The 478,051-nt window shown below is 41.3% G+C and overlaps 8 protein-coding genes and 1 long non-coding RNA gene across 16 annotated transcripts in view; 4 read left to right on the top strand and 5 right to left on the bottom strand.

The window, feature by feature from the left end:
• anp32b (acidic (leucine-rich) nuclear phosphoprotein 32 family, member B) overlaps positions 1-3,965 on the bottom strand; it is a 7,981-nt gene extending 4,016 nt beyond the window's left edge. The window contains exons 1-3 of one of the 2 annotated variants that reach the window (XM_056372631.1): positions 3,231-3,965; positions 694-843; positions 473-595 (exon numbers count right to left, since the gene is read on the bottom strand). In XM_056372631.1, coding sequence (XP_056228606.1) covers positions 473-595; positions 694-843; positions 3,231-3,284 — 327 coding nt within the window. In that variant the 5' untranslated portion in view covers positions 3,285-3,965. The remainder of the gene's footprint in view (positions 1-472; positions 596-693; positions 844-3,230) is intronic. The other variant, XM_056372632.1, reaches the window with a different exon arrangement.
• Positions 3,966-5,780: 1,815 nt separating this feature from the next.
• On the top strand, positions 5,781-8,521 carry hemgn (hemogen). 2 transcript variants are annotated; one of them, XM_056372630.1, is made up of 4 exons: positions 5,781-5,946; positions 6,351-6,429; positions 6,886-7,508; positions 7,650-8,521. In XM_056372630.1, the coding sequence occupies exons 1-4, from the start codon at positions 5,883-5,885 to the stop codon at positions 7,760-7,762; spliced, it is 879 nt and encodes a 292-aa protein (XP_056228605.1). In that variant the 5' UTR covers positions 5,781-5,882; the 3' UTR covers positions 7,763-8,521. The 2 variants fall into 2 exon arrangements, with proteins under 2 accessions (XP_056228605.1, XP_056228604.1); XM_056372629.1 differs by having other exon boundaries at positions 6,351-6,441.
• Positions 8,522-9,500: 979 nt separating this feature from the next.
• On the top strand, positions 9,501-13,641 carry trmo (tRNA methyltransferase O). The gene is made up of 6 exons (XM_056371957.1): positions 9,501-9,700; positions 9,803-9,945; positions 11,234-11,408; positions 12,120-12,277; positions 12,409-12,981; positions 13,127-13,641. Exons 1-6 carry the CDS (start codon positions 9,612-9,614, stop codon positions 13,360-13,362), a joined length of 1,374 nt encoding a protein of 457 aa, XP_056227932.1. The 5' UTR covers positions 9,501-9,611; the 3' UTR covers positions 13,363-13,641.
• Positions 13,642-14,605: 964 nt separating this feature from the next.
• Positions 14,606-26,410, top strand: spag5 (sperm associated antigen 5). The gene is made up of 25 exons (XM_056367941.1): positions 14,606-14,688; positions 15,130-15,186; positions 15,281-15,397; positions 15,485-17,766; positions 17,895-18,087; positions 18,179-18,295; positions 18,504-18,596; positions 18,754-18,888; positions 19,255-19,374; positions 19,489-19,581; positions 20,064-20,198; positions 20,339-20,432; positions 20,536-20,683; positions 20,816-20,866; positions 21,259-21,433; positions 21,946-22,079; positions 22,460-22,628; positions 22,967-23,114; positions 24,018-24,264; positions 25,093-25,225; positions 25,376-25,456; positions 25,581-25,730; positions 25,850-25,924; positions 26,025-26,105; positions 26,226-26,410. Exons 2-25 carry the CDS (start codon positions 15,148-15,150, stop codon positions 26,295-26,297), a joined length of 5,082 nt encoding a protein of 1,693 aa, XP_056223916.1. The 5' UTR covers positions 14,606-14,688; positions 15,130-15,147; the 3' UTR covers positions 26,298-26,410.
• A 1,531-nt stretch (positions 26,411-27,941) lies between these two features.
• foxe1 (forkhead box E1) lies at positions 27,942-29,907 on the bottom strand. The gene has a single exon (XM_056367956.1). The coding sequence runs from the start codon at positions 29,583-29,585 to the stop codon at positions 28,488-28,490; it is 1,098 nt and encodes a 365-aa protein (XP_056223931.1). The 5' UTR covers positions 29,586-29,907; the 3' UTR covers positions 27,942-28,487.
• A 42,284-nt stretch (positions 29,908-72,191) lies between these two features.
• Positions 72,192-108,295, bottom strand: sh3gl2a (SH3 domain containing GRB2 like 2a, endophilin A1). Of its 2 annotated transcripts, XM_056372643.1 has the most exons (10): positions 108,069-108,295; positions 82,649-82,717; positions 81,364-81,436; positions 79,825-79,968; positions 79,365-79,498; positions 79,113-79,271; positions 78,345-78,448; positions 78,101-78,216; positions 75,433-75,444; positions 72,192-74,876 (listed from the first exon to the last, which is right to left on the bottom strand). In XM_056372643.1, the coding sequence occupies exons 1-10, from the start codon at positions 108,111-108,113 to the stop codon at positions 74,680-74,682; spliced, it is 1,053 nt and encodes a 350-aa protein (XP_056228618.1). In that variant the 5' UTR covers positions 108,114-108,295; the 3' UTR covers positions 72,192-74,679. The 2 variants fall into 2 exon arrangements, with proteins under 2 accessions (XP_056228618.1, XP_056228619.1); XM_056372644.1 differs by lacking the exon at positions 75,433-75,444 and having other exon boundaries at positions 108,069-108,294.
• Positions 108,296-116,898: 8,603 nt separating this feature from the next.
• cntln (centlein, centrosomal protein) lies at positions 116,899-198,047 on the bottom strand. Its single transcript, XM_056372886.1, has 27 exons — positions 197,758-198,047; positions 197,374-197,461; positions 193,358-193,446; positions 191,518-191,602; positions 188,011-188,145; positions 186,918-187,097; positions 185,105-185,238; positions 184,023-184,185; positions 183,190-183,426; positions 175,389-175,529; positions 170,347-170,466; positions 167,389-167,510; positions 163,540-163,656; positions 156,376-156,476; positions 153,604-153,701; positions 152,165-152,694; positions 149,061-149,142; positions 147,114-147,195; positions 146,478-146,740; positions 142,544-142,765; positions 140,987-141,084; positions 138,070-138,196; positions 136,973-137,110; positions 136,161-136,346; positions 130,979-131,176; positions 126,785-126,859; positions 116,899-117,733 (listed from the first exon to the last, which is right to left on the bottom strand). Exons 2-27 carry the CDS (start codon positions 197,452-197,454, stop codon positions 117,623-117,625), a joined length of 3,915 nt encoding a protein of 1,304 aa, XP_056228861.1. The 5' UTR covers positions 197,455-197,461; positions 197,758-198,047; the 3' UTR covers positions 116,899-117,622.
• A 10,461-nt stretch (positions 198,048-208,508) lies between these two features.
• bnc2 (basonuclin 2) lies at positions 208,509-376,318 on the top strand. Of its 5 annotated transcripts, XM_056370736.1 has the most exons (8): positions 276,919-277,441; positions 278,522-278,920; positions 282,778-282,840; positions 328,234-328,336; positions 330,264-330,499; positions 361,066-363,473; positions 369,320-369,393; positions 370,439-370,578. In XM_056370736.1, exons 1-7 carry the CDS (start codon positions 277,439-277,441, stop codon positions 369,348-369,350), a joined length of 3,243 nt encoding a protein of 1,080 aa, XP_056226711.1. In that variant the 5' UTR covers positions 276,919-277,438; the 3' UTR covers positions 369,351-369,393; positions 370,439-370,578. The 5 variants fall into 5 exon arrangements, with proteins under 5 accessions (XP_056226685.1, XP_056226711.1, XP_056226676.1 ...); XM_056370710.1 differs by lacking the exons at positions 276,919-277,441; positions 369,320-369,393 and adding an exon at positions 208,509-209,449 and having other exon boundaries at positions 370,439-376,318; XM_056370701.1 differs by lacking the exon at positions 369,320-369,393 and having other exon boundaries at positions 276,924-277,441; positions 370,439-376,318.
• A 59,648-nt stretch (positions 376,319-435,966) lies between these two features.
• Positions 435,967-452,742, bottom strand: LOC130166621 (uncharacterized). The gene is made up of 3 exons (XR_008827174.1): positions 452,526-452,742; positions 443,086-443,198; positions 435,967-436,091 (listed from the first exon to the last, which is right to left on the bottom strand). It is a non-coding gene; the product is annotated as an uncharacterized LOC130166621 (long non-coding RNA).
• Between the last annotated feature and the right edge of the window lie 25,309 nt (positions 452,743-478,051).

The raw sequence follows: 478,051 nt of genomic DNA, 5'->3' as shown, positions 1-478,051 counted from the left end.
GAATTTCGAGAAAATCTACTAAATCTACATCTTCATAATTTCTTCCACCAATAAATAGAAGAATCTCAAATGCAGATACAAACGCGTCTCATGTACATTTTGTGTGATTTACTAATAATAATCATTCATTTTTTTTTTTTTTTTTTTTAAATACACCAACAATCAGAAAGGAAGCTCCAGTATAAAATGCAGTGTAACAACAACTAGTTTAAATATCTATATCCAGATTTATAGAAAGCAACCCTGAAATGTAGTTAATATTTGTATGTTGTGTAATAAGACAGATGATGACCTGGAATCACATTTACAATAATACAAGTGTGTGCCCCACAAGAATTTGTCTTCATGTTAAAAATGTTTTGTCTAACTACTTTGAAGTAGCATGAGATATAATAAGAAAAACCACAATGTATGGATTCAGTGTGAGGAGTGATGCTTCTAATTGGCTTCAAACGAGGCGGGAAACACATACCAATGGTTCCAATGTGCTGATGTCTTTCAATTTGTTGCCACTCAGGTTTAGATGTGTGAGGTTGGGTAGTTTCTCTGCTAAAACATCAAGGCCGCCACTGATTCTATTGTCGCTTAACTCCAGCTGAAACAAAGCAGAGGGAAAGGTTACTCCAGCTGACACTCTTTTCTTTTTAATTCAACTTTTTCATTTGAAGTATGAAGGTGAAGCATCATGTTTACCTTTTTGAGTTTTCCTAGTTTAGGCAGGTTGGACACTGAGATTAAGCCAACATTTATCAAACTGAGGAACTCCAGGTTGACAAACTCAGCTGTGAGGCCTTCGATTTTTCCTTCAACTGATCGACAATTGTCAAGGACAAGTTCTCGTACCTGAAATACACAAAAGTATTATATTACATTTAAAAAAAAGTAATCTCCAGTGATTTATGCATTTTGTTAAACTACTATTACTTTTCATCCATAATTGAACTTTATTCTAAAACATGCCAAATTCCCAATAATACGAAAATATTTATTACATACTGCCTCTCTCTCTCTCTTTAAACGAAAAAATGTAATTTATGTACACAATATCACTGAGAAAACAAACTTGCAAACAACATAATCAAAACGTTTTTAATAGGGGATGTTGTTGTTAAGAAAAATTAATGTGTAAAGTAATAAAAGGCATTTTGTAGTTTCTGTAAAATATTAGAAAAACAAGTCTGAAGGCGGAGTTTGTTACACAGTTAAAGCTAACACTGGTTGCGCAAGTCAGTGATGGACAAAAAACGTTGCAAAAAAAGTTGTTGTCAAACGTCAAAAGATCACGATTTCTCCAGTAAAACACCGAAATGGACACTGCGTCTCCAACAAAAAACACTTCGTATCAATGCGCGCTCGATTTATCAGGGCACGACAGTTAATGCATTGATTTCTTTGAAACGAGGAAGAGCAAAGCAGTCGCTTCCCATGGCCTGCTGATGCAGTCACTAATGACAAATGCAATGATTTTTGTGAGCTAGCTCGCTACAGGCTAGCCATTGCCCCTTTTAAACGCTGCCGTGCGGTAGAGGAGCAGCTAGAGAGCTCTGTCTGCCCGCCATTAGCCAACCCAACAGCAACGGAAAGGATTGCGAATACACCCCTTAGTAAAGACTTTCTTTTTTTCGTTAAACCAGCTTTGACTTGGGAAGTGGAATATTCCTTGTCGTCGAGCGAACGACCGATATTGCCAGTTTGTTACAGAGTACTGCATCGTTTTCAGGTCGAAGTGGCGAAGGAAATATATTGAGAACGGAAATTTAGTAAAAAACAAAGATGGAGACAGTTCCTTTCTCCCAGAGCTTCAAAGACGACAGAATGACAACATGGCGATCCCCGAGATACAGTATGCAGTTCTCTGAACGCTTCAACGGCGAAAAAGTGCTGTTTAGGAAGAGTAATTATCGCTATTTGCACATTACATAAATTATTTTCGATGTTAAATTTGTTTTATTTCATGCATGGGTCGAGAGGAAACGCCGACCGTCGAGTTTTTGGCTGCCCACGCATCAAGCGCGGTGCACCGGATCCCAGTGTCATGCAAGCAGGCTGGCTCGGTTAACGAAGCCGCTGGCCAACAAAGCGACCCGTTTAGTTGCAAACAACGTCAACTTTAGCTTTAATGGCAGTTATTGGAGGACAGAATAGTTGTGTTTGATGTTTTAAGTGTACGACTGGATATATTTTGTTGTCTTTGACCAGCGTAGCGAAGGGGGTAATATGGCGGGAACAAAAATACTAAGTTAGGGGGCTGCTGTCTTAATGATTCTGACTCAACAGACTTCATTAAAAAAGTATGCAATATTTACATCAGTGTAAACGCAAGGATATGAAATGGTAACGTGGCTATTTGCACAAGTGTGTACTCTATTTTTTAGGGAATTAACTGCTGCACACCCCCTTTAAAACTTACGGATCGCAACAGCTTAAACGTGGCTTTAAACAAATCACGATTACAGGAATAGTTGGCTGCTTGCACTAGTTTGTGTGGAAATATCAACTGGCTATGGTTAGAGTAACAGTGGCTAAAGTGGTCAAGGTATGGATGACTCGTGAACCAAGTGACTGTTTTTTTTTTGTTGTCGCTGCTGAATCTGGCCATTTGATATTAACGTTAACGTGCTGTACAGAAATTTCAAGACATGACTCGCGATCGGCGATGGCCCGTTTACATGTTACAAAAACTGAATTTTAGCACAAACGCCTTGAAGTTATAAAGTGCATTTGGAATTTAAAAAAAAAAAGCCATTTTAGCAGTTATGCTAGCAGCAAACATGGCTTCCAAGGTCTGTATAAAATATACCGCTCTGTGAATGCCAAACGCGGCGCAGGAAGCAAATTTCCTAATATATCAGCGTAAAAAGAAGTTTACTAAATGTGCTACAACGGTGGAGTCGAGCTGTATCGTGTGTACCACTGACCAAGGAGGCTGCGAAACGGTTAAAGCACTGCAATAATGCCAGCAAGCTGAGGAATCGCCGTTTCAAAGTAACGATTGAATATAGCTTTTCTCGTCTCCTTGCCCCTATACGCCCAATCCAGAACAGTGTAGAGGATTAAGCTTGTTATGCGAGTGTTTTCCGCCCTATTATAAACGAGAAAGATAATCTAAAGCCCATGTGGTCACCATTACGTTAGCCACACAGGTCACTCGCAAAGCAAAAAAAGTAGCAAGCTAGCTAGCAAGAGGCTAGCCAGAAAACTAAGGGTTGGTTTTAAAAAGCACGACTCACATCAGACGGTGTCCTGTTTCTTAGCTCCAAGTGGATCCTCTTTTTCATGTCCATCTTGCCCTGTGAAAGTGAAACTTTTCTCTCTTGGGTTTTGGTGGGATCTTCAGTCCAAAGGCAGAGATGCCCTAATGGAGGGAGAATATAGGACTGTATAATGAACTGAGCCAAACGCTAAGTTAGTCGGAGAGAGGAGACAACCATGGAGGGAAACGGGACTGAAACAAAATATATGCTCAACAGCGCCATCTGCGTCCAGAAACGCCCATCGCCTCTATAAAGCCATTGCAGTCACAAAACATGACGCTGCCCCGAAACAGTGCTATGGTGCAATTTATTTCTGCGAGGAAAGTACTGTACTGTGTTTAGTGAAGACAAGAGCCTTTTGTCTGTCAGCTCAGTTATATTAAATAAATGAGCGCAGAACACGTGCACATTTTACGCAAAATAGCATTCAACCCATCAGACGTCAAAAAGAAAAGTCGACCATACGGCCAACTTTTGTTTATCTGCCTGACTTATCAAGTTTAATAACTTGAACCCCCCCCCCCCCCCCCCAGTTTGATATATATTTAACGTCATGTTGTTATTGTTGCATATTCGGTGTTTAAGTATGGCAAACACCTATCATGATAAAGAATTACTGTTTTGATTATTACTCAAACCTGTTGCCTTCCAAAACAAAATATCTTTTGTTCTATAATAGTCCAGGGAATGAAGACACTGTAATCTTTGTAAGATTTTTGTTCAATAAACTGCATAATGCATAAACTGTGTTTGTGCTCTGTTGATTCATAAACGCCAGATTCTTTACACTGTTTGGACACATTGGTAGAAAGGAGGGGGGTATATTGGGTTTGCAGTAAAGAGAGCATTGTGTATGCATATGCTAGGGTTGGATACCCCTCCACTCCCAACCCCCTTGACTTCCTGAGACACCAGAGCCCTCAAGTAGGAGTCTACTGAGTATGCATTGTTGATTTTTCTAAGTAAACTATGAATCAGCATTTATCTTCTGGATGTTTGTCAAATTATGAGCTTGTTTAAGGTTAGTAATATAGTAAAAATGTTGCACAAATGGACATATAATCTATCTTATAATACTGTACTCCCACTATATTCACTGTTAAGGGCGCATTATCCAAATACCCCATCTTCAGCCCTGTGCATGTTACACATACTGTATACTGTATATAAACTATTTTTAAAATCAGTGTTTGGCAGTTGAGAGGGCACACCAGAAGATGGCACTGTAATATCTACTATGGCATTCCTCAAACTTGAGTTTCATTGTGCAACAGCAGGGGTGTGTTTGAGTGACAGCATTTTTATTATACTTTTACTAATAATCAGTCATTTGCAAAGATGTGCACACTTGGAATGAGTCCATTCTTGTGTTTGTTGGACTTATCAGCTGAAGAGTTAACCGTGTGCAGCCTATGATCTTTTGACCAGCTGGAAGTCGACACAGATACTGGTGATCGTCTGAGATGTTCAAGGTAGTTTGAAAATTGAGTGTGTGCAAAATTTTTAATTCCCAGAGAAGGAGATTGTAATACTTTGTACCATATGGTCTTGCAAAATGAGTTGGACAACATAAGTGAAGGTGTATATTTTCCACTGCAACTTGTTTCCACCCAATAGTTCAACCATGAAATATATACTACATGAATCAGACATTTACTTACCTCCTCTTCTCTTACTATAATTTTAGCTCCTTCAATACACAAGCAAGTGAATTTAACAAGAGACCCTCCACGTTTCCCCTGCAATGCTGGAGGCAATTGGCAGTTGGGTGTTATTTACTCTGCTGGACAGTCTCTTTCACTGTGTGGCTCAAACACACACATCAGAGCTCAATGTGCTGTGAGAAGATTGAGAACACACCCCAACTGCGCAGCTCTCCATCTGTGAGATAACATGGGTATGCCCCTACTGTAGTCAAAGACAGGATTTCTTGCTTGGTCTCTGGCCATATAATGGCTTCTCAACATAGTAGTTTACCACTTTACCAGGAGAGAAAAAAAAAAAACATTTGGCAAGTTTACCAATTGTTATTTCTGCATATAATTTATGCAGAAAGCAACATGTAGGGAATATTACCTCACATTCAGAACGTCATTTAACTCATTACCTGTTTTGTACCCTCTAGCAATATTAGGCAATTTAGACATTGTTGACAAAATTCTACGTATAATTTCCCATTTCTAAGAAAGCAACATTTGACTAATGACTTCTAGCTTGGACACTAACATGCATGCATAAAGAGAAAAGTGTCTTTTATTATCCAGTCTTCTGCTAGTTTAATTCAGACAGAGCATTTCACATATTTTTGAGCAGCAGTCAAGAAAGCCTGTATGTATTTCCTACATTACTACATACATACTGCATTTTATCCCTATCACGCACTGCCCACACACAACTCGCTCCTGTCTTTTTTTTTTTTTTTTTTTTTTCTGTCAGTGCTATGCCAACTCCTCCAGCTTTACAAATATGATAAGACCGAAGCTGCAAGAACTCTCCCAGCACTGTGGTAATGGTTAACCAGATAATTCATTTAGGGGTGGGAATACAAAACAGTCAGAAGTTATTTTGTCTTCTTTTCTGTGCTTGCGCGCCTTCAATGAGTTGAATTCATTCATAGTAGGACTCAGAATGGAGGAGGCTTTGCAACAAGAGAAACAAGAGTCGGAATATAAAAATCCCAATGAGGACCAAGGTAACATTTAAAATGTCTCCTCTTTTTCTGAAATGAAGTCAGTCAGTCTTCAATATTTCCACAGTGGAAAGTTGAGTGATGCAGTTATTCATTTACATACTGTCTGGTGTCTTTTGTTCAACTCAGACACAGAAATATTTTAGCCAACATCTGAGCTGCATTGCTACAAACGAGACCAATTTAGTCTATCTGTGTTATTGTATTTTTAAACTGAGTGACAAAATGTTTCTGTCAAAGACTTGCCAATGTTTAGCTGGAAGAAAAACTGTCTATAATCCATGTCTTCATATATCATCAGTCATCTTATATTAGCCAGTCATGCATTACAAATACTGCTCTATGTATCTTTGATTTCTCACTGGAATTGTTTTCATGGTTTCTTTGCATGGGTTTCTGTTTTAAAGGTGGGATCCGTCGCCGACTGCGAGACAGGGATCTTCTCAGGAAGAGAAAGGCCGAAGCAGAGGAGAAGGAAACTAACCAGTGGGTTTTTGGGTAAATTTATAGAAAAGCAAAGTCAATGTTAGGGAAGTGACCCACATTTACAGCTATGCTCATTTGGAGTAAGTGTGTTTGGTTTAGCAGTGAAAATGTTCTACAAATTTAAGAACTTACACTGGTGTAATGATGCTCTAAATAAATGTTCTTATGCAGCAGAGAACAGAAACAGAAGTTTTATTGAAGGGTTATTAGCACAACTTGCGTTATTACACTGTACATTACAGAGCACTGTGAATTATCAGCACTCTAGCTGCTTATCACTCCTCTGGTTTACATTGAATATGGAGCAAGAGGAAACCAAAGGTTGCTCTGGTATTTCTATTGACGCCTCAGAGCCAGGTCAAGGACTTTGTACTATTAGCTTTGCAAAAGTATCACAAAGAGCTGTATCAGTGTCCACTGTTGTTGAGCTTAATTACAATGGCTGTGCTCTTTTAGGATGGAGAGCCAGAGGAAAAGATCAAGGACCGATGAGAAGAGTGGCGCAAAGAAGAGAGGGAGGCCCAGGAAGACTGATCCCACGCCGGAGATATCTGTCATTCAGGAAGAGGCAGCAGTTGCTCAGGAAGGTCCTGCAGTAGTGGTGGTGCCTGAACCTGTGGGGATCATCTCAGGTCAAACATCAGGCTCTCTGACCCCCTTACTTGTTGTGGGCAGCGAAACACTGGAGTCACAACCAGCACCTGTCCTTGCTGCCCCTACTTCTTTGCCCGTGTTTGGATCTGCCCAAAGCTCTTTGTTTGGTCCTGTTCTGACTTCTCTAGATCCAGTCAACCAGACTCCAGCTCTGGTTTCACCCTCAGTTCCTGCTCCATCTCCCGCTGTTGTTGTAGATACGGCTCCAATCCCCGTCCAAGGTTCAGCTCCAGCTCCAGATGCTATTCCGGTCCCAGCTCTGTCCCAAGTCCCCGTTCCAGCTGCAGCTCCGGCTCCTCCCCAGGTTGAGACCCTCTACAAGGAGTCACAAGGCAGGGAGGCCCTAGACCAGGTCCTGATTGAGGACTTGGGCCCAGATGAGGAGGAAGACATCAATCCATTGCAAGACCAAAGAGCCGATGAAGGTATGAATGACACAGAAGTGCAACACCAGAAGCAATCCTTTGAAACATTACCTGGTTTAAGAGTTTCTGACAATACATGCTTTGTTCAAATTATCTTTTTCTCTTTATATTAACTACATACTGTCTGTCTGTCTTTTTTAGATTTGAGTGAGACACCATCGGTCAGCGTACCCGAACAAAACAAAATGTTCTCAATTCCAACTTTGTCCTCTCCGCCGTTGCCACAGGAATATCTCCCAGGAAATCAATTCTAATTTCTTCAAATATACTTTTCAGATACTGCCTCAGTTAAGAACATGCAAAGCCAGACTACTTCCCATTCTGTCACAGTTTGTATCTGAGTATTATTTTGGTTAGTGTGCCGCCTGATGAGCGTTGAGCGTATGCATTGCTTATTTGAAAAAGTGTATGAATTCAAACCAAACTTGTATGCTTATTTATTCTTGGTTTGTGCTTCACTGCGAAGTTCATGAATTCTATTTTGTACTTTGCATTTAGTCAACAGCAAATTTAGCCTGTTTATATTTAAAAGTAAATGGTATGAATCACTGGTAATGATGTATTTGTAATTGTGGATTTATTTGATTGAATTTTGTAAAAGTTGTTTTTCACCGAATACAATACACTGCTTACATCATCTGACTGGTCGTTATTATCCATCTCATCCAGAGCCACACATCTCAGTGTATAAATGGTAAATGTGACGAATATATGTGATGAATGATCAATTGATTTTATCCTTTTATTCGCCATGTTACAAAATTTGTTAAGACCACAGGTTCTTCTTGTGTTTTTTGTACAGGCAGAAATGAGCTGAAACTGTGATTTTTTTTGTTCTTTTTCTGAGGATGTCCTGTTGTTAACATCCAGAATTTGTCTATGTTTTTACTCACATGGGGAAATTAGCAGGAATGATAAGGATGAATTCTACCTGATGGATTTAAACATATTTACAGCCAAATTTTACTCTGAATGTAAACACACCAACAATAAAACTTTATCTGCTCTGCTTAGTGAAATTAAAAAGTATATTTCTATTACTGATTACAGTGAGAACAGAATATCTACAAACACATACACTATTTCACCTGTCTCCTTGTCACTGGGTGCTTTTATGTAATTTGCGCCTTGTTTGGTAAGGCATCTGTAGCCAAACATCTGGTCTTATTGCAACTGCTATTTAAACTGTTATTCTGCTGGTGGTATGTAAGTTTACACGATATACAGAAGTGGAAGAAGTATTCAGATCCTAAACTTCAGAAAAAGCAACAACACCACAATGTAAAAACAATTGTACTTAAGTAGTAGTAACCTGCTACTAGTATTATCAGCAAAATGTGCACATTATGCAGCAGAGTGTCCCCTGTTAGTGTCATGTTATTATATATTACAGGCCTATGTTTTATTGTTTGTTATTACTCATGCATTAGCACATAAGCAGCCTTTTAATGTTGTAGCTTGTGTAGCACTACTTTATATTCAGTTTCATCCATAACAATAATTTGTACATGATGATTTTATATATTGTTTAAACTTTGAATCTGTAAAGTTTATTGAAGTTGTCAGATCAATGCAAAACAATATTTCCCTCTCAAGTGAGGTAGAGTAAGTACTTGAGTAAATGCACTATGATACATTCCACCAGCGACTATTTATTATTGAACATTTATGTATTGGCTACTGGTTCTGTGTTCATAAATAAAGCTTGCTAAAAAAAATAGATGAAATGACTCTTGGCCGCCCCCTGCTGAAATAAAACACGCAGTGCTCTATAACCAGTGCAAATGTATCAATGACTTTTACAACATGCATGCGTGGTTTTTGTGTAATAGCACATGTATGTTGCAATAGTCTCCTAAAGGCACAGGATGAGACGAACTGACTAAAAGCTTTAGTGATTTAGATGTGTTGTCAGTCATTAGTCTGTCACGTGAAACACTCCTGGTTGGCCAACTATAAAACACGAACGTGTGCTTCCGCATCGAGAAACTCCCACATGCGTCGTCAGCGTGCGGTGTGTATGAGTCTGTTTTGGCAGGTAGTTGCTTCAAAGCTGCTTTAATAAGAAGTGTCTGCTCTTTTGTCACATCTTCTACCAGTAAGATGAGTCCAGTGTGTGACTGCTGCGGCGAGAACACCAGTAAACTGAAGCAGCAGGCTTCTGTGATGAGAAAAGAAATCAAGAACTTGAGGTACAACGTCACACATCTTATTGCATTCAACCAGTCATAACATTTGTATTTGGCCTTGTTCCTTTAACATATTATTAACTTTCTTCTGTCTTCTTCCAACAGGCAGATGTTGGACAGCGCAGTTCGAGCTCATCGCAAACACATGATATCCATTCAGTCTGCTGTGTCAAAGATTGGAGTCTGTGAAGCTGACAAAGCCCAAACACCACCAGCACCAACATCACCACAGGTTGCATTAGAGAAAGGTAATCACAGCTGTATGCAAATGTTTGGGCAAATTACATGTTTTGCTGAGTAGACTTTTAAAGTAAAAAGAAGTAAATACAAAACCTGCAGTAAACAAATGAGTCTTTTATTCAAATGTTAATGCACTTGCTTAAATAACTGGGGGGAAATCGGTGGCATATGCAAATGTTTGGGCACCCTACTAAGTCAGTTACTTAGTAATCCCACCATTGCCAACTGTTGAGGATGGAAATATTGTTCTTTGGGGGTGTGGCAGTCAGTGACAGAGGAAACATTGCACAGATAGTGGATTCCACTAAACATGAGCAAATTCTGGATGCAAATGTTCCACAGCCAGTCAGGAAAAGTGAATGTGAGAAGAGACGGGCTTCTACAACCAGGACCATGACCCAAAGCAGACCTTTAAATCCATCATCGGCCATTACAGTCACCTGACTTGAACATAATTGAAAATCTATGGGTAGATCAAGACAGACTAAAAGTATCTTAGAACTTAACAATAATAATTTGATAATAATAATATAATACAAAGTGCTTTGCACAAGGCAGCAAAATAAAACATGCAGGTCATATGAGGCAACAACTAAAACAGGCAATCAGAAATACAATTAAAGTGTCTTAGTATTGGTGCAAATAACCCAAAGGCTGTGTCACCAGCAAGAGGGCGATCAGTAAAAATAAATCAAGAACAGAGAGCCTCTTAGTTGGCTGCAAGAAGTGTTTAAATTTAATCTCTGCAAAAGGGAGGCCACATGGCTCAGTTACGGTTTCATGTATTTCTATTTTTAAAGTTCATACAAAAAAAGAAAAAGTAAATTTGAAGAAAGGCTCTGTTTTAATGTCTTTTTGCTGCAGGGGTATTTGTGTGTTTTAACTAATACAACTGTATTATTAGTACAATTGTGAATTCACCCACAATTGTAATATAAACAAATTATTTTTTTGTGAGAACTTTCCAAGAACAAACTCATATTATATATATTAAAATAAGTTAGAGCTGCAACTAATGATTTTCATTATTGATTTTTTTTTTTATTATATTTTTGATTTGTTTATTAGTCACTGAAATGTTAAAAAAAAAAAAAAGTTTGCAGAGCTCAAGTTGACGTTTTAAAACAGATTTCTTCTAACAAAGTACAAACGATGGTGCCACATAATAATGAAAGAGCCGAGTGACGTTACTGTGTTACAAATTACAAGCGGTGAAAAAAAATCACACACCCATGCCTCCGTGTTATTACTGTGTTCCAAATCAAACACATCATTGTTAACTGTGTAACCTTACAGGAAGCATCCAGACGGTCCCGATTGGTTACATCAGTTCCTGTTTCTCAGTGAAGAATGGGACACCCAGACAGCCCACCATTTGTGGCCCCTCGAGAGCCGAACTTCGCATCCAGCAGAGCGTCTTCAATAACCCGGAGCACGCTCTGGTGGGCCTGGAGCAATACTCCCACGTCTGGTATGTCGCATACAGTTGGTGTAGTTTATCTCTGTATACCTTTCACTGTCCAGTCCATAGTGTGGTGTTGTTAGCAAAAAGTGTTATTGTTGGCTGTATTAATGAAACATTGTTAAGCAATATTTTCCAGTCTGCTGTCTTTGTGCCGACTCAGCAATGACTCAAAAGGAACAATATTGGGATAATCTCCATATTAAGGCGCTGTGGGTTCAATAGGGCGAATGAGGGTTTTAGAGGTTTGCCCACAAGCTTGATTTTATTTCAGACTTCAGGAGTTACATATAGAGTTGTTGACATAAGTATATACAAAACCATTTATAAATTAGCAATGTACTTGCATTGTGGGTTGAATCTAGCCATTAAAATGTCTTTCAGTCTCATCATGAGTTCTCCTTGCTTGAATAAAGTGTTCTTGTTTCCTGTCTAATTTTGGCGTATGAAGCCCTTTGAGACCGATATTGCGTTAAAGACATTATAATTCAACTTGATTTGACACTTTTTAAAAAGAATGTTTACTCGCTGACAGCAGCAATGAGTGTGACTGGATAAGACTTGCATTATCAATCACTTGTGGGCTGAGGATTTATGATTTTTTTTTTTTTTTTTTTTTTTAAATCCCATTTCAACAGAACCACCTCTGCATATATTTAGACTTTTGTATCTGCTGTTTATTTCATGACATTTGTGCTTTCCCCTCTCTGTGTCTCACAGGATCATCTTTCTCTTTCACAAAAATGGGCACCTGAGTTACAAAGCCAAAGTGAAGCCTCCTCGACTGAACGGTCAGAGAGTTGGTGTTTACTCCACGCGCAGTCCACATAGACCGAACGCTTTGGGTCTAACTCTGGCTAAACTTGATAAAATTGTAGGTGAGTAACATCAAAAAAATGTGTCTTATATAGCGAATTGTGTGTTTGTGTCTTTGTGAGCACTTGTGTTCAGAAACGGATAAGAGACTCTGCTTGATAGTAACATATGCATTTCTACCCTTATTTTCAAGGTGACACAATACATCTGTCAGACATTGACATGATTGCAGGCACCCCAGTCCTGGACATCAAACCCTACATCCCAGAGTACGACTCCCCCCAGACCAGGATTCACATGGACGTAGAGCTCTATGAACTAAACACAAACCAGTCAAATGTAACTACTATGGAGGACCTATATAAAGACTCAGAAACAGATGCTCAGTCAGGCCTAAGAGGTGAAAGAACTAATGATGATGACTTGGTGAGTCAACTCTCAAAAGACAAATGTGAAGCTGATATTCCTTTAATAGATTCATCTAGAGTCAGTGCTCAGTTTTCCCTGCCCAAAGACCTGCATGGTGTGCTAGAGGAGGTCAAGGCCTATGTGACACAGGGTGACTTTTGTCAAAGAGAGGAGCAAGTTTCAGATTCCCCAATGGACAAACCTCTAGAGTCAACTGTGGACCGCCCCCGTTATGGAGAGGAATCTTACAGTACCATCGCTGGCTGGATCAGAGAGCCTCCTGTTTCCAGTCTGGAGGTACGCTTCACTCCTCATGCTGAGAGGGAGCTAGAAGAATTCCTCCCCACACACCTGTCAGGTAAGAAATCTTACAGTGTGTTTGGCAGGTGCTAAAGGGTGATGTTTATGTCCTTTTCTCCACAAGAGGGTGCCATTGTGACAGTGATAAATATTAAAGCAGTAATTCATCACTGAAAAAACGAACAAACGCATATGCCACACAGGAGCCCCTGAAAGTGTCAGACCCAGGTTCAAGTTTCTGCGCAGTCCAGAGGAGGCCGCTGCTGCCATCAGAGGGGTGCTGTCAGCAGACCCACGGTCAGTCTACAGGAGGACACGCTGCAGGGACAGACTCTTCTTCTTCACCCTGGATACGGCTGACATCACCTGCTGGTTTGGACAGGGCTTTGCTGAGGTGCTGCAGGTCCGACCTGTTGAGTGCCAGACTGCCACCATGTAAGAAACCCTTTCAGTGAACCCATTAGAGCTGGATAGTGTCACTTTTCGTGTGCATAGAAAAACAAAAACAGAGCCTGTATAATGTTCCTCAGATCGACTTTTTCCAGGTTATTTCTCCACTGACAAATGTGTATAACAGTATTGTTTAAACCAGATTCAGCAGTTGTGTTTAAATGTTTTTCTTGCGTATCATTTCTTTTTTCACATCTTTTTCTTTATTTGAAGGAAGTAACTGGTTCCGTGTCCTTAGTTAAAAATAAACTGATCGTGAATGAATGAGGATGGTTTTCTTGTCTCTTGTCATTTATTACTGGTATAACTACCCATTCCAAGAGTGACAGCAATTCAGTCTCCAGCTCTAGTTCACAGTGGTGTGTTTGAGTCACAGCAATCGAGTGAGAGGTGGTGGTGAAAGGACAAAGGGAACATTCATAATTAAGCTGTTGTTAGATGTGTGGATTTACATCTACCAAACCAGTCTTAAATTTACTCTGAAAACAATGAAACCACATGGCTTCAATTAGGTTTTTATCTTCAGTTGAGGTACTGTACTGTTGTTTGACCAAAATAAACGTAGCACTGATCAGTCCCAAATTCATTCTGCAGCATGAGACAACAACCCCAAATATACAGCCAGAGTCATGAAGAACTATTGTCAGAGACAAGAAGAACAAGGAGTTAACATCATGGAGTCAGCCTGGTATTACATGAAGAGACAGAGGACTGTGAGATGGCCTAAATCTACCTACCTGCCAAATACCTTGAAAAAGTGTTTACATGTGTACTGAGGAGAGCTGGTGCTGTTTTAAAGGCAGAGTTTGTACACACAACATATTTCATTAGGTCTGTTTACTGCACATTGTAAGAATAAATGAATAAAAATAGATAAAAACTGTTCATGGTATTATTTTAGTGCCTAAAACTTTTGCACACTACTGTAGGTGGCACAGTGACTGAAGTGAGACTCATGAAGTACATGACAGCAGGAACGAATGAGAGTGTTATTTTTATATGCAGGCATAACATTAAAAGGAAAGAATTACGAAATGTCTTATAAAGCACTGCCTGCAGAGGAGGTCACATGGGAGAAAGCTGTATATTTCATATTGAGTTGTGACATTAACGTCCTGTAGGGGGCGGGAATACGTTGTTCTACGCACTACGTCCACCCGGTGCGTCACACAACAACCGAAGAAGAGAAATTGACCAATAGCAGAACTGACATTTGTGTTTTGAATGAAACGCGGTTGATGGCCGTCGAGCCCAGATTTGTTTTTCTTGTTCACTTTTGTAACGTTGGTCAAAATTGGCCGTCAAAGTTCGGAAGGTAATGTGCTTTTACATAATTTAATGGTGTGGCTCAGGCAGATTATAGTTTAGTTATATTAAAATGATCGTAATTTAAGTGTGCGTAAACTTAACTAGAGTTAACGATAGCTAGCGACTTTGGTAACGCTGTCTTTCAGACAAGTTTGCCACCCTAACTTACGCCCTTGGTGACACTATGTTTAGCAACGCATTGTGTGATAATTTCGTGTTACTCTGCACATCCATGTTAGGTTTGGTTACTTATTAGCGTTTATGAATGCGCTAAAAGTCTTGCTTCTGGGCGACTGCCTGCACTTGATACGTGAATTAAAGTCAGTAGCATTTTAGCTAGCTTGTTAATGTTGACATTTCTGTCTAGAAACTGGCTTAACGTTGGAGTCAAAACAGTTTGCCGTCAACAGTTAAAAACATATTTAATGGGAAATCATCTTTTATGCAGTTGTACAGATACAGAGTAATGTCGTCCAGGAAGTCAAGTTCCACTGGGGAAGGCTTGGTAAGACATTTGCACTCTGTCATCTACAGTGTACAGTCTTAAAGTCTGAATAAGCAAGTTAATAATATCTTATTTCAACTTTTGATGATGTTAGCCTTCCAGCAAATATGGAGAGCGTACCCCTCTGCGAAGTTTGGAGAATGAAATGCTGCACCTGTCAACTCCCTCATCTAGGCTGAAATCAAGTGCTGGTGCCGTGAAAATGACAAAGGTGGGTTTATAGCAGTACATCGAAATGGTGACATTGTTTTCATTCCCTTGGTGACTTTTTCTTATTTCTATCCTTTCTAATGAACAGGGTGATACTCCTCTCTGTGACCCCGAGTCCCACTTGCACTGTCCTCCAACCATCAAAGTGATACAAACCAGTGCCCCCATGAATGATATGACAACTGCTGAGACCCCTTGTGGACTTGGAGATGTAACATTCAAATCCTTCGTCTGTCCTGGTGGTGAGGTTGAGATTTCAGGCTCTTCAGTGTGTGAAGATAAGAGCATTATTTTGCCCAATGATCAGGCTACATGTAACACTGAAACTGAAGATACAGTTATATCTGACAGTATGATAGCTCAGTCATGCGGTGACCACATAGAACATCCCTATTACAGTCCCGAGATGATAGATGCTTCTTCGGTCGACATTGATGCAGCATGCCTCTGTGAAATTCCCAGCACTACACTGGCCTCTGGCAGCCTGGATGATAAACCTGCCACAGAAGATTCAGGAGTGCTTCAGAGAGATTGCTGTGGAGAGAAAGATGTCACCTGGAAATCTGTTGTCTGTGATGGAGGTGAGGTAGAAGTTGCAGATGTCACCAGACAACATGATGAGACCATTCCTCTGCCCCAGGCACAGCTTGGTGAATCTTTACAAGACAACAGTGTAAATTCAACTAATTTCTCTGTCTACGGTCAAATGTGTCAAGCGGAACATGCTGAACATCCCTACTGCGGCAGTGCAAATGGTGTTCCTGTCAACACCACCTTCTCTGAGATCCCAGATGGTTTTGAAAAACCTGCTAATGGACTGAGTGATGTAACCTTCAAATCATTTAACTGCACTGGGGGTGAGATAGAAATTTCAGATGGCACCAAACTTATAAATGAGACTGTTCCTCTACCAGCCGACTACACTGTGACCAGCAGTGTGTCATACAGTTGTAGCATAAATCAGAGTGTTTCAGCTGGTGACCATGATGCGCAAAACGGTAATGATCATTTAGATCACCCATACTGTAATAGTGAAAATTATTCATCAACTTCAAGTGGCAACCTTTCCACTTCCCAGGAACCAGTGCCATGCAGCGCTGGTGCTATGGGTGAGATTAGCTTGGTGGTACGTGATAGCCAGACTGGCACACAAGAGGCTGTTGCATTTGGCTCTTTAATCAGTGCTGGAAGTAAGGTTGAAGAATCAAATGGCACCCGATTGTCTGAGAAGACTTTCCCTCTGCCTGATGACCACGCTGTGATCTGCCAGCCCCTGGATGACACTGGACCAACTTCTGTTACACAGGATCAAATCCGAGATGACAAGGAACAACCTCCCTGCTGTGTGGAAAATTATGAAGTTGTTTTAGATACTCACCCACCAGCTTTCACCACATCTTTGCTGACTAACACATTGTTAAAAGCTTTGGATAATGAATCCATTAACTGTCAAGTGCAAGAAACATCAAAGCACTCAATACACCCTGAGGACAGTGCGTTGCCTTCAATGCTTAACAAAGCAGAGTCTTCTTACCGCAGCAAACTTGTGGCTTCAGCAGAGAGTCCCACCCCTGTGGAAGTGCAGCAGCTTCTGGAACATGTCTCTCAAATACGTTCAAACAGTGGACTGCCTGAATCCAGTGAGGAAAAAGACAGTGCCCTCGGCTCATCAGGAAATGGACCTGTTTTTTGTAACTCTGCAGACAACCTCTCTAATGTTTTGAAAGTGCTGTCACAGTGTCCCTCAGTAGCATCAGCTTTGCAGTTTGGAATCCTCAGTCCTGTTGTCCGGAGAGCTTCTCTATCTGTATTAAAGGCTCATAATGATCCTGCTTTTGACCATTTTGTAGCTGACGACTTTGCTCTCGAGGGTGAAAAGAGCTTGGTGGCTCCTGTTAATACTGACCCCGCTGGGTTATGGGCAGAGCACTTGGAGAGCCCCATGCCACGTCCTCTGTTCAACTCTACAGCACTGGGTTACAAGCTCCAGTCAGGCCCAGTCACTGAGCTGGATGAGGGTGTGGGTGTGAAGCCCCGTGCCGTGCCCCAGTCTGAGATGGAGAAGCCAGTTCTGGATTTCCCGTTGATTCCAGATGGTCCCCTTCAGCAGCAGCTCCGGCAGATGGCAGAGTTCCTCATCTTGGCATCTGGAAAGATGGGTCCTGCTGCTGTCTCTGCTTCTGCTCCACCTCCTGCTGTCGTCACAGTCCAGTCAGCAAGAGCTAGTCCTGCAGAAACCCACAGTGTTTGTGTGGGCACCAATGCTGTGAAACTGGTAGACCGCAGCCTCAATACATCTGGCCAGTTTGAGAGAAAAAGGGAATTCTCTGTTGTTGATTCCTGCACTATTACTGACCCCCTCCTGTGGAAGTAAGTGTTAGTGATGAATTTATTGTTAAATAAACTAATGTTGCCAATCATTATGGCACAGCCAGTTCTGCTTTCTTGTGTTTCTCTGTCTGCCTCTTCACTCTTTCTTTCTATTCATGTGATTTCAGTGTACCTCCAGGTAGCCTAGAGTGCCTCCCCAGACAAGAGCTGGAGCAGAGGTTACGGTCTAGCATGATCATGGTGGAGGCTCTGGTGCAGCAATTGGCTGCAGCCAGAGCACATGGAAGTCCTTCTGCAGGCCCTGCACCTTCAGAGCTCAGGGAGAAATTAGTGCAGACAGACCACACTGAACTCAGTCAGGTAAGGACACATTCATACAAGACGCTGACAGTGGGAGAGATTTAGAGTTGGTACTTTTGTATATTGAATTATGTATCTGTATTTCAAATAGACAACAATGCACCGGGACCTTTATATGGAGGCTCTGAGCAGGATTAATGAGTTGGAGCTGGACAGAAATTCTCTACAGAACCTCATACAGAGTATGCAGGATATGAGGGTCACCATGGTGAGACACAAACATTGATAGAACACTTGCCCTAAGTTGTATAAATTTTACAGGTACAATGCTCTTTCATGTCACTGTCTTCTTACACCTGTATATAAATTGTACAAAATTATATTTTCTATGACTTACTTTATTTATATGTGAAATTTTTTTTTAACACACCTGATTTTGTTTAATAACAGTGTAGTGTGTGTATTTGTCCCAACAGACTTCTTTGAGTAGTGACACAGATGCTGCTCTCTCCAACATGAAAGAAATAGAAGACATTGTCAGAGGGGACCATCAAAGCCTTGTTTCACATGTATGTAAATGTGTCTCGCATGTCATTCTTACATGATATCAACCATATAAGTATTTCCAGCGTTTACATTATTGCATGTGTTAACTGTGTACACTTCGATAATGGTTCATGTTTATGTGCTTGAATTTAGCTGATTTATTCCCTCTGTGCTGTTTAGTATGGTCAGATGAAATCTCTGTTTGAGAAAACAAAGGAGACACAAACACGAATGATGCAGAAAGTCAAAGATGCTCTTCACCAAAGAGATGACATGAGGACACAGATGGAGGAGGCTTTCACAGCCAAGCAGGCGGTAAACAGTGACTAATCTCTTAATTGTCATGTGGCCTTGGTAGATCTATTGTTTGTTTGCTTGTTTGTTTTTTTATGTCCATTTTCAAGTGTCTCTGCTGCAGGGTGCAACACAACATCATTTTGTGGTTATTTCCAAACAGCAGGGCTGCACTTTTTCATCCTTTTGTTGGGTGGAAAGATAAGATGAAAGAAACATCACAGTCCTCTTAATAATTCATGTTTTGTGTAGCTTGTGGAGTGGTAGTTTTCCTGCCCTGGTTGACCTAAATACAAGCATTATGGAGAATATTCAAACTGCCCTCCAAAGTTAATTTTTCTTGCATTCTTCTTTCCATAAAGTGTGTGTCTGATTGTCTGGTTCCAGGCCTTCAGTGCGATGGATCAGCTGAGAACACACTGTGCCACAGAAATGTCAGAGCTAGAGAAGAGTGTGGGGTCTCAGCAAGAACTTCTGGCAGCTGTAAACCAGGCCTACCCAGAACAGGCAAGAACAAAATTCAGTATTGTAATAACATACCAATACTGCAAAACATCAGCATAACATCCTTCAGAATGTGTCTTAATTTCTTTTTTTTCTTTTTTTTCTCTACTAATGCAGGTTGCATTAAACCAGGCCTACACTGAAATGCTGGACTCTGCTTCTGATCTTTTGTTCCAAACCATGGAGGAGCAGTGCAGTTTGATGAAAGAAGTATGTGCAGTTTATGCCAATTCCATTTGATTTTGATTCTTGACAATTCAGTCACATCAGTTAAATACTAATGTTGTGTAAAGCGCTTCTCAGAATCAATCCAGGGACCTTAAATTTCCTCTACATCAACAAGCGAGCATCACTATAAAATTTTATATATTATTATATTATATATATATATATATATATATATATATATATATGTAAATGCTTCTGTAGAATCAGAATCTGATTCTACAGAAGCTGAGCAGGAAGGACTGAGATCTTATATGACAGAGTACTAACAACAACATCAACTGTGCTTCGTTTTAAACCATTTTCTTTAAATTGTATTTTGATTTCTGTGACAATTTGTCACAACTTAACAGTTTATTCATATTATTCATATTATTTTGCTTGGAATGGACATAACATTGACAACTTTATTTCAAATATAATGATACTAATGTTGCTGACGGTTTTGCTTGATCATCTTTCTACAGCTCAGCACAGTCAGAGGTCTTCTGCAGAAAACTGTTCCCATGCTTCTGAAGCTGAATGAGAAGGCAGCAGATGCTTTGAGAGATAGAGACGAGCATATTTCTGCAAGAGACCAAGCTGTTGAAGAGAGAGAGCAGGTCAGACTTTAATCATTTAATTGGGATGTTTATTGCCTTGCACTGCTGGACGACTTGTTTTATGAGAGTGATGACTGCAAATCATAAAGATGTTTTTTTTTTTTGTTTTGTTTTAATTTAAATGAAACTGTGTTTAACAGATCGAAGAAGAATTGAACGAAGCTAATTTGAATCTCCAAACTGCCAGAGAACACATTGGTGATTTAAATCTGCAGGTGACAATTCTGACCTCAGGTAAAAACTCAAGTGAATATGTTGCTTTGGTCATTTCTTTTCTTCTTTCTTTTTTCAAACCGTTAGTTATCAGCCTATAAAATTTCTTTTCATGAAATTTCAGAGATGGGTGTGCTGCGTCAGAAGCTAACAGAAAGAGAGGAAGAGAGGGGTCAGCTGGAGAGGAAGGTGACAGAGTTGTCTGCTACAGTTTCCTCAACGTTGGCCTCCTACACCTTCTTGGAGCAGGCCCTCGCTTCTGAGACTACAAAGTATGATCCCTGCAACATCACAAATTTTATTGTAAAAAATAAAGAAAATTGTATCGAGGAGAAAATTGAAGAAGCAAAAATACCCTCACTGATATACAGCATGCAGGGGCTAAAACAAGTTGTTATTTTTAGATTGCAGCAGTCATGGAAGGACATCCAGCAAGCCAAGGACAGAGCAAATGAGTAAGTGGCAACAATGCTGAAACAAAAAACAACAACAAATAACTTGAAATGGATTAATGGTTTGAAGAAATGTTTTTCTTTGTTAAAACTTTCTCCCATACTTCTTTATATCCTTTGTTACTTTACATTTATTTCTAAATGTGTGGATAGGCGTTTGGGTATCCACATTTTCCACATTTTCTGTTTTCATACACTCGTTTGATTAGGAAAGGAAGTTGCTGACAAGATGCCATCACAGTTGTCCATATGCAGTGATGAAGAAAGGGAGTTTAAACTTCTTGAATTCTGATAGATAGTGACCAATAAGGACCTCCCTGCCACACATCAACAAATTATATAGAAAATACTGCCGCTAATGCCACCGTTTGTGTTTTGTCCGTGCCTGTGTGCAGGTTGGAGATGTTGCTGGGCCAGTCGGAGCGGCATGTGTGTGAGTTGAGTCAGACTCTGGCTGAAAGTGAGGAACAACTCAGTCAGCTTCAGACCCTCTCACAGTCTCAGAAAATGCAGCTCCAGCAGCTCCAGGATGTTTGCACACAACTCAGTGGCGTGCGGGAAATGAACGAGGTTAGCTTGTAGAATGAATATATTTATATATGTTACACCTGCGGTTCTTTTTGGATTCTTGGCTTGGAAAGTTTCTCTGATCTAGACCCTCTCACTTTTTCTTTATATTGTTGTTCATGCATGTTGTTGCTTTTGTTGACTGACAGGATTGCCAGAATCAATAAGATTGTCAGCAAAGCCAAATGTTTGTATTGGATGACCAATAAAATTCTTTGATTCGGCCGTAGTTAGGATAGCATGCACATTTTTACATAATACTTGATTATTGCTCATAAAAGTACTGTAATCGTATAAGCAATCATAAATCCAAGATCTGATCATCTGTTCCCACACAGTGGAATAGTAGTTTTTTTGCAAGTAATTAAAAAATAATTTTTAATCCCCTTCGCTGTCTTGATTGGCAGTTATTTTATTTTACAGTCAGGTGTTGTCAGCATAGGAATAATATGTGATTTCCGTTTCATCGTGGGTTTTATGGTTTAATTTTCTGCTTGTGTCTCTGTGTGTGTCAGTTCTTACAGATGGAGAATGAGTTGGCAAGGGAGCAGGTGGCTGAAAGTGAGCGTATGCTGAGGGCCAACCTGCAGGGGCTCCGGGAGAGGAACATCCAGTGTGAGGACCTAAAAGGAGAACTTGGTCAACTTCAGTAAGTTTAAGTTGACGTCATACATTTAATGAGCTTATCTTTTTTTGCATTCTACTAATGAAGCTAAATCTGTAATTACTTAGATCAATGCGCTGCTCCTATAGCCATATGCTAGTGAGAAATCTTGATTAGATGTGGCGCGTCCCATCTGTCAGGTGGACACCACTGCTGTCTTACTTAAGTACCTTAGCATTTTGTTGTCATCCACTGTTTTTGGTTTTGTTAAAAAACTTTTTTGTTTTGATCAACAACAGTATGTAATATAGTTAATATGTTGAACTGTGTTAATCATACTACAAATTGTTCTAATCTTTGTCTAACAATGTTTAACATTTTGTCTATATGCTTAGCGATAACTTATCTGTGTATGTGTGATGCAGGCTTGAGAACAGAAGTTTACAGGAGCAGCTGGAAACTACAAGGTCCAGAGCCAGTGCAACCCAGCTGGAGCTTGGAGAGAAGCTGGCTCAGGCAGTCACTGAGATCACTCTGCTGCATCACACACTGCGAGGGCTGACCAACGAGCTTCATGCAGCTCTCAACGACCAGGTAACAGTTGGGAACTGCAGAACAGCAGCTAGATGTCACCACCGTTGTCTCACTTTCATATGCGCCCATGTACTGACAGGGTCAAAATTATTGTTACCTCCCCACTTGAAAAAGAAAAATCACAATTTTCTCTGAAATGATCTGAAACTGACAAAATTAAATGGTGTCCACTACTCTCTATTCCATATTTAAAGAAACAGACATGTTGCTTTTGATTCTCCCAGAGGCATCGTGACATGTGAACCTGCGTTTTCATTCTGAAACTACTTGGTTTACGAAACTTAAAAAATAACTTGTAGTAGCAGGTATTTACACAGGCCTCTATTTCTACTCTTTAGAAAGCAGATCCATGGAAGGATAAAGATTCTCAACCAGTCCACAGCTTGGAGCGCCGGCACCCCTCCAGCTCGTTTGTTGACAGCATCATGGTCGCATTAACTGTTGAGAAGGAGGAAGACGTAAAAACAGAGACACCTCCCGGACCAGGTACTGTAGCCCACCCTGCATATGTTTTATGACTCTAATTTGCTCTGAGGCGGTCAAGAAAAAAACAAAAATTAAAATAGTAACAGATTGTATTTGCTCACTATAGCAGCCAGTTACTTAGCCTTTCTTATTTTTAAACTTGAATCTTGAACACAACTAGCAGCTTTGAGACTGACATGCTGGTTAGACGCATGGTGGTCAGTCTGAATGGGTCCAGATGCATCATCCAGCCTTGCTTCATGATCTCTGACCTGGGTCGTACTTAGATCAGACACTTGCACTGCTTTCATGAACATATGTTTCTATTGAGGATGAGAGCTGATATTACAATTTATTTAACTTAATATGGTTCAAGCAAGTTCAAACAGGTGTCTCTGAACAGTGTGACAACAGCTGTTCCATTTGAATGGCTCAAACATGGGTTGACTGTGTGTTCAGCAAACCCCTGTCAAATACGCCTCCCCTTTATAGAAGGGAGGTATAGATATCCTGTGAAGCAAGGTTAAAAGTCCATTTCCCGAGAATAACTCAAAATGTTCCTCCCTTCAAAAGAAGCTGGTGGTTGTGTTTTCATCAATACTCTTATTATTTTTGTTGTTTCTACAATATCTGGTGTTACAATCACCACTTTTCCCCCAAGGATAATAAACTCAGCTGCCATTTTCCTCTAGTCTGGTAAAATGTACTGCTAAAATTGCCTGCTTGTTTGAACTAACGTGTGTCAGAGTAATTTAGCACACTATATACACTATAGTTATATGGGCTATAACTGAGTGAAAGTGAAAATTGCACGCCTACATGGGAAAAATCTAATTGCAACACTTCAAGCCCAGTTCAGAGAGGGATTGAATGTCATCCAATGACGGTGTGACAATTGAAAATCTAAGTTCACTGTCTCTTCAGTCCCCTCAGACATGCCTGAGCCACAGTGTGAAACTTTGTTCAGTGAGATGAGCGCCTTCACCCGCATTGCAGCCGTGACTCCTAAAAAGAATTTAAATGCAGTAGAGTTTGAACCAGAGGAGGAGGATCAGAGCAGTGTGGCAGAGCTGCTGGTTGACCTGGGCAGCACCGTCACGGAGCTCGCCAGCACCCTGAAGCTGGTGCAACAGCGCAAAGACGCTCAGCTGGAGGAGCTGCACAACACCATGTAAGTGCTGGAAAATATGTAATTTTTTCATATTGGAATCTGATTATTTTTGATAAATTTACTTCTTTAATGATTTATTAGTTGTTCTTTATTTAGCTAATCACTTTTACTATATTTTCATTGGTTGGCGATATTTTAGATAAATGGATGTGCAGTGAAGTCTGTGCAGTCTATTAAATCTTAGAAAATACTAAAAAATGCCCAGTGTTAGTTTCCACAGCCCAAGGTCGTGTCTTCAAATTGTTTTCTTTTTTTCTGAACATCTGTTCAAAACCAAAAAATATTCACTTTACAGTGACATAAAACTGACAAGCAAAAAACTCACATTTGAGAGACTGGACACATCAAATATTTGGCATTCTCTGCTTTATGAATGACAGAAAACGAACTTCCATTTATTTTGGTAGTCAGTTAATTTATTGAGTCAACTAATTATTTTCATCAACAATTCTGCCGATTTGTTACTTTTCTAGATTAATTGTTTGGTTTATAAAACCCCAGAAAAAAGTGAAATGTTTTCTTAAGTCCAGGGGGATGTCATTCAAACAAATTGTCCAAAACCCAAAGATTTTGTATTTATTATCTCATGAGACAATAAATACAACAAATCCTCACAATTGACAAGCTGGAACTAATGAATATTTGATGTTTTTGCCACTGCATCTGTCAAAAAGGTGTTCAAGAGTAAAGAAAACCAAATGTGAACTTAGGAGATATAAAGATGATGATTGATTGGAACAATTGGAAAAATTAATTTTATGATTAGAAAAGAGCATTGTTCAAGCAAATGTAAAGTAAAATCCAACTTTATTTCCTGCTCTGTTCCAGCTATGGCCTGCAGGAGGAGCAGCAGGCTGCAAACAGCAAACATGAGGATGAAGTGTTTGAGCTGAAGCATCAACTTAGCCGCCTGAACAGCCTGGTTGAGAGGGGCAGCCAGGCGTTGCAGCAGAAAGCTCTGGTAAGAAACGCAGTATAATTTGACAGTGGTAACTATACTATATATGATCCCTAAAAAAGTCTAAGATGGCAAAAAAAAAAAGGGCTGACTGATGGGAATGATTCGTGTTGAGCTGAGAAAAGCACTAAATTTCTCTCTCTTTTTACGCAGGATGAGAAAACTGTGTCAAAGTTGTCGGCAGAAATTCAAGACGCCCAGGAAATTCTAAATAAACACAAGGCCGACAGTAACGTAAGTCAGAATCCATGTATATATTTCAAAGCCACTTATGAATAATTCATTTGGCCATTTAATGTGTGAAAACAGCAGAGAGATTTGACTAAATGTAATGTGTTTTTTGGCCAATACTTCACAGGAATTGCGGAAGGAGGTGGTTGAGCTGCGTCGCTCTCTCCAGCAGTCGAAGGTGGAGTGTCATTGCCTGCGTGAGGAGTTGAGAAAAGCTGGTGGCCTGTCAGCTAACCCAGCACATTTCATGGAAGAGAAGATCCAGTTATTGAGAGAGGTACATATGATCCTGTTGCTTATAGAGCCAAATACAGCAATACATCCTATTCCTGAGCAAACACTGCAGGTTTCATGCTCTTTTTCTCTAACATACATCACTTTGATTTTGATCCTTAGGTGGAGAGACTGAAGTTGAGTCTTCAGGAGGTGGAGCAAGCCAGAGTGAAACTCCTTGAAAGAGCAAAGAGACATGTAAGTTCTGACTATATACAGTGTTTTAATGCCAGTACCCTAAAACTGTCTTGTGAGGACGTGATCCAGTGTGTTCATGATGTTTTAACGTCTCTCACAGCAAATGATCCATCAGAGCAACCAGCTCAAAAGTGAGAATGAGCTTCAGATGTTAAACAACATGATCAATAAAGTCAGAGAGGTAAGAGAGACTATTTAAAATTGGTTCCTGTGTTCTTTCACATCTGGCATCCTGTCAAGAGTGTAAAATCTATGGTATGGATATTTGAGCTAATGGATGTTTTTTATTTTCTCCACACAGATCCTGCTGTCTCTGCCAGAAGTTGTGAAGAATTGTGAACAACTCCAGCAGCTTGTTGAATACATTGGCTGATGTGTTTATTATCACCTTTGTTCATTGTATTTATGTCTGTGTTAGATTTTAGCTTGTCCTGGCTCAAAGTGTTCATATATTTAGTATGATTAAAATATTTCGTTTAAATCTTATGCATTGTCTTTGCTCCTTCCACTTGATCCAAGAAGGTGAGCAAACATTCCTGTGTTACATTCATGTTAATATTAATATCAACATAGTTAGATTTAAATACACCGTGTTGAATAACTACATGTGTGTTGCACCTTGGTAGATCTTTGCAAATTATTAGCAATCATACTTAGGTTTTCCTCACCAGGCAATAATTATAAAAGTGATATCTTTTTTAAGGGTTTGAATTTCTTATCTTGGTCTTGCACTTGGTTATAGCTGTTAGCTGATAGTTTGTGAAAAGGGAAAATGGTAAGTATGGTAAGTATGAATTATACCCTCTTCTCTCTTCTCAGCCGTCTTCTCTTACCCCTAAAACGAAAACAAATGATATCTTCCGGCATGGACGTTTTCCTTACGGCACACTAAAGCATTCGGTAAGTTAGGACAATCCTACAGTGTAAAATAATATGTAATGTAATAATGTGTTTCAGATTGGATGCGGAAAAAAAGCTGATTTTTTCTTTTTTTTCCCCATTTGTCAAGGTTTAGCACAATGTTGCTTCTGTCGCTGTGTACTGTCAACATAAAGGATGTATGCCACTGTAGGCTACATCTGAGTATTTAAATCCATTTTTTCTTACTTAGATATTGCTCAACTAATTTTATAATATTAAATAAGTGCAGTATGCGAAAAGAGCACCCATTACCTATTAGAGCCTGCCATTGGACCATAACTGACACTGTAGCGCATCTTTGAAGCGTATCACCCATGCCACTGTTGTCTTGAGTGCAGGTCTTGTAATAATTAAATCATCCTCCATAATTTGACACTTGATGATCAGTGTTATTCTTATTCAATCCACATAGATATTAAGATTCAGCGTCACTCAAGAAGGACCCTCTCAAAGGAGGATACTGTGTCAGAAAAAAACATCAATTCATACCAGTCAACAAAGCTTGTGTTCTGAATCAAGTGTCTTCAATATAGTGAAGTATTTCCACACGAGTCTCATCTTGTCTGATACGCAGACTTGTGGAGGATGTTCTAGCGCACCACTTACTTTTAAAGGCTGGAATATTGAGTTACAAGTCCGTTCATTTTCTTGATTAGTGGATCCATTTGATAGATTAACTGTGTGTGTCTAAGTGCTGTGTAGATGTCTGGACACGATAACTGAGGCTGGTCACGGTTACTGCTAATACTGTGGCTCCAGACAACACTTGAAACCAGCTGAGCTGAAACAGTGTAGGAAGCAACGTAAACACAAAAGACACAGATGTTGGAGGGTAATTTTTGTACCTAGTGGCATTATGTCTGGATTTGTTGGTCCTTGTTATTTTGTAATATATTATAATAGTTTTATAGTTTAATTACAACATGTACAAATATATCTGATGTAATTCTGATATGTGACTAATGTCACCTGGCTACACATCAAATTTCTCTTCTGGGACAATAAAGTATGGTCTAATATTATGGCACAATTGCTTAAGTTGTAATAGCAATAATACATCAATAATTTAAAATTTTTTATTCTTGAAGAACAAAAGTTCTATATAATTGTTTATTTCGAAAATGACGACCTAATATGCATTTTCATTTGGCAACAAAATACATGCAAATGTACTAAAGCTGATGTTCTTCATACAAGCCACTTAATGCAAAGCCTATGAACCATGAAACACAATAATTTATAGTAACATTTCAAAGACTGTCATTTCAACAGTAAATATTTAACTTGCACATTCAAGTCATGACAAAAAGCTCAAAAAACCACACATGAAATTAGATGAATTTTACATCCTCACATGCTGTGAAGAGGCCTTGACATTTAAACCAACATTTAAAGTGTGATCTAAAAGTAAATTACCATCAGAACTGAAAATGGGTTGTGGGGTTAATGGTATAAATCACAGTTGTGTTGAGGGAGGCGTTTTTAATCAGACTGTTTAGTTTTCTCCTTAATGTCACAAACAAAAAAAAAAAAACAAGCAATATGTTTGTGTGCAGAAATGTCTGGCTCACTTTGTGCCTCCTCAAGTCTCTGATGTTCTGTTTGAAGGTAAAGAGATGCTGGGATCTACGTTCTCAGTAGCTCAGATGGCAGACACAAACCTGTCCATATTCCCCGGGTATGTGGGGTGTCTCAGATAACCCCCAGTATTGCCGATAGGACCTGCAGCACTGTTATACTGGGAGAAAGAACCCAGCTGTACCGGGGAGAGCCGGCCATAATGGTCCACAGACTCGGCAGGTCCGTGGGCTGAGGCATGGAGCCGTCCTGTCGCTGCATACCCCTGGGTGTGGCCCTGTCCATATGAGCCCTGGTGTGCATGGTGGTGAAGGTGGCCGCTTGGCCCGGAGTAGGTGAACCCAGGATGCGTAGAGGATCGGGATGGCACGGCTCCTCCGCACGGTTGGCTCGGGAAGGCTGGCGCTCCCATTCTGCAGGGACTGGATCCGTTGGGCAGCCCTTCGGGACTGAAGCTCCGGCTGGGCTGCTGCATCACCTCTGGCCCTTGGCCTCCCAGCATGCTGGCTGGACTCGGGTGTCCCATGAGGTTATTGATGCTGAACATGCGGGTCTGACCTGGTCCAAACCCAGGAGGTGATGAGGAGGGGTAGTAGGCAGATGGAAGCTGCTGCCCGTAGGTTGGACTGACTGTCATGTTGGGGTAGACTGAGTTGGTATATGCAGCTGATCTGGGAATCTGGACAGGAGAGAAAACTGGTGTCTCATGCACATATGTGGCGTAGGTGCTCAAGTCACAGCGCTTAAACCTCTTCCTCCGCCTCAGGAAGCTGCCGCTCTCGAACATGTCCTCTGCGTTTGGGTCTAAAGCCCAGTAGTTTCCCTTGCCTGGCCGCCCCGGTTCTCGAGGGATCTTGATAAAACAATCATTGAGAGTCAAGTTATGGCGGATGGAGTTCTGCCATTTCTTTGAATTGTCTCTGTAGAAGGGGAAACGCTCTGTGATGAATTTGTAGATGCCTCCTAATGTCAGCTTGCGGTCAGGGGAGTTTGCTATGGCCATAGAAATGAGTGCAATGTAGCTGTAAGGGGGTTTCCCCCGCTGCAAAGGTCTCTTCCTCCTCCGACCTCTGGGCTGCTCCTCTGTCTGTGGTGGAGGGTTGGAGTCAGACAAAGTGTCTGCTGGAGAGTCTTTCTCCACTTTGACCACTGGCATTGTCATGGACAGTTCAAAAATGTCCCAGGAAACAGATGATAAATTGAGGTTACTGCAAATGCTGTGCAGTACTGGTACTTCCACAGTCTGCCGGAGGAAACAAATTTGATCCTGGACAGTGGAAACAAACAATCCTTGCAGAAAAATCACATCTGTTTTTCACAACTCACTGTCTTTGAGTCCAAATCCAACAGTTCATCAAAAGCAGAGGAAGTAAAAAAGCGTTTCCAAGAAATCCCGTTTCATTAAACGCAGTGCATACTCAGCTTATTCCCACAGTTTGTTTTCAGGTTAAGTTGAAGAGGTAAGGTGTAAGAGTGCCATGTGTGGTGTTTAAGGTGTGTGCCAAAATGAGTCACTCAGTGTTACCTGGAGAGTATTACCTCCACAGCACCTGAGGGGCCACACCCCCCCAGGCATCACATGCTCTCAACATACCTCAGCTTTATAAGGGCCTATTGTTCATGTTTGACAAAGTCTGCATACTTTGTGGTGGAATTTTCTATTTCAAGTGTTTTGGCACATTTTTTATGTATCTGTAATAAATGTCTGTCCAAATCAGGATCTACTTTTTCAATTAGATTTTAGTTAATTACTGTTAATCAAAAAAATAAATACAGAATTTAGTTTAGAATTTTTAAGTTTTCACCTTTAGTTACTTCTAATGTATAAACTTGGAACTATCAGATTTATTCTATACTGGACCGTTTTTAGTTTCATAGACCAGAACTGTTAAAACAGAGTTCCCTCTTCATATTCAAATTCCCCTTTAAAGCCAACCTCAGTTTATTTTAAAAAGTCTAAAATGGTCCATGTTGTTTTGACGTTTAACACTAAAAGACCTCTTTAGTGGTAACTTAACCTATGAGTTGTTTTTCTACCTTGCTTCCTTGTTTGTTTTGTGCCAGTGGTTGGACAAGCCAGCTGTGTTAAGAGATGTAAATATTTTCCAGACAAAGGCCCTCCTGTGATTTCAGCATGCAAAATATAGGTAATCATCATCATCCCTGGACGAAACCCGAGAGACAGGAATAACCAACTCTTAAAAGAAAAATTGTTTCTTGAAATTGGTTTTGATTATGAATGTTTCTAAGGAATTGGTGGTAATACTTGCTAGACATGTTTTAAAGTCAGTCTCATTTAAGTTCTTCTTTCCATATATCAGTCTATTTTTGCAGTGCAGAAACTGCTGCACGCAGTTTTGATTTTTAAATCACTAGGTCCATTCTTAGATAGTCTAATCTGTGAAACCTTTGCTTTTAATTGGACTTTAAACGCTTCTAAATTTCACCGGCACCAGTGACTGGCAATGCTGACGCCCTGTGCAGCTCTGGTGGTATGAAGTCCGGGGACTCCACAGGGCTGGGGTTCACTACCTTAATCTCTTAAACAAACAGAGAGGAAAACACAGCAGCACACTCCCACCGCTCAACACCAGGACGGGTTAACACTGCGGGCATGTGTCAGAGCAGGAGCATGGTGAGAGAGCGTGGGTTTGCGCAGACAAACAGCCCGATGAAAGGTTTAGTCCTGTGGGGAGGGCTGGGGATGTGGCACTCCTGGGTTGGGACTTGGAGTTGCCCTGTTGTATGATGGGGTGGGGTATGTGATGGGATAAGGAGTTAACTTGAAGGTACACATACCTGTTCGCTATTAATTCAATTTAACTAAGGTAACAAGGATAAGGTAATTTGGTAAAAATAGAGAAAGCTGGATGAAAAATGAAGACAGGTGAAAATTGTGATGTAGGATTATTATAATTTCACACAATCTAGGTATTTAATTTAAAATTATCCAGGTATAATCTAGATTTGATTTCTAAAATCCTCAGCCTTTGTTAATTACTTGTTCAGGCAAGTGTTAGATTTATTTATTTGATTATTATTGTTTAGACCTATTTAATTATTATTATATGAGGAAAGAGACATTCATCTAAGTTACTGCTGAAGTATTGAACAAAGACTGATGCAATATCTATTATGATGCTAAGACTTCAGATGAAGATGTTATTCATGTTTAGTTTGGTATAGATAATGTTTATGGAAATAATTTTTTGTATGTCTTTAGTTAAACCCAGCATGCATGTCTCATCATGGTGCAAAGTGAGCAGCAGTTAGATCAGTGTGCAGTGGGCATGCAAAGCTACCTGACACCCCTGTTAGTGAGAGGAGACTGGGAGAGGCAAATAAACAAGCCACTGGATCACAGTGGATGGTCGTATTATTCATTGTGAGCATTTACAGAGTAAATGTAAATACATGTAAATTATTGCTAATATAATTAGCTGATTGATTGATTTGTATATAGGCAGAAAGGACAATCGCCAACAGTTTTGATAGTTGTTGATAGTCATTTAACAAAACTTCAAACAATGTAATAGTTCCAGCTTCTTAAATGTGATTTATAATATTGTAAAGTGAAAACTATTTAGTTTTGGATTATTGGTCAAACAAAACAAGTAATCTGTGTTTATCATTTGTCACCTTTTTGTGGCAATATACAGACAAAGCAATTAATCAAAAGAATAATAGACAGATTATTAATAAATTAATTGTTATTTGCAGCCCTAATGTAAATAATTGGCTGACATTTGAAAACTGATTTGCTGTGTCCTTTAGTTCTCCTACCTGAATATTGCTCAGAATCTAATTTAAAAGGACAGAAACATACTTAAAACACATCGAAACATGAAAATAGGTGATGATTTTTTTTATCCCAATTTCTTGGATAGTCCATTTCAGTTCAGTTCAGATCTTCATTGTCCTACAAAGGATATTCTGCAGCAAGGGAAAAGTAGAACGACAAAAATACAATAAAATAATGAATCGCAGAGGACAGTAGAAAGTCTGCACACACAGTAAAAAATACAATAAAGAGTCGAATGTGGTTAAAACTGCAACAAAGGAATGAGAGTAAAGTGTTAGGTTGTTCAGCAAACCAAGAAGCAGTTTATGGATTATTTATTTATTGCATTTATTGTGAATGATATAAATTTTAATTTGAACCTCTCAACATAAACAGTTTTAAATGGTCAATTCGAGACGTGTTTTATAACACAATATAACCACAGGGAATATTGCATTAAGTTAATTCTCTCTTATCCACATGACTTTAATAATGTGTTTGATTGTGTAGTTACTTCATTTCAGTTTCTGACAGATGTGATAGACATGTAATGTAGTTTGCAGTGGACCTCACCCTTTGCCTAAGACAGCCTCGTATGCTTTATGATTATGAACAATTAGTGGTGAGTTATTTCTCAGGTACCTGTTGTTACTGGAGCTCAGGCACATAGTTGCCATAGTTTGCTTATGCATCATGATTTGGCACTACAGCATTTACTGTCTAATATTTGTTCATGAGCCTTTTACTTCAGTGTTTGTGCTGGTGGATTAAAAATATGGTTTATGCTGCTGAAAGGAGACTCTACTGTCTACAGTTTTATAATGTGTTGATGTCTTTCAGGGACTTAAATGGTTCTCAGCTCATTCCAAATGGATCACCTTGTGTAACTTCAAACGTTCACATTTAGAAAGAAAACAAACTTTCACTCTTTTCAAAGGTGGTATTTTACTGAATGACAGATCTTAATATTCTTTGATTGCTTGTTTTTGTTCACTTTAAATCTAATCATTATATTTATATTAATAATGCATTGGTGAAGGGACAAACCCATGCAGGATAATCTCCCAACTCTCATGTGTATATATACATATATATATATATATATATATATATCTGTGCATTAATATAACCCACCTTTGTCTTCTAATAATTTAGTTAAAGTACGGTTTTGCTACCCGTTGTGCTCTCATGGGGCCACTTAAGCATTCACTTTCCAAGTCCTGAATTCTTATAGGTGGGATTTTAGAATCGTGTTTAGTTTTGGCTGCAAAAAGAGCCCCACATCTTCCTGTTGAAGTGTACTTGGGTTTAGCATCAGCGAGTATACATTAGGGCCTCCAAGGCTAAGGGCCCTGGAGCCATGCATTGATGCTGCTGTGAGAGGCCTCCACCTGTCCATCACAGCTCAATGTGGGGACGCAAATGATGGCAGAGACAGCTGCACAGGAGAGCAGGGCTGCAGCCAAGGCAAATGAAGGGCCCTTCACTTTGTGTCTCACGTATACTTCTGCCTGTGCCAGAGAGAAACGGCTCTTTACAAACAAAGACAAACAAATTAGACATTTGAATTTGAACACTAGACTTTAACCATTTGGTGGCTGCACATATACAGGTGGCAGGTGTCTTTTAATAATGTATCTTTTAAAAATAGAAGATAAGAAGCTCTTCAACTGGAGCTGAGGTAGACAAAATGGCAAAGATGATTATGATGATTAATTAATTTGTGTATTAAAAGAAATAACGACCAACCCATATATTTGAATTAACTCATGCAGTTATCCACTTGGCGGATGCATAAAATCCTGCAGATACAAGTCAGTTAATGTTAACATAAAACCTCAAAAAGGGGAAAATATGTGATCTCAGTGACTTTGATCGTGGCACAATTGTTGGTTCCAGACGGGCTCGTTTCAGTATTTCTGAAACTGCTGATCTCCTGGGATTTTCACACACAACAGTCTCTAGAGTTTTTACTTTGAATGGTGTGAAAAACAAGAAACATTCACTGAGCACCAGTTCTGCAGATGGAAACGTTTTATTGACAAGAGAGGTCAGAGGAGAAGGGCCACACTAGTTGGAGCTGACAGAAAGGCTACGGTAACTCAGATAACCACTGTTTACAACTGTGGTGAGCTTGATTTCTACTGAAGCACACAGATGGTTGGGTCCGAATTAGGCATCGACAACATGAATCCATGGTCCAAACCTGCCTTGTGTCAACAGCTTAGGCTGCCGGTGGTGATGTAATGGTGTGGGGAGTGTTTTCTTGACAGACCTTAAGACCCTAAATACCAATCAATAATCATTTGAATGCCACAGCTAAGTATTGTCAAGTATTGTCGCTGGCAATGTGCATCATGATAATGCACCATGTCACAAAGCAAAAGTCGTCTCAAAATGGTTTCATGAACGTCACTTGTGGTGAAGATTCACAGTCATTCAGGTTGCTTGCATTGCTTGGCACTTTGTACTTTTTAGAAATTTTTTTTTATAATTTGAGTGACTACTTTGGATTATAAACATATCCCTAAATAATATAATGATATGTAATAATAATAATACTTCTTAAAATGTGCCATATATTTTTTTTTATTACACCTTATCGGTTAAGGTTTAATTTCCCTTTAGGATGAAGGTGTTAATTTCTGTATTTAAATTTGATTCTCGTTTGTGTGTGTGTGTGTGTGTGTGTGCGTGTGCGTGTGCGTGCATGCGTGCGTGCGTGCGTGCGTGCGTGCGTGCGTGCGTGCGTGCGTGCGTGCGTGTGCGTGCGTGCGTGTGCATGCCCTGACCCAGTCTAGGCCACTGTGGAGTAAGTGAAGGCTTCTTGTTTGCATTAGCAGCTGCAGGGGCTTGGTGAGGATGCAAACTCCTGACGGTTGACTTGCTCCAAACCTGGGGCAGTTTACATAACTGAAGCACTGCACTGCCCAGGAAACCTGCCGTTAAATCACACTGTGTGAGTGTGTCATTGTGTGTCTCTCTCATATCCACACTGACTTATAGAAAAATAAGCATGTGGATTTAGGTAATATTGTTTCTTTTATTTATCCAGGTGCCAAAATGACAAGTTGAAATAAAACAATCTGCTTGTTCAGTTTTATTGCTCATCCATGAGACTTCATCAGTTTCACAGAGCTGGCAAATCCCCAATGATTAAACCTCTGTGGGCTGTTTACTCCCTGGTGTCGCACGGCTATCACTGGACAGTTGTTAGTAAATTGTGTAAAACTGCCTGTTAGGGCGGTTGGGATGGCACATTGAGTAATTAATAGCCTGAAAGATTTATGCAGTGAACTGAAACGAAGAGTACAAGTGTGTACACTCTTGAAGAAAAACAATCCTTTGATGAGACATGGCACAGCATGGAAGAGCAAACAGGGACACAGCGGTAGTCATGCATTTCCTGTATAATGAAAAACAGTTCTGAGGAAATCCTATAAAAAGAGGTGGTCGAAACACACCCCACCCCCGGAAGCTTTCAGATATCAGAATTGGTGTGAGGAGGTGAGGTGAGAAAGTACAAAGGGTTTGAACTTCTCTCTCTCGAGCCTTCTCTTTTTATTCTTCACACAACTACATCTGCCACTTACCGAGTGCAACACTACAAATGCCTCCCAGGAAAGACACTGACAGTGTGCGCCGTTATCCCCATTTGAACGATTACAATGCTTCCCCACTCTCCATGATGGCAGCCTTTTTACCTCACCTTTGAATGTAGTCATTTGGAGCAGTTATAAACCCTTGTGCCCGCTGTCGTGGCGATACGACACATTGTATGAACAAGTTCTTTTTGGAGCATAAATCAGCCTTTAGGCTAAAAGTTCTTGCTTCCCAGGCCTCTCTTCCCAACCAGTGGCACATCAATTCACACCTTAATTCATGTGAATCAATCATATAATTACTGTGTGACTTTTAAGACTCTCATTAGACCTCAGGGTGTGAACTACCACATAAGTCTGTAAAACTGTAATGAAGCCTTTTGAGTAATCCATGAAGCAAACAAAATGCAGCAAACAGTCCACACCTATTGGAATCAATTAAACAGGATGAGATAATTTTGAGCGGCCAACTCAGAGCCAGAACAGTTCAATGAGTCAGCCAACGACACTCCAATTAGCACCTTTCAACTCAAACCAATTCACAGAAAATTCAACACCTGTGGAAAATAATACCTTTATCAAGATAGTGAGATTAAACCATCCCTTAAATTACTGTCCAATTAATTTATCAGCAGATGATAAAATTATCTATGTATCTGTCGCTATTCATAGGCAGTTGTGGATCAGGTTTTCTTTGTATGACTCACACAGAGTCTGACTCACCCCTTACCTGATAGAGAATGCATCTGTATCAGAGCTCACAATTATAGTCATGCCTGGTTGCAAATGTCAGTGTCTCTATGTCAGTTGGGCTCTGTTAGGATCCATGTTTCAACACCTCATAGATGTCTCAGCCTGCACATGAGCCCAGGCAGCTGCACATGAACATTTTTTACCCGTGCCTGCACCTGAAAAGAACCTTAGTTGCACAACAGGATTGCACGTTAGGATGGTTATACAGTGGCAGTCGTGCACCATCCTCCTTATTTTGTTCTACTTCATTAACACAGATTTATTTCTCTCTGTGTGTGTCTGCTGTCTGACAGAGAGGCAGAGAGGAGGGGGGGGGGGATAGAGTCAGAGGAGATGTGTTACCACATAGAGCTCTTGTGGCTTTGGCAAAGTATTTCCCGTGAAGTGAAGCTTTTGCTGTCTTTTTTTTCTTGAGTTGTGCAGTACAGCTCATTCTGTGTGTGGGCGTGTAATGGCAGGCAATTCAGTCTACAGAGTGATGTCATTTTAAAAAATTCAACCTTGTTTTAAAGAAATACTCTAATCCACTTTTGTGCTTAGAGTTAGATGAGTGCATTGATACCACTCTCAAGTCTGTTAGGTAAATATGAAACTACTGCCAGCAGCCGGTTAGTTTAGCTTACCACAAAGACTTGAAACAGGGAAAACAGGAAACAGCTAGCCAGGCTATGTTCAAAGGAAACACCGTCTGCCTTATAGCACTTCTAAAGCTCACAAATCAACATGTTATGTCTTGTTTGTTTAATTCTGAGGAATAGTGAGAAATAATCCGACACATAATCCCCCGGTAGAACCACCGCACTGAGATACAAATTAGATAAAATGTGTTAGCTAAAATGCTAAAATGTGAGCTTTAGAGGTGGTAGGAGGATTTTGTTACTTTTGGAGAGAGTCAGACTAACTGTTTCCCCTGTGTCCAGTCTTTGTGCTTGGTTTAGCTAACCAGGTCATATTTTACTGTACAGACATGAGAGTGATATCAATCTTCTCGTCTAACTGGCAAGAAAACGAATGAGTATTTTCCCAAAATGTCAATAAACAATAACCAAAACAAAAAACCCAACATGAACACAAGAACAATTCCACACCCAAAAACTGGACATGTAGCTACAGTAAAAAGATACAGCAACAACTTGGAAGCACTACCTTAATATGACAGTTTTACTAGTGCCTATAGTGTTTAACTTGATTCATCACATGGTGTCTTTCTTGTCTGTGTGAGCTAAGCACCTTGCCAAAACCATATCCCTATTATAGCAGCAATAATGGGCAATTCATTTTTTTAATCTTCTATCTTAACTTGATTATAATCGCTGCTTCAGTCACAGCTATTGCAGTTGTTCAGTGCTGCACAAAAAGGCTTTTGTGTGTCATTGCTGACAAGCTTTCACCGCCACCTAAATCCTCTGATTCCTAAGCAGGAAGATACAGGTATTCATCCAGCTTCCACCGATATCCTTGAGCACAGTGTTGTGTTTTCTCAGCTGTCAAACCCCTGACATGTCTTTTTAAGCTTGGCAGATGAAGCACTTGTGGAAAGGGCATTGGCTCTAAAAATGCATGTTTGTCACTATGTGATATTAAACATGTCGATTCTGTTTTAATATGAGGAGATGACTGATTTTTAAACAGTAAGTAGATTTTGTAAACGGATAGGTAATACCTCCTCAAATGATAAAACAGCATGATGAACCATTCTGTTGAGAACAGTTCAACCAAAGAGTGAAATTCACTGGTGAAATTGTTTGGTTTAATAGTTTGTAGAGGTCTGAGAACATGAATCTCTGGTGTTTTACATGAAAAAAGCAAAGATTTTTATAAAAGGGCAAAAAATACACATCATTTTGTGTGGCATTAGTGTTCTTCTTTCTTACCGTCCTCAAGCACTAGTTTGACATTTGGGGAAATGTATTCGCTCTCTTGTAGAGAGAAGATCAATACCTGTCCCATGTCTTTTCAATAACTAGAAACAGGGGGAAACAGCTATCTTGGCCAGGACCAGCGGAGATTCCAGGAAGATACACATCCAAGAAATATCCTGAAACAGGGCATCCAGTGTTAGTTTTTGGTTAGGTTTTATGTACTGATTAGGTATATTTTGTTAACATTAGATAGAGCCAGGTTAGCTGTTCTCCACTGTTTCTGGTCTTTGTGCTAAGCTAAGCTAACAGGCTTCAGATCTCAGCAAGAAAGGAAAACTGATTTCATTTTGAGTTGAAGCAAAACTTTGTTTGGCATGCAATAGCACTTCTTATTTGGTAGATCTGAGTGTTTGTCTGTGTTCTTTCAGTCTTTTTCGTTTCAGGTTACATTGCCTGGTCAAAATTTCTGCCAGGCTAATCAAGATAGGACACATGCAATGGTAGCACCACATGTCAGTGCATGACGTGACTGAGTGACTTGACTGTGACCGTGACCACTCAAACAGGATGCGGTGCAGAGCGGCCCACTTGTGTGTCTGTGTGTGTCTGTGTGCGTGTGTGTTTGTGTGTGTGTGTGTGTGTGTCAAGAGAAGAGATAGAGGTTGCTGTGTCTTGTAGGTCTCACGCACACCTGTATCTGGGCTGTGCAGAGGGAGGCTGTCCTTCTGACTCAGCCTTGCATGGTAATAAGCCAAGTGAGACACACATAGAGAGAGAGAAATCTAGGCTGGTATGCTGTTTCTTTCCAGAGCCACCTGTGTGTCTGTTACTGTGGGATTTGTACCTCCTCAATCACTGACACATGTGGATTATCTGTACTTAAGGCAAAAAGCCAATACAAGCCACATCTTGTGTGCAAGCAATCAGGTACTCAAACACAACATATCTTTGCCTTTGTGGACAGAATCATCTAAAGATCTGCTACTAGTATAATTGCTGTAATTAGACCAGAAAAAAGATTGTTATTTCGTTGTAACCCTTCCCAATTGTAAATTTAATACTTTTAAAAAAAAAAAAACCACACATAGACACCCTGAAGCAGTGTTGTCTTAAAAACTGTTTTAGTTTAATGGCGATTGTGGTGTAATTGTGGATTTATTCTGCTGGTGCTGGGTGGGTTGGATGATAACTTGTCTTTGTGGTTTTGTTCTGAGGTGCCCTGGGCTTTTGCCTGGCAAAGATAGCTGAACTCAGATGTAAAGACAGGTTAAAGGTGGGTCAGCTGTTGAGGAAACATTATGAGTGAGTGAGTCAGAGAGAGAGAGAGAGAAAATGGGAAATACTGTTGAACAACACTGATAATCTCCCTCATCAGAAACCTACTCACCTGGATTTCTCTCTGTGCAGGTGCAGGTAGAGGTCTGCCCCAAAGCAGATACTTTCTTTTTCTATGTTTAGCTTTTGCATTTGTTGTCATCATCTATTCATTATCTATGCTGTTAGGGGGTTTATATTAACTTACATAAGATACTGTGTGTTTATTATTATTATTATCTATTATCTATATAGAATAACTATGATGGAAGGAGGCAGGTAATTAAAAAAGGTTGTACTAATAGTGTGTCTGTGGACATCCTTGTGTTCCAAGAGACTAAAAGTCTGATCAGAAATCCAAATTAAACAAATCAAATACATTTAAAGCTTCTATGATACAGTCATGAGCAAATTAAATGTTTGATGAGCGATTACATCCACTGGTCTGGATTTAAAGGATGTTTATTACAACTTCGGTCTTGTGTTTGTAGATTTAGTTCATTCGCTGAGATTTGTGAATTTTAAAGTCAGAGTCAGAAGGGGCATGAAACATGGGACATACAGGTTTTAAACCAAACCTAGATGAACTTATTTGGAAGAAAAAATGTTAGCTCAGGTGCTTTCTGTAGATTTTTGTGCAGGCTCCTCCATATAAAGTGGTTTATAAACAGTGATTTGGCTAAATTACTGATTGTCTGATGATCAGAACGCTTGCATTTGTTGCCCCTTTGGTCAACGTTATAGCAGATTTTGTTGCATGGCTTCCAACTCTCTACAATCACATTGTTAATATAATATAATCAGAAATGAAATGATTGCCAGAAGTATGAAAATAAGATAGACGTTAACTGGAGTTACTCCTCAAAGGCAACAACTGGAGACAAAGAGCTGGATCAGTACTGAATCTAGAGCTGAATTAGGGATAAAGGAGGCAACAGAGACAGAACATGTGCAAGGAAGATGACGCAAAGGGGGGTTAACATGTTGCATTAGCAAAGGTGAAAAGATAAGGATTTAATCTAGATTAAGATAAACACACATGCTGTGCGAGTCCATAATCTGACCATGTAAGGCTATTCTAAAACAGTTTTGTTTAGAGGGATGAAGCTTTGCTGCCTGGCAAGTTATTCTGGATTCTTTCAGAAAATAGACTTTATTTTTATGTCTAGGTGTCTTAATGGAGTGATGAAGGGGTAAACCCAGAGTCAGACACAGAAAGACTGTCCTATCAGTCCAACACCCTGATGCAGGTTGAGGCCTGAAAGCTGCAGGTATTCAGTAATAAGGAAATAAATGCACAAATTATAACAAAAACCAAGACTTGGAATTGCGTGCGTGTGGGTCATTGAGTTTGCACGCTTGTGTGCTCACATGCATGAATATGTGTGTATGATATGGGCTGTGCTAGCAGCTTCTGAAACTCAAGCACCTACACTCTGTCATGCATAGAGAGGTTTCAGCCACACAATGGCAGAGTGATGGGTGTGACTGTCTCCGGGATTAAAGTAGGAGAATAGATCCAGAAACAGACAGGTTCCACTGCCCGGCTTGCTGAGACTCCTCCTTAAAAACGAGCAGGGAAATCCTGGCACTCTTTATTGTGACAAGGTCTGCAGCAGTGGGAGTTGCATTCACTTTTTTAAGTCTGAGTTTATATTAAATGTAAAGTACAATTTTGAAGGTCCCAGGTTTGAGCCTGTTCCCTGATGAACACTTTTTTATTAATTCATTCTGACCCCGCCCCCCCAGGTTAATTGATTTGTTTGTGTATCAACTTTTTGTTTGGGACAGCATTTGAATGGACTGATGGATTTGCACACCAAATGCTGTCCCATTTTACTGTTTTGCATGCTGTGCGGCTGGCCCTTAACCTGGCACCATTTGTCATGAAAGCCCTTCTTTCTGGTTCACTGTTGGCTCACACTTAAAGAACCTTTTACAAGCTAAACCACTGTGGACACTTTATGGCCAGGAATAAGTTACACTGAAGTTAATGTGCTCATTGCTGCCAAATAACTCTGGCTCAAAACCTGGTTTTTCATAAATAGCCTGGTGTAGTGGAGGGTAAGCTTATTGTTTTGTATGAAGTACGTGATAAATTCTCCATCATAGACTTTAAAAAAAAAAAAAAAAGTTTCATTCTGCTTGCAAGTGTTACAACAAGACTTTTCTGAAGGAACTGCTTTTGTGAACCCCATTTATGTGTTTCTTCTGTTTTTGTATTATTATGCATAAATATATATATAAATAAATAAATTATTGTTAATCAACTGCTTTGATATTGTTAAACCCTTGTTTGGGTATTTCTAAGAAGCCTTGATCATAGATCCAAAACAATTTGTTAATTCATCGATCATCAACAGAGAAATAATCTATTTTGATATTGTTTTAGTCATTTTTCTTCATGCAAAATGAAAAACATTTGCTAGCTCAAGCTTCTTAAATGAACAGATTTGACGCGTTTGTGTTTTGTACATGAGAGTAAACTGAATATCAGTTTGAAGAAAAGTTTGAATCACACCGGCTTATGGGAAATGATCACTATTGTATTTTTTCCCACCATTTTGTAGACAAAATTAATCAGTTCAAATCAATGAATCAAGAAAATAAAAAGCAAATTAAATGATAATGAAAATACTTGTTAGTTTCATCCCTTTTTCATTAACAAGCTTTTTATGAATTCAGTCTTCAATTTTAATTTTGGTCACATGTTGAAAGCTACTATTTTATAAAGACTCTTTTTCATTACTTCCTCTGAAACATGGATGTTTTAAGAATTTTGTTCATTTGTTTTCTCTTGTATTTACATCTCTGATGCTCCGGACAGACAAAGATCCTTATGACAAATGGCCTGAAGATTATCGTGCATCCACATGCAATAAAATCACAAGCTGGTGAGAAGTTAACATTTTGCCACATACTGTCTGTCAGCACTGTGATAGACAGCGCAGATTATGGCCTTCCCCAGTGAAAGTATTGATGATAATTATATCATATAAATTATTTGCATAATAGATACATGAAATAGCCAATCTGTGTGAGGCCAAGCATAAATGTTGTGCACTATTTTCTTCCGTGATGTACTTGATGAAAGGCTGAGTAGAAGTGTTGACAGTGTGCAGGATTTTTCCGTTCTTCCACTGATGCTAATTAAGCTTAGTTAAACTGACCTGCAATGAAATGAAACTGACAACATGTTGTTTTAAGCCTGTGCCTCTGTCCTTGTGGAGCCTTATCTTCCCTTTTACCCATTTTTAATTCAACATCCACCCTTTGAGGACTGACCCATAACAAGATGGAGCTTGATGGAGAGAGGTGAGGCCTGACGCACTCTGTCTGCTCAGAGTCATGTGAAGTTGAAACAATTATTGATCATCACTGGGGATAAAAATGGAAGGTTTATGGCTATATTTTAACACATGCACACGCACATACACACACACAAATGTTTTCTCCCTCTTTTAGATTTCAGTGTGTAAGCCTGAGTGACAGAGACCTTCACTGGGGACAGATCTGGTGTCGGAAGTGAAACAAACTCACACCTGACAGACAAGCATGGCGTCAGACCCCCGGAGACCCTCATGGTATGATTACCAAATATGCAAGAACACACACACACACACACACACACACACACACACACATAAAAGTACCTGCTGGAACTTACATGTTTCTGCCTCCTCTCTTTTCTCTCCCTCTCTCTGCTGTTGCCGCCGTATAGCTGCCTGACCTGTCTTACTGCCTCATTTGTCATCTCCAATCACTTGCTCTTTGAGCGGCTCTGACAGACAGGGGTATTAGCTGCCTCTGTCTGGTGTTGAGAGCTGGGCTTTCCTGCTGAATAGAGAAAATATGTATGAACGCCACAGGAAAACATGTAATGACACACACTGCCGCACTCCCACCAACAGCTGCTCCTATAAGTGCATGAGTGTGATTGTGTGTGTGAATTTATTTTCTTTTTATTTCTTTCTTTCTTCTTCCTTTTTTTCTACATTTTCTTCTCTTGTGTGTGTTTCTGATTGTGTATGTGGACAGAAGTGTAGAAACCAGTGGTAGTAATCAGATCATTTACTTAAGTAAAAGTAGTAATACCAAACTAAAAATACTCCATTACAAGTAAGTCGTTGTTGGAATTGTAAATGTTATTTGAATAAAAGATTTAATCATTATGATTATTCTTTTTTCAATTTGCAGGAAGTGTCCAAAGTAAAGATACTCAATGTAGAAAAATGGTCCATGTTAAGTGTTACACTGTTACTTATTATATTATTGGTTTATAAATATTGATGCATTAATGTGTAGGCAGCATTTTACAGTGATAGTTTGTCAAGCTGGAGCCAATGTTTGCTATTTTATATACTATTGCAACACATTATATTTCACAAGCTCCTCATATGTTTGTAAGTAAAGCTGAGGAGGAAAAATATAAAGTTTGAAGTGAAGTACTGTACTGGAAGAGTCTCAATTTTATTTTTACTAAAGCACAGTACTTTATTAAATTTATTTAGTTACTTTCCACCACTGGTAGAAACATAAGGCGAGGAGAGAGAATGAGTTAGAGTGTGTGTTGTTGATTATGTGACTACATTACAGTGGAAGAAGTCACACTTTTTACTTCGCCATGTTTATTTGAATGAGAAATCATAAACATGATCAGTTTAAAGTTCATATAGTTCAGTTAAAATCAGATGATATAGTTTTTTCTAGATTAAAGCATCCAACACTATACAAAGTAGTTAAAATTAGCTCCAGATGAACCAACATTAAAGTGACCCTTTATTCCTCAGTATTATAACTGAATTATTTATTATTATTTATATTATATGACAGAGGCTGTTGAGCTGCATAAAAGTAGTGAAGTATATATTTTGTCTCAAATACTTTTACTTAAGTACACTGTACACTGAATCCAGGATTTTTTTTTATTGTAATTTTTTTTATTGTAATGTTTTACAGATCGATACTTACTGAAGCAAGGGATCTGAATACTTCTTTGACCACTATAATGGCAGCGATTTGGCAAAGACAGGAAGGCACCTGTTGTACCCACTGCATTAGTTTCAGTGGCTTTAATAATGGGCTGAAGATTTATTACCTCTGCCAAGGAGGTTTTTTTCATACTTTTAAGGAGCATATCATTATATCTCTGCTTATGAATTTACAATGACCTTCAGCCAAACATGGTTTTGGAAAGTTTCCACTCGTGAATAATGGTGGATATCTGCACCTTATTAGCAATCACTTTATTAAACTCTCATGCCCCGGCTAAGACTGGGGACAATGACTCACATAGTAATTAAATCAAAAAACACTGAAGAGGTGCTGTGGTTCAAACAAAAATTTTGGAGGCGATGTTCTAATACAACAATAAATCAATAGACAATAAATCTGCAATAAAGCCTACCTTAATAGAGGTTATGATCTAATATTTTGGCCAACCACTTTATATCAATCAGGGTAGATAATCACCTAATGCATAACATCATGACAAACTACATCCCCCAGAATAACTATAAAGCTTCAGGGCACTTCCTTAAAACAGTTTAAAAAACAAAAACAAACAAGCTGAACATTATAAACCTTCATGATGGTAGAATTAATTCCAGGACTGCTGTATCATACTGCAATATAGTTTTAGATAATTGTACATAATAAACTGCCATCTGATTGATTATAATGTGATTTATTTTAATGTGAGTTTGACATGGGTGTTTTTCTTTCAAATATCTTTTAAAAACAATTGCAGTAGTATGTACTTTATATGCAGTATCTTTTTCGTTTGAGAGTAAGTAGTAGTAGTAGTAGTAGTAAGTAGTAAAACCAGTTTTAATATACTGTAAGTCTTGGCTGGTCCCAAAGTTTGATACTCATTGTTCCCTTGTCCTCAGTGATTCAGTGACTATGTGGAACATGTCTGTAACTGGTGTGGGTGTCTTGCGGTCTGCTGTGGTTTGGGGTTGGCCAGAAAACAGCGCAGCATTCATGCATTACGAGCTGTGGCTGATTCAAGTGTCAGATATGATGGAGTGGTTGACTAGCCTGCCAGTTTAAGCTTGCCGTGGTAGGCTAGTTGAGCAGCTGACTGCGTGTGCAGCATCGCTTCTCTTTACACGCAAACTAAATAAGTTGTTGAATCCAGCTCCTGCAGACAGGCCAGTTAAGCTAAGATTTCACAAGGCAAACTCTCTCAGCGAAGATCAAAATAACCGCTCGGACTCAAAACACAGGTCTGAGACTCATCAAAATAGATTTTATCTTCAAATATATACAGTGTAAGCACCAGGTAAACAACCATTCAGCTGATAAACGTTTAAAAAGACCTCAGCTGTCAGTTGTAGTCAAGGATCGTCAGCCATTTAAAACTCGACATGGTCAGTGGTTAGAAATGTTCAGCAGACGTGGAAGCGTGTCAGTGTCTGTAACACAGGCCGGCGTGGGCAGGCACGTCTGTGAAGGAAAAAGTAGCTGCTGTCTCGGAGGCGCTGCATCCAAGCAGGCCACCCACCAGGAGAGAGGGTCTGAGGAATGCTTTTTACTGGATTGCTTGTCTTGCCCTCGAACCCCCCCCCCCCCACCACAGACCTACAGTGTTTGTGTGTGTGTGGGCATGTGTCAGAAATGCCATTACATATATTAGCTGGAAGAGGGCATGTGTGTGTGCATGACTGCTGAGCGTTAGCATGTTTTTGTTTGCCTGGACCTGGATTTTCCTCTTGGACTGTGACCACTAGTGTTTTCGATTTGAGTCAGTGGGACTTTTTCCCCAAGCTTGCTGACAGACTTTTCAAGACTGTGTTTTGTGCTTTTTCTTGTTTGCTAAGTTGATTATTTGATAGGCAGAAAATTATACAGCATCACCTTTTTCGAGTTGCATTGTGGATAATGTAGGCAGCAGGTGTTGATAAGAATGAAGCGTGTTTTTAATAAAAACGACAGCAGCTCTGGTTCTGCTGGATCCATTTTGATCCTTTCTTTTAACCTGCCCATCAACTGTTATAGGAAACAATGCTGAATACACGGAATCAGCTTCTCACATATGAATATTTGCTGGTTTTCTTGGTCTTCTTTGACGGCAAACTGAATACATCCTGGCTATGGACTGTTCAGAAGTTTGTATATGTACTTGAGCTTTAGTAAAGTATGATGAGCATTTTACTTTAGTTCATGTCATTTTATAGACCAAACAGTCAATCAACAATGTTAGTTGCAGCCCTACTCACAGTTTTCTTAGATTGAGAATCCAGACCAGAGATCCTTTTAAAACCATAATACGGACTCAATACTCAAGAGAGCTGCAAACTAATTGCAGTGTCAGTAGGATGCCCTGTCAGCTTAAGTATAAGAAAAATAACATAATTTTTTTCCTTTTTACTCTGGTGCCGAAAATATAGAATTGAAAGAGCATTATGAAAGACGTTAGTGTGAAAAGTCTTGACGGTAGTTACATGTACTCTTTTTTTACGAGTGGTCGGACAAGTGTTCATATTATTTATTTGAGTAAAAGTAGCCATACAGTATGTGAAAAACCAGTACTATGTTTAAAATATTATGTAAGTAAATGTATAAAAGTATTATCAGCAAAATACACTAGTAAAAGTAAAAGTATGAGTTATGCAGGCAGAATGGCCACTCTCTGTTACATAACATATATATGTATATATATATATAATACTGGATTATTATTATCACTGTTGGAGGAATTTGTAAGAAGTGTTTCAGTGTTGCAGCTAGTCAAGGTGGAGCTAATTTTGACTATTTTTATACTCTTGGATTGTTTAATATACAACAATGCATTAAAATGTATGAAATAATTATATAGTTTTGTGCAAAAAAGTAACTATTAACTGTAGATGTCAAATAAATATAAAAGTTCATTATTTGCCTCTGAAATGTAGTGAAGTGGAAGTAAAAAGTTGCATAAATTAATGTAAATGACTTATGACTACTGCTTTAGTCTCTGGTTGAGCACAATGTGTTTTTCTTTTCTACCTTCAAATATAAAAGCACCACATGTAAAAAAGACCAGAAAAGATAAAAAATACATCTCTTTCTGCTCCATGATGAGCACTGTAAGTTTCCCACCACTAGAGGATGCATTACCTCTAGCATCAGATTTACAGAGCAGCAGACTGAGTGACATTCAGGAAGATAGCTGGCACGGTTTCATAAACAACATTTAATAGGTGACGCCCTATATCCACAATATCCACCTGTACACATATGACACTGCTGGTTTACTGTTGCATGTGGTAGGCAGAAGTGTTTGTAGAATTATGTGCAAACTGTCAAACAAAGTGCAGGCTGTGTCTATATTTGCTGTGATCAGCGGAGCGACCGGCCACAGGGTGTGACTATGAGGGTTACATGCTCTGATGCTATTCAAAAGACCTGGCTGACTTATTCTGCTGTAGGATGTTACATCTGCCCCATGGTACTGGATCAATCTCAACCCAGTGTATGTGTGATGAGTGTGTGTATGCTGCAGCGCAGAGAGAGAGTGGGGGTTAAACTGTGCTTGAAAAAAGGGTGTAGCCAGACTGACTGGTGGTGAGAGATAATGGGTGGGGACCAAAAGGTGTCATCGCACGCCTGATGTTAACTGTTATACAGTTATAAACTCAACTGGCTTATCAGATTGTCACGAAGGGGAATATCCTCCATATCTCTGACTTTCATACCTGAGCTTCAGTGAGCAAAACTCACAACATTATTTCACCAGTGCATTTTAATCATGTTGACATAAAATGGTTATCGTCATCAAATGATGCAGTAACAACAAAAATGTGCAGCCTATACCTTTCCTTTGTATTTATTTGAAATATTATTGTGTAAGAATTTATTTTAAAATTTTAATTTATCAGACATACTGTAATATTATAGATATAGGTGAAATAGACCTGAATCTGATGATTGTGGCTCTCATTGCATCAGTTTATATGCTCTGTATCTACTGCAAAGTTTGTGTATTCATTTAATACATTAAACATTGAATATTTCTGTCATTTGTAAGTTCAATAATTAAATTAAATACAGTAAGCTACTTGATGCTGGGAAGCATGCATGCCGCATTAAAACACAGACTACATCAGCTTCACTGCATTTGTTTTGCTTTTCTTTATTTTAAAGTGACAAGCAGTTATGTGTCAGTGCTAATATGAGATGGCTGTGTTCTCACCACATCACTACCACCAGCCAAGGGGTCCACTGCATCACCACCACCAGCCAAAGGGCCCTACACCGTGTCGCCGCCACCAGCCAGAGGGTCCACTGCGCCACTACCACCAGTCAAAGGGCCGTCCACGCCATCACCATCACCATCACCATCACCATCACCATCACCATCACCCAGAGCCAGGGAGTCCTCCACTGCAGCACTGCCAGCAGCCATGTTGTCAATCACTGAGTAACCACCACCAGCTAAAGGGTCTTACACACCATCACCCAGAGCCAAGGGGTCTTCCATCGCATTGCAGCAAGGGAGCTGCGGGAGCTACTGGAGTTGTTTGCTGACATCTCTGCAGCCGGGGATGAGGACTGTGCACACACCAGTCTGGTGTCAACATTGCCCTATCCGCCTCAACCCCCGTCGCCTGCCCTTTGCTAAGCGGGCTACAGCTGAGCAAAGGATCAGAGAGAGGCAGCTGAGCAAAAGATCTGGTAGAGGCAGGCATCATCAAGCCCTCCAGTAGTCCCTGGGCAGCCCCCGTAGTCTTGGTCAAGATGAAAGATGGCACCGGTGTTTCTGCATTGACAACCGCCTCCTCAATGACATCACACACAAAGACTCCTACCCACTTCCCCGCCTTGAAGATGCCCTTGGCCACATCTCTGGGTCCTGCTGGTTCAGCTCCCTTCAGCTTTGCAGCAGACACTGGCAAGTGGAGCTGGCACTGGAGGTGCGATCCAAAACTTCCTTCTCCATTGGCTAAGGATTTGTGGCAGTTCAAAGTGATGCACCACTGCCTTTATGTGGCTTCATTCAGCATTCATTGAAGCCCCGTGCTGTCCTATCCAGATCCACAACCACCATTCATTGTGGACACCGATGCCAGCCACATGGGTATTGGAGCAGTGCTGTCCCAGCAGGGGGAGCATGGTGAGCAGGTTATTGCCTACTACAGCTGCTCTCTCAACCGACCATAGAGGAACTACTGTGTCACTCATCGAGAGCTGTTGGCTGTTGTCAGAGTGTGCCGCCACTTCCAACCCTACCTCTATGGACAGAGATTTCTTCCGCGCACTGACCATGTCTCCCACACCTGGCTCCTGAACTTCAAGGAGCCAGAAGGGCAGTTGGCACAATGGCTGGAGAAGCTACAGGACTACGACTTTGAGATCCACCACCGGGCTGGTAGTCTTCATGCCCACACAGATGACCTGTCTCGATGCCCCTGTGAGGAAGCAGAGTGCAGGCACTGCCAGCGGGCTGAGGAGCGGAATGCAGAGACCTCTGTGGTGGCAGCCTTGTGGACTGCAACAACAACATTCCTCTGGTGGGAAGCAACAGCAGCCCCTAGGTTTCACCTCCAGCCGCAGTTGACGACAATGGTTGCATGGAAACTATTAAACTCCAGCAGCTCCAACATAGCCAGAGCCGAGACCCCGTCCTCTCCCAGGTCCAAGATTGGGCTGGGGCAGGCAAATGACCAGCATAGGCAGCAGTATCAGCACTGGACCCCGAGACCAAGGCCTCCACCACGGCTGCTGGCAGGCCCCTGAGCAGAGCATGACATCTTCTGGTTATACACTTCGGGGTATCCAAGACCCTACACCGGCTCTGGTCCCGGTTCCACTGGCCAGGATGTTGCCAAGATGTGGAGTTCTATGTTCATTGTTGAGACTTGTGCACAGCTCGGAAGGGACCAACCAAGTGTTTGCACGTGCCCTTGCAGCAGTACCAAGTGGGGGCCCTGATGGAGAGTGTGGGTGTAGACATCCAGGGCCCCTTTCGTACTACTGACCAAGGGTACTGTTATGTCCTCGTGGCCATTGATTACTTTACCAAGTGGCTTGAGGCATATGCAGTTCCTGACCAGAGTACCGCCACCACTGCTGAACACCTGGTCAGTGAGATGTTCTGCCGTTTCAGTGTGCCTGAAGAACTACATAGAAAGCAGGGGGCGGACTTTGAGGATGAAGTGTTCAGCGAGGTCTGCTGGCGGCTGGGCATCAAAAAGACCCGGACAACACCACTGCACGTCAAGAGCAACGGGATGGTTGAACTGTTCAACCACACCCTGGCCACCCAGCTTGCAATCCTGACCAGCCACCAGCAGAGACTGGGACCTGCACCTGCCTCTAGTTCTGTGGTCCAGGAATCCACTAGGTACACTCCTGCAGCTTTCCCCCCAACCCTAACCCCAAGCCAAAGGCGAGGGTTAAGCCCAGCCTGGACTACTTCTGAAACCTCCAAAAACAACTTTGGCTAGTGCACGAGCTGGCTAGACAGGCCCTTACAGAAGCTGGAGCTCGGCAAAAGCGAGCATAGAGCTGGGTGTGGGTGTGGGTCTACAACCATGGGCAGAAGAAGGGCCTTACCCTAATCTGATGAGTCCAGTGGGCTGGACCTTGTACTGTGCTGGAGAGACTGTCTGATGTTGTGTACAGGGTGTGGCTGGTCAAATGGTACCGAGTGGTAGATCTCCACCAGGACCATCTCCCATCCTACTGACAACTGGCCTCATCCGGAGGTGCTCAGGTCCTGCTCCAGACCCCCACCTCATCTCCAAAAACCATTTGGGGTCTCCAAAGCTGGCTTAGCAACAGAGTCGCCTTACCCAACACCTCAGGGACTTTGTTATAAGCATGTGGGTTGCTGGGGAAAGATAACCACTTAGGTGGGGGCTGTGTAGCATGTTGGGGATCAATGGGTGGGATTTCCCAGAATCCTCTGAGGTGATGTGTCCATTAATATAAAATTAATAGATTGTGTTCCAGTTGTTACCTAAATATTATCTGTGCAGGGCGTTACTGTGTACTCCATTGTTCTGGTAGTTTAAAGTCTCTTTATGGAAAAAAGTATGTTACACCATGTGTCAGAAGAATTGTTCAATTAATGACGTGCTTGGAGATGTAAAGTGTTGTTGTTGTTATACTAATAAATACCGCCTCCAATTGTTGTTCAGTGTAAGGGGTTGTTACAAACCAGTGATTATCTCTCAGCCTGAATTATTTCAACAGTAAACCTTTGGCTTGCTACAATATTATATATATAAATATAAAAGATAGACATGTATGTTTGAATTTAATAAGAAATTATTGAGAAAATCATATACAAACATAGAATTTTAATGAGCATGTTATAAACTTAGATCTTCAAATATTCGAAGGATGCAAATATATCAACAATATATCCTCTTATAGGTGACAGATATAATAACATCACTCTTGATATATGAACATATATGTCATACATATGTCAGAGTTCATAGTGTATTGAGGCATTTAGGTTTAGTGAGGCATAAACACGTAATAAATATGTTATGGTATAGTATAGCATAAAACGTCAAAAATACAAAATAGCATATTAAAGCATAAATGGTCATAAAAACGTCATAGTATGGTCAGGCATGAGACGAAATAATATAATTAGGTATAAAAATGCAAAAAAACGTCATAGTATAGTGTGGCAGGAAACGTCAAAAATACATCATAGTATATTAAGGCATAAATGGTCATAAAATCGGCATAGTATGGTCAGGCATGAGACGAAACGTCATACTATAGTATGGTAGAAAATGCCAAAAAAGGTCATAGTATAGTAGGGCATAAAATGTCAAAAATACAAAATAGTATATTAAGGCATAAATGGTCACAAAAACGTCATAGTATTGTCAGGCATCAAATGACATAATATAATTAGGTATAAAAATGCAAAAAAGTCATAGTATAGTATGGCATAAAACGTCAAAAATACATCATAGTATATTAAGGCATAAATGCACATAATAATGTCATAGTATGGTCAGGCATGAGACGAAATAATATAATTAAGCATAAAAATGACAAAAAACGTCATAGTATAGTATGGCATAAAATGTCAAAAGACATCATAGTATAGTATGGCATAAAACGTCAAAAATACAAAATAGCATATTAAAGCATAAATGGTCATAAAAACGTCATAGTATGGTCAGGCATGAGACGAAATAATATAATTAGGTATAAAAATGCAAAAAAACGTCATAGTATAGTATGGCAGAAAATGCCAAAAAAGTCAAAGTATAGTATGGCATAAAACGTCAAAAATACAAAATAGTTTATTAAGGCATAAATGGTCATAAGAACGTCATAGCATGGTCAGGCATGAGACGAAATAATATAATTAGGTATAAAAATGCAAAAAAACGTCATAGTATAGTATGGCAGAAAATGCCAAAAAAGTCATAGTATAGTATGGCATAAAACGTCAAAAATACATCATAGTATATTAAGGCATAAATGGTCATAAAATTGTCATAGTATGGTCAGGCATGAGACGAAATAATATAATTAAGCATAAAAATGCCAAAAAAGGTCATAGTATAGTATGGCATAAAATGTCAAAAATACACCATAGTATATTAAGACATAAATGGTCATAAAAACGTCATAGTATGGTCAGGCATGAGACAAAATAATATAATTAAGCATTAAAATGCCAAAAAACGTCATAGTATAGTATGGCAGAAAATGCCAAAAAAGTCAAAGTATAGTATGGCATAAATGGTCATAAAATTGTCATAGTATGGTCAGGCATGAGACGAAATAATATAATTAAGCATAAAAATGCCAAAAAAGGTCATAGTATAGTATGGCATAAAATGTCAAAAATACACCATAGTATATTAAGACATAAATGGTCATAAAAACGTCATAGTATGGTCAGGCATGAGACGAAATAATATAATTAAGCATAAAAATGCCAAAAAACGTCATAGTATAATATGGAAGAAAATGCCAAAAAAGGTCATAGTATAGTATGGCATAAAATGTCAAAAATACAAAATAGAATATTAAGGCATAAATGCACATAAAAAGGTCATAGTATGGTCAGGCATGAGACGACATAATATAATTAAGCATAAAAATGCCAAAAAACTTCATAACAAAAAACTGCAGTCGGCCCCAGGTTCGAATCCCGCATCGGACAAGCCCTTTGCTGCATGTCATTCCCCCTCTCTCTGCCTCCCCATTTCCTGTCTCTCTCCACTGCTCTATCAACAAACGCCCAAAAAAATAACTAAAAAAAAAAATGCCAAAGAATGTCATATTATAGTATGGCATAAAATGTCAAAAATACAAAATAGTATTTCAAGGCATAAATGCACATAATAACGTCATAGTATGGTCAGGTATGAGACCAAATGATATAATTAAGCATAGAAATGACAAAAACGTCATAGTATACTATGGTATAAAATGTCAAAAATACAAAATAGTATATTAAGGGATAGATGCACATAAAAACATCATATTGTGGTCAGGCATGAGACGAAATATTATAATTAAGCATAAAAATGCCAAAACACGTCATAGTATAGTATGGCATAAAACATCAAAAATACATCATAGTATATTAAGGCATAAATGGTCATAAAATCGTCATAGTATGGTCAGGCATGAGACGAAATAATATAATTAAGCATAAAAATGCCAAAAAAGGTCGTAGTATAGTATGGCATAAAATGTCAAAAATACACCATAGTATATTAAGACATAAATGGTCATAAAATCGTCATAGTATGGTCAGTCATCAAACGAAATAGTATAGTGAGGCAGAAAAACGCTAAAATACGTCAAAGTATAGTATGGCAGAAAATGCCAAAAAACGTCATAGTATAGTATGGCATAAAACGTCAAAAATACATCATAGTATATTCAGGCATAAATGGTCATAAAATCGTCATAGTATGGTCAGGCATCAAACGAAATAGTATAGTAAGGCAGAAAAATGTTAAAAAACGTCAAAGTATAGTATGGGAGAAAATGCCAAAAAACGTCATAGTATAGTATGGCATAAAACGTCAAAAATACAAAATAGTTTATTAAGGCATAAATGGTCATAAGAACGTCATAGTATGGTCAGGCATGAGACGAAATAATATAATTAGGTATAAAAATGCAAAAAAACGTCATAGTATAGTATGGCATAAAACGTCAAAAATACATCGTAGTATATTAAGGCATAAATGCACATAATAACGTCATAGTATGGTCAGGCATGAGACGAAATAATATAATTAGGTATAAAAATGCAAAAAAACGTCAAAGTATAGTATGGCATAAAACGTCAAAAATACATCATAGTATATTAAGGCATAAATACACATAATAACGTCATAGTATGGTCAGGCATGAGACGAAATAATATAATTAAGCATAAAAATGTCAAAAAACGTCATAGTATAGTATGGCATAAAATGTCAAAATAGAAAATAGTATATTATGGCATAAATGCACATAATAATGTCATAGTATGGTCAGGCATGAGACGAAATGATATAATTAAGCATAAAAATGACAAAAAACGTCATAGTATAGTATGGCATAAAATGTCAAAAATACAAAATGGTATATTAAGGCATAAATGCACATAAAAAGGTCATAGTATGGTCAGGCACGAGACGAAATAATATAATTAAGCATAAAAATGACAAAAAACGTCATAATATGGTATGGCATAAAACGTCAAAAATACATCATAGTATATTAAGGCATAAATGCCAAAAAAGGGGTGTCGTATAGCTCAGTTGGTTGAGCATCCGCCCCATATACAGAGGCTACAGTCCTCGCTGCAGTCGGCCCCAGGTTCGAATCCCGCATCGGACAAGCCCTTTGCTGCATGTCATTCCCCCTCTCTCTGCCTCCCCATTTCCTGTCTCTCTCCACTGCTCTATCAACAAACGCCCAAAAAAATAACTAAAAAAAAAAATGCCAAAGAATGTCATATTATAGTATGGCATAAAATGTCAAAAATACAAAATAGTATTTCAAGGCATAAATGCACATAATAACGTCATAGTATGGTCAGGTATGAGACCAAATGATATAATTAAGCATAGAAATGACAAAAACGTCATAGTATACTATGGCATAAAATGTCAAAAATACAAAATAGTATATTAAGGCATAAATGGTCATAAAAACGTCATAGTATGGTCAGGCATGAGACGAAATAATATAATTAAGCATAAAAATGCCAAAAAACGTCATAGTATAATATGGAAGAAAATGCCAAAAAGGTCATAGTATAGTATGGCATAAAATGTCAAAAATACAAAATGGAATATTAAGGCATAAATGCACATAAAAAGGTCATAGTATGGTCAGGCATGAGACGAAATAATATAATTAAGCATAAAAATGCCAAAAAACTTCATAGTATAGTATGGCAGAAAATGCCAAAAAAGTCAAAGTATAGTATGGCATAAAACGTCAAAAATACAAAATAGTTTATTAAGGCATAAATGGTCATAAGAACATCATAGTATGGTCAGGCATCAAACGACATAGTATAGTAAGGCATAAAAATGCTAAAAAACGTCAAAGCATAGTGTGGCGAAAAATGCCAAAAAAAGTCATAGTATACTATGGCATAAAATGTCAAAAATACAAAATGGTATATTAAGGCATAAATGGTCATAAAATTGTCACAGTATGGTCAGGCATGAGACGAAATAATATAATTAAGCATAAAAATGTTAAAAAACGTCAAAGTATAGTATGGGAGAAAATGCCAAAAAACGTCATAGTATAGTATGGCTTAAAACGTCAAAAATACATCATAGTTTATTCAGGCATAAATGGTCATAAAATTGTCACAGTATGGTCAGGCATGAGACGAAATAATATATTGAAGCATAAAAATGACAAAAAACGTCATAGTATAGTATGGCATAAAATGTCAAAAATACAAAATGGTATATTAAGGCATAAATGCACATAAAAAGGTCATAGTATGGTCAGGCATGAGACGAAATAATATAATTAAGCATAAAAATGCCAAAAACATCATAGTATAGTATGGCAGAAAATGCCAAAAAAGGTCATAGTATAGTAAGGCATAAAAGGTCACAAATACGTCATAGTATATTAAGGCATAAATGGTCATAAAATCGTCATAGTATGGTCAGGCATCAAACGAAATAGTATAGTAAGGCAGAAAAATGTTAAAAAACGTCAAAGTATAGTATGGGAGAAAATGCCAAAAAAAAGTCATAGTATAGTATGGCATAAAACGTCAAAAATACATCATAGTATATTAAGGCATAAATGGTCATAAAATTGTCACAGTATGGTCAGGCATGAGACGAAATAATATAATTAAGCATAAAAATGCCAAAAAACGTCATAGTATAATATGGAAGAAAATGCCAAAAAAGGTCATAGTATAGTATGGCATAAAATGTCAAAAATACAAAATGGAATATTAAGGCGTAAATGCACATAAAAAGGTCATAGTATGGTCACGCATGAGACGAAATAATATAATTAAGCATAAAAATGCCAAAAAACTTCATAGTATAGTATGGCAGAAAATGTCAAAAAGGTCATAGTATAGTAAGGCATAAAATGTCACAAATACGTCATAGTATATTAAGGCATAAATGGTCATAAAATGGTCATAGTATGGTCAGTCATCAAACGAAATAGTATAGTAAGGCAGAAAAACTCTAAAATACGTCAAAGTATAGTATGGCAGAACATGCCAAAAAACGTCATAGTATAGTATGGCATAAAACGTCAAAAATACATCATAGTATATTCAGGCATAAATGGTCATAAAATCGTCATAGTATGGTCAGGCATCAAACGAAATAGTATAGTAAGGCAGAAAAATGTTAAAAAACGTCAAAGTATAGTATGGGAGAAAATGCCAAAAAACGTCATAGTATAGTATGGCATAAAACGTCAAAAATACATCATAGTTTATTCAGGCATAAGTGGTCATAAAAACATCATAGTATGGTCAGGCATCAAACGACATAGTATAGTAAGGCATAAAAATGCTAAAAAACGTCAAAGCATAGTGTGGCGAAAAATGCCAAAAAAAGTCACAGTATACTATGGCATAAAATGTCAAAAATACAAAATGGTATATTAAGGCATAAATGCACATAAAAAGGTCATAGTATGGTCAGGCATGAGACGAAATAATATAATTAAGCATAAAATGCCAAAAAACTTCATAGTATGGTATGGCAGAAAATGCCAAAAAAGGTCATAGTATAGTAAGGCATAAAAGGTTACAAATATGTCATAGTATATTAAGGCATAAATGGTCATAAAATCATCATAGTATGGTCAGTTATCAAACGAAATAGTATAGTAAGGCATAAAAATGCTAAAAAACGTCAAAGTATAGTATGGCAGAACATGCCAAAAAACGTCATAGTATAGTATGGCATAAAACGTCAAAAATACATCATAGTATATTCAGGCATAAATGGTCATAAAATCGTCATAGTATGGTCAGGCATCAAACGAAATAGTATAGTAAGGCAGAAAAATGTTAAAAAACGTCAAAGTATAGTATGGGAGAAAATGCCAAAAAACGTCATAGTATAGTATGGCATAAAAGGTCACAAATACGTCATAGTATATTAAGGCATAAATGGTCATAAAATCGTCACAGTATGGTCAGGCATGAGACGAAATAATATAGTAAGGCATAAAAATGCTAAAAAACGTCAAAGCATAGTGTGGCGAAAAATGCCAAAAAAAGTCACAGTATACTATGGCATAAAATGTCAAAAATACAAAATGGTATATTAAGGCATAAATGCACATAAAAAGGTCATAGTATGGTCAGGCATGAGACGAAATAATATAATTAAGCATAAAAATGCCAAAAACTTCATAGTATGGTATGGCAGAAAATGCCAAAAAAGGTCATAGTATAGTAAGGCATAAAAGGTTACAAATATGTCATAGTATATTAAGGCATAAATGGTCATAAAATCATCATAGTATGGTCAGTTATCAAACGAAATAGTATAGTAAGGCAGAAAAACGCTAAAATACGTCAAAGTATAGTATGGCAGAACATGCCAAAAAACGTCATAGTATAGTATGGCATAAAACGTCAAAAATACATCATAGTATATTCAGGCATAAATGGTCATAAAATCGTCATAGTATGGTCAGGCATCAAACGAAATAGTATAGTAAGGCAGAAAAATGTTAAAAAACGTCAAAGTATAGTATGGGAGAAAATGCCAAAAAACGTCATAGTATAGTATGGCATAAAAGGTCACAAATACGTCATAGTATATTAAGGCATAAATGGTCATAAAATCGTCACAGTATGGTCAGGCATGAGACGAAATAATATAATTAAGCATAAAAATGCCAAAAAACGTCATAGTATAATATGGAAGAAAATGCCAAAAAAGGTCATAGTATAGTATGGCATAAAATGTCAAAAATACAAAATGGAATATTAAGGCATAAATGCACATAAAAAGGTCATAGTATGGTCAGGCATGAGACGAAATAATATAATTAAGCATAAAAATGCCAAAAAACTTCATAGTATAGTATGGCAGAAGATGCCAAAAAAGGTCATAGTATAGTAAGGCATAAAATGTCACAAATACGTCATAGTATATTAAGGCATAAATGGTCATAAAATCGTCATAGTATGGTCAGGCATCAAACGAAATAGTATAGTAAGGCAGAAAAATGTTAAAAAACGTCCAAGTATAGTATGGCAGAAAATGCCAAAAAAAAGTCATAGTATAGTATGGCATAAAACGTCAAAAATACATCATAGTATATTAAGGCATAAATGGTCATAAAATTGTCACAGTATGGTCAGGCATGAGACGAAATAATATAATTAAGCATAAAAATGCCAAAAAACTTCATAGTATAATATGGAAGAAAATGCCAAAAAAGGTCATAGTATAGTATGGCATAAAATGTCAAAAATACAAAATGGAATATTAAGGCATAAATGCACATAAAAAGGTCATAGTATGGTCAGGCATGAGACGAAATAATATAATTAAGCATAAAAATGCCAAAAAACTTCATAGTATAGTATGGCAGAAAATGCCAAAAAGATCATGGTATAGTAAGGCATAAAATGCCAAAAAACGTCATATTATAGTATGGCATAAAACGTCAAAAATACATCATAGTATATTCAGGCATAAATGGTCATAAAATCGTCATAGTATGGTCAGGCATCAAACGAAATAGTATAGTAAGGCAGAAAAATGTTAAAAAACGTCAAATTATAGTATGGCAGAAAATGCCAAAAAACGTCATAGTATAGTATGGCATAAAACGTCAAAAATACAAAATAGTTTATTAAGGCATAAATGGTCATAAGAACGTCATAGTATGGTCAGGCATGAGACGAAATAATATAATTAGGTATAAAAATGCAAAAAAATGTCATAGTATAGTATGGCATAAAATGTCAAAAATACATCATAGTATATTATGGCATAAATGCACATAATAACGTCATAGTATGGTCAGGCATGAGACGAAATGATATGATTAAGCATAAAAATGACAAAAAACGTCATAGTATAGTATGGCATAAAATGTCAAAATTACACAATGGTATATTAAGGCATAAATGCACATAAAAAGGTCATAGTATGGTCAGGCACGAGACGAAATAATATAATTAAGCATAAAAATGACAAAAAACGTCATAGTATAGTAAGGCATAAAATGCCAAAAATACAAAGTGGTATATTAAGGCATAAATGCACATAAAAAGGTCATAGTATGGTTAGGCATGAGACGAAATAATATAATTAAGCATAGAAATGCCAGAAAAAGGTCATAGTATAGTATGGCATAAAACGTCAAAAATACATGATAGTATATTAAGGCATAAATGCCAAAAAAGGGGTGTCGTATAGCTCAGTTGGTTGAGCATCCGCCCCATATACAGAGGCTACAGTCCTCGTTGCAGTCGGCCCCAGTTTCGAGTCCCGCATCGGACAAGCTTTAAATAACTTAAAAAAAAAAAATGCCAAAGAATGTCATATTATAGTATGGCATAAAATGTCAAAAATACAAAATAGTATTTCAAGGCATAAATGCACATAATAACGTCATAATATGGTCAGGTATGAGACGAAATGATATAATTAAGCATAGAAATGACAAAAACGTCATAGTATACTATGGCATAAAATGTCAAAAATACAAAATAGTATATTAAGGGATAGATGCACATAAAAACATCATATTGTGGTCAGGCATGAGACGAAATAATATAATTAAGCATAAAAATGCCAAAAAACGTCATAGTATAGTATGGAATAAAACATCAAAAATACATCATAGTATATTAAGGCATAAATGGTCATAAAATCGTCATAGTATGGTCAGGCATGAGACGAAATAATATAATTAAGCATAAAAATGCCAAAAAAGGTCATAGTATAGTATGGCATAAAATGTCAAAAATACACCATAGTATATTAAGGCATAAATGGTCATAAAAACGTCATAGTATGGTCAGGCATGAGACGAAATAATATAATTAAGCATAAAAATGCCAAAAAACGTCCTAGTATAATATGGAAGAAAATGCCAAAAAGGTCATAGTATAGTATGGCATAAAATGTCAAAAATACAAAATGGAATATTAAGGCATAAATGCACATAAAAAGGTCATAGTATGGTCAGGCATGAGACGAAATAATATAATTAAGCATAAAAATGCCAAAAAACTTCATAGTATAGTATGGCAGAAGATGCCAAAAAAGGTCATAGTATAGTAAGGCATAAAATGTCACAAATACGTCATAGTATATTAAGGCATAAATGGTCATAAAATCTTCATAGTATGGTCAGTCATCAAACGAAATAGTATAGTGAGGCAGAAAAACGCTAAAATACGTCAAAGTATAGTATGGCAGAAAATGCCAAAAAACGTCATAGTATAGTATGGCATAAAATGTCAAAAATACAAAATGGTATATTAAGGCATAAATGCACATAAAAAGGTCATAGTATGGTCAGGCATGAGACGAAGTAGTATAATTAAGCATAAAAATGCCAAAAACTTCATAGTATAGTATGGCAGAAAATGCCAAAAAAGGTCATAGTATAGTATGGCATAAAATGTCAAAAATACAAAATGGAATACTAAGGCATAAATGCACATAAAAAGGTCATAGTATGGTCAGGCATGAGACGAAATAATATAATTAAGCATAAAAATGCCAAAAAACTTCATAGTATAGTATGGCAGAAAATGTCAAAAAGGTCATAGTATAGTAAGGCATAAAATGTCACAAATACGTCATAGTATATTAAGGATTAAATGGTCATAAAATCGTCATAGTATGGTCAGGCATGAGACGAAATAATATAATTAAGCATAAAAATGACAAAAAACGTCATAGTATAGTATGGCATAAAATGTCAAAAGACATCATAGTATAGTATGGCATAAAACGTCAAAAATACATCATAGTTTATCCAGGCATAAATGGTCATAAAAACATCATAGTATGGTCAGGCATCAAACGACATAGTATAGTAAGGCATAAAAATGCTAAAAAACGTCAAAGCATAGTGTGGCGAAAAATGCCAAAAAAAGTCATAGTATACTATGGCATAAAATGTCAAAAATACAAAATGGTATATTAAGGCATAAATGCACATAAAAAGGTCATAGTATGGTCTGGCATGAGACGAAATAATATAATTAAGCATAAAAATGCCAAAAACTTCATAGTATGGTATGGCAGAAAATGCCAAAAAAGGTCATAGTATATTAAGGCATAAAAGGTTACAAATACGTCATAGTATATTAAGGCATAAATGGTCATAAAATCGTCATAGTATGGTCAGGCATCAAACGACATAGTATAGTAAGGCATAAAAATGCTAAAAAACGTCAAAGCGTAGTGTGGCGAAAAATGCCAAAAAAAGTCATAGTATACTATGGCATAAAATGTCAAAAATACAAAATGGTATATTAAGGCATAAATGCACATAAAAAGGTCATAGTATGGTCTGGCATGAGACGAAATAATATAATTAAGCATAAAAATGCCAAAAACTTCATAGTATGGTATGGCAGAAAATGCCAAAAAAGTTCATAGTATATTAAGGCATAAAAGGTTACAAATACGTCATAGTATATTAAGGCATAAATGGTCATAAAATCGTCATAGTATGGTCAGGCATCAAACGACATAGTATAGTAAGGCATAAAAATGCTAAAAAACGTCAAAGCGTAGTGTGGCGAAAAATGCCAAAAAAAGTCATAGTATACTATGGCATAAAATGTCAAAAATACAAAATGGTATATTAAGGCATAAATGCACATAAAAAGGTCATAGTATGGTCAGGCATGAGACGAAATAATATAATTAAGCATAAAAATGCCAAAAAACGTCATAGTATAATATGGAAGAAAATGCCAAAAAGATCATGGTATAGTAAGGCATAAAATGACAAAAAACGTCATAGTATAGTATGGCATAAAACGTCAAAAATACAAAATAGTTTATTAAGGCATAAATGGTCATAAGAACGTCATAGTATGGTCAGGCATGAGATGAAATAATATAATTAGGTATAAAAATGCAAAAAAATGTCATAGTATAGTATGGCATAAAACGTCAAAAATACATCATAGTATATTAAGGCATAAATACACATAATAACGTCATAGTATGGTCAGACATGAGACGAAATAATATAATTAAGCATAAAAATGCCAAAAAACATCATACTATGGTATGGTAGAAAATGTCAAAAAACGTCATAGTATAGTATGGCATAAAATGTCAAAATACAAAATAGTATATTATGGCATAAATGCACATAATAACGTCATAGTATGGTCAGGCATGAGACGAAATGATATGATTAAGCATAAAAATGACAAAAAACGTCATAGTATAGTATGGCATAAAATGTCAAAAATACAAAATGGTATATTAAGGCATAAATCCACATAAAAAGGTCATAGTATGGTCAGGCACGAGACGAAATAATATAATTAAGCATAAAAATGACAAAAAACGTCATAGTATAGTAAGGCATAAAATGCCAAAAATACAAAGTGGTATATTAAGGCATAAATGCACATAAAAAGGTCATAGTATGGTTAGGCATGAGACGAAATAATATAATTAAGCATAGAAATGCCAGAAAAAGGTCATAGTATAGTATGGCATAAAACGTCAAAAATACATCATAGTATATTAAGGCATAAATGCCAAAAAAGGGGTGTCGTATAGCTCAGTTGGTTGAGCATCCGCCCCATATACAGAGGCTACAGTCCTCGCTGCAGTCGGCCCCAGGTTCGAGTCCCGCATCGGACAAGCTTTAAATAACTTAAAAAAAAAAATGCCAAAGAATGTCATATTATAGTATGGCATAAAATGTCAAAAATACAAAATAGTATTTCAAGGCATAAATGCACATAATAACGTCATAATATGGTCAGGTATGAGACGAAATGATATAATTAAGCATAGAAATGACAAAAACGTCATAGTATACTATGGCATAAAATGTCAAAAATACAAAATAGTATATTAAGGGATAGATGCACATAAAAACATCATATTGTGGTCAGGCATGAGACGAAATAATATAATTAAGCATAAAAATGCCAAAAAACGTCATAGTATAGTATGGCATAAAACATCAAAAATACATCATAGTATATTAAGGCATAAATGGTCATAAAATCGTCATAGTATGGTCAGGCATGAGACGAAATAATATAATTAAGCATAAAAATGCCAAAAAAGGTCATAGTATAGTATGGCATAAAATGTCAAAAATACACCATAGTATATTAAGGCATAAATGGTCATAAAATCGTCGTAGTATGGTCAGGCATGAGACGAAATAATATAATTAAGCATAAAAATGCCAAAAAAGGTCATAGTATAGTATGGCATAAAATGTCAAAAATACACCATAGTATATTAAGGCATAAATGGTCATAAAAACGTCATAGTATGGTCAGGCATGAGACGAAATAATATAATTAAGCATAAAAATGCCAAAAAACGTCCTAGTATAATATGGAAGAAAATGCCAAAAAGGTCATAGTATAGTATGGCATAAAATGTCAAAAATACAAAATGGAATATTAAGGCATAAATGCACATAAAAAGGTCATAGTATGGTCAGGCATGAGACGAAATAATATAATTAAGCATAAAAATGCCAAAAACTTCATAGTATAGTATGGCAGAAGATGCCAAAAAAGGTCATAGTATAGTAAGGCATAAAATGTCACAAATACGTCATAGTATATTAAGGCATAAATGGTCATAAAATCTTCATAGTATGGTCAGTCATCAAACGAAATAGTATAGTGAGGCAGAAAAACGCTAAAATACGTCAAAGTATAGTATGGCAGAAAATGCCAAAAAACGTCATAGTATAGTATGGCATAAAACGTCAAAAATACATCATAGTATATTCAGGCATAAATGGTCATAAAATCGTCATAGTATGGTCAGGCATCAAACGAAATAGTATAGTAAGGCAGAAAAATGTTAAAAAACGTCAAAGTATAGTATGGGAGAAAATGCCAAAAAACGTCATAGTATAGTATGGCATAAAATGTCAAAAATACAAAATGGTATATTAAGGCATAAATGCACATAAAAAGGTCATAGTATGGTCAGGCATGAGACGAAATAATATAATTAAGCATAAAAATGCCAAAAACTTCATAGTATAGTATGGCAGAAAATGCCAAAAAAGGTCATAGTATAGTATGGCATAAAATGTCAAAAATACAAAATGGAATATTAAGGCGTAAATGCACATAAAAAGGTCATAGTATGGTCAGGCATGAGACGAAATAATATAATTAAGCATAAAAATGCCAAAAAACTTCATAGTATAGTATGGCAGAAAATGTCAAAAAGGTCATAGTATAGTAAGGCATAGTATGGTCAGTCATCAAACGAAATAGTATAGTAAGGCAGAAAAACGCTAAAATACGTCAAAGTATAGTATGGCAGAAAATGCCCAAAAAAGTCATAGTATAGTATGGCATAAAACCTCAAAAATACATCATAGTATATTCAGGCATAAATGGTCATAAAATCATCATAGTATGGTCAGGCATCAAACGAAACAGTATAGTAAGGCAGAAAAATGTTAAAAAACGTCAAAGTATAGTATGGGAGAAAATGCCAAAAAACGTCATAGTATACTATGGCATAAAATGTCAAAAATACAAAATGGTATATTAAGGCATAAATGCACATAAAAAGGTCATAGTATGGTCAGGCATGAGACGAAATAATATAATTAAGCATAAAAATGCCAAAAACTTCATAGTATGGTATGGCAGAAAATGCCAAAAAAGGTCATAGTATAGTAAGGCATAAAAGGTTACAAATACGTCATAGTATATTAAGGCATAAATGGTCATAAAATCGTCATAGTATGGTCAGGCATCAAACAAAATAGTATAGTAAGGCAGAAAAATGTTAAAAAACGTCAAAGTATAGTATGGGAGAAAATGCCAAAAAACGTCAAAAATACATCATAGTTTATTCAGGCATAAATGGTCATAAAATTGTCACAGTATGGTCAGGCATGAGACGAAATAATATAATGAAGCATAAAAATGCCAAAAAAGGTCATAGTATAGTATGGCATAAAATGTCAAAAATACAAAATGGAATATTAAGGCATAAATGCACATAAAAAGGTCATAGTATGGTCAGGCATGAGACGAAATAATATAATTAAGCATAAAAATGCCAAAAAACTTCATAGTATAGTATGGCATAAAACATCAAAAATACATCATAGTTTATTCAGGCATAAATGGTCATAAAAACATCATAGTATGGTCAGGCATCAAACGACATAGTATAGTAAGGCATAAAAATGCTAAAGAACGTCAAAGTATAGTGTGGAGAAAAATGCCAAAAAAAGTCATAGTATAGTATGGCATAAAATGTCACAAATACGTCATAGTATATTAAGGCATAAATGGTCATAAAATGGTCATAGTATGGTCAGGCATCAAACGACATAGTATAGTAAGGCAGAAAAATGCTAAAAAACGTCAAAGTATAGTATGGCAGAAAATGCCAAACAAACATCATAGTATAGTATGGCATAAAATGTCAAAAATACATCATAGTTTATTAAGGCATAAATGTTCATAAAATTGTCAACGTATGGTCAGGCATCAAACGACATAGTATAGTAAGGCAGAAAAATGCTAAAAAACGTCAAAGTATAGTATGGCAGAAAATGCCCAAAAATGTCATAGTATAGTATGGCATAAAATGTCAAAAATACAAAATAGTATATTAAGGCATAAATGCATATAATAACATCATGGTATGGTCAGGTATGAGACGAAATGATATAATTAAGCATAAAAATGACAAAAACGTCATAGTATACTATGGCATAAAATGTCAAAAATACAAAATAGTATATTAAGGCATAAATGCACATAAAAACGTCATAGTGTGGTCAGGCATGAGACGAAATAATATAATTAAGCATAAAAATGCCAAAAAACTTCATAGTATAGTATGGCATAAAACATCAAAAATACATCATAGTTTATTCAGGCATAAATGGTCATAAAAACATCATAGTATGGTCAGGCATCAAACGACATAGTATAATTAAGCATAAAAATGCCAAAAAACGTCATAGTATAGTATGGCATAAAATGTCAAAAATACACCATAGTATATTAAGGCATAAATGGTCATAAAATCGTCGTAGTATGGTCAGGCATGAGACGAAATAATATAATTAAGCATAAAAATGCCAAAAAAGGTCATAGTATAGTATGGCATAAAATGTCAAAAATACACCATAGTATATTAAGGCATAAATGGTCATAAAAACGTCATAGTATGGTCAGGCATGAGACGAAATAATATAATTAAGCATAAAAATGCCAAAAAACTTCATAGTATAGTATGGCAGAAAATGCCAAAAAACGTCAAAAATGTCATAGTATAGTATGGCATAAAATGTCAAAAATACAAAATGGAATATTAAGGCATAAATGCACATAAAAACGTCATAGTATGGTCAGGCATGAGATGAAATAATATAATTAAGCATAAAAATGCCAAAAAACGTCATAGTATAGTATGGCAGAAGATGCCAAAAAAGGTCATAGTATAGTAAGGCATAAAATGTCACAAATACGTCATAGTATATTAAGGCATAAATGGTCATAAAATCTTCATAGTATGGTCAGTCATCAAACGAAATAGTATAGTGAGGCAGAAAAACGCTAAAAAACGTCAAAGTATAGTATGGGAGAAAATGCCAAAAAACGTCATAGTATAGTATGGCATAAAATGTCAAAAATACAAAATGGTATATTAAGGCATAAATGCACATAAAAAGGTCATAGTATGGTCAGGCATGAGACGAAATAATATAATTAAGCATAAAAATGCCAAAAACTTCATAGTATAGTATGGCAGAAAATGCCAAAAAAGGTCATAGTATAGTATGGCATAAAATGTCAAAAATACAAAATGGAATATTAAGGCGTAAATGCACATAAAAAGGTCATAGTATGGTCAGGCATGAGACGAAATAATATAATTAAGCATAAAAATGCCAAAAAACTTCATAGTATAGTATGGCAGAAAATGTCAAAAAGGTCATAGTATAGTAAGGCATAGTATGGTCAGTCATCAAACGAAATAGTATAGTAAGGCAGAAAAACGCTAAAATACGTCAAAGTATAGTATGGCAGAAAATGCCCAAAAAAGTCATAGTATAGTATGGCATAAAACCTCAAAAATACATCATAGTATATTCAGGCATAAATGGTCATAAAATCGTCATAGTATGGTCAGGCATCAAACGAAACAGTATAGTAAGGCAGAAAAATGTTAAAAAACGTCAAAGTATAGTATGGGAGAAAATGCCAAAAAACGTCATAGTATACTATGGCATAAAATGTCAAAAATACAAAATGGTATATTAAGGCATAAATGCACATAAAAAGGTCATAGTATGGTCAGGCATGAGACGAAATAATATAATTAAGCATAAAAATGCCAAAAACTTCATAGTATGGTATGGCAGAAAATGCCAAAAAAGGTCATAGTATAGTAAGGCATAAAAGGTTACAAATACGTCATAGTATATTAAGGCATAAATGGTCATAAAATCGTCATAGTATGGTCAGGCATCAAACAAAATAGTATAGTAAGGCAGAAAAATGTTAAAAAACGTCAAAGTATAGTATGGGAGAAAATGCCAAAAAACGTCAAAAATACATCATAGTTTATTCAGGCATAAATGGTCATAAAATTGTCACAGTATGGTCAGGCATGAGACGAAATAATATAATGAAGCATAAAAATGCCAAAAAAGGTCATAGTATAGTATGGCATAAAATGTCAAAAATACAAAATGGAATATTAAGGCATAAATGCACATAAAAAGGTCATAGTATGGTCAGGCATGAGACGAAATAATATAATTAAGCATAAAAATGCCAAAAAACTTCATAGTATAGTATGGCATAAAACATCAAAAATACATCATAGTTTATTCAGGCATAAATGGTCATAAAAACATCATAGTATGGTCAGGCATCAAACGACATAGTATAGTAAGGCATAAAAATGCTAAAGAACGTCAAAGTATGGTGTGGAGAAAAATGCCAAAAAAAGTCATAGTATAGTATGGCATAAAATGTCACAAATACGTCATAGTTTATTAAGGCATAAATGGTCATAAAATGGTCATAGTATGGTCAGGCATCAAACGACATAGTATAGTAAGGCAGAAAAATGCTAAAAAACGTCAAAGTATAGTATGGCAGAAAATGCCAAACAAACATCATAGTATAGTATGGCATAAAATGTCAAAAATGCATCATAGTATATTAAGGCATAAATGTTCATAAAATTGTCAACGTATGGTCAGGCATCAAACGACATAGTATAGTAAGGCAGAAAAATGCTAAAAAACGTCAAAGTATAGTATGGCAGAAAATGCCCAAAAATGTCATAGTATAGTATGGCATAAAATGTCAAAAATACAAAATAGTATATTAAGGCATAAATGCATATAATAACATCATAGTATGGTCAGGTATGAGACGAAATGATATAATTAAGCATAAAAATGACAAAAACGTCATAGTATACTATGGCATAAAACATCAAAAATACAAAATAGTATATCAAGGCATAAATGGTCATAAAATCGTCATAGTATGGTCAGGCATGAGACGAAATAATATAATTAAGTATAAAAATGACAAAAAGCGTCATAGTATAGTATGGCATAAAATGTCAAAAATACATCATAGTATGTTAAGGCATAAATGGTCATAAAAACATCATAGTATTGTCAGGCATCAAACGACATAGTATAGTAAGGCATGAAAATACTTAAAAAACGTCAAAGTATACTATGGTAGAAAAATGCCAAAAGACGTAACAGTATAGTGTGGGGTGAAATTTAAAAAAAAAAGGTATATGACATGAAAGCACCTGACTGGGAATTGAACACGCAACTTTCTGAGTGTGAGGTGGCTGTTTTAACCATTTTACCACAAACTGCCCTTTCACAAAATCCTTTTATGCACGCCCTGAAAATGCCAAATAATAGTATGTCATGAAAATGCCAAAAAATGTCATAGTATAGTATGGCATAAACACATCATAGTATCGTGAGGCATAAAAATCGAAAGAAACGCCATTTTATAATGAAGTATATAAAAATCAAAAATGTCATCAAATAGTATGGAATAAAAAGGTCAAAAAACTGTCATAGTATAGTAAGCTATAGAGATGTCAAAAAACATCACAGCATAATAAAGCACAAAATGTCATTGTATAGTAAGGCATAAACACGTCAAAAAACGTCATGGTATATATTATGGCAAAAAAAATGTCAAAAAACATCATAGTATAGAAAGGCATAAAACGTAATAGTACAGTAAGGCTTAAAAATGTCATAGTATAATATGGCATAGAAACGTCAAAAATGTCATAGTATAATAAAGCATAAAACGTCATAGTATAGTAAGGCATAAAAACACAAAAAAACATCATAGTATAATAAAGTATAGAAACCTCTTTCCATAGTAAGGGAAAAAAATGTCAAAAGACTTCATCAGTTAGTAAGGCATAAAAATTTCAAAAAACATCATTGTATAGGAAGGCATAAAAACTTAAGAAAACATCATAGTATATTATGACATAAAAACGTAAAAAAAACGTCATAGTATAATAAAGTATAAAACATCTTACCATAGTAAGGCATAAAAATGTCAAAAATGTTTTCATTTAGTATGGCATAGAAACATCATAATATACAGTAAAGCAAAAAAATGTCAAAAAAGTCATATTACAGTAATGCATAAAAACAAAAAATGTCATAGTACAGTAAGGTTTAAAAAAAGCCTTATTATTCATGTTGACATTTTCATTGGATTCTTCGACTGAAATAAAACTCATACCATTTTATGTTTACTCCTGCGAGAAATCTTTCTGCTAGCATTCAGAAGAGAAGCTAGGGTTAGCTTGCTAGTTAATTCTATCTAACATGGTTAAACAACATCAGTTGACATTTTTCTGGTGACCTTAGGTACCACTGCGATATTTTCACCTGACATGAGCCCTCGGATAGTCCTGGTCCTTTCAGTCAATCAAATGCTTGCATGCCTTATTCGGTTGTCTTGGAGACGTAGCCTCTTGGAGGACATATTTGAATGATCTAATATGACTTCACTCCAAACATAGTGTGAATAAGTTTACTCAAATATTGGTAGGGAAAATTCTTTCCAAAATATTAGTTGGGACATGTCCCTACTGACCATTAGCAAACCTACGCCCTTGTAGTGGAGTATGAAGTACAATATGTCTATGCAGTGGAGAAAAGTTGTTGAAACATAAACACTTGAGTACAATTTGTTTGTGCTTGTCCTTAAGTATTGAGCTTAATTTGCACCACTGCCGATAGCAGCTGGTATAACAGCTATACTATAATTCTTTATTTGTATAGGTTGTACAAAGTTGGCATTGTGCTACACATGCATATATTTCATATCTTGTGGAGCCTCTAAGATGCTTGAGGCTGTTGTCATGACTTTGATAATGTTGTGCTAACAGGATTATTAAGACATTTCAGTCATCTTGAAGGTACAAATGACATTTTCCTACCTGACCTACTTTTTCTGGCTTGGATTCTTGCAAGAGGACATGATAACATCTACCAGGAAAATAAATAATGCATCTATCTCCTTCTATTTGCTGAGCCAAGTCTCACTGTGCCTTCTCCATGTAATGAAAAATAACAACTACAGAAGTGTAGTGAAGTGAAATAACTGCTTAGCAAGATATCAAACAATTTTATCTTCAGCCTAGGTCTAAATTAATTTTTTTAAATTTGCTGCTTTTTCTACCTACACCTTACTTAAAGCTTAGCTTGAATTAAAATCCTAAGGGTGTGTGTATGAATGAAAAGTAATTACTTCAAAACCACTTTTTGGTTTTTATTTGAATAAATTACACTCACTTATCACATTTTTTTCTTTACATCAAGCATACAGTCTTAGAATCCAGTGCAAGAATAAAAGAAAACAAAAACAAAACAATCCAAAGACAATCATGTGCAGCACAGAGAATCCCTCCTTTCACATTGCTTCTGGATAATATACTGTATATATACATCTATACTGTATGTGTATACTTTTGTCACAGTTACAAAAATAAGATACGTTACTGTAGATGCGCGACTATACACACAAGGTGAAAACAAAACACAGAAAAGCTGTACAGTCCTCATTGAGGGCAAAGATACACACGATTGTTAAAAAACAGTGAAAGAGAAAAAGAAGGAAAGAATTAGATCACCTTTAAAAAAAAAAAATAAATACATGACCTCTTCAAACTGTACTGTTATTCTTCCACAGCCAACAAAGTATACTGTCTGCTAAAGTTGTGCTTCCCTTAAAAAAAATAAAGCAACACTTTAATGTGGGTTATCAGTTGATTTTGCATCAGTATTGTAATTCTACTGGATATATAATGAATTGGTCCTTTGATTAAAGAGACATTCATGTTTGTTTTTAATGTTGAACACTGTCAGAGACAGTATATTTTAAATACCTCAGCATCAGAGGTCCTCTGCAACCCTGTCCCTGTGCATTACATGTACAATACACAAACCCAAACAGGCATCCCTCCCCCAAAATACACGCACAACATTACAACAAGATGGGTGAAAAATAGTGTTACCGCTGCACAGATCTTCATGCAGGAGGGTAAATACATTGTCGACATTGCAGAGAATAAAACCTCAGGGATAATGTGTGCACTATGGCACCTCACAGCTCAGCTGACTAAAACATGTAATAACTGAGGCTGGTTTGATTTCTAGATTATCAATACATCAGTTAGAGAACGGAAACTAATCCCACACAATACTGCATACAAGCAAATAGCTGGTTAGGGAAAATTAAACATCATGTAGAGTATCTAACAATTTTTCTGAGGTCTGACATGACATGTATAAAGAAAACCAGCGGCTTTTTGTCCGTATCATCATGAAAAAAAGGGATGTTTAGTGTAAGTTGCATCATTTCAATTAATAAAAACATTTCCACTGAGACAAAAAGAAATGATCTCTCATTCCACTCTGCCATTTACACACTCCTTTGTCCTTGTTGGAAAGTATTTCAAAGAGTACTGTTGCTGGCTACGTCTAGTTTTTTCTTCATCAATGGCTTATAGACAGCTACGACTACAGTATACTAATCGGACTAGTAGGGCTGCAGCAAAAAGAGCTACACCTTCACCTCCAGAGAAAACAATTGCCCCAGTGAGCAGTTAAATCTTAAGTTATTATATCACAATACATCAACCATTTTTCACACAAGTTGCTGATAAAATACACATTGGAGGATTGCAATTTATTCACCATAGTTTTCTTACATCACTTCAGACAGTTTAAACTTGACAACTTGTGTTTTTGCAAATCATGTCATCACTTCACTAATCACTGGCTCAGATAAGTAATGTCACATACTTAAGAATACAGTTTCACTCCCCCTTGATAAAAATACCAAAGAACTAAAGATTGCAAGCTTCACGCTGTTGCATTGAACAGATTTACTGACACCTTGCTGTTGGAGTTGATTCTGGTTTCTGTAGGTAACTTTGGTATCTAAATCACATTTGACCAATCACGCGCACATGTTACATAAAAAAATTAAAAGTACAATGAGTAATGTCTGTTGTAAGTTATCAACTAGATGAATCTGTCTAGAAACTCTGAATAGTTAAAATGTGAGGACGTCCTTTGGACAGACTTTTTAGAGCATGACAGGGACGTGGTTTCTCCAGAAACGGCCCAAGCATGCCAAGAGACTACAGTTAAAAAACGAGGAATATTTCAAACAAAGCAAAATCAGTTCAACATATCTTTTTTTTTTAATAAGATAAAATGTTTAACACTTGAAACCATGCTTGACCTAGAGTCTAACAAACATGAAGCACGTGGACCATTTTTTTTCCTAGTATGTGAGAAAAAGGTTTCTATCTACTGTAGAGTTTGCCACATAATACAGTGAATGAGAGAAAATGTGATTTTGCAAAGCTGTTCTAATAAACTCATGACGGACTGACAGCCAACTTAAACCGAGACAAAAGCCGGGACAGAAATGGACCAGATGACTATGGAAGCTTGAAGGTACCTCCTGGGATAAGGGGAAGCAACGACATCAATGCTGATTTTCCTCATTTAAAGTTTTTACGATCAACTGGTGTAGACTTGCTTTAATTCGTCATCAATCTTGTTCATATCTTCATTCGTTATTATGTTGTTGCCGTTTTGACTCCTTTAAAGTGGAGCGCAGGTGGTTAGTAGGAATGTTGAGGAAAAGGTTACTGGGAATACAGGGGGGAGGAACTGGAGGCCAGGATTTGTTTTGCCACTGTTGCAGACATAGCTAGTAATCGTGACGTCCTAGTGGGGCAGCGGCACCAGGATATCCACGTAGTTGATTGGGAAGAAGCCGGAGTTGCCGTGCAGCATCCCCTCGTACCAGTTTTCATCGATCTTATTGGTCAGGGTGATGATATCGCCTTCCTTGAAACCTAGCTCCCCTTCGTTCTCAGGGTCAAAATCGTACAGTGCACGACAGCAGGGCTGGTCCATCGGGGCTGGAGATAAGGAAGACAGTTAGAGAGTTAAGAGAAGAAAAGGAGAGTAAAGCCTGGTTTATACTTCTGCATGGGATTGACTCAGAGTCTACGCTGTAGCCTACACAAGTGGCTTACGCCATTGTGAGCATTTGTTGCTCTACAATTACACCGCCTAAATCCTGATCGGTGGTCGAGTTTATGTCCATTTGTGTGTACTTGAAGCTATGTATATCTGAAACAGAATGGATCATGTTGGAGGAGATGGTGTTTACGACCATTGAACTGATTGAGTCTGAAGAAGGGTGAGTTTTCTGTGCTGTGCGACCACTGAGAGACATGCACAACACATGTTACCAGGTGGACCAATCACAGTTGTTACAGTCTGCATCGTTGCAATATGTAGTTAAATTTCAAAGGAGGTGCACATCAGGTTATGCCTCACCTACACCATACCTACAGCATCAATTCAATGCAGTATAAACTGGGCTTAAGAAGAGAGGCTAGAAGTGGAGATAAGATGCTGCATATAAATCAGAGGCACAATGATCACAAGAAAAGCTTGTGAAAGGCTCACCTGGAGACCTGGCTGAAAGGGGGAAAGAGGAGGAAGCAGAGAGGAGGAGACAAAGAGAGACACAAAACATGACCATCAGTGACTGCACAATTATAACAAGGTAGGCAGTGTTTAAAGGAATAGTTTAATAATTTTGGGAAGTATGCACATTATCCCTGGGACTCCAAAGTCCTGGCTAGTCCTCTCTCTTGTAAAGCTCAGCTACTGTGTGAAAACACTTTCCCTGAATCTTTGTGTTGTTTGTTTAAGTTTGTTTTCGTATGAGAAATGGGTTCATTACTGCCCCTTGTCGCCGTTGGGGGAAGAGATGCTCACTACAACTTCAAAGTACCAGTTGGTGGTTTCTGCCCATCAGCCTCAGGGGGTAGTAATGAGTCCATTTCGTCTTACTGCACTACAATGAAGCTAAGGAGACTGCACAGGAAAAGTAAGTTGGACATGCAACAAAAACGTTATTTATATTTGATGGGAAGCATCTTCAAACTATAGATTTGGTTTTACAAGAGTCAAGGTTGATTTGGTTAATGTACGGTTGGCTAACCTGGCTCTGCCTATCAGTACCTGTACAGCTTACAAACAAGGTATAAAAACCAAAGTGTAAAAACAGCAATTCACTGTTTGATGGGGACAATATTTTTCCTCTGAGCAGTTGTCAGGCAGCTAGTTACTACTCCAGGTCAAGAGATGGTCCGGCACATAACCACATAAAAATAATTCATGAGTGAGCTTTAGAGGTCCAGGTGGACAAATTATATTGCTTTTGGACAAGCTAGCTATTCCACCCTGCTTTTAGTATTAATGCAAAGCTAACTACTTAGCTAACTGACTGTTGGCTGTTGCTTCATGTTTAGCATCCAGATACGAGAAAGGTATCAGTCTTCTTATGCAAGTCCAAATGAATAAGTGCATTTCCCAAAATGTCAGACTCTTCCTTTAACATAAAAACAAAGATGAGACATTTGATTTTAAACAAAAGAGTATCCAGGGGTTAGACAGAAACAGCACTGCAGATGACCTGCACTGCAAACAAAAAATGCAGACAACAAAAAAACACTTCCACAAAAGTCAATTTAAAGAACAATAAAAATAAGAGTGATAGAGAGATTTTGCATCTCTTCCCAAGTCACTCTTGCTCACCTGGAGATCTTGCTGCAAAGGGAAAAGGAGAAAACAAAGGTGAAAAAATACAATTTCAGCAAAAGCATTTTTAGATGGGTAAATGATGAGCTGATGGATAAGTAGAGTGGGCGCAGTGAAGTGAATGAACAACAAAGCAAGAAAAACACAGGTTGGACAATAAAGTGAAAGAGAGGCGGAGAGGCAGACAGACAAAGAAATAGGAGGATAAGACAGATCGGAGGATTGACACGCGAACAAAACAGAAATAGCAAATGCTCGTCTGCTGGCTTTTCATGGGCATTGTCGGTCTGCATTCTTTGTACAGTGAGCGGACGGCACTTGTTTTTCTGCTATTTGTATCATTGTTTCAAAAAAACAAAAACAACAAAAAAAGACCAAACAAGAAAGATGAGGTGATGGAGGAGATATAGTTGTATCTCTCTGGGGTTCACTTTTGTCTCACCTGGAGACCTTGCTGCAAAGAGGAAGAGGAAAAACCACGAGGGAAGGGGAAAGGAAACAGCAGGAGTGGAAATGGCAGGATGTTGCTGAAGAAATTAATTGGTGACCATACAAACAGAAACATATTGGCAGAAAAAAAATCCCACAAAAACACAAGTTTGACCTGGCTCACCTGGAGACCTCGCCCCTAGACAAATAAACAAAAATCATAAGGGGAAAGAGAAAAGTGAGAAGTTGTATTTATAAATTCTGGATTGGTGGATAATCTGTTCACTACAGGTAATAACTGAAATGTTGGGAAAAGAGCTGGGAAAAAGAAAGATAAAATTAGCAAACAATAAAGGTACCATAAATTCTAAAACATTTTTCCATGTTTTTATTTGAACCAAATTATTCTAAAATGTTTGTAAGAAAGACCAGTTAGAATTTTTTTTCTTTAATGTGGAACCAATGTATGAAGTCTATGTGTATATTTGGGTTTTAATGCTTATACTACTTGTATTTGATACTGTGCACAAGCATGTCTTAAAAAAAGACCACATACAGTATGTTTCTCATTAAAAGGCTTCTGGTATGTGAGTAGACTTAATCTGTTCTCTTTCCTGGAGGACTTTTATTGTGAAACATCTGCAGTAAATGTTGTGTTTCTGTAGCTTGATATTAAGTAATTAAAGTGAAATTGACCAAAATGAATCAGTGGGAGTACTGACATCGCAAGTATGAATAAATGTCGATTAAATATGCTCTATAAAAGTATAATTTACTCTAACTTTACCATGCAATGCATTTTAATATATGTACCTTTTAATGTATGCCTTTTTGACCATCATTGGCTTTTATTTGAGAATTTATAGTGAAAATGAAAAACATAGAGAGGGTTGTTAAAGGAAAGAAAAACATGAATTATTAGAAACTAGCCCAGAAACTATCCTTTAAAGGGAAATACTACAAATTTTACTGTTCTGTCTTCACATCAGTCGAAACAGGAACTTGTGAGATTCACCAGTAAGAGTACAGTGTTCATACACAACCAGGACTAGGTTCTGGACATGTTTCTGAACCGAGAGGTTTATATTCTGGGTCTCACCTGGAGATCGAGCACTGTGGATGCCTCCATTGTGGTTCTCGCTGATGGAGAAGTCCAGAGACGTACGTGGTTTAGGCATGTAGTCTTTCCTCGGTTTGTTAGAAGTGTCCCTTATCCTGCAGAGTGGAAAACACAGAATTCATCAATGCACAAATAACAGTGATTAACATGAATCGCATTCTATTCCTTTGGCAATAGTTGGTGAATAATAGTTTCAAAAATAATTGAAAGTGTCAGCACTGACCGTTCGTCTATCTTACTGGAGAGCTGTGTGAGGATCTCAGCAGCCCGGCTGTGGTACTCCACCTGAGCGTGGACCAACGCAGAGAGCTGGCTCACCTGCTCAATCTGTTGATGCACACAGAAGAAGCACAGAAGATGCTAGACATCGACACCACTGGCTGATGATTGTTACTTAAAACTCCGACTTAGTCATTTAAGCTTGGGGTGCATTGTTGTTATTACTGATTAATATCTCAATTATTTTTTCAATTAAATGTTTAGTCAATGAAATATCATAAAACTGAAAAATACTGCTTAATTTTCTTTTGATGGAATAACCAATATTTGAATTGATTGATAGAAGTATAGTATATGCCCTAAGGTGACATCTGGTTGAGTAAGGATCACATAAACACAGGGGTGGATACCATGGAGGTCTGGTAGGAGATTTACATACAGCCATATACAGTAGAATTGACTACATTTGTAATGTAATACTTTGTCCACAAAAAGCAGGAGCTGACATCATAGAAAAGATGGGGGGTTTCAGCCAGTATGTTATGGGGTCATGACCCCAATTTAGTTCAATGGTTTGAGGAGCACAAGAGGGTAATGGGAATGGATGTAGTAGCTGGATACAGCAAAAGTGGAAAAGTAGAGATGGGCGAGTAATAGATGTGATTGTACAACTCAAAAACCTAGAAAATGTAAGAAAAAAAATACCAAATGACCAACTTTCAATGGGGAATACATCTATTCACCACCAGGCAGGGAAACTGCTAACGCTTACATCACTCTCCAACAAGTTGAACATGCTCTGCTCGGCAATCTCCTTGGAGTCGTCGAACTTCTCAAGTGCCTGTTTGATCTCGTCGTCTGTGACTTTGCCCTGACGTTTCTTCTTATAATCAAAGTCCAGACGGCGACCCTCCATTTTCTTCAGGTGATGCTGCAAAACAAGATCAGACAGTAAATCTGAATCCTTGACCTACAGATGACTTTGACTATTGTTTTTTTTTTTTCCAAAGTTCTGCACTCGTACCTGAATCTCCTTGAGATCTTTTTCATGGAGGTTCTGCAGTGGATCAATGAAGTTCTGCTTGACCTCCATGTCCAGAGCATCCTTAACCTCTCCCAGCTCACGCATGGCTTCCCCAGCGTCAATCAGAGCAAGGCCTGAAAAAAAGACATTTCGACAATAAAAACAAATGTACCACGCTCATTTCTATTTCAGTGTATGGTTCATCTCCAGTAACACTATGTCATTAGAATCTACAGCAGATTGTGAAGACAGCTTTTTCTCTTTAAACAACATTTTAATGCCTTCACTTGTGAATAACAAAGGAAACTTCAGGCATCTTGTCTGGAAAATAAGCTCATGCATTTTTCATAACATTGTTGCTACGTCCTTGAGGGAATAAAATTATGCCACTTTGTTCCTGTGAAGCCTATAAAAGTGTTTCTCCACTTTCTGGGAGAAGCTTTAATGTGCTGCAGCTCACCGAAGTTAGACTCCTCCCCGAGCTCCCTGCCAAACCTCTGCATGGACTCTCCCAGGATGGTCTCGGTCTGTGTGTAGCCCGGTCCCTTCTCCTGGCCCCGCATACGTGACATGGAGTTCATCATGCTCATCTTGGCTCTGGTGGCTATAAAGACAAGGCACTAATGAAACTAAACACTTCCAGGGCCATGTGTTTGTCTATGTCTTAAATTTTGTAGTCAGATAACACAATGCCTGAGGTACCAAAGTGAATCCTATTAAAATGCTTGACTGTAATTTGTTGTTTGGAGTTCATTTGGAGAGCTGTGAGTTTCATTCTGTCTAACCAGCTCCCACTGTGATTACATGGCCACTAGAAGTACAACATGGGCGAGAATATTCAGTTATTTACTATTATGGAAAATTCAAATGTGTAAAAGGCCAATAAGTCTCCAGGAAAAACATCATGTCGAGGGATATAGTTAAGAGTCAAAACAGACTACCAAAATAAAATGCACAAAAAAGACTTATTATCAAGATAATTAAATTATGGAATTTACAAGAATAATGGACTTGAAGAATTACTAACACAGCAATTAATACAACTTTTTAAAATAGATTTTAATGTGGCTGTTACTATTAATAATGCAATAATAAATGTTAACTGTCTGTTTTTTATGTATATGAATTAGGGTTGATCAACATGGTTGAAATAATTATTTAGTAGGGATATTTTCTAGTATGTCACAGATATGGTGAATACTGTATATGTCAAATCACATAAAAGTATACTGGTGTTCAAATTAATAAAATATGATCTACTGTTTTGCATCCATCATCGTCATCAACAGCCTTTTATTTTCTCAGACGTACACTGTATGACCCTCATTTTCAATGATGCTGAGATTATAGAAAGAAAACAAACCAAACACCAAAAATACAATAATCAGCTCCTAATTAAAACAATTACATTCAAAGACATTAGGATTTAAAAGATTTAAAAGCATATTTCTAAATTGTCCCAGTGTTATTAGGGAATTAACATTTAAAGTGCATTGTTGGTTACTCCATGAGTTTGGAGCACAAAATCTAAAAGCAGTCTTTTCATGTTCTTGTCTTGAGTTGAAAGTTGACCACAATAGATGTTAAGATCATTATTATCTCCTCCTTTATGTAATGGACAAACTGGGCAGACTGAATCCCTCATATGTGTAAAATGTGTTAAATTAATACAATCAGTTTGGTTAATTTTTAACATCAGTTTACTGGGAATAATTAATATGACCAAAATAATTGTGATGATAAAATGAAAAAATCATATTATGTTGAAAGTCAATCAACAGTATTTAATAATTGACTTGGCCTAATGTGTATTTGTGTACTTCTATACGACTGTATATCTATGTTTCTGTGTGTCAGTGTGGTTTTATGATATGTTTATGCTTATGATATATCATATTTTTTCAATATATTTTTTAATAATCGTAATATTGACTCTTGAACGACTGGCATTTGGGCTAAAAGATTCATGCTAGCTTCCTGCGCAGCTAGTTTATGTCACCTGGGTTTGGCTGCAGATACTCAGTGGTCTTGGTCATGATGTCCAGCACTGCCCGAGCGGTGGTGTCCATCTTCTGTAAACCACAATGTAAACAAACAAAATGTGGAAGGAGACACAGAAAGTACAGAAATAACAGTTCTGTGGGTCTTAACAAAAAAAACAGGTGAGGGCCGAAAGACTGCAGGAGAGAGTGAGATGAATATAACAGCCATAAAACAATTTATGGATCTTTACACTGCCCACCCAGAAGATAAACAAAAAAGTGTTGCTTTGTTCTACAGCCTGATGGTGAGAGAAAGACATGCAGAGCTGAGAGTCAGCATCCCTTCTGTGCTCTTGTTTCAGTGTGATGAGACTCGCCAGCTCCCAACAGCCTCTCTCTCTGCACCACATTAGAACCTCTGATATGTAAAGACAAGGGATCACATGTAAAGACACACATGCACTAACATGCGGTGATGCTTAAAAATACATAAGCACTCACATGTACATACATGTATTTAAAAAAACAGGCAATGTGTTATTCAGGGCTTGAATGTATTTGTGGAAGCACAAACCAACACTATAAGATACCAAGATATGGGAGTCATTGAAATTCTTGATTAAATACAGTTCATACAAACTAGTGGCAGTGCAGCAGCATGATGCCGCTGCAGGCAAACAAACTGCGGTGAACATTTCTGAGTTTCTGGGTTTGAACAGGATTTTTGATGAAATAATAATTTAAATGATTTTTAAGACAAAGCAAAAACAAAGGGAGCTACAAACTCTGAAGGTATTAACATGTTTTAAATGTTAGTTTATATGGTTTAAATATTAGCCCTCTAGCTGGGGAAGCTCTCAGCCAGGTATGCAAGCATAATGTAAAGCTTTTGCTTTGTACAGTAGTGGGTGGGAGACCACCAAAAGTTTCAAGGTAAGCAGGTTGCCATTTTAAACCAATTTCTTTTGCAACCAGTTTAAATTCAGTTTCAGTGGTGGCAACAGCGTTAGTCCCTCTTGACCTTATTAAAGTGGGGAATTTGACAAAATTGTGAAGTTTGTCCCATATAATCCAATAAAACTGTTGGATCTTTGTAATGTTTGATCTCCTATTAACTTGCCTGCAACTGTAATCTTGGTGTAATCATTTAATATGCTCCTGCAATGATCTGTTGGTAATCCACAATATTTCAGATTGATTGATTGGTTTGATTATCTAGTAATGAATCTAGTAATAATCTTTAGTGGTGGTTGTAATTCTGAACGAAATGATAATGGGAGATTCAATAGAGTTTACGCTTGCCTTTTCCATATCAGTGAAGTCCTCATCGAGCTTCGTTCCTTCTGCTCCTCCAACTTTCTCACTCACTTTCTGCAAAACAAAAAAAAAAAGGCTCAGTTTTAACGTTTGTCAGCTTGACAAAATTGTATTGCAGTGGGTGTAAATATTAAAGGTGGCAAATTCCAGAGAGGTCAAATCCAATTCAACAGTTCTCAGTACTGAAATGAAGATCACAATTAAAATGACACAAAAGTGACCTCAGCCCCCGGTGAAGGGAACAAGAACAACATTTCAAGTGTTGCACACCGACTCTGCAGAGATGAACAAATAGAAGATTTCTCACAGGATTTGTAAGATTCTTTTCTCAGACTGTTTTTGTTAAGGGCAAAATGGAGATGTTTATATTGTCATTTTATTTATCTATTTGAAACTTTAGCCTTGTGGATGAGTCAGTAAGATGTAAGAGATACTGTTCTTTAGTAAATTACATATTAAATAGCATCAATGTTGCAATAAGAGAAGTGTTTTGCCTTGTCAGGATGTGAAGTGTGAACCTGCAACATCACCAGGTCGCAACCTCTCCACTCCAATTATGATCATGTCACACAACAAATGCACAGATATCAGCTTGACCTTGCGTTGCACATAACAGATCATACTGCAGTGTGAACATCACCTCTCACCAGCGCTCACAGATAACAATGTCAGGAGTGTGTTGGTGACCTTTACATCTCTGATACTGATCTTTAATAGAATAGACCTGGCATTTTTTTGTGTTATTAATGGGTGAACGGCTGAACACTTTCTACAGCAATAGTCCCCAACCTTTTTAGATCGCTTAAACAAAGCAAGGCTTGTGAGGCTCTGTTGCAGGTTGCAGTGTGTCTTTAAGTTCTGAGCAGATCAACCAAAAGGTGATTTGATTTTTGCTTCTCAGATTGGTTTGTTGAATTGAGGTAAGAGGGGATGAAAAATACTAATAAAATCTTGACAAAAGTCAGAAAAACAAATTATTTTTTGCAACAGAAATATTTTTCACATCTTACTCGTCCTGTTAGTCACCTTTTGACCCCTCAAATTTTTCTTGGAACTCCTTTGAGCCCTTATCTGACAATATATATAGGAAAAACAACAAAGGTACACACACCAACATATAGTTTGCAGTAAACAGAAGCATACACATCCCTCCTACTCAGTCTTGACAAATGACAATGTGGTAGTGCCTGGCTTTAAAATAACAGTATCAGATTCTCCATCACTGCTGGAGACAAATGCAGCAGGAGAAAGGGCAATAAAATATCAGAAATGGAGGAAGAGATGAGGCATGGGCAGCAACAAGCTGTAAGTGTTGTCCTTTGTAGCTTCAGACTTGGCATGGATCCATGTGCACAGGCACAAACACAGAAATAATTCCTCTGGGCTGTCGTTCCCTCACTCTCTATCTGCTGATAACATTTCCAGTTCTGCCACCATCCAGCTTCGGTCTGTGATGTAACCAGACGCCTAGAGGGGGCAGCAATCTGACACAACAAGGCCAGACACGGCCCTCAGAGGAAGGACTGAGGGAGGAAAAACAACTTTCAGGGAACGTCACAGTGCGTGACTATAGAAACCATGAAAGCTAAGGTCAGTAGGAGAAGTCTTTCCTCAAGTAAAATACAGAATAATCGCACTGTACATGTACTTCTTGGACAAGATGAGTCCATTTTACATTTTTAGCGATTAAATGTTCACGCTGGTCTTTACACTGGCACTGCTGTAGTAGGAGAGAGAATAAATGGTCTTTTGAGTTCAGCCATTTTTTTTTTTAAAGAGCCTAAAAGAATGAAGTATTTGGAATCAAGCAAGTCAAAATGAGATGTATTTTTCCAGGGGTAACACACAGAGGGGTGATCTGTGACAGACAGAGCAGGAGGGTTTAAGAGACTAAGCCTGTGACAGAAGTTTATGCAGCATAAGACTTTCTGAGAATTGGTGCTCTATGAGTCATCTTAGCAAAGACTGATCCCACTTGTGAAACAGCTCAATATTCTCACAGCAAAGCAAAGCAAAGATAAACACACACACACGCACACAGACACACGGTGGAAGTTTAACAGCAAGCCACATTTCCTGTCATTAGTTTCACCTACACATCCCTACAATGTCTTCAAATCCTCCTTGAGCTCGTCGTCATGGAGACAGGTATCTGCCCGTGCATGGCTTATCAGGTAACTTGCTGTTATTTCTCTCACTACTATTGTCAGTTCTCGTGTCCTCAGTCTCATATCCTTTTTTCCTTCCCTCATGTCAGGCCTGCTGATCAAACACTAATGGGGATACGTGCCTCACAACAGCATCATCACCGCTGGGGAGATGATGATGATGTGAGCTGCTGAGATGGAGGTGAAGATGGCTGTATGCATGCGTGTTAGACTGTGTCCTCAGCTGCGCCAACACAAGCGACACAGTGACGCTTCTAGTGCTCGTTGAAGACATCTAATCACGTAGTGTATGATTTTACACCTGGGATACATTATGAATGTAGTTACATATAGCTGCTCTCTGGTTTCAGATAGGAACAGGATGTGAATTCATATAACAGACGGCACATGCCTCTATTTTAGACAGAAACTGGGAAAAACAATGATGCCTCCATTTGTAATTCACACTAGACATAGCACATTTTTAAAAAATCTTTGCTTGCAGTAATATTTCACAGTGCATAACGACTGCACTTAATGACACAGTCCCTGTTTTTGGTACTATTGGAGGGTATTGCCTATTAATATTCTTCTACAGAGAGAATTAGTGTGATGTTCTGACCGAAAGATGACAATCACTGTTCGTGTCCACACCAGGTTTTACAGTCTCATAGGCGAAGTGGCGGCTTCAAGATCACTGAGATTTAAAAAACAGAACTATTCTTTCTTTTCAGTGTTCCAGCAGAAATATAAACTCTTATCCACCGATTTTCCAACTGAACTTGACCACCACATATTGCACTACACACAGCTTCATACATTACTGCCTCCTCTCCTCCCTGCTTGTACTGAGCAGGAAACATGTCTATTTTAACACCACTAGCATTAACTACACCATGGGTACATGGTTAGACAGACAATCTCATGTGTTTGTACTTAGGTGGAAAATCTGATTTATAAATCTGATCCTTGATTGAAGAGAAAACCAACAGTGCTTTGAGTTTTGAGGACAAAGGTTGAAGACTGCTGCAGTAAGAGCACTGGAGGTGGTCAACCCCCCCTCATACAGTATTCAGAGCTCTAAATTCAACCATATGTTATTCGTGTGTGTGTATGTGTGTGTGTGTGCGTGTGTGAGTCTGTGTCTGTCCAACATCCATGATTTCTTTGGTTTAGAGATAGGAAGGGACTAGGGAGTCAGAGTCAGTACAAGTCTGTCATTTCTTGAGCTAAATAGATAAGAAACAATCAGTCTAGCAGTGCCTGTGGGGGACCTGTGTGAAGGTTGGGGGAAGCGGAGAAACTGAATGAATAAAAATGAGCTGTTGGTGGCTGTTTTGAGTAAGGGCAATAGTGCTGCTGTGCACACTGCTGCCGATGGCTGCTGTCAACGCCTGTTCAACCCCCCAGACACTTCTTTTCAAGTTGAGAGCAAAGACAGAGCTGGTGTTGTGCTTTAAAGGCTGCAAGCTGAAGAGACAAAAATTTATTACAATGATGGAAGGGAATTGCATGCCAGGGCTAAGACACATGAGCACAAGCACACAGAGACACTGAAGGAGAATACAGCATGTCACAGCCAATAACCATGGGCCTGATGATTGATCCTTTACTCCCAGTGACTTACTTAATTTAACCAAGCCACTAATCCCACATAATAGCCAGTAAACTACATTTCTAACACCTCCTGAGGAACCGGCAATGTCACTGTGCTTTCACACGTAACTGATCTTTGCTCCTCCCCCCAACAACAACCCATCTTTTCATTCTCCACCCATCACTCCTCTTCCTCGTGCTCCCTGCAGGGGAAGGGCATAACAAGGTGAGCCGAGCAGCAGCGATGGCTGTGTGAGGTAAACTTTACAGGGATGCGCAAGATGCGCAGCTGGCTGCTGGGAACAGCAGTGGCGTAGATGATATGTAACCTGTGATGTCACAGCTTGCAACGTCACATACTGAGCACACGCGCTCGTAGTCAAGAAGACTGTCGTGTACGACGCTGATACATGCGAGAGGATGAACATGCAGCTGAGTCGTGATGCCTCTAGACAAAGAGGCAATGAAGGGATAAGGTTTTGCTGCAGAGCTTGAGGCAGGTTATTTCTAATACACCACAGCCTTTGTATTCTAGGCTACTTGTATGTTAATGAGTTAATGGCATGTTTTAAAACATATTGAAAACATTACTAATAATTAGTTCCAAATATGGTTTCTCCACAAAAAAAGTACAATTTCATCACAAATTCATATTATACCTGAACGTCCGAACCTACTGAACACATAAAGTAAATACGCAAATGTTGCTCATTTTGAAACTGTTTGAACAAAATGTCTCCTGCTTCATTCTCAGTGTTTCTGCACTGATGCCTTCGGTTTTTCACACAGAGAAACCTTCCCCCTTGAGAAGATGAATGTGAAAATAGTTCTTTAGTGTCAAACTCTGCACATACATCATTCTGCACAGTGAAGGTCAAACATCCATGTGAAGTCACAAAAAGCAAAACACATTTCTGAGTGGAGGGGGCAATAATATATGATAAAGGACACATAATAACACTAAATGGATATGTGCAATGAGGAGGTAAACCAAAGGGATTGAAATAAAGTCAATGTCTCTGTGAGTGTACAAAGACGCAGTGTCCGCTTTAAGCTAAAAGCTACTGCTAACAGTTGGTAATTAGCGCTAAATACAAAGTACAGCTGAGGCAGATGGGAGTGCCATTGGTTTTGCAGGCTTATGATCATAAAACAAAGTATTGGGCAAATTATGACCGGGTGATGGCACTAGGTGAAACATTAGAGGATCACAACTCATCCTGAGGGGAACATGAATGTCTGCTCCAAATTTCATAACAATCCATCCAATTGTCTGGACCATACTGACACTGCCTTCCCTTGAGCACATCCTGCTGATGTGGTTAAAAAAACGAACATACACCTGCTAATGAAAACCTTCAGGTCTAGTTCACACAAGGCTTTTGATCTCTCTCTTTACTTTCTATTTTTCTCCAACTGGCAGCCATGTTAACCAAGTCGGACCAGATTAAATATGCTAAATGGGGAGAGGAAAACAGCCTAGAGATCTTGCCAAGGGCTGCAGGGTGCCCTCCCTCCCCGGTCCCAAAATCTCTTGCATCATCACAAGGGTCAGACAGCAGAGTGTCTTGACTTGCTCTCGCAGTGGATCGTTTTAAGAGCACGTAGCTCCTCCGGTGGCAAAAACAAGGTGCAGAAGGTGAAAACCAGCATGATGTAACAGCTCAACCTGCCTGCAATGCAAAGAGGGATTCTGCACTCACAAACACGAAACTTCTCAAGTCACGCAATTTACTCCTGTGAAAAATAATTTTCACAGCATTATTGCAAGCCCAAACTAATAATGTCACAAGCCCAAAGGGAATTTCTCAATCACCAATGCCACGCATGCCAGAAAGGTCAAAGGTCAAAAATACATACTCTGTACTCATTTAAACAACAGCATCACAAGAATTTCTCAAACGAAATATGAAACATCAGTTGTTTGACAATGTATTTATGCATTTATAGCCTACTAAGTAAAACTGGTATTAAAATTTTAAAAAATGGATTTTGAAAGACCACTGGAAACATAAAAATGTTTCAGGTTTAAGATAAAAAAAAAAATGAAGTATTTCTTTTTTGGGCATTTGTGCCTTCATTGGACAGGATAGTAGAGAGAGACAGGAAATGACATGCAGCAAAAGGGGCCAACTGCAGTGAGGACTGTAGGCTCTGCACTTGGGGCGCCTGCATAGACCACTACGCCACAACGCCACAAAATTGAAAAATTTCAACTGAGATTTAAGGTGAGCACAGAATAACTTCCCCCCTTCAGCTGATGAATGTGAAAACACAGTCACAGGCTGCACAGTGAAGGTCAAACATCCACATGAAGTGACAATAAGCAAAACCCATTTCTGAGTGGACGAGGCATTGATATATGGAAAAAGACACATAATAACAACACTAAATGGATATGTTCAATGAGGTTATTTTAAAGTTAGGTTAAGGTTAAGTTTTAAGGTTATTTCTCCTAATATATCCTAAAAAACTATTACTAGGTATTGGATCACAGTCTGCTATATTTAATCAGGAGAAACAATTCACCTGCAGGCTGGCAGTATTTCTTTTCTATAAAGAGACCTGCCCACACAGATTAATGAAAACACTCCTGGAGAGTTTAAAGCAGGGTTTTACACCTGTGTAAGACACCCTGAGCTAATAGTATTAAACAGCTGATGAGGAAACTGACCTGAGACACACTCTGACACACAAAGCGTCTGTTGTTGCTTTTAAACGGAAATCCAGGATTAGATTACTTTACTCACAGCAGAACACGGTGTGATCAATACTACAACATCATATCTATACATGCACGCACGAGCCTGAGGTGCTGGCTTATTTGTTCACAGGCTTCTAAATCTGTTTTTTGTGTCGCTCTGAATCATAAATACATGTTGTTGGATTAGTTCAGCCTATCATAAAAGGAACACAAAATACTTGTGGACAATTCTCATTTTTAAAAAAGCCGCTTCAATACTTAATTTTACTATTATGACTTTTTTTTGCTTTATCTGGTATATTTCCGACTGTACGCCACATAAAGAGGGAGGAGAAAAAAAAATATGATTTTGTTATTTGTGTGTTCAAGAATGCAATTGCTTTGTTATGGAAACCCCCACTAAAACCATGTCTCAGCCAGTGGTTAGACAGATTGTCAGGCTGGCTGGAAAATATTTTGTAATGGGAAAAACCCAAGGACTTTGAAAAGGTGTGACAGTCATTTATGGACTTCCTGAAAAATAATCCCATAGTAGATTCCCACAACACATCAACTCTATTTTTATCTAAAGTACAAAGCTTTGTCTTGAGGCTCCACTTTGGCACAGCATTGCTTTGAGCTAAATTATTGGGAAATAGGAAGTTTTGCAGGTATTTGTTCATAAGCCATAGCATGATGGTGCTAGAGAGTCCGGGCATCACCACAGTTATTAAAATTCATCCTGAGTAGGGCATAAATAACTGCAACAAATTTCATGACGGTTCATCACCTACTGACACATACTGCACCCTTCATACTGTGATAATGTAATTTCAACAATCCCCTTTACTGCTTTACACCTATGCTCTTAGCTTTCACAACTGTTCTGTTAGCATTAGCATCAGTCACATGGCGCCCAATGTGAGGTGCACAAGGAGTGTGCTGCTGCTGCTGCGGCTGCTCTCCTCCCCCCCTGTCTCCCACACCTCCTCCCTCCTCTGCTGCTCACTAGTCTAATCCTGGCTGGGCACATGGAGGCCCCTGCTTTAAATACGCCCAGGGTGGAAGAGGGAGATTAAAAATGACAAGAGTGATTAGTGAGGCTATTAGGAGGACAGCCCCTGCTGCTGGACAATAACAGGAGAGGATCTGAATCTTCCTGACAGCAGTAAAACATCCCGTCCCTCCTTCTCCTCCTACCTGCTCCCTGACTGCCCTTTTTCCCTCTGTGGGGAAGGATCTGTGTGGAAGCATCTCCAAATATGTCACTGAGGAAAACCGATACGCTCATCACATTTTTCCCTCTCATTTAATCTGCACTTGGGTTCAGCAAGCATGTGTATAAATATATATATATATTTTTTCCGTTTTTCTGCTTCATTTTCACCTCAGAGGACAGAGGTATGGAAACAGAACGGCTAGGGTCAGTTGGGAAGATGACAGTGAGCTGCCAAAACCTGAAAAGTCAAAAACAATTGCATAATAATGCCCAGAAGATCTTTGTCTCCCTTGTTTTTCCCCCTTTATTTTTATTTTTATTCTCTTGTTTTCTTCCTTCCTTTCTACTTCTGTCTTCATCTCTCCCTTTTCCTTCCTCTCTACTCCAAATACCCTCAATGCCTTGCTGTTCTCATTGTCACATTTCTCATGCAACACTGCGCCGAGTATTCTCACTGCTGGACTGTGACTCAACAATATGTCTGACTGCGTTCACCTGGACTGGAATCTATCCTGCCATGGTTAAACTTCCAGCTTGCTAGGATTTCTAAGGACATTAACACCAGAAGGACAAAACTGGGACTGGATATTAATACTTTATTTAAGACCAAACCTATAATTGTACTGGCCGTCCTGAGAATAGACCCTTGCTTTCGTGGAATCAGGGAGAAAATCCATTTGTTATTCTTAAATCCTGGTGGTCAGAGCCAATGTGGGGGTGGCTGGTTCCTGCTCCAACTACAGCTGTTTCAGGATGATAGTAATCCCGCAGAACATCAAGGCCTGAGGCGGCATTAGAGGGGAGAAAAATTCAACAGTGCCGCTGGTGTGGATGTTTTACAAAAACAGTGTTGGACGACCTACCAGGACACAAAGGTGGTAGCCTAAATTAGCTGCTTGGTTCAGACAGTTCAGTACCTGTACAGACAGGTAAGCGTCAAGCACAGATTGACTGGATGAGCACCCAGACAGGACCGGGTGCCAGCTGTTTCCCCTGTCCAGACTCATGCCAGCATCAGTCCACTGGTTGGCCATGTTGCTTCACTGACCTCTATCCACTCTGTGTGAGTGGCCTGTGGCTATTATAATCTGATTTGTAAGCCTTTGCATGGCTCTTATGTAACAGCAGGGATGAGTCTGTAGCTGGGGAGATGTGTGCACACACTCCAATCCATCCATGTACCGCTTGGTAAATGGGAGAGGAGGAGGAGGGGGGGACCAGCTGGCACTGTGTGTGTGAGGAAAGCGTGCCAGAGTTTGTGAGCGCTGGGACATGTGGAGATGATGATGATGAGACAAAGATGGAGGACGAGTAACAGCACACACGACATGAATGATAGCCAGCTTTTGCTGCTACACAATGGGATTGTGTGTGCATTGCTCTTGACTAATATCAGTGGGTCTGTTTACTGTAAATCCACAGCAAAACAGAGGTATTTTTGGAATGTATTTTTACAGAGGAAGTAAAGAAATTAATCCTTCACCCATTGGAAGTATCTCCTCTATTGTACTAAAACTGCTTCATCATGAAACTGCATTGTTAATGCTAAGTATCTTTTGGACAATCACACTCTCAGTACCTCCCTGCCACACCACCTATAGCTCTGCACGGGGCCCACAAGAAGGTGTGAAAGACTCAATGTGTTCAATTTTCTCTTTTAATTCCCTCTCACAATCTTTTGTGAACCACTTACTGCCATTCTCACTCATTTGCTAATATCACCTGTTTACTGAAGTGTATTTTTCTTTCTCTTTTTGTTCATACTTTGTCCTTTCTTTCTTAACATCTATCCTCTTTCCATCTTAATATCCTTAGATATCCACTGGATATTTGACTAATCATATTATTGAGAGCTAAAATAATGAAGCCACATCTTAATAACATTTTTTCATTTTTGCACATTTAATATATTCATTTAAAGTTTTTCGCCAAATTGACTCTCTCCAAATCAGTGTGGGTTCATGTTTTGTTTCACTTCATTCATGGTGACCTACTGAGGTACCTAGCCATATAAGGAAGCTGACATCCCATCCAAGGGATTTAACTAAAACCTACTCAATCAGGTAGGTATAGGTGACTGTAAGTGAAGAAAGATGCTGATTAATTACATTTGTGCTTGGTTAAATAAAAGAAAGAAAGAATAGGATAAAGGGTGAAAAAGCAGCTTCAGAGGTTTCTGTGCACAGAATATCAGCTATTAGTATATTCATTTTAAATCAATCAAAGATCAGTTATCAGTTATTGGTTAAAGACTGTCTCTTTTCACTCATCACCAACATAAAAGAGAGATCAACAAGATTTTTATAAATGATGCTTCATTCTCAGAGTGACTCACCATTCACTCAAACACACTCAGGAAACCACACCCACACGCACATACGTACACACGCACACACGCACGTACACGCACACACACACACGCACACACACAAAGCGCAACCAGCTCCATAAACAACACGCTAGCTTTTCTTTCACTGTACTTCATCGTCACTCTGCAATTTCCATTTCAAACGAGAGAGTGTCTCTCAGAAGAGATAATGAGAGAGCTTTGAGGCCTGTAGAGGCCTTGACTTTTCTCCAGCACATAACTGAAAAAGGAAACATGTTTATTTATCCTGTAGGTCCGCAGTAATATCATTTTAATGTTTACCCAGCAGTGTCGTGAGTTAAATCTGTGTGGGTGTAATGATGGTGTTGTCTAGGATAAGGAAAACTGAAAATCAGTATTGATGACAGTTATTAAAGCTCAGTTTGAGACTGCTGCCTCTGCTGTGTGTGTGGATGTATCTGTAATCCATGTCGTCCAGCCACCAGAAAGAAAAATAATCTATACTGTAGATCTCACAGCCAGTTTATTAGTCATAAAGAAGTAACATTAAACCAGCTTCAGCTTTAATTATATTGTGAATTTGGAATAATATTAAATCTGATCAATATTTCTGGAGATGGGTTATTGCTATTAGAGAGCAGGCAGACTGTCTATATATGAAATATAATGATCCACACACACAAGCTCAGCACATAGTCATGCATTATCAGAGACTCAGGAGGATTGTAGTGCGTCACCAGCTAGTTAGCTCAACGCCAAGGCTTTTATACGTGCTGAATCCAGAAAGAGGAGATTATAATATTCACTTTAAAATCATGATCACATTAGGTAACTGTGGGTGAAGTGACACAGCAGCCACGTTATAAATCTACTGCTTTCTTGACTTGTTGTAGGAAACCCATGGTGTTGGTTTTCTATCATTGCAGTCTCAGGGGGAACAGTGAGGGGGTGCAGGAAAGACACCGGGATGTGCTTCTTGGCAGGAAAAACCCTCGCTGATTTGTCCCTCTGAGTGGACGTTTGACCTTTTGCACAAATTGTTCACACTCATAGATGCACATACACACACCTACACACAGAGGAGAGAAAGTGATCAGCCTGATGTTTCACGTAGGTAATGATTTAAAAAACTTAACTAAGTCTGCAATTAACACAACAATGTATCTGTCCACCATCAGTCGATGATTGATGATTAATCGATAGTAAAGCCAAAATATGTCAAACTCTTTACCAATGAAACAGAGAAGAATTTCACAAAATAATCTTAACCCAATCCACTTACGAGCTTTCTCTGGTGGCCTTCATCGATGTAAGGTCATTTGTGCTTTCAAAGGCTATGAGATGCAGGTGAAAGCTCTGGAAAAGCTAGTGAGTGGTTTACTGACTGATTTAGGATTATTTTGTCAAACGTCTGTTCCCAAAGTTCAATAATGAACTTTCATGCTCAGAGTCTTTGCCACTTCTTCTGTTGTGGTTAATCTGGCGAACATGACAGGGCATGTTTTGTAAAGGGTGTACACCTGTAGAGACTCAGAAGATAGCCAAGATGTAGAACATTTGATTACTGATATCTAAAGGTCAAAGGAAAGATTTAAAATTAGAGGACCGGGGCAACGTTTTAAAAAAGAGAAGAGGAGGAACGGAGATTCAGCATGTGAGACAAAGAAAAAGAGAAGAAAGAAAATAAATATGCAAGGCAAGCAAAAATAAATATGGAGAAACTAAAATCAGTTCTTCACTGTATGATAGGCCTACTACATATTTTATTTTTGAGCCAAAATAATTGGTCAATTAGAGTGGATGATCAACACAATTGGCAACTGTTTTGAAAATAGAAAAAACATAATTTTTCAAGTAAAAATGCCAAAATTTCCCTCATTGCAGCTTCTCCAATGCAAAGGTTTTGTGCTTTTCTTTGCCTGTGATTGTAAACTGAATATCTTCAGGTTTAGACTGTTGATTGGACAAAATAAGTCCATTTGAAAACATCAACTTGGAAATTAGGAATCTGTGATGGACATAATGCACCATTTATTTGTAATCACAATGAATAAAAATGTCAAAAAATGTGGTTTGTTTTTTCACATAATTATATAGATTTTCTTTCATATTAACGCCATTTATGGAATATATACAATGAAGTACACATGCTCCACAATGTATAATGTATATATAAAATACATATCTATACATAAATAATAAACTAAACACATTAGAAAACACAGTTGACAGTAGCGCTGAACGATATTGGGAAAAACAGACATTCTGCGATATGAAAAAAAAATACAGGAATTTTGACCATTTGACTTGTTTTCACTCGTTTTTAGATTGTGGTTAACATCTAGCGGGGGCGGGACCTGCTTTGGTTGGGAGTGGTTAGGGTTTTGTGCATGCAGAACCTACATGTCACTCATTAGCAACACCCAAGAAGTAAAATCGGAGTAAATTATACTAGACAGACTTTTCTTGTATATTATGGAAAATGAGAAAGGTGCGAGTTTTCTTTTTGTATCGAGCACCAAAAAAGTTGCACCTTGACAGGTTTGATTTAATTTGCCTTACTTGACGCTGCATGTACTGTGATGTGACTATTGCCCATGCTCACATCGCAGTGATGATGCTGAAATGATATATTGTGCAGCTCTAGATGGAAGAAAAGATCCAATTGACAAAGGATCTGCAGCAACAGCAGGGGTATGAATAAGATAAAGAGAGAGGACAGTATGTCAGAGGGTATCTGCTGTGACAGCATGCAGGCAGAGAGACCATGTTTGCATCAATGGGGAAAACAAGATCTGGTCATAATCTACCAGAGGTGTGCAGACAGTGCCTGTGGTCAGCGAGTGTGCAGGAGACACCAAACACACTCGAATAAACTGCCTGAACCCATTAAGCTTTCCATGCAACAGTACACTGAAGCCAAACAACTGCTGCCTAGCATGAAAGAAGATTCATTATCATTGATGATGAAGATAAATGTCTTTCACTTCTAACTTCAAGCTGAACCATCCAGCAGCAACAGCAGAGTAATGGATCCTAGAAGAAACAAGCAGCCGTGAATTTACACTAAAATCAATAAAGCAGCAAAAAACTGATTCCTCGTCCTCCAAACTCTACCACAGACTTTCAATCACACTGCACCAATCCCTCCCAAAAGAAACAATAACATTAATACATCCAGTGGCTTGTATGACCCATTAAAAGAGGAGAAAATTGAAAAGCCTCAGCAGACCAACATTCTGTATACTTGATATTGATTATCTGCTATTCAACATTGGTCGGGTTTAATAGATTTCCTGTCCATAAAAAAGGTCACTACAGGAGGGGACAGGCAAAGCAGAAATGCAATGATGCCCAGAATATTGATGACTATTGCTGCAGCTTTATATTCCTACATGGAGAGATGTGTGCCGAGGAATATACATTTATACTAAAATAATGAAATATTTAGACTTGAAGTGATTATCTAATTGGTTGGGCAAAAAAAAAAGAAAAAGTGAATACATCACCATGGGAAAATTATAATGAATTTTTTTCACTTTTATCTAACATTTCATAGACAAATCCATCTAATTATAAATAAAATATAACTCATAAATATGATAATGATAATTAAAATAATACTTTAAAATGTTACATTAAACAATTTGGAGTGAAAACATTGTAAACTACAGGAGATTATTTACAAAAAGGTTGACAAAATCCAGATTATGTTCCAGTATAGTAACAGAGAATTCAATAAATGACCTGCATCTGACCTTGTGTCTTACTAATACCTGTAAATCAATGTATTAAATTGCGAATCTGTTTTAGTCAATATGTCTCAGTGCTATACATAACAAGACAACAGACTGCAAAATGGAAGTGAAGAAGTCAACATATAACAGTGTATTTGCTCGTATCTGTTTAGGTTTAGACTGAAAGCCGGTTCTTGACCCTGGAAACAGGGTCACACAAAACAATCACACAAGCTCGATTAGCAGTTTTCTGGAGCGCTCAGTCAAATCACAGATTCTTCCTCAGCAGATGTTGTTTGCTCAGTTGTCATGGTGCTGCAGATGTTATATTTTCCATTTTCCCTCAGAGCATTTTAGGATCTTCTTGTCTATGTGGGCTTAAAGGTTGGTGTTGAAAGCTCTCTCTTATATTTCTAAAATCTCTTCTTAAAGTGAAGGGTGTTAAGATATAGTTTAAAAGCTTGAAAATAAAAGCATAATTTACAATGAAATATTTATATGCCCAAAAAAGAAGCTAAAAAGAAAATGACAAAATTGTATGAAAATAATGTATTATATTTTGGTTTTGCTATGATGGTACCACATTACTTTAAGTCCACTGATTTAGCATTTATAAGCGGTATACAAATGCTTATTAAATTGTTTATAACACACTATAATGTAATTGTACACATTTATAAGGACCTTTCACATTTTACAGTCTGTCTTTTGTAGCTCTAAACATTCATGATACAGGTATTGGTGTTTTTTATGAAGACAGACGCACAATAACTTCTAAGACTGGGACAAAAACTAAAATCTTATCAACTGAAATTATGTTTAGACTCCTTTTCTCCCAGGATTTTCATCCTTAAAGGAGCCATGTATAAGTGCTGCTATTGATACACAGCCAACGTTTGCATTAACAGCTGTTTATTTGACAGTCTAAACGAAACGTTGTGAGTTCAGCATCAAACCTTCATTCGTCTTTCCTTCTACTGAAGTTAGCATGCTATCCAGTTAGCCCCAGTCAGACCGGACTGTCATGTCACTTTCCGATAGCGAGTCACTGTCTGCACTGAAGAAGTAGCGTTGCTCAGAGGGCAAATTATTACCCCCTGTATTGTAAATGCAACAATAGCTGAAGCTCTTCGCAACACTGGTAATAAACCGCTGTTGATGCACCTAATGCTTAGGTGTCTAATCCACAGCTCAGGCAGTGGGTGGTGTTACAGAAAAATCACTTTGTTTACCATTCAGCCTGTAGCACAAGTCAGGAAGATGATGAAGAGGCTTGTTTATGCAAAGCACCAGCGTGATTAAATTACTCATTAGTCAGCTGCATAATAAACAATAACAGAGCAATTATGACATAATAGTAAGAGGTTTTTAATATTGATTACTATATATAATAAAAGTTAAGTAGCCTATATTTAGTGAATTATACCAAAACGGAGCTTACATACTGTGCCTGTCTCTTCGAATGATCATCATTACACATTTTTGAGTATTTTTTAATCTAAAATGAATTGAAGCTTGTGAGAATGTGAAAATTGCATGTGAGGACTGACATCCGCAGATTAAATCAACTAAAAATACTCCTCTGATAAAAACAGCAAGGAGGAGTCATAAAATCTCTGACCCCATCACATGGTACATTTGGTGGTCTGGTCGGGCACATGCAGCACGTTTCACAGATTACTGCTGCAGTGCTTGATTCTGAGTCACACACAGCTCCAATATAATGCAAAGTCACTGTGCTCTGATTAATCTGAATATAATCCCTGACGAGCCATTCAGTCTCAGCTCTGCAGTTGGTGGGAGGACGCCGACTGAGTTTACTGTGTGTCCATGACTGAGATCAGATTACATGTTTTTGCTTTTGTTTTTTTCTTAGTGGGGAAACATGTATCCTGTCCGCCCACAAGACTGTTGGACACCCTCTTTAGCAGACATGTAAATACAATAAAGCATGTCCTCTTCCCTCCTACCCCTCATTACTGTCCCTTCATCAGTAAAATTAGGCATTAGACTGAGGGCCTGATGCTACAGCTGCATGAAAGCACAGCTTCCCCTCGTCTTTTTTTCCCAACATCCTCCTCTTCTCTCCCCTTAACTCCATTAAGCCCTCCTCTCATCTCTTCCTGCTCTCTGCTATACACTTTATTCACGCTCTCCATCATCTTTCCTTCTGCTTCCTTCCTTTCCTGTTATATGCTTTCATTCTATTTTGCTCAACTATTTTTTAAGCCATGCTTGCTGTGCCTGATTAAGGATGTCATTCATGTCAATGTCGGTCTACCAGACTGATTTGTGACCAGATACCTTCACAGTTACATTCCCCTCAGCCTCAGCTATATTGTGTGCTTACTGCTATTTTGCACTGATTGAAACACTGATGATATATGAGCAGAACTAAAATATTAGTTCATGCCTAAATGTTCAGAGACAGGACTTAACAGCACACAGGGATGCTTATGGTTCTGTGAGGCTGTACTTGGGCACAACAGTGCTTTGAGCTAAATGCTAATGTTGGCATGTAAACACGCTAACAATGAAAATGCTAACACGCTAAATTTATGCAGGTTTATTCTCCTCTCAGGTTGTTGTGTTAGCGTGCTAGCATTTGCTCTAAACACAAAGCACATCTGAGTCTGATGGGAATGTCACATTTTTGCAGGTATAAATTGATATTTCAACCTGATGATCACCAAAGTGATTACAATTCATCCTGAGGCGGACATGAATACATGTACTAAATTTAACACCGATTCATCCAATAGTTGTTGAAACATTGCACTCAATAACAGCAAATCTCAACCTGCTGGTAGCGCAAGAGGAAAAGTCAGGGGATCAACAAAGTCATTAGGATTCATCCACTGGGGATCTTGAATATCTGTACAAATTCCATGGCAATCCATCTGATAATATTTTTGATGGGCCAACTGACCGACTGTCATTAGCATCCATAGAGCCAAGACTAATGATGATAACTTTTCTGTTTACACCACCACCACCACCACCACACAAATGGACTGCATAGCACTGCCACACACACACATCTCTAAACACTTTCATGCTCTCAACAAGGCACACCCCTGTGAAATGAGTTGCAAAAGACTTTTATTTTGACACCACCCTCTGGCCAGTTATTACATCATTACTGCTACCAAAACAACTTTTGTCCATCTAACACTTTGATTGTCACACAATTGCATTATTAATTGCTCTACAATCAGCATTATGGCTCAGTTCTTTTCTTCTTGTCTTGTTTAGTATGATGTGTTACAACTATATAACTTCATTAATACAAAAAAGTTTTTCTGTTTCAAACCTTGCCCTGAAACAAGATTGTGTTGTGTGAATTGTTTCATGACCTCAGTCTGATCATTGACCTTTAATCCTGTGTTAATGCACTACACATGACAGACAATACCTTGTACAAGGTCTCTGGGGCTGTAAACACATCCATATCTGCAAATGATGTTGCATTGCCCTTCATTATATCCACACCACGTCTGCAGCTATAACAAAAGCCAATAACCAACGCGGTCCATGGGTTTTGAGGAGCATGTACTGCAGGCTTCTGGGTTATAGATTTGGGTAATAATGAAGGGACCTAAATGTCCCTGAAGTCGAGGTAGGTGTGTGTGTATGTGTGTGTGCGTTTGTGTGTGTGTGTGTGTGTGTGTGTGTGTTTGTCAGTATGGTTAAATTTAGTCTTATCAATGTTCCCAGTTACTTCCATGTATAGAGGTAAAGAAAAACCTAATATATTATTTTTTTGTGCAATATTGCTGAATTTCTTCAAGTCATACTGATGGTCAATATCTTTAAAAGCATATTTTAAAGGGAAAATGAAAACAAAAGGGCCAACCCTAGTTTTCCATTAATCATGTTTTGATAAGGCAAACCTTTTCCTAATGCTTAATAACAGGTTCAGAGAATTCCCCTTTTCAAGCCTCAAGCCATCGCCCGTCTCTCCTGCAGTGGTTGATGCCTAGAATATATAATATACAAGTCCTGAATAAAACATCAACCATGGCCTGAATACTGATGCTGAGAGAGGGAGGATGAAAAGAAGGGAGAGGAAAAGAGAAGAGAGAAACCAGGGTCAGCAATGAACAGCAGCTTACTTTCCAAAGACAAAACAAAAAACCTCAAGCAATTGTCACTGTCAGAAAAGGAATGAATAAATCTGCAGTAACACCATGCACCAAAGTTTTTCATCACTCAGCACATCCTTCTTCTTTGACAGATATGAAACTGGCTAAAAATCCTTCATTCAGAATTTTTTTTTTTTTTCTGGATGAGAACATTTAATGAGTTTACCCCTCTCCAGTGCTCTTATTACAAAAAAAAAAAAATTCAAAATGTGCCGACAGCATCTAACCACAGGACAAGCTAAGAATAGGACTGGTACAGCCCGTGTCCGTCTGCCATTAACCTCCAGAACAAAGCTGACGTCAGAACACTGAGGACTCCACAGTCCAGTTTTCAACTCTCTGGCAACTGCATGTGCACTCCTGTAAAAAGTGATACCGCTGACTGTTTATTCAAAGTTCTTCTCCTTCCATTCAATAGTTTCACTAAGTCGATGGGATTTATTGAGCTATACAGAATGTCAGACTTGTCACTGTCTTGTTTTTGGCTACACATTTCTATTGCAATGTGTGGTAGCACTCTGGAGATGGTGAGTCATGTTATTCACATGATCAGGAGCCAACAGACAAAAACTCATTGTTGTAATGTTGGACGCGGATTAATGCACTGTCAGGGAAATGAATGGGAATATTTGTTGGAGGTGAGGCGATGGAGGTGACATTTTACACTTCACTAGTCAAAAAACTGTCACTGCTGGCTTAATAAATAGGGAAACATGTCTGAGAACCAGTGAAAGATTTCCCTGTTTGAAAACTTTAGGAAGTGAGCAGCCTTCAGCAGCCAGGAACAAATATCTGAGAAAGTTTTGCTGTTTGCACTTGTCAAAGGGCTCAGGGAAATTTATGCCTGTTTAGCAAGACCAAGCAAAGGACAGCAGAGCAGCCAGGGAAAAGGTTTCCTGATGGAGACATTTCTGATAAAGGGCTCTACTGTGGGAAGTAAAAACTCTTTTTTTAAGCTGGAAGGCAATTGACAAGCAAGTGATGAGTGAAGAGAAGAGTAATAGCGGCAGTGTAAGCGAAGGAAATAAATCCAGATAAAAGGATGGGAGGTACATTGCTGCAGGTTCTGTACCGCTGGACTCGATCCAGTGCAGCATCACTTTTGCTGCATTGCTGATCCAAACTTGGCAAAAGCTGGATGCACTGGGTTGCCTGGGACAAGAACATTAAATTCTTTGGGGGACTACTCCAACACTGTGTCTTTGTCCTCTGACTCATGAGCACATGGCAGACATGAAGCATGAGGTCTGCAGCTGATACTCAGCCCACTATCCCTAGGAAATATATTGGACGATTCCGTACATCACGATTTCCATCTAATGCCAAATTTCAGTGCCAATGCAGGAAGAAGTGTGCCACATATGTAGTGAGGTGGGGAAAGTAAAGGTGTCGGGGTCAGAATGGTGGATGTGTATAGCTCAATTGACTTTCATGCAGGAGGGTCTGTGTCCCATCAGTTATTATAAACATAATCTTTTCTAATCAATACTAAAACTTTTGTAGAAAGCAAGAAATTTAAAAATGTTGTCATTGAACATAATTTGATTGTTTAATGAATCATCCGATATTGATGTTCTTGTCCGGCAATAGGGTAGTTACTGTATACTACAAACACAACTACATACTTGACCAGGATGACTGACACACTTCACAGACATCACCCAGTAATACTTTTGTTTATCATTCATTGTAGTAAACTATATAATTTGGGTTTTTTGGTCTCTTGGTTGGACAAAACAAGTGGATGACCCCTTTTTGATAGGCATTTTTAATCTTTTTCTGACAACATTTTATAGACGATTAGATGATTAATTGAGGAACTAATGGCCAGATTAACAGATAAAGAAAACAGTTGTTGTAGCCATTCCCAGAATTGTTAATTAAAAAAAGAGATAAAAAAAATAAATAAGATAGACTGGCTTTGTACCAAAGTCCACTGACAAAATTCCGCCTGGTTGAAATTTATCCTAAGCTTGAAAGTAAATCCCTGCAGATCGACTGTTCTCCAACGTTTGACCTGGCTCAGTCCCTCCTCCTGCTCACGCCTTCAGTATCTCTTGGCTGAATTCTTCCTATATCTCTCTGCCACTCCCTACCTGCTCAAGGGTGCTTTCCATCTCCCTCTCTTCCCCCGTTTCTTGTCTGCTCTTATCTCTCTTTCCTTGCTTCACTCTTTTTGTCCCTCCCACCCCATCTGTTATCTCCCAGCTGGATCTGTTTTACGCTGCACTGCAGTAGGCCTAGTGAGGATCCAGGCTGGATGAGTCACCCACTCACAATCTGCTGCCCTAAAGCCCTGCAGGCGTCAGCCACATCCAAGGACCCCACTGCTGTCCATGGGCACGCACGGATCTACATCAATGCACACTCACATGCGCGCTTGCACACTGCATACCCTTTTCTAAGGAAAGCAATGCTGAACATGCCTGAATGTGCACACACGTACATAAAGAATTACATTTAAATGGACCAAGAAAAAAAAGTCCCTGATACTCAATTATTTGCCTTTAAGCTACAAAATGAAATGAGACGGTTTTCAGTTGACAAATCGAAATGCTACACATAATACAATGAGGGTAAGACGTGTAGCACTGGCATTAGTATTCAGCACACACACTGGGAAACCTCTTGTCGAACCAAGGCTGACTACAAAATAAAGGATTACTGCTCTATTATCCGCTGTAAGAAATACACCCTGCCCAAATTTCATCGCTGGTTCTTGATTCTACAATGCCTAATACTGCACAGACAAATGTGAATTCCAACAATCACACATGTTCACATACATGCAGTGGCTACAGATTTGTTTCCATTACAGGCCACAACTGACATGAGACTTCATGCAGCTCGTACAGCTGTTCCTCAAAGGTGTCTTGGCTGTGTTTTGCAGCTTTTCTCAGTAACATGTTAAAACAGCTGAAGAGCTCATTTCCAAAAGATAATGGGTGACGTTGCTACCTGGAATTCACCATGTGATATGTCTCATAATAACATCACACCTTATGAAATTCTTGTGGAAAGTAGACTAATTTGCACCCGCTTAAGAATAATAGGCTGTCTCCAGGATCCAAAGTGCAATTGTGATCTAAAGTAGGACTAAAATCACATGGACAAAAAGCTCTTCCATAGTTATGAATTTAACAGTGCTTAAAGATGCAACTATCTCTTAGCGTCTCTAACCTGACATTAACAAAAAACAAAAAACAAACTAAAGGTGCTTTAGACGCAGTACATTTATACATGACTTAAATCCAGAACCAGCTGAACTTGGGGGGAAACTTGTCAGCCTCTTTCTGACATTGACAAGACGCAAAACAACCATTTATCTGGAAAAGCTGCGAGCCCCAAACCCCCAAAGACTGTTCTTTTTGTTGCCTCTCTCACTCACGCTGGCACACTTTCTCAAGCTTTCTTGCCATCCCTTTCATCTAGTCTCTCTCTGCTGCAGCTTCTATTTAATGAACACATTTTTGTCTTCCTGCTGGCAGCACACGCTCACTCGATTGAGATGAAACCTGCTCTCTGCAGCCTTAAGATAAATATAAAAACTGGTATTTAAACTTGGGTTTGATTAAAATATAACGGCGAGAAGTGACTGTTGCACTGCACAGTTTGCCTACTTTTCTGAACCATTAGTTGAGTAGATATTACAGCCATCATACAAACCATTTCTAAGTACAGAGTATACAGAGTTATATCACTTTATTACATAGTCCACAGTGAAAGTGAGTAATGGATTTCTTGGTTAATAAGCAAATACATTTTTGAAAAACCAATTTCTAGTGGACCTACTGGGTTTTACCCTTCATGCCCTGTGCTTCCATTCTTTTTAAAATGGCCCCCGTTATTAATGCACCACTCTGAGCCCCAGTGTCCTTGAGTGAGTGAGTGAGAGAGAGAGAGAGAGAGAGAAAGAGAGAGAGAGAGAGAGAGAGAGAGAGATGTCTTCTGTCAGAGAAAAGTGTGATTGTGTGAAATAAATAACCCAGTGATGTATGTAAGAAGGTGAAACTGAGGTTGTGTGAGCATGTGTGTGAGCGGATCTCATAAAATCCCAATCACTCCATGGCATTCTGTCTTTTATGAGCCGTTTCTCTCAGCAGAGTCCATAAAGTCTAAAATGAAGAAATGCTGCGAGCCTCCATGCATTAGACTGAGGATTTTCCGTCTCTCACAAAGCAGCTGATGAACACTTGACTTCAGACAAAGCTGGACTGCTAATTAGCAATTAGTGACGCATAGGGCTATAAGGTCAATGCAGCGTTTTAGGATTTGCAATCTGTTCCAATTTGCATATAAACCAGTCTGATGCCATTGTGGTTGCATTTGTTTTTTTTCAACTTGATATCTTACATCATTATAGACATTAAGACTAAGAGGTCTTGTCCTGCTTTCCTGAGTGGTACATAATATATTTCATGAAACAATATGAATTTCGTCAGAGACTTTGCTAATGCGTAATGTTGCAAATCCATGAACATTAACTGTTCGCATCTGATATGATAGAGGGTTTTATCAAGGGCATCTAACCATTATTTTCATTACTGATGAATCTGCAGACCATTTTGTTGTTTAATTGATTGATCTGTAACATGTCAGGAAATTGTGAGAAATGCCCATCACCTTTTCTCAGAGTCCTTGTTAACATCATCATCATCATCATCATCATGTCTTGTTTTGGCCAAGCTACAGTCCAGAACTCAAAGATATTCAATTTACAACAGAAACAGAGAAAATTCTCACACTGCAGGAGCTGCAACAAGAACATTTTTGGCTTTTTGCTTTTTTTTGCTTAAATCACTAACTGCAGATTTTCTGTCAATCTGCTAATTGATTGATCGACGTATTATTGCAGCTTCAATTTTATACATGTTGGCCCTTCCTAATTGCATTAAATTATGACAATGAGAAAAGAGGCAATGATTGTACATCTTGTGTAAAATAAGTGGTGTGAATGCAGATATCCATTCTGCCAAATCACTATCCGATTCTTTTAAATCCATGGTCTCAACCCTTAATCTCCTGACCTCCTCTTCTTGTGTCGGGTGGGGGCTATTGCCAAAGTATGGTTTGGCAATGTGTCTGTGTGACTATATACATTTGTGCAAGTGGCCAGATTGCTGGGTCACTGCCTATGTGAGTCTGGGCCTGGATTACAGGACTGTGGCACAGGAACAGAGGGGTTGAGAGGAGCCTTCTGCCACTGGGAGTCTGGGGAAGAAGAAGAAATGTGTGTGTGTGTGTGTGTGTGTGTGTGTGTGTGTGTTTAGAAGAGGGGTAGGGGGTGTAATGTTGAGGAACAGACAGCAGGAAACCACAGAGACAGCTAACTCTGAGCCTAGAGCTGGCTGAATCACATTGGGAATAAAACTGAGTAATGAAGACGGTGCTGTGTAAAGATAGTGACGTACACACTGCATATTTTCACACTTGACTACATCTCTTTGTGTGCGCGCGCACACACACACACACACACACACACACATAAATGTTGATATTTATCCCCACCTCACACACACGAAGATACATTTAAGGCAGTAGAGAAATCTTCTACAGGGAGAGAGATGGCTCTGCTAATGAGTGACAATAGACTCATCAAACAGAATTAACACAATCTGTGCAGCCATCTAATGCCCTGTGTGGACTGCAGTCTACTTCCAATCTGATCAAACCAGCTCCTGATTAAAACTGAGAAGTGTCTTAACAGCAGAACACGAGCATTTCCAGTGCTTTTTCTTTTTGTGTAATCCATGAACATGATGCTACTCCTACGTATGTTTTATGTTTTATTTGTGATCTGCTGAAATTCAAAAACATGCACTGGAAATGCAATCACAACATTCTTGTATCTGGCTTAAATCATCTCCACAAGCCTCTCAAATGTCATTGTGACATTAACAACAATATAAATGACAAATGAGTGAATATAATGTAAATATCGTGTGTATTGTGTATATTGTATTTATTAGTGTATATTTGGTATATTTTTGTTGTATATTTCCATAGATGTTTATTCTATAGATGTTTATTTTTCTGCTGTGGTAAATGAATTTCCCAGTTGTGGGATAAATAAAGTTAATCTAATCTAATCTAATCTAATCTAAAAGAGTAATTGCAGCATAAATCGACTAAAATACAATACTAGCCTCTGTTGTATCACCATATTGGGTCCCGGTTATTTTGACATTGCAAATCGCTACTTATTCTCAGTTATTCAAGTCTAAAATGAAATTAGGAGATTTTAATATCAACAGCCAGTGACCTTCAACAGACATGCTATTATTAGTGTCACAATTAAGTCATTACTTTCCCCTATCTCAATTTCTCATAAAGATGAGGAATGGTGCAAAGTGGGAGCTGTAACTAAGGCTAATTGGAGACCGGGTGAACTGGAGAACAAGTAGGGACATAGGAGCGTGTGTGTGTGTGTGTGTGTGTGTGTGTGTGTGAGTGAGTAAGCCAGGCTCTGGGTGTCCTGCTGTGTGGAGCCTGAGGCTGATTGTCAGTGTTCCTGTGACTCACCCCTAGAAACGGACAACCTCCCTCAGATCCCCTAGAGCTCTCAGCTAGCACCGGAAATAAAAGTCACTCAAAGCCCTGGAGATAGTGGGGAGCTTCAGGGACAGATCTGTCCATGCCTTTGACCATCAAGATCACATTTAGGATCATTGGTCATCAATGGCCATCATTCTTGTTGGCTCAAAGTTAATGATGGTATACTTCCAGTCTAAGCTCTGGGGAATAAAATAGCTGAGAAACTGAAATGGATGGGATGAAGAAAGAAGAAAGAAGAAAACCTTGAACTGAATATTTTCATATGCACTGTGCTCACATCTGACATTAAGAGATGATTCAGCATTAGGTGGGGAGGGCGTTATTTCATTCATCACATGTGTCCCGCAATTGGCGATGAGTGCATTTAGAGGGCGCCGAGGTCATGGCGTGCCACTGCTGGTAGGAGCGGATTTCCGCCAAGGCGCACTTAATGATTGCATAACACGGTGTGTGTTGGAGTTCCCACTGTGGTTGGTCGAAAGAAACACCGATTTAAACCGTGCTTCATATAGGGCTACAGCTTGCGGCTGCCATGAGCTGCAGCTCTGCTGGTTCGGAATGTCATCTGAAGGGTACTGAGAGGAACTGACGTCCCCGACATCACTGGCATCACATTGTTGTGCCATCTGCCTCCCAGACGGCCACACAGAAACATGACATTGAGTATGGCCAGTCATCTCGTGTTTTCCCTTCATGCATCAAATAACCGCAGAATATTGAAACGGAGGCTGCATAGTAAAGCATGAGTAATAAATTATTCTATTGGTGCAATGCTGCATCACGCCATTCTTTACAGTGGAGTGCGTTTCAGCACCAGGACAGCAATGTGCATCTGAATTAGAGGTTATACTACCTACTACATATGAGTGCAGCAGCAGGAGTTCATTTAAAAGCAATAAGAGTCAAACACCACTCCGCCGCTCTCAAACAACGTAACACTTAAGCATGAAGATCTAGTGAGACCTGGTGAGACCAGGACGTCGCCTCCTCTTACCTGAGTGGCTTTGTGGAATTGCTTCTTCAGCCCCGCTACAGACATGGTGGCTACACGGTGGTTATAGCTGTTATGATAAACTGCAGTTGTGTGAGGAGGAAATCTCGGTCCTAACTGTATCTGGTGATGCTCTTTGCAGCCGTGGCTATTACCCCTGTCTACGTTTGTCTTCACCAGAGGGATCTCCTGTGAGAAAGGGGCTGACTAAAGCCTCGATCAGGCTATTGGATGTCAAACCCACATGCGTCCAAAACGGCGCTGACGTCGGAGCCAGCTCGTTTTAAAGCGGCCGCCTCCTCGCTAAGGCTGGACTGGACACTCTAAAAGGAGGCTGAGGTATTTCTAATCTAAGCTCGTTTAGTAGAAGGACGAGGACGACAGTCTGCGGGAAGAACGAACCGGGGGACGGCGGCATAAAATTAGTTCTACAATAAATTGAGCTTTAAGCTGACATCGAGATGAAGCGATACCGAGAAAAAACAACGTTACCTTGCTTTAATCTCAAGGTTAGAAACACACAAACTGTGATTTAGTTTGCCGATCCTTTGACGTGATGGCTGCGCACTGTCTCCAAGATATCTATGGGCTATAAACTTCTGGTGGATTAAAGAGAAATAAATAAATTAATAAATTAATAAATAATAAATAAGTAAAGGCTGTAAAAACACTTGTGTGCCAAATTAGTTTTGTTACTTGACCTCAAAATGATACTTAATAACCTGTAAAGACAAGCAGAAGAGCTTCAGTAGTGCGCCAACGTCTTCAGCACCATGGACAGCGACCATCAACCAGGAGACTCAAGCCCCACTACGATCTATCTAACTAACTAACTAACTAACTAACTAACTAACTAACTAACTAGCGTCCTATTCTATCTGTGAAATAGACACTGTATTTATTTAATTATTCTTCAATAACTGTATGTATGCCTTGATCCTGGAAACAGCAGCTGATTATTTCCCTGAACAATTCAACTTCAGTACAGATACTATTGGACCTTGTGGAGACATTTTTTTGTCAACTGTATTTCTGTCTTTAAATCATGTTGTTTGTTAGTGCTATTTACGTCTCATTGTGTGAAGCTTCAGATAACTTCCCACATTCCGGTGGACAATAAGATTCTCAAGTATGCAAATCAAACGAGAGAATTAGTATCGCCTAAAAAATATCAAATTATAAACTCGACTTACTAGTGTCACCAGTCAGACAAAAAAGTCGTAAATTAATTCATACAACCGACTAGTGCGTAACGGTTATGCGTAATGGCACAAAACACTTTAGCACTATAGCTGCTATGCCGCAATATGGGACAGTGTGGATGAGGTTTATGTCCAAGCGAATTCAATTAGATTTTTTAACATTCGCCTATGGACAACAGTGGGATTGTGAGCTTTAATGTGGGCATTAGCTCTGCACACACGCGCACTGTAACACAAAACAATGCATACAAGGGAATTCGTATTTAGTATTTAAAAGTACATATACATATTTAAACACGAAACCCCAGGAGTAATGCGACCTGTGGTTCTGAATTAAAGCTGAGAAATCCCCAATTTGTCAGCTCAGCCGCTGCCCCTCGACGCCAGATGGTTGAACGATTTTGGTAGGAATACTTGGGCGGGCAGACAGTCAGAGACGCATCCCATATGGCCAATACCACAGCCCTGGAATAAGGAGCGACGATCACCAAATAGACAAATCAACTCCTAAATATGGCCATATCTGTTTCCGTGACCGTATAGGCTACAACAAACCGAGGCGGTATATTTGAGGATGTTTCCATGTAGGAAAGAAACTCTACAGCCAATGACACACCCAACCTTTAGGATATAACTCATTTGTGAAGTGTTATATTTATTTATCTTCAATTATCATCAAAGCCTTTAATACAACTGATCTCTTTTGATCCTGAATAGTAACTGCCAGGTGATGAAAGGCAAACACAAAACGTGCACATAATTAGTAACGACTGTCATTAATGCGTATAATCATGTATACACAGACTGAGTGCAGGGAATGGAAATGTCACTGTATGTTAACTTTCATAACGTAAAAAGCTACGAATGTTCCTGCAGCTGCGGTGTTTTGACTGTTGGACTGTTCTGTGGGGAACCAACCCACACAGTACACAATGCGCAGGTGTATTTAACATTAACAGTTAAATACACGTGCATATTTCCTTTGAAAATAGATTTATCAATTTTACAATTCATTTCTTAGGTCCTGAAGTGCCAGCTCAGTTATCATCATTGTGGTTTATTTAATGTAATATGATAATTAATTTTTTGATAATAAATTTTTTTTCAATTCTCCACTCTTGTAATGATCAAATCCATTACGCAGTAGAAAGATTTTAACAGAGCTACTTAACAATTAATGGATGCATTTGTCATGTTAGTGGCGCCATCTTCTGGCTAATTTCTGAACACACATTCAGACAGACGGAAAAACAAAACCAGAATTATCTATCATGGATCTATCTACACCAAGACAACAAAGACAAGATGATGCTTTCAGTTAAATGTCAAAAGGTAATCCTGAAAATGTGCCATTGACAGCAGCTATCAAATTGCAATGGTAATTAGGTCAAATACAGTTGATGTATGGGCCACCATGGGCAATGGACCTATAACAAGAATACATTTTTAAGAGTCAAACTTTCAAAACTAAATTTCAATATCCTAAGTGTATAGAATATTTTATGCAAACAGCTATAAAATTTAAAGTTTCGTATGTTATATTATGCAGGCCCATGCACAGTACCTGTCCACCCCCAGTAAATGTATAATCACAAACTATGATGTTTTGCTACCATCTAGTGGCAAGAAATGATGCAGCATGGATGATAAACGTTAAACTGCCATGCAACACACAGTGAGCTGTATTACACAAGTTCCAAGGTGAAAACAGCACACATACAAGTCTATATCAGATGCACTGTAGCAACCTTGCATGTCAAACATTTATTTTGTCTGAGGGGCTCTTACTGGCGAACAGAGAAAGTATGAGTGATGCATCAAACCGGCTGACAGTGACCTGAGTGCAGTTCTTTGCTCAGTCTTCCTGCTCGCTGGCCTCGGCGGGCAGCTCTGATAAAGTACTCGGTCCCACAGCTCAGTGAGCTGTATGTGCGTGTGTGGCCCGAGGTGAGTGTCCATTTGTCTTAACTTGGGAGACGATAAATCTCACCTGTGCTGTACAGACAGATGGAGGCTGAGCTCAAGTGAAATATTATATTGTTGCCATTAACTTTATTACACTGACCACTGGTCTCATCTTTGTCACCAGCACTGACTGAAAGTTGGAATAGTAGCAGTTTCTGCTTCACATATCAGTAGCATGTTCGTGTACAGAAAGAGGGGGTGATTTTACATGTAATATTTATTTCCAGATATTTTGTTTTGTACTACTTAAGGCTGTGGTAATGACAATTTCTTCTTTCATAATTATAACCTAATTATAGGAATTATTTTAAAGCTTTGCAGGATATGTTGAGTGCCGACACTAGATAAGCTTCATCTAAGACAAAATCTGTTTTCTGTGCCACTCAGACAGACAGATAACCCTCACCTGCAGATTGTCAATAATCAATATCATGAAAATAACTATCAATCTGATTTTCCATCCTCATATGAAAGACATACTTGAAGTCTCTCACTTGGGATAACAACTCATGCCCAACCTGAGGGGGCTACCCACCATTTTCCAGCAGAGCGGTGTGGCCTCAGACTTGGAAGTGTTGAATCTCAATTAGACCTGGAGGTCACAGTGTAATGAGGTCTACAGAACTGTATCATTTGCCAAAAGCAGAGATGCAGAAAGTGCTTAGTGCAGAGACAGACAGCTCCTCATCTATTTACTGGATGGCAATAGTCATGTCAGCACACACACCTATGGCAAAACCTGTAAGTGACCCTAAGGACTTGATCATAAGATTTGACCAACTTCACAAAACATACAGTATGTAGACTGAATGGTTTAACCTCCCTGACCCCTCTTGTATCTATGAACCAGCTCTCTAGTGAAGATGTTTGCCATGACTAGGACTGCATTTGCATTGCAGTTGGCTGGGTCATCCCTTCCAGTACTGTGGTATAATCTTTCCTGAGAGGGCTGAGCAGTGCGATACCCCAAAGACCGGGGTACACCCTCCCGTACTCTTCTTTTTTTAAAGAGGGTACATCACCCATCTTTATCAATTAGTAAGCACTCACACTGATCTTTACCTCTGCATGACATCGGTAAGGTACGTGAACTAAGACAGGCCGACAAATCCACAGCTGTCAACATCTGAGAGTGAATCTCATCCACACGTGCCGATGCAGACATTTTGATTACCTTAGTGACCTCTACCAGAGAAATGGACAAAACGTCATCTCACCCTTTCAGCTCTGGGCCGCCCACAATGTGCATGTCGTCTGGTTCCTTACATCATCCTTATATTCTCAGTGGACGGCAACAGTTCTCCTCCGCTGATTATAACAGCAAGGCCTTACCTTCACTTCCTCAGTCATCTTACAGCTCAGTCTCTTTGTGGCCAAACATAAAATTCAACACCTGGACTCACCATAATGGGTCAAGCCTGAAGCTCATACATTTGCAGCACCTTATATATAGTTATATATTATTACAGGACGCCTCCCAGTGGAGGTTGGGAGGATAGGGGCAGACACAAAACACTGGGCTTGGAATCGCCTTGGAATCCTTAATCATCTTAATTGCTGTGTTTCATTTTTTACATTACTTTTACAGTGGTAGTTTTGCCAAAGAGCACCTGCTTAACTCTCACAGTAAGTTGCATTCATTACCTGTATCTGTAAAACACATGTGAATCGCATTTCCCTGCTTATTTCTATTCACCTTTGAGGCAAAAGCCCACAAGAAACAGACTTTACTTTTTGATATCAATTTTTAAAACATAAGCAAATGGTCATGTTTATTTTTCATCATAAATAAAACCCTTAACTACTTGCTGCAATTTTACATGTGAGTAAAATGTGTGTGTGTGTCGGTGCAGATGGAAAATACAGGATGTGCTGTGACAGCAGACCAGGGGTCATTTGTCACACATATGCCAGTCATGTCACTGGAGAGAAACAACTAACACACACCAGACCATGGTCATGTGTTTGTGTGTGTTTCGTAAGGCCTACCAATCCCCACGCCATCCCACTCCACTCAAACATGCTAATGTACCTGTGCTCTGCTCTAATTGGTCCCAGTGATGCTCGCCCTGCTCCACCTGTGTTCATGGGAAGCCTCCAGTCAGTCCTGCAGTCAGGCCCCCGCCACTGTGTGCGAGCGTGCAGCGCTAATATTATGCAAACAAACACTTCTTTGTTGTTTGGCACTTCTTGCACCGACCCGCCACTGTGGAAGAAAGGGAGAAAGTAAGTAAAGGGAAAAGGAGAAAGGCATGAGGGGTGGGTGAATGTGTGTGTATGTGAAGGGGGTGGTGGTTGTGCTTGAATTCATTAGTGTGATTACCTGAGGTGTGCTACTTTACAGGGGGTAATCTGCCAGCCCGCTTCATACCCTCCAAACTTCAGCCAGTCCGCTAATGAGTGCTTGGAAAAGTTAGTCAAGGTGGAGAGGTGCTTTGAGGAGCTATACACCCCAGACTAAGGTGTTATTATATATGCTGGAGCAGAAAACAAAGGATGGCTGCATTTTTATAATAGCCACGACCAATGAAGACTGTTTCAGCTGTTTGTTTTGATTCTGATTGCACATAGCTAAATGGTACTATGGGTAGTGTGAATGTGCCAATTGATGAACTCAAAAAAAAAAAAAAAAAAACCCTGCTTAAAGCTTGGCACATTACAGTGCACCCAAGTATGACAGTTTGACTGATCTGTGATATTAAGAGCCACATTTTCTACACCATTTGAGACAACATCCCAGATTAGTCATCAGGACACGAGAGGGCTCAGGTAGTCACATTCAAAGAGTCGCTTCTCTCTGAGGTGATGTCGAGGACTGCAGCTTCCCTCCTACGCTCTAAGAAGAGGTGGATTAGAGGCCAGATCAGCCCCTCTCGCCTTCTCCCTCTCTCTTCTTTTTCTCCCCAGGAGCTCAGGCCATGGCTTTAGAGAGACAGCTGCCATGAGCAAGGCTTAGGACAGTCCATGGGGACGGAGAAAGTGAAAGTGTGAGCGTCAAAGAACAACAAAAAGTGCAGGAAGAGCGTGGTCACGATGGGCAAGACAAAGAGGTGAGAGGGAAAAAATTCAAAAAGGGGAGCCAGAGGATATATATATATATATATATATATATATATATATATATAGATCCTGTAACTTTCCCCTTCCTCTTGCCCTATGCCTCTGCTTTATCACACAGCATCAAAACATAGCTTTAGTCCCCGGAGTGGCTGGCCTTTTTATCTGCTCCCTAGCTTCCCACGGCGGGCCGCATCCACCCATAATCTGCTGCCGTTTCATGTCTGGAGCGCTGTAGAGGAGGATAAGGGACTTGTTCAAGTGAAGATCAATGAGGTTGTATACATAGCATATGTGCATCAGGAGAGTGAAATTCCTTTTTTCTTTTTAAGGTGGCATCTGATCTAATGAAAAAGAACATTATACATGGATGTATTGAGAAGCCATGTCTGAGACCTAAAAGTTTAACAATAATTATCATTAGGCTCTTGACTTAAATTGAAGCGTGGTGAGATTTTTGTCACACTGTAAACAGCAGCTACCTTTTGTTACTAAACCAGCTCTCTGTGGATCAAACATGAATAGACACAATAAAAACTGTAAACATGTTGCATTATACATTTGTCAAAAACACATTTGGCTGTATGTCACAAGCACCTTGTTATTTAAGACAGTGCCAAGTGTCTGTGCCTGAAAAATCAAAGCATACTGGTGTATTGGCAGCAATAGCCAGGGTGTGAAACTGTGTCAGTGAAGTAAGGGAAATCACCAGAGGCTGTTTTTCTATTCCTTCCACAGCTGGCTGACAAGATCTGCAAGGACTAATTGTGCATCAGTTGGCGGCTGCAGAAATTCTCGGTTTGTGCTTTGAATCTTCTTTGTACTGTGGGCTACCCGTCTTCCCACCCAAGTGGCACGCACTCACACCAGACTGAGGGAACTTAAAAGTGCAACAGAAAAGCCTTGGGACACACAAAACACAAACACACACACAAATACAAATCATCGATCGACCCCAAAGTCAACCAGTGACCCTGACCTCCTCTACCCCTCCAGGAACAATCTCCTGCAGGAATCTGTGGAAAGAAAAAAAAATACAGGAAAGTTGGATTTAAAAAGATGTCGGAGAGAGAGAGAGAGAGGGAGACAGAGAGACATAATAAAGACACTGAACAAAATGACACTGAGTTGATTGTGTTGGAATGAGTAAAAGGGGAAGGGAGAAAAACTTTGCATTTGGAACTGCTGATCAAAGTAATTCCCACAGGAAATCTCTCTTAATGAGAGCTGTACAAGGAAAGAAGGGTGGAAGACAAGGAGAGAGTGAAAGAGAAGAAAAGAGGGGTATGGCACGCCATTCCTACACAGGAAAAAAAGGAGATGAATCATACAGCACCTAGTGGAAGACATGGGTGTGTGTGTGTGTTTGGGGGTGGGGGGTGTGTGAAGGGTGTTTTCAAGATCGTTTTAACGTCTTCACTGAGGGAGCGTCAGAGGCAAGGCCAGGTTAATTAAACCCAAGGGAGTACCAGCTGAGGGGGCCCGCATTTGAATATGTCACAGAAATAGCACGAGTGTGTCAGCCGAAGCCGGATGGCGGGTCTCGGCGAGCAAACATGTTGACTATGCATTACACACTAAAAGGAAGAGAGAGAAATACAGACAGTCAGACAGCAAGGGGTGGGGGCTCCGAGATAATTTGCGTGGCATCGATGCTGTGCTCTTTTATACCCACTGCGCCACCGGATTTCTCTGAGTTATTAATGTTTGTCATTAGCTGCAATACGCTGGAGGACAGTGACTCGGAAAAAAAAAAACTGCAGAAATTTATATGGGACAAATATTGACAATAGCTGGCTCCTGGGTATTGGAGAAGAAGAAAAGATGCAAACTATGTTAATGAATGGTAATTAACCACCAGGGTTTGTCTCTCCTGGATCCCAGCTAAATTGGTCCCCGAGTTGCAGCTAGAGACAGTCCTGGCCTAATCCTTTATTATAAAAAGATAAAGGAAAACGACATCATTAGCATATATTTGAGAAGGGAGGGGGGATTAAAAAGTGGAATTATTTCTTTTTAATTCCTGAACGGAGGATTCTTCACACTATTGTTAATTATACATAATAAAAAGAAAGGGGGAAAGTGGTAAAGAGAAAAACAAAAGCTAGGAGAGGTAAAGAAAGGAGCAAAAAAAAATAAGGGATGATTTTAAGGGAGGAGTGTGAGGTCTCTTGTGTAGGAAGCCAACTCAAGGACAGAGGAGACCAGGATCATGGTTTAATATTCAAAATGAATAATAAGAGAGGGAGGAAAAGGGAAACAGATAAAAGGGGTTGGAGGTAGATATGTCAAGGATGGACCCACTCCTCTAATACACCCCTGTGCTGCGCTGTGCTGTGTGTGTGCTCATGTGGACCCTTGTTAATGATGTCAACAGCAGGGGTCACTTGTTACAGACAGGAACCATGCCAACAGTCAGCTGCCAATCATGAGAGAGGTGTGAGAACCCTGCTGTTCACCAGAGCATCCTCAGTCACCATCACACACTGACTAACAGTCCTTTGAACTGCTGGAACGAACAAAATACAAGACAGCATTTAGACAGGAAACAAGACCATGAAATTCGTAACAATAAATGCCGTCTTTGAAGAAGAAAATGTGGACAAAAATATGAGAAATTCGTTTTTATTTAGAAATTAAAAAGAGGGTTTCTACAAGAAAATTATTGATTATTATTATTTAGCATAATTGCCTATTAAAATATCAGCAGAACAAATACTTAAACAGTAGGAGCTATAACAATTTGTATTATTTTAAGCATCTCAAATAAAGTTAATTTACTTAAGAAATAAATACTTAGCTCCAATCATTGACTGTCTGATTGTCTGATAAATGGATCTAACAGTGAATACTCTGATCTGTGCTGCACTCTAGACTTTCTCAAAGTGTCGACTTGGCATTGTTAGGTCAAGTCCCTGCACCCTTAGGTCCGTGAGGTGCCAAATAAATTAGGGGGAGAGGTAAAATAGAGTAAAAAAAAAAGTCCAACTTAAACATTAGCGTAAGCATTTGCCTTATCACCCCAGGTCTGCGTTGAGAGTGGGGGAGAGTGGCTGCACTGTAAATTAGCTTGGCGCTAAAGGGCCCTGTCTGATAGACATAGTGCACCGAGCGCTAACACAGATGTCGAGGGCTCATTTACAAAAGCCGGGCTGCTGTGTTGCGCCAGTGGCCCAGAGTGAGTCGACAGCGCTTTTCTCACAAATATTGGTTCTGCTGCCCCGGCTCAGCTTGGCTCAGCCCAGCTCCCACTGAGTAGGAGCCGGTGAGGGAGAGAAGAAGGGAGGGAGAAAAAGAAGAGGATGACAGTTTTCCCAGCCTCAGCCCAGGGAGTCAGGCTTTTTCGCTGACTGGTGTTGTGAGCGTGGCCAGCTCTTCTGTCAGCACTTTCCTCTCCTTCATCTTCACGCGCACAGCCTCCATTAGCTGGCCGGCAGAGGGGATCTGCAGGGGAGGGGAAGGATAGAAAAAGGGTGTGGGGGCAGTGGTAGAAAGGGGTTAGAGAAAATGAGGAAAACACACAAATACACCACTATTAAAAAAAGCCAGATTTTGACACCTGGCAACTTTTCAGAAAGTCTATTTGTTGTCTTGTGAAACTAGAGAACCTCACATGGGGCCTGCGGACTTGTGAAACTTTTGAGGGACCATTCACATTGAGTGTTTTGACAAAGCAATTCATAAAACAGGCAGCACAGCAGTAGTTTCAGCATTTCATTTCACACTTTCCTTTTTTTCTGAGTGTCCATTCTCAATCAGTGATAATCCATGATTCTTAAGTATTAAAAGAAACGTTTTATACGTACACAGTAGGTATTTTGAATCAGATCTATTGGCCAAGTACATTTACGCATACACAGAATAATAAACAAAAACATGTGGCTAACTTACTAACTGTATTTTTGCATTGAAAATGGACTGTGGATTTTGTATCTCAGCTTTCATTGGAATCACGTCAGTAAGGGATCACCTCATGGCCAATGTGGACAAGAGGAATGATTACAGCAACTAAACATGATACATATGGGTTGTGGGAAATATTTTACGGCAAACTGAAAAAATGTGACGCTGCCATTTAAGTACAGCATAATGGAAACCATTGCCTTGTTTCGGTGGGGCTGAAGACAAACTACACTTTCCCTAGAAGCTTAAGTTGATCACTTTTCAGCAGACATGCCCTGAAGCATAATTAAAACAGCCTATGCATCACTGGGGACATTTATAGCATTGTTGTGTTTTTACTGGACTGTATCTGTCCTGGGAAGGGAAGAGGATGAGAGCTGATGTGCACTAAATCATACAGGATTACAAAGGTTGAGTATGCAGAAATTTCTATGTGTGTTTTCTTAATTTTTGTTGTGCAAGTGCTGGAAAGGTGAAAATAAAGTGGTGGGCAGGACTCTCCTCAGTCTTTGGGCCTAATTGTGTTTTTCTTCTGAATCGACACAAGGATTTTATGGTCATTAGGGCGCCTGATCAAAGGTAGACATTTGTACTGTATCACCCATAAATATTCACTTCAAGTTATGTGCCTTTTATAAGCGCCTTTTTTTTTTTCAAGCAAGGGATTCAAATTAATTCCCTGAGCAATTTCCCAAGTCACATGGCCTCAGATGAGAAGTGGACAGGCCGAACTGAAAATAGTGACTTCAATATTATAAAATGTTTCACTTTTCATCTCTTAAAAGAGAATGTGAAAACATAAACTACTGAAGCATCCAGACAGAAACAAGCTGACACAAGCCTGAAGTGCTGCAACAAACTTTACTGTATAACATCTCCAGGAGGGAATACGAGGTATCGTGTTGCTTTGAAGTGATTAACACAAACTCGCAACACATATTGGAATTAGGTCTGTAGCTGACATGTTTTAAGGACACAGAAAAGCACTATGATGTGATTTGAAACCATCATCTTATCAATTTCCAATACATCTGGAGAGTGAGTGCCTCAGAAACTCACATGCACAAAAACACACACAGTCCCCCTGCCCCTTGACACCTCTGTCTTCTTCATTAAAGGTAACAGGAGCTGGGAACACAAGGCCTTGTGTGCTGGGAAGTGTGTGTGAAAGTGTGTGTGTGTGCACACTTGAGCGTGTGCTGTACAGTGGGGAGTCAGTTCCAGCAGCACTGGATGCATCAAACACACAGCACTATTCCTCAGAGAACCACTACATTGAAGTAACTGCTGAGATATCTCCCTCTGCCTCTGTTCTCCAGGGAAAACTCACTCTATCTGTTTTACACACACACACGCACGCACGCACACGCACGCACGCACGCACGCACACACACACACACACACACACACACACACACACACACACACACACACACACACACACACACACACACACACACACAATTTCCTGATCAGCTAATTGCGCTTAGAGCCACTAACTATGCAAACAACCCCCACTAAAATAGAGACACAGCCACAACACAAGGCTCTATGGGACAGCAATGTGGGAGACTGGACTGGATCATTAAAAGTACAGATATGGGAATATGGGTAAACAACACTAACAGGTAAACATGATCTAGATAAATCTAACATGAGTACGATTTAAGCCTAAAACATTTTAAAACTACAAAAGAAACCCTACTTCTACTTTCAGTTTCTTCATTTTTTACAAGTACTTTTTGGAGGATTTTAAGTCTTTATCACAGACAGTGGGGAGATGACAGGAAATGAGAGAAGGATATGCAACAAAAGTCCCTATAGTCCCTATACTTGAACTGGGTATGTTGCAGTTCATGGTCAGTCCTGAGCACAGGTATGACAGCATCAATATCTTTATAATGATTTGGTTTGTTTTTTATAGTTGATGCATGTCACCAAGTACAGTGAGACACCTTTCTAGTCTCTTGGTTAAAAAATGATTCTATTGAATTAAAATAAAATACCTCTTGTTCTGATTTGTCTCCCTGAGGTTTGAGACTCACATCGTATTCACACTCAGGCTCACAAATGGGACAAGCAGGACTATCATTCCCTTTCATCTAACTGCCACATTTGCTGGGGACCGATACCCTGCAGGGTGGTTGGAGGTAAGCTGTGATCCAGCTGCTCTACTGGATCCCCTGGGCTGCTTAAGGCAGTGTTAGGAACTGGCAGTAATGTTATGCTACAGTTGATTTAGCTGGGCCCCTGTCCCCTTTGGCAGCTCAAGCCAGCACCAGCGCTAAGCAACACAACCACTGTTTTGCAAGAGGTCCTGTCCCCTTTGGCAACAATGAAATAGCTACTGTAGCATTAAGCCATGCTAACTCACATCCATTACTATTCAAAAGGCCCTAAAGAACAGACCTTTTGTTTAGGTATGATCTCATGAACATGTTTCAGAAGTGAATGAACGTGTTAAGCCACTGACACTGACAGTGTGTGCGTGTGCATATATATATATATATATATATATATATATATATATATATATATATATATATACACACACACATATGTGTGTGTGCGTGTGTGTGTAGGTGGGTGGGTGGGGTGTGTGTGCGTGCATGTGTGTGAAAAGACAAGGACAGGAGCTGCAAGCAAAAGGTGTTTTTATGAGCCAATTAAATGACATTGCTACTCTATAGCCTGGGGCACACCTTAAGGCAAGGAGCAGCTCAAAGCTGCAGCACTCCAGTGACCATTGTCTGGTAGTGGCATTACACACACCAACTTTTTTTTCCTTAAAAGATCGATCATTCCAGCTCTTTTGTCTTCTCCCTTGGAACGGGTTAGCGCAATTATTTCCAAGGGCCCAGTTTGTGAGGAGCTGTAGAGATTGTGTCAGACTGCTGGATATCTAAATGAGTAAGAATGAGGAGGGAGGGGGAATCAGGGAGCCTAAAAGAGATATAAGGGTGTACATCATTCAAATTTCTGCTTTTGCTCAGCAAATAACAACTGAGTGTTTTTTTCTCAGTCATTAACCAGTTTACCACCTTATCAATATAATATAATTATAATATATAACTGTAATTGCCATATATAATTCAGTAGATGTTGCTGCTTAATTTAACTCCAATATTCTACGGTTGACGTGACTTTTGGGTCCTTCAAAAGTCCTACAGGAGTATATACCTGTATACCTGTAACAACATCATAACTAAAATACAGTATATTTGTACAGTAATAAACAAAGATGTATACTACAGCTTAATTTCAAAATAACTCTAAAAAAGTAAGGTGACATTTAACTGGAATGACATGGGTTTTTCCAGAGAGGTGAAGGATTCCTGTTAGAAATCTTTGTCCCTGGCTGGTGAGCTGTCTCCAATCTAGGCCACTATTCAAGGTAAGGGAGAAGTAGTTACAGTAGTTTTATCACAGAGGGGGAAAAAACAGCTCTTTGATCTTTGATCTTCTCACTTTTGTTTGAAAATCAAATTTATCAAACGGGGGAATAACAACAACAACAACAACAACAGCATGATAAATAGATTTTTAAAAAAAAGCCCAAGCACAAAGGCACCGTACTAAGAAGTCTTGCATTTGATTATCTCCGATAATGAATATGTCACATTTGCAAAAAGGGGCTCAGGTAAGAAAATCACTAAAGCACCGACAAGCCTATTCTCTCCCTCTCCTTCGTAATTACCTACCCCTGCAGCGGAACAGATCCCTCTCTTTTCTCCCCTTTAGGCCACTAGAGACTGATATGAAAGGGAATTGGACACTTGGGGCCACAAATACTGTAATTAAAAATCTCTCCTTTTCTTGATACGTTGTTTGGAAACATCATTTCAGTGCGCAACATGCATTTGTTAGGGATCTGACCTAAATACACCCTAGATTAAACACAGGAAAGCACCGGGTCTTTGTTTCAGGTTCCTACTCATTAAGTGTGAAAATTAGGTGATTCAGGCACGACTGGGGTTTAAATATAGAAAGGTGATATCCATACAAAAGAGATGCAACCTTTAGGTAGAATCCAGCAATCAAGAACACACCCGTGATTATGGCTCATTGGCCAAGGTAATGCACTGGGAAGTAGTGACAATCTACAAAAGTGGCTGTGCATTGAGCAAACTGTCACATACAAAACAGGATAGTGGTTAAAAAAAAAAAAAGAAAAGAAAAAAGATTGCCTTTCAATGTTTGTTCAGAGACATAAGGGAATGTAACACGTCTAGCCATTTATTCAGTGAGGAAATTGATTATTAATTCTCTTTCTGTGTTAATTTTGAGAGTCCACTGTGCTCCAAAGGACGGCCCTTGGGTGCAATCAGACTGGCAGTAACCTTTAAAGTCCATACCTCAAGAACAATAATATTATTCACCTGCCTATTCCAAGCAATCTAAACGTGCTGTTTGCTATACTGTAGCTTGCCAGGTTAAGTAATGACCCCAACCCTTTAATGTCAAAGGAACAGCACCAATAAGCTACATCTGCTGTTTGTATTCATGTGAATTACAAGTCGAACACACTGACTAAGTCACATTGTGCAATGGCATCAACAACTTTAACACCAGTCTCCTCCAGGGAACCTCCCTCCACTGCTCCAGTGTCATATTTACAGTACAAAGGCTCAGCTCGAGTCCCCTCCACACACATACAAACATACTTACAGAGACAAAAAAAGAGTGGCTGATTTAATTAGTTCAATCATTAAATGAGGCTTAATTAGAGTCACTTTCCTTCAGAGAGAAGTGTGGGACTCAGAGCTGTTCCTTGTCATTACAGAGGCATAATGAGCCACACAACACAAGACTCTACCCCTCACCCTCACAGCACCGACAACAATAGAAAACTTTCTCTGTACATTAGTAAGGCACGGAGCCTTTGATATGTTTAATACTGAGGGTTAATGATGTAATGCCCTATGAAGTGCCAATATAGTGAGAAGCTTTGACAAAAAGTGACACAAATAGATAGTTATTTTATGTCATAAAAATGATGCCATTTACTGTTGGAGCAATGAGCTACAGCAACCTCTCCCCAAAGTTCGATAAAGGTTTGAAATTACAAGATTCATTTCAGCCCTGTAGTCCATCCATAAACGCTTTTGTTGTTTTATAACATGTCCAGTCCAGATTGGTCCAGCCTGTCTCTACTACTGTCTTAATGTAATGTTCACCTGCTTGTTATAGTTTGGAGGCTGATAAGAAGTGATGCTTGTACGTCTCCCCCGGGTGTGATTGTGAGGTAAATATTAGCGGGCCCTCAGCGCCACCCCATACCAGTAAACCAAACCACTGTCCTCTCATAAAGAAATCAACAGAGTCAATGACTTTTTAAACGTTATTATGCTGTCATGAGGCTTGAGATGGGTATATGTGTGTACAAAATGAGTCTGAAAAATGATCTGGAGGGAATGTGTGTGCTTGCGTGCATGTGCACACGCTTGCATGCACATGCTCCTCCTGTTCATTATTGGCCAGCAGCAGAAGCCAGTCATTTCCCTGTCTTCATAAAGACTTGGCCCATTAAATTCTACCTCCAGTCAATAATTAGGACTCCACAAATAAACCAAAGGCAATTAAATCAATGCTTCCCCGGGTCGGTGCCTGGACCCCACAGCCCACATGGACACTCCATCTTCACTGCTGGCCTTATTCATGGTGGGTTGCTGTGGAGCCATACAGTGCACCCCCTGGCCTGCTCATGATTATTAGATAGCACCGTCCCTCGATCCTGGCTATGGAGCGCTGCTTATGGTGGCTCTCTACTGAGAGGCATAGGGTTTGATTTCATTAACTCACCAGTGGAGGTGAGAGACGAGGAAATGAATGCAATGTTTCATTTGGTTTTGAGTGGACATGTGGGGCAGCGGAGAGGGGGCTCCAGAAATCTATGCCACTTCCTTGGCATGAAGGGAGCAGTAAGTCAACACATACACAGTCACATGTCTCCACAACATTTGCCAAAGTGTTGCGGATGTCTCTCTTTCTTGTTATGTTGACATGTGGCAGTGCATGACAGTGATGGCAAACAATAGCCCACACACAGAGACACAGATACACACATACCACTCATCTGGTCTTTCAAAAATGCACACACACACACACACACACACACGGAGACACAACACAGAGTGAGGGATGGGTTTGCTATTGACAGGGCCACTGAGATAATAAAGTGCTGTCCCACTGGCAGCTCCATTAGGCACTGACAGTGACAAGATGAGGCTGTCGTGAGTGTGCACACGCACACACGAATATGTACACATACCCACACATACCCGCACACACACAGACACACACACACACACAAAGATGGACACATCCTCATCCTCTTTCAGTGACAGCCAGCCAGTTAAGGACATGGATCTCTCTCTCATCTTTCCTTTCACTGGGTCTATTTCTGTCTGTGTCTTTTTATCCAAAGAAGTGTGTGTGAGTGCAGCTCGGGGGTAAGATCATATCACCATTAGGGGAGTGTGTTATTAGTGTCACAGGCAGGGTGACAGGCCAGGCCATTCCACTTCACAGATGTTCTGCTTGGTGAGCCTTTCATAAGCTATGACAGAAAGTAGAGAAATCAAGGGGGTACAGTTTGAGAGTTTTAGAAGTGTATTCCCTCAGTAAGGAAAAGCTGGCTTCTCGGCATCAGCAGACATGTGTAGTACAGGCACATTATCATAGCAGATCCATCTAAACTGACCAATATTTAGGTGCTAAAGTGTCTTCGTTTGGCCTTTCTCTGGTGTCTGGGCATGGATGTAACATTAGCCCTTTGGAAAGAAAAAGACACTAATACGAAAGAGACAGGAGGACACAGAGACTGGTGTCCCCTTGATATGAAAGTACGCTTTTAAAATCCCAGACAGTGAAAGGGAAACTGTGAGATAGAGAGGAGAGGAAGAAATTATAAATAAATAAATAAACAAAAAAACAGAACAAGATGGACTTGAAAGGGGATAGAAAAAGTCTGTTTCAGTGAGGGGGGATGACTGCGGTGGTCCCACCGGTCCCCATAGGGACCTGGGGGCGAGTCTCAGCCTTGTCATACTCCGCTCTTCTCCTCCTCCACTCCCCACACCAGCTCCAGCCCCCCCCCCCCCGTTCTGCCCACGGAAAACGTCGATAGCAAGCTGCCGGTGCCGAGGTCTCTGGTGGACACTAGCTCATTCTCCCGGCATCGACAGGCCCGCCAAATCAATATTTAGTTCCCCACTAACAAGCTGCCTCGGGGTCTGAGCCAGAGAGAGAGAGAGAGAGAGAGAGAGAGAGAGAGAGAGAGTGAGAGAGAGAGAGAGAGAGAGAGAGAGAGAGAGAGAGGAATGCGGGACAGTGGAGGATGGCAGAGAGAGACAGAGAACAGGGACTGAGAGCTGTCCAGCTAGAAGGGAAAAACATGGATTCAGTAGAGTAGAGTGGTGTGTGTGTGTGTGTGTGTGTGTGTGTTAGTGTGGGAGGGGGAGAGGAAGGTGGAAAGGTCAGAAGAAGATCTGGGGAACAACAGAACAGTGTCTGGTGTGTGTCGTGGTGCGGAGGCGACGCATGAGTGCCTGCGGCAGCCGCTGACAAGAACACAGACAAGACACACATACACACACTCGACACTCTCAATCATACACATATCACAGCGAGCAGACGTTGACAGCACTCGAGTAAAGCTCCAGCAGAGCACTCACAGATGAGTGGCTGTGCACACAAAGACTCACACACACACAGTGAGGATGTAGTTGCTTTTCTTTGTTTTATCTTTTGCATCATTGTTTCAGAGCCTCAAGCAGGACACATTTGGGTGGGAACTTAAATTCATCCTCCATTTACTGAATTTGGGTGAAACTAGTATCCAGCTTATCTACAATTTGGTATAAAATGCCCAACCAATATGGAAATACAAACACCTAGATATCAAGCTTGAAAATCATGTCTAAAACACCTATGAATTTTCATTATTTTTACTTAGACATGCTGAGTAATATTATTATATATATATGGACTATATTCAATGCTAAAATGGAACTGAAACTTCACATTTTAAGGTATTGCTCTGTAAAAACATTTGGCAAAATTCATTTGGCAATATTAATCAAATTACAACTTAGTAATAAGTAAATGTAAACATCTAGCTGCTTGTAAAACAAGAAAAATCCATTCAACAAAATAATGTGCAGTTTAAGAAAACAAACTTCCTCCTGTTGGAAAAGTGTATCATTTTCTTTGTGATGAAATAAGTCAAGCAGTGTTGTATCTTATATTAGACTGCACAGTTGGCTCTCTCAGTGCCACTGCTTGTAGTTTCAAAGTGGTGGTATAATAACCTGTAATGCAATACAGATTACAGAGTACTTGTAATTAAAACCAGTACATTTTTTTGAGGATTACTTAGTTTTGAGAGAGTACCACTTCTCTCAACAGTTCTCTGTTACCTTCTGACACTCCAGACAACACTTCTTCTACTAATCTAACCTCAATTAAGAGCAACACCAGGCTGATAAATCATTTTACCCTGAAGGGCGGTTTCTAGTAGTTTGCACAAGACTTCTCATTACTGAGAGTGTGCAGGAATCAGTAATGTTATTGCAGACGGGTGAGTTTTACCTTTTGCTGCAGGATGTGGTTTAGCTGGTCCAGCCACTCCTGGTCTCTTGGACTCTCTGAACGAGCCTCTGTTCCCTGCAACAGTGAATATGTACATATATTGTATTGACAGGTTGTAGGCTGAAAAATACACATGATAATAGACATCATACTGATGTTTAGAGAGAATACTTATGTCACTTAAAATATTAGTATATTATTTTTATTATTATTATTTTTGTATATGGATGAATTTTGTAAAAAAAATCAATTGAGTCAGACTCAAAGTGTGCTTGATACTTGGTGTTTGTAGAGAGAACCTGCCACTGTATCTTAGCACTGGCCTCTGTGTGTCTCCTGCTCGAGGGCAGAATTGTAGCATCACACCAGCCAGGACCTTGAAGAGACTCTCTGGAGACTCAGTGGCAGGATACGGCAGTATACGTTTTCATGCTACTCATGTATAAAGACCTAACAGAGTGGTAGCCTTGTTACTGCTAATGAACAGGGTGAAGAGCGAGTGCGTGGCCATGTACACCTCAGTGCTAATGTGCTACCTCTTCACTTCGAACCCCAGGTGTTGCTGCTCGAAATGATGTGACGGCCCTTACACTGCCTCACTGGGACACAGGGAGGGCAGGAGGGGGGAAAGTGTGTGTGTGTGTGTGTGTGTGTGTGTGTGTGTGTGTGTGTGTGTGCACTGAATTTAAAAGTCCCTGCACTTGCAGAGTGGCGGACCTAACAGACACAATCCTGTGAAGTGTGGAGTAGCGCCTCATGCAGACTTTATGTGAACTTTGATAGTCTGTTTCAGCTGCTGACTTCACCCGTGTGCTCTGAAAATTACCCAGTATTCATAGCAACAGGGATGTGAGTTACACAAACAAATTATGGTTTTGAGACTAATAAGAAAAAATCTGACCAGTTATGTTTTTGAGAATCCTACTGAGAAAAAAATTAGTAATGTTAATGCTCAGGAAGGTCATGGGAAGTATTACCGTACATATCAAACATCATATTACCAATCTGTAAGTCTGTAGTTTTTTTTTTTGTGTGCAGCAGCTGACTATATTCCCAATGTGAATACAATTCAGTACCATAAAAGAAAATGAGAAAATTGGTACATATTTGTGCCTGACTCATCTTGGTCTTGTAGCCACAATAATAATAAAGGCTTTTTACTTTTGCACTGTCACAAAGCAGAGTGCCTTGATTTTTGGGAAGAATCCAATCTCTTTCTTTTGGACAAATTTTCAGAAGCATTCAGAAAGACACTTGTCCCTGTCAGTGAATAAGGTCTAAGGTTCCATCTTGTTGTACATTTTATACCATTGCTGCCCAGTATTCTTCTAACCTTGACCTGATAACAGCGAGTATTACAGACACAACAGACATAATACTGTATGTACGTGTCGCAATATGCGTGACCAAAGTCTGCAGGAGTGCTAGACCTGGAGAATTGACATTGAGATTAAGTATGGGTTTCACATAAGCGGTCCCCAGCTCCCTCGAACCCTCTATGTGTGATCCTGGTGATAAGACCAGGGCGAGGCTAATTTCAGTACATATCTAATTAGTAACTGGTGGGAGGGAGTGTGTGGATACATTAGTGAGAAGGAGAAAGAGAGTGAGAGAGAAGAGCCATCTTGTGAGTTCTGTCTTCAAGCCTCCCACAGCTGGGGTAAGCATAGTGTGTGAAAGAGTGTATGTGCATGAGAGTCAGTGTGCTTGTTCACCCTTGGTAGATATATAACAAAGTACTGACCCTCCATCTAACATTAGGTGCAAAACAAACTGGCCCGGCAATTATAGCCTTATTACATCTGGATCATTAACTTCACAACAAGTTGCCCAGGGAGCCTGGAGCTGCTCAGCCCTCACTGGTCCTCAGTTGCACGCTATGGAATGGATAGAGGCAAAGCATCATGATGCATGTGTGGAGTAGGTATGTTTGAGCACATTTACATGTCGTCTTTTCGTCTAAGCATGTATAGAATATTGATTTTGAGTGTGTGTTTTTTATGTGTTAGTGTGTAAAGGGCCAGCTGTCAGTTTCTGTGTGATTTTTAAAAACTTGAAAATAAATTATTAAATTAAAAATACAAAAAAATAAAATGAATAAAAAAAAATCAGTTACAAATCAGCAAACCAAGACTAATGCTCTGGAGGAAACAAAATATGTAGCCTTTGGAGGAGATGTTTGTGGTAATGACATGAAGGTCATCTGTTCCCAAAATCCTCCTAAAATATAACCACAACCAGGAATAATTCATTTAAACATTCTGATATGCCAGAAATTCAAAAATGCATTGATTTCCAAACCAAGTACCAATGCCCTACAATGTTGAAAACTTCTGCAAATATTGTTGACAAGAGAAATCTGCCAAACTAAAGAAAAGTAGCTATGTTGGCAATGGAGCATTCTCATTTAAAAGTAAAACTGAAAAGTAAAAGCAATCCCAGTGAGCCCTGTGCTCTCATTCAGCACAGTGGTATCGCACAACCAAGTGAATAAATGAATACACTTGCTATGTGTTGGACTTGTTTAAGACTACCGGGACATCCTGATAACCTCATGTCATGTCTACAGTCTCGATCTCTATAAAGATTGTGTGAAAACTCAATACAAATCACAATTTTGAAACAAGTATCTACGCCTGTAACAAGATTCAAAATCATTTTCAACGCATTGTTGACACACAACAATGTGCGACAAATCAGCCTCACTTCATATTATGGATGGCTGTGTAGTGTAGACCTATTTCCTATTTTAAGTGCTTACAACTAGAGTTTAGTCTCATCTTTACAGCTAAAGCAGAGTTAAGATCGGGCAGGTTTAAGTAGGGTGCACTTGATTTTGAGTTACCTTCAACCCCAAGTTGACTAACATCTACTACATAAAGGCACAGATAATGATTTGGCTCTCTGACTGCGTCCAGCAGTAGTTTCAATTGGTGCACCTGTGAAATGGCCCTTGTCTCTCTGTGACAGTCACCTAAACACAGATGCACGTACAGACACAAGCCATTTGTTCTGGGATCTATTTCTGACTCAGTAACACATGCCTAAACGGTTAACCCTTCTCTGTGACAACATTTACAATTCAGGAAAAACACAATCACCATGTTAAGTCACCAAGCAGCCAGCCATTTACCACCATTAAAAGGACAGAGAGAACACGTGGTGTGGAGAGGAGAATGATTTTACCCAAAGAGGTTTCAGCTCTGATGAGGGGGACTTTTCGTCAAGTGAGAAACTGTTCCCTGTCATCTCCTGGGTGGAGCTGGGCTGCAAAGGTCTAAAATTGGTTTCAAGTGTGAGTAAGTGCCTGGTGCGCCGTCTCTCATCTTGTGATAGATGGGTGGGAATCCCCAGGGATGGAAGGTTGATTGTAACATGGAGTTGCTAATTGATGACACGACTGCGTATGATCTATGGTCCCACCAAGTTAGAAAAGAGTATGAAACTCAGACTTTGAGCAAGCAAATAACAGTCAATAGCAAGAATTTTCAGTTCAATGGTTGTTTTCACCAGTAAGAAAAGAGTTGTACTTACTCAACTTGTGTCATATTAAATCTTATAACAAGTTGACAGGTGCTGCAGGTATTGACAGGTTTTTGATCTTGTTGAGAGCAAGAACACCAGCTTTAAACATGAAGCCACATTCTTCTCTGTTGCACTGCAACTTCCCAATGTATTAGGGACATGCCTTGGTGTGTGGTTCACCTTTACAAAACATTACTTGGTGTTCAGCCTTGCTTACTTGCCCACATGTATCTACTCATCAATAAGAGAAGGTCAGACGGAAGCAGAGATTTTCAGCAAGGCTAGATACCATTAGGTACAGGTGAAATGAACTAAGAACAGAAGGCTTCTGCTTCCCCTTATTTCCTCCCCTCTCCACCAATGCTAATCTACCGCATCTGTTCCCAGAGGTTAGGTCAAAGTTACTGTAGCTCCTTGCCACTCATTTAGTCTCAATTGACAAAGAAGATACACAACACTACAAATCAATGTTGATGATATAATGTCTTTCCAGGTCCTCTGGTGCAATCACTAAGCAAAACCCCCTGAAAACTTCAGGATGCTTCAAAATTTTACAGTACAGAAAATCTATTATAGGTATGTTGAGTGCTGTGGGCATAATCTAGACTTGATATAGATCCTCAAGTTAGCATTTGTATAACATGTTGACCCACTGTCCCTTGGCCTTACCTGATCAGTGTCCATTATGTCTGCAAGATCATTCTCTGACATATTGAGGATGGAGGCAGCGATGGACTTGGCTTTGATCATAGACTTGGCTGAGAGGCCGCCCTTTACTGCCACAGCGTTGGCCTGCCTCAACCTCCTCCTCTTCATCAACTGCTGCTTGACCTCTTGAACGTCTAAAAGTATTTCACTGGCCAGGGCCTGAAGGAGGAGGAGGAGAAGGAATAAAAAAAGAAGAGGATGATGAAATGGATATGGAAAAACAAGAGGGATAGCTCTGCCTGACAGATGAATAAATGAAATTGATCAAGCATGCGCCAGAGAGGCCTAGTACATTATGGAGGAATATTGAGTTTGACACACTCAGATTCTCTTCGGTTTCGCCTCACGCTCCCTTGTAGGAATATGGACCTGAGGGTTTGTTGCCCTGTCGATTGAAAGCTGAGGGAACACAGCTTTGATATCAAACACACCCCAAGTTTTGCTAAAATCTCCACAGACAGAGAATCATGCATCAGAGAGAGAAAGACAGAGAGCTACTGAAAATACAGCCATTCATTTATTTATTTGCTTTCTGAATGTCTCACAGTACAACAGGGCAGCATAACACTGTTAATAATTAAGCTATGAGGGGCTGTTTCAAATGGTGCCCGAGTGAATGGCAAGTGAGACGAGGAAGGCCTGGGATGGCACAGTTGTCGGGCACTAAATGGGAGTTTGCTCTAAATACAGAGAGACAATTAAATGTTAAAACTGCCACTGTACACGAGAAAGTCAATAAAGTAAACTCCCCTTTGCTTCATTTTGAGCTTATTGATCGAGGCAATAATCTTCTGTATCATTCCCTTGTAAGCCTGCTGAAAAGCTGACCTTGGAATAGATGGTGAGAGGAGGGAAAGCTAGAGACAGGAGAACTTGCGGTACACAAAAACAACAACAAAAAAAAAAAATTACAACTTGCTCTTGGTTATTGCACAGTACAACCAAGCAAGCAAGAAGTACAATGTACAGGCACGTACACAAACATAAGTACAAACATATGAAAACACTCAAGTGCATTACGGTAACAAGGGTAATCACACATGAACAATGTTGAATAGCAAAAAACATTTCCACTCCCCTCTTAATTTCACACAGGTGGACCAGGTGCACTTCAGAAAACCTGTGGTGGTTCTCACAGGAAAGTGCTGAGTGAGTAGTTGGAGGCCTGCAGCTTACAGTAAGTGGAGTGTTGCAGTTTGTCTATTAGCAATGAATATACACAAATATACACATACTCAGACATTCAAATGGGACATTCAAAAAAAAAAACAACAGATTATACAAAACCCATACAGATTAAAATAATAGGATATAGAAAAGGTAAAACAATGGTATACATAAATCAGCTCATGGCAGATTGAACTCAATAAATCAAGAAAACTATGACTTGTCTGTTAAAATTCACAGTCATCCAAGTCAGCAGGTCCAGTTGGCTTTGACTGATTCCTTCTGGGTAATAGGACTACTAGCACTAGGTCTTCGGTGTAAAATAAGCAGAATAGCACTGATTAAAGACGACGAGCAGAAATCATAACCATCGTCCATCGTCAAAGGAAGGCAGCTTTAGCTCTTTTTGGTGATCTGAGAGCTGTGTTTACCCTTAAGGAATATACAGCTCATTAACTAACAGTTGGATATCCTATTCTTTTATTTACAGCCTAATAGATATTCACTGTCACTAGTCAAGGGTTACATTCAATTGACCTAAACCCTGCATGTGGAAATAATCCAGACAGAGATTAAGGGGTGAATTTATCACTCATTCTCAGCCCTGGGAGAGACCAAAAGAGGGAGGGAGGGAGAGTTTGTAACCACAGACACACACACACAACACACAAGCTATTCAAATGCATACACAGAAGGTGTTGTGTGTGTTAATGTGTACGTGTCTGTGTGTTTGTTAAGAGCTCTTAGCCTTGCTAGTACCAAAATCACTACAGCCAGAGGGCCAATTTAGACAGGACGAGGATTAGGGCATGGAGATGAGGATCAAATGAGCAGCTAAAAGACATCCTCTTTAATAACTAGCTACCTCTGAACCTCTCCATGCACATGAGGACACAAAGGGCCTTTCAAAAACATAAAGAGCAGAACGGGAGGAAAAAACACTTCAATTTTGTGAGATTATGCAGGCACTGATGTAAAAAAAAAAAAGAGTTAATTCAGCCAAATTTGAGTGAGATGGTGAATTAGGGAAGCACCTTTTACAGGTATATGAAAAGTATATGAAGTAATCATACATAAAAATATTATTCATTGAGAGACCCACACCTAGTCCATGTAATTAAAAATACTAATACATTTATATATATAAATCCACACAATCTTGTAGTTTTCAGCAGGGATGACAAGCCAAAATATTCTGTGTTAGAGAACTACCACCAGTGTGTGTGTGTGTGTGTGTGTGTGTGTGTGTGTGTGTGTGTGTTTGTGTGCTGTGGAGTAGTCACTACATGCAGGGCCACTGTTTAGCAGTTCAACAGCAGTGCTTACAGCCTGGGGCGTGTGCAGGGGCCAAAAGGGTTTGCTGGCACACAATAAAAAAAAAATCTCCACGCACATATACACACACACAGCACATACAGGCACAAAGAACTAAAAAAAAAAAAAAAACAAGCTCATAAAGACACACACACAGACACATCTATACACACACATGCGCAGCCCTCCAGTCCTGATCAATACATGACAAGAGTAAATCTCCTCCGGACGTCAGGCAGTCCAATCAAAGGGCTTGGTGTTCTTATAGGGGATCACAGGAGCCAGGGGGAGACAAACAATGATGTGAATCCTCAACAACAACACAATGGCCCCACCAGCCTAGGGTTATGGGAATGTAGGAGAGGAGTTCTACGAGCGTGAACTGTATTTCTATGCACGTGTGTGTTTCCAAATGTAATTCAGCTTCTATTTTTGGTTACATGTAAATTTGCATGCATGTGTGTCTTACTTGCTATATGAATGCTTGTGTGTGTGCATGCAGAAAAACGACGGAGAAGAAAAAAGAAAATGAAAGCTTTAGTTGTGTGAAAGAAATCAGAGGCTGGAAAAGGGAGGTGGATGATAAAAACAAATCCTATCCACCTCAAATGTTTCTCAGGTGCAAGTGAGTCATAAAAGAACAAGAATTGTTGCAGTAACTTCTAATATGTCTGGCTTGTGAAGACAAAACAATGGGAAATGGCCACTAAACTGTTTCCGTAATCTGCCACTTGATTGATGTCTATGTGCAAATATACTGCTACGACTATCTATCTCTGCCAAGCCCTTTCCCGCTTTGACAGACAGGCGTCAGCTGAACAAAGTTGATGGACAGTCTTTATCAGTCTCTGCCAGACACACATAGACTGACACATACACACAAACACACCTCAAGGTGATGGATTAGGGCCTACACAAAGGCAGTGGTGCCCATTCCCACTGGGCACACAGTAGTCTCACAGTAATGGCCTGTGTCTCCTTACACACTGTAACAAAGTGCACATGCATAATGGCACATATACACATCCAACCACCACCTGAAATTCATAGAAGAACCGGTTGTGGTGGCTGCAGGCTAAGCAGGGTTGTGCTGACATCATTTCCCCTAGCTACACCCCCGAGCTGCTCCTGGGGGATCCTAAGGCTTGCCCAGGCCACGTGTAACACCTCCAGTGTGTTCTGGATCTGGGTGTCCTCCTCGCTGGACATGCCCAGAATACATCAGGGAGGCATCCTGCAGATGTCTTGATCAGATGCTTGAACCAAACTGGTTCCTTTCATTTTTAAAGAACATTGCTTCCACTCTGAACTACTTCTGACCATCTTTGTGGTTATTAAATGAGCAGCTTATCTTTAGGTCATTAGGCTCATCACCATAGTTAGGGTCTGGAATGATAAACGACAGGTAAACTGAGAACCTTGCCTTGAGATGCAGCTCCCTCCTCCCCACAACAGTGTGGTACAACACTTTATTGATGGCATCTTGTCAATTCAGTTGTTTATTTTCTAACAATGGCATCAGAGGTGCTGATTCACATCATGCCTAGACTGCAATCCACCCCAGTGCATGTGGGAAGTCAGTGTTTAATGAAGCCAAACATTGGCAAAAAGCAGGGAGAGGGACATTGAAGAGGTACAACAATGTAAGGGTGAATCTCATTAACCCCTTGCAACTTGTCAGTGCAGAGCTTTCGGACTACTGACTTGTACCCAAAAAGAACAGCCTAAGCAAGGTCAGCCCTACCTCTCCCTCCTATCTGAAAGTTCAACAGTATCCTAAAAGGCAATTTAAAAGGTTTTCTCCATGGCATTCCTAAATTCATCCAACTCCCAAGTTTTCACTTCTGCATCAACAGACCCAGCAATCCTTCTTGTCTCTCAGTACACATATGCTATCAAAGACCCAGGCTGAACTTAAACCAGGACCTCAAAAAAATTCCTTGAGAGCTTGGCTTTCTCAATCTCCACACCTTTGAGGATGAAGCTCACAAACGGTTGGTGTGCTGCCCCTCGGCAGGATTCTGGACGTTCAGCTAATCAGAAGAAAGTGAGCTTTTAAGGAGGCCTCTTAAGGAGGCCTGAGCTATTATTGCCTGTTAGGACTTTCTGAACTGTGAATCATGCAATGATACCCCAATGGAGGCCCACATTAAAAATATAGACCTGGAGGTCCCCTTTATAGGAGCTATTTGTAAGTTTTGCTATTGCTACATAGCAAGCATTAACCACTCTTTACTTACCGGCCTACAAGAAATGTTGCGAGTTCGGTATCAAACTTCAGTCCTTTACTCAGCAAGAGCTCTCTCCAGAGGTGGAAAGCAACATGAATATCAATTCTTGTCTCTATTGCATATTTTATTCCACTGAAATGAACATGCTAACCAGCTAGTCCAGGGCGGTTGTGTCACTTTCTTATAGCGACTCACTGTGGCCTCTTATCTGCCCAGGAGATGTAGTGCAGCTCAGAGGGCGTATCATAACCTCTTTTCTTGTTAATGTAACAATGGCCGAAGCTCTTGTCAGGTGGCAATCACCACAACCTGCTCCCAGCAAGAAACCATGTTTGGCGGCAAAGAAAACTTACAAATAACACCTTTAAATGATTTAACTGGTCAAACTCTGGACTCTCGGCCTTTAATCCCTTGCCCCTTTCATACATTACCTTGATGAAAGAATGAAGCTGCTCCAGCTGGGAGTAGGCTGTGCCTAGCTGTCTCTGAAACCTGTCCAAGGCATGGGAGCTCTGCTGGGTCAACCCCTCCATTTGCTCAGTGGCTGTCTGTTGCAGTGCAGCCAAAGCCTGTTCACTGGCTCCTACACGAGCCTGTAGGGCATGTATGCGCTGTTCCTGTAAAGAAAAATAGCAGCTGGTCAGCTAAAAGCTAAATATATTTGTTTTGGGAAAAACAGAATATCTCCAAAGACATGGGACACGGGAATTGTAGTACTGGCACAATTTGAAATTTTCTGATTTTAGTGACACCTACTGGTTGAGAATAATTGAGGTGAAAGCCACACAGAGACTGCACCAATTTTCACCAGGATTGTTAGAATAATTTTAAGGGTGCTGTCATCACAAAAACAATGCATTCTAATCATTTGATTGTTTTACAATTTTGAATCTTTGTTTAACTTTGACATTTGAGTCTCTTTCTGTAGATGAGTGCCAATTTATTTTATCCTCTGTGATTCAAAGTTGTACAACGATAATCATTAAAAAGTCAAAGGGGGTGAAATATGCTATATTCATTATGTAAAAAGCAGACTGAAATGTTACAGCTGGGGTGTAAAGTACTGTAACAGTGCACAGGTACAAAGGAGATAATTATAAAGGTCAGATACTGAACAAAACTTGCCTTTCATTGTGCAAAGTGCACAAAACAACTTACTAAATTTATCCAAAACACTGTTGTGATGCAACATTTCAAATGTTCCTTATATGATCTGAGTAAGAACCAACAGTTTGGCTCCAACCTTTTTTTCCAGGTCCTCTTTTAGTTTTGTACAGGAGGCCTCATACTGATTTTTCTCTGTGGTTGCAACATTCAGTCTTCTTTTTAGAGATTCAATGAAGGCCTTCCTGTTGGAGGCCTCTTCTGATAAAGTCTTCACCTGGAAAGAGGTAGAGCAAAAACAAAACCAGACTGTAAGAACAAAGTAGAACAAAGGGGTAGGGGTACTGCACTTCTTTTTTCTATAGAGACACTTAAGTTATACACTTCCAGGATTGGCTGAGAAATAGGCCTACTTTCAGTCCTGACAAATTAACCATATCTTGTCAGTGAATTAACTTTTTCCATATTATAAGAACTAATGATGTCTGCACTCTGCACTGTTTCACCTGTCCTCGTGATTCTCCTCCTTGCAAACTCTTTTTAAAATAATCTATGATTTGAGACATTCTGCAAAAAAACCCAAAAAACAAACAAACAAACAAAAAAAAACATACACGATGAGATGTAACATTAATTTAGGGAAACTTTTCAAGAAGCTGGGTGTGCTCGGGTGTAAAAGAGACAATATTCACTTGTTTGAATAGCAGCAAAATCAGGTTGCAGCCTCCTTCTGCAGGCAGAAAATCCAGCGTGGAAGTGTTCTTCTTCTTTGGCAATTTCGGATGGCTCTGCCTAATGCACGGATTACGATACAGTGCCGCTACATTGCCGTAGTGGCATAGAGCCGCAATTGCAGTCACAAATGTCTAATCCACCGAGTAACGAGAAAACAAGTAGGCGAAATTTGACGGAGGCGGCTGCCTCGCAATTCTCTATGCAGGAAAGAACCCTGACTTCAGTTATTTACTTGAATGGGAAAGTGGTCTCAGAATTTTAGACCCCACTGGGTATTCATTTTCAGTCAAATCAACAAAGTTAACACCTATCTATTCTATAAAAAACACAACTATAACTGCAAATGGATTTCCTTTAGTCATCCAGAAGACAAAATCTCTGGGCTAATAGAAATGCTGAGCACTACAATACCTAGTTTTCTATGTCATTCTACCAAAGAGCATCAAACTAATGGGACGTTATGATGATGGCATCAGCTGTGATGTGATGTATTGTGTGTACCTTCTTCTCTAGCTCCTCTAATTGTCCTTTGTAACTTTTCTCCATCTCCTGCAGGAACTTCAGCCTCGTCTTCAGGTCCTCCACCAGCTGCCTTTTCATGTTCACATCTCGCTCTGTGTGACTCGCCCTGAAAACATACAAAAGAATCTCAGACACACAAACACATAAATATTGTATAAAGCATAAATGAGTATGAATTCTACACAGAAATTCGTATTTGTGCATAGACATACAATCACATAAATCATCTACATAGCAGAACAAACGCACACACAGACAGACACAAACACCCACACCCACACACAAAGCTGGCAGGCACAGTGTCCCCATGCAGTGCATCAGGCATGACAGCTCATTATGACAACTAAATACACTGGCATGCTGTTTGGGTAAGTGGAGGGGGGGTGAAATAAGGATGCATATATAATTCTAACTGGCATATATTAGAACAAGTGCTCTGGCGGGGAATGCCGCACTAAGTGTGACTGGGGAGTCCTTTTTGACAAACGACATTTCGAATCAGCAGTGACACTACTTGAAACACTGCAATCAAGTATTTAAATGTTTGTTATTTTCAGCTCAGTGTTGCACCAGTCACATATAAAACACATCAGCAGGGGAACATGGCTTGGGAGAGACTGATTATGGAGGGAATATGCTCTGAAAAGTGTTGTTTGTTTGTGTTCTGTACTGTGCTGATCACACTTCCCTGAAGAGGCAAGGTCGTATTGTAAACTGTTCATGTCTTAACTGTTGCAAACATGCACATGTCACTTCCTATATCAATAACCTGCTGTATTGACATGTTTAATATTCCAGGCATTCTGTAGAACCATATCATAGCAAGGCCTTTTTTTTTTAAATGGGCTCAGTATGTTAGCATGTTTTATTCTGTTTTCATAAAAGGCAAATATGAGGCATTTTTCATGGTTGTCTATACCTTGGGGATTTGGAACAAATAGAATAAAGATCATAAGGATGCAGTTAATTAAAATGGTTTCTGCCGTTTTTTTTTTTATTTCAAAGATGTAGTGGATTTCTTATCTCCCACATGCATCATCAGCTTGTGTGTTTTAAATAAACAGATGACGCAACACTAGAGCAAATGCTTTCGTGTAAGTAAATGTCCCTGTCTCCCTAGGTGGATGAATGCCTAAGGGCAGACTGGCTAAATAAATGTGAGCTTGTCCTATTGGAGTGACATTAAATTAAATGAGAGGGGAGTCTAGCCTGGGGACTTTGGGGGGAAGTAGCGCTGGCTGGTTACCCCATGGATTTGGCCATTAATGAGAAAACCCATATTGAACCTTTCAGATGACTGTCTGGTGTTGACTTAAAGACGGAGAGCAGCAATAAGAGCCCCGGCAGCTCCCTCTGCCCCAGTGCTAATGGCAATTAGATCGACAACATTTATTTTAGATGTTCACTCCTTCTGCACCCCAAAAAGAATAGAGGATAAAAAAGAATGAAGGATATATGGCGCTTCTGCTGTAGCGTGTGATCTCTATTTATGAGTGTTAGCGGAAAGAGAGAAAGAATTCAAACTCTATCCCGATCACTCACACGTTTGTTCCCTTTGTTCTGAGCTTGTTGGCAATATTGTTCATCAAACATGCGTGTATTGTAATGATAACAGTCAGTGGTCTGAAGTGTGTGCGTGAGAGAGCGCAAGAGCACATATTTCTGTGTATCTTGTTAAGAATGAAGTGCGGGTGGACGTTTCATGTGGCTGATAGACAACAGGGCTAAAGATGAAAGAAGCAACTTCATAAATAAGGCAGGGCCATAGTGCCGGATATTGACTGAGGACATGCCGGTGTACTTTGAAATTCATTTCTTTTTTTCCCCCTTCTCTTCTTTAAGGCGAAGCAGCCTTGCTCCCTGTGTGTGTGCTGAGATGTATATTTCAGAGACGTCTAGACATGTCTTTCATTCTGAGAAGGGGTCCCTCCATGGAGGCAAATGGAGTGGTAGGCTAGAAGAAATGGCGAGTTTGTGTGTGTGTGTGAGTGAGTGAGTGAGTGAGTGAGTGAGTGTGTGACAAGAGCCTGAAGAGAGGCTGAGGCTGTCGTGGAAACTCAGCTAAGGGATGTTCACTCTGTCTGGCTGTGATCCGCTGTGCTTTGGTCACATACCCACTGTGATTGTACACATGCCCTGGATGTATTATTGAGAATGGCAGGCAGAGGACACAGCATACTAGACAAAAAGAACGAGAGGGAGGAAAGCCAAGTCGTTCATTGTACTTTCTCCCAGTTCAAAGATGAGATTCCTAATGCAGGATGATGATATATGCCTTTCAAAACAGTGTTCCACATCCTTAGTTTCCCTGAGTGAATTGTTTATAGCTATACATTCTGACTGTGTAATGCAGCAAGTGCTACAGTAGGTGAACCATGTAACTCATTAGGGCTTGTGGCCCACAGGCCAGAGCGATGTTGTGTGGGTTTTAGTGTCATGGGCCAAGATGGCCCCTCCTGCGGCACACAAACAATCAATACACTGCTTTGATCAGCAGTCCACATCAGCTACCCACATAAGCAACACCACACTACATGACACACAAGACACCCACATGCACACATGTGCATACACACTAATTCCTTCAGTCATTTTTATACACTCGCTCATGAGAACATGCATAATTTGACAAATGATTCATGCAGAGGAGAAGCATGCATTAAGTGGAGTGCAGCAGACAGAGTGCTGCCACATGGTGGAATCAAACACTACAGATGAGAGCTGTACAGAATGTGCAAACATGCAGACAGAGACACAGTGAGATGGAGAGACAAAGACAGAGAGAGGGATACAAAAATACAAAAGGTAAAGTAAGAGCTGTACTGCAGAGCATCAGGAAGAAAGGAACACAAAGAGAAAGAAGTAATAGTAATGAGGAGAAAGGTGTGAAACTAACTTGTCCTGCAGCTGGCGGAGCTTGTCTTCGTTCTCCTGGAGTTGGCCTCGCAGGGCTTTGTTAGCTGCCACCTGCCTTGTGACCTCCGCACTTGCATTCTGGGGGGAGGGCACACGGCGTGTGTGTGTTTGTTAATGTGTTTGAGTGTGTGCGATAGGGGGTGGGGAAGGTTTTCACGACATGGCTGATGACAGGTCAGGCACAGCATGCCTCCTCATTATAGTTACAGCGGGAGGGTGGAAGGTGCTAAAAGAGGTTAAGAGGAAAACTGTATTTTTCAAAGTGGATGAGATAAGGGGAGTAATTAGGAAAAATAACAATTTGTAGCCCTATGCTACTGAATATATTTCAATGGGGATCTGACTAATATGCTTATTAACAGATTTTAAAAAAACCCAGCAGCAAACATTTTGTTAATATTAATAATATTTTTGTACATATGCCAGTCATTAACAATGCTTTCATTGCATATAAACTAGCGATACTGCTGAGATTTTTGTAAACTACACACTCTTTATGAGTATCAGAGATATATGGCTCACGATGACAGATTGGCTTCTGATCATAAGACTGATGGATATTTGAATGTGCATGTTCACTTTGATTTAAAGAGCTATGTGTGTCTTGTGGGAACTGCACTAGTACGAGCCTTTGACAATGCACTCACTCAGTGTGCGCACCCCCACGGTGCATCCCTCGCCTCTCCCTTTTGGTGTCACTTGACATGACTTCCGCGGCTGTGTGTAACGACAGCAGCAATCTGCTTGGTGACACTGATGAGCTGGCTGTGGAGAGGGTGATAATACTGTGGTACCACTTACACCTTATTCCCTATGATGTAGGGCACGTCTCTACTGTTATTCCTCATTTCTCGTCTTTCTGACAGGTACTCCATAATAAGATCAAATGATAAGAAATGATAAGAAATGCTAATTCTTGTTGAAATCACATGCAATTTCAGGTGATGTCAAGTGTAAATCGAAAGGCTCAAGAGTCTGTGTTTTTTTAACCACCATGATTTGAAAGTAAAACCTTGACAGAGTTTCTTTCAGAGTTTCTAAACTCCTCAAGGACTACGGGGTGTTCAAACCAGTGAGATATTAAAGTGACTCAGAAATATTGATGTTAGAAAAAATATCAGGGAAATGTTTTTTTTCTAACTAAAAAACATAAATGCATGTGTAATCCAATACTGTTCGGTACTGCATAGTCAGTAACAAAATGGCAACAAAAAGAAAATTCAAACTAAAATGTGCAAAATTCACAAATTAGGTTTTCTTGCTTTTGAACACAATCTTGCTTCATGTATCACAGTACATAGAAAAATGACTAGTGTTTCTCTACAAAAGATTTTTTTGAGCCAAATAGCATTAATACTCTTCTATGATTATTCATTATTCTGTCCATTCAAGCTTCATAGTGCACAAAAATGAACACAATCTTTAATACAATCATCCTATTAAGAGACTTATCTCTTTATAAGGCATGAATAATAAGACAAAGCATGAGGGAAATTCATTAACACTGGAGTTATATTTGTAACTTACACCAACTAACCTTAAGTCTGGCTTGAAGTTGTTTGACCTCAGCCTCGAGAGCCTGGTGGGCAGGGTCAGTTGGGGCGGGCACGGTTCTGCCCTGGCAGGAACACTCTGCGTTTACAGGTGCTGGTGGTGGTGGTGCAGTTTGCTGGGGGAATGTGATCTGCCTCCACTGCTCCAACTCCATCTCCAGAACCTTTTTCTGCCTCTCCACACCAGCCAGGTCAGAGGTCAGCTTCTGCAGATTGACCAACAGACACTTGAGTTAGTGGGGCTAGGCTACTGCTGATGATAGCACAACTAAAAACAAAAGTTTGTCTACTGTTATCAAACCTAGGAAACCTATATTTGTGTTATAGTTATGGTGAGAATTAAAAAGTAGTGGGAAACACGATATACTGAGTCAAATCAAAACCCTGCCTTCTCTGCTTTACAATGCAAGACTGTATTAGTGTACTAATAAGAAAAAAATCATCTGATTTACACAGGTCTTTATTTTAAATTCAATTTACATGAATATGATAAATGCAGACACAAAGTAAACACAATATGTTAGAAATCGTGTATGTGTAAGCCACGGGAGAGCTACAGGCTCAGCTTTAATATCTCGTCTGTGATAAAAACTCCTTTCTTATGCTAATTAGGAAAAAGATGATGCTGTTGTCCGGTCAATAGGGCCTAATTCTCACAGTGATTGGCATGCATAATAAAGCCATCCTGCAGAATCAGAGAGCACTTTGGGACAGAGGGAGTTCAGCATTTGGTGAGTGGTTGGGTTTAGAGTGATGAACGATAATGGCACTAGCTGATCATGTACAATGTGTAGTGTATCAATGATTCTAAACATAAGCATCTGAGGTGAACACTTTTAACCACATGCGTGCGGTAGAGCTCAAAAAAGCTCTTTGCCTGCTTATTAAGAAAGTATGGGGCAGAAACACATCTCTGTAAGTTTGGTTCAATACTGCCACAATTAGATGAACAGGTATCATATCAAACGTCAAGAATGCTTAATGGCACAAATAGGAGACATGATACATGAAGATGTATGCTGCACACATGGATGGGGTAAATACTGGAACACAGCCACAGCCCCACAGCCCCACAGCCCCACAGCCCCACAGCCCCACAGCCCCCCACACACACACACACACCCCCAAGTGAAACCGCAGATTCCCAGGGGTTTGCTCTCTGCTCTGCATACATGGAGGTTATTGATATCTGGTTGCTGGCTGACACCTTTTAATAGAATCCCTCTTGTTTTACGTTTCCTCTGCTCTGTTGAAGATGCACATGCCATATCCCCAGAGAGGGGGAGAGAGGAGCAGGAGTGATAGAGAGAGAGGGAGGTGTAGAGAATGAAAAGTGGGACTATGGCTGCAGTGGCAGTGGTGCACGAATTAAGAGTGGCATTGATGACACTTCCTGTAAGACAGGCTTTGATTTCATAGGCCATTTTCAGCCCTGGTGAGAGATGACACTGACATGGACTGATATACTAGTGGTCCATTAGGCTGGAAGAGTGGACACATCTCTCCCTCATCTGAATAGTGGTCTCACTGATGTTGTTCCAAGTGATCATTAGGATAAATAAGGAAACACAGCTGCACACGCCAGCCCATTTAGAAAAGCAAAGTGAATTTGTCAACATAAATAAACCACAGCAACATTAGTGTAACATCTTATTGTACCAACTCAGCCACTTTGTATTCATCCTGGCCAGACTTTTTATGTGATATGTGCTGTCACAATCTTTAAAACGTAAATAATGTCAGGGGCTTTTTAAGTTCAGTCAGTCGTGTCTGTTGCACTCCCTAATCCTGTGATAATCCCAGCCCCTTACATGTTGGAGGAGGGCAGGACACTCCATACTTAAAGAGATAAAGCTTGTAAATTTGCGAGGCGATGTCACAGTACACTGAAAAGTGAAGTAAGAGGGGAAGTAATGATAATCAGTGAGGTAGATAATCCTAGTAACCAAATGATCCAGTATTTGGATGATACGCGTCAAGAGCTAGATTTGGAAGGACTACGCGGGAATGATTCATCTGTCACCTGAGTTTTTTAAGCTTCTTATGACACCTTAAAGGATGATTCCGGTTTATTACAAATTATGTCTAATTTTCGGAGTTTCTGGACATTATTTCGGTGATCAAGGAATAGTTGCCATATTCTTAGATCTCAAAGTGAACTGTTGAAATCTCGGGATATGGCAACAAGTCAGACAGGGCAAGAAACACAGGTGGTAAGATGATGTGACAGATTTTCAACAAACCTCCATACAACTTATCTGATGGAGAAAGTGAAGGTGAATCTTGTAAACATCCATCACAGTTCACAGACTGACTTTCTGTTTCGGTGGTACAAAGTTTTCCTGTGCAAAGAGGGATCATCATCATGGTGCTGGTGACTAAGTGATGAAATTGTCACCATGCCGTTAAACAAATGTTCCACTTAGGCTGGGATATGGAGAGCTGAGTGCAACATGACAAAGCACATCACACCTCTCCACTGCTGGTCTATTCCTCTCTAATGGTATAGATTTGAGAGGAGCAGCAAAATATTGTATAAATAGCAGCTATTAGCGCAGTTATTAAGACTTTTAGAAGCTCACAATACAAACTCATACAATCCAATCCATACTCATACTTATAATACCACAGGGAGGAGGGGAATAAAACGGCGCACATGGGAAAGCCAGGAGAAAAGAAGGAATAAGGAAATAAGGCTTAATGATGGAAGGAGGCAAGGACGGAAGCAGCAAGGGAAGGACAGAATGGCTGAAGGATCAGGAGACAGAGCAACACAAACAAGTTTCTGTGAAACTGCCATGCTACTTCTCACATGATGGCCCCTGTGGAGGCTGTCCTAAGCCAATTACAAGCAGAGAGTTTTAGTTGGAGAGTTGGCCAGGACCGACTGGAACAAGTCCAAAGTCCATCACCTCTTGCCCTTTCCAGAGAGGGCAGCAAGACCTGGCTTTGGCCAATCAGTCAGCTGCAACTTTCTCTGGAGGAGTGGCATTAATACTGCACAAAGAAGGAGGAAACAAACAGGAAGACAACAATTCCCTCTCTGTCCACTCATTCACACAACAGTGCGAGTTGTGTGTGTGTGTGTGTGTGTGTACATGTGCCGTTACTGCGGTGTCTGAGTCTAAGGTCTGGTTGGGCCCCAGCAGATGCCTGGGTGGGAGCACAAGGGCCACTTCCTAGGTAGCAACACTATGAGGGCTGCACTCTGACCTGTGTGTACAAGTGCAATATACTGTATCTGTACTATTCCACACAATAAATATACAGACATACACCTAATCAGGTGTCCAGTGCGCCTTTGCAGGCTGCTGCTATGTCTGAATTCACCAAAAGAAGTCTCCTGCCCGTCGGATTAACAACTGTGTGTGTGTGTGTGTGTGTGTGTGTGTGTGTACATATGTCGGTGTGTACAAGGAGGCCCTGACAGGAAAGATACTGTTTAGGGGGCAAAGTGCTTGGTGCTTTATTTATAGTCTATATCAAGTTTTAGAGTTTCCTACCTGGAGGCAGGTACTAAATAACTCAATGGGTGTGTGGCGCAGTCACCTTGTATTTGTCTGTGCACACGAGTGCACGTATTTGAAGAAATGCAACTGCCAGTGACACAGATTGTTGTGGAGAACTGGCTTACTAAAACATTCAGCAGGACAAGACAACAGCAGAGTCAGAGAGAAAAAGAGAGATTCTCCTCCTCTCTTTTGCTCTGTGGTGCTGACCTCCACAGGCGAGGGTAGGCTGTCAGCCACACTTATTAAGCATGATAAGGGCAAAGGACCTGCTACTGCTGTACTCTCAGCTCCGAGCAAATACAAAAGAACCACAAAAAGAAAGACAAAGATAGACAAATAAGAAACTTCCCAACACTTACAACTGGCTTTCTGCTTTACTCATCTCCCTGTTTTTTTCCCAAGTTACCTGTGTTAGCTGCTTGCTGCTACAGAGTTTCTCAGTGAGGGAGTTGAGCTGCGCCATGATCTTCTCATTGGCCCTTCGCAGCTCATTGGCTGAAAGCACAGCATCTTTCCTGGCACTTCGCAGTATGTCAATGTGGCGCTGTAGGGACTCTATGCGCTGCTGCAGAGAAGAGGAGGAGCAGTGCTGGGTCCTCATCAGCATCCTCTTCCTCCTCCTTTTCTCTCCTCTCATCCCTTGGTCCCAGGGCTCATGCTGTTTATCGTCTAACAGGAGGAAGTATATATGCAGGCGCCTCAGAGTTGACAAGTGCACAGAAAAACTCCAATTCCCTATTTAGAAGCTACTGCTGGGATTTAACAGGCGGATGTAAAAGTGTCTTTTTGTGTATGCACAAGTGAAAACTGTGATATATTTAACAACTTGAATGATTAACATTTTCCATTTATAACCAATTGAGGAGTGTCAAGTTCTTGAAAAAAACAAAAAACAACAACAAAAAACAAAGCTTGTTAACTTCCTAGTACTTGTTTCTGATCGACAGCATGTACATACATTGAGTGTTTTTCCTGCTTCACTTAATAGTCGATTAGATTTTTGTAGTTTTGCATCGGTGTGAAAAAGGAAAACTTGTCCTACCTCGGGCCAGAACATCGGGTTGTTTTTTGTGAGATTCTGCTGCTGGCGCTTCTGTGTTTGACATCAGTGAACACCTGGAGGACTGAAAGAACAGAAAAGTCAGAGACAGCGATGAAAAGCAGCTGTTTAATGTAACACAACCGGTTGACATGTTGTGCTTCCCTGAGATGCGGCTCATAATGACACTATGATCACAGGGTGTGCTCAGTTTAACGCGACAAGACAAATCACCCTGTGCTTTAATAATTCACCTGAGCGTGTACAGCTGACTTCAAATTGAACACTCCTCTGTAAGGATATTACTTCTGACAGATGCTTGCAAATGCCGCCTTTGTTCAATCACTGTCTGAAAGCTCTGATTCACTCCTGCACTGTGACGTGTGTGTGAGTGTATAGAAATTTGCACTCATAAGTGCCTGTGCGTGACACCTCCCAACAGCAACATTGTTTGTAGTGACATCAAAGAAGAACCCCCCCCCCCCCACCACCAGACCGCTCCTTCCTCTCTGCCTGTTTCCTTTGTACGGGGGTCAGGTAGGATTTGATCAGTGCCAGGTTTCATCACACGGTGCCTTGCAGAGAGGAGAAGGGAGATGAACCCTTTGGTTTGTGACATAGCACGTCGTGAGGGGGCCGGGGCTGTCATAGCGATGAGCCCAGAGGAGCTGATGGGTACATTTAGCAGATCTGGAGTGGGGAAACTAGAGGGGATCTGAGAGTAAGGGTCCTGACAGCTCCCTGGTTACAGTTACAACAACAACCCTCTCTTTCTCTCCACCTTCTACCTTGCTCCCCTCCTTCTCAAAAGAGAAGGAGAGGAGGAGAGAAAAAGACAGAATATCTTTAAAGGCCCCCCTCTTTCCTTTCTACATCTCTCTTCTTGACGGACATATCTCTCTGGGGTTTGGAGCTGCCATGTCCTGCTGTGGAGTGGTTTGATGTGGACAAGAGTAAGGGGTCCAGGCCTATTGATTTCATGGTGTGGAGAGAAGATGGAAAAGAAAGAGCACCCACAACCACAGATGAGAAAACCTTTGTGACTGCAGGAGTAAAGGGAGTGGCCATGCAACAAATTGTTATAGAAACACTCATAATCTAGACTCACATCTAGACAATTCACATTAATGATTATTTGTATTATCAACTAATCTGCCAGTTATTTTATTGTTTAATTGATAAATTATTTGGTCCATAAAATGTCAGAAAATAGTGAAAACCCAAAAAAGTTCAGTATACTAAGCACGAACCAGCAAATTTTGCTTTAAAAAAAGAAACTTAAACAATTAATGATTATCAAAATAGATTCCTAATTAACTAATCATTGCAGGTCTTAACATATACATAAACGACAGTAAAAACATCAAACTGTGCAGAGATTTGATTGGGTGGTCAGCTCATATCTGTTTATCAGGTACCAGCTGTACAGCTGCAGTGGTCCAGAAGAACATGAATGACAGCACATACTCTACATTATCAAAAACATACTTTGTTCCCTCTCCAAAACTTAAACATACAAAAACCTCTTCCTTCATCTCTAATAATAAACCTGTCAGAATAAACCTGTAGAGACCAGGACATTTTACCAAAGGGTAAATTAAATTACTGTATTAGGAACAACAGAACATTACATGAACTTAGTTTCAGCGTCACTGGGGTAGTATTAATCTTACCCGTTTCTACGGCTGGCGTAATGTAGCTGTACATAATTGAGCACATAGGAATCTTCTGACTTAAATTACAATAAATTCTGGTTAAATTCTGCTTGCAATTTTGTATATTGCCTCAACAGATCATCTTTCTTCATACATATGGAGCACTTTACTCAAAATATGCTGAATATGACATTGTAACCCATTAAAAAAAACAAATTAGATATTTAGGATGATGAAGTTCAATTTTCATGCTTTGCTGATACAGCTTATATAACAGAGATTAGAGCAAACCAACCTTTCTGTTAGCATGTTGTCTGTAAGGTGCTGTCCCTGAGGGCACACTGTTGAGACTGTCCGAGTACTCCTCACCACTGTCACTGTAGAGAAAGGTGAGGAGGGTTATTACAGGCCAGAAGTTGAACCCACAACACTGGTTCTGAGAGTACCACCCTTGAACAAAAATCCAATTTACCTTTTATGGTTGATTTAGTTGACATCAAGCAAAAATATGTGCATTTTGCCCCCCCTTCTTCCAACAGAAAATCAATGTCCCATCCAATTTCTGAGCTGGAAGTGTAAATGTGGGTGTAAATTAAGTGAAAAGCTGCAGTGTCTGGTGCTGATGGTGAATGCATCAACATGTATGAGAGCGGCTGTGGCCTTCATTAGCCCTCTGTGTGTGACAGACGTGTGTGAGAGGCACGGCTGAGCGGAGCCAAGCAAAGTTGCATCTGATGGACACACGGTAAGGGCTTCCTGAGACACACACACATACACACACATGCTCACACACACAGGTTTATTGACAGTGACCTTTGATGTGAAGGTGGAAGCCAGTGACATTTACGCTGGCGGGTTTATTAAGGTGGGGCCTGGGAGAATCAGCGGAGGTAAAGACCACAGAGAGAGGATCTAACTGGAATATGACAAGACTAGGGGCTAGTTAGGGTTAAACCTGGTCTGGAAGGGGGCACAGGGACTTTCTGAGGATCACTAATCACAACCACTAAGACCAAGGTTACTTACATTTGATGAAAAATGCTACCTCGTTCCTGCTGGTGAGACAGCTGAGAAGGCCTGACTTAAATTCAGCCTTGTGAATACAAATATAAATTCCTCTTATTATTTATTTTAATATATACTGTAGCATATGCAGATTCAAACTGACAAATATTACACTCAACATGATACTGTGTCCAATCAGTCATCAAGAATTACTGTAACTGTTTCCACAAACTATCAAAGTTGTCTCCTGCATGTGCTTTAATTTATAATATGGTTAAGAATGCTGTGCTGGCATGTTATGGTGATACATCAGGGGATACCTGTGTGTCTGTTTGTGTAGTGTGCCCATATAGTACATAAACACAGGTTTGTACATTTACCGGCTGGATGCTAATTTGTGCAGGTCAAATAAAGACACAAACTGAAGGAAAAACCTGAATAAATGAGTGGTGAAATGCAGACGCTTGGCTACTGGTGGAAAGTTAAGGGTGTTTGGACATGAGAACAGTGGAAGCCAAGGAACAAACCACCAACCCTGTGATAAATGGGCAACCCATTGTATCTCCTGAGCCAGAGCCCCCAATCAAAACACCAAATGATCTTTTGAACAATCGCCTTGAATCCCTCCAATACAGTTCCAGGCAGGGCATTTTATCTTTTCTGGTGGCTTGTGGTAGGCCTACATCTTACATAGAAACTTAATATCAGCTCTTAATTGTTAAATGTTCTCCTTGTCAGTGATTTGCCATCCATAAGTAATGTAGTGTCTTCCAGCAGTGATCAAGAGAATGTGAAATATATAAACACATAACAGAACCATTCACTAAGATATTCTCCATACCCCCTGCCCTCATTCTGTTCTGCTCACAAACAAAACTGATGATCTGCTCAAAATGGTCAGCTGCCTCCAGCAGCTCAAAAGTTGAGAGAGCGAGCCAGAGGCAGCGGGAAAAAGAAGGGGAAAAAAACAAAGACTTGGCAGTAGCCTTAACGAGTCTGACATCTTTATTTGGCACTATTAAGGCCAAAGCTCCTTAGGCAGAAATACTGTATTTCCAGGAGCGCCTACCAGACATACTGCTGAAGAAGACCCCTGCGAGATAAGAGACGCAGAAGGCTTTACAGTAACAAATCAGTTGACAGGTGCCTTAAATAAGACAACATCTCAGTTTAGACCCCTTCTTCACAAATCCACTTAGATCCTCCTCTCAGGTAAAGCGTATATTAGACTGCTGCTTATTAGCTACATGGAGAGGCATTAGGAAAGCAGGGCATAGCTGCACCCAGTCCCTGTTAAACGGCCTCATGTGGATAGAGCTGGGGTGGATTACAGTCAGATGAATTAGTTGGTGAAGAGATGGCGAGTTAGTAGGACAGAGCAAAAGAGAGCAGATAGAGAGAGGCATACAGGGAGAGAAAGTGAAGGAAAATAAATATCAGCGATAGCTCTGAGTGTTTGAAATCAAATCATTCCGACCATCACTCAATAAATGTTGGCTCAGTGGCTTTTTTGCATAAAACATACATGGAATAATTACTGTCGATGGTTCTTAATTTAGAGGGTGTTAAACAGCTTGTAGACATCTGGTACTGAGCCGAGTAGGGTCATTCAAAATTTATCTAACTAAATTAAGGCGAGGAGAGGAGAGAGGAGGGTGGGTAAGCTGTAAAGGAAGTGTGTGTGTGTATGTATATGTGTGTTGGGAGCAGGTTACGGGGTTGGCTGGAGGAAATAAGTGTAGCACACACACATTTGTGAATTGACATGCCACAAGATAACCAACATGACTAAACACAGGGTGGAGTTAGCTTCTGTGTGGTTGTGTGTGTATGGATGGAGAAGGTGGCTAGGGGGGGTGCTTGGTACTTGCAGGGGGAGCCTTAGCGCTGTCAAGGGGGGGTTAGTGAATATGCACAGGACCAGTAAATTAAATCAAACTGCCAAACTGTCAATTTCGGGATAGCGTGACTAGTGCATGAAAATGGCATCACTGGAAGGTATCAAGGCTTTGGCGGCCTCCTTATCCCTGGGCTTTTCTGGCATCGGTTCAACTTTGTGTGGAGAGGTGGCTAATTTTGCATGCAAATTTCAGTCAATAAGCTCCAAGCAAGGCGTCCCAGGATATTTCAAAGGATCTGACAGTAGTTTCCCCCTCCTCTCTCCTTCTCTCTATCATTCTTGCTCGCATTCTTCTTTTGGCTTCTGAATACCAACTAGACAGCCGATGAAATTCAATCACCCATTTGCTTACGCTTTGCATATGCACGTTGTCCCCTTGATGCAGCGTGGCCCCCCACAATTCAGCCAACCCACCCTCTCCACTCCTACCACTAAAATAATGAGGCGAGAGGCAGTGAGAATAAGTGCTTCTGTGTGTGCGTGTGTATCATTACCTGTCTATGCTCATGTCCTCCCACTCGTCCTTAGTGGGACTGGGGCTGCGGCCTTGCCAGCTGATGGCTTGATTGGGGCTGACTGTTCGGTGGCTGCTCTGGCGTAGTGCACCTCTGAGTCTTGTTGTTTTGAATTTGACCTTGCTGCTAATTTTGCTACCGATCCCGCCTGCCCGCACTGGTCCTGCTGCACAGTTCCTGTAGTAGTCCCTGGCTGCTTTGAGAATCCCCACCTCCTGTCTCAGCTTCAGCAACTGATGATGAAGCTTGGTAGCCTCTTTCTGAGAAGCAGCCACCCGGGCTTCTAGAGCCATGATCTTGTTGCAATGACGCTCCCCTTGGGCCTGGGCCAGGGCCTGGGCTGCCTCTTCACGAACAGCTTCCTGGGTTCGCAGGTGATCGAGGGAGGCTTGCAGTTTGCGGCAGTTGAGGGCCAAGTCTTTGTTGTCTTCAAGTAGCTGTTCTTTCTCTTCACTCAGTCTCTCTCTCTCCTCCTCCAGGGATATCATCCTCCACTCCAGCTGCTCAATCTGAAAGAATCAAAGATATGGGGTAGGATCAGTGGTACACTATAGTCAGGTTTGTTTCCTTCACATATTTGTATCTTTTACCATAAATACTACAACTTCTGTACAAACAATACAATGAGAAAGGCCAGTGCTTGATTTGACCTGTGTGTACTGGCATGTGAACACTGGCTTCCCTCTCCACGGTCATTTTCTCATGGGTATGTGTGTGCCAGTGCATACAGTTTATGCTGTGTGTTTGGTTGAACCAAGGAGGGCAGCAACACTCCCTTCCACAGCCTGGCAAGAGATTGGACATCTCACTGGCACCCCCTTACCCTGATCACCCCTAACTACACAGCAACCAAGAGCACTTAGTCTATTTGTTAGATCTTTGGTTGAGACTGTTTAAGAGAACAGTGGATGCCTGCTGGGTTTGTGCCTCCAGGCAATTTTTCCCTTTTATTTGGCTCTCACTCTGCCCGCTGGTGAAGCCTGGTACCTTTCAAACAAAATTAGATGGCTATCGCTACTCTTGATGATTCACTGTCATGAAGGTAGAAGGGTGGGGGGGCATATAAACTCATGCAAGCAGGGGTTTTAAAAGTATGCGTGCACAAACACGAGCAACCGACTAACAACTACAACACAAAAATTTGAATTCTAGAATAACTTACAGACAGTTTACTCTACTCCACCACTACATTTATTATTTGTGGTTATTCCTGGAATTGTTTATAACTGTAAGAAAAAAACAAACTACATCCTGGCTGACACTTGACTTAGAAAAGTGTGCATGACCAATTCCGCCAACAGTGAGAACACTTTCAAATCATTCTTGATAGAGCAAAACCAAATTCTCTTGAGAGGCATTGTGCTGGTTTCTTTTATTGGCAATGACAAAGAACACTTAGTGATGGCATAGTGCTGTACCTTTTTAAATGACTGTTCCATTTGCTCTGAAGAAACAGAAGGCTTTTTTGGAGTGCTGCTTTTGACCTGGTGCTCCTCCACCACTTTGTGAAGCAATTCTGCAGAGGGGAACAAAGCTCGTTATTGTGACATGATGTGTCAAACTCAGGCGGTTCAATCAATAGAATGATAATAAAGAGGGTACATTAAATCAATTAGCATTACTAAAGTCTAATTTCCTTCCTAAGGTCCAGTTTCTTTTTTCTTCCTTTGTCAATCAAATCAGAAGGAACCGAACACAGTCTCACAATTGCTGTTTTCATGGGAACTTGAAATTTTCACTGCAAAAACCAGCCTCCTGTTTCTAAAATCATATCCAATAGCCTTTTTCCTCCCAATTAACAGAAAGGTATTTTATTTAGTAGTCCACGAGGAAACAGGAAAACAGTGTTCAAAAGCACACACACTGGGACATGCAATGTGCAACCTCTCTCTAGAGATCTTAAACAAACGAAGAGAAGTGTTTGAATCCCTAGTGAACCCACAGCCCCAGGCTGCACTGCTTTGTAGTCCACTATGTTTCCCCAATGGACAACTAATCTCTACAGACTAACATGCTGCTTTATTCTGAGAACTTCAATAGTGGCCTTGGCAAACATATGATTTAAGATTTATGATAACAACGGAATGCATGCAGGAAGAAAAGTGTTTGGGGATTTGATGCACACATATTCATGCGTGCATACACAATCCAACAGGCCTCAGTGTCACTGTCTGACATACAGTCTATACCTGCAGAAGGAGGAATATCTTCCCTGCGCACCTAGATGCAAAGGGCAACACAAAATAATATAAAACTTTTTGCCTTTCATTCCTTTCAGTTAAACATTCATGACAGGACGACCAAAATAATTTGTACAATGAGGCTGGAAACATTAAATATTCAGGACCTTGACTTTTCAGGTCAGTTGATCTTTTGGAGAGTGAGTTGGAAAAAGAGGCCATAGAAGGAGAGTAAAAAGAGAGAAGGGTTATGTTGTGAGGAGCCGCTGCTCCCTTGCTTTGCATTTGACGCTTTGCCCAGGGAAGTTTGTTACTTTGAATTAGCCTGCTCTTTTGTCTTTCCAGCATGTCACATTCAATCAAACAGAGCACCAAATAGGACAGGAGGGCTGCCGTGCTCGCTGGGTACATAACCAGGTTGGGAGACAATTATCCAGCTCCAGTGCCGGTGGCTTGGGAGTTGGCACCTCAGCACTACCTTGATAAGAAGACGTGGTGGCTCCCTAGTCACCCACTGTTGGAGGAGGTCCTGGCACTGCGGCATACATTAACGTCCCTCCCATGTCTCCTCATGGGCTGCAGCACAAAGGCCCTGTTCCTTTCATCTGCTGCCTTTCGTTAGTGTGATCCCGGTGTGAGCAATTCAACCCTCCATCCCTTTGATCGGGTCACAGAGGTTCTTCAGGAGTAAATGATGTGGCCATTCACAAATTTCTTTCTTAATACTGATGAGTTTACTTCCTATTGACGCCAAACATATTGGTTTCAGTCCAGATGTAAATATTCTAAATGTTGCTAAAAATGACTGCATTTATTCATTTACAAAGTTTAGATTTTCTCTGACCAAATCATCACAATATACAATTTATTTATCTACTTTGACAACTATATGAACCTAAAGTAGAATTAAAATAGGAAGTGCATCCATGACTGAGTAAACAAATTTTGTATCAAAGTCTTTGTTTTTACCTTTAAAAAATGATTGTCAAACACTGGTAAGAAACAGCGATATTAACAAAATAATGCACAGTGAGAAAAAGAACTTCACCAGAATGGAAAAAAGGTTTTATGTAATATAACAAAAAACGTGGTATTTCTCACACATTGTGTCATTGTTTCCATTGGGATTATTGTCACATGTTTAATGTTAAATGTTAAAACCAGCAGGCTTTCATTTCTGTAACTCTAGGCAAAGTGAATTTTTACCTGATAGAAAGTGGAAAATGACATGTAAAGCAGATACTCAGGCTGCTGTGTAACATTTAGATTTAGTGATTACTTGTCTGATAAGATGTAAAGTAAGATGTAAGTATGTCGTTTCGAAGGAGCTTATTTCCTAGTGTTCCTGACTAGACTGTCAATAAGAGAGGATCCACTATTTTAATTAGTGCCATCCTTTAAATCACACGCTTGTGTCTCCAACAGACACCATCATTGGTTGTGAAGAAAATTAAAGTGATCTAGGACAGATTTGTTATTGAACTGGTTAATTAAGGCCACCGGCAGCAGTGGTCAGTGTCTGACAAAAGGATGCAGATTGGATTAAAAGCAAAGTGCTTTTTAACATTGGGAATGATATGTGCAGACAAGATGAACACGTCTTGATCTCCCAATCAATTTGCAAGGAGTTGATCAAGTCTTAATTGAGTTGTCCTATTAATTCCACAGGGAGTTGTCTTATTAATTCTGCTCACTAATACACATGGCCAAGAGGTAAAAGGATAGCTAAAGGTGCTGTCATGTTAAGCTTGCATACTTTTCCACCATTACAAGTGATATTTCCAGTTTTTTTTTTGTTTTTTTTTTTAAACTTTGTTCTTTAAGCCTGTGGCAAAATCCTTGGGTAGAATTAAAAAAAAAAAATTAACATGAGAATAATTGTGTAAAATTGAATTTAGGCAAAATATTTCCACTGCAACAGAAAGGAAAAAAGCAAAAAGAAACAGAAAGACGATGAGAAAAAGGGATTTTAAAGAATCATGTTCATTTGGTTTTAATGAAAGTGCTCACCTTTGTGTTCATTAGCAAGACACAGGTGAAGCTCCTTCACCGTGGCCCGGTCCATAGCAGCCTGGACTCGCAGCATGTCCAGCTGCTCTTCCAAGCTGGCTCTGCAATCACACATATTATGAACTTTACTTCACACAACTCTTACGTCAAATCTATTCTTCTTCAAATATGAATGGAACAACAAAAAGAAATATGAAATCAGCACCAAGACAAGCATTGTATAATGAGTATCTTTTTAAGTCTCCACAAATATCACTCTGAATTCCACTGTGGAACCCATTATTGTAAAAACCTTTTTTTTTTTTTTTTTTCCAACACATTTTAACTTGGTTCTTGTGCACTGGCTTCCCTTCCCAAAAGAAAAGACGACATGGTGAAAAAATCACCTAATTAAAATGGTTTTTAATTCATCTGGAAATCAAAGTGACAAGCAACATGAAACGCCAAGGTAGGAAAGTACATTGTGCATCTGTGTGTGTGTGTGTGTGTGTGTGTGTGTATCATAACAGACAAACAGACTGGAAAGAGTGCCCAATTACCTCTGTGCAATTAGCTTGATTTCTGCTAAAGGCTAATTATGTGGAGCCATGCTCGAGACTTTGCACTTTCAAGTTATTATTAGGACCCCAACTGAAGTCTACTGAGGATACACACAAGCCCACTGAGACAACCACACCTGAAACACACACCTAATTTCCCTCCCCTCTGCTCCACAGAGTCAGAGAGAAACGCTAGAAACAAGCTGCTGCTACTGTAGTGGCTTTCTTCCCTCAGTTAACCTCATTACAACAGTAGGTCTTCATTCTGACTGACTTCTTAAGGCATGTGGTGAGTACAGCATGTGTGATACACTCTGAAGCATATGAGGTTTAAAAGGGCATTTGTGGTTATGGTGAATTATGATGAGCATAATGGCAATTAACTTAAACTAGACACCTGTTTCAACCAGTCTAATTTTGCTAGATCAACCAAGAGATTTTTCCATACATATGCCAAGAGAATGACTTGGGAAAAGTTATCGCCACAGCACAGGGAAGAGAAGTAATTAGCTTTTTAGCCCACACAGTCCGGTAGAGGCCTGGCCTAATGGCTGACCGCAGCTTAAATAAGTACACAAATGACTCTCCCTGAGGGGGGTTGAGGAAGCAGATGGATATGTGTCGCTCCTCTATAGATTTTCCTCCATAAATGAACTCAAGTCGATGAGGCACCGGCACTGCCTTATGTGTCGAGGATGTTAATGGGACAAATGAGCTGAAATATGCAGTATGCGTTCCATCTCATGTTTCTCTTTTATGCCTTTTTGGATGCTGATAGTATTGACGCTAAACCAAAGTTCATATGCAAAACATTCAATTTTGTTGAAGGATAAGCATACCTTCTTGGATGAGGAAGGGATTGGATTGCAGATGGAGTTCATTGGCCAGGGGCCTCCAGTTTCACATCATAACATCCTAGAGATGGAAGACTATTGCATCCTTATTCAGTAACACTCAGTGTGTCAGTGTGCACTTCTATCTGCCATAGAGAGGATTAATAATGCTACATGTAGGGATGTTACAAGTATTATTTGTACAATAATACAAATTTGGTGACTTATCTTCAACTTTCACCAAAGCTAATTTGGTAAAACTAAAAAAATTAATACATTTAACAAATGTGTCCTGCTTGCTGGCCAGATTGTATTTTAGACCTCTGTTAGTGCTGCCTGCCACGCCATTTTGTTACTTTTGTGTTCATTTTGTAAAGTTACATTATGTGAGTCACAATGTTACAGTGCCAGGAGTTTTGTTTTGTGTCAAAACAACAGCTGGCATTTGGAATTACTCTATCTGTGCTTTTGGTTAATTTGGTCAATGACTTAAAATTCCCATTTAAATTAACCGTTAAATACAAACACCTCTTTCTACAGTCTGTGCAGCCTTTCCTCTTTTCCTCAGGCAACACATTAAAAGAAATTTTGAAAATATGATTTCATTCTCGACTGCACAAAATTGTTTCCTTGGATAGTGTATGCTCATATCTTCCCTTACAGTCTCACTCCTTACCCGTTGCTTCCTTGTGTGAGTACATCATTTGATAAACAGATGCTTACTATTTTCAGCCCATTGGGGTCCTGATGATGGGGAAAGAGCAGCTTTGAGAATTCGAAAGGATGTTTAGGCAACACTGTAAGGCTGTGGTAGCGCCGAGATGAATCCCAACCTCAAGGAGCTATGTTTTAGATCTGCATCACATTATCGCCACCTCCACCTGAACAAATTCCAGACCTTTTCCCTGTATCGATTTACCTCCAGTAACCTACAATTTATGTGAAATGAAACCATATTTTCCTGTCATATCCTAGCTATCTCAGTGGAGAAAAGGTTTTCTACAGCTGTATCTCCTATAGAGTATTTCATGTCTTTTTTTTTTCTTTCTTTTTTTTTTTTTTTTTAAATCTGGATGACAAATCAAATGAAGCTAGCTGGACAATTTTCAATTCCTTCTCAACTTGCCGCTTCACCTAAGGTAGAATAACAGTCAGCAGGCATAAAAGCAAAAGAAGTTTCTTGGCAGAAATCAAAGTAAAGGCAACAGACACATGTTATGTTTGGTAATGATGTGGTCTGCGATGTAAGTCTGTGTCTCACGTCGCGTTTTTGGCCCCATTTTTAAAAACATTTGCAGCGCTAGAACTTCAGCCTTGAGCTATCCACTCCATGTCATTTGATCTCATCCCTACCTGTGCTGAACCTAACACAGCTTAGAGCACAAACTGCCAGCCTCCATCCACAGGGGTGTACAACACAACATCATCTACAGCTATTGTGCTTTCACATGTCAGCCTCCTTTTGGTTTCTTGCTCGGCACATAAAAATACACAGGAAGAGCGGGGAATAGGGTGAGAAAGTGAAAACACCTCTGGCATTATTATCGCTGGGGAAAGAATCTTGTTTTTGGGGGGTGTGGGGGGGATTCCCTCATGGTTAAAGTCAGGCTAGAGGGCTGTTCATTCATGGAGGGAGTTTGGGTGTATAAGCCACTGCTGTCAGCAGAAATGGTGACTGGTGGAGTTTACATGGCTCGGTGCTGTATTGTAGCTGTGGGCGATGCAGCAGCAGCAGCAACAGTGAGTCTTTAAGACTTAGGTTCTCCAGCCACAGGCCACTAATATGAGAGGTAAATGGGAATTCATGCAGTAATCACTGGTGGAAATAACCTAGGATGTCCACAATATTCCCTGTTTAAGAGGCTTGTTGATGCCGCTAGGTAACCTAATATAAAACAAAACAATATTATAATGTTGTATTTATTAAACAGGAAGGGAAAGACATTTGCACAACTAAATACCAGTTCCGCAGTCAATGACTATATGAATATGGGATGGAATTGGAAATGTACTTTCTTTTCTGTATGTGAATTGTATTTGTGAGGTTTGGTTCTTTGACATAACTAATCAAATTCTTTGTGCTCTAATTTTATCTTGTTATGAGACCAACTAAGACTTGATGGCGCACTGAAGTTTGCATCATAATTACTAAGTGTAAAGCATTTTTTTTAAACAATAATTAATTTACCAAATAATTAATGAAGGAAAAACCTAACTTGTCTGATTTAAAAACATGCATAATACATTCTGTTTGTGTGTGTGTTCGAGCAAATGTGTCCCTCCTCCAACTAAGCCCTCGTCCAGGGGGCAAAAGATTCTCATTACTTCTAATACCTTTTAGCAAATCAAGATGAAACGAAAAGAAATAGAGGAATATGAGGAACATCAGGGTAAACTTTATTAAACTTAATTAGAGTCAACGTCGCTTATTGGGGAGGTTCACGTCCATAATGGTCACTCTCTACAGAGGAGGTTTCACGGCTGCTGCAGAGCAAATGATCTCAAAGGCTTTTTCCCCAGTAATCGCTAGCTAATTTATGCTTTGATGTCGTCTGAGTATAGCATCTTAAGTCTGAGGATGCACTGCATGTGTTTATTCTGTTTATGGGGCCTAAATAATCCCTGCCTCTTTTTACCAACAGACCTTTAACAACAATTAACAAGCATGGACATGCAGTGCCGCAGACAGATGCATAATGAGGCAGATAAAATGATCCCACAGCGAATTTTCTAGCCCACCCTGCCCACGGTTTCTTGCCAGGAAATCTCAATCAAAAATAATCCAAAGTGTCAACTAGTTTTATTTGTCTTTTTCTTTTTCCTTAAAAAACACTTTGGTATACATCTGAGAGATTTTCTACACTGGTTAAATGTTGAGAGCATAGAGGGGTCTTTATGTCGGACCATGTCAGTGCATTATTAAAGAAAGGAGAGGTGTTTTTTGTAATTAAAATGTTTGATGAATAAATAATGAAAGTCAATCAAATTGGCTTGGCTAGCATCAAACCAATGTTAAATTCCGAAGTGGTTAAAGTTTGCCATGGATAAATTCCTGTTGACGTTTCCACTGAGGCTCAGAAGAGGCTTTTAAAGTGACAGAACATAAAGAGAAGTGTGTGTGATTTAAACTTTTCCAGTAAGGTTTTTTTTTTTTTTTTTTAACAGGTTTTTCACATTAGATTGCAAAAAAAATGGTAAGTGAATCTCTTCAATAGTTTTGGTTTTACTAATAACTCCAAAACTAGTATTAAATGAATTTCCCAGTTGTGGGATTAATAAAATTAATCTAAAATCTAAATCTAAATTAATATTAATCTGGCAAGCAATGAACCTGAGAGCACAGAACTGACCACTGTGGTCTATTGTAACTTCAGAGTATGTGAAACTGTCTCAGGATGCTATCTTTTTCTGCCCCGCTAAATTAGGTTAGGCATCAAGTGCTCTTAATATGAAGTAGACATGTCAGCTCAGTAGTGAAGTACAAGGTCACGCAAGCTCACAGAATGGAACTACCGAGTACTAAAGCACATAAAAATTGTTTGTCCTCCTAACTAGTAGTTCATGTTGTAGGTGCGTGCTATAATTTTCAAGTAAAAGTTGCCAAAGAATAAACCATTTGCTGTTTATTGCATCCTCAGGTCATTAATTTGAGCCACAGGGAGCCAGTAAATCAGCTGAAAGAGCAGAGAAACGGACCTGTTTCACCTTCTTCCTCAACACCTTATTCAAGTGCAGAGATTACAGGGGGCCTGGGCTTGATAACCTTCTCTTAACACTATGGGGACCCACTGAGCAGGAGTTATCCCAGCAATATTCATTCTGGGAAATGGTCATTTGGGCCTCAAGACACTGTTTTACAAGTGCTGTTTTTGGAGGAGGTGATAGGGAGCATCTGCACAATATCATGACAATGAGGAAGAGAAAATGATAGACAAATGGAGTTTAAACAGTCTCTCCTCTAAAGCCCGCCACTAAGCATTTAAAGCTTTATAAGGGGTCTTTATTTGGCCCTAAATTCTTAAGCTGCCAGGAGTTAATTAGCCATTAGTGATCATTGCTAACACTTATCTAGCATAACCTTCACAAGCACAATCATTATAATACGGTCAACGGAACAACAAGCTGTAACTGCTTGCCCCATGAGTTTCCTGGCAGTTATGCTTACAGGAACTCTTGTTGTTGTTGCACTATCATGTACCCACATTTGCCCTCTCTGTTGCCTCTCAACAGAAATTTGCATTGCAGGGAATTAAAGCTGTTTGGTTACGCTGGCTTCATCCATAGTCCCAACAACCCTGTCTCCTCATTCCTGCGCATTTTAACAACAGGTATGGAGGAAAGTAAGGAGTGGAATAGATATGCACAGTATGTTTTCGCTTAGTTAAACACACTGAGCGGGGCGTGTGTGTGTATGTGCGTGTGTGTGTGTGTGCCCTGGAACGGAGAGTTTTTCTAAAGCACAAGTTTAAAGATCCCAGCCAACTTTGCACCAGCCACCCCGGTAAGGAGGGGTCCTGGGGGCGCAAATGGAGGAGATGAGGTGGAGCTGGTCAGGGGCACATGAAGGGGATCAACACTAACCCCGGAGGACAGGCCAGTTACACAGCTAGGAAAGAGGCCAGCCGCTCTCTATCCCTCGTGGTTTCCCTCACAGGTCAGTTCCAAGGACCCTGCATGTTCACTATAGTATGCTAGCCCCCCCACGCCCCGCCCCCAGACCATCCAGTGCTTCGCTCTGCTCAGCTCTAGCCGTGGCCGGGCAGGCAGGCAGGCGGATGGACATCCCTTAACAGGCAGTATCGGCGGCACAGGGGCTGCTAGCCTGTAATTAGCTCGGACAGCTCAGGCTTGGAGAGAGGCAGCCGGGCTATATCATAATGAGCTCAGCTGGGATTAGGAGGACAGGGCAGGGGGGTGAGCAGAGGGGAAAGCAGTGGAGGGGGTGGGGGGCAAGTACCAGAATTCTGGCCTCAGCCTACTGCAGCATCACACAGGGCCGGAGGGAGGCAACTGGGAAGACAAGCAGGAAGAGGGGAAGAGGACGGCACAGAGGCATAGGATAGAGGAGGGAAGAGGTGAGGAGAGGTGAAGGCTAGGGGAGATAGGGGAGAGGAAGACTGTGGCTTTAGGCCAAGCTTTGTGTAGCATCATAGTAGGTCAGTGTTAGTGGTACGGTTACAGGGGCTTCTCTAGATCAAACAAGACAATGGCTATACTACACCCAGAGACAAACTAAAAGATGCAGACAGGAGGACAGAAAGAAAGTGGAAAAACTAAGCAATATGGCAAAGAAATAAATGAAAAGCATCTCCTGCAGTCACAAAGCTCTGGGTCAACATTTGAGCTACTAACACCACCACAGCTTACAGACTATAAGTATGTAAAGTATCTTATTGACACTTAATAACATCAGCAACAAGACTACAGTTTGGCATAAACGTTCCATTAAAAATGCAATTATTTCACAAAGACACGGCCAGGGATTCTGATAATGTGATTTTACTTCCTGCACTTTTATGTGTGAATTTTTGGGCAGCCAATTTTACAAATGAGCACAGAGTCTAATGATCTTTCTTTGGCCCCTGCTGGCTGGTAATGATGTGGAGGGCTAGGTGGATGCTGTGAAGTTGGGAAGGGCACACTCAAATTTTAACACCCACAAACAAGAAGGGACAGTGGGAGTGTGTGAGTATACGTGTAAACGTGTAAGAGAGAGAAAGTAAAACAGATGTGTGTGTGCTCATTCAAATGTCTATGTGTGTACGTGGACATTTTGACAAGAGGTGACTTACTTTTCAGTGGAGAGTTTCCTGGTGAGGTTTTTCAAGTAGGCCAGCTCATTCCACACCGCATCACTGTTCTCTTGTCTTAGCTGCCACGGCTCTGCACGATGAATCCTTTCACCTGGCCTGGACACACACACGCACACACACACACACACAATACATAAGAAGACAAAAGTGCAAATATAGAGGCAAGCAAAGCCCCACATATAAACAGAGCACACATACATATACATGGAGAGCAAACATACTAACAAGGGAAACTGGTTGATATTGTACATTACCTTGTTCCCTGTGGCCAGTCCACATGGGGTAACAAGGTCCCTTAGTCTCACTCTGTTTTTGTTATTCAGCCATCTTTAGCAGTATTCAAATGAGCAGCCTTGACTTTGACATTTCAGTGGCAAATCATGTACACACGTATGCATGTTTGTTAAAGCCCAGGGCACTGTCCGTGTGGCAGGGCAGTGAAGCATTCCCTGTGTGCCATGCAAATGTAAATAATGGCAAAAACACACTCGCAAACGAGGTCATTCAAATGTCTACTTCTCACTTATGAATACTTAATGACACTTTGTGCTCACTAGCTGCCCCCTCCATTGAACTTTCCCTTCAACTCACACATGCGCAACGTCCGTACGGCCCCCAACTGCATCCCTGCACACTGCCCAACTCATCAATCAGTCTTAGCCCAACACATTCAATTCCAATTAGCCTTTCATTTGCAAACTAAAACGGCTTTTAGTGAGAAATCCACAGATTGCAAAAGTAGCAGATGAGAAGAGAATACCATTTTTGTCACACAGACAGACAGACAGACAGACAGACAGACAGACAGACAGACACACACACACACACACACACACACACACACACACACACACACACACACACACACACACACACACACACACACACACACACACACACACACACACACACACACACACACACACAGTTTCTCATTTCCACTCAATCAATGAGGTAGAGGTGTGGAAATGGATTGTGAGGGTCACTGCTATTGCGGAGGGCTCCTTTTACCGTGGTCATTATTGGCTATGTAGACGCCGCCACGCTACGCTAATACTAGTTAAACCCTGGTGCCTGGGAGTTGGAGGCTACTGAGAAACGGCAAATGTTTTCATTTAATACTGCTAATGCCCCTGTGAGCAATTTGGAGCCCTTGAACTTCTTTGCAGTGTATGTATGTGTGTGCAATCTGTGGGCTTGGGTTAGTTTCCCAGAGTGCAAAGCTACTTAACGGATAATCTCACTGTATAGTCACAGAGATTGATACACTTTTACTTATTCTACTGCAAGCACACAGTGAATCCAGTCTGCACTTCCTTAACTCTGCCTGGAGCTGTGAAAGTACATGATAATTTACCCACAGCTCTGTTTTAATTCTCTCTGTGTGATTTTTAGCTATGTAGTGTATCAACTGTGTTTCTTATGAAAGGTGTATGAAGCTTTATTACGGTAAAGCTTTATACATTTTAATTTGTTTACAGTGGGCCTAAAAGCTGTTGAACACGGAGCCATGAGAGAGCTATCTTCTTCAGGCCTCAGTGCTTCCTTCCCTGTGGTATCCAAGTTTCCATTATTAAGCAGGAGGAAATAGAAAGAACTTTTCCACGCCGCTGCGGCTAATTGCTCTGATTCAGGGGGAATCTGTTTATGGGCGCAACTTTGATCAGAGTACGGATGCTTTAATAACCTTTAATTTTATTTGCTCACCCCCATCATCCCCAGTCTGATTAAAAAACTTTTTCCCTTCTCTAATATAAATAAGAAGTTGGCTTTTTTCCCCCACTCCTTCATGCCATTTTGGGAAAAATATGGTGGTAATGGTGAATGGCAGGGTAGTTTCACTGGGACTGGCCAACTGCGCGCCGCCTGCATACAGATGAGCCAATGGAACCTTTGTCTGCTTTGTGATTGGCTGGTAGTTCTAACTTGGGCAGAGCTTGTTAGCACAAACACATGTGACGTCACCCAGCAGCTGGCCATACAGCAACCAATTGTCTGATTCAATACCGTATTCTGGTGATGAGAGATGAAGACTGATATGAAGCAAACTGAAATCTAAATGGTAAAGAAGAATAATGTTTGTGTCTAATCGACCAAAAAAAAAAAAAAAAAAAAGGTTGAGACCACTTTCCCATTCAAGTGAACTGGAAAGTATATATAGTATATATATACATATATGTATATGTGTATTTATATGTTTGGATATGTATGTGTGCATAAATATATAGTGCGTAGCAGGTAAGGAGGGAGACGCATGCCGTCTTATCGTTTTGTCCTGCACACAAAGGGGGAAACAAAACCGACCCCCCGCATCTTTCCAAAAAGGCAACAACACAGCATGGAAGCTACAGGGAAATCCCTAACAAGCTCGAAATGCAATGAGACTCGACGCCTATCCCCACTGACTTGTTAGGGCCCTGATTTCCCAGCACTAATGGGAGTATTTAAGTCATTTTCTATTGTCTCTCATTCAGCCTGGCATTACCCCAGTGGGTTTAACAGCTATTTAAGGATGGAGCTTAATGCCAAATGAATGCCAGGATCATAACATTGAGTGACTGGCTGGTGCCATGGAGGGCTCTGACTGAAAAGGGCAAAGCTGCCTATTGCATCAATTTCATGTCAAATCAGTCATGAAATACAGATACACTGACACTGAGAAAACAAACTCAGGCTCTAGGTCTTCTTAGCACTTTACTCACAGCGACAGCCCAGTTGGTCTCATTACAGAAACATACATGTTTTCTTCTTGCACAAATCGAGGTTTTCATGCAGTGTACAAAAGAACACTAATATTTCTTTGATAACCTGCTAAAATGTATAACAGAGGCACAACTGGTGTTGACTCTGAGAGTTTTCTCTCTCTACAGCTCTCTGTCTTTGTTCCCACTGTCTCAGACACATGCTGTTGAGCCGCGCTGAGCTGACATGAGCCGAGTCGAGCCTAGCGCTGAACACACTCTCACACTCACTCCACTTTCACACGGGCTCACATTGCACTGCTGTTTTCTTTAATTAACCCTGAGAGAAAACAGCTGACGGGGTCAACACTTTGCTCCCGCGTGGCCACCAAACATATGCACCTTTAGCTACATTTTAAAATGGACTCAAAGACACTGCAGGAGAGAACAAGGGACAGAAAAAGTGGGAAAAGACTGGGGGAGACAATGGAAACAACAAGACCCTTATATTAATGACATTTGCCAGCACATTTTACAATTTGTGTAAAAATCCTGTGGTTTCTGGTGAAGATAACAGGTTGAAGCAGGAAATGCCCCCCCCCCCCTCCTCCCTCTTCCCTCCTCCCTCCACAGGCCTTCTCAAACACCTTGCACCCCAGGACCAGACACCCCAGCCTCTGGTTCTCACATCCTAATGAACGCTAAGGGAGAAGAGACGCAGAAGCGCGCACACACTTGGCACAAAACGGCCCAAATTGACTGGGCTTAAAAACCTCTGAGCTTTTCAAAGGCAAAGGGAGGAATTTTACCCATTTTCCCAAATCCAGCACTCAGGTCTTGTCAGACAACATGTGGGGAGCAATGAGGCCCTAAGACTATTTGTGAGCAGTTTCAGAGGGTTGTAGCATTTCACAAGGGCTTTTAACATAAGGCAAGGTGAGTTATGTGATTTGAAATGTCTCTTACTCACAGCTGCTGGAAGAAACTGGAAGTTATCCAAGTTGTTTTATATATGCAGAAGGTTGTGTGGCTTTTAAGCATCTACTGTGTGTACACCAAATTCACCTGTGCATTGTATGTAGCATCATATTTTCCCAATGTGTTGTGTGACAAGAGTATGTTGCTTAACATTAAACTGTGTACTCACAAGCCATTTGATTTTTCCACCTCTTTCAGCTGGTCTCTGACTGTCTTGTAGTTGGTCTGAATCAGACACAGACGTTCACGGCGTTTATCATGAGCCTTCCTCAGCTCTTCATTCTCCTCCATCTGTAAGACACAGTGACAAAATTTGTTTTTTTTTGTTTTTTCAAAAGTTGTACATGTCAAGTGAAACTTAATTGAATAGGGGAGTCAGCTTCATGTGCACTGGCTCAGCGGTGTGGCAGTGAAGCTGAGAAACGTCCCTCACCGTCTAAATATTTAAACTGGTCTACAGCTGGAACACCTTTGTCTGACAGAAACCAGCAGGTTAAGATTCTTTTCTCTCTTCTCCTCTCTCCCTGACAAGTGCTTCCACTCTCACTGGGCAACTGAGACATCATTAAAGGACGACATTAACACAACGAGTCAATGGGGCCTCAGAACACCAAGCGGGCATACACGCAAACGCACACGCACACACCACATACACACTCTTTAACCAGAAAACTGGAGTTACCAACTGATGACCAGCACATGTTGTGTTGGTGGGGGCTGTAGCAGTGGGATTGTTGCTGACACTGTTGTTGACAGCTATTAAAACACAGCAAGATTGGGCTCCTGCTTTAAAGACGGAGTAAGAGAAGACAACATATAGATTTTTCTTGTCAGGGGCACCCCTCCTCCCCATCACACTGACCTTAACAGCGAGGGCGATGTAGAAAACACTTTCAACAGGCAGGACAAACAGAGGTGGAAAGAGAGCAAAAGAAAAAGAGAGAGAGGCAGCTGATGAAAACAGAGGAAGGAGAAAGAGAGAGAACAGAGAAATTAGAAAGAGAAGAAAGAGAAAGAGCGAAGCAAAAGGGGAAGTGAAAAGGAGAGCGCAGGACAGGTTTCTGCTTGAGTGGCCAGGGCTAGGGAGAGTTGTCGAGTGCTTTCTGAAGGGAAGAAGCTTGTTTACTGCTGATATGACACGGCTGCCCTGCAGAGAGGGAAATGCAAGCCCTCAGCCCTGTTATTATTAACAAGGACAAAGAGAACAGAGGCAGCACACAAACATGCACCAGACACACAACGGGTGTACGCACACACATGATACACATTCACACTGCCAATGTGACAAGTATGGATTTTCCCTAGTGCGGATTATTCACAGAGGACATCTGCAAGACATCCTCAGCCGCTTCAAGCAGCCCCCAACCTCTCAAAAACAAGGCTCTAATGAAAGGGGCCAGACCGGGGCAGTGTTAACTGGTGGAACTAGGAGCTGGGGGAGGACACAGAAGAGTTGAGGCTGACTGATGGAGGGGCTGGATACAGCAAGTGGCAGGGCATTAGCCACATCATGGCTTCCCAGGCTCCTTATAGAGCTTCCCCTGGGCAGCTCAGCTTTGGTCATCAGGCCACAGACCCTTGCCCACAGATCAATACACCCTCTTACTCAGCCAGCATACACATCTGTGGACGTTCTCAAGCTGAAAAATAATTACACAGCAACAGCTACTGTTTACTTGAAAGTGTGCGGAAGGAGTAAAAAAAAAAAGAAGAGGCCATTATTATGAGAATTGTTTGTTTGTCTGCTGCTGTTAGCTGCTAAGGTCAACGTGTCAATGGTACAGGCCGGCGTACCCACTTTGAAAGGCATTCTGTTGGAAAGAACTGGATTGGATCAACTTGAGAACGACGGACTGGACAGAATGAAATACGGTACCATAAGAGGCTGGAGGTAAGGTCTCAACTGCAGCTGATAGAGGGCATGTTGTTCAATGCCAGATCAAAGCAAAGGACATAACCACTAAATCACAATCTGAACAAATGCCCTCACTAATTTGGTCACAGATGTGAGTTGGCAATCATGCTTTTTTCTGTGCATACCTATTCTAAATGCCCCTCATACGGCAGACACGTAAATGGCACTATTAACTAAGACATTCATGCGTGTCGTCTGAATCTACATTGAGCATTACTGTCTGACTAGGTGTCTGCCAGTGATGTAATTCAGACACTTCAGATCTGACAAGAAAATGATGCCTAATGTGTTCCTGGGATTGTGCTCAAAGGAAGATGACCTCTGCATAATCACTCCCTCAATGGTCAGCCTAGAAGGAAAGGATAAAGAAAGGCAACAAGCTTTAGGGTAAAGTCCAAATAAGAAAAGACGATGCCAGTGAAAAACAGTGGAAAATATAATTTGCTGACATAAAATAAAAGACAGAAAGTCAAATTTGGAGACCTTAAAAGAAAGATAGGGGAGAGGTGAAAATTAAGTGTATTTAGCTTACAGTGAATTTGAGAGAGAGAGAGAGAAAAAAGACATGGGACTTAAGAATAGTGGGAGAAAGACGTCATAGCGCATGTGAAGGTTAAAAGACCAATAAAGCTGATTCGTTTAAGGGAAAAAACCCTGCTGCATCCATTTTCACCAAAGCAGCTCCTCTCCTGCTGCTTCACTGCCTACGCACACTCTGTTTGTGTGTGTTCACATATGTGTACGTGTGTGTGTGTGTGTGTGTGTGTGTGTGTGTGTGTAAAGCACTGTAAAATAAGGTAATGGAGGAGGCAGTGGCAGCAGTAGTGCAATTGAACCCTTTGGAGACTGTGACTGTTACAGTGCTGCAGACATTCCTGCAACCCAGCAGCTGATAGCAGCAATCATACGTGAGATAGGAGCCGCAGCAACAAGCAGCTCCATTAGGCATGTCTAGTGCTCCAGGTTATCAGCTGGACACCACTAAGCCATTCAGCTAACAATACCTTTAAGTATTTCAAAATCAGTCAACAGCCACTGGTGAGTGTGGAAAAACTGAGACACAAGATGAAGACAGAAAAGGCAAGGAAGGTGATGTGGACTGCAGGAAATACAAGACAAACATTAAAGAAGAGTGGGGCATAAACAGTTTCACGTTGATGAGAGAAAAGGACGGGATGTTATGTGAATTCATCTATTTTAGAAAGTAGTTACCTTCAATTGCAGCAGCTCCTCAAGGTCTTGCATCCTCTGTTGTGCTCTTCCTCTCCTCCCACTATCCAACTCCACACTGCTGGCTGGGGACAGAGACCTGGACCGCTGCACAGGTGCACCCTGGGACAGGTAAGCAAAGAAGTACTGTTGTGAGAACTTGAGCACATTTCACTTACATAGACAGGCACAAACCCATGTAACAATTAACATCTTTAGAAACACTGAGTGAATGCCAATAATGGAATTATCCATGTTCATTTCATTTCCCCCTCACCTTGAAGTAAACATGCACATTGTCTTCTTCAGTACACACATATGCACATTCAAATAAACATGCTGCCAGAGGAATAAAGCAAGCTGGAGCAGCAGTCCGCAGAAGCCAAAGGGAGGAGGCTCACTTTTGTGTGTGTGTATGTGTGTGTTTGGAAGCGGGAGTTGCAAGCTGAGAGCGGCAAAGGTTTCTCCCTGCGACTGGCTAATGAGTATGTTCATTTCCATTTACATTGTTTCTTTGACAATAATGATGTCCCATTAGGGGAGACTAAAGGGGCTATAGATTCCAGAATGTGCTGGGCTTCATTACAAGAGGTGGGCAGGGAGGCCGCTCTAATTGCTCTACCAGGGGCCTCCAGGTTACACTTGATAGGACAACTGGAAGAGCCGCCGATTAGGGGGGGGGGGGAGTGCAGTTTGCTAGCCAGCCTCTTCTGTTGAAATAAATAAAGAAGTACAGAATTGCTGGGGCTGCGCTGTAGAAAAGCAGTGGGAACAATATGCTAGTGGAATATGAATATGAGAGGATAGGAGGCCCCCTGCGGTGCTAGGCAGGGCTGACCAGATGGCAGGCTAAAATATGCAATGTGACTAAACACACAACAGTCCTTGGGCAGGAGTGGATGAGGAGTACAGGAGGAGGAAGCGGGGGTGGTGGTGGTGGAGTGACTAATTTTATCATAGTGGTGGATCAATATGCCCCCTCCCTCAAAAGTGTTCTGATAGCTGTTACTAGCTGTATTGTCTGTTAAAGTTATACAACTTAAGATTTCTGCACTGGTTGATTTGGTGACACCTGTGGTTGCTGGAGGTAAAGGGAAGTGTGTTTTAATAAAACAGGTACCAGTGTTCCATTGCAACAGAGGAAGAGAAAGTCATATATTTGTTTGTAGTGCAGCCAAACAAACTGTGGACTGCAGTGTGTAAACAGTGAAACAGTGAAAACCTGTAAGGAGGTAGTTTCCAATATTGCACATTTAATAACAATTGCACAAAAATGTTTAAAAAATATTACTAAAATAGTAATAGCATCAGTAGATAGTGACAACATTCTCATTTCATCACTACAACATGCATATTTGTGAAATTGTTTGCTTGTGACAAAAATGTGTTGTATGTAAGTGTGTTTGGGAATGTGCTCTGGGGCTACAGTTGACTCCAGTGACCTGGTGTGCCCACTTCTGCTATCACGCCTGCATGGGTGCCAACCATGTGTTCTAACTCAGCCTTAATGACTCTATGTAACTAATTAGCAGATTGATCTGCATATTCCTGATGAGTGGCAGGCCAACTGGCTTAGCCTGTATGTACATGGGGGAAACACAGGGGCCAAAAGGGGAATCCAAATCAACTAAAATGCCTAGGATTAAAAGTAAAGATGACCAACTATGAAGTATGACTTATTGAGGATTCATTCTAAATAGGTTTTCAGGTAGAAATACATTTTGGGGAGAATTTATTCATTTATGAGCTAAATATTCTATCAGCACGGTTACTCTGTATGTGAAAGCCAGAGTGGAGAAACTGCAGTGTGTTTTGTCTGAAGCGGTACAGAAGAAGATGACACACTGACACTGACAAATGACTGAGATTTGCTGCAGATGTTCTCTCTGGTCCAGTCGCACGCCTGTCTGCCGCAGGTCCAGAAGACACATGAATGCCTTCTGTTTGTGTGGGAAGCTCTATTTTGTTGTGACATTGTTGTTAATGTTCCACAAGACAGGCTTGAAAGATGAAAAGCAGAGAACACAAGGCAAAGAAAGATGTGCCCACCATCTACCTCGGCTCGGCAGCTGGTTGGCGGCCATGACCTGACCTGTGCATCGCACCCTGTAATGGCTCTGTAAACATGAGAGTGCAATGCAGATGGAGGGGCGGAGGGCATACAGTGAGAGGGGAATGAGGAGAGAGGCCGGTATCTAAACGGAGTCTCTATGCAAGCAAGAGTAAAACTCTTATTTACTGAGGGGTCAGTGTCACTGGCTGTGGAGCAAAGAAGAAACATTTCATCGACTGCCTCCCTCCTCTTTCCCCGCCCCTCCACCCTCTCTCTCTCTCCATCTCCCAGAGAGAGGGGTCACTGTCATCAATGGGCTTCTTTATGATTGCAGCAGCGTGTCATGTGTGTGTCTGGAGCTCTCAAAGCTGAACTTGTTCACGTTCCCGAGCGAATATGAATGTTGTACACATGCACACAAGCACAGGACAAGATGCATAGATACTGTAGATAGACAAACACACATTGACATGCAAACAATGCAAACGCATGGGTGCGCACATAATCACAAAGCAAATCTATACCAAATCCATCACACATACAAAATAAAATATATAAGGGGCGTCGTGTAGCGTAGTGGTCTAAGCAGGCGCCCCATGTGTAGAGGCTACAGTCCTCGCTGCAGTCGGCCCCGGTTCGAATCCCGCATCGGACGGCCTTTCGCTGCATGTCATTCCCCCTCTCTGCCTCCCTGTTTCCTGTCTCTCTCCACTATACTATCAAATAAAGGCATAAAAAGCCCAAAAAAATATACTTTAAAAAAAAAATAAAATATATAAAAAGCAGCACAAAAGACCAAGAGACACTGGTAACCAGCTGACTAATATAAGAGCCAGTAACCTGAGCACTGAATGTAGTGGGTGAACAATATGGTGTGGAGTAGTTCCTTCAAGGAAGCAAGCTCAAAAACAAGTGAAGAGGATATTGTGCAAACTTTTTGAATCAAACCTATGCTTATAGTGAACCACTGAAATAAACCAGTAATTTGTGAGATAATTATTTAGCAAAACTCTAAATGGTTTTGAATCAAATTAATAATAATAAACTTCAGTTTAATTAATCAATTATAAGCTATTCATGCTTTCAAATCAGTTTTCCTAGTTTAAAATGAACTTTCTTCACTCAAATTCAGAAAAAACATACTTCTATTTCTTTTGGAGACAAAAACAAAGCACCTGTCTTTTACAAAATGGCCAGCATCAGTTTGACACCCACTGTATGTGGCAAACTGCGAGCCATGTACCACTGTGAACTGCTTGTCGCCTCAGCCAATAATCACATTTCACTTTAAGCACTTACTGAAAGAGCTGCAAATTGTGTCCTAGGTAGTAGCAGTGGGCTGCACAGAAGGCTCATTTCATCAGCTTTTGACCTTGCAGTTTGGAATTATTGTTTAAATGGTGTGTAATGAAGCATATCAGGTTTATGGCTTATTTGGAGCATCATCATATTTGGATATTAAGCAGCCAGCAGCGACAACTGTTCAAAATGTTCTCATTTTTTTAACAACAGCAACTTGATTTATGAAGTTCATATGATGCTTACACCAATTTTACAGCTCTTTTGACTCAGTGAAGGAGAGGATGATTCAAGTACTGGCTGAGGAGATGAACATGCCACTGTGCCACGTGGCTGTGGGCTGCAGGAGTGAAGAATGTTGGTTCACTCCCAGCGGCCTGACATGACAGCTTTGTAGTCACCACTCAGGAAATACAAGAAAGTGTTCATAAACAAACTGAACTGTGAAAATTAAATCTGAAATTATACCTTAAATTTCATGCAATTGAGTTATAAACTCTATAAACAATTTCTATTACTGAGTAAGTTTGCCGAGTTTGAGTAATGTTTGCCGAGCCGCTGCTATATGATAATGTTGCAGCCTTAGAATTTAATTTGTAAATGTTTGTTTGCAATAGTGGGGTTAGGGGCAAAGAGGACTATAGCATCACATCAAGTGAAGCTCAGGCATGTACATGTGTGACAGGGACAATCTTATTTATGGACTTTTTGTGTCATCTCTGAAATAATGTGCCATGCCCTGCCCATGTGGTGAGAAGGAGTAGGACTAAGTGTCCTATCAATACAGATTTTTGCTATCAGCACTCATTTTATACTCATGGAAGGTATGTAAATGTGCTGAAAAGGTTCAAAATGCTGAATTCTAACTGTAGGTCTAGTTTGATAGGCAGGTTTAGTGTCTTCTTGAAAAGGACAATCCATCTGAATGATGTTAAACACTGATTTATACTTTAAAAAATCCTATTATGATTCATGTTTTTATTCAGTGTAATAAGATATCAAAAATGTATTGTGTGAAAAATGCATTACAGTCCCACTGATTCACAATATCAGCACAAGGATCAAAATTGGCATATTTCTAAATAATTAACTGTAGGTGCACAACAGACAGATTGTGTATGTGTGTGTGTCCTAGGGCAAACACAGCAGAGCCTCCAGAAAAGGGAAGCACATCAAATGATATCAATACTATTTATTTATTTTGTACAAAATAATTACATTACATGTATAAACTACCAAACCAGAAGCCCTTCCATTGAGGCTATAATGAGGACAGCGGTATAAATCAAACAATGTGTCTCCAGGCCAGCTTTACAGTGAGTGAGGCCATCTAGAAACATGTCCTGCCAAACTTATGAGTGGAATACTGAGAAGATCAAAAGCTTCTTTCTTGTTCATAATGTACTGCTGAAGCGGTAAATTAGCCAGTGCCTGAGCCCAAGGCATGCGTGAAACCAGCAGCACACGCCGGCCTGGTCACAGTAGGAGGGGCATCTGTGTGTGTGTTGTGGAGTTCAGGACAAAGGTTGGCAGAGGCAGGGTCTGATAAATCACATGATTCTCAGACCATTTCCTTCATATCCCCCCTCTATGGCTTTGATGTGATCTGAGCAAAGTGGTAACGGATAATTGTGGGCATGTTAGCCCTATGCGCTGTCTTTGATATAATTGGCAGTAGTGTGTGCTAATCTACCTGCTGTCTTCTGATGGAACTGGTGGATCTACGTTGAAGGGTCTTGTCCTCTGGCCTGGGGTCTGAGCCTCGGGTGGAGGCCTGGTCACAGTCTGGGCTAGACCTCTGAACTGCGGCATCAGCCTGCTCTGACACCACCGCCTGTAAGGAGAGAAAAACAAATGGATGTCAAAAGATGTCAAAAGAACACAAGAAAGGTAGAGCAGGACAGGTTTATAGGTGGGGAGAACACAAGATAAGTTATAAGACAAACTGTGAATCCAAAATTACAGTAAAGCCGTGCTCGGACTAGTTTTACAGTCGATTTTGAAATTGGTTTCCTCACACACATAACAAAAAACTTCACAGATGTTCTTCTCCCTAATCTCAAATATGCACACACTACAAGATATGAAAATAATGGCACATCACACTCTACTATTGTTAACATTATTGTTCTAGAGGGAGCAACGGGGAGCAATGCACCACCTCACGTGATCTCATCGCACATGATCTCCATGTGGTGCAACAACTTCTTGTAACATTAGCAAATCTGCAGTGAGTAAAAACAAAGAGCAGAAGGCTAAACGAGTCTAGACGAGAAAATGTTTGGGGAGACGCAGTTGACACGGGTTGTCTATTCTTCAGCGAGAACTGGAGATGAGATTTTTCAGTCAGTTTTAGTATATGTAACAGTAGTATGCTTGCTATCATTAACCTTGAGGGCTAGAATGTTTATCGTTTCTTGGCAACACCGTCACCGTCGACGGTTATCATCCTGTTTTAAACTCCTAAATATCTATTAAATATTTATACATATAAATATTTGGACGATGTTTGATATCATCGGAGCGGCCCTGTTTGCGAGCAGTTCCGGAGGTTTAAGACTGGATCTGTAAACCCCTCACACTACCAGATAATCTGGGCTGGACATCGGTACCGACCAAGGCCCAGGACCACCGATCTGATCGTTGGAGGGTTGAATCACGGTTAAATCAACTCAAAACTCCTGTAGTCTGAGCCCGGCGTAAGAGGACTGGCTAAAGCACATGTCAGAAAACTAGCTGCATTGTCTAGACTCTAGGACATGCTATAAACTTGCATGTGTCAACATGAGTGTTTGTGTGTATGGCAGAACAGTAATTTGAAACATGATGAAATGTTGCCAGCTCAGATGCAACGCAACAAAAAAGGAAGGTACAGTAATAATGTATGCTGAAGTCAATAAAAAGATGTGTCATGTGGAAGTGGGACAGGTATCTACCACCTCCAGCATTGTGGCGTGTGTGCTATTATATCCCGTCTATTTATCAGTGTCTTTTAGCCAGGGTCTTGCAACATCTGCACACCTCAGCACACAGCAGGGTCTACCAAAACAAACTGAGGGGGACAAGGATAAAGGAGCGGGAACCACCCACAGAGGAGGAGGTTGTGTTGCACGCACACACCCACACATGTGCATTCTGATAAAGATACCGATCTTTATAATGTCCATGTCACTTAAATGTCACCACTGCTGTCATAAACAGTTCATATGGCCCTTTATGATTGCGTGTTTGTGTTTGTCTGCTAGCTTTAAGGAACTGGATACATTCAGTTTTATAGAAACATGTCAAAGGACATGTATATACATTTTATGTAAGCTTAGTTGAAGGCTGGGTCCGTTTATCTTGATGTCAAAACTCACCCCTCTTGACTCCATCACCTTACTGCATATTCACACCTATCTTTTCTTAAATCCTTAATATACAGGTGTGAAACACTTAAAACAACATCCTCACCTGCTGCTATCAACACAACACATCAAACTGAAGCCTTTTGACAAAAAGAGGCCTTCACAACTGTGCTGTACTGGGAGCCCAGGTAGTGAAGAAAACCGCACAGGATGTCATCACCTTTTTTCCAACAAGTCCTGATTGCATTATCAGAAACCTGGCATCTGGGCGTGACCTTGTTAACTGCCAGGGTAATCAACTTTAACCAAAGGGGAGGAGAGGGGATGATAAATTATTAGTGAGGAAGATTTTGTTCATGTTTTATTAAATTGGCCTGTCAAACGGGGTTGGTCAAATTATCTGGGGCCTCGTTTATTGGAGGCCGGCCATATTGGCGCATCTGTTACAATTATTTATAATTTCCAGGCAGTCAGGAGGACGAACTGGGTTTTTCGGCATCAGCCACATAAAGCAATTTAGAAATTAACTGATGTGGGAGTGTCAGAGTTTTTTCCTCTCAAAATCTCTCTCATCCATCCTGATTTTCATCCAGCAAAAAGTTTAACAAAAAATAAACAAAAACAAAAAAAAGAGACTGTAAAGCAACAAAGATGTAAAAAGGGAAAATGTAAACATATTACAAGGAGCTTAGTGAACACAACGGACGAGGAGAGTGCATGAGATTGAAAGAGAGTAAGAGAGCATGCAGGTGCAGTGAAAAAAAGAGCAAAAGACTGGGGGGGGGGGGGGGGGGGGCTGAGGGAGAGAAGGAGAAAAAAAAAAGAAAAGCCGGTCTTGGTAATTACTGAACACGATTAGGTTCTTGGGGGAACTTGTCTGGCACTCGCGGCCCTCGCTGGTGAGGATGCGGCAGGCAGGACCATATGGAGCGAGGCTTGTGATTGTGCTCCCTGAAGCTCGTGACCCGTCTGCTGCCGAGCCCTTGAGCTGAATGTGAAATGAGACTTGCCAGGCCTAATGTTCTACACATGCACCATTTATGCCACAAAACAAATCTGATCACTGTTAATTATGGAGCAGCTATAATCAGGAGGGGCCCCTGAAACACACACACAGGTGCACACACACACACGCACACACACGGCTACAAGCAACACAAACACATTTACACACATCTGTGGAGGGACAGGATTTGTGAAAGTGATTGGATAGGCCTGAGAAGTGAGGTCTACAATGTGCCCCCCCCCCACCAGGCCAAGTTCACTTTGCATTCAAGATGGTGATTCTTCAAAGTATATGTGAGTGCAAATATGTAGAAGGACAGTGAGTAGGATGTAGGGTACATGTGTGTGTGTGTGTGTGTGTGTGTGTGTGTGTGTGTGTGTGTGTGTTGTGTGTGTGTACACAGCCCTGAGTCCTCCCACACAGTCTGTTTGACCCGAGTGTGTGTGCTTGAACGAGTGAGTGCATGTATCTGCAGCGGCACATGGCTGTGCTTCATTAATGAGGCGAGCTGTGCTACGCAGAGGTTCTCATCTAATGAGAGCAGTTGAGCTGGTAAAACACACCACTGGAGTCCATGTCATTAGTATATTTCTGGCCCTGGACATGGCCCTCCTCCAAACACACGCTCATATTCAAACTAAACAATATTTACTAATCATACTCTCAGCATACACAAGATGAGTGGTTGACAAAAATAGCATTTCACGTCATAAAATATTTATCTGACTTTTTTTTTTTTTTTTTTTTTTTAAATCAAAGTCTTTTGTAATATATATTTGAATTTATAAACTAGATTTCAGTTTTTCTAAGTTTTCAGATTAGGACGATTACTGATTTATCTGAAGGGGAAGTGGTGTATGTAAATACAAGCAGCGGGTTGCAATACATTTTTAACATGCTCCTAGAGAGGTCCCGACAGCTGAGCTAAAGAAGTGGCATTCCAGATGGGGAACAAATGAAGAGAGCAGTCAGAGTCAAAACAAGACCGATGTGAAGATAACTCAAATATATCTGACTTATACAAGCTTTTCATCACAGTCTCCTGAAGATCAGCAGAGAGGACTAAAAGTGCGCTGATGCAAAGTCAAGGTAAATATCATGTACAGGCAGAAATCCATCTTTATTCTTTCTTGGGTATCTTCCTCTATCCTTATACTGTTCTAAGGTCCACTGAAAGGTCATAGATACAAAAAAGTGTTGTATAAAATACACAAGAGAACCCTATGGCTGACTTATTCTGTTTGCATAGCTCTTGGTTGAAAAAATAATTTCCATGTTTCTTTGTAGCATTACGGTTTCGTCGTTTTCAGTTGATGGTCGCTATTAATGATGATGATGATCAAAAGAAACGCCTCACCTAAGCGAAACGTGACCCGGCAAAACGGTGGGTGTATTTATGCGCACATGTGTGTGTAACTAGCACTTTAATTATACATCTAAAAGTGTTTATATTGGTTAACATAAATAACAAGCCAGAAGCAGATGTTAAAAACCATCTCAACAAGCCAGGGGAGATGCATCATGTGGGCTTCTATCAATTTATAAAAAAAAAAGGGAAAAAAAGCATGGTCCTCCTGGGAAATGTTGCTTCTATGCTTAAGGTTATAATCATATGATGGACTTTTATATGTTTTCAGCATTTTGTGTATCATGTGCTAAAATTGCATAAAAATGTAAATGTTGCACTGCTTTGAAATTAAGGTAATGATGTAGGTGCACAATTCTTTAAGGAGCACCATAGTGAGTGGGGTGGCTGGGCCATAGTAAGAGGTCATGGTGAGAGAATAAGTGTATTTAATGAAAGTAGGCCATCTTCTAATGAGAGGGAAAGCACAGATTTAACTGTTATACTGTGGTTCTTTTTCAGGGAGTGACAGTAAGCCAGAATGAAAAATACCCAGAACGCGAACCTGAAGCAGCTAAATGGAATTTAGCTATCATTAAAAGTTCATTATTTACACCTGTGCTTTTCCTACTGTGACACGTCAAAATGTCTACTGTGAAAAAGGCTGCATTAAAAAGTTTTCAAACATTTCAAAAGACACTGGGGCTTCTTTCTCTGAAATTTAGAAGAAACTTTTCTGGAGTGAATGAACATGCTTAATTTTCTATTTCTAACGCTGATGAGAGTATAAACACTGCTTTGAACGACTGCCCACACAATTAACAACTTACCACTCATTTACTGTGGTGAAGGTTCCAGAAAGCCCGAGGTCTGCTATGGATTCTAATGTTGGTCTTTAATCACCGCACAGCTCTGACAGTAGCCAAACACTAGACTACAATAAATACAATAATGCAGTTTGGGAAATAGTCATAAATGATTAAATGTTCACTGTAGCTAGTTTTTTGTCCACTAATGAGGGATCTTCCTTGCCTCTAGATTGTGATGGTGACCACCCAACCTGGCAGCCCAAACCTCCCCAACCTGGCAGTTTGTTCAGACTGCATCACATGGTGTGTGGGGGTCACCCAGGTGTCTGGTGATCGGCTAGGCCCTACAGCTAGCAGATGAGGGCATGAGGCCATTTCTAGCCTGACATTATGGAGAAAGCTCAACATTTTCAGTTCACAAGTACACAATACTGAACACACCTGAAAATAAAGTGCAAGTAGAGTTGAAACAATTAGTCCATTTGTTGACTGAGTAAATCATTTAACTTTTTTATGAAGCAAAAACAAGTCTTCTACAATAAGATAATTTGTGCTTTTTTTTTTTTAAATTACTTTTTTTTGAAGACGTTACCTTTCACTGCAGCAAACTATGATGGGCATTTTAAAAATTTTCCTGGAATTTTACACTCATTAAAACAATTGAGAGATTAATCAATAATAAAAATTAGGTAAGACCGAGGTGCAAGGATAATGTTTTGCTATGTGGAACTGTAAAATTACTGTTTGGGAAAAAAAAATAGAAAAGAAACGCAGCATCAATTTCTTAATCTAATGTTGACCCTGTGAGGTTAATCGATATAGGAGGCTAACAAGCTATAGCATTATTCATATTAGATGACAGCACCAGACATTGTTCATGTACGTTTAAGCCTTTATAAAGTCGTGTTAAGCTTCCTGTAAAGAGTTAACTTGGCATAAGACAGGAGAGAACAGACAGTCAATCCTGGTGCACAGCATGGAAGTATAACACACAATGGGTGTTATTCCTCTCACCAACCCTCCACCTTCACCCCCCCCAAAACCACTGCGGGAGGGGTGTTCAAAGCCGTCGCTCTGGTCCATATTCAAATGAGCACTGCGTCTCCCCCCTGTGCTCCCGTAGCGATCAGCACTTTGATCACCTCCAATGGTAACTTCCACCAAAACATTTAAAATTAAAATCAAATCTGCCTTAACAACCTGAGCATTAGAATTTAACAGGTGTTCGGGAGGAAGTTGTTACAGAATTTGCGATTATGCGCTCGGATACACACACCTTTAGTCAAACACGCACTCATGCAGACACACACGTACACACATACACACAACCTGTCAGTGAAATTACAGAGTGGGAAACAGAAAGCCCTCCTGACTGAGCGCTATACCTTGGGATACTCGATCTGTTCACTTTGATGTTAAAGAAAGTTAAAAGTTAAAGAAACAAATCAGCGAGACAGCAGCTACATGTGTTCAGTAAACAAAAGTTAATATTAATTCTTAGCACATGTATATACATGATATTTTTGTAATTACATCTCAAGCCTGAAAGTGTGTGATGCTTTTTTTTTCTTTTTTTTCTTTTTTTTAATTCTGACCTGGGCTGGGGAAGAGAGAGAAGGTAGAGTTGATCAAGCAAACACATATGTATACACACATATACACACATACATACATACACTTTATACATGCATGCCCACACTACACACACAGCACTAACTACATCTTCCCTAAATGTAGTATTAATTACTGGGGGAACACTGCAGTACTGTATTTAATTACCGACTAAATGATCCATTTATACTTCACCGCTGGTTAAATTAACAGGGTTAAGTGAGACAGGGCGATTGTAACTCACTTAACATTTGAGCTGATATCTTTTAGCTTCCACAGTCTGGGGACAGCACTGTCAGAAAATATCAACCAATCAAATTAAACAATTACAGTCTGTGGAGGCACAGAAATTACTCAACTGCTGCAAAAATATGATCTTCAGCTACAGAGTTGTTTTATCTGCAAAAGGAATGAAAGTCATACTGCAGAACAGACAGAGACTCATTATAACGACAAATGCAGCTCCCTACAATGTTGGTGGAATGAGGCTGTGTGGCTCAAGAGTACAAGATACAGATACCTGTTACTATTCTCAACCAAGTCTTTGACACTGTGTGGTCCAAGAAACACCTATCACCATGTCATTAGGAGTTATTAAAGGACACTTAAATTGTGGCTGCACCATTAAATTTATAGTACACCTTCGATCCCCTTGGGGTGACAGTTCAAAGGTAGTGAGCTAAAGCCGAACCCTCGCTGACTGAAAGATGTAGAACTGTAACTCAGAGATCATCTTCAAGAACAGTATCAGGCTCCAATTAAATCACCTCTCTCCACCTCTTATCTGTCTTTTCTGCTATGTGACCGGAGTGTATTAAAAGGACTTCCAGATACTTGGGTGGGAGGAGAAAAAGAAGATAGATAAAGTAAGTAAGTCAGAGAGTGCATGTGCGCCCAGGACTGAGAACGAGGGAAGATCAGATAGCTGACATGAAAGACACTGCCGCTAAGAGAGATGGATAGATCAAGGGTGAACTAGAGTGATATCAAGAGTGTGATTCTCAGTTAAAGACCACCACCACAGGCCTTGCTGGGGCTTATCAGTTACTGCTGTGCCTACTAATCCACCTACACATTGCCGTTTCTCTACCTTAGGACAATTAGACACTGGCTCTGGACAGGTGATTGACAGAAGCATCATAATATAATGTATTTATTATGTAAGAAAAGGCATCGATATAATATACAGGGAATAATAAGCATATATTTTTGTTGTCCATACCCACACAAGTGCATACCAAAGTTCAACAACTTCTGCAGCAGAGTAGCTATCATAGAAAACCACTTCTTAGCCTGGGGTTGTGATGCACTTAATAAACTCCAAAAAGGAGAAGGCCTGTGTGGAGGAGATGGTGAAGAATGAGAGGGGTGCTTACCTTAAAGTTGGTTTGTCTGTTGGGTGACGGGTAAATTGTTGTCTGCTGAGCCTGTAGCTGCTGCTGTTGCTGCAGTTGTATTTGCTCCTGCTGCTGTTGTTGTTGTAGCTGGGTCTGGAGTTGCAGGATGTGTTGGTCTTTCTGAGCCAGCTGGCTACTGAGCTCCTGGTGACTCTGACGGAGGTTGGCCTCACCGGACATGAGGGCCTGGTAGCATTGACTCAGCTCCTTGTACAGCTGTCAACAAGCACAAATAGATGAAGAGCACGAGGGGAGGTGAAGAGGTAAGGGAATGGGTCAGGTTAACCAAGGATGGGATGTCAAATAGAGGAAGATAACACAAAATCACTCATGGGATTGGGCAACATGGAAACTGACAAGTGTTTCCATATGAGGATGTTTTTTTTAATTTCCACAGCAATAGGAAAAACATGTGCTAAGATCATCTAAGTAAGAACGAAAAGGAAAAATGAAAGGAAAAAAGACAACAAAAAGAAGATAATATGAAGTGAGACAAAAATGTTCCCTTAATATTCATGTTTTAAGACTAATAATTTCCCCAAGACTCTCCCTATGCCCCTCCCTGTGCAGGGCTGTGTATGGCACAGTGGTGCAGTCATCAGACAGAGGGGTGGTATGTTGAGAACCCATTCACAGTAACAGGATACTGTGAGAAAAGTCCTTCTTTTCTGGCACTAGTAAAATAATTGTAGGTTACAGCTAGCTTGGAAATAAATCACCACAGCGGGTGAGGCCTGAGTGGAGTGCAACAAAGTGGTTATAATAATGATGAGTTTGAGGTTTGGCGTGTGTGTGTGCATGTGAGAGAGTACCCTCTGATAGGAGGTGGTGTCAGCAGTATGTGCCTCTTCTTGGTTCCTCAGGACTCTCTGTGTGTCTAGGTTGAGTCCTTCCAGTTGCTTGATCAGATGGCTCTGCTCTGCTGCATGCTCTGTGCTCTGTCTGTATAGAATCTGCACTTCTGTGAACTCACGACTACATACACAACCACACACACACACACACACACACACACACACACACACACACACACACACACACACACACACACACACACACACACACACACACACACACACACACACACACACACACACACACACACACACACACACACACACACACACACACACACACAAGGTGTTGTTCAAATTCATACTGCATGTGTGCTACAGCAATAACTCCATTCTTTTCCCCATAAATACAATGAAATTATGTTTGAGTTTTTTATTTTATTTTATTCAAGGTAAGAAATGTATAAAACTGAAAAATACTGTATTGCAATGACTCAAGGACAATGATTTGTTAACTCTTATCGATAATGTCTTAAATTTCCCTCAACTTAACAACATTAAAGTTCATTTCTGAAATTTGTTTTGTGTCCCATGGAATTATCACAAAGTGCTCTCTAACATGAGGACATCTTTAATCACCTAGCTAAAATCTTAAGAATGGTCTCTAGCCCTGGTGTGACTGACATGTCAAAGTGCCTCTGGCATTAAAACAGAAAAGTAGTTAAAAAAGGTTGAGATTACCACTAAGGCTCCTACGGTTCTCACAGTTTTTATCATATCGACTAAAGCTTAGCCAAAGCCTGCCCTGTTTCCCTTTTCTCCCTCTTTTAAAGCACATCCACTATGCAGGGCTTATCAAGTGGCTTTACGTGAGCCAGAGTGGAAGAAATCTGTGACACCCCCAAGCCTCACGGTGTAGAGAAATATACTAGCTGCTGCGCACAGTAACCTATGTGAAGTGATGTATACACATATGTATACACAGGACACATCGATACTTCCTTCAGCTCATTAGATTAACAAAAAAAATCGCTTATAAAGATGTGGTTGTTACAAGAAAACGAACAGTAGTGGGCAATATTTCAGTTGGTAGGCCTCACCGAAGTTGAACGAGTTGCCCCTCTTTTGCCGCCACCTCCCCCTCTTTGGAAGAGAGCTGGCCTGCCAGACTGCTACTGTAACTCTGCAAGCGAGACAACTCCTGCCAGGCATTGTGTAGCTCCTCCTCCAGGTCCTGGTAAAGTAGAGTCCCTTCAAGTTTAAAGCACTTTCAAAATACATAATATGATATCTATGAGGCTTTTCACAATATATTCCACCTGAAAACACTGAAGAGCAGTTGTGCTGATGATCACAGAAGAGGATCAAAACATCTGAATCTCATGTATTTTTGCACTTCTGACCATTTTGATATAATATCAATTAATATTTATCATTGGAATTTTTATTTTTATTTTTTGCAAGTAAAGACATTTCTTCACTGTGTGTTTGTGCTGAGTTTACAGATCAGTGTGGTTGACTTTACCTACTGTGCACTGGAATAAGAGATGTTTCATTTGGAAATGTGATAAAGTGTATGTGTTGGACACCGCACAACACATTGCTAAGCAAAAGCATCTTTTCAAGCTCCAAGTCAGTTTTCTTTCAATTTACATACATAACTTGATTGATTGTGTACTGGGCTGTGAGCATTGTCACAACACTTCTAAGTGCATAGCAGCACTATGCCTAAATAGACAAGATGTACACACCAACGTAAGACTGCAGCTGCTGCTATTGTGCTGCTCTCAATATGTAGCAGGTGTAGACAAGGTGTTAGTGACAGCTTTTCTTTAATAAGAAGAAACAATCAGTGCAGCGCAGATGGCATGGCTTCAAACACTCAAAGGTCTCCAGGCCTCGATAGTTTAAACATAATTAAAAAACGTGTTTCACAGGGCCAGAATTAACCATATGAAAAATGAATTAGCCATAAGTAATGACAAGAAAGGAAATGAAAAAATTCTATAACACAAAGAGTTTGTTTTGGGTGGACAAAATAACAGAAACACATTACAATAGACTAAGGTTAGCTATTCATTAAAGTTAAGGTTGTGTGTGTGTGTGTGTTGTGTGTGTGTGTGTGTGTGTGTGTGTGTGTGTGTGTAACTATATAATAGGTATACCTTATCTATGCATGCACTGGATTAAATGATAAATTCCTTGACAAATCTTTGCTATGTCAAACAAATTGGCATGATGTATCCACCGCACACCCCACATTCTCCATCTCCATCTTTCAAATCAATGTATGATACTAAAAATGAGGAACAGGTGGAGTGTCTTAGGCTGTGATGGATGTGCATAGACTAGTTGCCGGGCTTCATCCCGTCCAAGTGTAATTACTCTGCAGCCCTGACTTATACAAGACTTTCTGTCTGACTCGATTTGACTAGAGTAGCAATATGTTTCATAATGATTAGCCTATGAGGATGGGCAGAATGTGAGCTTTTCTCATGTCCACAGAGATAGAAAGTATTGATAATAAATAATGATGACTGGAACAATGGACAGAAAATCACCTACTTGCATATGGGTAGAATGAATGACAGAAAACACACAACAACCTACAAATTTTTGCACCCGCACATGCAAATGACATGAAAATTTATAGGTGTGGAGTCTTCAGTTGTGGTCATCAGGTGAGTGGAAGGAAGTTTGGTCTCCCCATGTTAAATCATAATTTTTCCTTCCTTTGAATATAGTCTCTGCATATTTAAATTGTGTGCTTTGTTACAGAGATCTTTCTACATTCACATGCTGATGAGGAAAGGGTGTGAGGGATCAGAGTTCAAGGTGTATACAAGATAGAGGACAGGTCCAACTTTGTGTGTGGGTGTGTGTTTCTGAATGGACTTGTCACCGTGTTCATACCTTGACTCTGGCCTGGGCAGCATCCCTCTGGTCTCGTTGGCTATTGGCCTGCCTCTCATTCTCCTCCAGGTCAGCTCGCAGGGCGGCGCAGCGGGAAGTTAATCCGTCTTTCTCCTCCTCTAGAGCCTGCACCACCTGCCGCTCCTCCTCCCCTTTCCTCCTACACTCCGTCTTCATTTCCTGGATGAGAGAGGTGTGTGTATGAGGAGGAGAGTGGGAGGTCATGAGGGCCAAATAAACAACAGTGACGAAAGGAGAGAAACAGAAAAAGTAGCGATTCAAACTGAGAAAATGAGAAAAGAAAGACTGAGTGATGCAAAAAGAGAAGCAACCCATGGGGCTGAGGCTGAAATGAATATGTAAACAGTGGACCGGCTTTTCTGCGGGAGCCCCCTGCATGGGCTGCTGATTGGCCAAGGTCACCTGTGCTGTATGACTGGGCCCACACGGCCAGATGTTGACTGGTGTGGGCCGAGCCGTTCTGCAAGAGCTGGGCTCATGCAGGTACAGGGGCCAGTCTGTCAGCTTTAATGACAGGCTCCTAATGAGAATGGTGCTTGCTGCAAGACCCATTAGACTCAACCTAGGTCTCCTTTGATGCTGTCCCCTACGATTTCTCGCCATGAGACCTCACCAAGACTGTGTAAGGATCATTCCTTTATCAATTAATCATAGCCGGGTCCCATCTAAGCATAATTAGGGAGAAGCCACACCATCACATGCACACTTTTCACTTTCCCCCACAGAAGCAGTCATTAAGTATTTATCTGCAAGTTAACAACCTGCTTTCCTTTCTCTCCCTCTTATTCTCTCTCACACACACTTTCCAGCTGTTAAGTATTCTCTGTTGTCAGTAGCAAGAAGAAAGCTAAAAACAAGAAAGGGTGAGACAGAGTGAGGTTGAAAAGCGAGAGGAAAAGACACAAAGACATAGAGATTGTGTTCAAGAGGGCTGACCAATCGTCCTACTCCTCTAAATGATTCAAACGCCTGTGGCTATAGCCACGGGGGACTTGTCGTGTTCAGTGCCACACAGAGAAGACACTTTTTGACTCTGAGGCCCAGACTGCCGCTGAAAATTTGTTCCACCAACCTCGAGTTCCTGATTCTTATTGACCAGTTGTTCACGCAGAGCTGTCAGCTCCTTCTTCATTAAGGCACTCTCCTCGTCCACTGTCGTCCTCCTCTGCACCAAGTTGTTAATCTCCTGCTGCTGTCCTGTCACTTTCTGTGGCAGACGGTGAGAAAAAAAGAAGACACAGGGCCACACAGTTAATGAGGAAGAGGGACAGAAAAAGATTACATGCAGGTTACATTATGCCTTTCAGTATTGGAAAACTCAAATCAAAAATAGGGTTTGGATTTTGTCCATAAAAATGAACCAAACATTTACCAGGCTTAAAAACCTGATTGCTCAAAACTATATCAGTAAATATTAAATATAAAACATAAAATATATACATATATATATATATCATATTTTTTGCCCTTAAGGCTGTCGCACAGAAATAGGGACAAAAATAATGATTATCTTCATGATAGCTTTAGCATCAGAAAACAATGAAAAATGCCCATCGCAATTTCCTAGTGCCCAAAGTGACGTCATTAAATGCCTTGCTTCCTACCTACCTACAATTCAAAACTCAAAGACATTCAGTTTGAAAAATTGCAAATTCACACATATGAGGACTTTATACTACTACTAAAAATGATTAACTGATTATCAAAACAGTTGCAAATACATTTTTTGTTGTTCCAGTTCTAAACTGAAAGTGACCACACACACTCAACTATTAATATCTAACTGATACTCAGTTTAATTCTATAATGAATCACAAAACATCATAAAACTCCATGATTAATTCAATGACAGAAGACATAAGAAAGGGTGCGATAATTTTAATGACCACCCATTTTTGATGCTGGTATATGTTCACTTCATGTTTTTGGCAGCCTTTGTGGCCTTAGTAGGAGGAGGCTGGCCTCTTAACACTGCATCAGCTGGGGTTTGGCATTGGCTGGTAATCCACAGCCTTCTGTGGGTACACCCTTCTCTCAAATAACACTGTGCTCTGGGATGCAATTAATTGCCATGTTGAGGGAAATCACTCAGATATATCCAGATAGTGGATTTAGCGTTCCTCGCTACTCCTAGCTCGCCCGTGCTAAGAACAGAGGGGCTTTAATAGAGATTTATACTGGAGAGCAGACAATAAATTCAAACGTTGATAATGAGGTAGGCAAGAACAATTTGAACCCCAGTAGTGCTCAATTGATAGAAGCGGAAAAAAAAGGGGGTTCCGCCAAGTTAAGAGGTCTAGGACAGAAAGATTAGCATTTGAAAATTCCCAGTGCAGTTCAAAAATGAAAGCTAATTATGTTACAAAAATGGAAAGGAGTAGCGAGGGAAAGTATATAGAAAACGAGGTGGAATAAAAAAAGAGGAGCAGGAAGAAAAAAAAACTTCATCAAAGTTGGAGAGCTGACACATTAAGAGGAGTATGAGATCCTGTGTGGACTCAGCAGACCATCACATCTCCAAAAAAAAAAAAAAAAAGGGAAAAACCAATTAATCACTATTTGGGTATGTATGGCTCAAGACTATGGATGAGATGATGACTATAAGAGGGCTGGATGACACAGCACAGAGCCAAGTGCTATTAATGAGCTTTTCAAAGTTTCATTCCCAACAGCTTAAGGAGGAGAATGAGATTATTTTCAATCACTTAGAAAAGCAAAAGAGCACAAATATGAAACTGTTTTCTATGAAAGCAAATTTGAAACGCATCAGGTAAATTGATTTAACATAGTGTAAACAGGTTTACATTTAAAACATTTTTTTATAAAGATCAAGAGCGATGAATGAATCATTTAATTACAGCAGCTCCTCAAGCAGATAATCAAAGGGATGGTTTTACTCTACTTAGTCACCCTGCTTGCATTGTTAGTACACTATAGCCTTTAGCTGGAGGCTGGTAAACGTTCATCCTTATTAGTATCACAAAAGGTTGGTTTGCAAGTCTAAGACACATTGGCACAATCTTTAAAGTTGGTACTAAAAGATAAAAAATGTGCGGTTGCCTCTGTTGATCTGCCAGTCACCGCTTTTAAGGCATTGGTGACAGCTACATTAAATACATTACCAGGGTATATAACTTTTAACTTATCTTCTACATTTATCGTACTTTTGCGTATTTAAAATGTTCTTATGTATATGATTTATTATTAATATGTTGAATGTTGCACTATTAGCTCAACAAGGCAAATTCCTAGCAATGTTTATTGTAATGACAATAAAGTTAACTCAACTCAACTCAGCTATTAAAGATCAATTAAGTCTTCACAATAGCTTTATTGAAATGAAGCAGCCTTCACTCAAATCAAATCCCATTCAGCATATGAATGAACTATTTTTGAACAATAACATTCCTGGTGAAACCAAGGTCTGATATTAATGTAAAAAAGATAAGTGTTTCAGTATTTCATTTCCCAAGTGGCATATACAGTGTAGCAAATGTCAAAAAAGTCTTTGTATGCTAGAGGAAGCTGGGTTTTTTTTTGCATTGACACAAAATAATAAAGCCATCATTTTACTTCATCATATAATCTTGTCTTGTATAAAATGTCTGTTCCACAGTAAGTTTATGATACATTTCTCTTATATTGTAGAGCAGCCAATCCTCCCTGACTCCATTGCAGTGCCAGCACAGTCCTATCCAGAGGTCATACAAATGAAGGCTGGGAGATTTGCTTTCAAGTTGGCTGTCGTGGCCACTAATGCATCCGTCAGACTTAAGAACTGATTGAAGCAGAATGTTCATAACACACCCACAACAAGAGGACCATACCCATCAAGAGGATTATGCCATATTACTTAGGAGTCCCTGCACTTATGAGATGTTTCATTCACATCTGTTGGAAACCTGTGAGAAAGTGCACTAGGTTGGCTGACTGTACCATTTTACTGCCCTCAAACTAGCACTGAAATAAAGTTTGATATAATCACATATCTTGTGCTTCTATGAGCTACTACTATGACTACTGTATCGACTGGTTCAGTGGTAAAATGGCTGGGGAAGGCACTGTAAAAAAAAAAAAAAAAAAAAAAAAAAAAAAAGACACTGGCAAGTTGATGACTCCATTACAGCCAGTCTCATTAGGAACGAACACGATTCTGGATGAGAGACGCTAATGAAGGGGACTGACAGATGCTTCAGTGAAGGGATGATGATTTGGAGTAAATTACATTAGTGATGTCATTATCGTTAGCCATCATACCATCAAGAAATATTACTCAAGGGGGGATGCAAAAGAAAGCAGGTAAGAGGGAGAAAGAGCTTGAGGTGTTCAATTAAAAACACACACAGATTCTGTTGGTTATGAATTTTTCTATGATTTATTTACATTTAGCTTTTATAGTTTCACTTGATATTTAAGCAAGCTACTAAACATGTGTTTGTAATGACAACAGGTGAGAGAGGACCCTGTAAACCCCCCCCCATTATGTCTCTACATTTGTAAACTATATGTAACAAAGAAATCTAACGGGTGCTTCTTTAACACAAAAAGTTACAACCTGCTGGACTAAACTGTACTGTACCTGTTCCAGCTCCTGTATTGTGTAGTCTTTGGACTGAAGGATCTCCAACACTTTCCTGTCCTTAATTTCAGCTTTGTGCTTCTCACTAGAAGTAAGAGAAAAGGAAAACAAATAACCATAGTGATCTACAATTGAGTGACTTGAGGGTGTGGAGTTAGAACAATTGGGGAATGCAAAGTACATCCTCACAGATACCAACAGATACCCCACCTTTAAAAAAGAGCCCATATCTCCTTTTTTATATATATGATATACAGTATATAGAAAGCACAAATACAAGCAGAAATAGCAATGGTTTGAATATACAATATTTTTAGTGAGTGTTATGTCTGATGTCATTCACGATCTTTCAATGGTGTCTTACAAAATGTGGATTTCCAACTATACTTTCAACTGCTCTAACTAGCAAATAATTCACATCCCATTACATACAAGCAAGGTTATTTTTACCCTTATCAAATTTAGTAATGCTAAACTTTAAGAAAAGTGTTTAGAAAAGGTTTGCTCACTCATTTGTTATTACAGTGCTGCAGCACCAAACTCTGAACTTTTGTCTCATGCCCACTAGTGCCTCTTTTATCATAATGAACTTTTAGGGAGACAAAAACAAGGCATCAATTGGGGACCTGTTTGTTTAAACTGCTTTAGGCCACCAGGGGCTCTCCATTCCCTCCACTCATCACTTGCTCCTTTTACACCTCCCATCTTCGAGGCCTTTTTTCTCGTCTCTTTGCTTCTTCTGATCAGCCCTCTCCCCTGGTAGACACTGAAATAAGTATCCGGTGTCCCTGGAGGAGCTGGAACGTAGGCCGCCCTAGCTACATCTCCTCGTATATTGGGCTGTGTTCACCATGTCCTGAGCAACCAACCAATCACTCTACAAGATCCGCACAGGAAGGGGAGGGGTGGGTGAATGGCAATTCCCAATGGGCACCAGCGCTTGACTGGAGTCGACACAATTACCATGTCAATATTCTCCTGCGCATCAGGTGATACAATACAGATACACTCTCTGGATGCATGTTCCCCCACCAGTCTCAGCAGAGCAACATACTTTGATGGGTTTCCTAAGGGGCTATAAAGGAACTGAAGAGGGTGTGGAGAAGAAATGAGAGGCACAGGTACTGAGGAACTCTCTGCACACTGCTGCACTGTGTTTTACCCCTATTAAGGGTCTAGCAACAACTGATAGACCTCAAAAAGTATGTGATATGCACCCATGACAGAGAAAATATCATTCTAATGCATCCCCAAAAGAAAAAAACTCAGTAAAAACTGAAGTACTGAATGAAGCTTTATACTAATGTCAATGGTATTTGGAACAAGTGGAAAAAACAACTGAATAGGTGTTCAAACTGAAGTGATACATGCATCAAAAACAATTTAAAGTCAAATATTTTTTTTCCTAATATGGGAAAATTTATTCAATTTTTCCAACAGTGCAGCTGGGCAGCTTGAACCTCCCTCCATCCTTTCTGAAAGTTCCCATGCCACTGTTTTTCATATAACTTAGCCACCCTGCAAAAGAGGTCATATTCAATCTCACAATTTATCCGATAAAGACAAGTATTTGGCAGGAGTGTTTCAACTGTCCAGTATGGGAGCGGCAGAGGAAGAGTGTTTTCATTAAAAGGGTTTCCATGGTTGAACTGCTAGACCGGGGATAAGAAGGCTTAAATCAGCATCTGCACCAGATTCCGTCGTAACCCCAGTAGAATGGCCAAGGTGCCTTAAACACCCCTTGAACGACTTTCACACATATTTCTCCTCACTTGTAAGATAAAGGAATTTTCAGCTGTTGAGCTTCTCAGGTAGCACTTTTAAAGATGAATCTACTCACCGCTCAACCACCAAACTGACAGCCTGGGTCAAGTCTGGATTTGCCACTTGCAGGCGTTTCCATAGGGACCACACAAACTCCTTGTCTGCCTGTGGAAATAAAGGTTTTCAGCAAGTCAACAGCTGTTATTCTTAATTGAGATAAATAGCTTTTGATAAATATGTCTTAAAATGCAGCAAGGCACACAAGAAAAGCCACAGCACATCTAAGCTTTTCTCACTAAAAAACAAAAAATTAAATATGATGCTCAATGACATTAGCATACGACATAAGGGGTAGTCAATCAATAATTTAAACATCTTGTACAAAATAGTTTTTGATCTGGCCTGCCCCCTCTAATCATGAGCCTCTCTTAACAAGAATCTCCATGGCTGAGATGTGACCTTCGACTCAAGGGGAGCAAGCATTGACACTTGTCATTATGCACTATTTATGACTGGGGAGAGCTGGGATCCAAATCAAAACACAGCAGTCGAGCTTGCATTTTCTTTATTAATCAATTGCTCTCCGGATATGTTTTCCACTACAGCTCCAAAGTAACTAGCCCCAAAGAAACTCAAAGCTGATGACAGAGAGAGTCATCTTCAAGTAGAAAAACCCAGCCAGCCCCTGACACATTTCCAATTCAAATTGTCTCGCTGGTTTTTCAAACATTTTTAAGCTACATTACATTTAATGAGGGACATCTAAAAACTACATTTTCTGACATTAAAAGACAGAATTATACCAAATCGACTTAATATAAAATTATCTGATAAATTATGTTCACATCATCATAAGATAAAAGTCATCCCTCCCACTGGAATCTACTGGTCTCCAATTAGTATATGAATTTTAACCCCCTTTTCAAAAGTGTCTAATCAATTATTTACTAAAATGGCAGAAGCAGACCTTGATAAGACCATGAGTTGAACATATAAAGTGGAAGGACTGTAGATCTCTGTCTCTGTATGCATTTGTATGTAAGTGTGTGTGTGTGTGTATACAGAGTGGGAATAGGGTGAATGGGGATAGAGATCTCACCAAATCAACCCTGCAATGCAGCTAACGATGAAATTAAGCAGCATGGTTGACTTGAAATAGGTGGTCTCCCTCTGCCTGGCCTTTGGCTGCCATTAGCCAATCCAGAGACAAGTGTTCAGTCAGGACCCTCATCAAGAGCTCTTGTCTGACGTATGTGTACTTAAAGATGCATTGAATGTGCGTTTGATGATCGCTGAATTATTCATCTTGAATCTAGACACTGAAACACCATGGGCTAAACATACCAAAAAGAAGCACTGGAATTCAGCCACATATTAATAAAATTAGCATGGTCTAGTAGGAACATTTGCTGGCCGACAGATGAGACTCTTTGTAGTTAATGGCTGTCCTGAAGTACATCTTGCCAGAGACTTAAGACATCAATGGTATTCTAATGCCACTACTTAAATGGTACAGTGCACAACTAAAGGTCCCTATTAGATAGACAGAATCACTGATGGCCTGCTTTAGACAAGACCACCTAGGATGGTTTCAATGTCAGTTTAATGTAAGGCAGCAGGAACTGTCAGTGTGAAGTGAACAAAGTATCACTGGTAAACTTGTAGCACTTTAATGTAGTGCATTACAACTGAAAGAAACATTTTACATGGGCGAAAAAGTGAAGAGTTGCTCTCATTTGCATGTCAAAATGTTAGTAGGATAAAGGCCAACTTAGTGATACTCAGAGATAAGAAATTTGTAATATGAAAGTTTTTTTTGGTGACAAAGTGCATGTTTATTAGATTGCCCCAATATTGGAAACACCTGAGCTAACATTCAACACCTATTTTCTTTGTTACATATAGTTTACAAATAATGTTTCATAATTGAAATTTATCACAGGCCACTTTGATAACCCTGACGAGATATATGCATCGTTATTAGACTGATAATACAGTGACGTAAAGCTGATTCTTAAAATGTGCTTTTTATGATGTCTAGAGCATTTTAGCTATCAACTTTCAAAACCCAATACTAGTGAATAAGAAGCAAATTAAGTTTTTATTGAATTACAAAGGTGTACAGTGCATGGATTTGACCCTCAGGTGGCCTATACTTGTAACTCTTACAAATTATGGAATGAAGGTGTGAAACGTTGCTTTCTGAGTAGATTTAGAAAGTTAATTTCAAAAGTCAAACTAAACTTTATACACAGGATAAATAGTAACAGGCACACGTGCAGTTACAGTCAAACAGCACCACAGCGAATGTTCCTGCCCCATGTGTTCGGTGGTAACTATAGTCTAATAAAGACTCAAATGTAACACATCATCTGAACCCCACAGTTGTCTACATACCTGCATAGCAAGGTAATGTGGATATGCAAAGTGAGTACTGCTGGGTTCAGTTCACTCATGTTATTAGGCACCACCTGGTGGCGAGTATGCAAGGACACCCTCCCTCAATCACTGACTTACAAAGTGAAAAGGAAATGATCTCAAATCTGTCCATAAGCACTTTCTGTATCTGTGCATTTGTATTTATCTGAACAAATACAAAATGGAGGTGTGTGGGGGGGTGTCAATTTACTCAAATGTACTCTGGAGGCAGATATTTTCTGCACACCATTTACTGTCTTCATTGAACATTCAATAAAGTACTGATGTCAAGATATTTGCATACTTTTGGAACAAAAGAGTAATAATGAACAATTAAAATACACTGCAATTAAACTCATCTTTAAATCACAACATACCATGAAATGAAATATGCTTTTCAATTCCAACCATCAACTGCTGGTCATAAGTTCATTGTTTTTGGGTAAAAATTAGTAGAGCTGAAACAGACACGGCTGAATGATGTACTTCCTAACATGCATTGTTATCTCCCCAGAAATCCTTATTGTCTTTAATGATTTTAAATGTTGAAGGCATGCTCTGTATTTAGGCCTATCTTAGGTGAATCAGATGTCTTTGTCTGATCAATAATGAAATGAAAATAATGGTAATTACAAATGAAATGGTTTGAAATTTAATAAAGCGGATGGAGATCAAACAGTGAAAAGAGGGGAAAAAAAGCAATTTTTACACTGACAAGAATAACATGTTTCATTCATTGCTTCACCAGGCCCATGAAATGCTTATGTGAAACAACAGTTCACATACTAATTAGAGTCAAATGGCAAATAGTATTCACCTTTATTGCTGCATTAGTGTACAGTCAGAGACTTAGATTGTACCTCACAGTGAGATAATCACAGTGGGGCAGTTGAACATTTGAACACTTTAAAAAACTTAACTAGTGAGCTGAACAATTGCCAACATGTCTAGACATTTGCTGATTGAACTTACTCACTTATACGGAAGCCATTTGTGTTTCTTATAGAGATGGCACAATTGGTCGTTCAACCGATTAGTCGACCGACAGAACATTAACAGGCAACTATTTTGATAATTAAATGGTAGTTTTAGTTATTTTTCCAGCAAAAATTTCAAATAATTTGTACAGAACAGAACAGGACAGGACATTTGAAGATGCCATTTTGGTCTGTGGGAAATTATAACAGACATATTCCACTAACTACTGTCATTTTATTGACAAAGCAATTAATCAAAAAAATAATTGGCAACTTAATCAATAATGAAAATAATGGTTGGTTGCAGCCTTCACATACAGCAGGTAACAGAATGCAGCAGTGTGTACAAGTCACTCCTGGACACAGCTGACGGTTTACTTGGTACATCTAGCTAAACTAATGCAGTCTCATACAACAGTCCTGAAAGAAATCCTACCTCCATGAAGGTTATAATGTTTAGTTTGTGCTTCATCTATTTGAGATACTTGTTTTAATTTTGAGGGATGGGTTCAATAACAGAAACACCTGTCTGTATAATGCAGTACAACATCATACAGTTGAATTATCACCACTCTGAAAAATGTAAATAAACATTATATCTTTAATGAAGTTTGAGGTTATTGCAAGACTGTCTAATTAGTTTAGCTAGGTGTACCTAATAAACTGACAGCTGAGTGTACAGTACATTCATACATACCTGGCATTGCGTTAGCTCATCTGATAAACTCTTCACTTGCTCCTCCAAAAGCAGGATACGAGTGTGGTCTTGGGAGGACATTTTGGGACTGAAAGCAAAGCAGGGAGCAAAATAAAAACTGATATCAGTTTGGTGTCTCTCATAACAGCAATAACACCTGTAGCAGTGGAGAACAAGATCATACAAACGGCAATATATGGGCTTGTAAGACTGTTCGTGACACTGTTAATATGGAAACGGGTTTAATTTATCTTGTTGAAAGCAATACAGGCAGCGGATCTATATTTTTGATCTGACGTTAGCTACTGTAGCACACTTGCAGGACGACACAAGTAAACTCACTGGAAGGCTATTTAGTAAAAGTGAACACAGTTTATCTCTTACCTGCTTTAATAACTCGCTAACCAGGCCGCTATCAACACGGTATGAGCAGTTTTGACGTTACAACACAAGACACTGCTACTGGAGCTAACTTTGCTAACGTTAGCCACTTAACAAACATTAATATTTTTCGTTTTTTGTCCGCTGTCAGCAGTTTTCAGCGTCCCGGACAATATCGCGACATGCTTCAACGAGAGCATATTTAACCATCCACTATAAACAACTTACTGAAGCTTTCTTTTCTACAAATACTAAACACACTTTCCTAGTCAGTAACACTGTTGTCAATAACGACCAAGAAGCTTTCCTCCTTTCAAACAAGCCCGCTGTTTTCCGTTTCACGTTATTTTACGACAGTTGCTTTTCATGTACGGCGTTATGATCCGAAGGTACTTTGGGTTTGAACGGTTGGTTCAGGGACCATAAGCGGTCTTCTTGATGGTTTTGAGTGGTGCATACGGTTGTATGCGAACGTTTGGGAATCTGGGAAACTTTTCTTCAGGGGTTATATTTACTTGTTTACACTTCAAAAATCAACAGAATACATAAAATTGACCAGGGATACCAAAACGTTTGCATATAACTCTAAGTTTGTTAGGTATAATTATTTACAATTTTCAAACACCCTATTTTCCCTTACACAATAAGAACATGAGTCCTTGCATGGAATTAAGTTATTTAAAAGAGTGGTCTCTCGGTCTTAGCTTAATCTTACAGTTACAGTAACTGACTGAACCTTAGTCTATGTATATTTTAAAGACTGACAAATTGGTATTCACTGAATGTGTTTATCACAACAGGAGCCATTGACTAATAATATAATTTGTGTGCATATGCATGGCATGCTGTGATGAGACACTGCTCCAGTGATTCATGTCCAAGACATCCATCCCTGCAATTTCAGAGGGGCCAGAAGATTTAACATAAATCCATGAAGCCGTACCCTGTGCCCATATTGGTTGGCATGATTTGCCCTGGTTGTGACTTCTTGAATCAGCTCATGTCTCCCATGGGCTCTCATCAGAAGCACATTTTAGCTGACTATAAGCTAAGATCAAGACCAACTCTGAGCAACGACTACCAAGTCCAGACCACCATGGGTCAAATCCATTGCCTCTAAATTATAAATAACTATATGAGAGAATTCCTAATCATCCAATGCTTTGGATGTAGATGGAGAGTTCATTTACTTTTTTTACCTACCTAATCATTTCTGGTTTTGTTTATTTTGTATCAAAGTTAGATCCCTTCTTATTATCACACACACTTATTTGTTGTTCATTGTGTACATTTATTTATCTTTATTTATGTGCAAGTTTGCTACACTAATAGATGCTAAACTGCATTGTTTTGCATTGGTACTTATTGTGTGCACTGACAATGAAGTAATTTTTTTTTCTTCATATAAGCTAATTACAGAATGTATTGGACAGATCTCAGACCTCTCCAATGAAGGGCAGGTCAAGCTATTTATGGCCTTACATCCACCTAACTTACTGTTTATGTTTTTGAGAGTGGGAAAAAAAACTTAAAAAAGCAGAAAAGTCTTCTTTTTTTTTAAATCCTTCAAAACAAGTAGCAAACAGTATTTACCACTTGGCACAAGCAATTACATTTAATTTCATCTTTAGTCTTCGTCTGGACCTTAAATAAATATAAAATAAATGTAAAAGTCTTGGAGTTAAAATAAGTGTGAGACCAAAAGAATCTGAACTCAGGAACAAGATCAGCCTCGGGTACCACAGCCTTGCCTCCATGGCTGCCTAGACTCCATTGTGGTTTTGGATCATATATATACACTGCCTGGCCAAAAAAAAAGTCGCCACCAAAAAAAAAAGTTCACACACTCTAATATTTCGTTGGACCGCCTTTAGCTTTGATTACAGCACGCATTCGCTGTGGCATTGTTTCGATAAGCTTCTGCAATGTCACAAGATTTATTTCCATCCAGTGTTGCATTAATTTTTCACCAAGATCTTGCATTGATGATGGTAGAGTCTGACCGCTGCGCAAAGCCTTCTCCAGCACATCCCAAAGATTCTCAATGGGGTTAAAGTCTGGACTCTGTGGTGGCCAATCCATGTGTGAAAATGATGTCTCATGTTCCCTGAACCACTCTTTCACAATTTGAGCCCGATGAATCCTGGCATTGTCATCTTGGAATATGCCCGTGCCATCAGGGAAGAAAAAATCCATTGATGGAATAACCTGGTCATTCAGTATATTCAGGTAGTCAGCTGACCTCATTCTTTGAGCACATACTGTTGCTGAACCTAGACCTGACCAACTGCAGCAACCCCAGATCATAGCACTGCCCCCACAGGCTTGTACAGTAGGCACTAGGCATGATGGGTGCATCACTTCACCTGCCTCTCTTCTTACCCTGATGCGCCCATCACTCTGGAACAGGGTAAATCTGGACTCATCTGACCACATGACCTTCTTCCATTGCTCCAGAGTCCAATCTTTATGCTCCCTAGCAAATTGAAGCCTTTTTTTCCGGTTAGCCTCACTGATTAATGGTTTTCTTAAGGCTGCACAGCTGTTCAGTCCCAATCCCTTGAGTTCCCTTCGCATTGTGCGTGTGGAAATGCTCTTACTGTCACTATTAAACATAGCCCTGAGTTCTACTGTTGTTTTTCTTCGATTTGATTTCACCAAACGTTTAAGTGATCGCCGATCACGATCATTCAGGATTTTTTTCCGGCCACATTTATTCCTCGTAGACGATGGGTCCCCACTATCCTTCCAGTTTTTAATAATGCGTTGGACAGTTCTTAATCCAATTTTAGTGGTTTCTGCAATCTCCTTAGATGTTTTCTCTGCTTGATGCATGCCAATGATTTGACCCTTCTCAAACAGACTAACATCTTTTCCACGACCACGGGATGTGTCTTTCGACATGGTTGTTTAAGCAATGAGAGGCAACTCATTGCACCAGTTGGGGATAAATAACTTGTTGCCAGCTGAAAGATAATCGCCCATGCAGTAATTATCCAATAGGAGGCTCGTACCTATTTGCTTAGTTAAATCCAGGTGGCGACTTTTTTTTTGGCCAGGCAGTGTATGAGGTGTCACATTAATTTGTATCATATTAGTCTATCACAGTAACCAAATTGAATTTGGACATCAAGTCCTCTCCAAAAATAATTTGAGGTACATTGTGAATACAGATTTAAGTGCAAATCAAAAAGAGAGTCTAACAAGATAATGCACATGCATAATTAATATGAGTATAAGTATTATTCTATTTCCACATAATAAAAAAAACCTGAGTTATTGTTTTTCATCTAATCTGATTATAACCTCTGCAACTGTATCTCAAAGGGTAATAAAATATAAAAAACATTTGATAATAACATTTGAATCACTTAATAAATTAAATTTAAGGCTTTTAAGACTTCAAAGCAGCCTTAAGAGTTTTGCAACTGGAACACACAAATACTGGAAGAAAGGGAAAAATTTATCTGTTCTATAAGAAGAAGAAGACTATATCATAGGTGGAATAATAAAATGTCACAGTGTCAAAATGACAATAATTTTCATTGAAAATGACAGCATGTCAATGGCAAGGAGATATGCTATAAAACTGTTGTGATATCACAGACACACAGACTCAAATCCCTGTTGCAGATGCACGATAGTCATTTTTACTGCACAGAATGAGGGTTCCCCCGTGTCTGCAAGCGCTGTTTTACAAGGCTATAAATCCCTGTTGTTATATCAAAGCTCAACAGCCACATGGATGACAGTAAAGACAAATGACACTGAGATATGATATTGATCTTTATATGGTAGTTTATGTTTAAAATGTTGTTTTTTATTTTAATAGATGCACTTACACCCTCCCCTTGTTGGTAAGCTATTTGCCTCGTTTTATATGTTAGTAATGATCCGTTGTAAGGTCAACGACATTATGCACAATAAATCTTGAATCTTGACTCCACAGTGGGAACTTTGAGAGCTGGATGCAAGCAAGGGTAAAATGAACAAAGACGCGTGTTTGACATCTGTTTTGCTGGTGAGACAAGACAACTCCATATTGTGTAGCTAATGTACTTAAGTGTCCAGCCAGATTTGGAGCACAGGGTGAGAGACGAAAATGAAGAAATATGAGGACTGGCACTCCTTCTCAGGCAGACAAATGTTGGTTCATCTGCTCACTGTCTCTCTCTCTCCCTCTCTCTCTCCTTCCCTCACACACACACAGAAAAGATGCAATTGACTTAGAATGATTAGGCTGTTCCTTGACCCACGAACACTGCCTCTCATTAAGATCCTCATTTGTGGAACAATTTTAGAGGCAGTAGACTGGTACATAATACACAACATCTGCCTGTCCCCTGTTTCTTGTTCAGACACACAAACTGAAACATGGTATCTAAGAACAAGCCCCCCCCCCCCCCCCCTCGTGCTCATGCATCTGCAGCAGGGTTTTGAGTCCGGTCCCTGCAGTTGCACCTTTTTCTCGAGGCACCCACTGATTCAAAATATATTTGTTAAAGAGATATTAACACTGATAAATGAAAAAACACATCATAGGACAAAATATAGTCAATAGAAAGTCAAATGAAAACAGTTGCTGGTAACTCAAAATGATCATCTTCTCGCTATCGCCTCTTTCATCATCAAATGTGTATAATTTGGCCCCAGACACTTCCAGTTGCTTGCATGTTCTACACAGGCAGGTTCCACCATGTTTTGACAGTGTGTGCTGCTGCTTTTTCCCATGTCTGAAGCCGCCTGTATCTCCCTCCTTTAAGTGTTTGTTGTCTGTGCCACTAATGACAGATTAATCCAGATCTAAGAGCAGTAAAAGGCAAAAGGCACATAAAAGGCAAATCTCAACCAAGCACGCTTTCATATCACCAACGATGTGCTTCCTGCATTTACAGTAAAAAAAAAAAAAGAGCCATTTTTCACACCATCACTCCAACCGCTGCCATTATTTGATTTTTCCTCTTTCATCAAGAAGCTTTTATTGCATGTATGAAACAGGTTACACGCCATGAGGTTGATGACTTCATGTGTACATTCATAATTAAAATAAATGCAAATTGTCTCATTGTTTCTCACATTCAAATTTAAATCCATTAAAATTACTTTTCAGGGTTTGAGCCAAATAGGATGCAACATTATTGACATTTGACACTTTGTCTACAACCACACTGTTAGGAGATGCATTGAAAGAAATGTTTTAATTCGCTCACGCGAAGAAGCTCACAGAGTTAACGTATAAATAATCACTGATCAAACGTCACATGAAGAAGAATATACTGTATGGAGAGACTATCCAATGCAGCCACACATCATTCCGAAAATACATTGAATCACAGTTACCTACAGTGGTACCAAGTGCTGTAATAGAAATGATGCATGAATGAGGAATGGATCTTTAATTCAACACTCAATCATTGGCTTGTCTCCTGGCAATCATGGGAATTGTGGTTTTGTGACTGAAAAGAGACTCACCCCGATGGATTCATATTTATTCTCAGTTTAATTGGGATCTCTGAAATTCACATCCATTAACATGAATCATAGCTCAAAGGACATTTTAATCTTTAGTCTCTACTATGATCTGTGCAGTGTTTAAAGACAGACGGTCAAGTGATTAAACTTACTCCCCTGATAGAAACAGGCTACTTTTCTTGACATAATGAATATCATTTATAACACTGGTTCACATGTGGAGCACTGCATACAAGTAAGTTAAACCTATTTTGTTGTGCTTTTGAGATCATGTTGAGACCAAGTGAACTAAGGTGTCTCTATTATTCTGGATGTCACAGAATATGAGCGACTGAGATGTACGGCAGCAAATGCAAAGACTAGAGTGGCAAACATAAGCGGACTCTTGTTTGAAGCTGTCTTTATGGGCTTCTCGTGTCTAATTGCCCAACTGTTAAAATGCAGAGTGCCACCCCTTGAAACAAGACAGCTCTTGCATCGACAATCCCAATAAGCATGCTTGTCTCACCCTTGTTCTGCCTCAGCTGAGTCACAGGGAACTTCAAGTGACACAGAATTGTGATCATGCAAATGCACCTGCATGAAAAATTCAAGAACCAAATGACAAGCCCTGGCGTTCCCGCTGCTGACAGAGGAAGGAAGAGAGGCACATCCCGAGGAAAAACATGACACTCCATGGAGAATTGTGAAAGCACAGTTCTCCGCCTGCCGCCTCAGGTAAAGTGGGGATATTGTCTGCATTAATGTGGCCTAGCTTTGATGCTGAGGGAGGAAAGAACCTGAGAACTGCGGGAGATGACAATAGATACTAAAGCGTCACAAGTCCCCAGCTTTAAAGGAACATTGATTGTACAAATGCCAGCTGGGATGTCAAACCTGCACGGTGTTTAGTAGAACATCACTCCCACTGCATGGAAATGAGACAGGCTCCAACATGTGAGAGTTACAGTAGGTCTTTGAACACAGTCACTTTGTAGTGCGGCTGATGGCTCTATTTGTTCAGTGTCTAATGTTTTCTTGTTGAATAAGATTAGATAATAACAAGCTGTTATCACACTGGGTGTCTTTTGAAATTGAAACTGGCCATCACAAACCTTTGATATTGCTCACTAAATTCCCGTTCAATCGCTGACATTTTAAGGCTTGTTTGTACACATTTCTATTCAAGCAATGCCCTGAGGAGGGATATTACATCTCTCAGTGGAGTCTGTGGGAGAATTATCAGCCACTCTTGACCTCAAGCATGAGCCATCCTCATGCTGGATCCTGTGAGACCTTGGACTGCCTTACAAAACCCCAGGACAGAGAAACCATTGATTACCACTTCTCTTCCCTCTCTCCAGCCTTTAGACATACAATATCTGTGCACCTAAATCAGACAGTTCACCACAAACATTACACTCTTTCTTTGCCATCATGTGCATTCCTGTATGCATGTGATGTCACTGACTTCCCATAAGCTCCCCCCTCCCCAACATGCTGTGTGTGCACAAGCCCCCTTGTTCGCGTCCTAACCCCAGCCCCAATGAGACGCCATGGACCTCTGTTTGACTCCCATCTGATGACCTTCTGGTCCTATCCTCAACAGACAACAGCCCTCATAAAGAAGGAATTGATCCACACAAGACCCACCTCCTAGAGGCAGCAGCGTATATGAGTATGAGTGTGTGTGTGTGTGTGTGTGTGTGTGTCTGTGTGTGTGTGTCTGTGTGTGTGTGTTTGTGTTTGTGTGTATCCATGGTGCCATGGCTCACCCAACTAGTGTGCCACCCCAACCCCGGGTAGCCCCCTCAGGATGTGTGTGGGAACAACGAGTCAGCCTATTTCCCTTGGGCTCTTGCTAGAGAGCTTGTCCTTTGCTTGGTGAAAGGGTAAATTAAGGTGGTGGGGTTGTATTTAAGTTCATATTTCCCTTGAGTATGAGAGAGGAGACCAAGGACATGGGACATTGATCGCCCTGAGTAAATGTTGTCCAGTTGGAAAACAGCTTTTAGATGAGAAAAGTATTTGACTTATTTCCATCACTTGTGCTTCCCTCTCCTCTATGAGTTAGGAGAGATCACAGTAAGAAAATTACATAGAGAACTTTCTCTGTATCCTACAGTTTAACTTTAGTGTTGCTCAATAAATTGTTTCCTTCTTTTTTTTCTTTTTTTTTTTGATGATCCTTGTGGCCTTTTCTACTTTTCCAAACCAAGGGCTGAAGAATAAAAGCCCTCTGAGGCAAGTTGGTGGTTTCAGGCCATAGAAATAAACTTGCCATGATGGTAGCACATAACTTATCTAGGATAAAAGATTAAGTTAGCGTAAGTGTGCCGTTTATCTGGCATCAGAAACTGGTAGGCACTGGTAGTCGTAATAGAGAAACACCCTTGGAGCCTTTAACTACCTCTTGATTGCTAAAGAGAACTTGCAGCATGAGCCAGTCCTTTGAAAAGTCTTCTGGGTCCTTGGGAATGGACCAAATGACCTTTCTGGACCTTTCTATGCTTCGGTAGTGACTGGAACTTAATGAACAGGAGCTCCTCTGTGGATTTGATGGATCCACGAGTGCAGTGCAGCAGCTGATGGCCATCCCAGGAGGTGGAACACTTCAGTAGCAGGTTCAATAGCTCATTATCAGTGGTCCCGCTGGGTAATTAGTGAACAGTGGGATCCCGTCACAGGGACAAATAAACACATACTCTTTTTCTCTATCAAGCTGCCGTTACTGGTTACGTGTACAGGAGACAGTGTATGCCTGTGTCTACTTAAATGCCGGGCTGCTGCACAGCTGGTACAGCTTTCACAGCCGACGATATTTAAAAAAAAAAAAAAAAAACATTTGACAAGGAATTTTAAAGGTGTTTTAAAAGAACTGTGACCAAAATGTGTGGCACATTTTACAGTTGAAAAATAAACTACTAGCTACTGATGGAAGTAATGTTTCTGAGTCTGTGTCTACACAGGCTGTGTGAACACAGCTCGACAGCAGTAGCCCGCAGCTTCAGTCGTCCATCAGGATGCGTTTAGCCGTGTTGGTGCTGTGGTACGATCACCAACCTTTTGTCAATTTAGAGACCAACACACAATTACTGTTGTTACATACGGGAAACAAAAGAAAATTGACTTGATGATGGAAAAATTTTGAACTAAAGTGTCTCCTGTGTAGATCCAGTGGAAATGGTCTAAACTCTATCTTTAGCAGGCTATTTCTGTAATTTAATTCAATTGGCATACACACCGATATTGATATATCGGTAATAAGCTAATATCAGCTGATTATTGGCCTTGCTGTTTTATCAGTCTAGCTCTACATAGTGCCATGGTCCATTTCATTTAAAGGCTGGAAACAGTGAAACGATCTGTTTTATTGGACATTCGTAAACTTGCACCATACTCGGTCATGATTTTTTTGTGCCATAATCCAAAACAGCACCTTTCACTTAACACATTGTCTACATGTTACAGGGTCGACTAGGTCAATGCAGACATGTGAGTGGGGGTTACTAAATGGGCCCCTGAAACCCTGTCTCCCAGAAATTCTGTTTACATACTACTAATCTGTTTTTCATAATACATGTTGAGAAAAAAAACTTGGATCTATGAGATCAGAGACCAAGGTTTGTCTTGTCTTGGGTGTGGTTAACAAGGGTTAGGCAACAAAATGGTTGGTTAATGTTAAACGTCATGTCTCATACTTCAACTTGGTGTTGAATCACGAGAGGAATCTTTTCCTTACCTGAAGGGATTACCTTAAATGCTGTAAGAACCTAAACATAACCATCAAAAACATGAATCATACATTAGTTGTTATGAATGCATGTTGTTTTAAATACTTTTGACATGAACACTTTTAGAAGAATAAAACATTTCCTTATATTGTTAAGCAACATTTTCCCCAAAACGTAGCTGTTGCAGATTATCATAGATATAATTTCTATCCAGTACAACACACACTCTCCAGTAACTGATCTTAGATGTGTCAGAACATTAATATTAAGATTTCTAAGTTAACTTTTTCGCTTCAGCAACAATAAGCTTAAGGAGTGTTTGACCCTGCTCATGCAATGCAGCCCACCCATCAACACAGAAGCAGAACTCTTTTGCCGATTATGAACTAAAAAGATGAAGAAGCTAAAAATACATCAGGGTTCTCCACACACCCACAATCATAACTTATACCATCACATATCTCGTGTTTGTCATAACATAGATTTTTCATCTGATAGTTTTGCAACATGCTAACAGCAAAGAAAAAAAGGTCATGTTGCGCTTTGATGTGCAGTTCATGTCATATTACTCATCCAGAGGTCCACTGGTGTCGATCAACACTGCTGAATAGAAAACACTTCCTGAGACAAATTAAAGCAGCATCAAGGCATTTGAAGTAGGCACAAAATAGATTCAAACATTGTTATTTCCTACACAATCCTTTAAAGGCTTTTTGTTTTGTTGCTCACATAAGTATGTAATATCTCATTTAATTAGCAATCTAAGCCCTCTGACAAACAGGCATATGGTCCTCGCTCTCCCACGGCCTTGGCCAAGGAATGAATATGCATATCCAGGGACCTCAGTAGCTTGTTACCCTGGAATGAATTCTACACAAGCCTAATCCCTGATCTATTATTTACCCCTTGACCAAACATGCAAGTGGGGCTTCCAGACGCTTGACTTGATAGAAATGACTGCCCTGGGACTCGGCTGCCTCTCTCACCCCAGTGGAGGAGCCAGGCTGAGGCAGGCAGTCACTCTGAGGAGCGCTGCATGTCTCTCTTTCTGCTCCACTCTATCCTCAAACACACACACACACACACACACACACACTCAGTCAGTCGAACACACACACACACACACACACACACACACACACACACACACACATCATACCCACACACCCCTCACTCCTTCAACTCTTCACTCTTGAGATGTCTCAGTCAAATGTTCAGCAAATCCTCATAAAAACAAGTGCACAATGAAACTTTAATGAGCGCGCCCACTTCTTCTGAGGGATCTGAGGGACACAACTTAGGAAATCAGTGTCACATCCCTGCAGTACACAGAGAAAACCATAAACTTATTTCCAAGTGCCTAAAACACGTGCGTGTATGTGCGCGCACGCGTGTAGGTGCGTGCTCGCGCGCCCGCAGTGGCGTGCGTGTAATGTACCAGAGAGGGCAGAATAAGTGAAAAAAGTGAAAGTTTGCTGAGTATAAAATGAACTGCTGTGTGTATGACCAAAAAGTTCATACAGCGTTCAAAGATGGCAAGAAAGTAAAAAACCATTTGTATGTGTTTTTATTATTTATTGTCTGTTTGGCCACATTTGAACAATTTTCTTACTGTTTTCCAATACACATTATTTCCACTACAACAATATATCTGAGCAAAAAAAAACAAAACAAGCAGAGGCAAAATATCAAATCATCATTGCTGCTTTTCAGGAGTTTCCACGAGCTGAAAGGCGCGACTCTTTGCCATTTCTTATCTCGGGGCTAAAGGTTTTTGGCACAATTTAGTCGCGCACAGATGTGACTCTTCATCCTGACATAGCATCGAAAAACCAGCTCATCGGGCACAGAGAGTCTTTGGACCCACAATCGCTCGGGTTACAGTCACACACGGCGTGTAAAACACTGGTCTGATTCACCCAGCAGAACACAGCAGCCACCTTCTCCCCAGCCCCGGACCGTCCGCAGCTCTCCTCGGCGCACTGCGCTGACTCTGCAGAAGGAAATCATCGGGGGAGTGTAGGAAGGCGTTTTTTTCTTTTTCTTTTTTTCTTTTTTTTTTTTTTTTGCTTTTTTCCTCAAGGTAGGACAGGCAGTTACAACCCAGCGTCTGGCTGTCAGCGATCCCCACTGTCTCCTTGGCTTCAGTTTACGGTTTGGGAAAAGAAGAAGAGGGGACAGAGAGTCGTGGTCGTGCGTTCCTCTCCGTGAGACCGACGCGTTTCCAAACGCCCTGACGCGCGTGTTTCTCAGTGAGGCAGCCCGGACACAGTGATCCTCAGGTTTAAAAAAATAAGAGCGACTGTTTTCCCGCGTTACACCTAAAAACTGTCATAAACGGCGATGAGAAGTTTGTGAAAAGAACACCGACCGCGAATCACCTCAGACAGCGGACAGCATTGAAGAGGAGAAAGTTCCCCACTTGAGGGCGAAATCAGACTTTTCTGAGGACGCCAAGTTTGAGAAGTGCCAGGAGCCCCGGGGTCTGTGAGATACAACATGCAGCAATGGTAAATATGAGTTTTCTGCTCGTGCTTACTCAATTTCCTCAGCTGAAACACACCAGGAGAATAAATTCTTGAAGTTTTTCTTTTTACAACTTCTGTGTTGACCTGTCATCTAAGAAAACAGGAGCGGACAAAAAGTTTAGCAAGTCTGTATGAGTAATTTCTTTCAGTTCTTTTATTTCCCTGTTTGTTTTTCATTCAAATGACTCATCCACTAAATATGACTATATGCCTGCATTTATAAGAAAAAATAATTTCCTCTGCTTGTGTTGATTTTCTCTTTACTTTCTCTTCCATCTTTGTCTCACAAATTCACCACTGATCACTGTGTATTTTGCTGTTAATCAGAAATAACATTTAGAATCTGTGACATTGACAAGTACTGTAACAAAATAGTCCTTTACTTCATTTAACATAATTTTATAGTTTCCTTGAAACTGTTTCCCAATTCTCTGCTCCCTGTGGAGGAGTTACAATCTTTTACCTGAGGTCTGAGAGACAAATCGTCAACTCCAAACACAGTGTAAAGATTTTTAAAATAGTTTTGTTGATTTTTGACATGATATTTATATAAGTCCCCTCATACTACCTGTAGATTCGGGCCGTCACATTCACAAACTCATACAAGCCAGTGACTGCTAGAATCCAATTTAGTTCAATGTCTTTATAGAGCAAACACTCATAAATGGGGGTGATAAAAATGTATAAAGTGTGTTTACTAAAATAAATGTGAGCAGACTTCATTTTATAGACAGCAGCAACATTTGCAAAGTTATGTTTCAGGCCCAAAACGCCTCAGCTGAAAATCCTGCTTCACCTTTCTGCAGAATTCCTTCTTGTGTTGCGTGGTATTTTTTTTTTCTGCAATCTTTTACCGGTTTCTTGAAATATTCACAGTTTCCTTTCAGTTGATGTCAAGTCGGTTTGCGGTAGTCTCTATGAAAAAGAAAACCAGACATGTTTAATGCAAACAAAGCTGTAGATCATTTTAATATAATGCTATTTATTGGAGCTGAGCAACACTGTGATCTGACAGTGTAATTTTTCTTTTCCAAAATACACTTGCCTTACAGTGCCCCACAGAGTTCTTGCCTGTTTATGCGTCCCAATGTTACGGTTCACCTCTAAAAGGAAACTCGGGGAGCTCATGGGTAACCTGTGACAGTGAAACACAAGCAGAAGCTACACAGAGGCATTTCATGTCAGTGTAAGACATTTCAGCGCGGACATATGTGAATGCTTCAGGAGACAGAGAGAAAGAGGGAGAGGGGTAGAAAAGGAGAAACAGTGAGAGAGAGAGAGAGAGAAAGAGAGAGAGAGAGGGAGAGAGATTGAGATGAATGGCCCAACTTAAAAGCACCACAAAAGTACCTTCACACTTTCATCAGTGAGATGTGTGTGAGATTAAAGTCTAGCACAGTGTTTTGGCCTGGTCTGAGTGTGTGTGTCAGGGATGTTTCATGAGCTTGAGCTGGTGCTGCTACTATAGTGAAGAATGCCAATTTACATTCCAGGAGTGTCATTTCATTACTTTTATCTCCATGCTGCTTTCTTCCTGCCAGGGCAGTCAGGGATCTGGATTTCCTTTATAACATAAGTCACACAAGTTAAAATGCTGGTATTCCTTTTTATCTGTGTGTTTCTCTCTCTCCCTCGTGTGTCAGATAATTATACACTTATTACATTCTCAGAGTTGCTGACAGAGAATAAGTGCTGGTGTTGCCGAGAGGAAAAAAAAAAAAAAAAAAATATATATATATATATAAATATATATATATATATATTTAGGAAAAGCAAGATTGGACAACAAAACTCCACATAAAATAATGGGGAAAATGTCGAGGTAAATGTCCTCGTTATGCAGCGAGCAGACGCCCGGTTCAGCTTATATAGCAGTGCTACGTGAGGTTAAAGAAAAAAAGTTAAAGTTGTCAGTGAGGGTGCAGCTAGGTCGTGATTCCTCTGGGTCTGTAGGAATCAGAGAGGGGAGAGTGTGTGAGAGTGTGTGTGCATGGGGTGGGAGCCACTGGTTAGTCGGTTCAATAATCTGCTGGACAGGTAGGCCTGTGACGCCCCCCTTAGAGAGGCTGCTAATGAAGAGAAAGGCTGCTTAGTGGTGCTCTGCTCTGACCTCACCAACCCTCCCTGTCCCCCCTGCTGGTTTCCTCTGATTACTGCTCACATCCAGAACTCTTCCCTCCTCTTCACCCTCTACTCCATCCCCTCTATTTCCCCGTGGCTTTCTTACTTTCTCATCCGCTTCCTCTTAATTTGAAAAGAATAGGTGCTAAGTGCATAATGGATCCATTGATAAGACATTTGGTGCATTTATTTATATTTTCTGCTCTTGTGAGTCATTGCTTCTTTTTTGTGTACTTGCTTGTGTTTATACTTGTGCGATTCATTTTTGGAAATAATCACTTCTTGACCTTCATGTTCCTCCTCATTTTCTGTGCAAGTTTAGTTATGAGGAGACTGCACTCTGAAGAAAAAGAGCTTAACCCCGGTGTTGCACGGGTGAAAGGAAATAGGTGTAAGTGTGGAGCAGGGAGAAAAAAATAAACAAACAAAATTTATTTTAGATGAAGGGGAAATATGGACTTGCACTCATGCCAGCCGGTGAAGATATTCAGTAAAGCTCCCTCCCATCTCCCCCATCTCCACCCTCCCATTTCCCCACTCTCCAGATGATACGCGTTTCTGTTTCTGTGACGCCTCGACATCATCAAAGTAACATTCTCCCAGTGTTTTTATTTATCCAGAGCTGGGCCATCGCTGTACTGATATAGCCCTGCTAATCTCCATCTGTCCTCAGCCCCAATAATCTCTCGAGTGTCTGATAGTGTGTCTTGGCCGTGACAGAAAAGGTAATATTTTGAAAGGGGGAGTGGGGTCATATACCTAACGGTGACTTGAGACGAAAATCTTTGAACAAGACACTGCAACCGAAGCTGTGGGATCCAGCGACTAAACAGAGACACTGTGAAATGTTAAAACAAATTGGATCGCAGAACACCTAATTTAATAAAGAGCACAGTGTGAGACATACTTGATTTAAAACAATATACATATGAGAGGCATAATTACATTTTTTTGCACCTCGGCACACAAAGTTAGGAAACTATATCTTCACACACTTTCACTCATGAAAAATATCAAATTTCCTCTGTGCACATTTTGAAATTTGGTCTGTGTTCTTAACTTTGAAAAAAAAAAAAGAGAAATAATTAGCAGGCGGTAATGAATAGGGTTAACAGTTGTTATGACATGAGCATTCAAGATGTGTTTTGTCTTGTACCATCACACGGATTGATATCTCTAAGAGTTTTAATCTGCTAAATGATAGTAATGTGTCGGTGCGAGAAGATGGATCACACATGGAAATGGCAAGTTAATCAGATTAAAATCAGGCTCAGCGCTACAAGCTGTGTTTAAACTGTAAGCTGATACTCCTACTTACATGTGTTACATTTTTTGTCGTCCTTTTTTTTTTTTTTTTTTTACAAGCTTCATTTCACATGCTAATCCAAACACTATCATATTCCTTAAGGAAGGAATCAGGAAAACTTTGGTCTCAGAACATGAACACACCCAGTGTGTGCAGAAGCCACACACTCCCTCAGTCTTTATTTGTTTAAAGTGAGAAATGATAGAACACATTTTGCACAACTCAAGCTTTTAGAAATACACCCCTGCTGCATTTTTCTGTCTTCCTAGACACAGCCATGATTCTTACATTTTCAGCTGTAAGTTGGCGTGGCTTTAATTGATTCTGTCCAGAACTAATTACTGGCAACTGAGTAAAATAAACACTTCAGTGTCACTGGGTGGCAACGGTGCGATCGGTAGGGAAATTACATTTCACTTGTAATCCATACGTTCTTCAGCGAGGCTAGAATATAATTCATGTCGACGCTATAGAAATACCAGAGAGCTGGACCTATGTAACGAACAGGAGTATAGTTGTAACCAAATGGCTCAGTTGGGAGGTATAGGGTTATGTGGTATAATTTATACTTTATAGCTCCCTCCTGCACTGACTGCACTCCAGAATAAAGTTGTTCGATTTTGTTCCATGAACAGTGAGTGAGAAAATCTGGGATTTCACTTGTGATGGAAACTCCAGACACCACTTTGTTCCTTGCTTTCTTCTTGTACTTTTTTATTTTCCTGTTGAGTCTCATTTCTTGCCTTTAGATAAAAAGACACCAAACTGCTGCTGTTTCAATGCACAGTGTACATGTGGATGTTTGCATGACTGCGTGTATTTTCTTTTTGTTTTTTTCGTTTTTGGGTGTGTGCATTAGTGGCCCATGCCCCAGTGACTCAAAAGGCACGGAAAGATCTCCTCAGGCCATACAGAGTGATTTGATTAAAAGAGAATAATTTGCCCTAAAGATGTCTTTTCTCTTCCCTTCAAAAAAGCTGGTGGAAGAAATCTGATATGACAAGATAAGTGGTGGCTCATGAAAAATTCCTGAGGACTGAGACGTAGCATGTTGACTTTGGCATCATTGCCCAGAGTGTCTACTTCTTTGCTAGTAACTGTGCTGACAATGTTATTTTTACCTGAATCGCCTTTGAAATAATTCCTCTGGTTCTCAATCCAGAGTTCTCTCATTTGAAATTTGTATATGTTTTGTCCAAAGAGTGGACAAACTCCACACTTCATTCCAGGCATTTTCTTCTTCAGCTGGCCAAAGAACTCTTTAATAGTATGGCCTCACCTATTGTATTTAATGAGAGAATTATTAATGCCAGTTTATTAAGAAAAATCAATTCATCCTAGCAATGCAGTGTTCTGAATTTGCATGCACTAATTCCAATCGCGATAAGTCCAGTAAAAGTCTCTTATCAACGATTGCATATAGCGATGTATAAGCTACCCAACAAAAGATATGCGGTTAAGGTTTCCTGATGCTGATGTTTCCTGGTGTCACTGCCTGATACATCACAGGTGAAATGTACTTCTACTTCTTATTCCACTGCTCCGGCTACGGTTTGCAGCTCTGTTCAGCCGCCTCCCGTGAGAGGGCTGAACTGCTCCTGTGCTAAAGTCCAGCGTTTTGTCGACCCATCCATCCACCCCGAGCTCCTCCTTAAGTGGACTTTGTGGCCGTGTAACAACGTCACCTGACTTCCCAGTTTGCTCCCATCATACATTACAGCGACCAGTAGAGAGCTTTGTCACTCTGTCGTGTTGGGGCTTATGCTGTCGTTGCACAAACAACCTATGAGGACATTTTCATGGGAGGACAGTCTTCTTTGTCCAGCTTTCCACTTGAGCCTGACTCCACTGTGTTGGATGCTGTCAGGCTGGCAATATTGAGTGTCCACAGAACCTGTGTGGCTACAGCGCTGATGATTTTTAGGCTCAGAGAAGATTTTTGGAACCAGGGTGTGTGACAGGCCCCTGTTGGCCCCACTATAAACCAGCTGGCTCAGATATTCCCTAGGTTCTTGAAGCCATGCACAGACTACATACTGTGTGCCTCAGCACTCCCTTTGCTGAAAAGTCCAAGATACATGTTCAGCAATCGAGTTTACACCTTTCAGTTTTGTTCACTTCTACTTACAAGTAATTTCTGGGTCACCAACAGTGTGCTGCGTTTTTGGACTGTAGCACAGGCTCCATGTTGCTCCCTGTTTCGTCCTTTAGCACTGGGAGGTTAAGACAGGCCATGGGACTAAACAAAGGGACCTTCTTGGGCCCAGATACTTAAACCTACCCATGTTTTGTGCTCCTTCACCCTTCAACCCAAGTGTGTAAGGCCAGTAAGGCTGACTTTGCTTTGCCTTTTGTTTTCCCTCCTACTGCAGTTGGTGCTTAAGGTTGTAACTTTGTGTCCTGTTTGTGTCATAGTAAAACATCTGGCTTAGACCCACTGCAGAGCAACTTCATTGTGCACAGGTGGTGTCATCAAACATTTTTTGCCATGTGTCTCCTTGAATTGCTGACTTTGTGAACGCTGCCATGGGCATTTTACAGGCAATACTGGGAAGTATTGGTGAATGGCAAAGGGTCACAGTGTGTTACATTAATTTTGTCCCAAACACAAGGCATATAATTGGCATTAATTCAAACAGCTTCCTGTTTTTTTAGGTTAATTTCTACTTTCCAGTCACTTTATTTATATAGTGATTAGGATCATTTCAGAGACATCAAACTATCTTGTTATCAGTTACAGTGAACATTTTGTCAGTGTATTTACGTTGCTGGGATTGAGATTGTTTTGTTGGTGCAGTATCCAATATTTGAGAGTTGACGGTGCTAAGAAAATACCGCCAGGATTAAGAAAGTGAACATGGTGACACTCTTTTGACTTAATATACGTGTCTCACTTTATAAATGACAGCCTAGGTTCAATATTATAAACATATAGTTTTTCAGTGTGTGGACTGGTAAAATGACCAAACAGAGGTTTGAGCTGCTCTGCAGAATATTTCATGGAAGACTTCGGTGCTGCCACGATTTTGGACAATTCTGGTACGTACTCCAGGTTACATTTTTAAAAACTTGTTTCATATTCTTATTGCAAAGTAGAAAGGGAGCAGAAACATTTATTTTCCAGATATGCAATTATCCTTTTTTTTTTTTTTTTATTGAAAATGCTGAGCCTGTGTGAAAGGAGTGATAATGTAACACATTTTTTGTTTGCTCTTTTTTTTTCAGGCTACACAAGAGGACAGAGGCTTAATAAACATGAAACAAGTGCTCAGGCTGTAACAAGTTTTTATGTTGTAATGTCTTATCAAACGTATTTCTGTTTCTATGCAAGACCTGTACAGTGAATAAATTGTATTTCTATTTAACTTTTTAAGCTGTATGCTTTTTGTCTTCTTCTCCAACTTAATTTGAGGAGTTGTATGGTATTGCATGTAGCACCATGTTAGATTTTCTTTAATCCATTCTCTCCTGGGACATAAATTCACTGGCCCACTGTGAAAACTACTCTTACTTACTCTTACGCATTAATGTGCATGTTGCCTACTTTTCATTTTATGTCAATGGCTTTTATAGGTCCGAACGTTGAGAGAAAGTTAATGACCCTGTTAGATGGGTATAGTCTAGTAGGCCTGACTATCAACAGAACACAGGTGTTATTAATCTTGAATTAAACTTTCTTCTAAAAGAAGCAAATAGAAATTAAATGTCACTTTCATTTGAGTTCACAGCTGTGGGTATGTGGTGGAATATGGGCATTTTGATCAGCATACACTTATATAGAAATGCTTTATTCTTTTTTTCTTTTCCTCGTCTAACACAATACAAATGTAGTATGCAGCTGTATAGCCCACATCTGGCTCTTGTTGGGTTTTTTTTTAGGTTGGGGATTTGGAAATTGAACATGGGTAACTTTAATCTGTGTGTTCATGTCGGTGTGTAGTAACCAATGTGTAAATCCCATGCCGGCCAGGTCAAGAGGAAGCAGTAGTCACCCTGATTTTTTTTTAAGACTTCACTTTCACCAGGCTTTATCTGACAATGATTCTTACCTTAATCTATTGAAAATATTTCAGACACACAAGTAACCTTGTGGGCTGAATGTATAAGGTAGCCTCTATGAAACAGCCTTCATACAGAGTTTGGACTCTTTGTCCTTGTATGAATCATGTCTTTGATTTTGGATATTACTTTTTAAGAAATCAGTGAAGGATGTCAGTCAGTGCATTGTGCATATGTTCAATTCTGTTGTGAACATTTTCATATATTTATGTGACCTGGCTGGGTCAAGAGGGAGCAGTATTCACCTTGGTTTTTCAAGACTTCAGTTTCACCAGGCTCTATCTGAGAATGATTCTTATCTTAATCTATTGATAATGTTTCAGACACACTAGTAACCTTGTCGGCTGAATATATAAGGTAGCCTCTATTAACCAGCCTTAATACAGAGTTTGGACTCCTTATCCTTGTATAAATCATGTCTTTGTTTTTGGATATTACTTTTCAAGAAGTCAGTCAGTGCATTGTGTCTGTGTTCAGTTCTGAACATCTTCATATATTTATGTGCCCAGTGGAGCATGAGGATACTGAGCTGGGCCTCCAAACAGCATCAGTCATTTCAGCAAATTCCCACAAAATGGCATTTGCTTACGTTCAAATGATGAAGCCCTCCTGTGGCACTGTAATTATGTCTCTTGTATGTCCAAAGGAATAAGTTGAGTGATGTTATTATAGACCTGCATAAGGAGGAGGTCATGGGGGATGGATTGGTCAGCAAAATGTGGTACAGGAGACTGCTGATAGCTTCCTGTTTCCTACCGACAGTCAACTTTGGTTTCTTTTAACCATAACCTTGATCGTTCGTCCATAACCTTAACTACGTGGTTATTTTTGTAACCAAGACGAAGAATTTTAAACCAAACTAAGATGTTTTTCTTACTTTAATTAATTACTTCTTTTCACCCAAACCATTCTCTAAACCTAACCAAGTTGTGTTTATGCCTAAACCTAACCAAACCTTAACCAGAGCACTGCCACATCGTAAAACAGATTTATTTTTCCAACAGTGATTTGTAATTGTTTTGGAAGGCCCTGATGCTCATATGTGTCATTTTTGGATGGCAGATACAAGAAATGTATTTTTTCATAGAAGATATGTAGCTAACCATGGCCACGACACACCTGCTACCAATCACTGAAGACAGAGAGCATCTGCATTAACATTTTTTGCAATGGGTCTGGACCTCATGGTTTGGGAGGCACACATGGATTAACTCTATAGAACTGATATGATGCACTCTGGTAGAAACGTTTAATGGATTATGCTGCATCCATTGAAGTGTACTGTGCCATGCAATACATCACCACAAACCTGGATGACATGTTAGAGGTCCTACCCTGTGATTGTTGGTGACAAAGGTGGTTTTTATGGCGATAATCATAGTAATTAAGCAGTCCGAGGATGATGGGATTTTGTGTGTTTGTTTGCGTCTTAGTTCACTTTTCCTGTTTGAGGGAAACTTAACGCTCATCAAGGGCGCATCTGTATGTGTGTGTGTGTGTGTGTGTATGCCGGCGTGCACATGATTGTGTCTGTGTGTTTTTGCTCACATTTGCGGCTGTGTGTGTGTTTTTGGAGCTGAGGGGAAATCTGCTGACAGGTAGTGTGTCAGGAGGGGGGACAGTGGCGCTTTTGAGACAGACACAAGAGACGAGTTTCAGAGAGAGAGAGAGCGAGAGAGAAAGAGGGCCTCTTTCATGTGACTCCGCATTCCACCAAGGCACAGGCAGAGAGAGGCACAAGACGAGACATGCGTCCCCCCTCGTCACTCCCTCTGCCTCTTCCCCTTCTGCACCCGCTCTCCTGCCCTCCCCTCCCCATCCAGCCTCCACCCCTCCCCTCTGCTAGTGACCTTAACATTTATCAAAGAACCCCATGCTGGAATTCCTCTTCAGCATCTGTGTCCTGGTGAGAGAGAGTCAGACACACACACACACACACACACACATACATGCATGACACACACACACACACACAGACACAGACACACGTTAATGACACACACACCGTGTCGCAGACCAATCTGTTTTGAATATTGTGGCGCTGTGGAGGGGCTGTCCTTGTTGTTCCCTGAGCTAGGGAGGGTGGCCTCGAGACACTCACACACAGAGACGTGGACACATGCTTGCACACACATTCTCTCCTCCTTCTTGTTTCTTTATTGTACCTCCTGTCACTTTGTCCTATTCATTTAACCTTTCATTACAGCCAGCAGACAGCCCTGTGTGTGTCTGCACAGCTTCAGGAACAATGCCAAAAAAGCCCCACTGTCACAGTTATTAGATTCCTCTGGCCCCCTTTTACCCTGGCAACTCAATATTAAGAGAGCGGGAGTGAAAGAGGGGAGGCAGGATGAGGGAGAGAAGCAGAACAGGGAGCAAAAAGGGGGTGCATGGTTGACACTGCTGCTCAACTCCTATGGTGAAGGATCCTCTTGACTTGTCAAGGACATGTGCCACATGTTGATAGTAGACAGGTCTCAGACAGAACAGTGAAGGGAATGTTAGCCACGTCGGAAAAGAGAGGGAGAAGGAGAGAACGGGCGTGGTGTGACTGTCTTGTGCTGTGGCGATCAGCACCCTGGAGGAGTTAGACTGAAAACACAAACAGTTTGTGGAGGAATTCTGTTTTTAATGGGCAGCCAGGAGGGGTGGTCTGGTCCCCAAGGAAGGACAGACCGGTTCCCTCTCCTTCTCCCTCCCTTCTTCCTTCTGTCTGTCGCTCTGTCTCTCTGTCTCTCTCTCTCTCATTTGTCCTCTGCTCTTCCTTCTTACACACCAAACCATATGAAGAGAATCTTTGTTTTATGACCCCTGTTGTAAGCGTGTGTATGTGTGTGTGTTGAGCTATAAATTGGCTATGAAAAACAATTTGCTCCTTTGCATTTTGAATGAAGATGAAGGAATATATTGCAGGTTATTTGATTAGTTTCATACTTTCAACAGCCATTAAGGCCAACGGATAATAGAGATGAAGACAAAATCACGCTGTCCTTCACTCATTCACTCTTCCCTCTATAGAAACCAACCTGATGAAGCACATGTAGCTCGAAACGTCACTGGTGGATATCTCATTAAAATTACAGAAGGGAGCTGCAGTACTACCTTTATTTTTCTTTATTTTTCTTTAACAAAAACTCAGTCGCTAACTCTGTGGTGAGCAGTAAATTGTAATTTCAAACACTTGAAGTAAATCTTCATTAACCACCAATGACAGGTGTGATGTCACAACAACATGTCTATGTTAAAGTGACAAAGCCCTCTACTAGCCATAGTAATTACGGGAGCCAAAGAGGAAGTCATGTGACAATAGGAACCAGGTAGGGGTGGGTCAACAAAACAAGATGGTAAACCAAGAGGCAGCGTCGTTTCTTTCAACCACGATCGCCATTCTATAACCTTAACCACACGTTTAAAGTTGTAACCATGACAACAAAGGTCCTGTAACCTTAACAAAGTGCTTATCTTCTCTAAACCTAACCAAGTTGTTTTTGTGGCTATACCCAACCAAACCTTTACCATGCCAGTGTCACAAAATAAAAGGGTTAGTTATTATTTTTTCAGCAGTGATTTTTAACAGTTTATGTCCTGCTGTTGTCGGGTCGCTAATTCAGGAAATGCTTCTACGGGTCACATCAGAGGGCAAAAACAAGACGACCTATATGGTTGTTTAGGTTGGAGGACTTGTTGGAAAGAAACCTTGCCTCCCGAAAATTAAAGTTATGTATATTACTAAACTGTTTTCCCGTTTATGTTGTGCAAACAAATGTAATCAGTGGCTGGATTATGTCCGAAGGCAGAAATCTTTTTAAGTGGACATACATTTATGTACCTCCAAGTAGGTGGTCAGGGTGGATGGTGGGCATACAAAGCACAGGACATTTTGTTTAAAGTTAGGGAAATATTGTAGTTTTTGGTTAAATATTAATACACATTGTGTCTCCTGCTTCAAGTCATTGCAGACTTTTTCTGTATTAAACCAAGACCACGATTGTTCCCTAAACTTAGTCGAGTACTGCCAGTGCCCAATATAACCATAAAAAAGTGGTCACAATGACAAAATTGTATTGCATATCTTATGATAAGACAAATGCAATACTTTGTCACTCGACAATTTACTGGTGTGTTTGATATCAACATGTTTTGGGTTTCTTAATTAACATTTCTTCATTATGTTAATAGTAATTTAATAATAAAAATAATATAAGTAATAATAAATGTATTGTATATTTAAATGTAATTTCTGGGACACAAGCTTAGCAGATAGGTAAGGTACATAATATCGCCAATCTCTAGGCCTTCAAATCCACAGTTCTTTTTATCGACTGTTGAAGCCAAACTAAACTTCATTTTTTACCATTTTTTTATCATTTCAGGTTCATGGTAGAATTTCATATGTGTAATGTGAACACGGTGGAGAAATACCTTTCATTTTGTTTTCATGAAGGCCATGTTGTCTCTCCTGTAACACTTGTGAAAGCCCGGTGCAGTCCAGTAAAGCTTGCTAAAGCTGTGTTTAGGTCAGTCCAGCCCAGTCAGCAGACAGCGGACAGTGATGCTCCTCCAGTAATACATTAGCTGAAATGGATCAGGGCCTGGAGTGGAAAGGCATTGGTCACTCTGGTGGGGGGCAATGAATCGCTCACCTGTCATTGGAGATTGAGCCAGTACACACACACACACACACACACACACACACACACACACACACATACATGAATGAACACACACCATGCACTTTCCCTGCCCTGAAGACAGAGGGGCAGAAACAGAGCAACAGTCTGAATCCGGACCATCAGGCAGCAGTCTTGATGAAGTCCATCTCTCACTTCTGTCATCCCCCTGCACCTATCCCTCCCCCTCTCTCCCCTCTGAGGCCACCGCTCTCTCAGTGTGACTGACTCTTTATTATCCTCATCCCGTCACTTAGTTAGAGAGGTGACCAGCCGTCTCTCTCTCCTCTGTCCTCTCTGTCATCCCCATTTCCGCCCTCTTCCTCTGCCTCGAGGCTGTCGATCCACCTCTCTGCCCCACATCCCTCTAATTCTCTGATTGGACTCTCTCTTTCCCCTCTCAGGGCTGTAATTGATGGTGGTGTTATTGTGCCCACTTCTCTGGCCCTAAAGCTGTTCCTCCAGGTCAGCACTACTCCACCATTTAAGACATGCTGGGAATAGGGTAGACAGTGCAGAGCTTTTTTTTTTTTTTTGTCTGTGTGTGTGTGTGTGTGTGGTGTATGCATGTTCCTGTATGTGTGCAAATTTGTGAGAGTGCTAAAACCAGGGTTACCCATCTGCATTGTCTGTTTAAGCAATCAAAGTGTACCTGATTGGTTTTCAAACTGTTCTTCAAAATTCTAAACAATCTTGACATTCCATTCACACTTGAACTTTGTCATTTTGTATAAGGGACAACATTTCCTCAGAACTACATGTTCCTTCTCAAGTGTAGTGTTTGCCCTTGGCCGCCATAGAAGTGCACACAGTGGCTTTGATTGTATTCTTTGTTTGGTGGTCCTTTCTTGTAGCATGTTTCAACTTTTAAACCAATTTGCAAAGCAAAATAAGTGTGCTGTGAAGTAGTTTTCAAAGCATCCTGGAGGGGAAAAGTTTCAATTCTAATTCTTTATCGGTTTCTTACTTGTCACCTGAACAAAAATCAAGGTCCTCACACTCAAAATTCATTTATGTTTTGATTTTTTCACTTTTCATTTGATCTCAATTGAAGCTATCTTGATGTTGTGGTTCTTGAACGATTTGCAAGGTTAAGTAGGACTTCAGCCTGAATGATTCAGTACCTGCAGATATATTCACATTTACTCACTCTCGTTTTATTTTTTCCATAGCTTGCCTTTGTGATGTATTAGGATGCTGGTTGGATGTGTATCTTATCCTGGACCAGATCTCAGCAACAGCACTTAGTAAAACAAGAGATGTAAAGTTTTTTTTATCCACTAAGCTCTTTCTCTCTCTTTTTCTGTCTCTCTTTGTCCCAGTCTCTGTCTTTCTCGCTTCCTCACTCTAGCCCTGAGTCCCTCCCCAGCATGGACCTTGTATTTATTACCCTCTAAGTAATCACTTTGCTTTCTCTTTTGATAGACTGTTATTGCTCTAACTAGCTGAGGTCCCTATAGGTATTTGGAGGCTTTCCAGTTTTATTAGACAAAGGCCTCATTATTCAAGGCCAGCATTAAGACTACCATTAGATCCATTTGCCCCCTAGTCACATGTATCCAGTTGCAGCCAATTCATATTATAGCCCCTGCACACTTAGTATTTACAACACAAACATACTCATTCCCTCTTGTCAAAGTTAAATATAGACGATATTCAGAAAGTAACTTTGCGGAGGCTGGTGAAGTTAACAATAATGGTTTCTACATAGAATTTTAGTCATCATCAATGTCTACTGGACAGTTTAAAAAAAAACAAAAAACTTGGAATTCAGAGTTTTTGTCCAAGTAAATATAAACTCTGCTGAAACTGAGTATTTCAATATTTTTTGAATATTTATCCAATTTTCAAAAGAGGATAAAACCAGATTTGAATACAGAGGCAATGCTTCAAGCATCTGGATTGGTTTTTCCAACTGCAGATGTTTGTGAGCCAACACTGCTTGAAGGTGTGCAGCTGACTTCCACAGAATGGTGCCTTACTACTAGTAGCTTGACTATAGCGCGTCATACCTCCATGTCATAGCCCTTTTCAACAAGCGCACATAGTGTCTCTGATTTACAGTGAGCAATTTGAGCTATCTGTCCCTTTACAATATTCAGCATTGGTGAGGACCCATTGCATGGTAAACTTTGTAAACCACTTGGAAGGTGGTAGCTTAGTTTGCTAACGTTAGCACCGATTCCCACTAGATCAGCCATGTTATGTCAACACCTGCTGAGTCATCGAACCTGTAATTTGAATCATCACAGGCAGTAAAGTAATGAGTTACTGAAAAACATACGACAAGCTGAAACAACATGCGAAAGAAAGCAACGGCTAACATCAGGGCCTAGCCGGTTAACTGTTTTGTATGTGCTTTAGAACTGAAGAGATACTACAAACCATTTTAGTGCCCACCCATAGATATTGGACCAATCAAATTACAGGACTAATAACTAAAAATTCAGATCTTGTGGAGAAATCTAATGTCGAACGCATCTTGTTTTTGTTCTTTCAAGGTCCACGCAGCTTTGCTATTGTGACATTAGCCCCTTTAATACTGCCTCTTCAAGGCGGGAAAGTTGTGCCATTGTTCCAGATGGCTGTTCTGTACAAAAGATACGGATATGTAATGAGGGCTAGTTGTTCCGGCCGCGGAGGTAGTCACAGAACCGAACTGACGTTGGCATGGAAGGGCTGACGCTGACGCTGTTGCCTTACACGTCACACATCTGCTATCTGAAATCACACACTGGGGCGGCAGTATGCCAGCTCGTTTAGTTCAATATAAACCAGCAAAGCCGGCATAATGAGGGGTCTTCTGAACAGCAATATAGCGGGATCTCTGTTTAAATGACGCTTTCCTCTGCAGGCAGCCAACACGCCCTCCCCCCCAGGGAGCCAAAGCATAAACAAAGAAACAGACGCTCAACTTATGGCAGAGAGGCAAAGAGATTTAAGGTGCTCCAGTTTTGATTTCTTCCATTTCTTTGTTGCAGCTTTTTAATTTCTTTGTAGCCACCTGTGTGTCCAATATGGTGCTCATCCTTCCTAATCGATGGGCCCTTATTGGGTTTCTGCGTTTGGTCAAATATCTCATCGCTTTGTGGCCCCTCAGGCAACAGGATCCAAACTAATAAGAAATCTCCTCAGTCTCTCGGGTTGAGTGTACAGATGAAAAAAATGATTAGTGCTGAGATAGTATGTATCTGTGACCGAAACCAGATTTTCAACAAGTTCACCAAGTTAAAACTAAAGCCTCAAACACAAAAGTTGACATTCTTACTGATCTTGAAGAGGATGTCAGCCCGTGTCCACATTAAGCTGCTTTGATTTGAAAGAGTGTCTTTTTGTCCAAACTAAAGGGTTCTCCCACAACCAAAAATTGACTCTATCAAAAATGTTCTTAACAGTGCAACAATCTCAAAGCACTGTCAATATAGTGATTGAACAATACAGGTGTTGCATTAGGAGTTGTCACAGCTCTGCATTCAGTGGTTCTGTATACAATTTTGCATGTGTAAAATAATTATTTGAATCATAGTATAAAGCACAGGAGTGCAGGAATTGCCATCCACCTAGGTTAACAGGTGCCATTTGCAAGACACAACCAAATTAATATTTTATTATTTTTCATTTGTCTGACATCAATTACGATAAAATATATACATGAGAAGTTGTGTAACAAATGGAAGAAGGGATTCCAGCCTTTTTCCTTTTATTGTTGTGCTTCAATGTAGACACTGAACCTTCTGAAAAAGTCCTGAAAATGCAAGTTGTCTTCACATGTAAATGCTGTTTTCTGATTTATTGTGGACATAGTCTTAGGCAGCTGTGTTTGCTTATCATGGTCGTATCTAAGATTGGTTGCAGCTATTGTTGCACAGGTGGTGCCCGTGAATGTAACCTACTGTACCTGAAGTATTTGTTCATGCTCAAGTTCTTATGACAAAAACTAAAATGTCCTTGATCCTCCATTTTTTTCTCACCAAGATAGACATACAGTATAGTAGCACAAAGAGATATTACACACACAAACGGGCTCTCAAACACAAAGAAAGAAATAAAAGGTCTCTTTGAAAGTGTCTCAACATGCAAGGAGGGTCAGAGTAAGAGAGGGAGAGAGAAATGCATTAATGTTCAATGGCAAGATAACATTTACAGTATTTGAATCTATCTATATCTCCACAGCTTATATCTCTACTGTATGTATACAGATAAACAGAGTGTGTGTAAGAGTGAAAGAGAGGGAGGGGTGAGTAGCAAGAGAGAGAGAGAGAGAGAGAGAGTGCCACTTTGGAGTAAAGCTGTCATTACTCCGGCTGGCGCACTCCCTCATAAATACTGATAATGAGATGCTTTCAGCAGCGTAATCATTTGCCAATGTAGCAGTAGGTAATGTGAGAGGAACACTCTCCTTCCTCTGCTTCTGTCTGGAGATGACACAACAGATTCTATTTAGTCATTACCACAGCTCGCCTTATTGAGTGGAACAATAGAACAGAACAGATTTTTTTTTTGTGCAGTTCTGTGGTTATTGCAGGAAGAGAAAAGAACTTATGCAGATTCTTAGTCTGCACCTACTTTGCCTCACAAACAAACAGCCTGAAGCGAAGCTAAAGAAGAGGTTAATATGCAGGTTTTGCTTACTATCGCTCTTTTTGCATTTTTTTTTTTGCTCGCCTAAAAAATGGCAGCATTGGTCATTTGATCATGGGAAATTTTACTAAGAAACCACGTAACACCAGTACAAAAACAATCTGGGGACTGTTTCATTAAATGCGCAACTTTCAAGCTGCTATTTGCAAAATATTCTCTTGTGTTAATTTGGCTGTGGTTCAGTAATAAAAACAGCACTGTCGGATTTGCAGATTTATTATGATTAGTAACAATTATATGTGAAACGGGACGCTGCCACCTGCAGTCTGCCTACAAACAGGGCTTGAAAAAAGGGCCCCTGATCAGATGGCGATGCCACAGCTGGAGAAGCTTTTGGATAACCAAAACTACAGTTCACATCTTTTCCAGGCAATATGGTTTCTTTTAACTAAGATAACCCAACATACAAAACATTAACAACAGAGGTGGCTGATCAAACAGTGTTTTGAAAGGCAGTGATGAGCCATGTTGTAATCTGACCTGAGAATAGGAAAAAAAAAAAAAAAATGCTCAGACGTGTTGCAACATAGTTAATGTCACATGAGGATTGGTAGAGTCACGTGGGTTTATTTGAAAGGCAACGACAAACAACCTGTTTTGTCATTTAAGTTGTAGGATTTGTGTTCACCTTAGAGGCACCTTGACCTCTGTGTACTTAAGTCAAAGAGGCCGGCGGGGATGTCAGACATGGTTTTGGGACACACCTTGAATATCCATGTCAATACATCATCTCTATAAAGCACGGGCAATGTTGCACAGGTTGTTTGTGTGTCTTTATATATGGGTCTGTCTATTTCTCTCCCATCACTTACACCAACAGGTTCACTGTGTGATGTCCTAAAAGAGTTTGGGAGTTTCCCACTAAAGGACGGCCACATTAAGGGCTGCTCTTACCCCTGGCTCAGAATGAACTCACATCTCTGGAGGCATTCCCAGGATAAAATAAACAAGAAAATGTCTTTGAAAAGCAGCCATTGACACTCCACTATATATATCTTTCCTATGGGCCATCACTCTAATGGGTATTCCCTAAGAAGCTCTATGAAAGCACTGTACAGCATGTTATCTTCTACTGCCTATCTTCCACTGGCCATTATTCAGCATCCTTGATCATTTTAATAGTCCCTCTATACTGAATCTCCCCGACTACGCAGTGATTGGACAAACACTGGTGTCCCTAGCGATACCAGGCGAATACATTGAGGAGCTATTGTGGTTTTCCAGGGCATCGCTGTGTATTGTTTACTGGGTCTGCTTGATTGCCCTCTGTCCAAATCAGAGGGTACAGGCAGGCAGGGCAGAGGTCTACAGGGACGCACTGTGTTGTGGACTGTCCCAACGTGCTAAGAATATTCACTCAACCCATGGCTCTGAGAGGGAACCCGTCCATAGCTCAGTAAACACACACAAACACACACATAGTGGGAGTCATACATTTGTGCACCAGGGACCATATGGCCGTGCATAAATGTTGGGGTGTGTATTTGAGAGTGCGTGTGTGGTAGGAAGCCATGTCTGTCTCCACGTCACAGATAATTACCCCCTGTGTGACTTTGCTTTTCACAGTGGGAAAACACATCAGGCCCTCCTCATTGACAGTGGCACATACTGAACAGCTCCAAGATAATACCAACCATATGCTGGCAACCAGCTAGTCATGGGCTTAGTTTGAATAAATATATACATACTTCTTTTCTTCTGGCCTTGCCTTTTCTTTGCTTTATTATTTAATGGCTCTTGCTCATCATCTCTGACCATAGAGTCACATGGCTCATTGCTAGTGGCAACCAATTCAGTAAAAGGTGAGAAAAGAGCTGCTTTTCTCTGTTGTAATCTTCACCCACCTCTGATTTTTATCTGTTAATCCTTTGCTTAAAACTCATAATTAAGCTAATTAGACACTCTATCTTAGTACAATTGCACCTCATTGGCCAGATAGTGGGACTATTCAAAGAGCAAGGTTACATCTCTGAGTCAGAATTTGATAAATGCTAAAGGCCAATGCAGTCATTCAAGCTTTAAATAGTTTTAGTAGATGGAATTTTTTTCTTCCCTAATCTTCTGAGCAGTTATTTTCAGAGGCGTATGAGTGTTTTGAAGCTTCGTGGAATTCATGTTTCACGGTCGTGGTTTCAGAGCAGGTCTGGTCTTCAAGGCTGCCTTGACTGAGCTTGCTAACCAGGAAGGTAACATTAGCATGTCTTATCAGACCAAAGCACACTGAGGAAAATGTCTTTTTTTCATTTTACAAAATGAAAAAAAAAAGACAGAGGATTAAAGTAAGCCAAAATATTTTTTGTCTTTTACAACATTCTGGTTTAGTTTTATCAGAGAGGTATATTAGTTAGTTTTTGTGACCAAAGAAAGATCAGATTGCTGTTGTCTGTCGCACTCTGGGGAAGGCAATATACGATACCATTTTGTTTTATTCAGCGTTTTTTTGTATTTGAAGAGGGTGTATTTGTATTTCAGGTCAAAATAAATTTAAATTTAGATTTTAGCAATTTTAGCATTTTCTGCTGAAAGTGATATCTTTATTCTCAAAGGAATGTGAATTTTTGGTTCTGACTGACAGTGTTGATGCTGTAATATAGTGCAATATCTGTATGTGCAGACACATATGCAGTTAACCAAGTGGGGACCAACGTCGTTGCCCACTCTCATCTGCGATCTGAGCACTAACATTACTTTGTGAGTCTGCACATTAGTGGCTCTGCCTTCATGTTGTGATGGGTACAGGAATAAGTGTCACTGTGAGCTTTGACAGTCTAGTCATTTGCTGTCAACACAACTGGACCCGTAAAAGAGACAACTAACGCGAGACCCCCCCCCCCCCCTCTCCTGCAGTGCTGCTGAGTGAGCTCAGGAGCTGCTAATGACCCAGCAGGTGTTGAAATAACATGAACATAAAGTAACGTCTAGTGGGAATCGGATAATAACGTTAAAAAGGTAAGCTAGGTTATCTAGTTAGTCTAGCTTGCTATCGTCCACTTATTGAGCTGAATACAAACCTAGCAGCGCAATGTGTCCTCCCAAATGTTCAATGTTATAAATTAATAGACCCTTAAATTTAAACAGTCCATAACCAGCACTATATAAGATTGATGAAAAGGTGAAAGAAATGTCTAGAGTCGACGTGTGTAGGCTCCACAGGGCAATGTCATGCTTCACTTTGAAGCTTATGAGTTAAGACCAACGCTCTATATCAGTTAACTGCCATGGCAAATGCCCATTCAGAGGCCTGACGGTTAAACAGCGATTCCACAAATATGTCCAATAATGGTTTCATCCTCTTTTGGAACAAAACGAAACGAAACGAAACGAAACGAAACAAAACAAAACAAAACAAAACTAAACTAAACTAAACAAAACAAATTGAGTTTGATGTTATAGGTAAGCACAGAAAATAAAAGCAAAATACAGCAGCAACAACAGTAACGAACAAACAACATACAAAACAAAACAAACAGGAGAGTGACACTTTTCTGTTCTGAAAACTGATTTTTACTAAAAGGGCAGTTTTCCATGACGCTGCCATCTGGTCCTGAATTTGCAGAAGGTGAGTGAAATAAAATTTGATTATCACAGAAAGATGTTTGGAGAATTCAACCTGTATGTTTGTTTGTGCGTGTAAAAGTTTTGACCCTGTCTCTGAGGGTTGCGGTGACTTGATGTTGTTTAGACTCATCTCCCTGCCTTTTCCCCCCCGGAGACCTGTCTTTGTAGCAATCCCAGCATCCTGCTCACTGCTCCACTGCATCCATATCGCGCTAATGATCATGGGAGTGGACAGCTGCTTAATGCAGTAGTGTCATCAGTGCTGCTTTCTGATAACAGCTCCACTGCACTTGACGGGACTCAAGTGTATCTGCTCCACTCGAGCCCCCCACATTTAGCGGATCGACTAATGTGGTTTTGGAACACCTCGGTAAAGGTGTATTAGATGTGTGCCATATCACATTTCCAGTGTATGATTACAAGACATAACACATTTGGAGTGTATGATTACAGACACGGTTCTTATCATTTTTCATTGGTCATGACGCTGTCAAATTTCAAAGTACAGCTCTCAGTGACATTATGAATATGTCATAAATGATTCTCAGAAGCATTTAGACGTATAGCGTAGGTAGCAGCATAGCATAGGCATAGGTAGCAACACCACAGTGTAAAAATACTGCATGACAAGTTAAAGTCCTACATTTTTAATTTTACTTACATAGAGGAAAAGTATAAAAAGTAAAAGCAGAAGGGCTCCTATCACTGTTTTATTATTAATCTGCAAATAGCATTTTAAGGTGGTAACTGGTCAAGGTGGAAATAATTTGAATTTCTTTATATACTGTTAGGCAGCTCAAGCTTAACAAGTCATGATATTTTATTAGCTAATCATATGTTTTTGAGGGTAAAATCTCAGTTTTGTGATAATAAAGAGATTAGAAGTAGAGGCATTCAAAAATTGAAATCTCAAAGTAAAGTATTGATTTAATAACTGTACTTACAGGAACTGCAGTACTTGAGTAAATGTACTCTGTTGTCATCAGATCATGAGACTAAGAAGGATCTTTCTGTTTAATTTTCCATAACCACAAATAGAAATTCCTGACGTAAACCTGTGCTGGTTTTATTCTCCTTTTCTCCCCCCATTTTTTTTTTGCCATACTCACGGTTTGGTGACTACCTGGCGACCCATCGTGCACTGGGGGCTGCCCTCTTGCCCGGTGATGGTCACCTGACCGCAGTATATGCAGCCATCCAATCATGCGCTCTCTCTCACACTCCGCTGGAGCGCTCCCGTCGGTGCAGCTAAAATAACAGCAGAGCAGTTGGAATAATAGCACACAGTACAAGTTTCATAAGAGTGTGAAAGGTATACCCGTTCAAGGTGAACATGGGGAATCTTCTGGCTGTTTGCTCCTCTCGCATGTGTGTGTGTGTGTGTGTGTTTGTGTGTGCGTGTGTGTCTCTTTCTGCCAAGTGTTACCTTAAAAGGCCACTTCACTCAAATCACATAAACACATACTTTCTCATTTACCTACCCCTGGTGCTATCTAGCCATGCACATAGTTTTCAACTTCAACTTTATTGTTTTTCCAGGAAAGGACAGGAAATTTGGCTAGCAGGCTGGCATTAAACACACAGGTCTCAGGAATACACTGGTGACTGCACCCCCGCCTCACCTTGCTGACCTGTTTTTTATTTACCAGACTAAGACAACCAAATCACAATGCAGTAAGTAAGAACAGATTTAACACAAACTAATGCTGCCTGACCCTTTCACAGACAGCATTGGCATCTGACTTAAAAGAAAGATTGTTATCAATCCGAGTGGTTTCAAGTTTTGAGATATCTGTTGCCACCCCAGTACAATGGACACAGACTTCGCAGACTTCACCGTAAGCAGTTTTCATTTGAAAAAGTTCCTGCAAAAGAAGTAGTCCCATTAAAACTGCTGTTACTGTGTACCGTGGATTATTCAGTGTAACAAGAAAAGAGATGTCGCAGTTTAATTTATTTGGGGGAATTTTTATGTTTTTTGAATACTGCAAAAAAAAGTTACATCACCTCTTTTGTATTTGTATGACAGAAGCTGAAATATTTCAAAATCTTTGCAAATAAATCCAAAACCATCTACATGGCAAGATAATCCCAATGATATGTTTTTTTGTAATTTGGGTGATCCGACCCTTTAAATCTGTCACAGAGTAAATAGGAAAGATTACGCTGCTTATGTGAAGACATTAGGGGATGGACCGTCGCAGCTCCGCTCGTCTCAGATGCCTGTCTCACTCAGTGCCTCTGTCTTTTCTTTCTTTCCCTTCTCTTTCCTTTCCTTTCTCTCTGTCTCTCCCGTCCTCCCGTCCTTGCAGTTCATATTTCAGTTTGCTCCCAGGAGCTCGCAGGTCTGTGCCAGACGGAAATTCGCTGAGGCTGCAGGAGCCCCCTTGGAGGCCACATGGAGGAGGGACAGGAGGGGAACAATCAAGCCCAGTCCTCCCTCGCTATCCCTCCCTCTCGTTCTCTCCCTCTCCCATGTACTTTTTTCTCCCTTTCCCCCTCTTTTTTTTTTTTTTCTCTTTCTCTCTTACGCTCGTTTCCTCTCTCTCTCGTCTTTCTCTGTCTCCTCTGTATCCAGCCTGCCAGGCTACACAGGTCCTCAGGGTGACTTGCTCTTGGCTCAGGTCCCTCACCACAGAGCCCCTCTCCTCTCCTTCTTCACCCACCACTTCCCCCCCCACTCCAACTCCTGTTTTTGCTCCTGCCCCCCCCCCCCTCTCTCCCCCTCCCTCCACTCTCCTCCTTCCTTCTCCAGCTCTCTCCCCGGGGGGAAGACGGTGAGGCCATCCAGTCCCAAGCTGTCCATCAGCGAGGGTGTTTACTTGCAGCGTGACAGGCTGACACATCTGGAGCGCATATTCACTAGTGTTCACACTCTTACTCCCTCTCACTCTTTGCTGGCCCTCTATATATCCTACCTCTGCCACCAGACGCATTCCTCCAGCTCATTTCGGGGCCCTTCGTCGTCGTTATGGCGAGCCCACCTCTAACTTTCATGCACACACAAACACAAAGACACGCACACGCAAAGATTTGTTTTCATCCATTTTTCCTCTTTCTTTCACCCCTCCAGTGGTTTTTCAGTTGCATGACAGAAATTGGAGTTAACCACCAGCAGGGGTGGGCTGTGGGGGGGGGGGGGGGGGGGGGGGCAGAGCAGTGATGGGGATGGGGGGCAAAAGTCATACTTCTCTCATCCACTTCTCTCTCTTTCTCTCTCTCTTCCTCTATCTATATCTCTATATCTTTGCCTGTTCCCTTTTTTCTCCTTTTCAGTGAGTGCAAACTAATTACAGCAGCTCCTCCGCTCCTTTTTGGAAACCCATGACTACTGGTCTAATGAAGTGACACTCTTTCTTCATCCTGTGTCCCCCCCCCCCCCTTGCTCAGTCATCCTCCAACCCCCACCTCCCACCCTGCATCCCACCCACTCACCCTGTCTGTTTTCCCAACATTCCTGCGCTGGTGTGTGACTGTGATGGCTTGTCATCTCGCAGGAATGTCCTGCTCTCCCACCTCGTCCCCCTGATTTGGCGTGAAGCATTTGCTCCTGGTTTCCGACTCTGCACATGTACACACACACACACACACACACACACACACACACACACATACACACACACACACTTGAAATGCTAGCTTTTAAAAAATGTGTTCATGCAGATGGTGTCCATTGGGCTGCATACCTACCCTTGGCGTGCGGCCACAACAAGCACAGCCATTCTCAGATAGTCCCCAGCTTGTTTTTCAACTGTAAAAATTGTGCACAAAGTTATTTTATCTTATGTTGCCTGTGGTAAAAAGAGCCATTTACTCTCTATGGTAAACCCAAAGAATTCTCCTGATTACACTAATGACTAAATACAGCCTACCAGAGTGGGTTTTAAGGAAAAACACTTGTTTCATATATGTACAATATACGATACTACAATTTGCAGCTCATAAACCAAGGTCAGGCAGCATTGCACAAACTTAATTGTGAACAGGATTATTGGCTAAGTGTAACTAATGTTGAAAATTGAGGTTTTTCTGAAACAAAGTAATAACATGGCTACAGTTTTATGTATCCTCCATACAAGAAAATGGAGGAGACCTCGTAATATGAAGCACATGTGACATGTTAAGATAAGTTTTAGCTTGGAGAGGGACACACAATGACTTTCCCCTCATCCATGCATGTTTTATATAGTGAGGACTTATCAGAGGCCTAATGGCACACAGGAACATGCTACACTCAATGACCCAAGGGAGAACTTTCAATGGAAGGTAATAAGGGAGAGTATAGTGTGTACGTTTACATCTATGCGTGTGTGTGTGTGAGCACACGCGACATAGTCTCCTGATTGGCATCATCCTCTGGAACAAGTCTGGCTCCTTCTAGATCCGGTTGACGTGTGTGCACGTGTGTGATTATTTGTGTGTGTGATTATTTGTCTGTGTGTGTGTGTGTGTGTGTGTGTGTGTGTGTGTGTGTGTGTGTGTGCGTGAATGTGTAGGAGATATCACCAGGCTCTCATGTTTATTCAGCTCAACGCCTGGATGACCAGGACTTATCCGCTGTCCTGATTACCCTGCCTGGCCTGCCACCATTAATCCTTCAGAGACCTCATGCCCCTTAAACAGCCCTATCTTAAGCACACATGCAGAAACACACACACACACAGCCACACATGCATTTTCAGAATATATATCAAGGACACATTGTATTCCTCATATACATATATATATATATATATATATATATATATATATATACATGGAATAAAACTGTACCTTTCTTGTTTTTCTCTCTCTTCCCCGCTGTTTTATCAGGGTTGTCCTCGGGGCAGAGAGTCCGTGTCTGTGTGCAGGGCTGTGTGTTTTTGTGTATGCTCTGTCATTTGGGCCTCCGGGAACCTTCCAGGCATCTCTGGAGGTCCCCAGTCCCTTTAATTCCCTATGAATTGTTGTGTGTGTGTGTGTGTGTGTGTGTGTGTGTGTGTGTGTGTGTGTGTGTGTGTGCGTGTGTGTGTGTGTGAGAGAGAGAGAGAGAAGAGAGAAAAAAAATGTAGCGGCAGAAATGATTCGGTCTAATTTGTGCCACAGTATTTTCTTTATCAGCTCTTGTAAGTCTCTGTGAAGGCCGACATAATTATATTTTATGTTGAGTAAAAATGACTGTATTGTAGTTCTTTTCCCATAACAACCATATTTTTCTTAGGAGACACAAGGTTTTTCTGGTAAGGGGCCTGTTGGAGCAAACTGACTGTGCGAGCATGTGTCTGCTATTGTGCATGTGTGTGAGTATGTGTACATGTGTATTCAGGACACCAGGGTTCTTTTCAGTAATAGTCACTGCGCCAAGACATAATATTGACCATGGCTGTGTTCCCTTTTCTGGTTTTGCCCATAATAAATGATGCAGATTAGAAAAGTAGAAACACATTGGGCTGATAAGTAGCCTTTGGAGCTCACTTGCCATGCCATTGAGGACGGATGGGGCGGGGGGGAGCTCTCTTTTCTCACTTTGCCTCAATTCTTCGGTATTGCAGTGACTCAAGGGCAGAGACCCTGTGTATGTGTGTGTTCATGTGCGTGCATGCATGTGAAGTTTTATCTGTGGTCTGTGTACGTTTAGAGTGAGCGAGCGGGTGGTGAGGGTGTTTGGACTCCGAAGGAATGACGATGGTGTGTGTTGCCAAGTCCCATTTGAATATATACACAGTAGGGAACCCTCTCATTATAAACAGAAGCTCATACTCATGGGTGTGCAAGACTGCACATAAAAACACACACACACACACATGCACACGCCCACACAAACCTTGCAGAGGATGGGGACACAGCACTGGAACTAGTACAGCTGGAATAAGAGCGTGACTAGTTCATATCTTGAGGCTAAGGAAAACAAACCTAAAGTTGAAAACTGTGTGTGTGTGTGTGTGTAAGCATGTGTGTGCGATGGGAGGATATTTGTTTAAATGTGACTCCCCTTGCCATTTCAAATGGTCTCCGTGAGATGAAACGCCTGTTGACACACACTATTGCCTTTGTCTCCTTCTACCTTTCCACCTCATTCCCTTCTCTCTTTCATTTATATGGGAGGGACTGCTTGACCACCTGAGCAGAGGCACACATACACACACTGAGAAACACACACACACACACAAACACACACTTACACACTGAGTCGTCTCCTCTGACTCCTTCCCCTCCTCTGACATCGCTCCCTCTCTCCCCTCCTGTCCCTGTCTTCTCCTTTTTCCCATAACAAATAACAGCGCAGAATTCCCCTCGCTTCTCTCCTGGGGAATTTTCATTACCGCCCAGTCCCCCTGCCCAGAAGGACTCCCCGCCTTGAACTGTTCAACAGCTGTGGTGTGGACACTCTCTTCCAAAACAGGCCCACTGTTCACAAACACCCGCCGGACTCAGGGTGGGGACTCTGTGTCAACTTCCACAGCTCCAGAGACCGAGCTTCCCTCGCATGTGGCCCACCCCAGGCCCCCCTCGCCTGGGGAGGGAAAGAGAGCTGATGCTGGGCCCTCACCTCTCCTTGTATTAGATTGAGAACAGCTTTGAGTGGGCTGGTGTACAGGGAAGATGTTGAAGCATAATGCCTGTTTATTACACCTTGGGACCTTTTTTCGCAGTTTTGGCCAACATTTACTAAACCCCTCTCCAAACAGTGGTTGTTCTGTCATAGCTTAGCAATCACAACTTGTTGAGCTTTGGGCTGTAGTAAGTGCAAAACTTGGCAATGGAGTGCGGTGTCTTTTCTTTTTTTTTTTTAACCAACCAAAAACCAAAAATGTAACAGTAAAATTGTAAGGAACGGCCTACATATTTTTTATTTGCACCAACATACGCTGCAATCGTTAGCAAGTAAAGCTAACTAGCTTACTACCTACAGCAGTGACTAAGCATAAGGCCAAGAGTTAATGTATCATTAACTAACTAGACTAGTTTGTTGGTTTACTGACCAGCACATCTAGCTGACTTTTCTCCCGGGACGTGCAGTGTGAGCCTCAGTCTCTGAGCATGTACAGTATGTCATGTTCGTATGTAGCCGTCCATTTTTAAGACCTCTTACAAGATTCTCATTTTAAAATTAATCAGTGGGAAAGCTTTAAAAAATCGAACAGCGTTTTCAACCAACTAAAAGATCATCCGATCTTTAATTACCTAGCTAGCTGCAGTTTATAAAATCCATTCGTGTCGTTTCAGTAAATTGACAGGCACCGGTTGGTTTTAAGTACGAATTTTAAGTGGTAAACCTGGCACAATTATCATTGTGAACTACATATGTGCTGTGTACACTAAGGGGGCGGAGTTTAGCAAGGATCAATTGTTGAGATCTGTGAACAATGCAACACCACTGAGTCCAATGGGCACAATAAAAAACATCAGGTAAACAAGCCAGATCTCAGCAAATAAGACTGGTGAGCAGAATGTTATTATCACCAATGGGAATGAGGGCCAGCTTTAAAAAAGTATATTAAAATGAAGACATATAGATAGATAGATAGATAGATAGATAGATACATAGATAGATAGATAGATAGATAGATAGATAGATAGAGACTCTGTCCTTAGCAAGACCAAGACGAGGTGCTATAATCAAAGGCGATTACTCATGGCATGCTGTGACGCCCCACAGTCAAATGCAAAGCAGCTTAAATTAAAACACACTTCATTTGAATAGATGAAAACTACATGGGAGATGAGTCGCCTTGTATCCCCGCCTGGCGACATTTATTTCCGTCGGATCAGCAGAACGTGATTTGCTGGCTGGAGGGGTTTTCATAGAGGTGGCAATGCGTTTGTTGGCTTCTCTCAGAACTCCGTGTGCGTGCGTGTGTGTGTGTGTGTGTGTGCATTTGTGTGCATTTGTGTGTTTGTGTGTGTGTGTGAGAAGCTCCTATCGCAAGTCTTCTTTGGAAGAAGCTAGGAACACTTGGCAGCAATGACAGTGGAAGTCCCCAGCACTTGGCCACAGTCCTGTGTGTGCGTGTGTTTGTGTGTGTCTGTGCGTGCGCGTCAGTGTGTGTCCTTGCATGGAGGAAACGGCCCATTTGAATGTACTGGAGCTGGGATGGGATCAGTGTGTGGGAGGTATTTTGCTCATATACCAAAAATGAGATTATTAAGGAGCAGACAATACTCGACCACAAGAACACAGCCTGTTCCCATCTTACATCGGTGTCACAGTTCATTTGTGTAAAATTCTGTCATTGTTCCAATCATTACTTCTTTTCTCACCACGTCAGTCCAGGCCCACCGAAGCTTTAAGAAACAAAAATGAATGAGGAACAAGTTACCTTCCATTCTTTCATCTTCCTCCAAAGCTATCAACATTACTGAGGAAACATTTCTACTGCTCGAAAACATTCAAAGATATATAAAGAACATCGCAACAGCACGGAGGAATATGTAACACATAAGAGGGTGAATAGTGGATTTTTTATCCTAGGGTACAACTCTTGGGATTAGCTGCATGGGGGCATTTGACATTTTGACTTTTTGAAACATTTTCTGTTTCCACCTCAGTATGTATACAAAAGCAAACTTAGGCACTAGTGGGGAATTATCATAAAAGACATTTATAAGTAACATGGCTTATTCAAAAAAATGTGGCAGTTTCACAGGACCAGGTTTACAGCAGGTATCTGAAGTTAGCTTTTCTATACGGGAAAAGAGTTTGACCAAATTATCTATTACATATTAAGAGTTCAGACTAAAACCTGCTCTTTAAACACAGCACTTTCCTTCAGGATAACTATGATCCTGTTACCCTTAGCCCAATGATCACTGCAGAGAATAAGGTATGAGGCTGAACTCTCATGTACAGGATGCTCTCGGGAGCCAGCGGGAGGTACAGTCATGTAGTGAAGGGGTTTATTTGGTTGGGAGACACCTGGCCTGAGTGGAGGAGCTCGAAACACTATAAGGCTGCTGCTCCTGACCTCTCCCCCCTCTCCTCCTCCTCCTCTTCCCCCCATCCTTCCTCTCTCTCCCTCTGTACTCTTCTCTCCAGTGGACTGTTTTGCTGCTGTCCCCCCTGTCTGTCCACATTCCATTCACCAGGATACCTCTCCATCCTGTCCCAAAGGAGCGTGTCCGTCTTAGTGTGTGTGTGTTGTGTTTGTGTGTGTGTGTGTGTGTGTGTGTGGGTTGAAGGAGGTGGCCTACAGGCCTTGCCTCTGGTCACTTTATTAAAGTGTGTTTTAATTTACTCCTGTGCTCCTGTGAGCCCCTGCATCCTGACACACACACACACACACACACACACACACACACGTGCACGCACACACATGAAGCAGCCCCTCCTGAGACATGGCTTATTAACTCCACTCCTGCCTGTCAGAGAGTTGGTGGTGGTGGTGGTGGGGGGTCAATACTTCTGAACCACATTCCTTAGTGTGGTCTGGTCACGTTGATTTTTGAAATCCTTTTAATGCAGTCACATAGTGAGACACGCACTGTCAACACACAACTTAAACATACATATATCGTCACGGCGATATGCACAGACACACATAAACCATAAACATACAGACATGTATAGTTATATGACCCTCCATGGAGTCTTTATGGGGTCAGACTCCGCGCACAGCTGACAGCAGCAGGGCTACATTTGTTATCCCAACAATTAACACGCTGATAATTGGTTAAATACCACTTAGCAATAATCACTATGTTTGGCAACACAATTACTGCACAATCAGATTTACTCGGCTTTGGAAAGCTAATAAAAAGCATATGGCCTCAGAGGATTTGAAGAAACTGATCAAACAATTCTTTTTCTTTAGTATTTTATAAGTGACAAAGACTCACCATGACCTGCATACTGTATATCTATAGTACCATATATCTCTATCTCCCATTGCTTCCATAATTTATGTGTCTCACATGCCCCCCCTGTACATTATTCCCTGAGTTTCTCCTCTGTCTCAGTATTAAATATGCAGGGAGGAGTTGGAGTCTGTCTCAAAGGAAGGGAGAGAAGTCATGTTGGGCTATCCTAAGGTCCTGGTGTGTGATGCTTGGGCCTCGGGCCCTCATCCTAGTCTCACAGCAGAGGCTTCAGGGCACAGCCAGAGGCGATTTTCTGTGTACATTTGCAGCTGTGTGCTTGTGTGTGTGTGTGTGTGTGTGTGTGTGTGTGTGTGTGTGTGTGTGTGTATGTGTATGTGTGTGTGTCACTGTGTTTCCATATACCAGGGACCCAAGCAGCATAAAATGGCTTGCGTGCAATGGATGGTTTTATGTGCATATATTTGTGTATGCACATGAGTGTGTGTCACCATGGCGATGTGTGTGTCCTTCGCTGAATGTAGAGGGACTGAACTGGCCCGCTTTACATGTGTCACTTGTGAGTAGCTTGTGAAAAATGTATTAAGACCGTGGAAGGGCCAGCTGGGGTAAGAAAGGACTGGGGGAGTGAGATGGTGGAAGGGGGGGGGGGGCAGGAGAGAGGAGGGAGGGAGTCAGGGAGTAAGGGGCACAGCTGTAGGGGATTAATGCCCAGAGTGGAGGAGCTGGAGCCCAGGAATGTTCCCCAGCGCCCCCTCAAGAGGGAGGTGAAGAGGGAGGGAGTGCAGGGAAAGACGAGGGCATGGGCCTCAGATGTGTCCTGTGCTTCGCAATCTTTACGTATGTTTGTTGGAGAAGAGGAGGGGACGGTATTTCATCCTTGTCAGTCTTATCCGCCATCTCAATCTATGCTCCACACCTCCACCTCCACCCCACCCTCTCCTCCTTAGGCACTTTGGCAGTGATCAGCCCTGGTTCACAAGACTTCTCCTCTTTGTGCCGCTCCTCCCTGCCTGCTTTCTGTGTCACATTCTTTGTCTTGTGAGCACCGTGATTTATGGACAGACACAGGAAGCAGTGTGTGTGTGTGTGTGTGTGTGTGTGTAATTGCATGGTTATGGTCAAAAGTGAGGAGAGGGGCATCTATCACACATCCTGAGGTTGTCACTAAAATATCGAAAATTTTTTACCACTCATGATCGCTTTGCCCTGTTCACCACACCCTGAATGGCAGCCTAAAGCTATGAGGACCGCATGAAATAATAAACACAACTCTGACAGGGTAAGGCTTCCTGCCTTTTGAAGCCTTCTCGAGATTTTGTCAGAGGTCTTTCAAGTGTGTTTTTGGTCTTTCCACTCCCTTCTGTGGGTAATCGTGGTGTTGTGTCAGAATTGGTTTCCTCCTCCATACCTGTGCCCTCCACCACCTCCCATTCACATCAGTCCCTTCTTTGTTTCTTCATTGACTCTGGAGCCTTCGCCTCCTGTCACTCCATCCAAACTCCCGGTGTTGACAGTTGTCTGGGGGCAACCCGCTCATTTCCCCGTGACGTGTTCAATGGGGCTGCACTGATCTCAACCGACGACTCTGAAGAGGTGACCGCCGCGATGGAATGGAGCGCCTGTCGTCGTGACGATAAACCTGTCCGTCCATCCTTATGCTTGCTCACCCATGTCTCTCTTCCTCCCATTTGGAAACCACTCCACCTGGTTCGGACAATTACCTCACGTCCACTCATCTCCGCGTTGCTGCCTTAACTCCTCTTTCAGCCACTTAAGTTGTGACGGGCTAAAAGGGATGCTTGAGCCACCGCCTGGCCCCAGCGCTGTTATTAGATGCTCAGAGTTTTGTTGACAGCCCATAAAATAGCTGTACCCTCTTATTGTGTGTCTCTGTGTGTAAAAATGTGCTAAAAACCATACTCCGCCTCAGTGGAATTTACCACAACTGCTGGGTGTCTGTCCATTAATGTCTCTGCATGTGTTTAAGCCCTTTAGAAACTGTCTTTTTTGATAACTGCTTCCTGTTGAAATTATTTGCACAATTGAAAGAGAAAGGGAGGCGTCTCTAAGCCACCATACCGCCCTGTACACCTCGTCCTGCCACCATGTACAAGCTCAGACTTTCTTCCCAGTCTGCAGCAGGGTGGGGTGAGACAGAAGGCCAGCCAGCCAGCCAGGAAGGAGCTTGGTCTTACAGGGATACAGGTCTCAACACATCACCTCTCCGTCAGTGACGCTAATGCTAACACTCAATCCCCTCGCCCTCCAAAGACCTGATACACCTAATGTGCAGAACACACATTTAAATTTACACATGCAAATTCACCTAAAACAATATTTTTTCCGACGTATGCACAGGCACATAAACACAAAGTTATGCTTCCTCTCACTGTCATTAGCCACGAGAAGGACTTCAAACACCAGGTGATATCATAGCAGCCTGGGAACAAACAGTGCAGTTTCCTTAATCTTCACATGACTTCTCAGCACTTAGCCGATGCTTAATTGCCAGGGAAAGTTTTAACATCTGCTTTTATTCAATAGTCTTTATTAGCATGACTCACTCTCTTTGCTACTGCCAGCCGCTTTCTACACCCAGCATCATGTATTAAACAAAAAAAGAAAAAACAAAACAAAAAAAAAAAACAGAGAAGGAAAAACAGAATTCGACCAAAAAAAATCCTGCGTGCACACAATGACTGCGAAATAAGGTACATGCCAGGATTTCGTGGGCACTTAGTCGTTGGAGCAGAGGGGTTTCATAATTCCAAAGCCATGAAAAAATCAGGGGATAACAAGGGAAGTAAAAAGGCTGTGCTGCTGTATTTATAGTGGTAATCATTAAAGGGAATTGCAATCTGAAGTGGGAGGAGGGAGCGGTGATGGAACTTTGGGGTTTTCCTTGTTGGTCCTGCAGGGACAATGCATTGTCTTCTCGTGTAACCTATTTTCTACTTGCTTCACTAACATGCTAATTTGAACGGCACCATGAATCGTTCCTCTCATGATCAGATTCTCAAAAAGTATCTGAAAGGGATTATTCCCAAAATTTTAGAGTCCAGCTAAAAACACATATTCACACAACCAGAATTCTATTTCTCATATTTTTAATAAATTTGATAAAGTGTCCTCAATTACCTCATTTAATCCTGCGCCACTATAAGCCATTCCCCGAAACGTCTGAGTTTCAAACTGTGCGGAAGGCAGCAGCCTGCGTGGGCTGATAAACTGTTAATGGTCTGAATAGGGATCGGTAATTACTTTCTCCCATGAAGCTGAAGATAGAAATCGTTAGATTCTTTTCTTTAGACACAGTTGTGGGGCCTCCACGGATACTTTTCATGCTACTGATACAGGACAGCTCCTCTTAAGTCACTAAACCTCTCAAACCTGTGGTTATTTAGAGTTTAGTGATTGTTTTGTGTGTTCCAGTGTGTTCCAGTGTGTGCGTTGTTGCAGCAGTGGTCAAAGCAAGGCCAGGATGTCACCATGACCTGGTCACAATGTGAGATCATGAATGAGGAAGGGAGGGAACATGGACTGAGAAAGACAGATTACCCACACAGAGATGTATGGGTAAAGAGTTTATACAGAGACGAAATATATGTATAAAAATAATATACTGTATATATAATACAGTATATCACTTGTAGATAGTAACAGTAACAGTTCGTTAAACCACCCCCCCGTCAACCCTTGGATTTCTCCACATGTAGAATTGGTACTTGGCATTTTAATTACATGACTTTTAAGTCATCTTGTTGCGCCCTTTTCTACTGCAACTTCTGCTTTTGTTTAATGGCACCCGACAGGAGAATTAGCCCCCCCCCTCCTGTTGTTTATCTCAACGAACCAACTCCTAGTATTTTCATAATGATAGTAGATTGTAACGTGCATTAATTTGCAGTAACGTTAGTATCTGTGTTCTGCTCTTTATTGGATCTACACCTGAGTCAAAATTAAACGAGACAGCAGCAAACTTGCTAAACACACAGGTGAGTTCGGATTTCCCCTTTCTCTTGGACTGTTAAAAGTGTCTGAAAATATAAACAAGTACGAAAGCTAAGCAGCCAAAGAGTTTAAAGATTTCTTATAATACTAATCGTACTTATACGGTGACTAGCTCGCTCAGCAATACAAGAACTTCAGCTGGTGAGAATGCTGGTTCTTTGCCTTTAGCAGGATATCATGTATGTACAGTAAATAAAGTGCATATTTAAGATACTCCTTAACAAGATTCTCTTTTTGAAAAAATTGGTTGAAAATGCTAGAAAGCAGCCAGAGACTCGAGGAGATAACATTAAACTAGCTACACTGGCTAGCTAGACCAGCTGACTGAATTTGAAATGCTATATCTGTCGCCTGCGTCCATGCTTGACAGCCAACTTAGTCAATTATAGTAAGTGTAAAAATGTAAAACAAAACAGCCACTGTTAAACTGGAAATCCCAAGTTATCGTGTAGACACTTATCCATAAAATAGCGTACAATCAGCCTTTATCCATTAATTTAAAGTCATATCCATCTTGGCGGGAAAAATGTGATACATCTGGCAAACCTGTGATCTGACACTGAGCCAAGGAATTTGTACAGCAAAGAAAAAACATGGAGAGACTGATAAAGGGGAAGTGATCTGTAAGGAAAGGTTGAAACAGACAGACCGACGGAACGTCAGTGTCTGCGGAAGAGGTAGAGGTGAAGGTGGAATCAGACTTAGACAGGCTCGAAAAAAAGGGACAAACTGAGAGAGAAAAACATTTAAAAAAAAATGAAGAGAAACAGAGAAAGTAGAGGAGGGGTGAAAAAAAGAGAAAGAACCAGCCAGAGAGGAGTTGGAAGCTGGGTGGAGTGTTTTTAGGTGTCTGGCTGTAACAGCATGGGTCTCTCCCCTGACACCTCCACAACTTATCATCCCCGCATTCCTGCACAGGGACACTCCCCTGCCCACTGACACTCCACTGTGTGTGTGTGTGTGTGTGTGTGTGTCGTTTTAAGTGAAAGGGCATGTTGGCTTCCCTCTCCCTGGACATCTGGCTACAGAGAGAGAGTTTGTGTAAGACATGTTTATGTATGTTTGTGTGTGTGTGTGTGTGTGTGTGTGTGTGTGTGTGCGCGCGTGTGTGTGTGTGAGAGAGAAAGATAGAGAGAAGTGGGGAGAGATAGACATGATAGAAAAGTATTGGAAGGAAAGAAAGAAAGAAAGAAAGAAAGAAAGGAAGAGCTGTATTGTGTCACAAACACAATTTCCCTTCACCACCTTAGCAGGGCCTTAGGTTGTGGCAGAGAGTACAGAAAACATCTCAGGGATTTCCTGCCATTCAAAACAGCCCCCGAGTCCGCTCTCCTTTCACATTCTGTCCACCTCTTCAAAGCTCTTGAAGTATAGGGTGTGGCTGGAGACCCTCGTTAATTCATTAAGGCATTCAGTCTGTGTGTGTGTGTGTGTGTGTGAGTGTGCGTGTGTGACAGGTCAGAGGAAACTCTTTGAGAACCCCTCCTGATTACAGCAGAAGTGATGTGTGTTATCTCAGCAGACAATGCAATGTTGTGCAATGACAGAGGTGAAACTGTGGCCGTCTATGACCTCCTTTGTGTCATTTTGTAAATAATTTACATGTACATTTTGTTAGATGATATTTGTTGATTTATCATGTGGAAAATTCTTATTTAAAATTTTTTTTGATAGGAAGTCAACAGAAGTTGCAGTGAATGGGAGATTCTGTTGTGAAGAAATAAATCAAAATTCATATATGTACATTGGCCAAAGACGCTCTCTGGTTAGTGTGTTGTTTGGGTCTTAAAGTAAATAGTCAGCAGCCCAGCATTTGAATAAGGAAAACAAAAAAATGAGTAACAAAATTTGTTTACTCAAATTATCCATTGAAATTTTCATACCATAAAACCTGTCATTTTAATCCTTAGTTCCATTATTAACATTTTCTGATTGAGCTGATACAAGATGCATTTGTGATTGATTCATATGAAATAATTGCAATTTAAATCACAACTGCATCATTAGTCAGAAAAATTGCAAATAGATACTTCCTCACGTCACTGAGGAGTCCTGTATCGACTACAAAAAAGTTAAGTGCAGTTGCTGGAATGCATTGCAGAGTATGTAACCAAAACTCAAGTTACAAGAAGGGCTTTAAACTATGATTTACTTATTACAATGTGAAAATATGTGTGGATGGATACACCTGTATGAAAATAAAGTCTCAGGTGTGTGAGAGCCCCACTGTTGGAGTGTTTTACCTCCTCCGTTCGAGACAGCCTCCCTCTTGCCTTTGAGTGTGAACTACTAGTGTTCCTTTGACTCGCTGGCTGGCTGCTGTCAACATGCGGCTCGTTCAGCCACCAGAGCCAGAGGGCACAAAAGCTCTGCTGGAGCCGCTGTTGGCACAACAGAGGGCCGGGGGAGCGGGTGACTCTCCAAAGTTATCTCTTTGAAAGGAAAGTGTGTGTGTGTGTGTGTGTGTGTGCGGTTGTAGATACAGGGAGTGTGTGTTGTTTTACGAGCGCTCCTTCCCATCTCAGCCGCCTATTGCTTTGCTTTTAGACTGTGATTAATAGGAGCCCGAGGAGGCCATCAGAGAAATGCAACTTTGCACAACTATTAAATGTTTGCTGTGCTCGGCAATAGTGAACGCAACACCTCCACTAATGTGATCAGTTTGTGTAAAACAAGGCACAGTAGTAGTAGTAGTAAGTTTTTATCATAGCTTAAATTTTTATGTTTGAAATTGTTTTGTGTGAAAGAACTGCACAGGAAGGTTAGGATGGTACATTTAGTGTTTGGTGTTTAAATACATATGTGCAAACAGACTTGAAGTTGCAGTTGCAGAGCTGCTAGCACTTTGACTAATTTCTGGACATTCCCTTTTCTTCCTCAACCCTGCCTGACATCCAGGTCCCATGGTCTATCCTGTGAGTGTCTCTGCATGAATTTGTATTTGCAAATGTGTATATGTGAGTGTAGATATGAGTGTAAGCATGTGTGTGTGTGTGTGTGTGTGTGTGTGTGTGTGTGTGTGTGTGTGTGTGTGTGTGTGTGTGCCAAGCCCCTGTGCCCTCCCCTGTCTCCACGCCTGGATGCTAACCGCTAGTGAAGGCTAGCCAATTATCCCCAATCAAGCTACCCTCTCTGGAACTGGCGCGAGAGGAAGCTCCCACTAGAGCTTATACTAGTCATTATGGGGCACATCCTGACATTAACTTTCTTCTTTTCCTCCTTGACTTAATCTCTCCTCATTCTTTCTTTCTTTCTTTCTTTCTTTCCTTCTTACTTTCTTTCTCTTTCTTTCTTTCTTTCTTTCTTTCTCTTTCTTTCTTTCTTTCTTTCTCTCTTTCTTTCTTTCGTTCTTTCTTTCTCTCTTTCTTTCGTTCTTTCTTCTCTTCTGCTTTGTCTCTCACTTTCTCTTCTGAACGCCTGATGCAGCCATTGCCGAAGCGAAGCAGCAATCAAACACACAAACTAAAAGCACATGGGTGCTAATTCATGCCTTCCTAATAATGCATTAAGGAAATTTTGGGGCTTGATGATGGAGGGGAAAGGCGTAAACCATGCGTGACGTCATTTGCAAAGGAAGAATCTTTTTGTGTGTCAACTGTAGATGCGAGGAATTGCTTCAAAGATTGTGCGTGTGTATACCTACAAGGGCATAGGGCAGGAAGTCAGTCACACACACTTTCACTCCCCTCTAGAGACTGAGAGACAGATTGGACTGAAATCAACTCAGGTAATTTACCTGCATAGAGACAGTGATTAACTCTCCCTCCCTTTGTCTGTCTTTCTACCCTTTTTTTTTTTTTACTCTTTCTGGGCTCTCAAACTGTCTGACATCTTCGCTCAGAGAAACACAAGACCTAATTTGCAGTCCCCGGTCCTGCTCAGTCAGAGAGCTTCACATGTTTGATGTGAACTGTAGGGTGACATTGTCTTGTCTGTGCTCAGCCAGATCAGCAGGCAACGAGAGGGAGAGAGAAAGACAGAGAGAGAGAGAGACCAGGCGAGGTGTGGTGCCTGTAGGTGATCCACTTCATTCTGCTCCTGTCTTGTCGTGACAGGACTGGCATTAAATGGAAAGAGGCAGTGATGGAGCAGTGACAGGCCCAACCCTCCACCCTCCCCCTAGGTGTGTGTGTGTGTGTGTGTGTGTGTGCCAGCTTGCAAACTTCCATATGCATTTTTTTTTTTGTCGCTCATTGGGACCTGACAACTGAATGGCACTTGAATGGCACTTTTTCCCACTGCTCATCAAGCGGTGGTCATGTTATGTTAATAATAGTTGTAGCTATGCACAATAAAATGCATTTTCATTTAATTTCCATATATAGTACTTATGTGTCAAAGAGCGAGGGGGGGTGGGCAAAGCCACACACTTGCAATCAGTTTATCAATCATCTCGATCGTCGCACCATTTCACCACATTTTACATGTGAGATCAATGAAAGGGTGAGATCAATCAAAGCTGATGACAACTGATAAAAAAAGGCCCTTTTCTCCTATGTGTGCTGTTCAATATGCACTTCAGACACAACCTCTTTTCTCATAGTGATTCTGTGCGTGTGCGTATGTGTGTGTGTGTGTGTGTTTGGGGTCGGCATCAGCACAATTTTGAAGACAAGCTTTTCTCTCCATGCTCTCTCCCTTCTTGTCTCTATTTCAAGCCAATTAGGTGTATCTTTTAGCAGAGATTTGGAGTATTAGTTGAACATCAGCACCCTTCAATGTTGAAAGGTACATCTCAAATTAGCGAGCACCACACTCTCCCCCCCTCCTGCCTCCTTGCCTATCACCATCTTTCCCTCCTTTGCTCCTGTGAAGACACAGAGGCCCCCGGGGCCCTGAAATGTCTCCACACGCTGGAAATTGAATCAAACGGCATCAATCAGGACGCCCTTTTTTCCTCCCTCCGTTTCACTCCTTCTTTCTCTTCTCTTTCCTTTTTTTGTCTGTGTTTGGTGTCTCTAAGCAATCTGGCAGGGTTTATAAACAGCACCACTAGGAAGCACAATTGGATATGAAGTGAAACAGAAGTACTATAAAGGATTTTTTTTTTCTAGGCTGCTGATGCTTTGAATTAGTGTTCGTTCATCTAAGTCAGATTCCAGGCGACACTTTTTTATTTTGCACATTACCAAGTATTCTATCAGCCCAATGTCTTATAAACACCATCCCCGCTGACACACACACACACACACACACACACACACACACACACACACACACACACACACACACAGTGATATTATTATCCTCCTCTTCTGTGGCTCTCTGCTGTAAAATGAGTTTGCCCCAACTCCATTAAAACCCGCGCCAGCATCTCCCCTGACGCTGCCGCCCTATTTGCATGTGCTAGTGAGCCACTCCACGGAACGAAGGATCTCCTCTCTTCCTCCTCTCTTCCTTCACTCCGTCCCACTGGAATGCACGATAAGTGGGCAGATGACATTCACGGAGATAGACTGCAATAAAGTGACTCTCCCTTCATCGCCTCCTCTCCCCCTTTTCTCTCCCTCTATCACTCCCTCCTCTCTGTGCCACCCCATCAGAGGCAGAAGGGGGATATTGCAAATGACACGGGCAAATCAGCTGTAAATGGGTACTAATTTGATTGACATCTGGGCTGCTGTCACCGAGGCGGGCGAGGACAGGCCCCAGCCAGCAGACAGTGAGCGGCGTTTACCCGGTGCACAAAAAGCCAGCTTTCAACTAAATCACTTCTTGTCCGGTGGGTCCTCCCTCCTCGTCCCTCTCTGCCTCTCCTTCGCTCCTGCTGTACCTCCCTCCCCACCTCCCGCCACCCACTGCCGACTGACTCGCCAGATTCTAATTGCGTGTGTCCTTCCTCTCAGTGCAATTTTCCCATTACCGCCACAAGAGCAGCCGCACAGCTCATCTGAAGCGAGGTTGTCTCCGAAATATGTACCTCCAGGTTAACCCTTCGCTAGGTTTACAGAGCCTCCTCCAAACGCAGGCTGCATGGTGGGAAGGGACAGTGTTATATTTAAGGTTTGAGCTTTAATAAAGAGATGGCATCAGAAAAAGACAGACAAATTCATCCACTTTTGCTTGTTTTTATACATTTGGGTCTGGACCGCTATCCCTTGGTGACAAAATAAATCAGTCAGTGTGCGTGTGAAAAATAAAAGTTTAACTTCTTTGTTTTCTTTTTTTTCCATGTGGTCCTGCTGCTGTCTCTTCACTCTGAAGGTAAGTTTCTTTTTTTTTTTTTTTTTTTTTTGTTCTCCCAGCAGACACGTAAGTGATAGGGCCTCAGAGCTCACTACTGTTAGCTCTCATGCTAGGTTAAGCATGGCTAAAAGGCACCGATGTGCATGTTGACTCACAGGCCATCAAAGCATGTTTAACTCCAAGCATCAAGTCTCTTTCTCCCTCTCTCTCTCTCCCCAACCCCCGCAACCCGCCTTACTTCTTTATTTATGTCTGTGGTGTTGGATTGTGCCAACAGCAATGCCCAGGGCAAACAGCATAGGCACCCGTGACAATGAAATGCTAATAAGTGCTGTGTCATTCCAATGCACACAAAGGTTTTTTCTGTGTGTCTAACTGTGCATGTACAGGCATGATGTGTAGGTGTGTTTGTATGTATGTGTGTGTGTGTGTGTGTGTGTGTGTGTGTGTGTGTGTGTGTGTGTGTGTGCATGGGATTGTGCATAAGCTAACGGAACTGTATAAGTAAAATCAAATACATGAAGTAATACAGTATATATTATTTATCCTGGCGGAGCTAAGCGAACTGTGACACTGACACAAATACGTAGACCCCAGTGTTTTTAGTCAATGTTACTTTCCTCACATACAGTGATTTTTTTTTTCCTCATCTTTGACTTGGTGAGACGTGAGAAGAGAGAAGCAGTTGGAAAAGTGTCACTGGCTATAGTGTTGCACTATCCACAGTCAGTGTGACTGGCCCAAACACTGGAGGTACACACAACCGACAAAAATATATACAAAACCTTTTTCTGTTGGTTAACTCCTTATAAAGCCGTTTGAAGGGAGCAGGTATGTTTTAAATCTTCAGCCTCTGATCTGAGTGACCTACTTTGTCAGAGAGCATTTATGCACGCCAGCTCCACTGATTAAATTGAGCATAGCCACCACAAGTCTGACGCAAAATGACCACATGAATTTCGGTGCTGGTTTTCACTTGAGTTACTGCAACATCACTGGGAAGGTTGAGATAGAGACATTCAAATGGATGCACCAGACACACACCATTCATTCACTTCCATTAAAAATTTGAAGACAATTAAAACTTCACTGAACTTCCTCACGGACTCTCTGTCCAAGACTTCATCCAGAAACACAAGGTTAGTACAGAGAGACGTACATAAAGCTGTTTCCTTCATAGTCCTTCTTTTCATCATGTCTGGCAAACACACCACCGGAAGCATAAGCTTTAACTGCATCAGAAATAGACCTGCAGCTGAAATAACTGACATGATATGGCTAGTTGTTAACAAGTTGGATAAATTTCACTATGGTGTAACAACAAAGGACATCTGCATATTTGTGTATCATAAACATTATCATTAAGGGAGCAGTGACTTTACAGAATCCCATCATGCACAGGGTTATCACTGGGTATAGACAAACACCAAATGCATTCATTTGCAACCTTAATAATCACAAAGAGCAGCCACTACGTCCTCATGACATTACACTTGACTGTGCTGTATTCACAAAAGCAGAGCCCCAAGACTTGATTTACAGAGAACAGGTATGGAACCACCCTGATTTATTACCCAGACTAACTAAAACATGTATAAGTAGTAGCCCTGAACATGTGACAGAGGGGGCAAGTGACTTGAAATAAAACAAAATATGAAAAGTTAATTAAAGGTTCTGCCATTTATTTACACATGTAAAAATAGGACACAAATATATTTGTGGAATATTTTTACAATAACAACACTGTTGCTCTATTTGTGAACGAGTTGGCTTAAATCTGGTGTGTATATTTCATTTCTTCACTTCAACTAAACTTTAGATCTTTAAATCACTTATTTCGGGAGTTTGCAGTTCTTGTTTTTCTTGATTGTGAATTTATAAAGCTTTCCTCTCTTTTTTGAAATAAGTAATTAGTGGGAATGGACCTATTAATAGACAGGGTTTCTGCTGTCACACAAAACACTCCACCACTGTGTTAGCCTGATTATGTTAGCCTGAGAGTGGACAATATTGCACTTTGTTTTTTTGTCAGTAGTTTACGATCACACTTTATGCAATAATACAGTACATGTCTTGTGTGTCCTGGAGGAGTGTGCAGGGAGGAAAAGCAGGGAGGTGGCTTTCTGGGACTCACTGCTCTGGGGCCAAATCTGCACTAGAAAACGACTGGATACACACATGCAGTATATACACACACATGCCATTAAAGGTATAAAACCATGTTTTCGCTTTGTAAAACTCTGTTCAGTATATTGAATACTCTGGATTTTTTTTTTTCCAAGAGAGCTGGAGGAGATAAATCCAGGATGTGTGCGAGTGAGGAAACAAGGTTGTCCATTAGTCAGCTGCTGTGATAGTCTAAAGAAGCCACCCCTGGCCCCTAATGGCTTCTCTGCAATAATTGCTACACTACCTCCTCTGTTCCTATTCATTACTACGTGACATGCTTTCGCTTGCATAGCCACTGCTGTACATGTCCACATCCTACTTCTAGTCAAAGCATCTCTGAGGAGCACTGTGCTTTACAAGTATTGCTCTAATAGAGAGGATCCAGGTAAAGATGGGACTCTGACAAGAAAGGGCTTTTTTGCTGCTTCAGTCTCTTTCCTGCCCTCTACTATGTTTCTTTAGCTCATCTCCTCACCCTCTGCTTTACTCTCTTGCTTGTAAGCTGTATTGATAAAGAAAGTTAGAGGCACTCAACATGTAAAGGGCTGCGTTCTTCATGCCTACTCTTCAGATAACACAAAAGTACATCTAATGGTTTGATTATGCTAAATGTTTTGGGGACTGTGCAGTTTTCTTGATAAAGTTCTGACCTTTTGCCCATTGTCGCACAATGCAACAGTCTACTTCTCTAACAGCTTGTGTCAGTATAAGGGTCCTTACACTTGTGTGATGCGTGTGTGTGTGTGTGTGTGTGTGTGTGTGTGTGTGTGAGAGAGAGAGAGAGAGAGACAGGAAGAGAGAATGAAAGAGAGAGAGACAGGGATGAATGGAGAGTCTCACAGGTCCTCCAACTCAGCCCAGGTTAATGGAAACCATTATCACACACAGCCACTCTGTCTGTACAATCAGAGCCTCTCTCTCTAAGGGAGGCACTTTGTCACACACACACACACACACACACACATACACACACACACAGAATATATTTGTGCCATATTCTTCAGCCTTCCCTACTTGTTTAGCTTCCTACTGAACAAGCTGTTCATCAGCCTGCACAGGAGAGGCTAATTGTTTTAGCATGTAGCTGCCACTCTTATTTTGAGCACTAAGGAACACTAGGGGTCATTTTCCTGGGATGAGTCAGAAACTGTTAGCTTGCAGGCCTGACTCTAATCCCCCCCCACTTTCTCTTTCATTCTGCTCACCAGCTTTTTTTTTTCACTTCCTGAACCTAGAAATGCTTTCATATCAAGCTGCAAATGTGGCCCAACAAACAGTTTTTTCTTCTTAAAAAAGAAAAGAAACAAATGCTACAGTGACATAGACTCGCCTGCTACATTTGCTGCGAGGCACAAGGCAGCATCAAACATTTAGTGATATGTGAGGCACACTTAAAAGAGCTAAACAGTTGTTTGCTGTGGAAAATTTTGGACAGTTTTGTCTATATTCATGCTGGGGTGTAAAACTGTAGTGGTGTCTTTGAAAAAGAAACACGCTATCCTCCCACAGTAGCTTGATTGCTGAAGGCGCAAAGAGGTGAAACGTCGTATCCAGTCTATCTTTATATTTACATGGCCCTGTGTCTACAACCTTCACCAGCATATGGATGGTTTTTCTCCCCCCTCTGATAAGACCCATTGGAGCATCTCCTGAAATAGTGACCTTATGGTGACAGGCGTACCGGATTTACGTCGCTATAGTTACAAAGATGCAGTTAAGCTACGGAAGAGTCATGGTTTGGTTATGTTTAGGCACAGTGCTGAGCACAGAGGAGCATTTTGCAACTGAAGAGCCAATATTTCTCTCAAGAGTTGGTAGAGACCAAAAACAGAGCTAAAACAGGGTGGATATTGGACTTACATTAACCAGGTGGCCAGAAACAGCACTCGGATTGAACTATAATTTTACTCCATGACAACTCAAATCCACATTAACACTTTTTTTAAGGAGTGTCTTCAATTCAGAGGCCAGCAGGACACTCCATAATCACATTTAACTCGAATTTTTAAAACTCTGACCCTACAACATAACGTTGCTCAGCAGCATTTTCACTCCATTTGCACAGATAGGATAGGTAAAAAACACAAACATAAAAAAACCAAGATGTTTAGCACCTGCTCCAGAGTCACTGTCTATTGAACAGGGTTCAAATAATAATAGTAAGTGCTAAGTATAATTATTTATCTTAGAATATGCACAATGAACGTCAGCTTCATCGTTTTAAATTGCTAAAAGAAAACCTCAATGAGAGGCTGCGCCGCAGCACAAATTGCATCATGACCTAAGCTCTCTGTAATTGTGTGTGTGTGTTGTTGAATACATTTTTGTGTGCTTCCGCGTCAGTGTCCAGCTCCCCAACTGTAAGCAGCATGTGTTTTTGTGTATGCACACATGCCACTGTCTCTTTGTTGATCCTGACTCAATCAGAGAGGAGTCGACCCATCACAAAAGCCACAATATTGCATTGTAAACACACATCCACACACACACACACACACACAAACACACTCACACACACACACACACACACGCACGCGCACATGAAGCAGTAACCCTGTGTTCCCCTGTAAACAGTTTACAGTGCCTTCTCTTTCCCTTATGCAGACACAGGCCAAAGCGTCAGTGTTGTGTTCAGCTAATCCCACTGTTTAGGCTTTGTTGGCGGCCTCTAGCTATAACTATGCACTGTATGTCCTGAGGGAAAAAGTGTTTCATATGTGTGCCTGTTTGAGTATGTCACACACATTAAGGACCCCCCCCACACACACACACACACACACACCAATCTTCATCTATATCAGTCTTATAGCTTGTTTGGGTTCTGACTCTCCTCCGCGAATCCCTCTTCCCCTCCCAAACCCCATTTGTTTAGCTGAGCTTGTGCTTGTTTTCTTGTCGCTCTCCCCTTGATTGAGGTTGACCCAGCCATCTTCACAACCCCACAGTATACTCACACACACACACACACACACGCAGCTCCTGACTGTGTGTATAGCCGTCGTGTGGTTTTGGCTTGCTTTGTGTAGCAACGGCCAAAGGTAGGAAATGCTGTTTAGATTAAGTGCGTTCTGATGTCCTTTCAGGCCTTGTTCCTGCTGGATCACAACCCGTTTGCACCACAAACCTCTCTAACACTACACGCGGAAACACCAGTGGTTTAGGGTTAGGGATAGGACAGTGGAGGTTTCTGTTATAGGATTTTACTAACCTCTTACCACATCCTTTGTATGAGTCTGTGACATTGCCGAAGGAAAATGATTACTGTTGGTGGGGAATGCATTATTTTGAGAAAAATAATGTATGTTTTTTTGTGTCTGTGCCACTGCTTAACTTTTGCAGCTTGTCGTAGATTTCTTTGTCCCGTGCATTTGATTTTTCCAAAATTTTTTCTTTTGCTTCAGCTTGCACTGTAAACAGCTCAAATAAAAGCTTGTTTTATATACGTGTGGGTTTTGAACCTGATTTTTCATTTGATTTCCTTAGAGGTGCTCACGACTGCCAAACACTGAAGTCCAGCCAACTAGGGCACCTAAATAACAGCTATCAGAAGTAAAGAGCTGACATATGATGCCTGCTCTATGTTTTAATAGTGGAGAAAGGGAAAGATTTTTGTCCATAAAGTCAGTGTGGTCCACTTATTTTCTCTCACCAAGCAGTCCTTAGCTGTGAATTTTTCCACGTAATCAAAAAAGAATCAGACACCTAAGGCTCACAGGCCTCGCTGTGTGATGTGTGTGTGTGCAGTAGCATATGTGAGTGGGAGTGGGTGCTGATTAGAAAAACAATTACTGCAGGAATATTCTGTTTTTGCCGTATTCTTTGTTCCAGACATGGAGGTTTGAATGTTCAGTTCTGGTGTGACAGTCTTGTTTGGGGCCATCAGATGATCACACTGTGGCTCTCTATTTGATCACCTCCTCTCTGCTGGGAAAGGAGAAAAAATATTGATCTTCTCTAATAGACTGATTGAAATAATTGACTGTTTGTGTGGTTGTTTTACCCTGAATTTAAAAAGATATGGCGAATTTACAGTTGTTGCCACATTTATTCCATTTTATTTTTTCTTCTTAGATTTTTTCAAACACCAATCAGTATTATATTATTTAACTTATTTCAAGGAATCTTGTCCTCGATTTCCAAATAAGACATTAAATCTGTTTAGTTAGTTAATAGTTATGTCTTGAAAATTAAAAGAAATAGACAATCAATAGTCAATCAAAATTACTATATGACTGTATTTTTAGTACAAGATATTTTCTAATTTTTGTATATGTTTTTTCTTTTTTTCCCTCATTGCTTGTATATCCATTTGTATTGCCTTTGCATGTAATAACAGTGCATTTAGAAAAAAAAAGAAAAGTGGTTTGCATGGTTGTTGCGTTAATATTCCAGAAAAACAGAAGAGAAAAATTACATGTCTTCTTATTTTAAAAAAAACAGATAAGACCAATTTTAAAAGTTTACTCCAGAGAGTTAGTATTACACTTTACTGACTGATTCTCAAAAAAGCTCAAAAAAGACCTATCCTCCGTATCACTACACACTGTCACACCTACACTTCCCATAATGCAGCAGGCTTTCTGTTTGAGTTTTAGGTCTAAATCTCAAGCCGAGATAACCCAGATGACATCTGGGTTATTTTTCTCATATACTTAACATAGCATCATCCTAAAGTATCACAGCAGACATACTGTACATCTGATTCTAAAGGCTGAGTGGCACTCCACAAGACAAGTAAACTCAACATCATGTGTAAAACTGATAGACTGGCCCTTTAAAATTGCAGTAAGCAAGAAAAACAATCACTGCTGAAACTTTATGTCTAAGTAAGAGCAGTAATTACAAGAAATTACATAGTTTTAGTTTTAGACTAAAACTGTATATAAAGGAATGTTTTCATTCATTTCATTTTGTCATCTAATGCAAATAATGTTTCAAGAACCCTTATCTTATATTTCTATAGTTTTTGTTGTCTTTCTTTAATTCTTTTAAGGTCAGATATTGTTTCATAGTGGTCTGAATTTAATAGTAGTTTAAGTAATCTTTGTAGTTTTCTTTCTTTTACTATAGTGAAAGTGAAAAAGTTCAACAGTAGTCGACGCAAACAGGTAGGAGAAAGACAAAAGGACCAGAAAAAAAGAAAAGCATTAGAAAAAAAATGGCACTGTTGGTCTACACTGAGGATGTTTTTGTGAGGCTGTGTATAAAAAGTGTGTGATGTGATGAGATCAGCAAGAAGCAGCAGAGACACCTCCCCTACACTTGTCTCAGTGGTCCCAGCATCATTACCAGCACCACCGTGGTACACTGCCTTATCTACTGTGGCAACTGATACAGTGACAGCCACTCCTCCAGGACACACACACACACACAAACACACACACACACCCACACAGTGTTCAACAAACTGCAGCCGTTTTCTCCGTTGGGGCCTCCTCATTGAGGCTGCGGTCGGCAGGATGTGTGGTAGCAGAGGGATGATAGGCAGGATAGTTATTTTCGATATCAGATCTTCTGTAATGTTTAATGTTTATACTCAGGTAATGAACTATTATGTCACACCTGAGCTTCCCTAAAGATCTGATCAAGTTGGGAGAGGGCAGTCAAGTCTTTCTGTGTGTTTAATTTACACACGCGCGCACACACACACACACACACACTCACTCACACACACACACACACACACACACACACACACAAGCACACACACACACTTGGACAGCATACATACGTGCACATTCTTGTTCTGCCACCTAACTGGAAATCTTCAACTAACCCCACGTGCCTTTGATTTGTGAGCTCAGCCGATTCAGTCACACAGGCTCATAGTCATTTAAAATTACTGCTCAGGTGGGAACCATGGATACATGTGTGTGTGTGTGTGTGTGTGTGTGTGTGTGTTGGTGTGTGTGCGAGTGCACGTCAGGAAGCCTCTGTGACTTCATTCGTTTTAGCGGGTGAAAACTTAGCCCACACCTGTTCAACTTGCCATGCTAATGCTCTCAAGTGGTCTTACTCACATTAATGCTTTGAACCTCGCACGCACACACACACACACACACACACACACACACACACACACACACACACACACACACACACACACACACACACACACACACACACAATCCATCTGCTATTTAAACTTCAGTAGAACCCAGTAAAGTTAAGATTCATCTTTATGTAGTTGGCTCTTTTGCTGTCCAAGTTCAAGGCTCTGTACTGCTATGAGCTTTTGCACCTGGTAAAGTGGCTGTAACTCGTTTAAATGGCAACACTGATTTCCTCTTTAAATAATTCAGATTCAAAATACAGTATCTCCCTCTCTTCTTCCCGCTCCTTCCATCTAAACCGTCCTATTTTTTTATTTCCATCTTCTGTCTCTGTCTTCCTGTCTGCCCCCTTCACCCTTTCTGCTCTCTGGCTATGAGATGATGTAAGTCGATTTATGATATGTATGGAGAAATGGGGAAAATGAGAATATTTTTTTCTTTGTTGTTGACATGAGAGGTAGTGCATGACAGTCTGATGTAGCCACCACCACATGTGGTTACATATACGTAACACTGTATGTTTTCTTTTGGCAGTGGAGCAGAGGATGACTATTGTTGCCCCTTTCAGACCCACCGTTATTAATCATGTGCGTACGTGTCTGTGGGTGTCTATGTGTCACTAAGAGAGAGTGCACGAAATAGTCACTGCATGGTGAAGGAACCCGAAAATACATCAGACTGAAGCCTACACTGTTCATGTACTGAAATATACACACTTGCAGTGATACAGGAGGACAGGGAAAAAGAAAGCATAGATCTGTAACTGAGCTTCTACACTGCTTTAAGTCAGTAAAGTATATTTGAAACTACATTTGGACACACATTTGAGTGCACAGCACATATGGACACAAAGGCTTTTTTTTGCCTTGAAAAGTACAGGCCTGTTCAAACTTATAAGTGTTGGAGTCACTCACAAATCACATACAGAAATCCCATTTTCATTGATGAAGTACTGCAACATGTTATTAAAATGGTGCGGTCAATATCCTTTTTTATTTTTATGTTTTATTTTTTTAACATTTCAACAGAATTAATCACTGATGCTTTTATGACAAAATATCCTATTGACTAATTATGGAATCTTTTATATAAACAGTAAATATATTAATTTACTCCTGCGCTGCCGTGAACTGTCGCCTAGCAACAGCTGTTGTAAGCAACAGAAGATAGATAAGTGATGGAAAGACAGATGTTGGGAAGAATGTCTTTAAAAAGTAAATTAAGACGAGCAGAAGAGACCGGGTACCAGGTGAGACTAAGTGGACACACTGTCATCAGTTTAAATTTACTGCTGAAAAAGACAAGAACATCAGTGGATACAAGTCATGTTCTTTTCAGAAAAGTGTCCACGTCTGTAAGATATTTTCTATTAATATACGGATGGATTTCTATCAGATTTAGAAAATAACAACGTGACATCTGCCTTTAAGAAAGTACCTCATTAACCAAAGCCCATTAACCACAACAGCACTGTTTAGGCTGAAACATGCATCTCTGGGCTGCAGGTGAACAAACATGTATGAGTTGTTTGGAGACATTCGTGTGGCTGTTTCTTCTATATCTGTGGCTACAACTTTTCCAACATTCACATTAAATCTGTTTTGTTTTGAAGCCACTTTCTGACAGGAGTTGGATCAAACAATCAGTTTGTTCGACATGCAGGTACAAACAACACATCCTTGAGATGTGAGCATCAGCTCCCATAAGCACCCCTCTCATGGTAGCCGTTTACATGTATCTTTGCAGAGGAATAATTCCAGCATTAATCAGAATCAGTCACTAATACTTTAATTTGAGGATGATTTGCATCCCTTTTTTTGAGAATAGCTGAGTTGTACATTCTCATGCAGGTAACCTGTTACTGTGCCCTGTCGACTCATGCAGTAGCTCTGTGCCCTTTTCTTTGTTTTATGACAAAACCTCATGAGAACAGGATTCGGTTCTTAAAAACGTGAAAACTTTTAGTGTACATTTCAATAGTGTAAATTGCTGTTTTTCTAGGTTTTTTTGAATGGTGGATTTTTATGGATAAGTGTCTGCTTTTACATTGTGAACTGTGTGTATGTGTGTGCGTGTGTGTGTGTGTGTGTGTGTGACCATGGACGGGTCCTATATGGAAGCAATTACTGGCAGCGAGGGCCCTCAGACACCCACAGTGCCTCTCACTCTGGGCCAAACGGAATGTATCTCCCTCCCCCTTTCTCTTTCTGTCTCTGCCTTTCTCTCTCTTTCTCCCTCTGTCTTTTTTTTTTTTACTACCTCTCTCTTTCTGTACCTCTCTCCCTTTCCCTCTTTCTCTCTCTGGACTAAATTACTTTCGTATGAGCCCCAACAAAGGGGCAAGGTGAAACCCCTTTCTATTTTTTTTTTTTTTTTTTTTACTGGGAACAAAAAACCCCGGCCATATTTTAATTCACATCACATATTTCCAATTTGCGCAAACAAGCCCTGAAAATACCAGCGCTAATTAGACTAAACCTAATGTGCCTGTGTGTGTGTGTGTGTGTGTGCCTGTGTGTGCATGCTAACATGTGTGCATGCTCCAAGAGAAGAGAGGCCATCTCCAGTTGCATTACTGTACCCCCTTTGGGTGCTGTGCTGACTAGTTAGTATGCACAGCCAGAGCCATGTAGGATATGAGTTTTTGGGGGGTCCCTGCATCATGTGGTTTGGGTGGAGGCGAGCTGCTACGGTGGCCGTTATCCCTCCTCCACATCTATCAAGTGCGTATGTGTGTGTGTACGTGACCTTTTTTTTTTAGTAAAGGTAAACTTGTTTTTTAGGAGATGCTAATTCAAAATTTAATGCTTGAAACACCAGAAGAAATTGAATTAGAGGTAAAACATCCACTGAAAAAAAGAGAAGCCTCAGATAAACTGGCAGTGAGCAGTGACAGGATTGCAGTTGTCAGGGTTTGGCAAACCGTTGTCACCCCCTCTCCTGTTACAGTAAAGAAAAGCTCAATGGAGGAATATTGTCAGTGCTGCCAGCGGTCTCTCTTCCTCCGTCTGTGGGAACTGAGAAGTCGGTATTTGCCATGTGTATATCCCTCCAAACTGACTCTAAATGAGATAAATAAGTTCAGACTAAATTGGCAGCTTGCGTCCAAAGTGATTATTCTTCCCTTAATGTCTCCTCATTGGAATGGGAGAAGACTTGGCCTGCACAGGAATACCGCGGGGTGTGGCAAGGCGGTCTTTTCCAACACAAAGAAGTGACGAGTGATGGCAGCCAGAGTTTACTTGTCAAGGTTTTTAAACACACACACACGCACATGCAGCGTTCTCATGTGCTAACCCCGTTCCCCTTCAAACAGTTTGTCTCTCACTCCACACTCCTCCAAACTTGGCCCGTGACAGGGCCTTACATTCCCTTCCCATGAGTCCTAGCATGGCTAGTCAGCAGAAGGACCCCAGATTGTGCTGGCTGCGTCGCCGCCTGCCTCGTTTGGGAGCGTGCCTGGGCCCTCCGTCTCAGTAACCTTGGTTTGCCCCCACTGTTTGTGAATTCCTGCCACTCCAACAGGACCACACTGTCCCCAGCAAAATGCTTTCTGGCACTGGGCAGCTGGACAGACCGGTGGGAAAGTGAAGTGAAAGCTCGGATTGTCTTTCAGGCAAATAAATAAGGCATGATTGTAGCGTTTCACCTAAAAGTCATTTAGTGAGACTGTTGGACAAAAATAGACAGAAAGCTAAGAGAGGGAGTGTGTCTGTGATTTGTAACCCCCTGCCAGGTCAAGAGTCATGAATTAGTGATATTTGATGAGGAATAATCTGTCACAGTTTTAGATACGCACAATTACCAATTAGGAGAAAGACGTCTTATTTCATCAGATTACCAGCATTTATCGCCTTGTTCTGATACAACCCTGGTTATGATTGGTGCTTTACGATGAACTAAGGGTTGTGATTGGGTTGCGAGGTTGCGATCGGTGAATTTTCAAAGCCTCAGATTTCATGCTGTGGCGATGTTTTGTGTCTGCCAACACCCTGACTCTGGAGTGTTTAGCCTTCACTGCTAGTTCTGCTGTCTAAGGAATTTCATGGGCTTGAGTAATTTTTAGTTATGTCTCTCTCTCTCTCTTGGTTTCTTTACTCTCTTTCTCTCTCTTTCACTCCTTCTTGTTTAAAATCATAGTTATTTGCGGTGCGGCGCTGGGTTTGTGGTTTTCGGAATGGCTATATTATTCCAGTATTAAGTATCTAGTCTTTCACCATAATGTTATAAGAGGCTTCCATGGCTTAAAATATTAGATTACCTAAAATGGTATAAATATTAGTATCCTCCCAGTATTTTTCAAGGTCTCATTTCAATAGAATCGCAATTTGAAGCTTTGATAATCTTTTTTCGTTTCTTCCAATAAAGGGGAACTCCCCCAATTTCACACATCAGCGTCTTTTGACGGGTCTTGGCTACTGCACCCGTGGAAAAAGTCGTATTATTGTCATTTCAGGTGGAGCGATTTAAAATATAATAAATCGACCCATGTGATGTCATTTGCGTCGCCATCATCTGGGGCTGAAGACCACAAGTTTGAAAATAAAAACATCTGGGGGTGGGAGGTGGGTCGGGGGGGTGGAGCTATAGAGAATTGATCTTTTCAGATCTCTGTAGCCCCCTCCTCATCTTTGCTTGAGGCTAACCGCTCATGGCTACATTAACGGCCACTAGCATGACACACCCGAATCTCCAAAAAAACGATCTATGGTTGAGTTGCATTGTGGGTGACATAGGCACCAGATTTTTAACTTAACTGTTAACTTTAACTGTTAACTTTAACTGTCCATGTGAGTCTGACAATCTGACAAGAGTGCAATGCTAAATCGGTAGAGAACTGTTAAGCGAATCATATTACTGCATATATGCCAACATTTTTAAACTAGTTCATTTATAACCTGTTAATTTGCTAATTTTAACCAATTCTTACTGTTCATTATAGGGCTGATCAGTCAGGATAGACAGGAAAAAAAATTAAATAAATTAAAAAAAAAAAAAAAAAAATATATATATATATATAGGATATAATATATATATATCCTCCGGTTTGACAATGTCAGATTTTTAAAGTCATACTGAGAAACTATAATAAGTATTGGTCTGTTTTTGAAAATTTTTTTTAGACTTGATGATCAACTGATTATTAGAAAAGATTATCGAGACATTCATCAACAATGACAACAATTGATGGTTTGTTTTCAACCTTTTAATTTTGAACCTGTTCATCTGTTCTCCTGCTCGCCTGCCTGCCCACATCCATGCTGGTTCCTCCGCCTGTCTATCTGTTTGCTTGACGGTCCACTGTGTCACAGCGCTACTAATGGCCATTGCTGAGCCAGCCACTTTCTAAATGACACCCTCCTCCGCTCAATACAGCTGCCCTGCAGTTATGCACTCACTCCTCTCCCCCTTTTCGCTTCTTCCTCCCTCCACTCTCCACCACTTCCTCCCATGCACAACGCGGTGGCCTCCCTCTCTCGCACGGAAGAGAAACGCAGTTTCTTGTCAATTTTCTCTCAATATTTCCACTCGACGCGCCTCTTGATGAAAGAACCTCATCTTGTCCGACACACGCACACTTTCATACATCACGTATCGCCGCTTGAATGACTGACCGACAGTGTACGACTGGAGCGTCTTCTCCCCACTGCTCACCAAGACAATGATTTGTTCATTCATCATTCACTCCGCTCCATCTTCCCTCTCTCTACCGTCTTTTATCTTTTTCTCCCTCTTCAAACCGTATCCCTTTCTCTCCTTTTAATTATCTTTATCTTGTTGTATGTGTGTGTTTGTGGGTGTTTGCAGCAGAGGTCGGTGTAGCATGTTTCTTCTATTGTGAGACAGAGCTGTACTAAAGATGTATGAAGGCCAAATTGAGTTTGGCTTTAGTTTGACTACAGCAGCCCTGCCAGACTAAATCCTGGATCAAAACACCCTCATGATCACTCGCATTCTCTCCACATATCAGCTCTCCAACCTCTGCATACCCCAGGTGCCAGTTGGATTTAGTGCAGTTCAGATTACTTTATTAATTCTCAAAGGAAAAACAGTAGCACTTGTCATGACTGGATGTTCATCTTGTCTCGCCTCTGTATTTCTCTTTTCTTGGACCACACACATACTCACAAACTTCCCCCCTCAAAGTTCATTGGTTAATTCGCAGGGGGTTCCAGCATCCTAAAAGATGGTGGTGGCAACATTTTGGCACTGGCAGCTCATAACTGGATTGCTGTAATTATTCATTGGGAGAGTGATGCCTTCCCGGGGCTGAAGATTGATTAGGTTTGATATGCGACTTAGTGTAATCTGTCTTTGACCAGGGCTCCTGTCCAAATTGGCAGGAATAATAAAAAGAGAGGAAGTTATTTTTTGAAGCGAGCGGAGGAACGAGTGAGCAAATGAAGATGGAGGTGGGTGGACAATGGGAAGAGAGAAAGATTGAGGCATATCCCGTGTCATGCCTCTTGTGGCGCCCTTTGCCATACACAAACCATCAATCTGCAAACAACAACAGCAGGGCAACCGTGTTGTTTACAGTTGAGCAAGGCTCTTGAGCTAAATAAAACCATTACAACTTAAAATACTGCACCTTTTATTGTCAGCAATACTGTGTACTTAGTTCAAAGTGTTAGTTTTCCACACACATTTGGGTATTTTTTTTTTTTTTTTTTTAATGCCTTGCTTGTTTTGTCAGCCAGACCAACGCGATCCTCGGTTGTCTCATTTTCCACGACTAAAGTGTGTCTTCAGTTAATCCTCCAGTGTAAGCATGGCAGAACTTAAAAGGCTCTGATTAGGCTGTTGTGTCCCACAGGTTGGCTAGATATAAACTCGTGACACACTCACAGTGCCCATACATCCCCTGGAGACCTCTCTTTGTGTTAATTAAAGGAGTCTCAACTGCAATTAGCAGGCTTTACAATGAGCGTACCCACAGATAGACACATACATGCGCACACGTACACATGCACACACAGATACAGACGCATCCAAACTGTGTGAGAACATTTATGGGCCCACAAACACTCTTTACAGTTGTTTAAGTATCACTATGCCGTCGCATATTCCTGTTAGGTCAAGTACCATATTGTTCGCACAGTAGGCTAGTGATCACTTTTAATAATGCAAGTCAAACACAGCAGCCCTGTTTAGTGATGACTTATGGAATAAATATACAAATGCAAAATAAACCCTGTGGAAAATTACTGAGATCTAAAATCCTATAATGGCATCTGTTTTCAGTGCAAATAAATTTGTTTCAAGAATTTTGTAGGGTCAAGTTGGATTTTATTGATACTTGTGATGATATCTGGCTTATTGTGTTGCTTTAACAAACTTCATTTCTTGAAAACTCCAGAAGGATAAATCTGTCTGAAACATGAGAAATCATCTCATTCCATTGGAGTTTTTTTTTAAACTTCTAAGTATTTCAAGATGAAAATGGAGTCCAGTGACTTCTACTACAAAATAAATGGACCCAGAACATATTTTTCATTTTCTTCTACTTTATATTTCCATGTAGACAGCTTGGGTTTTATTCATTCAGGGTTTTAAATCTATCACTGAGATTTCTCCAATACAGTGGAGGCTAATGAATTTTGTTTGTGGTGTTCAAAGCATAAAAATCATTTAAAAAAAATCAGATCAGAAGCTGTCTTTCCAGAGACAATGTTGAACTTCATTGTGAACAATTATTATTCATCATTCTGGTTTGGAGGCAGAAAAGCCAAAAAAATTAAACCAAAACTGTCCGCATGATTGGATACACTAGACATGAGTGATCATTTTATTTTAATGTTTTATTCTTTTTTTGGAATTTTTTTTTTGTCTTTTTGATGCTCAGTATCTTCAGTGTATGAAAGGACCATTTCACTTGGAGTGAGTAGGTAGAGGTAGGTAGAGAACCTCAGCTCACCTAGCCACTTGTGTAATCCTGCTTCCACCCAACAAGCTAAGAACAGAGTGGCTGTAAGACCTCGACATAGAGCCTGTGTCCATGGTGGCCAAATGGCCCTTCATCCTGTCTCCTTATGAACCAAATTAGACCAGAGCTCTCCCAGTGTGCTCTAGCCTTGTCCACAGGAAATCAAGGCCATGTGGACCTTAAGTGCATGAAGCCCCACTTTGGCACATTCTAACTGGGGAGATGGTGGCAAGAGCAAGGCCCCCCTGCAGCTTGTCAGAGGTTGGGAGAGGACACACACACACACATACACCCACAAACACAAACACGTACAGGTGCAATTACGTATTTGCGGATGTTCACACAGGGGCACAAACTCACAGTGGATAGGTGCTGTCAACTCTGTGGCAACGCTGCTTAGCCACTCCACTCCCATATTTACTTATTTATTGGCAGCGATGGCTGCGATGACAGGGTCACTCACTCTCAGAAAGCCTCCCAGGCTCCACAACGTCCCTTCAAGCACCAGCGTAAAAATTTTAAGAGCCCCAGGCCTGGTTTGATGATTTTGACGTGAGTTAACGTGTAGCTGAGTTGTCGGGTGCATTCAGGGGGCTAACTGTTCTAATGCGTTTACCCTCTTGCCTGCCTTGTAAGTGTGTCTGTGTGTGTGTGTGTGTGTGTGTCAAAGCGAGGCGAAGTGTCACTTAATAATTTAGTCTTCGGTTTCGTCCCCCTCGCCATCCATCCATCCATTCACAGCCCTTTATGTCTTGCCTCTGGGAATGCGGTGGCCATCTCTCTGCCTCGCAGGGAGTGATAGAACGAGCAGAGACAGGTGACAGAACCTGGTGTGGTGGTGTGTAAGGACAAAGTGAGAAAGACTGACTGCGAGAGAAAGAGAGGCAGACAGCAGAGTGAACATAAACGCTCAGACAGAGACGAGAATTAAAGGAGCTTGAGATGATTTATGAGTGACTGGAAGATAATGAACAGCAGTCACTGTTTTGTGAATCAAAATTTTTACAATGCAGGTTCATTACACAGAGACTCACGTCCATTCTGTCATTAAATCTGTTCTACGTGTCTTATGTATTAAAGCAATGCAACGCAGACATGCAAGATGAAATATACACCCATGCCCTACACAACACACACACACACACACACACACACACACACACACACAACTGGGTTTCTGGCCTCTGTGCATGCCAGATGTAGACAGGAGATCTTTTCTCTCTCTTTCTCTCTCTCTCTCTCTCTCTCTCTCTCTCTCTCTCTCTCTCTCATCACTGTTCTCAGACTAATAGGTTCTTGTTCTCCATGGAAGTGGTTCTAAGGCGAGAGCAGGAACTCAAAGCCTGCACGCCAAACCTGTGGCTACGGTTGTAATAATCAAATAATGTAACTTGGCCACGTGTAAGAATGTGTGTTAATACACGAAAGCTTTCAACAAAGTCTCCCAATGCCAGTGGCCTCCTATATACTTTAATATGACTTGATGTTCACTTAACCCCCCCTCTTCCTTGTAATTGAAACCTGATGGTGGAATAATAATCGTTTCTTCATATTTTTTTTTGTCTTTTCTTTCTGCATTCACTAACCTGATTTTTTTTTTTTTTTTTTTTGCCTGGCCTGTGGGATCGTATTCAATTACAAGAGACTTGGAGGGCAGCAATGGGCATTACACTTACAACCTCTCCACGGGCTCACAGGGAGAGAAGCTAAAATGACTTTTTAATGTTCAGACGTTTGGTTGGTGCCGACAACATGCAGAACTTTAAAAATGAAAAATATATTACTTTTGAAGCTGCACTTCCTACTTTTCTCCTCTTCATTCTCACAGTTGAAAAAAAGATAAAGAAGAAAGACAGAGAAGAAGGATGTGCTGGGAGTGAGAATTGAACCCAAACTTTGTTTTTTTTCTTTTCTTTTTTTTTTTTGTGATTGAAACTCTTCTTTCCTCAGAAGTGAAAAACTTAAATCAAAACTTTGTTGCTTATTTGCGAAGTGGTTTTACTACCGCAAGATGATTTGTGTGACATTTATTTGGGAGCGTTCTTTGGCCGGGAAGAGTCACAAGTGTTTGTGTGTTTGTCGTGTTGTTAGCAGTTATGTTCCTTGTCATGTGTGCGCCATAAATAAAGACTCCCCTGGCTAATGTAACCCACATGTTTTTTGTTCCCACCTCATCATTAGTTTTCGGGGAGGATTCAGATGGTACACAGTTCTTTTGGACCACGTATCAGCTTTTGTGAGATCATTCAATTTTTATTTTTTTTATATCAAAAGCAGTCGCGGACTTCCCTGTTACTCACAAAGGCTGACTGGTATGATTCCCATTACTTCACTACCTCACCGCTGAGCAGATGCACAGCTGGTTACTGATGACCTCTCTCGAAACACATTTGCATACACACTCATACCCAGACATACAGTAAGCATTAGACTGGTAAATCCCCATTTGGTTGGATTTTTACACCAGTATTTGATCAGGCTAGACAAGTTTCCTGAAGATACTATTAGTCCAAGGAGATAGTCCTTGAAGCTGTTTTTATTTAAAAAAAGAAAAAGTGAAATATGTAAAACTTCCCTCAAAGCAAGATCTAAATCTTACATTTGTCTGTCTCATCTAGTCTCATACTCACACACTCCTGTCACACTCTTGTAGTTAAGACTGTCTTCTTGTCTTTTTAAGGCCCTCGTCATGACATTCTATGACACCTTAAATGTTGGCTGCTTGACAGATGATTTGGTCTTGGTCATTTTCTCCAGGACAGATATCAGGAGATGCTTTTGACTTGTTTTTACTTCTTCTCTGTGACAACAGTACAAGTTACTAGGTATGTCCCTCCCTGATCCAAGTCCATTTATATTGTGTATCTGCTGATACCGAGTCAGGTCTGATATTTTTATCTACCTGCTTACTAATCATGCCTCTGACACACTAAAATCACAGGCTTAGCCTATGAAATTTGGCAAACCTTATTTCTCATGGGGTTCTTAATCTGCAAGTCTTGGTTCAAAAATATTATAGGCTGATATGATGAATGACAGTTGGACAGGGAAGAAGCGACTCCTGAAATTGATGCGACACAATCAGCGAGATAGAAGATGAATCACTCTGTCAGAGTTGTTGGAACTACAAAAACTAGTTGCAAATGTCCTGTAGCAGTACAAGTTTAATTTTGACTGTAGTACCAGACCTGATATAACTGCTCTTTGCTTATAAAAGTGAGCATTTAATAAAAGATTTGTTAGCGTCTTTGATCAAAGTATTGGAGCTCTTCGTCGCCCACACTTGTGCGCTCGAATCATTTTTCACATTCACATGATCTAATTTTACTAAAAAACTAACAAAAAAAACACTATAAACAGACATCAAGAAACTTGTTAAGCCTAGCAACATTAAGGCTACAAACAACCCATAATAGGGCTGGGACTGGGACTGGGACTCTTTTCAATTCAAAAATCTGATATGATGAATATGTAATTTTCTAGTCCTTGAATATAATATGATCCTACTTTTGAAAACATAATAGATAAATAAAAATATTGTCTTATTTTTGGTCCAATAAGGTAATTTAATCTGCTACCTCCGGTGCTGTCTTTCTTGTCAGTATTGTCTTGTCCCGCCACAACAAACAGCAATCCTCAAGCAAATATTTATGAAGGTCACTGCAAGAACCACTGACATCATGCTCTCTTTTATCTGGGCCTCGGTAGGTTGAGACAGTGTTTCAGTGTCAAAGGGAGCAGAAAGCTAAAAGAGGTAAAGACATATTATTCGGGTCAGACAGTGAGAAAATCTTGGGGCCGTGAGAGAGGAAGGGTAAAAACAGAATAATGAGAGATGGAAAGTTAGCAGAGGGAAGAGACTGTAGGGAAGGACTTTGTCAAACTCTCAGTGCTGAGTTCAGTGGAGATTGGGTTGTAGAGGGGGGGGGGGGGGGGTGGGGGGTTGAGTGGAGGGTGGGGGTGTACAATGGGGGCGCTGCCAGGGTTGCCACGGCAGCGTTCCGGATGGGCAGGCGGTCTCCTCTCAGGGGGTGAGGGGGGACGTGGGGCTGTCAGGGAGCCTGGCAGGTAGAGACACAACGCCCTGTGACTGGGGGGGAGCACGGGTCAGTGAGAGAGGACAGGAGCGAGGGGATGGAGGCAGCGGAGAGGTGGGGTGGAGGCCTGTCTGATGAGGTGAGAAGAGGCAGAGTGAAAGGGGAGGGAGACACGAGGGAAGTAAATGAGGGCGGAGGAGGAGAAAAGCTAGAGATGATTAGAAGAGAATTATCCAAGTGTGAGTGCGGATGACTGTGGAGTAAAGAGGAGGAAAGAAGACGGAGCAAAAGCAGAGGGATGGCCTCGGGGTGCCTCGATGTACACGTCTGTGAAATGCCCTGAAACCAACCCAGTCATTAGGCAAGTGATGGAACTCAACCTCATCTTCTTTTTCTTCTCCTTCTACATCTTCTTCTCTTTCTTCCTTTTCCCACACACACAATATCCCCACACCTCTTGGCTCATGTGTAAGCCTTTCCCGGAGCCGACACACTTTTTCGCGAGGCAGTGCGAGAAAATGAAGAGCAGCACATAACCCTACAAAGCAGCTATCTATGACGCTAATGTCAACTATCAAATGATTTTCTGACCTGGTACATCCATCCTCTCTTACGCTGTGATTAAGACAGTTACACAGCTATGTGAATACAGAGATGGAGATTTTTTCTCCATTCATCTCCACCATGAAATTGTTGCCCATCATAACTTCTGCCTCCACTTTTACCCTCCCCTTCGTATTTGGCTTTAAAATTAAATTTAGTGGAACTGTAAATGTAAAACCTTGTGGGAAAATCAGGGTAGTGTGCCCCCCTATGTCTCTCTCAGCTGCCCCCTCCACTGGAAATAATGGCCTCACTCTACACAAGATCCAACTCTCACTTTTGGTGAGAGCCTTGTTACCAACGGACAATGGATTCTCCCTTTAGAAGAGAGATTCTCAAAGCTCTGTTGACAGTGGGTCAGTTGGTTGAGTCTGTGTTGGATGGGGGTGGGGGGGGTGGGGGGGCAGGGGGTGGGGGGGTGAGTAAAGAAAATTCAATCATATAATTACAAAACAAAATCTGAAGTATGTTTGGTGATGCCTGTCCTGTTGCCGACATACCTAGAGAACCCGTTGTGTTAATGTGGAAGCATAACGAAAAAGGTGTTAGATGAATGTGTGTGTGTTGTTGCTGTAGGATTTGCTGTGATTCAGTCAGCTCGTGGGGCAGAGGTGCAAATGTGCACGAGTGCTGTGTGTGTGTGTGTGCTTGTGTGTGTGTGTGTGTATTAGTGTGACTGTGTATGTATGTGGTTGTGCTGGTGTTGATAAAATTGTAGTTTTATCTCCTGACCTCATGAGTAATGTCTTCCTTTCTTGGAAAAGCCGAACTAACACTTGGAGCATTTTATACATAACATGTGTCACTAGGTCATGAATGGCCAAATGTTTATTAGCAGACCGTGCTCTCAGCCGATAAACGTTTTGCCACTGTCACCCCAAATACAGTCGAAAATCATTAATAACTCATAAGATGCCACACTGGCGACCTTTCCCCTCTCGTTTTTTTTGACAAAGGTGCACTTATTAGTGGAGGCCAGATTGCAGTGATCAGTGACACAGACAATCATGTGACTCCCTCTCTTTTCTCTCAGACCTTTCGCTGCCCTCATCTGTCTCTCTCTACGTCTTTCTCCCCATCTCCCTCTCTCCCGCTATCACAAGTGGAGAGCTGTTCCTGTCGGTGTCATATGATGTCTTGTGGCCCTGTAGTGGTAGCAGAACAGTGACACTTCTATCCCTGTGCCATCTGATCGACACGCCATTCCTTGTCACATGCACACACACACACACACACACTGTCTGTTTCAGTGTGTGTGTGTGTGTGTGAGCATCTTCGTATGACCATAAATCAGGTCAACGACAGTACTAGCCCTGAGCCACGTGCTCCTGCTTATGTCTCTACTGTAGTGTACAAAGGCTGCACTCACTCTTCTGGAAATGCCACTTCCCACCAGTGTTAAACCATTATTTTGCTTTGTTTATTTCAAATAATTTAACATGGAGTAGATAGAAAATCTCATAGCGTTCAATCTGGAAAGAAGTTTGAAGGACAAAACAGCTGAGAGGATGAACTCCAGATCTTTCTTTCACATGACAACCTTAAGTGAACCAGCGTTCTCTCGCTACATTCGAAAAGCATCCTCCTCAGCAAACAGACACTCATCAACCATTCTCTACTGGCCTTGATCATTTGTTTCTACAGCACATAATCACCATCACTGCACAAATTATGTTTTTCCACTTTCCTCTCCCTCTCTGCCCCCTGCTTCTGTCCTTCCATTTGCCCTCTTTTTAGTGTGTAAAAGGCCAATTTGAGTTGGATTTTGCTCCATTGTGATTTCATTCCCTGAAAAATTATCCCTGCTCCAAAAACAAAAACCAAGAAAAAATAAAAATAAAAAAACAAAACAGACAAATAACACAACAGACAAGCATCTTAATTATGACTTTTTGATGACCTCTGCATCTGTTTTTTACTCACTGTTATTTGCTTGAACAGGTTTTCTCACTTTGCACAGAAAATGAAAAGCAAGGTACTTTTCCTCTCAAGACTTTTGCGTAGAAAGGGGAATTGGTTTTCTTGAGACTGTTTTAACAACTCAGTGCTGTCGCATCCAATTTCTGGGCTATTTGCCCCATTAGATGTCAATGTTTGGGAAACAAACAGGCAGCGCTGAGAGGTTTGATGGGCACAATAATTTGGACTCAGAGAAGGAGGCTGCCTTTTGAAATACATTTGTAGCTTACGGTCAAAAGTGTAGTTAGGGGTCAAGAATGTTTTAAATCTCCCTCATACTCTGTGTGTACTTCTTCTGCTCTATTTTATCTGACATGCTGTATAGGCTTCAGTTCATTAATATTTTACATAAATCCTTTTTTTCTACACTCTTAATCTGTATTTCTAATTACAACCTTTGACTAATTTGAATAATATTTTACTTATCCACACCAATTAAAAAATAATGAATATATTACATTATTATATGCCACCATAAATGGTATTATGTTTAGAGTTAAAAATATGAATTTAAAGCTTTATATTCATATGTGCAGAGAAGAAGTTGCACTCTCATACTGTATACAGTCAACAGTAGTATTGTGCCAGTATTATTACAATTAAGGTCTGCTGCTCTTCTGTCAAAAAAAAGCTTATACAAAATATAAATACACAATATAAAAAGTTAGAACAGGACAATACAAACAGAAGAAAGAAATAACTGAACAAATAAAACAATCAGTGAATTGATATGTTGGATATCACTGCTAAAGTACATCTTCTCAATCATCTCAATCAAAAATTACACAACTCATAGAATGTGAATACATATATCTATGTTTTGTTATAAAAAATAATATCAGCACGACCCCCAGGCCCCCAGCTGGGGAAGGTCAGAGGTCAAGACAGCAGACTTTAAGTGTCTGATGACTCAGAGGAGACAAGCTCTGGCCTAAAGCCATCATCATTATCAGATTTTATATTCACTCAAGTCGGTGTAATGTAAAGGAAATATCTGAGATACGGAAGGGAGGAATGAAGGGGTGGGGGGACATTTATAAATAACTAGGCATATGCATCCTCAAATGTCAGAAAGCAATTTAACTTCATGCCTTTACACAGAACAGAGGAATATCTGCAGCATCTCTTTTAATTACATCAAATCGCGAAAAACAAAACAATTTCTTCAAACAAAGGCAACATGTGAGCACAATAATCCATATCACAGGTAGGCGCTAACTGCGTAAAACAGATTATTATTAGGTATTTTAGTAAAGATATCCAGGACACTTGATATTTGAAGCCTATTTCATGGAAATGATTTGTCAGCACTCTCTGCACTGCAGACCGCACATGTCGGCAGTGTCACGCTCATCCAATGATTTGCCATTCACAAAACGCAGATAAATTTGTGAGGGCTCTCACAAGCTCACGAAGGTGCCACAGGTATGCCGTTCGTTTTGATGAGCGAAACATGTCAAAAGGAGCAGGAGGAAAAATGATCTAATGTTGCAATTTCTGGTCTCTAAGATCCTTTTTTTATTTTGATGTGGCATTCCAAGTGAGAGGGGTGGGGGGTGGTGGGCTCATACATTAATTATCATTTTTGGATAACTTATTCCTACGGCTTTGACTGGGGAAATGTAGGCTTTGTTCTGCAACTCTTCCATCTTGACAATCCCTTTCTGACTGCTTGGATTGTAGGATTGTACCCCAGACTGAGCGCGCGGGTCGCTGGGGAATAAGGATGCTATGGCAGAGCTTTAACCTCATGCACACACTTGTATTGATCCGTACAAGCCTCAGTGACTGTTGCTACAGAGCAGGCTGCACTCTGTCATACAGAACTCCCCCTGTCACCCGTCAGTGGCAGCTAACACACACACACACACAGGCACACACACACACACACACACCAGGATACCACACACACCCATCAGCCTCTGGGCTATCACACTGCCACCAACCCTGCCCTCTCCTCCTGCCTCACCCAGCCACCCTCATTCCCCATCTCCACTGCCCCCCCCCTTTTTTTTTTGCTCTCTCTCTTTCTCTACCTCACTTTTCCTCTAATGAGTTGCAACACTGATAACGAGCCTGATGATCTTCCATTGATTCGGCTATCACTTGCTTGTCTGGTAATTGATCCGTAGCTGAGCCTCTAGTTAATTATATGGGCTTCGACATGGACCCCTGCCCCAGGGAGGGGGGGAATTCTCAAGTCCTGCACAATAATAGTTTTAATAAAGGAGCCTGAGGATCTCCTGCATCCTATTTTCTGTCCTTTCCTAATTCATGTGCTTTTTCATCTTTCTATTTCCTTCTTCCTCCCTATTTCTCCCCCCTCAAAGTTGCCCATCTCCGTATTTTTACTTCTGTGTCTCTGTCTCGTTTCCTCTGTCATCACGGCCATTACCATCAGCAGAGGCAGGGGGGGGGGGGGGGGGGGTGAGGAAGGGATAGGAGTGAAAAAAAAAAAAGAGGTAGAGTGAGCAATATTGGCAGAGTCCACTCCTCCCTCCCACAAATAACAGCCATTAACCAGCCAGGTCAGAAGCTGAGCCACCAGCTTGACTTGAAACACTGAGTGCCACTTGAAAAACCCACAGACTAGCACATTTACAGACGAGAGGGAGGGAGCAGGAGAGGGAGAGAGAGAGACACAGAGGAAGAGAAGCGTGAGCTGGAAAGCAAAAAGGAACCTCTGCCGCTAAATTGTCACTTAATATAATTAGCCTAAGCCTCATGCATTACCTTTTCAATAAGTTGTTAAGAGAGAGGAGCTGGCAGTACATGGACAGGAGGTGACACATTACGCCTTTTACGACAAGGCTGCTAGTGGCTTCTGACAAGTGCAGGCCACTATGCAAAAGATAAGTGAAGAAAGGATTGGAGGGGGGGTAGTAAAAGGAAGAAAGAGTGAGGTAAAGAGATCAAGAAGTGGAGAAAAATATCACAAAAGGCTAAAGCAGAGGATAAAGATGTAGGCAGTGATTGAGAAAGGAGTGAAGATGTAAATTTAGCTTGACACGAAAGACACAAGTGCACATTTTCACAGTGGCAAGACAGACACTGGGCATTTTTCCCCTTGCTCGTCCAACTCCCCTGTACATAACCGTAACGACCAGTGTGATAATCTAAGCAAAGGTTAACAGTACACTGCCATTAGGAAACCGTAGAAAAGGCTTTTAACAGACAACCAAGCGGCTGTCTACAGCAATTTACCACAAAATTTGAAGTGACTTTATATATCAGAAGCCATTTAATGTGGCCGAGGAGAGAAGTTCTCTCTCTGTGTCCCTTTCTCTTTTGTTCCTCGGCGGTGGAGAGATCACAGTGACATCTCCCTCTCGCTGCGGACTGAGGCACCTGGTCTGTCATTTCTCTAATGATGGTGGGGTGAGGAGACGGAGTGGAGGAGAGAAGAGGAGATTGGGGTTTAAAAGGGAAGAAGAGAAGGAGCAGGAGGTGGAGGGGGGGATGTCTTCATTGTTTGAGACATGTCCTATGCTCTGTCAAAGGAAGCATAGATCTCCTTCTTTTTTTTCTTCCTTATCCTCCTGTGTGTCTTTTTCTCCGTGTCTGCCTCCCTTTACTCCTCCATCCCTCATTTTATTCCCTTACCTTTGCTGCTGTGGGGACCAATTTGGCTAAAATGGAACCTCTTCCTCATTTTTTTCTTAATTAAAATCTGAGAGCCTCTGCAGAGGTGGGGGGTTCCTGTGTGTGTGTGTGTGTGTGTGTGTGTGTGTGTGTTCATGTGCATGCTGGTGGCAGATTGCCTGCGTTCCATTAGTCTTTCATTAGAGTGGGTGAAAATCAAACAAAGGCACCAGATTTTTTAGTGATATAACAAGTCTATTGATATTTTTCTTTTGTTTCTGTTTTTTATATAATTGCCCTACAAATCAGAAATTGAGCAATTTTCAGCTTGATCAAAGAATCTTTCTATAGACTACAACCCTGCATTTTCAATCTTTTTTAACAACAGAAAGAAATACTTGGCAATACTTGGTCTGCAACAGTGATGCTTCTTTTCAAACTGTTTTTTCCCTCCTTCAAGGTAGAAACTGAGCACCATGAGCGTGTTTGTGTGTGTGTGTGTGTGTGTGTGTGTGCGCGCGCGCGCGCGCGCGTGTGGTGGGACAGTCCCACAGGAGAACTAAGTTGCTCTGAGACATACCGGCCGCTCGCAGCGCAAATGGTAATAAGGCAGAGGGACAAACGCCCCCCTCCTTCCCTTCTCCTGCTCTGTGATGGCGCTTGCCCCCACCTTCCTGCCCCTAGCAGAGGAGGTGTGTGTGTCTATGTGTGTGTGTGTGTGTGTGTGTGTGTGTGTGTGTGTGTACTGACACACACACACACACACACAGAGAGAGGGGAAGCGTGCGGCGCGATGTCATTGAGCATCTCAGAGTGGAGCGGCATAGTTGACTCAGTTGAGCCTGCACCGACCCGACACACAAACGCATACAGACATACACACACATACACATACACACTCCGGCTCAACTCGCTCAGAGAGCCACCGTCTCTCTCTCTCACACACACACTCTCACTTGCTCGCTCGCTCGCTCGCTCTCACATGCTCTCGCTCTCACTTGCGCACACACACGCACACACACACAAGCTCAGGCGCTCAGTTCAGTTCCTCAGCGGCTGCGGCGGAGGAACAGAGGAGTCAGAGAGAGCGAGAGAGAGAGAGAGAGAGAGAGGACAGGCGGCGGCACGGACGTCGAGAGAGGGACACAATCACAGAGAGAGAAAGGGAAAGAGAGAGAGAGAGAGCTAGAGAGAGAGAGAGAGAGAGGGGAGCGGGAGGCAGGGAGAACTGGATAGCTGGTGGCTCACTCCCACACCTCATCTTCACTTTGCTGGGACAGACACAGAATTGATGGTAAGAGACATTCGTGCGTTTTATCGGCTCAGCTGTTTGCTTTTTATGGAGCTTTTTACGGGACTTGTTTTGTGTTTAGAAAAAAAAACCAATGTGACTTTTGAACATTTTTGAACACAGGTTTTAGATGCTTCACGTTCGCGTTTTATTGTGAAACTGTTTATTTGCGTATCGCATTTAGTTGTTTGTTTGAAGTTTTTTTTCTGTTTTACTTAACAACGTAGTAAAAATTCTTAAAAAAAAAATCTTTAAGACTTACTTGTTACATTACGAAAAAAATCACAGAATTACACAGGTTTGTTTTTATGCTTATGTGAGCATGTGTTCGGTCTTGAGTGAGCTGATGGCAGCTCCCAGCTTCTTTAACTTTTTCTTACTTTCTTTTTTCTTTGACATTAGAGCACTTTGTGTCCCTGTATGAATGTGTGCATGCATGCAGGTAAACATGTTTCATTGTGTGTGTTTGCATGTAAGTGTGTGTATGTGTTGGGTCCATGTTCAAGTACAAATTGACTGACAGATGGATTACAGCAAAAAACTGAGGCCATGGGCAACATCATGCACCCCTCCTCACTAATTCCCACAACCCCCCCTTCCTCTTTTTTGTTTTACTCCATCCTTGCTCACCTTCTCATCAGCCCCCTCCTCACCTCGGTCCTTCTCCTCATCCCTCCGCACCTCCATTGCTTCGCTCATCTTGCCCTATCCAAGACGAGGCCCCCGAGGAAATTCACCGCAAGCCCTCTTTTCTCTCTCTTCACAAGAATTAACTCCACACACACACACACACCCACACACACACACACACACACACACACACACACACACACACACACACACACACACACACACACTCCTCCGCCACCAGAGCTGCCAAGAAAGCTCACACAAACATCCAATCCCTCATTGCCCCCCTCTCCTTGCTATCCTCTTCAAGAAGCAGGACCCGCATGAGACAAAAAAAAAGGCAACACGACCCCAAAAGAACCCACCTTCACTGACTTTTTTCTCTTCTCTCCTCCTTCACACTCCCACATCCCTCCTACCCTCCCTCTCTGTCTCTCCCTCTCTCTGTCTAAGTCCAAAGAGGCAGAGTTGGATGTGAGAGGCAGTGAGTGCGACACAGTCCCACCAGAGCCCAGCACAGACCCAGAACCGGCCAGGCCACCTTCAGCCAAGGCTAACGGACCCAACGGCACTGCTGGCGTTTGCACGAGCATCCCCTCCAGTAGCCACAGTAGCAGCAGCAGCAGCAGCACCACCACCACCACCGCCGCCGCCACCACCAGCAGCAGCAGCAGCAGCAGCAGCAGAAGTGGTCTGGGTGGCATTAGCATCGTTAGCAGCAGCGCTGAGGGAGCAGGCGAAAGCTCCATGCAGTTCAGCACCAGACCGCCTAGTGCTGAGCAGCCGGGCTTCATGGGGACATGGCAGCAGCAGAGCACTGACAGCAACCTCCTCTACAGAATGTCCCAGCAGGTACGTCAGCCCAGCCTCACCCGCTCATCCTCTCCATGTCTGCCTCCCCTCTCTTTCCCTCTTTCACCATTTTCAGTCTATAGTCAAGGACTAAACTTTTATTTTTCCTCTAGTAGTGTACGTTCAGACATTTGCTGTTGTGATTCCTACTATCTCTTGGTCTGTGTGTGGAAAAAGAGAGTGTTTATGTGTGTGTTTGTATGTTTGCCAGTAGCTGTGTATGTGTAATGTGTGTGGTATGGGGGTGGTTGTGGAAAGTGTCTTGTTTGTGATATTTCAAATGAATGATTCTTAAATGCAACTGCATTTTTTGCAACTTTTCCCCACTTTTACAATATATCAGATTTGATGTTTGTGTGTGTTTGTGTGTGTGTGTGTGTGTTTGTGTGTGTGTGTGTGTCTTGGTGGTGTTGTTTTACACACACCATGCCTGAAAGTGTTTCCATCCATGTAGCCTCTGTGTGTGTTCCTTTTAATTTTACTAATTCAATGCATGAGTCATTTCCTTCTCTCTAAAATAACTGAAAACAGCAGATTTTTGTCTATTTGTAAAAACACACATTATAATGCAAATTTTGACCACTACCAGATAAATCATTTATCTCACCATTTGATGGATTATCCCTGTCTGGATTCGTTACATACATGCTTAAGTCTCCGTAATTGGTCTATGAGCGGTGTGGAGTTTTAAAAGCAAGCACTAGCAGTGTTTTGGTAACCTCGGTGCCGATAAAGACTCGGGAAGGGGCACCCCTCTGGGACCGGCTAATTGACTTCATGTGGCCGAGGCAGGAAGCCCCTTGCGCGGCTACAGAACAGCAGAGGAGCCGTGAGCGAACACAGGCTCCCCTGGAAAAGTAATGATGATAACGGATAGCCTGCACCGGCTGAGGAAAGTCCACATTTCCTCCCGACATTTCTCGCCTGCTATCGTGGATGTTACACTGAATTTCTCTCTTGTTTTGTATCTTAAAAAAAAAAAAAAAAAAAAAAAAATCAAGAAGCCCCAAAGTTAGAACAAGAAAGTTACTTTTTAAGGGACAGGGGGTGGAGGTGTGTGTGGTTTGGTCTGATAAATTTCAGGTAAGGGTTGGTGGGAAGAGGACTGAGAGTCGAGTTTTGTGTGTGTGTGTGTGTGTGTGTGTGTGTGTGTGTGTGTGTGTGTGTGTGTGTGTGTGTGTGTGCGTGCGTGCGTCCGTTCGCGCGCACGTTTGAGGGGGAGACAGTAAAGATAGAGGATGGTTGTTAGGTTGCAGTTGATCATAGCGGGACCTGCAGTCGCTCCGTACCATGCACATGCTGTTACGCACTCAGGTCACAGCGGCTCTTGCGCAACAGTCTCGCCGTGACTCTGTGTTGTAAATGATGAAAAACGTCTTCTGTCACCTTGCCCGTACTTACAGCTCGTACAGTCTCTTTCTTTCTTTCTTTTTTTTCTCCAAATCCCAGAGGTCTAATCGTGAAGGTGAAACTGATGTGTTGAGACTAAAACATGTTCCGATGTAACTTTTGGGATTAGTACATTTTAAAAGAGCTTTTCCCCGAGATTGTTTTGTGTTTTGTTTTGTTTTTGTTTTGTTTTTTATAAATGAAATAGCCTATATCCCATTTTTTCATGTCACTAAGATTCCGTTTTCACACGGAAATGAATCGCATCCCTGTAATTTTCATGCAGCGTCCTCTTTTTATTTATTTTTTGTTAGAAATTTTCCTAAAGAAAAAAATCATACCACCTTCTGATAAGTGATGGGACGAGATGGGTGCGCTCTTCTCCTCTCCCGGTATAGGAGCAGGTGGATGGGCCCCTGCGCTCAACATCTGCTGGGACCCCACGTTTACATCCCCAATCCTTTTTACAAATGCGCACCGTTGTTTCAATATAATCAGCTGTGGGACTCGCTGTTATTTATCCTTCCTCGCACCACTTAGAAGACATCTTCCCATGTTTAGTAGGCATGACATAAATTCTCCGAAGGAAGCCTGTTCCTTGACAGACTCGCCTTATTGGAATCTAACCGATAATGACTTTGTGTTTGCCGAGGCTGGCGCACCCTGGGGTGTTGGAGGAGAGAAAATGGGTTATGGGCTTGTGTTTCCAAATCTCCCCTCTCTCTCCCTTAAAGATCAACAAGGTGGCACGAGGGATGCGGTATTTTTTTTTTTTTATCGTTGTTAGGCCAAATTATATTTCCATCTGATCGATAGAGACGCAAAACAGCCCTGCGCCGTGTGTTCAGGACAGATGCGGCTGTGGTGAGGTGCAGGGCATCACCAAGCCAAAACATTTGCTAATGCTTTTGAAATTCCCTGTAAATCTCTCTCTCTCTCCCTCTCTCCCTCTCTCTCTCTTTCTCTCTCTCGCTCTCTGTCTCACACAAACACACACACACACACACACACACACACACACACACAGACACACACACACAGACAGACAGACACACACACACACACACACACACACACACACACACACACACACACACACACACACACACACACACAAAGCAAGACTGAAATGAAAAAAAAAAATTAATTTCACTTAGACGTGAGTGTATGATTTTGAATGACAGAAATAAGCTGTGGTTTACAGCAGGTGTCTGATCATCTCGCTGCAGAACATCAGTGACCGACGACTGTGAGGAAAGTAAAGCAAAGATTTTAATGATCAAATCATGAAACAGGAGATCTGATGTTGCACCTGCCTCTTTCAGCGTAAAGAAAAATGACCTAAAGAAAATTGATATCAATTTGAAATCGAATGTCTCCTAAAAATGGTTAGATCAGCTCTGTGATTGACTCCTTTATTTGAGACATTTTCGTATTTTTCATTTTATTTGTAAATTATTTCAGAATTAATAAATTCATTCATTTACACATTCACTGAGACGTCAAGACAATGAATCGTTTCCCTGCTCTAAATATTCTGCTGTGCTTTTAGAAGCTGGAGAAACTGGTGGAAAATGAAGCTGAATTAAATAATTTTCTTTATGTTTTATTAACTTTGGTGTGTTAAGATTACATATTGACAACCTCATCTACATGCAGTCGCTCCTCATTATTGTGTGTTTCTCTAAACTAACGAAATTAACAACAGTGGCGATGAAGGCATTTCTGTGGGTGAATAATTTACACCTTTCATAACAGGCCTTAATGGGCTTTTAATCTTTGAAGAAACTTTTTTTTTTTCTAAGTCACATAGCAGGAGATTTACAGCCATCATAATCCACGCAAGTGTCAACAGGAAACAGCATAAACAGCATGCAATTTATATGAAATCAATGAAATGGATTCGATAAATACTGCTTATTTTCTCAGAAATCGGTGCACATTTTTACAAAACACTCCAAGAGGGAACTTTCAGAATTGTTTTTATGGAGGGAAAAAAATGTAAAAACATTAATTAGGAGTTGAATTATTTCCCAGGCATTACGGAGTGATAATATTTGGAGCCTTAATTGACCCGCTGCTGTACATGCTTGGCTATGAATATCGACCCTTGCAAGTTAAAAACCCCGGAGTTAAGTGATGCTACGAGCCTAATTGGTTCATCAGGGATAATTCCTCCACAATACAGGAGCCGCAGGCCGCGTCTCTTTTTTTCCTCTTTTTTTTTTTTTTTTTTTTCAATTTTCTCATCTGCTTCTGGTCGGAGGAATGTGGGAACAACTCAGGGATTAGACGAGCTCGTAAAAAATGTGCCTTGACTTCCACCTGAGGATCTGATGCTGCCACCCAGGCTTACAGCAGACCTCGGAGAAAAAGAAGAAGAAGAAGAAAAAAGATAGAAAGAAATCAGTGCATGTCTTCAGTCTGAAACTACCTCTAAAATAGCCTCTTCCTTTTCTTTTTGCAAGGGTGCTGTAACGCGGCTTCCTTTGAAGTGCGACAGGTCGACTATGGGCCGAGACCTGGAAGAGGTACAGTGGCATTACAGCTCGCCTGGCTTCTGTCTGCTCTCAGTACTGCCTGCTCCATCCCACACCGAGGCTCTTATGTCCACATATAATCCAAGGAATTTACAAGGGTTTATGATGTAGAATATAAATTACAAATACATGTTGACTTTTATGTAATAATAGTAATAATAATAATAATAATAATAGAAATAATAATAATAATTTTAATACAATTTTATTAAGATTTAGAGTGTTAAATCTTTAATTTGTGCATGCATTTTGCCACACTAAATTTTTCTTTGACTTTGTACTCTAAAGCCTGCAGCATTTTCCTTTTCCTCATTATCATGCACTAACAAATTTAAGATCCCAAAACTTTATTAAAATTAAACAAAAAGGCAGTAAAACATTATGATAAAATCAATATAGATAGATAGAATTATAAGTAATGTTAATTTTTTTTTTTACTTGAAAAAAAACATGCAGTGATTGTTTCAGATTGCATTTGTTTTTAAGACAGTGTCAAATTGTTAAGCAGGCATTTTGGCATTGATCATACAAATATGTTTTGTAGGCTTATAAAAAAAAAATTCCCCCTTAAATATTGAATGTAAATTTGGAAAGTTTGGCTTCAGTTCTTCCATTTACATCTTTCTTTAATATTTTCTTGCTTTCATATCTTGTGTCATATTTTAACTTTTCATTAGTGATATTTGTTGATTTTCCCTGATTTCTGAATGCACTATGCAGCCTATACAGTCCTGTGTGTTCTTGTTAAACCACTGAAAGTGGATGCTGTGAGCTCTGAGGGCACGATGACAGACATATTTATGGAATAACATGCTCTGCTTTGTTTTGTTTGAGTGAAGAAATGGGGTTGTTATTATCCTCCTCAGTGCAGATCACAGAGTGTGCTAATCTGCCTATTAACACACTGATATACTTACAGCGGTGAGTGTGTGTGTGTGTGTGTGTGTGTTTGCACACATTGTCTTACACAGTGGGGTACAGACATGCTGCATGTTGCATATGTGGTGCACATGCACTGCTTCTTACCATTGTGTGGGACTGGGAGGCAGTGATTTGATGCATATGTGTAGCATTATCCACAGTGAGTGAACGTGTGTGTTTGTGTGTGTGTGTCGTTACACTCTACTGTTATTATTTCCATGTCTGTCTTTGATGGGTCGTTGCACACAGAGCATATGGATGCCTATACGTACATGTATCTGGTGTCAAGTGTGTGTGTGTGTTCTGACACTGAAGTTTACGTGTGTGCATGTGTGCGTTAAAGGCATTCGTGTCTGTGCTTTTGCCATTTATTTTTCTGAGTGGGTGGCTAAATACTCATATGCCAGTTGTGTGAGTGCGTGTCTGTGTGTGTGTGTATGTGTGTGTGTGTGTGTGTGTGTGTGTGTGTGTGTGAGAGAGAGAGAGAGAGAGAGAGAGAGAGAGAGAGAGAGAGAGAGAGAGAGAGAGAGAGCAGTTTAGTGAGTGTGTGTCCTCTCCCTCTGTGTGTGTGTTTCTGTGTGTTGGCTCTGGCTCCATGTGTGTGCGGGTGCGAGGTGAAGTGTCTCTTGGCTGGCCTTGGCTAGAGAGCTGGAGGAGAGCAGAGGTGAAAGAGGAGATTTGCAGAAAAGACACGCACCGCTTCCCCCATTACTACTTTTTCTTTTTCTTCTTCTACTACGTCTCTGTCTCTCACTGCTTCTTCTTCTCTCGCTGTCTTTTCCTTCCTTCTCTTCTTCCTCCACACGCCAACCCCCTCTTTCTCTCCTCTCGACTATCTTTCCTACTTAAAACTATATCTCCACCACCAATCCTCTGGATGCTAAATCCGATCGTTTTATTCTGCAGCTACTGTCTTTATAGAGAGAGGCTCTTGAGATTGAACCTGTGTAACAGAGGACCATTTCGGGTGTTGCATGCATGCAGTACGTTCATAGGATTATCAGTTGCAATAACACAAGGACAACTGTTAGAAGGAGCGCAATGTTTCTTAAAGCTACTTCTTCACCACCAAAGCTATTTCATAGCGCCTGTCCCTAACTGTAAAGTTGTGGTCGGCTCTTATGCTGTTTAACGTAGTTATTGCAGTGCTGTCGGCCAGTTTAGAAGGTCCAGATAACATAAGCAGCACTGAGAAAGGCCACAGTGGCATTCAGTCAGCGGGCATCTCCCTCAGTCTTTGTGCATATGCAGCCATGAAGATGTGAGTGTTTCCTGAAGGCAGCATTATTTCTGCAGGAGAGAGCACAGAAATGTACAAGTAAGACTGAGTGGGAAGGTGGCGGCAGCTACTTGTATATTTACCGTATGTGTGTGTGTGCACTATTAAGAGCCCATCTAGTTTGACGGAGTAGGAGGATGCACAAGGTCCCATTCATGCTGTGGTCCCCACTATATTTACCCAGGCACCAACCAGGGAGATATGACGTCCACAACATTTTTACTTTAAACTTGTTTCAACTGGCTTTTTAATTTTTTTTCTTTTTTTTTTTTCTTTTTTAAAATAATTGACTCACCAAGCATATCCTTTCACTTTTATTGAAACCTGAAGATATATTAATATAATCTGTTTCTCTGTCATGACATTTAGTAAATATTTTTCTGTTGTACATACTCTTGTAAGACGTTTAAGTGGATAAAATCAATACTCGTGATTTTAATCCCGTCAGTGTTTTCTGTTTTTCTGGTGTATTACAATGTCAGACTGTTCATGACTCCTCATGCAGACATCTCCGTTCTCCTTTCTTTTGCTTCACCATCTCTTACTTTCATAAGCTTTAAAAAAAAATTCAAATTTGATCTTTATAGTATCTGCATGAACTTGCCAAGAAAAAAAAAATCCACCTCACACATGGCCATGATCATGTGTGACCTGGGTCATACAGTAACCTCTGTAGCCGTGCAGTAATGCCCTGCAGGATCAGCGTTATGGATAAGCACCGACCCTGAGTCTGCGTGCGCGACCCGGGGCAACCAGCGATCAATAAGCATCATGTGAGCATCACTCACGGCCTCCATGTCAGCTGTTTCCTGTTTGTCCTGAGGAGACGGCTGCCTCACTGCCATGGTGAATGCCTGAAGAATGGAGAGGACACAGAACAGTGTAGAGACGCAGTCAAAAAGGGTTTCTTTATCATATGTCTGGCAGGGCAGTGTACTGCGTGTTTTATGTGTGTGTTGAGCGTTGAGGAACGATAGAAATGCAGAGCCATCTGCTCTCCTCTTATCAGGGGGCTGAGTGGTGAAATCTACTGTAGCTGAGTCGTTCCCAGGGATTTGTTTTAGTCCTGTGTGGGCATGTGTATGCGAAAGGAAAGAAATACAATATTTATTTCCTTCTGTTGTTTTCAGTCTTCTTTTGTTATGTGAAACATTTTTGACAATATCAATAATGATTCATTTTAAATAAATCTATTGGGGGGGGGGGGGGGGGCCTTAGTAATGTGATTCAACCCCCACTATTATGTATAAAATTACAACTTGAAGAAATACATGTCAAATTGGATGGAAAAGAGTGAATTTCCTTTTGCTAGTTTTGCACCATTTTGTTTTGTTTTTTAACAGATTAATTTGATGTATTTTAGTTTGATCACAAATATATATTTTTCATCTTTCTACTGTCCTACTCCTGTTTTAATTTTTTTTCCCGGCTAAGCTACTGGACGACTTCACTCTTTACACCCTGTTTTTCCGTCTTTCATTTTCTACATCCCTTTCAAAAGAAGGCCGTTGGTTATTTGTCTTTGGGTAGTTTCCTGCAGAGGGGAGAAGTCGCCGGTGTGAAGAGGAAGTGTGTGTTTGAAGGGCCAGTCGCTCAGGATGTCACCACCCCGCCACTGGCTAATGAGGGGGACATGAGCATAGAGCCAGGGCAGCAACACACACACACACACACACACACACACACACACACACACACACACACACACACACACACACAATCTGACACAGCAGGAATGTAGCAGCTGTCACCAAGGTCCAGGCAGTTATGAAAGGGCTGAAGTATAGTTGTGTTTTGTGTGTTATCTGTTTGTGTGTGTGTGTATGTGTTTGTCTGTGTGTGAAGTGGCAGTACTAGGGGTCATAGGGGGATTGAGAGCTGGGAGGGGCCCGTGTTGGCTTCGGTGACCCACAGATTGCCACCAGCGGAGAGGATCATCACACATAATTGACTTAAGTGAGAAGAGAAAGAGCGAGTCAGAGGAAACGTATACATTTGGCAGCGGCCTGCAGTATTTTAAGACATGACCATATGGCAGAGACATTGTTGAGAGAGGCTGTTCTTTCCCGTTGTGTGTCCAGAGGAAGGTGACATTAGGTGTGACCTGTGCTAAGTGACAGGAACTCGGGCATACTTTCACCACGGCTTCTCCCTTTTCCTGTTATTCCTCAACTCCTGTTATTTTGTTTTCTTTGGAGCTGCGCCAGCTCAACGGGCAAATCGACAGCCTACTATTTTTACATCCGTCTTTAAGGACCCCTGTCTGCTCGCTCTGCCTGCCAATTTGCCCCATCAGCAATGGCAACGAAGACGAGCTCTCAAGGCACCGAGCCTTTCATTTTTCTCTTAGCGATGTGGCTAATGCTGTCACTGTTATTTGAAAAAGCACTCAGGGTGAATTGCTATTATTATTGTTAAAACCATCATCATCATCAGGCTTATTTATGGTTATGGATAATGATGGTAATTTTGTTCAGAGCCTACGGTTGACTCCCTCTCTTTCCCCTGCTAATCCGACACTGCTGTTGTGTGTGTGAGAGTGTGTGTGTTTGTGTGTGTTTGTGTGTGTGTGTGTGTGTGTGTGTGTGTTTGTTTGTGCTGTACATTTTCGACGTGCTGGCAAATTACCAAAGCTGTTGTGGAAAGAAAATAGTTTCCCAACAGGTAACACAATGAATTCATGTCTGCAGCTCACGTGTCAGGTGAGGAGAATAAAGCTATTACATCTCTTAATGCATAAGTTGAACTCTGTGGCTGATGTGTATGTGTGACAGGAAGAGGAGGAGAGAGGCCTTTCCCCCCCACTATTTTCTGTTTCATTGCTTTTTCTCAGTCTTTTTTCGCTCCCATGTTTTACTCTCCATCTATCTCTCCACTCTGTTCTGTTCTGTCTCCAGCTTACCGTGGAGATTTGATTGCTAGAGGCCCAGGGAGGATTTTAAGGAGGTTCTGGAGAAGGGAGGCTAGTGGTACAGGCTGTGGTAGGCTTGTAGCCAACGTACACACACATACACACACACACACACACACACCCACACACACACACATACACACATACAAAGATATGCAGTCTGACAGACACAGATGCCCACTTTCACACACTCCTATTTCGTCTTGTCTTCATGCAGATTGTGTAAATTGCTTTCTTACTATGTTGTCATTTTAACCCTCTGAAAAAAAAAAAAACTCAAGTCTAAACTCATTAGCTACTTTTTGTTGTGAACAAAGTGTTAAAGCAACATGTGTAAGCATTTGTTTGCGCTCTCTGCTGACTTTGTAAAGATGTTTGCTCTGTTGGATTAATAACATTTAATGGCCACTGTTAAATGCAGCTGCCTTGGCATCCCACAGCTCGTGTTTTTCTGGCAATCTGAGACTCTGGGTGGCTTTTGTTTTTGTGAATGTGGTGTGTGTATACCACCGTGTGTGTGTGTGTGTGTGTGTGTGTGTGTGTGTGTGTGTGTGTGGGCTGGATGGGAAAGGCACTGTGTGTTGTGTTGTCACTGAGCATACCTATTCACTTGGATGCGACCGCCCCACACACACACACACACACACACACACACAAGCTGAATTGAAGGCATCTGCATGTGTGAGATGATCACATATTGAGCAGCGGTGCACTTCACTTCTAACAATCCATAATGTCAATTAAGTCACAAATGATCTAATTAGCCTACTGTGATAGACATCAATTGGTCTGACCCTGTATCCGCGGCAAACAGCCCGGGGTGGGAGGCCGCCGCCAATGCACGACCTCTGGCATCGCACATTGTTGGCCCGTTCACCTCTTGTGACATTTATTGTGCGATTGAGGTGACGGCGTCACTCTTTAACAACGGGACAAAGTGAGAATTCTTGTAAGGAGAAAGCAGTTCTTGTGTGTGTTAAAAGCGGAAGATGTATTTGTTTTGTTGACACACACACACACACACACACACACACACACATAAGCGCAGGCACAGGTACAGCCGCACGCACATGTATACTGTTGATGTTTTCTCTGTAAATGGCCTGAGCTGCCTCTTCCATTGTCGGGAAACACACTCAGCGATAAGTGCTTTGTTGGAGCGCTGTCCGCTGCATGATGTGTGTGACTCTGACTGGCATTTAATATTTCATGGCATTTAATCCATTTGATATGTTTCCTCCAAATACAAAAAAAAAAATCTGCAGCTTTTGTTTGCTTTATCCAGGCCATTACTTCAGAGTTTGTTGATCAGTTTAGATTTGTAAAGGGAGGCAACAAGGGATTTATCTGCTATTTTTCTGCAGAACCATTAATATGATAAATTTAGCATCTTGTTTGTCTAAAACTGGGCTTCACGAGGGCAAAGGTGATCCTTTGTGCCTGATCATTTTGCGACCAAATATCTCAATGACATTAATAATAAAAATATCATAAGCAAAGGGCTGTAAGATTTATTGCAGGGAAAAAAAAAGTGAAATGAGAGCACTTTAAGAGCAGTCAGGTTTACAGGATGCAGCGGCTAAGAAAGATAGCGCATTATGACAAAGAAGAGTAAAAGGAGCCGACAGCTTGAGCATCAGTCAGGAGGTGAGGAGGAGGCTCTCTTTGAGATCAATTGGTAATAGGCTGAAGTCACAGGGGCGATTAGAGGCGTCGACTTGCCTGTGTTGTAAATGCTGTCAGATCGGTTAAAGGAAGCCTAATACCTCTCAGGTTGAAAGCTGTAATAACATCAACTGTAACTGGATCCGTGGGGAAGTGCAAGTGAGTTTGCGTGTGCGAGTGGAAAAGGAACGGGAGGAAGGCGAAAGTATTTCATTGTGTGTCTGATGCCTAGTTGTGCGTGTGTCTGTGTGTATGTGCGTAGCATAAAGCAGCAGCAGCAGCATGCATAAAGGCGAGAGCCGCGGGGTTGCTCCTGGCATTTTTTCGGCCACCAGATGCCTGTCACTGCTTTAAGAAAAAAAAACAAAAAAAAAACGGGATGAGGAGGGGAGAAGGACAAAGAGGAAGGAGGGGAAGGAGGGGAGGGCTGAAGGAGGGGTGGGTTAGGGGGAGTGGGGGCCACCGCTGTTCAAATCATGTCACGTAGCGCTAATTCATCCAGCCTCATTAGAGAGAGGAAAGGGACCAGAGGGCCTCTCTCAGGACAGGGCCCTGGCTCAAATACACAGACACAGACACACACAGACACACACACTCACACGGATATATGCATACACACATTGTCTCAGTTTTTCTGTGGCACATACTTACACACAGATGCAATTTCTCTCTTCCTCACACACACACATACACACACACTCGCACACACAGACATACATACACAGATGACACTGGCACATGGCGCAGTGCGGGGGCAGTTTGGGGAATAGAAAATTGCCTTCTCAGGAAGGCCCTGGCCAATTAAGGACCTGACCGTATTGAATGTCAAGTGTTAATTTAGGCTCCCCCCTCCTTCCCTCCCTCCCTCCCTCCAACCCCACACCCTCACCCCTCAATTTCCCAGCAGTGGTGGTGGTGGGGTGCGCGCGTGTGTGTGTCCCAGAGATGAGCAAATACATGTCAAGCCAAAGTTGATTGCCTGCTCCGTATTATGTGTCGCAGACAAGTGGCAAATGTGCTCCCTCCTTTTAGCCTTTCACGTAACCCCTGAGGGACGCCGCGATGGAAGGAGGAGGAGAGAGGGAGGATTAACTGTACCGCAGTGATAAGAATGGGGGGTTTTACACTGGGGAAGACGGGGCGGGGAGTGAAGGGGACAGACAGACAGAGAGAGAAGTAGAAAGAGGGCAGAGGGTTTGTTTGATCTCATAGGACTGGGTAGTGACTTTGATAGTCTTTTAATTGCCTTCCTTTTTTGCAGAGGTGACGTCCCTGGTAGTGGAATAAATACTTTTAAATAGAGGATGAGTACATTTACTAAAGTTTAGAGAGCCATTTATTAAAAAAAAAAAAAGAAAAAAAGAAACTCCATTAACTTTATCAGAAACTTTAAAAGGATCTCAACATGACGGCTGTGTATTACACTCACAGCCGTTGGCATGGTCCAGGGGCAGGCAAGGTTGTTTGTGAGGTGGACTGATGGTAAATGCCCACCTCCTTACCTCCATGATCTAATAGACATCCACTTAGTCTTAATGGGCAGATTCCCTTTCTCCTCTCGTGATGACTGTTGCACTCTTCAAAGGTGGAATTGCCAGCTTGTCTTTCCTAGAAATCCCCCCACCCCCCCACCCTCCTCCCGCCGTTAGCCTCTGTATCTCATGTTCACTACCTCTCTCCCAGGATAGAGGGGAGTATTTCTGACAAAATAAATATTAATGCATCGCTCACATTCACACCAAAGCCAATTCTCCTGCTTTAACCAGCCCTCTGGCTACATTACGTTAGTCAAAGGCCTTTTGTTTTACATTCATGTCGGCGTATTTACGTAAACATATGTGCCTGAGTTGCTGTTGCTGTGTGTATGTGTGCGTGTGTGTGTGTGTGTATGTGTGTTTGTGTGTGTGTGTGCGCCTGGTGATAGTAGTGATGTTGTGAAATTGAATAGAGAGGGTAAGTATTGATCATTTCCCCCTGTGTGTTATTAGTGCCTGCTGCTACTGACAGAGAGAGCATGAGCCACCCGCACAAACACATACATACACACACTTCCACGCACACACTGCCATGTTTACTCAAGAAATACAGTATGTTGTTTGCATGTTTTGACAACTGTAATACATTGCGTCAACAGGGAAAAAGTATACTTTACTGCTACATAATATTTTATGGAAATATCAACATTATTGCCCAGAACCCGGTGGTGGAAACCTGTAAAATTACAGCTCTGGTAATGTTATGACAGACCAGGCTATGTGTCATTGACTTATATGCGTCAAGGGTCTTTTCAAATAGAGCCAATTTTTGTCTTCTCAGCTCACACACACACACACACACACACACACACACACACACACACACACACACACACACACACACACACACACACACACACACACACACACACACACTCACACACACACACACACTTCAGTTCTTTATTATTACAATCTGTTTTGTCAATCTGCTGTAAGTGATAGCTCGTTTTAAGGTCACAGTGAAGCGTAATTCAGTCTCTGATCACTGATATCCAAACAACCACCCGTACAGGCCTCCAGGGCCAGGGGAGAGGGAGGGTGTTAAAGCCCAGTGTAAGTGCTCTGTCTCTGGGTAGATAGTGATGCCTGGAAGGCCTCTGGAGCTCCAGTGGTCAGCCAGGACTGAGAAGTCTGTCAAGCCTTAATTGATCACCCTGACCTGGGGAGCTGAGGACAAAGGGAGAGGGGTGTGGAGGGATGAAATAGATAAGGCTAAAGGGAAAAAGAAAGAAAAAGAAAGAAGGAAAAAAAGAAGAAATTGTGCGACTAGTGGCTTAATCTCTCTGGACTGGCCAATTTTTTCCCCCTCTGGATGATAGATATCGTAGGCCTGGCGTGTGACACAGATGGATAATGCAGGCGTCTGGGGCGATAGAGTTATAAATTAACACATTACTGGACCTTAATGTGGACTACTGTGAACGACCCCACACCAACATCATCAACCCTCCAGGCGCGCACACACACATACGCACACACAAAAAAACACACAAACACGCCTACAGTCTCACTGATGTGTCTAGCTGAGCTCAGGGTGCGGATTGTACTCCTCAAGTGGCATTGATTTGTTAAAGTGCTGAATTAGCAGGAGCAGTCCAGCTGCTGGCACTTCTCGACTTTCTTTCTCTCCCTTTTTCTGTATTTTACAATTTTGCTCTCTTAACTTCTCCTCCTCACTCTATTTCACTCCTTCCCCATTGCTTCACTTTACTTGCTCACACGCTGATTTTTCCTCCCTTTCTGCTTCACTTTGTTCTCCAGCTCACATGCTTGTCTCCACTCTTTGTACAATTGACTCGCCCTTTTCCCTGACACACTTTTTGCTCAGTCACAAGTGCTCCTTCAAGCAACTTTGCTCTCCTCGGTTGTCCTGGCAAACGCCTGTTTCTATTTTCCCCCTCTTCTGTCTCCAGCTGGAAGGTTTCACCTAAAAGAACAGTTGGTTTTTCTCTCCTTCTTCTTGTGGCCCACACAATATTCGCCAGCCAAAACTGTTATGTCCCTGACTTTGAGACTGAAAGGGAAGTGGTATGTGTGTGTGTGGCTGGGGATTGGTATTTAATAGCCAGACATACAGAAGAGCTAATATCCAGAGCAGCAGTAGCCTGGACATTGTAAGGCCACACACAGTGACAAGGTCCTGCACAGCTCGCTGTATTTAAAACTCCTGTACCACGAGGCAATGGCTTATACATCTACAAGCTAACCACAGTGAATTCCACTGGTGTAAATGTCATTTAACAACAAATGAGTGCCTCTGGAAACTGAGCGGTGCACAGTAAGGGTCACTGGTCCCTCTGTCTGCCGAGTATGTAGTGGTGTGTTGTACTTGGGCTTATGAGTCGGACAGACTGTCTGCTCTCTGAGTCCGAGTCAAGGCCCCTAGCCAAGAGGTGCAGATTTGTTAGTGTCTGCTCCATTATCACCCGTCACTCTCACGGTTTGTTGTATGTGCGTGAGGGAGAGAGTGAGGGAAAGGGGAGTAAAGAGACTGTCCCCCTCTTTCTTGCTTGCTGTGGTCCAGCCCAAACAGTTACCATCTGGTGACCAGTGACTGACCCTTTTCTCGTCTCACACACACACACACACACACAGACAGACATATACACACACTGACTGCCGGATTGCATCCAAGTGATGAGTGAGTGACCACCCGCCTGCCCCCCCCCCACCCTTCCCCACCTCCCCTGCCGAGTGTCCGTCTCTGCCAGACCTCCCAGGTCCCTCCCCTCACTGCACATGATTGGTCGGTGAAAGGTTGATGGGCGACTGATCTGTCCACAGCTCCAATAAAATGCTCAATAAAGCAGCGATTTTGGTCTTGACAGGCCTAACAGAACAACACCTAAGAGGAAAAAAGCACCTAAACACACATACAGTACATACGGCTGCACACACACACACACACACACACACACACATCATTGTGGCCCAAAATAAGCACGTCTCGCTAGTTCAAACCACAATGCTGTTATTCAACGATTTGTTATACTTTTGTTTGCTTGATTTAGTTAGGCCCTTTTGTGCTATAGTCAGTGTAAGATTTTTATGTTATTTTACTGTAATCTTATTTTTCTGTCCTTTTTTTCTGTTTGGAGTCCACTGTGTCCAAATTAGAACTGAAATCATTAGTTCATTAGATGGTTGGTTGATTGATTAATTGTTTGAATTTTTTTAAACAAAAATGACACAAATTTCTTTGGTTGCAGCTTTTCAATTGTGAATATTTGCACATTTTCTTGGTCTTTTGGATGTTTGGATGTTTGTTTGGACAAAATAAGACATCTGAAGACGGACTGAAATTGTAACATTTTTCCCTTTTTTGGCATTTTATAGCCCAAACAATCAAGCGAGGAAGTCATTTCCAGACTAATCCATAATAAAAATCAACTTAGAATAGATCATACATCTGGTTGACAGGAAAGACCAGTCACTGTTTTCGTGTGTAGTGAGGCGCAACAAGAGAAACAGGGTGTTTGTGTCTAGTCTGCTGGGTGACAGACCAAGGTCAGAGGCAAAGAAGAAGTGACACATGGATCACAGGGTTGTGACATGTCAGGGTCATGACAAAGGTCACACTGGTTGTCCAGAGAACACACACTGATCTCCTTTAGCTCCTGTGTGTGTGTGTGTGTGTGTGTGTGTGTGTGTGTTTTTGCGTTTGAAAGTGTGTCAAGAAGTGATCGTCCCTTCATAGGAAATGGGAAGTAGATGCCAACTCAACCTCTGCTTCCCCTGGCTGGTGGAGTCCGGGGGAGCAAGGATTATGCGGAGAGCAGGTCATAGCCAGGGCATAATGACAGTGTGATGTTGTGACCACAGCCCTCCCTTCAGGTTAAATGCAAGGAGGGGACAGAGACAACGAGAGAGTGAAAGAGGGAGGAAGTGAAGTGAGTGTTGGGAGGGTGACTGCATTGAAAAAAAAAAAGAGAGACAGAGCGATGGAGAGAGATGGAGTGAAAGCGCAAGTGGAGCATATCAGCAAGAAAAACACTTAAAGTGAGGGATAGAGAGGGGGGATGGAGGGAGGCAGCCAGGGGGACTGAAGGAGGGAGGGAGGAAGGGGGAGAAGAGCAAGCGGGCGTGTGTCCCTCGCCTGAGGCTGATGCATTGTGACAGTCACTTAGAAGGATTTCACTTCCCCTAAACTGTGGCTTGCAGGAAGAAACACCATAAGTTGGGACAATTATGGGGCCGAAGGAGATATGACAGGACACATGCAGAGTGAGCCGCAGAGGGAGGGGAGGGAGGAAGGAAGTGAGGCAAGGGGGGTGTGAAGCAATTGTGTGTGCGTATGTGTATGTCTATCTTCCGTGTGTGTGTGTGTGTGTGTGCGTACTCAGGAGAACACAATCATATCATCTGCTTGCATTTGGCAGATTGGTCTGTATATGTACTTTACATATGCTGTCCAAACACTGTGTGTGTTTGTGGGTGCGTTTCTGTGTGTGCTTGCCTGTGGGGGCCAGGGACGGGTCTTTGCTCGGTGCACACGCCATGTCAGGGAGGGCCAGCCGGCGTCTCGCTCCTCATGGTACCGTATGTTACCACTCTGCCTCCCTCATTCCTTCAGCCTCATGTCTGTAACTTAACCTGGTGACGGCGGGTAGGAGGGAGAGAAAAAGAGAAAGAGAGAAAAAAAAAACTGAAGAAGTTGGATTCAAATGCTGCCAAGAAAACAGGCCCTATTTTTTCTATTCTTTGGTTGATTTGATTTCTTCCTGTTTTTTTTTCTTCTTGCATGCTAATAGTTTGGTCTTTCGTGTCGTAGCCCTGATAAGTGTCCCAAAAGCTCTTTTTGCTACAGTACATTGTGTTACCCCTGTGCTGTAAGCTCTGCCAAGAATGTCACTGTAATTTGAGTGTAAGTGGATTCCAAGAAATACACTTTTCCTGTTTCATTGAGTCGTTTTGCTCTCAGTGCTATTATGTCCTTCGTGCGAGAGAGGTGCTGGTGAAATTGTCTCTGGGTTTTTCGCTTTCTTGTGTCTTTCCACATGGTACCTACAGTTACAGTTCACCTACAGTTCTCTTAATTCTCTCTCCATTTGTGTGTGCGTATGTGTGCACATTGCGATAAATAATGACAACACCGAAAAAGAGCTTTCATTTTGAAAAATATACCACACTCGACCGCCCTGTAATACCATCTATTCAAACGTAAACAGATAGACGTGCCTGACTCCCTCTGTCTTTGTCTCTATCTTTCCTCAACAGTCTTTTTCAATGTCTCCAGTATGATTTCCTTTTTTTTCTTTGGTTTTGCCTTGTGTGTTTAACAAACGCCCTGTATGCTGAGCCCATTTGTCATTCATAAGAATCTGGCAAAGTAAGGCTAATTTGTATCTACTCAGTCTGGTTCCTGTGTAGAGACTCTGTTTTTATTGTTTTATGTATTTTTGATTTGGGATTGCAGATATAAGGTGGTTATATCTCTTTGGGAGCAGTCCACTTAGCATGTGGAAGCCCTGCAGATCCTTAGTATTTCAATTTCACTTAGTAACCACCTAGTATAGTATAGTGCTAGTCACCAGTTGCGTCTGTGATTTTGAAGATAAGGACTCCCTTTAAACAACTGCAGCCACAGCTTCAACTAAAGTGATATATAGTGATGTAAACTAACCTCCTCCATCCTCGCCACCTTCCCTCTCTGGGTCTCTCCCTGCTCATCAGTATGGCAGTTGTGTTTGCTGAGCTGGCTTTTGATAGACTTTTGTTGGTTGGTTTGGCCATCTGAGATTTGGTATTAGCTCTTCCTCTCTACTCTTCCCTCCTATCCTCTCCCTCCCTTCTTTTCTCTCTCTCCTTCCCTCCCTGCCTCTCTCCTGTGGGTTTTGTTCACATCCAGACTGTGCTGTGAGACTGGTTGTGTGAGGGAGTGATGGAGGGATGGATGGAGGAGGGAAGGAGGGGCAGAGTGGGACAGAGGTTGAGGGGTATTAGACCCTCGAACACAGCTGGGACCCCCACTATCAAAGAGATGGAAATGACCGTCTGCTAGCATTAGAGATGCTGGGATGAAAGAATGGCCAACAAACCCACTGAGAGAGGAGTTTGGCACTGTGTCGAGCCTGAGTACATAACCACCACTGCCACCTCTGCCTGTCTCGTCTCGGGGACCAATAAGTGAGACTACATGCTGACAGATTGTAAAGGCCCAGGCAGGCGAGTTAAGAGAGGGACATTTAGCCAGTTAGCTGAATATGTATGTATTAGCTTAAGCCCAATAAACAGTTTGTTTGAGTAAGGCTGCCTTTAGACTAATAATTCAGAATCAACTAATCAGTGCACATTCCTGGAAAGATATTGTGTACCATTAACAGTATGGTGTACTGTTTTTCCTGCAACGTTCACAATAGCGCACAAGTTAGTAACCCTTCTCGGCATCTGTTAAGCCTTCAAAGTCAAACTGGACTTCTTGGCTTGTATTTAATTTTCTCACCAGTCGCCATAGCAACACATCCACATCAACACAGCGCCTCGCCTTTTTTTTTTTTTTTTTTTTTTAACACCGTGCTATTTTTGGTCTGAGTGCCTGCTAAGGCCCTTCTTAAGCAAAAAAAAAAAAACAGACTTGTAGAAGATCCTTGGAGTTGTGCAAGAAGTTGTGTTTATGTTTAATCATGGCTGTGCGGACCTTCCCCTGCTTAGCTGAACCCATGTCCTGCCAGGGATTAGACTATAGGTAAAAAAAAAACAAAACAAAAAAACAAAACAAAAAAACGGGATGCTTCCCACTTCTTAGTGCATATTACCCATACTCCCTTGCAGCAGTCATTACCCATGACAGGGGTCAAGATGGGTCGTGGGCTAAGCACTCCATCGACTCAAGAGTCAATAAAGGACTCGTGTCTGTCCACAATGACCCTAGTGATGTGCATTTGTATGTCGGTGGTGTTCGTGAGGAGGTAACAGGTCAGCAGATTATGATCCATGTTGTGATGTTGCAGAAGCTTCTCCCAAAGTGGTTTGAAGTATAGTTAAGGCATACTTCCACGCTAACACGGTTTCATATTATAGCAGCATCGGGAGCATTATCCACTGATTCCCCCGAATCAGGGGGAATCAGGCTGCATAATGTTTCTGCCTCCGCTTGGACTAAAACGCAACCCTGAGTTTTCAAACTGAAACGGGGCTAGCAGCGTTTTCCAAAAGTCTCTGTTTTCGGGAGTATGGACACCAGCTGTAAATGTCACAAAACCAAAGCGTTTTAAAACCAAAACATATGAGTGTGGACGTAGCCTAAGGTTTCTTTAAAGTCTACTGAAGAAATGTAGTTTTAAGGTGCAACCATGAAATGAGGAACATGTTTTTTCTGGTCATTTTTACCACTGGTAGCTGCAGCTCTCCATACAGTCCACACAGGCTTAAATAATTTATCTCCTCTTGCTCTCCCTCGATCTTGCACTCTCTCTCTCCATGTCGCACTCCGTTGCCCCCCCCCCTTCCCCTCATTCCTCTTAGCACTTGCTTCATTTGTTTGCTTTGTGAAGCTAAATCTTGTTTGCGCATATTAATAAGTCAAGGCGGATTATCCCCACCACCACCACCACCACCACCACCACAGCCATGTAACATCCTCGGCCTCTCTGCTTATACTATATTTGCGCCCGGGTGGCTCTGTTTGCAGAATGCCCCCCCCCCCCCCCCCCCCCCCCCCCCCCCCCCCCCCATACCAAAGAGGCCTAGTGCGCTAGGGTAATTAGATTAATTCTGATGCCTGTAATGATTGCTCGCCATCTATTTTTAATGACTGGTGCATATCAAAGAATAGTAAAGCATGCTACCAGTGAAGCCTGCTCCCAGTCCCCCAGTGTGTCAGGCACTGTAGGGGGCACTGGCTTAGTGTTAAGAGTGTTAGCATATTGCAATTGTGTGTGTGTGTCTATGTGTGTGTGCATACATTTGTGTCACTGCAGGCTAAGAAGGAACATGTGTTCAGCTTGGCCTCTGCCTGCCCCTCTTGAAAAAAAAAAAAAAAAAAAAAAACACAAATAAATAAGTTACTATCCACTCATTAACATGATACTGTGATTTTTTTGTGGTTGTTATATACATACTTCCAGCTGTTGTTGTTGTCAATTGCTGCTGACACACATTTTTTTATTTTTAAATCTTGAGTGAGGGAAAATATAATACAGGACCAAGGTTTGGTTATGCAGGAAAACAGATGCAGAACAAATTTAAAATCCGCATAAAGTAAACAGTATAAGTATTACCTTTATTTTGCTCACCCTCTTATGTTTTTTTCCCGCTTTAAAAACGTATTCTATTTTCCCAGCACTCCCTCTCTTGTAGTGAATCAAAAGTAAACCTACTCCATGGTATGTCATTAAGCATTAAGCCATGGCTTACACCTTGCCATCCCTGAGCAAGTGTGTTCATCACCCCTCTTTATGCATTTGAGATGTTGCTCATCTTTAATGGATTGATCTCAGTCTCTTCCCTCTTTCTCTATCATAAATATTTGAGAGGCAAGCAGTTCAAAAGTGGGGAAAAGGGGGCGTTTAGCGAAGCCATTTGGAAACACAAATCTGAAATGAGAGACTGTGAAGAGTGAAGGAGGGATGAAAAGAAAGGCGCTAGATCACAAGGCAAGAACAAGAAGTCATTCAGAAGAAGCACTCCATATAGATATCTCTCTCTCTCTTTCCTGATTTTCTTCTTCTGTTTCTCTCACACTGAATAAATATGTGCAACTTACAACTCACACACACACACGGGGTAGATTTCCATAAAATATTAAAGGAGGTGTTTCCTGTAATTATAGCACTGTTTGCCTCTGCCTCAAAGCCTGATCTGTAATTAAACAGGACTGAACATGCATATGCCAAAGTAAAGCGCACACCTCCACACCCCCAGATACATGCACATACACGCACCCACTCACGCACTCACTCACTCTCTCACAAACACACACACACACTGTGCATAGTGCAGATTAGATCGCTGTAATTCATACTCTCTCATAACACATGCTCAAATTTGAGCACACACACACACACACTCAATGGTCTCATTCATAGACAAGTGTTCATACACATTGAGGCTTGAGCAAACACACACCTTGTACTTCTTCACACACACACACACACACACACACACACACACACACACACACACACACACACACACACACACACACACACACACACACACACACACACACACACACACACACACACACACACACGCACACATAAACTCACTTCCACAGGGGAAAGAAGTCTGTTATATGCTATCTTTCCCAGACACCCTATTGTGATGTTATCTCCATAACTATCCATATATTGATCCACCTCCCTCCTCTCTCCTCTTTAATTCTTTCTCCATCTGCCCCCCTCCCTCCCACCTCTCACCTACCCAACCCTTATCTAATCTGGCTATGCCACTAATGGCAGCCATTCCCAGCCATGAACAAGTGCCATAATGTGCTCTGGTAAGCCTTTATGATGTGAAATGACCCTATTGATTGGCTTGCATCCCCACTGACAAAAAAGAAGTGGCGGCAGTCACTTATTACTGTTAATGAGCTGTGGGATGGGCCCTAAGTGGCACGGCACACGTGCACATGCATGCATGTGCGTACACACACACACAAACACATGCGCGTGCATCCATGTGCACACATGCGAGCTTTGCATAATTGTGGAGGCATTACTCCTACCTGTCTGTGTCCCGCCACATTTCAGCTCGTTAGCGATGGGAGGTCCCACCGTGTGGGCGGGTGACGAGCTTTTAATGGCTGCCACTTGGCATTGTCATGTCGCGTTTTCGATGACTGTTGCATCTGTTTCTATTTTTGCGTCTGTTGTACACACCTGGTGTGTCGGTAATGAAGAAAGCAAAAGACTGCCACTTAGTCTGACAAATGATACAAGCTTTTGCTTTTTGAGTAAAACGTGTTTTAGCACAGGAGCCCAGATGTGAGCTGTTGTAGACAGTGTAATAGGAGCTGTAGCAGCAGTAAGTGTAATGATGGCCAAAACAAAACTGGGAGGTTTGGTTAGACACCAGTGTGTCAGGGCCACAGGCGTAGATCTGACTCTGACACTGTGCTGTGTAGACAGAGGGAGGGTGTATGTGCCAAGCTGCTTTATGAATCAGGGGAATCTTCCTCTGTGCTTATGTGTGTGTACAAACGCGGCTTCTGCGTGTTTTCCAAGCTGGCAGCGCCTCACGGGGATAATCCATGGGACGCATCCAATCAGCCGCAGTGCATGTGCGACACATGTTTTTTTATTCAATCTTCTTGTCTTTTCATCTTCCGCCACCACCAGAACGCTTCCTGCTATTTTCTTCCCAGCTCGGGACAAACGAATAACAGATGTGAGAGGTTGGAACATACCCTCCCCTCCACCTCTTCCCTTCCCCTCCTCCTGTGCTGTGACTAGTCTGTGACAACCTTTGTCAACTTTTGTACTCTCCTCTCTCCTCTCTCCCTCTTTCCCGCTCTTTTGTTTCCCCGAAGCCTGCCCTTCCCTTGTCCGCTATGTGGGGACATAAAGCTGCACCCATCTCCCACCCGCTCCCACTGGATGGCTGTGTGTCTTATTCTTTTTGTCTTTGTGTATGACCTGGATAATTTTAGCGTGCATATGTGGCTGGGTCTTGCTCCTCAGGGTCCCGCCGTCTACACAATGAATCAGAGATTCATTTAATTTACGGGAATGACAAGTCAGCATGGATTCGAAGAATAACTGCGTCATGCAGTCGTTTTCACATTTCATTGAGACACATAATTTATCTCAGTGGGACTCAGAATGGGAACTGCTGTGGAAAGCAAAGCAAGGTCGAACACTTTGACGCAGAAGTGGAATCATCTTCAAATTAAATGTAATTTGTGTTTTTTCAAAATGTTGACTAAGAGTACTGAAATAGAAACTCAGGATTTCTAGTTATGGAAGTTTTGATCAGATCTTGTAGCTTATAGTGGGATTTTATTTTTGCTATATGGCACATATAATGCTCAAAATTTCCCATACAAATCAATTGAGAACCTTAGTAATTAAACTATAATTCAATACATTTGCTTATTTATTAGATCCTCAAACGAATAAATCAATGTCGTATCAATATTGTATACTTGAAAAGATTTATTTATGCAAGGCTGTGGCTGGAACAGAGGATATAGTGGGGTGTCTGGGAAGAGTCAATATTTTCATATGTAAGCCTGTGAAATTAATGACCTAATATCTGCAATGAGAAAGCTCGTTTTAAAGGCATAATCCTCTCTCTGTTTCATGGGAAGACAAGAGCAACTGAATCAATGAAGGTTTAGGCTCTGGGAAATTATAACTGCATACACACGCACGCACACTGACACACACACACATGCACGCACACTGGCACACGCACACACACGGTTATATCCAGAACAACACACAAACACAGTTTTATTCTATGTCTTATACCAGACCCACTGCAAGAGCGAGTGTGCTTTTATTTGATCACACAAAATGACAACCTTTAATAATGAGTACTGCTGAATTGGTATTAATGTTCTTTTTTTATAAGGTGAAAGGAACTGATTAAACTGAAATTTACCTCGCACAACCTCATTTGCTGTGTGAAACAAAAAGCAGTGCATGACATTTGGCAGTTCTTAAAAGTAGCAATCAGTTACTGTATTAAATCCAAAGGCTGAATACGAGGGGAAACTCTACCTGCACTTTACATAGTGAAAACACATGTTGAAGGGGTGATTTCTAATTTTACTGTACTATGCACCAGTTCACGAAACTGTACACTTTGAGGATTCATTCTCAGGCTGTGCAGCGGACCCCCTTTTTCTTGTAGGTTTGAGGGCTCATTTATTTAGGGGTTGTGCAACTTGTGTGTATTTAACCCTTACCTAAGCATATTGCCTACAGTGGCACGAAAGACAAAAGCTTTTGCATTCACCAAAGAGCAGTAGTTTCCTGCACGCACACACACACACACACACACACACACACACACACACACACACACACACACACATACTGTAGACACACACACAGTTAGAATTAAAATGTCATTACTTAGCTGGAACGGAGGAGCTCAACAAGACAGAGGAGACGGGGAAAAGGAGAAAAAGAGAGACCAAAATGGTACTTAATTCTTTCATTATCCAAATGAATGAAAATCACATCAATTCATCAGGACAAGGGCATACATCTGTCTCAAAATTAACTCAACAATTACGTGAGGAAGCTAATGAAGGCAGGGGCTCAGTGCGGTGAGAGCTCGCAGCCGTCAAAAAGGCTTTTGATTCCATTTGGAGGAAAGACCTCTGAGGGCAGCCTGGTCTGGCACCAGCTGACCTTCTTTATCTGACCTCTGACCTCCGTAGTAGCTCGGGAACTGGGCTGATAGCTGATTTGTTGGCTCGCCCAATAGCTCAGGGAAAGATAGAGTGAGAGCGAGAGAGAGACACACAGAGAGAGAATGTGTTTTCACTGAAATCTTGTTTTCATTGAACTTCTCAGCACTTTGTGCGTTCACGACAATTACATGCTGGTCGGGTGACTTGTTAACAGCGTTGCAGCCTTGCAGCACACTGACCCTGCGCTCATGCAATGTGAGTGCCAACACTGTGTCTCTACACCGTGTTTTAGTATCCATAGGAGGCCACAGCGGCTGAGGAAAATAGGAAGAATAGGGTAGTAGGGGGCATGTAGAGGACAATCATTAGACTGCACAGAAGGAGGGATGAGAGGAGGCAGCTGGGTGAGAGAAGAAGAGAGAGGGAACTTCAGCGGTCCCTGAGCATCTGGCAACTAGTCGCAGGGAGCCACGGTCCCTGTCATTAATAGTGATGAAATCATTTAAGCCATCAGGACTAAACGAGCCAGTTAAGAGACACTCAGCGCTACACTTCTGTCTTGAGACGGAAAGACATCTCCTGTGTGCGCTGCTGGCATTGACACACAGAGAGGGGGAAATAAATGTGTGCGTATGTGGAAGCTGACAGGGTGTAGGAAGTACATTAACTGTGTGTTTTTTTATTTAAATTTTACTCAGCTGTTTTTGTGATGAACCCAAAGATTAAATTTAAAGGGGTTCCAGTGAGTGTGTGGGGTAAAAGTTATGCCACTGTTATTTTAAATTGGGTTTTGAATTTGAATTCTACGTCCTGAATGTGAGTTGTGTGGGCATTTTAGAAACTGAATGCTGTGATTTGCATCTGAATTTTGAAAAGCAGTTTCTGCAGATTAGATTCGCTGTCATGTAACAGTTATAGAGTAGAAGTTTGAGGACTAGACAAGCTACAACTACACAATTTCAATTTTAACTTGCAGAATGATTTTGGTCTGTGGCAACATCTGGCCACCAGGAAATGGTAGTGCACAGAAGGCAACCGACAGATACAGTAATTGTAAAAGCAGTAGTAACGTAAATGATAAGTAGTGGTATTAAACAATTCAACATAACAATTAAAAACGAAACACAAACTCAAAAAGCGCTGATATTCAAATTCAGAACAGATCATTTACATTTCTTTGGTTTATGGTGAAATGGTTAATGCAGAAACACTGTTGACAGGAGGAGCACACGAGGGCTGAAGATCATTATAAGCTCACCACTACATGAGCAGAACATGTGGCCATTTTTTTATATCAAGTTCCAGCCTCAGCAACAGCCCTGATGAAACATTCTCAACAACAAACAGGTCAATTATCTAGTCCAGACATTACCTGTACATTAATTCTGTGTTCCCCACTGCATGTATATTATGCCAGTGAATTTTTTTTTTTTTTGGACACCACAGTGAGAGGAGCATAAACTATGCGTGTGCCTGTATGATACAAGTTGGTGGAATCAAGCAACAAACTGTATTATTGGTGTGCCACAATTTACAAGAGATGTGCCATCATTAGAGCTGTAGTGAGCGGAGAACAAAACCACTGGCTAAATCTGCCATGAAATACTAGACTGCTGCAATAAAACCTGAGCATCTGCACCAAACTGGAAACAGATGAACCCACGTCAAGGATACATTGTGCTTTCCCCCCCCCCCCTCCTTGTTTCCTATGAGGCTGCGGGTCTTCTCTGGATAAGTGGTGAGAATGGTGATTTTGTGCATAATTACGTGTGTTGATGTGCGTGCACAATGCGCAGCATATGCCGATTATGTGCGTGTATGAGAGTGTGCACACTGGTGTATGCTTGTCGGCCTTTGTGTGTATCATGTTATGGTCTACACAAGTACTGAGGCCACAAAGGAAATCCACTGCCAACAACAGCACAGCTACTGGCAAGGAGCCATACCACCCCAGAGGCTTATGGGATAGGGTTTACAACCAGAGATGGAGTGTAGGAGGGTGAAATCTGTAAGGGTCACCCTGTGTTATACTGTATATAGTGTCCACTTATTCCTCAGAACACTGTCAAATGCCTTCCCAGAATTCCATATTTCTCACATTTCTAAATAATGACTTTGTTTTCATTTTGTACATGTGGAGATAAAAAGCAAAGCTCAGCCTATAGGCTTCTCCGCACTCGCGCTACATATCAGGCTATTAATACCAAGCATTACACTGATGTAGAGCAGAGTACCAGAGATTTATAGACTACATTAGGAGTCAGACGAGAACATTATGGTGCTTATTGTGAATTAGGGCATGGGCTCTCTGCCTTGTTTGCTCCTGGGGAGAGGTCGTGATATCCTGTTACTTCCTCAAACCCCTCACTCAGAGGGGACAAGTGTGCTTTTTCCATCTCAGTCCCAGACAACTTATTTCCAGTGTGTTGGCTTTTCGTTATATAATGATATTTGATCGTTGGAAGGCCATGCCGAATGGCTGGTTACACTGTACAGATGTAGAATGGTGATTGGTTTATTAGCCTTATAAACATAATGATGTGGTGTGTTTGCCTCTTTGGCAAAGCGGACTAAAGTAGCTGTAAGATGACGGGGTTATGCTTCTTTCTCATTCTCCTGGTGGCTCAGTAAGACGATGTGTTATGTTTGTGGTAATTCATCTGAGTCAATGCTAATAGTCAACACACATTTTCGGGTGGCATAATGTAGAATTTGAACCCAGAGCCAGAAACCACCACGCTAACCACTGTGCTAACCTCTCTCTCTCTCTCTCCTTTGTCTTGTCATCCTTTTCTTCTCCTTCTCTCCAGTGAGAATCAGTGCTGCCTTTCGTCAGTGGCGGTGCCGTCTATTGACAGAGCAGTACATCCTAGACATATCTGGGGGATTAAGTTGCAAATTTAAGCAATGGGAAAATCAATGGGTTCCTCTTTTAATTCATGAGAAAGGCTGTCACTGTGAAAAAACAGTAGGGAGATGTGGCTGTTTCGATCACATTCATCCAGGGAGAAGCAGAGTAGAAGGAGGAGAGCGCCAGTACAGCATCCTTTAAATCTCTCCATCAAATGGGGGCAAGGCTGTTGGTGACTCACCAGAGATAAAACCACACAAGGAAAAATATCCTTTGTTTCCACCTTCATCAGTGGCATTCGTTTGACTGGTCATTCATTGACTGATTGCTGAGAAAATTTGAATGGCCGTGCGCTTTCATTTTTTCTTTATCAGAAAGCAATGTACATTTTCACAATGTAAATTTGGGGAGCAGGAGTGTGTTTCATGTCTTTTAAGTCCATGTAGAAACACTAGTACTCAGCGGTGTTGGGAGAGGCTGCAGCATAGGTTTTAAGTACTACCTCAACTGTCAGCCAATAAAAACAGGTATCTGCCTGCGCAGATGTATAATTTTACTCTAGCCAGGGTTTTTTTTTTTTTTTCACAAAAAGCCGAGAAGTCACCCAACCCTTTTGTTTTCATCTGCAAAGATTTCAATCGCAGCATCTCTCTATTTTTGATACAACAAACTTCATTTGTTTAAACTTTTACCACCAGAAATTACGAGTACAGCAAACTATTTATACGAGAGGTGACAGAAAAAAAAAAAAAAAAAACATTAAACATTGTTTTCCCAAACACAAGTCACTTTTCTGGCAAACATTCAGTAACGTCATCACATTGCTGTGTTTTACGACTCCTCTAAACAAGTCGCGTTCATCCCCAGGTTACACTCTGTTACTGTGTCTCCCCTGCTGACTTCAGGGAATTTGATTTTTTTTAATGAACAGCTCAATATCTAATTCATTAAAGTGGCTGTTTTATTTGATGCATTTTCCTTACTCGAGCTGAACCAAGGGAGCAAGCCAGGGCGTGTGGGGAGATGGCCCTGCTGATGGACATGCAGTTGCACACACAAAGTGTGTCGAGTGTGTGTCTGCATGTGTCCCCTTGGAGAGACTCGGGGGCTCCGGTCGATTGTGGCTCCTCTCCACAGGGGCTGAGAGTGGGAGTTTTACTCTGTTTGACTGCTGAAGGACGGGAGCTGTAATTGGCCTTGCACACACTCTCCCTCGTTATTAGAGGCAGGCCAAGAGGCAGGCTTAACAATCGGTGTGGGGCGCACTGCCAGTTGCTTTCTCTTTTCCTTCTGAGCCTCTATCTGGCAGTGAAATAGCATGAGGAGGCACGTTAGGCTTTAGTGCCGTATTAAAAATGTCGCCCATGGCTCCGCTTTGTGTGTGTATGTATCCTCTGCTGCTCTGTAATTAGCACGTCTCTCATTTAGCAGCTCCTCCGTGGTCTTCTCCGATCAACTGTCTGATCCCTGATCTCAACTGTAGATCACACGCTCCACACAGACTCACTCTTCCCTCTCCAAGACACATGTAGAGACAGACACAAGAGATACAGGTCATCTTTAGAAATAATAGAAACATGCATTGCATAATATAAAAAAAACAGGGAATCTGATATATAGTAGGTTGAGAGGCACTGAAGACGTGTACTAAAGTGAAACAGAGGGGCCTTGGTGAAATATGAAGGGGTCAGAATAAGAGTGGAAGGGGCTCCCTGGTGGAGGCCCGGGGGGGCAGCTCGGGATGTGTCAGGTGCCTGAGCAGCTCTCTGCGCTGGGCAGTGTTGTTGTTACACCGAGGGCAGCGCCACAAGTCCGAAAGTATTGATTTCCCGCCTTGTCGAGAGGCAGAGAACTGTCATGTGGAGAGCACTGACCTTGGTATACACACTAAGACAACTATTCCCCCCGGCCCCCCATGGCACAGAGAGGAGAGGAGGAGAGGAGCAGATGCAAGACACGGCAGCGGTGAGCAACAAACAACAACGAGCTACAGAGTCTCCTGCGGGGGGGGGGGGGGGGGTGGAGGCAGGAGAAGAGAAAAGACGAGGTGAGCTTGAGAGGAAGAGAGGAGGAAAAAGAGAGGGGAGCGAGAGAGAGAGGTGGTAGCAGGAAGCAACAGAGAGAGAGAGAGAGATAGAGAGAGAAAGGGGGGGGGTGGGGGGTGGGAGGGGTGCTAACAGTCAAAGCCAGGGCCAGTTCCCCAGAGTTGTCAGTGGGCAGCCCAGTGTCTGGTTATCACGCTGTTTGAAATGACAATGGCTTGACTTGTATTTTCCTCCTGAGACTCAACTCAGATCTATAAGCCAGAGGGGGGTGGGGGGGTGTTAGAGGAGCAGAGAAAAGAAAAGGCTGGTCAGAGAGAGAGAGATGATAGAAGAGGGAGAGGGAGGTAGGAAACAGTACAAGAGAAAGCCTGACAAAAAGAAAAGTGAGGGGGGGAAAGGAGTAAGAGATTGACTCCTTCTGTCTCCGTATCACTGCTGCAGTTGCAGCCTTTGAGATCTACAGAGAGAGACAGAGAGGAAGGAAGAGAAAGAGAGCAAGAGCAGCAGCAGCAGCAGCAGCAGCAGCAGCTCAAGTGAAATGTTTTTCATGTGGAAGCTCCATCAGGACTTGACAACAAAAAGGGCTCCCTGTCACCTGCAGCTACACGGCGGGGCTCATCCCCAGTCACTGCGGAGCGCAGCACAGAGAAACAGACGGAGAAAACACAGCCTACAAAGAGCTCTCCCCGGGTTAGATCAGGGTGACAGACACTTAAGAGACCCAGCTTTAGTCACACATCTCTCGCCTCAGATCAGGGTATTTTGCTAACAAGCTCGGCAGCAAGTTCCCTCTCTTGTACACTGAAGCTTATGAATAAAGGCCACTTTTTCATGATGAAGAGTTCTGTGTAGAGTTGTGAGGGAATCTATTCACAAAGTCTCTTCTTTTTGGGGGGAATTTGAAAGAAGTGGAGTCCTAATTGAATTAGCTGGCTTATTAGTGTTTGACATTGTAAGCTTGGCTATAAGTAAGGAAGTGGGGACTTGGGAAGTAGATTTAAAGAGCAGTGTTGGTTTTGGTTCTAATTTTACACTCTCCTGACACACATTATTCCCCTTAGCTGCAGTTAGGCCCAGATATGGTAATGCTAATAATATGTGTGCAAGGGGGTTTAAGTGGCTCTCTCACCTCAATGGACAGGCCTGGGAAACACAGTCTATAAAGCCGGTGTCTACAATTTCGTCAATGGTGCAGACACATTATTTATGGGTGAAGCAGAACCAGCGGTGTGATTTAAAGGAGATTCATAAAGAGCAGAAAAGGTGTTATTAGACACAAAACAAAGATACTGAGTTATTATTCCATTTAAGGATTTAAAGAATAACCTTCTTCATCCTCCTCTCATCTTTGCCTTTCACAATCCTCTTATTTCAACATGTCTTGAAGGAAAAAAACACACTAAGCACACCTTTGGCTATAATACTGTTTAGCAGCCTTGATGCAGATTTTTGCCTCTGTTAGTCTGCCTTAATTTGGTCAAATCTAATTGCTAATTACACGTGCTTTCATTATCTTAGCGTGTTAAATCCAAGGGCTTTACCAGTATTATCTTTACTCACAGAAAGAAAGAAAGAGCCTTTGATCAAGATTAACAACCTATGCTCTCCTTCAGTCTTTGCAAAGACACACACACACACACACACACACACACACACTTGCATGCATTCACATACTGCACAAACTTAATGAATCTGTTTCATCTCTCTTCTTGACTTTCTCTCTGTGTGTAGTCGATATTCCCCTCCCCATGCCCAGAGAACACAGTTTCTAAAAAGTACAACTCCATGTTTTTGGAGCAGTGTATTAAATAATAACACACACTACCATTGAAGCCTTATTAATCAACTTTTTCAGTCAAAAGCAGGGTTGTTCTTGATGCATCTACCATCCCACTAGGTCAGTAAAGTGTTAAAAGTCACTCGGGCAGTAGTTAACAACTTAATCTTTTGCCTCATGTTGATTGTCTGCTTCCTTTGGGAGCACAAAAGGAACCTTGTGGCTTTTACCACATCACCATGAGTGCTCCGACCATTTAAAAACACAGAAACACAAACATTGGCATTTATTGCACCTCCCCAAAAATATACTGGGGCAACTGGCAGCAAACAAATGAATAAATGTAAGCCTCCACAATTAGCCCTCGCTCTCAGTGGATGCATAATGGATCTCGCTACACAAAACGATTACGTGCCACTTGAGATGATGACAGATTGTGCTAAAAGGAGCTACTTCACCCACTTAGTCAGCTCTCTTTGGGGGTATCGCGCCGTTTGTATCTGTGGTGGAAAGGGACATGCCAATGAGGCCTGTGAGCCCCTCAGCCTCCCCAGGTGCCAGAGGGCGTAATGCCAAGCAAATGCCCCCGGCTGACACATGATAAACCTGGGGACAGGTGACCAATGTGAAGCAGGCCATTCTTCGCATTCCAGACATGCCAGCAAAGAGCCTACGGTTCACTTTCACATCTTTTAAATCGAGCAGGAAAAAAAAGGTCAACACTCGCACCGGTGTCAACAGCTCTGATGAAACAAAGGAGCGCAAAGGTTACACACTTTGACGATATAATGGCAGCTCTTTTTCTCTCTGTCTCTAGCTCTGACAGTGCTTCACTGTACTAATTTGGAAGTCAAACTTGGCCTGTTCTCAAAGGCTATCAAATATAGTGTTGAGTGCAAATTCCAGTATATTACACTGAAACCTTCATGCCAGAGGATGGAGTTTGCTACTCACATGGAAATACACCCAAAGCACAGAAAACACTAGGTCCAACTGAGATTATAGCTTTTAATCCTGGGTGAAAAGAATTATTTAGGATCACAGTTATTTTCTTATAGCAAGAAAAAAGTGATTATATGTTAGTTCCTCAAACCAAACCAAAAGTGTGTATCTTAAGAATTAAATTATAGTGTAACCTGTAATTTATGTAAATTGACAAAATGTTGCCAACAACAGAAGTCCAGTTTGAGTTTTAAAGTGAGGGAATATTCATACTGGCTTAAAGTGTATTGTCACCTTCAAAGACCTACTCAGATGCTTTGAAACAGAGACCGAGGAAGAGAGAGGAATAAAGAGAAAGAGATTCAGAGATTGGTATATTTGTCTGAGAGCATAATCACCTCAGCGCACAACACAACTGCATTTCTTTTCATTTCCATCCTTGTTTGTCTCTGTGTGTTTTTTTTTTTTGCCCTGGTCTTGTATCTATCCCACATATTCCCCACTGCCCATGACATACTGGAAATGCCTGGTTAAGTGCTGTTCTGACATTAGCTGAGTGTAGTCACAGCGTTTGGCCTGGGGACAAATGCTAGAAAGGCCCTATAAATATGGATGCCACCCACCCCTCCTCTTTTCTCCCGCTCTCCCTCGGCTCCCTGATGAGTTTGCATGTGTCTGTGTGTGTTTGTGTCTGGGTGGCACACCGTTTGCTCTGTCACACCATGTCCCCACTGTTTGTTTACTCACACTGACAGAGATACACTCGCTTGCTGTCGGTGCTCACCACCTACGCCTGCTAACCATGTGCCAAAGAGCTCGCTAATGCTCCAGCTCCTCCTGTAAATAATGCATCCGCCAATGCCAGGGAGCTAGCTAGCACCGCGGCCCCAGATGTCTGAACTATTTCATAGGCTGATGAATCTGTTAGCCTGGACGTCATTCTCAGTTTGCCTGAGTGTGAGTGTGAGTATGTGTGTGTGTGTGTGTGTGTGTTTGTGTGTGTGTGATAGGGAGTGTCATTGTCACCTGCTGTTACGTCGCAGAGCATCGCACCCAGAGAGCTCAGTGCTGCGTGTAAATGATGCCAGCCAAGCCAGGCGTCTTCCTATGTGTGTACCTCTCTGCCCGTGGCGCTGTGGCGGCCCTGTGGGTGCCCCGTGGCTGCACTGATGCCAGCACGTGCGAAGCTGCAGGGAGGGTCCCCATGGGGAGGAAGAGGGCCATTAGTACAGTCCTTGCCTGAGCGTTTTACTCCACTTCAGTACACATCACAGAGGGCCGCCCTCTCACTAACTAGCTAACATATGCTAATTAGCCTGGCGACAGAGCCAGTTTCTCCCTGCTTATTTGTAGCTCCAGAGCAAAGCTGGCTGGGAGGACCTGGCCAGGGACCGACTTCATTAAGTTTTCTTTTATCCACTTGAATTAAATGTAGTACAGCAGCCTGGTGTTTCAGAGTAGCTGGAAAAATATGAACGATAGGACAGGGGTGATTCTTTTAAATACAATTTCAGTTCAGTCTTATCTGCAAACTGGGGTGGTTTACTGACAACTCACTGCTTTGAACAGGCATCTAAACATAAATAAAGCTTCCTTACCTTCTAGATTAGTATGGCATACAGTCTGCTCTCGAACAACTCGCCTTTCCTGCAATGTCTTCATTTTCTAGAAACAAGAACAACCACAGCCTTAATGAAACTTAATGATGATAGTCATAACACAACAATAATCCAGTGGTCTGGAAAACTAATCAATGCGTCTTCTCTCCTTCCCCTAATGACCTGTGAAAACAAAGCAATAAAAAGGCGGCGTGTGTTTATTTTGGCCAAAGCAACAGGCTGATAAGAGGGGCTGGCTGATTAGCGCAGCGCAAAGCCAAGACGGTCACAAAGATTAGGACACTGCACAAAGCTAATGTCACCACATGAGGTGAAGGTGAAGGGGTTTGTGTGTGTGTGTGTGTGTGTGTGTGTGTGTGTGTGTGTGAGCGCACTTCAGGAACTCTCTCTCGATGGAAATTTTACTAAAATGTATTAATTCTACCACAGCAGGCTTGTTATCTCCGTGTTAAATAGATGAAAATTTCCTGTTTGATGTCCGTACACTATAATTTTCCTGTTACTGTAACTCCAGTCAGCGGTGCAAAGTTGCTCATCCTCGTGGTGCAATGATAAACACATGTTGTTTCCCCTGTGTAGTGGCTGACTGCTGTAGCTCTTGTTTTAGCAAACCTCTTGTCTGTTGGTCTCTGGTTGATTCCTCACAGACTCTGGCCCCTCACCACAAATCATTGAGGTGAACTGTGTGCAGCTTTGGGACACAAATGTGCTTCCAAAGTGGTGCAAAAGCACCGTTACTCAGATTCTTCTTTTCCCTTTCAGACAGAAATACAAAATATATACGGGTTTGTGATTTCCACAGTTTATTTTACAGTAGGATGGCGAGTGTTGGTGACTGTTTTTAATTAGTAAAGTAAAGATATGGGAAAGAAGGAAAAATAATATTTTGCTTTCACTGTGTGGTGGGAATTAAAAAAAAAAAAAAAAGGAGAAAAGGACATTTTCCTTTTTCCACTTTGGATCAGCAGCTGTACCTTTCTTTCTCAGCACATACTGTAGTAAATCATCTGCTTCTTGCCACTGATACAAATAAAAACTAGTTAGTACACAATTTACAACACTGGAAATCACATGTACATATGTTACACAAACACTCAGAGGAAAAGACCCCCTCAACATCATTCTCCAGGGGCCAAACCAAATACATGTCATGCATACTATATTAGGACACAGAGAATTTCTGAAATCCTCAGAATTAAAAATGTTTGAACAAGCTCTGTAATAAATGTGTTTCTTATTCCCTGGTCAGATCATATGAATACCTAAACACACAACACACTTCATATGGCAACATGGGAGATCAGTGTCAGGTGGATTACATGGAATGATGGGGTGATGTGTCTTTTTTTTTTTTTTTCCTGCTTGTTGGAGAGCCTGGTGTCCTGATTAAAAATTTCAGCTCCACTGCCTTTCTAATTAATTAGCGAGGCCACTCAGAGGAGCGCTGTGGACCAATTAGTCTCTAGCAAGCCGATGATGCCTATCGCTACAGCATCACTGTACAGCTGTCGCTCCCCGCTCCGAGGACGGCTGGGGATGGACCCTCAGGTGCTCACACAGGTTCAAACAGCAGCATGCGTGCATCAGATGTATGCACACACACAGCATAATAATAATGGCAGGAGAAGAAGAGATATACAAAATGTACATGTACTGACACAGGATCATAAAAATATTTCTTAGACTGACCTCATCTTTTATCTAATGAAAATGATCATAAACAATGATATGCCTTTGAAGCTGTGAGGAACAGATATTTTAAGTCTGCATTAAACAGAAACAGCCCTTCTACTGACCTGCAGCGTCTGAGGCTGTTTGTCTTCTGCCTTTTTTTCCCTCTTTAAATATATTGAATCTTTTTGGATTTTTGACTGCTGGTCAGACAAAAATTGACAAATTCATCAGACAATAATACTGTTGCAATTTTCCGTTGTTTTGTGTCAACTAAAAACTACACCTGCATCTGGAAAACATCAATACATATCTAAAGGAAATAAAGATATAGCTAAGACAAAAATTGCAGGTTCTTCCGTTTGCCATGTTAAGCTAAACATGGGATACAGACTTCCATGACTGTAATACCATGAATTTGCTTTTCCTAACCTACAGTGCTCGACATGAAAGTCGCCCGAGTTAGTACAAAAGCCACCTGAAGAAAGAATAGACCTCTTTCACTCGTCTCTCCTCCGCACGTTAACAACAAAAGCAGCTGAAATAAGACAGACCTGTTTCTGTTTCCTAGGTCTGATGGTGAATTCATCCTGCATGCTGACCACAAGGCTGGGTGGGGAGAGGTTGGGTTGGATTGGGAGTTGGGGGGGTTGGGGGGTGTGGTGGTGGTGGTGGTGGTGGTGGGGAGGTGTCTGCATTTTATGTGGAGGGGTGGCAGGGTTTGCTGACTTTGTGAGAACGGACTAGTTATAAGACAGAGGAAGCTCATTTCCACTTCAAGGGGTCGTCTGAAACATGGCATCAGCAGGCCTCTCCGTTAGTTCTCGCACTCGCTTCGCTGTACCCTCGCACGTGTGCGCACTAATGTATGTATGTGCATGTATACACACTCACGCACACACACACAAACTCGCACATCATCTGATCGTCTCACATTCACAGATACTCTTAATGTCTCCCCATCGCCTCCTCTTCCACAGTCTAATGTTTATTCGTACTTGAGGAAAATGCGCTGATACAGTTTTTCTTCAAGACTAAAAAACAGCCAAAAGCTAAAAAAAAAATGAGGAACTTCAAAGCCCCCTATGGTGGTGGGTACACATTAATGAACACATCACACATTTCACACACGCAAACACACTCAGAACGTCCTGCAAATAATTCACTTTCTCTTACAAGTTTAATTACTAAGTGGATTTTGGATTGGCACGTTTGAGCATAAAAAAATGTGTGTGTGTGGATGTGCTTATACAGCACAGACACACACACACACACGAGTCACTCTGCAAGCACAAACAGTCAATACCATAGTGGCTGATTAGTATGAGAAGAGGGGATGAATATTGGAGAAGGACTCTCAGGAGCCGCCCATGAAACATGGAGAGGATGTCAAAGCATTTTGTTCCCATCTCGTTCATTAGATTTAACTCAGGCTAGTGGATGTTGAGAGTGTTTTTAAGTGCACTCACAATCGCACACACACACACACGCACACACACATGCACACACAGACAAAAAAAGGTACACTCTGAAAACAACACTGTTGGAAACAGTTGTAGTTATTAGATCGGCGTGTCTGACATTTTGTCGACATAAGTAATTAATTTAGCCTTTCTATTGGGAAAGTCCAAAGAGCCCAATTAACATGGCTAATATTGCTGCATCGTGTAAAAACATCATTTTTTTAAATACAGAGGGAATATTCAAATGACTTGCCTTCATTATTCAAATGTATAAGCAAAATCATCACTGGGGAAAGAGACAAGACGGGATTCGCACTCACAGGAACAAGAAAATGATAATCAATCTTTTATTTCTGCAAAGCAATCAAATAAACAGCATTTGTGCTTTTCTTTTATCTGGGTTTTTCTTATTTGTGTCATCTGGAATTTAAGGGTTTCTGACATTTGTCCTCATTATTTTATACAAGAAATTTTAAAGGCTTATTTTTGGAAGATCATATATCGATTAAGTGCCATGTAACACTGATTTTTGTAAATTATTTAATGGAAAGAAAACAGCAGATTTGGACATCGTGGCAGTATGTTTGCACAAGCTTAAAAGCAGTTTGGTATTTGATTGAAATTACAGAGTAAGTCAAAGCTTTAGAGAAAGAGAATTTTTGACTTTTACAGTTGGTCCAGTACACATGCTCAGACAGGAAGCCAGGCCAAGACTTGCTCAGTTGCCAAATCCCACGGCTTTGTAAGCAACACGCTGCAGAAATGGAATCAGACGAATAATAGTCTTAATTCAGAGAGTGAAAATGTAAAAGTCACAGGCAGGAGTGAGGGACGTTTTATAGTCTATTTGAATCTGTTTTTATAGATTGCTATTGTGGTACTGTGTTTTCTATTTTCACGGCTCGTTCGGGTATTTGTTTTCAAGCGAACTCGGAGGGCCCCACTAGTGCAAGGCCCGGGCTCTTGGCTCTACTCTCCCACTCGTATAGCTGTAACAAAGTCAATATTACAAAGAGGTAACACATGTCGAGGTATGCTTCAGGCCTGCCCTGGTGTTGTGATCCTGGATTGGGACACACACACACACACATACACACACGTACACTGTGTAAAAGAATGCATACCTTCAATGGTAGGCTGCCTACCTCCATGAAGAAAAATGTATCCCGCTTTTTTTTTCATCTCTTTGCAAATTTGTTCTCTGGTTGAAGCTGGTATTTTGGCTTTCACACATGTGAAATTGTTCGTGTGTGTGTGTGTGTGTGTGTGTGTGTGTGGGAGTGTGTGTGAGCTTCTCCCGCTACACAGTGTTATGTGTGAGCGCACAAGTACTTGTTGGTGTCTGTGCGTTCACATAAATTTTGAGTGTGTGTGTGTGTGTGTGTGTGTGTGTGTGTGTGTGTGTGTGTGTGTGTGTGTGTGTGAGGGCCAGTTTGTTTTGTTTTTCCCTTACTTCAGCACATCTGAGAGAGCTTTTCTGGAACTCCTGAGCCCTGTCCAAACAAAGATGGCCGAATGTGAGGGATGGAGGGGAGGTGGATCAGGGCGTGCGTGCGTGCGTGCATGTGTGTGTGTCTGTGTGTCTATGCGTGTCTGTGTGTCTGTGTGTTTGTGATTTTTCAAGTAAGCTGGGACCAGAAGGGCCTTGCGAAAAACCAAGAGGAGGGAGAGAAAACCGAGCCCCTGAGAAAGGCAGCTGGAAACACGGAGACTTGTGGTCTTTCTCTCCCCCACTTCTCCTCCTCAACAACCCCCCCCCCCCCCCATCCCGCTCTCTCTCCCTGGTCCAGCTGCACTCAGATGTGTCTGCCTGGTCCCCCCCGAATCCCCCTCCCCCTCCTCCCCTCACCTCTGCACTCCCAAGCTCAATGCCACTGCCAAGGAGAGAGAGAAAGAGGGAGAGTGAGTGAGAGAGTGTCGCAGCTGGTAATACTTACTGGCCATTTTACCGCGGTAAAGGCATGAGATTCATTAGCCCAGGGCCTGCGTGTTTTGTGCTGAGTACCGGCCGTGTTATTGTTAGGATGTGGTAAAATTATAAATATGGAGGGGTGAGGGGGTTTTCGGGGGGAGAGGCGAGTGTTGGAATCTAAGTGGAACGGGTGGAGAGGAGAGAGTGTGAGGTGGTGGTGCTGGTGGTTGGGGGGGGCGGGCGGAGGGGGGGATAGGAGAAACATGCCACTCATTAACTCCTCTGCCACAGTCTTGTTTCTCATGATTGGGTGGCAATAAAAAAGTCTGTCACAATTTGTCAAAGTTAATGACTCAATGGCACACCAGCACTCAAGGGCTGGAAGACACGCTAACATATGTCGAATTAGTCAATAGCTTTATAATTGCAGGAATAAGGATTCCGGCTTTAGCCAAATGAAGCGGACTTAGAGGGTCCTGAGAGGGAATTCGCAATTTGGTCAGGTCGATTGCAGAATGGCAATCACCAAGGCTTGGCATTGCTCTCCACATGCAATTGTAAGCCGCTTTCTTTTGCTCTCTTCCCTCCCTCCCTCCCACCTGTTTGAGTTGCGTCTGTGTCTTCTTTGTGACCTGTGACTCTGGATCAGTGTCTAGCCTCCACTTCAGCCCCTCTATCTGTGAACTTTGTAAGACTGATAAAGACGAAAGCACCCAGATGGACTTTTCCTTTGGTCGGCCGTCTCCCTCCCTCTCTCGCTGTCCCACCACACACACACAAACACACACACACACACACACACACACACACACACACACACACACACACTTGGAGTCAAGACATTCCTCACTTCTCTCCTTCACTGTGTGGCTTTGGGAGTGACACACTTGTCATTGCAGTAATGTAGCCATTGGTTAAATACTCTCTGTGTCTCTCCCTCCCCTCTCTCGCTGTATCTCTTGTCTTGTGTCCTATTTCTCTGTCTCATTTGCTGACTGAGAGACTGTAAATACTAATGGAAGATGCAGCTTTTTCTTGGATTGTTGTATCTAAAGTGGGAACTACGAAACTGAATCAGGAGCAGTCTTCTCACTATGCTGGCTGAGGTAAATGATTGCACATCTGTGATTGCAAATCTGCGAATAACAACAATCTGTGCATTGATTTTTCCTTCTTCTTGTTGCTCCACCACTTTTGGCGATATTTTATAGTTGCAAGAAATAAGTAAAATGCAAGTGGATTGGGGCACTCGGTCGCAAATAATCTGAACGGAGCAGTTATTCCTGGTTCAGCAATAGCTTATACATAGTTTTGTATTTCCACAGCTGTTGGGTGTGCAGGTCCAGGTGTTTACAAGTAAACCGCCATGCTGACACACTGTTTGAACAAAACTCTGAGGAAAGAAACAAATATTATTGCCCAGTCGTGTGTCTTGAAAACCAGCCAATCTGTCTACAGTAGTGTTCGGTTTAGTTGAAAAAACACATATACATAATTTGGAGATTGCTTACACACAATTAGTGCAGGCTTTTTTACATTAAAAAATGGTCAAAGAAAATAAAGAGCTATTGGCAAGATTAAATCTAGGAGCTCTTCCAGGATTTCTCTGGCTGGGAGCTAGTTTGAGTAGGGGAATTCACTGTGTGTGAGTGTGTTTGTGTGTGTGTGTGTGTGTGTGTGTGTGTGTGTGTACATGTTTGCATGACAGAGAATGTGGGAGAGTGTGTGGGCGCTTGTATGTGTGTAGTTCAGGAGGTAGAGTCCCACCCTGTAGACTAGTGTGATGACTAAATGTCAATTTGGGGTAATCTCAGCAGTGCTGGCCTCCTGTCGTCAAGTTGCTGTCAAGCCTGCGGTGTGTGTGTATGTGTGTGTGTATGTGTCCCATCGCCCACGCAGAAAAAAATGATCACCATGGACATGTCCCCTCACAGAGAGGGGTCGGTAATATGTCTGGGCTCTGACTAATACTTTCTGTTTGTGTTAGGGTGCAGATGGGGAGGGAGTTAAAGAGCAGACGATGTTGGTCATCTTCTCTCCGGTCTCCAATTCCATTTAACTCAACCCCCCTCCACCACGCTTGTAATTTTTTCTGTCCCCTCTCCTTTTACTTCCTCTCCCCTCTCCGTTTTCTGTCTTTTCTGCTTTCTCACCAAAACATGTGTCTGGTCGCACTGTGTGGTCATGTCGCTCCCTCAAGTCTCCCGACTGTTGCAGTGCAGGCTGTCACTGAGGCATTTGCATTCGGTGGGGGCGATCAGTGGGCCAGCGAGTGCAGGTGTCAAATCTGACAGGGAGTTGTCCTTATCTGGCGTGGGTTGTTCCCTCCGATAGGCTGAAGGTCAGAGCAGATCTAGTATATATTGACGACAATGGCCTCTTTTATTTTCTTTCCTTTCCTGTCCACACAATGGCCCAAGATAAGGAAGCGTGTCTTTGAACAATAGAGAGGCGAACAAGTTGTGGAGTGATTCCTGGCTTTTATTTTATTTTTTTTAATTTATCAAGCAAAAATAAACATTTGCTGTTTTTAGTGTCTCAAATATGAGGATTTATCACAAAGGCTGGGCCTTTTTCACAACTGTTGACAACTTATAGACAAACTGAGTAATGAACTGTAACACTATGCATAAGATGAACGTTAAGATTTAGCATGGGATGCAGAAATAAAAAATTTAAAAAGAAAAAGATTCTTTAAAAAAACAAAAACAGACGGATTTAGTTATTATATGACCAATATATTTACTCAGCAGGAGTAGTTTTAATCAAAAATAAACTGTAAAGTGTTCAGTAGTGGTACAATGCTATTTACTTCCAACATGGTTTTGGGGATTTTTCTAATGTAATTTGTTATTTATTTGTCAACATAAGCAACTAATATTGGTCATACTAATATACCGTATCAGTTGGACTTTTTTGTTTTTTTTATTGAATCGTAACACTAACACAGTATTTCAGTTTATCATATACTATTATATCAACTTCTGCCAAAAGTTGCGTCTTACAGGAGAAACTTTGTGAGATCTAACCCGAGATCTATAGCTCAGCATTTTCTCCTCACCCTTCCTACCGCCCCTCATCAACTCTCATCTGCTGCCTCCACCTTTGCTGCAACATCTCTTCCCCACCTTTTTGATACACCAGCTTGCCCGACTCCCCCCCTGCTGCTCCCTTGCTATCTCGCTTCTCTACCTTTTCGCCAACTTTCCCTTCGTTCTCTCTCTACCCCCCCGCCCCCCCGCCCTAGCACCCCTTCTTTGAACCTGGCCTTGTGTCTGTGGACCCAGAGGTCTGTCACTGGGCAGATGGTTTGATCTCTGGCAGGGGAAATGCTTTGAGGAGAGCTGAGAGGGGCCAGGGCCCTGGACCGGGGGCCTCTGCCTGGACCTGCTGTCTACACACAAGATGGGAGAAACTGCTGCTCCCTTGATGCTTAGGTATTTGAACTGACAGTGCAGTCCAGTGTTAACGGTGTGCTTCAGCTCTCCCACTACATAGGCTGCACTGACTGAGAGCATGGCATATGATAGCCGGATCACGGGGCTGTGTTTCTGGTCCAGTATTGTGATATTACGCTCCCTCTCCCTCTCTGTTGTTTCACAATATCAAAGCCAGCTGGGTCCTTTATCTGTCCACTTCATAAACAAGCATGACTGTCCTGAAGTACACGCACAGCCATTCATCATGCAAGTGAGTCAGACTCAAAGTTTCGTCATTGATCTGATTTGAAATTTTTGGGGTGGTGCTCATGATGGGGAGATTTACTTTCTATGACTGTGTTGAACCACACAGAAGTAGGAATGTTGGAAACAGAAATGTTACTCTGTTGTGTGCGTGTTTGATTCTGGACTAATCACATGGGTGTTGTGTGTGTATATGTGAAATAGTGCAGCGCATGAGTCATATCTGACAGCTGACAAACACTAAAAGACAGGACTGGACCTCTGGTTGAAGTTGAAACTGGACGTCATCTGGAATGACAACTGATTATAGATATCAGCGCTCACAGTTCAGTTGTTTAGATTGTCCGGTTATGAATCTCAGATTTATGTTGCTGATTAGTGATTCTCATGGACGATGACTACGTTGTGATTTCATCACTAGCAGGCAGCAGTACCGCATTTTGTTAAAGTATTCACAAAAGGTTGAAAGAAGGTTTGATATGACAGATGGCATCAAAAAGGGCTCAACAGTAATCCGATCAGATTTAAACCAGGCTGGGTATATTCTCCACCACATCTGACATTTCTGCATTTGCAGTCTTGACCAAGATATGACCCCCTCAGTCTTTGGGTCAGCAGGACCCAACGCTGCTACATCAAAGCAGGTGATAGCAAAGTGCAACAAGACCGAGAGTCACTGCCAAACAGCTGAAACTTATGTTTCAGTTTTTCACAGACACAACATGTTGACAGACCAATGAAGTTCAGATGAACTCAACTGTTCACTAGTCTTTGCTAAATGTTTATTTACCTTGCTCACTTCATTTCCAAACGTCATTTTCAAATCTGGCCTCTTTCAAATTCAAACTAAGTAGTTTACACTATATAACTAACACGCCTTTTAAAAAAGGGCTAAATCTAAACACTGTAATAGCCATTTTGTACACATTTGATCAAATTTGAGATACATTTACTGATTGACAATAACTCTTGAAATCTGTCAAGTCGCAAAGAGCGTTAATTGAGAGTGCGTGCAAACAACAGACATGGCTGCTTCCATTTGTTTGACTTAAAGAAAGGAAGGAGGGAAAAAAGAAAGGAAGAAAAGAGAGGGGTCCCAGGTCTCCACATGAATACATGAAAACACATGCTTCTCTTCTCCTTCTGTAATCCACCAGGGACTCACGCCCCATTTGGTTCCCATTAGCATAGCTCTGGTCGCTCTGCCCCGTGTCAAAGCCCAGACGCACAGCTGCACAAAGGACAGGGACCTCTGGCTCTGTGACTGCCAGCCGCTGGGCTCAAAACCAGAACTGACATGGAGGACGGGCTGTGCACTGTGGGGATTTCAGAGGGGAGACACTAGTCGTTTCTGTCGACTAAAGTTTCCCCCTGTAAAGCGTAGTAGAGTTTTTAAGCTGAAGTCAGCGCACAAGTGATTAATCATTGTTTATTTTGTACCACTTTGTGAGGCAGGAAAAGCTCTGTTTCAAGTCAAATCCAATGTATAAAATCAAACAAGCAAAAATTAGCCCTGGCATGAGGTATTTGCTCCCTTGTATTTTGTGGCGTGCTGTGTCTGACTACAAAGACTTTCTTTATTCAGCGTGTTTTATTTGTCACCTGTTTCCAATATGGACATTGTGAAGTCCTGATCTATCTGACGGAGCCAGGGCCTGCTTTATGACACGCAAAGCTGCTATGCCTCTTTTCCTACACACGTTGGCTGCACATTTCTGGCAGGAAATTGACAGCATTTCAGCAGCTAACTCATGGATGAGATAATATCTTGTGGGTGGAAGAGAGGACAAGATGCTCCCAGTGTTTTACAGTGACCCTAAGCAGAGACAAATTTAAATCTGAAGCTGCTGCTGCAAAGAGGAGGCGCACACATGCACACAGATGCGCACGTACACACAGGGTTTTCATTTAAATCTCGGCTTTGCTTAACTCACCAAACAAGAATTGTGGTCTGTGGCTGTGTGTTGAACATGGTAAAGGTTTCAATTAAAGTAGGAGGAACAATACCCACCCTGCATCCAGCAGCTGTCTGGGTTGGCTCTCGGTTGTACACTGTCTAGAGAGGATACAGAGAGGCTGAAAGGGACTAGGCAAGTGGTGTTTTAGTGGTGTTTTCTGTGGCATATAGTTACAACGTCAACCGTAAAAAAAATGACAGGGTAGCAATACAGTTGTACAGGATATTAGTTTAGGATCACCATCAATTCTATGGTTTCATAGGACTTGTAAAGGCCAATTCAGTGTCTTTGTTAACCTCTATATATGCCTTTTGGTTTTGGGCTGAGCTGACTTACATAATAGCATTTATTCTGGGTTCTGTGTTTCCCAGTCAGTCTGTTTAAAATCCTCTTGGAACTGACTACAGGAGTCCAGACTGAAGCCATCTTGTTTTGAAGCTCTCCTTTCCTGCAGTTCTTCAGTCCATCTGTCCCACTAACAGTCTTTTAATTGAGAGTCCTCCCCTGTCTGATGCTGGCCATTGCTGACTGTCAGTGTTTATACAATTGGGCTGGGACAGGGACTGCGAGCCAAGCAAAACATCCATGAAACATCAAGCCTCGAGCTAAACAAAACCCAGCAGTGAGACACACACACTTGAGCCAGATAAGGGATGAAAATGATGCTTTCTGAACGCAGCTAGGTTAAGTTGTTGACCAGAGAAGCAACACAGCAGCTGGAAAGGAGTGTTGACTGTTGTCTGGGTCTAATTGCTACAGCATTGTGGGATTTTACGCACTTGCTAACAGCTTTTGCTTCCTAGCTACTCATTTTTCGAGTGATTTACTAAGTCGCACACACACTTGCTCAAACACACCCCTCTGTCCTTTTCCTCACCGTCGTCGTCTTTAGTTGTGAGCCAAAGAGGAAACCCTGGCGAGACGTTAGCACAGTGACTAATGCATGTGTATCTGGCCGGGGTGCAGATAACATAGCCTCCTCCCCCGGCCTGCTGTGACAAATATGTGCGAGTGTAGCAGTGGGATCCAGGCCCAAGCTTGTCCCTGACCCAGCCCAGGCCAGACGCAGGTTAAACCACGGCCAAATGCAACCCAGAGCCACACTGTCCAGAAGCACAGAGTTATGAGTACGTGAGAAACTGGAGAAGAAGTCAGTATGATTTTGTCTTTCTTGTTTCCTCTGTCAAGCCACACACGCAGACGAATCCACATCCTTGATGATCTTGTTTGTGATGACCATCTCTGACACATCCGCCTGCTCCCTCTCTTAAAAAATTCTGTAATCAGTCTGTAATCTTTCATCTTATGGTGTATGATCAATTTTGATGCTTTCATATCTCAAACATCTCTTCTGTTACGCTTCTCTTACAGACTCCTGACTGAATGTTGAACAATACACAAATTAATCCCGAGAAATAACAGGCGCAGTCCGTCCCCTCCCTTCCCTTTTCTCCCGTCAGTGCCTCCTCAGTTGAGGGGGCTTGCTGCTTTAATGCTTCTTAATGCTGCTGTCTGCTTAATGGGCCAGATATGAGAGGTGCTGCTAGCCAGCGTAATAAGTCAGTGATTAGAGGGCGCCTTGTCACAGCAGCAGCCCCGCAGACAGTGGCACACTTTAATTGCCGTATTAGACGCCCCTTAACTATTTTGTCAGCTGTCAGACCCCAGCTCGTAAACAGCAGAGGAGCATTTGATATTTCCATTTGTTTATTTCCGTCTGCTCCTGTTAGTGCTGCCGAAGAGAGAGGTAATTAGAAAAGGGTTGTGTTGTGTGACATGACTGTGCTAAATCTGGATACTCTCAATTATCGTTTGCAAAATCTTTATGCAGGAGGAGTTACACAAAAAAGGAAAATCATGTGTGGTAAAAAAAATCTGACATAGATACACTTTAAGGCGGAGTGACAGTCTAACCAGTGGACAAAAGTATGCAACAGAATTATGGCAGCAATTAATGACTGTCTTTCTTAATGAAAACATTTCCCAGAGCCTTCATATCAAGTCTTCATATTGCAAAATATCTCATATTACCAGTCAATTAATAGAAACTATTCACATTTGAGAAGCAGTCAAGTATTTGGCAATTAATCAGTTACCAAAACTGCTGCTGATCGACGGATAGATGAATAAACTCATTTTTTCCAGCTCTAAACGGGATTGGATTTTTAGAAAGTAGTTAATGCAAAAGCAGTTTTCTGGAGATTCGATTTCTTTGTCATTTTAGAATTACTTTAAATTACATATGTACAGAAAATAACAATTGATTAAATGGGGGAAGAATATATTACAGATGAATCCTTAACCATAAATTTCTAAATAAGAGTTTAGGCTAAATTGTGTGTATCCTAAATCGTGACAACATAGAAAACTGCATGTAAATGTGAAGAGCAGCATCCTAGAACAACTGTATGAACATAGACGTTCCTTCAAATACACTGTAGATTTTACAGTAAAAGAATATTTTCTAAATGCAAATATTCTTTGACCTATTTCCGATGACAGCAGGGAAGACTTTTGAGTTTATCCCCGCATCTGAAAGGTCACAGGTTTGACCCTCGCCCGTGGCCTATGAGTGTTCATGAAGAGACACATCTACTACTGCGTAAGTGTCCTTGTTGGAAGGAACACTGAACTCACTTTTCGCACGTTGCTCTGGATAAGAACGTCAGCTCGGCGCATAACATATGTTCACTCCAACTGACACATGGCATATAATCCCCATGCACTGCGAGGATTGCCGAGCCCGCACCTGGAGAGCTTAAAAATGGTGTAAAGTCAAATAATCTCTGTCTCCTGTCTCATTCGGTGTCAAACAGCGAGGTGACATGGTTAGAAGTGGTGTAATTTTGTGTTTAATCTTGGATTAGCCCGTGTTCACTTTGACACCTCCAGTTACTAATCTGGTTTACAACACCTTAGGGCGAGAAAGACGGCGGGGGGTGGGTTCTGATAGATTTTATGGTCCCTTAGTAGATTATGAGTGAGCTGACTTTTATATCCTGAATTACAGGATATAGGTGTAATCCACAGACTAGGTAATGTCGTTTGCTGCTTTTAAACGCCAGAATGTGCACTTGGGTCAATAGTGGCGGGTTTGGTGCGTGCGCGTGAGTAAAGAGCAGAAATACTCATCTGCCTCGGCTGTAAAGCAACGCATCAGGAAGAGCTCATGTGCTGCTGATCCTTTTTCTATCTGGAAGTGCTGATTGGCTGTTTTTGACATTGTGAAATATAGGTTGCTGGCGCAGACATGGACTCCAACCTACGACCCTTTGTGAGCATGTCTGTGTCATTTCGTTGTCACACCGTTGCCTTGTAGGAACAACAGTGAGACAATGAGAGATAGCATATTTAGTGCAGATTGTAAATACATAAAGTCTCGGGCTCTGATAACTGGGGGACAAGCAGTCACTTTGTCATTCCTTCTCTGACATACACCCTCATCCCTATCTCTATAGATAGTGCCTTCACTTTTTGATCTGACAAGTTTCCTCAGCACTGGATCATTAGGATTTTCCTGTCAAAATAAATAGGCAGCCCCTCACAGCAGCCACCTCGTACACTACAGCCAATATCCTCCCTCACGCATTCTTGAAATATTTTTTGCTAATTTTCATGATTACAGATTTTTTTTTCTTTGCAGCCTAAAGAATTTACACAAACCCTCAGTCATTCAGCACTGACTCAACACCATATGTGCCAAATGTAAAATACATTATTCTCATATTCTGGAATTGCTGTTTTATTATGCCAAGTTATTAACTCGTAGTTTTTCTATTCTAACATGAGCAGCAAACATACTTAAATTACATGTTTATGTTAAGGACATACAGAATTTGATTAAAAAAACAAAGATAAGTCTATGTTTTACGAATGAAAGGTTTCCAATTTTTTTTTCTGCAGTCCTCCTACAGCTGCAGATTCCCTTTAGGCAGTTTGGGTTGCAAAAGTGTTACTATCTTTATTCATCAATTCATCTTGATAATGTTAAAAAATGTCTGATAAACAAAAGTCAGCCAGTGCCTATTGAGATTCATGTTTCTAATTTCTTTTCCTCTTTTCACTCCTTTTGCTCTGACTTCTTGTTTCTCCCTGTCGTGTGAAATTTACGGCTTGCAGCTGCTGCACTCATTTGGATGATGGAGCTGTATTCATTTGTGTGGATTTCTGTGTTCATCACACATTGTCTCCGTGCTGTACAGTCTCTTTATTGTTTGACGAATGTGAAATATCTTAGAGGATCAAATGACCACCCGGCAAACTGTACCTGAATCTTTTTGGTTTTTAACGGCCCTTTATCTAGGCGTGAGCCACAGCACGGCCATGCATTGTGCTGTACTGAGTTGCCCTCGTCAAGTCTGGACACTTAACCTCTCACTACTAAAAGCTTTCCGGGGTCAGACTAAGTGCAGCTCTAGTGTTGAGTAATGGAGCCTCAGTCAAAACAAGTTACATTTCTATGTTTTCAGGAGGGGAAGTCCTTTTGTCGGTTCAAGTGAACTCTGGGAAATGACAGTATGGAGAGGCCGGTTCACACACTGGAATGAAATAGTAGATGGGAAATTTGTGGGCTGAGAATTATTCTTTGTGGCACTGGCTGCAACTGTGGATATGTTTTGTATTACATTGTCGTCACATTTCTAACCACAAAATACTTGTTAAGGAAACTATTGCGCAGACTATTGCAGAACAGTCTCATCCACACTGCACCGACTGCTTCTTCCTTATATTTATGACTGCTAAACTGATAACTGCTCTTTAGTTCGCACCCATTATCTCTCCTTCGTACTGGAGCTGTGACTGATGTGGATTTCTCTCTTTCTCTGCTCTGTGTTTCTACAGGCCATTCGCTGCACACTGGTGAACTGCACATGTGAGTGTTTCCAGCCGGGCAAGATTCACTTACGAACATGTGACCAGTGCAAACATGGCTGGGTGGCTCACGGTAAGGACATTTTATTGTTAGGATGATGGGCGTATTTAAATATTGTATAAATTCATATGAACTTTGTATCTGACCCTCATAAAACTGCTTCTTCTTGCTGTGAAGAGAAAGGAGGTCCTGACCTACATATCTGGACTTTCTACTGTGTATAGAAAATTAACACAGATACAGCAGCATGAATGCATCTCACACATCTCTCAAAAAATGTGTTTTGCACTGTTTTTTATTTGCTGCAGAATCCAGATTCTCTCTGCCTGTGGTTGTGATTGTACTGAAACCCAAATGTTTTCACTCATTTTCAACAGTAGAAGTAACTTTGCTATTTTTGTTTGCTTCTGTATTTTTCAACTGCTTTCAAAGTCTTGTTTTTGCACCTTAGATCAAAAAAAAAAAGAAAAAAGAAAAAAAAGAGCACGACCACAAGACAGATACAGAAGCAAGAGACCACACCTTATGGGTTTTTCACGCGGGTAGAAGAAAAAGGGAGAGGAGGCAAGAAAGTACAAAGAGAAGGAGGAGGGGAAAAAAGATAAAAGAAAACACCTGTTTGGCTTGCGTCCGCACAAGAGCGGGCCATGGGCCCTTCAGCGGATCGCACAGGACCCCATTGACTATTTTTTAATCTCTCCCTCTGAACTGTCAGGCGCCCATCTCTCCTCTCCCCCACTTTTCATTTCATGTCGGCATTGGCAGGGACTCTGACAAGTAGTTCTTCATTTTTTATTATGTTCGTGTCTGGCTGCGCTGTGTTGTCAGGCAAAGCCCTCGTCAGCAGGAAAAAGCCGTCCCAGGATCAGAGAGAGACCCAACCAGGTGTCACCCAGACAGGCAGGGGAAGAGGGGAGGGAGAGGGGGGAGAGAGAGAGAGGTATGAGGTAAGGGAGGAGAGAGGGATTGAGGCAAGGAGGGGGAGAGAGAGAGTGAGAGAGAGAGTCGACCAGGTGTCGCCCAGACAGCCAGAGAGGAGAAAGAGGTGACTGAGGCCGTGTTAGAGAGGGCAATAACAAAACCCACCTTGCGCTCACAATTAAGCTTTATGAGCAGCAACGGGTGTTCGGCTTTTTTTTCACCCCTCAGGCAACACACAGGTTACTTCATCTTATTTCTGGAGTTTGTTGTGGCTCCTGAGAGAAAGACCTGCAGACATAACTCAGGGCCAAAAAAGCACTCCCACCTCTTCTTCGTGATTTGTGGGTTAAAATTATTTCATCAAAGTGTGTTTTTATTTACAGTTAATAGTCTCCGAAAAAACACACTACTCAATACAAATTAAAAATTTGTTAAAAAAGTATCGATAAAGTAGTCATCGTTAATCCAGCAATTATTTTGTTTTACATTACAACCACCATTATAAAAAACATGGGAACCAATTTCTTATTCTTTCTAGACTGATTATAAATGTGGGTCAACACAGTAAAGGAAATAGTGATATCATAAATAGCAGAACCCAAACCTTCACTCTTCTTGCCTTCTTGGTGTATAAACCATTTAAGCGCGTTCTTGATTAGGTACAAATAAATCAGATGTAAATTAAAGCAATAAGAAAAGCAGGTGTGGTGACAAATGGGAATAATTAAGGTTAGATACAAAAGAGGATGTAATGCAGGTTAAAGGGGGGATAGATACAGAGCAGGCAAATAAAAGAACGAGATGCAAGAGCAGCGTAATGCGAAAGAGCAAGATTAGATTAAATGGAAAGAATGGCGGATAATTACATTAATGCCATTGCATTTATCTGATAGATATGTTATTATCAGCTCGTGCTGACTGTGCAGTAACCTCCTGAGGAAGATCTGAGATGAGAGAGAAACTTGATAGTCATTAACCGTGCCTTTCTATGTGTGTGTGTGTGTGTGTCTCTCTGTGTGTGTCTGTGTGTCTGCATTTTCTTTTCTTTTTGCCCTTTGTCACCCGCTCATTCACGCAGCTCTGGACAAGCTCAGCACCCAGCACCTCTACCACCCGACCCAGGTGGAGATCGTGCAGTCCAATGTGGTGTTCGACATCAGCAGTCTGATGCTGTACGGCACCCAGGCCGTACCTGTCAGGCTCAAGATCCTTCTGGACCGCCTCTTCTCCGTGCTCAAGCAGGAAGAGGTGCTGCACATCCTACACGGCCTGGGCTGGACCCTCCGAGACTACGTCAGGGGCTACATACTGCAGGTCAGTGACCAACATCCGTGCTACAGCGACGAACACATGTAAAGCATCATATGGGTTTAGTGTAAAAAGTCAACACGGAATATAAGAAGTACTTGCTCTTTGCTTACACACCATTGCATACCCTACACGTGCTTTTATATTTGCCTGCAATTTTCTGTGATTTCTGAAAGCGGGAAGCGAGTCCACAGTGATCACTACCATTACTTTCTCACTAAGTGTATCTACAAATTTCTTTGGCATTGCAGCTATTTTGAGAGGTATTGATCAAAACCACAATAGTGACAATCTAGGCCACTTCAGTCCCATTGCCCATCCATTTTCCTCACATTTTCCCTGCTGTTACTTTTACTTCAGTCTGCCTCCTTTTCCTGCCCTGTCAACACTATGCCCCTCTGCTGGAAAAAGGAAAGGAATAAAAAAGTGGAGAAAAATGTCACACCAGCAAACTATAAAACCACTGTAGTGCGTTTCCTCTCTCCATCCATTCCTCCTCCCTCCCTCCCATATAATTGCAGTCAGACACATTTCTCAATCAAAGGTACGGAGGTTTTGGTGTTGAAACCCAAACCAAAGTGTTCCTGAATGAATTAGTTAAGAGCGAGTGAACATGTGCATGTGGTTAGCTGTGTGTGTGTGTGTTTGTGTGTATATGAGAGTGTGCGTGTGTGTGTGTGTGTGTGTGTGTGTGTGCTTATCTGTATGCGTATATAGTTTAGTGTTCCAAGAGTGTAAGTGGAACAGCATGGTGAGGAGAGGGTGGTTTGTATGTGGAAACAGCTTCTGTGAGTAAAGCGCTCGCAGATCCAGTCCCTTATCTGAGACAGAACACACACACACACACACACACACACACACACACACACACACACACACACACACACACACACACACACACACACACACACACACAAATCAATATCAGCCCAGCAGTTATATGGATCTATGAGTATATTGTATATTACAATTTGAGCGTAATTTAGAAACGAGACGGAGTAAAAATATATGTAACAATTTTCATATATCTGAAAATGTACTAAATAAATAATATAATATAATATAAGAACTGGAGAAGACTGTATTATAATCTAGTAATATTAATATAATTAGTTATATGTTCTTACATGAAAAATATTTTCTTAATTTTTCTTATTAAGACAAAATAAAAAGCATTAGGGCTTCAAGACATTTACTTTAAAACAATATGAAACAGATGAACAGACAAGCAGCAAATCTTCACATTTGAGAAGCTGAATGCAAAGAACATTTTCTATTTCCGCTTGATTCAGCAACTGAAACGATTAATCGATTATCAAAATTGTTGCAGTTTAATTTTCTGTCTATGCCCAGCTGTTTCAGCTACAAAAAATAAAATAAAAAAAAACAAAAGAAAAGAAAAGAGAAAAAAAACATTTTTATGTTTCAACCTTTGGATTTTTTCCAGAGAAACCTAACTAAACGCTCCAAATGTGCAGTGTGAGAAAGCTTTGTATTAAGTAACCATTGGAGCACTGTGGTTCCCATAGTCGTAGCCACTGTGTTTTTATCAGCTGGTTCTAATAGTCAGCTGTTGGGAGCACCATTGCTCAACCGCTCAGCCTCATGTCACGCTACTGGCTAAATCCTCTAGATCTCCTCAGAAGGGCTTCAAAGGGGCCGCGGCCGTGGAGAAGCAGCCAGTCACTTAAGGACAGTAAGTAGTCATTGTACGGCCCTATTAGCCTGTAAGTAGCTATGAAATTCAATCATCTTCCCCGAGCCTCCGGGCAACGCTTTGTGTCAGGGGTGTGTTCCCCACTACTATGCTGTGCTAAATGAGAGATAAAATGAGGAGAACAGTATTGCAAACGATAGATAATAAGTTGTCTTTTTGATATTGATGTCAGGGGACGTTATTTGATGATAAATTACTTTACCGTAATCCTGGCAGCCAGGCTTTCAAGTGCTTGCTTGTACTGATTTAGGATTTGAATAAAAGTGTTTAGGCCACAGGAGTAATCATTGTTAATTTCTATTTTAATGAGATATTTTATAAATCGCCATAATTATCCAGCAAATAAATCCACTATTTCTGAATTATGTTCTAATGAAGCCTTACATTTTCTTTGAAGGTTTTGGTTAGCTCGGCATGTACTTGAACACATGTGGCTCCCTTTGTTTCTCTGAGATCGGTTTACCCATCTCATTTTTTTTTTCTCAAGGAATAGTTTCCATTGAGAGAAAAATTCATCTGTGTGTTTGGTGCATGGTGCGAGCTGGGTGTCAGTGTGTATGGGTGTCAGTGATGCGTCAGAGAGCTCAGGACACTGAGCTGACAGAGTATACCTGCAGCTCCTCTGATGCCTGACCGCTGAATGTATGCAGTGCAGGAGGAAGGAAAACACACACTTATATTCGACCAAACACATCGAGAAGACCCCTGAAAACACAGACACAGCTCGGCTTCAATAGTCTGCCTTCCCTTATCAGACGACACACCCTCTATCTCTTTGTGACGCGCCTCAAAATGACAATGCCTTTCTATTCGTACTGTGGTTATCTAATGACGTTAATACGGATGTTGCAGTGTGGCACCCACAGACCTGTAGTCCTGGTCACCCTTAATCACTCCTCCGCCTCCTTCTTATCCTCATTTATGTTCTTGTGATCTCATTCACAGAGCTCACACTTGCGCACACAGCCATGCACCTGGGCAAACACACCAACTTTGTCCTTAGTTGTGTTCTCTGTAATTTCGAAGCTGTAAAGACTTAGTGTGTGTGTGTGTCTTTATGTGCCGCCTCCACGTGCACTGTCCTGGATTAGAGCTTCACCAAGACTCATCTGGTTTGGCTCTCTCCCCGTGAGGATATTTCAGAGACCTCTCACGGTGCTCACCTGCTCTTCCTCAGAAGTGAGCCAAACACCTACATACCTCACGTATACACTGATGTGCAAGAATAGCCGTGAACCGCCACTCGTGTGTTGTTCATTCATATCAGAGGCCTCAGCGTTGTATCACAGCCTCGCTTACGTTCACGACTTTACATTAGCATCAATACATTTAGGTTAGCTATCATTACTTTAACCTCTGTAATCAAGGTTAGACTACGCCTGCAGAATGGACTCACGTTCTCTACAGTAAAGCGATGCCACTGCGATGTCATCGTAGCTTTTTTAGGTCAGATTTACAAAGAAATAAATCTGTATCAACACCTGGGATAAACTTTACCACCCCTGTGTCCTCTCTGCCATCCATTGCATACCAAAGGTAAATACATCATAGAGGTGTGACTAAATATGCGTACTCTCTGCAATTTACCTTCGTAATAGGCTCCTTAAACTGAAGAAATTAATCGATGTTATTAAAAGCTCAGTGGCTTATCATGTGGTTGGAATTTTGATTTGTAAAGGGGAGGAATAATACATGACATCAATAACCATTAAAATGAGTGATTGTCTTTCTCTCTCTCTCTCTCTCTCTTGTTTCATTCATCTATAAACCTTGCAGCTTGACCTTCAGTTCACAAACAGTTCTCTATAGTACCAAACCTGCACAGTAACTCACTACAATATTCATATACAAATGTATTCATAATACCGGCTGATCTGCTGGTGTGAACGCAACATCCACACACACACACACACACACACACACACACACAAAAAGTCTGGATGTTTTTAAGTTATCAGTAAATACGTTCTTGAAGTTAAAGACGAGCCAGAAGAGAATAACTAACTGTCATCACACGTACAAGAGTGTTAGTTTAAAAGTTATTTCATGACCTTTGCAATGCGCCTTACCACTACAATATTCCATACGGAAATTCTCCTGAAAACTCGCACAGAAATTTCTGCCAACTTTAGGAGAAGGTGGTTTAAGATCTGCTGCTCTTTTTTTTTTTTTTTTTTTTTAACTCTGTTGACTCTTTTGTCACAGCTCACAATAAGTTAGTTAACAGATGTGTTGAGATGTATGAAATTATCATTAATATTTAACTGTAAATTTGCAATTATCTTAGATGCTGGCAGACATGCATACATATGAGTACAGATGAAGAAGATAAAACTAAAAACAATAGATACCAAGTAGCATTTTGCTACTGACATATAGTAATATTAACTGTAAACATTTCATGAACAAAGTAACCTGCCTTGCTACTTCATTTCAACATTATCATAACTGTGTAAAAGCCCAAGTCAGAGAAATACTCAACTTTTTGCAGAGCAAATCTAAGCAAGGTTTTCACCTGATGACTGAAAGTTATGTGTGTGTCTCTGGGTGTAATATTTTGCCCTTCACACTGCTTTATATCTCTCTATTTCTCCCCTATCCCCCTGACTTCAAGTTCAATCCAAGTCAATATGTGAACAATACAGACACATTTATTCGTTGCCAGAATTCTTTGCCCTTCACTTTGGCAGGACTTTTTACCTTCTCCGCTCCTCAGCCCTTCATCCTTTTCTCCCTCTTTCTACTCATCCCTCTCTCCTTTCCTCTCCCATGGTTGTTTCCAGACAGACCCACGGCCAATGTGCACCAGATGCCCCCCCCCCCAATCCCCCCCATCCCACAGCCTGTCACCGCTCACTCCTCTGTTCGATACCGACAGATGGAATTGCTATCAGTACTGGCTTCTCTGTCTCAGCCTCTGTCTCCCACACTCCACACTGTCTATTTTGTCTTCCTCCTTCTTATCCCTTACCAAGTGAAAAATAAGTAGAGGGAGAGAGAGAACGAGTGGAAAGAGATGGAGAGGGGGAGCGAGATACAGCCTTTGCAGCCAACATATGGGCCAAAGCCCAGGGTTTTCCTAAGCGACATTCTCAGTAATGTTCTGTCCTTGTAGAACATTGGGCTGCCTCCGCTTTTATGAGATGTGGTTTTCCTGACTCCACACGGCTTCCAGAAGACCCAGATGGAACCGCTAACAACCCCCACCACCGCCACGCAACCACACACACACACACACATACACACACATACCGTACACACACAAACAGTCTTAACCCTAATTGCACACACACTCGGAGGAATTCTTATTCAAACTATCAGGCACACACGCAGCCACAAAATCACACTCGTCTACCCCAAAACGGCCCTCCAACATGGGGCTTTGTTTCAGTGGCAGTTGCATGGGCATGAGTGTGTCAGAGGAAAATGTTCTCTGTATATATTTTATTATATATCTACTTATTTGGTAAATATATTTTTTATCTAATGAGTATGAATGTTGGAGGTAGTGTTGAAGGGCCGCAGGGAGGATGTGCTCTTATTCAAAAAAAAAAGACTAGTGACTGTAATGTTGTACATGTGTACTTACACATGTGGAATATGAGATGTAATTACATGGATTAGGGGTGCAACAGTGTTTGTGTAAGACAGGAAACCATTTCCAGTTGCAGGTGGGTCCTGAGGCCTTAGTCAAGGTACCACTCGGCTTCTCTATAGTGGTTTAGAAAGGTATTTATTGAGTTAGAGTCACATTTCAAAACGTCTATCGTCTTTTTTCCTTCTCTCTCCCTCACTGCACTCCCTTTCTCCGTTTTCTGTCTCTCACTCTGTCAACTGTGAAGGTCACCATATCTCTTGATCCTCGCCTGAGAAACTTCCATTTTAGGTAGTCAGGCTCCGTGCAACAACATTTTTTGGACACAATCCCCTTCTCCAATCTCCTCCATACGGCACACTTGTAACCTCTATTTTCCTCCTGTCCTCCTCTCCTCCTCTCCACCCTCCATCACCTTCCAGTGCCTCCCGTCTCTCAGAACCTGTTTTCTGTTATCACTACTTAATGCCTCACCCTGGGAGATGGACGGGGGAGAAAGCATTCTCCCAAGGTGGAAATTCTTACGTTCATATGGTTATGATTTGGTGGGGAGGTCAGGCTCGACTTTTGCTGGAAGGCTTATGGTTGGCTCTGTGCTGGCCGTGCTGGGCTCCAAGCACATCAAAGAGGGCCGGTGTACTGAATCAAGGTGATTCTTACCCCCTCCCCCTCCCTCTGCACACACATACACACACTTGTCCTCCCTAGTGCTCTTAAGGGTGTCTTCTCCCTTCTTATTCTCAATCGCTCACTTCTAAGTAAGCTGGAGATAAAAGGATGTGATTTCAGATTAGAGGATCAGTCAGAGAAAGGTAGAACGGCATTATCAGCAAGGCATTAAAACCTTAATTTTTGATAACATAACTGTATATTAAAGAAAACACTGCTTTAACGACAAGAACTATTGAATCCAGCATGCATTATATTATCACATAAACAATCTAAAAATCAATATTTTTTTTGCAGAGGGTGCAAATGTCTTCACTGTCACTTTTCTCACAGCTTGCAAAGCTCACAGCCAGCTCCTTACACAAGTTCTGCCCATGCCAAATCCTCAGTCCCTCGCTTTTGAATCCTGAACCCCGAGCCTCAAATGAATTCAAGCTGGAGAAGCAAGGTTATGAGCAGGTTACATTGTATGCTGGAATTTGGGAAATAATTCCCCTTATATTGGATTTGGACGGTAGTCTGAATTTTGCCATAGATTTGACAAGGCCTCACAAGCTGCTGCAAATTCAAAAATTGAGGAAAAAAAAATACTTGTATGTATTGATATTATAGCAGGTTGTGTGTTTGATTTTACACACTTGTAATACCTTGGAACATCAAGTGGAGATTGAGAAGAAAAAAAAAACTATATATATATGTTGAATGATATTTTTTGGGTTCATCTTTGTCTTTCTTCTTAGCTCCATGAGCTGGACAGTGGTTTTAGGTTTACTGAATACATGCTCTCCCTTTAATGAGCAGAGGTACATTTGTTTTTCTCTCTATTTTCTCTATTTATTTGGCTTCACAGAGGCTTGAGGTGAAGTTTGGCTTCTGATCCTTTCTTGTCAGATAGTTTTCACGGTGTAATATCAGGACTGCAGCGATAAGACAAAAACTTGTGCTGTAACTGCCAGTACATGATCATACCCTTGTGTTTGTGTGTCATGCACTCACATCTTTTACACATACTGTCCTTTGTCATTTTTTTACGCAATCTTTGATGTCATTAATAACTCCCTCATATATTTAGGGTCTAATATAATACCTCCATCGCCGTCTCCTCTGTCACCTCTTAAGGATGTTTTCTCTGCGTGTGTGCTCAGGTCTTAGCTGTTATGAACTACAGTACCGTGCTGGGTTGTGTTATTTATCTTTTTATTTTTTGCTTGGAAAGTCAGACCATTGCTACAGCAACAACATTCAACACTGTGATGTGCTCTCCTCTTTCTCCCCTTCTCAACGATAATCAAATCACACACTTGTTGTGGTTTAACCCTTTTCTAGCAGCCTCATAAATGTTTAATATGAACTGCTTTTTTTTTTTTTACTAACTGCACACACACACACCCACACACACACACACACACATATGCACACAATATACAGTGAAAAAGAAAAGGAAGGATCATTTCCTAACCCTTATATCAAAGGAGTTGTTCACTGATTTAAAAACATATTTTTTGACTTAAACATTACATCATCAGAGCAGGCCTGTAGTAGCAGTTCATGCACTGTGGCCTAGGATCATGGACGCTATATCACATAATGTGCTAAGAAAAAAAAAAAAAAAAAAAAGCCAATACACGCTGCAATTCTTCTCAAGAGACATTTAAGCAATTACACCGCGTTTGGAAATCCCTTTAATGCATCCATTACATGCTTGGTGGCCACATGTATATTTCAAAATGTTATTTTAACTTGGGGTGGGTGACCCAATATATGGTCATATTTAAAGATCATGAATATTCCATGCCAAAGCATATGGGAGCAAGACGAGTGTGCATGTATGTGTGTGTGTGTGTGTGTGTGTGTGTGTGTGTGTGTGTGTGTGTGTGTGTGGCGAGGGGGTGTTGCACTCTAATAAAATCTGATTGGGGAGTTAACCTGCTGTGCAGGGCAAACATGGGAAGTGAAAATGATATGTTTAACATACATGGTCAGGTCTAGGGCCTCCCATGGGATCCCAGTAGGGGTTTGATCAAACTACCCTCAGCACACACACAGTATATGAGCGCCACCTTCTTACCCATTTCCCTGTTAAATCCCCATGATAAGGCTGACTTCAAAGCCTAGTAGCCAATCCTACAGCTTTGCCTGGGATGCTGGTTTGATTCACTGGCTGCATCTCTTCCCATGGCCTCCAGCACACCCCAACACATGCACATGCACACGCCCACACACACACACACACACCCCCACCCTTCTATTCAGTTTCAATATATATCTGAAAAAAAGAAGCTATCCCTGTCCTCCTCACAGAATCTCCAAATCCAAGTGAAGAAAAAGGGGCCACCAATGCTTCTCTTCTCCCCTCTAAGTTCCACTGGCATGTCATAATTACAATAAAAAGGAATATTCTGCCTGTATTAATGGGAAGCACGCTTTCTCCTCATCCCCTCTGAACACCCTGTTCCTCCCTCCTCCTCGCCTGCTCAATGTGATATGCGCCATACTGATCAGTGTGAAGGGATCTCTGGTTCTCTCGCTGCGCATTTGCCTTTCTCTTTTTACCCAGTGTCCATGCCTCCCCCGCCCTCCCCTCCCCTCCCCTCCCACCCCCCAGGAGAATTCCCTCAACAAGTCCTCGCTGCCGCCCCGGTGTGGCTGGAGATGCTCTCATAGTCAGCTGCACACCCTAATTGAAACGGGGAATCTGCCAGCGTGCTTATCAGGAATTTTTATTTACCTCAGCCAGGCTCTGCCCTCTTTACTTTTTCAAAGAGGGCCGTGTTATAATTACCTCCTCAAACAGAATCCCTCTCTATCTGTCGGCAACCCTGGCTTCATATATCCTTTTTCATAAGTTATAATATCCTGTCTCGCCTGCGCCGGAAGGAGGAAATGGCTTCTGAATTCTGAAGTGGCTTTTCAGGGGGCTATGGGGGTTTGTTGTTGCAGAGGGAAATTGAATTTTACTTCAAGGTCAGCGACACTAATGACAGTGTGGGAAGGTGTTGATCTCGCGTAGCGCTGGTTTGTCTAGCAGCATCCCACTGTATCGATCCGCACAAGAGATTCTAGTCTCGCATTGATTGTCACACTGAATTGTTTTGGAGTGTGGTGGAAATCACTAGCGTAGTATAAGCTGTGATTTGGGACTGCAGGCGCTCTCTGGGGGTCAGTACGTGTAGATAGAAAAATAAATAGTTTCGAACAAGAAGAATACTAAGACAATTCTCCCACAACAAGTAGAAATCTAATGCAGATAATGCACAGTAATAGCAGATCCAGTACACAAATGTCCTGAACTGCTCCCCCACATTACGACTGATGCTTAATATAGCTGTTGAAAGTATACATACACTCTAAATACCACTTGAGAAACCCAACATGTGCACACACACTCACACAGCCCTACACAGGCTCAAAAAATAAAAAAAAATACACCCACCCATACAGATACCAAGAGTGAGAATTTTAACCAATCACTTTCATGATTCACTGCTGTTTGTATGCAAGATGGTTAGTTATGGGTAGGTGCCCTGCGGTGTGAGTGAATGTGTGTCACTTCCCCCACAAATGGAAACATTTAGACACTGAAGTGTATCCTGAGGTGAGAGCTGTAGAAGCTCTCACTCATAAAGTAGCGGGGAGGCAGCCTGTGGAGGAAATGAGCTAGGCAGACTGGTGGAGGGAGAGGAGCGTGACACACACCGAAGGACCTCACACACACATGCACATAGACACACACACACACACACACACACACACACACACACACACACACACACACACACACACATACGTGCGCGCACTCTGGTGAACCACACACTGGTGACTGCTGTGGTTGTGTCTATCAGCGTCTCGTTTTTCACCAATGTCTCCAGCTGTGTTTGACTTCCTGCGTTTCTACGTGATGCTGTGGTGTCATTGGCAGAAGGACACAGCCTGCACTGTACCCTCCATGTTGTGTGGTGGTGGTTAAAAGGTCCACTGACCCCATCGTGAACCGACACCAGTGCTGAGACACCTGTGGAACTCACCACAGAATACAAAATAATGTGGGACGGTTGCTGGAGCTTCTCAGTTTAGACTTTTAAAGTGAATCTATATTTTCAACAGGCATTTTGAGGGGGATTTTGAAACAAGCTCCCTCTTCTCTCTCCCCACTCTCACTCTCCTCTCTCTCTTTCTCTCTCTGGCGTGTTGTGCATGAGTGCTTTTATTAAGCAGGATGACCTGTCATGCAGGTGTGAGGAGGAGGTGATGACTACTCCCACCCCCCACCCCCCCCCACCCATCCTCATTTTCTCTCTCTCTCTTTCTCTCTCCCTCCCTCTGTCTCTGGTCTAAAGAAAGACACTGCCTCTCCTCTACCAATTGGTCCGGCTTCACTTCACCTCAGACAGGAGAGGAGAGGTGGACAGAGGGGTTGAGGAAGAGGAGGCGATGGGAGGGGGGGTGAAGCCTCAGAGTGAGAGCAAAGCCGTGCACTTCTCTGAGAAGGACCCAAGAAACTTCAAAGTCAGTTGAATTCCATTGTAGGTCAGGCTGTTTTTAATGGTGATTAGTATTAGCATGCGTTGTAAGCTTAAAGACACTTTTTGTTTGTTTGTTTGTTTGTTTGTTTGTTTTTATTCGCAGCCATGCCAATAAACAATCAGTGCATTAAGTGGCGAGCAAATGGAATCAATTCATCCAGTTTTGCGCAGATGAGTGCAGAGAACGAGGCGTGAAGCAGCCGCTCTCTGTGTTTGGAGTGGCTAATTAGGAGCCCATTACAGGGCGTCTCAGCATGGTGCTACCCTGATTGTTTATTAGAATTTCACAAAGGTGAAGGAGAGCGAGAGAGAGAGAAAGAAAAGGGGACTAATAGTAGTAATAAATGGATAATAAATGGATACCTTACAGAGACACACACACACACACACACATGCAGCCTCGGTGAATGCCAGCCCCTGGGCCTCCTACAAAAAGGGCTCTTGTAAAAGTTGGGAAAAAAGAGAAAAATCTCTACCAGCACCGTGCATATGCTTGGCTCCGTCCTCTTAAAGACTGTCTTATTAAATGGGTAAGTGGCTGAGTGCTGGGACCACCAAGTGAGCCGTGCTGTCACTGGCACACAGCTCTCTGTGGGCTGAGTGCCGCAGGCGTAGACAGGATATGATATAGGGTCACCAGAAATGATGGTTTAATACTCGATGATGCATCAGTTCCCAGCACTCACTGCTCAGCACTGCCAGTGGCATTTCTAAGACTTTTCTACTCCTAGATTTTGTTGTGGAAGACACAGAGCTAAGTTATAGCCTCCCACAACTCCACCCTGAAAATGTGTGTATGTGTGTGTCTGTGTGTGTGTGTGTGTGTGTGTGTGTGTGTGTGTGTGTGTGTTGGAAGGAAAACGCAGTAATCAAGAAAGACAACAGGGCTTACTGAGGAGGGAGAATCAATAGACTGCTACAGGTGACTGACCTCAGTGAGCGTACACACATGCATGCAGGATAACCACACAAAAACACACACACACACATTCAGGCGTAGGCACATGCACCAGTAAGTACTTGTGGCACACTCTCCTCTGTGTTGTCTCCACCTAACCTCTGGTTTACACTCTGTGTATGTAGTGTACGCTCACACGCAACCAAGTATTACTCTCTCTCATCTTCAGGATCTAAGGCTCGATGCCAACTGGTGCTTTGGTGCCAGGCACTGCCTTATCACCTCCCCGGCACACACACGCACACACACACACACACACACACATACTTGCATTCTTACTCACATGTGCACTTTAAACAACCTCGTTGCGCGAGTTTGTGCACATGCGCTCACACACAGTCGTACATGATGATCTACCCTCCACATAAACAAAGATAAGAGCAGGAACGCGCAGCACAAGGCCCCAAGAGGTACAAAGCTATTACTGGGAGACCACAGTCGCGTGGCTGTGTGTGTATGTGTGTGTGCAGCCGTGTTTGTGTTTATGTAGTGCCAGTTGCAGGGCAGAGCTCTTGGAAAAGCAGCTCAGAGTTTTGTGTGTCACCACCATTTGCCAGTGTTGCAGTACTAACCGATCCTAACCGCATAACGGGAGACTGCCAATGATTGCGTGAGGTGCTAAACTCCTCACTGACTTCCTGTCAAGATCTTTGCCACCAGCCGTCACAGTGTGCACATTCAAAAGGGATCTGACAGTAGGATCACAGCAAGTCACTGAACAATGTGCCAAAGGGCCCTGACAATTTGACAATGACTTTGTCAGCACCAGTGTCTCACGTTGAGCATTGAATCACACCTTATGTCGAGCAGTGCGGCCTACTTAGGTATGGGGTGTGCTGCCTCTGTCTTGATCCCTGACAAAAATCCAGCCTGCTGAGGTGACACAGTACAAAGCGTTTTCCCACTTTGCCAAGCTGACAAACCTAATTACCGTGGTAAAATTCCTGGGATCATTCCTAGATCAAGTCTCCTTAGTACTGTGAGCTGCACACCCAGTGTCCCTCAGGACTCCATTGATTTCCCCGATTCCCAGGTCTGAACACCGAACATGTCTCGAAGCTTTGTAATTACTCACTGAAATTCCCATAGTGTTATCTTTAGGTTTATACCAATCACAGGGTAGTATATGTTTTGCCTGTTGAGTGAGGTGAGATCTCATTACCTGTTTATTAGCTTTAAAACCTTGAGGCAAGAGGTGTAATAGTTTGTCAGAGGTGACATCTATGACTCAACCTGCCATTTATTAATGTTTTAAGAGTTTTTTTTTTTCTTTACAGGTCCATATTCAACCCAGGATCAGTATCTTCTCAACACAGTATGATTTGAAAGCTAAAAATAGACAGTTTCAGGCACTTTTCTCTGGCTGAGTGACAGAAGTTTGCCTTTGTGTAGCAGTGGAATGAATTCCTCAGCATTATGACCACATCAGTTCCTTCAGCTCTTTGAAATAAATGCAGGACTGAGGCAGTTTTTTTTTCTGTTGTTATCAGAGCGTAGGCCCAGCCACCCTCTCCCTTTATGGGCATGTTTTGCTAATCTTGCTACTGGCCTCTACTTTTTAAGTTGAAACAGGTGTTGCATTTATAATGCAATCTTGTATTAGTGCAAGCACCTCAGCTCATACTCCTCTGAGGCTGTGTTTTCTTTTCAGATTCCTTTGTTATAGCTACGAGGCCTACACCTCGTTTCATATAAGTTAGAGACAAGTCATTAAAGCTATTTTGACATGGATGTAATTTTGAGAAGGGCTTGTCAGGGGTCAGATGTACTTGTTAGAAGCCCTGTCGATGCTTCAGAAAGCAATGAAGAATTCATGTGCTGGCACTGAACCAATCAAGACAAAAGTTGTATCCAGTGTGAGTCACAACTCACCATTTCTGTTTTTGCCATCCACCGTGTGCGTGTTAGCGGGTAGGTGAGTTTTATTGTCTCCCTTAAAATAAAAGTGATATAAAGTAAAAATCAATCTGGCACAAGACCCAGCAAAAGGTATCTGCTTTGGTCCCCTCAGCCACCCTCCTCTCTGCCTTTTCTTCCATTTTCATGTCTAAGGATAGAGAGATTAAAGGGAGGCCATGTCTCAACCCTGAAGAACTGCCATCACTCAAAGATGAGCAGTGCCAAGCTCCTCTCTCTCTCCAGCTCTCTTTCTCTGTCTCTCTATCCACTGGATGCACAACATCCCCTGGTGCTCTTTGGCCCTTCTCTTCATCCTCAACCCACTCACTCACACACACATCACACCCATGATTTACTGTCATACACTCCTGTGTGTGTGTGTGTGTGTGTGTGTGTGTGTGTGTGTGTTGTGTGTGTGTGTGTGTGTGTCTGTGTGTGTGTGAGTAAATGTGTGTGCACATATGTGAACTGTGTGCATGGCAGCGGCCACATCAAATACACTAAAGCAGCACTCCTCTGAGACATTACCCCATCCATTCTCATTCCCCCATAGTGATTCCAATACAGAAAAAAGTCAACATTTCAAAACCTGAAAAAATTAATAAATAAAAGTAAAGGCAGACTACATCTGGCACAATGTCTGTACTTAAGGTTTCCAAGTATGTGTCTGGGGAGGAGATCTGGTGGGACGGAGCCCGAGTCGGCTTGGAAGCAGTAGAAACGGATGTCACACTGGAAATTTATACGGTGCGGTTCAGGGAGCAACGGCTGTAAATTGACAAGTGATGCTTGTGAGCAGCGTTACCCGTCTGTTTCCCTTTCTCTCATCTTCTATCTTTTTCCGCTCATCTTTTCTTCTTTTAGCGTAGCTGTTACTTCTTACATCTGTGCTCGCCCCGAGCATTATTGTTAACGGGTGAGAGATACAAAAACAAGCCAGAAGACTAAAGGGGGTGGGGGAGTGGGGGGTGGGGGGGGGTAGCTCTGCGCAGAGACGTGGGAGAAAATTACTTGTATTCCCTGTGTGACATGAAATAGTGACAGACAAAAAATGTGAAGTGCATTTGAAGCCAGTATCTTTAATCTCTGAAATGAAGCAGTGTTTTGCTTGGATGAATGTGACCCTTAAGTCCTGTTTTGGCAATGGCGGGGAGAGTGTGAAATGAAGGGAAACTGTAATACAACTTGAACATTGTAATACAGTGTCACCAGCACCAACATTTTCTATAAGCCCTGTCATTTCTTCCTACAAAAATATTAAATATGACCTAAGCTATAAGGCCACAGTGTTGAGGCTGAGTATGTGTGTGTGTGTTTGTGTGTGTGTGTGTGTGTGTGTGTGTGTGTGTGTGTGTGTATCTGTGATATAATTTGATCGAGTCATTCTACTGTATAAATGTCTCTAATGGCAGCACTCTTCTTAATAATACATGATCCTTTTTTCTCTGTCCCTCCTCTCCATCACATCATGTACGGAGTGACGGCCACATGAGCCACCAGTACTGATGCACTTCCTCTGTGTGCAGCAGGTCAACCAGACATAGAGAGCGTATGCAAACTGTATATAACAATAATATGATACTGAAACAAAGATGCACACAAAGGAAGACAATTGGCTACCTTCAGTAATTTGGCAAGTATGGAAAGTTATTTAGAGGTTGGAGACTATGAGCGTTTGTGGCATTATCATTTACCAAATCCATCATTGATATCCATTTTGATTTATAAAACTTACATTTGTGAAACTTCTGTTTAAGAAAGCCTCAAATCTGATATATGTTCTGATCATGAAAAGAAAAAAAAAGCCTAACAAAAAAAATCAGACTATTTCCTGGGGTGTCCTGATGTTTCAACTGTCCATTTATGGCAAAACATGCTGCGGTTAAAAATGATCACTACACAAAATAGCACAAATTGAGCCATCCTCTAAACTGCACAAAATATGCTACTATGCAGTGTTAAATCTGTCCATGTGGAGAGCATGTGTTGGAGTTTGTGGAGGATCACAGGAGCTGTAGTCAGCCAACTGAGCCACAATCTGACAAAGACATCATCGACCCAGTGGATATTTTTAATAATTGAAAATGTTATTTCGTTTTTGTTCAATATAAAATCAAAATCGTTACTCCCTAAAGTGAATCCTTCTGAGAGGATGAAGTGTGCTGGTGGTGATTCTGCTTCACCGTGCCAGGCAGCGCTCACGCTGCCTGGGCAGCTTCAGCAATGACATCTGGCAGGCTGTGCTTTTCTCCCACCAGCATTGCCGCACACTAGTTGAGAACAGACAGATGCCAAGACCAGTGTGGCAGCTCTGTCTTGCACCCTCTCTCTCTCTCTCTTTTTTTTTTTTTTTGTCTCCCAGTATACCAATCGTCTCTGATATGGGAAACATGCTGTCACATCTGGGCCTTCTAGAGAGAAAGAGAGACGTGAACGGAGTGATAATATGAAACAAAAATGGGTGGAGGGATCACCAGGGCGCACAGACAGGAACTCTCACACAGCCGCTCTCATCCACATACGGAACATACACACGTACATGTGAAATGTCACAGGCCCAAACATCAATGTGGGTGCCATGAGGATGATATCCCTTTAGGGTGACAGCTTGATAAGAAGGGTGTATTATACTGTAGCGCCAGTGCAGTGAGGTGCACGTTACATGCCGCACCCCTACCTCGTCTTTTCCGCTCTCTCCCCCTCTCATTAACCTCGCTTCTGATTGCCCCCAGGACTCCCTTGTGCTAATTAGAGGGGGGGAAATATGTCTACGATGCATGCACTCCTGTACAAACACACACATACACACACACACACACACACACACAATTTTGCGCTGCTGACAGAAAGGCTGCTGTGACTGTAGGTGTGAGAATGAAAGGCTCATCTGCTATTGTGTTTCATCTACTTTCTGAATGTGTTGGCAACTGCAGGGTTAACCCCAGCAGGTGACGGTTGGCAGCACTGTTGATTCCTTTTACACAGACAGCCTTCATCTCCGTAGTGCTCACTTCTTGATTTAGCACGGCTAAATCAAGAAGTGAGCATTTTGTCTCGACATGACACAATTAGGGCTGAACAGGATGTGTAACTGTGAATTGATCATTTCACTCACTCCCTCCCCCGTAAGTCACTTATTATATTGGATTTTGCCATAATAATCCAAACAATTTATTTCTTAATGACAAATTCAAATAGAATCAGTGGATTAAAAAAAAAAAACAATAATATCATTAACGTAATTCCTTCATGTTTTAATGAGGATTGACCTCTTGTGGTGAGATGATCAGGAGGATGCAGATTAACTGATTGCCGAGATGAATTGCTTCACACACAGACACACACACAAGGACTCGCACAATGACCGTTTCCAGCTCCTTAGCGAATTACAGCCTATTGACAGAGAAGCTGTGCAGCCTCTTCCAGCGCAGACATCTCTAATCGTACTTTGACATCTCCATTCAGGGGGCTTTTGTGTACTGGGGAGCAATTTGTGAATAAAGAAAGGGCCCATTCTCCTTTTTTTTTTTTTTTTTTTTTTTGTTTTACGTGCTGTTAGGGACAAGCACGAGCTGACACAAACATGTTGTGGGAGTTGTACAGCAAATAGCCATTTGTACCTGGACTGGACCTAGGGAGAAGTGGGGAAGAAAGAGAAAGAGGGATGGAGAGAGGTGGAGGGGGGTAATAGATAGAGGGAGGCGGTGGGGAAATGGAGAGCGAAAGAGAGAGTATTTAAGAGCACTTGAGTGCCAGCATAGATGTAGTCACTTCTCCCAGTGGACAAAACCGGGCCCCTCTGCACCATGGCATGATTTTTCACTTTAGCAAGCACCACTCAGGACTCCTCCTTCAGTCCCCCTCTCCTTTCTCCTCTCCTCTCAGTCACTGCGTGCTTCAGTGATTCCATCATTCCCTTTCATTCACTCTGACTACAAGGGGCACAAGTGCGCACACTCACACACACGCACGCACACACACAATTTGACCCATTTGCCCCACTGCCATGGGTAGTAAATAATTCCATTGTGAGAGCCATTAGCGAGTATCTCAAGGGTTAAGAGGGGAAATACACAGGCAGTCAGATGGGCGATTAGACAATAAGAAGATGAAATGTCTACTATTGTTTTGTTGCTTAATTGTTTCACAGAGCTCACATTAGACCTGTGGCTAATTCATATACTTAATGTCCTCTTATTTGCCCTGTTTTCTTTTTTTTTACTCTCGAGGGCCTACATACTGTAGAGATGAAGACATTTAAACACATACACACATGTGCACAGACTCTCACACACATTATTTGTGTTGCTACCTCTCTCACATGTGGCAGCAGGTTACTCTGCCAAAATCTAATGATCAACAGACCCGGTTCCCATCACTGTTAAGGATTCAACATCCCTTCAGACTTAAGGAAATGTAAGATGCAATTATGCAAAGTATAGAGAGGGCAGAGCCAAAACTCTTCGCCTGTCCTCCTGCATTCCAACGGCAAAACCAAAACTGTTTGTGTTAATGTACTGACCTCTGTGCGTGTGTGTGTGTGTGTGTGTGTGTGTGTGTGTGTGTGTGTGTGTGTGTGTGTGTTTGGGTGTGCGTGTGTTTCTGTATGAGTCGGGCCTAAAGCAATGCAGCTTGCCATTTCACTTGAGGACTGCACCTTACATGGCTAGACCACAGTTTAGCCAGTGACATAGCCTTTTAAGAATTAGTGTCACCAAGCCAGAAACCTCACAAGGGAGACTGACTCTGAACAGTGTAATGCATCTTAATTGTGTGTGCATGTGTCTCTGTGCATGCCTTGTGTGTGTGGTGTGTGTTTATGTGTCTGTATCGCCCCCACAGCCTGCAGCCAGTCCCGTACACATGAACCTGTGGACACACTAACTGGTCCTCTGAGCCTTTAGTTCAGCCACTGTCAGAGGGATCCTTGTATTTTTCCACAGGCATGTCAGAGGATAACACAGTCCCTCTGCTGTTTCACTGACCTCCAACTACACACACACACACACACACACACACACACACACACACACACACACACACACACACACACACACACACACACACACACACACACACACACACATACATCAAAGCAGCTCAGCGTAGTGCCCGGCACTGAGTTAGGGGCACACTGGCCTACTCACTCAGCAGGCCGCTGGCACACACCCCACATCTGCCTGCAGGGATTGCCAATGGCAAGCATGGTCCCTGTGTGAGTGTGTGTGTGTGTGTGTGTGTGTGTGTGTTTGTGTGTGTGTGTGTGTGTGTGTGTGTGTGTTCGTAAGAAAAATATAGCATATAATCTACTTATGTGACACATTTTGTGGTAGCATTAGTAAACAAGGCAATAGTTTCTATGTTTTATCATTTCAAAACTGCTTCCATTCCACCTGAAATATCAACAATTTCCACTTCTTTTTAGTCAGCCTGTGGTCTACCCTTTGGGGGGAAAAAAAACTTAGATTTTAATCATGCAATATATCAGCTAGATTCCAAGACAAGGTTCCAGTAATTTTACTGAACATTTAGGAAAAACAGAACTACACAAAAAAAGTCCAACAATTGCTAGTACCCTCGCCCACTTAATCTTCCCATTTTTCATAAACAGGGAAATTAAATTTCTTCCAGATAGCAATGTAGGCTGGGTAATGAATAGAATAAGACATTTCCAAGCCTTTCCATTTTCTAACTTTCAATACTAGCTTAGTCAGAAATTAGCATACCATACTGATTTCTTAAAAAGAAATCAGACAAACAGGTAGATGTAAATGGGTATTGGGTAGCAATGAACAAGAGTTATATGCAACATGAATTATTAAAGCACCTAGGCACATTTGCTGAGGGGAAGATATGGTGCGTGTGAATTATCTCCGATCAATATATAGAGTTTAGTGGTAACATGGTTCCTAATTACGCCCCCGTTTGACCACACGCTCACCTCTTCTCCCACCTTTTTGTTTTCTTCTCTTTACAAGCTCTGCTCCCATCCCACTCCTCCTCTGTCAGGCGCTTTGGCTAACACACAGAGCAACTATACAAGCACAATACAAATCAATGGGTTCGCACATTAACACACAGACGCACAGCAGACAAGGTGCGGGCTTCAGGACCTCTAACCCAATCACCCCTAGCCCTGCAGGTTGATCAATAGTCAGAAAAAAAAAGCATTAACAGCCCATCGCACTCTTTCCATCTCTCTCATTCTTCACTAATAATTCTTTCGATGTTGTCTCTCTCACTCCTTCCCCTTTTCTTCTGCGGCAGAGAGGAAAGTTTATTTCCCAGAGCTCCTTAGAAATCCCAGAAGCCTGTATGCCCCCATCTCACCTCCAAGCCACAGCCAGACACCCTGTTAAAGGATATTACTATCATTACCCCCCTCCCTCCATCCCAACAAGACTCAGACAGAACCTGGACATTAGCTAATCCATACTTATTGCATCTGGGTTCCTCTCACTGCCTTGTAATTCGTATGGAGAGACATATTAGCACGACATATTAGGCTGGCAACAGGTCTACGAGGTGAGATGCTGCACTGACACTGAATTGACTTAGCCGGAGCCTCGTGGGATGTTGTAGGGCACTGCTGCTAGCTGACGACTCGGGCCCAGTCTGCCTGTATTGAGTTTCTGTGATGGCTGTTTAGCTTGTGGTGCTACACAGGGCAGAGAGGGGGAATGGAAGGTGCTCCGGCTCATTGCATTTACTGACAGGAACCCTGCAGACCACAAGGCTATAGAGATCAATAGCATTGCACTGCACAGCACTGCCAGACCAGGCTAGACGCAAACATAGGAAGATTGCGTTACACATAGGCTGGAATCAGGACAAGCCTACAGTGATATCAACGCAGCAAAAACAATTCATTTTCGGATGCAACATCACATCCCCTTTTCAGACAACGTCAATATAAACACCGCTGTACATTCATGCAAACACAATAACGTAATCTGTCCCCAAATCTGATCGACACGCGCACACAGGTTATGTTTTTGTCTGGTGATTCTGGGCCTAAACCTCCAGGGGGGCCCTGCATCCCCTCTCTGAACAAACAGAGCAGCGGCTTGCTTCACTTCCCCAAAGTCACCGGGGCCAAACCCAGACATTGTGTGGCTCACCGGCCTGCTGACACGGCCACCCAGCCTGCCAGGGATTTGCCGCTGGGTCATAGAGTTGACATTTATTAAAGGAAGTTGCATGGAGAGTTACGGGGAGTTGACAGTCCTCTCGTCACGTCGCACTTCAGAACTCAGAAACCTGCACGGTACACACCCCTCTCTGTTTCCAACAATAAAAGAAACAATGAAACTGTTAAGCACTGTATGACCCTCCCAGGGCCCACTACAATGAGAATGACAGCTTTCATTTCCCTGACTAGTGCCACTGGAGTTTGGAGTTCCTCCCTTGGTATTTCAACTTATAACCATTTTCAAAAAGGACCCCCTCACATCTAGGAGGGTATAAAATAAAGATGTTTGATCATCACCAGATATTTAAATCTTATAAAAACTAACAACACATACACACACCCTTCTAATCACATGCAAAAACAAAAGCCTATATGTTGAAATTACTCTTAAGTGGGTAGAATGAATGATTGTGAATGAATATTTGTGGGCCACAAGGGAGAATGCAAAGCTTAGTGGACCATGAGGAACAATGAAAATCTAAAAGGGAGAAGTCAAGTGAAATGGATTGAGTGTGTTGAGGACCAGATGTGCCGTGGATGGATCAAACATCTGCTGGTTCTGCAAGGCCTCAACGGTCTTGAATGACCCCCATCATCTCAACTTTCTCACTATGACTCCTAGTAAACCTTTTGTTCTTCACTATCTGCCCCCTCATATAGATCAAAAGTTGTTTTAGTGAGTGTTTGATTTTATTCTGAGCATCCAAATTAAAAGGTATTCATCTGATCTTACAAATGTACAGGGATTAAAAAACATTCAGATTTTACAGTGCAGATTTGATTTTTTTCTGTTATTGTTCTCAAGTCTGTGTTTTGATGGTCTAGAGCTTTTCTTGGTGTATAAGTTACAGTACAAAGAAGCAGCACCAGATGGTAATGGTGTTTATTTTTGCAGTAAGTAATCACCATTCTGGAACTTATGACAGTAGACAGGCCCAGGGACCTGGAACCATGCCCCGAGAGACCTGAGCACCACTTCCTGTCGTACCCACATGATCACAGACGCACACATATGCGATCACACATACACACACACATACTCATGCACACATAAACATGAACATCCTCTCGGCCGCTGGTGATGTGAGCCCCTGGGCCACAGGGATAGATGTGTTCTGGCACATAGGTTGGGGGAGTGTGAATTACACTGCAGCCACACTGGCACCCTCCGCCTCCAAGATGAATGAGCCAACTTACATGCCAGGCAACAATTCCAGTGAGGCAGTTTAAAAACAGGGAGACTTCACCGTGTGTGATTTGGGACCATTTTACTCACTCAGTGCACTATTTCACTCTGATAAAACAACAGTACACACTAACGCACTTCTTACATTCAGCCTTAGGTTTAATTTACAGTAATGTTATTAGTCTGTTTTTCTCTCTTTCTTTCCAAGTCTGTGTCGAGAAAAATGTCTTTAACAACATATTTGCAAGGTGCTAAACTAGACAGAGAAATAATTAACTTATTACCATAATTTAAAATATCCATTTCACTCACTTAATTATTTAATTATAAATGTGGCTAATAATTAAACTTACTACAACTACTTTTAACCCAAATTATAGCCTTTAATATATATATATATATATATATTTTTTTTTTTTTAAACTTTCCTAAATACATGCATGAAAGTGGAAATTGCACATCCAAATTTTCTCATAAATGTATCAATGTCTAGAAAAACTAAAATAATACTGGGTGGGTGCAAACCTTTCTTATTTGAATTTTTATACTTTAAATTTTAAAATGGAAATGAAAAGGCTTGCTAAAACAAAGGTTCTTTAGTAATTTGGTCAATTTTATAATGCATTATATTTTGTAGCTTGAATACATTACGAACTATTTTAGTCCTTATATTTTATTTTATTTCTTTCTAGGATGTCAAAAATCCCCCAGTACTGTCTCTCTTTATAAAGTGTGTACATAATATTGTACAAAACTCACCATATATTATTTTTCAAATACAGATAAAAAAAAAAGCGACTTGCAGCGACTTCTACTTTATTAGACAGTTCAACAGAGTAATAAAAATTGATTTAAATTACAAGATGTTAAATTTGCATGGTCGGCTGCCGGGCCAACTAAACCATCACGACATACTGCATAAAAAAATTTGAGCACTTGTCCAGCACTCACAGCAGACAAACACTAAGATTATACAATGCTATAAGGACTGATTTACGATTGCCAAGTCCTGAGCAACATCTTGTTGCCAATTCTCCAAATAGTCTGTATCACAGATTCCTAGTTAACATGACAGACACAGACTCCTTTGGGGCACCCAGACCCCCTAGTGGCCCTTCCTCCATATGTGAGCCAGGGCAGCAGTGAAATACTGTCGGGGAAAGGAGTGGGGTGGAGGGAAGGTACCAGAGAGAGAGAGAGAGAGAGAGAGAGAGAGAGAGAGAAGAGAGAGAGAGAGAGGAGAGAGAGAGAGAGAGAGAGAGAGAGAGGCTCGAGTTAATGGTCTTGCATCTTCCTGGCAGCATGTCAATAATGGCTCTGATCACATTAAGTAAAGAGTCCATTAGCTTATTCTCTTTCCTCCTGCATGCTCCATAGCAAAAACACAGGAGAAAGCTGAAAAGCTCCTCTAATGCAGTGTGTCTGTGTGTTACAGACACCTCTGTCTGTTCCCAGCTAGACCAAAACAAAACGACTTGGAAGGTTTACCTACGCTGTAATCCATTATCCATTCAAATCTATTTCCATTTACACAGTGACATGAAAGTGATGTGTGGATTATTTTGATAGTGTGAAGATGAGTGTTACACCCCAGGAAGTATCGAGGAAAATTCAGGAAGAGTGTAATGCATTTTTGTTGTACATTCAAACTATTCAAAACCTTGTATGCAGAATAGCCTGAAACAACTTGTCACATATGGGTTTTATGAGCTGGAGCCCTAATGTAAAGTTTTCATCTGCAATAAATACAAGTTTATGCTTTTCTAAGTTTCACCTTTTTTGAAGCATCATTACTTACCAAAGACTGTGTTCACTACCCATTACTAGCCTCAGGATATAATGCGTAAAGGGGCGGGTATTACACAAAAGAGAAACAGAAATGACTGATACATCAAGACACAGTACAAACATGTAACAATGTGGCCAAAGAGCAAATTGTGAGCATATGTTAATGCACCTTCTCTGCACCGGCCTCTTGCCAAAATAGTAATCAAGACAAAGGAGATGTGATATAAGAGGGAGAGAAAAGCAGGTTGTCAGCCCCCTCCCTTGCATCTCTACCAACACACACACACTGGACAGACAGACCATTTCTCAGCTGCTTCACTGCTCTCCATTGGCCCTGGAGGGAGCACAGCGGCCCCCACATCTGTCTCCCAGGCCCACGACAGACCTGGCTGCTGCATCCAGACCCAGGAGATCACACGAATCATCCTCAATTAATGTGAACCATCAGGCGTTCCCTCGCTGCTTCCATCACTCCACCCCTCTTCTCTGAGGCATCCCCTCTAGCTCAGTGCTAGGTCCGCTGAGTTTTACACATTGACCGTGGCTACGGTTCCTTAGCACAGTTGGGTGAGGCAAGCCAACGTTATTGTGTATGCTTTGTGAAAAGAGACAGGGAATCAATACATCAGTCCAGACCCAGACGCTGCTCACATGTAAGTGCTGCGAGGCGGTTCTTCAGAGGTTCTGAACTCAGAGAACAGTCGACTTTGCTCTGCAGCGCACCGGGGCCTGAAATGGCTTCCATGTGCTGCCCCATCTGCACCTCTGCTGGGCTGTGGCCAAAAGACTGTCCTTTCCACTTTTTAAAGATGCAGAGGGACAGCTTTAAAACAAAAAGGGGTGGTGATGATGGTGGTGGAGGTCAGGCGGGGTTGGATGAATCAGAGTTTAGGAGACCTTTTTAAAAATGGCAGGTTTGTTTTCAAAAACAGATAATGAAAAAAGACAAGTCAGTGGGAAAAGAAACGGGAACTGTTTACTAAAGGCCACCTGGAACCTAGGATGTGCCAGATTGTGACTCACCCGTCTGTGGTAAAGTCCTCTATAATAACCCCTCCTGATCCCCCTCCCCATCCTTGCAGTCTGCAACTGCACTATAAATCTCACTCCAGTCGATTAGTGTGCCCTTAGCAACAACTAACACACAGTCATGAATTTTTAACCAAAGCCATGAGTTAAATCAGGTTGAGAGGTGAAGGCAGGGTATCTCGCGGCCTGTTGGTTGATCAGTGTGTCTGGCCCGGCGAAATAAGCCCTGTGGCTTCTTCACATTTACTCACAGCAGAGCCCAGCAAGCAGTCCTCTCTGGCAGTCATGAGCATAATATTGACCAAGGCAATGCCCTTTGCATGGTTGTTAATTGAATTATAAAGTAGGAATCAAACTTGAATAGATCTGTTCCAAGTTGTAATCAGCAACATGAGCTGGTACAGAGGGTCCTGTCTGGACTTTATTGAATCACCTGTGTTTCCATCTCAGCTGTCTTTTAAAGGGGTTGACGTTATATGGAAAACAGGATTTGGCAAGTCTAACTTTTGTGTCTATGTAGGTACATATGCTCTTCCACTTTCCTCCATTTAAATAAATGGCTGCCATCTTTTAACAATTAAAGATTGTGACTATTGCATTTGTTGTATATAATTAAGCTATTGGTGTGCACAAATGAACATCAGCGACAGTAAAATACGATATAACATTGTTTTCAGCTGCTGTTTTATCTCCTGTATCTCATTTACCACCAAAACTGCACAAACAGTCACTTATTAAAACCAGACTACTATCAGCGAGGCATCAAGGCTGATCTGTAAGACTTTGCACAATACTACTAAGAGTATCTCAGAGAGACAATGTGGGAAAGTTTCTAAAACAGATGTGAATTTGTTTGGCTGCTATTTGTTATTTTTTGCAATCTAATGTATTGAAAGACACCTGTAAACCACACAATACTGCCATAGATTTCTTTTTCTTGTACTTATTTCAAAAAAGCTCAGTTAAGTTAAGTGATAGTTTATTTAGTGAAATGCCTGGTACTGTTATAAGATACCGCAAGGTGACGTAATTGATTGTTCCCCAGAGAGACTACTCTGTCCATCTGATGATAGGATGACATGATTTTACTGTTGACCACTGAACTATATGTCTATGTACAGTAGATTATCTTCTTGCTGTGGAGAAGAAGAAGTTATTGCTTGTGCAGTTTAGAAAACATCCAACATCTAAGGTAGATACACAAGGTCACATCCATAGTAACGCATTCTTTTGATGCGCAGAACATAAAGGAGGAATTTACAATGATCACACAGTGCAAATTTCAACCTCTATGATTCTTACAAATGTCCTCCACCCACGTCTGGACGTAGCTACTGATTTCCCTGAGGTCCATCACAGGGGAAGAAGTAGAGCTGGTTGTTCACACATGACCTCTGACCTGCCACTGGGGATCCAATGGGGGAGCAGCCTATGTCTTGGGAGCTCCTGCCCTGTGATGTGATGGCTCCAGGCAGTGGGCTTTGCGTGAACCCATCCCCCACGATACCCCTTGCCACTAGATCCTCTGCATTATTCATACGGCCCGATATGGTGTGGGGTGGGGCGGGGGAGAAACAGAATATGGAAAAGGAAGCGCCAAGGTTCAAGACCTTCTCAGATCACAAGGAACTTCTGCTTAACCTCCCCTGAAGTGGCGAACACAGGGATAGAGCAGTTTTTTAAAGGAACTGGATCTGAAAGCAGGACTGGAGATCAATGGGGATTCCCTCGAGGCGCGGTGGAGATCGCATTCACTGCAAGGTGATTGTTGAATCAATGTGGTTCCCATGGTTCACTTTGCCATTGTGAGAACTGATCCTCCTAGTGCAACTGTCTCATGATCAGTTGAACTGCTGTGATGTTAATGTGGGACCAGTGTAGCTGTCATTCTACAAAGATGTACACAATTGCACATCATGCCAGTAAATGTAAGTATCGTGGATGTTATGTGAGAAAGGCTCTATGTGAGTTGGAGATCTCCCATTTGATCTAGTGTATACAGGCACAGGTCAATACGTTGTTTTAATAGCTAATATTTTCCTTTTTTTGCTGTGTGCTTAGCATAGCATCTCTCTTCATGCTTGCCAAATAGACTCAGCCACTGAGTATGATAGGTGATGATTAGTGAAAAGCGTATACATGTTAAGCTGCTAATCCCAAATGCACACTATGCAACCTAACAACGCTTCACACCCTGGCTCTTAATACAGCCCGGCATACAACCTGCTAATTGCATAATTGCCTGATTTGTTTTAACTGACAGTAGTGCCCTGGTCCATGACAAGGCCATCATTTGCTCATCCTCATTGTCAGCAATTTGCAAGGTGGATACCCGACTACACACCCACTACACAACATTCAGCGCCACAGTATTAGAGACAGCCATGAATTAAGAATGCATCGCAGCGGCAGAGAGATGAATAAATACAGCCGTTGCTAGATTAATTCTGAGAGACATGGAGGCAGGCAGATAAAATAAACTAACAGCAGCAGGCTGTCCACCAGATAAAGTGGGTACCCTATCGTCTCTCTTCTGTAATTACTGGCTAATAGTCATTAACCTGGCAAACAGAGGTTTAGCTGTATTGTTTAAAGGACTCTGGGATGCATAATGACAGACTAATATGTCATAGCACTGGTGGAGATGGGGGAGGGGTGGATTAATGAGATTTTCCTGGAGGGAGTGTACAAGAAGAGGTGGGGCACGCCTGGAAAATATAGGGGAAAGAGGGCCACATTAAGCTAATTGGAAGATGAGTGCCTACTTGTAAAAGTGCTTCTAATGGCATATTTGTTTCTCTCACAGCATCACAAGGCTAATGCAGGGGAGTGGAGTTGTGAGACTTACTGTGGTAAGGACTACAGGGTCCTCTGTTTGTCTACAAATGTGTGTCAACACACTTTAGATAAGTCACTCTCGTACAATTCATGCATTTTTTTTTTTTTTTTTTACACCTTTGCTCGTTTATAATTTTTTATGGGGGTTATCTGCATTAAGCATTTTTGTCTGGAAATGAAGATAAATCCAGTGTCATGAATGAGGTACTGCAATGATATTTAACAAACAGCCGTGTATTGAAAGGTTCTTGTCATAAAAACCAGTAGTAGTTTTCACAGAGACTGAGTTATCAGGTTTGTCCCTTCACATCCTTTTCTTGGCCGATTTGTTCCATTTTTGAATTTGTATCGACTCTCTGCTCTAAGCCCGACCCCAGCCTCAATGCTTGTTGACTGGCCTCCAAAACTCAATTGACCAAGTGAACGAGGAGGGCTTGGAGAGCGTCCTCTAGCCTCCTCACAGGGTCCTGTGCATAGCAGAACTGTTGACCTGTTCTGACAGCTCGCTGGCCCCTCCACGCACTAATGCTTTGCAGTTTGGCCTGTGTCACTGTGTTTTGGCTTTTGTTTAACTTCATGTGTAGGGAAGTGAAGGCACGGGGTCGGACTACTAGAGGATAAAATAAATGTCTAAACCCTGTTTTTCTCCAGTCAGTGATTGCAACAGGTGTGGATCACTGTGTGTGAATTTGATGGGCGGCACTGGTCAAGCCATATTTTTGATGTGTGTAAAAATGCAAAGCTTTTTATAGTTTTTACTTAATGATTTGACTTAATTCTCGAGACTAATCCCTCACACTTATTAATGGAGCTCCTATTAAGATTACCTAATTTTTGGGAGCTTGTGGTTCTTATTAATGTTATTTCAATCTTAATTTGAAGAGCAAACATCAAAGTGGGGCAGCTTGGAAAGTGATATTAAGAGGTCTTAAACTGGCTTAAATTGAGTTAAACGTGGCCTACGAATGATCCCAAAAATGCAAGTACTCCCTATTGCTATTTGCTGCAGCAGACACCCTATTCGTAGGAATTATACACTTAAATTTTACTTATGATTTTTCTACTAATCAGAGTTGTAATTGTAGGCTAGTGTATTTAAATGTAACACTCACAAATTAATCTTTTTTGTCACTAGAAAATATCAAAGACTGCTCCACTTCTTAGAACTACAATTTCTTAAGAAATGTTCTGGTTGTGGAACTATTTAAAGATTCACTTTCTAATTTGCTTTCATTTTTTGTTTCAATTAAATCAAATGGAAGTACTAATGCCCAGATGGCCATGCAGTATGAAATAATAGTGCCCAGGCTAGAATTTAAAGTCATACCTCCAGGCAAAAACTCCAGAGCGCACACAGAATGAAAGTGTAAAATGTTTTTTAATGTATATTTAACAACAAATACCCCAGTGACTATTGATGTTTCGTCTCAGAAGAATCTATTTCTCCAGTATATCTGAGGGCATGATATGAAACCACTCACACTTTTATTTTCTCTGTTTTTCTGCTCTTCTTCCTCTGTGTCTCTCCCTTACTATCTCTCTTTCGCTGTCTCTCCTAAAACATTTATCTTCTGTTTTCTCCTTACAGGCCCTTTGTGCTTTGTGATGTTGGTTTTTACAGCTTTTTACTCACCAGAGTTGCCATTTATGTTTTATAGATGCCAGCAGCTAGGAGCACATTTGAAATGTTACCATTTCACTGTGACTAATTGTCATCGCTTGTGTTGCTCCCTTGATGTCACTTGTGTTTGGTCCCCCAGGAACCCGTGTGTGAATTGCAGTATTTACACTGTCTCTCTCCCTCTTTCTTTCATCTATTTTTATCTTGTTCACACGAACACTCATACCATCTTATATAACAACAGCTGTGGCAGCATTTATACAGTATGAGTATAATTTTGTGAAGAGTTCTGTCATCAGTGCTATGAAGCAGCAAAAGATGTGGGTTCATACACAGGGACAAAAGTACTGGGTCAAACATTCATTGCCTCAAACTTAGTAGCTCAACCACAAAGTCAATTCAGAATCCCTTGCCATCTCTTGATGGTTGACAATGTGCACATTTTCATGGAGTCTAAGCTTTTTATTTTTCAACCATGAATAGCACATCTCCGAAAGACTCTGGCCAAGTAAAGTGTTGTATTTGGAATAATGCCACAGTCCCATTGGAGTAGTTCTGGTCTCTTAGGATGGAAACAGCAGAACACAGGAACAGGAAATCCAAAGTGTTGTTATAAATAATCTATTGTTATTATTTGTTATTTTACATTTTTGCCCTTTTTCAGCCACTGTCAACTAAAATGCATCATTAGTTAAGAGTGACTGTAATGCCATGGTCATTTATTAAAAAGTACTTCATCATTAATATTTAAGGTGAAACAGGTTGTACATCCTTTAAACCTTACTTACATAATGACATGATAAATATTTAAGGTAACACAGGTTATACATCCTTTGGACTTCAGTAACATAAAAGCATGATAAATATGCAAAGGAACACAAGCTCAATGTCACTGTCAAGGCATCCTGCAACACAACCTTAAATAAACATGAGTTTTTCCTCTTTGAATGTCCATAGCCATTCCCTAATACATAGTGTAGCAGTCCCATCCTCCCTCAAGCCTTTCACGGCCTCAGAGACAGAGAACACACAGAAAAAATCCTGCCAACCAAGGTGCGATTAGTGGCTTGCATTAATTATTCTATTATTTCTGTTACCCACTTTTTCTCTGGCTCACACAATTTTGTAAATATCCCTAGGTACCGTTTGTGTACAGAGGGAGTTATAGCAAGAGTCCATGTCTTTTACAAAGCTGTTTTACTGAGTCTCACATCCCTACAGTTCTGGAAGTCACATAGACTTACTGATAGCCCCACCTCAGTGATTTTGATTTGTTTGCTTGAGACTCAATTAAACTCTTGCCTACTCTCATCATTGTGTGATTAATGATCACATTTGTAGGGCTGGCTTATAGAAAAAAGTAGATGGGAAAGAATGACAGGGGAGGGGGGAGATTTACTTACATGTCGCTCCAGGGGCCTCTGAATTTCATGAGCAGAAAAGCTTGCCCTTACAAACTAACCCCTGCTCTATCTTTTCCTTTGACCACACTGATTATTCACAATCAATAATGGTTTGTATTTTTGTCTTCTCTCTTGTCTCTTCTGGGGCATCTAGGATGCTGCAGGCAAGGTGCTGGACCGCTGGACCATCATGTCCAGAGAAGAAGAGATCATCACCCTACAGCAGTTCCTTCGCTTTGGTGAGACCAAGTCCATTGTGGAGCTGATGGCCATTCAGGAGAAGGAAGGTCAGGCAGTAACAGTTCCCTCCTCCAAGACAGACTCCGGTATTAGGACATTCATTGAAAGCAACAACAGGACCCGCAGCCCTGGACTCCTGACACATCTGGAAAACAGTAGCCCATCGAGCATTCACCATTTCGAGAATATTCCCAATAGCTTAGCCTTCCTCCTTCCCTTCCAGTACATCAACCCAGTCTCTGCCCCCATGCTCGGCTTGCCCCCTAATGGCCTGCCTATGGAGCAGTCTGCCCTCCGGCTCCGGGAGCCCAGCCTGCCAAACCAAGGTGAACAGGTGGAGACCAGTGAGTCAGAAGTGTCTCTGTCACCCTTTCGCACAGGCCAGAGTCCTAGCCGTGGAGCCATGGGAGCCATTAACAACAACATTGAACCCAAGACAGAGCCCAACAACAGGGCATCACCCATCTCGCCAACCCCTTCTACCCAGCAAGCTCAGCAACAGCAGCAACAGCACACACAGCTCCAGCAGCAACAGGGCCAACAGCAGTCCCAAAATCAACCTCAGCAACCCAACAGCTTGAGTGACCATCAGGTCCACCACCACTTTGTAAAGGATGAGCAGTCTAAAACCATCACCCATCCCTCCTTTTCCTCCAAGATGCATCGCATGCGCCGCATGGGAGCCACTTCACGTAAGGGTCGCGTGTGCTGTAACTCTTGTGGCAAAACCTTTTATGATAAAGGCACACTTAAGATACATTATAATGCTGTACATTTGAAGATCAAACACCGTTGCACCATTGAGGGTTGCAATATGGTCTTCAGCTCACTTCGCAGCCGCAACCGTCACAGTGCCAACCCCAATCCGCGATTGCACATGCCCATGCTGCGCAATAACCGCGACAAGGACCTCATTCGTGCCAATTCAACCACTGGCACACCCGTCATCTCAAGCACCAAGAATGGTGGCTTCACACTCACCAGCCCTGGAAGGCCACCACTGGGCTTCACTACTCCACCAGTAGACCCTATGCTTCAGTCACCCCTGCAAAGTCCACTGGTGTTCCCCTCCCTGAAGTCAGTGCAGCCAGTCCAGCCAGTACCCCCATTCTACCGTACACTCTTGTCCCCTGCTGATCTCGTCAGTCCTCCAGTGTCACTTCCGACCAGCCCCATCCTGCCCACCACCACTAACAGTACCACCCTAATGGACCAGCAGCAGCAGATCCTGGCTGCTGCAGCTGTGGCTTCACATAATAATGTTCATGTGTCAGAGGCTGGACCTATGTCCCACCGCTTACCTACGCCAACAGCCAATCAGGACCTCACTGGTGGCAGCAGTGACCCTACACCGAAAAAGAAGCCTCGTAAATCTAGCATGCCTGTGAAGATTGAGAAGGAAGTGATTGATGTGGCAGATGAGTACGATGACAAAGATGAGGATGACGATGATAACATGCACCAAAATCACCACCATCACCAGTCATCCCTTCTTCACAACAATATCAAAATGAATGGAAATTGTCACAGCAACAACAGTGGCAGTGGTACTGGGAACCACAGTGGTGGTAGTGGACAGCAATCCCCTTCTCAAGATGAGATGAGCCCTGGATTAGCTCTGAGAGGCATGATGAGACAGAGTGAAGATGAATGCCGGGAAGGGACTGGTAGCGACAGCAGGGGTGGAAATGATCTGCGAGGCTCTGGTGAGCTACGTTGCATGGACAGCTTCACCTCTGAGGATCAGGACCATGAGAGGGACTTTGAGAATGAGTCTGAAACCTCTGATTCCAAGATGTTCTACCGTGATGAGCTCATGGATGTGGAGGAACAGCAAAAACACAGCAGGGGTGGAAGGGGTCTGGACAAGGATCATGACGATGAGGGTGGTGAGGAAGCCCATTTGAGAAAGGAAATGGAAGGCAAGTGCCATTCATCACCCTCCCCTCATCAGCCCCCTATCAAGATCAAGGAAGAACTCAACGATCCTACTTATGACATGTTCTGCATGGGCCAGTATGGCCTGTATAATGGAGGCATGGCAGCAGCTGCTGCCGCTGCTGCAAGTATGGCAGCCCTGCATGAGAGCTTCATCTCTTCGATGGGCTACGGTGCCAGCCCACCCAAATTCCCTTCTTCTCAATCACCAGAGGGGGATCCATGCTCAAGTCCTGACCCCAAGATCTGCTATGTTTGTAAGAAGAGCTTCAAGAGCTCCTATAGCATGAAACTGCACTACAAGAATGTGCATCTCAAAGAGATGCATGTGTGCACTGTGGCTGGCTGCAATGCTGCTTTCCCTTCCCGGCGGAGCCGAGACAGGTTAGTGCTAGAACTTGGTGATGTTTCCTTTTTATTTTAATATAATTGCAAAAGTCGCAGGTAGGTTCAGTAGAAATGTTTAATTCAGTATTTATTATCTTCTATATTTTATGTAATGGCACTACATACATCTACAGAATATAATTCTTTTTAAGTATTTTTGTGAGATATGGGTTTTCATTTGATGTTAATAAAACAGGATTAAATTGCAGTATTTCATTACTGTATGACATTTCCTTGCATAGGCTATCACTTAACATCTGTTAGCTAATGGAATACTGAAAAATGAATTCAGGGACATCTGCTCCTTGTCAACTCAAAGTTCAGAAGAGTAGGGTGTCAGGATGAGAAACACACACACACACACACACACACACACACACACACAAACACACACATACTTTCATACAAGCACCAGGTTGTATCCATCAACCCTCCAGCAGCAGTGTGTTGTTTACCTGCCCTTACTACCCCACCTTGTCACAGGGAAGTGAAGGCGCATATATTAACATAGACAGCGGTTTGTCAAACCACTGCATTTATTAGCGCATTAGGAGGTGAGGCTAGCCATGCTCACCTGGGCTTGTTAGCACATATCAGTCCCACACACTCAGAATATATATACAGCAGTAGAACTGGCAGCAGATTGATGATGGAGATACATACACATCACAAGTGCCCTTGGCTAGTACAGGATCCAGAAGGGTTTAAACTGTTTGCAGCATGGGAGTGACTTTCAAGTGTTAAATTAGCCAGCATTCAGTCATGCTTAATAAGTAGAATTTCTATGTCACAATCCTTTATAGCTAAAATTGTATCCATTAGTGCTAGTTTTATTAGACAAATTAAATAGCTATCAGAATAAATGTGAATTAATATTTTAAGGTGACACAGACAATCATATTCAACAACCATGGTTACTTGGCTGAGTTATCCAGTCACTCAGCACAGCAGGCACATAATGTAAAACCTTGAAACAAATTGTAAATACCCCCCGCCCATCTAAAATACACAGCACTCATGCTCACACTCTTTCTCTTTAATAGAACTCAGCTGCTCTACATAAGTTTTTATTCACTCCAAAAAAAAAAAAAAATTATTAAAGTGAGACTTTAATTTTAGTAAGGGGCAAGTTGCAGCTCCTTTTCCACCCCAAGCCTTTTATTACATTTGTTGTTTTAGTGGCATCTGTTCCTACCAATGTTTGTTCATTAGCAGCATGTAAATAGAGCAGGTGATTCTGGGACTATTAGAATGGATGTGGGGGGGGAACAAGGGGAGCAGAACAGGAGACAAGTAAGCGTTAGTGAAGGTGCGACCCTGCTGCTCACCTGACGCAGCTGTGCCGACAGCAGCAAGATGACAGGAAATGTTATTATAGCATCCACTGCCTCAGTGTGCTGTACTGCCACCAGTGAGTTTGTTAGCTCCCGTCTTTTGACAAGGCTTTAGAAAATAGAAAATGCCCGAGGCATGATCGGCCTGCTGTGTAACATGTGCGCACACACACACATATGCACACTCACACACACACACACAGGAATATGTACAAATAGATAAAAAAGAGAAAACTATTTATTTTCAACTCTTCAATAGCAAAAATAGAGTTCCATAGTACGTTCATCAATTTAACATGAGAAAAGTTCTTCATGGCAGATAGGAGCTAAAGTGCCGCTGGTAATCAGCAGATATTGCTTTGTGTTATGTCTTTGAATCAAGACTTTCAGTTCCAACAGCTGGACTGATTTTTTGTGCAGTGATGTGATTTAGTCCCTTTCAAACTGGAATCTGTTGTTATGACCCCACAATGGCATATGAGAAGTGAGCAGAAGAAAATAATCAGAAAACAATAGGGAAAAGGTTAGAGGGGAAGGTGCATTTTAACATATATGCAGCCAGGCATTTGCCAAGCCAGGGGTGAGTGGACTGCTTTAGGCTTCAAAGATTAGATGACACTGAACAGAGAAAGAGTAACACCTCAACATGAACTCCTTCTTTGCTCTCTCTCCTCCTGTGTCACTCTGCATGTGTGTGTGTGTCTGACAGTTTGACTCCATGATGAGAAACGCCAGTACATGAACGCCATTCAAACGCACAAAGTGGCAGAACATACAAGAGACAGAGATGACTTTGTAGCAAGGAGGGACAATTGTGAACATAATGCATCTGTACTTTATAGCTCTGGGTGGGTGAGACCTAAGCACTCTATTGTTTCCATACTTTTTCTGTGGGGGATAAATTCCTGATGGCATATGGGACATATTACTCTGCTGCTGGTTCAAAAGGGGAACAAAATAACAGAAGAAGGGCATTGCATAGCTAAAGGAATCCTGGGGCTTTTAGACGAGTCAATAGACAAGCCAGGCTCTCATCAAATCTGTCCCTGGATAATCCTCTAATGATATAATGTATGTTTGAGTGTAATGATAGCAATAAAATGGGAAAATAATTTGGTTGTTTTCATAAGAGCAATTGCCCTGATAAGATTAAGAAGCTGCATGTACAAAGATATTTGCACAAAATAATGTTTAGAATGTTTATTACTAGTAAATGAGATCAAGTCAAACTTCATTCTTTCTCCTAATATGATTTTTTCGCCAACGGTGTTGGCAGAGCAATTAATAAGCAGCTCTTTGCAGTGTTTCACCTCAGACATAAAGGATTGATAAAAACGACAATAATCAACGCAATGTAGTTCTCTTCAGAAAATAAAAAACTAAGAACCATTAGAATAATAACCACAGTGAATTTTAATAAGAGGAAAGGTAAACCAGTGTTTTCTTCTTGTTGTTGTTTTTCAGCTGAATAATATATGCTAAAGCGGCATTATAATATGCAGTCCTGCTTGGCTTCCTCTTCTCAGTACCTTCCAAACAGCTGTTGACATCCAGCAACAGGGAAGTCTAAGTGCCTCTGCATATATGATTAGTCCGTGAGTGAAAAGCCAAAGGCACGTAAACACACCATCAGACAACGGCATCAAACACTCTCATATCAAAGTGAAGAAGAAAACTGAGGAGAGGTCATTTGATCTACAGAGAAAAACAACCGAGAGCCAATGACATTGTCAGAGTAGGACACTGTAAATGTGCTGCCATGGAAAAAAGAATCACTAGTGTTTGTTTAGTTTGGATCCCTGCCCTATTTATAAGACTGAAGAATGAACAGCCGATCTCACACACATGCATACACAAGCGTGTTTAAATGAATTTCCTACGTCCTCACACACTCTCACACACACACGCATACATACAGGAGAGGGGTTATTCGTTGTGCCCTTGAGCAAACATGTAACGTGTGTGTTTTTGAGTGTAAAACAGAGAGCAACATAAGTGTGTGTGCGCGCGCGTGTGTGGTTTTACAGTGGGGTGTTTTCTCGCAGCCTCCTAGCCGCCTGCTGCATGGAGGTAAATGATTGCATATTTATTGTGGGGAGCGAGCAGCGTCGGCAGAAGTGTTGAAGACGCTGCATGATTAACTGCTGGAAAGGCGCGTATACAAGTAATCATCACCATTATTAGTCACGTTAATCATATTTTTTAAACTGGTGACAAGACTTGCCTTACTTATCTCATTTTTATCAGCCTATCCTGCTTCTTCTTTTTAGTTTTTTTCTTTTTCTTTTTTTTTTATAAACCTTCACTCCAGCTTTTTAACCTGCTCCTTTTATGTCGCTAAACCAAGTAGGTGTCCTCCCTCATCCACGTTCTCATGGTGCAACAGTGCACAGCCCATCGTCCCCACACGGGCCACTGCAAACGGAGAGTGAAGGTTAATTATGTTGGAGAGGCTCTTTCCTTCCCTCTCCTTCCTCTCTCTGTCTCCCTCGGTCCCCACACGGCATGTGGGCCCGGCTCCGCTGCTCCACAATCAGCTCTCTGTTTGTCTCTTATAAACAAAGGGCACGCGGCTCATAGAGAGAATATGTTAGCAAAAGGCACTCACCCCAGTTGAATATTATCTGCTGATCAAAAGACGGAAACTTGAAATATTACATCCCTTTGTTTTCTTGTGATGTATTTTGAGAAGAATAAGGGGAAATATTTCATTCTTAGATGAATAACATATAGACACCCACGCGAGCACAATGGCATCAACGGAATTTCAAGTAATTTTAAATCATAACTTGTACATAAAAATGTTTTTCATGCATATTTAATGACTATCCACTCTTTTATTTGAGGATACTCAAATCATTGTTTGCAGCTTGTGCTGTTGAACAGAATTAAACAAGCAAAGGAGATATAACAGTGGCAGAGAGTGATAAATGTTACTAAAACTCTTGTCCTCCCACTTACACCCAAAACCTCATAACGCACCCCAAATGACAGGAAAGACAAAGAACCACTGGTGTCAGTTTAATACCACTCAGCTTTCTATCTCATTTACGCATTATGAGTCATTTAGACGACATACACACATATACACACACACCTATACACACATGTACACACTGACACAAAAACAAGGGCAAGGGCCATCAGATGATTAACGCCGGTTGGGACATGGCACACTCTCGCTCTACCTCCTCTGCACAGTCAAAAATGGGCTCTCTGGAGGCCTCCCCCATCTTTTGGGCGAAGATGAGACTGTCAAATTGGTTTGCCAGCCACATTACTGGCCAACAGGGAGGCAGAGACGGGGGGTGGGTGGGTGGGTGGGTGGGGGGGGGGGGGGGGGGTATAAGGAGTTGGGTTTGGGGGAGGAAAGACAGAGCGTACTGAGGTGGTGGAGTGATGGTGGTGGAGTGATAGAGGGGATTGGGAAATGGGGCAGAAAGTCTAAATCTGATAAATGAAGGGGTAAGTGCATTATGCCCACTGTGTGAAGATTCAGCTGACTTATTTTGATTATTTAGGGCCATGCAGCGGTGCCGACACAGTAGTTCAATAATGTTTATGCAAATAATCCTAAACTGGACTCTTTCTCTCCTCTTCAGATATTGAGATGAAAATAAATTCCAAATGGTTACTAATGATATCTCATAAAGTGACTTTTTTCTTCTTCCATCTATTTTATTTGCATATATCTGTAAAATGGATAAAGAGATTGCAGTTGTAATTGTGAATATTTTTCATTTAGATATTGTTGTAATATTCTGACAATGTGGTGTGCATTTTGAGTATTTAAAATGGCAACTGTAGCTATAGCGCAGACTACTTACTGCATGATATTTAGCATGTTTGACTTTAGTATCTTACAACTGAGATAGCGATGGTTAACTTAGAGCTTATTAGCAGTGAGAAGGTGTTGTTTTAGAGATGGAGACATGTTGCAAAGGACCTGCCTACTTGAGCATCATCAACAGCATCCTGAATTTCAGGCTTAACAGAGCAAATCTATGGCCCCTCCTCACATCAAAGCCTGTTGGCTGGTATCCCTGCAGAAATTGTGTCCATTTTCTCATTTACTGATCACTGATTATGGCATTTTTCAGACTTTCTTGAAGCACTCTGGCCTCTCACAGCCAAGCGTCCACACATGTATATGACTAGACATGGATACAGCGCTACAGACACTGAATCATGACTCCCATACTCTAGCCATAAGCTAACACCATATGGGTGCAACTGTACTATCAAAGGATAAAAAAGAACAAAGGATTTATACAGTCTTTTTGATCGAATCCTGCTATATGGAGGTAGTATATTTTCTGTTATACACACACACACACACACACATACAAGCACGTGCAAACACACACACATGTACTGTGACAGCCACAGCCAATCGATTTGCCACGCTCTCTCTCTCCTCAATGCTGACGATGCTCGAGTGGACGGGCTCCTGGTTGCTTGGTTCACAGAAAAGGGTCCCTCAAATGAATGTATTTTTACCTCTTGCAGGACAATGTCGGATAGGGAAGTAAATAATTAAAGGAAAGGGACCCTTTTTGACTGCATCAACCCTGCCACTGCTGGTAAGCTCTACTATCCATTGTGACTCCATTTTTGCCCATCCTGCTAAGGATGACCCTTGTCTCTTTTTTTTTTCCAATTTTTTTTCAATTTTTGTTTTGTTTTTCACACGTGCCCTCCCTGCATGGAAACCCTTCACATTAAAAGGCACTGAGTGTTTGCATATTTTCTTATTTGATTTAAGTGCTGACCTGATATGAGAGGAGTGGGCCTTGTGTATGTCATATCTGACACCGGTCATTAGTTGCTTAAGTTTCCTTTATGTGTTATGCAGTTTTATTGTGACATGTGTGCCGTGGGTCCCCTCTTTCTTAGTCTGACTACTGGCAACTGTGAAATTGGAGCAAGAAGGCACTGAATTTGATTTTTCAAGCCCATTTCACCTTGCATCCTTTAGCATGGCTTTGTATGTACAGAAATCCTCACTAATCGTATCCTGGCTTAAGCATGGCACTTAGTTTCTTTCATCAGCTGTAGCACATTGTGTGATACAGTTTGCCTTGTGTTTGGGAAAAATGCCAGCCTTAATGAAATACAGGGCTACATAAAGACATGTTCATTGAGGTGCTCGATTAAGCCACCTCCAATAGGGAGCGAATGCGATAATGCTGTCAGGGCCTAGTGCTAATATGCTATCCAGTTCCTCTCGATTATCACATTACCACAGCTCGAATCAATTGATAAACTCCCATTCAATATGGTGGAGTATTTAATTGAGTCAGAGTCTATTGGATTTGAGGGCTGTGCAGTGCAGACATGCTGACAGCAGTAAACACTAGCAGGGTGCACTTTTCTGAGGAGAGCTGCAGGGTGAATTTCTCTCTGTGTGTGAATGTCTGTGTACCTCAACTGATACGTAAGAATAATGAATTACATATGTAGTGGTTTTTAGATGTTGAATCTTTATAGCCTACCATTTCATAGACGTCGAGATAACTTGACAATATGAAAAATAAATTATTTAAAGTACAAATACATGGATTTCAACACTGTGGAATTTTGTATTTGTATTCTGACCTACGACAATCTTATGTTTGCCCACATTAGGCACAGCTCCAACATCAACCTGCACCGCAAACTGCTGACCAAAGAGCTGGACGACATTGTCCTGGACCCCCAACTCACGCCACTGCCCAAGGACCTGCGAGCCGAGTTACTGGCCAAGATCTACGCCGGGCACCACATGGGCTTGGACCCTATGACTGGGATGGGCATCGGAGGCGCTAGCCTCGGACCCACCGGCCTGAACCACCATGCCCGTTCCCCCATGAGCAATGAGTATCCCCACCACCATCTCAACCACGACTTTAAAAATCACCACACCAACGGCTTCTCCCAGGGCCAGCCAGATGACTACATGGTGCTGGACCTGAGCACCACATCCAGTGTCCAGTCCAGCAGCAGTGTCCACTCCTCACACGAGTCAGATGAGGGCAGCGATGAAGGCATCCTGTTGGATGACCTGGAGGAGGAGGAGGGAGAAGAGGATGAGGAGGAGGGTAACAGTGAGGGGGAGGACTGCTCCCAGCGTGCCGAGAGGCGAGCTGAAGGGGGGCATCGGGATGAGACTGGAGAACTAAGAGGAGAAGGACATGGTGAGGGGTTGGAATCTTCCTCCTCACCATTCCTCCTTTCGTCCACCGGGGGCAGTATTGGTGGCAGCAGTGGGATCCTCTGCAACATCTGCCACAAAATGTATAGCAACAAAGGGACCCTGCGCGTGCACTACAAGACTGTGCACCTGCGAGAGATGCACAAGTGCAAAATCCCCGGTTGCAACATGGTGTTCAGCTCTGTGCGCAGCCGTAACCGACACTCTCAGAACCCCAACCTCCATAAAAACATGCCCTTCTCTACAATAATAGACTAAATAATGACTTTCTACTCGACCCCTCCTGTCAGTCTGCCCGCTCCTCCCTTCATTCCTCATCCTTATTCCTCCTCAAATTAACTTTTAACCCCAGCCCAGGGCCATCAAATACAAGCTGAATGCTTGTATGCCTCCTGCCCGTCCTCTGTAAGTCATTGCAAGACATTTCTATGTCCCTCTATAAAATTCATTGACTCTAAATACAGTTTATTATTGTGACCTTTGACTTTTCCTTCTTTGGAAGAACAGGATGACACTCGAGTACGGAGTTTGCTTTATAACAAAACTCCAGTTTTTTTTTTTCATAAGCCCCTCCATCTTTTCTTTTCAAACTTCTCCCCACTTTGTTTTTATGTCCGTCTCCAAAGAATCTATTCAAACTCTTATTTGTGACTTTGCCTGCAGAAATGATAGTATTGAGAAAAAAAAAGAAAATCTTCTTGTTGTATTTGTGTAATGATAGCTTTTAAATGAACCCCTTACAAAAGCATGACAGCTTCATTTGTAAATAATGTCCCAAGAGGCTTTTGGTGTAAAAGAGTTGTGTTGATGGTTGTTTGCTTCTTTTTTCTCTCTCTTTATGGTTTTATGTTACAGTCCAGTACAATACTTCCAGCTATAGGCAAGAAAGAGGTAGCATCTTACTAGCTTGATTCATTTATGTTAGCTTCAAAGACATGTTTTAAACTGAGTCCTAGGAAAAAAAGAATATCATGTGACTTGCTTTATCTACTTGTTAGGTATTCAGAGGTTGCCGGCATGCTTTTTTAGGCTCCTACACTGATATCATTCTCTGTATTTCTATTGATTTTTTTTTTTTTTTTTTTTTTTTGTCTGTTATGTTTATGAGCTTTAGTATACTAATTCAGTTTTTGCACTTTGCATCTATACAAGGGGATGTGTAATATTATTATAATGAGGAGTTTTGCAATGGTGAGTTTAGGTGTTGTTTGGGGTCATTGATGGCTACAGTGCCAAGGGAAATGACAGTACCTTCAACATACTTGTGCCAGTTTCTTTTTGCACGTGCTCTGTTTCAAACACAGTTTCACAACAGAAAACGTCCCTGAACAAAGCCTGAGATCTTCCCCAATCTCTAAAAAAATAATGTATTCAGAAAGTGTCTCCAAAGTGTCTTGCTTCAAAACTAATCCAGGTGTGACTGAATATAAACTGCTGTTTCACAAACACAAAGGAGTTAAATATTGATCAAATTTGTGTATGGTTACCAGTTATGATCACTATAATTACTTCAGCGGTTTAGTGAGGTAATCTGTGTAAAGCATGACATTATTGTGAAATTGTCAAAGTTAGCAATGCAAGAGCTCATGTTTGTTCTCACAAAAGGCATCTTAATGAAATATGACTGTCCCGTTGATTTGAAAAAAAGAGAAAAAAGATGAAAATAGTCCTTCAACTGTGACCAAAACAAAAGTGTTTGCTTAAAAAAAAGCTGTTTCAGTGTGACATTGTACTTAAATCATGCCCCATTGGATTAATATGATGCACTTGAGTCTTAAATCTTTTGCTGTGATATTTTTGGTAACGGTTTCCATTGCTGAGTGTCAGCTACAAATGTAATCTATGAAAAATGTTGCCATTTTCCTGGCTGTTGGTTGCAGCCATTTTTAACATGTCCATGACTGTCTTACGGTACAAATATTTCCAGTAACTGGGCAAAGTAGCCATGGGAAGGGGTATTTATTGGTGGGTGATGTATCTTCATGGAGATGTTTTTGTCCAGTATAAGAATATTTTTTGTAAAAAGACAAAAAATAGAGATTGTTCCTCAGTTTGACTTGTTTATCGATGTATTAGCAATGCCATGTGTTACTATACAAGGAGATCTTCTCTTACTTGACTGGTGCTACACACAGAGGGAAAAATATGCAGTGTTACATGGTGTGCTGTAAAGTATTCACAACACCTTACATCCATAACAGTGTTGAGTTCCATTTGTTTCATACTTAAACCATTTTGCAATATAGACATGACCTATTCTAAAGAAATATTTCATGTCTTTTTTATGACTCCACCTATATGACACATGCAGTTTTCAGTCCACTCTTCTCAGAGATAAAGAAAGCGAGACAGAGAGCTGAGGCTGATGGAAAGGTTGCGGAGGTGGAAGGCTGACTAGGGAGGAAAGGATGACAGCAACGATCATTAAAAATGTGCTGCTTCTCCCGTTACCTGGAGGCGTCCCTGCCATTCCAGCTTCTTCTGTCTAATATCTCACTTGTCACTTCGTTACACTGCCAGACGCCAAGGCTGCTGACATGACTGTGACACTGACAGAGAGAGAAAAAAGAAGGACGGCGTGTGCGTTCTCAACAATTCAATTGGACTCATTCAATTTAGTTGAATTCAATTTGTCTATTCATTTTCTACACGTGCTTATTCTTATTCAGGGTCGGTGGTAATTCAATTCAATTCCTTCAACCTCATTCTGTTTTTTTCGCTTTGTCTCTCAGAACACAGTCATTTAACAACCGCCTTACCCATTTCTTCAGCCCGCCACTCACTTACCACCTCCACACCCCACAGCGCAGGTCCTACAGGGACACACACTAATAGTGTATGCTTAAGTTCACCGGACGGCCATGGCATAGGAAAAAGGGATGGGTAATTGCCTGTTTATCCCAAGTGAAGGGAAAATTGAGTACAGGAACCCCTGCCTTCTCCCAGGAGTGGGTTTCACTGAGGCGCTTGCTGCCTCATTCACTCATTCAATCCCCGCGGCCCTCGCTATGGCAGAAATAAAAAAGTGCTACTCCAGGAACCCTGCTGACAGCTGTCTCTCTAACACACAACCACACACACACACACACACACACAACCACCCACACACACACACACACACACACACACACACACACACACACACACACACACACACACACACACACACACACACACACACACACACACACACACACACACACACACACACACACACACACACACACACACAGAGGAGAGTGGCACACACTCACATATGCTTCCTACTTACAGGGCAGAAGGATGACAAGAACTAGATGACTTCTTAACCTCTAGCGATGGAAGAGACAGAGGCAGAGAAAAATAGTATGAAACCTTCCATCTAGTATTAACATTATAGCCTTTGCCACTACACAGAAAGCTAACATTCCCTTATGGAGAATGGTCAGGCATGGAAAGTCCAAAGCTCTTATCATTATTTCATTCTAAATATCCTAACATGTTTAATAGCTGATACTTTGTGACATTTTACCTAAAGACAGAGATTAAATGATGAACAAGTCCAGCGAGCTCACAGACTGATTTGAACTCACTAGAATTGAGAGCTGAACATATCCAACATTAAAAGTTATTTTAATATAAATATGTTAGGCCCAATAAGCTCAAGCTTCTATGCCCTTTTTGATCCGAGAAAAAGAAACAAGTTTTCTGACTTGTTTTTATTTATTTTTTACACATTCCTTATGTTCTGTACTTTGTCTGTCTGTTTCTGAAGCAGCAGCTGCAGTGCATGACCCCTCTATCTGTGTGCGCCAGACAGAAAGCTGAATATCATAGAAGAGATTCCCTTACAACACCCTTCTCCTACCCCCTACGGGCTCCTTCTGTGTCCTGCATGGTGCTGGTCATGCCAGCACAGCTCTGAGCTGCAAGACGCTGGAAACAGAGCTGAGAAAACACACAAACGATTGTCCAGCATAGCCAGGGAGACAGACGGCAAGAGAGAGAAGGGAGAGATGAAGGGAAGGGATTGGGCGTAAGAAGTGGTCTGGCTGGAGCCTTGCGGCAGTCACTTAACAAGGCAGGGGAGAAAGAGAGGAACACAGGGAGGGAAGAGAGCACGAGAGCAGCAGGGCCAGGACTCCCCAGGACTCATCGGCAGCTTCTCCTTGATTGCCTGCTGGAGAGCGATCGAGCCACCCCTTCACATTTCCACCCCTCTCCCCTACACTCTGCTCTCCTCTGAGAAATGACCGCCAATTTCCGCCACTCCTCGGAGAAAGCCCCCAATCCAATCTTTGTCTTTCTTACTTCTCCGACCACACGGGCCCAGGTGCATCCTGCTACCTAGTGACCGGGCTGTGGGACGGCAGGAGCGCGTCACTCAGAGCGCCTCATTGGCCCAGACCACTGGAGTGAATCTTTAATATTTGATTAGAGGAGCGTCAGGCATCAATTATTCTGTAATTCTACATAGCACACAGAGGGAGAAGGAGACGGAGCGGCTGACCTGTTAATCACTGTCCGTTTTGTTCACGTCACTGAGTGAGGGAGGATGAGAGGTGACACGGCAAGCAAACTGTTCAGTTAATGTAGCTCATGGAACAAAGTGGGATTCAAATGTTTGATGGGACATCATACGATATATGCAGATAGAAGAAAAATACACACATGCGTGGGTTTGTATAGATGCTTCAGTCTCATGTGTTATACTCTAAAAAAAAAAAACCCTCATTAATCTGAACTGGAACCTGTGAAATGTCAGTGATCCTGAAAAAAAATACTGTAAATTCATGAGATGTTTTCCATTGTGCCAATCATATTTTACAGTCTTAAAGTATAAATAAGCTTGAAGACCTGGTGAATTTAGATTTTTTTTTTGTTTGTTTGTTTTCACTTGTGTTTTTGTGTATCCAATGCATTTGTGTCTGTGTCTTAAAAAGCCTGTGTTATGGCATTGGCACTCGACAGCGTTGCATGGCTACATAGTCGCACTGCAAAGAACAAACGCAGCAGAGGAGCTTGTATCACTTTGGTGTCAAAATGGTGATTTGGAAGCCTCATGAATACTGTACGTTACCTAAACAGGTGTTTCCCATTTGCAGACAGGAGGAAAAAATGGTCCTCTTTTTAAAAGACTCTTTTCTTTTCTTTTTTTTTCTTTCCTTTTTGCCTTTCTTGTATTTGTTTCTGTATCATAACTGTCTATGGTTTTTGCATAAAATGCATAAGGGTTTTGGGATGTAAATGGAATTTTATTCATATTTTGTCCAAATACCTCTTGTAATTTGTATCAGAATTCTTGTACAATTTTTATATTAAAGATTTATCAGTCACTGGCATTTTGTCATCACATTTTATTCAACTGTGACAGACCTGGACTTGTAAATAATCACTAAACTGTGTTATGTTGAAAATGTAATTTAAGTGAAGTAGCTTGAATTCTATAATGTAGAAAAATAAAAATATATATATAAAAAGCCCGAAACGATGTGTCAATCAAGCCATTTGAACCAGACACTGTGATTTCAGCAGGTTTTACTGGGCTCTTAATTACCCTATGATAAAAATCATTAGGGAAAAGGCTATCTTGACCAATTAGTGGACGATTAGATTAATAAAGTTATTAAAAGGTATATTGGCATGAGAAGAAGGCGCTGCTGATTTGAGCAAATTACTAAGACGGTCACTGAAGGAGGGAAACAAAGGACATCTGCTACCTTTGTTAGATCATATTCTGAAATTAAATTAAATGCACTCTTGAAGGCGCTCTTTATTGGTGGAAAATACAAACTAAATGTACTATTAAAAACAAGGCTTTCATTTTTAATACAGCTATGACATTTTGAAAAGAAAAAGCTTTTTTATTGAACGCTTCAATTTCAAGTAAACGAAGATGAAGAATATGAGCATCTATGAAAATGAATGTCCTTTAAAGAAAAAAATACTTTAACAATGGAACAACGATGTGACACTGAAGACAGAAAATGACAACAACTACAGACAAATGCAGGGTCATTTTGCAAAAGTGACCTGTGCTGACATCATTTACTGTGACTGCGAGTCAAATTACGAATTGATATGAGCTCCAGCAGGGATGTCATGTTTGCTCTGGTAACCAACAGGAACATAATGCCTCCTCCCTCCTCTCTGTGAAAGTGAAGGAGTGACACAGGCCTTATTGACCTTGAATTAGACACCATTCCTCTTTGTCACACACCAGTTCGATGATCCCCTGTCATTGTTGATAGCTGCGCAACAAACACACACACACACACACACACACACACACACACACACACACACACACACGCGCATAACATTTCGGAATAATAGCGCTGGATGGTATTGATTATATGCAGGGTTAGTAAGAGATACTCCCCCACTTCTCACAGATATCTTCAGTCACCCATCTTAAACACATACACACTACCTTCCCTCGGTGACAATCTCCCACCAAGGAGGCGATGGACGCCGTCCACCGCTAGGCCGACCTCCCCGCTACATAACTGAGCATGTTGATGGTGGCGGCAGGCCATCGATTGGCCTGACAAACACTCTGGCCCTCTGCTGACCTTTGAGAGGCTGAGCTCTCTGCTGTGGGAGAATACATACAGACACAGAGAGAGAGAGAGAGAGAGAGAGAGAGAGACAGCCAGGGCGAGCTTTGTTGTGTCTGAACTGGAAAGGCTTGAGAAGTTGACAGGGCAAAGATGTTCATCAGCCCATCTGTCTGTCTGTCTGACCTTAGAGATCTCCGGGATTAGTAATTAATTTGCTGTCAGTCCATTCAAGATGCGTCTGTGAATGACGCGCTGCGTCACGTTTCAGAAATAAGTTTCCAGAGCAGCTACGTGTAATAAGCTAACAGCGATAACTACGGTTGACTTACAATAAGACATCAGATTGGTTATTCAAGCATTGTACACCTGTGCAGACCAGCACCTCACAGAGAGAGGAGACAAATCACCACCTCACATTCACCTTCACATTTACAGGTGATCACAGTATATAGGACAAATAAATAGGACGCAGCTCCCTTTACCAGCCACAGGCAGCAGCACAACTCAAGCATCTGACGCAGGGCTACATGTTCCAGAGCTCATTTTTAAAAATTTCAAAGGAAAGACAATAGTGTCTGAAAGGCATTTCAGCTACAAACATCTAAAAGGAGCATGTACTGTATCCAGTTCAACAACATGCAAAGGCCTGCAATAGGGGTCTGACTGAAGAGGCTTTAAAAGCACTGCCAGTGTGCAAAATCAGCTGCTGTCAATCTCTCCACAAGCAAAGCTATTTGCAGAATTTACAGATATTAGCTGTTGCTGTTAGCTAACTATAGAGAGATTCACTATGCCACTTTTGCAAAAAGATGTTGTGATATGGAAATTTTTTATATGAGTTACTGTCATGTTATGTATAGTACTGTTTTCAAGTCAAGATACTCAGGGAACTCTGAAATTGTAAGAACCCAATATGGTAAGTTATAATATAATACTATATTATATACTATAATATAATATGACTCTAAAGTGCCCATAGGCTTGTTTGTCTCTATGTCAACCCTGTGATAGACTGGCGACCTGTCCAGGATGTACCCCCGCCCTCGCTGTCATGTCAGCACGGATTGGCTCCAGCCCCCCCGCAACCCTATAAGGATAAGCAATAAAATAAATAAATACAAAATGGATAAAAAATGGATAGATGGATAATATAATATAATATTTCAGTCTGCTGCTTAGTACCCGTAATCTACGTGATTTCTAATGAAATGCAAGCTGTCAAGGCATGAAACTGAGGAAGTGAGAGGTAGAGGCATCTGGCACCAGAAATTACTAAAAGCAAGACTGAGCAGATATAGATGACATTGAAGTTTTTAAGCAGCACTTCACTTTTGAAAAGTAGATATCAAAAGTAGATATCAGTCACTGTAAAGAAGTATTAAGTCGTGACCACAGAAATATCAACCAGACAGTATTGTAGCAACATTTCACTGTGTGAATCTTTCAAGGCTCAAGAAGATCAGTATGTGTTTCTGTTTAAAATTGTCAGTGAAAACAGATTAGTGAGTACGTGCAGGTCATAAAATACAAATAATTATGCGGGTAAACGATATACTCAAATTCTTGGATGTAATTTCTGATTTTTGTTTCTTCCAACATGTGAAATTTATCAAAAAATATGTGTGCACATGCACACGCACACACACACGCAGACACACACCATCTCGTCACCGCATTGAAAGCACAAATCAATTTCCATTGAGAACTAATTGGTTGTAATTGCACAATACAATTAGAAGGTAAATTAGCAGATTTTAGAGGGAAAGAGCAGAAAAGATTTTATATGTCACTGCTTTATCCCAGGGCTGCTAAGTTTAAATCCCTATTTAATGTAACAATGAGCAGAGACATTTCTTCTTTCAACTTTTTGATGGGTGCATCACATAATTATACTAAAAGGGACGGGATGACTATGAGCAGAAGCACTTATAAATGTTAGTGAATAGCTGAGGAAATGTGGAATTAAAGGGAACAAAATAGACGGTGACTCCTGAATTCTTATAAAAACTTATCGGTGGTAACATGAACCTTGACTGGGATGGACCGCATACACGTATAAGACTTTTTACTGGGCCTTATTGATTTGGTTCTACACCAGTGAGGCCTGCAATGCTGGCTAATGCTATTGACGAGCCATCAGTCTTGTCCAGAAGTGTGGAGGCATGCAGCTCTTTTTCCAAGACCAACCAAGGAAGGAGAGAGGAAGAGGAGAAAAGAAAGAGAGGGGGAAAAACATCAATGGACAGTGATGGAGAGTGGGGAGGAGGGCGAAGATGCAAGCACAGCAGACAGGCTCAGACCACTGTCCATGGTTTGGGAACACTAAATTAGAAAAAAGACAAAAGGGATGAGAGAGGGAGAAACTGTAAACAGCCGCATCGATCCAACTAGTGTTGGGCAAATCAAACCATTACAGCCGGAGTCTCATGCTCCAGAGTTGAGGGAGATAGTGTGAATATCTATACACTTCCCTAGTGAAGAGAAAAGTTTTCACCAGCACACACTGGATCTCTTTTAGAACTGCTGGACTTACTAATTGTTTAGTCTGCTTCATCCGCTACATAACAAGGTGGAAGTGCAGCAGGACAGGAAGGGGTTAACTCAGAAGAGGGTGGAAGAGAGGATGAAAAAAGCCCTCTGGCAACCCAGGGACAGAGGGAACGCTGAACTCATCACAAACCCCTCTCCTGGCGTCCGCCAGCACATAATGACCCCAACAAGACGGGAATCCCTTTTAATTAAAGTGAAGGGAGATCAGTTAAGCAGATGGTTGCCGACAAATATTAGGGGAAATAGAATGTTTAATGGTCTGTGCACTTATCGCAGGCTATTTTCCACACCCAGCCCCAAACTGATAAACAGGACAGGGCCTTGTTAATCAACCTTACAACCTTTAAAGCCCAAGATAAGAGAATAATTCGGGATCTTTGTAAATTAGCTTGAGATGTGGCTAAGACTCTGGCCCCTCGCGTACTCAGGGCCAGACTGTCGAGGAGGGAGAAGAATTTCTATCAGAGTAATAGCCTTGCGCCATGGTGAAGAAGTTTGGGGGGAAAAGTACTTTTTCCAGGGGATAAAGATATTTTTTCTGGTATTTTCCTGAGTTTTTATTCCCCTTGTGGTTTGACCCTCTTGCCACCACCCTGCTGCGCTCTTATCAGTGACACAAGAGAGTCACCCGCCTCCGTGGAAATAATCTAAACAGAGAGGCGGGGAATCGGCAGCCCCAACCGGTGGCCTGTGCGAGCAGGTTAACGGGCCCTCACCCCTCTAACTCAGACACAGGTGGGGGTGGCTTGTGTTTATTTTGCAGATGATGGATTGAAGAGGAAGGGATTATCGACAACAGGAGCAGCCCCTTGAGAACGGTAGCAGGTACATTTTTTCTATAACAAGCCTTCCACGAGAAAAGTATTTCTTTGGATAAAATACTGCGGTTATTTTAAAAATCTATGAGGCTGAGGGCTCATGACATTAATTTTCCATCATCTAATATTAAAACACTATGTTTTAGCATTTTGCCCTAAAAGGAAAACAAAAAACAACAAAAGAGTTTTCAGTTCCTTTCAAGAAAAAAAAATGGCCTTAAATCATTTTAATCCAAAACACAAAACTTTCTAGCTGTGTTCCCAAGGTGATCACATAAGGGATAAACGATCATGTTTGGTGTTTCATTTTTCTGGGACAGGCTTGCATACCACATCTAGTCAGTCAGAGCACTGATGCATGATGAGCCTCTTGTGGTAAAACCAAAGTTTTAATAAGAAAATCTCTCATATGCACTACAGCAACGGTACCAGTATGTATGTCAAAAGATATCAAACAAGACTTTAATCCACAAATTTTCTTAGTGAATTCATGTTATGACAATAACAAAACAAAATCCACTTCTCGGTTTTCCTCAGACATCCTTATCTTGCTTTTCAACGTTGTTTGTCTTGTTATATTAGGTCTACATGTTGTGATCACACTGATACAAACAATAAAATGCAAAAACCTGCAATGAACTTATGCTGTCCTCAGTGACCGTAGACTTTTTGCCAATGCAAATTTCCCCTGTAGTATATTTTACCTTTTCTTAAATGAAAAACATATTGGCTGAACTCAGCTCCACCTCTTCCCACCTCTTCCTACCCCCATCCTTTTTTCTTTTTTTTTTTCTTTGAATCAAACAGCAGAACCATACTTCATTTAGCCAGCATTCAGAGCATTTCTGTTTTGTTTTTTTTACCAGTTAAGCTTTGTTGCTGTTCTAGGCTCTGTTGTTTCCTTCCTGGCCTCTTGGAAAAGGGACACCGGATTGAAGGTAATTATGTAGAGAAATGCAGACATTTATCAGTGCTTGTGGTTTGGGACCTTAAATGGTCCTGCTGACAATTTTCCCTTACAGTAGGCCACTGTGGAGCTGGCGGGTTCTGTTCGGAGCCCCAATGCTGGGCTTGAAAGCACAGAGTGCTGCCATATGTTGGACATCACTGGTGCCAGCAGCAAATGTGCTGAACAACGCGACTCAAACCATGAACTCCGTGCCTTGGCAGAGGGTATGTGCATGGGCTACTTGCAGGAGCGGAGAAGTACGCAGTTAACAAAAGAAGATTGCGTATACAAGTCTCTCAGTGTTTGTGCATGTGTCCATAATTCTGTCTACCTGTCTGTCTGTCTGTCCAGTGTCGGATTGAGAACACATTGCATCCTCCTATTTCTTCAACACACACACATACACCCACCCCCCCCACCCCACCCCACCCCCCCACACACACACCCACACACACATGCATACTTATATTAGTCTGAATATCCATGGAGAACATCCCAGATTGCAATGGGTCACACCTGGTTATGCTTCTTCCCTGTCTCCCCTCTCGCTCTGCTCCCCGGTTCCCACACCGGCGGCATCTGGAACCTATTGGCGGCAGAGTCACACCGAGCCATAAAGCCCTCAAAGGCTCACAAACGCACTAGGGGTAGAACGTCAAACAATGTTGGCCCAACAAGCTGCCAACAGACACAATGCATCTTGAACCTGAACAAACTCCACTGCTCATTTTTTATCCTCTCTGTATGTCTCTCTGAACTATTCCTCTCTTTCTCTCTCACTCACAAACACCACCTGGGAATGAGTCGAGGGGGAATTTTTACATTTTTACCCCTAAATGGAATTGGTACTGATGCTGAGGGAGCTAAATGTGGCTCAGGCGACTGAGACCGTTGAGAAACAGATACTGATGAGGCCAGAAACTCGCTGTCAAAATAGCTTGTAACAGAAACAAAACACTCAGACCTTGGTGCAATTAAACAAGTACTGGCTGGATCTCTTGAAGGTTTTAATGAAATGACCTCAACAGCCACCATGCACCGGTCAAGGAGTCAACAAAGGGTTAATGACGACTTATGCCACCAAACAGATAACGTGATCAGGAGTGCGAGCTAGACCCACTGTCACACAGCCATCCTTTTAGAGATGAGAGGAGCGCAGTTGGGGTTGGGGTGAGGGTGGGGGGGGTCATTCTGTCACAGCCTGGTAATGCTCTTATCGATTCTCCATATCTGTTACGGAGGCTGGGAAGCACGTCCCAAATTCGATATGCTTTTAATAGGGGCCAAGTTCTCCAAACGACACAGCGCCGATCAAAATGGAAAAATCACTGAAAAGATGACAGCAGCAAGAACAAAGCCCTCGCAATTGAGCAATTAAACAAAACTATGTATGTTACGTGTAGTTTGTCTGGCAATTTCCTTACAAACTTTATATATTGCTCTCTTTCTCCCAGCCATTTCTCCCCTTTTTGATTTCTGTGGCATAAAAAAATGTTGGCCAGTGTTGGAGCACAAAAATCTGTGTTGGAGCCATTTCAAACCAGCATTTTATTGTTAACAAATGCTGCCTTTGATACTGGCTACAATAGGCGATACTTCACTGTTTGTTTGTGCTGGAGGTGAAAATGAGTTGCTAACATTTGGAAGGGAAAGCTTGTGAAATATAACGCAGCAACAACACAGAAAAAAAAAAAAAAAAAATGGCACTCTTTAATGTCGTGCAGGAGCCGGCAATGTTTTTCCACTCATTAGAGGGACTTTGAAGTGTGTGTCTGAAACCTTAGCTTGGGAAATCTGACAGAGACAAGATTGTGGTGCGCACTTTCTTCTCCAAGAACACCGCGATTCAAGGTAACATATCCACATCCTATTAGTTTGCGGTAAACTTACCAATTGGATGCAGACAGACTGTGGTATTAGGCAGTACAGAATTTGATCATGTTGCCCATAGTATAAAATACAGTAGGGTCTACATGGGGAGATAAATACAGCTCTGTCAAATTTAATTTCACCTCACGACTATGACCACAACAGCATTATTAAAAGAAAAAAAGGTGGATTTCGTGTGAGAAGCTACATAAGTGCTTTGCTGGGCTCAAGTCCTAAGGACCCCAGTGAGGGGTAGTGCAAAGTCTTGCCTCTTCACTGTCAGACCCCAGGGTGCTGTCTAAATTAACTGGGACGAGTGGATTGTTAGAGGGATGACCCTTTCCCTATTCACCCGGTTCCACCTCCACACACACAAACACACACTTCATCACACATACACACTCTCAACGTCAACCGCTAAGCCTCAATAAATCTGATAAGCCACCCTGGTGGCTTCTGTGGCCAATCCGCGCAGAGAACAACATGGCCGGTATCAGGCAGCTGCAAAGCCCTCGTCAAGCGGGACTTCAAAGTGCTCTGAAGGGCCGCGCTCGCACCCCTGAAAGCTGGCCCGTCTCTCAGCTCTCCCTTACCCCACCCCAGCTCCTATCCTCTACCCCCATGCCTGGGTGATGTCATTATTGAAGTCTTTGGCGTGCTATCCGAGGAGTAAGTTACCATTGACAGGTTCAGAGCCTGGCTGGCTCACCCATGAGGATTCATGACTTTGAAGCTATTGGCCTTAAGCTGCAAATTATTCTTTTCAGACTCTCTCTGCTCTACCTACAGCTTTAATCCACACCCTGCTTCTCCTCAGTACACTCAAGCTCCACCAGACAGCACCCACTACTAGCCTGCGCAGCACCCACTAGTACTGCGCACACACACAGACACACACACAAATTACAGATAGACCTCGTGTGACACTCAGAGGTAGAGAGAGCAAAGTCAAACACATGCTCACTCATTTTTCCGAGATATCTGGAAACATATACATATAAAATATACTTTATTGAACAGCCTCATTGCCCCCCTCCTCCGTACAGTAAAGTTAATAACACCAGCAGGGAAGAGCAGTACCAGGCTCCAGCAGCACCAGCAAAGATCCTCTTAGCCCCAGCCCATCCATTCCTCACTCCCTTCATCAGCACTTAGTGGACATCTGTGCAGTGCCAGCCCTCTCCATATGCCACGGCGGTCAGAAGACAAACGACCGTGTCAGTGCAGTGGCACGCCTGTATGTCTGATGCCACACAGGGGTGCAGGGTGGGTGTGGTGAGGGACGGAGACAGGAAGAAAGGCCAGAGCCAGTAAGGAATGGGCTGGTTGTGCAAAGCTTCCAGCACACAGGGAAAGGGGCAATAAGTTATCTAAACTGTAAACACATGAAATACCAAAACTAAGTGATGGCTTATGTGGCTAACAAGGCAAGCAAAGAAAATCACCTTCAACTCTTGCTCTCCATGGACCATAGAGGTGGTTTGGCCTGTTATGGCCCATTAACTGCATATATACATTATAATATTACATGCTGGCCACTTTCAAAAGCATAGGATTTTATTCATTCTGCTAGGGTGTTAAAGTAAACTTACTACCTCTGTATGCATTTTTTATACTCACTTATTCTGTGAAGCATTGCAGTGGGCTGGAGTCTTTTGTGTTTGTGTTTTTTTTTTTAATGTGACCAAGATATATACTAAGTAGGACATGTTACAATTGAAAAATAAACTCATCAGTGCTCTCTGATGGACAAACTATGCAATGGTGACACAGTTTCTAAATTACCTCAAGCCTAGCTGATACTTCTTTAATGCAATTTCTTGTAACTTACTGGCTGATACTGATATATCTCCAATTAGCTAATGTTCGCCTGGACGATTTATCGGTCTAGTTCTACTTTGTGATGCAGGGCATGGCTATATTAATGTGCTTACTTTTTGTTCTGTAAGTGGCATGACTTTGATTTTCTGAGATGGTAAAAACATGAACGTAATGCTTTTCAACACGCATCTCTCAAATAACTGGATGTTGGTGCATCAAGGAAGATAATTACCAAGAGAGTTCTCCTCTCTCAAAACTACCACAGAAAGATAATTTAGCCTTGTGAAAAAAAAAAGCTAAATAAAGGCTACACGTTTTTCACTGTGATGGATTATCTGTCTCACGTTTCTGCAAGTTGATTCTCACAGGGAATTGTCATGAATGAAAACAAACCTCTGCCTGGAAAGCGAGAAATCAATGTAGAATCATGAGGTGTGGTAATATCGATGTAAAGTAATGAAGTCCATTGGTACTGGCAATACCGCTGGTACGTTTCTTAAAGGTGTTATTTGTAAGTGTTTAAATTTAAAACATTAAAAAAAAATTTAATCAAAATCATCAACAGAATGTGGAGAAATAACTGTTTTGACATTATGTCAACGATGACTATGTATTATGTTATCTACTGAATTTAGCATGCTAATCAGCTAGCCATGTCTCGTTCCATCTTGTAATACCACTTTGTACCTCAAGAGGCAACAGCGAGTCGGTGTAGCATTCAGTCTGCCCTCAGTCGAACGAGAGAGGATGAAGAAGTAGGTCTGACCAGAGGGAAAGAAGAAACCACATTTAGCAATAAATATAAGAAGCGATAGAAATAGAAGCAAAATGAGCGTCAACGTTGGCGTTGTTTTCCACAGCTGGAGACGGCTCTTGTAAAGAAATGAAGCTTGATGGTGAACTCACAAGGTTTCTTCTAGACTGATAGGTAAACAGCTGTTAATGCTAATGTTGGGTATGCTTTGGCTTTGGGTAGGCCATAGTATACAACACATACTGGTCAGCATAGTTTTACTACAAATCAGCAAAGTTGTCCGAATGATTTCATAGTGCAAAGCATGATCCACATTCTTTCCACAGGAAAATTAAGGTGATGAAATGAATTTGACTGGAAGGTGACTATAATAATTCAGGAACACATAAGGTTAAACTTGTCATACTTTAAACCCAAGGCTTGAGTTTCAAATGTTAACACCATGACTCACGAATCACCCTCATGCTCATGTGCTCCAAAATCAAAAATCTGTGTCCAGCTGAGGAGAGAAGGATTGGTGGTGGGGGGTGAGAGATGAGAGAAGGTGTGTGTAGAAAAGTAGGGGAGGAATAGCAGTATTCCCTGGGTAACAGGCTCTGGCGAAGGAACTGAGAGGTGTTTTGGCTTGTGTTGCGTTCAGGGAGAGTGTAGCGTCTCCCAGAAGGAGGCTATAAAAAGACAAAGGAGGCAGGAGGCCATGTGGAGAGACTGTTGAAAGGGAGCAAACACCCACTCTATAATCCCACCACCGCCACCATCACCACCACTGGGGAAGAGGAAGAAACGCACACTGAGACTGAGATCACATAAACACTTCACCAAATTGCTATTGCAAACACATGAAACACACACATGCACATGCACACAAATAAGGCATGTGCCGAACTTCAAGTTTAAACTTTATTGGTACTAGTGGCCAGTTGGTTTTGCATTAGGCTGACGCGTTTCGGCGCGTGGCCTTCATGGAGGTCATGGTTTCGCAGCAAGTATCAAACGTAGCATTACATCAAGCAAGAAGACTGACAGACACAACAAACAACTGACAGACAGCCACCAATGCAAGGTGCTGATGTACAGTTTTAGGCGGGCAGCATAATACAAATGTGGTTCTAACTGAGCACTCCGTGCCAGTTACATATGTAAAGGATGAAAATAGAGATTAAGCATCAGCTCTGAGAACCGCTGGAGATATGACTGTAACACAATGATCCCAAGAGACAACGAGACTTGTACACATTCACATTCACATGCACAAAACAAAACAAGCCTGTAGGCCTTAAGTTACCACTGACAGTTCGATGGACATATGCACAAATATACAAAAACAAACACACAGAAAACACATGGTGGTTTCACAGAGGGAGTGCTGAACATGCTCTCCTCCTGCCTACCCACAAATATCTGAACCATGAGGTAAAGTTGGCTATCCTTTGTGAACAACAGGCATAAAATGTAAGTCTGAATTCCTGACGCAATACAAATCAAAATCAAATGAATCCAAATACCCTCTCTGCTTTTGTTCTACTCCTGTCTTGGCCACCGTGGCCAAGATGGTCAGTCAAAACATGGAAGCCTGATTTGAGTGAAGGGGATGAGACATGTGAGAAACAGAGAGGAGAAAAAAGGACAAAGAAAAAAAGGAGAGGATGTGCCATATCCAATTCTGAATATTTACGTGTAAAATGTGCTCTGCAGTTCTTTCCCCCTAGCAGGTCCATGGGAACGCAATGCTCTGGCCTTTTGCCTGGGTAAATGTGTTCCCTATGTGTGGGCTCACTATCCCTCTGTGTTGTCTTCACCAGAAAGGGGAGCAACTGGGCAAGGTGCAAGAGAAAGGTGCCTCTGGTTAAAGAGCCTTTTTTTTTTTTTTTTTTTTTTTCTACACTTACACATTTGGTCGGGGAGAGGGAAAGAAAGAAAAAGAGAAAGAGGCAGGGATGGGGTGGGGCGAAACAGAAAAGCCATGGCTCTGTGGTTGAACCTAAGTGTGGGAGGTCCAGAAATCCCCCCCCCCTCCCACCTCCACCACCACTACTATTAAATACCTTTGGAACATCCCGACTGGCTTTTAAACAGAGCTGCAGAGGGTAACTGGTGGATATGGAGGAAACTAAGCATGCCCAGAAGGGGGGGATGTTGTGAATCGCTGGGTGTCCATGACCTGGCACTGCTCTAGCCCTCCAGCTCATTGTTCTGGGCCCAAGAAATCCTTTATAAGCCCATTAGAGTGTGAATTTTACCAATCAAATTGGAGTGTCTAGTACTAACAAATGCTAGCATTGGAGTTTATTGCTGTTTGAGCCCTCCTGGTGCAGGCCTTATGGACTACGTGGTCAAGCTGTTAGCCATTACATTGACAGGCATGCACACGTTTCTACATCTGGCCCTCTGCAGCTCTAACACACCAGGCCAATTACATGTTGTTGTTCTTTTTGACATATAATGTTTTTCGTAATCAGATAATTGCTCGACCCTTCAAACTCCCCCTAAATAGAATTTTTCTTCCTGTGCTCGTGTGTTGCTGCTGAAACATCGTGCCAAAAGTGTTCCATCAAAACGGCTAGGAAGAAGCTTTTTTTTTTTTTTTTTTTTCCCCAATATGTGTGTATAAGTGTGCTGTATTTAAACAACATGTCTTTCGGGATAGTATTCAAGCCTTTGTGAAGATGTAAGAGAGGTGAGAAGTAAATCAATGACAGTCAGGAGAAAAATAATTACTGGAAACCCTCGCTGAAAATTTTACATGGTTCCACTTTCAAAAGTGTGCACACATGCAGAGGAGATTTCCTGAAACATGGTCTCCAAGACAAGAATCTGTCAGTTTCTAAATACTTGCATGTGAATACGGCCACAGAGTACGCTGAATGTGTCAAAACCTTGATGAAGGGAGGAGATCTCCTGATTGAGTCATGTGGTTGCATATTATCCCTCAAATCAACCAGCATGTGCTCTGCACTCACATCTGCCCAGAACACTCAAATCTTAAGTACACCACAGCTCTGCCATTTAGCCCAAAATACTTCACACCCTCTTAAGGATATAAACATTATTGTTGGAAGGCATATAAATGAAATGCAATCTAATGGTCAGGGTGAAACCATGATCTGTCTTTAACAACAGACCTTCCTTCTTCTCAGAATTTATACTGTCTGAAACATTATGCATTTATGGGGAATATTTGCAGAAACCTCAGGAATCTGCCCTTCTATGATTAAGACATTTCCATAAAACTACATGCAGTCATGCCATTTCTCTGTATATGCAGCTGCAATATATGTGCAGAAATCAAATACAGAAATATAACATTGTGCATGAAAAAAAATCTATTTTTTAACCATGGCTCTCTCTGTATTTTGTATGCATATGTTTTTTGCTTTATAGAAGTCCTCTCATTAGGAGCAATTGCCATCTGCACATTGAGCTACCCGGTGGCTGGGATAATTGTACTGCTAATTGTCATGTGGTGTCTGCTGGTTGCCAAGAATAGACAGTGCCATGTGGCCCAGTGTCTTGGGGTTTGTTTCTGGCCTTGATAACTTGATAGGGAAGATGGGAGGGCATTGGTCTCCTAGAATTGAATTAAACAGTAAATACTGTTTGTGTTTTTGTCACGATTTCCTGCTTGTTAGTAGTCCCATTAGGGGTTTATCTTGGAGCGTTTGCTCTCTAACACACCCTACCGCTTTCTCTCTCTCATACACTTGCAGGAAAGAAACACTGTCTATTTTATGCTCTACAGATGAAACACATTAGCAAATGCATGGCAAGGGACACTGAGGGAGGGGCAAAAAAAAGCCCTCCTCAGTTCCAACGACATCAGCATTTTTTCGCAAATTTGCAATTAGACTTAAGGGCCAGTGTAAATTAGGTCTCCTGACAAATGAGCTACCGGGACAGGACATGAAGTTTCAATAAATCTGAGAGGCTGCTCAGGGCATTGGTGTCCTCTTACTCTAAAGCATCAAGAGAGTCCCAACAGACAACAGCGAGAGATCCATGAAATAAGCCCAGAAAGTAGCACTCACCACAGGGGTTCACACGCCCAAGCTCCTGCCTCTCCCCTCTCATGGTTCCATGAAGGAGACCACACTGTAGGAAAGACAAGTATTTCATGATGGGGATGTGAGGGGGGGGGGGGGGGTTGGGTCTCGAAAGCCCTGATAAGGAGTCTCTAATGTGGGTAAACTAGCACCGGTGTCTGTGTCTACACTCATAACTTCATGGATGAGACCACTTTACGCCGAGACACTGAGAGTGAGAGTGCCGTGGTCCCATTCAGGGGAGTCTAGAGTTGCGTCTCATCAGTGTTTAAACATATTAGAGCGGGGCCTGCGCTGTTGCTGATTTGATCTGCTGCCTCAGTGGAAAGACATAAAATATAAGGTTTTACTTTTTAAAGACTGTGCAATTCTCTCTGCATGGTTATTGATGATGCATCAACTTACACATTTGGCCATTGCACAGGAGGGCTTCTGGACAAGTATGACAGTTAATGGAGTTGGCAGAGGAAGCCTGAGCAAGGATCAGGTTCAAATGGATTCCTAGTTACTGTCCATTTAATCGAATTGGACAAAATAACACGCCACAATAAAGTGCTGCTTAAGGTGGAGAAATGCATTTAAAGGGGAGGCAAACTGATGACAAAGCGAGGGAATGTAGGTTGGGACTGTGAATAGCATTAAAGCCCCATTTGTCTGCATTACCTGTATGGAAGGGGGTTGAAACTTCCACGGGAAGGAACAGTGATGGGAGAAAACAATAATGTGGTGGCAGGAGGGACTGCTTACTAGGTTACACGCAGATGTAGCCCAAGATTGAATTGCTAACAATTGGAATAGTTGGAAAGTACAGATTGAGACATCTGCCTCGTGTTACAGCATGATACGTACAGTATCACATTATGTGACCATGTACTTGGCTATTTGATCAGTTTCATGGTGCTGGATTAGGAGATGCAGTAGCGCCTCAAGCACTGGGACTACTGAACAAAAGCCTAATGGTGTTACCAAGCATTTTCACTGACACCTTATCTAAATCACTCAAGTCGAATCAGTGTATTTCAATTAAATTCAATACAGTTCACTTTAATTCTGAACAGTTCACTTCAACTTACTATTGTTTCATCTACCAAACGCAAAGTAAAATGAAAAACCTTTTCTTTTAGAGCTGTGAGCTTAATCCCATTCTGGCTTTGGCCCCATAAATTCCACCTCTGTTAGCACATCTGCTCGGAGATTTAAGCATATTAAAGTGCCATCCCACAACAGTTTCTCGGTGGTGGAAGTTAAGTATAACATATTCGAACAATGGATCTGCTGTGGTGCTTACATATGGTACCTCACTGCCTTCCCACAGAAGTGTCAGAGAATCAAGGAAACAGCATATAAATTCAAGCTCTGTTTTGCCGCTCGCTCAAATATTGTCTTGGTTATGCATGTAATCCAGTCATGCATTTTCCCTGAACTGTCTTTTCACGGTCGGTTTACACAACAATCATTGGATGTGGTGCGAAGTTTAAATAAAAAATGTTTTGTCCCTAAATTCATTTGTTGACTTATTTTGTCATGTGTTGATTTTATTTGTTTATTGTTTTGGGAATGTTATGAATTTAACTGGAAACAAGAAAGAAACAATCGAAAAAAGGAGGTCAAGCGCTGAGTCGATCAATACCCATGGTAACAGCTATTTCCTATTAAGCAATGGAAAGTGTGTCCCGTAGTTTACCCGTTTATTTATACTGTAGCCTCTTCCATGATACAGAGAGCCGTCCATAGCTGTGAGTCTGATTTCATGCAGGATGACACTATGAATTGAAGCACTGGTAGATTATGCACCACAGCAGTGCCACACCTTAAATATGGCTCTGAGTTCCCCATTAATATATTTTTGAGCCGTAGTTCCAGCTTTGAAGATAGATCCTACTACTACACCAGCACACTGCTATCCGGGAAGTAGGGCAGGACTTTGGCTCTCTGTACACCATTATACTGCAACATGACGATACAGTGTAGCAGCAGACTGTGTCACATTCAGAGCAAAATTGGGACAGGTTTAAGATTAGTATCTACACAAAGGGAATCATCAAGGGAGGCAGGTAACGGGAAGAGAGGAAAACGGTGACGATATGTTGAATCAAAGATAAGTGTTTCTTCCTCTCCAGAGAAAACTATCTGCAACCCTGCACTTCTTGGCTGCTACTGAGCCGCTTGTGTTTTGCAGACACTATTGACACAAAGTAAAGCTGATAATTAAATTACATGTGTTGTGGCAGTCCTGAGATACTTTGAATCATTAGCACATGTAGGGGGAGGAAGGAAGCCGACGTGAGCGGCGGCGGCGTGCATGCTCAGATTAGGTTTGAAGCTTTCCCCATTTCTGTCGTGGGCTACGCAATAAAAGCTTAACGACAAACAAACCGTTAATGATGGTGGTGTAAAAAGGAAAGGAAGTCAGTGATTCCAGTAAAGCCTGGCCACTGATTCCCTGACATTCTTCCTGGGCTTGGTCCCACACATCATTTTCAGGAGGGAGAAATAAAAGAGGGAAGAGAAAACATCGAGAGTTTTCCAGTTTGGCGTCTGCCCATCCATTATAACTATAAAGGCTTTCACACAATTCCTTTGATGCGCATCACTGATACGTGCTTCGGGGGCTTGTACTGCTTGCATGGGAACAGTCTATCTAAGTGACAGCTCCTCAAGCTCTCAACAAACACACACACACACACACACACACACACACTTGCATTCATGTGCACACACATACACTGACTAAGGCAGCTGTTTAAAACCATTACATCTTGTTTGGTGTGGAGATAGAAAAATGTTTCCAGATCATAAATGTCTCCAGTGGATCTGTATGATGCCATGTCCCCTTAACTTAAAAAAGACATTTAAATGCAACTAACAGTCCATTTCTGCAGCACATTAACCTGCAGTTTAGGGATTAAATCTCTCTCTGCCGCCCTCTCTGACTCTGGGCTCACCAGTCCAGTCCCTGTCCTAATTGAGTCAGCTCTCCTCTGCTGCTTGGACCTTATCGTATCACGCTTTCTAATTGACCTGCGCTGCTTCATAAGACAATGCGCCAGGAGCTTGACAAAAGTTATTAATTTTCACTTTGTCCAAGGCTCTGTCCCAATTAGGTCCCCTGGCTGGGGCCGACAGGGCGGCTAACGTGATTACAGGACAAGCTTATTAGTCTGCAGCAGCATAGAGGAGCAGGAGGAAGACCCTAAATGAGAACACACAACATAGTGGGTGATTACTAGAAGTCAGCAGCACACTGGGATTTTTCTGTTCGGATTCAGTGCATGCATACACACTAAATATATTCGATGGTTTGAATGTTGTCAAATTAAAAATCAATAATCTGCAACATTTAAATATCAGATCTTAGCATGGATTTAAAGCCGCGAGACATTTTATACATCCTTCACTAAACTATGTTGATTTTAACATGTCGGACATTTACCGTGATTCATATTCCTTGGTCTTCCCTGTTCTTTCCAAAGGTACGCAGCTGTAACTGTGAACTAGGCAGCATTAAAGCAGTAGTCACAGTGAGTCTGGGGGATGGTTAAGGAGAAACCATGCGTGCCAGTGCTCAGTGAAAGTTCACCACATGCCAGGAGCAATGGCATCACTCCAGTCCTGACTTCTAGCCAAGTGACTCTCAACTGGGAAGTGAGTGGACAAGCTTTAAGGGAACCAATCGGACCCAATTAAGTATAATTGCCTCAAGTCCATCACACTTTGGTCAGAAGCTTCTCCTTTAGTTTTCTGCACCACCTCAGTCACAAGGTACCAAATGAAAATAGTACAACAAAAGAACCCCGAACAAGATGGTGGCCCTTGCTACTCTGTAAATCTGCTTGATATCCTTAATCATACATGGCATGTATTCCAGCATACACACGATAAAAGGAACACATTTTCAATATTAAGGATTTCAGCAAATTTTGGTTCCTCAAACTTCCTGAAAAGTAGCTGATGATACCTCCAAAGAAAGCCACAACAGCAGCATGTATTCTGAGCCCCCTTTCAAGTTTAGTTACAGTGCTGTCATGTTCAATCAAACACTGTTGTGAGGATTAAGATGGGAGAGATTTGAAGCCAGCTTGTTGAAAAGAAGAAAAAAAAAAAAAAAAAGGAGTGATTCTTTAGATGGCGACTTCAATAGCCCTGAGTGCAAAATTACTACCGCACTACCATGCCCGTGGGGGCCGTTTTAATGACAGCTCACAAAGATTGGCTTCACCCACCACGATTAAGGTTACCCTTCATGATCAGAGGCAGAGCAATACAAACAGTTAGTCCAGGAAAACAAGTGAGAGGTTTGACACAAAGACACCTGCCCACTCAGCAACTCCTTGTAGAGTTTCAGCCATGGGGCCTCGCCTGTAGCTACCTGGCTAACAAGTCTAAAGTCCTGTGGATGAGAGGAGAGTGACAGCGGCCTGGCAAGCTACCTCTCGCTGATTAATATTTCATCTTGGAACTTTGGCCCTAAGATGTATCATACTTGTCTGAGTCTTAGATGACTTAGTGCTGAGACTACAAAACTAGGGACTTCAACCCTATTTAAAATCTTTCAACTTTTTTTGCCAGCATGTCAAATGTTTTTCCACTGACAAAGGAAAGTGCTTTTGTTGCTGTCTTTTAGTAAACTCATTTTTATATTATTGTTATGTAACTCTACGTATTTCTAATTCTATTTTTTTTTTTTTTTTTTTTTAAACAAAAAACACCTGAACAGTTGTGGAGAGATACAAATTACAAAAATACGTATTTTCAATTTGTCTGGAAATTTAGATTAAAAGCAAATTTCATTGTAGATTCTGGACTCAAAATTGCAGTGTCTGGCAAATTAATGTTACATTCTGTCCCTTGCTCATTCATCATTGGTGGTTTACGGGCAGAACTCTGTGGGTAAATATTTCTCTTATCAGATTTTCCTGGCAAGCACGCCTGGTATATAGCACAATTTATCATATCCACTTACGGTACAACATAATGAGGCATAATAAACAAGGAAAACCTTCATTTGATTTGTTCATTTTGTGGAGAAAAAAATAAATTTCCAAGGGTTTGAAAAAATGTCCTGTTCAGGGACCCAGTGGTGAGAATAGTGTCTCTGTTCAGTGTCCTGGCTTGCCCCAAATAAATACAATTTAATGAGTGTATGGACTCAAAAAAGTACTGACACATGCGCGGGTTCTGCAACGCGTATGCCATCGCGTGGCGGTCTCTCATTGTGTTTCTCCGTCTGAGACACGGGACAAGTCCTGCTGAAGTGTCTTTAACATTTTTCTTTTCAGATGGCTTATTAAAATATTTACCCATGCTGCTCTGTCACTTGGAGAAAATGAGAAGACGAGGATGCACAATCAATAAGCAGCAAAGGCAAAGTCCAATTATGTAAAAGTGTAAATTATAGATTTGGTGTGATGCCAAGGACATGGACACTCTATTGCTCTCTTGCTTATACACACACTCTCTTTCTTTTTCTCTCTCTTTCACATGCACACACAGACGCAACCAAGAAGAAAATATGAAATTCTAATGTTTTGAGCCACAAGCTATTTCAAGTGCAGTGTGACTACATAGTGTACATGTGAGACCATATTCAAATTTGGACTCTTCAGCATCGGGGCACACATTTTTGTTGAAGGTTTATGAAAAATGCATCTATTAATTCATTATTTCGATTGAACCTGTATTATAAAGCCAGACACTGAAACACAACAGTGATTCTGTCTGCCTAAAGTTTCTATTTCCATAATTTAATTGAGGTCACAAAAGCAGCTTTGAAGAAAGTCAAATGTTATGGGGCACAAGCTTTGCCATATGTTTGCATTGACCTTTAATTTTGTGAAATGTGTGTTACACAATCCTCAGCTTCCATGGGTCAACCTCAGTGATTATTCACAGCGAAAAACTAGCAGCTGTTGACTCTGACAGCCACATTCCTCTCTAGCCTCCTGCGTTTCAATTTGTCTTACAGCAAAAAGCCCTTCCGTTTTTAAATACCAAGCAGGGCTTTTTCCCACACAGGTCCCGCTGAGGTGAAGAATCCCACTCCTGCCACCACAACAGCAGATACGCCAGGGTCTTCTGAGAGGTTAAAACATTCTGCCGATGTTGGAGGAGGAGAGATGAAGAGAAGGGGGAGGGAGTAGAAGAGGGTCTCTCTGACAGTCAGAAAACAGTCCCTCACAGCGTTCGCCCCAGCCTCTGCTGCAAAAACAACACTTGAATTCCTAACAGCGAGTGCCAGGTGGTCACAAGATGAATTCATCAGGGCAATGCATAACGCAAAAGGCAGAGATTATCACATCGCAGCAGCCCTAGGGCCATGGCAGCGCAGGCTGATTGGAGACATAGAAGGAGGCCCAAGAGAGGCGCTGGTCTTCCCTCTGGCCAGCGGAGAGGTGTCGGTCCACTCCTGGGAGAGATGGAAGTGTAAGGGAGAGAGGAGGGAGGGGGTGGGTGGTTCAGAGGATTGGTTCACCTCGCTACAGGCAGCCCTCCCATTGGGGCAGGAGCAGGCTAGGAGAGGCCTGAAGGCCACACACACACAGAAATACACACATGTATTCTGCTTTTCAAAAGACACAAACACACAACGATCTTTTCTACCAGATCCTTGGCAACATTTTTTTCTTGTCATGGGACTTGCAGTCCCAACAAGATAAGGGTTAATATCAAACAAGAGTGTTCGTATGCTTTGCCACTGTAACCCTGCATTGTTGAGTAGCTAAGTTATTGGTAAGTGTGTATGTGTGTGTGTGTACTTTTCAAAGGTGATGGAAATCAAGAATCAGCTACACTATCCAACAAAACAACACAATGTAAAAACAGATACTACTGTCATTCAAGAGCTCATCAAAATGGCCAGATAGGAGATATGTGAAATCTAAAGAGCATCAACATCAAATATTTGTATAAACTATGTCAGAGTGAGGGCAACATTTAGTTATCTGCCAAAAGGAAGCTTCACATCCATCAAATGTTAAACAATATAGTTGGTGGTCGATGATTACATCTCGGTAAGAGTTTTAGTAATTGGGTCTGATTTGTAATATTCAATCTTAACATTTGTTCATCAACATTACATTATCTGGTGTATTATCATACTGTGCAATTTACACAGGTTTTATTTATTTAATTTTAAATTACTTTCAACTCCATTAACTATCACCAATCACCTGCAGACTACTGCGAATCCATTAATGCTCCAGTAAAAGTTTTTGTTCTGTTAATGTAAGGTCTGAATGAAAAAAGAGAAAAGAAAAAGAAAAAAAAATGCTGAGGGGGTTGGCCATTGTAAGTAATGCATGCAACTACTTAACCAGGAAGCCAACACATTAATTAATTACACTCAGTATACAAATTTGAAACTCCATGTTTATAAAATCTCGAATATAAAAATAAAAAGAGTCAACAGATGAGGTTAACTATCAGTCAAGTGTAAAGAAGAGGCTGCTATTTGAAGCCATGTTTGTGGCTTTAATTAGCATATTCAAGAAAATGTGTGATGGCAACACTACAAACAGAAGTGTTCTGAAGTGGGAATATCATCATCTAGGGGCATGTGCCAGTGTAACCTTTGGATGCACTTTCTCAAGTCCATTAATCGTACTTTGACAGTGCCAAAGTAGAATAAACACGAACATGACATGTTATATCGAAACAACATCAGGACCAGACTTGCCACATTACAGGGCTTTTAATTCATTGTTGTAAAATAAAAACAATTATTTATGTTACAATTTCCAGAGCTGACAAAAAAATAATAATTTTTAAGATTTAGACAGCCGGGGCACTACTAAAACAGTGAAAGGACTGCAAATTAAACATCTTACCATGTCTGTTATAGCAACAACAGACAGAATACATCAAACATTTTCTACTCACTTTCTAAAACTGTTTGACTTTTTTTTAAATATGAAAGATCATTAGATAAATTACAGTTATAACACAATGAGCTTTTCCGATTACCATAACAAAATTATATTTGAGTATGACGTACTGACCACCCCTAATACTCTGATTATAAATAAGACCAAGGCCTCTTTTTTTCCCATGACCCTCATTCATTCAGTTCATTTAGGGTCATCAAATCCTTCAACCAAAGAATGCACATGCACAGTTATAACGCATGACAATAAACAAATCTATGTGTCATGTTTGCCTCTTAAATATCCAATATTCACGGAAAGGTATGTACATCTTTTCTGTTGGAATAAAATGTTTTTAACAAGCCCCTATAGGGAGGTTTAAAAAAAAATAAAATAAAAGAAGATAAAGAATTAGAACAGATCCAAATATCTTGACCTTTTTAAGCCAACAATCAAGTCCACCAGTAATTTGTATATCGCTACCATTTCCACCTAGTTTTGTTCACTTTCCTGTCAGTGTTTCTCGCTCTTTGCTTATTCTACATAAATTATTGACTGGCTAATTTGGTCTGCTGGCCCTGTGAGACACTGCAGCACCAGCATGACAGCTTTATCTATTAGACTGAGCCCAATGACAGCCTTGTTCCGGCAGCGTGTGTGTCTTTCTGCGTGTGAGTGTGTGTGTGTGCGCATGTGTGTGTGACTGTTCATGCATGTACGTGTGTGTGTGTGTGTGTGTGTGTGTGTGTGTGTCATGTGTCTGTGTGTCAGTGTTGGTGTCAGTGTGCAAGTGGGGGCAGGTTGAGGGGGCCAGGCTCATTCTCAGTTGCATTAGCACAGGAGCAGGGACTGGGACACATCAACATCTTAATCAATACGCGAGAGTCAATTACTGAGGAAGCGCGTGCTTAAGCAAGATCTGATTATTGGGTTCATGTTCAGTCCACCAAATGGACCGAATCAATGCGATGTGATATGTGCTATATACACCCCCCTCCCCTCCCCTCCACACACACACACACACACACACACACACACACACACACACTCTCATTCCTCCTCCTTTCGCATCCTGTCACCTCACCCTGTGCTCCCTCTCCACCCGCTGTCCCCCACCCTCTCACATTCCTCATGGACACTTGAGGAAAGGAAGGGAGGCTGATCAAAGTGACAAAGAGGAAGGATTTATGCTCTGGTGCGGCAACTAACAGGACTGCACTGAACTTGTCCAGACAGCACAAGTGTATTAAGATGAAAAGGCTGGAGGAGCTTCAAGCTCTCAACGAACCTTTAAATAAGTCATATTTGGGCATGATTTATGAAGATATAAGAGAGCAAAAAAAAAAAAAAAAAAACTGTGAATATCATCTTAGTGGATATCTGGATGTGCTCACTCCACTCTACTAAACCAAAACACACTTTATACTGAATGGGTTTCACCACTCAGAGGCTGGCTTTGATAAGCCCTGTTTTTGCTTGTGGAGATTCGCTGCAAAAGTAATCACACTTTTTGTGTATTGTTTCAACTGCGGATTTGAATTTGTCTGTCTCTGATGCTTGCTGCTGATTTTAGGGAGCACAGCAGGTTCTGTTACTTTTCATCATGTCATTCCAGCACTGTGTAACGATATCTAGCATTCTACACCTCTTCTAAACCACCCTGTTCAATAACGAGTGAAACACTAGTGCCGAGGTCTGCCTTTCAGTGGAGTATTTTCAAGGGCTTTGTCTTTGTGTTTTAGATATCGGTGGGTGTGTTTTTTTCCCCTCTTTTCAACATTTGGCTGTCATATTTGCTTTTATTGAGGATTCCGTTTGGTGTGCTTCTCCTGTCTATAACCCGTCAACTTATCAAGATGGATCACACAGCGGGTTGCCGCACTTCCTCACACAGAAACCTCGCCACACCTCGGCCCCTCCTTGGCCCGGAACCCCACCTCGCGGTCGGACCACTTCTTTATTTACCTGACTGAAAAATTACACCTGGAACATGGAGGACACAACAAAGGAGAGAGGGAGGAAAAAGAATGTGATGAGAAGCCGGGTGGTAGTGAGAGGACCAACAAAGCAAGAAATCAATAGCCCAGAGATTTTTAACTAAGGTTTTTTTTTCCTCTCACTCTCTGTCTTTTTTTATCTCGTAAGCTGCCAAACATCACCAGTGAAACTTGCACGAGGCAGTCGTTGCCAGAGGGTGAATCATAGCAATATTGATTTGATTATGTAAAAGCTCGGTGGAACCTCAAGCCAGATGCAGAAATAACTCCTCACCTAGGTCCTGCGGGAGAGTACACACACTGGTTTGGAGGAGAAAGAGAGAGACCAAGAGAGAGACAGAGAGGAGAGAATGAGAAAAATAGAAAAAAATATTGTTGAGGATAAAAGCATAATTACTTCCCTCACAGCTGAAGTACATTTCTCCTATTTTCTGAATAGTTCTTACTTCTGTGGAGCCCCCACCCCCCCGCCTACTCTTCTCCAGTCTTGCTGGATGATAATTAACACCACTCTACTGTACTGAATTAGGAGCTGACAGTTATGAACTCTGCAGAAGAATAGACAGCTACCTAGGAGCGTGCTACCCTAGTTGATCAGATCTGTGTGTGTGTGTGTGTGTGTGAGTGAGTGTGTGTGTTGCCAGACAGCACCACGGCTGATAGGAAAAAAAAAGGCAAAAGAAAAGGCAGAGCGTGCTTGGATTCTGATCTATGGCACCCTCTTCTGGATCCACTATCTCTGTTTATCCTCTCCATAGAGAATACAACAAAACTTAAGCAATTTTTTGTGCTACGATGGTTTGTATTCTTTTACTTATTCACCAATGAATACAGCATTTCTATGTATGAATAAGCAATTAAATATATTTCTCATAAAACTTAATTTCTAAAAGGAAAGCTATACAATTGTGTGTATATGTTCAAACCTAAGAACACACATTTAATCTTATATGATGATGCAGTGTGATCTTTCAAAAACAACATACAAAATTTTGTAAGCATGATCAATTATTTGCCATTTAAAAAAAAAAAAAAAAGGAACATTTTATAGACAATATCTTTGAAACTTATCTTCTATTAAAAGGAGACAAAAAAATTTAAACTAAGTTATGAAGGGGTACAAAAGATCAAAACACTCCTATATAAGATTTGGCGACTAATCATTTTGCTGGAGCAGGCAAAGCCCGGCTAGACTGAAAGTGCTCCTGGGTAGGCTCTAATTGGGCCACCTTTTTTACAGTGCATTATGGGAGCCACTGATCCAGGGTTCTGTCTTTAACTGCCCTAAATTATGATTCCACCTCACTGGATCTGCACCCCATCAAATGACTGGAACATTCTGGTCAGCTCTCATAATTGGCCCAGGCTGGTATCTCATGTAAAATACTAATCAGATCACATGAGTGGTGGGAGTGTCTTCAAAGGGAGATGGGGTTTCACAGAATCTATCTGAGCGTGTGATTAGGTGGGCATAAAATGGACCAGAATAACAGATCTCATTAGACTGGACTGTATGCCTTTTTTCTCCTTCCTGAGCGTTTTGCTCGTCTGGACTTCCTCTGCATTTTTAGAGGCATCTGCGCGTGTTGGTACAGTAATGCAAAGCAGATAGGTCTGAAATGCTATTGTACCCTTTTCTTCTGTGCACTCTGCAGGGCTCGTATAGTGCACGAGGCACAGACACAAAAGATGTTTGCTTCCAGCTGTTGCTTCCACTAATAAAGTGTGTGTTTATTCTCAAGTTTTAAAAAAATGTAAGGAACAGAATTTTTCATGGGTTGATTCTGACACTGAAATCACCTGCACTTCATTTTTTGGTATCAGGGAATAAAAGTGCATATTCTGCAGGAATTATTTGCACAGTAAAAAAAATACTGTATTGCCTAATTTCTTTTCATTTTTTTCCACAATATTGTGAACTAAAATAGTTAGATTCCCTAAATTATACTCAAATTTAAAATCACAAGGATAAAATCTTCATCTGGCCAAAGAGACAAACTGAGTATTTTGTCAGGATAATTTTTTATTTTTTTCCTATTTCACCTTTAAATTACAGTAAATAGAAGCAATTAAAACAAAAAAAGTATATATTTATTGGACTTTTTTAAGACTTCTTTATTCTAAAAATATCAACCTGAACCCAGCATGCTATTTAGTTCTAAAAGAAAATTGGAAAAACAACCATTAATTTAAAGTGAGTTTGTCACCAAATGAATTTCTCCCTCATTCTGGATGATTAGGTATTAATGTGATTTAAAGTGAAGGAATGCATGGTTTCATACCTAACTGGCATTGACTGGTTTAAGAGTAAACATCAATTCCAGATGCACATAATCATATTACCAGGCTAATCAGCATTGATTTTCTTCTCGGATCAAGATAGAAAAGGTTGCATGCAAATAAAATAAAAGGCATTTTGAGCATGAGAAGCAGTGTACACAAGGAATCTGAAGGACAGATTGCACTTGAGGTTTGAAGTTTGGAAATAAAATTGTTCCTTTGTTCTGACTGATAATAATGCCCAGACTCTCTTCTTACCTGCCAAAAAGCTAATTTATCTATTACTGTATTCAGGTAACTCAGAAAGGAATCAGCCAGTAGCAGAGACTCTCTGCGATTGCTTGATAATAACATTGGAGCTCTTAATTAAGGTCTGTTTCAGTGAGAAGCCTTCAGTCCTGTAAGCCCCCTCTTCAGAATAAGGATAATTCCCATTCATTTGGAGGATCTCTTAATGATCACTCCCACACTGGACTCAACCTCCAAATAATACCATGCCTCAATCAGCATATTCCACAATCAATTCTGAATGGATTTCCTTTGCTGCTGATTACTTTAATAACTTCACCATATCTATTAGGAAATGGGCATGTGAATCTTTGTGATGATTATCATTTAGCTATGAAAGGGGAGGGGGATAATTTAATTAGGGTCTAATATTGCTTTGCTCAATTATGCTCCAGCAATACATGTTCCTTTTTATTATCGAAATTGTTGTTTCAATACAGTCAAATATTGTGATGTTTAAAAACTAATAAAGTGGGAGTAAAATCACTTAGATTATAATGTCAGATGTCAGATCAAGTTGTTTTTGCTGCTTTGCTCACAAAGGAAAGATCTCTATAATGCGCTATGTGAACCAATCTCTAATTACATCAGTGGTGCTCCTAAGATTTGAGCTCTGCGAGGGTTCACACACTCCAGTGGGTACACACTCTTCTAATGAGATCCAAGCACAGGATATAGACATATTTTACAAGGAACTAAAACCTTAGAAGGAGGAATTTCTTGGATATAATTCCTCCCATCTTAGATTTGTTTCCAGATTTGAATACCTGTGTGACATATCAACTGGAAAATGTTTCAAAATCAAGAGTTAATAATTTAAAAGGCAAGCTTTTATAGTATTTCTTGTATAAATGTTTAAAGCAAAATCTTATCCTGCTATCAAAATAACTGAAAAACATGAGTAAAAAAACAACTTATTTGTGGATAATCATTGCTAATTTAGTATTACTTAAGTATTAATTTACATAGGTGGAAATTGGCAAAATATGTCATATGTCTTGTGTTCCAGCCGAATGAAAGGTATAAAACCTTTGAAGAGCTGTAAAAGAGATTATCTAGGCCACAATAACCTCTAGCAAACTATCTTATTGCATTGGAAAAAAACAGCTACATTACCAGACAACGACAGTTCAACCTGACTACATACAAACACAGTAGCTACATCTGTCATCCCATCTGACAGAAGCACTGGAGAGTGTCATAAAATGTGCATTTGTCATGGCACATACTGATTTGTCAGGAGACTATCATTCATAGTTCATAATGCTCTTGCTGTCTCTGCCTATCCAGCAACGTTAATGTTGTTTAAATGCCCAATGGAGCTGCACTACACCAGATAGCATCCATCTCCACCAATCAGTCAATCAGTACCTGGGAGAGCCCCAGAGAGCCTCTGGATTAGGCCAGTTAGGGTGCTCTCTGGTCTAGTTAGTGGATTAAGACCCTCTCTCTAAAGGCTCAATAGAGCAAGCCACACAAGAAAGGTAACATAGCTGAAAAGTAGTATTTCCTCTGTGTAGTATTTGTGGCTTGTGGTCTCAAATGTGTTCCTAATTCCTAGGACAGATGTAATTGTTGTACTGTTGGCTGAATGTGGTCTGGTCCTGTGTGGAGCGAGTCTGTGTTGTATTACACATGGTCACAGGAAAGCCGGGAGAAATAAGCTGTATTTACAATGTAGCACTACTGCTATTGGATGTAATCACATTAAAGCAATGTGTGGAATTCCAATTATTCATCATAAATCATACAAATAAACCATAGAAAATTCAAACAATCTAGTTTGACCCTTGACCCTGAACTGTTATCATTTCCGATCGAGATCTTTATCATATCAACTTACAATTTGCCTTGTCTGCTGCACTTAACTGCAGAATAAACTACTCATGTCTTGTTCCAAAGAAAAGACACTGAAAGTTTAACTGTACCAAGACTCCCTTTTCTTTTAAGGGTCAGAAATGAACACGTCCAGACTACCACTCTGTCCCCAATGAAATTTACACCAATTATGAGTATAACATTTTGAAGAACCTTATAGTGTGCTGCGCCATTTGTCATGAGTTTTGCGGATAATCCCAGGAGTAGACGGTTTAAGATAGGACACATCATTCTGCTGGGGGAACTCATGGGGTCATTGAAGGTACACAGGCTTTTTTCCCCCCTGACGCATACAAGCATTCAGAAATTAAAAACACTGCAAGGAAAAACAAGCAAACGCTGCAATTAAAGGCCAATCCTCCTCATATAAAGCAAAATAAAAGCACTGTACAAATGGCAATAAACTGCGGATAATGACCTCAGGATGCCAAAGTAATATTTTTCCCCCCTTTTTAATTGTAGTTGTATTCGCCTTCACCGTTTCATGTTATGGGGTCGGGCTTTTTAAACTTTTCACAGCTGTGTGGAAGGGAAGGGGACAGCATCCTGAGGCGCTTTCAGGCCTGGTGAGGGGAGTCGCCGTGCCAGCTCCCAAGACTTGGATTCATTAGCCGCTTTAGCAGCGCAAACATTACCTTAAATGGTGAGGCCATGTGCTGGCAAGGACCCACTCTCGCCTTGTTTCAATTACATGGAATCAAACATTGCAGGTATGCTAGGCACAGGGTCTTTATTGAAAGAGGGAGAGGGAGGGAGAAAGTGGTTTACAAAGCCCTTGCCCTCCCTCGTCTGTGAAAGACGGCCTTGTTTTATTTGAAAACTATTGTAAAACAAAAGAAAGTGGTAGTTTGGCAAACAGTTGTGTTTTCAGTAACAATGTGATTTCTTTTCTTTTTTCTTTAACAAAGCTGTGCTAACTATTATATGCCGAATTTTATGGTGAGGTTCCTTTGATTTTATGTGACTTGTCAGCCTTGTTAAAACGTCTGAAAAGATTAGAGTTGGATTATACGTGTCACTCCACACATGTATGTGTTTCATTATGAACCTCAGGCCGATCTTCAATATGCAGAGCAGCATTCTGGCTGCTTGCATTGTTCTTGGGACTCCTGGAGTGCCCACAGCTGGTGCCAAAATAAGGCCTTGTACCTCATTGCCCCTACACCACTAAACAGCTCTAATGTGCTCACACATCTACTAGGAGTCTTTACAGGTAATGAGGTCACTGCATTGGAAAGGGATCATGAACACATTTCTATAATGTGACCCAACTGGAGGGAATTAAACGGTATGGCAAGTCAGTACACAACTCTCACACTCACATAGAGGGTAAGGTGCAAAGCTGAAGAGTTCAGAAAGTATAAAAATGGCAGCCAGGTTTGTGATAGGGTGGCGAGACCACCACATTACATACAATTAGAATTCTAATTGTTTGTACAGCACATCTCAAGAAGGAATCTGCAAAAGCAAAGCACTCTGACAGACTGAAATGAGCGGAGGTGACTGATAGGGATCAAGATGAAATTTTAAAAAAATAAATATGAGGTTACGTGTCCTCTATTAATTCTTATTATAAATTGACTTGAAAAGCCTTAGAAATTAACTATTCTATGACTGACCATGTCAGAGTCACGCATACTCCCTTTCTGCACAAGCATTACTCGCCATTTCACTGTTATGTAAGCTTGCTTTGCTTGTTATATGCAGACCCAAAAAGACTAAAACAGACTTAACAGACAAGCATTTCTCTTTTCTAATAGTGCATAGGTATGGCATTGCTTTGTTGTAGCCTGATGCACACTCAGTTCCAACCTGTTATCATGGGTCTTTAACTACAAAGACTAAGAAGACAGGAAAGTTTGTGGGCTTGCAGGCACAATTGTATGGTGCATTGAAATCGGTGTGGGAAATGGACCAAAGATTTTACTCTATTCGTGCTTGGGGAAGACCAAGTGGGCATTTGTTTCAGTTGGTGGGTGTAGAAACAAAATAAATTTTCCGGCAACTTGTGACCACAGATTAACAAAACATTTAAATTATGCAAGTCTTATGTGTTTGCTATTTTTGTATTTTTCACTCTGCTGGAGGTCAAGAACAGACGATTTAGCCACCAGCAGAAATCTGGCAGGAGTACAGAATATTCACACTTGTGATTCCCTGCAATGCAGTCATTCTCTGTTCTACATTATATTCAAATGTGTTCATTTTATGTGAGTAAAGTACAGCTATGACACTGTTATAAAAGTTTATAGAGTGTCTTGTCAGCTCTTTAGTAACATCACTTATATCTCACCGTGCCTTCCAAAATCAATACAATATTTTTCTCCCAATAAATAATGTAGGTCTGAAAAAGGTCCAAATGCACGCATCGACAGTTGGCTGCAATTAGGGGGCGGCGGCAGCAGTAACTGATGACAGTCCCTCCCTCCCTCCGGCTCACATGGAATCAGCAGAAAATGAAGACACCGAGACCACTTTGTCACCGGCTGAGGGTGGACCTGGAAATGACTCCTAATGGAAAAAGGGCTCCCTGAGCCGCCACTGCATCTGCTGCTCCAAGCACTTTCTCCGGGCCGATGGGCCAGCCCCAACCAGTTTCCAACTCTCTTTATCTAAGCCTTTAATATGCTCTGGGCAGCCAGCAGCGACCGCAAGCTGAGGTCAGGAGGCATCGATGGTTGAGTGTATGTGTGTGTCTTTGTCTCTACACATTTGTGTGTGTGTGTTGTGAGAGTGCATGACAGCAGAATATGCTATTGATACCAGGCTACCAGACTGGAGGAAATGACAAAAGTATATTGTTGCAAAAGTAGCAAGAGAGAAGACAAACTTTAAAACACAAAGTATGTAACAACACTTAATATGCAACATGTAGGCCTCTAAATTTATGGTGATAAACTGTAGCAAAGGACTGATAACTCTATTCACTTATATTGGCCCAAACTACCTTTACTGACATGGGTGTGTTATCATTCATCCTAATCTCTATCTGGAGAACCTCTGAATTGCACACACAAACCGAAGGTCCTAAAAGTATTTTAGCTCAAATATCATTGACTTTGTAGCTTTGCACATACAATTGTTGCTCTGCTAGCCAGCCCATGCCACCAGATCACACCGTCATGTAACAATAATCCTTAGCATGTTACAACACTAATGTTGACAGAAATTCAATCATTGGTTTTATAGGTATCTTGTCATCAGTGTTGAACAGATAAACATTTTGACCTCCTAAATTATTCATCCTCTGCGGACTATGAATCTCTTTACCATATTCCATGACAATCTGTTGGGACATTTTATTCTGGACTGGTGGACTAACAGACTTGCCAATGTACAAACCAACTGCCCTATATTCCCGTTCCTAGAGCAATTAGCATGGCTAAAGAAGGTACTGCAGGATAAAACTGCTGCTGCCACTGGGCTGCTGTGTATACTTTTACAGTTTTCAAGACATTTTATCTAACTCATGTGGCTCCCAAGCATATTGCTCTCCAAGGATTTCTTTAAGCTCTTCAATTACTTCGGGAAATTTTGGTGTGAGATAAAAGTAAGTACCAAAGCAGTCAGAGATTACAAGCTGAACAAGCAGCACTGTACGCGCTACATTCTGGGACTAACTTTCTAAACAGGCTGCTCTGAGGGGGTGACAGAGATGGTAGAAGAGAGCCTCCCTTCGTGTCACTGTGCCCCGGTCTGCAGGTGTCTCCAAGTGATGGAGAGGGCTCTGGGAAACATTTATATCTCAAATCCACTTTATCGACCGTTCCCCTGTCAGAGCGGAGGTAGCACTGGTAGGGGGGGGGGGTTGGAGGAGAGCAAGTGGCTCTCAGCACACACGCTGACACTGAAGGAGCCTCTAGCACTCACTCTTTAGCTGTGAGTCTGGAACCTCTTTATGGTGATTGTTTTATCAGCGTTCCTGTCCATCCCCTGGGAGGCTGGGGCCCAAGGAGGATGACCCTCATTTTCTGAAAGCAAAGTGTTCAGTATTGATCAGTAGGAATGAGCAGCCCGTGACATGGGTTAATTTACTGGACCTAGGAAGGTTCATTGTTTCCTGTCATTCCTGAACTCATCGCACTGACCTTTACTGCCGTGTCCTGCCATGCAATGTGTGTGTGCGCACACATGGACTTGTGTGCACACACACGTAGACACACACACGTACACACACACACACACACACACACACACACACACACAGAATACATACTGCTGAAATGACTCCACTGCTCACTGCCTGACCATAGAAAGGGAAAAAGTGAGACCGACACATGGACTAACAGACAGACAGACGAAGACAAGGAGCAACCACCCCTGTGACAGAAAAAAAGAACTTAAAATTCAACTAAGTTTCACACTGTTTTCTAAGAGACAACAGCTAACCACAAAGGGAAAGGAAAACCAGGAATATTGCAGTAGGTAAACCCGTCGGTACATTGTCAAGGAAAATTGATGAAGCTGATGATTGACAAAGAGATGAGCCTCAAGTCACAGAATTGAAACGGTCATAGACTTAATGCACCAGGTCAGACATATATTCCACAGATACTTCACTGAATATGTAATCTCCCATTCAATCAACCACAAACTGAAAAGGGCTCAATGTCTGAACATCTTTAAGATGAGATATAATCAATACTAAATTCATAACCTGTGTTCAGAGTATTGAGAGTGACAGAGGTCAAAGGTGATTGTCTGTGGGTGAAAAGGCCAGTTTAGTTACATCGAAAGGTCAAAGCCTTAATGTGAGGCTCAATTGCGAAACTTATTAGGGGCATGGCCTAACGACTAAACTACAGTGTGGCCTTACATAATTTTGGATAATGCAAACTAAACATTAACAACAGAACAACATTTTTGATGTATAGTATAACGCCAAAGCTATAATTTTACAACAAACAGGAGCACAAGGTATGTAAATGTTTAGCTTCTTTCAGCATCAAAATCTAGTCCTTCTGGAAGTTTCTCCCATCTCCACACAGGATCTCCGGAGCCAAGCCAGAGTGGCTATCAGGTTCTTTGTCACCTCTCTTACCAAGGCCCTTCTCTCCTGATTGCTCAGTTTGGCTGGGCCGCCAGCTCTAGGAAAATTCCTGGTTGTTCCAAACTTCCCTTCATTTAAAAGTTATAGAGGCCACTGTGCTATGGGGTAACCTTCAATACAGCAAAAAAAAAAAAAAGAAGCCTTCCCCTGATTTGTGCCTCAACACAATCCTGTCTCTGAGCTCTACAGGCAGTTCCTTCCTCCTCATGGCTTAGTTTTTGCTCTGATAAGCATTGCAAGCTGTGAAACCTTATATAGACGGGTGTGTGCCTTTCCAAATGATGTCCAATCAATTGAATTGACCACAGATAGATTCCAGTCAAGGTGTAGAAACATCTCAAAGATGATCGAGAGAAACTGGAGGCACCTGAGCTAAATTTCAAGTGTCACAGCAAAGGGTCTGAATACTTATGTCGATGTGATATTTTAGTTTCTCCTTTTTAATAAATCTGAAAAAAATTATAAAATTCTGTTTTTGCTTTGTCACAATGGGGTATTGAGTGTAGATTGATGAAGGAAAAAAATATTTTTGAATTTTACAATAAGGCTGCAATATAATAAAATGTGAATAAATTGAAGGGGTCTGAATACTTTCTGAACGCATTGTAGATGACTTTTAAATCGTGTGTAAATTGACAGTATACTTTATATACACATTATATCTACTTTAGGGTAGCTGTATGTTAGTGCACAATTTAGTTAGTAAGCAATTTGATTACATCTCCTTAGGCTTTTTTTAATATGCATTTTTCATGATTATCTGATATTTTACACATACGTGCTACTATTCACCCTACTGTACTGAATTACACTCTGCTCCAGGATGCATAGTAAATAATATCAAAATAATGAAGAAATAGTGCCAATGAACTGAGGATAATAATTCATGCATGCAGAGCAGACAAAGGCAAACAGCTTCAGCACAAAGGCAAAACAGTACTCAAGAGGTGTCCCTTGATTCAGAATTTCCTAGCTTGCATTTGCCATGTTTGGTTAACATGGTGGTTAGCTTTATTTATTTTGCCCATTTTATGCAGGATTGGCCCAGCTCTGGAGACTGGGAGGTAATAAATCCGTGAGGTGTCATCTCGCTCCCCTCCCCTTTGCCTGGCATCTGCGAGTGCTACGCCACTTCTGATTAGTGCCGCCTTTCCCTCCCAGAAAGCCAGCAGACAGGAACAAACTGATTACTGCCCATCTTCAGGGGATTGGAGACACCTAACAGGAGGATTACATTAACATATTAACGGATGCCCCTCACCTGCAGCCCTCTTAATATCAGTCCCATGCTCCTTTATTTTTTGGGGAGGTGTTGTGGTGTGTGTGTGTGTGTGTGTGTGTGTGTGTGTGTGTGTGTGTGTGTGTGTGTGTGTGTGTGTGTGTGTGTGTGGTGTATTTCATCTTCAGATGGAGAGCAAATAAATAAAGAAAGATAGTGATTCCCTCTTTCTCCCTGGGTGCGTTATCTGTCATTGATGATAGGTGAAGAGGAGAGGGGCGCCTTTGAAGTTTTTCGACATAAAAGGCGCAAATAAACGCAAACACATCCTTTCAGCTACTCACATGAAATTAGGACCTGCTGAAGACGGGGGTAGGAAGCTGGCCTCCGCAGCCACACCTAATCACTCTGACGGCAGCAAAGACTTCAGTCTCTACTCTACTGGGAGCATCAGAATTAAGAATGAGGAAAAAAAAATAAAAAAAACAGTGCTTTAATCTGCCTCAGCTACTTTTCCACTGTTTTTAACAATGTTCTGTTGAAACAAAACAACAAACAACGAGCAGAAAAGTTTTGCCGCCCTCTGAAATCAATATGAGGAAACTTTGAGTTGGTTGACAGAAGTGTGGATGGAGTTGACTCTGGCTGTGATATCTTCAGTCTTTGATATTTTCACTGTGGAAAAATCAGAGCATGATCCTATGAATCAATTACAAGGGTGGACGGGATAGTCCCTCCTATGAACTACCTCAGAGTAACAGCGCAGACAGTGATAGTTATCAGAACTGTAAGTGTGAGGGGGCTCCTTTCACATTATTATTTGAAGCACTGCTCCAGACAAAATGAGCTAACTGCCAAAGGAGATAAAGGGATTTAGAGATTCAAAAGAATAGAGATTTAAAAATTAATGGTGGAAAGGATTTGCCTTCATGTTTCTACAACTTGTAAGCAGAACATGACACAAAGAGTCAAGGAGACAAATTGCTTTTTAGAATAAAGTGATGGTAAAAGGGAAAAAACAAGCTGTGAATATTTAATGGGCACCGCAGCCTCTTCACAAACAAATCAATATGGTGATAGTAAACATAAGGAGACTCATACTGTGGCACGCAGGCTGAGGAAGGAGGGAGGAGGACAGGTGTCAGCGGGCCCAGCCACAGAGTTTAGGTTTACCTTGACATTTGTGAAGGTTAAAAGATTGTAACTGTCTATCTGTGTCAGTCACTTTGTTCAAAGGTCACAGCTAGTCTATTTTTCATTAATTATACCCTCAGATGTCTTCAGAATGCACAGACACCTAACAATCCCAACTCCCTAAACAAAGGCTGCCGAAAGGTTGTAATAGAGGGATACATCCATAAATTTATAATTCAGCATTTACACTGAAGGCTTGGTCACATCTGATTCCATTATATTTGCTCTTTGCAATTAATGAATTAGAGTGATCATCTTTGCTATGTATGTTATAAAAAGGGGTACTTTTTCTTTTCTTTTTTTTTTACAAATTTTTAACATTGTCTTACTGCTCAGAAATTAGAGCAGTTTCTCTGTGCTTTAAAAAGGTATAGCTCCTGTTTCAATGTTAACAATGACTCAAACAGTGACGGTTTATTTTAGCGGTCAACAAGCCCTAAAGTACCATTTTATTCGGTCCAGTGTTCAGATTTCTAGGTGCATAATGTCTGGAAAGCTGAATGATAGAAAATATGGTCTGATCACGAGCCTGTGTATATTCTCATTTGTCCAGGTCATAGTATCCTAAAGGAGTTTTTTAAATCGAAAACAACTGGACTAGGTTATTTGTCTGGGAAGACGTTTCACCTCTCATCCAAGAGGCTTCATCAGTTCGTGTACGCATCTGACCAGGCTAGGACTGGTCCTACTTTCTGGTGTGGAGACCCAGGTATTTAACCTCTTGTGGGCGTTCACAAGGATGATGATGTCACTGGTTTCCTTTTGTGCTCCAAGTGTCAACGACAGTCGTTTGCATGACTGTCGTTGGTGGAAAATTGGTTTCGACTTCGTTAGTGCTCTATTGTGTTATAACGACAGTCGTTGGAGTCACTCGCCACTTGTGAACAGTTGTTATTCTTGGAGGCTAGATTGTTGAGTCTCCTGGGAAGGGATGAAAGGGCAGCATTGTAAATTGGAGATAGGTGGTGTCTGAGACCTTCTCCCCTGTTGAGGGATGGTTTCTCTATTTTTACATAGATGGCCTCTTTTACTCCTCTTTCGAACCAAAGGTTCGAACCAAAGGTTCAGATGCGTACACGAACTGATGAAGCCTCTTGGATGAGAGGTGAAACGTCTTCCCAGACAAATAACCTAGTCTAGTTGTTTTCGATTTAAAAAACTCCTTTAGGATGGTCTGATCACCTTTCACATTTTCATACATACAGATAAATATACAAAAAAAAAAAAAAGGCCAAAGATGTCTGCAAAAGTAGATATGGCAGTGGGTCTGTAATGATATCAGCAGCCATCTACTTGGAGTCATTAGGCCTGATAGTTGCTCTGCAATGTTTCACGGCAAAAAAAAACATTTTATACCATCACTTACACCTCACAATGCTCCTATTCCCTCATAGCATACACATATTCCAGGAATTCAATTACAAGGGTGGTCTAATGAACATAATGCCTTCCTTAGCCTCCCAAGTAATCAGATGTAAACATCATTAAATTTTTATCAGATGCTCTGAAGCATGGGCATTGTAAAAAAAGAAATCCAAAGAGGACTTGAGGACAAGCTCTGAAGCGGGATAGTGACTTCCCTCCAAATTAAGCATTTGATAATCATATAGTTTTAGGTCTTTATTATATTTTGTCCATACATATTGAAATTACTGAAAACATTTAATTCCCCATGGGACCGTGGAGGTAGCGAGGCATAACATCGGAGAACTAAAAGTAAACTGATTTTGACTTCTGCAAACCAGTTTCAAGCATGGGTTTGACAGAATCAGACTTTAACAAATGGATTGATCTAGTCCAGGAAGATTTCTGGGAGCTAAAGGCCCTCTGGAGCGAAGGCAAGATTCTAGTGGAACTTAAAGTATAGCCACACTCAGGTCCACCTGCCTCTCTATTCTTGAATCAAACAACAAATCCAAACAACACCAATACCTGGCAAGCTTAACTCAGCTGCTCCACCATTGTCTGCAGCATCCAACAAAGGCAACTCCTCTGACATATACCACTGATTCTGCCAACCACCACGTGAAAAAGCGACAGCATGGACAAATTCAGGACTCCCTCGACGACAATGAATGAAGGCTGACTTTAAAACAAATTAGAAGGTGGCTGAGGAGAAGAGACACTAGAGAGTAACCATTGGTGACTTATCAATAAGTAAGTTTGGTTGAGATAGTAGTGTCCCATCCTGGTTTTATTGCAATTTGTGTTTCCCAACACAGTCTTTTAGGGTGTAATTTATTTGTTGGATGGTCAGAACCATAAATGATTTAGTCAGACCTTTATTGATAGTATTGTGCTTTGGAGTCTTGTTTTCGAATCTTATTTGTTAGCGACTGCATGAAATGTTGAATAGTAATCAGATGAAGTTACCACCTTGAAACTAAACATTCTGAGAAACATTTCTTCACTAGTTTCTATGCAGTCCCTTGCACCTTCTTGCACACAGGCTTTGGCCTTTGTAACACATTAAAGCTTGTGAAATTTCCCGTACTTGACATTTATGTAGCTACTGCTTTCATATTGCTGCTGTAACTAAGACTTTATTTTGTTTTACTTATTGTGTGCAGGCCTTGTGAACAGGATTTTACAGTTTGCTTGTCAATTACTCTGCCCGTCACCTTTGACCTGCTCTGGAGCACTAAATGCTTTTCTTGTTTTACCATGCGAAGCAAGGCTGAAATAACAACGCTTCTCTTCCGCTCAGGGGGCATGTAAGAAAATGGCACACAACCTGAAGTGAACAATAGTATGTGCACTCAGAGCACCTCTCAGAGCATTCCCCGAGCAGGATGCTCCACCGCTGTGACCAAGCCCTAAAGTGAGCACTGGACTCTTCTGAGGCATGAAATAATAATAACATCCCACTTCCGTCTCCCTGCTAGAGAGGTGGGGAGGAAAGTATATGAGGGCATTCTATTGTCACCGTTCACTAGAGAGATACCAGTATCCCCGAGACTTTAATGGGAAAGACAATAGAGCTGGCCTAAAAAGGCTTCCCATTAAAATTTAATCAGAGACTTTTGTCTCTCACTATATGTGACGATCTGTGTGTATGTGTGTCTGCCTATGCGTGTGTGTGTGTGTGAGAGTGTAAACGACTACAGGGACAGGTAACAGCACTCACGGCCCATCTTCATCCCCTCTTGTGTTGTTTGTTTCAGGTCCATCCCTTTCCTGTACCTTGGGAGAGTTATTTCATTTTCTCCCAGGTGTGTCACTACCCTCCTTTAACCACCCAACCACATGGCAACTGCTTGAAAAAATGTTAAGGGCAAATTGGATTAACACCACGGTCTATGGTCTGGGCACTTAACAAACACAGATGCACTTAAGGGAGCCCACAGAATGATTTGTGACTGAACAAAGAACTGGAGAGATGGAGCCTGGGCACGACCACAGGACTGGTGTAATATGTCATCTACCGGAAGAGCTATCGGCTCAGCCTACTGGAAAAGGAGTAAACTCCCAAGTGCTGAAGGTAAATTATATCGTGTCAAGTGCTTCTGTCCTACTTTTGTGGCAAACATATATATTCTTTTTGTTATCAAATCACAGGGCTTTTGCCTAGTAGGAGACAACTTTTTGTGTTTGCACTTTTGTGTTCTTCTTCTCAATACAGACACTGCTTCTTTGGAAGACTAAGTTAGAAACTTTTTTTTATTTGAAAAGCTGCTTCATCCTTGAATGCATGCTATATCTTTTAGTGTTTTAAATATCCACTGGTAATAATGAACTAAAAATTCAATTTTCGTTTTAGTTCTTAAGCATTTTCCATTTTTCTTCTGGGGCAATCACTGCAACAAATCAATAGTGGAGGTTAACGCATCAGTATGACGAACATGTTAGCTTACAGTTGGGAGGCCTGACCCCAATAAACCTTGAATAAATTCTAACATTATGCAGCTGTGGCCTGTTGCATTGGTAGGATTTAGAAAAAGATCAAGTTCATTGCTCTCTCTCCCTCTCTCTGCCTATCAAGTTGTAGATGTGTTTAGAGAATGCATAATTGCATTTGATTGTGTCAGCTGCTTCCACCATCATTCTGGTGCTTTAAGTGGATTATTAGAGGATTTAGAAACATTGTATAAACACCAGAGGGTTAAAGGTTGAAAAAGAAACTGCTGTAAGACAGCAGCTGCCAAAGTGAATTGATGAATCATTAAGTGAGGCTCTGGAAAGTAGAAGTGAGGTTTGATTTATATACATACGTATATAGATTAGTTTTTAGCTACCATGGAATGTGTCACTCTTCATTGTCTTCTGTGCTATCTTTAATTGTACTTTATTTCCTTCACACTATGGAAAAAACCCATTAATAAATGCTAATACTACAGGGCCCTATCAGTTTCATTTGGTGACATTTCATGGCGAAGCTCAGCCATTGATTACCTCTCTATGCTTTATAATTGTTTCTTCAAGGTACTGTGATCCTGTGTGCAAGTGAAGTTCCATGTATGGATTTCTTTCCAATTAAGGTTGGAATTATTCACAGGGGGCTCACCCTTGACGGCCTGCAAACAATGACATAACATTGGAAAAACATTTTTGAACCAATCGATGAGAAACAACCAAATGATGTTGGCTGAATGATAAACAGCTCTGCTTCCTCGTCCTACACCATCAGGCTCTTAAGAGGTCTGATGTCAAGTAGAGTGACACACACAGACACACACACAGACAGACAGACAGACACACACACACACACACACACACACACACACACACACACACACACACACACACACACACACACACACACACACACACACACACACACACACACACACACACACACACACACACAGACACACAGACAGACACACACACACTGTGAACAGGCCTGATCTTTTAGTCTCAGAGGCGTCTCATTCTGCAAGGATCCTGCACCACCTGGAGATGGAGAATAAGCAGGTAGGGAGTCGAGATCTGTGGGGAACACTGTTCCAAAGGAATGGCTTTATGGAAATGAGGGTTAAAGGGAGTATCGGCCATCCTCTGATATGAAGCCTATGAAGCGCTGACACATGCACCCCCCCGCCACTCTCCAACATGAAACCATGTTATATGAGAGGGGGTCACCGTTCACCCTAATCACGGCCGTGACATGACATGCTGTAGGTTGCCCCTCAGTGTTAAATATTTATGTCAGCACCGCTGTATTGCCTTGATGGCTGTCAAGAGTTTGACACATGCTCTCTCTCTTTCTCTATCTCTCTCTCTCTTTCTCTCTTTGTGTTTCCATTAAAATTCAACAAAACACAAAAACAGCAGAGAAACACAACAACACAAAGGCATAAGCTAAAAGTAGAGGCTTTTATGTATTTATAACAGCAACTGGACGTTAGAATTGACACGGTACTGTATATGCAAAGGCATGCACTGCCGTATTTTCAGGTGCTTCTTTGTTTCACTCACAACTCGGCAACAGTGTGCTTGGGTGCCAAAACACCAGTTGGGGACTATCCCAAAGACTGTGGATGAAAATGATCTGTTTAGCCATATCTTAGCATAACTTACCAGACTCCTTCTAAGTTTGTGTTTTAATTAATGTGGCCCCAGTTCAGTAAATTACAATAAACAAGAATGCAAATGCAAAGCCAACACATGGCTTTATGTCCTCTCACATGACGCAATCTAAAAGATTTTGGGGGTGACTTGAGATCACTGGAGGCAGTGCTCTTTCTGCTCCAGCCCTGCTGGCTCCCCCATGATAGGTGTCAAAGATATTCTAATGAATGTCAGAGTACATTTCAGGGGGCCATGCTCCGTACAAACCACTGGAGTGGCCCATCTTATGGGGCTGCCAAACCCCCTCCACTCTAAACTCCCCACCACTCTCTTCATGTTCAAGAGGGTTAAGAAGATTAATCAATGTCAATGTCTTTTCCCTTTTGAAGCCAATAAGGTGCACACTGTCTGGCCATGCCCAACAGAACATCACTTTGTTCCGTCGCACAGCCGCCCCTTCGCTGCCCTCACTGACCCCCCAGCAGTCCCACTTGTCAAAGTCAAGGGGGCGTTTGGCGTTTGGTAGAGACTGGCCTTCCGGATAGCACTCAGCTCCGCCCTGCTTGACCTATTCTCTGATATTTGACCACTCGGTTGCAAGACACTTGCTCTTTCGAGCTGAAATGTCACTGGGGCATCTTGTCAGCTCACAGACACCTCGGCCTGACAAGCGATTTTACTTTGGTGTGCTACAAGGCAGAAAATACAGGGCCGTGGCCTTGATGCACACAAACTGTCAGCTAGCCAGCAGGACTACTTGTTACTGACTTACTGGCCCAGTATTAAAACACAGGAATTGGTAATAATGTGCGGCTGGGACATTATATATATACCTGAAAAATGACGATAGCCATGCATGAGAAATGAAAGCTGGTTGAGAAAGTACACAAATGTAAACCAAGCGTTTGGCTTAATTAATACAATGACAACAAACTTAACAAAGCAGGTATCCTTGGAGCTTGACACATGGCAAAAAAGGTCAACTGATAACCTTTGACTTACCCTATGTTAAGCTCCTACCTCCTTTTACCACTCCTACTTTCACTCTCTCCTCCCCATCCTTCCTTTTCCTTGTCATCTCGACCCCCCTCTTGTCTATTCACCTTTAAGGTTTTTACTAAATCAGCATGTTCTTCAGTTAAATGAGGGAAAGCGCACTCCTATCCCCTTTCTTTGACCGCCAGTGGCATTGCAGCATGAAAGAGAAGGATGGGGATTGGAAGTAGCAGTCACATCATTTCTGGTTTGCGCAACCTGCTCAAAGTTTGCAACTAAATGCTTGTCTCCAGTCGAGCTGACAGGGGAGAAGTGGGCGCTCAGTGAACCATGGCCGGGCTGCCATGAAATGACAGGAATCATTGGCATACATTTCAAACAGCCTCGCGCTATCCTATTAAAGTGCCACATCCCCACTTTAAAACAGACAAGAAGGAATCCGCTTTGATAGATAGAGACTAAAATGGCTTATTGATTTTCTCATCCCTTTTTTCTTTGTTAGGAACTTTTAAAAATTAGCCCCCAAACTTATCTTTTTTTTTTTTTTTTTTTTTTTTTTTTTTAATTACAATAGATTGTAAAAATAAGAAAAGTAATCTCTTGGGACATCAAAGCTCCTGTATAATTACATTCATTGAAATGTTTAAATTGTTATGCAATTAAGGAAATACACAGTACCAAATTCTACTAATAGACTGCCATGTAATTACAGCATAAATACAATGAATTAAGAGGTGGGCAGTAGGATGAAATAACATGGTATAACCTCATTAACAATAATGATAGTGAGTAAAAAAAAAAAAAGAAGCTATTTAACATGTTAAATTATAGTGACCTTAACATTATACCTTACTTTTTTATCTTTTTCTTATGCTGCTACCAGTTCATTATGTTGAGATGTGGTACCCCGGTTATAGTTTCTGGCTTTAGTAAATTTAGAGTTTTATTCCGCAATTTGTTAACTCACTGAAAGTCAAAAAGCAATCCAGTCTGTCAGTAGTAACAACAAAATTAAATCTAATGAATGAATGAGTAAAAAGGTCAACTGCTGAGGTTAAAATAACCCGACAAAATATCTAGTTTTATGTGATAATTGTTATAACTATTAATGAGCGTTATTATGGAATGTCATGACCATGGTCTTCTGTGAAAACTGTAGTTTTCTGGTTACCAAAATATGCCATGAAAAGTACAAATAGATCTTCTGCATACTGAGGTGAATTTAATGTTTCATAATGCTGATTTATAATGGTTTCTATTAATATCAGAATCATTAGAGATGAATAGAACACAGAGATGGCAATGAAAAAGTATTTTATCACAGCGGTACGGTTCACAATTTGACTGCTTATAGCCTTTTAACTTAACTGCTTGACTTGACGGCTTATTGTACATTTAACCCATTATGACAGAGGAAGTAAGGAGAAGTAATGGTCCTTTAAGCAGTTTACAAAGCTGTTAGCAGGAGAGTAGGGAGTCATGAAGTAGAATCAGACAGGGGGCGAACATTTAGACAGAAGTAGAAATGTTTGAGGAATTAGATTTTAAAAGTGTATCTGATTGCAATAAGCTGGTACTCAGGTTTTAGGAGATACTTGAGGATGAGGTTCAGACTGTAAGAATAACTGCACAGTTTATATGAAACGCTCAGTAAGTGCTAAAGACCAATTAGAGGACTTCTCCAATGAAGCCTATCCAACTGTTTTGTTTCAAAGCATATTTTTTAGAATGACTCCAACCTTTAAAATAAAGCAATGCGGTTCAGTGAGATTGGTTACTTCATAAATATTGCACTGTTAGGAGGATAATCAAATTAACATAATTATTTCAGAGCTGCCTGAGGCAAGTGATTCATTCAGTGTCAAAGGGCTTGTGTCTAGCTGCAGGGTTGGATTTGATCAATTATATCCTTATACTAAAGTCAACTGCCTGAATTTTATTTAAAAAATGCATTCAATTTACTAATTTGTTACTTTTTGACTTAAATGGAAATTCAGGAACACCTTGACACAGAGCACTTGGATGTAAACTTGGGGACATGCTCTGCGTGTCTAGTCTACGCTTCTGCACTGCCCGATACAAACACGAATCCACAGAATTAGCCTAATCGGTGACTGTGGCCGGACAAAGTCCTAACAACCTTGTCAAATGCTTTGTGCCTTTCAGAATAGAGACTGTGTTATGGCCCATCAGTTTCATAAGGCCTACATTATGGATCGTTGAGTATGTTGAGACACCCATAGCAGGGGATCTGCTGCCATGCTTGATTCCCACACTGCTCCGCACAAATATTACAGCCATAAATGGTGTAAAACACAATGATCCAGGGGCCATGGCCATCTTCCTCTCATCTATCATTCAATCCTCTCTAATTAGGGTCTTTTTGTCATACTGAGAGAGGGGCACTGAGTAGCACTTCTGGAGTGTCAATGGTAAAAAAAGAGGGGGTCTCATTTCCATCTGACAGTGTGATGGAGATTGAATGTGAGCTTTAGGAAGATAAATGGGCATCCCGCAACCCTCCGACACTATCTGCAAAGCTGCTCTGTAACCCTCCCCGGGGGAATCGCTTAACAGTGGATATTTGGGGCCTCTTTCGTTAAGTTCTGGTTAGGTTTGTCAATAACTTGTCAGGTCGCCCACTCATTTCTGTTAAATTAGTGAATACACTCAGGGAAAAGAGGAATTCAAATCACTGAAAACGCAGATAATGTTCAAAACAGTCAAGGATACTGGTATTGTAATTGGGTTTTCGGAATTACAGGAAAAAAATTCTGGGTTTTGCAGTTATGTTGTACAATAAAACCACTATAACAATTATACAATTTGGTCAGTTAGGCAAATAAAATAACAATATGAGTCATGGTTTGACTGACAGTGATGACCTGATGAAAAATGATTTCTGTTCAAAATATACAACTATAAGATATATTAATCAGAGATATTATGAACATTCCCTTTGATATAATTATTGCAATAAATAAACTTGTAAAATATATTCAAAACAATTTAACAAAAACATGCTGGCGTCTATTTGGTTTCTATTCCATGTGCACCATTAACTGCACAAGCAATAAAAAAAAATCCCTAACTTTTGTCATAGGTCAACAATCAATGATTAACTATTATTTTATCATCACTCCAACTTGTTATAATGAAACCAGGTTTATTCTTTTAACTTAAGAAAAGGTAATTATTTAACTAACTCTGAAATAATCTTCATTTGTGACAGAGTGTGGGCGTGCACCAGAGGGGATGAGTGAATGTAATTGGGTGCACATGTCAGTGTGTGTGTGTGTGCGTGTGTGCGTGTGTATATGTGTGCAGGGAGGGGTTGGTCTCTCTCCCTAACAGCCCCAGCGGCCCTGCTTTAGGCCCGGTGACAGGGCTCTGTCTCTCAGCCACACTTGACTGGGTCCCACTGACACTCAACTGTCAAGCCGGCAAGCCCTCAACCACCGCCCTAACATGCTCTACAGCTTCACCCAATTAACTTGCTTTCACTTGACATCGCGGCAAAGAGCTTCATAATAGGTGGTCAAGGTGCAGTGTGTCTGCTTTCGCCCCTCTCTGACGACTAGCAGTGTGCATACACACACACATTCAAGCATTGCCCCCATCATCCACCCCCCTCTACTAGCTCTCAATGCTTTTGTGACTCTGTAGGTCTAGCAGGCCTCTCTTGGCTGCCTCTGCCTGTTCACTGCACTGTGACAGCGGGAGAGCATTGATCCAGGAGAGGGGGATGCAGTGGGGTACAAACGGTCTTGCATGGCAACCTACGTACACTAATCCTACTGGACACGACTCGGTCTTCTCACTATAAAACACAAAACTACATATGCAGATATGCACATTTGTGTGGATCTACGCTTGCGTGAACGCTTGCGAGCACGTGTTAACATGCGTCCGTGCATGCGTTGTAGTTTGCTGTGTGTATGTGCATGATATGAGTGTGTATTTCCAAATGTGACTGTGCTAGTGTGTGTGTTCGTGGAGCATTGTGTGGCTCTCCAGCTCTCTATTAGACATTCAGTAAGTTGGACACCAAGCCAGAGTGGGTGAAGGAAAGAAAGCGATTTGACCCCCGACTGCCCGTTTAGGGAAGAGGGTCTTGAAGCATGTCAGCTCCGCTCAGGCTCCACTTCCCCTCTGTGTCCTTCCTATTTTTTCCCTAGTGCCAGGCCCAAACTTTGAAAACATCCACCTTAATAGGACCTAGTCAGCGAGAGCTACTCTTCCGTCTATCAAACTGTGATCCGAGGTGTCAGCTTGGGCCGGCTTTGACAGAATGTCTCCAAACGAACAGTACAATGGTGTTTCCCTCCTCAGCACTCGGCTACTCTAGTGTAGCCCCCTGGCTGCCTGGCCTCTCCATCTCACTACACCACCTCTCCCGTAGTTCGCCTGCTTGATTTCACCTCTTAAAACACCTTGCAACAGTGGGCTGACTGACAGCCACAAGCCAGCCTAATTGTCTTCTTCTCCAATTTAGAGCACATTGGAATGCTTCGGTCTTATTTCCCTTCTTAAGGAAATTAACTTCTTCCTGAAGAATGAGGAAATATGAAGTAGTAGTGTCATTATTTAATCACAATGCCTTATCAAGCATGTGCTGTACTTTGCTTGAAACTGCAGTGATAAAAGCAAAAGACAGAGCTATTATGTAGCTGACACTGTATATTTTGAAATTATATGTGGAGTTGCTATAAAATTTAGGAACTAAAGTTTTATGTGCCTGGAGTGACTTGACCCAAAACAAATGCCTCATACCCCAAACTCCAAATCATGTAAGTACAGAAAATAAATATTGGGCTTAAATTCCCACAACATAACAATCCCAATTCATCCATTCTTCACTCTGCCCAAAATAATACAATTCATAGCTGTCAGGCCCTATGGCTTCCCAAATTTGAACAGCATCGATCGAGGATATTGACCATTCACCAGATGCAACTCCCTGTGTTTTAACACACTGTGCTGAAATTATATCTGCCCTTCCTATTAAACAATAGGCTCCCCAGTGGTCCACATTACTGCATGATAAGTGAAAACAAAATATGAGAGGTGAAAATTAACATTAGTAACCATTAGACATGCATAAATTTGTATCGCTTGCAATACCCAGATGGAAATTACTAAAATGTTAATGAAGATAACTATTCCATGCAATAACACCACCTCATTTCTTGTGGATTTTTTTTAATACTTAATACTCCTCAACCTTTACATCTTCAATGCTGCGCCTGAAGGCATCCTGTTCACTATGGATATCCACTGAAAAGATTGAGAGAGTTAGGTAAGAGACTCAGAGAGCTGACTGTTCCTGTGACCTAAGTGTTGTTTGGTTTGGTGATCTGATTGTGCTGTTGAGTTTTAACTATTAATACACAGTTCGGGGCTGCATTAGAGTATGCTTGAACCACCAGAATCTCTCTGATGACTTCCACAGCTGAGGCTTTGTCCAATAAATTAAAAATAACACAGCCAGCTATGTGTGAATCAGAGCTTCTTTTGCACCCCAGACCATTTTAGGTAAGGGAAAATAAAGTCCTTTCTCAAGGCTCAGAGTCCAGGAGTGCAACTGGAGAATAGGCATGTGGTTTCATCCAGAGTTTCACAGCACACCTGAGCTGCAGTGTAGCGCTGGACCCAGTCTCTCCTCTCGCCTCAACCAAATGCACCCCTTTGGCCGCCAGTGTATTTTGTCATTCAAATTGTATGAAACTACTGTGGATTACCATGAGGAGGAGGCACTCCAGCTATATACTGAAGGCCTCTTAAAAGCACTACTTAATGTTCTTTTCTCAGTGTGTGTGTGTGTGTGTGTGTGTGTGTCTCTCTCCCAATCGGCTGTGCTGGTGTTAAGATGGCAACACTTGCCCCTCTAACCATCACTGAGTCAACAAATGAGTCCACACTAGGTACTATTGGAGGAGCTCCCAGTGGTTTCCCAAGTTCCTGCCAGAGCTGGTGGAGACACACATACACATACTTATGCACACATGCACTTGCCCAGACACACACACGCACATGCGCGCGCGCACACACACACACACACACATACACACAGGCGAACCAGCTAGTCCCAAGGACACTCATGCGGTTTCACATCTAGTCAACCACCCAAACAGACCATCTTGGGTCTTCCAGTTCACTTTAACATCCATATCCACAAAGAGAGCACTGGCACAATATTAATAACACTTAATTATTTCCTCTGACCTAAATGATTTCTTTATGGTGCTGTGGAAACAGCAACCCTAGTCATGAATTGGGTTTTAATCTGGCTGAAAGTCAGAACAGTCTTCAGCAAGCACACATGCACCCATAACACACATGAACACACACACACACACACACACATATATATAATGCCACATACAGTAGTCGCGCAATGAAATATGCTCCTGACAGGCCATGCATTTGAGTTTTGACTGCATTTTCCTCCTAGCTTTTCTCAGTCTCAAACATGTAATATGAGTGAACCTTGCTAGCACATACTGTATATTAATAATACAACTGGAACTTTGTGTAAATATTTCTGCATCGGCTTCTCCAGTATTATGCCCTGTTCCATGTTTTATGCTTCAAATTCCATGCCATGGCAGCTTCTTTTAGTGAATTTTCAATTCATATCAGGATAAGCGGTCTGTTCTCAGGAGTACCATTAGAATAAGACAAGTATTTAGCTTCAAGGAAAAAGCCTTTGAAATGAAGCCCTCGCTGTAATAGTAGAAGTAGCAACATATCAGGGAGGGAAAGACTCATTATTTGTCAGAGAAGGATGTGGCTAAGAACAATTTCAGGACAGACTTTACATACAGAGGCCTGTATGTTTGTTGTCCCAGTGTTTCCCATGAACCACATTGTCCAGGTCATCTGTTCCATCAAATGTCATTTAAGTGCAGCTGAATTAATTATATCATTTTACACTGAAGAAAAATATGAGCATCTATATAGCTTAACTGTGACTTGGCGGTAACCGTGTTTTCAAGGAAGAAATAGCAGTCTGGAAAAGAATTAAGCAAGAGACGGAGTAAGGAAGAGAGACAGACGGGTGTGAATGGGAAAAGAGGAGGAGGGGGCAGTATTTTAATGCCTGTTGTCACCACGTAATGTCCTCAATACGACAAAATGCTGAAGCAGAGAAACCGGAGAAGACTTTTATAAAATCCCCCTGCTGCCTCCAACATATCTCGGGGATATTCCGAGAGCAAACGTATAAATCTGGGTCTTTTCACATCCAAGTCCCTCTCCTGAACACTGAATTCACACACATACGCACGCGCAAATACACACACACACACACACACAGACGCACTAAGTCCCACATGACCTATGACTGCAGTTTGAATACATGCTGCACAATACCTTGTTGGAGCCAGTCCTCGGCTGGGTTACACTGAGACTATAATAACATGCTCTCAGCAAGACAAGGTGTTGGTCCTCTCTAAACTGTCCTCTTACCATGTTGCTGAGTTAAATTAAGAATCTCATGTCATCTTTACAACCGTGAGACTCAGCAGAATGAGTCATACCGCAAAGGTATTTGCAGGAGGGTTAAATCTGGACAATTTCTGAGTACTGTTTAACACAGATGAGAAAGCCAGAGAATCCCGTGGCCATTGTTTAGTTAGTTGTCTCCTCCATTCGCCAGTTGTATTCCATAGCCATGCCATGATTTGTTTTTAATTTACTTTCTCTTCCCACAGCTTACATTTTCTCTCCATCTCTCATCTTGTTATGTGCTTGTGGGGTACGCGCAGACTGTTTGTGAATGAATGTGTGTGTCCTCATGGATTTATTTATTTGTTTCGGTGAACCACAAGCCGGCGAGCTGAGGAGGAACCGTCGTTTTGCGTAAACACTCATGAAACACGAGGGAGGGGAGCAGAGAAAGGGAGAAGAGAGAGGAAAAAAATTTGGAGGAACAAAAGGAAAACAGAGGTGCAGCATGTTAACGAAAAGACTGCGACTCTCCTGCAGGGCCTGGGGGCACAGCGACGGCAAACATGGCCCACTCCCCACCCGGAGCTTGTCGACAGGAATTTAATGCTGGCCCTGCCGTCTGAACCGCACAGCAGGAAAAGGAGGAGGAGGGGATGGTGGGATAGGAAATACTCTGCCCACCTTCATGTCAAACACGAGACTGTGTGCGACTGTGCTGTTGCTGCCACCTGAGGGACACATTAACACACACACACAAATACACACACACACACACACACACACACACACACACACACACACACACACACACACACACACCCCCTGCCTCATTCCCTTCCTCAAGTCACACTCATACACATACAGAGACATGATTGCACAAATATAAACAGACTGTCATTCACAAACTCGCTGACTATTTGTTGCTTGCCCCCAGGGTCGATTAGGTCGCAGGACCAGGCCTGTCCCCACATGGAGGCTTTTGGTCCCACGCCCAGTTTGATTTCCCTTCTGCCTCCATGATTAAATCAAGCTGGACATTTCTGTGGAGGTGGGAGAGAAGGAGGGAGAGTAAGAGGGGAGGGAGAGAGAAACTACTGCCAAACCCGAGGCAAGCCGCGACACACTGTTCCAGACGAGTCACACAAACTTGTCTTCCTCTCTCCCTCCTTCTTTTCCTTCTTCGCCTCTATCCTTTCGTTCACTCTCTCAAAGCATTCCATGTTTGAAAAATGAATCAATGTATACACTATACCATATGACTCTCAGAAGCAAAAATGTCATCTGTAGAGGAAGGGAATGGCAAAGTCTTTAAAAAGAACATAAATCTGAATTAGGCTGAAGGACGTGGTGAGAGGACTCAGTAGTTGCTAACACATTCATGGTCACCAAGCTGGGCGACGCAGCAGGGGTGCAAGAATGTGGGACAAGAATCTGCCAGCTGGCTCCAGAATGCGGGACGTTCAGCAAACCCTGCTCAAGTGTCCAGTCAAATACACTGACTTTAGTGGCTTGTCATTTTAGGTATGTTCATTGGTGCCAAAATATTTTTGAATACCAAAGTAATCAACATCAAAAAGCCATCCATCAATCTAGGTTTGTTTCTCTGTACAATCCATTTAACAAGCCCAATGTAATGTCAGTGAGTGATGAGTCAGACAGCTGTGGTTTTTGCGGGGATGTAGCACAAACACAACAACAACAAGCTGGGTTGGCCCAGTATTGTGTGTCTCAGGATGATGACATCATGACACAGTGAGTAGGAGGTAAAGAGCAGAACAATAATCATTCATCCCCATCAACCTCTGGCTCTGTTACACAAACCCTCATTGATCTTCTTGCCCACTTTGTGGCAGCCACACTGAAATAAACAACTAAGTAATGCTGTTAATGCACACATTCCTAGATGCAGTGAAATATCACAATGTAATAACCTGTTCTCAAACACACACCGATCAAGACAAATGCATGCAGATGTTCATAGAAATAATACATTGTGTCATTAAAGGAATATTTTAAGTCCATGCATGGGTATGTACATACACGCATAAAAAAAAAATCTATAGGTCTGCACTAGCATAGATAAGATGGAACTCTAAACAACCTCCATTGTCTGTTTTTTTTTTACTCTGGAGGCCTTAAACCAATTTACACACCAACTCCTTCCACCTCCTCACATACAGCCCCATGATGTTTAAATTAAAGAGGGAGGGAGGGAGAGAAAAGGGGGGGGGTGGAGTGGGGAGCAGTGTAAAGGAGAGAAAGAAAAAAAAGTTTCCTGAACATAGTAGAAAATTATTTTCTCTGGACAGTTTTAAGAGTCGACATCCTGTGCTGGAGTTCTCTAATCATCACCAGTGCAATTTACAATCAGAACACACAGCGAGCCAGTTCAGACCAGCTCATCTGTTGACTTTGGCCCCAGCTGAGCTCCGCGTCCTGCTCTGTATGTGTGTGTGTGTGTGTCTGTGTGCGCCTGTCTGTGTGCTGTTGCCATTTGAGACTTGGGTGACTCGGCACTGGGCCCTGACAAGGGTGGGGTGAACCTCTGTGGGGCTGAGGCGACCGCACACATGCACATGTTCCCTCTCGCTTTCATATACACATTTGCACGCTGTTCTTTTCTGCACACAGGCACACACCATAAAACGTCCACTGAACAAACATGGAAATGCACTTGAGCACACATGCGTGCATAAGTAAGATTTGGGCATAACTGAGCACTTGATAAACGCAGATATGCACGCCAGCAGGAGACTACTGCAACACACAGCCAAAAACACAATTTAGACAGATGTATTACCACAAAAATTCACAAATACACACACACATACACACACTCGCACACATATGCATGCAGAGAAAAAAAAAATAACTCCCTCCCCATATCTGTACTCATTCAGTGTGGCCTTGGTTCACAATGCACAGCCCTTGTGTACATCTGTGTGCATGTGTGTGTCACACTCAGGATGCTCTCCCACCCACAGTTCCCTTGGCTGGCCTCCACCTAGCCCAAGCCCAGTGCGGTGCTGCTGCCTTGCCGCAGGGCTGAACACAGCTCACTGTGTGTCTGCCCCCTCACAGCCCCAGACTGTCCCGACCAATGTGCTTCTGATTAGGTGGCTTAATTACAGCTGTAAAAACAATGTTGATATAAGCCTCAAAATTGCAGTGTGTCAGATACTATTAGCCAACCTTGGACTCATGCCATTGTTATCCAACTCCTCCAGCAACCCCCCCCCCCCCCCCCCCCCACCTCTCTCGCTCTCCCTCTGGCTCCTCCCATACTTTTCCTCACCCTTATGATTTTTCTTCTCCCGTCCACATTTTCTTTCATGTCATAAGCTGCAACACAGGCATATTCTAAGAGGCCAAATGGCTTGCAAATAAACAGCAGTGGCGTGCAGACTGACCTTGACACAGTCAGGAAAGCTCTCTAGAATACCAGCAGGCTAGAAACGTGATAATAAAAAAAAAAAAGCTAACAATAAAGAGAAGCATTCACTTTAGCTGCTCAGGTGTGAATTACACTTTATTTCTTTAATTGGCTTTTTGGCCTAAGATGCTTGACCTTTTTTAGCGGTCTGTGGTCGTTCAAAATAAGGGTTCTGGCTCTGCAGCAGAGTAAGAGGATAGTCTATTAGCAAACATTGCAAGGCAGTTAAAGCTTCCAGAGAGGGGAGGTCAGACAGTCTGGGACAGGACATAGGGATGTGTGTTGGGCTCTTTGTGTTTCAGTGACAGTGACTAAGGAGCGGGTGTGTGAGGTGTGCCAGAAGTCTGGTCCAGGGAAAACTCGGCAACACCGTTGAGTGGAGGCAAGGAAGGAAAGCAAAGTAAAAACCTCAAGTATGCAAATCCTGGGTGGTCCCATCTTTGGACTGCCCTAAGAGAAAGTCCCCTTTTTTCGTCTGTCTCCATCCTTGAGGCAGCTTCAACCTCCACTCTCCTGAGAACCAGGTGTTGTGGATGAACGGCGGACATTCATCAGGCTCACTTACAGCTAATCAGCTGAGTTAAGACAAGAGGCAGTGGAGAAACCAACAGGAGTGGGTAGAATTTGACAAAAAGGCGGCGGAGAAAACTGAGGGACAAGCCAAGGGCTTGTTTCCAAACCCTGCAGGCCTCCATGGTGGCCTGCCTTACCCCTGTGGCCTCCTCAGCAGCTGGCACTTCAAGGTTTCCCAAACGTGTAATGCCAGGGCCCCAAATCCAACATTGGCATGGAGAGCGAGACAGACCGAAACGAAAGAGAGGAAGCAAACTACCCAGGCCTGTATTGATTCTTGTGGACCAGGCAGGGTGTGTCTCTGCATTTCCCAGCCTTGAAAGGCCGTCTTGTCACTAAAGGTGGAGGCAATACTGTATGCCATCGTTTGAATAATTGATGACTGATTCCTAAGTAATCAGTGTCCTCACAAGACAATGCATTCTCTCTCTCCCTGGTGGAGAGAAAGAGCTCGGCCTGTTTTTGTCCCGATGCCTTTAGAAGCAAAAGGTAAAAGCTTTAATGCACTGAAGCCACTGGAAGTGCTGCTTCTGAAGGACTCCCCCTGGAATCAACTGGGATGGTGTGTCTCTCCTTATGAGGGGGCCTATCAGAGTGGCCTTCCAGTAAAGGGAGTGAGAGGGAGAGACAAAGTAGGGGAGGAAGATAGAGTCATTGAGTGAGCGAGTGTGTCAGAGCAGGAAGGCATGCGCATGCATTTAGATGTGTGAGTGCACAATCGTGTGTATCTTCCGTAAAATGTATACTAAGTGTAAAGTTTGTTTAGGTGGTGCGCATGAAAGTATTTGTGCTCATGTACAAGAATGTTTTCATAAGTGCCCATGAGTGTGAGTGAGTGTGTGTGTGTCCAGGAATGCGCAGCCCCTTCCTCTAAACAGGAAAGGAGCACAGTTAATAGCATCACCACCCTTTCCCCTCGTACAAAACGGTGGCCAGACCAGAAGAACTTTAACTGTGGGCCAATCTGATCCTGTCCTGAACCCTTTTCATAGTAATATCCCACACAGCATCTGATTTCCTGAGATTTCCTCCAAATTTGCTGTCGACAAAGCACCTGGCAGGAGACAAAAAGATACCTCTATCAAGCTGTTTGCAAATCGTTTGTCTGCTATCTACAAGATATGTGAACAAGGCAACAGAAAAACAAGAACTAGACAGTTGAGGGAAGAACGAGCCAGTAACTCTACTACTGCTTATCTAAACAATAGCGGGTAATTAGTGAGGCAGTGTGTTGTTTCTTCAGGAGAGCCGGGCCGTGAGGTCGGGGCTGCTGTCTCTGTTGCAGAGGGACTCTCACTGGGCCTGTGTGCATTTTCCATGAGGGCTGCTTGTAACACAAAGACACTTCTATCCAGTTGCAGACAAACTGTTCTGTTATAACCTCATAGAGCAATCCCCAGGGTCACACAACACAGTGTCCTGAAAAGATACTAACTGTGAAAAAACATACAAGGCTGAGGCTCCTGGGACCCACACAGACGCTACTATTACATGTAGTGTAATCATTGTATTTGTCTTGTTTAAGCACATGTATACCAAAACAATATCCCTGACTTTGTGCTTTTACAAACCCCAGCAGAAACCCACTTCAGTAAGAAGATTGCGTATGTCCTCTATAACCAATGATTCACTTGTAGGTCTGGTTATTGTACATTTTATATGCAGCATAGAGTATTAAAAACTATGAACCCAAGTCATGAACCCAAAGCTGGATTCAAATCCTTGCACAAATTCTTACTGTACTCGATTTCCCTTGACTCTTTAATTTTAAATAAAATTATTTTGTCTTGTACATCTGTTTGTGGCAAGACATTTAACATTTGAGTTTAGCTTCTTTTGTGAGTTTCATAGAAAAACATGTTCATATTCTTCAAAATAAGGGATCAAAAAGTACTGTCTTAAAGCTGTAACAATTATTCATGTAATCAATTAGTGAATCAACAGAAAATTAATCAGCAACTTCAGTCCTTCCTCATGCAAAAACACCAATAATTTGATGGTTCTAGCCTCTCAAATGTGTCGTTCTATTGGCTGGACAAAGCAAAACAATTGTAATGTGCATTTTTCACTATTTTCTAATGCTTTATAAACTCAAACAATTAATGAAGAAATAATAAAAAGAAAAATCTGCAAAAAATATCATTAGCTCCAGCCTCAATTTGGTCTCGGTACCAAAACTCAGTTATTATGTCACAATCACCTCATCTTAGTCAATTTTTGTGCTGTGTTTATTCCAGGTATAAAATTTTGATATAATGTGAGAGAAATTGTTGTGTCTTGAACTTGTTATAACGTCTTCAAATCATTTGTAGATATAATATCAGTTGTTCTTAACAAATAGAAATTCTAGGTCCCAAAGAAACTTGGGGTTGAGGTGAGGTAGATGTAACTTACAGTAAGAAAGTGCACACACAGTTCCTTTTCATCGGCTGAAATGTTTGTAGGAATGCAGTAGGATCATTTCAATATCAAAGGCACATCTTTGCTAAATTTGCATTAAACAGGGGAGGGGTGGAAGCACATTTGGAGCTAAGAGGAGGTCCTTATCCCAATCGATCAAGACATGTTACTCGTGCAAAATCACATAATTAAAAAATGCACAGATATCATAACTTCTCAAAAATACCTGATTATGATTTCTTTTTATCCCTTCGCACATGCCTTTCCTGTTTTCATTATGTTGTGACAGTAAAGTGAAACATTATTTAATATTTAGTGATGAAACAGGGGAGAAACTCTGTCCTCTAACTCCGACTGCAGAAATAAAATTGTGTAGACAGTGAGACTCTCAGGGAAATATGCTGAAAGTGTCAGTGCTGCTGCTTGAGTATGGCAAAATTGCTTATTTTCAGATTCAGCCACATCAAGCAGTTTTTTTTCCTGGCTGTTTGTGGAGGAGCTTGCATATTCATGGCCCGCCTGTTTTGAGAACCTGTCACTGAGCCTGTTATACTGCTCTCCCTGCCTTTCTGTTCAGGATGGCTTCAGAGGCAAAAACACTCCATCAGACTTAACACTGTCCAGCTGACACAGTCAGGCAGTAAAACTGACAGCCAATGGAGTCTGGCCTAGCAAATGAACCGGACATAATAAACCACTGACAGAGAGGTCACCTTCTGTCACTGCTTATGTATCCACACATTCATACGCGCACGTAGAAATGCACATATACACATCAAAAAGGACAATGCACCCCACATCCTATTGCTTTTAAACACCCATACATTCACACACACAGGCACAGACCATCACTTGCATCCTCCCACCTCTCTCCTTTGGCTGGGTTAAATCCAGCAAAACCCCAGCCTTGTATTTGACCTGCCTCCCACCTCAGCTGTAAAAGAGCGAGTGCAGGAAGGAGGAGCTGGTGAGCGCCGGGCTACCCACTTCTCAGACAAGAGCAACTATGGATTTATGACTTAAACTTGCCTAGTTATAAGGTCAATATAATATTGAAATGCATGGGAATAATTCCCCTTCTGCATGGACAGCTGCCTTCATAAGTCTGAAGGATTAATAAAACAACTGGGTGAGTGTTTTTGCTGCTATGAAAGTTCTCATTGACAGTGTATTCCCCTGTGGCTCTGTGAAACAGAATAGGTGTTCGATGGGAGATTAATCACCATGGCTAACACTCAGGTCAGGAGCCCTTCATGTTGAAACCAGCTCCTGACAACGTATGTACATATACGTTTGCATTGCTTTGCATGTAGGTATATATTTGTCTTCCACTTGAAGATAGTATTGTGTAAGTGGTGTGTGTTATCAATCCAGCTTCCTCCTCCCACGCTATATGACTGCTGTGTTCCCCCTCCTCCCAACCCTTCCCTCTGCTGAACAGCCGCTGTACACGGAGAGCTCTGCACAGTCCCTGTGGAATCTCCTGTGTCAGTACATTACCTTATAAGTGGAGGCATTGACTGTGGGGACTCTTTGATACACATTCACATACAGTACAAACACAATTGATCTTCAGCGGAGCATTGGGGGGGGTACTGAAGAAAGATCTACACACGTATAACAGATCACAGGCCTTCTTGTGGAATAAGAACTGTATGTGCAAAAAGGAACAAAACGCTCTTTTGATAAGGATGTGACATGGAGCAATCTTTCCCTGGAGCCAGCCGCCGAGCGCTGAACACTATCAGCAATCTGGGAAAGGCTCAGAGCGCCACTGTAAAAATGTAATATTATACTATCTGTGCAGCCTCACATCGGGCATAATGTGACTGGCTGACTTTCTTTTTCTTTTTGCATGAGCAGATTTTCCCCTTAGGGGTGCTAAAATAATGACTCCATCTTATGACAACATTTGCAGCTCAATTAAAAAGTGTTTATGTAAATCTTCCCCTGTGTGGGCGCTGCCAGTTCACCATGTTCACGGTAGTAGGAGGATGTTGTCATCTACTTGCCATGAAGTGTCAGAGACCTTAGGTTGTCATGACAATACACAGGGGTCAAACTTCAGCACTGACTTTCTCTAAAGGCAAAATAAGTATTCCATCCAATCTCCACACTTATTCGTAAAAGGAATTATTTACTCGTTTCATGTTTTTTCAGACATGAGGGGAAAACATACAAAAATCAGTGAGTGACTAATCGATTCCTCCTCCATTTATATTTAAAATTGTTGAAGAGAGGGGCGTTAGTTAGATTCAAATAAATACTTTCTCTTAGATGTGGATGCGAGATCAGACAGCAGTCAATGATATGTTTGAAATAAAAATAAATGAAATGGAGAGTTTTTGCTCTCAGCGAGAGGAGAGGCCTGATGAGAGTGATCACAGATGCCAAGACCAAACACTTCAAACAAAGGCAGCTTGTTCTTTCATACATGAACAGAAAACAGAAAAAAAAAAAAAAAAACTTTAGAGACATTTTCTTTAAAGAAAAACAAAACAAAGAGAGTGACAGAAAGAAAGATATTGGAATTATACTGTCTAGTGAACAAAGCCCGAACTGAACAATCGCAACCTATTCGCTATCTTTCTGGGAAAAGGTCATAATTACATAATTGTAAGTGTAAAAGCAGAGGAATTTAGAAAATTACTGACGATAATTTGCTGTAATTATGGGTCTCCCCTTGCACTACTTACTGTACTCTGCAGCCTCACACTGCTCCATGCAATGCACTCTATATTCTAAATGCTTTAGCTGTCCATATTTAGATGAGTTGTGAATATAAACAAGTGAGTGAGTGAAAAGTCCTTCTTGGTCTATTTAAACCCTCCCCCGCAGGCAACAGTATTTACAAGGAAACGGTTATCATTTAGTCTCTGTTGCAGATCAAAATGTCAAGCTCCACAGAGAATCTGAGCAGTGCTGTTAGGGCCAAAAGTGCAGTTTTAGAGCCCCAGGATCTGAGAGAAAAAAATGATTTGCAAATGCCCAAATATGTCTAATTGACCTGAAATATAGCCTGTGTGCAGGAACTGTTTGAAATCAATACAGAGAGCGAGAAGAATATCCTTGAAGGAACATTTCAGAGGATCACAACGCATGTCTTTCGGAGCAGCATTATGAAGTATGCAAGAATTATGAAAACAATCAAGAAGTCATGATAGGTCATGTGAATTAAAATTACAGTGGTTGCAGCCAATTAAGAGAGTGTGAGGAACAGCTGTTTTACACCTAGCAGACCAGTATAACGTGGAGTGAGAGTTTAGATTATATGAATATTCTCCGGACATAAAAGCCATTTGTGAGTGAATCCACACATAATGTATTCCCTCTGTATTTGCTTATTGTGTGCGTTTAGTGGGGTAAATCAATAGGCTGTATTCCCAGCCTTGATTGGATTCACAATTAGCCCTAGTAAGAGACTCCCTGACAGTGGGTATGTTAGATTCAGCACAGCCCACCAACCTGATTTGTCTTTCCCCCCCACATCAACCGCTGCTCCTCGCCAACCTCTCTCTCCTGTCCAGGTGTCTTGTGGGTAACGGTGAGGACTGGAGGGAAGTTCCTCTCGTGTGGCAGGAGGGCCGTGACATCTCCGAGATGCTCTTTGACCTGAGAGGAAGGGAAAACAACATCAATGGTAATTCCCCTTCAAACACATTAACTGGGATGAACTGGGTCCCACCGAGCCCCTCTGAGTGGACTCGCATTGATCGCAGAAATCCATGAATAAATTTAGCACTAATTGATTTTTTTTCCTCCTCAGAAAATAAATCTCTAATTCTGAGTAGAGGCAGTGAATGTTGTAGATTGTACAAGCGCCTTCCCTTTTTTAAAAACCGAAGGAAATACATTTTGAAAACTAACTTAATAAGCTACAAAAATATTCAGCGTCCCTCGCATTACGTCTGATCCAGGAAGCCTGTTGTTTTCAGTGCAGCCACAAGTTTCATCATTTTGTGACTTGACAAGAGTCAATAAAAAAGTCCACCTTGAGCTCAGTTGCGAAACAAACAAAGAGAATTCACGTGTTTGGATTGCCGAAGCAACAAGCCCAGAAATTAACCCATTAGGTCCTCTGGATTTCAGCTACCTTTTAATTGCTTTCAGTGGGGATTGAAGCTATAGTTGGAAAGAAAATGGTGTCACATATGCATTTACAAGAGCGCCCTACCCCTTCATCCTGCCAGTTGGAAGAGTGATACCGTCAATATCGGAAAAAAGCATTTACAAAAGATTCCAAGCATTGTTGGTAAATACTGCACTGGGGTTGCAAAGTGAAGGATGTTGTAAATATCACAAAGATGAACTGCCACAGCAGTTTTATTTAAATCAATAATGGGAAAACGTTTTTTTTGTTGTTGTTTTTTTTTTCTCCAAATATTTACAAAGAGAAAGCTAAAGAAAATGTCCTTATTGTTTTTGACGTGAAAAAAGAACCAAAAACAAATCTTTCGATGTAAAAGAATTTTTCGTAATTGAGGAATCTTTTAAAAAATTTAAAAAATGGAAAGATAAATCAGAAAAGTACTCTCCTAATCTTAAACTATATCCCATAAAGTTTTATTTCAAAGCAATTTAGCCTAAGGATGGGAGTGGTTTTTAAGCAGCGCATTAGTCATTAGTCACACTATATAAAGCTGATTGGAAACACTCTGTGCATGTCATTCACAGTTAAATCAATAGATCACACCAAAATTCAGGCTGATCTTTTAGTCAGATGCTACAGTATTTTATTTGATATAAAATATGTTTTCCTCTTTGCTTTTCAAATTGATTGCTAAAGCCAAAATCTCTGCTCAGCAAATAATACAGTTGGATAAAGTGCCTGCTTTTATTCTGTTCTGTGATAAAACGGCCAAATCAGACTTTGCATTTCAATACGAATGTCTAATCTGTAATAGTATATAATAATAATAAAAGGGTAAATATCCAATAATATCAAATACCACTTTGTATATAATAACTGGAGCAGATTTATTGTATAAGTTGTCAATTGAAATAGTCAGTGTTCTTTCTCTTAGTGATGATTGAGGAGTCTTGATTTGGAAAGTTGTAGATTCAGGTATCATACTGCCACCTACTGGTTGAGACTTTTTTCAAAGCCGTTCCAATCAGTCAGAGTGCACTCAAATGAGTTCCTTATGATTAAAATTATTCAGGATTTCAGGAAGGACAACTTCTACTTCAATGACATCTATGGAAATGAAAAATCCCATTTAGTTTTACTTCAAATGATAGATAACATCCTCAGACATCTGCATTAACTAGGAGAGGAAGTGTCCCATGGGTGCCCTCACTAAACATTGTGTCCTGGGCCCTTTAAAGCACATGTAGCTGAAGATGTGGTTATGGTCTATCAAGACTCCCTTTACTGACAAACCTCAATTGCTCAGTCGTGCAAAGAAAAAAGCGTTCCTGAAATGTTCCTTTTTGTTTGATGGATGAGTTGTACATATAATGGCTGGGCATTACCTCTGCAAATAAACCAGACTTGACATTGCCCTGCGCTGGAACATCTGGGACGCCCCAGAGACAGGATCAAAGGCCTTGTGCGTCCTTGGACTCTATCTGTGCCAAACATGCACAGCGAGATCAGGAATGGCTATCCAACGCATTTCAGTCATCATCATCTGCACTGGCTGTGTTTGTTAGTCATCAGCTATTTCTATTTAATTTGTTACAGTCATATTCCTCAGTGTTTTCGTCATGGTAACAGCAGGGCTGAGAGTGCTGCAGCTAGACAGTACAGTAAATCAATTTATGAGCTTATTATCCCACAACAAAATTGTATCTTTAGCTAAGTGGAAACATGAATGTGATGTTGAAAATCAAGTGCTAGACTGATTGATCTTTCTAGCACTTACTCCAACTGACACATCGGACTGAACAGCACATCAACTCTGCTCTCATCTGTACTATACTATGGGGGCTGTTCTACAACACAATCCACATTACTTGGGCTTTTGTTTGGAGAGAGCCAGCCAACTGCATAACCTTAATTAGTCAAGCTGTATTCATTCAAGTGATTACAATGCGCCGCACAGTAGTGAAGAGAAGCATCTGTCACTTAAACTCAAATGATTTCTCAATCTTTCCGTTCGGTGGAATAAATTTATTAGACTCTAACATGGCTTTTCTTAAAGCAGACTGGTGATACTACTCATTAAATACTGAATATATCCCTCAAATAAAATACAGTATATAATACATTCTGATGTCGATTTTGTGCCAAAATAAAAGACAATCTTGTCCCGGGCTGCAACTAATACTTATTTTCTTTATTGATCATTCTGTCAATTTTTTATTTTTTTCCTGATTAGTCATTGTTCAGTCTACGAAACAGAAAAAAACATCACTAACAAGTTCTCGCATTGCTTGTTTTTGTCCTTCCAACAGTCCAAAACCCAAAGATATTCAGTTAACAATGATATATATCAGAGAAAATCAGCAAATCCTCTAATTTGAGAAGCTTGAAACAGTAAATATTTGGAATCTTTTTATTATTAAAATTGTTTACAATTTATTCTGTTGGTTGACTAATGGAAATCAAAAATCAGCCACTATTTTTGTCCACTATATTCTAGGTTTTTAAAAGGTTTTAAAATTGCAAAAAAGCAAAGTATATCTTTAGCATCGTTAATTCTACCATGGGAAAAAAACAGACAAAATGAGGTTTATCCGAGATCGCCTTTTTCCCAGGTTCTTGAGTTTCATTGTGTTTGCCATTTCCACATCTCCCCAAGGCTATGCATCTGGTGCTCTCCAGCGTGCACGACTGGGGAAAGAGGCAGGATGTCACTTTTGTGAACTAGCCACGGTGGAGAAGAGTGAAAATGACGCAATCATCAGAAAAGTGGTTTGGGTGGTGATGCTGGGGCCTTACGAGGGGCAGGTTGCAGGGATCGCCCGCACCTCGGCAGATGTGCCTCGGTGTCACTGCACATCCACAGCCGAATGAATCACCCGACAGATGTTTAACGTCAAGGCCAGGCTGTCACGCCAGCCAAACACACACGTGCACAGCCATGCAAAGACACGCACAGTACAATTTATTACTACATTAGGAAGATTGGCTCCACAAGGGGTCAGACCAAGGTGCTGATGTTCACCTTGAATGTGACTTTGACCAAAAATAAAACAGAGATTTCCCTCAACATATAGAAAAGTTTTTGTTGTTTGGAACAAAAATCCTCTGATGTGCAAGAAAATACACACAAGACACTGACTGAAATGTAGTTCTGCTCAAACTCGCTGAGTCTCATGAAATGTTTCTACAGCATAATGTATTTTCAGACGCTCTTTTTGATCTCTGGCTTGTACCATCTGAAAACAACCCGTCAATATTGAAAGAAGGTATTTTAGATAACTCTACACCAGAATCCTCCTGCTTCCTTTTTTTTGTGGGACCTTTCATGGCAGCATAAAGATATTTTGTAAAAACCCATTTCCACCAAAAAACAAATGGGGCTTCTTACCACAGATGTAATTTTTATTACCTCTTTGTTTCAGGGTTTGTTTTTGGGGTGAGGATGACGAAATGCAACACTACTACAATAAACTGTCAGTGCTGTAAAACAGATGTTCTCAAACTTTGTAATGTCACACTGCCATGCTGTACACAACACATTTCCACATGTGAGATTTTATTGACAAGAGGAAATTTATGGTTAAACAAAGAATTAACTGAGATTTAATTTCACACATTATAAATTTTTTTTCTGGAACAGGTCCTGCCATTTAAGGTGAACAATCATTCAAGGATTTGTCTGATCTTTTCACAGAAGCAGTGATTTTGTGTGCCATGGATGTATTTTTTAATTTTTCTTTTTTTTTATTTTTTTACATGTCTTGGTATCAACAACACTGAGAATGACTGTGTTAGAGACGAGCAGTGGAAGGTAAGGAGCTTTTAAGAAAGAGTTGCTGGATCTTTGAGAACATTCTTGAGGCCCTTTTCCCCTCTTTTGGAGAAACCCAGGCAGATAAAAGGAAACACTCGGGTGGATTAAAGTGTTCAGAATGTATCAGCATCAAACCACTAGAGTTTTTGCCCTCTACATTTTTCAAACACAGTCAATAGATCTAAATATTTTACTGTGCCCTGGCCGATTTATTGTTTGATGTTTAAAAACTTGTGTGGAATGAAAGAAAATTCATTAAAGAAGAAGGCCCCAGAACGAGGCCCTACGATCAGCTTTGAAAGTCTAGTTTAACTGGGATATTGATCATTCTCTTTCTTCTGTGACAAAGGCCACCAGGGACGCTGGAGGTGTCGGTGGATGAAGGCGCGCTGCCAATAACACCAGACGTGTGTGTATACACTGTAGGTGAGGCTGGGAATTACACTACTGACACTGAAAAATCCAATAACTCAAAAATGACCAAACAAACATCAAATTCCTGATTCCTTGCTGGTCAAAAGAAAATTTAGTGTGCATTCTGGTTTGTATGCAGCATTGTGCTCTTGAGGGTACGTGTTTTTTGAAATGCATGACAGATAAGATTAATATATTTGTGAACTTAATTTTACAGTTTTGTGTGGCCACTGGAAATGGAAATTTAAAATCAAATTTTTCTCCGTTACATTGATCATCCCTTAAGTCATACAGGACTTCCAGCTCATCCAGTGTCCCGTCATAGTGTAGAAGGAGCTGTTTATTTATGGACTATGGACTGTTGCTTAAGAAGAAACTGGTTCACTGAGGTATGGAACTAACATTCTGTATGCGAGTTCTATTTTAGGGTGAAGTTTCTCTTTAAGTCGCCCAGTCATTAGAAGTCTGAGGGTAAACCTTAACACGTTCAGACTGGTTATACTGCAGGTGTAGCTATACCCGACATGGCTTAAAAAATTCTCAGCACACTTTAAAAGCTATAACTTAACAAAAGGTAAAAAGTGTTATGATGGAAGTGATTCTGTCTCATCTTTGGGAACCAGCAAAAAGGCTTCTGCACAAGTAACAGACACAGATATGTTTTGACATAGTATGGAGGTAGCAACAGTCACAGAAATCTTATTTTACAGATATTCAGCAAAGAAATGCAAATCTTCAACTGTTTGACTTATTAAAGCTTAGATTACCATCAAGGATCACTCCTAAATTTCAGGAGACAGACTAACCACAGCAGAATTAATGAATTAAATCTTTGGAATATGCAGGGGCAAGAATTTATTTTCCCTGACCTACAAAATGTTAGACAAGCAGGACTTGTCTGAAACTGTCAGCAATACTTTGGAGATGGGAGCCCATTTACATCGATGCTTTAGACAAGTGTAATGACATGTCATCAATGAAAAGAAAAACACACACAAGTTGTGCCACATGTCGAGAATATGAAAATTGCACAGCCTATATTAATGTTATATTAACATCTAAAAAGAATATTATGATTGTGAAATAAAATTGGGATCATGAAGCTACTCTGGCCATAGCAAAATAGGGCAATATTTTGTTTAAATAATTTAATTTTAAGTAAAGCAAATAACAAATTGAGCTCTTTCTGTCAGCATACATCCTACAGGCCTGGCACACAGGAGTGGTTAGGCTGGCTTCCCTCTGACACTCAACCAAAGTGTGGAAGTGCAGTATTCTGCACCCATTACACATAAAAATAATATTCAAGAGTCAGCTTTAGGGGGAAAAAAAAAAAAAAAACACTCTTCATGATGACTACTTGACCTTTGGCTCTTTCTCACTTTAGATAACTGTAGCTGCTTTTGGAAATATTTGCGCAATTTGATGAAGCCACTGAAAAGAACTGACAAAAGCAGCAGAGCAGTTCCCCCCCGTGTCTCTACTGTGTCTGCCACTTTAGAAGCGTTCACAGAAATATGAGCGTATCAAGCAAACAATCTAAATTTCAAGTATATCTCAAGGATCAGGCACTGCAAAAAGGCAGTATAGAAAGAAAGGCACTGCGTTTCACACTCATTCACGCAAAATAGCGTGACCCTTTCTTTTTTCTATTGTTCTACAAGAGATGTGTGTGCAGACGTTTTATTTGTTGCAATTCATTAATGTGTTACTATCAAGCAACAGTTGATCAACAAATTGTTTTTCTCTCACAATTGTTTTGTTATAATACATGATCCTGCTTGGGTTTATTAAAAGCAGTTCTGTTTGCCCCTCCTTTTGCACAAATTCTCTTTCCTGAGTAATATGAATCAGCTTTTGGCACAGCTGAGACAGTGCAACATGGCCTGTCTAAATAAATATTCACCCCCTCTCTTTCCAAAAATCAGTTGCTGATTTCTATCTGATCTCTTCTCCTGCGATAGCATAGCTCTGATGATGGCACCAGTGTGTTTCAGTGGGACAACAATTGATTTAAGACGACATTTTCCACAATCTGAACTGGACTAAACCACTGATGGTCACTTCATGTATAGATTTCTCAGCTGTTTGCTGACCTATGTGTTCAGCAGTGTCTATCTCAATCGCAGTCTCTTTTTTCTTCACCTCTCCACTGAATATCCGTCCCTTCCTCTGCCTTATCTACCATGAAGTTACTGAATGGAATTACCACTCTGCAGCTGAAAGAGAAACAGTCAGCAAATATGGAGTAAATGAATACATTGAACAGAGGTGAAACAGGTCCTTACATTCAGATGCAGGCAGGCGGGGCAGACAGATCTGCTTGGCCATCAACTCCCAGGAACAAGTCGAACCGTTCACTCACTGAGGATGCTGGTTTCTTCAATGGCATGTGCAGAGACTAAAGAGAGAAGTAAGAAGCATGTCAGTGTTGGCATGTTTAGTGACATGTTTGTCCCAGTAAAATCAAGCACTTGAAGTACATGAAATATCGCACTGACTCTTAATGATATCGTGAAGTACTGAGCTGCTGACAAATCTGGTGTAGCCTACAGGGAAATAAATGCTAATGAATTATCCTAATCACACTGCTACTGAGCATGCAACACTACGACACATATTTACTTTTAAGAAAAAAATTTGCACCAAGTTACAGTTTACGAGTCCTGAGCATTTCTAGGTAGCAAACAGCTTTTCAATGTATGGAGGTGGGGGGTTATTGATTTAAGTGTTTTCCATGAGAATATCCATGATAAAATACAGATATATAGAATCATTTGGGGCGTCGTGTGGTGTAGTGGTCTAAGCAGGCGCCCCATGTGTAGAGGCTACAGTCCTCGCTGCAGTTGGCTCCGGTTCGAGTCCCGCATCGGACGGCCTTTGCTGCATGTCATTCCCCCTCTCTCTGCCTCCCCATTTCCTGTCTCTCTACTATCCTGTCCAATAAAGGCACAAAAGCCCCCCCCCCCCCAAAAAAAAAAAACTTTAAAATATAGAATCATTTGGATTAAGAAAACACCAATTTGGCACACAATTAGCACAGTTCCAATGTAAGTCATTAATTGCATAGTGAACTGTTTTTAGCCTATTTATCACATAAAACTTATGAATCTGGTTTTTACTGAATATGCTTTTGTTCCTCAGTGTATCAGTGCATTCTGTCCTCCTTTCCAAGTGTGTTACTCTCCTTTGAAAAGACACACAGGACACAGCAGGAGGGGAGGTGTGATGTTCTCTTTTTATTGACTGACACGGCTGATGAGGGCCCATCCTGCACTTTGGCAGGAGGGTAGGCAAGCATGCGGAGGTGGCGCCCACCAGGGTGCAAGGAGGGGACGACATGGTCGTCCTTCATAGATATTCCATGCGTGGCTTTACCCTCAGCTGCCCTGTCAAGGTCTGTGTATGCCCCTCCGAGGGGGCTGAGACAGGGTCATGGATGACACCCGCCTCTATGCCAGACGTGACAGCACAGCTGGGCCGCTTAATGACAGAGGGGCCTGGCCCAGCACACACCTGCCCATCCCGGGCAGGGCAGGCGACCTCACGGGGAGAAAGAGGAGCCGCTGCCACGTTCGATGGGCAGATGTTCTGGAGAGGAGACAGCAGAGACAGCTGCACTACAGGGACCCCTCCGTTTCTCTCCTCTCTCCAGTAATTGAAAATCATGTAAAAGGTCAATTGTGTGATACTGGCTGTCCCTCTCTGCAAGTTGTTCCTTTCAGCCAGAACATGACAAAAACAACACTGACTGGTTGACAGCTTTTGCTTCAATTACTGCTTATTTAGCTATGGATGTCCACATAATGACGATATCTGTAAACATTCCCAGTGAATAAATCTGCATATACAAGGAGGTACAGGCCATCTGTTGGAGGCCATGGATAGGGGTCCCTGAGAGAAACCTAATCATTGGGTACATTACACAGACACTGTTATGACATTTGGACTCCAGACGAAGGAGGCTGGAAATAACACTAATTCCAAACCATCACCATCAGCTGAATAGCAGGCCAACAGCCTCTGTGAAAAGAGTCCACTGTGTTGCAGAGGGTCAGTGACTGTCCTGAATACCGACAGAGAGTGACCCTCTCTCTGGGTTTCACTCTGATGAGAAGTGGCAAGGCTCTAACCTCCACAGGACTGCTCTCTGTTTGTGGTTGTCTTAAACAGAACCAGCTACAGAACTGTCACACACCATCAGCCTCCCTGGAATTCAGCAGAGATTTATAGACCTTCATGGACAGAGAAACAATCAAAATAGACAATGAGGACTCATCAAGTTACACAAAACAGGGAAATGAGATAAACTCTGGCCACTTTTGCGTGAAATTTGGTTGTTGACTTTCAAGTACTAGAACCTTGGCAACATGTTTAAGAAGTTTTTTTTTTTTTTTTTTTTAACTTGACCTAGATAAATGTGAGTTTTATGTGAACTGGAAAAGGTAAAAAACCTTTAGATGCTCAGACTGTGAAATAAAGTATTTAAAGAGTGTGTGTCAGAGCAGGACAAGAAACTTTAATATAAATGTGACATCTCATCACATTTATTTCAATAATTTAGAAGTAAAAAAAAAAGTTGTTACTTTTAATGAGAAACATGTTAGGGCTCAGCCACAAACATGTGGTTTTGGGGGAACTCTTTAAAATTTGAACAAAAACAAGTGCTGCGACTTGAGTACCAGTACAAACAGGAAGGAAACAATATATTCCATAAACTCCCCCAAATGAGAATGTTATCAATAACACTTGTGTCTGCAGGAAAAACAAAATGAAGCTCTTCAAAATGCATGTTTCTGGTTTGACTGACCGTAGCCCTTTGCCAATAACAATGTTACCCGCAATCACGATCCAAACCACAAACCTTTGGCACGGCACACTGTCACAAATTATGTTTTGATTCTGACCAAATGCAACAGCTTCCTGTCTGGTGCTGTTTTCTCTTACTGTCTGTTTTATTATCTTGAACCAAATGCAAACTAGAGGATGCTGTTTTTGCTGCAGGAAGGACATATCAAAAGTGTTGGACGCTGCTGATGACAAACTTGGAGAACATGTATCCTCATCAAGGAAACAATGACTGTATCCAGAATTTCAAAGACATAACCACTATCTGTATTCATTTAGCCCAATCAAAGTCTTTTGTTGACATTGCTGTTCCATAATGGACTTTACTCCTAATTGTTTCTCATCTCTAGAAAACAAATATTTAACAATTATTTATAATCACTACTGAACCACTAGGCCCCTCAATTAAAACGTGCAACTAAGTGATTGTTTGTGTGCGCAGGCCACTTGTATGAGAGTAACTGTGCAACGGCATGTGTGTAACACACCAGAATGCACATTTCAAAGGCAAGACAGCTCCTGGGCTTGCTGAACTTTTGCTTGTTATCAGGAGCTGAGAGTGAAATGGAGAGAATTGATCTTTTGTCTACTGGAGGTGCACTCCCTTGGGCTGCGCCGCTCGCTTGCTCACTCGCTTGGCTGCCATGCAGAGGGCTCTCTTTCTCATCCTCCCCCCACCACCATCCCCTCTTCTCCCCCCTCTCCCCTGGTTCACTCACTCACACACACTCTCACTCTCTCTCTCTCACTCTCACTCTCTCTCTCTGCATGGCGGCTGCCTCTCCTCCAGCTGACACTTGTCCTGCCGTTACTGGGAGAGATGTGTGCTGAGCTGCTGACACCAGGATTGATCTTCTTCCTTTTCCCCATAAGCTCCATATCAAGCTCCTGGAGACTCTGGAGGAGACGAAGAATGGGCGGAGGGATGGGGATAAGGGGTTGGGGAGGCGGCCGGAATGGAAGGAAGAGGAGGGAGAATATTGTCAACTAACATCACCTCTTCAAACTAACAATGTTTGTTGCACCAAAGAAATAGAGAACACAAAGTTGACAGTTTTATTGGTGGGGGTAGAAGGAAGTTCACTCTTTTTGCTAAATTGTTGCTCACAGTGACACCACAACACCGACAACTAGATTTCCTAATACTACCAACCGCAGTTATGTTTCATGAACAGGTTTCAAAGAGTCTATTTAACAGGGTGAAGCAACTGTTAAAATAAAATAGTTACAGGATTCTGTAACTAACAGACCTCAAAATCTGCTTGATTAAAAGATTTTTCAGGACTTCCACACATTTCTGTAAGAGACATCCTCAGTGGTGTGTGCTGAGACATCTGTCTGAGTCAAATTGGCATATTACTGAGACCACAAGATGATTTTGAGGTCACACTTAACAAAAACAAAATCAGTGCTCTAGCCCAACTTTCAGAGTTGTTTGCTTACTTTGATTTTATTTCTATTGTATTGATTTCTACTATAGGCAAATGTTTATCATGCTGATGAAATCCAGTTTTAAGAAATGGAAATCTAAATCATTTACTGTGACTTGCTGCGACTGCTTAGAACGGTGCTTGGGAGGCCGATTCAGTGGTGGCAGGAAAAATAATCTGATGTTTAACTAAACTGTAAATTGTTTAGTCTTCGGTGCAACGGACTTAATAACCATATTTTGGCAATATGCTTTTACACATCAATTAAGTCAAAGATGAGTCACCAGGCTTCACTGGGGTGACGCATAATGCAGAACAGATTTTTTTTTTTTTAACTCTGTGGTCTTGTTTACATTATGAAGAGCTTTAACTCAGACATTGCAATACCTGTGTTATGTGTATATTTTAAATGTACCTGGTGCTTACACAGCTCATATGCAAGTGGAAAATAAACAAATATAAAGCTTTTTAGTGGTAAACCAAGCTAAAATGTTACCCTAAAGTCTGAAGGTTCCCAAGTAACCTCAGACTGAGACACGGGCCAGTCATTTGCTGCCGTGATCCTACACTGACGAAATGATAATAACATATAGTAATATTTTCATTTTTGTCACATTGATTTTTGTGTTTTTGTTTTTGCACTGATGAATATCACTATAATGAGACGTAATATAAAAAGAATAAAACACTACATACAAGGGTCTGAACTAAAATAAAATAGTTGACTGTTCTGTTTACCCTTTAAAGCAGAGCAGTGGATGGTAGAAGAGGAGTCAGATCTGACCCTTAATTAAAACTAAATGTATCCAAGTTGCTCTCAGTTTTTTGATATAGTCTAAGAAAAAAAAGCATTGCATACATCCACCCAGGCCGCAAATAACCATGAATGTTAGTTTAACATGTTACTACTAGACTATTAAGATTGTTTAAATCTACATCTGCATCATTCAAAACACACTACAGACAATCATCACAGACATTTGCCATTTTTTTCCATTCTAGAAAATGTTGTTGTTCATGAGAAAATAGCTAAAATGTTATAAAAAAGCCATCTTTCAGTGATTAATAAATTCTTTACCAAAATTCTGAGATTGGCACCTGAATCTGGATTTCCACCAAAAACCAATCACTTCTTCCCTGGCTCATGGCTTATTCTCTCTCCAAATGTCATTGATATTTGTTAAAAGATTTTTCCAATACACTAACCAAAAGAAAAAGAAAAAAAACTAACTACAAAATACAACCCCCTTGGCAGATGTAAAATTTACAGTATCAACAACTGAAATATTTAATATTAATTAGGACTAACAATTAGACTAAAAATAAAAGCTGTTAAGTCATACGTAACATCAAGGATAAAACACTTTCATCCAATGTGGTGTGCAGTCATACAGTAAAGGGTGTGTTGTCAGTGGCTCTTGAGGACTTCTGTTGTGATGGTAAGTCCAGGCATCTGAGTGGATTTGACTGGGGATCTTTACAGTTATTACTGTGTGTTATTGGCATCGTAAGGGGAGCAGATCTGGGAGGAAGGGTTAAGGGTGGAGGGGGCGGGGGCAGATGGGGGAAGTCTAGCAGCAAACATGATAATTTGTGGGTTAGCCAATTTCGGGAGGCCGGATGGCCCGATACCCTTGGTAAGCATCCAAGAGCAGCAGAGAGCAGAGTAGAGCAGAGCAGAGCCATGCAGGAGGAAGATGAATCAAGTTTAATAACAAAGGGTTCTAATTGCCCCCCGCAACCCTGCACACCCCCACCTCAGAGCTGAACTCTAATTACAGTCAGAGCACAGTGCACTGTCACCCAAAATTAAGTTGTTGAAAAGCGGGCCAAGATAATCGATGAACACTTTAGTTGTGGAGGGGAGAGAGGGGGAGAAGAGAGTGAAAAGAGAGAATGAAAAAAATAAGATGCCCCTTCCATTCAGTGGGAACCGGCAGCACCCAAAGCCCTCCTGGCTCATGAGAAGGCCGCTGGGACGGTCCAAGAATGATTGCAGAGCAATAATCCTGAGCACACCTCCCCAACACCCCCATACAAACACACTCACGCACAAATACACACACATACATTTATGTGAGCTTACAGCACAATGTAGAGCCCCACCTTCCCCATGGGCTGCCTGAGCACCCGTGCGTCTGAGAGGAAAGGTGAACACGGTCACCCTAATTACAGGGGCCCCAGCTCTCTCACACACTAACACACACTCACCAGGCATAACTAAAGACAGGCCAATTAGGGCGAGAGGGAGATAAGGGAAGTTTTATTTGTATACTAATTAAGCCCCTGATGAAATTCAAAAGGGAGGTGGTGAAGGGGATTGGGGGAGGGAGCGGATGGGTAATTGTGTGCTTGAGAAAAGGTTGCTGTAGGTACGGTTATCTGAGAAGCACAGCCTTGAGATAGTTGCCCCCTAATCCCGTGCTGAGCCCCGGCACTTCACTGCAAGGTCTCTCATAATTTGATCTGTTACATAGGAAATGGCAGGCTTTGACAGCGAGATCATCAGCAGCATTTATTGTCTGTTTGGTCCGTGATTAAGCTAAGCATAAAGGAAGTTGTCAAGCCACAGCAAAGGCTTTCCAATTTTTTATTGTTTTTTTGTTTTATTGCTGGAGTTTATGCTAGTTTGTTAAACAAATTCGGCATTAAGAATATTTAGTAGTGTGCTTGCAAACACACAACATTAGAATCTGACCACTGGAGTATAAATTTCAGTGGCTAAAAAGTTACTTATGCTCAACAGACACATGTCAAAGCAGACATAGCACAAGCGTAACTATCATCGATTTATCTGTTGATTACAGCTGAAATGATTAGTTCAGTAATTGATCAGTCAATCATCAGAAAAGTAAGCTGCAACTAATGGTAGATTTGCTGTTTTTCTTTATCATGTATAATAGTAAATCTGAGTATCTTTGGGTTTTGGACTTAAGGTCAGGCAAAACAAGATATCTGAAGATGTCACCTTGGATACTACAAAGTTATGATGCGCACTTTTCACTATCTTTTTTTTTTTTTTTTGACATTTTATACACCAAACAATTAATCAATAATGAAAATAATCATTGGTTGCACCCCTACTGTTTATTTTTTTTTTGTTCATTTATTAATTGATTACTTTGTCTAAAGCCTTAAAAAGCAGTTGGAAATGTTTATCACAGTTTCTTACAGGGCAAGATGACAATTTTACAATGTTATAAAACCAAGAAAAGCAGAGAAAATCAAACTATTTTTCAGCTTGAAAAATGACTAAAATGATCAAATCAATTAAAAAAATTAATTCACTGACTAATTAATCAACTGATCATTGCAGCTCTAGTCCAAATAAACATACTTCACTCAACAGTAAGATCATGCCTTAATAATAGCAGCCTAGAGCCTGTAAGTTTTTATTTTGTAGATCAGTGATTCCCAACCTTTCTGCCGTGTGACTCTTTTTTTCTCTCACTTTTTTATGTGAATAACTTTTAGTTTTAATTCCTAACATATCAGAATGATCCTCTGTGTCAAAACATTAAAAAATTAAAATGCCATATACTACATTTTGCGAGTTTAAAGGCTGACCGAGATAGCAATAAACCTGTCCAACAGAAAATTGTCACTTATACACCTAAAAGATATGTCATGTCATTTTGAGAGATTATGTCCTTACAACACTATCAGTAAAATCATGGCTGTTTGGCAACATGTAGTGGTAGCCATGGTAAACTACATCAGCAATAACAAATTTCAAGCTTACCACCTGTGAGTTAACTGATATACAGTGGTGAAATAAGTATTTGGATCCTCTACTCACCGAATCAAAAGTGCTATTTCAACAGTCTAAAAATATCTTTAAAAAATCCTACTGAACTAAAACTACAAGAGTACTAACAGGTAAATACACTTAAAGTATCAAAGTAAAAGTATTTGTACTGCAAAAAAATAACCCCTCTGAGTGATATACTGTTACATCTTACCATCGTGTAGGATTATCACAGATGATTAATGTCTGTAAAGTAGAGTATGTAGGGCTGACACGAATTCCATGAAAATTTTTGTTGTTTTTTTTTTGTTTTGTTTTTTTAAATACAAGACTTGTTGGATACGATTTTAGTACATGGCCTGTTTTTTGGCATGAGATTTTTCCACAATATCAAAATAAACAAGAAAAACAAGCACTCCAAACCAAGTAACAATAAATAAGAAAAGAGGAAGCAAAGAAATAAAGTTATTATCAGGAGTTTTCAAATTCAGGCCTCTTTCTACAGTCAACCCTCTGAACCCCAAACGACCAGAACAACATTGCAAAGATAATAACTACAGCAACCATTGTTAGCATTATAATTCATTCCTCCTCACTATCATCTAATTATATTAATAGTCTGATTGACATACTGTTTATTAGTGTAAGTTATGACAGTACAGCTCATCATATGTTCTGTATGTGAAATCTCAAAAGTGACTAAAGTTGTCAAATTAATGTAATGGAGTATGAAGTACAGTTTTTGCCTCTGAAACAAGTAGAGAAGAAGTATACATTTGCAGAAAATGAAAACACTCAAGTAAAGTACAAGCACTTAAAACTGTACTTTAGCACAGTGCAGGAGTAAATTACTTTCCACCACTGCTGATATACTGAATTACTTCAGAAGAGACATCACTGCACATCATACAAAATGTTGTTGTACCTATAACTTCTCAGTTAAGTACAAACTGAGTCTAGGTGAGGAGGTGCGTCACTACTGGGATGAACATATATAGATAATTTAATCTGTGTAAAATCAACTGAGAATGAAAGCAATGTTATGTGTTAAAATATTAGTGAATGCCAATTTTCAAGTTTATTAACAACATTAGACAGGTTAAGTTTATTTTAACAATCGCTAATTTTAGCTATCTTATTTAGCCAAAAACTAGCTGCATTGCACATCATAGGTTGCATAGCAAATAAGCAAAGTTAATAAATATAATGCCAACTGTGTCACCGCCCAGTTCATATCTGCTTCCACTTTGCACATACTACACCAGATTTCAGTGGCGTTTTGGAGAAACAGGAAGTGTAATGTTGCCATGGAGTCCTTTGGTTATGCTGTGCAATACAGCCCTTTTGAGCCTATTTCTTTTTTCTTTTTTTTTTTACAATTTGGAAAATGAATACGCCGAATTCGCTTTTAACAGTTTGTGTTTGATATATACCATTAGATATACTGGCAACTATCAATGAATTACTATGATACTGAAGAAAACTTAAAAACCTGATAATTCTCAGGCAAGTTCTGCAATCATGAGGAGAACTCTTTTTTTCAGATTTCTAGTCAGACTCACGGACGTTAATTTGCCATGGACTTCGGGTGTAAAAGTATCGTCAAGGAGTGTAATTCACACTTAATCTCAAAATATGTGTACCGTGTCCATGTGTTCAGTATTGACTGAGTTATGACTCAATGATTTTGAAAGTAACATACCTCAATTGTCTGGCAGCCACTGTTGTTTGTGAAACACCTGGATGCACCTGTGCCTTTCACGTCACACAGTGTCCTTTCTTCCTCTGCGCCGCCGCTGCAAGTCGACCTTCCAGTTTGAAAAGTGAAAAATATAACCTAACTTTTAATAAGGTGTACACCGCCCTACTGCTACAAAAAGTAGCCGAACACAAGCTCGAACAACGGAGAAAGCCGATCATTCCGGAAACACTGCCAGCGAAACTGAATGCAGCACAAAATGGCCGCACAAATGGTGACGTCAGTGAAATTAAGTTTATGTGCAAGAATATCATCCTTTCCCACAATGTACAAATGAGTGAATCTAGTGCTGTTAGCATCCACAGTGCTGCATTACGGACACGTTGTAATTGCTTAAGTAATTTTTAAAGCAAAAATTCACTTGTACCAGCTTTTTAAATGTGAGCATTTTCTACAAAAGTAACTGTTAGTCAATGTTTGGTTTTTTTGACTGTTGGTCAGACAAAACAAGACATTACAACAGGTTAACTTGGGCTTCACAGAATAATTATGGATATTTTCACTATTTACTGACATTCTATACACCGAGCATCTCCTATCATATATTAATACTACCTTAGTATTAGGTTTTCTGTGTGTTAATTACTTATCAAACAGAAAAAAGAAGTAGGCTAATTCGATTAAGCAATTTAGAATAAATTAGTTCAATATAAACTAAACTAGATTTTGGCACAGGTGCCATCTTCAGCCACGAGATGAAGGAGACAGACAATATTCTACCGCAGTGGTGAAAATTTATGATAACAAAATATTGACCCAGATAATTTGGTAAAAGTAAATCTGGGACTTTTGGAGCCCCTGTATGTCTGAGGACCCTGAGCAGTCCCCGGTTTTCTTATATTTTATAATAGCCTGTGTGGCTGTTATATTTGTTTTTTCAAAAATAAATCAGTGAAGTGTGTCATAAAATGAAAATGGTGAAAAAAAAACAGTAACAGCAGTTTGTCAGTGAACAGGAGTACACCCAAGAGTGGAGGGCTCATCATTAACTTTTCTACTTCAACCATCTTAAGACATCATCATTAACAGTCAATCTTAGAGCAGTTCTGTAAAGATCAACCTGGCATTCAGTCGCTTCATCAGAAGCAGCGTTTCATCCCTTATTAGACATTAGCTTCACAGAGACCCCCTGTGACGTGTTGTCACAGTAAGCCATGTTGGGTTGGGTATCAAAGTGGGTGCCCCACTGAGCTTCAGTAGAGCTGGCAGGATCATCAAAAAGTCAAGCAATCAGGATGATTTGATGGTTCACAGCAGGCGGGTGTGTTGCTCATTTCTGAGAGCAATTCTTCACGGATTCTCCACCATTTTGCAGTGGTCTCTGCTTCAAATTGAATTTGCCAACTAGCAGATGAAAATATTAATGATGTAATAATTCAAGCCCAAATTCTTAGTATGTGCTATACTGTGTGATGTTGAGTGATAAAGAGAATAAGATATGACCCTTATCAGTGAGCTGAAGACACATGCATTTATATAAATGCAGTAGCTTTTAAAGCAGTGTGAACTAGAAAGTTTTGAGATATTGTCTCAACACAGATTAAAATTCAAACTGAATGTGTTTTAAGACGAACTTTATTGACTGAAATATTCCCACTGTCACATCATACCATCAAGTGGAGTGAGAGTTTTAATTTCAAGATATCCTTTAGATTTGATATCACAATGAGAAAAGCAGTTTGTAACACTCTGGATTTCTATTGACTCTCAATAGTCCAATTAGTTATAGAAAATTTGGATCAAGTTTCAGAAGACAGATTGTGCTGAAAAACTGACTAATAAAAATTTAGAAGAGTGATAGCATTTAGCCACGACCATTTGTGCGTTGTGGATTCACTTGCCAGAAAGAGGCATTGGGGGAAGATTTGAATAATTCATCCAAGTTAAACCCATTAAGAATATCCATGTGGACACTTTTTTGATGTTAAAGACAGTGTATGATCTCAGGGTGCTTTCAAACTATATCTGGCTTTACTTATGGTGTCTGTTTTCCCCTGAAGCGACAAAGATCAACTGGCTCCTGTGTTAATTCTGTAGAAGTGTACAGTACAGAGGTCTATGCCTCAGAGTTGGCAGGCAAGCCCCACTATCAGTGTTTAACAGCTCTGCACGTAGCCTGAATAAAGTCTCGCAAAAGCTAGGGAATGACAAATTATTCAGTACATCTTTCATAAAATGTATTTTATGAAAAAATTAGGCATGACAGAGCTCCTACTGTCAAATGACTTTGAGTCATCAGTTCAAAACTTACTTTTTACCTCAAAAGTTTATCAGCTTGATAGGAGTATCACTTGAAAAAAGACCATGTGAGAATTGCCACTTTATACTTCCTTATTAATTCATATGAAATTAATGTTGTTTACTGATTTTCTGCAAACACATCAGTCCAATCTTCATCCATCTGATAGGTTTCCCCTCTTGAATTTCACAAAAATATTTGGAGGTGATGCAAACGCCAGCAACAACCGCCGGGTCAAAACAGGGTTGTGAGATCTCATGGAAACACAAATCATCAAAAATCTCTCAGAGTGCTCTACCATGAGCAGCAGACAAAGAGCGTGCATGTGGGCATTGGAATGAAAGGTAATTCAACACCATGCTTGTCATGGATCGCAAAGAAAAACAACAACTAGCTATCGCCTCCTACAGCACAAGAACTGTCAAAGCCCTTTTTTGTTTTTGCCCAGCGGTCACTTCACTTTTCAAGGGAGAGGGCTCGACCAAGCCCCCCCACAGTGATGGTGAGAATCAGAGAGTAGGAGGTTTAGTGTGTGAAGCAGGTGTGGTAGAGGTTCACCTTTGGGGCCTGACTGTTTCTCCCAACATTGCGCTTTGCTCTCAGGCAGGACTTCTACTGGCCCACGGCATGTCTGATGTGTAGATTTTAGGTGTCCATCTCCCAGTGTGAGCCTCCACGAACTCCCTAAAAGCCTATGAGCTACAAATTACTGCTAGTCAAGCATAGAGCACAGTGGTAGAACCGGTACTTGTTCACATATTCCTGGCAGTGCGATGGATCCAACAGGAATTAAAAACAGTACAGAGCCGAGCTTTGTGACCTCATAGTGATTCCTTCAGAGGTTATTAGCCAAGGGCCACTGAGGAGGGCTCTGGAGAGCTTTCCACACAAGAGCCAGTGACAGGCCCTGCACAGAAAAAAAACTGCCAGAGAAGCACAATAAAGATAATTAGCAATGAGACCACTAGCCGCCCGTAGCCCCGCACCACCACCACCAGCTCTGTATCCCCTGGATATCTCACCCCCTTCCTCCTCAAACTGTGCTTAACTCATCCCCTCCATCTCCTCTCCTCAATTCAATCCTGTTCAACCCTGATCTGTATTCTATCTGTCAGACCAACAAGCATTTTCCAACATGCACAGTGGTAATATCTTCAGCTGCTGGAGCAATTAACAGGTTAAATACATTTTTTGGCTTTTGCCAACACTTAGATGAGAGGATGGATACCACTCTCATATCTGTCTGCTTTTTAATGTCATCTCTTTAATTCCTAGAGCTTTTTATTTTATTTTTTTATGCTTCTCCTTCAAATAGCTCCTAATGTGTTCTTGCCTCTGTGCAGTTGTAACATGAATTTTCAGAAAAATCAAGGGAGTCAGTCTTTTCAGCAAATGCCCAAAAATGAAATGTTGACATTTAAGTGGCAAGGCCGCGGTAGCATAAATGACTCTGGGAGGAAGTAGTGATAAATAAAAGGAAAGATACCACTCACATATCTGTTGCTGCATACACTATGAAGCTGGAGCGTGCAGTTAGTTAGCTTGTCATTTTTTATATGTGGGTTTTTTTCATTGTCTGTGTTGACCCAGCCTCAGTGACATCACCCATATGTTTCTGCAGAGCAGTTTTGAATCTCAGAGTATAAGCTGCTCTGCTATTGCCATCTTGGCAGCGCTTGACTCCCTGCTAATCTAAAAATTGGCAAAGAGGTGGGGCATGTGGAGCCGAGACTTCGGTGCATACCAGTTTAATAACTGTATTAAGCATATGCTTTATTTCTGCTGCAAAGTTGGGCATTTCAACATGGGAGTTTGTTGGCTTCTTTTTTCAGCCCCGAAGGTTGGCGCTTGTTTTTTCTTCACATTAAACTAACAAGATATACATTGTCAATTAGGGAGGGCCTTTAGAGGTGCTGGTAGGTGGATTTTGTTACATTTGGCTATAGCTGTCACCCCAGTCTTCTACTACTAACAGTAGTTTCATATATGTTCCAAACAGTTAGGAGTGTGGCATATATCAATCTTCTTAATCTAGCTCTCAGTAATAAAGCAAATAGGTACATTTCATGTGACAATGCAAAAGTGGTTGTTTTTGGCCACAGCAGGCAGCTGTCAAACAGCAGACAGATACATTTAGTAGTTAGGTGGTGAACATAATTAAGTAAAAAAAAAAGCTAAATATTTCCCTCAGGAGCTAAGAGGGACCCAAAAGAGAGCTAAAAGAGAGTACAAATTGGACTTTTATATTTATCAGGGGGACAGAAACATGTGTTAATGTTGCTCCATAACCGCTGGATGTGTAAAGAGGCTTAGCAAGTGATGTTAACACGTTTGCCATATGAACTCAAAAGGATGGATGATGAGTCAAATTGTTTGCTCTGCCCACATGCGGCTAAAAAAACAATCAGTAATAGGTTTATGCTTAAAATAAAACAGCATCATTATACACTGATCATCAGCACATAAATTCCAGGCCTCAGCAGTGAACCCGAACCCTTACTTCTAGGAGGAAGTAAGAAACATAGGATAAAATCAGTGAAAAAAGAAAAAAAAGAAAAAAAAGCAAGGGAGTCTGATGTTTAGCAACCCATTACTGGACCCACGACACTCCACCATTAATCCCAGCCCTTCAGTCATGTAACTTCTGTCTGGAAACAAGGTAGTGTAATTTAGAATGCATTTCAGGGCAATTAAAATTTCTCAGGCACAATTACTTATTCCCCCAGTGGGGCCGCCTCAATCAGTCTATGTGTGTAATGGGTTTACGGCCTTGACGCGGCAAACATGTCCTGCCTATCTGCCTTGTGCTCTTCTCAAGGCTGTGGTTATTAATTGTGGCTAAAGTTGATAAATAAAATCACCAGTGCTCTTAATGCTAATTAGTGTTTGAGATAATATTTATGATTTCATAAGCACATATTTCTCCAAAGGCTCAGGCATTGTGCCCCCATCCATCGGTCATAGGCTGTCTTGGATGTAATCTATCTTTGGGGAGAGGAGAGGCCGAAAGAGGGGCCAGAGGAAACACAGGCAGTAAATACTAATAGTACTTAGTGGGTACTTTGGGAGCAGGAGTATTTCAGGCTATTTATTGAGCTGGGCTACTAACGCAAAGATACAGGCTTTTATAGAGAGAAATATATGATAAATAAGATTGTCCTCCAAAATGGAAAACATTCAGTGCTGTGTGTGAGACAAATATTTACTGACTAAATGCATGTTTTCTGGCTACTTTATTTACACCTATACAATCTTTTGCAATCTATTATAACACCTCTGCATATTCTACCTTTGCAAAGCTTATGATGGCCACTTTTTGTTAAAACTGTTGTACTGGATTGCATTACATTGAAATGTTTTTCTAATATTATTTCCCTTCATGTTTGTCAATGAATTGGGAAAAACATTAGAAACATACAGTATCTCAATATACGGCAGTCCAGTTCAACACCACTGCAGCTTCAACCTCAGTAATGAATGTATACAGTAGTTAAATTAACACTTGTTGTCTTTCTAAAGATAGAATTATTGCTGAGCTGTTGTAGTGGATTGCATTGGATTTTACAGGTGTACCTAATGAAGCAATTCCTGAGCGTATATCTTGTCAATTATTACTTTTAACAATTGTAAAGTCACAGGGTACAAATGTGGTGTAAACCTGGATTAACTTATTTAAGTTGACATATCAACACCTTTTAGGCTGACATGACAAACTTGTTAGGAAACAGTTGCCTAGTAACACATCCAGCATGTATGGAGCAACATTAGCATTCATGTGATGTTGCTGCTGAATGTCCAATGTTCACTTTCCTCTGAGCTCTGTTTTGGCCTCTTCAAGGAAATATCTTGGTGTTCAGCCACTAAATGCTCCACTATGTTCACCAGCTAGCTGTTAAGCATGCTGTTTGGTGCTGGGCAGGTAGTGTCCAGTGGGGGTTTTTAGAGGCTTTTTTCGATGGAACAGCTGCCTACATGCGTCTGACAGTGTAATGACACTGATGAGAACAATAAGAGTGAACCAAAATAGCTAAGTTGAGGACCATAAAACCAAATCAATCAGTTAAAAGACACTAAAATGCTCCATAGAGCTGAATGGAAACGGCTGAGTGGTGATAATTATCTGTGTTTTCGTCAGTACAAGTGACACCAGTACAATCATTTGATCTATTGTTAATATAAAAAAGTTATTTTCATCTGTTTTGTCTCCATTTCTCCGTCGTTTTCGTCCTTTTACACAACACCTTTTTATAGCTTGATCCGTTGTGGCTTTCCAGTACTTTGTAGCCTGCAGTGTGCTGCTGAGATGATCTTGACAGGAACCACTTCCTCTCACTCGCCCAGCGCACAGGCATTGAGAAGCACTTGAGCTACTTTTTAACATCACAACATGCTGGTGCCAGTGGCTCACTGGTCTGACTATTGATCCAAGTCACCACATCAAGGTGAGCATCAGTGCTGCAGAGTCCATTGTGGGACCTCATCCTGAAAGAGCATAGCTGTCCACAGCTCTAGGCGATGCCCGAAAGAGTGACAAGTGCTGAAACCACTTCAAGGGGGCTAACGGTGCCCTCAGCCCTTTCTAGTCCCCGCTTCAAAGCAAAGAGCAGCCTCTGGCAGTTCACCCCCTCCTCTATCTCCCTCCCTCTCTCCCTCTATCTATGGTCCTCTGGGGTAGCCGGTCCTATTCTCCTCTCCCAGGGCCGTCAATGTCAAAGCATGAGTGAGTCCAGTCAAAGCTAGTCCCCCCCTTCAACACACACACTTGTTTTTTTTCCCTTTCCTCCCTTTAAGTTTTCTCTTTCCCTCTGATGCACAGGTCCCATCCCCTCTGCATGACTGGCCTTCACTGACAAGTGGAAATCACAGAGATCCTACTGGCAAAAGATGGAGAGTGAAGAAGACTTCAGAAATGTGTACCCTACAGCTATCAGTGTCCTGAACTCAAGAATGAAGACACCAAGTACATCTTCTCCACTATATACTATAAAAACAGCTGAGAACATGTTCATGAAAATTTAGGGGGGGGTGTTAGAAAAAAAGGTTTACTGCATGGTGATTTTTTTGACTTTCTAAGATAAATAAGTGATAGAAAAGAGGGAAGAGAGGGAGCTTTACTTTGCCAAAAGGGACCTTGGGTTTTGCCCTGTGGGCATGGCAGCTTTCATTTTCCTCTTTCCTCCGTTCATATTCCCAGCTGGTTTCCGGAGTTATGATTGAGTTTCACATATTGGAGTTATATCTGGCAGCCAGACTTGTTTATCTGCTGGGGCTGATAACTGTACTGGCCTGAGTATGAAGCAGAAAGCGAGGGGAGGGAGACATAGAGTGGGAGGGAGATACAGAAAGACAGACCACTCATATGTTCTCATCTCCTCCAGTCTTTTCTCATTGATTTAGCATGTCTTCATCAACAGTCTGACCCAGGTACGGCTTTTTTTCTTTATCTCACACTCCGGCTTAAACCTCGGGTATGGACTCAGCGGGAGTACCTGCCAAGTGTGTGTCAGTCAAAGCAGCTGAAAAAGGGCTAAACAAGGCCAAGGACATAATTTATGGGGACATATGGACGCCAGATTAAAATTTTTTTGATATATTTTAATCAAAGAGCTGCGTTTCACATGTCTGTTTTTTGGGAGATTAAAACGCAATGTGAATGTATCTGTGCATTCTTAACAAACATCACAGATTCTTAAAAGTACAAACAGACATTAGTTTAGTTGAGGAGTTATCCCAGGTCAGCAGGATGAAATGAGTCCAAGCTTTTAACATGAGGACAGTGACTGGAAAATAGAAGTCATGGGTGACAGAGCCCAACATACTATGGCTCAGTTATAATTTCACTAAAACTATGGTGCCGCAACAGCTTCAAAACAGATAAGGACTGGCTGAGTCCAGTTGAAAGGAAAGTGAGACAAAGAGACTTGGGGAGGGTTGAGAGAGGGGGAGAAAGAAAAAGGAGGACTGAGGGAAAGCGAAAGAGAGAGAGGGAGAGAGAGAGAGAGCAAGCAGTGCTTGCTGGACCCTGACTGCGTGCGAGGCCTCAATTATTCATGCGGCAGTGCACATGTCAAGAGCTCACAGACAAGCACAACAGCAAGGCCGAGCGCAAATCAAACAGCGCATCCATGGGCAATGCCCACAATGCACCTGGAGGAACACACCTCGGCCCATTTCTCTGTTGTTCTCGGATAAACAGAGAACAAGCCTACCTGAGCACTGCCTGATTCTCCTCAAGAGCCAAGAGCTGCTGAAACAGTCTTTGTTTGTTTGTTTTTTCCCTACTTTATTTACTTGCTTCTTTTTTTGGCAGAGATGTTGCTGCCTGTGGGTTCTATCTTTTCATGGCTCATTAGCCCACTGTTTCGTTCACTTTATTTCTCAGAACTAGCTATCATGCCCTTAGTGTTGTTTAAGTCCACTGCCTCTCTTTGCTGGTCCCCAACATGTCTACATTAACTACGGCTGAGGTTTGTCTCCTCAAGTGCTTGAAGTTAACGGATGGCTCCAGACTTCCATTCTCATCTTGTCTTAGTTTATCGACCACTGCCTCGCTGTCTACTCTGTTTCGTCTCTCCACATACTCCCAGGCTTGCTCCCAACACTCATGCAGACTTTTTTCAATATTATTATTGTATTTTTCAAGGCTCCAAAAAAAAAAAAAAAGAAAAGAAAAGAAAAAGCCCCAGCACCAGAAATTACAGCTAATCATCCAAGAAATACTTCAAGCCTTATTGGCTTGACTTAACTGTGGTGCAATCACGTGTTCAATGATGCATGTATAATTGTCATACTATCTTAAAATAGCCTGATAACCAAACTAAATTTCCATTTTGTTTTCGCTTCATCATTTGATGTCTGACATCGTGCTCATGTTAGACGTTTTGTGTGTGTTTTCTGTTTGGAGGGGCCTTTTTTTTTACCCCAACCGGTAATGTCTACCAAGCTTTTGTGGCAGTTTTTCTGGCTCATACACAGGATGATGATGTTCACATTCTTAATCCTCTCTACAAACATGTGATGGGCTCAGCTCAGTCAAGGGAACTATTTGACTTACTGGAACAAAAAATGTTATTTTAATAGTTTCAGACAGCTCTTGTGTTATTTAAAGATTCAATTTATGTTGTTTTAAGGGTGAAATCTTTTACATGAATATAATACTTGCTGTCTTGCCAGAAACTGGTGAAAATGGATTGTTAATTAAAAAAATCTAACATGTGGGCAGCAATTCTGAGGTCTGGAGCCTTTAAATACCAAACAGTGAATAAGAACATAAATGCAAGATTCTGCCAACCCTTTCTATATACTTAAAATTAAAATTAAAATGTAGAATTTACTTAAAAAGAATCCACTGTTCATGTTGCCTGTTAGGGGTCTCCACATCATCAAAGCCCTGATCCACGGCCACTCTCACTCACAGGTCAGCCTTTTAGTGGCCTCTTTGATTGGCTCCCTGCTGTCGCTGACAGGGAGCACTGATGGGTCACCTCAGGTCTGCCCCAGGCACACTGGATTCTGGGACAGCTGCCCACATCCCTGGGAGGACTGCGAAGCCACGCAGCCAGCAGTTTAACTGCCAAGTGTGCCTGTGTGTGCAGAGCTGGTCTGTTATGCATTTTTTCCTTTGTCTTTATCTTCCTTTAACCCTAACCCTAAATGTATATTAGGATAATAAAAAAAATAGATAAACAATTAAACTACACTCAATTATGATAATTTACTAAAATAAATAACGCGGCCATAAAATGTGTTTCCTCTTTCCTCATTTTATTTTCATGACCTTTTTTCTTGTCGGACATTGGCAGTTGTGTTTTCAGTTCTGTGCACTTCCTTTACTGTATTTGTACTGTAAGCTTATGAGACACAGTGAGACAACTCTTCTGATGTCAGCCAGCTCTCCAGACGCTACTCACCACTCTTTTCTATAATACTTGAAATACATTATTGGCCCAGTCCCTCTGTGTTTGTATCCTGAACTGAATTTTCACTGGCCTGACAGACATGAAATGTACATTGCACAGGTTTAACAGTCGTTCTGCTGAGGAGTGAAGTGGCTCCGGGAAAAAAAAAAATCACTTTCTGGAGACATCATTTTACCGGTCAGTGAATCCCATTTCTTCCACAGTGGGGAATTCTAACCTACAGTAATGCAATAATCTAACATGTTTCCTTTGGAGCTGAACTGTCCAACATCAATTTAGAAGTATTTTCAAGGGACGACACACAGGGGTTGTTTTGGACATTCTGATTTTACTGTGAATTCCCCTTCCCTCCCTTGAACTGTATGCTTGGCCATGCAACAGTAATATATTCTTGCAGGTGAAACTTCTTTTGTTTTTGGGGTCAAGGTTAAAGAGGCACTAAAAGGACACTTAGAAAAAAGCACTTTGGGGATGCAAAGGCCTATGCAAACACACCACAAGGGTTTTTATGCCTCCGTGCCGGTGACAGCCAGAGCTGGAGGCATATTGTTTTCATGTTGTCCATCCATCCAATGCTCGTGGACACGATATCTCAGAAACGCCTTGACGGAAATTCTCCAAATTTGGCATAAACATTCACAAGGGCTCAAGGAAAAACTGATTAGATCTTGGGGGTCAAAAGTCAAATGTCATTGGCGTGGTGACCTCACAAAACACAGTTTTGGCTTTTTGAATGCTATATTTCAGTAACGCCTCGAAGGAACTTCTTCAAATTTGGCACAAATGTCCACCTGGACTCCAAGATGAACAAATTCAATTTTGGGGGACAAAGTGTAAAAACTTTTTAGCCATTACTCAAGACTTCATACAGCAATATTGACAGCATTTCACAAATGGTTGATATTTTATATGACTGCATAAACAGGGATGTAACCCGAATTCAATATGTGTGGCGGAGGCATATAACTGCAAGCCAGTAATTCTAGGTTTTTCCTCTGGTAGTATTTTTTTTTCTTTTATATTACACGTTCAACAGTAAGACATGCTTCACAGGAAATGACCAACAAAAGCATGGATTCCGCGTGTGTACAATAAACCCACAAAGGAACACTGCCAACATGTTTCCAGCGTGGACTGATGTGTTTGTTTAATGATACACTCAAACATGTGGGACTGACATGAGTTTGTATTAGCCAAGGGGCCTTGCTGTTGTCGCAGTCAAGTGCTTGAGAGTTATCCTTGTCCAAGAGTACAAGCTTCCAACCAAGTAGCTGAGTGTCTCTATGTACACAAATACAGGTAATCACTGAGTGATCACTGACAACATCAGTCATCCTTTACAGTCCATGTCTCATGCTCAGGCATCTCCATCAGCGGAAGAGGAGAAGAACACATATACTGCATGTTTTTCCTTACGCAGAGGTTTATCAGTGGGTTGATTTTCTCCCAATAAACCCAAAGCAGCCATCCTTGGTGTTCTCCGTGGTAGCAAACGATAGAAAGAAATTGTGTGAATTGAATATTACAATGTGTTTACGTTTTGACATCTATTATGAGCATCGCATACAGGTTCGACATCGGCTGAGAAAGGTTGAGTTAATAAAGGCTGACAAGCAGAATGACTGGAACTGTGCATGGAAATGTTTATGCAAATTGTCTGTGTAAAAAAAAGCAGAAGGTAAAAAAAAATCTGAAGGTTCTAGATATATTTTTAAATGCTTGTATGCCTAGTATGAACAGGAGGAACAATTACAAAATCTGTCGTAAAGCACATAGGCATAATGTTTTAACATTGGTCTATAAAAATGTGAATCTATCCTTTAATATTACACATTACACTGGAAATAAACTGCATCAGGCTTTTCTGGGTAAGATCTCGCACCAATATGTGTATCTATAGATCGATCTATCTATATATGATCAAATAAATATGCCAGAATTTTTCTTGGCTGGACACAATGACTTCTCTGAGTCATTGTGAGGTTGCCAGGCAGTCAGCAAAGATACGAAGAAGTCACTGCACCTGGCCAAGAAATAATCACACAATAGTAATATTATGAGAGTGGTATTGATCTTGACTCTTTGCTTAAGAAGTGGATAAGAGCATTTCCAAAAATCTTGAACTATTCCTGTAAAATACAAGCAAACTGTCTAAATCACAGGAAGAAAAGCAAGAAATCCATATGATTTAATTCAGAACTTACTGCTTCTTTTATTATTGTTTGGTGAGAACAAATGCCTAAAAACTTATAAAACCTAAAACCTTTCATTAAAAATTGAAGATTGGAAGATGGAAGGACGGCCAGTCTGCAGTGAAATTATTAAAATGTGTGGAGCAGTAATTAGCACAGCCTCAGTGAACTGCCAGGCTAGAGTTAATCACACCCTCACTGAGGTGGCATTGGCCTGATATAGATGAACACACACACACACACACACACACACACACACACACACACACACACACACACACACACGCACACACACACACGCACACACACACACACACACACACACACACACACACACACATCTCTGTCCCACATCTCTGCAAGCAAGCAAAATAGACTCACTCTACCCAGTAAGCGCAGTCGGCCACGTCGGTCTGCTGTGTGGACAGTGAAAGCCGGCGCAGCGGCGTGCTGCCCTGCGATGGCACCAGTGACTGCTTTATCAGCATCCCATAATTTATGTTGTGTTAATTAGGTCCCTGTGGCTAAGGTTGGCTGGTAGCAGTAGCTGGTCCTGTGAAGAGGGAAAAGGATAGAGAGAGAAAGAAAAGAAAGGGGTGGTCCTCACAGACATAGTCACATTAACATGCCCTCAGCAATGGCACCAGACTGAGATACAGGCATGTCATAATTAATGTTAGTGAATTATTAATGCAGCTGTCTTCTATATTTGTGTGTGCTGTGTATGTGTGTGTGTGTGTGTACATGTGCAAGCCCTTGTGATTAGGGATGTTTACCTTGCAGCCTCCTGTGATTTTCAGACTAAAACATTCACGCTGCTGCCTCCTTCACATTCACATTCACTTTCAACGATGAGGACGAATGTCATCATCTGGAACCTGGAGTAAAGCTCAGCTGCTGTAAGGCCCCAGCTCAGCCGTCCTGCCTGCTCATTAGCTCAGGCCGAGGTCAGGGGGTCAGGCAGGGGAGAGCTGCAGCCCGCCGGCACTGCGGTGTACAGGGGCCGACACACAGGCAATCCTGCAGGCCCCGCTGCTGTGTTATTAGCTCACAGTCTGTTGCCAGGGGCCGGTGCAGGTCGCACACTATGGTCCACTGCAGCTCCTAGGAGGATCCTATACACACACGCACACACACACACACACACACGCTAAGCTGTGCACTGTAGAATACAAAATGTATACACTCATAGGAGTACTTCCCAGAAAGGGGGAAAACTTGCGTTCACTCACACACTCACACACACACACATTGAGAATACATAAAATGGAAAGGCTGAGTGGTATTAAGATCCATATTGACAGAGTGGAATCCCATAAGCACCCGGTTTTCTCTGTATGTCAAATATTCCTCTAGGTGCGGATCATTCAGTTTTATTACCTTGCTTTAAAATTCAATTGCTCAAGAGATTTAAGTCTTTTGGTGGAATAAAACACAGGAACACACACACACACACATGCATACGTACTTACCCACATTCGCTGGAGGTATTATTACTGACAAAGTGAAATACAGATTAAAGGAACAATCCTTAATTTTTGAGGCCATATAAATTTAAGTTAAATCCACAAATACTGTATATTTTAGGAGTTTGATTTACAGATGAAAAAACATACTTTTCTATTGATCATACCATCGTACTTTAGAGCTCTATTTGAGTAGTACAGTTTCATGTGTACGTTACTTGAATCTTTACATTTCATGCTACTTTATATGTTTTAGAAAGTAATATTATACATTTTCCTCATTTTTGGATCAGTGATTGTTTTTTTAACGTGACATTAAAATGAGAACTTCTGCATTATTATATATATATATATATATATATATATATATATGTATTATTTATGGACAAGAGATATTTGTTGCTAGTCAGAGTTAAGAAAACTACATACTTTTCAAAATTTTCTTCTTAGAACCCTTAAAAAATGTTTACAACTTGTACAACATGAAGAGCAATGCCACGGTCACTGCTGTAGGGATCTTATTTTCCTGTAGCTTGTGTCATTTCATTTGAACTTGTATTGAATGTTGCAGCACTTGTGATGCTTTTCAGCAAATAAAACACTTTCACACCCAGGCAATTACATAATTTATGCATCTGAAGCAACGAGGGAATAAATATGCCTTTTTCAACACCCATTACAGAAGCATGGCCTGACAAGTAGCAGTTTTATTTTTCTTTTACATACCCTATATAGAACATAATAAAACTCAAGACCCTCAAGACATTTAAATTGCTAATCACCACATAGCTTTAATATCATACAGACTATAAATAATTTAGACAAATGTCCAGTCGGCATAATTCATTAACTCTTGCTCAAATCCCTCTTTATTTCCAATCTGTCCAACCTTGAAACACTCTAATCCAGCAATGTTAAATGAGATAAAATCATAATTATGGCAGCAGTGCCTGTTATCTAAACCAGATCAAGGACAAGAAGGACTTCAGGGATGGAGGGATGTAGCATGGATAGCCATGTAGTAGGAAGAGTAAGGGAGCGCTGTAAATGGGCCAAATCCTCCAAGACCCATGGCACTTTGTGGAGGGTATATTTTAAACCCACAGACCATGAATGTCTCTATGAACTAAAAACTAACCTTCTAATGGCCAGACAGGAAAAGTATAAAAGTAAATCTAGGTTTGTAGCGTAAAAGTAGTGTAACAGCATTAATTTGTGACTGCTAATACAATGAAAATTCCAGCTCTTCAGACCATACATACTGTCAGGCTTGGAGACCTTTTGTATTTTACTGTAACATCAACATTCATTCAATTTGTCAGATAGCACTGCTGTAGCCGAACGCAACCAAACGCAACACTGTTTACCATTTGTGCATTGGTATTTGGCACCATCCGAGCATTGGAGCATTTTACGTCACTCTTGCATCAGTGTGCTTTGAATAAAAAAATAATGTTTGTCTTTTCTCCTGCATGTGAAGCGCTTCAAGTGTAAGCAAGAAATAGGTAAAGTGTGTGTTCTGACCAAACACAATGTGCCTTAAAGTATCCATGACTGTGTGGTCTGGAGTGAAGGAGTCACTGATGGAGAGAAAACTGTTATTTGATAGCAGTCTAGTGTGGGTCCAGATGACTTTGGCAGGGTGTGGATGCCATGAAGAGGTGTGTGTTCATGTCTGTCTGTGTGTGTGTGTGTGTGTGTTGTGTGTGTGTGTGTGTGTGTGTGCGTGTGCGTGTGTGTGCCTGTGTGTGTGTGTGGTGGTGGATGTTGGCCAGAATAGCTGCTGTCTGTGTTTGTGCAGCAGCGGGCCAAGAGGAGCGTGCCTGCGTCGTGGCCACAACCTTCAGTGCCCTGCCCATGTCCAGCCACCTTAGCCCGGCTGCAGAAGTACAGGAAAACCACTGCAGGAATAACAAGTCCAAGATGTTGGATAAAATCAAGTCTCTATCCACAAAAGTCAAGAATCAACATGAAGAATGTCAATGTTTGCGCAGAGAGAGGAAAAAAAGACGTCTTAAAATATACATTTATTCAGAGCCTGCGCAAGATCAAACAGCAAAATTGATCTGCTCTTCCTTCAACCCTTGCTCTGCTCCCTCCCCTCAATTCCCCTTCACTCCAAGTATCGACTTTCTGCACGGGCCATCGCCATGACGACTCGGGCCTGGCCTGCTGTCACCTCTCTTCAGGGCAGAACCATGACTACTTTGGGATAGGGTTCATTTGACTGCCTTGGGCAAAGCTGTGTTTGGAGGAGTACACAGAGCCCAATTCACACACACACACACACACACACACACACACACACACACACACACACACACACAATCAAACTAGGCCCTCTTGTCTTACAGCAGTGAGCCACTGTTTCCCAGGGGCCCCGTCAGACCACAAACTACAGTCTAATCAAGACTATGAGTGTGAGCCAAGCTAATGCTACAATTCTCCTGGATCCTCTTGCATTGATCCAACAGATTACTCACTGTGACCCATCAAATTTAATTAATCTTAAAGCTGCACAGTTAAATTGCTTCTTTGCTTCACCTTTTTACAATTAAGAAATTTCAGGAATCTTCCAAAATGGTACAGGAAATTAACATTTTTTTTAAATATTTTAGTTGGAGGTAAGAATTCAAACAACAACCATACTGATAATATTCGGAAATAGACACCCTTGACACGCCTTGAACACACAAACAAAGAAAAGATATGTAACAATGGGCTAAATGTGAAAGAATAAAGCTGTTGTTATTCTATACTTTTCTGGTTTTCTACAAATCCAATGACAATGTGTTAGTCTGTCTCTCAATGCTGTCTGATCTCCCCAGCTTGTCCGCTTCCCTCCACCTGAAGCCAAATTCATTCAAATCCTGAAAAAAAAAAAAATGTTAGGAATGCATAATTGTGTTATTTAAAAAGGCTAAATAATGTTCTTAAACAGCTGGGCGCTATAGTTTTTAGCAAATGTTACTCAAATAGAACTAAATTGTGTATTTGTTTGCTCGAGCGGTTGTTTACAGCAGCAGGACGCTGCATGTGGGCTCGACTAAAAAAGAACTACATGTTCATTGTAATGAAGTAACATGTCTGCCAGTGCAACACTGTGGCTCATTAAAGTGTTTTTAATAGTTTTTGGACAACAGTGGAGCTCTATTGCACAGAGGAATAAGATAAATCAGGCTACACAGACAATACACCTAACAACAACAGAGACAATATGGAGAAATACAACTTATACCCAATGCATTTATGTATACAAAATAGAATTATTATGTTGCAACAGACTAAATGTTAACACACTATAGAATGAATCTTGAAAGTATATCTTTGAGACAGGCAGGGATCCATCTTGTAACAGAAAGTTTTGAGAGAATGAGTTATGTGTGTAGGTGTCACAATTATTCACAACATCCAACATCTTTGTGATGGGCTGCCAAGTATCTATCATATAAGAGTGACCACTGATTGTAAACGATCCAGGGTCCTGGATATCCAAAAGATACAATTCATTTGATACCATAAGTGAAGAAGTGCTGTTGTGGCTGGACGGACGCTGGGTTTGGTCCAGTGGTGCAGATATGGATGCAACAGCTCCTGTGGAGGCAGATCTCAAATTGGTCAGAGAGGAGGATCAATACCACCAGGAACAGATAGAGAGAATGATGGGCATCCCAGGCATCTCACTGAAGTAAATTACATTAGAAACTCAGACACACTGATTCATGATGAAAAAAGTAGAAGAGGAGGGAAAAAAATAGCCAGAGGGAGTTTTTTCCAGCATAAGTTAGCGCTTAAATTTATGGACCCTCAGTTCTAGAAACATCAGGTTGTCGTTTCTATAAAGTCAGCGCAATTTTTACATGAAGGATTACCAATTTTGGGGGATTATTTGGGTGTAAAGAGTTATATGTTGACATTACTTCGTTTGAGATAGATAGTAATGCGACAGCTGTATTGAAAAAGAGCTGAATCTCTGATCCCAGACCCCTAGAATCCTCAAGAACTGGTTATGATTGATTATAAAATAAAATTTCATATTGGCTTCAGCATGATAATTTTAAAGGAATATATTTGGAGAAAGCCATTGCGAAAGAAGTATTCAGATACTTTACATACATAAAGGTGGCAATACTGGAATATAGAAGTACTCCATTACATAAGTAATAAAACCTACTGCATTGTCAAATAAGTAAAAGTGTGTGTTTTATTTCATTCATTTGCAAAATGTACTTAAAGTATCAAAAGTAATGGAAAAAGAAATGGCCCCTGTGTGTGTTATACTGTAATTGGACTATTAATTATAATGCATGAATGTGTACAAGTGCCTCAAATTTGAACTTAAGTGCAAAGCTTGAGTAAATGTTACTTTCCAAAACTGGCAAGAAGTGAATTACATCCTCTCAGTCCTGTCAAAGTTTGTGGAATATGGGCCACAAATAAAAAGAAATGTCTAGAACAAAGTGTGTTTGTGTGTGTGTGTGTGTGTGTGGTGTGTGTGTGTGTGTGTGTGTGTGTGTGTGTGTGTCTGTCCTCCAATTCCTTGACCTAAAGCTCCTCCTCTGGCCAAACTCATCAACTTTGCATTTCTTTTTTAAACACTGTGTGCTGGTGATCATGATCTCTGTTTCTCTGTAGTCCGTCGTGTTGGGTATCCACCTCCACACTTTCGGGTGATGTGACAGGGTAGATGTAGGTGACCAGTGGGTGGCCCCTGCGAGAGCCAGACCGGAGGTCAGACAGTCACTGTCCCTACGAGGCAGCCCTGCCGCGGGTCACCTGCTGCCCGCCTTCCCCTCGTTATTTATCTCTCCCTGACAGTTCATTCCTCTTCCTGTCAAAGCCCCTCCTCTTCCATCTCCCCATTTTCTCCTCTCCTCTGCTGAGTTTGGCACCGGTCCTCTGATCCTTTCGCCAATACCGGCTACCCAGGCCAAGGCGTGCTGAGTCGACCCCTTCATATCACCCCCGTCCGGGTCATATGACATCCAGCTTCAGGGGCCTCCCTAACGATGGGGGCCGGGCCACAGGCCTATAAGTGAAAGTCCACAGTGTGTGAGTTGCTCTGGCCGGCTGGCAGGGCTCCTCTCAGCGGTCCACCAGAGGGGTAATTATCTCCCCAAGTTGGGCTTGGAACTGGACTTCTTGCCCCCTTGAGTCTCTGTGGACTGTCCGGGACGCAGCACCCCCTTTCATTAGGAGAGCAGCTTATGGAGGGAGAGCCTCGAAAACAGACAAAGTGAAGGCCCTCCTTTGGCTGGTGATAAATTGGTTTGCCTCACAGACGGGGGGGTGGAGAATGACACTCAGAGGACATGAAGGGGATGAGATGAGGAAGTCACAAATACAGTGCGGGAGAGGAGGGATTTTGCAGATAAAAATATCTTAAGCTGAAGGAACAGCAGAGATGAGACACAAGCGCCACTTTTCTAGCTGTGCAGTTTGGCCTCTATTCTGGGTGTATTAGCTGGGGAGCACACATCAAGGACAGAGCCCAAAGTGTGAGCAAGTGGTGGGCATTAACATCAATGAAGCACATGGTAATCACAGGAAAATAATTGCTATCATCTACGCTAGGTCACTTAGACATGATTATCCCAAAGCCAGTTCCAGGTTTCTATACCTTCCCTTACCTCCCAGTGATCACAGTCAGTACAAAGTGACATGGTAAGGGGAAAAAGGAGCGAAGTGAACATGTAATTAGCAAGTGGTTTCATGTAAGTGCTCTTTGATTTATAATTCAGCATAGCGAGAACCCCTGCTACCCAAGGCTAGTGCTCCTCTGCATTAGCCCTGCGACTGGGAGAGGCTGCAGCAAGAGGGGGGAAGAACCTGACTAATTTGTGCTCTGTTTGAGGTGGGTTTAAAAAGGGAAAGAGACGTGAGGTCCATACCTGAACCTAGTAGGCAATAGATCACAGAATAGGGCATAGGGAGGTTTAAGGAAGAACTGTTTTATAGGCGTCTCTCTCTCGCTCGCACTCTCACTCTCTCTCTCTCTGATTAGATAAAATGATGGTTAGAGTTGTAAATGACTTTGAAACTGAACCCTAGACAGAAAAGTTTGATTTGATGAAAGCTCCTCATTTGTGACTCTAACACTGAGATCAGCAGTAAAGTGTGTGATAGCATTAGACTTATTTAGAAATGGCAACAAATAGCCTACTTACAGTATTTCACAGTTAGCAAGCCGAACTTGTGTATGAAGTTATTTTCTGTGGGAATTAAGCAACATTATTCCTACTCTGACTGCATCTTTGATAAGGGAGGTTTTTCTGTCAGCAGTGGCCTGGTTTTTCCTCCACTCAGCTTGGTACATACTGGATTCTCTTTGGCTCCCCATGGGTGCAATGATCCCCTGATCATCCTATATTCTGACGCCCTTATAAAGCTAATGTGCTGATTTTACGTTTTCAACCTGCCATGATCCCCCAGAATCCCCTCTGTTCCCTCCGGTTCTGCTTTCACACTCAAGTGAGGATCCGTTGCCGCTTTGATCACAGTCCCCCGTTAAAGGTTTAAAACGTCTCAATTCCTGATTGTTGGGGCCTCTGTGGTTTACTTTAAGCATTTCCCCATGCCCCCTGTCCAAATTCACCACTCCTAAATGAGGTACCCTCTCTCCCATCTTCCCATCCCAGCGCTGCTTTCAAGTTCCCCCGATTGGGTGCCGCAGCTGTAAGCCCTAGATTTTGTCTCCTCCATCTTTGTCAAGCCCATTTGCCAAATACAAAAAAGGCCCAATAAGCTAGGTCTTCATTGCTGCTCTCCAAAGTAATCCCCAGATCTCCCACTCTCTCGAAAATCAATGCAAAGGTTGAGATGAGGTGAAACTCCCTTCTTAACTCATCGTGCTGGGAAGTGATAAAGTCTTAGGATCACTTTTTTTGTAATCATTGTGGCTCTATGATGAAACTAATTGTCCTATTTCATGTAGCCTCACAGCTTTTCAAAATGTCCTTTATCAACACACTTAGAAAACAGCACTGAAGAACATGTTGGTGATGCGATGGTAGCTGTAACGTAAGCTACTGTTTTCAAAGCAGAATACAGCAATTTTTAGACAAAGATGCAGAAGAAAGACTCCAAACAAACAAACTCAGAACAACATAGTCAAATTTTATTGGCTAATGTGACAAACAGTCACTTAACTTATCAAGCAATAATGGAGTGACAATAGCATCCCACTGGAGGCCTCTTTTTCTACACCAGATATTCATTTACATTGGCTCTCTGCCATTTCTTTCAAGGCAGGTATTATACAGTCATAGTACTACAAACACAATTTATATGGAGGGTTGGTGAGAACTATAGTAAAGTAGTAAGTATACAGACTAGTAAACCAAAACAATAATGTGCAAGTCAATAAGGTGCAAGTGCACAAAAACTACAGAAAGTAGTTGACTTGTTGATTATACTGGGAATAACAATAAAGCTCCTTTTTCATTTTACCCGAGTCACTTCACATTACAAATATTGCTTAAACCTGCAATAACTGATTTTTAGCCACTTGGGGGCAGTGTAACAAGCTGTAAACGCAATATTGACATATTATCACCTGATAAAGTTGTTCTTGCAAACTTTTTTTTCATACATCCAGCAAATACAGAACATTATAATTTATATGAAGTCATGTTTCTGACCACTCGGTGAATGTAAGTTTGATATTAACTCCTCCTCCTTTTAGCTCCTTTTAGTTTTTGTTCTCCACCAACTCCTGAAGGAAATATCTGACTATTTAGCAGCTAAAAGCTCCACTATGTTCACCAGCTAATCGCTCACTTTGTCAATCTGTCTCGGCAGGTAAAGCATACAGTGGGTCTATCAGAGCTTTCTTTGCTGAGAATTTCTCTCTTTTGCAGCTGGAAAATGATGCTGATAAAAGCGGTAAGAGAAAACCAAACAATAAATCTGAGCCAAAAACATACTAAAAATCTCCATGGAAGTGTGTCCTGGTGGCCTAAGAGTCCAGGTGCTGACCATAAACCACAGTCTTTCCGGTTCACATCTGGCAAAAGACCTTGGTTGCATGTCATTCCCCATTTCTCTCTCGCCCAATTTCCTCTCATCTTTTTGCTGTCAGCCTTCCAATAAATGAATAAAATGCCCGAAAAATGTATTTTACAAAACTTCTGTGGATTCGTCACTACAATCGACCCCTTTCACATTACAGTGCAGTCATTTAATCTAATGTTGCCATGTTGCTGATCAGAGCAGCTTTAATTGGGCTTTAAACATTACAGCCCTTTGGTTTTTTTTATGCAAATTCAAGTGTTACTTTTGGATATCACCTCAGACATAACAGTTAGTCAGTTGTGGTTAAACCGGTCCAAACTGCTGCCTCTGCATCAGTGAGGTCTGGTTGAAAAAGGGGGCTAGTGCTGGGACAGCAGTAAATCTGCCAGCCAGCCTTGGCTAATGTCAGCCTGATGGAGGCTCCAAACCAGTGGGGTGGGATGTTCCGCTACAACCCTCTGCCCTATGGTCTACCGTCATAATTAATATGTTGTTGTATCAAAGTTGAAGCATTTGCCTCCGAAATGTCCCGTGCCCAGCCCCCTTATTAAAGACCTGACCTCCAAGCAGCTGAAGGTTGCTCTGCAAACTTGGCACACCCCCGAGTGAAAACATCTGCTTTCCTCACAGGCAGGACCGCCACGGACCCCATGTCTCAGCTGGTTCCCACAGCCCAGCGAGAGAGCCCTTCCCCTGTCCTCGCTTGCTGACCCCCACATTTATAACCCCACCCCCACCGCCGCCGAGACCTCCTCAAGCCTTGGGCCCAGGCCTGGACCTCTCCATCACCTCACCCCCTCCCCTGTCCACGTGTAGTACCGTGCCAGTGTGGTCACTTTACTGCTGAGAGGACTGCTCCTGTCTTGTTATCCCCACATCACAGCCTGTCGAGAGGAAGGGAGGGATGGAGGGATGAGAGGGATGGGAGGCAGAGAGGGTGAGGGGGAGGAGGCATCTGCGCTGCTCCCACAAAGCGGCGACTGTTGGAACGCTGACAGAAGCATCTGTCATCCCCTGCCTTCACACACTCACCTGCTGTCCGAGGGCCTGACTCTTCCTGTCTCCCTCCTTTGCTCCCTCCCACTTTCTCTCCTCCCTCCTGCTTCTCTGAGTTTTCTTGGTGATTGTGTGAAGCTCTTGGACGCCTCCTTGAGAAATCCCAGACACTGTACTTTCTCCCACCTTCACTTTTAATGAATCAGAGCTGTCAATGCCAGTCTGCAGAGGGAAATATGCAGATTTCTATTAAATACCTGTGCTGGTAAATGGATTTGAAAGTTGTTTTTGCACCAGTTTTAATTTATTCTAAACATCAAATTACTGCAAAAGTGTGTCTTTTTCACCTGATGTACTTTATGAGAGTCGTCTCTGAACATCATATGCAGAAGAACATTCAGGCTCTGCTTTGCCAAGTCCTTGCCAAATGAAGCCATATTTATTTACAAATATTGCTATGGTGTTAATGAATGTACTGACCTGTCTTGTGACTACTTTATCATTCTCCAGTGGCACCCCCGTCCATTCCCCTAACATGCTGAAGGCTTGCCAGCAGTAAGGGGAAAGATGCCAATCCATGTGTATGACACACATAAAAAAACACACACAAGCTCAAGGACACCATCGCTCATTCAAGTGCAGGGAAGGTGCCCTTCAGATGATGCTACACAGGAGTGTGTAAAAAAAAAAAAAAAAACCTAAATCAATGATTCTGCACAAAGTCTGAGGAACTCAGAAAATCCTTTGCAAATTTTCATCATTATTCATATTTAGACTGAGAAATGGCAGAGGAGGTTACTTGGGATGAGTTTTCTTATTCTAACAGAGACTTTATGGATAGAAGAAGTTGTATCCTGTACAGACTGTAAAGCCCCTTCGAGGCCTATTTGTGATTTGAGGCTATATAAATGAAATTGTCTCAACTTGACTTTCAGATTGTTTCTTAGCAGCATATCTGTATATTGTCTTCTAGTTAATATTATAAATTGCAAATTAAAAAACTAAAATTCCCATATTTGAGAAGCTGAAACCAGCAAATATTTGGCATTTTTGCTTTTAAAAAATGGTGCAACTCTGCCTGCATGTCATTTTACAGTTGTAGTTGGTCAAAGTGGAGGCAGTTCAGCTATTTTAGATGCTGGCAAATTTAATTTGTAAGAATACATTTTTTTTATAAGACCATCATGTTTTGTATGTAAAATCTTTATCGGTAAAATAACTTGTAACAAAAGCTGTTGAATAAATTTCATGGAGGGAAATGTGTTATATTTTATTATTATATTTTCCCTGTGGAGCAGAAATATAAAGTTGAATGAAATGGAAATATTCAAGTAAAGTACAAGCACCTCAAGTTAGTTACTTTGCACCACTGTATGCAACATAACAGTGTCCTGGTGCTAATAAAATAGTGCATTCATGACAGAATTTATATTTAACCCATCTCAAAAACTTCCACCTGTTGTTATTGGTTAATCAGCTCATGAACCAGCACATGTCACCGTGACATCAGAGCTGACAATACAACTTGTGCAGCAGTTCTATAGATTTACAAAGCCCTATGATGTGAAACTTGTAGAGCAAATTACCGCCCTCAGTGAACTCTGACTGTTCCTTTTCTGGGTTGGCTCATTGCCATTATGGCCAGGGTGCAGTATCAAAGCAGGGAGGTGATTTTGAATGGCACTGGTCGTATATAAAGTAGCCTCTCTCAGCATGTGAGCGAGGACTCTGCAAAGAAGAGAGGCAGGTTAACAAATTAGTGAGGAAGGATAGCAGGACTTTGTGGCCCTCAGAGACAGAGTGGGCTGGGATGTTCTGCCAACATATCGTCTGCCAGGGTGAAGGATACACACTCACATTCATAGTCGCACACACACACACACACACACACACACACACACACACATACACATTCACTGTCATCTCTCTATAGCTCCATCCCTGGCCTCCGTTATAGCCGTGTGTCTGAGCAGGAACCCCACTAAGCTGGACGGGGTCCAACACCGAGGTCTCTCACCTCGCAGGCTGGGCAGGGGGCCTGGTAGCTCCTGTGAGTTATTCCTGTGCATGTACCTGGGTTCCACTTCTCTCTTCTCCTTTTGTCTCATACACCCTCCTCTGGCCCATCCTGGCCTCCTCTTCTCCCTTATCCCCCTCTCTGGGACCCTGTGGCTGATGAGCCTGTCCTTCAACTATCAGCATCTTCTATTGTCTTACACACACACACACACACACACACACACATGCACGCACGCACGCACGCACACACACACACACACACGCACACACAGACACACATGCACACACATGCACACACATAGACTTGCATAGACTTGGATTTGTGTAAGCTTGCTTGTGTATCTGTGTGGTCACAAATGTTGAGGTCACCTTCATGTACTTCCACCATCTGCAGTGTTTTATCAGTATAAAACACTTCAGAGCCTGGTGGCCGACTAATGTATAGATTTTTCTTCTTAAACTCTTGATTATCCACTAAGTTTTTTCAGACTAAATTAAAAAAAAAAAAAAACCTTTGCAAAACAAGCAAACAATATGTAAGAGAAGGTTTTGATGGACAGAAATTTAAATATGAACCACTATAATATGATAAATATGATAATTGATGTATCATTTAAATCATTTT

Source organism: Seriola aureovittata, chromosome 3 (genome assembly GCF_021018895.1).
Source record: "Seriola aureovittata isolate HTS-2021-v1 ecotype China chromosome 3, ASM2101889v1, whole genome shotgun sequence".
In the NCBI taxonomy this organism is placed as follows: Eukaryota; Metazoa; Chordata; class Actinopteri; order Carangiformes; family Carangidae; genus Seriola; species Seriola aureovittata.
The sequence above is the reverse complement of the archived record's forward strand: the minus strand, read 5'-3'. Positions and strand labels throughout refer to the sequence as shown.

What these genes read in the sequence shown, in the direction of transcription:
- hemgn (XM_056372629.1), top strand. Translation starts at nt 5,883, where the DNA reads ATGGAGGAGGCTTTGCAACAAGAGAAACAAGAGTCGGAATATAAAAAT. An exon ending in AAATCCCAATGAGGACCAAG is followed by an intron (nt 5,947 to 6,350) that starts GTAACATTTAAA and finishes TCTGTTTTAAAG; the next exon opens with GTGGGATCCGTCGCCGACTG. An exon ending in ACTAACCAGTGGGTTTTTGG is followed by an intron (nt 6,442 to 6,885) that starts GTAAATTTATAG and finishes GTGCTCTTTTAG; the next exon opens with GATGGAGAGCCAGAGGAAAA.
- trmo (XM_056371957.1), top strand. Translation starts at nt 9,612, where the DNA reads ATGAGTCCAGTGTGTGACTGCTGCGGCGAGAACACCAGTAAACTGAAG. An exon ending in GAGCAATACTCCCACGTCTG is followed by an intron (nt 11,409 to 12,119) that starts GTATGTCGCATA and finishes TGTGTCTCACAG; the next exon opens with GATCATCTTTCTCTTTCACA. An exon ending in CCTCCCCACACACCTGTCAG is followed by an intron (nt 12,982 to 13,126) that starts GTAAGAAATCTT and finishes TATGCCACACAG; the next exon opens with GAGCCCCTGAAAGTGTCAGA.
- spag5 (XM_056367941.1), top strand. Translation starts at nt 15,148, where the DNA reads ATGTCGTCCAGGAAGTCAAGTTCCACTGGGGAAGGCTTG. An exon ending in ACCACACTGAACTCAGTCAG is followed by an intron (nt 18,088 to 18,178) that starts GTAAGGACACAT and finishes TATTTCAAATAG; the next exon opens with ACAACAATGCACCGGGACCT. An exon ending in CTGTTGAAGAGAGAGAGCAG is followed by an intron (nt 20,199 to 20,338) that starts GTCAGACTTTAA and finishes TGTGTTTAACAG; the next exon opens with ATCGAAGAAGAATTGAACGA.
- foxe1 (XM_056367956.1), bottom strand. Translation starts at nt 29,585, where the DNA reads ATGACAATGCCAGTGGTCAAAGTGGAGAAAGACTCTCCAGCAGACACT.
- sh3gl2a (XM_056372643.1), bottom strand. Translation starts at nt 108,113, where the DNA reads ATGTCTGTAGCGGGGCTGAAGAAGCAATTCCACAAAGCCACTCAG. An exon ending in AATTCCACAAAGCCACTCAG is followed by an intron (nt 82,718 to 108,068) that starts GTAAGAGGAGGC and finishes TTTGTTTTGCAG; the next exon opens with AAAGTGAGTGAGAAAGTTGG. An exon ending in GTATCTGCAGCCAAACCCAG is followed by an intron (nt 79,969 to 81,363) that starts GTGACATAAACT and finishes TTGTCTTTATAG; the next exon opens with CCACCAGAGCCAAGATGAGC.
- cntln (XM_056372886.1), bottom strand. Translation starts at nt 197,454, where the DNA reads ATGTCCTCCCAAGACCACACTCGTATCCTGCTTTTGGAGGAGCAAGTG. An exon ending in CTGCCCAGGCCAGAGTCAAG is followed by an intron (nt 185,239 to 186,917) that starts GTATGAACACGG and finishes CTACTTTACCAG; the next exon opens with GACCTGGAGGAGGAGCTACA. An exon ending in AAGAGGACCTGGAAAAAAAG is followed by an intron (nt 136,347 to 136,972) that starts GTTGGAGCCAAA and finishes TTTTCTTTACAG; the next exon opens with GAACAGCGCATACATGCCCT.
- bnc2 (XM_056370710.1), top strand. An exon ending in TGGGCCGAGACCTGGAAGAG is followed by an intron (nt 282,841 to 328,233) that starts GTACAGTGGCAT and finishes GTGTTTCTACAG; the next exon opens with GCCATTCGCTGCACACTGGT. An exon ending in TCCCGGCGGAGCCGAGACAG is followed by an intron (nt 363,474 to 370,438) that starts GTTAGTGCTAGA and finishes TGCCCACATTAG; the next exon opens with GCACAGCTCCAACATCAACC.